We start from the raw sequence: 576716 nt of genomic DNA, 5'->3' as shown, positions 1-576716 counted from the left end.
TCATGACAGCTGCCCAGAGACCCAGACACGCCCTGCACCCTCCCACACAGCCACAATGTTTACACGTTTCCCACAGTTATGGGTGCCCAACTTCCTGTCAATTCTCCTAGCCCTACTCAGGCATTTCCTCTTGGCTGATTGCCAGGTGCATGGACACAAGCTGGCACAGTTATTACATATGTCCAAATGGTGCCCTCTCCCTGCTAGTTAGAGGAAACCACTGACCAGTGGTCAGGAAGAGAGAAATGTGCCCTTTTTGTTTTTCGCCTGGGTTGGCAGGTACTGTCCCCCACAGGACTCCAAGCCAAACTCACACCAGGCTCTCCCCGCAGTTTTATTACCAGTGACTTGCACTGCTGCAGTCAGCTTTCACCTCACTCTCCAAAGCAGGTGCTCAGGCTCTTGGCTGCTGGGGTCCTGTGTTGTGTCCATGTTCATGCTACACTTCCACACCCTCCAAATAGATCCACAATGTACCACTAACTTGTGTGGAGTTTCCACTGTAGCTTTCTCCCTAACTCTTCCCTGAGATTGCAGTCTCTCTACTTTTTTTTTTTTAACTATCTTCATGCAGACTAGAGCAGTAAGCGTTCTTCCTGTCCATTCCACCATCTTGGAAAACTTAAATCACTATGTAGTCTTGTGTGTGTACAACTTAGGCTTTCTCTCCTCACTATATCTCCTGATAAAATTCTTCTAAAAAGTTGATGACCCTCCAACCCTCTCACCTGAATTATGGGCTTAGTATTATCTACATGTATATAAATATAACTTCTATAAATTACTAAAGAAAGAGGAAATTCATCTGAGCTTCATTGCTTGGTAAATATACAGGCATGAAAAAGACCAGGTTGTTCCAGTTCCTGGAAAGCCAAGGGAATACAATTTCAGAGAAGTAGGGAGATTTCAAATGTAACTCCAGGAAAGATAGAAGAAAAGCAAAAGACTATAAAATATCTAAGACCAGAAAATAATTTTATTCCAAGTGTCAACCCTGCTCTGCTAATAATAGCCATAATATAAAGAGACATCATTCAGGTTGGCCTTGGAAGAAATAACAATATCTATCTGCATCCTAGTTGCTCTCTTACAACCCATAAGATTGTAATTATTTGAAAGAACTGGAGGACAAAGAGACAATGAAGCAAACAAGGAACTTGGAAGTAAAGCAAAAGTTCATTTAGGAATCATTATTCCTATGTGTTGCCTTCCTATGACTGTACTTTTTTATACCCATTTTATTCAGCACTTACCTACCAAAGAATACTTTCTAGTCTCAAGTAATTACTGGCCACCTAATAAGAGGAAGATAAACAGAAATTTTCACTATTATGTTATTAATAACATTAAAGTCTACAAAGAATGTTAAAAGAGTTCAATGTGAAGTGACTATCCTTGGTTGAAAGAAAGGTGAAAGGAGTATCAGGAAATATTTCCTAGGGACCAATATTGTGGAACAGCAGGTTAAGCCAGCACTTGTGACACTGGCATCCCATATTGGAGTGTCAATTCATGTCCAGGCTGCTCTGCTTCTGATCCAGCTTCCTGCTAATATGTCTGGTAAGACAGAGAACGATTGATCCACATACTTGGGCCCTTGCCACTCATGTAGGAGACCAGGATGGAGTTCCTGGCTCCTGGCTCCTGGCTTCAACCTGCCCCAGATCTGGCTGTTGCAGCCATTTGGGGAGTGAACCAGTGGATTAAAGATTTCTTTTTCTCTCTCTTTCTTTCTCATCATCTCTTTCTGTCATTCTGCCCTTTAAGTAAATTATTTTTAGCCCTTGTTTACACTCCTGTGGAATTGTGGTCTTTATAACTTTTACTCATTGAATATTATGATTAGTGGTGTTTTAAGCCTTTGATTATACAGTAGATTGAAATTATGTTTTTGTAAAAATTAAAGAAAAAAAGAAAGGAAGGAGGGAGATTGACAGCAGGAGGAGGGAAGGAAATTAGTTATCTGCTTAGAATTATATCTATGAAATATATGAAATCTGTTCTCTTTATCCTAACAAAAAAATTTAAATCCATTCAAAACACGGTAATGAATATTTGAATGTTTCCCAGAGAAAAGAGATCATCTGAATAAGACTATAAAAATTAGTAGAAATCAGCCAGGTCAAATAACAAAAGTGAAGGAAAGACATTCTGGGCAGCATCTACAATAGCACTCAAGGGAATCCCCTTAGTTCAGTTGCATTGCTTAGTTCAAGTGCATGTAAAAAGTTTCTAGAGATAAAGTTAGTGAAGCATAGAATAGTCAAAACTCAAAGAATGTTGTATGTCAAATCAGAGACTAAAGCATTTTAAACAAGACAATGGCCTGCATCTTCTTCTTGCCCTGCATGGATTATCCCTTCTCTACTGCCTCTTTTCCCTCAATATATAAACACATTTTATCCTTTAAGAAGAAATGATTCCTTTGATCCTACAGTCTCATTACCTGTATCTTTCTTTCTCTTCCCAACCAAGTAGCCAAGCTTCTGATCATCTAAATTCAGTCTCCAAGTAACATTTACTTCTAAACCTATTGCAATATTTCTTCTATTCCAATGCTCCACCCTGACTCCATGAAAACCTACCCTTCAAGAAAGTCTTCAATTAACTCCTATGTTCTAACAGGCATGAGCCTGAAGTAGACCTTTAGTGATACCCACCTTAAGTTGGTGAGTTCTCAGTGACATATGATATGACAGAGATAAATACTTCTTTGAAACCTTTTTTTCCCTTGCATATCAGGACATGGTCTCTCTTGCTTTTGCTCTTCCGCTCTCACCTCTTGGAGTCTCCATTGTTAGCTCTGCTTCCTCTATATATAACTTGGATGTTAATATCCCTCAGAGCTCCAGGTCCTCCCCTCTCTAAAGATACATACTGCTCATAAGTGAACTCCTTTCCATTCCTTAAGATCCAACCACATTACCACCTCCAAAGTAAAGCTTGCTCCTGAAGTGCTTCATTAACAACTATTGCACAATATTACACATATCTGAATTTAAGGGGAAAGGCCATGGGTTGTCCACCTTTGTGTCTACAGTCATATGAAGACACTTGATAGACAATCTTTTCTTGTTCAGAAAAGAAAGGATGGTTAGTCACTGGTAACTTTTGCAAAGAATTTTCAAGTCTTACAGCACTAAAGCGTAGTAACTCCTCATGTTACAAATGAAGAAACCGAGGCTCAGAAAGGTAAGATAGTTGAATCAAAACCACAGAGGATAACAAGGGCAGGTTTTTGAAATTCCAGTTCTTACTATTCACTTAATTCATTTAAGTAACACATTTAATCCATTCTAAGTAACACATTCAGTAAAGAATATGAACTCAACAGTTCTGAATTTATGAATAACTAAATTATTGAAGAAATGGAAGCAATTACTTTATACAAATTTAGGTGTCTTCAGTTTCTCAGAGTGTAAAAGCTAGGCAATAACTGTCCCTGTTAAAGATGAGGTAAATTTCTAGAAGAAACATTCCTGTGAGCTACAAACGCCTGTGTAAAATGTATTTAATCCAACCAGGAGATACTTGGAAATGCAAATTGTCCTCTTCAAATAAGAAGGCACCTATTGTTCAGCCTTGATTGTCTCTGCAGGCCTAGATGCAAGGGAAAAAAATCCTTGAAAGAAAAGGGAGACTAAGTTAAACTGCACAGACCAGAAATAAAAATGAAGCCAAACTCTAACAGGGTTTCCATTTATCATCTGCTAAGCAAGCAGGGATTAAACAGCAAGAACCATCTATGATTCTGAATCCTTAAAACTTTATTATCTCTGCCATCTTTTGTTGTTCCATATTTTCTCACAGACATTGATAAATCTGAATATGTATTTTCCCCTGAAGAGCTCTACCTCACCATCAATGAATACATATAGTAACAACAATTAGAGGTGTCTCCTATTAATGTAAAATACTTTATACCAAGAGCATATAGTTATAGCAATAGAAAAAATAATACCGTTCACTTTTTTCCTTCAAATAGACCACTAAGTCATATTTTTTTAACTTTTATTTAATAAATATAAATTTCCAAAGTACAGCTTTTGGAATACAGTGGCTTTTTCCCCCCACAACCTCCCTCCTACCCACAAACCTCCCATCTCCTGTCCCTCTCCCATCCCATTCACATCAAGATTCATTTTCAATTATCTTTATATACAGAAGATCAACTTAGTATATACTAAGTAAAGATTTCAACAGTTTGCACTTGCACAGAAACACAAAGTGTAAAGTACTGTTTGAGTACTAGTTATACCGTTAATTCATATAGTACAACACATTAAGGACAGAGATCCTACATGGGGAGTAAGTGCACAGTGACTCTTGTTGTTGATTAAACAACTGACACTCTTGTTTATGACGTCAGTAATCACCCTAGGCTCTTGTCATGAGTTGCCAAGGCTATGGAAGCCTCTGGAGTTCGCCAACTCTGATCTTATTCAGACAAGGTCGTAGTCAAAGTGGAAGTTCTCTCTTCCCTTCAGAGAAAAGTACCTCCTTCTTTGATGGCCCATTCTTTACACTGGGACCTCACTCGCAGAGATCTTTCATTTAGGTCTTGTTGTTGTTGTTTTTGTTTTGTTTTGTTTTTGTTTTTGTTTTTTTGCCAGAGTGTCTTGGCTTTCCATAACTAAAATACTCTCATGGGCTCTTCAATCAGATCCGAATGCCTTAAGTGCTAATTCTGAGGCCAGAGTGCTGTTTAGGGCATCTGCCATTCTAAGAGTCTGCTGTGTATCCCACTTCCCATGTTGGATCATTCTCTCTTTTTTAATTCTATCAGTTAGTATTAGCAGACACTAGTCTTGTTTATGTGATCCCTTTGACTCTTTTGATCCTATCTTACTTCTGCAAGTTCTTTACTTTAGCCTTGGAAGTAAATACACTGATTTTTATTTTACTTCTAACTTAATTTCTTTTTGTAAGAAAAAACTTAGCAACCAAAAATGTGTTAAAACTTCTAAGTACCAAGTTTAGAACACAGTAAAACTTTCAGGAAAAATAAACAAGGTGCCATTTTTTTCTAAAATAATTCTCACCTAACCTGTGTACTGAGAAATAAAGATCAAGGTATTTAAACTTAAAATGCCTTTTTTTTTCTTTTTATCCCACCTTCTTTTCATCTCTATAAACAGAAGAAAATCTATAATTACTATACTAATAAAGAATACAGCTAAACTATACACAGGTTAAGCTACTCTAAATAAAGTTAAGAATAATAAATAATAGAATAGTTAAGGGAGTTAGCATAATAAACACATAAAGAGCAACACCACATCCCAAAATGTAATATGCCTCCCATTTCTAAGTATTTTAAATTTCCTAGGTGGAAAGAGAGGTTTAAAAGAACACAGTAACATTCTATTTTTTATCAAAATTTAGAATGTTCACATAGTCTGGCCTTTTAGTAAATTCTACAAATTCCATTAATAATAAGGATAACTATAGTGGTAGAAGTGAAGGTAGTAGTAGTGGTAGTACCAAAAATTACCATTAAATAAATGTTTGCAACATGTATTCATATAATCACCATATATATACATTATTTCATTTCATACAACAATACAGTTGGTTAATTATCTCTACTCTACATATAAATATGCCAGTACATTTCTTATTGCTCAGGAGTTGGCTTCTATTGAAACATTTCTAGTATTAAAAAGCTCACTACCTGATCTGAGATAACTAATAGAGTACCTAAAATGTAATGTATTGCAGTGAAATGGACATTTTGAGATTCAATGATTGTTTATAGCTCTTGTCTCCTCCGCTGAGGAACAGTATTTGTTTTTTCTTCATACTATTTGTTGAACTCTTTTACTTAGTGTAGGCTTAACTATATGATCATTAAGTAAACTGAAAATAGATATTTGTAAAAATTAAGAGTGGGAATGGGAGAGGGAGGAGGAATAAGGGTTGGGGCATGAGCAGGATGGAGGGTGGGGTGAGAAGTATCACTGTGTTCCTAAATCTGTATATGTGAAATACATGAAACTTGTATAATTTAAATAAAAGTTTTTAAAGTGAAAAAAAAATCATTACCCCATAAGGTAGTCCTTTCAATTTTAAAATAACTGTGGTTGAAAACTTTTTCCTCTTACGGATGCCAAACTGCTTTCAGGAAAACTTCACTTGTTCATCTTAGTTCTCTTTTAGAAACAAAACAAGTCCAAACTTTCTTGCAGTGACAACTTTTCAGACTTTTAAGACTGTCATCATTATTTCACTTGTGGTAACCAATCTGGTTCAGTGACACCTCACCCAAAAATTAGGCCACCACCAACTTAGTCCTCATCTGAAAGCTCAGTTTTGAGCCAAATTCTGAGAAAAAATAGCTGCTGGCCAGAATAGTTCACACCATTTATGATAGTAAATTAGCCCTAATGCTGGCCTTTTTCCAGTTTATGGTTCTGTTTTCTATGACAGATACCCTATCTTAATTTCATTCTACTCTTTTTAAAAATATATTTTTATTTGCATTTATTTTTCTGATGCTGAGCAGTTTTTAAAGTTTGTGGACTTTTTTTGTTTTGAGATCTACTTATGTCTTTGAGCCACAGATTTGTTGTCAGAATCAGATGGGTTACTACAAGTAACTAAAGCCAAGAGCTTCAGTTTTAATTCTTTTAAAATATAATGCGCATTACCAGCAGACACAATGTAAAGAGTGCAAGAGTCATATATCAAATCATTGTCTTTTAGAATTTGTCTTTTAATTCCCATTAGAAATTACTCAAGGATTAGGAGTAGAATGAGGGGGTTGGCATTGTGGCATTGGTGGTAAAAGCTGCTGCTTGTGTCTTAAGATACAAATAACTAACAATTACTAGTGATTACTGTGAGCTAATTAACTATTCCAAAATTTACCTACATATTCTAACCCATCTGATTCTGGCAATAATCCTATTGATATTAGTATTGTTGCTAATATTTTAATAATATGAGGAAACTGACACACTGAAACAAGGTGACTAACTTGTCCAAAGTCTTACAGTCCTATGGGAACTACAACACAAATACAAGAAATTGGCCTTCAGGACTACATTATGCTGCTTTCCAGTACATACTAAACTCCTCCCAGGCTACGATCTGGAAATCTTTTCCCATAGTCTGACGTGATTTAATAATTTTCCAGAGAGAAGAGCAATCTGGATCAGCAAGTTCTTTTGCGGAGTTGTACTACTTTCTCTTTTGTGGGTTAACACATCTTTCTATTTATAAAGGTGGCAATGGGATAGCAAAGGAAAAAGACGACTCTGACTCAGGAATCAGAAATCAAGAATTTGGCAGAGTCATAAAACAGTAGCAACCAGGCCTTCCTGGGAAGTAGAGAATGAGAAATGTAACAACTTTTAATGGTAATAAAGACACAGTTTCTAATTTATAATAATGTGCCCATTGCTGTCATATGCAGCTAAATGCTAAAATAAAGACCTACTGACCAGCTATATATGGATTTCATTCAATCTGTGTCTTTTCAGATCTGTTACCAGTTATAGTCAGGAGACTGGATCTATTGCAAACTCATTGTCCTGGACTTGAAGCCAGAAAAAGCCAGAGTTTTGCTTGGTTTAGAGCTCATGTGAGTTCTATAGCCATGGCCCATGCCCACAACTAGAGCCAGTATAGCTGTATAACCTATAGAGATATTTAGCCTCTGGGTCATTTCTTTTTTTTTTTTAATAAAGATTTTATTTATTTATTTGAGAGTCGAAGTTAAAGACAGAGAAAGGGAGAGACAAAGAGAGAGCCAGAAGTGGGGAAAAGAGAGGGAGGGAGAGAGGGAAAGGGAGAAGAAGAGGAAAAGGGAGAGGGAGAGAGAGAGAAAGAGATTGAGAGAATGAATCTTCCATCTTCTGGTTCACTTCTCAAATGGCTGCAATGGCAGGAGCTGGGCCAATCCAAAGCCAGGAACGAGGAGCTTCTTCCAAGCCTCCCAATAGGGTGCATGGGCCCAAGCACGTGAACCACCTTCCACTGCTTTCTCAGGCCATTAGCAGAGAGTTGGATTAGAAGAGAAGCAGCACCCATATGGGATGCCAGAGCTTCAGGTGCAGGCTTAGCCTACTACGCCACAGTGCCGTCCAAATCATCTGGTCTTTTTCAATCTAAATTATGAGGATATTGTGTAATAAGATAAAATTTACATTTCATATTCAACATAGTTGTGAAAATTGGAGAAAAGGAAACTAATTCTTTACAGGAGGGATTTTTCTGTTCAGTATAAGCAAAAAAAAAAAAGGAGAAATTAAAAATAAGACTAATTTTTAAGATCTTTCCTCTTCTGTTCAAGTGCAATTTTACATCACACTCAATTGCCCACACAATGTAATAATATAATCTGTCTGTTAGAACTCAAAAGAGAGACTTATCTGTTTGGACCAACCTAATTATGACTGAATGAGTGGTTCCATTGTCTCAAGAGAAAATGTATAGTGAGCTATTGCACACACAAGCAGTTTTAACATAAACCATTCCCTCAACTAAGTAGTGAAGATACTTATTTTAGGATGGAATGAATCTTCCAGATCTTGGCTCTGTCTTTCTTTCTTGGCTCCCTCCTAACTATTTGCAGCCTGTTGTTGGTTACTGTCTCCCCCTTCACATCCTTTCCTCCACTCCCACTCAACCCCAACCCTAAAATGCATATCTTTCTTATACATCAGACTCCATTTGGCAAACCAGATTACTGAATCGGACATTTTTCTGAGAGTTCAAGAAAAATCACTTATCAGTTATTTTTCTGTCCCTAAATCCCTATGCTACAATAGGGAAGTGAAGAAACTTTAATCTTTCAATATCTTTTAAAAATAAAACATGCCCATTTATTACATGTTCACAGACATGCAGCCCAAATCCCACAACCTTTTAAACTTTCCAGTAGATAATAATCTGTTTTTTGAAATAATACAAATATATTTTCACTTTGGTAAGAGATATGAACAATTCATCCACAAGTATTTTTACTGGTGGTGGAAAGAAGAAGTATACTGAGAATTCAATAACTTTCTCTATCCTTGTCATGTGATAATTCTGAGTAGTCCCAGAAGAATGGTATTTTCCCCAATCACACCTGTGTTGTAGTTCTGGATACATGTGTTCTTGTAATATTTGTCTCACCCAATATATCATCCTTCACAATAATTTCTCACAGCCTATTAGCACCTCTCCACAAATTTTAACAGCCCAAAGCCCACAAAATATTACCAAATATCACAGTAGTTGGTTTCTTACCCACTGTACACAAGACTGTTCTTCAGTATTCCACCGTCTGAAATACAGAGTACATGCTCTGAGTTGTAGGGTAAAAAATTGGTTCATAAAAACCTGTTGAAATAAAACTCACAAGTTTCTATGTGGAAAGTTTGAAATAGTGGAAAGCAGCAATATTCGCCATCTCAGCTTCTCCATTCTCTAGTGGACAAAACCTTTTTTTGGAAATGAACCTGCTCTGTTCAGTAACTCAGGAAAAGAATTTTCTCTTTTTTTCAAAGAACAAAATGCTGGATGTACTAACTGAAATAAAAAATGCTGCTATGACTTTCTTGAGACAAAGCAGGGCTTCTGTCTATAGTAATACAAGTTGTCATCTGCACAAAAGTACCAAGTTAAAGGAGAATGTGGGGCTAAAATCCAAGTCAAATCCTATGCCCTCAAGCCATATTTGCTTTAAGGAGGTATCTTTTACTAATTTGTGCAAAGACATTAATAACCTAATGGTGACCTGAAGACAAGGACCACATCTACCTCACACACTGCCATATTCCCAGTATTTTTACTAGTCCATTGCACATAACAGTCACTTAATAAACATTTATAAAATGAACAGAGAGAAACAAAACAAATAATTCTCTACATGAACTACCATAAGTGCAAAATCCAAGCATAGAAATATGAACCCACATATAGCTGGCTATTGAATGTGCACTGTTAAACCTGAGAAGTCAGAGAGAAAAGAAAAATGAGCATATCTTCTCATTGCAGTTTTACTCACATATTTTTAAAATCACAGCAAACATAAATTAAACTACCACCTAATTTTTACCATCCCGACACTTTACCAGTCTAGCCAAATGTTCTTGATACCAAGAATATATGAGGACCTTAATAAAAATGAACGTTTAGATGTAGCAAAATGCGATATAAGAAAACACCACATCAAGGTACAACTGTGGACTTTCTACAAGTAACTCAATACTGAAAGGAGTAGCGTGATTTTTAAGTTGGGAAGGAAAACAAAATTTCTGAAAACCTATACTCAATGGTATTAGTTTCCTGTGACTACTGTAACGAATTACCACAAACATGGTGGCTTGCAACAATTTAAATGTATTCTCCTACAGTTTTGGAGGCTAGAAGGCCAATTCCAAGGTGTCAGAGGATCAGAGTTGCCAGAGGCTCCTGGGAGAAACTATTCCATGACTTCCAACTTCTGGTGACTACATTCCTTGGTATGTGAGCAAACCTCTATCTGCTCTGACTTCCCAGTTTGCATTCAGTGTTTCTTCTGCTTTTCTTTTTTATGTTTAATGTCCTTCTTTCACACCCTTACCAGAACATGTGATTGCATTTAGGGACCACCAGATCATTCAGAATAAGCTCCTTCTCTGAAGATCATTAACCTAATCACACTTTTGTCATGTAATATCATATTCACAGGCTCTTAGGATTAGAAAGTGAATATTTCTTTGAAGGTGTCATTTTTCTGACCATTAAACTCACATACAATATTTTACTGGTAATATATTATCTGAAGAAACAATTTTATTCTGTTTTCATGGTTCTGTGAACAGATTACTAGAATTTTAGGGACTCAAGGAAAAGTAAATATTCCTTAAGATAACAGAACATTTCATTCAAACTATAAGTCTAAATTTGATTACAACAATTAAAGAATATATTTCAACTATATATATATACTGAATCTCCCATACACATTTTGAATGAAACAATTTTGTTCAATTCTAAAATATTTTCTGTACAGATAACATGATAAACTGATTCATCACACAGTTACTGTTGAAATGATGATGCCAAGATACTAAGAAAATACAACATTTGACAAGCCAGCTGAGGCCGGTGCTGTGGTGTAATAAGCTAAGCTTCTGGCTATAGCGCTGGCATCCCACATAGGCACCAGTTCAAGTCCTGGCTGCTACTCTTCCAATCCAGCTCTCTGCATTGGTCTCGGAAAGCAGTGGTAGATGGCCCAAGTGTTTGGGCCCCTGCACCCACGTGTGGACCTGGAAGAAGCTCCTAGCTCCTGCCTTCAGACTGGCCCAGCTGCGGCCCTTCTGGTTATTTGGAGAGTAAATCAGCAGCTAAAAGACCTTTCTCTCTGTCTCACCCAGTCTGTAACTCTACCTCTTAAATAAATAAAATTTTTTAAAAAGCCAGCTTTTGCTCTTTTGCCAAAATCAGCTCATATTTCAGAAAAGTTTAATGAGCTGAGCCACCTGGTACTTTGTATATGGCCAAAAATGTGTCCCCCCAGACACATAGGCAGTCAAAGCCAAAATTAACAATTCGGATTACATCAAATTGAGAAGTTTCTGTACTGCAAAAGAAACAGTTAGGAAAGTGAAGAGGCATCCAACAGAATGGAAAAAAATATTTGCAAATTATGCAACTGATAAAGGATTTTTTTTTTGACAGGCAGAGTTAGACAGTGAGAGAGAGAGAGACAGAGAGAAAGGTCTTCCTTTCCATTGGTTCCCCCCCCCCAAATGGCTGCTGTGGCCGGCAAACTGCGCCAATCCGAAGCCTGGAGCCAGGTGCTTCCTCCTAGTCTCCCATGTGGGTGCAGGGCCCAAGGACTTCGGCCATCCTCCACTGCCTTCCCAGGCCACAGCAGAGAACTGGACTGGAAGAGGAGCAACCAGGACAGGACCGGTGCCCCAGCCGAGACTAGAACCCAGGGTGCCAGCACCACAGGCGGAGGATTAGCCAAGTGAGTCATGGCACCGGCCTGATAAAGGTAAATAAATAGAATCTACAAAGAAATCAAGAAACTCCACAACAACAAAACAAACAACACACTTAAGAAATGGGCCAAGGACCTCAATAGACATTTTTCAAAAGAGAAAATCCAAATGGCCAACAGACACATAAAAAAATGTTCAAGATCACTAGCAATCAGGGAAATGCAAATCAAAACCACAATGAGGTTTCACCTCACCCCGGTTAGAATGGCTCACATAGAGAAATCAACTAACAAGAGATGTTGGTGAGGATGTAGGAAAAAAGGGACTCTAATCCACTGTTGGTGGGAATGCAAACTGGTTAAGCCACTATGGAAGACAGTTTGGAGATTCCTCAGAAACATGAATATAACCCTACCATACAACCCAGCCATCCCACTCCTTGGAATTTACCCAAAGGAAATGAAATTGGCAAATAAAACAGCTATCTGCACCTCAATGTTTATTTCTGCTCAACTCACAATAGCTAAGACCTGGAATCAACCTAAATGCCAACAACAGAAGACTGGATAAAGAAATTATGGGACATGTACTCCATAGAATACTATACAGCAGTAAAAAAAAATTAAATCCAGTCATTTGCAAGAAAATGGAGGAATCTGGAAAACATCATGCTGAGTGAAATAAGCCAGTCCCAAAGAGACAAATATCATATGTTCTCCCTGATCGGTGACAACTAATTGAGCACCAAAAAGGAAACCTGTTGAAGTGAAATGGACACTATGAGAAACAATGTCTTGATCAGCCCTTGTCCTTTCTGTCAAGGAACAACTTACTATTTCATTCCTTTTAGTATTTTTTGTTGTACCTAATACCATTGGTTGAACTCTTTAATAAACACACAACTATTCTTAGTCATTTAAATTTAACTAAAAAGTGATCCTTATTAAATATGAGTGGGAATAAGAGAGAGAAGAGATGTATAGTTTGGCACATGCTCACTTGGACTTACCCCTAATGGTAGAGCTAGAAACATGCCAGGGGATTCCAACAGAATCCTATCAAGGTGGCTTGTAACAATGCCATCATACTTGTTAAAGTGATCAGTTTAAGTTCAAATTGATCAAAAAGATAGGATTAAGAGTCAAAGGGATTACATAAATAAGCCTAGTGTCTGCTAATACTAACTGAAAGAATTAAAAAGGAGAGAATGATCCTGGGGGTGAAGCAGGATACACAGGATACATACTCATAGAATGGCAGGTGTCCTAAACAGCACACTGGCCTCAGAATCAGCCCTTAAGGCATTTGGATCCAGCTAAAAAGCACAGGAGAGATTCACAGGCATGAAAAGCCAAGACACTCTGGCAAAAAAAAAAAAAAAAAAAAAAAAAAAAAAAAACAATACCTAAATGAAAGATCTCTGTGACTGAGATCCCAGTGGAAAGAAAGGGCCATCAAAGAAGGAGACACCTTTCTCTGAAGAGAGGTGTCTCTGAAGAGAGAACTTCCACTTTGAATATGACCTTGTCTAAAGAAGATTCGAGTTGGTGAACTCAAGAGGCTCTTGAGCAGCTTAATTAATAAATAAGGGGAACCGGCATGGACACTAGCCTCTCTCTCCACTCACCTTACAAAGCCGAGCAAGACAAAGAGCAGGTGCCATTTTACGTATGTAAAGCAGCGCCCACCATTAGCCAAGCAAAAAAACCTGACTCTGGTGGGGAGAAATAACAGGAGGTTAGCACCTAGTGAAAGTGTGGAGCTAACGAACTGAGACTGTGAAAATGGGGGGGGGGGGGGGGCGAGAGCATTCACCCAGTACACAAACTTGGTAACCTTGGCAATCCGGTGAGAGACTGCGGAGAAATTTGAGACCACACTAAGGGCTGCATAAACTCTTTGTGTGGTCCCAGGGGTAGAGCAGACTAATACACACAGGGAACAGATTTCATACATCAACTATCCTCAATTCCATTCAGCTGTGTGGAATTACTTCCCAACTGAGTCACAAAAAGAGAGAGAGAGAGAGAGAGCAAGAGAACAATCTGGGTGAGTCACATTTGGCACACCCTTAACCCTGAAGAACCAAACAGAGCTCTCTGGCCACACCCATCACAGCCTCTATGGATCCATCAGAAGCAGACAGTCCACTTAATCTAGAGTCACAGAATAACGAGAGAAAGCACAACAGCGAAGAAATCAAAGAATGTCTCCACAATGCCAAACAAATGCAGAAACAGAGGTAAAAAGAACACGGAAGACACTATGATGCCCCCAAATGAAAAAGACACCCCAATTCAAGATTATGAAGATGATGAGATAGAAGAAATGCAAGAAGCAGATCTCAAAAAATTGATAAGAACATTAAGAAGTTCTCAAAAACAAATTCTTGAACTACAGAAATCCTCAATGTACAAGATAGAAAATCTCTCTCGCAAAAATGAAATATTAAGGAGGAATCAAAATGAAATTAAACAACTAGTAGAAGATGCAACTGTGATAGTGACAAGAAATCATAATGAAATGAAGAAGTCAATAGATCAAATGACAAACACATTAGAGCGCCTTAAAAACAGAATGGGTGAAGCAGAAAAGAGAATATTGGACTTAGAAGACAGAGAACAGGAAAGGATACGGTCAAACCAAAGAAAAGAAGAGGAAATTAGAAATCTAAAAAATATTGTTGGGAATCTACAGGATATGATTAAAAAACCCGACATTCGGGTTCTAGGAGTTCCTGAAGGCATGGAGAGGGAGAAAGGATTAGAAGGCCTTTTTAGTGAGATACTAGCAGAAAATTTCCCAGGTTTGGAGAAGGACAGAGACATCCTAGTACAGCAAGCTCATAGAACCCCCAATAAACATGACCAAAAGAGATCCTCACCACGACACGTTGTAATTAAACTCTCCACAGTGAAACATAAAGAAAAGATCCTAAAATGTGCAAGAGAGAAACGTCAGATTACTTTCAGAGGATCTCCAATTAGACTCACAGCTGACTTCTCATCAGAAACCCTACAGGCTAGGAGGGAATGGCGAGATATAGCCCAGGTACTAAGAGAGAAAAACTGCCAGCCCAGAATATTATATCCTGCAAAGCTCTCATTTGTGAATGAAGGTGAAATAAAGACCTTTCATAGCAAACAGAAATTGAAAGAATTTGTCGCCACTCATCCAGCCCTACAAAAAATGCTTAAAGAGGTGTTACACACAGAAACACAGAAACACGGTCATCAATATGAAAGAAGGTAAAGGAAGGAAACCTCACAGCAAAAGATCACAGGAAGTTCAAAACATATATCAGAAAATATCATTGGCAAATGGCAGGGCAAAGTTACTACTTATCTATAGTCACATTGAACGTTAATGGCCTGAACTGTCCAGTTAAAAGACACCGATTGGTTGATTGGGTTAAGGAACAAAACCCATCTATTTGCTGCTTCCAAGAAACACATCTTTCCAACAAAGATCCATACAGACTGAAAGTGAAAGGCTGGAAAAAGATATACCATGCCAACAGAAATGAAAAAAGAGCGGGCGTAGCCATCTTAATATCAGACAACATAAACTTTACCACAAAAACTGTTAGGAGACTAAAGAGGGGCACTATATAATGACTAAGGAATCAATTCAACAGGAAGATATAATGATTATCAACATATATGCACCTAATTACAGGGCACTGGTTTATTTAAAAGATTTGTAAAGAGACGTAAAGGGAGACTTAGACCCCAATACAATAGTACTGGGGGACTTCAATACTCCACTCTCAGAAATAGACAGATCAACAGGACAGAAGATCAACAAGGAGACAGTATATTTAAATGACACTATAGTCCAAATGGATCTAACAGATAGCTACAGAACTTTCAATCCGACACAGAAAGCATTTACATTCTCCTTAGCAGTACATGGAACATTCTCTAGGATTGACCACTAAATACTAGGCCATAAAGCAAGTCTCAGCAAATTCAAAAGAATTAGAATCATACCATGCAGCTTCTCAGACCATAAAGGAATGAAGTTGGAAATTAGCAACTCAGGAATCCCTAGAGCATATGCAAACACATGGAGATTGAACAACATGCTCCTGAATGAACAATGGGTCATAGAAGAAATTAAAAGAGAAATCAAAAATTTTCTGGAAGCAAATGAGGATAACAGCACAACATACCAAAACTTATGGGATACAGCAAAAGCACTGTTAAGAGGAAAGTTTATATTAATAGGTGCCTACATCAAGAAATTGGACACGCATCAAATAGATGAGCTTTCAATTCATCTCAAGGATCTAGAAAATCTGCAGCAAACCAGACACAAATCAAGTAGGAGAAGAGAAATAATTAAAATCAGAGAAGAAATCAACATGATTGAATCCAAAAACAATTACAAAAAAAAAAATCAGCCATACCAGGAGCTGGTTTTTGAAAAAATAAACAAAATTAACACCCCATTGGCCCAACTAACTAAAAAAAGAAGAGAAAAGACACAAATCAACAAAATCAGAGATGAAAAAGGAAACGTTAACAACAGACACCACAGAAATAAAAAGAATCATCAGAAATTACTACAAGGACCTGTATGCCAGCAAACAGGGAAACCTATCAGAAATGGATAGATTCCTGGACACATGCAACCTACCTAAATTGAACCAGAAAGACATAGAAAACCTAAACAGACCCATAACTGAGACAGAAATTGAAACAGTAATAAAGGCCCTCCCCACAAAGAAAAGCCCATGACCAGAAGGATTCACGGATGAATTCTACCAGACATTTAAAGAAGAACTAACTCCAATTCTCCTCAAACTATTCAGAGCAATCAAAAAAGAGGGAGTCCTCCCAAATTCTTTCTATGAAGCCAGCATCACCTTAATTCCTAAGCCAGAAAAAGATGCAGCGATGAAAGAGAATTACAGACCAATATCCCTGATGAACATTCATGCAAAAATCCTCAATAAAATTCTGGCCAATAGAATGCAACAACACATCAGAAAGATCATCCACCCAGACCAAGCAAACTGGGTTTGGAAGGAACATTCCTCAATACAATCAAAGCAATTTATGAAAAACCCACAGCCAACATCCTATTGAATGGGGAAAAGTTGGAAGCATTTCCACTGAGATCTGGTACCAGAAAGGGATGTCCACTCTCACCACTGCTATTCAATATAGTTCTGGAGGTTCTAGCCAGAGATATTAGGCAAGAAAAAGAAATTAAAGGGATACAAATTGGGAAGGAAGAACTCAAACTATCCCTCTTTGCAGATGACATGATTCTTTATTTAGGGGACCCAAAGAACTCTACTAAGAGACTATTGGAACTCATAGAGGAGTTTGGCAAAGTAGCAGGATATAAAATCAATGCACAAAAATCAACAGCCTTTGTATACACAGACAATGTCATGGCTGAGGAAGAACTTCTAAGATCAATCCCATTCACAATAGCTACAAAAACAATCAAATACCTTGGAATAAACATAACCAAGGACGTTAAAGATCTCTACGATGAAAATTACAAAACCTTAAAGAAAAAAATAGAAGAGGATACCAAGAAATGGAAAAATCTTCCATGCTCATGGATTGGAAGAATCAATATCATCAAAATGTCCATTCTCCCAAAAGCAATTTATAGATTCAATGCAATACCAATCAAGATACCGAAGACCTTCTTCTCAGATCTGCAAAAAAATGGTGCTGAAATTCATATGGAGGCACAAGAGACCTCGAATAGCTAAACCAATCTTTTACAACAAAAACAAAGCTGGAGGCATCACAATACCAGATTTCAGGACATACTACAGGGCAGTTGTAATAAAACAGCATGGTACTGGTACAGAAACAGATGGATAGACCAATGGAACAGAATTGAAACACCAGAAATCAACCCAAACATCTACAGCCAACTTATATTTGATCAAGGATCTAAAACTAATTCCTGGAGCAAGGACAGTCTATTCAATAAATGGTGCTGGGAAAATTGGATTTCCACGTGCAGAATCATGAAGCAAGACCCCTACCTTACACCTTACACAAAAATCCACTCAACATGGATTAAAGACCTAAATCTACGATCTGACACCATCAAATTATTAGAGAACATTGGAGAAACCCTTCAAGATATTGGCACAGGCAAAGAATTTCTGGAAAAGACCCGGGAGGCACAGGCAGTCAAAGCCAAAATCAACTATTGGGATTGCATCAAATTGAGAAGTTTCTGTACTGCAAAAGAAACAGTCAGGAGAGTGAAGAGGCAACAGACAGAATGGGAAAAAATATTTGCAAACTATGCAACAGATAAAGGGTTAATAACCAGAATCTACAAAGAAATCAAGAAACTCCACAACAACAAAACAAACAACCCACTTGAGAGATGGGCCAAGGACCTCAATAGACATTTTTCAAAAGAGGAAATCCAAATGGCCAACAGACACATGAAAAAATGTTCAAGGTCATTAGCAATCAGGGAAATGCAAATCAAAAGCACAATGAGGTTTCACCTCACCCCGGTTAGAATGGCTCACATGCAGAAATCTACCAACAACAGATGCTGGCGAGGATGTGGGGAAAAAGGGACACTAACCCACTGTTGGTGGGAATGCAAACTGGTTAAGCCACTATGGAAGTCAGTCTGGAGATTCCTCAGAAACCTGAAGATAACCCTACCATTCGACCCAGCCATCCCACTCCTTGGAATTTACCCAAAGGAATTTAAATTGGCAAACAAAAAAGCGGTCTGCACCCTAATGTTTATTGCAGCTCAATTCACAATAGCTAAGACCTGGAACCAACCTAAATGCCCATCAACGGTAGACTGGATAAAGAAATTATGGGATATGTACTCTTTAGAATACTATACAGCAGTCAAAAACAATGAAACCCAGTCATTTGCAACAAAATGGAGGAATCTGGAAAACATCATGCTGAGTGAAATAAGCCAGTCCCAAAGAGACAAATACCATATGTTCTCCCTAATCGGTGACAACTGACTGAACACCAAAAAGGAAACCTGTTGAAGTGAAATGGACACTATGGGAAACGGTGACTTGATCAGCATAGCCCTGACTGTTAATGAACAACTTAATACATTATCCCTCTTAGTAGTTTTTTTGTCTGTTCTACTTAATATGACTGGTTTAATTCTGTAATTAATACACAGTTATTCTTAAGTGTTGAAAATTAACTGAAATGTGATCCCTGTTAAACATAAGAGTGTTAATAAGAGAGGGAAGAGATGTATAATTTGGGACATGCTCAAGCTGACTTGCCCCAAATGGTAGAGTTAGAAACTTACCAGGGGATTCCAATTCAATCCCATCAAGGTGGCATGTGCCAATGCCATCTCACTATTCCAAGTGATCAATTTCAGTTCACAATTGATCATAATGAAAGGACTAACAGTCAAAGGGATCACATAAACAAGTCTAGTACCTGCTAGCACTAACCGATAGAATAAATAAAGGGGAGAGTGATCCAACATGGGAAGTGAGATACTCAGCAGACTCATAGAATGGCAGATGTCCTAAATAGAACTCTGGCCTCAGAATCAGCTCTAAAGGCATTCGGATCTGGCTGAAAAGCCCATGAGAGTATTTCAGGCATGGAAAGCCAAGACACTCTGGCAAAAGATCTCTGTGAGTGAGATCCCAGTGGAAAGAACAGGTCATCAAAGAAGGAGGTACCTTTCTCTGAAGGGAGGAGAGAACCTCCACTTTGACTATGACCTTGTCTAAACAAGATAAGAGTCGGTGAACTCAGAGGGCTTCCATAGCCTTGGAAACTCATGACTGGAGCATAGGGAGATTACTGATGCCATAGACAGGAGTGTCAATTGGTAAAGTCAACAACAGGAGTCACTGTGCACTTACTCCTCATGTAGGATCTCTGTCCTTAATGTGCTGTGCATTGAGATTTAATGCTACAACGAGTACTCAAACAATATATTTCACTTTTTGTTTCTATGGGGGTGCAAACTGTTGAAATCTTTACTTAATGCATACTAAACTGATCTTCTGTAATAAAAAAAAAAAAGAAAGAAATTATCAATTCCCAACTTGACTCTCACTGGGATTAAACATGACAATAGGTCTGATCTGATTTCATCATCATTTAAAAAAAATCATCTATTATTTTTCACTTTATGTTTCTGTGTGGGAGCAAACTGTTGAAATCCTTACTTAATGTATACTAAGCTGATCTTCTGTATATTAAGATAATCGAAAATGAATCTTGATGTGAATGGAAGGGGAGAGGGAGTGGGAAAGGGGAGCATTGTGGGTGGGAGGGAAGGTATGGGGGGGAAGCCATTGTAATCCATGTCATACGTTGGAAATTTATATTCATTAAATAAAAGTTAAAAAAAATGGATAGATTCTTGGACACATGCAACCTACCTAAATTGAACCAGAAAGACATAGAAAACCTAAACAGACCCATAACTGAGACAGAAATTGATACAGTAATAAAGGCCCTCCCAACAAAGAAAAGCCCAGGACCAGAAGGATTCACGGATGAATTCTACCAGACATTTAAAGAAGAACTAACTCCAATTCTTCTCAAACTATTCAGAAGAATCGAAAAAGAGGGAGTTCTCCCAAATTCTTTCTATGAAGCCAGCATCACCTTAATTCCTAAGCCAGAAAAAGATGCAGCAATGAAAGAGAATTACAGACCAATATCCCTGATGAACATTCATGCAAAAATCCTCAATAAAATTCTGGCCAATAGGATGCAACAACACATCAGAAAGATCATCCACTCAGACCAAGTGGGATTTATCCCTGGTATGCAGGGATGGTTCAACATTCACAAAACAATCAATGTGATACACCACATTAACAGACTGCAGAAGAAAAACCATATGATTATCTCAACAGACGCAGAGAAAGCATTTGATAAAATACAACACCCTTTCATGATGAAAACTCTAATCAAACTGGGTATGGAAGGAACATTCCTCAATATAATTAAAGTAATTTATGAAAAACCCACGGCCAACATCCTATTGAATGGGGGAAAAGTTGGAAGCATTTCCACTGAGATCTGGTACCAGACAGGGATGCCCACTCTCACCGCTACTATTCAACATAGTTCTGGAAGTTTTAGCCAGAGCTAATAAGCAAGAAAAAGAAATTAAAGGGATACAAATTGGGAAGGAAGAACTCAAACTATCCCTCTTTGCAGATGATAGGGTCTCCAAAGAACTCTACTAAGAGATTATTGGAACTCATAGAAGAGTTTGGCAAAGTAGCAGGATATAAAATCAATGCACAAAAATCAACAGCCTTTGTATACACAGACAATGCCATGGCTGAGGAAGAACTTCTAAGATCAATCCCATTCACAATAGCCACAAAAACAATCAAATACCTTGGAATAAACTTAACCAAGGACATTAAAGATCTCTATGATGAGAATTACAAAATCTTAAAGAAAGAAATAGAAGAGGATACCAAGATATGGAAAAATCTTCCATGCTCATGGATTGGAAGAATCAATATCATCAAAATGTCCATTCTCCCAAAAGCAATTTACAGATTCAATGTAATACCAATCAAGACACCAAAGACATTCTTCTCAGATATAGAAAAAATGATGCTGAAATTCATATGGAGACACAGGAGACCTCAAATAGCTAAAGCAATCTTGTACAACAAAAACAAAGCCAGAGGCATTACAATACCAGATTTCAGGACATACTACAGGGCAGTTGTAATCAAAACAGCATGGTACTGGTACAGATGGATAGACCAATGGAACAGAATTGAAACACCAGAAATCAACCCAAACATCTACAGCCAACTTATATTTGATCAAGGATCCAAAAAAAATCCCTGGAGTAAGTACAGTCTATTCAATAAATGGTGCTGGGAAAATTGGATTTCCACATGCAGAATCATGAAGCAAGACCCCTACCTTTCACTCAACATGGATTAAAGACTTAACAACATGACACCATCAAATTATTAGAGAGCATTGGAGAAACCCTGCAAGATATAGGTACTGGCAAAGACTTCTTGGAAAAGACTTCAGAAGCACAGGCAGTCAAAGCCAAAATTAACATTTGGGATTGCATCAAATTGAGAAGTTTCTGTACTTCAAAAGATACAGTCAGGAAAGTGAAGAGGCAATGGACAGAATGGGAAAAAATATTTGCAAACTATGCAACAGATAAAGGGTTGATAATCAGAATCTACAAAGAAATCAAGAAACTCCACAACAACAAAACAAACAACCCACTTGAGAGATGGGCCAAGGACCTCAATAGGCATTTTTCAAAGGAGGAAATCCAAATGGCCAACAGGCACATGAAAAAATGTTCAAGATCACTAGCAATCAGGGAAATGCAAATCAAAACCACAATGAGGTTTCACTTCACCCAGGTTAGAATGGCTCACATTCAGAAATCCACCAACAATAGATGTTGGTAAGGATGTGGGGAAAAAGGGACACTAACCCACTGTTGGTGGGAATGCAAACTGGTTAAGCCACTATGGAAGTCAGTCTGGAGATTCCTCAGAAACCTGAAGATAACCCTACCATTCGACCCAGCCATCCCACTCCTTGGAATTTACCCAAAGGAATTTAAATTGGCAAACAAAAAAGCGGTCTGCACCCTAATGTTTATTGCAGCTCAATTCACAATAGCTAAGCCTGGAACCAACCTAAATGCCCATCAACAGTAGACTGGATAAAGAAATTATGGGACATGTACTCTATACAATACTATACAGCAGTCAAAAACAATGAAACCCAGTCATTTGCAATAAGATGGAGGAATCTGGAAAACATTATGGTGAGTGAATTAAGCCAGTCCCAAAGGGACAAATATCATATGTTCTCCCTGATCGGCGACAACTACCTGAGCACCAAGGCAGATACATGTTGAAGTGAAATGGACACTATGAGAAACAGTGACTTGATCAGCTTTTTTTTTTTTTTTTTTTTTTTTTACAGACAGAGTAGACAGTGAGAGAGAGAGAGAGAGACAGAAAGGTCTTCCTTTGCCGTTGGTTCACCATCCAATGGCCGCCACGGCTGACGCACTGCAGGCGGCACACCACGTTGATCCGAAGGCAGGAGCCAGGTGCTTCTCCTGGTCTCCCCATAACCCGGTATGCCGGTGCCGCTAGGTGGAGGATTAGCCTGATCAGCCACAGCGCCGGCCTTGATCAGCTCTTGTCCTGACTGTTGATGTACAATGTAATACTTTATCCATTTTAGTATTTTTTTTCTTCTAGTACCATTGGATGAACTCTGCAATTAACACACAATGATTCTTAGGTGTTTAAATTTTAACTGAAAAGTGATCCATGTTAGGAATCTGGAAAACATTATGTTGAGTAAAATAAGCCAGTCCCAAAGGGACAAATACCATATGTTCTCCCTGATCAGTGACAACTAACTGAGCACCAAAAAGCAAACCTGTTAAAGTGAAATGAACACTATTAGAAACAATGACTTGATCAGCCTTTGCCCTGACTGTTGATGAAAAACAATACGTTATCCCTCTTAGTATTTTTTTTTGTTCGTTCTACTTAATACTTTTGGTTGAATCCTGTAATCAATACACAGTTATTCTTAAGTGCTGAAACTTAACTGAAAAGTGATCGCTGTTAAATATAAGAGTGGGAATAAGAGAGGGAAGAGATGTACAATTTGGGACATGCTCAAGCTGACATGCCCCAAACGGTAGAATTAGAAACATACCAGGGGATTCCAATTCAATCCCATCAAGGTGGCATGTACCAATGCCATCTCACTATTCCAAGTGATCAATTTCAGTTCACAATTGATCATAATGATAGGACTAAGAGTCAAAGGGATCACATAAACAAGACTAGTGTCTGCAAATACTAACCAATAGAATGATAAAGGGAGAGAACGATCCAACATGGGAAGCGAGATACACAGCAGACTCATAGAATGGTAGATGTCCTAAACAGCACTCTGGCCTCAGAATCAGCCCTTAAGGCATTTGGATCTGGCTGAAGAGCCCATGAGAGTATTTCAGGCATGGAAACCCAAGACACTCTGGAAAAAAAAAAAAAAAAAAAAAAGACCTAAATGAAAATCTCCACGAGTGAGATCCCAGTGGAAAGAACAGGTCATCAAAGAAGGAGGTACCTTTCTCTGAAGGGAAGAGAGAACTTCCACTTTGACAATGACCTTGTCTAAATATGATCAGAGTCGGTGAACTCAAAAGGCTTCCATAGCCTGGGCAACTCATGCCTAGAGCCTAGAGTGATTACTGATGCCATAAACAAGAGTGTCAAATTGTTAAGTCAACAACAGGAGTCACTGTGCACTTACTCCTCATGTAGGATCTCTGTCCTTAATGTGCTGTACATTGTGATTTAATGTTATAACTAGTACTCAAACAGTATTTTACACGTTGTGTTTCTATGTGGGTGCAAACTGTTGAAACCTTTACTTAATATATGCTAAACCGATCTTCTGTATATAAAGATAATCGAAAATGAATCTTGATGTGAATGGAAGGGGAGAGGGAGCGGGAAAGGGTAGGGCTGCGGGTGGGAGGGAAGTTATGGGGGTGGGGAAGCCATTGTAATCCATAATCCATAAGCTGTACTTTGGAAATTTATATTCATTAAATAAAAGTTAAAAAAAAGTTTAAGAAATCTAAAAAAAAAAAAAAAAGAAAGAAAATGAATCGTGATGAAGAATGGGATGGGAGAGGGAGTGGGTGATGAGATGGTTTCAGGTGGGAGGGACATCATAGGGGGAAAAGCTGCTATAATTCAAAAGTTGTAATTTGGAAATTCATATTTATTAAATAAAACTTTTAAAAAAAGCAGAAAGAAAAAAAATAAGAGAGTAGTTGTATTCGGAACAATAACAGCTATATAAATAAGTTGGAACTGACTAGGCTCCTGAAGGCTGATTTAAACCAGGTAAACTTATCAGAGGCAACACCTACTTTTTTTAACTTTAATTTAGTAAATATAAATTTCCAAAGTACAGTTTATGCATTACAATTGCTTTCTCCCCCATAACTTCCCTCCCACTCACACCCCTCCCATCTCCCGCTCTCTCTCCCATTCCATTCACATCAAGATTCATTTTCAATTATCTTTATATACAGAAGATCGATTTAGTATATATTAAGTAAAGGTTTCATCAGTTTGCACCCACACAGAAACACAAAGTGTAAAATACTGTTTCAGTACTAGTTATAGCATTAATTCACATTGGACAACACACTAAGGACAGATCCCACATGAGGAGTAAGTACACAGTGACTCCTGTTGTTGACTTAACAATTTGACACTCTTGTTTATGGCATCAGTAATCTCCCTAGGCTCTAGTCATGAGTTGCCAAGGCTATGGAAGCCTTTTGAGTTCACCAACTTCGATCTTATTCAGACGGGGTCATAGCCAAAGTGGAAGTTCTCTCCTCCCTTCAGAGAAAGGTTCCTCCTTCTTTGATGGCCCCGTTCTTTCCACTGGGATCTCACTCGCAGAGATCTTTCATTTAGGTTTTGTTTTTTGTTTGTTTGTTTGTTTGTTTTTGTTTTTTTTTTTTTTGCCAGAGTGTCTTGGCTTTCCATACCTAAAATACTCTCATGGGCTCTTCAGCCAGATCCAAATGCCTTAAGGGCTGATTCTGAGGCCAGAGGTAACACCTATTTTTTACAGTGAAAAATATGAAAGAATATAGACCATGGACATTTTTCTACCTATTACTTGGGGAATCTTCATCTCCAGAACAAAGTATCTGGAAGGGCGACTTACTAATCAGAGAATAGCTCTGTAAGCAAGGAATCTGAGTGAACTGAGCTTGGAAAGGTATTTTATATGAGTAGTAAACAACCTCTATATTAAGTTTCAACAGACGACTAACCTAATCTACTACTTGATGATTCTTACTTTATATTTAGAATGCAGCCATTTACAGTTTTAAGGGGTCCAATGCATTGACTATATCTTGAATAACTGCGTTTCAATCAAATAATTGAATTGGGGATTTTCTATTTTAATAGTAATTTTTAAATGACTAGAGCAAGTATATAGATTTAATTTAAAATCAACATAATAGCTAGTATTACTCCAGATAATTCCAATAAATAGCTCCAATATAAAGAAAATCTCTTCCCTTTGACATTGATTCTGTCAGTTACTATAGGCTTAATAAAACAAGGCTAACCCTATACTTAAAACAAGAAGCTTTAGAAAATCTCAGAAAGTGTGTAAATGATACAATAAAGAATTTCATTCTGAACCAGATCTCAATCCAATCTTCCCCAAAAGGAAGAAATAGGTGATTTGTGTGTGTATGTGCGTGTGTATGTGTGTGTTTGCTTGCTATGTTTTTTTAAAAGAGATCATAAAATCTATGGTCAATTTTTATAATAAAGAGGCTGTCCTCGTCATGTTGTGTTTTTCAGTTCACAGAGTTGTTCCTCCTTCTTTTTCACTGAATGTAATATGCTTCTCCTTTTCATGGTGTTATAAAAATTTCTTTAGGGCATTAGGTAAGTGTTACTGATTAAAAGGCAGATATTCAATGATATGTAAAGAGTTAAATCAATTATTTTCCAAAATATTTTAGAGTGTTGAGGTAAAATTTAAAAAATATAAAGTATTATGTTCCATTTGAAATATAATGTTAAAATCTGAAGAAAGGAATCAACCCAAACTCTAGAAACAAACACAAATATTGAGTTGAATCATATCCATTCTTTCTTTAACTCAACAAGTACATCTTGGGTGCTAGGTATTTCACTAATATGATGCTGAATTAAAAAAACACATAACCCCTGCCTTCATAGAATTTACAGCCTAGAGAAGTATTAAATTCAAATTCCTCATATCAAGGGAGATATATATATCCTAGTCATATTTCAAGAATGCTTTTATATCAGAATGGTGTGACAAAATGAAGTCATTTAAAAGTAAGCAGTAACAATAAATCCTATCTGTGAATAGATTAGACTTGGGGAAATATAACATAGAGAAGGCAAAATGAGGATAGATATTTGAAGGATTGTTATGTAGAAACAGGAGTATATTAATTACTTGCTGTTCTAAAGGCAGAACTAGGTTATAAAATTTTACACTTTGACCCAATATTAAAAAAGAAACTTAGGGGTCAGTGCCATGGCACAGTAGGTTAATCCTCTGCCTGCAGCACTGGCATCCCATATAGGCACCGGGTTCCAGTCCTGGCTACTCCTCTTCTGGTCCGGCTCTCTGCTGTGGCCTGGGAAAGCAGTTGAGAGTGGCCCAGGTACTCGGGCTCCTGCACCCTTGTGGGAGACCAGGAGGAGGCACCTGGCTCCTGGCTTCGGATCAGCGCAGCTCCAGCCATTGTGGCCATTTGGGGAGTGAACCAATGGAAAGAAGACCTTTCTCCCTGTCTCTCCCTCTCACTGTCTTTAACTCTACCTCTCAAATAAATAACTAAAAAATCTTTTAAAAAAAGAAACTTAAAAATTTGAAGCATATAACACAGATATCCAAGAAAAAATACAGATAATACATATGATGAAGACTACAGAAAGAATTATAACACTGGACAGAAGACTATCTCACTGACTGCCAATATATCCCTAAATTTTAATATGATAGGATTATTATATTTTATGGGTAAATCATCAAAAGAAAAAATAGTGCAAAAAATGACTTTTTGGTAATACCTTCATGTTCCAGACTAACTAGGTTATAGACCTATCACAGCCATTTAAAAATAATTATTTTGTATATGTTCATACTATCTGCATTAACATCATTAAAATTTTTAAAGATACAGTTTAGGCTCTATTTTCTCTTAAATCAATCTTCAACACAATTTTTAAAAATTCAAGGATAAAAAACTTTCATAATATATTTCATTAATGTACTGAAGTCCAACTTAATTTAATTTCTTCACTTATCATTCACCTATTCATCATTTATGACTTTTAGTCACAAACAAATTTTTTTCCCAAAAGAATGTATAAACTTTGCTTTCCACAGTTAGACCACTCATGTCAAGTCCTAAAGCTGTATTTCAATGAAACTATTTTCACTCCATGGCAGTTTTGGTTTGGTATCCTGTCAGATTACATTAAAGTCAATATATCTCTAATGGTTACTTTTGTTCTAAATTTTAGCAAAGTGATTTATATCACTTAACAGGGCTGATTTGGGTGATCAACATGATACTGCAGAAGTGATAGTATGTAACTTCTGAGACCAGATCAGAAAAGGCATTGCAGCTTCCACCTAGGGTTCTTAGATCACTTGCTCTGGGGGAAGGGAGTCACTACGTCATAAGAACTGCTGTTGAGAGGCCCAGGACTGGAGGACTTGAAGCTTCTCACCAACAACGTGACTAGCAACGATCAACTTTCCAGTCTGTTGAGTAAGTCACGTGAAAAATGATTACATCAGCCCCAGTAAAGCCTTCAGATGCTGCCCAACCAACCTCTCAACAGCAACCTTGTGAAAGAGTCTGAGCCAAAATCACAAAGTTATGTCATTCATGAATTCTTGCCCAAGAGAAAATTAAGACATAATAAACTTTTATTGTTGCTATAGGCTGCAAAGCTTGGGTATAATGTGTTTCACAGTAATACATTACTAATATACAGCCTAGCCCAGATCCTATATTTATTTATGATATCATTATTACCTACACATATTGCTTACTTTTTAAAGTCTATTTATGAGATTTTTGTTTTCGTTGTTGATTTTTTTGGTCTTTTTTTCTCAAATGATCTAAGAATTTTCAAAGATTACATGAGAAAATATTCATTATGCAATGTTTAATTTAAAAAAATTACAACTCTCTATGCACCATGAATTATTCTAAAATGTTAATTTATGTCTAAGTGGTAGGATTACACAGAACTCACCTTCTGAAAAATTTTTCTTTATTCATTTTCATATTATTTGAAAGCTGCAGAGTGAGAGAGAGAGAGATCGTCCATCTGCTTATTTATTACTAAATGCCTACAACAGCCAAGACTGGGCCAGGCCAAAGTCAGGATCCTGGAATTCAATCCAGTTCTCGCATGTGGATGGCAGGGACTCATGTACTTGAGCCATCACCTGCTGCCTCCCAGGGTAAATAAGCATCAGTAGGAAGCTGTATTGGAAGTGGAGGGGCAGGGACTTAAACCAGGCACTGATATGAGATGTGAACATCTGCAGCAGCAACTTTACCACTGCACTGAAATGCTCACTGTACAATGTTCTTATACATAAATCAACAGTTAATTATTGTTACATAACAAACTATCCCCAAATTTAGTACATAAAACAGCACAACTATTTGGTAATAATTCTGGAAGGAAGACTGGGTTCAGTTGGGCAGTTTATCTCTATCCCATGTGGTATTAACTGGGCTTACTCACGCATTTGAAGCCAGCTTGCGGCTTGATTGGAACTGAGGAATCCTAAATGTTCCACCCTCAGGTCAGGTTCATAGGCTTGTATGGTTAGAATGGCTGAGATCAGCCTGAATCTGTCTCCTTGTAGTCTTTCAGGAGTAGGGTCTATCTTTTCCCAAGATCTCTCACCTTCAAATAAACCACCGCAGGCCTCTTTATATGGTGTTTGGGGCAAAGAAAAAGCTTCAGATTTCTTAAAACCTATATGTAAAACTGTACAATCTCACTTTTACCATATTTTATTCAGTCAGATAAACATAAGGCTAGTCCAGATTCGTTAAGAGAAAGGTCTTTATTAGGGCTTTAATTCTGGATCACTGACAATCATTTTGTAACAAATTACAATACATAACACCTGTATTTTCCAAATATTCTACATTTAAAATGCACTTTTTATTTTAATATGGTAATTTTAAAAAATTGATGGTCAGCCGGCGCCTCGGCTCACTAGGCCAATCCTCCACCTTGCGGCGCCGGCACACCGGGTTCTAGTCCCGGTCAGGGCGCCGGATTCTGACCCGGTTGCCTCTCTTCCAGGCCAGCTCTCTGCTGTGGCCAGGGAGTGCAGTGGAGGATGGCCCAAGTCTTTGGGCCCTGCACCCCATGGGAGACCAGGAGAAGTACCTGGCTCCTACCATCGGCAGCGCGGTGCGCCGGCCGCAGCAGCCATTGGAGGGTGAACCAACGGCAAAGGAAGACCTTTCTCTCTGTCTCTCTCTCTCTCACTGTCCACTCTGCCTGTCAAAAAAAAAAAAAAATTGATGGTCATAAGTCAGTATCCTGGAAGGCAGTTACTGCTGTATTTGGTTTTGAAGGAAATGTTTCTGGACTCTATCTGAAAACAAAGAATTCTTTGGACTGATGCCCACTGCTTAATTATCATTCTTCTAACTACTTTATGTTTAACGAGTGTTTCTGGAACCTCTTTAACAATTTCTAAAAATAGAAAGCTCAAATCCAATCACAATTCTGCAGGTTTTGTTTTGTCCCAAATATTTATAGGTGGTTACAAACACAGTAGTTAGGGTTGGAAAACTTAGGATGATTCATATTATCATATTTTTTCTCACAAAGAAAACCCATGAAAAGTTTTCAAGGATAACTAGGACTTTAAAAATCAATGAACTTTTATTTAAAAACGTACTTCATTCAAGATCCTATTATTATAGGTACCATGAGGAATGCAAAGCAATTAAAGACAAATCATTGACTTTACTGAATTCAAAAAAAGTCAATAACCAGAAGGGTCTGAGATTCTTAAAAGAGTACCACAAAATAACTTTGCAAAACATTGTGCTGATATAAAAATTATAAGCCAAACAACCAAATTAAGGAGCTACTTCCCCTTTTTAAAGGCATGGGACTAATGCCCTATGACAGATGGCTTTGGCAAGACAAAACATGCTTACCCCACAGTTTGACGTGGTTGCAGTGATGGTACACAACCCTTGGAATAACAAAAGGATTCAGGCATGAGCTGTTAATTTTTTTGTTTGTTTTCTTTCCTACCAGTAGGCCATTATCACTTTTGCCTTATCTAAAAATTTGGCTTCAGTAGAATAGTAGCCCAGAAAGCAAGCACAGTACACTGAATTATACCAGTATGCTGCTTCACATCTGTTCATTTACCCCAAACCATGTACCAGCCTAAATCAAGATGACTGAAGTCAACATAATATAGTAAAGAAAAAAATCTGTATATCAGAAATGTAACACAAGGTGACTAAGGTTTAGTCTAGCAATTAAGACAGTTTTGGGGATGCCTTCATGACATGACAGACAGACTGGGCCTGAGTCCCAGCCCTAGAATCCACTCCAGCTTCCTGCTAATGTACACCTTGGGAGGCAACAGGTGATGGCTCAAGTAGTTGTGTCCCTGCCCCTCACATGGGGAACCTGGATTGAGTACCAGCTTCTCTTTACCTCTCTGTTTCTCTGTGTCTTTCTGTCTCTGAATAAAATAAATAAATAAATAAATAAATAAATAAATAAATAAATTCAAAGAAATTAAGCATATGGATTTTTACACATTTTCATTTATAAAATATTGAGAATCAAAAGACTTAAAATGATCATTAGAGGTGATGTTATAAAAACAAAGGGACTACCATTTACTGAACTCCTATATGTTTTATCTATCCTTCCAGACACTATAATTTCATTATCATAAGAGTTCTATAAGAAAGATATAATAAACCCTTCCCCCTCTACATATGAAGGAATTGTTTAAATGACTCTCCCAAGATCATTCTGGCTGTAAATTGTAGATATGGGATTGCATTCCAGGTTTCTCTGACTTCAAGCAAGTGCTCTTTCTGCTTATATTATACAATACCCTCTTACTTATTTTAAATAAATGACTGCCTCAAAAAGTAATCAATTTGATACAAATTACCATCTGTTTTAGATATATGAATCAATTGAATATTCTAAATAATTTTATTCATTCCCGGGGCCTATTAGCTCACCATTCTTAGAAGTTCTCTACATTTCAGATATTTTACAATGTAAACAAGTTATTAAAATGTGTACTTTCTGCTTTCTTGGTCATCATCAACATTGTCTGTTTTATGATAGGTCTCATAAGAAAAAAGCATCCAGAAATGTACTGAATTGAAGCAAGTGTTGTGGCACAGTGGATTAAGCTGTTGCCTGTGATGCCGGTAACCTATATGGGCACTGGTTTGACTCCCTGTTATTCCACCTCCTACCCAGATCTCTGCTAATTTTCCTGGGAAAGTAGAGGGGAATGGACCAAGTACTTGGAACCCTATAACACATGTGGGAGACCCAGATGGAGTTCCAGGCTTCTGGCTTCTGCCTGGCCCAGTCTTAGTTGTTGTAGGCATTTAGGGAGTCAACTAGCAGATGAACACATTCTCTCTCTCCCCCTCTTTCTCTGTAATCCTGCCTTTTAAATAAATAAATGTTTTTTTAAAAAATAAGTTCACTGAATGAATGCACAAATTCTATCTTCAGCATTTTTTAAGGTTTATTTATTTATTTATTTATTTGAAAGGCAGAGCAAGAGAAAGGGAGAGATGGAGGGCAGGGAGGAAAAAAGAGAGAAAGAGAAGGAGAGATCCACCATTTGCTGGTTCAATCTTTTTTTTTTAACTTTTATTTAATGAATATAAATTTCCAAAGTACAGCTTATGGATTACAATGGCTTCCCCACCCCCATAACTTCCCTCCCACCCGCAACCCTACCCTTTCCCGCTCCCTCTCCCCTTCCATTCACATCAAGATTCATTTTCAATTCTCTTTTTATATACAGAAGATCAGTTTAGCATATATTAAGTAAGGGTTTCAACAGTTTGCACCCACATAGAAACACAAAGTGAAAAATACTGTTTGAGTACTAGTTATAGCATTAAATCACAATGTACACCACATTAAGGACAGAGATCCTACATGACGAGTAAGTGCGCAGTGACTCCTGTTGTTGACTTAACAATTTGACACTCTTGTTTATGGCATCAGTAATCTCCCTAGGCTCTAGTCATGAGTTGCCCAGGCTATGGAAGCCTTTTGAGTTCACCGACTCTGATCATATTTAGACAAGGTCATCGTCAAAGTGGAAGTTCTCTCTTCCCTTCAGAGAAAGGTACCTCCTTCTTTGATGACCTGTTCTTTCCACTGGGATCTCACTCGTGGAGATCTTCCATTTAGGTCATTTTTTTTTTTTCCAGAGTGTCTTGGGTTTCCATGCCTGAAATACTCTCATGGGCTCTTCAGCCAGATCCAAATGCCTTAAGGGCTGATTCTGAGGCCAGAGTGCTGTTTAGGACATCTACCATTCTATGAGTCTGCTGTGTATCTCGCTTCCCATGTTGGATCGTTCTCTCCCTTTATCATTCTATTGGTTAGTATTTGCAGACACTAGTCTTGTTTATGTGATCCCTTTGACTCTTAGTCCTATCATTATGATCAATTGTGAACAGAAATTGATCACTTGGACTAGGGAGAAGGCATTGGTACATCTTCAAATGGCTGCAACAGTAGCTCCAGACCCACGAGCCAGGAACCCCTATCCTGGTCTCCCACATAGGTGGCAGAGGCCCAAGCAATTGGCCCATCATCTGCTTGTCTTCCTAGGCACATTAGCAGAAGCTGGATTGGAAATGGAGCAGCATCTCTGATGACTAACCTTCTATGAGGCCCCACTTAATAGGTATACCATCTTAAGGCCAGTATTGTGGCACAGCAAGTTAAGCCACCACTTGTGACACCAGCATCCCATATCAAAATGCAGTTTAGAGCCCTGGCTATTTCTACTCCAGCTTCTTGCCAATGCTTTTGGGAAGGCAGAGGAAGATGGCCTAAGTACTTGGGCCCTTGCCACCATTGTGAGAGGACAGGATGGAGTTATTGGCTCCTGGCTTCAGCGTGGCCCAGACCACTATCATCACCATTTGAGGAATGAGCCAGCAGATGAAAGATCTCTCCCTTTCCCTCTTTTTCTCCCTCCTCTCACTTTCTCCCTCCCCTTTTCTCCCTCTTTTCCTCTTTCTCCCCCTTTCTCCCTTCCCTTCTTTCTCTTTCTCCACCTCTCACTCCCCATTTCCCCCCTCCACTTTCTCTTCCCCTCTCACTCTGCCTCTCAAAGAAAATAAATAAATAGAGGGGGGGGCTGTAGCACAGCAGGTTAATGCCCTGGCCTGAGGCTCTGGGATCCCATATGGGCACCAGTTCAAGACCCGGCTGCTCCACTTCTGATCCAGCTCTCTGCTGTGGCCTGGGAAAGCAGAAGATGGCCCAAGCCCTTGGGCCACTGCACCTACATGGGAGACCTGGAGGAAGCTCCTGGCTCCTGGCTTTAGATAGGCGCAGTTCTGGCCATTGCACCTATCTAATTCACTCTCCAATTGGGGAGTGAACCATCAGATGGAAGACCTCTCTGCCTCTCCTCTCTGTGTAACTCTTTCAAATAAATAAATAAATCTTTAAAATAAATAAATAAATAGAAATAAATGTTTAGGGGCTGACATTGTGGCACAACAGGCTAAGCCATTGCCTGTGATGACAACATCATATATTAAGGCAGAAATCTCTCTCTCTCTCTGTAACTCTGCCTTTCAAATAAATAAATAAATATTTTAAGAAACAAATTAAAAAATAAATAAGTTCCACCACCTCAACATTGCCACATTGGTGATCAAACTTCTAGCACAAGAACACACTCGAACCATACTTTCTCAGATCTAGAGACTTTGAACATTAATTTCAATACTACTGAGTTGCATATTGCATATATATATAATATATATATATGCAATATATGTGCACATATAATATATATTATATAATATATGCAATATACATATTATTATAATATATTATATATATTTTATCTTTATCCATAATCTTAAAATTCTGAGAATCAGTATATCTGACAGTCAAAGACAGCTGAAATGTTTAGTCCATAATAATTTCCTCTTGAACATAAATGGTGTATTTTTCTTAAAATGCATTAACCTACAGATGTACATACTTTATTGAGTCTGAGGAGTAGTGAATTCAAGGGATAAACATGCTAGAAATTACACTCAAATCTAGTAAAACAGTGGTAAAGCAGTAAATACTTAGGCAAATTTCCAGGTCATACAATCATTTTGAGTAAAATGTTAGAGGAAATATATTCCTAGTTGTCCAATTAATTAAATAAATTTAAAGGCTAACACTTGATATGTCAAGGGGAAAAAATAGCCTAGAGGGATTGAGTCTTCTTCTTTTCCTAGCCCCTTTTAGTCATTTCTGGAAGTTCTTTAGATTTTAAGTTTGTCTCAGTTTGATTCATTCAGTAAATTTCCAAGTCTTTTCTTGATAATAATTTTATTCCCCTGTCTGCCTTCTCTTAGCAACAGCTGACCTGGCTGCAAGCCCAAAACATGGTAAATGACAAATCACTACCAGATGAAGTTGAAAGTTTTACATAGAGTATTTCCTCCAGGCTCAGGACATTTTGAAATGTAACAATATTCCTGGAGTATTCAAAAATCACAAAGAGACTTTTTATGAAAATCCTCATGTTCTGCTACATGGTAAAACAGTAATCAAGAGTCTCATTTTCAAAAATCAAAAAAATAGAAAACAAGTTGCAAAAGGCCAGGAAAAGCTACATATGGTGATTGAAAAAAAAGTTATTAAACAAAAGATGTCATGACAAATTATTTGCTTTTAAATTATTTTCCCAATAGTTTGCTTTTAATTTTTATATTGTTAGTCTTAGTTCTAAATATTTATGACTATTCAGTACTAGCATATAAGTATGAAATATTAACAAATAACAAAGCTCTACTTTTTAAAACTTCATTGCTGGGTTTATGGACAACTTTCTAAGAGAACATGTACAATAATTTTTCTAGGATTTTATAATTTATAACATAGTAATAGAAAATTCAGTTCTGTAACTAAGTCCACAATAAAAACAAGCCTGTACATTTGAATCACAAAGAAAATTATCTCAGTAACTCTTCCTGATGGAAAATTCAGTTCTGTAACTAAGTCCACAGTAAAAACAAGCCTGTCCATTAGAATTACAAAGAAAATTATCTCAGTATAACTCTTCCTGATACTTTTATGCATAATTTTTCATCTCCTAGAAGTCCTAAGAATCTGTCTTTCTCAGGGCTCAACTGTAAATATCAAATTTTTAAATCCCCATGCTATGTAATTTATTCTGAAAAAATAACTGTAAAATCACCTCTTAAATGTATGTGGCATAATTTGAGGGTAATGCTTAAGATGTATTGACTGGTTATGTACACAAGTAGAATAGGTACAAGATTTATCAAATGAAAACTGAACATCTGTAAAATGCTTTGTAAAAAAATGCTAAAAAGTTATAAATCAATTTGTGGATGTTCAAAGCAATGCCTGTACTTTGCAGATTTGAATTACCCTCAGGCTTAACGATGCTTATATAGGGTTAGCCTTCAAGAAATCTCAAGAGCCAAATTTCTCCATGAATGTATTCCTATTTCCTTTTTGTAAAAAAAAAAAAAAAAAAAAAGTCACAATATCTTGTGATCAGAGAAGCTAGACTTTAATTCTTTGCACCTTACTAACTATGCAAATTTAAGTGTGTTGCTAACCATAATCCTCAATTCCCATACCTTAAAAGATGAAAATTGGTCATGGCTCTTTCATGATGACTATTTAAGAATTGCTTTTTGAATAAAAATCCAAGTAAGATTATATATAGGTAAAATGCCTTTTTAAACTGTGAGGCACTCTAAAGGGCAGGATATGTGATTCTAAAACAGCTCTCTCTCTCTGGCCTCACAATATTTATGCTGCATACTCTCTTCCATTTTTACTCCTCTTTGATATAAATCAATCCAAAATACTAGCCTACTAAACTTAGTGCTCAATTTATTCATGTGCTAATAAGAGACCTAGACCACTCACCTGAGAAATATGAAAGTATTTCTTTGGGCTTTCAAAGTGTTCTATTCATAACATGTTGTCTAACGTCTTAGTAAGTGTTCCCATAGGAATTAAGGCCTTGGTAAAGGATTGCTTATAAAAAGTTTCAGTAAACTGACCACTTCTACATTTCCCCTGAAACTCCAATCCAGACAAGGTAGATATGAATTTGAAATAAATAAACCTTTTTCCTATAGCAGAAAGAAAAAGCACAGAGGAGTTACTGACATTAAAAAGTAAATTGATGTTAAATCAACAACAGGATGGCCGGCGCCGTGGCTCAATAGGCTAATCCTCTGCCTTGCGGCGCCAGCACACCAGGTTCTAGTCCCAGTCGGGGCGCCAGATTCTGTTCCGGTTGCCCCTCTTCCAGGCCAGCTCTCTGCTATGGCCCGGGAGTGCAGTGGAGGATGGCCCAGGTGCTTGGGCCCTGCACCCCATGGGAGACCAGGAAAAAGCACCTGGCTCCTGGCTTCGGATCAGCGCGATGCAGCCATTGGAGGGTGAACCAACAGCAAAAAGGAAGATCTTTCTCTCTGTCTCTCTCTCTCACTGTCCACTCTGTCAAAAAAAAAAAAAAAAAAAAAAAAAAAAAGGAGTCACTGTGCACTTGCTCCCCACGTAGGACCTCTGTCCTTAATGAGCTGTACTATGAGAATTAACAGTAAAACTTGTCTTCAGACAGTACCTTATATTTTGTGTATCTATGTGGGTACAAACTGTTAAAATCGTTACTTAGTATAGAGTTAATCTTCTGTATATAAAGATAATTAAAAATGAATCTTAATGAAGGGTGGGATGTGAGAGGGAATAGGAGGTGGGACGGTTTGGGGGTAGGAGGACAGATACGGGGTAAAGAACTACTATGTTCCAAAAGCTTTACCTATGATTTTTATTTATTAAATAAACTTTTCTAAAAAAAAAAGAAATAGAACAGGGAAAAAGGTAAATTGAAACATTAAAGTTTATACTTTTATTAGTAAAAGAAAAAAATCTAGGGTTATTACACAAACCCCACACACACACACACACACACACCACTTCTACTTCTCAAAAATGAGAGTACTAGTTCACTTATGGAAATTTTTGGATTTTTCCTATATAAAAGTCTGAAGGAGTGTCAAGATTTGTTAACATTTTCATTTCTTTAATGTACTCATGATAAACAAGTAAAGACTGTGCTAAAGACAGAAATAACCCCTTATCCATAATCTGCTATAGCCATTGGAGGGAGTGGGGTACAGTGTGGGGGATAAGCATTTTTCCTAAAGAGAAAAACATGTCTTTTAAACTTGGACCAATGTAATACTACCAGGAGAATTCAAATACATTGCTTTATAGGGTAATATAAAAAATAAAAACAATGCAAGTTTTAAAAATGTGTTAAGAAGGGGCCAGAGTTGTGGCATAGTGGATAAAGCCACCACTTGTGACACTGCTAATGGTCTGGGAAAAAGCCCAAAGGTGGTCCAAGTGTTTAAGCCCCAGACACCTCCATGGGAGACCAGAAAGAAACTCTTGCCTCCTGGCTTCTGCCTGCCCCAGCTCTGGCCATTGCAACCATCTGGAGAGTGAACCAGTAGATGGGAGATATCTCTCTCTGTATCAGTCCCTCTCTTTCTCTCTCTGTAACTCTTTCAAATAATGCAAGTAAATCATTTTTAAAAATGGGTTAAGAAAATGACTGGAACATCATTCTTTTCTGTCACGATTATTACTCTTTTTAAACCAAAATTTTATAATGAATCCTCTAGTCCTAAGAAAAACAAAACAAATAAAAAATTTCTGTTACATGACTGATATAAACTATCTTAATGAGGACTTTCTCAGTTTACAAAATCCTCTTCTCAATTTCTCCTTGTCTTTCTCCTTGGCCTGAAGCTACTGCCTGGGTAAGGGCCACCCAAGGATGACAAAGAATGAATTCCAGGCAAATTCCATAGCCAGCCTGCTTTTCCCCCAAAGTAGTACAGTAAATAGTATAATAACTAATGCTGCAGTATACACAAGCTCTGAGTGCTTAATAACCCCCAAAAACGAAATTTCAGTGAGCTGAAGATAGAAGTAAAAGCAACTTCAAAGAGTCACGTCTAGACAACACCTTCCTGTCTCAGGGAACTGCCCGCAACCTTCACTCACACACAGACGAGCGAGAAGGAAAGCCTGTCAAATCTCATTGACCATAGGTAACCATACAGGGTAATTTCTCCTGATAATGTCACCCAAAAAGGAAATCCTACAGACTAAACCGATTAAGCCCTCAAGGGAAATATCGTATGAACAAAATTGTTTTTTGTTTTTTACTTTTGGGGGGGTTGTGAGGAAGATGAGGTTGTAGACAGGACTTTTTAAAAAAGAGTTGGCTCTTTTTTTGCAGAGGAAAAGAAAACAACTAAATTTGAGAAAAAAGTTCTTGTGAAATATAACAACACAAATATGTTTTACAAGTTTCTCCTAATAGATATTTATGAACTTTTAATCTTTGGTTCCTTACAATCTGAAAGCTTATGCCTTTTCAAAAGAACACTGATTAAAAAAAAAAAAACACACACAGAAAAAAATGTTGACTTTGGTAATTTGAGTAGTTTGTATCATATTGTATGTGTCTGAGATGAGATAGGAAGACATGGCTTGTGATTAGCTGAACCGATTTTAGATGATCATATATTCAATATGAAGACACATGTTTATAGTATACATTCATCTATAAACAGCACAATGAAAGAACAATAAGTAGGGAATTAATTCTAATAATTTCAGGTTAAAAGCAGATGGGCTTATTATGGTGCTATATTTATTTTTTATTTGAAATGAACTTTCTAAAATTAAGACCAAAACTGCATGTTTTAAACTATTTTTTCTCCTTTTGCTTAAATATCCCTTTTAAATGCCCTTTTATTTATTTTTATTTACTTGAAAGACAGAGAGAGACACACAAGCAGACACAGAGACAGAGAAATCCATCCCCTTGTTCAGTCTTCAACTGCCTACAACACCCAGGACTGGTCTATACTGAAGCTAGGAGCTGGAAAAATCAGTCCAGGTCTCCTATGTGGGTAGCAGAAATCCAAGTACTTGATTCATCGCTTGCTGCTTCTCAGGGTGCACATTATCAGGAAATTAGAATGAGAAATAAAGTCAGAACTTGAACCAAGGCACTCTGATAAAGGAAGGCAGCGTTCCAAGCAGTGTGCTACAGCAAATGCCCCTAAATTGCCTTTTAAAAAGTCAAAGTTGGGCAGGCATTTGGTCTAATGTTTAAGACATCAATTAGGATACCTGCATCCCACATTGGAGTGCAGCTCCTCTCACAATTCCAGTTTTCCTTTAATGTAGTAAGCAGCAGATGATGGCTCAAGTACTTAGGTCTAGGTCCCTGCCATCCACATGGGAGACCTGTACTGAACTGCCAGTTCCTGGCTTCAGCCCAACAAACGGCTGTTGTGGGCATTTAGGGAGTGAATCCATAAAACAGAGCTTGCTCTCGCTCTCACGTGTTCTCTCTCTCTCTCTCTCTCCTTCTCAAATAAGTTTACTTAAAAAAAAAAAAAAAGAGCATGAGTGTTTTATTTCTTCATAATGACCACTGATTCAGTGGGCTGCTTTATTTTGAAGTACATATGTATATTAACAAGTCTGCTTGACACTCCAAGATTGTATGCCTGATGAGTTACAACAAATTTTGCCCAAGAGAAACTTTAAGAAAACCTATTAAAAATTCTGTTGGGGAGGCATTGTTGTAGCCATTAAGACACCCTCATTCCATATCAGAGTGCATGGGTTCAAGCCCCAGCTCTGTTCCAGTTGCCAGTTTCTTGTAAACACACAACCCAGGAGGCAGCAGGTAATGGTCCAATATCTGTGTCCCTGCCATTCAACTGGGAGATCCTGAAGGAGTTTCAGGCTCCTGGCTTCAGCCTGGCCCCACCATGGCTATTGTGAGCATTTAGGGAGTGACCCTTCAAATGGAAGATCTCTGCCTGTCTCTGTGTCTCCCTGTCTCTCGGACTTTCAAACAAATTAAATAAATTTAAAACATTTTTAAAATTCCAACACTTATGTTTTTCTGATTACAAAAGTAATTAGGGATATATCGTGAAAAAATATGAGAAATGTAAAAACATTTTAAAAAAATCACCTTTGACCTTGTGACAATTTCATTCTACTCTTGTTTTCTCTCCATATATCACATTGGATATAGTTGTAATAATACTTTATATATGATACTTTACATATTTTAATTGCACAAATCTCATTTGAAATCTCTTCAGAAAAATAATTTTAATAACTGCACATTACTCCATCCTAAAAATATACTCTTTTATAAGATTTTATTTATTTGAAAGGAAAAGAGAGGGAGAAACAAAGAGAGAGAGAGACTGTCCATCTGCTGGGTCACTCCCCAAATGCCTGCAACAGTTGCAGCTGGGGCAAATCAAAGCCAGGAGCTGGGAACTCAATCCAAGTCTCTCACAAAGGTGGTAGGGATCCGACTACTTGAGCTAGCACCACTGCCTCTCAGGGTGTACATTAACAGCAGCTGGAATAGAGAGCGCAGCCAGAGTTTAAACCCAAGCACTCCTATATGGGTTGTGGGCATCTCAAGCAACACCTTAAACATTAGGCTCAAATGCCTGCCCCTATACTATATCTCAGTGATTCAGTTATTTTGGCTATCTTGCTTGCTCCAAATACTTTACTATAAAAAAAAAAAAAAAGTCGTACTCTTTTTGCACATAATTTGAGGCAATTGACAAACTTTTTTAAGGTCCTTCTTCTGTTTCCTTCCTTAAAGTAGGGTAACAGACTTTGATTAGTACTGATAAACAAAAAGCCATCAGGGAAAAAATACCCATAATGGTCCTCCTTGTGGAACCTCAGTATGACACATTTCCTTCTAGTAACTCTCCCTTATTTTAACATATTTAAAATTGATTGTGCATACAAGTTTGTAAATAGCTTTTATCAATTAGTATATCAGAAGCATTTTCATATGGCATCAAAATTATTTATGCTATTTATTAATTGCATAATTATTAATGACTACATTAGGTTCTATCATTTGAGTGAAGTATAATTTACCTAACCACATCCCTAGGCATTTAGGTGGTTTACTCTATTTCCATATTACAAATAAAGCTATCTCAAACATCTTGGAGTGTAGGCTTTAGTAAAAATCTTGTATTATTTCCTTTGTATAGGTGATAAAAATATTTTATTATAAACATCATAAAGCTTCACTGCTATATATTGTTAAAACTGTACTAATTCTTATTCTTGTCAAGAATGTAAATTACCTTCACTCTCGGTAGCTTTACATGTCTTTTAAGCCTTACTAATCTAAGTTGTAAAAAAGATAATCTTATTGCACTACTATTTGTATTTTCTCAGATATTACTGAGGTTACAATTTTTTCTTCTGTTTATTAGCCATTTGTAATTCCTCTTTTAATAAAATGATCACACATTTTGCTCATTTGTGAGATTTTACTTAATGAGTCATATGACCCCTTTATAGAACAAACTTAATCCTTTGTCTCCTTTACTACAAATTTACTATGTTAGAAAATTCACTATTTAAGTGAATTTTATTTAACATACCATAACCAACTTTATTTAACATACCATAGTTTATATAACTGGTATGTCAAAAACATTCCCTGAAATATTTTAGATGCTACTACGTAAATGCATAAATTTACTCATGAATATTCTCTCTATAGAAAGCATAATTCTATTTATATAATCACAACCCTAAATAAGCAGTTTAAATTAAATTAATATGCTGTTTTTGAAAATGGATTAAGTGTACTTTTATCACTATAAAGAGGTATCACTGTAAGTGATAATGTAATTTACATGTTTGCTTCCAAAATGGAAAGCATGTACTTATACAAAGAAATCACCAGATATAGACACTACTGTATAGAGTTCTCTACAACATCCTTAAATCCTTAGTTATGAAAGAATGCAATAAGCGAACAAATTTTCACATAATGAATCTGTTTTTTGAGTAGAAAAATTTAAATAAATTTGGCCAAATTCTTCATTTCATTAATAATGTGGGATATATTTTACAAAAACAATATTTTATTTCACTCAAGATTATAAAAGGAAGTTACTGTAATCATAGATATGGCTATCATGTCAATATACTTATAGGTACTAATCAGGATGAAAAAACACTCAAATGACAGACTGTCTTTCTACATTCACAAAGCTTTTTGAATATTCACTTTAATTTAACTATATATTTTGAAACTTATTTTTCAAACTATAAATAGCTAATGAGAGTATTATGAATACCCTTTTATTTTGCTGCTTTTGGGCTTAGAAAATTTGTAATGAAAAATGTTTTTAAAAAATCAACTTGGAGGAGAAATTTGGATTGTTCATTTTCATAAGTAAAATATATCAACTTACTAGCAACCAATGAATAAAAATTTCTACATAAGTACCACCATCAATAAATGCTTTACTCTGGTAGAAGTTTAGGTAAGCATATATAATAGAATGCATTAAGTAAAACCCTGAAAAAATAATCAGATTACTTTCAAAAGAAAACAATTCCAAATTAAAATCTTTTTTTGACTGAAAAATATGTGATGCAAGTTAAAACTGATCCAAACACTCTCTAACAGTAATAAATTGGAGGTGACAGAACAGCAAAATGTCAGCCTACATATTACTAACTTCAAGATGAGACTCTTCCTAATTTTTTCATACAAAAATAGAAATCTTCCATGTTGTACAGTCAAATATGTCCTGTGTTAGCATTTTATTGGCTAAAAGCAGGACCATTTTTCTCATTCACAATGAAATCAACTTTGTTCATTTTAAGAACCTATACTTTTTTTTTCATAGTATTCAACAAATGAAGAAATAAATTTTATAATTCAAAATGCAAATTAATTCTGCCTGTGAGATTTTGAGTGGTGTTTATTTGTATACTTACAGATTTGTAATGAGTATGATATATCATATTTATAGTTAAAAATTAAATAACTTTTAATGGACCTCAAAATATTTTTCTGATTTATCTTCATGAAAAAAGTTTGCTTAACACAGCAGTATATTTACATCTATTACAAAATGTAGCCATGAAGTCATTATATCTGCTATTATAATTTATGAGATAAACAGTTCATATGTAACAAATATTTCTGACTCAAATTGAATCATTTTAAACAATTGCCATACCTAGGGATCCCTGGATGGCATTATTTTCAAGCTTCTCTGAACCATCTAAGTATTGTATGATCTTTCCCATTCTTTTCTCCATTCTAAGTCAAACATAAAACAAACCTACCTTGATTCACATGAGTTTTTTATCTAATGATATGGACATCACGAAACTGCTGGCACTATGCCTTTGATGCAGCAGATGGAACACAGCTAAGAAAATAAAAGTAAAACTTCAACTCTGAATGCACTGTTACTTTGTTTAAACATAACTCATTATTTCAAATCTTAAAATGTAAAAATATATCTAGTGCTGGCATACCTTAAATGTAAAAGAAAACAAAATAACCTAGACTCTTCGTTACAATGTGTCTTTGTAGTTTGATTGAACACATCAATTATTTCAAAGTGCCTTTCTCAAATCTTATTTTTTGCTTTCAAATTGCCTTTAAACATTTTAGAACATATTCATTTTCCTATCTGTGGTTACACAGAATAATGCATATAAAACTAATGACTACATTTTAAACCTAAATTATTTCTACCTAGATATGGCAATCTTAATTAATAAATATGTATTGTAATATTCTGTTAGCCATATATGGGCATAATTAATAGACTATTACAAATGTCAGAAACATTGTAATTCCCAATATGTTAAATATTATCCAATATTATAAACATAATTATGATTTTAAGTACATTTAGCTATAAGGACTAAAACTATTACATTCTTTAAAAAACAAACTAGTATTTTAATTTTTATTATATTTTTAAAAGCTTAAATTTAAAAGCATAATTTCCTTCATACAAAGACAGTTTAATATGTAGCTTATTAGGCAGGAAATAAACTCATAATTTCCCCAATCTCTGTTTATCAGTCACAACTCTATTGGCAATGAAAAGATCCAAAGAAATATATCACAGTTTTCAAAAAGTGATTGTTTTATTATTTTCCCCAGAAAATATTTTATTTTGTCATCTTAATAATAAAAAATTAATCTTCACTGTCTTATCACTGTATTTCCTTCAGTCTCTATAGCTGCTTAACATGGAGAATTTTGAGATGTTGACAAAACAAAAGCCACTGAAATTCCTTGCTAATTTACTTTGAATAAGAATCCACTGTAAGAACCTTTGATCAAAAATAAAGAATAAAAATGCACTTGCCAAGAGTCAATTAAAATACACCTTATTTATGCTCTAATTTTGATCCATTACTTTTATACATTAATTGATAATAAATACCAGATACATTACTAACAAATCTTCTAAAAGTAATGTAATAAAATATTTTTCAGAGCATACTTTTAAGAAATTCTAAGCAAAACAAATATCAACCCTACATTTGTGTAATTTAAATGGAATTTTGGTTATTCTCACTATAATTTTCATCATTCATAAATCTCTACTTAGTATTGCTCTTTGATAATAAGATAAAGTATTTTATCATCAGTACTATTTTAAACAATTTCTCATTTTCCAAGGAGAAGATTAGGAAAGGAATGCTCTAAAATTAGAAACATTTTACTTGTATTTTAAATCTTGCTGAGATTTGGACTTCATGTTGACTTCGAAAACAAATTTAACAACAGATACAATAGCATGGCAGTCAATATAAGATATACTTCAATATTAAGAATATTTTTAACTTCATTTCACCTTTCCCTCAGATACATAAAAATCCTTTCCAAAAGCTAAATGCTGATTAAACTGTAATATCCTACACAGACCTAAGAGTAGATCTAACTATTTGGCTGAAAGACAAATAAATAAATAAATAAATAAAGACAAAAACACTTGAACAAATACATTTTCACTGAACTTAAAAGGTACAAAGTAGTTACCTGTGACTGTTTTATCATATACAATATATATATATAATACTTGCACATTCTTTGGTTGAAATAAAGCATTTTCCTATACTTACGATTTTACAGAAGGGGGGAATTAAAAAAAAAGACACTACAATTTGTTAAGTCAACAACAGGAGTCACTGTGCACTTACTCCTCATGTAGGATCTCTGTCCTTAATGTGCTGTACATTGTGATTTAATGCTATAACTAGTACTCAAACAGTATTTTTCACTTTGTGTTTCTGTGTGGGTGCAAACTGTTGAAATCTTTACTTAATATATGCTAAACTGATCTTTTGTATGTAAAGAGAATTGAAAATGAACCTTGATATGAATGGAAGGGGAGAGGGAGTGGGAAAGGGTAGGGTTGTGGGTGGGAGGGAAGTTATGGGGGGGGAGGGGGAGAAGCCATTGTAATCCATGAGCTGTACTTTGGAAATTTATATTCATTAAATAAAAGTAAAAAAAAAAAAGACACTAAACCTGTATCCTTTCTAAAGAACATGTTTAAAACAGCATGGAATAGCCAATAATAGCTTATTTTAAAAGTCCCTAGTATTCTGGAAATACTTTAAAATTACTAATACGTATAACTTTGGTCATTTATCTATTGCACCAACTGCTGAACATCGAAGTCTAGTTAGGAAAGATTGCCAGCTACACTGCCTAATTAGAGCAAATTATGAAAAGAATTGAAGCTTAAAAAAAAAAAAAAAAGGAGGGAGAGGTGACACATAAGTCAAGAAAAGTTCCTCACTCTAATCATATGCCCTAGGACTCATTCCCTATACTACAAGAGAATTATAGACTTTCCAGTTAATCTCCCTAATAAAGACTTTTCAAAACCAAAGTCTAAGCCAAAGAGAAGTAAACATCCCAGAAGTTTACTCTGAAGTATTTTTTTTTACATGCATTCCCCCCATCGACAATTAAATGTTAAGAAAAGTGTAGGTAAGTGAAATATGGAAGTCTCAATTAGCAGAGTTGAAGCATAACTAGTTCTGAATTTCTGGCTGGCAAATATCAGTGATACACAGTTACCCTCTGCTTTCATGCTTTTCAAAAGATCTCAAGTTTGAGTCTTTAACTTTCCTCTTGATTCTATTTATGGTGCATAATATTTTGAGAATTCACAAAAATAAATAACTATGTTACACTTTAAAACACAAATTCCCCTAATTTTTTTCCTCACAACATCAAATTTTGTTAACACATAAAAATTTATTTAAAAATTTCATTTCTAAGAAACCAGGAGAAACATAATCTATGAGGAACATCTGTCCCATGTAAATCCACAAAATCAAAAATACTGTAAACAAAACAGGTGAACAGCAAGTCAATACAGAAGAAAAGAAAAAGCTATACCTCAAAGCAAATTTTCAAAAATATTTAGGATACAGGATTGTATCCTCCAAAAACTCTAATTCCTCATCAGACATTGAATTAATGATTCAATTACATACTCAACAGACCAAAAATATTCTGAAAAGCAAAAAGCTGGAGGAATTGAAGATTTGATAATTACTTGAAAGTACAAAATAATTTCCTAAAAATGGAAGCTTTAGCTACAACATGATAAGCAAATCAATTTTATTATTTTCTCTGATCTAAACTACCACATTAGCTAACAGTTATAAATAATTGATGGATATGGAAAACTTCTTTGTAAAGCAGTTTTATATAGTAATCTTGCCCATCCAAAGTTTTGCTTTCAAAGGTTTCAATTAGGTGAAGTAAACCATGGTCCAAAACCATTAAATAGAAAATTCCAGGCCTCCAGGACGGCGCCGTGGCTCAATAGGCTAGTCCTCTGCCTGCGACACCGGCACACCGGGTTCTAGTTCAGGTCAGGGCGCTGTATTCTGTCCCGGTTGCTCCTCTTCCAGTCCAGCTCTCTGCTGTGGCCCGGGAGTGCAGTGGAGGATGGCCGAAGTACTTGGACCCTGCACCCCATGGGAGACCAGGAAAAGCACCTGGCTCCTGGCTTCAGATCAGCGCGATGTGCTGGCCGCAGTGCAGCAGCCACGGCGGCCATTGGAGGGTGAACCAACGGCAAAGGAAGACCTTTCTCTCTGTCTCTTTCTCTCACTGTCCACTCTGCCTGTCAAAAAAAAAAAAAAAAAAAAAAGAAAAGAAAAGAAAAGAAAATTCCAGAAATAAAAAAAAATTCATAATTTTAAAGAATATTTATCTTGGGACTGGCACTGTGGCATAGCAGGTAAGGCCGTCGCCTGCAATGCTGGCATTCCATATGGGCACCGGTTCGAATCCTGGCAGCTCCACTTCTGATCCAGCTCTCTGCTAATGCCTGGAAAAGCAGTAGAAGCTGGCCCAAGCCCTGGGACCCCTGCACCAGCATGGGAAGACCCAGACAAAGCTCCTGGCTCCTGGCTTTGGCTCGGCACAGCTCCAGCCATTGCTGCCAATTGGAGAGTGGACCAGCGGATGGAAGACCTCTCTCTCTGCCTTTCTTTCTCTCTCTGTGTAATTCTGACTTTCAAGTAATTAAAATAAATCTTAAAAAATAAATAAATAAGAATATTTATTTTGGAGTATTATAAGAATTATTTTTTATTATATCTTATTGTTAATCTCTTAATGTGCCTAACTTATAAATTGAACTTCATCATAGGTGTGTACAATGGAGCTTCAAGAAATTCATGGAAGACTGAATTAAAAGAAAGTTTATTTTGGTGCACAAAAAATTTGAAATCCATGTATAAGAGGGGTCTTCAAAAAGTTCATGAAAATGCATATTAGGAAAACACTATGCAGACATCAAAAATTCTGCACCACAATAAACTTTTAAATCCATTTTCTAAGAATTTTTTGAAGTATCCTGATGTTTATAGAAAAAAAATTTTAAAACATGGTAAATGCAGAGTTTTGTACTATTCTTGGTTTCAGGCATCAACTGGCAGTCTTGGATTCTATCTTCAATGGATAAGGAGGGACTACTACAGTAGGTTTGCTGAAAGCAAGATAGGTTTAAAAAAAAAAAACTTAAGTTTAGCATTCTGAAATTTACAACTGATTCTGAAACTAGTAATTTCTAAATAAGGTTTATCTACCTTTGAGAATTTTGCCTGTTTTTAATTTTTCCTACCCTCATGACTATAAAGTTTTGATGTTGCCTTTTAAGTTAAAAATTATCAGCTCCATCACTATCATCAGCGATGATAGCCTAGAAGAAGGAAGTAAAAATCTCTTTTTCTTTCACTGTATTTTTACATTGTTCAGAATCTAACATTAATTTATTCAATTATACAACAAATATTTGTTGAGCACCTGCAATACAATGAACTAAGTATAAGAAATAAATACAAAGAAATGTTTTAATAGGATTTTACCTATAAAAAATCACAAAGATCTATTTAAATTAGAAAGTCTGGAAGAGGATGTATTGATAAAATATGTGCCATATATTGGTTTTATTCTAATTTGTTTTGCTCTTTAATTATTTGTTTTATTTGCTTTGAAATTTTAGAGGATTTATCTATGTCTACTTTCAGAGTTGAATTAAATATTACATCAATAAGACTTCGTAGTAAACAAAGAGTAGAAACAAAGAAGGATTCACAACTTTATTCAGAAGAATATGAGAAACTGGTTTTGAAAGAAATTATTTTTAACAGTATCATTGTACAGTGGAATACATGGTTCATACATGTTTTTGTATTAACAGCTATTCCCACCCATGAGAAAAAAACAGTTATAGAGTAACTTGCTTATCGTCTATCTCAGCCACATGCCTATGTTCAACAAGGGATGAGGAAAGACTATTCTATTCTTAAGTAATTCCATAGTGCCTGTCACAGTGCTTGGCAAATAGCAGGTACTTGGTAAACGTGTGTTGAATGAATATCCACAGGCCATCTTTTCTATTCTATGACTGTCCAAATAAAGGGTCTACTGCTACTCTGCTTGTCACTCAGGTTACTAATACTCTATATTTAAAAAAAAAAAAAAAAAAGGCAGCTCTAACTACTCCTCTTCTTTAGAGAAGAACCTTGGGGCTATAGCTTTTTCCTCTCCCTGTCCCCAGAGAGTTTTGACTTCATTTTCCCAAAGGCTTCAACAATCAGCACACATCCGTCGGAAGACACATAGTTAAACTGTGCTAGGTAAGCAACCTTCTGGTTCAAGCATTTCTGTCCTACCTGACATTCTACCAGGATGTCCAGATGTGTTTTCTCCATGTAAGAAGTCCTTTTAGGACCTTATTTTGTAAAGCCTTCAGAAAGGCTGAAACCATTCTAATCCTTGAGTTCTATACTATCTACCAAAATATGACATAAACCATTAACAACCCTCATCATGGTACCTAAGCGCTAATGAGCTCTTATCATTGTGAGTTTTGTTTGTTTACATTTAGAGCACATCTCACAATTCATGCTCTATAGACTCATAATTTGTCTAATATTTGTTTATTATTTCTTTACATTTTTAAAATTTTTATTTACTTATTGTCATTTATTTTAAAGGTAGAAAGATAAAGAGAGCTCTTCCCTATGCTCGTTCACTAGCCCAAATGCCCACAATAGCCAGGGCTGGGCCAAGTGGAAACCAGAATTGAATCCAAGTCTCCCATGTGAAGGAAATCCTACTACAAGTGCCTTCATTTGCTTCCCGAATTAGTGGAAGGCTGGATCATAAGCAGAGGTGACATTGGATCCTGGGCACTCAAATATGGGATACAGGTCTCCCAAGCAGTGGCTTAACCTGCTGTGCCACAACACCCACTCCTTCCTGTTGTATTTTATCTCTTTCCACATTGATATTACTATCTGGTCATTAAAGTTTTTTTAAGATTTCTGTACCTATTTATTTATGTGAAATTCAGAGTTAGAGAGAGAGAGACAGAGAGACATAGAGACAGAGAAATCTTCCACCTGCTGGTTCACTTCCCAGATGGCCAAAACAGCCAGGACTGTGTCAGGCTGAAGCCAGGAGCCAGGAGCTTCATCCAGGTCTCCCACATGGGTGCAGGGGCCCAAACACTTAGGTCATCTTCTGTTCCTTTTCTCAGGCCATTAGCAAAGATCTGGACCAGAACTGCAGCAGCCAGGGCACACACAATGGGATGCTCTCGTCTCAGGTAAGAGAGTCAGGTAAGCCTATCTGGACAACAGGGTAGCAGATAAAGAATATACAAAGTGCCAACCAAGCACAAAAATCAAGTATTTAAGTCAAACTGTGCCAATCAGATTGTGTAAGGAAATCTATATGGTTTGCAAATGGTATTCCAGAATGCAGCTTTCAAAGTTTAAATTCTAGGTCCTCATTAACATTCTGTTATATGGAATGACAACTACAAACTTAGCTTCAGGTTAAGCTCAATTAATTAAAGATTTATGCATTTAAACTCTGCCTGTCAAAAAATAAAATAAAATAAAATAAAAAATTAGTGACTATGTTTTGGAGGATAGCCTAAGGCTCTAACAGATTTTAGGATCTTAAAGACAGATCTTCAAAAAGGTAGATAATAGAAATGCCTTATTTCTGACCAACAAAGAAAAGCTATATTCTTCGTTATATTAAAGCCACATCAAAGCCAGCGCCGCGGCTCACTAGGCTAATCCTCCGCCTAGCGGCGCTGGCACACCGGGTTCTAGTCCCGGTCGGGTGCCGGATTCTGTCCCGGTTGCCCCTCTTCCAGGCCAGCTCTCTGCTGTGGCCAGGGAGTGCAGTGGAGGATGGCCCAAGTACTTGGGCCCTGCACCCCATGGGAGACCAGGAGAAGTACCTGGCTCCTGCCATCGGATCAGCGCGGTGCGCTGGCCGCAGCACGCTGGCCGCTGCGGCCACTGGAGGGTGAACCAACGGCAAAGGAAGACCTTTCTCTCTGTCTCTCTCTCTCACTGTCCACTCTGCCTGTCAAAAAATAAAATAAAAAATAAATAAATAAATAAATAATACATTAAAGCCACATCAAATGTACAGTTGTGCTCTAAAAACACATGCTCTTAAGATATCAAGGAAGATGAGAAGCCATATTATCAGAATATCTAATAGGAACATATCACATTTTCTGTGTGTTACCTAATACTCACTAAGCCTCTGGATACAGAAAAACTGAGCTATATTTTTAAACTACTTGTTGATTTGTTAAAGAGGTTTTGGCACAACCATAACATGAAAATTGTTTGGATTTCACATCTTAGAGTTCTCCGCAAAAACCCTAATTCAATACAAAACTATCAAATTTTTAAACTGAATCCCAAAAATCAGTTAAGTATAGAAAAGGAGATAATGAAAGTGCTAACTTTGGCTAAACAAACAAAAAAAGCCTAACTGAAGGTTTAAATCATAGGGGTAATACAGAGGTGAAGGTTAAAACAGAGGTTCTTGGGACCAGCACTGTGGTGCAGGTTAATCCTCTGCCTGAAGCGTCTGCATCCCATATGGGCGCCGGTTCTAGTCCCGGCTGCTCCACTTCCTATCTAGCTCTCTGCTATGGCCTGGGAAAGCAGTAGAAGATGGCCCAAGTCCTTGGGCCCCTGCACCTACATGGGAGACCCAGAGGAAACTCCTGACTCCTGGCTTCGGATCGGTGCAGCTCTGGCTGTTGCGGCCATCTGGGGAGTGAACCAGCGGATGGAAGACCTCTTTCTCTGTATCTACCTCTCTCTATAATTCTCTCAAATAAATAAAATAAATCTTAAAAAAAAAAAAAAAAAAAAACAGAGGCTCTGTTTCTTACCCATTTTCTCACCTTTGTCCTCCTCCATGTCTTTTTCATCCTTGGGCATTTCCTTCGTGACCACAATAGGGTTGTATTTGCTACATTCTCTCTAGTTTACATCTAGGGAAAATAGGAATGTATATGATCCTAAGGATAATATAAAACTCTGGAGGATCATTTTGGCCAGACAATCTTATTTCATTAATTCTTTGAAAAATATTTATTGATCAACTACTATACTATGTCAGATACTATTCTTTGGCATTGGAAATACAGCCAGCCATAAACAAAACAGAGTTCCTTATCCTAATGGACTCTAAGTTCTTAAAGCAATGGCTGACTTAATCATAGTGAAATAGAGGATGATTTACCTCCATTTGTTTCCTACTCCTGGATCTAGGATTAGGGTCAATTCCAATCAGATCATATAACTATTACAAGATGGTGCATGGAATAGAATGAATGCTGGTAAAGCCAGCTGTATTTGTTAATCTCACCTATCAATATTTTAGTGATGGGTAGTAAAAACAAATTAGATCAGTTTACATACAATTCTGTATGAATTGGAAAAGATATATAAATAGAAATGTTTTACATGAAGATAACCTTTACTTTGTGGAGTATGGAAGTAATCCCCTGCAGTATGGTCACAAATTCCAACCAAGTAATAGTTCTATGATCTGATTGGAATTGACCCTAATCCTAGATCCAGGAGTAGGAAACAAATGGACATTAAAGCTTACAAAAGCATTAGTCATGACAGTGTTCATACCACAATAATTAGTATCAGGAAATATACTGTTAAATCTTTAAAAAAAAAAACTATACATTTCTGGAAAGTAAAATATCTTCCTACTATTCCTGACCTTTCTCACAGGTGTCTCAGCTCCCCACAGTATATTCCATGAAGAACTGAATAGAAGATGTTCAGTCCAAATTCATTACGTCTACCAGAAAACACAACAAAACAAAATGTATGTCATACTCATCATGCTGGATGACAAGTCTCCTTAAAATAAAGGACAGGAAATAGAAATATATTAAGCTTATTAACAAACGGCATTTGGATCACACTACCAGTTTTCTGCTCTGTCTCATCAGCATTATTATCGGAGTTTATTTAACACTAAAGCTGAATAACCAAAAATAAGATCCCAGAGTTATAATTTTTAAGAGAATTAAATTCATTGAGCCTGCAGCAGGCACGAACTAAATAATCAAGCAACTGTCCAATTCAATAAATACGAGTGCTCAAAGAAAAGAGAAATAACCTCTAGCTTGAGTGAAAATGCTCATGCACAAGGCAACATTTAAGTTAGGCTTTAAAGGTTGAAGGAAAAGAAGTGAAACAATGAAAGAGGATTGTTTGGGAATTTGCAAATACTTTGATTGGCTAGAGTAAGCAGATTATCAACAGCAGCAATTAGCCAACTGTAACAAATGTTTGAAAAACTCAGAATTGCATGATTTAAAAATCTGTACACTTAATCTTTGTGAATTCAATAATTTTGTAGAGTAGTTTTTGCTTCAGGGGATGTCATGCTTTGCTTTTGCTTTCAAAACTTTGAAGAATAACTTTAAATATATTTCTCATTTTGTTAGACCTGGATTCATACACTGAGCTGGAGTCAGAGTTAACTTCTTCTCTTAAGACAATTTTGATTAGCTTTGAAGAAGGAACTCTTACTAGTCTGGGATGGAAGTTGGTCCACTAACAACAGGGATATAAAGAAAAAAAATCTTCTGGAGGACTTCCATAATTAAAATTTCAAAACTGGAAACTGGTGCTATGGCATAGTGGGTTAAGCCACCATCCCATATAGGCACCTGTTTCAGTCCTGACTGCTCCACTTCCAATCTAGTTCCCTGCTAATGCACTTGGGATAGTGGCAGAAGGGGCCAAAGTACTCAGGTACTTTGCACCCACATGGGAGACCAGGAAGACACTCCTGGCTCCTTGCTTCGGTCTGGCCCAGCTCTAGTCCTTGCACACATTTGAGGGGTGAGCCAGGGGATGGAAGATCTCTCTGTCTCTCCCTCCCTCTCTCATAACTCTACCTTTCAAATAAAATAAATAAATCTTTAAAAAATTGATTTCAAAACTGGGTTAAGAAAAGCTCTAGAAAATCTGTGAACATGTGATTTACCACTAGTTTAAAAGACTTTCAAAGAGAATGATGACTTACTCTGATGACTCTTATCTCCCCAGAAAGCAGGAAAGCTGAGGGTGAGAAAATTAAGTGATGGGGGCCCATTGTGGTGCAGCAGGTTAAACTACCACCTATGATAATAGCACTTCATATCAGAGAACCAGTTCTGATTCAGCTCCCTGTTAATGTGCCTGAGAAGACAGAAGATGAGAATGGCCCAAGTTATTTGTGCTCCTACCACTTTGGGTGACCCTAATGGAGTTCTAGGCTTCTGGCTTCAGCCTGGTCAAGCTCTGGCTGTTGTAGTCATTTTGGGAGTAAACCAGCAGATGGAAGATCATTGTCTCTCTGACTCTCTGACTCTCTGACTCTCTGACTCTGTGTGTGTGTGTGTGATTCTGCCTTTCAAATAAACAAATCTTTTTCAAAAAGAAAAAAGTTATTTTTTCAAGGTCTTCACACAGGTAAAAACAGAAGGGACTGATCAGCAGACTCCAGCCCTAAGAGCTTTCATTTCAGCATTCTGTCCTAAGAAACAAGGGGCTTGAAGAAAATGGAGAGAATCAGAAATGAAATGTGTCAGGGCCGGCGCTGTGGCGCAACAGGTTAATGCCCTAGCCTGAAGCGCCAGCATCCTATACGGGCACTGGTTCTAATCCCAGCTGCTCCTCTTCCAATCCAGCTCTCTACTATGGCCTGGGTTAGCAGTAGAGGATGGCCCAAGGCCTTGGGCCCATGCACCTGCGTGGAAGACCCAGAATAAGCTCCTGGCTCTTGCCTTCGGATCGGCACAGCTCCAGCCACTGCAGCCATCTGGAGAATGAACCAGCGGATGGAGGACCTCTCTCTCTGTCTCTACCTCTTTCTGTAACTCTGTCTTTCAAATAAATAAAATAAATCTTAAAAAAAAAAAGAAAGAAATGAAATGTGTGACGATAGCTAGTAGAAATCAATTGATCATATACACAGATCTGTGATTATGGTGAGGCAAAATGAGATGCAATATCCTCTAGAAAGAAAGTATAATTCAGACTTACTCCAAAAACCATGATTAAACAGAAAAAATTAAAATGCAATGTTTCCTCAAGGGCTGAAGGCATTCAATTAATTCAATCAGATGATGGCACCTTTCTCTTCTGATATTTTCCATCTATGCTTAAAAGAAGAAAATTATGGCCGGCGCCATGGCTCAATAGGCTAATCCTCCACCTTGCGGCACCGGCACACCGGGTTCTAGTCCCGGTCGGGGCGCCAGATTCTGTCCCGGTTGCCCTTCTTCCAGGCCAGCTCTCTGCTATGGCCCGGGAGTGCAGTGGAGGATGGCCCAAGTGCTTGGGCCCTGCACCCGCATGGGAAACCAGGAGAAGCACCTGGCTCCTGGCTTCAGATCAGCGCGATGCGCCGGCCGCAGCGGCCATTGGAGGGTGAACCAATGGCAAAAAGGAAGACCTTTCTCTCTGTCTCTCTCACTGTCCACTCTGCCTGTCAAAAAAAAATTATATTTTGATCACTAAAATGATTAGACATAGTAAGTAATTTCAATCTTGATATAATTCTTCTAAGTGCCAAAATAAAAGCTTTGCATCTGGATTTTTGTTCTAAAATACCCAGAACTTCTATAAACAAAAATTTTGACATTTTTATTAGTCTGCTAAATAGTGCATCCACAATTTGTTTAAATGAAAAATAAGCTCAGCTTTTTAGGTCTGGGATAATTAATTTCCAAAGCTAGCAAATATATGGTAGAAAAAAATAGCAAATATGATTTCAGTCACCAATGGCCTTGAATGACAATTTCTGTAGAATCCTCCTCTCCTCCCCTAATTGTCTATAAAAGTTTTCAGTAATAGAAGTTTAAAATAATTTTTGCAGAAGAGTGAGCATGAGAAGGTGAGAAGAAAAGAGTTGTTTCAGATTTTTTAATTTAACAAAGGAAAAAAATAGCTAGCCCCAGTACCATACCCAACCACTTCCCTTTGTACAGGTTCCACAAAGGAAGAGTTGTGATATGACACACAAAATAAAAGAGTAGATGTTTCAGGAACAGCAAATTAATGTTATCCCACTTGAAAATGTACAGAAAGTATGTTGTCTTAAAAGTCATAAGTTAATACCTGAAAACCTTTGAGGGATAGTTTGATCCTATCCATACAAGAAGGACTTTTAAATTTTAAAAACACAAATACTGTGTTGAACTCAACAGATATTTCACCAATTCAAAGCCCAAGGAAAAGATAGAAATCACTACAGAATTCCAAGAATAAGCGAAGTACATATTTGTCAGTCTCGCCAATGAACTGGGAATTTTCTGAGAGCAAGGATCACCCATATCTTACTCTTGTTTGTATCACCAGCACCTCATACATTGCAGGTGCTCAAAACTTGCTTGGTAAATTGAACTCACAGGCGGTATTATCATTTTCTCTAAACAATCATTGACACCCATTTTCATATAATTGTAAAAGATTTTTTAAGAAAAAATGTATCCAGTTAACTGTTTTCCCAATCCTTTATTTTAGGAGTATAACCATGACCTAAATATGTACAGGAAAAGGTATTAGACCTTAAAGAAGAACATAGAAAATTGGTGTAAAACTCCACATTGACTAAATCAGGTTTGTTATTTTATCCATTAAACAGTCTAAGCAGATTAATTGGAACCAGACATGTGAATAATCATGAGGTTTGTACTTAAGTAACATCAGTTATTTAAAAAATTTATAGTTTACATTTTGAGACAACCAAATTAACAGTTTAAGGAAAATGTAGATCTTGATAAATAATTTTTTGAGTATTTGTAGGCAGAAATGTTAGGACTCATACTCTTTCTACAACCAAACGTATCTCATGGTACCAAGGTAGTTGATTCCAAATGTTTTGCATAAATAATGTCAATTACCCACATTGCCATGTATATATTTTATTTAGAAATTAAATGCACCAAAACAAAGATTTGTTTTCCTAAACAAATACAAAGAATGACTAAACACTGCTAAGTAGTTCACTGGATACACCTCTAATCTTAGCATCTGATTAAAGGGCAGCAAAAGCAGGTAACAACTGAAAGAATAGGACAGCCTGTTTTTAGTACATTTCAAAGGAAACTTCTTTGTCAATTGAAGAACACTAATTTCCAAGAGTGAATGTCAGAAGCTTATTAATCCAAGTGTCAGGATTAATACTTCTGGACTTAAAATATCATAGGAAATTAGCATTTTTAAATAGGTACACTGGTGAACACACATTGGGTGTAAACAAAATAGGTCAACGTATCACCCAGAGTGTTACATTCTAGAGAAGGCATTTGAAAACAAATAGCCAATATTCACTTTTTCAAGTCGATCCAGCTCCCTAGTTATTCTATTAGATGCTTAGTCATCAAATAATAGCTGAATATTTTTTGAATTGTCAAAATTAGCTCTACTTTTAATGGGCTCAGAAGTGGGCAACACTGACTGTGTTAGCTTTTATAACACAGAGGAAAACCTTTATGAATTCCCACAAGATTAAAAAATACACCACATTAAATAGGCTCAATAATTATCTGTATGTATTACATTTAATACATATTTAATACAACCCATTACAATATAATTCTATTTTATTATTTTTAAACCAGTTATTATACCCTTGGAATAATGTAAAAAATATGAATTCTTAAGTTTAATACATACTATGAAGAAATACATAAATCAACAAAACTATATATTAACACCCAATAATCACATTCAAATTCTTCCTGTGTATTACATGTTTATTAGTGTGATTATTTAAGTTTTGTTGCCAAATATTTTTCTTTTATAACATCTTTACTATTTTAATACTGTTCCTCCCATCCAACACTTAGCTCAACTGCTGTAGACCTGATCAAATGTGTTTTTGATGTCTGTCATCAAGTACAAAAGTATAATTTCATTATAGTGTATCATATATGCTCAGCACTAAGAGAACATTATAAAATGAAGAAGTTTGGCTAAAGTTCAACTGGCCATCAAATACCACTGGCAAGAATTTTCTTAAACAGATGGTGTAAAATCTTACTAACACAATAGTGTGTGCTTAACACAGGAACAATATCAGAACCAGATGTGCTCCAAATGACCAAAGTACCAAACAGAAATAATAAACATAGGATATACATTAAAAGCGATGCCATTGCCAACCAAGAAAAAAAAATTCTGAAAAAAATGCACGCCCTTGTCAAGTAAGAAATGCTACTGATATTTTTCCAGACTAAAGTTGACATACAAATATTTTCCTTTTGACTTCCTCTTGTACATTGGTATTATACTTCCATCAGGGTGGCCAAAATTAAAAATATAATTTTCTAATGTGTGTGAAAAAATATAAAAGGAAAATAAGTCTTTGATTTAACCTAAGAAATTCAAGGGATCTAAGGGTTTTTTATCCATCATTTGTAACGGAAAATATTTTCATTAGCCCAGAATACATACATACATACACACACACACATACCCACGAAGAGCTGGCCACACGTGCTTCATCAGTTACAACAGTCCAAGCCTTGCACGTTATTATCTGTACCAAGAGGCCCAAGAACCAGCAGGGACGAGTGAGAAAAACTAGAATCCCTGGGGAGGCCCTCCCTGAGGCTCTAGCCGCGCCCCTCGGGGCCTACGCCCCTGGTGCCTCACCCCCTAGTGCCCGCCGCCCCGGAGGAAAGCCACTGGGAATCCGCAGCGGGCCCCTCTCCCGCTCCAGCCTCCACCCGGCCTCAGGCGCCCTGAGCCTGCTCACTTTAAGGGCAGCTCGGACACAGGTTGCTCCGGCCTAGTCAGGCCTTGCCCCTTGGCCTTGCTGTGGTCGGCTTGGGTTTTTGGGTCTTCCTGGCCCTCGGACAGCCTTTTGCGGGGTGCTAGGATGCGCACTCTGGGTCTTTCGAATTGTTGGTCAAGAATCACCTACCTATTATGGGCAGGTACGGCTGAGGGGAAGAAGGGCTTGGGCCGTGGGTCTTCTCCACGCGCTTTCTCCGCAAAGTATTAAGATTCTCTGGAAGCCAGATCTGATTGCAGGAGACGAATGTTTTGCATTTGAAACCCAAGCCTCCATCCTGGGGTCGCCCACGGAAAAGGGCGCGAGGAGGACGCGCGGTCAAGCCCATCGGGGCGCCGCGACAAGCCTGACTCAGAGCCTGGCCTGAGGTGGGCGTCCGAGCGCTCGCAGCCGCCGCGAGCCTCTTCGAGGCTGGCTTAGTGATGAGGTTGGGAGGGAGGGGGGCAGCGGTTCACGCTGCCAATTTTCGGATCACAGTACGTTTCCGGGGCGCTCGCCCTAGTTGCCCAGCCCCGCGCCCTCACGCCTCGGCAGCGCCCGGGGTGCGCCGCGCAGGGGGCACGTTCCCGGCCTGCCTCGGGGCTGAGGCCCGGCTTCGGGGGAGGGAGGGTCCCAGAACAGGGGCCTAAGCGACCCCAGGGCAGCTCTCGCGAGGGAATCTCCGAAGGCAGGCCAGGGCCTAGGCAGCCTAGGCCGCCCAGGGCGAGGGAAGGCCTGTCCCGCGGCGGGGGGTGGCCTGCAGGCCTCGGGCGTGGGAGTTACCAAGGAAATGCATCAGTGTTTATGGCCAGTGGGAGATGAGAAAGTGTTCGCCCTGCACGCGATCTACTCCTCCCCTGGCAGTGCGCCCTCACCGGAGCCGACCTTCCCAGCGCCCGGGCCGGGGCTCCGCACGGACGTCTGGGCTCCCACGAGGCTGACAGCTCACGGTCTCGCCCGCCCCCTCCCGCCGCCCCAGGGTCTCCTGCGAGAACTCCCACTTCTGTGATTCCGGGAGAAAAGGAGGAGTCAAAAGGCCAGCCAGCCTAGAGGGGAGACTTGCTTTCAAACCTCGCAGGGCTCACAGCATTTTCCGTATACTTAGCACAACGGGTGAGTCCTGGGTATGTGTCCTGCCTCTGTTGTTCATTCATCCTTAGAATTTGGATTCTGTCATCTGTAAATAATATCTACCTCATAGATGGTGTGAGGAGTATTCGTGACAGCAAACGTGAAAACGGGGTAACGCTAAACATGAGATGGAGTTTCTTACGAATGGGTGCACCTTTATCTCTAAAAACAGAAAGTCTTTTTTAGGAAGAAAATTATCTCAGCCTAAGAATAGAGGCTTTTTAAAGAAACCAGAATTATGACTGCCAATTTTTTCCTATCCTGACCTTTAAAAGAGATTTAAGTGAATTGATCCAGCTTTTTGTTAAACGTGAAAGATTGTCTTCCCCCACAATACCCCTAAAATTACTAAAGCAGAGCAGAAATATTTTGAAACAGGGAGAAGGAAGAAACTTTGAAAGTCATTGTATGTATTAAAAACTTGAGAAAAAAACTGCTGCCTATTGTTTCTCATTACTTTGAGACTCAAAACCAATAATGAACATAAAGTGCAGAGCAGGGTCAAGGTATTATTCCCCAAAAGGTGGTATAATGTGAAGATGCCTTAAAAAAAAAAAAAAAAAAAAAGTCTGACCTAATCCCTCCTGAAAGAGGGGCCACTATCTGAAATAAATGAGCAGGAATAATCTAAAACAATCTTGGCCATGTTTGCATGTCTGCAAGCGGCTGTGAATGAATCTGCAAATTTTGGTAAGTTGCCCAAGTCTTTAGGATAAAGCCTATTACTTTCCCTTTAGTGTTGGTTGAACAAATTAAACGGTGCAGGGTCTGGTACAACCCTTCCAGGTCTCATGATCTCTTCAAGCCATTTTTGACCCTAGCCATCAAGTCTTGTGCTGAGTCTGGAACAAGGATCCGTTCCCACTTAGGATGGACTGGGTTTGGGAAGAGACTGGGTAGAACCTCCAAGGCACCAAGGACATTCAGTTGTGCCCTAGCAGGGCAGGGGACCTGTCAGCTCAAGAGTAAAGATTCCATCTCCTGTCTCCACATCTGCTGGGTGTTCTTGCTCAGTTCTGTTTACTGTAGAGGACAGTACATCTCCTTCCCAAGCCAGGGAGCATAGCATGCCACAGCTTGATTTGGAATGACCTGTCATCTCATTCTGATTGTCCACCTTGGGTCCCCTTCCTACCCTGCAGCAAGCTAAAACCAACTTCAAAGTCTGGCCAACATGTGCAGTATTTCCTTATGTACAGTCACAGTGAGTCCATAGAGACTTCTCAGGCATCTCCCAATCCAACACCTTCCTACTGGTAACCTCTATGAACTCCTTTACAGACAGAGACATAGATCAGGATGGTCTCTTGGGCACCCAGAGTAGGTTTCCTATTTATTGCAAACAATGAAGTCTGAAGGACCCGCAGGGGAGATTCAAATGAACCATGACACCAGAAGATCCACTGAAGGTTATAAAACCCTTATCCTAGATGAAAAGTGGAGTCTGCAAATTCTTTTAAATTATTATGTTAGAATTTCTGTACTTTTCCTTGCCTAGGCTCTTCAAAGGGTTAAAAAAAATGCAGGTCCTGGGCAAGAAGGTGCCTGTGCAAAGAAGTAGGAAGCATGATAAATAAGCAGGCAGAGAAAGGCTAGAAACCCTCTCTACCTGCCAGTACATATTTTCCTTCTCTCTCAAAAAAAAAAAAAAACAAAAAAAAAAAAAAAAACAAAAAAAAAAAACACTTTATTGTCCAGTGCCAGGCCTGAATTAGATTTCAGAATCAGAAGAACTCTTGGTTCCTGCCTCTAACGTGTTTGCAGCCTGGAGCTGCAAGAAGATCTGTTGGGTCCAGAAAACTATTTCTTAAGAGTTGTCCTGAGCAATGACAGAACGTTTGTGTACCACAGTCTGCGTCAGGCACCACAGCCTCTGCAGACTCCACACAGTAACTTCCCATGGAGCATGGTCAAAAGGAAAGTTCTATGAACTCAGGCCTTTGGACTTCAGCTGGTACGGAGATCAAGATGTTGCTAGTTTGAGTCTGGATTTTGATCCACTTGCTGATGATTAGACACTGGATTCCATAATCTGCAAAGAAAAAGAGAAATATTTTATTACCAATTTAAACATTTGACTTATTTCTCCTTCTTTGCAGCTGTTTTATTTTATGTTTTTATCCAAACTACTCTATGCTATTTAACCTTGGCCATGTAAGAGTAGAGGTGGGAAGGGGTGCTCTTTGCCACCAGATTGTAGACACCCAGCAGCTTCTAGCAGCCTGCATCTGGGCCAGAAGGTGGTTGAGGCAAAAGGCTGGAGCTGGACTACCTGTTCTAGAGCCACAACCCAGGTCAACTGAACTCCATGTAGAACCATCTCGTGAATCCATCAACTCAAAGTGTCAATTCCTGAACTTTCTGAAAAGAGGGTATCATAGTGGAATTATCAAAAGCAGAGCCTCTTAATTTGGTACATGGGTTTGAATTCTGACCTGGTGTGTTTAAAAATGGCCTTGGGTAAGTTAAGTTAAAGATGTAGAATTATGTGCCATGGTATCAATGGGGCATTTGACAAGTAATAAGCAACCTTTCTGATTATTGCCATTCACAACCTTCAGAAGGTTACATGGACTAATGCAAGTCAGGATGCCAAGTATTTAAAGGCGTCCTGTAAAGTGAGGAAGTGAAGGGGGAAGCGTTGTTCATTTTGTGAACAGTGGCAGCACTCCAGTCTGTATATGATACTCCGGAGCCTCTGCCCCTCAGGAAGGTGAGTCTGGTCTTGGCAACTGGGTCCCGCTAGCCCCTAGATATGGTCAACTGGAATGCATGAAGAGCATTGGCCTGCCCCTTTCACCTGGGGAAAGAGCCACTTCGCGTTACCAAATTTGGTGACACCTCCATGTAGGAAGTGGAAGATAGTTGTAGTCACTGACAACCTTCTGGGGGTGGGGGAATTTATTTCAACACCGTTTTGACTTCTGGGAGTCTGTAAGTGGTGTCACCTCCATTCAGCAAGTGAGAAAACCAAGGTGTTAACAAGTTAAATTGCTCGAAATCACTACAGGCTTGCTAACTTCAAACCCTGTACTGCAAAAATAATAAATAATTCATTGCCTACCTCATAAACCCTGAATCCCATGAAAAAAGGGAAAAAAGCAAGGAAGGGAGGGAACTAGAAAAAGAGGGAGGATAGAAAGAAGGAGAGAAAGGAAGTTAACTGTCACGGTTACATGAATCAGTTTCCTTATAGCAGAAATCCAAACAAAAAGTTATTGAACTTTATAAAATGATGGCTTAGGATTTTTTATGCAGGCTTGTGGGGTTATAGCATCATTTTTTACAAGTTTTGTGGGATCAGCAAGGACAGGACATGGAGAATGGTAGACACCAAAATTGTGGGCGGGACAGCACAGGCTTGTGTGGGACGCACTCACACTGGCTCCCTTATCAAAACCTCAGCGAAGCCTGCGATTGGGAGGCTCACGCAGTCCCCTGCCCCCACCCCAGCCCCAGCAACACCGTCTGGCGGTCGCATTTTTTGCACTTAGACCGTTTGTCATTCCCACCACTCTGGCTGGGTTTATTTGAGCTTTCGGGCGTCTCTTGGGGACGCCGGCAGAAGGCGTGGGGCGGGAGAGGAAAACCTACAAGGGACCGGGTTTCCATCCTCTCCAGATGACTGGACTTCAGGAGAGATCCGCCCTGTGTGCCCAGGACAAGCAGGGAAATGCTTGGCGGGGAGACCGTTAGCGTTTTGTTTTCTGTCTCCGCCTGGGACTCTGACTTTTGCAGTTGTGCGAGCAAAGTTCTGTAGAAACAGGTCAGAGTCAAGTTTCCGCTGGTCCTGCTTTGTTGCTCCTTTTGAACTATAGCACGCCTATAAAACCGGCAGCCCCAAACCGCAGGCGTGCTTAAGGCGAGATTGTCGGCTTGGAAATGTCACCTTGAGTAAACGGTGCAATGAACTTCTGCGTTTCGCGCGGTAACGTTTAGCCCGGGAGGTCCTAGACTGCCCCTGCCTAATTTCAGGCTTCACGTGGCTCCTAATTTTATCTTTCCCCTCATCTCTGCCATCAGCCGGCAAAAGCTCTCCTCTCCTTCTCTCCTTCCGCGGTGGACCTGGAGAGTTCCCGCGGAGTCCACACGTCCACACCCTCCCAGGAACAGCACCCAGGTTCCGTGTGGTCTCTAGAAACGCACCAGACAACGGGCCTCAGATGGCGCATCCCACTGCAGCTAGCGTCCCAGACGCCCCGCGGGGCCAGGAGGCGGCGGCCTGGTATGCACCCAGGGGGGTTCTCGGTGCCCTCAGCTTAGTGCACTCCCCAGGAGGCAAAGCCCACCAAGCCTCTGCCTTGGCGCGAAGTGGGGCAGAGAGCGGGAGGTCTTGGATGGAGGCCCTCTCCACCTTTCGGTGACCTCCACTGCTGTGAATAAACACGTCCCTCCCTGTCCCTCGGAAACTGTGGGTGACGAGGTCTAAGGAGCCTGGGGCCGGTAAGTCCCAAGGTGAGCGCGTTTCCAGCTCCGCCAGCTCCGAAGGGTGACGCGATTGCTAACAGCTCGTTTGTGCACAGAGCCTCTGGAAGCTTTCTGAAGCTTTCTCCTTCATTCCTATCCCAAAGTCTGGGAAAGGGGTTAGACGGGGTGGACAAAATCCCTGAGACGCCCTCTCCGCGCCCCGAACCAGTGTGACATCCGCACTTTGAAATTGGTCTTGGCTGAATTCTTACTGGCGCGGAGGTCTCTCCACCGTAGGACCTCCGAGCATCCTAGCAGGGCTGTGCGGGTGCCACCGAAAACCGGGACCTGGACAGCGAGGGCCTCGGGCGGGGGGCAAGCGCATGGCCGCATGGCCTCGAGGATTGGCGCTGGTCCTGAGACTGCAGGCCAGGGAGTCCCATCTGCGTCTCACCGGGCCCTGTTTTCTCCTGGGTCCCTGCTGCGCCTTGCCCAGGTCGCCACAAGTCTAACGCACTTGAGTCACCGCAGGCGGGCGGGGTGGGGAAGGCGCTGGGAGCGGGAGTAGGCGGCCATCCAGGGCGCAGAGACTGCCTGAGCACCGCGCAACCTCCAGGTCAAGTTCCCTCTAACGTGTGGTTATTCCCTGTTAGGAGCTCAGAGGCAAACGGCTCAATAGTCAAGTTGGTGAGGACTTTCACTTAAAGTAATAATTTGCTAATTCGGATCTATTGCTTTTAAATATCGAGTTCCAGAGACCTCTGTCAATGCAGGCTTAATTTCATCCCACTGATGAAGGATGTTTATAAACGGTGCCCGTGGTGCGAGCCGAGTGTGAAAATATCAGTTTTATGCCTTTTGATAAGAATTACCGAGGTGGAAGTCTTATTAGACGATTACAAATTTCACAGCTCTCGCAGCCCAATTAGGCAGCTCTTGGAGGTGAGTGGAAGCTGTGGGAGTCGGGGCGGGTTGGTGCTCCAGTTCTCCAGCCCAGGACCTCCAATCAAGACCTGGCTCCACTGGATCCAGATTCCTTCGCTGCCCCCCGCGGCTTTTAGGGAGACATTCTCAGCGCGTCTCAACTCGCGGGGGAGCCTGGAGCACAGCCCTGGGACAGGACACACGGATATCTCCCTGGCTCATTTCCCGTCAAGTCCCGGGTATGCACAGAGCCCTGTGGACTGGGGACTGTCCGCAGTCTCCCCCCAGGTGGGCCTGCGGACTGATTTTCACTTATGGAAGGTGGCCATCTAGAAATGTCAATTGAGTAGGGAAGCGGGAGATGTCTTTCCCACCTGCAGACCCTCAAGATATTTTAAGGTCGGTCCTCGTTCATTCAAAACTGGTCTTAATTGAAAGTTGGGCTAAAAACTCTCATTAGGAAGATTTCAAAGAAAAAACGCTCTTGTGAGTTTTAGCCCCGAACCTAAACTGGGCAGAGGCACTGCAAAGCAGCTAACGCTCTTTTTGCTGTAGCGGAGGGGCTAGCTAGGGGAGCTGCTAGCAGTGGGACCACTAAGAGTAAGCTAACCTCTGCTCCCTTGCGCCTCTCAAGGGGTCGAGAGGTCAGTGGGCCCGAGACGGGAGGGGCTCCCCCCAAAGACCTGTACATCCCCCTCCTCCCACCTCCACACGCGACCCCTAGCCAAAGGCAGAAATGGACTCACCGCGCGGAGGCCTACAGGGGCTGGGTGCGCGCAATTACACCGCGGGAAACGTCCGCAACCCGCCGCGCCGGGAGGAGAGCCGCCACCAGACCCGTCTTTTAGGTCTTCAGCTTAGGTCTGACGACCATTCTTCTTACCCAAGCCCAGAAGCCTTGAAAAATGAATCATTTCCTCCACTTATGCAGAGATAGGAGCTCTTAGATCAAGATTAGTGTTTTGAAAACCTGATTGAGAGCCGCCTGATTAGGCGAGGGTGGGTGGGAAGACCGCATCCACGCCAGCGCCCCCGCCCTGCTCCCCCAAAACAGCCCTCGTGCTGTCGGGTTTTCTAAATGACCCCGCGCGATTAATTCTCCTCGATAGTGGCCAAACAGTAGTCCAGATTCACTTTGCAAACCCTAACACAAAGAGACCGTAATTAAATCTCAAACTGGACTTCTATTTTAAATTCCACTTCCAATGGGATCCTTCTCTAATACGTGGCCTGACAGCGCCAACATTCTGCACTCTTGTCTTTCCATTCGTAAGAGTCATCTCGAGGACGACGCTATTCATGGAAAACGCATTATGTGGACACCCCCCCATACTGATTTCTGCACTTGATGAAAAACACAAGGCTTTTTGCACCCCACGCACAAATTAGCTTTTCAGGAAGTCGGTCTACCCCAAATCCTCCATTCCCTTCAAGGATACAGATTAATCATAGCGTCCCCCACCTTCCCCTGCACGCATGGAGGAGAGAGGTCCCAGAGAGGATTCGCAGCGGAATGGCTAATATTCATGTGTACGCGGTTGCACGGAAAAAAAAAAAAAAAGAAACGATGGCGATAGGAAAAATGCTTTAACATTCTCGTGTTTATAAGGATAACGCAATGGAGGGAAAACTAAATCAGCAGTCGTTACGCAGCCCTTGTCACACACGGGCTCACTTTGTCACAGGAAAGTCTGTCCCTTCCACTAGCCTGCTACTGATCGGTCTGGACAACATCATCTCAATCTTCCTTTTCCAGACAAATAAGGCAAGGAGATACGATTGTGTGTGTGTGTGTGTGTATAATTGAAGCATCAACGCATCACTTTGTTAACGGCCTTTAAAAAAACCTCCCAGTTATTCTTGCCTTACTTAAGTTTGAGAAGTTTTGCTTTGCTCCTTAAAAAGGGAGACTTGGAAATACAAAAAAAAATCATCTTAAAATGTCTTACCAAATTGTTCATCTTCTACTAAACAACGAAGTAAAATGGATACCATACAGAAGTTACTTAAACAAATACACCCCCAATCTAATAAAATTTACAGTACGCTGAGTACCTGCCACCCAGACCCAAACCGCAGGTAGAGCTTGAGGCAGCAGACGGCCGCTTCTAGGGCTTAAATTTTGTCCAGGATCAGATGAAAGCAATACTCATTAACAACAACATACTTTTGTCTCTCTTGAAGCCTTGGTTTCAGATCTAGTCGCAACTCTTAGCTTTTGTGCGGCTCAGATGTCCCTTCTTTATTTTAAAGAGGAAACTTTTCGCTCAGGAAACGCAAGCCGCTCTGTAAGCTCTCAGGCTGCGGGGGAGAGGGTCGCGGTCGCAAGCCACACGGGCAAGATGCGCCTTTCCAGAGAATGGCTGCGAAGTTCAAGTCACTCAGACCTCCAGTTCCCCGGCTGCGTGCGGCAGACGGGGCTGTAACCTGAATCTTTGTTTAGGTTTTGGTCGGGGAGCGAGAATTTAAAAGCCAGGGCAAATGCAGAGAGCAGGTTTTTAAAAAGTCAACTTAATAGGCCATCCCCAATGGTGGGCTGGGTTTTTTTCCCCCCTTTAATACTAAACCTGGAATAAGTTGGCGAGTCCAGATAAAGATCTAACCCTGTAGAGAAGGCGGGTTTTCCTAAAAGAGGTGAGGCTATTCCTCCAGGAAGACTTTCCCCCACGCCCCCTCCCTTTATGCAAGGTTCCACCCTCTGGAAAACAAAACTTTTTTTTTCTTTTCCTGGAGGGACAGACCTCAGTGAAGTTGGGAAGGGCATCTTAAGAACAGTCCATCAGAGTGGCCACGGCCACAGCGGCCTCTTTGGACGAAAACTCGCCGGTAGCCGCGCTCTCCCCCCCTCCGGCGTCTGCTTTGGGGAGTGCAGTGGGGCGGGGGCGGGCGGAGCGGCAGACGCGGACAGCCCGTGGCCCTCAGGAGCTGGTATGTGACAAACAGCTCTAGCGGTGCCATGTATTGGAAGAGCGATCAGATGTTTGTGTGCAAACTAGAAGAAAAGGACGTGCCGGAGCTGGCTGTTCCCCCCGAGAAGGTGAGCGGGCCCACGCCAGTCCAGACCAGCTGAGTCGCTGTTCCCTGGAAACGCGAGGTGTTGGGGCCCCCCCAAACGAGACGCAGAACGGCCGCTTCTTCAGACCTGGCCGTTTTGTTGTTGTTACGTAGTAGCGCTAGTCAGTAATCACGGCCCCCCCTCCCCACAAGTTCACTTAACCTGAGGCATGGAGACTGTAATTTGGGAGACGAAGCCTCGAGCCTAAGGCGCTCTTGGGTCCATGTGAGTCGTGCGTTTTCTCTGTTTGCCTTGGGGACCGTGGCGGGTCGGGGGAGAAGGGCGGGGAACCGGGCGGCCGTCGGGTGGGACGAGAGATCCGGCTGTTTGCTGCGGGCGGACGCTGGCCCGCACTCAGGCCCGCCCCGGCCGCAGGGTGATGCGCGCTGCCGCGCGGGCCCGGAACCAGACCGAGGGCGACGTGACTCTGGGAAGGCTCTGGGCATTCCAGGGCGGGCCTGAAGAGCCATTTAGCTCAAAATACCGAAAGAAACCAACCCCAGGGCACAACGCGAGTCACACGGTTGTCTGAGCGGATGGGGGAACCTGACAAGCCCTCACCTCCCTCTGGAGGCCGGCCACGCCAGGGTCTTGCGTTGTTAAGTTTGGAAGTCAACCGCGGCCGGTGTGAGGGCCTCGGCGGAACCGGGCACCGCTGACTTCGCTCCACGCCGACCGCGGACCACTGGCGGACGTGGGGCTTTTTCCGCTTAAACTCCGTGCGTGCGAGGACGCGGCGTCGGGCAGCCGCTCCTGCTCCCACTCGGGGAGCGCACGCGAGGGTGCGCCGGAGGGCCCGGGAGACCTCCAGGTACGGACGGTGTCTCGCTTGGTGCGTCCGGAGGGACGGGAAAGGGGAGACGAAGAGTCAGCGAGGAGTGGGCTGCTGCAGCGCGGCGCACTCAGCCGCTCTCCGGCTGGAGATTCCTAAGCCGAGGCGGAAAAAGCCCCGAAGAGGCTGCGTTTTCAAGAACAAAACTCCAGCAAGGGCTTGGAAACACTTGGGTAACGCGCATTGTTGCTTTAAAACATTTTGACCGAGGTTGGGTGAGGGTTTTCTATAATGGCACAAATTAAATTCAGCTGGATATTTTCCATTATTCGACCCGCTTTTTGCGCTGGTTAAAAATAATCCTTTAGTAGCTCAAATGTTGACTTACTGAGAAATAAGTGGCAATTTACACCTTAAAGAAACGAGTGTAAATCACTCACGGCTCTAATTGCTGCAAGTTTACGAAAGAGCTGCTGGCTCGGTTTAATCTGAAGCATTTTCATTCAAATTGTCATCGGAACAAACACCAGGCTTCTTAAATCCCGCTGTAATTAGCTTTCAAGTATCCTATTAAACCTCTTCACCTTTCGGGCTGTCCTATTCAGAAAGCCTCCCCCCCTTTAAAAATATATATGTGTCTCACTTTTAATTGAGGTTATTAAAGAAATCAAGTTTCTGGCCCCCACCCCCTCCTCCATCCTCTTTTCTTCTCTCCCACTCCACCTCCCCCCTCGCCCCGCACCCCCTTTCGCCCGGTGTTCCCCGCTCCGCGGTGATTGACGTCTAGAAAGAAAATGCTTTGTGCGGAGATGATTGTTATTAACTTGTTATCCCCGGCGGGGGGGCACGGAGCCGACGCGCTCTGCTGAGCGCCGGGGACCCGGAGCCCGGCGAGCGCCGCAACGCGCCGCCGGGCAAGCCCTCGGCGCTCGGGTGGTGGTCGCGGGCGGCGGGCGAGGGAGGCTGCGCGCCCTCCCGCCCGTGGCACGCGGACCCCGGCGCGGAGAGGGCTGCACGAGCTGCCGCGCCCCGAGGGCCTTCATTAGCTCGCCCGGTGTGCCGAGGCTCCGGGCGGCGCGTGCCAGCTGCGAACTTCTGATCTCTTGTTTCTCGAACATCCCCCCTCCCGCCGCGCAGTGCCGAGGGCTCATGTCGGAGGACTGCGGGCGGACAGCAGCCCTGGCGGCCGGAAGGACTCGGAAAGGCGCCGGGGAAGAAGGACTGGTGAGTGGGCAGGGACCCGAGCGCTGGCGGGGCTGGCCGTGGGGAGGTGCCGCGTGCTCCTGGCGGGGCTCAACTAGCCCTCTGGGAGCGGGCAGCGGGCTGGACGGGGTGGGCAGCTTTGCGGGCCCACACGGCGGGCAGGGCCACGAGGTTCCTGGGTCCTCGAGGGCATAGGTGGTGGCCCCGGCGGGTGCGTGGCCCGAGTTTAGAGCTGCGGGAGAGGGCAAGAAACGCGACCTCAGGAAACGGGGAGGGGGGGAGGGAGATGGTTGGCCTGGAGAAGGGAGGGGAGGCGGTGGGGGCGCCCCGTGGGTAGGTGGGGTACAACGAGGAGGAGGGGTCTAGAACCCCGTGCGCTCTCGGCTTTTCTTGCAGGTGAGCCCCGAGGGAGCTGGGGACGAGGACTCGTGCTCCTCCTCGGCCCCGCTGTCCCCGTCATCCTCGCCCCGGTCCATGGCCTCGGGCTCTGGCTGCCCCCCAGGCAAGTGTGTGTGCAACAGCTGCGGCCTGGAGATCGTGGACAAATACCTGCTCAAGGTAGGACTGGGCCGTAGCGAGCCAGAAGGCTCTGAGTCTGGGGAAAAGTTTTCCACCCAAGTTCTCCATCAGGCTGTAGGTTTCTCAGATTAGCTCTGTGTACACAACTCGGGCTGTAGGGGGAAGGGTGGGAAGAAATCTTAGACTCTCCCGTGTTGTTGCAAAAGTTTGTATTTGACACATCACATCGTGGTCTAGAAAAGTCGCTCCAAGGACTGGAGCTCCCTGCTGACTTGTGGAGAAAGGGAAGTGGGGAAAACCCTTACCTATTCTCGAACGGGAACCTGCCCCGGATTTTGTCTTTAAAAGCCTTGTTCCCTTCACACTCACTGTAGTCCTTCCACTCCAGTGAGACCACGCTCCTGCCTGCTCAGAAGTTTCCAGGTCGGTATTTTGTGAACTGAGTCCGTTGGGGAGAGCCACTGTAAATGACTCTAAAGATCTTTGCTGGACTATCTTTTAAAAAAATAAGTTTGTGATTACAGTCACCTGAGGCTTTACCAACGTAAAAGTTCACGGGAGCATTTAAATAAAAACATTTCCACATCTTCCAGCTCTTAGAAAAGTTGAGTACTTCATGGCTACTCGATGCTGCTCCTGATGTCCTCTACTGTGCTTGGGAAAAAAGATGGAAATTGATGTAAAATTAAACACACACACCCAAGCCTGAGATCAAGTGCTTCAAGTGGTGGTTAGAGAGTTGACTGTCTGCCTTAATTTGTTTTACTTTTCTCTTGAAATGTTGTGCAGGAACTTTGGAGTAGAAATTCTGGCAGGCCACAGTTATCCGTGACATGGCAGGCAGGATCTTGGTCCCCTGCGACTTAATTCTAATACCATGGCTTTTTAGTTCCCATAGCTTTTTAAACCTCTTTGTGAAATAATGATCTCTCTTCCACCGACTTTGTAGCAAACTGGTTCACTTTCTACTCCTCCTCCTCACCTTGGCTAGGTTTCCAGAAGGCTTAATTCTGGATAGTATGAGTTCAGGAACGAAATAAGTGTTTTTTCTTTTTAAATTTTTTACCTTCACACACAAAACTGCTTCATCTGTAAAATGGAAATGATGTGCTATGGATACAACCTAGATGAAACACCAAAAGGTGATTTGGTGAAAATGTAAAAAAAAAAAAATGACTAAGCAAATACTACGTGGTGGTTTATTCCTAAAGTTGGCAAATTAACATAGCTTTCTCTTTAAATCGGCATTCTTAAGATTCCATTTTCAGTGTTGCTAAACTGAGCCTTTTGGATATCTCAACATCATCTTTTGAAGCAAAAGTAACTAGCCTAATCCGTAGGAATGTTTGGGAAATTAGTCAATGAAAGCTTGAACACTTCATTGCAAAAAAGATACAGAAAAAGTCTGAAGTTACATTTAGCAGACAATAATTAGAAATAGTTTCTGTGGTTTATCGTGTGTGTATGTGTAGTGTATCTCTATTGTCTAAAAATCTGTTACCTAAGTGTATTAGAATAAGAGTTTTCCCAATGAAATCTTGTGTATACAGTCTTATTCTGCTTCATGTATATATTAACATATTCTAAGAAAAGTTGGATATTATCTGATTATTTAAAAATTCTGAGCTCTTAACTTGTTCTCCCATAGTTTGAATATGCATTCTTCCAGGTAACTTTGAGTTCCACTTGTCACAGATTAAAAAAAAAAAAAAAGAAAGAAAAACAGACTTCATACAGATACAGTATTTGAGAGTGTAATAAAAAAAACACCATCGTATGAGGCAAATATAATGGAGTTTGAACAGAAAAGTACAAGAGGCATTAGATGTGTCTGTTGCCTTATCTTCTACTTCAGTATCCTGCCATCTAGGTAGTTTTTCTGGCTTGGTCCTTGTCTTATGTTAAGGTGTGCACTCATTGGATCTCTACCGGTAGTCAGGGAAGGTTTATAGCCAGCAAAATCTTTTGTCTTCACCTTACTTTACTCCCTGGCAAAGAAATGGAAGATTAAGCATTTTTTTTTTCTTTTGGAAGGTAAATTTGGAGGAAATGTGGAAAAGAAGGCATCAGGTTTGGCTTCAGTAGAAAGTTAGGCCATGGCTCTCTCCTCTAAAACCCTTGCTTTAAAAACAAAAACGTGGATATCGCTGAAATACGGAAGGCTCTAAACAGTGAAATCTTCAAGGAAGTCTGTACTTCTAAACTTCATGCCAATAGGGACCACTTTACTGAATGACATAAAAAATATATATTTTCATTTCCAGGGTAGTCTTCATTATTTCTTTTTATTTATTTGTTATTTTCAATGTTTCCCATAGTGAGTATGTAGGTCTTTTATATCCAAACTTAAAACTTTTAAAGCTTTATCAAAATGAGATTATAATGCTTTGGGGAAAGGCTCATAACTGTAATTAGAAGTCAGTAAAACTTTTTCCTTTCGGCTGTAAAGCACGTTTCAGGTTTTCTATCACAGAAAAACACGTTAACAGAAGTTCTAATTTGGTAGTATTGTGGGCTGATAGTCTTTGATAGGAAATAGTACAGCAAAAGCCATCTCTCTCAAACATTTATTTCCTATTTTAGTCATTAGATCATTTGTAAGGTGCAACTGGTGCCTTTGCATGATAGCTCTTCTTTTACTTGAAATTTAGCTAAGCGTAAACGTAGTTCCTGTGCTCATTTCACAAGAGCAAACTTTAGGAGCCTGCATCGCAGGCCAGTTTAATCCAATATACATCTTCATTCATGAAGGCTAAAGTTGTGCTTATTGCAAGATGGCAACAGTTTAAAGTGAGAGCAGTTATGCCTTCTTCCTTGAATTGACATTTTTTCATGTTCCTATTCAGAGAGTATAGTCTTGTGCTACATTGTCTTATAAAGCATAAATGGGAAGCAATACATGTGTGCCTGTTGAGAACCGTTTATATTCAGATTGTTTTTTCAACTGTAGCCAAATCATTAAGTATGTTTACCAATACTTTACTCTTCCATTGTATTGTTTCTGTACAGCTGTTTAACGTTAGGAGGTAGCCAGGGCTTCTACCATATCAACATTTTAATCTACCTTAGCAATTTCTGTTTTGTAAGGCATATGGATTGCCTACCTTCTTTATAAGGGTAAGGATCTTACACAGCTGTTTTTTCACTGTATTTTTTGCCCTCTTTAATGGGTGTACAGTTTATAATTGGCCAAAAAAGTAGGTTGGGAAGATGTGTCTTACTTCCTTAATTATCAGGTTTTGTGGTGGGAAGAATTTGGTTAAGGAAAAAAACGAAAATCTATGTTAAGATTTTAAAAGTGACCAACATTTTCCCTGTACTCATACAGGTTTGATTTAAGAAAGAAAAAAACACACACCACCAGAATTCTTCAAAGAAAAAAAAATACGTGACTACAAAAATGTGGTATTTACAGATGTGATTTTCTGGTTGGGGTATAAAAGATACATGTTTATATATAGGACATTGCTTAGGTGAAAACATTCAGGGAATGTATTAAAATATTAAGGGGCCAGTTTTTCAGTTGCCTCATACACAAAACCAGTGAATGCCTAAAGTGTGGAATTAGAAGGGCTTCACACCCTACCCTCTTCCGTTCACAGGTGAATGACCTGTGCTGGCATGTCCGCTGTCTTTCCTGCAGTGTCTGCAGAACCTCCTTAGGAAGACACACCAGCTGTTATATTAAAGACAAAGACATTTTCTGCAAACTTGATTATTTCAGGTAGGCTGTGAAGCTTTTTCTTAATAGACACTTCCAGAAATTATTATGCAAAAATAATTTTGTAATAGGCTTTTTCTTGTCCAATTTCATTTCTTGAAGTCTCATTTTTCTTACACAATAGATTTCAAAATGAGAATGCTTTTATACTTTTGAGGTGCATTTTGTGTTAAACGAGTCTGTTAACCTCCCTTAGAACTTCAGTATACAAAAGTTAATTTTAAATAATGCTTCCATTTGGGGGAATGAAAGTTTTAGGTATTGAAAGCAGAATCATCTTTGCTGTACGTAGCTATAAAAGTATGAAATATGGGATGACTTACTGTAACAAAGCTCCTTGTTGGGGAGAATAAAAAGATGAAATGAAATCATTATGGGAGAAAAAAATTAAGGTTCATTTAAACTTTTACCAGTTTGCTGTGGAATGACCTCTGGTTTTACACCTATAATGTGCTAGGACTTTGAAGACTATGGTAAACTACATTATTCAGAACAGATTATTCCAGTATCCTAATATACAAATCTAATTCTGCTTAAAAATCCTGTTTTGTTTGTCCTTTGATTTTTAGTTTGTGAGTTTATATTTGTTTGTAACATTCTGTGTGACTCTTTGTAATCATCTAACATAAAGTTTTCCCCATGTTCTACTTCAGTTCTTTTGGACAGCTGTCTAGAAACCAAAATCGTTTTTAATCACTGCTTTCAAAATTACTGTGCCAATTTCTTTATCTGCATTTTCAAATGAAGGAACAATGTTTATTGAGAGACTAACGCCACATAATGAAGTTTGTAATATTAATTTTCTTGTTTATACTCCATTTCAAAAAGTGATTTCAGAGAGTTTAAAAATTGCTAGGGAATTTAAAACACAAGTAATTGAAATCTAGAATCTTATTTTATATAGTCATAAATCTTATAATTACCAGAACATATTTTTCAGGTTTCCTCTCCATTTTTTCAACAATTATAACAACTTATTTCTTCCTTTACTTAGGATATACTAATCTTAATTTTTACTAATTTAAAACCCTGTGGAAGATTTGGTTTTAATGTCTTATTGAAAGTCTATTTAGTGCTTTTAATATTTCATGTTATATTCTGAAATGTATTTCTAGAATTCAGTGTTTCCAAGTAAATTTTAAAAAACAAACTGACACTAGCTATAAAGATGTATTAGTCAATAGACAAAAACACATACTCTAGTCTAGTCTGACTTGGCATGCCCTGCCGTGATTACAGCTGTGACAGGAGAGATGACAAACTGTTCACTCACTCATATTTGAAGATAAAAATAAGTACTTGCCCCTAGCTTTGACATTTTGTTAAGAATGACCTGCAGTGTCCCCATTCTCAGAGTTTTAGATAATATTTCTTTCCTCCTGTGAATAACAATTCAATAGCTTTTTCACTAAAGGAAATATTTTGGAATTTTCCTTTTTCACACTCCAGAAAGAAGAATTTCTCTTTGCATTCTGTGATAATTTCTACTTTAAATGTGTTAACATTTTAGAAGATATTTAAAGCATTTTCTAATTATCTTAGCTGGGTGTTAAGGAGTCACTATTTGTTCAGCTGGTATATTTTTGTACTTCTTATGTTTTCAATCTAGAGAGTGTATCTTTGTTTCTTAAGCGTATAGGTAAATTTATGAATGCCCTGGTATTTAACAAAGTAAAAGGAATATTGAAACTCGTGTTCAGTTTGTTTAAAAGTCTTGCCTTTAAAGCAATGAGAAGATTTTTATTTTTGTAAATATGTTCAAATCGTGAACTTATCTCAAATCTTCATTGCTTACCATATCAATTTTTAGAAAAATAATTCTTGTTTCATTTTCAGCGTATTTCAGTACTTAAGTTATTCCAATGGAGCAGAGTAACAAAATGTATTAGCTTAGTGTTAGACTGATAAATATCCCACCAAGCATTAAAGTCTTCACCTCTACCTCGCTCTTTCCTGTAGAAGGTATGGAACTCGCTGCTCTCGATGTGGGAGGCACATCCATTCTACTGACTGGGTCCGGAGGGCCAAGGGGAATGTCTATCACTTGGCGTGCTTTGCCTGTTTTTCCTGCAAAAGGCAACTTTCCACGGGAGAAGAGTTTGCTTTGGTAGAAGAGAAAGTCCTCTGCAGAGTGCATTATGACTGCATGCTGGATAATTTAAAGAGAGAAGTGGAAAATGGTAAATATGTACTTAAAATACTTTCGAGTCTTTGGGGACAGTGAATACAGGGATAAAAATATGATTTTGTTTCTAAGGTCATCTTAATGCATTATTTTTGCAAAGTATAATTGTGGTAAAACTCATTAAGCGCTGTACGGTTAGTGATGGTCTCCATCTGTTTATTTACAGGGAAAGCCATGGTGTATGTATTAGCTTTGTGCCATATTCTCATGCAGCAGCTTGAGTTAAACTTTAACTTTTCTTTTTGTAAACAGTTGTTTGCCTTTAGGATGGGCCTTGAATATGGTCTTCTAACTTATTGCACTTTTGACTAAATATACAAGCCTATAAATGGAATATTGTTTCTACAGTTTTTTGAAGCATGTTTTGAAAGTTAGAGTTTTGAAATCTAGATGAAACGTACACTTTTACAACAAACCAAAGGATACAAGAAATTTGTTATTTCATGATGTGTATACCCATTTGAATTATCAACATGTATGGTGTGTTTTTTAAAATGCAGGTAATGGGATTAGTGTGGAAGGCGCCCTCCTCACAGAGCAAGATGTTAATCATCCAAAACCAGCAAAAAGAGCTCGGACCAGCTTTACGGCAGATCAGCTCCAGGTAGACCTGGCAATAAAATTACGATTTTTGAAGTCCCTCCCCACCAAAAAATAAAACAAAAAATAACCTCCTTGGCACCTAAAGACATTTTTATGTTTTTAAAAAGGTTATTTGATACTTTGTAAAAACCAACTCTGTGTGTGTGTGTGTGTGTGTATATATATATATATATATATATGCAGGCACATATGAAAACATGTATGAATAAATGAAAGCATAATATTACTCTAAAATGTTTATCATATTTCTGGTACTGTGATATCATATGATCTAGTCATTCCAGCTTTGTTCCTTTGGATATACTGATAGCAATATCAAAGTGGATACAGAATGTTAATCTGTCCTGACTTCCTGATAACATTGGCCTAACCTAGTCATTTGTATTGTGATACATAATTGCAGTAAAAGACAAAATATTTTGAGACTCAGCAAGAAAGAGATATACAGTATGTGGACCTATGGGATCTTTTTAATAAACTGTAATAAGCCTTTTTAATGGATAAGATTGTATGTTTTTTTGAATAGGAAATAATTGAATATGCCTTACCATAAATAGGAATCTGCTGGCTGACTGAAGTATAGGCCCCCTTTGTTTTTAAGAGGAACAGAGGGAGTAATTCTGTAATTTGATCAAAGAATTAGTTTTGTCCCCTGAAAAGGGGTGGTTATTTTCTGCTAAGTTTCCCTGAATATCATTGTTGTAAGTTTGATTTATACAAATTGTCAAGAAAATAATTTGATAATTACTCCTTGCTTTATGTTTAAATCTACACATAGGAGTATCATTCTTTCTGGCACTTTTTCAGATGAGGAAATCTTATTTTCTAAAAGATTAATGTGGCTGAGGTATTTGTTTTCTATTAAGGTAAAGTAATATTCATTGAGTACCTACCATATACTGCTGGATGTGTTACATACAGTATCCATTTTAGCTAAGACTTTAAAGACTGTTAGGTAATGTTAACAAATGAGTGAAAGTAATATTTTGAAAATTCACTTATAGTATTCTAAGGCCTGTGTGTATTTAAGATGGATACAATAAAACTGTTTCCAGAGAGAATGTTTTTTTCTTAGATTTATTAGGAAAGAAACCTTGATATGACAAAAATATTCCACAATAAACTGATATTGGAAAATACCCCAGCATTAAAATCTAGATCTATTTGGAAAAGACTTGCAAATAGTTCATTGTTTTGAATTTCTTAACTTAGGTATAAAGTGTCTGATCAATAAGCAGGAAATTAAAGATAAGGTAATTGAAGAAATATTTTGTTTGAACTTATCTGAATGCTTTGCTGGGTTGGAATGAAGATCCCATAACATCCCAAGTTAGAAGCTAGAAGTATTTGTGGGAGCTCTGGAAAAACACTGAGTTCCTGAAAGGCATCTTGGTTAAAATGGAATCTGTAATATAAAAATGTCACATGTTCATAAAAATATTCTATGTTTAAAATGGTCTGTGCCCATGAAGGGCTGGCTATAATTTTAGTAGTAATAATGTAAACTTTAATTTGATGTAAAAATTTACATTAAAATCTTGATTGTGCAAATTTAAAACTGTTGTAGGTAGATATACCATCTTCTATAGGAAGATAATTATAGATAGGAAAAGAATAATATTTGTAGAGGTTTTTATATGCCAGGTCCTTGGCATTTTATCTACATTATCTCCTTCAGCTTTTATTAAACTGATAAGAACAGATACTACACTTGATCTTAACCAAAAGACCAAGAAGTGATCTCCTTCAGATTTTATAGTAATTCCCTGACTTGCATAGCCTCATCTGAAAGGTTCAGGAACTCCCCTAAAGGCAGACCACTAACGGAATGCAAGAGAAGTTGTTTGGACCCTGCTCCCCAAACCACTGGTCTTTTCATTTTCTTGGCCTCTCAGGAGTCCATCATGGAATTTTGCTTAATGAAACTCTACTCAGTGACGGCAATATAGTTGCTAAAGCAAAAAAGTGAGATTCTGAATCTTGTAGACAGCCTGAAAGTTTTACATAACAAATGTGCAGAGAGTACTTAAATCATGCATTATTGAAGGAAAATGCGATTTGAGTCATATTTTAAAAGATGTCTTTCAGAACCACGTATTTTTTAAAAAACGAAAGCATAGGTGATATGCTTTCAAGGAATATGTTCATTTATTTAATATATTTAATATTTATTAGTGTTTATCTTATTCCAGGGGTGGGTAAAACAAATGAGATGGGATAACTGTCGATTTTTCCTTCTAAACTTGAATCATTTGACAGATCCTCTAATCAATCAGGCTATGTAACCTCATAGTGAAATTGCCCTATTTTTCAGAAAGCTGAGTATATTCAAGTAGTTTTTGTAGCAAAATAATTAAATGCTCATACTGTGGATGACCAGTGAGTAAGTCAAAACTATCCACACAGTATTACCTTTGGACAGAGGAGAGTTAAGGTGGGAGGAATAAATAATTTCCCCAAATTTTTCTTAGACAATATGGGAAGAAAAAAATAGTTGTTTCAAAGAATGTGGCCGCCTATGTATTTCAAAAACTGTCTCATTTATAGAAATAATAAAGAATTCCTGCCAATATTCTGGTTTGCTTATTATAAAAGCAAACCCTCTTCAGTGATGAGTAACATAAAAAATGCCAAAGTTAGCTCCTACTTTAAACTGTTTTCAAATAAAGTTGATCAGCTGCTGCTCTACTAACTACTGACATTGAAATGATGAGTATCTACAGAAGCTCACTCCTTGACCTCTGTAGAAGAGCAAGGAATAATAGTAGCATGAGTTTCTGCAGCATTAATGAGTGGAGAATGGTGAAACTACAAATTAAAAGGGTCTTTTTTGTGTGCATGTGAGAATAATCGCTGATACTATTAAAAGGAAGATGGAAGAACAGTGAGTACTTTTCCTACATATTCTTTACAGTATTTCAATTCTAAGCAATGCTGACTTTAGTTGTACTTTACTGCTTGACGAGAAATTGCATTATTAAATGTAATGTGGTTCCATTATTAAACTTCTGAGTTTGAAATATATTTTTAAAAGCATTGTTTTTGTTTTACGAAAATGATCAGTAATAACCTTACAAGCAAATTCTAAATATCTGTTCAGATTTTTCTGCTTGCGATAAGAAAGATATAATTATTTTTTAAAGATTTATTTATTTATTTGAAAGTCAGAATTACACAGAGAGAAGGAGAAGCAGAGAGAGAAAGAGGCCTTCCATCCGCTGGTTCACTCCCCAGTTGGCTGCAATGGCCAAAGCTGTGTGGATCTGAAGCCAGGAGCCAAGAGGTTCTTCCGGCCTCCCATGCAGGTGCAAGGGCCCAACGTCTTGGCCATCTTCTGTTTTCCCAGGCCATAGCAGAGTGCTGGATCAGAAGTGGAGCAGCCGGATCTTGAACCGGCGCCCATATGGGATGCTGGCACTGCAGGCAGCAACTTTACCTACTACATCAATAATAATTCTTTTTTCTCTTTGAGATGTTATATGCTGAACTATGTATGAACACAACTATCTTCGCATATGAAGACTGGAGTAATGCATTTAGAGTAGGAAAGGAAGAATAAAGCGAACTAAGGCAGATTATAAACTTATAGGCCAATTATGCCTTTCTAAAAAAGCAAAAATCCCTGTATTATTTATAGCATTTGTAGATATGATATAGTTGATGGGGAAGCCAGGAGAGCTACATTCTTGAAGAGTCGCATTTCAGTTAAGAGAGATCTTAACTGAAAATATAATTAGTAAACCTCTTACATTTTCCTGGAACAACATTGGCCTTCCCCCTACTTCCTCCATATTGTCTTTAGATTTTCTGCACATTGTCATGTTACATTCTGTCATAAATTCCTATGTGTATATTATGCAACAGGAAGGGAGTTTAACTCCTGGGGTTATGTGGAATAAGACATTCCTCTTATACTGAAGGAACTCATGTTCTGTTATAAGGAGGAGACGTGCAAACAAATAATTTCACTATCCTCTGACAAGTGCAGTCTATGAGGAGTATGGTGGAGAATGCAGTTAATTTTGTCTGTTGGAAAGGATGCAGGGACCAGTGATGCTTTAGGTCTTTAGATAGGTTGGTCATCTCCCTCTCATGTTTGCAGACAAACACAATCCTGTTAGAGGCCACATTTGTCAGAACACATTCTTTTGTTTTATAATCTTCCTACAGTTGATTGGCTTTTAGTTATAAATGGCAGGTATCTCACTTGATTCTCACAATAATTCTCTTTTCTGAAAGAATCCAAAGCCCTTGGCTTGAATTTTTATTCTGCTACTCCCTCTTTATCTCTACTGCTCTCCCTTTAAACTTCATTGTGTTAGTCATTGACATGTCTGTGTTCTTCTTCCAGGAAATTAAGACAAGGAACAGTTTTTGTTGTATTGTTTTTTGTTTTTTCATGTATTGCTATCTCATAGCAACTTGGCAGAGTGGTTTCGTTCCAAAGTTTCATGTCAGAATTATCTGAGTGTTTTCAATAGATGTTTAGACTCTGGTAAATTCTTATTCAATAGACTGATTTCTCTCTTCAATATCCCAGGTACTGTTTGCATACAGCATGTGCCCAAACCAATGATGGGCTTTTCTATAATTAGCTGGAATGTATGTGTTGAGCAGTGTACTGCTTACAAACCAGTGAAAATTTTATTAGGGGCACTAAACTTGTTTTGCTCAATAGAGGTTGGTAGAAAATGTGATAATATTTTTTCCATTTTGTTAAGTTTTATAATGCTGGAAGTTTTACAAGTGAGAAAAATAGACTTAAACTATTTATATGCATTCAAACAATGTAAAAAAGAAAAGATGCATTTATTTCTAGCAGCAGAGTTGAAAGACAGTATTTTATGTTGAAATGGATTTTTTTTAAGATCTGAACATCTGGGAGGGCGTTTGGCCTAGCTGTTAGGCTACCAGTTGGGATACCCGTATACCATGTAAGAGTGTTTGGGTTCAATTCCTGGCTCTGCTCCAGATTCCAGCTTACTTTTAATGGTGACCTTGGGAGACTGCAATTAATGGCTCAAGTAGTTGGGCCTGTGTTCTGGGGAGACCTAGTCTGAGTTCCTGACTCCTGGGTTGCCCTGACTGAGCCATGACAATTGGAGGCATTTGTGGGTAAACCAGCAGATGGGAACCTGTACTTTGTGGACAATGAACTTGTAAAGGACCCGACTGATCAGCAAGGAGAAAATTTATTTAAAAAAACCTCATTATAACAATTTATGTGTAAACTTACAAAATACATGTTCTTTTTCAAATTTACATACTTCCCCATATTGATTTTCAAGTAATAAAATACATTTTCATTTTTATGCATGTTTTATCTCTCCCATCATCAAAATGCAGAAGACTAAATTGCTTATTTTTTTTAATATTTACTATCTGCATTTTTTTTAAAAAACAGGTTATGCAAGCACAGTTTGCTCAGGACAACAACCCAGATGCACAGACCCTCCAGAAACTGGCAGAGAGGACAGGCTTGAGCAGACGTGTGATACAGGTGATTATTCAAAAGTCAAAAAACACTAAACATTCTAACTCTAGGTCTTTGAGTGTGCCTTTTTGTGTGTGTGTGAAGAAATGTCAAAACATTGGCTTCCCATTTTAGGCTTCCATTTGTCAAATGACTCTGAGCATTTTACTTTGTTCAATGCTCACAGCAACACTAAGATCCTTAAACTAAAATAGACAACTGAAATTCCAAGCTAACTCTGGTTCTGAGGTCCATGTTATTTTCTACTTTTTCTATGATTATGTCTTTGTGTGTAGGGGATGTTGATGGCCTTTGCTAAACATGAGTTTAGCATGAGTTTGTGGGAGTGTAAAACTAAAAGGCATAAGTTAGAGCAAGTTTATTGTAATGTGGGATTCATATTTGGAAATTATGGAAAATGAAATTGTTGAAGTTGAACGTGGAGAGGTCTATCGTGCAAAGTTCTCTGCTGAGTAGAAGAAAACCATGATACATAATTTTAGGAAAAAAGGCTCATGAAAGTATCTGGAAAGAGTTGGAGTTGGAGTGAGTAGAGGTGGATCATTTAGTTGAGATGCCCAGCAAAGTCTTGTTTTGTTTTGTTTTGTTTTGTTTTTAAGTGACTTAACTAGGGTAGCAGCCCTAGAATTCAAGAAACATTTTATCGGCTACACACTGACAGCAGATGCTGGATGCTAGAGAGACAAGAAAAGGAATTACAGGCTATAATGGAGAAGCAGAGAGGAGTCAAAGATGGCTCTTAAAATTGAAGTCAGACTATGTACAGGAATGGTGCTGGCAGGGATATTAATGTCAAAAGAAAGCTGGATTAGTCCGTGAGAGGGAAATAAAGCTCATTCTAATTGTGCCAGTCATGCTGTAATGATGGCAGTTGGGTAAGTAAGCAGGAATTCTCAAGGATGAATGGGATTCAAACAAAGAGATCTAGTGTCATGAAACTGGATGAGATGCTTTAGAAATAGAGTGTGTAAAAAGTGAAGAATGGAATACAGCGAGAGAGAGAGAGAGAGAGAGAGAGAGAGCGAGCAAGCAGGGTGAGAAGTGCTGTTTGAATGGGACTTGAAAACAGGCAGAACCAAGGAGAGGACCTGGTAAAGAAGCCACGTGCACTATGAAGAAATGGAGTGGACTCTGGAAGGAGTTGTCCAGCTGTGTTGGGTTGTTAGAGTGACCAGGGAAATGAACACGAATTTTAAATGATACTGAAGTTTCAAAAAGTTTGAGGAATTAAGACAAATAACTATAGTTGGCAAGATGAAATTTGGTGGTAATGGGGAGGCAAATTCCTTCGCTTTATATATATATATATATATATATATATATTTTTTTTTTTTTTTTTTTGACAGAGTGGACAGTGAGAGAGACAGAGAGAAAGGTCTTCCTTTGCCATTGGTTCACCCTCCAGTGGCCGCCGCGGCTGGCGCGCTGTGGCCGGTGCACCGCGCTGATCCGATGGCAGGAGCCAGGTGCTTATCCTGGTCTCCCATGGGGTGCAGGGCCCAAGCACTTGGGCCATCCTCCACTGCACTCCCGGGCCACAGCAGAGAGCTGGCCTGGAAGAGGGGCAACTGGGACAGAATCCGGTGCCCCAACCGGGACTAGAACCCCGTGTGCCGGCGCCACAAGGTGGAGGATTAGCCTACTGAGCCGCGGCACTGGCCTCGCTTTATATATATTTTATGTTGCATGGTTGATATATGGGTGTTTGTTCTTCAGTAAACCTGAAGTGTTTCATAATTAATAAATCATCACCTATACAAAGAAGTAGACAAGAAAGACCTGATGGCATTGTAACTTCTCTGAATACTTAGATTCCTGGTTGTTTGGGTTGGCTGCCATGTGATGAGGGCCCCTTAGACAAATTTCACCACTTCTGTATTTTCAGATGCACAGAGTATTGTTTTTATTCTGGAGTGCCAGATTTTAAAAATAGACCAACAGGAAAGCAACATAAAATAGTGCTGCCTTTAAAACAAGCCTACCCAGGCTATGACAGATGTAGGAATCATACCCTTTTATTAAAGGCCACAGGGATGATGTTTATCTGGGGATAAGGAGTTCAGGAGATGGAAAGGGAAGGAATAGTATATACAGAGCAGCATCTTTAAATATGTGCGAAAGGCTCTCTGGCAAGGGAATATAGGGAAGGGCGCTGGTGTTCACTCGTAGTGAACTTTCTCAGTATGAAAGGCTGTAAAAATGGGATAACTGCCATTGGCAGTAGTGAGTTCCTGTGCCTGGAAGCTAAGTTTCCTTTGTAAGTTAGTTCAAACTCAATGAGCTAAGGAATCCTTCTAATTTAAGATTCTGTGCTTTTATATCAAAGACAGCTACCTTAGGTCAGATTCATGATTGTCTCAAAGTCGGAAGTAGACATCAGTCATGTAGTTTTTAGGTGTTTAAGTCACCAGAATTAGGAGTAAGTTAACTTCATGCCAAGTGCTAAAACTTGAAAAATATAATTTTGGATGTTTCCATTTAATATATAAAGACTGAATATTCAATATTTTCAATAAGATGTCAAATCATAAAATATTAACATACAAAATTGTACTGACAAAAAGTACTTCAAAAAGCTCATAAAGGAGCTGTTGTTGTGGCACAGTGGGTTAAGCTATCTCCTGCAATGCCAGCATCCCATATGGGGGTGCTGGTTTAAATCCCAGATGCTCCACTTCTGATGTAGCACCTGTTAATGTGTCTGGGAAAACAGCAGAGGATGGCCCAAGTACTTGGGCCCCTGTACCCATGTGGGAGACCTGGATGAAGCTGCTGGCCTCAGCCTGGCCCAGCCCTGGCTATTGTGGCCATTTGGGGATCAGCAGATGGAAGATCTTATTCTCTCTGCCTCTCATTTTCTCTCTGTAACTCTCTCTGCCTTTCAAATAAGTGAATCTATTTTTTTTTTTAAAGCTAACAGAAACAATTGAATTAAGTTTAGTTTGATGCAAAAAAATCACTTTAAACCCATGCATAGTTCTTTCATAAAACCATTTTCCATGATATTTTTAAAGTCCCTTGTATCTATGATTTAAAATGTTTTGTCCATTAAAATGAACTTTTAATTCCATTTTTTACAAATGTTTGAAGTACCCTGGTGCATATCTATATATAATTTAAATATATAAATCTCCGATATATATATATATATATTTTTGTTTTTTTTTGACAGGCAGAGTGGACAGTGAGAGAGAGACAGAGAGAGAAAGGTCTTCCTTTGCCGTTGGTTCACCCTCCAATGGCCGCCGCTGCAGCCGGCGCACCGCGCTGATCCGATGGCAGGAGCCAGGATCCAGGTGCTTTTCCTGGTCTCCCATGGGGTGCAGGGCCCAAGCACCTGGGCCATCCTCCACTGCACTCCCTGGCCACAGCAGAGAGCTGGCCTGGAAGAGGGGCAACCGGGACAGAATCCGGCGCCCCAACCGGGACTAGAACCCGGTGTGCCGGCGCCGCAAGGTGGAGGATTAGCCTATTGAGCCACGGCGCCGGCTTATATATATTTTTTTAAGATTTATTTTATTTATTTGAAAGACAGAGAGAGGGAGAGACAGAGAGGTCTCCCATCTGCTGTAATGGCTGTGACAGCCAGGCTAAAGCTAGGAGCCAGAAGCTCCCACGCGGGAGATCCAGAACAATATTGTGTATAGCTTGCATGCTTATTCCATAGTTTCCTCAAGGTACACTTCTGGAAGTGAGATTGTTAAAAATAGAACATTTTTCATGCCTTTATTTAAAAGTTGTGTTCCAGGGGCTGGTGTTGTGGTACAGCAAGTTAAGCCGACATTTGTGATGGCTGGCTTCCCATATTGCAGTGCCAGTACAAGTCCTGGCTACTCTGCTTCCCATCTTGCTTCTTGCTAATGTGCCTGGGAAGGCAGCAGTAGATGGCCCAAGTGCTTGGGCCCCTGCCACTTATGTCGTAGACTAGGATAGAGCTCCTGGCTCCTGGCTTTGGCCTGGCCTGGATCTGGCTATTGCAGCCACATGAGAAGTGAAACAGTATGGAAGCTCACTGTATCTCTCCCTTTCTTTCCATCACTCTGCCTTTAAAATAAATATATATTTTTAAAAAATTCATTGGTAATGGAATTAAAAGATTAGTTTTTTTAATTGCCTTCCTTCATAGGAGTGGTGCCTATTTTTACAGACCTTGTGGACAGAACTATGATCAGAGACTTTGTGTGTTGTTTCAGTACGGGCATCTGTCTTAGTCTAACACTCCAAAGAATTGAGGAGGATGGAGAGGTTTTGACTTTACTCTCCTTTTCCTTGATAAATGCCTAAGTCTTGTCCTGAAAACACTCTTCAGGTGCTACCTTTCAATTTCCTGCTCAAGGCTATAATGTAGTAAAGTGTTAATTTTTATTCTATTGATTTTTTAAAAAAATATGTAATTATGTGAAAGACAGCATTAGAGAGGGGGAGAAACAGATCCTCCATCTGCAGGTTCATTCCCCAAATGACCTCAGTGACCGGAGCTGGACCAGATTGAAACCCAGAGCCTGGAACTGCATCCTGGTCTCCCACGTGGGTGGCAGAAGCCCAAATACTTGGGCCAGCTTCTGCTGCTTTCCCAGATGCATTAGCAGAGAGCTGGAGTATAAGTGGAGCAGCCAGAACTCTAGCCACTGCTCAACTGGGATGCTTGTGTAGCAGGTTGCAGCTGAACCTGCTGTACCATGACACTGGCCCATTCTTCCTATTTTAATCCCTTGAGTTTCTACTTTGCTAGCCCTCTATTTTTGAGGCTCAGGGGGTGGATGTATGTTTGAAATTGGGCCAATATTTTCCTATACATTCTTGCATCTTAACCTGTGTTCCACATTAATCTGTTATGGCTTCCTTATGCCATTAAGATACTACTCGCAGGCTCTGAACAAAGACTTATGAACCCCTAACCTTTCCCTGGCCTTCTATTCTGATCTCACATGTTTATGTCCTAATTCCCTTAATTTTTTTTAAGATTTATTAATTTATTTGAAAATTATAGTTACGCAGAGGCAGAGAGAGAAAAGTCTTCCATCTGCTGGTTCACTCCCAAAGATGGCTGCAATGGTCAGGGCTGGGCCAGGCTGAAGCCAGGAGGCAGGAGCTTCATCCAGGTCTCCCACATGGGTCAGGGGCCCAAGGGCTTGAGCCATCCTCTGCTGCTCTCCCAGGCTCATCAGCAGATAGCTAGATTGGAAGTGGAATAGCTGGGACTCGAACCAGTGCCTATTATGGGATATTGGCACTGCAGACAATGGCTTAACCTGCTTATACTGCATCAGCCCCTCCCTTTGCTTCTCTATCTTCTCAGGATGAATTGTTTGGAGGGATGGAAGGAAATGCTAGAATCTTTAAATGGACTAACACTATGGCCCAGTTTTGTCTTCTAGCAGGGAATTCAAACACAGGCAGACTGAATACTGGAAGCATTCTGGGCAGTCACCACTACTTACCCTGACCTGGATGTAAAACTTTACTTGCCCTGAAATTGCTGTCTTTATTTCTGCAGTGGCACAGGCAGCAGGGTGGTTAATGCTTTGCAGATTGTGAACTCTTTCACAAGTGGATGTGTTTGTATTTAATTCTACTTAAATATTGCCAGTTTTTTTTCTCCTTATTATACCTCTGACCTTAAGGCATACCCTATGTATTCACTAAGAGAAATTGAACTCAGCAGGTTAAATGTATCTAGAATAACTGAATCAAGAGGTTTGTAGAAAGCTTTAAATTCTCGGTAGGGATTTTAGTCATTTCAACAAAGATTTAAAATAAGTCCAGCAGGTGTCTAAGAATACATTTTTTAGTAGTTTTTTTTTTTTTTAATTCTGATTAAAAGAGCTTTTTCTGGATTTAAAAAAGAAAGCCTAATGTTAGTAGTAAAAGAACTAAGGAGTCCTCTCTGGAATGCTGGAGGCATTAAGATGTTGGTTTAGTATAGAATTGGCTTTATTATCTTTAAAAATATTTATTTGAAAGGCAAAGTGACAGAGACAGAGGGATCTTCCATTTGCTTGTTCACTCCCCAAAAAGCCCTAACAGCCAGATCTAGGCCAGGCTAAAGCCAGAAGCCAGGAGTTCCATCCAGGTCTCCTACATTGGTGGAAAGGGCCCAAGTAGTTGGTCCATCATCATTTACTGCCTTTCCAGGCACATTAGTGGAGAACTAGATTGGAAGTGGAACAATTCAAACCAGCACTCTGATATGGGATGCCAGTGTCATTAATGTCGCATTAACCTGCTGTGCAACAACATTGGCCCCTAGAATTGGCTTTAAAGTAAATCTCCAAAGAACTATCACCTTGGAGGAAAATGACCTTTGTTCTTTGGGCTAAAGTATTTCTCTTCTCACTATAGAACTTTTTAAAGCATTTTTTACATGTATACTTTGCTTATGCAATAATTATTGAGGTTGTATTTATTTTTAAATTGAGCTGGTGAGGGCTGGCGCCGCGGCTCAGTAGGCTAATCCTCCGCCTAGCGGCACCGGCACACCGGGTTCTAGTCCCGGTCGGGGCGCCGGATTCTGTCCCGGTTGCCCCTCTTCCAGGCCAGCCCTCTGCTGTGGCCAGGGAGTGCAGTGGAGGATGGCCCAGGTGCTTGGGCCCTGCACCCCATGGGAGACCAGGAAAAGCACCTGGCTCCTGGCTCCTGCCATCGGATCAGCGCGGTGCGTCGGCCGCAGCGCGCTGGCCGCGGCGGCCATTGGAGGGTGAACCAACGGCAAAGGAAGACCTTTCTCTCTGTCTCTCTCTCTCACTGTCCACTCTGCCTGTCAAAAAAATAAATAAATAAATAAAAAATGAGCTGGTGATGTACTAGAAACTGATTTATGACCCAGTTTCCTATCTTTTCTTCCCTGCAGGTGTGGTTCCAGAATTGTAGAGCACGCCATAAGAAACATGTCAGTCCCAATCACTCCTCCTCTGCCCCAGTTACAGCAGTCCCACCCTCAAGGCTGTCTCCACCCATGCTAGAAGAAATGGCTTATTCTGCCTATGTTCCCCAAGATGGAACGATGCTGACTGCACTGCATAGTTATATGGATGGTAGGTATGCCAACATTTAATAGTCATCTCCCAAGCAAGCAATCAGTACTTACTAGCTTCTGATATTAGGTTGCTGACACAATTCACATTTTGAAATATTACCTCAGTAGTAGCTGAAAAATACCACTGCAGGTGCAGGAGGGAGCAAAATTATCCAAACTTCTTTATTCCCATGATTATATTTCAAGAAACAAGTTTAGCACCCACTGCACAACCAGAAAATAAATATTAATAGTGATTATCCTTAGTGCTTTTTACTTAAAGATTTTTTTAAAAATTCCTTACATATTTAAATGATTCGTTTTCTCATGATCAAAGTATTCACACTCAGAACTTTAGCTTGAATTTTATTAAGTTTTGTGAAAGTTTTTTTATTGAACCATATACATATAGAAAAGTGCAAATAATTATACAGTTTGATGAATTAACAAACATACCCATATTAACTTCACCCAGAAGTAGAACATCATCAGTACCCCAGCAGCCTCTCTTCTGCCTCCTCCCAGTCATTATCTTTTTCTCCCAAATTAACATACCAGGATTTCTAAAACTCTGGTTTAGTTTTGCCTTTTCCTAGAGCTATGTATGAATTGTACCATACAGAATGTATTCTTGTGTGTCTCACTTCTTTCCATTGCACTATTTGTGGGATTCATCCGTATTGTTGTAAGAATCAGTGATTTGTTTTTTATTTTGTAGAATTCTGTAGGAGTATACCATATTTTATTATTTATTGACATTTGCATTTCTTCCAGTTTGGGCTTTTTATGAACATGCTGCTATAGATTGTATTTTACAAGTTTTTTGATACATATTAGTTCACACTTGTATTTAGTATGTACATAGGAGTGGAATATAGGATCATAGTCTACACATGTGCTCAACTTTAGTCAATTCTGCTAAACTGTTTTCCTTAGTGATTGAACAAGTTTATATTTTGAATGCAGTATATGAGAGTTCAAGGAGCTCATATCCTCATTAGCACTTCATATAGTGAATTTCTTTATTTTAGTAAATTTGATGATTGTTGGGTGCTGTCTCATTATTATAATTTGATTTTCCTTCATGAGTGATGAGATGGAGCATTTTTTTTAAACTGGGCATTTTTACATTCTCTTTTATGAAGAGCCTGTACATGTTTTTTTATCTGTTGATTTTTTTATTGACTTTAATTCTTGGTATAATCTGCATATATAGCTCTTTGATAATTGTATGTGTTGAAATATCTCTTATTCAGCGCTTGCCTTTTCCCACTCTTAATGGGATGTTTTGTTGAGCATTATTTTCTATTTATGTAGTTCATCAGCTTTTTCTGTTGACTTATTCAAGAAAGTGTTCTTGCTTGAAGACTAGCAATCCATTTGGAACTAAATTTTGTGTGTGCTGTGATATTTGGAAGTGATGCTTTTTTGTTATGTTGATGAAAATACAAATTTCCCAGCTCCTTTGCAGCGCCACATTTGTTATATATCAAGTATCTAAATATGATATATGCCAATTTTTATACCTTGTGTTCTGTCTTGTTTTCTCTATATTAGCCATTTTAATTATGCTAGCTGTATAATTTTTGATGTCCTATCCTACAAGTCGTCTTATTTTTTATTCTAATTATATTGTCCATTCTTGACCCTTTGTATTTTCCACAAATTTTGCCAGCTCATCTTTCCACTCAAAGGGAGAACAATTTAAGATTTTCATGCCTTCTATCATGGTAAATATATAGATCATTGCAATTTTAATAATGCTGTTTTTATACCATAGACTTTAGTATGCCTTTACATTGATTTAGGTCATCCTTGAGCTACTTCTTATATTTTAGAATTTTCTATTTAGTGAATTTATACATCTTTTGTTAAGTTTATTATTTATTTTGGTGCAGTTATAGATGGCATTTCTTTGTAGAAATTTGGCAGTTATTTATTTTTGTCATAGCATTTTGAAGATATGATTACATTGTCTTCTGACTTCCATTATTTCTGTTGTTTGGATATAGTTAGCTAACTGACTTGCTGCCATATATTGTTCATATAAACTTGATTTTCTTGCTTCTTTGAACGTGAATTATATTTTTGCCCATCAGATTTTCTTTGTGTTTGATTTTTGAAAGTTTTATTATACATGCCTAGTTATGCTTCTTGAATATGTAGTTTAATATCTTTCATTATGGAAAATTCACAGTTTTCATCCCTTCAAATATTTTTTCTGCCCTTATGAAGAAATTCCACATTTTCCAGACTTGTGACTTTCCATACTTCATCTACATATTTTCTTCTGACCTATCTCTTGGCTCACTAATCATCTCATCAACTGTAACACTCATTCATTGAGTTCTTAATGTCAGTTACTATGTTTTTTGGATTTAAAATTTTTATTTCTGTGCTGAAAACATCTATTTTTTGCTTTTTCCCTTAAACTATGGTTTGATTGATAAAAGTTACACTGAAGTTCATTTCTGATAACGCTGTATCTGGATCTTACTTGGGTCTTTTCTGTTATTTCCTCTTTGTTTTCAGTTGTCTTCTTATTTCCTTGTTATTTTCTATTGCATTTCTGATGTTGGTTATAGGAAACTTGAAAATAATTTGAGGCTCTAAATGATTCCTTTCACCACAAAGGGTTAGTCCTACTCTGGTGGAGAGCTGGACCAGAGGGAGATCAGCTTAATCCAATCGGGCACCAGTCCTGGAGGGGCTGTTATTACATTTTTTTCACTACTCCTTAGATTTCATCCTTTGGTTATCCCAAGCGAAAGCCGGAGGTTTTTTGTTTTCTGTTAGCTGAATCTTCTCCTCACTAGGATTTGATCTTTAATTTTTTGTTCCCTACCACCCAGCTAAAATCTAACTTCTGAATGTTCCACTACACTTCCCAGCCTATCAGACATTCCTTTTGTTTTAAAATTGTCATTGTTGGCCGGCACCGCGGCTCACTAGGCTAATCCTCCGCCTTGCGGCGCTGGCACCCTGGGTTCTAGTCCAGGTCGGGGCACCGGATTCTGTCCCAGTTGCCCCTCTTCCGGGCCAGCTCTCTGCTGTGGCCAGGGAGTGCAGTGGAGGATGGCCCGAGTGCTTGGGCCCTGCACCCCATGGGAGACCAGGATAAGTACCTGGCTCCTGCCTTCGGATCAGCGTGGTGCGCCAGCCGCAGCGGCCATTGGAGGGTGAACCAACAGCAAAAGGAAGACCTTTCTCTCTGTCTCTCTCACTGTCCACTCTGCCTGTCAAAAAAAATAAAAAATAAAATAAAATAAAAAAATAAAAATAAAAATAAAATTGTCATTATTCTTGGGGGCAGGGGGTGGGGGGAGTGCAGCATCATTTGCTTTCCATCCTTGCTGGGTTTTGCAAGTACCCATTAATGTGGTGTCTTTCAGATGCCTTCCAGAAGATTTTTTTCTTTTTTTTTTTTTTATCTTTTTAAAGATTTTATTTATTTGAGAGGCAATTACAGACAGAGGGAGAGACCAGAGAGAAAGGTCTTTCATCCACTGGTCCACTTCCCAAATGGCTGCAATGGCCAGAGATGGGCTTATCCGAAGCTGGGAGCCAGGAACTTCTTCTGGGTTTCCTACGTGGATACAGGAGTCCAAGCACTTGGGCCATCTTATTCTGCTTTCCCAGGCCTTAAGTGGAGAGCTAGATCAGAAGAGGAGCAACTGGGACACAAACCTGTGCCCATATGGGATGCTGGCACTGTAGGTACAGGCTTAGCTTGCTACGCCACAGTGCCGGCCTCAGATTTCTAAAAATTTTATCCAGCTTTCCTAGTTGCTCTGAGAGGGGTGTTTAGTTTGAAGCAACATAGCCTTTGGTGAAAGCAAGAACTTCATTTTAGGTTTTGGTTAAATAAAAAGTCAGAGCCTATACCATTATTGCCATTTGCTTACAGTAGTATTAAAATTTGTGTGTGTTCTCTTGAAAGACTGTGGTTGTTGCTTGAATCAAATGTGTTTTGATGTGTGTTTAAGGAGCAGGTAGTTAACATTAAAAAAGAAAACTCGAGGGGTCATCCTCTGCAGACACTTTCAGGATAACGCTAACAGTTTCTCTGCAGACAAAGACTTGTCTTTCTAGCCGCAGGATAAAGTGCAGTGAATGGGGTATGGATGGAGGACATTGAAGTGGTAAAAGCATGTGTCCTCAAACAAGGATTTGGGAGTAAAACCATTCCTAGAATATTGTTTAATAAATGAATAAATGAAGGCTCCTGCTGAGGTCAGTGGAATGAGTGTAGCTTAGTGCCCTCAGCACTAATGAATGATGAAGGCATATTTCCTTGAATTGTTTGTTTGTTTTTAAATCAGTTTTATTCACCCTAAAAAAAACTGATCCACAAATGTTTTTCTATTTTGTAGCTCATTCACCAACAACTCTTGGACTCCAGCCTTTGTTACCCCATTCAATGACACAACTGCCAATAAGTCATACCTAATTCCTTTTTTCAGGGATAGAAATGATTAAGGATATAAACTTGTCATTTATTATGTATAAAATATCATTAAAAAGATATTAATGTTAATTTTTTATTTAACACCCAAAGCATTTCCAACATCACTTTGCTGCCCAGGTATGTATCTATAGTTGGCCTGCAAGACACTTTTATCAATTCTTCATTTTTTTGTAAAACATGTTTACAAGAAAATCAAAACCTTTTTTTTTGTATTGTCTGGAAATAGTTCACTCTAGTATGTATCTGTTAATTTATTTGTCATCAAAAGAGCACTTTGCCTAAGAGAAAGGACTGACAAGTGTGCAAAATGTTTACAATCTTTTGTGAAATTGTAGTTTATCATTAGTTTGTATCTGTAAGTTATTGTTATAAATATTACCTGTATTTTTTGTTATATACAACTTTATACTTTGAAGCTTGTATCTGTGAATTTGCAACTGAAATTTATTTTGCCAGTGTTTTCTGAATGAACTGAATAAAGCTTCTGTTGTAGCATGCCATGCAAACACATTATTGTGTTTGTAGTTGATGAATTATGGCTGTAAATAACACTATAGTTTAATAAACCCACCATTCTAAGTTTATTAAACATTTCCATTCTCATGAAGGTTCCATCTATTTTGTCCTGTGTGTGTGTGTGTGTGTGTGTGTTTTAGCAGTAATTTGACTTTAGTCTCTTTAAGTTCTAATAACTCTTAAAGTTTAATTTATTTGAAGGGTAGAGTGACAGCCTTCCCAAATGCCTGCAACAATCGTGTTTGGGCCATGCTGAAGCCAAGAGCCATAAACTCCATCCTGGTCTTCCACATGGGTGGCAGGGGTCTAAGCACTTTCAGCCATAGTCTGGCACCTCCCAGGAGGTACATTAGCAGAAAGCTGGATCAGAAGTGGAGGCAGCAGGGCTGGCGCTGTGGCATTATAGGTTAAGCCTCTGCCTGTGGTGCTGGAATCCCAGATGGGCAGTGGTTTGAGTCCCAGCTGCTCCACTTCTGATCCAGCTCCCAGCTTATGACTTGGGAAAGCAATGGAAGATGGACCAAGTACTTGGGCCCCTGCACTCACCTGGGAGACCTGGTAGAAGCTCTTGGCTCTGGCTTCAGATTGGCAAAGCTCCTGCCATTGCAGCCATTTGGGGAGTGAACCAGCAGAAAGACTTTCTCTCTTTCTCTGCCTTTCAAATAAATAAATTTAAAAAAAAAAAAAAAGAAGAAAAGAAATCTCTCTCAAACCCCAAGTACTTGGAGCTCTTCTTTATACCTGGAAAATATATTCTTAAGGCCCTTATTTCATTGCTGGTTTGGGACACCCCAAAGGTCATTTTTGAAAAATGTTCTGCCTTTTCTTTCACACCAATGTCTGATTGTGATTCTGAGTGCTGAAATCTAAGCCTCAGAGTTTATCCTCCATGGCAGTGGACATTTTTCTCAATTACAAAAGCAGGTTGTAACATCATCACTAAATTTTGAATTTAAGGGAGTTAATCTGAATTTACTTCTTACCTTTCCTATACTGGTCAACGGAAAGAAAGGTAATAAGAAATTTTTAAGAATCTTGAACAAGTTTAAGTCTTTAATTTCGCAGATTTACATCTGGCTGGGGACTGGATGTAAGAGTAAAGTGTTTTTAATTCTATTCTGAAAGCAACCAGAAAACAGATCACATGGACATAAGCAGCTGACTATATGACTCAAACCAGAAGCAACAAACATAAGTTTCACTACAAGAGAAAAGAAGAAAATGTTTTTTTTTTTTAAACCTGCTACTCCAGTTAGAATACTCTCAACCAAAAACAAAGGATGTAGTCCAAAGGCACTGTATCTGATCTTATGAAGTTGATGCTAATCTCCTTGGGTTTTTGTCTACCTGTCCCAGGCTTGAGGTGATGAGGTCAGCTTTGCCTTTACCAGATGTCAAGGAAAGCTGTTGTAGTCTAGCCAAGCTCTGTGCTGTTAGCAGCTTCCAGCTTTTCCCAGCTGGATATAATTGGCATCCTTTAACTTGGGTGGTGCCTGATTGTGAGTATTCTTTCTCTCTGCTGTGTTTTTCCTATGCTGAACACTCTCTGACTCTGCACAGAAAGTTTTTACAAACCACATCTTGCCCATTCTCATTCCAAAAATGAACCTGAAAGTTGAAGGGAATCTTTCATAACAGAGAAGTTCAAAGCTATCAAAATGGGTGAGATTTATATATCCTGCACATAAAATTGTTAATATTAAAAATGGGAAGATATAAAGGTATAAATATGGAAGTACTAAAAGTGATATGTGATTTAAGCATATGGCTATGTTCTCATTTCTTTTGGAAATCAGATCCTAATTTTAAAAGTTAAAATTTGGAAAGTATGTCCATGCTAACCATGTTCAGGATAAATATGCAGGCACAGTACTTACTTGCTTGACACTCAGGGGATCAAACAGCTTTTGGGAGAATTGGAAGAAAACTTTTTTATCATTGGAGTGAAGAGACCTGAGCAACAAGTAATTAGCTCCTAGACTTTAAGAAGTTCATGAGCTATGAAAGCATAGGATAACTTTTTTGCAATGCAAATCACAAATACTGTTCAAGGTGGGAATTTAGCCTGAGTTAAAGTGTCAGCATACCTGCGTGTGACACCCAGCTCTTGCTCCTGACCTCTAGCTTCTGGTTTATGCAGACCCTGGGAGGCAGTAGTGATGGTCTGAGTAATTGAGTTCCTGTTAGCCATGTAAAAGCCCTGGACTGAGCTCCCAACTTAGGTCTGGCCCAGTCCTGGTTGTTGCTGCCATCTGGGGAGTAAACCAGCACATTGTGTCTCAGTCGTGATCTATGCACCTCAAATAATTAACAGTTTTTTAAAATCCCGTTCACACATTGAAACTGATCGAAGTCAATACTCTTTAGGTGACTCTTAGTAGGACAAGGCAGCATTAACATTTAGCAATAACTTTCATTTATAAATGTCATTCTTTGGCAGATGTCCTAAACAGCACTCTGGCTTCAGAATCAACCCTTAAGGCATGCGGATCCGGCTGAAAAGCCCATGAGAGTATTTCAGGCATGGAAAGCCGAGACACTCTGGCAAAAAAGAAAAAAAATGACCTAAATGAAAGATCTCCATGAGTGAGATCCCAGTGGAAAGAATAGGTCATCAAAGAAGGAGGTACCTTTCTCTGAAGGGAGGAGAGAACTTCCACTTTGACTATGACCTTGTCTAAATATGATCAGAGTTGGCGAAATCAAAAGGCTTCCATAGCCTTGGCAGCTCATGACAAGAGCCTAGGGTGATTACTGATGCCATAAACAAGAGTGTCAATTTGTTAAGTCAACAACAGGAGTCACTGTGCACTTACTCCTCATGTAGGATCTCTGTCCTTAATGTGCTGTACATTGTGATTTAATGCTATAACTAGTACTCACAGTATTTTCCACTTTGTGTTTCTATGAGGGTGCAAACTGTTGAAATCTTTACTTAATATATACTAAATTGATCTTCTGTATATAAAGATAATTGAAAATGAATCTTGATGTGAATGGAAGGGGAGAGGGAGCAGGAAAGGGGAGGGTTGTGGGTGGGAGGGAAGTTATAGGGGGAAAGCCATTGTAATCCATAAGCTGTACTTTGGAAATTTATATTCATTAAATAAAAGTTAAAAAAAATAAATGTCATTCTTAAAATTTCATACTATAGGGGCCAGCGCTGTGGCGCAGTAGGTTAATCCTCCACCTGCGGTGCCGGCATCCCATATGGGTACTGGTTCTAGTTTTCGCTGCTCCTCTTCCAATCCAGTTCTCTGCTATGGCCTGGGAAAGCAGTAGAAGATGGGCCAAGTCCTTGGGCCCCTGCAGCTGCATGGGAGACCTGGAAGAAGCTCCTGGCACTGCTCCGGCCGTTGCGGCCATTTGGGGAGTGAACCAACAGACAGAAGACCTTTCTCTCCATCTCTCCCTCTCACTGTCTGTAACTCTACCTCTCAAATAAATAAAATCTTTTAAAAAAATTCATACTGTAAATTTTAAGTACATCTGTTTTCAATATCCCATAGTGAATATTCTTAGACTCATAGTTCTAAAATTTGTTTTAAAAATTGTTGCAGGCATTTGAAAGCTGATAGCTGTAGTTATTCTGGACTGGCATATTATGTGTATAGTTACTGCAGTAGCGTTTTTGAGACTAGGTGGGATTTGGGGACTTTTGTTATGGCATGGAATTTACCAGTTCATGAAAGAAATGCTCCTGTTTTACTTATTTATAACAAATTGTTTAGGTTACCATATACTGAGTGTTTAACAATCTGAAAGGGCCTCAGAAAATTCATGGAAAATATTTAATATGAAAAAAACTACAACTGAGTTTCAAAGTTTTTTGCATCCTAATGAACACTTTTTAATTCTATTTTCCCACAGAAAAATTCTCAATGGTGCCTGCTCCAGGAGGTAAAGGAAATGAAATCAGCACTATTTGATTTTTACTGTTTTGAAATGCAACTAAATTTTTAGAGAAATGGACCTGAAACTAAAATAAGTTCAGGTACACTGGACAGCATCTAATAAACTATTTGGATTCAATCATGCAAATACTATTTTATAACCTACTTTCCCATTTTAATACAATAAACATTTTCAAGTCAAATATTCATCTGTAATAAAATTTTAATTAAAATGTAGTGCTATGATCTATGTTCCCGTAAAGCTCATGTCAAACATAATCTGAAATGCCATAGTGTTAAGAGGTAGAGCTTTGGGGAAGTGGTTAAGTCAGAGGGCAGAGCCCTTAGGAGTGAGATTTGTGCCCCTTTATAAAAAATGCTTGTTTGTCCCTAGCCCTTCTGCCAGTGAGAACACAGAGCAGCTATCATCTGTGAGGGGTGGGCCCTCACCAAACACTGAATCTGCCTGTGCTTTGATTTTGAACTTCATAGCCTCTAAGACTGTAAACAATAAATTTCTGTGGTCTGTAACCTACCCAATCTAAGGTATTTTATTATAGCAACCCAAATTAACTAAGGCATATAGTGTTATACTACTTTGGCAAAACTTCTTCGGCTGTGTAGGTTGTTTCTGATTTTCCATTATGATGGATATCATGTGTGCTTTATCTGTGCCTTGCCTGAGTAGCTCTGATATGTTTTGCTAGATATTCACAACTTCATGAAACATTTTAGTATTATTACCCTTATTATAATTATGGATGTTGAAGAGTTAATATGCCCAATGTCTCACTGACGAGTAACAGCCAAGATTTGAATCTAGTGGCTCAGTGACTCCAGATACAACATTCTTAAATAGAGAGCATATTTTACTTTCTATTTTAAATAACCCTCTGAGGAGTATCTTCATAGCTACCTTTTCATTCACATCCTTATTTTTCTAGTATGAATTCTTAGAAGTGGAATTGATGTATGTGAATAGTTTTAACATGATTTTCCTAGAGTTTACAGAAAGCAAGGGTGAGACAAAGAGAGATCTTCCATCTCTGGTTCACTGCCCCAAATGGATGCAATGGGCAGGGCTGGGACAGCCTTAAGCCAAGAGCGTGGAATTCCATCCGGCTCTTCCACATAGATACCAGGGGCCCAGACAATTGGCCCGTCTTCCACTGCCTTCTCAGGGGCATTAGCAGGGAGCTGGATTGAAGCGGAACAGTCAGAACTTGATGGGATACTGACATCAAAGGCCACAGATTGTCCCCCTCTACCACAACTCTGGCTCTGTGGGGAGCAACTCGGACTAGACTAAGTTACTGGAATTAAGACTTATTCTATGCATCTGCTCTCCCACAATATGGCGCTGAGAAGGGAGTAACAGCTTCTACACAGCTGCCTCCAGTTCAACCAATAAACAGCAGGACCTGCTCCTGATTGGAGGAGAGCAGCGTACTCGGTGTGTGGGTAGCAGAGTTGGGATTGGTGGAAGAGGACTATAAAGGAGGAGAGAGACAACATGCACCAGGAACATCTATCTGAAGGAACACCTGAGCAGCCCCCGAGAGAGCCGGCCGGCGGTGTGCCGCTCCCCCGCGGAAGTGGGGAAGGTGGCAGGGGGAACCGCCCTTCCACGGAGGTGGAAGGGTCGGTAGCCAACCCGGGAAGAACCAGCAGCAAACCCGGGGAGGGCCGAGCAGACAGAAAGAACAACGCAGGGTCCTGTGTCGTTCCTCCACGAAGACGGGGAGCGACAGGCTCCAGCTTTAAGATTCTTGAGGTGCACTAATTGCCATCAGAATGCTGTACTGAATTCCATCAACCAGCAATGTTTGAGATGTTTCCAAGACTCTTGCCTATCCTGCTTGCCATTGGAATTATGGCTTATTTTTTCTAATTATAGAGCCAGAATAATTTTAAAAAATTTTATTCTGAAATTTTAATTTTAGTTTCAGATAACTAGCTTTTTTGTTTGCAAAGGATAAAGTTAAACACAACTTGCCACTTGTGTTGCTTCCTTCCTTTCAGTTATTCTGCCTATATGGCTAGTGGACATTCTTCAGGATTTGTTTAACTGAGGTTTCATTCAATTCTTTTTTTAAAAAAACTTTTATTTAGAAAATATAAATTTCCAAAGTACAGTTTATGGATTACAATGGCTTCCTCCCTCCCGCCCCCAATAACTTCCCTTCCACCCGCAACCCCTCCCATCTCCCGCTCCGTCTCCCATTCCATTCACATCAAGATTCATTTTCAATTTTCTTTATATACAGAAGATCGATTTAGTATACATTAAGTAAAGATTTCAACAGTTTGCACCCACACAGAAACACAAAGTGTAAAATACTGTTTCAGTACTAGTTATAGCATCAATTCACATTGGGCAACACATTAAAGGCAGAGATCCCACATGAGGAGTAAGTACACAGTGACCCCTGTTGTTGACTTAACAATTTGGCACTCTTGTTTATGGCGTCAGTAATCTCCCTAGGCTCTAGTCATGAGTTGCCCAGGCTATGGAAGCCTTTTGAGTTCGCCAACTTCAATCTTATTTAGACAAGGTCATAGTCAAAGTGGAAGTTCTCTCCTCCCTTCAGAGAAAGGTACCTCCTTCTTTGATGGCCCGTTCTTTTTACTGGGATCTCACTCGCAGAGATCTTTCATTTAGGTGTTTTGTTTTTTTTTTTTTTTTGCCAGAGTGTCTTGGCTTTCCATGCCTAAAATACTCATTCAATTCTTGCCAAATATTTTTTAAAAGATTTATTTATTTGAAAAGCAAGAGTTACAGAGAGAGAGAGAGAGAGAGAGAGAGAGAATATCTTCCATCTGCTGTTTTACGCCCCAAATGCCCACAATGGCCAGAGCTGGGCTGATCCAAGGCCAGGATCCAGGGGCTTCTCCCCAGTCTCTTACATGGGTACAGGGGCCCAAGGACCTGGAGCCTCTTCCCCTCTGCTTTTCCAGATGCATTAGCAGGGAGTTGGATTGGAGTGGAGCAGCCAGGAATTGAACTGGCACCCATATGGGATGCTGGCACTTCAGGCAGCAGCTTTACCCACTACTCTACAGTGCTGGATGCCAAATATTTAACTATAGTATCTGGCACTTTTGTTTGTTAACCAGGATTTTTTTTAAGATTTATTTATGTATTTGAAAGAGTTATAGGGAGAGAAGGGGTAGGGAGAGAGAGAGAGAGAATCTTCCATTTGCGGGTTTATTCCCCAAATGGCTGCGACAGCCCAGGCTGGGCCAGGCAGAAGCCAGGAGCCTGGAACTGCAGCAGGGTCCTCACATATGTGGCAAGGGCCGAAACACTTGGGCTGTCTTCTGCTGCTTTCCCAGGCAAATTGTCAGGGAACTGGATCAGAAGTGGAGCAGTCAAGGCCCAGGACTTGAACCAGAACCCATGTGGGATGCTGGCATTGCATGCAGAGGCTTAACCTGCTGCGCCACAACACAAGGCCTAGCCCCAGAACGCTTTATGCTATCATATTGGCTTTGCTGATGATTATAGCTGTAGTTTTGTCTTATGGCCCTTCACACTTTATTTATTTTTTTCTGAGAGACAGGGATAGATCTTCCATCTGCTGGTTCACTCCCTAAACACCTGCAAAAGCAAGAGCTGGACCAGGGTGAAACCAGGGACCTAGAACTCAATCCGGGTCTCCCCTGTGGGTGGCAGAAAGCCACCCACTTCAGCTGTCACTGGCTGCCTCCAAGGGCATGAAGCAGAGCCGGGACTCAAACCCAAGCACTCCACTATGTAATATGTTAGTCCCAAGCAGCATCTTAACTGTTGCACCAAATGCCTGACCCCTACTTCACACTTTCAAATGCTTTACTTTATGTTATCACATCCCCATTCAACATATGGGAGAATTGAAATTTAGGGAACTTTGATTAACAGAATTATGCTTTTAGCTTTAATAGGCAAGAGTTCTCTAGTGTACCGGGTTATTTTTATGAATGTATAAAAATATTAGGAGAATGAATGCTTCCATCTTGCTTGAGTTGTAAGATATTCCAAAGAAGAGAGACTTCCATGGCCTCAGCTTATGAAATCCACTGCAGGGGACCCCTTTCTCCCATTCTCAATTGTGTCAAGAACAGTGTTTACCAAGGATCTGCATTCAGTGGGGAGATAAGAGGTTAGGGAGTGTGTGAGGGGTGGGGCTATTGGAAGAAGAAAGCAAGCTGTTAAGAAAGAAATAAGAAAGCAGTCCTGGGAGGGTAGAAAGAATGTCTCTCTTGCTTTCCAATTTGTGTTCTTTTTATACTGTTTAACATGAGATGTGAGATGCCTTGATTTTAGTTTATTTTAGTACATTTCTCTGACACCAATTAATTGCATAATAATGACACAGCCTCCCTCCATGGCAGTTTCCTCAATAGTAGAAAAAAAAATTTTTTATGAGGCTATCATGACATGATGAATGGAAAAGACATGGTAAAAACATGATATATTAATTTTGAAGGGTGGGGCTGGAGTCAGGCGGTCAGGCAAACCAAGGCAGAACTGTTGCAGCACCCGAAGTCTGGCAGGCACTGCCGCACCCCAGCAAACTCAAGGAGCACAGCGCTTTATCCGTTTCGTTAAATGAAGTCAGAGGTGGGGCATCCATGCCAATAATGAGTTCCATGTTCTCAATTGAAATTCTCTTATTCTAGCCTCAATACAAATGGCAAACATCTATTCACCCTGTACATGTACTCTCTTCTGGATCCTAAAGAGCTACCCAGTCAAATGGAGGAGTCACGTTTTGTGATTTGGATGTAGAAAGTATATAATTTAACTTGCAGACATGATGTGAATGTTTGCAGAAATTTTTTTAAACCCAAAGGAATTATGATGCCATATTTGAAGATGGAAACCATTGTTACAAATTGAATTTCAAAATATTTACTTCCCGGAACCAGGGTGAAGTCTCCAGAGCACCACTACTAGGTATTAGCTCATTTCTTTCAGATGTACTGGAATGAGCCTGCTACTTTGCCAGCATGGTTCTGAACCACAAATTTCATCTTTGGTTGAAACTCCTCCAAGCGAGACCATGTGCAGTTTTCCTAGTTCATCATTTATCTTCCAGAACACAGCCTAGTGCATTTATGACAATGGTGAAAAACCGTTTCTCAGGAGATTTGGTGGCAAATCCTGCTTCTCTGGCTCCCAGCATAGTCTGGCACTAGCAGGCCAGTGACGGTAGCAAAGGTAGGATAGATTTCAGGAAAGTTCTAACAAGGACATGGATCCAAACGTGTGGCGGGTTTCCACTCCTTTTAGGATGAAGAAGAGAGGGCCTGGTGAAACTAAGCAGAGGGCAATGGAATCCGCCTGGGACTCGAGGGCTCTGAGGAGCACATGGAGATCAGGTAGTTCAGGGGCAAGATGGTGTCGAGCTGGCACAGGAGCCGCTCATCAAAGCTGTGGCTTCTTTTGCCTTCGAGGGTTCTCCTCTGAGAGCAGACTTCCGGTCTGTGTGAAGCGTGAGTTTATTCTGATGTGTCATGAACGTCTACAGAAACCACATGGCAGCACTCAGGGCTGAAGCTGCATTACGGACAAAACCCAAGGCAGGAAGAAGTATCCCAGAGACCGTGAAGTCACACAGTTGAGAGCCCTGGTTTTGCCGCATCTCCTGATGTGACTCTGAGCAGCGACTGAACTCTTCTCTGCCTCAGTTTCCTCATACACAAAAGGGAATAATAAGAGCATCTTTCCCAGATGATTGTTGTGACTATGCGATAAATAGTACATATAAAGTGCTTAGAAATGTGTCTGGTGCTTAAGTAACCCCGGATATTATCTATAATTCTTTAGCAAACTAATTCTTACCACCAGGAGTGCGGTTGGGGTGAACTGTGTGCCACCATTCTTCCCTAGTCTCTTTCTCCCGGTTTCTCTTTTCCTGGCTAACAATTACTCATCATCCCGGGCCCGTCTTAGATATCATCTCTTCCAGGAAGCCTTCCCTGATTGTTCCAATCCTGGTGTGGGTTAGTTACAGCCTTAGTGTTCCCCTAATTTCCTTAATGATATCTTTACACTGGATGCATTTTATTATAATTCTCTTCTCTAAAATTTGTTTCCAGACATGATTTTGAGAAATAGAATAGAAACTATTCATCTTAGGGTCTCTAGAACCTGGCATGGGGCACCGATGGAGCAGTCTACCATGGCTAACTACTCAATGCCAACGTAAAGGTAGGTTTCTCAGCCTGGGCTGTAGTATGGCCTATGGAAGGTCTCTGCCCCGAGTGGACCTGTTTCTTATTCTCTTCGACTAAGCAATACAGACAGTTGGGCTATTATCGAGTAATTCAAGCAAGAGAAGCAGCCAAAGCACATGTTTTTATCGGAGTTACCCAAATTGGCTGACTCCCCAGCCTGCAGTTACTGGGTAATTGCTCAATCTTCCACTTGGCTTTTGCTGTGTAAATGTGGCCACAGAGTCTTCATTTCTGTTGAGTAGCTCCTCCCTTCCTCTGTTGAATGCAGCTTAAAACATAAAACCTACCTTTCAGCATTCCCTTAGTAGTTATTCTAGGCCATCAGCTCACCTTGCTCCACTGGTCTGCAAAGTGGGCTGAAATGTGAGGTCAGAGAGTAGCTAATTGTTTTCAATCTGTGTTCTGGATACTTCTCTGCCAACTTTTCTTTGGGGTGTGAAAGAAGGGGTCGTGGTCATACAGAACACATAGACACACACACACACACACAAACACACACACACCCCTCAGTCATACTTTCACCTGATGGGAACTGTTTTATATTTGGGACTTGGGTACAGAATGTTGGAAATCCCTTCTCAGTCATGTGTGACCATGGCTCCCAGCTGTTAGTGGAAAGGCCAGAGTTTGGTTTTAGGTAGTTAGGATTTTGTTCCAATTCCAGTTTGCCTCTTGCTACCTGTGAGGTGTTAGACATATCGTTGACCTATTCATCACATTCTCTTTGCTTTAACCTTGAACCAGCTCTGAACTCTACCCACTCCACTACATCTTACCTAGTGCAAGCCACACGCCATGGACTACTAAAATGGTTACGCAGCCATTTTCCCGGCTTCCATTCCCTTTTCTCTGAAATACACTCACACAGATCTGTTGAACACCTGCATTAGAGCTTCTCTGCCCAGCGCCCTCAGTGGAGGTGGGTACTTGGTCCAGTGGGTAAGATGTTGCTTGGATGCCCAGATCCTCTGTCAGGGTGCCTGGGTTTGACACCCTGCTCTGCTCCTGGTCCCAGCTTCCTGCTAATGTGCACCCTGGGAGGCAGTAGGCGATGGCTCAATTTGTTGAGTCTCTGCCACCCAAATGGGAGACCCAGATTGAATTCCTGACTCCTGGCTTTGGCCAGGCCCAGCCTTGGCCATTGTGGGCATTTGGGGAATGAACCAGTAGGTGGAAGATCTCTCTCTCTCTCTGTCTCTCTACCTTTCAAATAACTTAAAAATATTTTAAATTAAAACAGAATAAATTCCCCCATAGCTTCCCTTCATATTCAGATAAAAACACAATATCCTACATGGCTTTGAAAGGTGCTTATCATTGGGTGGCCACTTCACCTCTACCCATTGCTCTCTGATCTCATCTCAGAGCCTTTTCCCTACTCACTCACTTCCTTGCTAACTTGCTTCCAGGCACACTGGCCGTCTAGGCTACAGGGGAATGATCAAGAAAAAGTGCTTAGGAAATTTGAAACCAAACAGATCAGGCCTTTTCTTGCTGGGTGACCTTGCTGAATCTTACAGAGCCTGTTTTCTTTTCTGTAGATGAGCATACCACTACCCACCTTGCAAAGGCTTTCCTGAAAATTACATGAGATGTTAAATACACAGCAGTCAGGCCAACTCCAAGGAATATGGCTTCCAGGGTGAAGGCTGGAAGTAGGGGTAGAGGGTAAGGGGTAGAAGGGGATTTTGGGTGCTCTAAAGTGGGAAAGCAACATTGTAGATTTCCCTAAAACAGAACAACCCTCTCCTTCACAATGAAGTCTTCAATCTCAAGCCTAATTTCTACTGAAGTTCAGCCCAAGCCTTTTATTTTGGTGTTCTTAGCAGAAATTTTTAAACTCCTAACTATCGCTTACCAAATGCACTGTTAATTTCTCCTGCACTCCCACCCTCCCAGCCCACAACTCTATTGCTCTAGGCTCATGGAGGCAAATTGCTGGCAGGATTTAGCCCTCTGATGCCTGATTGATCTTGATTGCCCTCTGTGGCCCCTCTCCAAGTTCTCCATATCACTGAGGGGGAGCTCCCAGGCTTTGCCAGGGAAATTGGCTCACTTACTTTTCAGAATTCATGGTGCTTCCCTGATCTCATTGCTAGATGAACACTCTTTCAGCTTGATGGCTGAAAGGCCTTTTTGCCTTTCAGTAGGTACCCCAGGGCTTCATTGTCAAAGAACTGGCCAGTGTTTCCTGTTTGGATTCTCACCTCTATGTTCACATACATCTACACCAGTGCAGTGTCAGGCCTGCTGAATAATTTTTCTCTGCTCGACAGAAACCTCAAGACCTCAGTGTTCCTGGGTTGAATTTCTTTTGGACTATCAAGCACAAGAATGGATGGATTTTGGACCAGACACCTTCTATGGTAATTGATGTTTTATTAAAGCTAAATGAGTAAATAATATAAAATTAATAGCTCAGGGAATTGGGTAAGTACTGCCCTTTGGGCTTAAGTAATAGCACAAAATTACTCAGTTGGCCACCAAGTCAAGCAAAAAACTGAGTAAACAACGAAACACAGACTCCTTTTAAACTACCTTGACTAACTGTACAAAATTTTCTCAACTGAGTGCATTATCAAATCATTCAGAGAATCTGTGGACCTTGGGAACTTCACAGTGTGCTTAAAATGTATTTAAACAAATGAGTCATTCACTTATTTACAAATGAATGCCTAAGAAAGGGTAGTGTGTTTCAAATAGAGCTCTATTTCAGTGATTCTCAAATTTTAAGATACTCAAGAGACATCCATCTGGAGCCTGGGGAAGTATTGGAAATAGTGATTTCCAGAGATTCTGATTTGCTATCTCTGGGTCCATGACTGGAACTTTAACTCCGATAGGCCTCCTAGAAGGATTCTGAGGCAGATGACCGAGATGACACTTTGAGAAACCCTGGGATAGGAGGAGGCAGTTTAAACAGCAACTTGGTGATGAATATTCTGAGCTCTTCCGCCTCTTCAGGTGCTAATTCACACTAGGTTCACCTTATTAATCTGTTTATTTATCAAGGTTCTGCTGTGAGTTGGGAGCTCAAAGTGCAGATGCTACTTAATTTTTGATGGAGTAATGTCTCAATTAGCCCATTTTGTATTGAAAACATCCTAAATCACAAATTCATTGAATCCACCTACTCTAAAGAACATCATACTTGTGTACGCAGCAAGCTGTAGGGTGCTGGTGGTGTCCACTCATGGCTGACTTGGAGTTGCAGCTCAGTGATATCCTACTGCAACTAGCACAGGAAAACTTCAGAATTCAAAGAATGGTTTCTACAAAATGCCTGTTCCTTTCCTGCCTTCATAAAGTAGATAAACATAAGCCAAACCATGGTAAGTTGGGGACAGTCTGTACACTACATTTACTCCACACACCAATGCCACAGAGTAAATTATATTCTGCATCTTATAGATACTACAACTGAGCCTCACTGTAGACTGGAATTTGAAATTTGAATCCAAGTTCTTAATTTTTCTTTTTCATTGCATATGTTACAGTGAGGAATGAGAATGAGGGCAGGTGACCTGGGAACAAATGAACTAAGGCACATTCAGAACTTGACCAGCCCCAGAGTTTCAAAAACATTGAAACAAACAATTGGATCTATTTTGTTTACACCAAAATTCCTTTGGCTGGATTTTTTTTATTATTTCATGAAATATTTGACCGAAATGCTATTTGGTCTTACACAGTTGCCAAAATGTGAGTCAGTCATTTGGATGAGCACACTTAGTACCCAATATCCACACATTTTCAAATATTCAGACATTCTGGCTAGTCATAGAGACACTAGCCTGACCCTAGCTTTCTAATTTTCAGGTAGGAAATCTGAGTCACTGCGTGACCAAGAGAAGGAACCAACATTTTTTTTTTTTTCCTGATATATTTTCTCTATTAGTTGTACTAACCTGCACCATTGTATCCACTTTTTTCAAAATAGAAAGAATCCAATTTAATTGGTGGTTTAAGGTCCTTCTCATAGGAGAATCCCTTCCCTGAAGAAGCTGACAGGTGGAGATGCAGGGAATCAGTGCTGACAGATATGTCCTTCTGCCCCAAGAGAAGATTGCCCAAGCTTTAGCCATAACATGCATTGATTGCATTGTCCTATGCTGTTAAGATGGTGAAGACTATTGTGAGCAGGAGGGGGGTACCTGGCAAAGAGTGCTGTCTTTGATTTCAAATAATGCCTTCTAAGGTTTCTCTTCTCTTCCCTTTTTCTTTCTACCAAAGGAGATATGATAAGCAGGATGACAAACACCATCCTAGAGACTAAGCAGCAGAGAGAGAAGGAACACAGTGAGTCTCAGGTTTTGCTAATGGACAGAGTAGAGTGGCTTCTACTCCTACACTGAATTCTGAGCCAACTTCTTGGCAGAATGATTGGTGTTTGTGTAGGGCAAGAGATTCTGATTTGGAAACTCCTGAGATGTTCTGGAAGAGTGATACAGCAGCTGCTTGTCTCACCCCCAGCTCTTGCCAGAATTTCCTCCATCTTTCATTCCTTGAAGCACAAGAATGCCTCTCTTACAATGCTTAAAGTCCATCTTAAGATTCTTATTCATCGAATGAATCTCTATAGTCTAGTTTCACGAGCTTATAACAAACGAACACTACTGCATATCACAACTTGTTTGGACTGATGCTTAGAGTCATGGGGGTCCATTATACTAGTCATGAGATCTTCAGAAAATCACTCTTAAGTATAATTTATGAATTATTTTGCCCTTATAGGTCTGAGACTTGTCAAAATTGCTCATTTAAAGGATTTCAAAACAGAATAGGGATAATAGATGGTAGCCACTGTTGAACTAGCCCATCCAAATCTTTTAAAGCTTCTTTTTATAACACATAACCTTTAACCGTGGTGCAGTGAGGAGTGATTGACTGCATAAAGAAGTTTAATACCTCGGCCAGTATAAGATTTTCCCCCCAACTTTATGTGCTTTTATTTTATTTTCCACAAAATCAAGTATGAAATTCACATCATTTCCTTATTCTGAGGTTCAGCAGGAATTTGGATGGGACATATTTTCCCGAGCATCTGCCTGTAATCTCCTGCCTTGAATTTTTTAATCTCCCTTCTTTCAGTCATGCTCACAGACTTAGTGCCTTGCAGAATGCTGAAGCAGTCGCTAAGAGATCATCTCATCCAATCTCCTCCCTTCCAGCTTCTCCTTAGAAATGGAAACCAAAGTGACTGAGTCTGGGCCCCCTGCCTGAATCTCTGAGGAACACTCTGGGCTCTGCTACAGGAAGTTCTTGCCAGTGGTGTCTCTGGGGGATTCCTGAGCCGCTCCCAAATCTTCAGGACACTACCTGCTTGTGCCCTAAAATAACTCAGCTGGAAACCCTGAAGCTCAGCTCTGGATCCTTTTCAGCTCAGACTTTTCCTTTTGAAGTAATGGCTCTGTCATGAAGCGCTGATTGTGAACCTGCTCAGCCTGTTCTGGAAGCTTTTTGGGAACCTCCATTTCCCCTGGGGGAGGCACGATCTCTAGGAAAGAGATCCCTGGCAGTATCAGTACAGTACCTCGCTTCTAGTGGACATCCAGTATGGCCAGCTCTGTGCCAAGTGCTGTCACAGGTTCACGCCCTTTAATCCTCCCTGCCTCCCATGAGTCAGTTACTGTCAACTCCATTTCACATTTTAGGAGATAAAGCATAGATTACAAAGCTTTTAAGTAGGGGAGCCAGGATTTAAATCCAGCACTTATATGAGCAGAATATGAATTCTTAGTCATTATGCTATCCTATCTCTAAATATCTAAGATGTAAGCAAGAAACCACCTTAATTTGCCAACTTGGAATAAAAAAAAAGACATGATTTTTAAAATATTCCAATAAAATAACTCTGAGGTCTCATCCTAACTAGATTAAATCTTTCTTTCTTCATATCATAGTCACTTCTGGGAGCCCAGTTTTCTGTACTTTCTTAATCTAAGGAGTTGGTCTTTATCACTCAGACCCCAAAGAGAGAGTATTTTCTGTGTTGCTGAAGACTCTCATCAGTTTTTTTTTTTTTTTTTTTTTGGCTTCCGTGCCCTGTGATTTTATTGACGTGTTGGCAGCCTACAACTTGATTGTGCACCCTCACCCCCTACCTGGCAGTCCTGGATGCAGCTACAATGCCTTTCTACTGAAGAAGGGTCCCAGTAATGTTAGGACCCTGTTCCTGCCGCTGTGCCAACTGGAGACTTTCTGGGCATAAAGGAAAAGAGGACATCTCTCTTTTGATCCCCCCTATCTTGAGTATACTTGGCTATAGTCCCTCCCTGGCCCTGTAAACCCAGTTTCTCAATAATTTCACATGCTTGGTTCTTTTTTTAAACTTTTATTTAATAAATATAGATTTTCAAAGTACAGCTTTGGGATTACAGTGGCTTCCCCCACCCCCATAACTTCCCTCCCACCCACAACCATCTCATCTTCCACTCCCTCTTCCATTCCATTCACATCAAGATTCATTTTCAATTATCTTTATATACAGAAGATCAATTTAGTATATATTAAGTAAAGATTTCATCAGTTTGTACAGTTTGCACCCACATAGAAACACAAAGTGTAAAGTACTGCTTGAGTACTAGTTATAGCATTAATCCACATTGTACAACACATTAAAGACAGAGATCCTACATGGGGAGTAAGTGCACAGTGACTCCTGTTGTTGATTTAACAATTGACACTCTTGTTTATGACGTCAGTAATCACCCTAGGCTCTTGTCATGAGTTGCCCAGGCTATGGAAGCCTTTTGATTTCGCCAACTCTTATCTTATTTAGAAAAGGTCATAGTCAAAGTGGAGGTTCTCTCCTCCCTTCAGAGAAAGGTACCTCCTTCTTTGATGACCTATTCTTTCCACTGGGATCTCACAGAGATCTTTCATTTAGGTCTTTTTTTCCTTTTGCCAGAGTGTCTTGACTTTCCATGCCTGAAATGCTCTCATGGGCTTTTTAGCCGGATCCGTGTGCCTTAAGGGCTGATTCTGAAGCCAGAGTACTGTTTAGGACATCTGCCATTCTATGAGTCTGCTGTGTATCCTGCTTCCCATGTTGGATCCTTCTCTCCTTTTTAATTCTATCAGTTAGTATTAGCAGACACCAGTCTTTTTCATGTGATCCCTTTGACTTTTTTTTTTTTTTTTTGACAGGCAGAGTGGACAGTGAGAGAGAGAGTCAGAGAGGAACGTCTTCCTTTTCCATTGGTTCACCCCTTATTGGCCGCTGCGGCCGGGGCGCTGTGGCCGGCGCAATGTGCTGATCCGAAGCCAGGAGCCAGGTGCTTCTCCTGGTCTCCCATGCGGGTGCAGGGCCCAAGCACTTGGGCCATCCTCCACTGCACTCCAGGGCCACAGCAGAGAGCTGGACAGGAAGAGGAGCGACCAGGACAGAATCCAGCGCCCCAACTGGGACTAGAACCCAGGGTGCAGCGCCGCAGGCAGAGGATTAGCCTATTGAGCAGCGGCGCTGGCCCCCTTTGACTCTTAATCCTATCATTATGATCAGTTGTGAACTGAAACTGATCACTTTGACTAGTGAGATGGCATTGGTACATGCCTCCTTGATGGGATTGAATTGGAATCCCCTGGCACGTTTTTAACTCTATCGTTTGGGGCAAGTCTGATTGAGCATGTCCCAAATTGTACATCTCCTCCCTCTCTTATTCCCACTCTTACATTAACGGGGATCACTTTTCAGTTAAATTTAAGCACCTAAGAATAATTGTGTGTTAATTACAGAGTTCAACCAATAGTACTAGAACAAAAAAAATACTAAAAGGGATAAAGTATTACATTGTTCATCAGCAGTCAGGACAAGGGCTGATCAAGTCATTGTTTCTCACAGTGTCCATTTCACTTCAACAGGTTTCCCCTTTGGTGCTCAGTTAGTTGTCACCGATCAGGGAGAACATATGATATTTGTCCCTTTGGAACTGGCCTAATTCACTCAGCATAATGTTTTCCAGATTCCTCCATCTTGTTGCAAATGACCGGGTTTCAGTGTTTTTGACTGCTGTATAGTATTCTATAGAGTACATGTCCCATAATTTCTTTCTCCAGTCTACTGTTGATGGGCATTTGGGTTGGTTCCAGGTCTTAGCTATTGTGAATTGAGCTGCAATAAACATTAATGTGCAGACAGCTTGTTTGTTTGCCAATTTCATTTCCTTTGGATAAATTCCAAGGAGTGGGATGGCTGGGTTGTATGGTAGGGTTATATTCAGGTTTCTAAGGCATCTCCAGACTGACTTCCATAGTGGCTTGACCAGTTTGCATTCCCACCAACAGTGGGTTAGTGTCCCTTTTTCCCCACATCCTCTCCAGCATCTATTGTTGGTAGATTTCTGAATGTGAGCCATTCTACCTGGGGTGAGGTGAAACCTCATTGTGGTTTTAATTTGCATTTCCCTGATTACATGCTTGGTTCTATAGTCTCTCTCTCATCTCTCATCTCTCTTTCTCTCTCTCTCTCATACACACTCACACCAGTCATTTTCCCCAAGACATGTGCAAGGGCACTGGAGCCTAGAGCATTCTTCCCCTACCACTGCCATCTGGCCCTGCAATATGACTCAGAAGCTATCATATTTCCTATTTCAGGATAAATGACTCCAGTGTAAAACCCCCACACCCACCCCAGCAATGTACTATTGTAGGAAGAACATGATATAATCCTACAGTGCATGGTGTAGATGGACCCAGTCTTTGCCACTCTTTGTTTTCACGAGCCGAAATTTTCACTAACCGTGCCTGCCTGATTATCTCACTTTTTACTCCTCCCTACAGAAACAGAAATGTTGGATGAAGTAGGTTAGGAAGAGAACTGGAATGGTTAGCTGCTCATTCCTCTTTCTCTTGGGATCCAGCTGCCTTTGAGGAACAGACCTGCCTTGCTGCTATTAGAGAACTTGGCTTTCAAATTCAGCAGCAACAGTCCTCCTAAGACCCAGCCCTAGAACAAGACAGACCGAGCCACTTAGTCACCGACGGTACTGGAAAGCTGGAGTCTCTCCATAAAGTGGAGGCTGCCTGTCACACTTACTTCATAGAAGAGCAGCGGTGCTGGCTGCCATTGATCAAAAGCTACCCTAAGATTTTCTGTGCATTCTCTCATTCAGTCTTCAAAATGTCCCTCTGAACAAGGTGCAGTTACATTTTCCATGTCACCAGTGAGGAGACTGGAACTGAGACTGATTAAATTACCACGCTTGCACAGCTTGTGTTGAAGCTCAGGTCTTTAGAAAATAAAACTTGGGGAATGGACTTTGGTGCAGTGGTTAAGGCACTTCTTATGATGCCTGCATCCTACATCAGAGTATCTGGCTTTGAGTCCCAGCTCTGCTCCTGGATCCAGTGTCCTGCTACTGTGCATCCTGAGAAGCAGCAGGTGATGGCTCAAATACTTGGATTCCTGCAAACCTTGTGGGAGAGCTGGACTGAGTTCCAGGATCTGGGCTTCAGCCTAACCCAGCCCTGGCTATTGTGGGCATTTAGGGAGTGAACCAGCCAATGAGAAGATCTCTGTCGATCCCAGTCTCTCTGCCTTTCAAATAAATAAATAAATAAATAATTTTTTAAAAAAGAAAAAAAAAATACATGTGCTGTACATTGAGGCTTAATGCTATAACGAGTACTCAAACAGTGTATTTCACTTTGTGTTTCTATGGGGGTGCAAACAGTTGAAATCTTTACTTAATGTATACTAAACTGATCTTCTGTTGAAAAAAAAAAAAGAAGAAATTAGCAATTCCCAACTTGACTCTCGCTGGGATTAAACATGACAATAGGTCTGATCTGATTTCATCATCATTTAAAAAATCATCTATTATTTTTCACTTTATGTTTCTGTGTGGGAGCAAACTGTTGAAATCTTTACTTAATGTATGCTAAACTGATCTTCTGTATATAAAGAGAATCGAAAATGAATCTTGATGTGAATGGAAGGGGAGAGGGAGTGGGAAAGGGGAGGGTTGCGGGTGGGAGGGACATTATGGGGGGGAAGCCATTGTAATCCATAAGCCGTACTTTGGAAATTTATATTCATTAAATAAAAGTTAAAAAAAATTTTTTAAAAATAAAAAAAATAAAACTTAGACAAAACTACATGCCAACACTTTATTGGTGAGTATAATCTCATGGGAACAAAAACGGAAGAAAAGGAGAAATGAGGCAAGGGAAAGAAAGCAAACTTAAAGTTGGGCATTACTGAGCTGGTGAGCGGTTCTGCAGAAGACACAGCCATCTCCTTGATCACATTGGCTGTCTCTGAAGAGTCTGGGCATCCACGTAGAACCACTGCATCAGCACAGCCCTTCCCAGGAAGGGATACCAAGCAACAGGTCTGCCAGCTCCTTCCTTTCACCTTTATATTTTTAAAGAAAAAGAATGCTTTTACTGATTTATTTGAAAGTAGAGCTTTAGACAGAGGGAGAGACACAGAGGAAAAGTCTTCCATCTGCTGGCTTACTCCCCAAATGGCTACAACATACAGTTCTGTGCCAGGTCGAAGTCAGGAGCCAAGAACTCCATCCAGGTCTCCTTCATGGATACCAGGGGCCCAAGTATTTGAGCCATCACCTGCTGCCCCACAGGGTGCACATTAGCAGGGCACTGGTGCATTAGCTAGAAGCTAGAAGGAAAGTGAAGCAGCTGGGATTTGAACTGGCCCCGCCTCCTGTCTTCCTGTTTTATCAATGTCTGTGCATGTGGTGGTGTTCAAATTTCTACACTTTTAGTTTATGTCACCTATCCATTTTCTGAAGATGGTGTCTCCATGGATCCTATCATTTGATTCAAGCCTTGGTGCTGGAGTCATTGTGATTTCTGCCACAGAAAACTCAATAGGGGCAGAGATCACAGGTGGTGTCAGAGGGTCTGACCTGGACATTATGCTGCGGAAATGCTCAGGCCAAGAAGTGGGCAAATGGCTGAGAGATCAGACAGAACTGGACAGATCTGGGGTATCACAAAAGAGGAGCAAGTGGCAGAGCAGAACCAGGACAGATAGAACCAAATTTTTCACCACTTAAGCTGTATTTCATATCCAACGAATAATCCACCTTACCCAAGCAAATGTGGTTTATCCCTGTGCTGTGTACTGTGTACTCTGTGGAGTACCAAGATGGGATTTTTTTAAAGAGTACTTTTTCTAATGAGCAAGAAACAAGTGTTTTAAAATTTCATTTATTTATTTGAAAAGCAAAGTGACACAGAAAGAGGGACACACACACACACACACACACATACACACACAGAAGGAGAGAGACAGAAGGAGAGATGGAGATAGAGAGAGAGAGGGAGAGAGAGAGAAAAAGAGTGAGAGAAATCTTCCTTCTGCTGGTTCACTCCCCAAATGTCTACAACAGCCTAGCCTGGACTAGGCTGAAACTAGGAACCAGGAACAGTATCCGGATCTCCCAGATGCAGAAGAGGGACCCAAGTACTTAGACTATTTCCTTCTGCCTCCCAGGTGCATTAGTGGGAAGGTGGGTCAGAAACATGGAGGTAGAACTCAATCTTAGATAACTTCAATATAGGATGCAAGTGTCCCAAGCAACAGCTTAACCTGCTGTGCCACAATGTTCACCCTCCAAGATGAGATCTTTATCAGTTTGTATTCCCCAGAGAAATAGAACTAACAGGGCATCTATCCATCTGGATATCTCATTATCAATTGATTGATTGACCAATAGATATAGATCAAAATAGACAGAGAGCCTTATTTTAAGGAATTGGCTCACATAGTTATGGAGACTGACAAGTTTGAAATCTGTAAGTCTGTAGGGCTAACAGATCAAGTAAGGGTTGATGTTACAGTCTTCAGTCCTAAATCTGCAGAGCAGACCAGACCAGAAAGGCTGGAAACCCAGACACGGTTTGTACCCCACAATCCTGAGGTCCAAGTCCTTCTTCTCTATGAAACCCCAGTTTTTTGCTTTATTAGCCTTCAGCTCTGCAACAGACCCACTCACATTATGAAGGGTTCAGATTAAATGTTAATTACAGGTAAGCATCTAAACCAGTATTTGACCAAACAACTGGGTACTGCAGCCTAGCCTTGTTAACACATAAAACTAACCATCATTGACTATATCCTTTACCTGGTAATTAGAACATTGGAAATTACTCTCTGCAGGCACTAAGAGATATTGGAAGTTGGAGAATTAATATGACTGCAATTTCTAAGCAGACTCTGTACGAGTTCACTGCTTTTGTCTTTATCTAGCTTTCTTCTGATTCCGTGTTTGAGAGGATGTGATGTTGCCTTCTCACTGGTGTCACCAGGACAACATCCATTGACTAATGGGACACGGTAGAGGATGGTTTCTGGTAACTTCACTCATTATCTTCTGAGGCAGCTTGGGGAGGCCACATACTGTGATTTCCTGAGTGCCTCAATGATTACAATACCATGGTAGACACTTGACCTACATAATTCAAAACAATACTACCAGGAAGGTATTTAAAAGAGGAGAAAACACTAATAGAGAATTTCGCTAACTCTCCTAGCCTCCCTCAGTGAGGAAACAGACATTTTAAAAAAGATTTAATTATTTACTTGAAAGTCAGAGTTACACAGAGAGAAGGAGAGATCGGGGGTGGGGGGAGAGAGAGAGAGAGAGGTTTTCCATCCACTGATTCACTCACCAGTTAGCTGCAGCGGCTGGAGCTGCACTGATCCGAAGCTAGGAGCCAGGAGCTTCTTCTGGGTCTCCCACGTGGGTGGCCATCTTCTACTGCTTTCCCAGGCCACAGCAGAGAGCTGGATTGGAAGTGGAGCAGCCGGGTCTTGAAACGGCACCCATATGGGATGCCGACACTGCAGGCGGTGGCTTTATCCGCTATGCCACCACACAGGCCCCAAAAACAGAGCCATTTTTGATTGAAATGGGCAACTCTTCGGCTTAATTGCATTATTAGTTCTGAACTCAGGATCAATTGTGTTTTGCTTGGAGTAGCCAGGACGGTGAATAAATCATAAGTCAAAATGGCTTAGAGGGTAAGCAGCTTTTTTTTTTTTTTTTTTTTTGGCAGCACAAATGCCCTCCCAATGAAATCTTATGTAAAAACTCAGCACTCATCAAATGTAAAACAAAAGCAGAACTGTTGCAGTTGACAAGAAGGCGAAAGAGCCAGAATACCACTTGGGGCTTCCCACTTGTCCCCACCTACAACCCCCAAAGGTACTGCCACATCATTGCAAAACTTGGCCACAATAAAGTTTGAAATCTACCAAGTAAGTCCAGCCCTCAACTCAGCATGATAAATGGTATACTATTTATCTGGAAAAGTCCTCCCTTGGGAAATAGGGTGTGAACATGGAACTTGCCTTACTTCGGTTTCTGTTGACAATACATGCCACATTCCAAAATGATCTTTGAGACCACTGTGGCTGAGAAATTATTACAAGATTTGTCTGCAACACAGGGGGTTTCAAAGGCTCAGGTTGATGGAAATTGGAAAGGAACTCATGGGGAAAAATGTTGGAGGTCCTTTTATTCCTGTCATTTCAGTTCATGGAAAGGGACTCCAGTGGGTCTGCTTGGAGAGGTAGATGCTTTCTTCCTCTAGCTGGCAAGCAGAGCAGACAAGGGGAAGAAGACAAGAGAAAGCCACTTTGCCCATGGAATAGAGGAAAGATGCCGCTGCATCGGGGCTGTGTATGTGTAAAAGCAGGTAAGCCTAGGAGTTTTCTTAGATCTCATTCAGTGAGGCCACGTGAAAGGCACTGAAGCCTCGATGGAAGAGAAAATGGACTAAGTTTCCTACAGACAGAGGGAAAAGGCCCAATTGCTAGACTAGAATGCATTCACCAGATCAAGGTTACTATAGAGCTGAGAACATCAAGGATAAGAAAAGATCCCTAAAGAGCAAACAAAAGAGTCAGCTTAAACACCTGCTGGATCCAGGGAGCAAGATAGCCATTATGCCCCCAGCTCCCACTCCACACCCCTTCTCCTCTTCCTTCTCCACAGACAGGTCCGAAAACCCAGTGAGCAAGGTATGGGAGGAGAGAATGCACCCGACAGAAACAGACAAGTGTCCTGCCCCCCTTTATATCCATGTCATTTCTTATTATTGGTTTGAGGTTATGTTTTTTTCCAGTAAGTGACTGTAGAAGTTTCTTTTACCTAAAATGGAACAGAAAAGTCATGGGCTCACCCACATTTTCATCCAGCACAGAGAGAGAGACCACACCCAGGGAGCAGGTTTAAAAATAGTGCAAGTCAAAAGTCAATTTTATTTGTATTTATACTCAACACATTTTGTTTATCCAGTATCCTTCTTTTATTGATGGTCAGATGAAATATACATTTTTTGACTTCTTGCAATGGATTCTAGATAAGCCTTCAGCAATTCATAGGCCAAGAATTTCTAAGTGACCTCTCTTGAAGCATTTGAGAGAAGCTTTTTCTGTCTCCCCTGAATCATTTTCTTCATGTTCATTTCTCATGGGTTATAGCTTCACATTGCCCTCTCCAGCGCATCCTCTCCCCACCATTGGTCTTTTTTTTTTTTTTTTCTTTTTTTTTTTTTTGATAGGCAGAGTTAGACTGAGAGAGAGAGAGAAAGGTCTTCCTTCCGCTGGTTCACCCCCCAAAATGGCCACCATGGCTGGCACTGATCCGAAGCCAGGAGCCAGGTGCTTCCTCCTGGTCTCCCATATGGGTGCAGGGTCCAAGCACTTGGGCCATCCTCCACTGCCTTCCCAGGCCACAGCAGAGAGCTGGACTGGAAGAGGAGCAACCGGGACAGAATCTGGCACCCCGACTGGGACTAGAACCTGGGGTACCAGTGCCGCAGGTGGAGGATTAGTGAGCCACCGCGCCGGCCCCACCATTGGTCTTGCCTCTCCTTTCTATCCATCCCATGCCTGGGTCCAGTGCTATGTATGTAGAGGCACTACTCCTCTTTAGAGATTATGGGAAGAATTCCTTAATGTTATTCACTGGAAAATTAACCTACATGAAATAACCAGGCTTTGAGTATGTGAAGTTTTCTGAGCTTTGCTTTCCTCTCCCCTTTATCATGAAGCTCAGATTAAAGGACCTCTGTTCTGAAAACATCTGCTAAGACCTGGGCACTGGTGACCACGACCACAGTGTTGAGTTTGCAGCCCCAATATCAGGCTGTGTCCCCAGTTTCCTCCCACACTTGGACATTGCCCACTTTTAACCGTGTTCTGAACCTTTCCTTCTGCCTTCAAAGAGAATTTTATTTTCCTCTTTACTTATTTTGCACTGACTTTGGCATGTATCAGCACTAACCGTTCTTGACATCTTGGCCTGTTCTGTAGAAAACCCTCCTACAACGTTTCAACAGGAACTACCCCCTAGAAATGGTATCAGATAGCATCTGCCATTGTAGACAGCCCCATTGCTAGTTCCCAAGATATCTTTATGAGAAACAGCTGGCTCCTGCCTGCACCATCTGACAGATAAATAGCATTATCAAAATACAGTAGGGTTATTCTTTCTCGGGATAAAAAACAAAATACCAGTGAGTAAATACAAAATCATGATCCTTTGTTTTCTTAAAACATTTTATTATTCTATCTTATTTTAATTAATTTTTTTTAAAGATTTGTTTATTTGAAAGGCAGAGTTACAGAGAGGCAGAGGCAGAGGCAGAGAGAGAGAGAGAGAGAGAGAGAGAGAGAGAGAAAAGGCAGAGAGAGAGAAGTCTTCCATTCACTGGTTCACTCCCCAAATGGCTGCAAAGGCCTGAGCTGGGCCTATCAGAAGACAGGTGCCTGGAGCTTCTTCTAGTTCTCTCTTGTAGGTGCAGGGGCCCAAGGACTTGGGCCATCTTCCATTGCTTTCCCAGAAACATTAGCACAGAGCTGGATAGGAAGTGGAGCAGCCATGACTTGAACTGGCGCCCATATGGGATGCTGGCACCTCAGGCGGTGGCTCTACCTGCTATGCCACAGCACGGGTCCCTTATTTGAATTTTTAATTAGTTTTTAACAGATTCAATGTGATTTGTAGATACAATTCTTTTTTTTTTTTTTTTTTTTTTTTTTTTTTTTTTTTTTTTTTTGACAGGCAGAGTTAGACAGTGAGAGAGAATGAGACATAGAGAAAGGTCTTCCTTTTTCCGTTGGTTCACCCCCGGGTGGCCCCTATGGCCAGCGTGCTTTGCAGATCTGAAGGCAAGAGCCAGGTGCTTCCTCCTGGTCTCCCATGCAGGCGCAGGGCCCAAGCACTTGGGCCATCCTCCTCTGCACTCCCAGGCCACAGCAGAGAGCTGGCCTGGAAGAGGAGCAACCGGGACAGAATCTGGTGCCCCAACCGGGACTAGAACCTAGGGTGCCGGCGCTGCAGGCGGAGGATTAGCCTATGAGCTGCGGCGCCAGCCTATAGATATAATTCTAAGAATATAATGGTATTCTCTTCCTCTCTCCCTCCCTTTCCTACCCGCCTCTAACCCTCTTTCCTATTTTCTAAGGAGAAAATTTACCATCAAAATTTAGATGCAGGTTACTAATTGGCCAAGCAAACTTAACTTATAAAAAGTTTCACCACAAATCTAACTCAACCCTTAAAGTGAAGAGAAAGGAAGTAGCAGTTCATTCTGTTGATTTCACTAGAAATGGTACTTGCAGGTGCTGTTGTCAGTGTCCTGTATGTATGCTGATCAAAGGCAAGTTTTCAGCACAGGTCATCATTCCTCTATACCTGAAATAGGAGAACTCAAGAAACTGCAACACTCTTACACACAGTGGGTGTTCAGCTCAGTGGTTAAGACTCTGGAGTGCCTGCATCCCACATTGGAGTACCTGGGTTCAATACCGACTCCAGCTCCCGACTCTAATTTCCTGCGAATTCAGGTTGATGGTCTAGGTAACTGGGTTCAGGTAACTATTCCTAATAACTGAATGAATATGAATGATGACCACTTAATCAACTATCCAATGATATTTACTCATTTTTCATTCATTACAAGTGAGTTTTTAGTCACACTTCTGTCAAAATATGGATAAATAAGATATGGCCCATTTTTCAAGTTGCTCGTAGCACTAGGAAGAAGACAGACTATAAACAGATGATCCGTGCTCAATGCTCCAAGGAGATATTTGAGCTGAACACAGGAACGAGGGTGGCTAACTTTGCTCTAAGGGCCCAGAAAATCTTTTTTGGGAACGGATTTCTTTAAGCTGGGTCTTGAAAAATGAGATGCCCAGAAATAATAGAGTGTAGAAAGACCTTTAACAAATTAATATGAGAAACAACTTTTTTCTTTACATTTTAAAGGCCAAAGCCATCTAAAAATTGACCTTTTGGGGGCTTTCATTTTGCCACTTGGAATAATAGAGTATATTCTCTATCAATCAAAATTATTTTTGATTAAATTATTTTTCTCGCTGTTCAAAGGCAAAGCTACAGATCATTCCACTTACCCATATTTTTATGGGAGGATCACTTTATCCTCAGTCCAAAAATCGTGATTTGAATTGATAGTCAAGCTTGACATTTGTGTCCCTCTGCTTATTTTGTTTTCACAACGTTGTTTTCCACATTATGAAACGCAAATAGTGTTTCTCAACCAGTTATCATTATTTATCTTGTCCTAAATAAATAACTGTCCAAACAAAGTAATAAAATCAAGATTATTTAAAACAAACCATCAAAATATCACTCATTCTAGACCAAGGGGAAAAAGAAATTTGAAAGTACACTTGGTAGAATCAATTGTATCAGACCATGAAAATGTTGATCTTGTCCATTTATATCTGTATATTCAAGAGCTGGAAGTTTCTCTTAGAGATAAACAAAACATTACAGTGTTTAAAATGTCTTAATGAATAACATAATCCTCTTTGAGGGATAAAAGGCACCATGTCTTGTGCTAATAATAGATCTATTATGTTATGTGAAGTATTAGCATGTTTACTTAATAGTTTGTTCAGAGAGTTGGAGTTAAAAAGAAGACAATTGATCGTGGTGGGGACATAGTTTATATATTTGTTAACATTTATAGAATTGTACTTTTAAAAATCAATTTCACTTAAAACACAAAGTTTTGAAATTAAAAAAAAAGTTGAGAGGGAGGGAGGGAAAAAAATAGACTTTCGGCTTTATCATTTGGAAAGAATTAAACGCTGGGCCCTACTTCTGACACTACTGTGGACTCCTTGCCAAAATGCAAACACTTGGTACATTTTAAACAGAAAAAATAAAATCGATCACCCACACAAGCAGGCCAAGAATGAGGAGGAGAAAACTTGAGATTTGACAAGAAGGAAAGTAATCCAAGACAGGAAATTGACTTGGTCAGATGTGTGGAAAATCAAGACAACCCAAAAGACCATTAATGGAGGTCCCCATCAGATGGTCTTGCCTCTGCACCCGCCCTCAGCCCCTGTTCTCTCCAGCTGGGAGGATTTATTTCAGAGAAACCCTGCCAGTGCCTTCCAAGGGAAACACGGCCAGAGCACATTTTACCAAGCTATGCTGCGAAAGAGGCACAGGTGGAAGCTCCTCCCCAGGATGGAGTGAGAGAGCCAACCACAAGCAGCGCCCTGGGTCTTCATCTGAGGAAACTCAACTCTTCTGAATAGAAACCTTAGCTTCAAGGCTGAAAAACAGAAAGACCCGTTAGGAAGCCTTCACGCTTCAAAAAATAATAGAAGCAGTATCTTTCCTGGTCTACTATTACTAAACCATGTTGAGAGGCTAAGTTACTAAGGAGATGGTCATTAGACATGACCTAGAGATAATGGGATTGAAAAACGTTAAGAAGTGTCTGGACCTGGAGTGCCATCATTGGATAGAACCCAGCGTTCAATCACAACTGCACAAGAATTAGCCACAGGGAATATGGACTCATGCATAACCACAAACTGCCCCTAAGCCAAGCATGGCTATTCGCACAACAGTCTGTGCAGGGTTAGAATTATTTTTACTATTTAGTATAGTTTTACATGAAAGGAGAAGAAGTATGTATAGCTGGACTCCCAAGAAGAAAATAAAAAATCATTGCAATCATTGCACATTTGAATGCTATCTCCACCACTTTTGAGACATGTGACGTTGGATAGGTTATTTGATTTATTTGTGCCTCAGTTTCTCCATCTGTAAAATGGGAGAATATTTTATGTAGTTATTATAGTAAGTGAGCTAAATATAGGTAAGTTACATAGAACAGTGAGTGACACATAGTAAGTAATCTGACTAGGGTCATCAGTGAAGAGTCTGATTCTGGAGGTCAAGGACAGCTAATTTGCACATTTCTGATAAAATCTCCCAGGTAATGCCAAAGCTGCTGATCACTATCACACTTTTTTTTTTTTTAAAATAGTTTAATGTATTGAAGAGAGAAAGGGAGGGAGGTCTTCCATCCATTGCTCCCCAAATGGCCACAACAGCAAGGCTTGGGCCAGGCTGATGCCAGGAGCCAGGAGCTTCTTCTGAGTCTCCTATGTCGGTGCAGGGGCCCAAGCACTTGGGCCAGCCTCTGCTGCTTTCCAAGGCACATTAGCAGGGAGCTGGATTGGAAGTGGAGCATCTGAGACACGAATCTGGGCCCATGTGGGATACTGGCGCTGCAGGCTAGGGCTTTAATCCATTGTGCCACAGTGCCAGCCCCCTCACTGCCACACTTTGAAGAGCAAGTTTGCTCATTGCTTTCTCATGATAGCCTGGAATTTGGATGATTTCCTTTCTTTTTTTAAAATATTTATTTGGAAGGCAGAGCATCAGAGACAGATGGAGAGACAGACAGAAAATCTTAGACCTGATGATTCACTCTCCAAATGGCTGCAACAGCCAGGGCTGGGCCAGTCTAAAGCCAGGAGCCAAGAACTTCCTGGTTTCCCATGTAGGTGACAGGGACACAAGTATTTGGGCCACCATCTATTGCCTTCCCAAATGCATTTATTAGAGGAAGATGGATCAGAAGTGGAGCAGCCAGGGCTCAAGCAGCGTTTCTATATGGGATGCTGGCAGTGTAGCAAACAGCTGCTTAACCCGCTGTGCCACAATGACCAAGGCAGGATGACTTCCTTTCTAGTCCAGTTTTCGGTTTAGTATTCTCAAGTTTTACTCCTGTTGTCCCCTGCTTTTTATGTCATGGCTTACATAATTCCATAGTAAATAAAATCTCTTCACAATGTGTGCCTTACCTCCCATAATTAATCTAACTTATCTAACTAGCTTATGTTTAGCTAAGGTAGCTAGCTGCTTTCAGGTTGCATTTTCCATTTTCAGCCTTCAGGCATGCTTGGCTCTATTCTTTGTTTGAAATGTTACCTTCCTTTTTAAATTCTGTTACTCAAGCCGGCGCCGCGGCTCACTAGGCTAATCCTCCGCCTAGCGGCGCCGGCACACCGGGTTCTAGTCCCGGTCGGGGCGCCGGATTCTGTCCCGGTTGCCCCTCTTCCAGGCCAGCCCTCTGCTGTGGCCCGGGAGTGCAGTGGAGGATGGCCCAGGTGCTTGGGCCCTGCACCCCATGGGAGACCAGGAAAAGCACCTGGCTCCTGGCTCCTGCCATCGGATCGGTGCGGTGCGCCGGCCGCAGCGCGCCGGCCGCGGCGGCCATTGGAGGGTGAACCAACGGCAAAGGAAGACCTTTCTCTCTGTCTCTCTCTCTCACTGTCCACTCTGCCTGTCAAAAAAAAAAAAAAAAAACTAAAAAAAAAATTCTGTTACTCAATGTCATATAACTCCTTAAAAACTTAACACCAATATCACTTATTCTACAAGACATTCTATTTTCCTGAAATTCATCCTCTCCTTTAAACGTTCATGGTGCTTTGCTGACTTTGTGCTGATTCACATTCTGCTTTGTATTTTATTTTTATACATCTTCCACCTCTCCTCTCAGACCAAGAGCTCCTTGAGGGGATGCTTCAAAGCAGGAAAGAATGGTTTAGAACAAAATCAGCGGAAGCACTTCCTCACTAATTATTCAAACTTAACACAGACTGAAAATAGAAAACAAATCCATTTGTAGCAATATGGAAGAAACTAGAGGATATTTTGTTAAGTAAAATAAACGAGGTAAAGAAAGTCAAATACTGCATGTTCTTGGTCATTAGTGAAAACTAAAAGTTGATCCAATAGAAGTAGAGAGTAGGGGACTGGCACTGTGGCGCAGCGGGTTAAGGGTTAACACCCTGGCCTGAAGCACCGGCATCCCATATGGGTGCTGGTTCTAGACCCATCTGTTCCACATCCAGTCCGGCTCTCTGCTGTGGCCCGGGAGAGCAGTGGAGGATGACCCAAGTCCTTGGGCCCCTGCACCCGCATGGGAGACCTGGCTCCTGGCTCCTGGCTTCTTTGGATCAGTGCAGCTCCAGCCGATGTGGCCATCTGGGGAGTGAATCATCTGATGGAAGACCCCTTTCTCTCTCTGCCTCTCCTCTCTCTGTGTAACTCTGACTTTTAAATAAATAAATAAATATTTAAAAAAAAGTAGAGAGTAGAACGGTGATCACTAGAAAACAGGGAGGGGGGAAAGAAAGAAGTTGGATAACAGGCACCAAAACTAAATAGGAAGACTTAGTTCACTGTTCTACAGCACAGAGTGTGGCTATAGTCTACAACAATTTATTTTTTAATTATCAAAGTAAGCAGAAGGGGAGTTCCCAGCCCATAGGAATGATGACTGCTGGAGGAGATGGAAGTACTAGTTCCTCTGACTTGATCATTACTCATTGTATACATGTATAGAATTAGCACACTGAATCCCAGGAGTATGTACGAAGTTTATGCCTCAATTTTTTTTAAAGATTTTATTTGAGAGGTAGAGTTACAGTGAGAGGGAGAGACAGGGAGAAAGGTCTTCCTTTATTGGTTCACTCTCCAAATATGTCTCTTTTTTTAAAGCTGTCATTCTACTAACGGGAATGACAACCTGGAAAAACAGGGCTCCATTTTGTATGGCGTCTGTTCACCACCACTGAAGGTGACTAGGGCTTCTAGGGCATACCGCACATGGTTGTTCACTGACCCTGTATTTACCGAGGGCTGCCTCTGTGGAAGGCCCCTTGCTGATGGCTGTAGCAGAACCCTCCGAATAAGGCCAGCATCCTGAAAGTCCTCCGTGTCTGGCTGAGGAGATGGTAACGGGAGAGGCTCCACCACGAGTCACCTGGGCTCCCGCCCGAGGCACAGTCCTGGACTGGAGGAGCCGTGCATCTGCTCTGTGACTTGTTACGTTCTGAGAGCTTCTGGCTCCGGGGATCGCATACTTACTAAGCAAACACCGAGAGGATTTGCCTATAAATGTGCTTTCAATAAAATTCCTTCTCTGCAGCTGATAGCCTCCCTTCCCAATCTTTATAGCCACCACCTGCGCTTTCATTCTTTGCTCTAGGAACTTTGTCTGAGGCTGATACACTTAACTTTACAGGGCCTCAAGGGAAACGGAGAGTTTCTCTCATGGGTATAAGCCACCACTCCACCCTCTTCACTTACAAGTGACTCTCCTGAGAATTGAGGTTCTGGCACATATCTTTTGCCTCTAAGATCAGAAAGGTCTTGACAGTGACCCTAAAACTTGCTGGTAGTGACTTCTGCCTCTCCTAAGAAATCGCATTGTTGAAAAGCCAAACTGTGTAATTAACAAACATTCCTCCTGCTAATCTGAGAATTGGGACATTTTGGAGCTTGGAGGGAGTTTGGAATTTGCCTGGTTCATTCCCTCATGTTTTTCTCAGTGGGGAAACTGAGGCCCATGATGACACAGTTGCTTCGTAGCAGAACAAGGCCTGAAACTTAAGCCTTCTGAGTCTGGCACAGAGGGGCAAGGATGAAGGAGGAAAACTGGAATTATTTATTTATATCTCTATGTAGGAAGGTACTTGAAGGAGTTGACAGAAAATCCATATTCTGAAAAACTGTGTGAGGATTTCAAAAGATTTTTGTGCTAAAAATTAACCTATTTTTTAATTCCATTTTCTGCAAACTTTTGGAAGGACCTCTGTATGTCTCTATATCCACTTATCTATGTCAATCTATTTGTGTATCTTCCGTGATGCGTCAGTTACTGTGTGCTTGACAGCTTAAATGCCTTATCATATAACATTTTCACAACGTTACTGAAATTCTAATAAGCGATTAGATAACAAGCCTGAGATTCACAGTGCTGACGTTTCCAGTCCAGAAGGACACAATAGATGTATAACTGTGCACCATTCCCCCGACTCCTTTGTCAAGGGAAGCCTTCATCTGAAGGCCAACAGCAAGGGGCCCTTCCAGCTGTTGGCATGAGACAAAGAAAACGGAAAGCAGCCCTTATCCTCACACTAAGGAATAAGGTGGCCTTGTTCTACCTTTATAGTATAAGTGCTGCTGAAGTGAGCACCGTTCTACTGTTCGGAGTTACTCACTCTCTGTTCTTGTCTCTGAAATCTTACTGCTCAGTCACTGGGGCCACACCAAGAACTTCCTGCCCCACTGCCTCCTGGCTCATATACACTGTCTCTGAGACATTACCCATGCCTGGGGCTTCCTCCTGCCTAAGATACTGCTATACCTTACTCAAGCCGCAATCATTCTTCCCAGCTGTACTCACTTAACAACAATTGCCTGCTGCTCCTGCCCCAACCATGCACAAACTCAATGTTAAAAGCATAGAAATTGTCTCTCTCCCTTGCAACCTCTCTTTGGGAATTTATATTTTCTTCCTGACATATTTAGTATGCTTCTTCTTTCCGTGTCTATACCTGCCTTCAATATCCTTCCAAAGACAACTCAAGTCCTACCTCCTCTATGAGGTCTCCTCTCATTTAATTCATTTTAAAAAATATTTATTTATTTATTTGAAAAGCAGAGTTACAGAGAGTTAGAGTCAGAGAGAGAGAGAGAGATATCTTTCATTCACTGGTTCACTCCCCAAATGGCCACAATGGCTAGATCTGGGCCGAGCCAAAGCCAGGAGCCAGGAGCTTCCTCCGGGCCTCCCATGTGAGTGCAGGGGCCCAAGAACTTGAATCATTTTCTGCTGCTTTCCCAGAAACATTTGCAGGGAGCTGCATGGGAAGTGGAGCATCCAGGACTCAAATCAGCCCCCATCTGGGATGCCAGCACTGCAAGCAGTGGCTTTACCTGCTATGCCACAGTGCTGACCCCTAATACATTTGTAAAAGAGGAATTTAATGGGCACATGTATGACAGAGAACAAAACAGACACAGTCTGTGACCTGTGGGGCCTATAAATAAGTAACTGAGTTATATAATGACTTCCTTGAAAGGAAAGCAATGGATAGGGACAACTTAATGTACTTTCCAATTTTCAATATTGACTTGTCTCTGGAAATTTTGCAACATTGACTTGTCTCTGGAAAGAGTTTAATAACTATCAAGTTGGAATTGTTTCATATCTGTGGGAAGATCTGGTGGCAGGATCTATTAATGTGCATTCACATGTGGGTCCTGGGAGTTCCACAGCCAGTCCTTGGGGGTCTTTGCTGAGTGGGACACCTTTTAGGCGGCTGATAATCCATTGGTCAATCCCAAGAGGGAAAAGTTCTTGGAGCGGTTCTGTATGGATGAAAGCCCAGCTTGGATCCCTGTTTGCTTCTTTGGGAGCTGACTGGGTGGTACTGGCAGGAATTACAATTCCCTGGAGCTTGAATGAAATACACATGGCACTCTTTCATGTGAATTCAGCAAAAAGCTGGCTGGGAAACAAATGACAGCCAAAGAGCTTGCACTGCCATGGTAGTGAATCTTCCCTTTGAAGATTTCGTCAGTAGAGTTTTCCTCTCCAGTATCACTATGTTATAAACCTAATGAGTGTGTTCAGTGGTTTGAGGATATATAGCAGACCATAATGGGAAACATTTTAGATCAGCTCTTCTGCTCTCAATATGAAGATCATTTTGGTAACTGGCTACACTTCTCACGGAGAGATGGAGAGATGCTTTCTGAGATAGCAGTGATAGTCGACGAGTTACTCATACGCCATCGTATGCTGGTCACACAAACCATACGACTCTCCTAGGACACACACTGCACATCTTGCACACATAGGTACGCACACTGCAGGCATGGTGCTCCAAGGCAATCAAGGCCCATCAAGGATACGTCCTAGTGTGGTTTATTTTCTGCTTTTAAGTTCCATTAAGACCCATTTGAGAGTGACTATTTCATACTGCCTCACACTTGGTAAAACCAGTTCAAGAGCAATTTCTGTGCCCATGACTAACACATGCAAAAATAACAACATAGACAAAAAAAGTGCATGAGGAGCAAAACAAAATTATTTTTAAAAGACGTTTCTAATAGCAACAAAAAATGAACAATTGTGTTTTTTAAAAAAGGTTGAATTTTAAAAGTTCATGAAATAATTTAATTTAAAAATAATAAATTAGGAAGTTATTAACATTTTTAGTATTTTGCATCAATTTTTTTAATATTCCCAATATAAGCTAGAAGACATATTTGTGCTCAGATACCCTGTAATTTTAACATCTAAGTGCCAAAATTAGCATTGTAAAAATATCTGATGTTCCAAGCAAACATATGAAAAAGAGTATAATTGTACAATTCCAGGAATCTCTTACTTTGTCATTTTGATACAATTTGAACAAAATCTAATCTTTTGATTTCTCTTGACCTTACCTTACCTCCCAAAAACACAGTGATATTTCAGGTTTCCTGTCACAGATGATAAAATGATTTGCATATTCATCAGTATACATAATGGGTTGAAATAAATACTATAGTTAGTTAAATGACAGAGCATGAAACGATTTCCAGTCACTCCATTTTTTCCCTATTTATATGGAATCAAATGCTGACTTAGGACTTACCAAAAGGAAAGGAATAGTGCTTTTAAGCCTGGCATCTGATTTTATTTAGGACTAGTGAGGCCATCTTGTCCTGTCTCAGGAAAACTGGAACCCACCTATGGGGCCTGAAATAGCCACTCAAGACACTTGAAGGCTGCAGCTCATCAGGGCTTCCTGCCTAGCAAGCCCGTGAAAGGGAGCAGAATGAAGGACGTCTTTCCACTGGCCTACACATATGCAAGAGGGTCTGCAGAGGAAAATCACTGATCAGTGTACAGAGAGTGAGTCCATGGCCTCAGTTCTCAGCAGTACAACCACCTGGTTGGGCAGAATTGAATTTCAATGTTACTCAGTCTTCAGCATTCCTTAGAGAAAAAGTAAAGGTTTAAAGACACTGTAGAAATGCCATCCAATTTGCCAGCTTCACAAACCTGAGGTAATGCCAGAACTAAAACAGAAAATCGGAAAGTAATAGTGAGAAAGTAAGAGTCAGGAGAGCTGAAATCTCAGTGAAATTCCTGCTGTTTACCCAGAAGGAGCCACGTCATCAGCAGCCCAGGAATACAAGCCGTGCTAAAGAAGCTTCACGTTGGGTTTGGGATGATGCGCCAGAGACATCTTTCTTATTCACTCTGGCCTGGGTGCGAGGATGGTGATGGGAGGAGGCTCCCTCTACTATGAAGCCCTTTCCTAGCTTCTCAGAGAAGCCCGGATAAGCTCCTGGCTGGGATAGAAAGTGGGTGGTAAAGTCGAATCATCAATGATGCTGAAAGTCCTCGGTCAAGTCCTCGGTCAAGGGGACTAGTGGTTGTTAGGCATTGAGCACCTCTTTGTACCCTCAATAATGAGTACAATTCACCTGCTCTCAGGTCGTCTTCCCAGCAGCTGGGAGAAGGTTCACTTCAATTCTGAGTTGGAGAAGCCTCTGAGCAGTGAAACACCTTGCCCATGGTCATATTGGATTTTTTTTTTTTTTTTGACAGGCAGAGTGGACAGTGAGAGAGAGAGACAGAGAGAAAGGTCTTCCTTTGCCATTGGTTCACCCTCCAATGGCCGCCGTGGCTCGCACGCTGCAGCTGGCGCACTGCGCTGATCCGAAGCCAGGAGCCAGGTATTTCTCCTGGTCTCCCAAGCGGGTGCAGGGCCCAAGGACTTGGGCCATCCTCCACTGCACTCACTGGCCACAGCAGAGAGCTGGCCTGGAAGAGGGGCAACCGGGACAGAATACGGCGCCCCGATCGGGACTAGAACCCAGTGTGCCGGCACCACAAAGCGGAGGATTAGCCTAGTGAGCCGCGGTGCGACTGGATTTGAAACTTGCCTAGTCTGGTTCTAAAGCCCATGCTAGTCACCACCATGCTTGGTCACCTGGCTCCTTTGCCTCTCATGTTGTCCCAGAGTTGTTCAAAATTCATCTGTGGACCTGCCACTCCACAGCACAGGGCATACCACTGGTAGAAGTCTTCGTTTTCATTTTTCTTTTCCCTCTCCTATCTCCATTTTTTCCCTCTGAAGACCTTATTAGAGCTATGATTCCTTATAGGCAAGGAAAAATGAGATATGGCAAAGGAGGAGATCAAGTTGAGAAGAAGGAATGAGAAGCCTGAAAGAGAGTCTGTCTTAGTGTTGAGAAGAAAGAGTAAAAGAGCAACTCATCATGGCAGCAAAGCTTGGCTAGCATGCAAGGGAACTACATAAAGGCACAATTTTTTTTATCCTTTAATCATAAATCATGTTGAGACAGCATTCTTTTCCATTTGTTTGCACTAAATACATCAATGTGATTAGCTTTACTGTAACAATCTGCTTCAATGCTTTTTACCAGAGCACTAAAAGTATTTCTATTTGCTTAAGTACTAGCTTCTGATTTGCTGATTTCCTTTTTCAATAGATTTATTAATTAGATTCAAAAGGCACCCTACTTCCTGTCACACTGCCCTCTTGCATCCCGCTAGAGATTTTTATTATTCTCTTTTTCTGTTCTCTCCTTGGATATCAATGCTTCCCAAGCATCTTATCATTTTTCTCCTTTCTGAGAAGACATATTTATCTGGCTAGAAGAATGTGGGGGTTCCAAGGTTTCAAAACTATGGATCAAGTCCAGGCTCTACTTTATGCAGAATGCAAACATCTGTCTCATGTGATAAGCCTCTCTCACCTTTGTTAACACTGCTTTTTAACTGCAAAGGGCCAGAAAATGAAGATGTGCCATGTTTTTGAGAGAGTAGTAGGTGACATTTTACATTTATTGAATAATAAAGCACTGATTGTACTTTCATGTGGTTTATTAAGCACATTTATATACATTTTATATACTTGCATATGCTATTTGCTCATTAGTTTAAATAATTATGATTTAGGCAGTAGAGAAGCCAATGAGTTAAATAAAGAAAGGGAATGACTTCAAATAAAAAATTGAATTGATTGCTATTAAGTGTATCATGTGCGAGCCTCCAGGACAGAAACCATTACAGAAGGTACTGCCAGATTCTATATTGCTTTTGCCTGTCTTTCATTCCAAACCATTAGAAAGTTGTAAATGGGGAACCAAGTGGTTCCATTTGGCCTGATACGTTGTAAGAGAGTCCATAATGGACATTCTCAGTCCAAGCCTTGTATACACCGGTAATTAATTTCCATAAATGAATTCACATTTGCCTTAATGGGAACTGGCTTTGTTTTCTGGGTATTGATAGGTTCACTAAGGACTGGATGTAACTCAACATCCTGAAAGAAAAGTCTTCAATACCCATGTTAGCCCCCAGACAGAAAAAATGGGAAATAACTTGAAAGAAGTGATTTATTCCTGAGATTACATGTGTGTGTGTGTGTATTATATTATACAAATAGTATATGTGGCATTTTTATTATTCACCTACTAGTCCTGGATAATGAGAATTAGCTTCTAAGATAAAAAGCCCTTAATTTCAATGGAGCATGCATCTGCTACATTGATAACGTATGTCTTTTCATTAACGATTTATTGACTTGTATTCTTGTCATCATATATCTATATTTAAAAATACAAACATTTGCAAAAATCCAATACTAATATTTGCAAGAAACTGGAAAAAACCTTAAGATACCATTTCATATACTATGGTCTGCAATAATGATTTTAGTTCAATTTTGTCCCCACATCTTATGCCAAGAAAGCCTGATTTATAAAGCATGTTATCCAATCCAGAACCAGATAATACTGGAGATAATTACTATGCCTGGTTAGAGTTTAAGAGCAATTTCCTGAGGTTCCACTTGTAAAAGTGAAAGAACACACATTGGAATGAGTGCCGGTTAGCTACATTCTAAAACGAAAGTAGGGAGTTGTTGCACAAAGCCCATTTTCCAGTATCAGCTTAGATAATAACCACAGTATTCCTGATAATGCTATAAACTCTTTCATAGGGTGATTTTACTATGTGGGTACACAAGATCTTTTTAAGCTTTTTAAGCACGAAGAACTAAATCAATCATAGTCTAATTTCATATAACTTATTTACAAATACAATCAGTGTTTTATTATCCCAAAGTGGAACTTATTAAAATCTAAAGCTACTTGGATTTCCTCTGGAAATCAAACTATGTTTTTATTTCAAATAAGCGAAGAACCATTAACTATATTAAAAACATCTTATTACATTTAGAACATTTTAAAAGAACACTGAAAATTACAGAAACTGTTTAATGTTTTCTTTGAAAGGAACATTCAATGTTAAAGGAAAATAAATTTTGAAGATTTAATGTATAATTCAAACTAAAAACAAGATTATTTCATATTCCTTAAGGAATATATAAACCCAAGAATAATTTTATCCTAAGATAAATCAGTGATAGGGGTAGTAAACCCTGCTTTAAAAAAACTATTATTGTTCACATCTTTACTTTATTTGAGCTTGTCCCGCCTTGAAAATGATGAAATTTTCTTATGAACGTGGGCAAAAGCAAATGAGGAATTGAGTATATTAAAACAAAGATAGATGAACGAATTTAGGCCATTGTTTGGTTTTTTAAAAAGCCACATCCATTTAGCTTGGAGTTATTTTGTGCAAATGGTCAGTTTTAGTTATTTGACTTGGTAATGCATAGCCAGCAGAAAAATGGAAATTTTTAAAGATAAATTCAAATATTTAAAGAAACTTAAATGTTAGGCACCAAAAAGATATATTGTCATCAGGGCAAGTGGCTTTGTGGTAAAGGCTTTGGGCTACTGCTTATGAAAGTGGCATCCCCTATTGGAGTGCTGGTTCAAGTCCCGGCTGCTCCACTTCCAATCCAGGTCCCTGTTAATATGTCTGGGAAAGCAGAAGAAGAAGGCCCAAGCAGATCCAGGTGGAGTTCCTGGATCTTGGCTTCAGCCTGGCCTTGCCCTGGCTGATGCGACCATTTAGGGAGTGAACCCACAGATGGAATATCATTCTCTCTCACTCTCCTTCTCTGTCTCTGAAACTCTGCCCTTCAAACAAATAAATAAATCTTAAAAGATATTGTCATACTATGGTAGAATTTAAGAACAAAAGCTTTTCTCCATTTCTGTCTTAAATAAAAAGGCATACAGTTATTTTTTATCTAAATCTTTATTAGAAGAAAAACAATTCAATTTAAAACAATGTGTAACAACAAATTTCATTAAATATTAAACAGTTTTGTTATCAAAGATATTTAGACAATATGTTCCTAATATTTCTGCACAGCAGAAGCACTCCAATTATAGAGCTCAGACTGTCAAGTGCTCACATAAGTTTATTTTTGGCATAAAAGTTTCTAAATCACATTTAAAAAATGTGATAATAGATAAAATGATAGTAACTTATTGTGATTGATTCTCAAAGCTTTCACAATTCTCATTATGGGACTGACATTCTTTAGGGCACACACTTTTGTGAACTCTTTCTTTAATAACAAGTAACAGACTGAATTAATTTTCTTTAAGTAGTAGTACTAGTAAAATTACTGTAAATTGAGTTAGAAATCATGTTCCTGTTTATATTTGCACAATAAAATTAACATATTATAAGTAAATTGATTATTTTATAGCAAAAGTCCAAAAATGAAACAACATATATAGAACAGGCTTTAATGAAAATCAACAATAATTTATTATGAAGCTGTTCAGGACATGACATCTGTGAGCACCCTCTAGAGGGGTAGTTTCCCTTTGTAATTCCTAGAAGTTTCCCTTTCCAATCTATAAAACACCGAGAAATGTGGTCTTACTGTATTTTCATAGGTCAACTATAGAAAAAGATTACATTTTAAACTTCTCTTTATTAAAAAAAAAAACAAAACACCCAAACCTAACAAGTGTCCTTTCAGGTTTTTTTTTGTTTTTTTTTTTTTTGTTTTTTTTTTTTTTTTGTTCTTGCGTATAGTACACATTCATGAATGTCCACTAGACGCAAGGGAAATTGTTTATACTGCATGATATACTCTAATAGTGAGGATATCAAACACACTGAAATGACAAATGGTTTCCAATCAGTGAGCTAAGAGGAAAACAAATGCAAGAAGACTTGTTTTAATCACTGAATGTTGCAGGTTTTAATTTTTTTAAACAATGTTTGTAAACTTGCCCACAAAAGCTGGGTAATATTAAACAGCCAGTAAGGCACTTTGTCAGAGGATGAAGTAGTAAAGGCTGGATGATTGGCAATTTGTTTAATAGGAAACATTCTATACTTAGCAAAGTCTGGAGCAGGCGGTCTTTTTACTGGTTTACTCTCAAACAGGAGTGGGGAAAGCTTTAAAAATTTTTCTTTCACTTTGTTTACCAATTTTCCCTGCAGAAGAAGTCTTTTAGTTGTAATTTAAAAAATATATTAGGAGCTATCAATTTAAATAATGCATCATTTTTCAATCTAATATTCAAAAGAATACGAACATATTCAACAGGTATTTTCAAAACATCCAAGCCACTCTATTTAAAAATGAATTACAAAACAAAAGATCTCAGTATAAAAATGTTCCATGTTATTAACAATTCCCTTGCGACTTCTGATGGCTTCGCATATTACAATATAAGCTTTGGTATAAAACATGCAAATGCAAGCCAACAAGGTCGTGAATACAGTGTCGCTAAACACAAAAGCACTTATGAAACGAGTGGTGCAGACACGGCAGGTAGGGATAGGTAACAGACCGCTGCAGGATGACCAGTTTGCTCTTCTACCGGCCCTTATTGTGTATACTGTCCTCCGTCAAAATCTTCAGCAGAGATTGAGCCACGAAATAAGGTCTTGCAGCAGAACCATCGTTTCTTTCTAAATCTTCCACTAGGAGGGAGAATGGCACAGAGTAAATACCAAAGCAACACTGTAAGAGAAGTAACATCGCCATCTGCTGCATACTTGTTTTACAGCAATTCAAAATAACATTTGTTAAAAAACAGCACAGTTTGGCATCCACATTATTGTAAACATAGGTATGAGAAAACGATCAGCCCTTGTTATTATGACAGTAAAATACTATTTCATTTTGTGTCCCAGGTCAGATTCTTCTAATATTGCATACCTCTCAGTTGCATGCTTGAGGAAATAAACTGTTACCTTCTGTTTCTCAATTTATTTTCTAACTTAACATATTCGTTCAAAACTCCATTTGCTTTGCCATCAGTATTTTAGATAGTACAGCCTTGAAAAATAAGATTTCTAAAATTTTAGTGTACAGAATTTCAAGTCCTTCAACTGTAAGTTTTGAAAAATGTTACTTTTTTTTCACAGTTTTGAGTTTAATTGCTTTGTAAGAAAATGGATCTAAATTTCTTCTCAAAGACTTCACAAATTTTTACTCCATACACTTAAGTTACATAAAGAAATAATAAATGGGAAATATTTTTCTGTCTAGGTATAAGCCCAGAATTTGGTTAAATTTGCAACTAATTTTTCACATGTTGATTTACATTTTATTCAAGTGATTTTCCAACTTATATGTGCATCAGAATCAACTAGAAACTTTAAAATAATTCACAGGGTGGCGAACATCCAAACACAACATCAGAGTCTTTTGAGTAGGGCATCTGTATTTGTAACAAGCTCTCTGGCAGAGGTCACTATTCTACCAGGTCCTTGCTGTGTCACCTAATTGTTGAATAATAATAATAATAATATTAAAATCTAGAAAATAAGTGATCACTCTTCCTTGCTTTGAGGAGAATGAGGATGAAAAAGGCATTTTGCCAAAATGTGAAGCCATAGTACACTTTTGACAATAATAATCTCAAGAAAGTAGTCCAAAAATAAGTTGGCAGTCATTATAGGACCAATATTCTGACAATCTTCCCTCTTCATTGGCTTTTTGCTTTTAGCTGCCATGAATCAGTCTAAATCAGGGTTCTTACATGTCAGGATAATTAAATAAGTTAGTACTTATATTAATTTGTAACACAGTAATACATTTCTGACTCTTGAATGTGTGGATTATATTCAGATCAACATATTACATCAGCATACTCCTTTCTGTCAATTCACAATTGCCGCTATATACCAGCCTAGTGTAAAAGCCAAAGAATGCTAAATTATTCAGTGATCTTTTTGGGGTGCATTTTTTCAATAGTTAGCAATATCAAATGCATTTACACACATGGGCTGGATAGGCAAGGTATCGTATGTCAGATTCATGGTTCGCTCTACCATGCAAGACTTAGGCATGGCTCAGAAACCAGCTTGTTGTTCTGGCCAGCAGGGGTAGGGTGTGGTGATAACTTTCCTCCCAAAAAACTCCCTGTAAAGGTACCAGGTTAGGTACCTAGTGAAGGGCCAACATTTTTCCTTAGGATTAAATCTAAAGTGTCTTACTGATCTTTGCTCTTTCCTCACTGAAAGTTGAGCTAAAATGAAACCTTTTGTAGAACAAAGCTACACAATCTCTTTAATCTAGAAGTACAGGTATGCTCATGAAAAGAAAAGTCACTCTGAAACAAATCCATACTAGTCTTCCATTTGGTGGGAATAGGAAATTTGAGTTGGAGACAAAAGGCATGAGTTATGCGGCATTTTCAGTTTTGTTCAGAATATTTTCATGGTAGCCAGCAGTTTCTATTATTGGAAATGACATTTCAGAACTCATATTCAACTTCAATACAAATATAATTTCACTACAGAAGAATGGCCATAAAGGTTTCACAGTCATTTTAACCCAATAATGCTCTCTGTAGAAACTATGTAACATTAACAACTATATGTTTGTTATGAACTTGACTCACTTACTGAAATATACTTCCTAGGGAACCATTAATACAAGTTTAATCACAGTTTAGAGAGTTGTCCACCAGCTTGAACAGTATAAATATAACCATAGCACCATATTTACACATGTAGTACCATATGCTGGTTAACTATAGGTCATTATTTTTATGGCTAATTGATTACACATTTATAGTGCTTTCAAAAATTGCCTGAATATCCTTTACAAATATACAGTTATAAAAAGAAAGGCTATCAAAGTGCTGAATGGAAACAGCACGCTGAGTTAAAAAAGTTATTGAAACACTTTCGGCTAAAGATTTTTAAAAAGGTTGGACATTAATACTTTGCTCTTCAGCTGGGTCCAGTCTATAAAAGTCTTCTACTTCACAGAGGCCACTGTCATCAAAAGCCTGACAACTCAGATGGTGTCAGGTGCTGACTTTTGAGAAATAGCACAGAAATTTCACATCACTCAGAAACAACATCTTCAAGTCACACTTGACCTAATTTACAAAATTTCAACTTAAAAGTGAGTGGCACTGCTAGGAGCTTTTCTACACTTTTTGCTTCTGGGGCACTAGTTGCTTCCTGAACAGAATGCCATGCAGGTTAGGGGTTATGAAGTAGGGCTTTTCTGCAGATCCATCATTTCTTTCCAGATCTTCACCTGTATGTGCAGCAGTCAGAGCAGGCAAAAGCAGCCAACCACAGCAGAACAAGCGCATGTGTTTTTGTAAATTGGCGAATCAAAAGGGGAAGAATCAGAGAAATCCATGTTAGAAAGTCAAATATAAAACAAATTCATGCAGTTAAGGTGTAGATGCTGGATAAGGCTGGATAACGCAAGATGATGCCTCAATCCAGGAAGCACTAAAATTTCCCACTGATCCCTCCCAATCCCAAAGAGTTCGATTTTGAGACTTTAAATGTGAATAAGATCTTCCATGTTTTTTCTTTTATTGCTTTTGTTTGGAGCTTAAACATTTTTTAATTAAGATGTAATACTTGTACGTTTTTAAGAGGTACTGTTCAATCTTGCAACACGTATACACGTGGTAAACGAATAACACCAAGCAATCAGCCTTTCCATTTCCTTATTTTTGTGTTTGGAGCCTACCAGCTCTTCTCTTACTGTTCTTAATAAAGAATATGACATTTTATTGTGCACCAGGATCTCCCCACTGGGCTACGGAATACCAGAACCCTTACCTTCACCCATTATCTTACACTCCCCCACCCTCTTCTCTTATTTGAAATTCAGATAAACTGTCTCTATTTAACTTCCTCATAAGAGAAAGAACATACAGTATCTGTCCTTCTGTATCCAACTTATACCATTTAGCATAATGATCTCCAGTTCCATCCATTTTTCCTTTCATGTCCTTTCTTTCTTTTTTTTTTTTTATTTGACAGGTAGAGTTATAGACAGTGAGAGAGAGAGAGAGAGAGAAAGGTTTCCTTCCATTGGTTCACTCCCCAAACGGCCGCCACGACTGGCGCGCTGTGCCAATCCGAAGCCAGGAGCCAGGCGCTTCGCCTGGTCTCCTATGTGGGTTTAGGGGCCCAAGCACTTAGGCCATCCTCCACTGCCCTCCCAGGCCACAGCAGAGAGCTGGACTGGAAGAGGAGCAACTGGGACTAGAACCCGGTGCCCATATGGGATGCCGGCGCTGCAGGTGGAGGATTAACCAAGTGAGCCATGGCGCCGGCCCCTCATGTCCTTTCAACAGTGTTATTTTTAAATTCTGTGACTGTTCACTTCAGAAACTTATAAATTGCTGCATCCTCAGGAATGAACTTGATAAAAAGTGTACTAATCCTATGATATATGAAAAAAATCATTAAACTTCTAAGTTTAGAATCATTTTTTAAAAAAAGCTTTATTTATTTGAAAGGCAGACAGAGAGAGCGAGAGAGAGAGCGTGAGCTTCTATCCACTGGTTCCCTCCCCATGTGGCCACAACAGCCAGGTCTGGATCAGGTTTAAGCCAGGAGCCAGTGATTCCATCCAGATCTCCCAAGTAGGTGGCAGGGTCCAAGTACTTGAGCTGTCATCTGCTACCTCCTAGGACACATTAGCAGGAAGCTGGACATAGTGGAGTAGTGGCCAGGACTGGAACTGGAACTCCCATATGGGATGTCATTTGTCACAAGTGGTGACTTAACCTGTTGTGCCATAGCATATGCCCCTAGAGTCACTTTTAATGGTAGCCCACATCTGAATGTTATAGATGATGTGTCTAACACCCAGGGATGTAAAATGATTTTACTGAAGTCAAAAACTCTGAAGCAATCGAGATGAGAATCCAGACTCTTGACACCTAGTCCAGTAATCCTATTTAACGCTAAGGTTTCTTGTCCCAAATCCTTGCAACATTCCTCAGATTATACTCAAAAGCTAATACCAGAAGTAGGTGTTTGCACTAGGGGTTAAGATGCTGGCAACCCATATCAGGGTGCCTGGGTTCAATTCTTGGCTTTGGCTTCTAATTCTAGCTTTCTGCTAATGCAGACCCTGAGAAGTAGCATGTAATAGCTCAAGCAGTTAGGTCCCTGCACTTATGTGGCAGTCCTGGATTGAGTTCCTAATATTTTGATTTAGGCCCAGCCCTGACTACTGTGGGCATTTGGAAAGTGGGCCCACAGATCAGAAGGTAGTTCTCTGACTCTTTGTCACTATTTTCCTGTTTCTAGAATGAATATAAAATAATTGTAAAGAGCTAAGACCATGTAATCTGTGAGTTTACCTTCCTGCTTTGCTTAGGCTGATATTAAAGTGATGCTGTGTTTCACTGAGCACCCATCTGCTCGGTGGTTTGTGGGGTGGGGTGGGGATGAGCATTAGAATTAGTGCTGAGATGTAAGGAGAAGTTTATATGGAATTCAGATTCCTGCACAAATGTACAATTCACAGCAGGTGTTATCTAAACTCTTTTGGGAACAGTTGGATTATTGGTTCAGGAGATTACTACATCAGACCTCGTGGTAGCCTTCCTCACAAACAAAATGAGAAGTGAAGGAGAGACATGAAAAAATGAACATTTTTGTTCTTTTGTCCTTAATCTTATTTCTATGTTATATCATATGTTTATATCATTATTACCCTTGAGGAACTGGTGGGAAGCCTGGTCTGGATCCTGTTAGTAATCATATATAACTATTTTTTTCCCTCCCTGGGATTAGGATTCTTAGCGCCTTGATTCTGTAAATGAAGTGTTTGAAATGGATGGCATTTTAAAAACACAAGATTTTGGCACTCAAGATGATAGGTATAAAAATATATTAAAAATAAAAATGTTATTCCACACAATCAGTTTGGCTTGGGGAGTCATTTAAGAAGAATGTTTTCTAAAGTATGATGTTACCCATAGTAACAGCTGGGAAGGGAAGAGAGATACAACATGGTTTCCATTGTTCTTTATTATCAAAGTCACGAGTCTATAAAATGAAATTATTCATGGTCATGTATTAAATAAAGCTGATGTTATACCTGGTTTTCAAAAAGTTTGCATTTGATTAATAAACACGGGTCGAAAATATTCTTTATTGTCTAAATTCAAAATCTACTTCCAAATGTAAAATCTACACAATTAGCTTAAGATTCCAAAGACTGGAAACTAGCAGGTTCTGGTCATCACCTGAGATAAATTTTGAAAGATATTTTCAGTAACAAGAATGGGGAAGGTCACAGAGCCATCTCCAGGTACTGACCCCATGACACGTGCTGAGCTGAAAGAAGAGGTCTTGGAACATTCCAGAGCCATGCCTTTACTGCAACTTAGGCACTGCCTTCCTCTGGGGCTCCTTTTTCCACCCCACACCTGAACTGCAGTTTGTGCATGTGGTTTTCTTAACAAACTGGAGGCACTAGGAAAAGAAAGAAGCATTCTGGTTCCATTGATAGCCAGAGGAAGAACCATCTGGTACACAATGTTCTCTTTCTTTGCTCAGATATTGAAAATCGATTTTAACATCTTAGAGGATATTCTTGGTGTTTTTTCCTTCAATGTGTCTTCAATGTGTTATCGCCTCTCCTGATGCCAGCATGAAGTTGGTATTGTGGGTTACTCTAAAAAAACCCTGTAATTTTATGCAAATGCATTGCTCAGAAATGCCTTGTCAGAGACTAAGCTTTCTCTGTTTCTCTTAAGAGTAATGTGCCTGACAAATCATCTCTCAGGGCATGTAGCTGAATGGCTAGCAAATTTTGTTCTTTTCCCTGCTGATATGACATTGAAAGTGAGGGCCCACTGAAATTCCTGCTGGGCACCATTTTCTCTAGGACTTTTCAGATCCAGGACCAATATTGGGCACCCATTCTTGGTCCGTGAGTTGTGCATGCCACCTAGGGGCATAGTGTACAAGTCAGTGATGAAAGCTCTAAAGAAGCATTTTATCTCCAAGTCTCTAAAGTGATCTATGTACTTCCCAAACTTGCTCCTTTATAAATTCTATCCAGTGGCTGGCATTGTGATGTAGTGGGTAAAGCCGCCTCCTGCAACGCTAGCATCCTATGTGGGCTCCAGTTCCTGTATCCCAGCTGTTCCACTTCAAATTCAGATCCCTGCTAATGGCCTGGGAAAGCAGTGAAAGATGGCTCAGGTGCATGGGTCCCTGCATCCAAGTGGGAGGCCTGGATGAAGCTCCTTGGCTCCACCCTGGCTCAGACCTGGCTGTTGCAACCACTTGGGGAGTGAACCAGTGGATGGAAGACCTCTCTCTCAGTCTGTAAGTCAGACTTTCAAATAAATAATAAATAATTTAAAAAAAAAATAAAAAATAAATTCTATCGATTGTCATGTTACATGGTGAGAAATTGGCCTGTGTGTCTTTGAAACCATTGCTTTTATCAGAATCTGTAAGAGCTCTAGTTAAACTATTCCTAAACCCAGTTCCTAAAGGTCACTTATATCCTCAGTTATGTTAATATAACACAATAGAAGCTTATAATTATTTGACACGTAAAAGTATAAAGAAATGAAAAAATGGCCAGCGCCGTGGCTCACTAGGCTAATCCTCTGCCTGTGGCGCCAGCACCCTGGGTTCTAGTCCCGGTTGGGGCGCCGGATTCTGTCCCTGTTGCTCCTCTTCCAGTCCAGCTCTCTGCTGTGGCCCAGGAAGGCAGTGGAGGATGGCCCAAGTGCTTGGGCCCTGCACCTGCATGGGAGACCAGGAGAAACACCTGGTTTTTGGCTTCGGATCGGCGCGGAGTGCCGGTCGTAGTGGCCATTTTAGGGGTGAACCAACGGAAAAGGAAGACCTTTCTCTCTGTCTCTTTCTCTCTCACTAACTCTGCCTGTCAAAAAAAAAAAAAAAAAAAAAAAAAGAAAAGAAAAAATAACATCATGCTAGCCCTGAGCCATGTAACCTGAGGTTCATTTCAGTAGCTGCCTCTTTTGTTTTGCAAATCTCATTTTCTCAGCTGTTAAAGGCTTTGATTTTGTAATTTTATATTTTTCTCCACACACATATTGAGGTGTAATTGACAAATAGAAATTAAATATATATATTTTTGGGGTCTATAACATTTTGATATATGTATACATTGTAAAATGGTTACCACAATCAAGTTAATTAGCACATCATCGCATAGTTATCTATGCTTTTTTTTTTGGTGAGAATACTTATGCTTTTTTTTTTTTTTTTTTTTTTTTTTTGACAGGCAGAGTGGACAGTGAGAGAGACAGACAGGTCTTCCTTTTCCATTGGTTCACCCCCCAGTGGCCTCTGTGGCCGGTGCACCATGCTGATCTGAAGCCAGGAGCCAGGTGCTTCTCCTAGTCTCCCATGGGGTGCAGGGCCCAAGCACTTGGGCCATCCTCCACTGCACTCCTGTGCCACAGCAGAGAGCTGGCCCGGAAGAGGAGAGACCGGGACAGAATCCGGCACCCTGACTGGGACTAGAACCCGGTGTGCCCCTCACAGCAAATTTAAAGTACACAATACAGTATTATTAACTATAGTTACCAAGCCCTACATGGGCCTCCAGAACTTGTTCATCTTGTAGCTGCAGGTTTGTACCCTTTTTACCAGTGTCTCCTCATTTTCCTCACACCTTGACCTCTCCCCTCTTCTACCTGGACATCACTCTTCTACTACTTTTGAGTTCAACTTGTTTAGATTACACATGTGAGTGAGATCATGCAGTATTTGTCTTTCTATGCCTTGCACATATTACTTCTTTGCTGTTCAGGTTTAAAGAGCATCTACTGAGCAAGGTTTCCTTCCATAAAAATACTGTTCTGAAATTGCATTCAGGTAATAGCAATTCTACTAGCCAGCTAACCACATGGGTCTTCATCTTCTCCATTCTCAGTGATCCATGGAATGCAGAAAACACATATACCGAATACTTACAGAAGCAGATGAAAATTGTTTCAATACACATTGCATAGACGCTGAAGAACCCATGTGCAATTAGGTAAGATCCAAAAATGACAGTCTGTAAATAAGAGAACCAACATGTCACCGACTGTGCCAGAAGCACTGTAATCAAGGTATATATGAAAGCCATGATGAGAGAGCTCTGAAGCACTCTGTTGGAAATTATTTTAATAGGCAGACCAAAATATCCAATAATAATGCTTTTGCATGTTTTTGAAATTTAAACTAAATGTGCTAGATTATCTTTCCATTTTCTAAGCACTGCCCCCAACTGTGTACCAAAAATATCCCAGCTTTAGGACACTGTGCACTGAGGCAATGAAGCATTAAGGGTTAACAGCACATGCTGCCTAGGTATGAATCATAGCACAGGCTATAGCTCAAGTTACTTAACCTCTCTGGGCTTCCTACTAGCAATGAGGAGGGGCGTGGGGGCTGGAGAATGTGAGTGATAACAGTTTTATGACACATGGATTGAGTTAATATATTGCAATGTATACCACAGGGCTCCATCCAGATCTGTTCCCCCTGTCTCTTCCCCATTCCCACTTGTTATGAATATAGGCTGCTGATGACTCAGCTGCCTCCCTCACTTGGAATTGCTCTCCCTGCAGGGAACTGCCTCACCCAAAGTCACACCTCCAACCACGGCTCAGCGTGTGGCCAACAGCTGCCTGATAATGCACACATGGGCCCATCCCTTATGCCAGAACTTCCTGTAATTACGTCTGAGGTCAGCATGGGTCAGCTTATCCTGCTACCCTGCCCTCTCTTCCTCACTTCCCTAGGAATGTATCTCAGGAAAGAACTTCCTAATTACCTTCTGCATATAATCTTGTTTTAGGGGTTGTTTCTAAGAAATCCAGTCTCTGAAGCAGAATGGAGGGTGACACAAAGTAAGACTGATACTATTAGCTATTATTTTTTCTATTCCTCTTCAGTTTTGATTTTGCTGTCTCTGGTAAATCATACAGTCAACAACACACAGCTGCTATGGACTGAGTTGTGAGCCCTACAAATTTCTAATCTCCAACACAATGGAAATAGAAGGTGAGGCTTTGGGGCGGAAGATATGAGGTTAATATCCCTATGTGGGATCAGTGCTCTTATAAGAGACACAAATATAAGGATATTGCAAAGTGTACCACTGCACACCAGGAAAAAGACCTCCCCAGGAACTGAACTGGCTGGCACTTTGTTTGATCTTGGATATTCCAGCTTCCAGAAAGGTGAGGAATAAATTTCTGTTGTCCAAGCCACCCAGTCTATGATATTGTGATAGCAGCTCCAACCAAGACACAAGCTCTTACCAGCAAAGGTACCCAGTAGTAATTTAAGGAAGTTGGCCCTTCCACAATTGTTGGCATTCTTTCTGTGAAGAGTAAGAAGGCCAGGACACCTGCATTGAAAAGGCACAGCATGTGGATTGTGCATTTGCAAAGGAAGATTGCTTTTTGTAGTAAAATAGTTTTCCAAGCATCTTTTAAACTTTTAAAATTATTATTACTCACCTATTATCCCACAGACTAGAATTTTCCCCAGGATTAATATAAAGAATGTAACTTCATCTGTCACTGCAACTCTGAGTATCAGAAAAAAAAAAAGAAAGTGTAATTCTATGTTTAAAATACTTTGTTACTTGAAACTTATGGGAGTAAATAAATTATGAGTTAATTTTGATGTGTCTTGGCTGAAATTTCACTTGGAATTTTAAAATGCAAGAAATGAAGATAGCACCAAGGTGTTATTTTTAAGAAGTGAACAGAAGATGGCATTGTAGGGCCATTGGGTGCCCTGCAGTGGTGGTGTCAGCCTCTCATTCTAGTTCAAGGTCAAAAGACACCCTGAATCCTGAAAATGCTATATTTGTTCTCTGATTTTGCCCACTCAGGCTGCATCAATTTTGGGAAATGACAACAGGAAGTGATGACAATGTATGAGACTGGTGTTGCAGAACAACAGCAGGTTAAGTGATGCAGTGCAACCACTGGGGGAGTGAACCGGCAGATGCAATATTTGTCTCTACCTCTCTATTTATAATTCTGCCTTATTAAATAAATAAATAAGTACATAAATAAATCTTTTAAAGAAAACCCCAAAATATAACAATGTGGTCCCTTGGGAATTCCTTGAGTGGAGGAGAAATTAAAATGAGTGAGTGCTGGTGGGTGTAAAGGCAGGTGGATGATGGAAGCAACAATGCAAAGGCATGAAAGTAAATTAATGATATTAGAAAGAGTAAAATCTATTAAATTAAAGATAAGGCCAAAACACTTCAAATAGCATTCAAAGAGTGTGATGCTCAAGGTTCACTAACTCGTCTGTCGCAGTGTTTAGCCTGATTACTTACTTTACAATGTTTCTCATCAACAAATTGAAAGCATCTCTTGCTGATGTGCAGAAGTTTTCACCATACACTGCGATCTGAGGAAGACAGTTGATATTATTCTGCAATCAGTAACATACCCTACCAAGACCAAAGCACAGTCCAATGACAGGAAAATAGCCAAATTAGTACCTGGGAACTGTGTCCTCAACTCTGCCCAGCTCTCATAGTCATTGACAGTAAGCTTGTGTCAAATGCTATATGCCCTTAAATTACAGGGCATTACATAGTGTCAAAGACAGACCTTTTCCTCAACTTCTGGTTTTGAAATGTTTTAACTGGAATTAAATATTATAAACTCCACATTAAAAATTGTTCTTAATGAACATGGAAATGCAGGTATCTCTTTCATATTCTTATCTCATTTCCTTGGATATATACCCACTAGTAGGATAGCTTCTTATGGCAGTTCAATGTTTAGTTTTTTGAGAAATCTTCATACTGTCCTCTATAATGGCTGTACTAGCTTGCATTCTCACAGTGTTGAATGGTCCCCATTTCTCCACATCCTTATCAGTATTTATTATTTTTGTCTTTTTGTAACAGCCATGGTAACTGGAGTGAAAAGAAACTGCATTATGGTTTTGATTTTTATTTTTCTGATGGGTTGTGATATAGAGCATTTTTTTCATGTATTTGTTGGCCATTATATTTATATTTTTTCTTTTGAGAAAGATCTATTCAGATACTTTGCCCATTTCTTAACTGGATTGTGTGTATGTGTTGAAACACTGCAGCATACCCCATTAAATTTACGTGTTAATCTAAAAATTAAAAAAATTAAAAATTATTGTTAAGGAAATAGAATGCCTTTCACTATACTGGACTTTTTGATTAAAACACACAATATAATACACTCATTGGAGATAAATCAATGACTATTTGAATCACTTTTCCAGACCCTGTCTTTGTGATAATGGCAGGTATAAGTTTTTAGCCTCTAACTTTAAGAAGAATTATTTTTCTGAGTCTCTTATTTAAAAAAATCCATAGAAGTGTGCATATTCCAATAGGAAAAAAATTCAGTCAAGCATTGCCACTGCCCACATAAGATTGATGAAAAGGATTAGGCCCTTCCTTAAAATTATATAAATTCCAGAATTATAAAGAATTCTTCTCAGAGTGAATACAGAGTACTTAAGCTTTCTTCCAACTACAGTATGTTAAAAACACAAACAATTTTCAATCTAGCACACTTTTAAACTCACAAGGTAAACAATATTTTCTCTCTCAAAATAAGATACCGAAGATAGTAATGAAGTATAATTAAGATACTATATCAGCTAAGGAAGTATCTCTAATCATTCACTGGATTCTAATCATGCATTGGATATCTCTAATCATATATTGCATTTATCAACATGTGATAAATTCAATTGTATGACGTGAAACTGTTTTAGAGAGAGCGATGTAGACCTAGGGTTGGGTTTGCAAATGGGAAGCTTATAAATAAGAAATAACCTACTTACCATAATATAGGCATTTTTGTTTAAAAATTTTACCACATTTTCCAAACACCAGAAACAGCATTTTAGGCAGCATTGTAAGAATCTTGAAACGCTATTCTGAGCATCTATGAGAAGGAGATATTTAAATCTATTAATGATTTGCAACAGAGTCTTATGAATCAAAATAATCACAAAATATTTAAAATTTTATTGTGCTAAAACAAGCATACTATAAAATTTGCCATTTTAAACCATTATTAAGTGTACAAGTAAATTCATTGGCATTGAGTATATTTAATATATTTTATAAAAATAACTAGTATCCATTTTCAGAACTTTTTATCACCTTAGGTAGAAATTCTATACCAATTCATCAATAATTCCTCTCTCAGTCCCTGGTAAGCTCTATTAAACTTCCAGTTTGTATAGATTTGCCTTTTCTAGGTACCTATGTAAGTGGAATCATACAATAGTTGTCCATTTGTATTTTGCACATTTCATAGCATATTTTATTGAAGGCTCATAATTTGGTTTCTTTAAAAAACACTTTTTCCATTGTATTTGAAAAGGAGGGAGAGAGATCTTTCATTTATTCACTTTCCAAATGTCAGCAACACTGGGCCAGGTTGAAGCCAGAAGTCCAGAATTCAGTCTGGGTCTCCCATGTGAGTGACAAGGACCCAAGCACTTAAACCATCATCTGTTGCCTCGCACATTAGAGGGCTACTGAATCAAGCACATGTGCTTGAATCAAGCACGCTGATATGAGACGCAGACATCCCAAGTGGCATTCAAACCAGTGCACAAATTCTCACACTTCATTCCTTTTTAAGGTTGAATAATATTCCATTGTATATATTCAACATACTTGGTTTATCCATTCATCTATTACCAGAAATTTGGGCTGTTTCCACCTATATTTACTTTCCTCCTATATTTACTTTAGAGAGTCTTATAGTTTAACTCTTTTATTTAAGTATTTGATTCATTTTGAGGTAATTTTTGTATATGGTGTAAGGTAAGGGTCCAACTTCTCTCTTTTGCATGAGATATCCAGTTTTCTATCACCATGAATTGAAAAGACTGACATTTCCCCATCAAATGGTCATATATATGGGAGTTTATTTCTGGAATTTCTATTCTATTCCAGGTCTATATGTCTGTTCTATGGCAGTGACACACTGTTTTGATTGCTGTTGATTTGTTTTATTTTGAAATCAGGAAGTTTGATTATTCTACCTTTATTCTTTATTTTCCAGATTGCTTTGGCTATCTAAAGTGAATTCTAAGTAGATTTTATATGCTTGTAAATTATATATGTCATAAATGAAGACTTATGCCTTGAAACCCACATTGTATTTTAAGCCCAGCCTGACCTGAGCTTTAGAATAGGAACTGCTACCTGACATGTCCATCATGCTTCTCAACAGTAACTTCTCAGCTCTTGTGAAGACAGAGTTGTTAATCTGTTTTTAAAAATTCACTTCTACTGAGTTTCATATTTTAATAAATAAGATCATATACTTTGCCCCTCTTTCTTTCACTACTGCTTCTCCCCCGCCAGCTGAATCCTTCTGCAAGTCTCATTGGGGTTTCCTTCAAAACACATCCCAGACTTGACCACTTTCATCCCTCCTAGTCTAGGCCAAGTTACAGTCATCAGGCTAACCCTCCCCACTGCCCCAAGCTATTATTTTCATAGAAGTCAGGAAGTCTGAGATAAATTCTGGAACCTTACTTTTAAGATGCCTATCCATGTATTGTAGGACAATTCTAAACAACTGAATTAATGCAATAATTAAAGATCCAAATGCTAGGGATCCTGTGTGATATCTGTACAAAGATAAAATGAAAACACAAGTTAAAAGATCTTTATTATTAAGTAAAAGGATGCTAGCTGAAAATTTTTCACAGGCAAAAGGGAAATGCACAAGGAACGATAGGGCAGAGTTTTTGTGCTCTGCTCTCTTATTCAGATTGATAAAGCTCTCCATAGATGGTTTTAATCTACATACTATCTTGCTCTTTATCTACAAAAATAATACCAATAGTCTGTCCTCATAAAAGATGTTTGATAGAGCAGTCAAATTAATCCTTAATCTTTCATATGGCATCCTTCTCTATCTCTTTCCTATGGCATTAGAAAGATATTGGACTGGGTGGAGATTATGAAACTGTGGTTATAAAAAACAGACAAGACAATGGATTTCCATGAATCTTGAATTACACCTTCAGTTTCGCCTGAATTAACTAACTAGCTAAGACTGAGTTATAAGCACACTAAATACAACAGAGGAGAGGGATGGAGTGTGCAACATGAAGCTTACCGTATGGCTCGTCCAAATGCAGTAAAAAGTGGATGTGGTGGGATGTCATCAGGTTTATTCACAGTCCAGTAATAAGTAGCAAAGGCACCAGAAAGGGCACACTGACCCAATGCAATGACAAAATTTATAAGCCAGAGAAAGACAAATAGATTGTACACATGGAAGATAGAGATGTATTGATGGTACAGACTTTTTCCACCATAGAAAGCAAAGTTACACAAAGCCCCAGGGCAAACTTTCGGAACATCGGTTGTATTAAAAGTCTGCACTCAGAAAAAAAAAAAAAAACACATGAGAATATAATATTAAATACCATTCCAAGATAATACCTTCTTGCCCCTTTCCTCTTTTGTAGAGCCCATAAATGCATGTCCTATTTTTTTCTCTACTGGCTTCTGCTATTTATTTCTACCACATCTCTTCATATCCCTTTTTACTGAGCTTTGGAAAGTGCACTGTTTTCTCCAATAGGCTAATCACTCTGCTCCTACCATAATTTCTCATTTATTAGTGCTATTGTTGCCAATATCTTCCTCTTGAATATATGATACGATACAAAAGCTCAGTAAATAATTCTAGTACTTTATCTGCACTTTCCTCTACAGTTCTCAATGCTCTGCTGCTAACACTTGACCCACTCTCCCCTTCTGTAGATAGTGACCCCCATCAGTGTCTAGGATCTCTGCTTCAGAATGATTCCTACAACTGCAAGGTGAAATGTAGAATTCTGTATTGAAGTAAGGAGGTGAGAGAATTTCTTTTACTTACCTCTGGGTCACAGGTTTTATTTTCATGTATACATTGCCCCTGTGGGGTTACAACTCTGTATACAGGTATCCCCGACGTAGCCAAGAAACTGGATGAACTCTATTAAGAATAAACTATTTTTCTGATAGATTGAAAATAAATGGGCAAGAAAATAATGCAGACAGCTGAAAATTTACTGGTGAGTTTTACTTAAAAAAAACTTTGAATATTTTGATAATTCATACAATTTTCAGGTCTAGATTAACATAATGTGTGCCAGCTACATTGAGTGGGCCCTTAAAAAATAAAATATGTAGGAGCTTTGTAGACTATTGCTGAAGAGAAGTGTTGTATGTAACAAAACGAATCTGCCATGTGACCAATATGAAGGGAAATTTAGTCAGTAGACTGATACTTTTTAGGGCTTGAGAAAGAAAAATCCAGTTATTTCCTTAGAAAATCCCTCCTCTTCTCAGGGATAGAAGACACTGGGCAGAAACTTGTCATCCCAGAATAGAAATGTGGACCTGAAGTTTAAAGAGGTTAATTACTAAAGGATACACTGCAGTCACAGCCCAGTAGGAAATACAGATTGAGAGCAAAATGAAGGTTAGAACTGGATAAAGTAATGTACCAGGAATGCATCCAATGGCTCTGAAATAAAACAAATAGTTGAAATTCAAAATGCTATTTGAATCAGAGCTGTATTTTGTCAATTTAACTTTTGTCTGTTGGAACTAGAAATAATGCTCATGCTGAGTTAATACTAAGAACAGTGTTCGTAACACTGACCTTTTTGGTCCGATCATTCTGATCTATTCTTAATGTGTTTCAGATTTTTATTTATTCATCTTTAAAAATAAATTGAGACATTACTCCAGTGTTCTTATGTTTGATTCCTTCCTAAAGTCCCTGAAACTCTGTTCTTTTTGGTTATTTCTGTCTGATCCATAAGTATTTGATGCATTGTAATCATGCAATTTCTTCCTTTGTTTAGATTTTTGTCTTTTAAAAATATTTATTGATTTTAAAAGCAGTGGGTGACAAGTAGGGGGGATTCTTATATTCACTGGTTCACTTCCCAAATGTCTACCACAGCTGGGATTGGGCCAGGCTGAAGCTAGGAGCCAGAAACTCAATCTGGTCTTTTACATGGGTGGGCAGGAACTCATTCTGGCTTCCTACATGGGTAGCTGGACCCTAAGGACTGGAGCCATCACCTGTTTCCTCCCAGGTGCATTAGTAGGACATTGGATCAGAAGTGTGGAGTAGCTGGGATTTGAACAAATCACTTTGATATGGGATGCAGGCAGTTCCAAGTTGTTGCACCACAGTGCTCACCCCAGATTATTAGATTTTTAAAACTGGAAGGCTGCAATAGCTGGAGCTATGCCAACCTGAAGCTAGGCTCTAGGAGCTTCTTCCGAGTCTCCCACATGGGTGCAGGGGCCCAAGGACGTGGGCCATCCTCTACTGCTTTCCCAGGCCATAGCAGAGAGCTGGATCAAAAGTGGAGCAGCCAGGACTTGAACTGGCACCCATATGGGATGCCGGCACTGCAGGCGGTGGTTTACCCATTATGCCAAAGCACCGTTCCCTATCTTTGGATGAACACATTGAGTGATTGGGAACTTATTTTCACATCATGCAACTTATTCCATTTCCTTAATAAAGCATCAGAAAGTTCTCCCTTATCTGGCTGCTTATAACTTATATCCTCTAACTTCTGAGGAAGAGATAATTATTCTATCACCTTTTCCACATAGTAACCCTTCTTCTTCTTTTTTTTTTTTTTTACCTAGGATAATCATTTCTTTGATAATTTATCATAGGACATAATTTGTGAAATGCTCACCATCCTACTTGTTCAGTCTCTATTTTATTAAAAAATTATTTGAGAGATAATCACACACACACACACAGAAAGAGAAAAGGGGAGAGAGAGAGAGAGAGAGAGAAAGAGAGAGAGAGAGAGTTCCCATCTGCTGGTTCACTCCCCAAATGCACCTAATGACTGGGACTTTCTGTATCACACCTAGGAATACAGCGCAGGTCTCCCAGGTGGGTAGCAGGAACCCAGTTACTTGACCCATCACTACTGCCTCCCTGAGTCTGCATTAGCAGGAATTTGGAGTCAGGAGCTAGAACCAGGTCAAACCCAGGTAGTCCAAAGTGGGATGCTGGCATTTTAACTGGTGTCTTAACTGCAAGGCTAAATACTCATCCCCTAACTACTTCTCTTAAATGACTGTTTCAGTAAATGACACTGGGTTAGACACAATGCTGTTTGATATGCTAAGAAAAATGATGGAACTATTACCACTCCAAACGCATTGTATTTCTTAAATTTCTTTTGTATCTGTTACCTTCTTCACCTCACTGTTTCAGCAATGCTGTTCTTTCACTTCTGTGTACACTGACTTAAAGTGAATTATGGAATGTCCTTAGGTTTACTCTATATTCTCATGTCCATTTATTCTGAACTTTATTTTTCCCTGAGTAAACCATCAACCTGTCACAGTCCTATTGGCCATATAACACACACACACACACACATACACACATTTAGGGACATAACAAGTGGGGCAAGTCACAATGGACTGCACAATAATATACTATTTAAGAAATAAACCCAGTAAATCAGCAGTTTTCAGTGGCTAATGATAGGTTGTCAGTATTGTGGGGAAAAAAAGAGTTTAACAAACTGCTTGTTAACTATTTAAACCACTGGCTTCAGGTGGCCCTATTATTACAATAATCATATGGCAATTTTGTTAAAACAGTCCTTTAAAGACAATTAAAAATAATTTGGTTCTTGGCCTCAACAAGTTAGTTTTCATCATTCTAAGCAGAGAGTATGGTCTCTTTGCTTTCCAGTAATTTTTTCCTTGTTTCTTCCATGCATTATTCAAAAGTTTAGAGTATGTATTATCTTCAAGTGACCTTTGGGAATAGTTTGGAAACTATAGGTATTATTACCTCTTAGCCTGAATTTTATGAAAGAATGTTTATTTTGTAACGCATTAACAAAAATTGTTCTGGGTATAAAGCAATCTTGAATTATGAGCTGTAAACACAAAATGTGTAATCTGATGGTGCTAGCATGAATTGTCCTATTAGAAATATTTGTCACAAATAGAAATGGTAATAGTACATAATTAACTTTACAGAATTATAGTTATTTAAGGTTCTACAAATGATCATAACCATTAATATTAACATTAACATATTACCCACTATGAAAATAGCATAACATGTAATATTGCTTTTACCTAGTACTGTATCACTTATTTTCACATGTTATTTTCCAAACATACATTTAATGTTCAAAAATTCTAATACACTGATGACAGGTTTTATTCTTATTTTGCCCCAATGATAATCAAGGATTGGGATATTAAAGGATTGGTTAGCAGCGACCTTTCTAATAGTAAGTAGCAGAGTTTAAATCTGAACATGTCTTCTTGAAAGGACAATTGTTTTCTTTAACAAGTCTTCTTAAGGGAAAAATATTTCTCAGCCATCTATGTGATGGTGGTGACTGATTTAACTGATGGACGTCCATAATCCTAGTTTCTACAATAAGGGCTTTACCTGCTCCCTTCCTTCACCAAGATGATGGCAACGCGGATTTGTTTCCTGAGGAAGATCAGCATGAGGGTGATAGTCACTTCGGTGATGCATAGTAATACCACTTTGAAAATGAAAGAAGATACCCATTTTTGACACAAATCAGTTAAAAAAAAACCTTTCTCTTCAAACGTTAAGACTACACTTAATGATTATTCCTGTAATTCTGATACCTCATCATTTAAGCAGCACTATCTCTCCAAAACACAGATTTTTCAAATTCACTTTGCCAACCTCCAAGAACTGCAACTAAATCCAAATTAAAACCTTTAGTTAGAGCTTGAGCAAGTCAGCCAGACAGATTTCATTTTATCCACAAAAACACATCGCACCGCTTGTAGAAATTGGGAAACAGGCAGAGAAGGAAGGAAGAACTGCTTTTATTAGCTCTGTTGTAGATGCTTGTACTCTGTAGCTAAGTGAGTAAGAGAGTCCTACAAAAGAACCTGAGTTGTCCACCTTGCTCACCATGCCTCTGAATTGTCCTTGTTGACTGACATGGCAGACTCTTGACTGCCATAATTTTATCCTGTGACTCCACGTACCATGACCACTATGGATGGAACTAGGGTGTAAACCCAATCCAACTTGGCATAGCAGTCTTAGAATTAAAACTAAGGAAATCCACTTTAGTCTTAAATTGAAGTTTATCAACCTCTTGAATCAAGGGTTAGACAAACTTAACGAACTGCATCAAAACCACATATATATATCAAGTGAGTCTGCAAAGAAAGAATATAATGCATAAAGAAAAAGAAAGAAGAAGAAATCTTGGGTTCTTTTTTGCTTTTTGTTTTTGGGATCTAGGAAAATTTGAAAGCCCTGTTGCCTTCCTGTTTTTTTGAGTCTGATGAAACAGTCTTAATTCTTAAAATAAACACTCCCTGTTATATTCCTCGCCTGCTCCAATGTTTATTTCTCTTCAGCTAGCTTGAATTTGTTTTTTATACTTGAAGCCAAATAGTTTAAATTATTATATTTCTATAATTCTAAGACACACCTTTAACTTCCAATAAGTTTTTAGGAAAAGTAAATAAACTCTTCATTAAATGTTCAATAATTTTAGGATGTATCTTGATTTCAGAAATACTAAAGAGTGATAATGGGTGCATCTTAAAATCAAGGAAACATGGTACCACTAATGACACAACTTGAGCCTATAAAAGAAACGTAAATATCCATCCATGAGAATTCCTTCTAGACCTCCCAGTTACATAGTTATTCTGCTCATTTATGAACACTTTCAGGGACGGAGAGCTCACTATTTCCTTATATTGTTATACCACTAAGATTCTGACACTATATCAGACATCAAGTTAATATCTCCAAGTAAGTTGAAATCAGTTAATCTAGAAATGTGGCAGTATCTTAGTAGTATACTATCTCATTCTATATCTTCTTTTAGTTAAACTCAGTATACTAATTCCAGGTACATTTTATGATATTAAGACAGTAATTTGAGCTCAAAATTGTAGAGTGTACCCCTATTATGCTAAAATTATTATCTTCTTTGGATATACCTAAGAAAATCAAATACATAATAATCACTTTACATTCTAAAATTGCATTCTTAAAGAACACTGTATATTATATTTACACCTTCACAAAATTATATTTTCAAAATAATTACATTAGAGAGATTTTAATGTCTTTTGAAATTATATGTAGATTCCTCTTGGTATTTAAATATAAGCAAATAATAGAAACAAATCTGACACCTCAGAGAGCAGCTACAATAACTATACTTAAACAGGAGGAAGTGGAGCCTGGGGATTGAGACGTACCCAAGATCATGAAGTTAGTTAACTACAGAGACAGGAACAGAACCATCTCAAAACAATCTAGGATTCATAAAGTTATAATTGTTGTATTTATCACTCTACTTAGTTTAAGAGTTTCTGCCAATGAGTAGATTTTCACATTCATGCCTTTGTCTCTGGCACCTAGCATTTTGTCAAAACACAGAACAAGAAATCACTATCTGATAAGCGTGTTACGAAAATTGAGGCTCATTCGAGGAGAGATTGGTATTACAAGACTTGAAAATTCAAAAAAGCTTTTATTTTCCCTGAGTACACCTTTTAACTTTTCCAATGGCAGATTCTGATCATCTCAAAGATTTTTGTATGGATGCTTCTTAAGAGACCACAAAGGGTGATTACAGAACTTGAAACTAAGATCCACCCAAGAGATACTCTAAAACTAGAGGTGTGTTCTATTACATGATGGTGGAAACTTGTATCCTTTAGTAAGTAGATAGCTGAGGAGCTGTGGAATTACTCAAATCAGGAAAAGTGATGAAGATACAATTCCCAGGATGCCTGATTTTCATAGTTAAAAACGAAAAAGCTAGAAATGTGGATGGAACTAGGGTGTAAACCCAATCCAACTTGGCGTAGCAGTCTTAGAATTAAAACTAAGGAAATCCACTTTAGTCTTAAATTTTCTTCCACAAAATATTTTTAAAAATAATGTGAGAAAACTAGAGTGATCTAGAAGCAGGAAGCCAAAGACTAAGAGCTTGGCATGTTGATCTTGCACTGTTCAGAAAAAATGAATCTGGAAGGGACTCCTCTGAAAACATCTCCTAGAGCTGTGCAAGATTCTTTGCTAAAAAAGTTTTTTACTGGCAATATAGCTCTCCATGTGCTTTGGTCCCAGGAAAGTGGTGCTCAAGATGGAATATGTCAGTACTCTGGTCACAGGGAGAATGTTCTAATGGTGGAAACAATCAAAATGACACTCTGGTGACATAACATGAGCCCTGTCTTTTAAAGCCTGAGGATTCTTCAGCAAAATGGCAAAGTTTCCAGATTTATGAGGATGGGACCCAGTGTCTGGAATCATGAAACCACAGAATGATATTGCCTCAGATATGCCATGCCTGACTCTCTAATTTCAACAATATGAAGGTGATTTTTAAAAAAGCAACATGTAATTAGACAGTGTTTTTAAAATGTTGATTAAAAAGCATAAATTTCTGTGAAGTGCAAGGAATATTATAATAAAGTCATCCTAGGAATATAAGATCAAAGCCATCTCTGAAATCTCTTGCTTTAAGAATTTTTCAATATAACCCTTAACTAATTCAATAATCCAAGAAAACACTTCAAAAATGTAAATTTATTTTCAGTTACTTATTACTTACGAGTCCTATAATAACTAGTCTGTTCATGTTATGAAAACAGCCTCTAACATTTCTCTTTGTTTATATTAATGTAGTTTGAAAAACAAAGCATCTGTTTCATTTTAAACATCTTTCATAGATATAAAACTAATGTTTATAAATGTACAAAATTAAACCAGTTTAAGCTGAAGGCAAATGACTTGAGATCCTTATAAAGTAGTATTTTCTTAGATTATGCAGTGAATTCTCCTCAGTGATTTTCTTCATTTACTGTAGCTAATATTTACCTTTATTACATTACTGATAAATGTAATTACCAAGTTCTACCAACCCAGCTTTCCTTTAGACAAAACTATACTCTCTCATTATTACAATTCTTAAGAAAAAAAATTGAAGTCCACTCACTCAATATGAACCATGTTTGCTTCAAATGAAAATACATGTTTATATTAGTCTGGATCCCGATTTCATATATAGTTAATGTAGAACCTGGGTGTTCCTGAAGATTTCTGTATTCCTGGTAACAGTACCATATTCCTTGAAAAGAGTGAAAAAAATTAATATAAAATACAGTTTTCAAAAAAAGTAGAAGCTACATGTTTATAATGTATATCTAGATGAGATTGATCAGTGTAGTCATTTTTATAAAGACAAGATTCATATTTATACAGTAAATATTTTATTTGGCTCTAATGATCCAAATGACCCAAAATTGTATTGATATAAGTATTTCCAATATTTGTCTGTGTGACTTGATAACATCTGCCTTTAAATGTCCTTTTGACTAGAAACAACCTCAATGTACATCAATAGGAACTTGCTAAAGAAATTATGATACATTTGTTCAGTAGAAAGTTGTGTTGAAATGTGCCTAAAGGGAGATTTATACTCAATATCAATTTATTCAGTTATTTACTTATTATTTTAGTTCTATGAATTTTGAGGCTAATATAATAGATGCATACTAGTTTGGAATTATGTTTTTTTAGTGAATCAAATTATTTCTATCCTTAATGCTTTTTAATTCTAAAACCTATTTTTATGATATGGTTTCTATAGTTTGCTTCTGTTTAATTATTGCAAGTATATTTTTACCCTTTCCTTCACATTCAAGTGTTCTATTGCCTTATGTATTGTGTAACTTTTGTAAGTAATATGCAACTCCAACTATTGTGCTTATATTTTAATCTGAGCTAACAATTTCTGTACTCTAATTATTGAACATAATGCATGCATATTTAATATATTGATATATTTATACTAGGTTTTACCATTCTAATTTTGCTTTTCCTGTTCCACTTTTTGTTCACACATTGTTTCTTTTAATTCTTGTCTTCTAAAAATGGATCTGGATAAGATCCAAGATGGGTGAATAGTGAGAAGCCAAACTGACCTCAGTCACAGAGGGACATTAGAAAAAAAAAAAAAAGGATCATGTTCCCAGGGGACTGATTGAAAGCAATTTACAGTGGATAATGGACAGAACAGAACACAGACTCTTTGGAGTAACAAGGAGAGAGTCAGATACACTGCTTCCAGCTACTTCTGCATCTACATGACCAACTCTGTGTTGGGAAGTGTCACCTTCCCAGGGCAAGGTAAGAGGAGGCTGCCTCAGCTCTGGCCATTGGCAGCTTTGACTGAAGGAGAATTCCATGATCAACACTGGCTTCGAATCTGGCCTGGGAACCTGGTGGGGTGTTTGAGTGACTACTTTGCTTCATGAAGAGAGACCACATTGCTCCCTCACCTACCAAAGTGCCAGACTTAATCTGCTGAGGTGGAGCTGCCCCTGAACTATGACCTGATCTACTGCTGGAGGCTATTAAAATAGCTGGCAGGATAGAGAGTGGATCCCCTGCACTCTGTGACTGTGGGAATTCTCAGCACAGGCCAAGGAGTGGGAGGGTTGTGTGTTGTGTATGGGTTCCTGTGTACCCACTTGGTATGACTATGGAGACAGAGATCCCTAATTCCTGGAGATGGATTTCATGGAGGGGTCAGGAGATACACTACAGGGTGAGTCAGTGCTCTGTGCCTGTGTGCATGCCTCAGGGGTGGTGTGCACTGGTATCATGAGCTCACTCTAGGCTTGAATCAGCTGATTCATCCTGGAACGCAAAAAGGCTTGGATTGTGAACATACTATCCAGCTCCAACATCCCTTCCTCCTACTGACTAAAACCAGAGGTGGTCTACCACACCCAAAATGGGCGTCACTTTTGACTCTTGTCCCACCCACAAATTGTGAAAAGAGCACCATGGCCTTATCCAGCACACACCCCTGGAACTAATCCCCACCAAGCCCCAGAGACACATTGTCAGGGTATAAAGCCTTCAGTCAAAAAACAAAAACAAAAACAAAAACAAACAAAAAACAAAAAACAAAGGAAGGTTGAATGTTTCTTCAAAGGGGACACAATAATTCATTAATATTGGACTGTGAAGAAGGGGAGATCGATGAAATGCCTGAAAAAGAATTCAAAATAGTGATTGTAAGGTTATTCAAAAACCCAGAGAAACTGTTAAATGAAATTACCAAGCCAATATATGACATGGATGAAAAATTCAGCAAAGAGATAGAGATATTGAACAAAACCAAACAAATATTAGAAGTGAAGTATTCAATAAGTTAAGTAAAAACTACAATGGACAACCTTAACAACAGAATTGGTGAGGCAGAAGAAAGAGTATCCAATCTAGAAGACAGGTCTTTTGAAACATCTCAGTCAGACAAAACAAAAAAATAAAAGAGGAAGAAAAATTAGGAAGACTTAAAGTAGTTTTGGGATCCATGGAAATGATCAAAGGACCAAATAAAGAGTCGGGACTGGCGCTGTGGAGTAGCGTGTAAAACCGCCACTTGCAGTGCTGGCATCACAGATAAGTACCTGTTTGAGACCTGACTGCTCCATTCTGACCCAGCTCTCTACTATGGCCTGGGAAAGCAGTGGAAGATGGCCCAATTACTTGGGCCCCAGCACACATGTGGGAGACCTGGAGGAAGCTCCTAGCTCCTGGCTTTGGATCAGCTCAGCTCAGGCTATTGCAACCATTTGGGGAGTGGACCAGTGGATGGAAGATCTCTCTTGCTCGCTCACTCTCTGCTTCTGCCTCTGCCTCTCTGTAACTCTGCCTTTCAAATACATATGTAAATCTTTAAAAAAAAGTCTAAACAGTACCTGAAGGTATAAAAAAAGTCTTAGAAAACCTATTCAGTGATAATAGTAAAAAAATTCCCCAATATGGAGAAAGATATGGACCTCCAAAGACTGGAAGCATATAGGATTCCCAGTAGGCATGATCAGAACAGATCCTTACCATGACATTATATTTAATCTTTCAAAAGTAAAACATAAGGAGAATATCCTAAAATTTACAAAAGATAAATGCCAGATCATCTTTAAAGGAACTACTTTCAAGTTGACAGTGTTCTCAAAAGAAAACCTAGAAGATCAGCAACAAATAGTGAAACAGTTCAAGTTCTAAAAGAACAAAATTGCCAATCTAGTTAAGAGTCAACAAAGCTCTCATTCGTAAAGGAACATGGATGCAAAAATCCTCAACAAAATAATCGAATCCAACATCACATCAAAAATATCATCAACCCAGATGAAGTGGGATTTATCCCAGGGATACAGGGATAGTTCAATACATGCAAAGCAATAAATGCTATATGTAACATTAACAAAATGAAGGATAAAAACCATATGATTATCTCAATCGGTGAAGAGAAGAGCATTTGTTAAAATACAACACATTTTCGATATAAAATCCTTAAATCGTGTATAGAAAGAACATACCTCAAAACAATCAAGGTGATATATGACGAAACCAATACCAGTATTATATTGAATGGGACAAAGCTAGAAGCATTTCTACAAAGATCCAGAACTAGACCAAGATGTCCACTCTTACCACTATTATTCAATATAGTTCTGGAAGTTTTAGCCAGAGTTATTAGGCAAGAAAAGAAATCAAAGGGATACAAATTAGAAAGGAGGTGTTAAATTATCCCTGTTTTCAGATGATATGATGTTTTATATATGGGGAACCAAAAAACTCTACTAAGAGACTATTAAAACTCATAAGATAATTTGGCTAAGTTGCTGGATATAAAATCAATCCACAATACACAAAATCTTACAGCAACAATACTCTGGCTGAGAAAGAACTTATAAAATCAGTCCCAATCACAATAGCTATAAAAAGATATAAATATATTGGGATAAATTTAGCCAAGGATGTGAAAGACCTCTACAATGAAAATTACAAAACATTAATGAAAGAAATAGAAGATACGGAAAAATTGAACAACCTACCATGTTCATGGTTTGGAAGAATTAATATCATCAAAATGTCCATACTATCCAAAGCAATTTACAGATTCAATGTGATTCCAATCAAAATACCCGGGACATTATTCACAGATCTAGAAAAAAAATCCTAACATTCATATGGAAACACAAGAGATCTCAAATATTCAAAGCAATCTTAAGCAATAAAAACAAAGCTGGAGGCATCACAACACCACATTTCAAGACATACTACAGGGTAGTTACAATCAAAACAGCCTGGTACTGGCACAAAAAATATACATGTAGACCAATGGAACATAATAAAACTCCGGAAATTGTTACACAAATCTAGAACCAATTAATTTTTTTAAATACAAGCTAATATCATTCCTTAGAGAAAGGACAATATCTTCAACAAATGGTGTTGGGAAAATTGGATCTTAGCATGCAAAAGAAGGAATCAAGACCTCTACCTTACAATTAACAATGGATCAAAAATCTAAACCTGAGACCTGAAACCACTGTATGGCTAGACAAAAACAGAGAGGAAACATGGCAGAACATCAGCATAGGCAAAGACTTCTTGGATAAGACTCCAGAGGCAGAGGCAATGAAAGCAAAAATAGACAAATGGGATTACATAAGCCAGAAACTTCTGCACAGCAAAGGAAACACTCAACAAAGTTAAGAATGGGAGAAAATATTTGCAAACTATGCATTGGATAAATATTAATATCCAGAATATATAAGGAACTCAAGACACTCAACAAAAGTCAATCTAGTAAAGAAATGGGCAAATGACATAAACAAGAATTTTCACAGGATAAAATAAAACTGGCCAACAGACAGATGAAAAAATGCTCAAGATCACTAGCTATCAGGAATTGCAAATAAAAACCACAATGAGGTATTATCTCATCCCAGTTAGAATCATCCAAAAATCAAAAAAATCACAAATGCTGGCAAGGATGTGGAGAAAAAGGTACACTACTACACTCTTGTTGGGAATGCAAACTGGTACAACTATTGTGAATGACCAATGGAACATTGGTATGGAGATTCCTGAGAAGAACATATGGAGATTCCCGAGAAAACTAAAATAAATCTACCATATGACTAAACTACTCAACTCCTGTGAATATATCCAAAAGAAAGGAAATCAGCATATGAAAGAGTTATCTGTACCCCTATGTTTATAGCAGCTCAGTTCACAATAGCTAAGATATGGAAGCAACATAGATGTCCATCAGTTGTGACTAGATAAAGAAAATGTGTTATATACATAATGGAATATTACTCAGCCATAAAAATAATGAAATCTTGTCTTTAGTAACAAAATGGATATAATTGGAGAATATTATGCTAAGCGAAATAAGCCGGACTGAAAAAGATAAATATCGCATTTTTTTTCTTATTTGTGGTAGTTAACGTATTTAGAGAGTATAAAAAGAGGGGGATGCTCTTGGTCTGGGAGAGTTGAAGGGAAATGGGGAGTGACTGCTCATGGATATGATGTTTTTTCAGGTAGATGATGAAAATGTTGTAAAATTGATTATAATGGTGGCTGCATGACTATGTGACTACACTAAAAATTATTTAATTTATACTTTCAGTGAGTGAATTATAAGATACATGAATCAGATCTCAATAAAGCTGTCATAAAAAAACAAAGATGGATCTATTTACTTATTTTCCATTTTTTCTTCTGGACTAGTTTGGAACTTATGTACTTTATTTTTATAATAGATTGCCCTTGAAAATTCACTGTATATATTTTTTAAAATTTTTATTTTATTTTATTTTGACAGGCAGAGTGGACAGTGAGAGAGAGAGACAGAGAGAAAGGTCTTCCTTTGCTGTTGGTTCACCCTCCAATGGTCGCCACGACCGGCGCGCTGCAGCAGGCGCACCGTGCTGATCCAATGGCAGGAGCCAGGTACTTCTCCTGGTCTCCCATGGGGTGCAGGGCCCAAGCACCTGGGCCATCCTCCACTGCACTCCCTGGCCACAGCAGAGAGCTGGCCTGGAAGAGGGGCAACCGGGACAGAATCTGGTGCCCCGACCGGGACTAGAACCTGGTGTGCCGGTGCCGCAAGGCAGAGGATTAGCCTATTGAGCCATGGTGCCGGCCAAAATTCACTGTATATTCTTAATAATCAAGTTTAAAATGAGTATCTTAAGAAAGAAATATAAGGACCTTGGGTCACTCAATAATCACCCTACTCTGGATTTTAGTTATGTATATTTCCACCTAAATTTGGACATTATTATTTTATACAGGCAAAGTTTGCTTAGCTTTACCTACATGTTTATCATTTCATTTTCTTTGCTTACTATCCTCTCTTGTATCTCATATTTTTCTGTGGAATCATTTTTCCTCTCTCTTTCACAGATGCATTCAATTCATCAGCAAATACAGCTGGTAAAAACCCTTCTTGATATGAACTTTCCTTTTTTAGCATATGGATTACTGCAATATCCTCTTCACTGGCCTCATGGCTTCTGATCTTGCCTTACTACAGTCTGTTCTCAACACAGACACTAGAACAATCATCACATCACATTTCTTCTGTGCTCAAAACCAGACAATGCCTCCCCAATTCCCTCAGAGTAAAAGGCAAGGTCTTACAGCAATCTGTAAGGCTCTGACCCTCCACCAGCTTTATGATCTCATATACTATTCTCTCTTATACTCAGTGCACCCATTTGGACAGCTTCCTTAAAATCTTTGCTTTAGGTGTTACTACTTTCTGAAAATTTTCCATCATCTGCTGACTGAGTAACCATTGCTTCCTTCAAGTGTTTTCTCAGATCTCTTTGCATTAAGATTAATAATGCTGCATTTTTTTTGCTTCTCTCTCTAGCACGGTACTCTCAGTCTCCTTTATCTGCTCTGCTTTTTCTTTTTTCCATGATAATCATTGTTTTTTAGTATATAACTTACTTAGGCCATAAACATCTAAAAGTAAAAACCTTTGCCTGTCCTGTTTGTTTACTGTTATATGTCAAGAGTCTAGAATAGTGTCTCTATGCAATAGTTGATTAATATTTGTTGAAAGAATAAACAAATGCATGAATACACATTAATTTCCATTCCTTCACTCTCCTTGTTTATACCAAGATCCATCGTTAGTCAACAACAAATCTGACTATATGACTAATATATATCAGGCCTTACTCAACCTGTTCTCATTCTGAACTACATAATCATATTTTTGTTCACTTGTCACATTCTGCCTTATTTTGAGTAATTATTTCAGAGTCATATTTCAGTTCATTACATTTGTATTTTGCCACTTAGTTTATTAATTTAATTTTAATCTACCAATTGTTTAGTTTGAAACGTTCTATTTGGTTCATCTTCTATCTTTAATTCTTTAAACATTTTATATAGTGCTACTTCATGTTCTATATTTATGAATTCCCATATCTGACTCTACTGGACACTTCCGTCTGATGTTTATAGTTTCTATTGATTTTCACATATGGCAGTTTTCTTGTATGTTTGGTAATCTCTCTTTGTTGATTTTAATCTGTGGAAACCTGTTAATATAGATTGAGAAGTGCTTCATCTAGTGAAAACTTACATTTGTTTCTGCTGGAGGCCAATTGGTACTACCAAGCAAGGGTCATTTTAGACATTTTCAGGAATCCAGACTTAGTCCGGGGGTTGCAGGTTTGATTCCCTGCTTTAGTGTTTATTCAGACCTGAGTCTCCTGACTCCAGCACTGGCATGGGCCACCCAGACTTTCATACGTGCTTCCTGCTCATTTCCCCAATTTGATTTTACCCCATGGGCTTAAATTTTGCTTTCTTTTGGATTATTTTATTTATTTTCTATAAGCTAATAAAAACAATATATTATATAAAACAATACAGTATTAATCTTTATGCCGTTATTTCTTTTTAAGTGGCCCTTCCAGCTATTTAATTCCCTCATATTGATGGATGTGAAAATGTAGGCAGTATGTTTCAATTTCTTTTTCTTTTTCTCTCTTATTCCTAGTTTTTTGTTGTTGTTCTTTTTAAGTTATGATAATGGACTTATGCTCTTTTTCCTCAATAATAGTATGGCCTAACAACAAGAACAGTTACAATAACAAATAGTGGAACATTTACCTTACACTAGGAAATTTCTAATACTTTATATAAACTATTTGATTTAATACAGTTCCAATTCTATAGCTGAAGAAACCAAGAATTAGACTATGTACGTTTTAGAGGATCACACAGTCAATATGTGATGAATCTAGGATTGTGTCCTTTTCATACTCCAAATCCATGCTCATAACCACCACATTATAAGCATTTCCTGTGGACCTCTTAACATGTTCTAATCAGTGAAAACTGATACATGGTTGTACATGGGCTCCTGCCCACAAATAATATTGTCTTTTCTTTGCTCACTATGTCACTTCTTGGCCCTAGTAAATGGGCTGCTGTCAGTACAACATGATTGGTTTCCCCATAATGCGTAGAAGGCAGTTGTCCAAGAATGTAATAGAAGGAAGTCACATGCGGTTTTATTTACTTACACTGCACTTCCCAACCTAATGGGACATTTCCTCACCCAATAAATAGCATCCAATAAACACCACTAATTGCTGGCTTAACACCACCTGGGGAGTCAATAAGAGCCAAATTGGTTGTTTATTTTGCACTTTTTATACATTGACCATCTTTCTCCCTTTTTCCATTGTAAAAGTTGTACCACAGCCAGTTTCAGAATTTTTTTTTCATTGCTTAAGGTAAATCAATAAAGGCATTAGCAGACTTCACTATCCTTTCCTTCTTTAATTTTTTAAAATTTATTTATTTATTTATTTATTTAAAGGCAGAATTAGAGAGAGAGATATCTTCTATCCATCAGTTTGCTCCCAAAATGGTTGCAAGTGCTGAAGCAGGGCTGATCTGAAGCCAGGAGCCAGGAGCTTCTTCCAGGTCTCCCACATGGGTGCAGGGGTTCAAGCATTTGGGCCATCTTATGCTGCTTTCCCAGGCACATTAGTAGGGAGCTAGAACAGATGTGGAGAAGCTGGGACTTGAGCCAATGTCCATATAGGATGCTGGTGCCACAGGTGGTAGCGTTACTTGCTTTGCCACAGCAATGGGCCCCTAACCCTTTCCTTCTTGATAAGAATAAAAGAGTGATTGAGTGACAAGCCCAGGCTGTCTACTGACAAAGGGTAGGGGTTATTTTTGGTGTTGTTGTTGTTGACAGGCAGAGTCAGACAGTGAGAGAGGGAGACAGAGAGAAAGGTCTTCCTTCCATTGGTTCACCTCCCAAATGGCTACCACAGCCAGCACGCTGCGCCAATCTGAAGCCATGAGCCAGGTGCCTCCTCCTGGTCTCCCATGCAGGTGCAGGGCCCAAGCACTTGGGCCATCCTCCACTGCCTTCCCAGGCCACAGCAGAGAGCTGGACTGGAAGAGGAGCAACCGGGACAGAATCCGGCTCCCCAACCGGAACTAGAACCCGGAGTACCGGTGCCACAGGCAGAGGATTAGCCTAGTGAGCCGCAGTGCTGGCCAGGTAGGGGTTATTTTGAATTCTAAGCTGTTAATGTTTAAACAAAATGAATTTTGTGTAAAACTAGTTTTTTTTTTAACCTTTCATTGGAGTCTCTGACTAAGGGACCATCATTCTTGTGACCCACCTCTAATATGTTACCTGGCTGGGCTCGGGAGGAATGGTTAGCAGCTACACAGCAGGGTCAGGTAAGGGTTACCCTAGGAGATCTGAGTGATTTACTTGATACTCACTGAAGGTAATGAGGAGGATAATAACAATCTAATACACATTCTGCTTACTGTGTCCAGAGACCCTTCTCAGAGATGTGTATTAATTTTCATCTTTACAATCTTCTGAGATGCAGTGCACCATTGTTCTGATGTTATAGATATATAGGGAAACTGAGTGTCATAATCATTAATTAAATTTTTCCAAAGTCACTCAGTTGTATGTTATGAGGCTGGATTATAATCCTGCCTAACTGCAGAACCTGGAGCCTCAAAAGCACTCTTATCCTAATGTATATAAAGCTCTTTTCTGAATGATGGAAATAGGAGATTGGTATTTCTGATTTGTACTACCCTAAAACTGTGTAATCAATTCAAATGTTTAGGTGAAATTTTCTTTGGAATAGAAGCCTGTCAAACAGTTATATCTTGGCCCAAAGCATTTTTTAGAAGACTGAAAGCAAGCTGCTATAAAGGTGTACTGTTACATGGGAGACATTTTAATTTCTTCATTTATTGTATATGTGGTATCTGACATGTATTGGTTTTGGAGAGATTAAGTTAGTGGTTAGATTTCAACCTTGAAATAAAACTCCATCCATTGCATGTACTTCCAAATACTTGCCTCTAGGGGGTGACAGTATATGGATTAAAATTCTATCTAAATTTACGAAAGTCAAAAGTTAAATCATGCTTCTGTAAGAATGCACATCTGGCTTTTGATCAGTCAGAAAAGTTGAAGAAATAAAAGAAGTGGTCTGAAATGTTTTTCACTAATCTTAAAGGGAATCTTTTTATCTCTTCCTTAATATTCATGAGGCATGAGAACAAAAACTGGCAGGAAAAAGAGTAGGATATTCTGATAGCACTTTTTTTCAGCATAAGGAAGAAAATAGCTAGACAGACAATAGGTTCAAAATTGAATGATTTTTCTAAATTCAGTGCATTTTGGGGGAAGACAATTAAATTTATTGCAAGTGAATACTTTTGGTAATAATAGTAGCGGGAAAAAAAAAAGATGATTATAACATTCTGCGACTTTAAGAGGAGTGATACCTACCATATCCTATAATTCCAAGCACACCAAACATGAAGAACCAGAAGAGGAATCCAGCTATAAACCTCATGAGTATCAAGAATATCCAGCTAAGCACCATCGCGATAGTCAGGCCACTGGAGGGGAAAACCCACAACAAATGCAGAGGTCAGGTACGCTAAGCATAACATAGAAACATCAAGATGACACTTTTTTTCCTATGCAAAATGATTCTCAAACTATTTTACTTGGATACAGGGACATTTATAAGGACAAAAAGCATAAGCAATTATTTTCATTAAGACTTTCCTATTAAAGAGTAGGGCCATCGGGATTTTATACATGAGTCATCTTTGTATGCCTGAATAAACCAAAGTCTGTTATCAACCATTGTTCAAGGAAAAATATAATTCTTCCAACCATAATTTTAGCCTGTCATAGTTACCATGTCCTACTTATTTTTCCTTATATAAAATACAGCTATGATGAATTTGCACTGTTCTATCTTCTTGATAAACAAACAAAACTTTATACAATATTGTTGTCTAAAGTAAGAGCAGAAAGGCAAGAAAGGAGCAAAAGAGAAGGAAAAAAAAAAAACTGTCCACTTAGCTCCTGAACTCATGATTTTGTACTCACTCTCACTAAGATCTAATTATTTCAAATTGTTTGTGATGCCTTATATCACCAGACATCTCTTCCTGGTTCTCCATGATCTATGGGCTACCATTTGGAGCCACAGTAAGGCTTCTGTGTCTCCTGGGCTGTGTGGTTTTATCAAGCACTCAATAGAATGACTATTTTCTGTCTGCTTCAATTTCCTCCTAGAGTTTCACTGAACTTCTAGGAAAGCTTATTTTCCCAATATATTCAGGTTAAGGTCATATTGGAATTTTCTGATGTAATTTCCTCAAAGAGAATTCATTAAGATTAGAAACTTAGCTGACTGTTCTATTAAACATTGACATCTCTGGTGCTATCTGCAGATTTCCAAACATAGTAACAGACAGTGCCTGGTACATTTATTGAGTTTATTGTCTCATGTGTTATCTTTAAAAAGAAAATCTTAATTACTGTCACTGGATAGAGGATAGCACAGTATCAAAGTATCTTCTTAGGTCAAAGTCTTGCACACCATATCCTTTTAACTTCAGAAGCCATTCCTTCTTAAAATGACAAATACTTTAATGATTAAATCTTCACTGGGGTTGAAAGATTATTCTGTGGCATAGTCCAAAGAGAATATTCAAAGAAATCACAGGAAAAAAGAAAATTGTTTATTCTACATGCTTTAAATTCTTGCATAAAATTTTAACTAAATAAGGCTCATCTGTACTTTGTATACTTGCAACATAGATGAGAGTAGAAGGGTTGAATGTAAAGGGAGGGGTTGATGCTTTAGTGGTGTGAGTGGTACTGGGTTTCAGTGCATGTAATGGGAGTGTGGTGGGCAGGAGAATCTATCCTAATGTACACTTGTGTTAGGCAAGAGTACAGAAGCCAAAAGAAGAAGCATGGGAGCTGGCGCTGTGGCACAGTAGGTTAATCCTCCGCCGGTGGTGCTGGCATCCCCTATGGGCACCAGTTTGAGTCCTGGCTGCTTCTCTTCCCATCCAGCTCTCTGCTATGGCCTGGGAAAGCAGGGGATGATGGCCCAAGTTCTTGGGCCCCTGTTCCCACATGGGAGACTGGAAGAAGCTCCTGGCTCCTGGTTTCAGATCGGCACAGCTCCAGAATTTGGAGCCATTTGAGGAGTGAACCAACCAGTGGATGGAAGACCTTTCTCTCTGTCTCTCCCTCTTTCTCTCACTGTCTGTAATTCTACCTCTTAAATAAATAATTAATTAAAAGAAGAAACATGGAAATGATCTAGTGACAGCTGGATTTGATAATAAGGAAACAAACTAACTATTGTCAAATATAGACTATAATCTATGTTTAGGAGATATACCCTAACACAATGAATGTTTGTAATTATTGTATGTATGTAAATGAATAAAATCTTATAAAACTATGTAGTTTTACAGCTCTAAAAGCTACTTGGTAGTATTTCACACACAATTTTGATTTTATTAAGAATGATATCGCTAAATATATTTTGTGTAACTTTCTCCCCTAGTGTTTTTGTGACTGTTCCTTAAACCCCTAGTTTTTATTCATCTGCCATATTTCTTTTTAAAAGATATGTTTTTATTTATTTGAAAAGCAGAGTTATAGAGATAGGAGAGACGGGGGGAGAGAGAGTGAGAGCAAGAGAGCAAGCTTCCATCTTCAGGCTCACTGCCAAATGGCCGCAATGACTGGGTCTGTCCCAGGCCAAAGCCAGGAAATGGGAACTTCTTCTGGGTCTCCCACTTGGGTACAGGGGTCCAAGGGCTTGGACCATTTTTCTGCTGCTTTCCCAGGTGCATTAGTAGGGAGATGGATTGGAAGTCGAGCAGCCGGATCTTGAACTGGCACTCAGAGGTTTAACCTGCTATGCCACAATGCCAGCCCCACATCTGCTATGTTTTAAACACTATACAAGAAGTAAGGGAAATAAATATGAGTTAAACATAGCTGTAATAAAGAGGTCATAGTTTATTAATGGGAAGGAGCCAAGAAAATTAAATAGAAAATGGTCTGTCCTGTGGAAAAGGTAAGTGTGTCTGTGTATATATATACTACTCCCTTCCTCCCCTCCCCCCAACATACACACTGAGTATGAGTAATTATATCTGGGGAAGATAATAAAAGAGTAAAATGATACCAGAACTGACATTAAAGATGAGAAGGAGTTGCCCAAGATACAGGGAAGGATACATCAGGAAAGGGAACAGAATGTGCAAAAACATGGGGTCTGACAGTCTAGGTATGGGCATGTTATTTGATATGTTTAGAATATAGGGTTAATCAAGAAACAAGGATGGAGATTAATCTGAGAAAGTGAGTTCATCAAATTTGGAAATGGCCTTGGAATATCTGAAAAGGCCTTGAATTCATTCTTTAATCATTAAGGAACCACAGAAGCTTTTAAGCACTAGAAGGTGACACAGAGCCTGATAATAACACCAACTGTAGTTGTGGAAAACACATCTATCTACTTTAGTAGAGTGACTACATTCACTTGACTTTGCAGGGATGTGAAACACGTCTAAAAAGTTTAACTCTCTTCTTCCTTCTATAATTTTTAAGCTTATAACTACAATGATCTTTGATGATGATGATAACAATCATTATATGGAAGAGATGTCTTAAAAAATAGGAATGATCCTTTGGAGATGAATGGAAGGCCAAATGAGAAAACAGAACCAGAGAGAGGCTAGTGTTGTGGTGCAGCAGATTAAGCTGCTGTTTGTGATTCCAGCATCCTAAATCATAGCATGGCTCAAGTCCAGGCTACTCCACTTTTGATCCTGCTTCCTGCTAAAGCATCTTACTTAGAAATCAGTAAGAGATGGCCCAAGTAGTTGGGCCCTTGCCAGCTACATGAGAGACCTGAATTGAGTTCCTTGTTCCTGGCTTCAACCTAGCCCAGCTCTGGTTGTTGTGGGCACTTGGGGAGTGAACTAGTGGAAGCAAGATTTTTCCCTCTCTCTTTCTACCTTTCAAATAAAACAAATCATAAAAAAAATTAGAGAATAGCAGTGTATCTACTGTAGTATGTAATGAGAAGTACACAGGTACTACAGACATTGCTGTATGAGACTTGAAATATTCACTTTTAAGAGTACTCATAAAATTGAAATTTATATTCTTGTGACTTTCTGCTAGATCTGGACATATTTCCAAATATCATTGACCCATCCTCACCCAACCAGAGAAAGAAAATGGCAGAAACTAGGATGTGAGTTAACCTTTTATCAATGAAAAATAGCAGGAAATTTGAAGAAATAATTCTACAAAGATAAAATCTGAATGGGGCTGGAGAAGAAACACTTATGTGTTTTCACTTACATGAGAATCCAATGCCAAGTTGTTGCATAGTCTTCAAACACTTTCAATCCAACTGATCTTGCATCAAGGATTTTATTGATACCGCTGAATTCAAAGAAAGAAAAATTATTTTTGACTACCATTAAACAGAAATAGGCTTGTTATAATAAAAGGGATTTGCAAGCTGCTGTGGAATGAATGTTTTTAGAAACTATCAGTTGTGACTTTTCCCCTAATCACAGAAATGCAGGAAACATAACTTCAGCAAACCGCCAAAGGTGGGTGAACCTGCAAAGGTAGCTATAGCTACAGATATGAAGAGGCTGGCTCTCAAGAAAAATAAACAGATTTTTTTCTAATGTAGGCATATTGCAGAAACTTCATTCTAAGAATTGAATTGAAATGATAAGATCAGCTTTGAACTTACAAAATCCATAGAGTCAAAAAAGAACATCATCTTTAATTCCCCTTCCTAATCCTCTGACAGCAACCCTGTAGCAGCATGGCATGAAGGAGGACATATTGAAAAGTGTACAAATCATTAGTGTCCAATTTGATGAATTATCAATGTGAACACACTCATATAAACACAACATTGGCAGCCACTTCCCTGTGTGTCCCAGTTACAACAACTCCCTCTTGCCATAATCACTACCCTGGCGTTGGGATAATAATTTTCTAAATTTTCTTGTTAATTTTACCACTTATATATACATATTAGTGTTTTTTGTGCTTTCTTTAACACAGCTTTATGTTTCTGAAACGCATCCATGTTGCTGTCTGTATTCTAAACATGTAGGTACTACACTTTACTGCTGAATTATTTCAAGAAACAGAAGTAAATTCTCAGGATATCTTTATTGTTTCATTGTTAATTCAACATCGAGCTATGCAGTTATCCTCTGAATATGTTTGTGCACATGTGTATGAATGTGTGCAGCCAAGGAAATATACTTTCCAGTAATGAGAAGCACTCTGTGTCTATATCCAGGGAAACAGCAAATTTACTGCATTATATAGAAATTTGGTATGGTATAGTATGTTTTCTTATCTCACACTCCTATGCCTGTTAATAATGAAAGATTTAACCTCTTTGAAAAACCTTCTTGTTCTAATTCATTCTGGTTTCTCCTTTATGTGCTTTTCCTAATGAACACATTCCAAGCTCTCCAATCCACAGAGACATGTATATTTCATATCAATACATAATTTTTTCCTATAACTGTTACCCTCGTGGGAGCTACAGTATTGGGTATAGTAACAGAAAGCAAATAAAGTGAAAACAGGACAGTAACAAACATACTTTGCAGCCTCCCTGAGTTCTATAACATTTCTTGTCTTCCCATTTCCATCTTCAAACAGTGTTCTGCTTCCTACTGTTAAAGTGCCATTCTTAGTAGAGAAGTCAGGGAAACATCTCTGAAGAACTGTAAAAATAAATTACAATGGTGGTCATCACTTTCCTACTTCTTTCATGATGTCGTCCCTTTCTTAAGCTGTTACAATCAAATTCTTCCTAGGCATGTAAATTATTCGATATAAATAGATAATTGTCCATTGCCTGATGGCCTGAAGATTTCCTGATGGTTTAAGGACTGAAATAAAAAGCAAATATGATCACCATCAAAAGCTACACTATTTTATACTCAATCTATTCATCAAGTTGTCATGAAGAAGATGCAAAGTGCAAGTTATTTAAGAGCAACGTTGATCCTCATCACTCATGGCAAACACATTTTAATAGAAAGGCTACATTCACTTGTATGAGTTATTTTTAAAAATCCTAGGTGTACCTGAAGTGAAATCTTAAAAAAAATCTTAAAAATTGGACATGAATGAATAATTCCTAGGGAAATGAGAACCACCTCAACTTTTAGGTACAAAGATAACTAAATTTTTGTTTGTGAATCCTTAATAATTTGCCCCTCTAACTTTCTCATTTACATGTTTTTAAAGAAGGCTGGGAATGGAAATTCTGAAGATATCAAAGGAGTCCCATACTTTGTAGACCAGTATAATTTCTGAGAAGAGTGAAGTCATTGTTCAACCTTCTATGTTCTTATTTTTATTGAATAGAATCCTTTTTTAAAAAAGATTTATTTTATTTATTTGAAAGTCAGAGTTATACAGAGAGAGTCTTTCATCCGCTTGTTCACTCCCCAATCGGCTGCATAGGACGGAGCTGTGCCAATCTGAAGCCAGGAGCCAAGAGCTTCTTCCCTCTCTTCCCACGTAGGTGCAGGGGCTCAAGCACCTGGGCCATCTTCCACTGCCCTCCCAGGCCACAGCAGAGAGCTGGATCGGAAATGGTGCAGCCAGGTCGCAAACCAGCCTTCAAATGGGATGCATGCACCGCAGGCAGTGGCTTCACCTGCTAGGCCACAGCGCTGGCCCCTGAAAAGAATCCTTGCCTGTTTACAAATGTATTATTACTAAAAACCTTTTAAAGCCTTATTTTAAATGAAGAGGTAAGGGAAATCAGAAATGCATCATTTTTACATGTTTTTCTTGTCAGGGACATCGCTGATTTGCATAGATTCATATGGGGTTTAAACCCCGAAATATTAAATCAGCTGATTTAAAGAAAGAAAAATATTTCTTCATATAGCCTTTACCAACTGTCCTGGCTTAAAATGATCACGTGTTCACCCACACACAGCCTCTGTAGCATTTATAATATTTGGCCAAGCCCTTTAATATCTGTACTCTTTCTGTCTCTGTCTCTGTCTCTCTCTCTCTCTGGCTCTTCCCTCCTCTTCTCTGGTGAATTTGACAGAACAGCCTATATCAGTGGCATCTGCTCTTGCTCAATCCAGTGAGAATTCTGACTTGTTCCACGAGAACTGTCTTCCCAGTGATCCCAAAGACAACCTACTTGGTGAATATTTTTAGTCATCATCCTGCTTGAGCCCAGTACCCAGCATGGAACTTGGCACATGGTAGAACACAGTTGATATCTGCTGCTGAATGAGTTAATTTTTCAAAGCTTTAAAATGATAGACACCCTTTTGCCTTTTTGTTATTCTCATCAATTTTCATGTTAACATGATATGAATATTAGGAGAACAGATTCAATGTAGTTAATATATAGTTATAATAATCATAATATTATTTCTTTTTCTTTTCCCCACCTTCCTCCCTCTCTTCCTCCCTTCCTTTCATAATTTTTGAGATGACATGTCTAATTAACATTATATTCAAAGGCTTAATGCTCCACTAAAGAAAGAGTTCAACAAGTGAAAGGAAAGACCATAGTTCAGCAGCAATATAGGCAAGGGCTATTTCAGTCAAATACAAAAAGTTTAAAAATAATCACATATCATTAAAACTATAGTGGTGTATCATTCCTTTTTTGTTTAATTTATTGGTGTATCATTCTTAACCATTGGTTTGACAAAGATATTAAAAGCCTGAAAGACTATATTTGTGGTAATACTGATACACAAAAGCATTTCTCTTTCCTTTTCTTAAAATTTTACTTGAAACACCCTTTGTTGGCTAATATAGTGTCAGGTTCTCTCCTGCCCTTCCTTCTGTCTAATGTGCACTCTGCCCCTTAAAACTTCCTAAATGTGAATGTTCCCACCTACAGGGTCCCTGATACCTGCTGCTGTCCCTGACCTTGTCCCACATATCATTTCTGGGTCATCTCATCCATTCTGTTAGCTTCCATTATAAAACATGAGCATGAGAGGTGCCGCCACTGTGGCGCAGTAGGTTAATCTTCCACCTGCAGTGCTGGCTTTCCATATGGGTGCCAGTTCTAGTCCCAGCTGCTCCTCTTCCAGTCCAGCTCTCTGCTGTGGCCCAGGAGTGCAGTGGAGGATAGCCCAAGTCCTTGGGCCCCTGCACCCACATGGGAGACCAGGAAGAAGCACCTGGCTCCTGGCTTCGGATCAGCACAACTCCGGCCATTGCGGCCAATTGGAGAGTGAACCAGTGGATGGAAGATTTCTCTCTCTGCCTCCCTTTCTCTGGGTTACTCTGACTTTCAAATAAACAAATATTTAAAAAAATATGAACATGACATATTAGAAAGTAAAGAAAATAGGAAAGAAGATATAAAACTATATATAATCCTACTACCTATAGTGAATATAGTAAGAGTTTGGTGAAGTTCCTTTCATTCTTTCTTCTACAAGAAAAAAAAAATTTTAACTTTTATTTGATGAATATAAATTTCCAAAGTACAGCTTATAGATTACAATGGCTTCCCCCCCATAACCTCCCTCCCACCCACAACCCTCCCCTTTCCCACTCCCTCTCCCCTTCCATTCACATCAAGATTCATTTTCGATTCTCTTTATATACAGAAGATCAGTTTAGCATACATTAAGTAAAGATTTCAACAGTTTGCTCCCACACAGAAGCATAAAGTGAAAAATACTGTTTGAGTACTAGTTATAGCCTTAAATCTCAATGTACAGCACACTAAGGACAAAGATCCTACATGAGGAGTAAGTGCACAGTGACTCCTGTTGTTGACTTAACAAATTGACACTCTTGTTTATGGCATCAGTAATCACCCTAGGCTCTTGTCATGAGCTGCCAAGGCTATGGAAGCCCCCTGAGTTCACTGACTCTGATCATATTTAGACAAGGCCATGGTCAAAGTGGAAGTTCTCTCCTCCCTTCAGAGAAAGGTACCTCCTTCTTTGATGACCCGTTCTTTCCACTGGGATCTCACTCGCGAAGATCTTTCATTTAGGTTTTTTTTTTCCCCCAGAGTGTCTTGGCTTTCCATGCCTGAAATACTCTCACGGGCATTTCAGCTGGATCCGCATGCCTTAAGGGCTGATTCTGAGGCCAGAGTGCCGTTAGGACATTTGCCATTCTATGGGTCTGCTGTGTATCTCACTTCCCATGTTGGATCATTCTCTCCCTTTTTGATTCTATCAGCTAGTATTTGCAGACACTATTCTTGTTTATGTGATCCCTTTGGTTCTTGGTCCTATCATTAAGATCAATTGTGAACAGAAATTGATCACTGGGACTAGTGAGATGGCATTGGTACATGCCACCTTGATTGGGATTGAATTGGAATCCCCTGGTATGTTTCTAACTCTACCGTTTGAGGCAAGTCAGCTTGAGCATGTCCCGAATTGTTGTTCATTTTAATTTAACATGCTTGCCATTATAGTCTATACAACAGTTTGTATTTTATTTAACATTACAATATGTATGTCCATGTTATTATACTTATCATCATTAATAATTTTAAAATATTTCATTTAATGACTGCATCACAATGTATTGAAACTTTCTCTTGCTTTTGGATACTAGAGTGTTTCCTTTCTCTTTTTGTTCTCTTTCTAGGTGTGGGGTTGGTTCCTTTGAATGAACATTGTGATAGACATCTTTATATCAAGTTTTTCCTCTGTAGTTAGTATTATATTCTTAAGAAAGGAAAATGAATGGTTATTTCATTTTCTTCTAAATAGTATCATTTCAAACAAAGCTTACAATTTTAAAGCAATGAAATACTGTTTCATTCAGGAAACATAAATATTTCAGATTTCACTTATAAAGAAAAGTTTATATCCTGCCTCCACTGTCTAGGAATTTTCTTTCCTTCTTTTTTTAAAAAGATTTATTGATTTATTTGAAAGCCAGACTTACAGCAAGAGAGGGAGAAACAGAGAGGGAGAGAGATCTTCCACGTGCTGGTTCACTCCCCAAACGGCCTCAACAGCCAGGGCTGGGTCAGGCAGAAGCCAGGAGCCAGAAGCTTCTTCTGGGTCTCCCACATGGGTGACAGGGCCCCAAACACTTGAACCATCTTTCACTGCTTTTCCCAGACTATTAACAGGGAGCTGGATCAGAAATGGAATAGCCGAGACTTGAATTGGTGCTCATATGGGAGACCAGTGTCACAGGTGGTGGCTTTACTGGCTATACCACAACGGTGGCCCACAGGCAATTTATGAACACATTTTTTGACTGACTTTAGCAGTGAGTATGCATGGGTGTGTCAGTTTGTGTTTATGTTTGCACATAGAGCAACAAATAATCCATTTGTTTGGGCTTTTAAAATCAATTTTCAATCTTTTTCTTAGGAACTTATGTACCAGAACCCAAAAAGTTGCAGAGCCCCTGAGGAAATATCCCTGGCTGGAACCTGAGGATGGGCTTTACCTCTGACTTTTGTTCTAATTAACTCTGGGGCCTTGGGCCAGTCATAGGACCATTTTTGATCTCAAGTTCATCAACTAGGAAATAAGAAAAGTTATTAAATAAACTCATGGTTGATTCTGTGTTCCAAGGTAAAAATAATTCCCACTTACAAGGTTTGCCTGGAAAAATTGCTGTTGGACAATCATTATCCAATAAGATCTCTGGGAGAGTCTGAAACAAAAGGAAGAAAATGTTAACATTTCAAAAGCTATGTGATGACTACTTTCATCTGGATATAAAAATTTGGTCCTTTACAAATTTAATTAAATAGTAATATTGAAAACTCAGTTATTTACTCTGGTAATAGTATTGTGATATTATCAATTTGACAAGTGCTCTTAATGTGCTAACTGTAATTCAATCAAAAAATAATAAAATCGGACTCTGAATCCAAAGCACATCTTACATGCTGAGTCCCTAATCCTTCACTTTCTTCTGGAAAAACAACATCTTCTCTAATTTAGAAGCCTATTAACACTATTCAATATAATGAGGCTTTATAATTCCCTCATAAATCTAAAACATAGGTAGGGATTTGGGTTTTTTAAAAATGACTGGTTATCAAACTGGAGTTGGAAGTAAAATTATACCTGGTGCCAAGTTGCCATGAGGCTTTATCACCTGATTAGTCAAATACTAATCAACCTCACAAGACATCACAGTCTTGAATAACACCCAAGTTCACAAATGATAGGCACAAATGATGGTGTGTATTTGAAGATAAATGTGCATTTGTATTTTACTAATATTATTTATATATTTGAAAGGCAAAGAAAGAAAGAAAGAGAACAGAAACAGAAACAAAGAGACCTTGTATCTGCTTGTTCTCTGCCCAAATGACTGCTACATCCAAGGTTGGGTCAGGCCAGTCAGGAGCCAGAACTCCATCCTGGTGTTTCATGTAGATGGCAGGAACCCAAGTATGTGGACCATCATCTACTGCCTCCCATCACATTAGCAGTAAGGTGGACTAGAAGTGATGTAGCTGAGACTTGAATCAACATTGTGGTGTGGGAGCAGGCATCCCAAGCAGGAGCTTAATCTGTTGCACCTCAGTGCTTGTTCCTGCACTTACGTTTTAATGGAATGATGCAATCAGTAAGTGATCTGGGAGTTTACCCAGTAATAAATGCTCAAGTTACACTTGAGATGGAGACAAATGTTGCATTCTTCTCTAGCTTATGCTTAAAAACAAATACCTTCAGAGGCTTAGCAGTGGGCTTGCAGAACTGACTATAGTATTCCCAGTAGCTTTTGTCTCTTTTGTACAAAATTTGCATTTCCACATAGGTCAAAAATTTTTCTGGGCACTTGGAGACACAGATCTGTGAAGACAAGGAAGATAGTGATAAGAATTGAACTGAGAACAAATCAAGGAAGAATCTAGAAAGATAGACTTCTAAATTATCTACCATAATGAAGAACACAACACAGTTTTTGCCATCTATGAAATAAATAAATTTCCTAGCTTTATTATAAAACTGGAATTTCATATACTTGTTACTGGTCTCTACTCCCAGCTTTTTGGTGTTGATGTTGTGTTAAAACATGATATTGCACAGTATGGATTTATTTTAAACTTTTGATTTTGAGATAAGTATATATCCACCTATAGTTATGAGAAATAATAGAGAATCCACATACTTTCTACTCAGTTTCCCACAATGGTACCCACCTTGCATAGCTATGACACAGTATTACCACAAGCAAATTTGTATTATCATAATCCACTATCCTTGTTCACATTCTACCCATTTTACATTCACTCATTTATGTGTGTCTTTGTGTGGATGTTCTTCTATGCAATTGTTTCATGTGTAGATTCATGTGACCACTGCAGTGGGTCACTGACAGACTTTTCATAAAACATTTCCATATGCCCAAGTACTTGGGTCCTGCACCCCATGGGAGACCAGGATAAGTACCTGGCTCCTGCCATCGGATCAGCGTGGTGCGCCGGCCGCAGTGCGCTGGCCACGGTGGCCGTTGGAGGGTGAACCAACGGCAAAGGAAGACCTTTCTCTCTGTCTCTCTCTCTTACTGTCCACTCTGTCTGTCAAAAAAAAAAAAAAACAAAAACAAAAAAACAAAAACAAAAAAACATTTCCATATGATTTTCTGAATGAGCAAATAAGAGTTGATTTAAAATTAATTTTCTCTGTGTAGTGTTTGTATGTTCAGAGTTAGAATCTTGCATTCTTTCCAATATGTAAATGAAATGGTGATCGAAAATATTCTGATTATTGATAACTTGTGCTACTAAAAAGTATCACAAAATTCTCAAAAATAGAATTAGGGTTTTATCAGCCTAAGAGGTGAATAAAATTAAGGCTATTTGCTACAGTCAGTCACTATTATAGCCTTCTATCAACACCATGTAGATATGGGCAGAGAGGTCACCTATGCAATTATTTTAATGAATTTGGGGGGGGCTATCAATGCCAAACCAGATCACATGTTACTCAACAGAGCCACCACACAAATACCAAAATTTAATTAGTAACCACATAAAAAGGAAGCAAATCAGGGAAGAAGCATATACCCTATTGGTTGTACTTTTGCTTACAATAAAAATGATGAAAAGTAATATCATGCCAGGTGAGCTGCAGCCAATCCTTGCACATCACTCTGTTCACTCAGCACTTTCTGAGAAACCCTCCTCAGCCCTGACCCACTCCACTTTGCTCCTATACTTTGCAAATCATCCTCACTCACTTGCCTCTTGCTCAACCTCCATTTCTACTCAGCTGACATCTCTCCATCTTTTAGGTCATGTCCCTGCTGTACACACGGGCATTTGGTGTTAAAACCACAGCTAAGTGAGTAGGAAAGTAATTAACTGTATTCCTTAAATCTCACAGTTAATATGAGTATTGTCTTTTAGCAGCAGGAGTACAATTCTTTCTAGAAGTTTTGATAAGGTGAATAACTCAACTGCACATTCCCACCACCATATGTATTTCTGCTTTCTTAGTCTCATCCACATACATGCAAATACAAACACAATTATATACGCATATACTCACAGACCTCCAAGTAAACACTGGAAGTCATAGGTCCTTTTCTGAAAAAGCTGAGGAGGGACTAGTGTTTGACCTTTGATTAAGACATTAGTTGGGACTCCTGCCTCCCATATCAGATTGCCTGGGTTTGAGTTCTGGCTCTGATCCTGATTTCAGCTTGCTGTCAATATGCATCCTGCGAGGTTGAAAATGATGACTCAAGTAGTTGTGTCTCTGTTACCCATGTGATAGACTTGGACTGAGTCCTGGACTCTCAGCTTCAGCCTGGCCCATCCCCAGCTGCTGAGGGCATTTTGAGAGTAAACCAGAGGATGGGAATACTTTCTCTTTGCTCTCACTTTCCTTCTCGAATAGATGGACAGACAGAAGATACATAGATAAACATAAAAAATAAAATAAGAGCTGCGCAAGCTGCAGGGTCTGTGCGCAAGTGCTCGAAGGGGAGTGCAACAGCGGGGAGACTTGGGACGTCCAGGGCTCCGAGTCCACACATCGGCGCTGGAAGGGGAGCAGACCTGCGTGGAGAGCGTGGGAGCCCACAGTTCGGGACACCAGCGGCAGACTCAACACACCAGCGCTGGAACGCGAGGTGAGCCGAACCTCAATAACCCGAGACACCGGCAGGCAAGCGGAGAGAGGAGACTAGAGGGAACGACCCCCGGGGCGGGGGGGACTTCACCAAGCTAACTGGAAGAGAGAGAGAGGGAAAAAAAAAAAAGGTGACTGGTACGGACACGGGTTTCTCTCTCTCCGCTCACCTCTCAAGGGCGAGCAAGACAAAGAGCAGGCGCCATCTTGGACATACGTCATAAGCAGAGCGACCTCAGGTCTGCACCGGCCCTGAGCCTAGCAGTAAAACCTGACTCTGGGTGGGGCGAATTAACAGGAGATTAGGACCTAGTAAATTTATGGTGCTACTGAACTGAGACTGTGAAAAAAGAGACGGTGGGGGAGAGAACTCACGGAATTCACATGAGCACTCTCCAGAGACGCTACAATTCCGTAACTTTGGCAACCCAGTGGGAGACTGAAGGAGAATTTGAGCCCACTCTAAGGGCCGAACAGATTCCCTGTGTGGTCCTTGGGAAAGAGCTTCTGATCTCTGGCTCCTGTGGGTATATCATTTGCCTGCTAACTACCTCCAACTTTGTTCAGCTGTGCAGAATAACTTCCCTTTTGAATCAAAAAAAGAGAGAGAGAGAGAGAGAGGTTTACCACGCCTAACCTGGGAGTGTCACCTTTGGCACACCAAACAGAGCTCTCAGGCCACACCCATCTCAAGCCCTAAGGCTCCATCAAAAACAGATAGTCCACTTAATCTAGAGTCATAGTATAACAAGAAAAAGCACCACAGTGAAGAAACCAAATATCTCCAATATGACAAATAACAAACGCAAAAACCAAGGTAATAAAAACAAGGAAGTCACCATGAAGCCCTCAAATGAAAAAGACACCCCAATTCAAGATTATGAGGATGATGACATAGAAGAAATGCAAGAAGCAGATCTCAAAAAATTGATAAGAACATTAAGAAGCTCTCAAAAACAAATTCTTGAACTACAGAAATCCTTAATGGACAAGATAGAAAATCTCTCTCGTGAAAATGAAATATTAAGGAGGAATCAAAATGAAACGAAACAACTAGTACAACAGGAAACTGGGATAGTGACTGAAGTGAAGAATTCAATAGATCAAATGAAAAACACAATAGAGAGCCTTACAAACAGAATGGGAGAAGCAGAAGAGAGAATATCGGACTTAGAAGACAGAGAACAGGAAAGGATACAGTCAGACCAAAGAAAAGACGAGGAAATTAGAAATCTTAAACATATTGTCGGGAATCTTCAGGATACTATTAAAAAACCCAACATTCGGGTTCTAGGAGTTCCTGAAGGCATGGAGAGGGAGAAAGGATTAGAAGGCCTTTTTAGTGAGATATTAGCAGAAAATTTCCCAGGTTTGGAGAAGGACAGAGAAATCCTAGTACAGGAAGCTCACAGAACCCCTAATAAACACGACCAAAAGAGACCCTCACCACGACACGGTGTAATTAAACTCTCCACAGTGAAACATAAAGAAAAGATCCTAAAATGTGCAAGAGAGAAACGTCAGATTACTCTCAGAGGATCTCCAATCAGACTCACAGCTGACTTCTCATCGGAAACTCTACAAGCTAGGAGGGAATGGCGAGATATAGCCCAGGTACTAAGAGAGAACAACTGCCAGCCCAGAATATTATATCCTGCAAAGCTATCATTTGTGAATGAAGGTGAAATAAAGACTTTTCATAACAAACAGAAATTGAAAGAATTTGTTGCCACTCGTCCAGCCCTGCAAAAGATGCTTAAAGATGTGTTACACACAGAAACAAAGAAACACGGTCATCAATATGAAAGAAGGTAAAGGAAGGAAACCAAGGAAGGAAAGCTCACAGCAAAAGATCACAGGGAATTCAAAGCATATATTAGAACTTATCTTTGGCAAATGGCAGGGCAAAGTTACCACTTATCATTAGTCACATTGAACGTGAATGGCCTGAACTGTCCAGTTAAAAGACACCGTTTGGCTGATTGGGTTAAAAAACAAAACCCATCTATTTGCTGCTTACAAGAAACACATCTTTCCAACAAAGATCCATACAGACTGAAAGTGAAAGGCTGGAAAAAGATATACCATGCCAACAGAAATGAAAAAAGAGCAGGCGTAGCCATCTTAATATCAGACACCATAAACTTTACCACAAAAACCGTTAAGAGAGACAAAGAGGGACACTACATAATGATTAAGGGATCAATTCAACAGGAAGATATAACAATTATCAATGTATATGCACCTAACTACAGGGCACCGGTTTATCTAAAAGATTTGTTAACGGACTTAAAGGGAGACTTAGACCCCAATACAATAGTACTGGGGGACTTCAATACTCCACTCTCAGAAATAGACAGATCAATAGGACAGAAGATCAACAAGGATACAGTAGATTTAAACGACACTATAGCCCAAATGGATCTAACAGATATATACAGAACTTTCGATCCTACAGCTAAAGATTATACATTATTCTCAGCAGTACATGGAACCTTCTCTAGGATTGACCACATACTAGGCCATAAAGCAAGTCTCAGCAAATTCAAAAGAATTAGAATCATACCATGCAGCTTCTCAGACCATAAAGGAATGAAGTTGGAAATGAACAACTCAGGAATCCCTAGAGCATACGCAAACACATGGAGATTGAACAACATGCTCCTGAATGAACAATGGGTCATAGAAGAAATCAAAAGAGAAATCAAAAACTTTCTGGAAGTAAATGAGGATAACAGCACAACATACCAAAACTTATGGGATGCAGCAAAAGCAGTGTTAAGAGGAAAGTTTATATCAATAGGTGCCTACATCAAGAAATTGGAAAGGCACCAAATAGATGAGCTTTCTATTCACCTCAAGGATCTAGAAAACCTACAGCAAACCAGACCCAAATCTAGTAGGAGAAGAGAAATAATTAAAATCAGAGAAGAAATCAACAGGATTGAATCAAGAAAAACATTACAAAAAATCAGCCAAACGAGGAGCTGGTTTTTTGAAAAAATAAACAAAATTGACACCCCATTGGCCCAACTAACTAAAAAAAGAAGAGAAAAGACCCAAATCAATAAAATCAGAGATGAAAAAGTAAATGTAACAACAGACACCACAGAAATAAAAAGAATCATCAGAAATTACTATAAGGACTTGTATGCCAACAAACAGGGAAACCTATCAGAAATGGATAGATTCCTGGACACATGCAACCTACCTAAATTGAACCAGGAAGACATCGAAAACCTAAACAGACCCATAACTGAGACAGAAATTGAAGCAGTAATAAAGGCCCTCCCAACAAAGAAAAGCCCAGGACCAGATGGATTCACTGCTGAATTCTACCAGACATTTAAAGAAGAACTAACTCCAATTCTTCTCAAACTATTCAGAACAATCGAAGAAGAGGGAATCCTCCCAAATTCTTTCTATGAAGCCAGCATCACCTTAATTCCTAAGCCGGAAAAAGATGCAGCACTGAAAGAGAATTACAGACCAATATCCCTGATGAACATAGATGCAAAAATCCTCAATAAAATTCTCGCCAATAGAATGCAACAACACATCAGAAAGATCATCCACCCAGACCAAGTGGGATTTATCCCTGGTATGCAGGGATGGTTTAATGTGCGCAAGACAATCAATGTGATACACCACATTAACAGACTGCAGAAGAAAAACCATATGATTCTCTCAATAGATGCCGAGAAAGCATTTGATAAAATACAACACCCGTTCATGATGAAAACTCTAAGCAAACTGGGTTTGGAAGGAACATTCCTCAATACAATCAAAGCAATCTATGAAAAACCCACAGCCAACATCCTATTGAATGGGGAAAAGTTGGAAGCATTTCCACTGAGATCTGGGACCAGACAGGGATGTCCACTCTCACCACTGCTATTCAATATAGTTCTGGAGGTTCTAGCCAGAGCTATTAGGCAAGAAAAAGAAATTAAAGGGATACAAATTGGGAAGGAAGAACTCAAACTATCCCTCTTTGCAGATGACATGATTCTTTATTTAGGGGACCCAAAGAACTCTACCAAGAGACTATTGGAACTCATAGAAGAGTTTGGCAAAGTAGCAGGGTATAAAATCAATGCACAAAAATCAACAGCCTTTGTATACACAGACAATGCCATGGCTGAGGAAGAACTTCTAAGATCAATCCGATTCACAATAGCTACAAAAACAATCAAATACCTTGGAATAAACTTAACCAAGGACGTTCAAGATCTCTACGATGTAAATTACAAAACCTTAAAGAAAGAAATAGAAGAGGATACCAAGAAATGGAAAAATCTTCCATGCTCATGGATTGGAAGAATCAATATCATCAAAATGTCCATTCTCCCAAAAGCAATTTATAGATTCAATGCAATACCAATCAAGATACCGAAGACCTTCTTCTCAGATCTGGAAAAATTGGTGCTGAAATTTATATGGAGGCACAAGAGACCTCGAATAGCTAAAGCAATCTTGTACAACAAAAAACAAAGCCGGAGGCATCACAATACCAGATTTCAGGACATACTACAGGGCAGTTGTAATCAAAACAGCATGGTACTGGTACAGAAACAGATGGATAGACCAATGGAACAGAATTGAAATACCAGAAATCAACCCAAACATCTACAGCCAACTTATATTTGATCAAGGATCTAAAACTAATTCCTTGAGCAAGGACAGTCTATTCAATAAATGGTGCTGGGAAAATTGGATTTCCACGTGCAGAATCATGAAGCAAGACCCCTACCTTACACCTTACACAAAAATCCACTCAACATGGATTAAAGACCTAAATCTACGACCTGACACCATCAAGTTACTAGAGAACATTGGAGAAACCCTTCAAGATATTGGCACAGGCAAAGAGTTTCTGGAAAAGACCCGGGAGGCACAGGCAGTCAAAGCCAAAATTAACTATTGGGATTGCATCAAATTGAGAAGTTTCTGTACTGCAAAAGAAACAGTCAGGAGAGTGAAGAGACAACCGTCAGAATGGGAAAAAATATTTGCAAACTATGCAACAGATAAAGGGTTAATAACCAGAATCTACAAAGAGATCAAGAAACTCCACAAAAACAAAACCAACAACCCAATTAAGAGATGGGCCAAGGACTTCAATAGACATTTTTCAAAAGAGGAAATCCAAATGGCCAACAGGCACATGAAAAAATGTTCAAGGTCACTAGCAATCAGAGAAATGCAAATCAAAACCACAATGAGGTTCCACCTCACCCCGGTTAGAATGGCTCACATTCAGAAATCTACCAACAACAGATGCTGGCGAGGATGTGGGGAAAAAGGGACACTAACCCACTGTTGGTGGGAATGCAAACTGGTGAAGCCACTATGGAAGTCAGTCTGGAGATTCCTCAGAAACCTGAAGATAACCCTACCATTCGACCCAGCCATCCCACTCCTTGGAATTTACCCAAAGGAATTTAAATTGGCAAACAAAAAAGCTGTCTGCACATTAATGTTTATTGCAGCTCAGTTCACAATAGCTAAGACCTGGACCCAACCTAAATGCCCATCAACGGTAGACTGGATAAAGAAATTATGGGACATGTACTCTTTAGAATACTATACCGCAGTAAAAAACAATGAAATCCAGTCATTTGCAACAAAATGGAGGAATCTGGAACACATCATGCTGAGTGAAATAAGCCAGTCCCAAAGGGACAAATACCATATGTTCTCCCTGATCGGTGACAACTGACTGAACACCAAAAAGGAAACCTGTTGAAGTGGAATGGACACTATGGGAAACGGTGACTTGATCAGCATAGCCCTGACTGTTAATGAACAACTTAATACATTATCCCTCTTAGTATTTTTTTTGTCTGTTCTACTTAATATGACTGGTTTAATTCTGTAATTAATACACAGTTATTCTTAAGTGTTGAAATTTAACTGAAATGTGATCCCTGTTAAACATAAGAGTAGGAATAAGAGAGGGAAGAGATATATAATTTGGGACATGCTCAAGCTGACTTGCCCCAAATGGTAGAGTTAGAAACATACCAGGGGACTCCGATTTAATCCCATCAAGGTGGCATGTACCAATGCCATCTCACTAGTCCAAGTGATCAATTTCAGTTCACAATTGATCATAATGAAAGGACTAAGAGTCAAAGGGAGCACATAAGCAAGTCTAGTACCAGCTAACACTAACCGATAGAATAAATAAAGGGGAGAGTGATCCAACATGGGAAGTGAGATACTCAGCAGACTCATAGAATGGCAGATGTCCTGAATGGCACTCTGGCCTCAGAGTCAGCCCTAAAGGCATTCAGATCTGGCTGAAAAGCCCATGAGAGTATTTCAGGCATGGAAAGCCAAGACACTCTGGCAAAAGATCTCTGTGAGTGAGATCTCAGTGGAAAGAACAGGTCTTCAAAGAAGGAGGTACCTTTCTCTGAAGGGAGGAGAGAACCTCCACTTTGACTATGACCTTGTCTAAACAAGATAAGAGTCGGAGAACTCAGAGGGCTTCCATAGCCTTGGAAACTCATGACTGGAGCATAGGGAGATTACTGATGCCATAGACAGGAGTGTCAATTGGTAAAGTCAACAACAGGAGTCACTGTGCACTTACTCCTCATGTAGGATCTCTGTCCTTAATGTGCTGTGCATTGAGATTTAATGCTATAACAAGTACTCAAATAATATATTTCACTTTGTGTTTCTATGGGGGTGCAAACTGTTGAAATCTTTACTTAATGCATACTAAACTGATCCTCTGTAAAAAAAAAAAAAAAAAAAAAAAAAAAAGAAAATATAAGAAAAGAAACTATCAACTCCCAACTTGACTCTCACTGGGATTAAACATGACAATAGGTCTGATCTGATTTCATCATCATTAAAAAAAAATCATCTATTATTTTTCACTTTATGTTTCTGTGTGGGAGCAAACTGTTGAAATCCTTACTTAATGTATACTAAGCTGATCTTCTGTATATTAAGATAATCGAAAATGAATCTTGATGTGAATGGAAGGGGAGAGGGAGTGGGAAAGGGGAGGGTTGTGGGTGGGAGGGACGGTATGGGGGGGAAGCCATAGTAATCCATAAGTCGTACTTTGGAAATTTATATTCATTAAATAAAAGTTAAAAAAAAATAAAAAAAAATAAAATAAAAATAAAAAAAACAAACTTCAGTTAAAAAAAATAAATAAATAAAATAAAATAAAATAAAATAGCTGAAGAACTAGAGACAGTCATTGCATCAAATATGCCCATAGTTTGGGGAAGATGTTTAAGGTTAATATAAATTCAATGTCAAAATTCACTGTAATTGGAGCTAAGATGAATAAATCATTAGCATATTAGGAAATATCCCATAGACATTTAAGAGTTTATTCCTATGATGTCAAAAGATAAGTGTACTAATTCCTGTACTGGATACACTTGTCATTTATAAAAGTGAGAACTGGAAGCACTTATGGTTCATGGCTTTAGAAGACGGCTGGGTCTACTGAATGGAAACCATGATGATGTCTACATTTAAACACTAGACACAAATAATGTATACTACACATCAGAAGTGCTAAGTATGCCACTCATAAAAAAAGGTCATTGAAATAGTAATGTGTAGTTTCTTAAATAGAAGCAAATCAAATTTCATAACAAACACAAATGAGCTATTAAAAACAATATAGCAACTTCTCTTTATTCTCTCCCTTGATCAGACCAATTTGTTTACTTCATATAGGGTGCTGATTAATAGCAATCATCATATAATTAGCCAAAAATGAAGGTCAGATTGAAGTTAGGTATACAAATTGATCACATTCTGTCCCTTAAATGCTTGTGACACATACCTGGACTATGCTGGCAGTTAACAAAAATATAATGCATAAAAATATAAGTTGTTTCATATACAGCATTGCCTGGCAGACCAAATGAAAGTCGTTGGAATTATTGGCAGCTAAAATGTATTCTGGATCAATTATGATTCTCTGTATACCACAAAGGGCACTTTAAAAAGTTTATTTATTTTTCTCTATTTGAAAGGCAAGAGAAAGATAGATTGATTTTCTGTCCATAGATTCACATCTCCAGTTCCCCCAACAGCCAGGGCTGGGCCAAACTCAAGCAAAGAGCCAGGATACTTCATCTGGGTCTCCCACATGGGTGCCAAGGACACAAGCACTTGAGCTGCCTGTAGTGGTGGCTTAATTAGTTGTGCCATAACGAAGTGCACTTGTATTGTAATTCTTTATCACTATTTTTATATCTTCAGTTCAGATAGGTTAAATACTGTAATGCAAATTAGGATTTGCTGCTAAGAAAGAGTTAGAGGATTAAAGCACTGTGTTATTTATGTGTAATGTAGTAAATCATTTGTGAAACTTACAACAAAAAGTTATACCATGCTAGTAGTTTTTTTGTTGTATCATGCAAATGATGGATTTATAGAATATACTAGAAAAATTCCTGAACTTGGAGTAGGAGGATATTCATTCACTTATTTATTCACTTGTTCATTCATTCAATAAACATTGGTCACCAACTTAGATGTTCAAGGCACCAGAGATGTAGTAGTGAACCAAACATATAAAACTATTTGCACTCAAACAGTTCATTCGCTAGTAGAGACAGATAACACATAATAAATACGGGATGAGCATCCTTAATTTGAAAATTCAAAATCAGAAATGTTCTGGAATATGAAACTTTTTTGAACACCAACAGTACTCTTAGGAAGTTTCCGATTTTGGAGTTTTTCAGATTTCAGTTTTTTGAATTAGAGATATGAACCTGATAAGATCTATGTAAATATTCCAAAATCTGAAAAACTGCACAATTTGAAATACTTCTGGTCCCAAGTATTTCAGATACGGGTTATTCAACCTGCAAGTGAAATGTTTTCAGAAGATGGTAATAAATGTCAGGGGAAAAATAAGGCTAGATAGTAGGCTAGAAAGTGAGAAGTAGCTGCATGAGATTCCAATTTTAAATAGGTAATCAAGAAAGATCTCACTAGGAAGGTAATATTTGCAGTAAGACTTGAAAAAGGCCAGTGATCAAGCCATACAATCATTTGGAGGAAGAGTACTTTAGATGGGAAAAGTCTGAAGCTCTGAGGCAGGAAGTTTTTTGGATCCTTGGGAGATGGCAAGGATTATCCAAGTGCAGTAAGCATAGGGATTGCAATAGGATATACAGCCAGGCAGCACAGGATCTTACAGGTTGAATTTGGTTTCAACATGGACAATTCATGAAGCTATTAGGCCATTTGAGTGAAGAACAAACATAATCTCAATTATATTTAACAGGATCACATTGGCTGCTGGATGAAAAAGAGATTCCAAAGGTCAGAGGGGCAGGGATAGAGGCAGAAAGGCTAGCCAAGTCACTGAATTCATCTAGAAAAGAGATGACTGGTTCCCTGAATTATGCAAGAGGTGGTGAGAAGTAGTTGGTTCAGAGTATATTTTGAAGAGAGACAAGGAATTAGCTACAGCTCAAACATGAGTGTGAGAGGAGAAAAGGGTAACTCCATGGTATTTGGAGCTGGCGTTGATGTAGGGAAGACTGTTAGTAGTGGAAAACAATTTTAGAGATGGACTTAGATATTATAAACCCAGTTTAAATGTAATAAATTCAAAATGACAACTAAATATCCATGTAGAGACACTGTATAGTTGGTTTGATTTGAAGGTGTGGAATTCAAAGAGAAGACTTATTTGGAGACTTAAATTGGAGAAGCCAGCATATAGACAGTGTTAAACCCATAAGACTTGATAAGACCATCAAAAAAGTAGGTGCAGAGTTAGAAGAGGACTAAACTTGGTGGGATAGGGAACTCTAATGTTTAGAGATATGGGAGAGACCAAAAGAACCCAGCAAAGGAGACTGATACAATAGGTAGTAGCCAGAGAGCTAGGAGATATAGAAGAATACTATGCCTTGGAAGTCCAGTGAAGAAAGCATTTTAAGGAGGAGGGATTAAACATTGCTGTTAGATTAAATAAACATGGATTAAAAATTGCTCATTGGTTTAATAATGAGGTCAATGTTATCATTTGGGGGAAATGTTATCAGTTGAGTGAAATTGGAGTATGGATAAAAGCCTCAATGGGAAATACAGGAAACTGTTTATTTATTCACTTTTAGAATATTAGCAGTAAATTATGTTTATTTTATTTTTTAATTTATTTTTTGAAGAATACAAATTTCACAAGTACAACTTTACGAATACAGTTTTTCTTTCCACCATATCCACTATCCCACCCACACTTTCACCCCTCCTCCTCCTCCCTCTCCCCTTACCAGTCCCATTCTCCATTAAGATTCATTTCAATTAACTTCATGCACAGAAGACGAACTCTATACTAAGTAAAGATTTCAACAATTTGCACACACACACACACACACAAAACTGAGAACTAGTTTTACGTTTAACTCTCATAATACAACTCACTGAGGACAGAGGTCCTGCATGGGGAGTTAGTGCACAGTGACTCCTGTTGTTAATTTAACAATTAACACTCTTCTGTACGACATCAGTGACCACCTGAGGCTCTTGAGGTGAGCTGCCTAGGCTATGGAAGCCTTTTGAGTCCACAAACTCCGTCATTATTTAGACAAGGCCATAAACAAAGTAGAAGTTCTCTCCTCCCATTAGAGAAAAACACATCCTTCTTTGATGGCCACTTCTTTCCACTGGGGTTGCACCCGCTGAGGTAGTCATGTAGGACATTTTTTGCTGTAGGGTCTTGGCTTTCCATGCCTAACATGCTCTCATGAGCTTTTCAGCCAGACCAGGAAGCCTTAAGGGCTGATTCTGAGGTCAGAGTGTTACTTAAAGCAATTGTCATTCTATGAGTCTGCTGTGCAGACTGCTTCCCATTTTGGAACATTCTCTCCTTTTTAATTCTATCTATTATTATTACCAGACACTTGATCCTATTTATATGATCACTTTCACATTTAGTCCTACCTATATGCTCATTTTAACACTTAATCTGATCACTTTAACAACTAAGATGACATTTTTACCACCAAGCTTAATGAGATTTGGAGTCCCATGACAGAAGTAAATCTTTAAGAATGTAGGCAGAACTATACAGCCTTACAGTTTCAAATTTCCTCCTCCCTCTCTTATTCCCACTCTTATTTTTTACTGAGATCTATTTTCAGCTGACTTTATAAACATATGATTAACATAAAGAGTTCAACAAATAATGCTAAGGAAAAAAACCAAAAAAACAAAAATTATTTTTGGAGGGGGGGTTTGAGTGCACTTCCATCCTTTAGTCCATTCCCAAAATGCCCACAATAGCCCCTCAGATCCGAAAATGCAAGCTACTTCTCCCATATGGGTGGCAGGGACGCAATTACTTGAGCCATCCCTATTGCCTCCCAGGGTCTATAGTAGCAGGAAGTTAGAGTTGGGAGCAGAGCTAGACTTTGATATTAAATACAGGCATCTCAGCTGATAGGCCAAATGCCTGCCTGCCCCATGAGGAAAAGATTTAAACATGTGAATATAGGCTATTCTTTAGAGGACTATCTGGTTGAGAAGAGGCACAGATATATGGAGCAAAGGCTGGAGGGGAATGTGAACTCAAGTAGAGAAAATTTATGATAAAAAATAACAACTTATTTGTATATTATTGGAGATGACTTAGCAGAGGAGGAAAAATGATAATAAGAGGAAAAACAGTAAATTTATGGAGTGACTGAGCATGTAGAGAGTATGAGGTCTAATGCACAAATGGATTCCTTAGTGTCAGCAGAATAGCAGTTTACCCACGGTAAGAGAAGAGGAGGTAGAGTGAATACATTAACATAGATGAAGATAGAAAGGCAAGTAGATGTCAGAGTGGAAGCTTTCTGAACGTTTTACTTTCTCAGTGTGGTAAAAAGTAAATTTAGAGGCTGGCTAGAGATTGGGAAGGAGATCTCAGAGGGCAAAGAGAGAGAAAATGGTGTGAACTTTCTTTTCCAGGGAAGCAGACTAGAGAATGGACAAAAGGTCTGCAGCATGGTGATGGTAGGACAGCACTAGGGACTCACTTGGAGCTGGGTACTGAATTTAAAAGACTTCTGTATATTTTTATCCAAGAACACATAGCCTCTGGGTTCAGGCATGGATAAATGAGAGGGAGCAAAGGCACTGAGTGTTTATATAAGTGAGTAATTTTAATGAGGGACTGTGTTAGGGAAGTCAGGTAAAGAGGGAGATGAAAACATGGGGGACTGAGGGCCACTTAGGAGATTAGTATGGTGGTTTGTAGGTACAGAGAGGTAGAAAGAGCAACGGCAATGGAATGCTAGAGGAATTGAGATGAACAGGAAGTGGAATGCTTGAAAATGAGATTATATAGAGTGGTAATTATCAGTACTGATAAGGTAGAGGATATGATCTTGAGGGAGGGGCAGAGGTAATCATAGAACTAAAATATCAACACACCAAGTATGATTCAGGCTCAACAAAAATAAGATTTCAAAAGTCTTTGGGGAATGATGAGGAAGCAAAGCAACAGGCAGATTTCCAACCAAATTCTAAGGAAGATCATTGGTTGTGGTTTTTGGCACAGGGAAGCAAAAAGCAAGCTAGGCAGAAGCCTGCTAAGTTTCTGAAGCACTTGAAATGTCGTCAATGCTAAGGTAACCTAAAAAAGCCTTTGACTGCTACATAATCATTGAGGCCCTGAACTTGCACAATAGGAAGTGGAGTTTCAAAGCTGGATGGCCCTCAAGAAGGGCCTCCATCAGCACTAGTGTGGCCTGGAGACTCATGGGCAGGAAATAACCTCTCAGGTGACTGAGTGAAAGGATACAGGATGCAATGGATATGAGAGTTCCTCTTGCAGAACACAATCCAGGTTGAATGAAGGACATTCTCCATTGCCATGACCATAATAATATGTATTTGCCACTTTTCTCATTCTGAATGGGAACTTGCAATCTAACTTCCCTATCCCTGTTCCTCGTTGTGTGTTTAGAATCAAAACTTGATGGAGAGAACTATGAAGCACTTAGGCATCCTGAACTTCATTAAAGACAGCAATACTTGGACCTCAGGGTTTTCCTTTGGAAAGATTAAGGGTATTACAGTCCAGACTAAGGATAGACTAAAGATACAACTGACTGTCTACTGAGGTTTGTGTTTCTTGAGCCATTTATTTTGTGGTGTTGAATAGGCTGTTCAGCTCATAACCACACTGCTTTTATCCTTCCTCCTTGCATCTAGGTTTGACCATAGAACACTAGTTTATGCCTATAGCATAAAGAAGAAAAGCAATGTGTGACACTTCTGATCCAAGGCTCTTAACAGAGGTGTGCTTTGTTGGTCTTCACTGTGGCCTACAGGCATCTGGGTGTAGATCAGAAGGAGGACATCCTGGACAGCAGAGTTTGACAGAGAGTCAAACTGACCGCAAACACATCTTGTACTTTTACATGGTCAAAAACCAAACATTATTGTGGTAAGTCTTTAAAAGCTATGGTTTATTAGTTATAGTAGATAGCTTTACTCTAATACACTACTGGGAAAATACCTCCACTTCTCTAAGCTGCAGTTATTTATTCATAATAAGTGATTGGACAAAATAATCACCAAGGACTAAAATGATTAATCCCTGCTCAATTTTAATTATATATGAATAAGCATGAGTTACTACTTCCGTCTTGGAATCTTCTACAAATTCATAATTAACCACACACCTAGAGAATGCAAGTGGAATTTCTGAATTGCGTCATCCAAGCTCGCTCAAAGTTACCTCCATTATCAGGGGGTATCTCTTGCCTTACCTGTGTGGTAGGGCACTGTAGGTTTATCATCACAGAGGGACTGGTACAGCTGAACAGGTTAAAGTAAAACAAAATGGTCTTGTTCCTTTTAAGAGAGAAAACAAGAAAGAATCCTTTTAGTGACCATTGAAATGTTGCATACATTTCATACCTCAAACACTTTTCATATATAACCTTTAAAAATTGGTTTCATTTTCTCTAGACAGCTGTAATGTATTTCCCAAATTCCCTGTAAGATGCCTAAAACTGAAAGCATCTTTTCATTACAGTAAAAAGTTGAAATAATCAAATTGCTCACTAGCAGGGAATTGGTTAAATACAGAATCATACATCCATAAAATGAAAGATGATGTTGCCATTGAAAATAATGATGGAGAACATGTTTAATGTAAGGAAAAATTCACAATACATTAATTTTAGGAAGCAAGTTCTTAAAGAATATTAAAGTATAACTTGATTTAAATTTTGTAAAATAGGCAAAATATGTAAGCAGAAACAAATTTTATTTAAATAATTGTTTAGTTATTTTTCTGCTTTTATAGATTTCTTAAAGTCAATATGTATTACTTTGATAATCTGAAAAAATATAAATATATTGAGTGATATTTTCTTTCTGTGGAAATTAGTCGGTGGTAGATTAATGGGAAAGATCAATATTCATTATCACTAGCTTTAAGTGAAATATATTCCACTGTTTGACAAGCTCTGGTTCTTTTGAGATTCAATTTCTGTATCAGTAAAATGAAGATAATACCTGCTCTACCAGTGATGTTCAGAGGATCTAAGATAATGTGTAGTGGATTCAAGACAAATGATTGTTCAACTTTAGTGTGTGTAAGCTTTTGTGGAAATGTTTGGTGTTTGTGGAAATTTTTGATTTCTGATATTTTTCAACCGTTAAGAGCCCAAATCACTGGATTTGGGGTCCAGGAATTAGCATCTTTCTCCATAGGCTCCCCAGTACATTCAGATACAGGTGGTCTACGAACCACATCTTGGGAAATACAACCCTAAATATCCAAGAAGACTAAATATCCCACCAGAAATAGAATAGAAGGAAAACTACAGACTCTCTCCTACTCCAAATTCCTTTGCAGAGTTGATGCTAAGCTGGAAGATGGGGAAAATGAGACTGAATTTTAAAATGGACTACACTGAATTTATCAGAAAATGTCCAGAGAGCTGTGTAATCTACCTTGGATGCCAAAGTAAGAAGAAGGGAGATTTGAAAGACCATTTTTTAAAAAAATTTTTTATAAAGTTTAATGGGGCCAATAAGGCATATAAATTGTGTTCTGGCAGACATTAAGACCTGCTTTCTCTTACCAAAGAAAATGGCATATGTTTTATCAAAATTTGACAATTGAGAGTAAAGGATACTGAGATTAAGCTTCAGAACACCAACTTAAACAAAACAACCAAAAAATTAGTAACTCAACCTGGAAAGAGGAACTAGAACGAAGGCATAAAGGGGAGATTAAATATGCATTCCTCAATCTCAAAATCCTGTAGGAGCAAGAGTTCTGGCTGCTTCTGAGCAAAGCGTCATTAAAAGCAATGATAGCTGAAAAATACACTCATTTCATGTTTGTATCTTGTAGAGTTCAAATGGCTCAGAAACTTGGTTATAAATTCATATACACTATCCACAAGGCTACTTTGAGATCCTTAAATGATGATTTGGCTCTTTCACTACCCAAGCAACTACATTGTACACACAGTCTTACCACACATGGGATTTAAATTTGGACCTAAGCAAATGAATAACTTATTATATGTCATAGGTCATTGGGATCCCTCAGGAGTAGTGAAAAGTGTGAGTGGCACATCAGTAAGTGTCACGAGTTCACAGTTTGTAACACTGATTTATAAACTGTAAAATGCTGCATATACTCAAGTTAGTCACCAGATTATGCTATCCTCAGGGTAAGGTTTATACCCTATTCATCTTTATAGCCCAATCTTGCCAAACTTCAGCCTAGTCCTTGGCCCAGTCTAGCCACTTATCAAATGGGGAATGAATGAGACAAATTCCAAAGTAAGTTTTTGCAGTCTTAGTGAGCATCTTCCTTAGTTTTTCATTAGAAATCTATAGTAACCCTACCATGGTCTCTCTCAGACACCCCTGCATTTCAGTGGGTCTGATTCCTTAGGTAGAGGTGACTGCACCTGAGCAGTTCTGTGTGAGTGATTGAAGAAGCAATTCACTATTTAACTTGAATTATATTTCCAAGAAGAAACAGCAGCAAACTACCAGCTCCAGATGGTATACTGAGCAAGAAAGTCCGTCTCTTCTATCCTAAGAGTCAATGAAATAAAATAAACACAAAAACCCAGAATAAACCTTACCACCAAAGCTAAAAATGTGGATGATGGGATTTTTCTCATAATTGAACAAAAAAGTTCAATTTTTGGAAGAGGGAATGAATATGGACATGTGTTGAATGATGAATGCACCACTCAAGGCAATAGAGAGGGCAGGACAGGATTTGCCTGTTAGAAATTATGAAACACACTGGGCTCAGAGTTGAGAGTGAGAAATGTGGCCCAAAGGAGGGGGATTAATTAAAGATTTCTAGGTATATGTCCAATTCACATCAGCACCTTTGTACTTCAATATTTAGAATTCCAGCATCCAGGAAAAAGAGAAAACCAGAGATCTCTTTTTTTTTTTTTTTTTTGGCAGGCAGAGTTAGACAGAGAGAGAGAGAGAAAGGTCTTCCTTTTCCATTGGTTCACCCCCCAAATGGCTGCTACGGCTGGCACGCTGCGCTGATCCAAAGCCAGGAGTCAGGTGCTTCCTTCTGGTCTCCCATATGGGTGCAGGGCCCAAGCACTTGGGCCGTCCTCCACTGCCCTCCCAGGCCACAGCAGAGAGCTGGACTGGAAGAGGAACAACCGGGACAGAATCTGGCGCCCCAACTGGGACTAGAACCCAGGGTGCTGGCATTGCAGGTGGAGGATTAGCCAAGTGAACTGTGGTGCTGGCCAAGAGATCTCTTTTGTTGTGTAAACATTCTGGGTAGAGCAAAAGCTTTTGTGGGATTTGGTACCCCAGCCTACAGTCCATACAGTGAAAGCCAGTGTCTGAAATCACCCCACACAGCACAGAGGCCTCCCAAGAAAACTGTCCCATACACAGCAGTAAAGCAACTCCACACAAACTCAGTCCTCCTTTCTTTGGGAGCAACTGGATGTTCTGGTAGCATCAGATGTAAAAGAGGAATCAGAATACAAAAGAGAAAGACTAAGGTAGGCAAACAGAAACTGATGTTGGAAGAAATTAAAATAATTCAGGGTATAGGAGGGACCTTTTAAAAACTTCCCATATACTCAGAGTAATTGAAGCATATTAACCAACAAGCAAAAGTGTGTTGTCAGTGCTGGCATTGTGGTATAGTAGGTTAAACTACTACCTGTAACACTGGCATCCCATATCAGAGTGCCAGGTTGGGTTCCTGCTGCTCTGCTTCCATTCCATCTCCTTGCTAATGCACCTGGGAAAGCAGTGGAAGATGGACAAAGTCCTTGGGCCCCTGCCATACATGCAGGAGATCCAGATGGAGTTCCATGCTCTTTGAACCAGCCCTAGCTGTGTAGGCATTTGGGGAGTGAACCAGTGGATGGAAGATCTCTCTGTCTCTCTTTCACTTTGCCTTTCTTTTTTTTAAAGATTTATTTATTTATTTATTTGAAAGTCAGAGTTACACAGAGAGAAGGAGAGGGAGAGAGAGGGAGAAAGAGAGAGTGAGAGCGAGGTCTTCCATCCACTGGTTCACTTCCCAATTGGTGGCAACAGCCGGAGCTACACCAATCTGAAGCCAGGAGCCAGGATCCAGGAGCCAGTAGCCAGGAGCTTCCTCTGGGTCTCCCACATGGGGGCAGGGGCCCAAGGACTTGGGCCATCTTCTACTGCTTTCCCAGGCAATAGCAGAGAGCTGGATCAGAAGTAGAGCAGCCAGGACTCGAACCAGCGTCCATATGGGATGCCAGCACTTCAGGCAGCAGCTTTACTTGCTATGCCACAGCACCGGCCCCTCATTTTGCCTTTCAAATAAATAAAAATAAATCTTTTTTAAAAATGTGATGTTACTATAAATAAACAGAAGACAAGAAAGGGCTCATAGAAATTAAAAATGTGATTGCTACAATAAAAAAATCTAAAAAAGCTGAAAGAAAATAGATAAAAATCTAGAATATAGAACAAAAAGTCAGAGATGGAAAATCCAAGAGAAAACAAGAGGTATTAAGACCGACCCAGGAGGTCTAAGCTATGAATAAGAGTTCCAAAAAGGAAACCAACAAAATGTAAGGGATGAAAAACAGCAAAGAGCTTATATAAGAAAAATTTCCACAGCTGATAAGACTCAGAGTTGTTCAGTCATTGAGGACTGAAACAAGGAATTAAAAAAAAAAAGACTTACATAAAATTTGGAGATTTCAGGACACCAAGAACAAAGAAATGATTTTAAACAGTTTTCTCGAGATAAAAAAATGTCACTGCAAAGTATGTGAATCTGACTATCATCCCACATATTGGAAACAAAAACCAGTGGGGCAGTGTCTTCAGATTTCTAGAGGGAATAGTCTCTCAAGCTACAATTCTTCAGTCTAATGCTCTCCCAGCTGAGCTATTTCAGCAATCGCTTCAAGCTATAATTCTACAGTGACATCACCAATCACATATAAAGAGAGAAAGGACAAGAAAAAGAGAGAGAGAAAAAAAAAAGACATTCCCAGGGACTCTGCAAGTTTACTTCCTGTGCTTTCTTTTCCTACAGAGGTGATGGAAAAGGTTTGACAGTGCATGGGACATACTTACACTAAAAGTATGATTTGTTGCTTATCTGAAATTAAAATTTAATCAGTCATTCTGTTTTTATTTGTTAAATCTGGCAACTCTAGAAATCATTCCAATGTAATAAGATAGAGGGGCCCTGGAATTAACACTAGGCAATAGATCTATATTTTATTAGATTCTGAGTAGAACAAAAGGACAGAAGTTCTGTAAGGTGGTTCTTCTGAGAAAAGTGGGGTCTTTGAAAAGTAGTGATTTGGATGGTATAAATGTACATGGTCCCATCGAAGGCTATATAAGAAAAAACTTGTGAGCAAACAACAAATCATACAAGAAAATCCTTGATTTATGCTGATAGTAAGGTATGTAGTTTGACTTTGATTCAGGGACATGAATGAAATGAAAATCTAATGACCTGATACTGAATAATGTTTATGTAATTATGACAAAGGAAAAATCTTCTTTTGTTTCTAACTTCTAGAATCGATGTACCAATAGAGTGTGCCAGATTCTGTTGCAGTGACAGAACTAAACATATAGAGTGACAAATATGATCACATAAGATGGTAAATATACAAAGTGGAAGGAAAGAGAAAGATGGAGAGAAGGGTAGGGAGGATGATACTCTCAGAAATAAACAGTTGAGAAACCGACAAGCTAGGAGGAAGAATAGAGATATTAGTATATTTAGTATACTTAGATACCTATTAGTTAAATATTAGTATATTTAAAGTTACAAAATAACATAATGAAATCAAAAGCAGTAATTTAACTACCAAACAGGGAGGAAGGGGGATCAGGAAAAGGAATAGTATGAGTTCAATCTTCATTTTCCGTAGCAGGCTGTCAGTGGGTACTGTCTAAAGTTAATAAAGCACAAAATAAAAGAATAAGCATATTACTTAAAATTATATACATGTAAACTACCAGAAGAACTAAAACCAGAAATAGAAGATTGTGGAATAAAACTGGGTAAGGCAGCAGGTGTTGTGGCACAGCAGGTGAAGCTTGCCACACCACATCCCATAGCAGAGTGCCAATTTGAGTCCCAACTACCCTGCTTTTGATTCAGCTCCCTGCTAACACACCTGGGAAGCAGCAGACGATGGCTCACGTACTTGAGTCCCTGCCACTCAGGTGGAAGACTTAGATGGAGTTCCAGGCTCCTGGCTTTGGCCTGGCCCAATCCTGGCTATCGAGGTCATTTAGGGAGAGAACCACTGAACCTCAACATCTCTTTCTTTCTCATCTCTTTCTATCTCCCTCTCTCTCTTTGTCTGTATCTCTGTCTCTATCTCTTACTCTAATAAATCTTTGCAATTAAAAATATCCTGTATGGGCCGGCGCCGTAGCTCACTAAGCTAATCCTCCGCCTTGCAGCGCCGGCACCGGTCAGGGTGCCTGATTCTGTTCTGGTTGCCCCTCTTCCAGGCCAGCTCTCTGCTGTGGCCAGGGAGTGCAGTGGAGGATGGCCCAAGTGCTTGGGCCCTGCACCCCATGGGAGACCAGGATAAGTACCTGGCTCCTGCCATCAGATCAGCGCGGTGCACCGGCCGCAGCATGCCAGCCACGGCGGCCATTGGAGGGTGAACCAACGGCAAAGGAAGACCTTCCTCTCTGTCTCTCTCTCTCACTGTCCACTCTGCCTGTCCAAAAAAAATATATATATATCCTGTATGTTAGGAGTCTTGGCATTATTTTCATTATAAGCTCTTCAATTCTGTTTGGTTTACTTTCACATGCATATATTGTTTTGATACCCATTTTAAAAATTAAACCAAGTAGTAGACATGGGCTTGTAGTGTGTTCAGTCAAACAGACTTGTGGGACACTCTTGCTATTTTGTGTTCTTTTCAGTAAAGTGAAAACAAAGCTGTTAGTGATTCACTTAGATGTCAATTACAGCAGAAAACTTGCCCAGAAGACTTTTGTCTTCTTAATCTTCCTGTTTCTTTATCAGAACCTCTTTCAGAAGGGATGATATTTCTGTCTAATTTGACAATGGTACTGCATCAGATAAGGTTCAGTTGTGTGAACATAACCTTTATAAGGTGAAGTTTTTGTAATAGCCAGAAGGTGGCATCAAAATCAATCAAGTTTTTGCTTTTTAGTGGAAATCTCAAAGAAAAGGTCTGTACCCAAGTGCTGTGAACAACTTCCCTGAAATTCAAAAGGCAGAGAAAGTTACACACAACAAAGCAGCCCTGTTCCTTTGAAGTTTGTTTGAACTTTTTTTTTTTTTTTTTTTGACAGGCAGAGTTAGACAGTGAGAGAGAGAGAGAGAGACAGAGAAAGGTCTTCCTTTTCCGTTGGTTCACCCCCCAAGTGGCTGCTACGGCCAGCGCGCTGTGCAGATCCAAAGCCGGGAGCCAGGTGCTTCTCTTGGTCTCCCAAGCGGGTGCAGGGCCCAAGCATTTGGGCCATCCTCCACTGCACTCCCGGGCCACAGCAGAGAGCTGGCCTGGAAGAGGAGCAACCGGGACAGAATCCGGCGCCAGGACCCTGACTAGAACATGGGGTGCTGTTGCTGCAGGCGGAGGATTAGCCTAGTGAGCTGCGGCGCCGGCCTGTTTCAACTGTTTTGACACTTTTGAAAACTGGTATTTCTCTTAAAGTCCTTTTTGTTAGACATGCGCAAAGCACAGAAGGCTGAACTCCACATTCCAAATAGTATTACACAGTCTGTAAACTGTCCAATTATGTGGAATGTCTCCCAGAGTGGAGAATCCAAGGATTGCTGTAAGTACATCATGACACCCACAAGCACAAACTGCTGAGATTAACAATAATGTTCCAGTGGATTTGGCTGCCAAATACTCATCCTGACGTAGATAGATTTCATTTTGGCATAGAAGTATACACACATACACACACACACATTTATTTGTATGTGTCATTTTTTTTTTAAAAGATTTATTTATTTATTTGAAAGGCAGAATTACAGAGAAAGAGGGAGAGACAAAGACAGAGATAGAGGAAGAGAGAGACAGAGGGGAAGACAGAGAGTGAGCGAGAATTTTTCATCTGCTAGCTTACTCCTTAAATGGCTGTAATGGCCAGGTTTGAGAGAGGCCAAAGCCAGGAGCCAGGAACTCCAACCGGGTCTCCCAGGTGGGTGGCAGGCGCCCAGGCATTTGGGCCATATTCTGTTGCTTTCTCAGGCCCTCATAGGGAGCTGCTATCAGAAGTGCAGCAGCTGAGGTAAGAATTGGCGCCTTATGGGATGCTGGTGTTGGAAGAGGCAGCTTTATCTGCTGAGCCACAGTGCCAGCCCATGTTATATGTGATTTTAAAATAACAATAATAATAATAATTAATGATACTTTTCAGCAACTATGCTCAAGATTTTTAGGCCTAGCTTAAACATATACCATGGAGAACTAATTTTACTGCAGCCCTATTAGCGTGCAGCCTAAAGAGCACAGGATTTGAATTTAGAACACGCTATCTTTAGCCTTCAGTATTCAGTTGAACATTATCAAGCAGTATCCTTTCTGAATTTGAGTTCCCTAATTTTCTAAATGAGAGTAATAATGATGATTTATGAGGATCTGATAAGTTCTTTATATTGACCTCCACTGTAGGAGCAAATTACTCTTATCTGTGTTTATTCCTTTATTCTCACTCATCTGACGTCTACAACATCAGACAATATTGTAGATACTGAGGATACAACAGGAAAACTGAGAATCCCAGATCTCAAAGAACTTTGGGCCCAGTAGGGGAACATAAAGTTAACAAATTAATAATCAGGAAAAAACAGGGAGTGATAAGCATCCAAGACAGTAAGTCAGGGTCTTATGCCAGAAAAGAGGGAAAAGAATGTTGGACTGAGGACGGATGCTGCTGCGAATGGATTTATCAGCATACTAAGACAGCAGTGTGTGAACGCACCAGACTGAAATCCTTGGTGTTCTTGACTCCATCAGAATGATTCTTAAAGAATTTGTGTTCAATTTATTGGAATATCTCCTGCATACTACATAGTGACTGGTCCATTGGAGAAACTCAACAGATGATACATTATGAAATATGGGAGTGCTTTATAAACAAAAAGGACAATGCAAGTTTTTTCTAAATTACTGCTTTCATTTAATTTTTGCATCATTATCAGGAAATAAAGGCTAAGGCAGGTTGTGTCATGCCTAAGGGTTAATACTGAAAGGAAATAAAGTCAGGATTTGACTCTAGAAGTATATTCTTCTGACAAAATGCTTTGTCCATATTTTAAAAAACGGCTTTAATGAGGTACTCTATTGCCTCCACTTATGTGCCAATCTGAAGCCAGAAGCCAGGAGCTTCTTCAGGTGTCCCATGTAGGTGCAGGGGCCCAACCACTTGGGTCATCTTCCACTGTTTTCCCAGGTGCATTAGCAAGGAGCTGGATTGGAAATGGAGTAGCCAGGACATGATCTGGTACCCATACGGGATGCCAGTGCTGCAGGCAGAGGCTTAAGTTACTATGTCAAAGGGCCCCCATGTGACTTTATTTTACATTCTTCATTTCTGGAAAATTTGGGGGAAATATAAAAGTAATATTTTTTATATTTTTTTAACTTTTATTTAGTAAATATTAATTTCCAAAGTACAGTTTATGCATTACAATGACTTCCCCCCATAATTTCCCTCCCACTAGCACCCCTCCCATCTCCCTCTCCCTCTCCAATTCCATTCACATCAAGATTCATTTTCAATTATCTTTATATACAGAAGATCAATTTAGTATGTATTAAGTAAAGATTTCATCAGTTTGCACCCACACAGAAACACAAAGTGTAAAATACTATTTCAGTACTAGTTATAGCATTACTTTACATTGGACAACACACTAAGGACAGATCCCACATGAGAAGTACACAGTGACTCCTGTTGTTGACTTAACAAATTGACACTCTTGTTTATGGTGTCAGAAATCTCCCTAGGCTCTTGTCATGAGTTGTCAAGGCTATGGAAGCCTCTTGAATTCGTTGTCTTCGATCTTATTTAGACAAGGTCATAGTCAAAGTGGAAGTTCTCTCCTCCCTTCAGAGAAAGGTACCTCCTTCTTTGATGGCCCGTTCTTTCTACTGGGATCTCACTTGCAGAGATCTTTCATTTAGGTTTTATTTTCTTTTTTTTTTTTCCAGAGTGTCTTGGCTTTCCATGCCTAAAATAGTCTCATGGGCTCTTCAGCCAGGATCTGGCTGAAAAGTAACATATTTTTGGTAGAAACTTACAATGTATATAAGCACATAAAAAAGAAAATTAAAATTGCTCAATTTTATAACAATAATTATCATTAATTTTTTCAAAATAAAAGAGCTTAATATTTTGTATAGGAATGCTTATATGAATTGCTAAAAAGTTCAAGAAGTGCAAAAGAAGCAGAAAAATTTTTTAAATGTAAAATGGGTTGAGTCTCTCTCTTGCTGAATAATTTTCTATAGGCTTTCCTGTACTTTTAAATAATCCATATAATTTGGCAGAGCCCATAGGACCCACCCAAAAATTTGCTTCTCAGACGTCTGCTCATTCCCCTCCTCTGTTTGTTACATTTCAGCCTCTTGGTCTTTGTTCTGTTCTTGGCACACCATGGACTCAATCCTGTCTCAGGACATTTGCACTGACTGCATCTAACTTGAAAGCTGTTCCCAGAGCTTTTCAAGGGCTGGGCTTTTTCTAGTCTTCACATCTCAGTTCAAAAGTCACTTCCTCATGAAATGCTTCACTAACCCTGCAACTATAAAGCAATTTCTTCTCTTGCACACAGACTCATCCAATCTCAGATTGAAAATATTAAAAAAAAGTGTCTGTACTGAACATGTATATACATTTTCCTTGTCATTACTCCCAAACAACACAGTACAACAACTGCTTATGTAGCATTATACTGTTGTAGGTACCATAAGCAATTGAGAGACGGTCTAGACAGGAGGGGTATAGGCTAGGTGCCAATACCACACCATGTTATGTAAGGAACCTGAGCATCAGCAGACTTGAGTGTACATCCTCAGGGGTCCTGGAAGCAATCTCTGTGCATACCAGGCTCTTGTGGCAGCCGAATTATGTTTTTTCCTGACAATGACTTCGGGGCTTTTGCATTGAATGGTCACCTTTTTCTCTTCGCTTTTCATATAATAAAACTATTTTTCTGTGGTTTCTTTTCTAGATATACCCATAAATTATCAAAATAGTTCCTTTTTCTGTGTTGCCACTTTTTTTTTTTAACAGTGAGTTAAGGTGGGCTTGCTTTGTGTGGTAAAATTCTTCAAAATTTCCATGATCTTTCCTGGTTTTGATACTTAGAATAAGTTTCATTATCCAGTAATTCTATAAACACTCTCCTGCATTTTCTTCTGTTATTTTTCTAGTTTTACATTTCATACACAAAATCTTCAATGCTTCAGTATTCATTTTGGTATAAGGTATGATAAAAATGTCCAATTTTATTTCATTTATAAAAATGAAATTTCAGTTAATTCAATACAATTTATTTAACAATAAATTTTCCTGTTACTGATTTGAAATTGCATTTTTATCACATTCAACATTTGTATTTGTAATTGTATTTATTTCTTTCTGTCTAGTTTTATGGTTATTAAACACTGCTTAATGTTATCATTTCAATGTGTTCCAATATTTTCTCTAAGGATATTTTATACATATAAATTAATGCTTATAAAATTGATATTTAATTTTTGAGCACATATTTTCACATGTTATTAAAACTATGAGATAATTAAAATAACTTGTTAATACTTAAAAATAACATATTTAGTGATGCAATTATTTAGAAGCTTAAAATATAAACAGGAATATGTTAGAAGGTTCAGAAGCAATTATACACATTTGTTATATATTAGTTATTTAGAAATCAAAGGGTGAAATGAGCATATCATTCAACAAACTATTTTGAAATATCTCTACAATTGAGGAAAAAAGAAAGTTTGGAACTGACTTTATTCTATATACAAAATGTTAATTTCAAGTAATTATAAATTTGAATATAAAAAGAAAACTAAAAATTTCTAGAAAAATACAGGAGAATGTTATCTTCAGGAGGGAAAAAGCAATTATAAACATGATACAAAATTAAGAAACTATAAGAGAAAATCAACAGAATTGACTAGTGAAAATATGAACATAATTTTCAATGGCTCCATTACATTTTATCAAGGAGATGGGCCATAATTTACTGTCAATCACTTATTGTTAGATATCTGTGTGATTTCCAATGTATTATTATCATAAATTATACTGCAATGAGCAGTCTATATTAAGTGAGACTAAAAGTTCTAGTGTCACATTTTTGTTCAAAATAAGTGGGTCAGTGCCTAGGGTCTGGAAAACTTATTGTTATAAGGACCCTTTTAAAAATAGCCTGTTTAAAGAACTAAAGATTTAAAGATTTGATGATTTTTTACCACCTAGTGCTTTCTTTGTCCTTCATAGCGTAAAGGCTTTGTTGGCAGTGTCTAGGACTTTCTAAGATACTGAGTTAAAATAAGAATTATCACTCTGGGTCAGAATTTAGTCCCTTTATTTCTAATAGGCAACAAGGACCTTTTCGGTAGTCAGTTTGTCCCCCATAAACTCAACTTCATCTGATCCACAATTTGCCTCTTTTCCAAGTGTCTTGATTATCAGTAATAATTCTATTCCATGAATTTTGCTATTCTATCTTGAGCCTATTTTCTTTGTAAGTCTGTATACCTCTTTGATCAATAAACTCCATGTTACTGGTGGGCAGAAGGGAGAAAAAAACCAAAGTGTCATGAGCCAAGATTTTGTTCTTGTCATTGGAGGAAAAGCTGCCACTGCTCTTGTGCATGTGTGTGTGTGTGTGTGTGTGTGTATGGGTGTCTTATCATCCAGAAGAAGATTTTATAGAAGCTGAATTGGTTCTGAAGAGGCAAGAGATATAGCAACAAACTCAAGTAGTAACAGAAAAGAGACCAATGAGAAAGGAGGGTCAGTTTTCTACAAATGTGGATTTATGGAATTACTTTTTTTCATAAAGAAACAGAAAATTTCCTTTGAGAAATGGAAACTTCTGTTATGATTAAGGTTGAAGAGGAATTTGATGGAACTCTCATATTCCTTGTTGGTTTCAGCTACTCAGGGGTATTGTTCACAGTGGCCAGGTCGCCTTGAAACACCTGCCAAGCATTGAAGACTTTCTGGGTGTGTCCTTCACTTTGAATGGTGGAGTGATTTATCAGTGGGCACTGTGACAAAAATAATTCCACCAAGGGTGCATCTAGCTTTTAAATAGCTACTTAGCAACCCAGGTTTCCAACAGCCCATTTCATAAAACACTTTAAAATATGGCTTCTGATAAAATCACTGGTCCAATCCATCCATCAGAATTATATTTTTACCAAGCAGAGTCCCCATGTGTTCTAACAAGATGCTGTATTATAATGACATTGTGAGTTAAGTCATTTAGTATGACACTTCTCAGCTGTTCATAGCTGACTGTATGAAATATGGGAGGAAAAGCTTCACTTGTGAATTTCAGTGTTTGTAAGAAATTGAGTAGGGTTAATGTAAAAGTGTTTTCTGGGTTCCAGTTTGGACAGTAACATCCCAACAAGGAAAAGTGTCCATACTCACTCATTGGGGGTGCCCTTCTGTCCACAAAAGTGACCCTGGCTGTCTGTAGGATAGGCCACTCTCCTGGGGTCGCCATGTATCCAGGCTGCAGGAATAAGAAAGGACAAAACCTCTATCAGCAACATTTGACTAAACAGTGTGATTCTTAGGTATTAGAATGCATGACTGCAACACATGAATCTCTTCCCTTAGTCACAGAACATTATTGATTTTATTCAAAGAGTAATTTCTTAATGAAAAGGAAAATAAAATATGGATGAATCAGTTAGAAAGAACATTTCTCTTACTCTCTCTGGATTTATCTGGGTTGTAGCCAAAACATGAGGTAATGCACTTAGAAAATGACATTTATTAAAATGTGAATTAGAGGGCATGCTACAAAAGCTGGCTTGGCTAGAAGATACTTTTTTCTATGGCTCAAAATGAAATGACTTCATCGTGGAGCTAATAAATTCACAGGAAATAACATGATGTCATGCATTTGTTTTATACATAAGAGAAAACCATTTAAAAACTCAAGAATAAAACCACAATGCTCAATTCAAATTGATTAGATCTCTATGATTTCATGTGACATTATAAACACAAATAGTAGCAACTGCAGAGGCAAAACATAATAAATATTTATCATATATTTTGCTTGACAATCTCAAAATAAATATCAAATGTTCTCAAATAATGAAAACTGGGGACTCAATCTTATTTCCTATGAAGATGCCAGGCTTTATGCCTCAGACAAAGACATCACTCATAGTTTTCAAGAATTATAAACTTGATTCGACAGCTAGACCACAAAACCACAGAGTATAAGTAACATGTACCACTAATTACTCTCTAATTCTAGTGGATCTTTCTAACTTCTCCAATTTGCCTAAAAAAGACTTCCTATAAATCTGGTAGATGAATTGGTCATCTAATGCTTTTCTTTGCCTATGGAATACATATAGCTTTGTCCTTTGCTTCATTTAATATTTGCCCAGCTATCTCCTTACCCACATTGATTGGATTTGATAGTTCATGTTATAATTTGATCATCCTTCAGTACATGGCCTGTGTGACTTGGGAAGATAAAAAAATCAATTCTGAATGAGAATTTTAATATAGAAGAAATTTTTTCTGAATAACTTTTCTCATTAATCTAAGCCCTTCCTTTCAGTATCTGAGTACTCAGAAAGTTCCCTTTGTTTAATTCTTTCTCCAATGTCATAGAGGCCAAATCAGTTTCATCTTCTAATACCTTCTTATGAAATCTGACTCACTTGGGGAGCTCTGTGCTGCCATATCTTCTGTCTGTATTTCCGAGAATAAAGAAAGTGGACTATAAATAAGGCATTTAAATGACATCTAAGTGTTCAACATACAATGCCTCCAGATACTATTTTATTGTATTCTGTTTCTATCTCTTAGTTTGACACACATTGGCTAAACTCAAGAAAGAGATCCAATTTTACCTGACTGTTTTCTGTAATAAGTTTCTTTTAGCTTTCTCCTGAAATGTTTTATTCTTTTTCCATACAACTATTAATTCAGAAATTGCTACTTAAAGAAGGATTTGGGTTGCTGGGTTTCCTACTTAATAACTACAATGCCAAAGAAGTCATTTAATTATTTTTGACTCTTGGCTTTCTAATTTATTACCGCAAAATAGATAAAATAATACTCAACGTATAAGAATGTCGAGACTATGAAAGAAGATAATGATCCTTAACATGGTGCTTGGCTTCCAATGTAGATCCAGCAATATTAGTTCTTATTTGAGCTTCCCCAAGAGCAGAATCTGAGACAAAGACTTTGAAGCAGGCAGTTTATTTAAGAGTTGATGCCAGGAAGCTTAAGTGGGTGTAAGGGAAGTGAGACGAGGAAGGAAGCAAAGCCATTAAGGGGCATATGAGTGAGTAGGATGCCGTTGTGGGAAGCTGGGGTTCCACCCTACTGGGGAGCTTCTGTGAACTGTGTACCACGTGCCTATCCATGAGTATTGTAAAACTGCCATAACTGCAGACAAACTTGGGTGGGTCTGGGGAAAGTGTCATAAGGTATCAGCAGCATCTGCTACAGTTTTCTTTCCACTTTTCATCATCAATCAATTAAGTAAGTAATTTACTAAATGACCACTATGTGTCTCGTACTAGAAGTTAATCCTAGTATAACATGTCAAAATTCTTAAGAAATATATGAAAAGAAGAGAATAAAGTTTGTGGAAGACTTACAGAAGAGGTGGAACTTAAGCAAGACTTTGAAAAATGATTTGGATATAGACATGTGGCTGGAAGTAGGGAAGGAATTATAGATCAAGGAAATGGAAACCAACAGGAACTACCATTTATCAGCTGTTTTCTATGTCTCAGGTGCTATGGTGTTTATTCACCCATTGCCCCATTTTGACCCATATTATGAATCTCACAATAACCCTAACAGATTATTTTGACCCACATTTCATACTTAACTGCAACTCAGAGTTTAATTTACTTCTCAAGATCATGCAAACTTTAACTGATAGAGACAAGGACTGAACTTGGGTGTGTTGCTCTCTGAGGTCCATGGCATTAGCATCAGAGTTGGTAGCAATCATGCTGTCTGCTAAGGATAGGCTAGGAATGAGCTTGTTAACAGTGGGAAACAACAAGAACATCAGCCAAACGAGAATCAGCAAAACGCTGGAAACACAAAACGGGAAGAGATGACACAGGCAGTTTCCTAGCCTTTGTCATTTGGGCAAAGCACATTGTGTTTCCAGGGGAGAAGGAAAATGTGTGTGGTTGCAAGGTCTCTAGAGATCTGAGGAAAAGGAGAGGGAATTGGAGATGAAAGTGTCAAGGGCAGAACTGTCCTTCTTGACTTTTTAGTTTTGAATTGTGGCAGGTGGATGTATTTACTGAGCTGCTGCTTCACCTCTGCACACAGCCTCTGGCATGCAAGTTATACAGCAGATGGTGTGTGTTTGAGATGGAACATGAAGACTTTGCCATAAAAGCTATGAGAGAGATGGGGCCGGTGCTGTTGAGCAGTAGGTTAATCCTCTGCCTGTGGTGCCGGCATCCCATATGGGCACGAGTTCTAGTTCCGGCTGCTCCACTTTCAATCCAGCTCTCTGCTGTGGCCTGGGAAAGCAGTGGAAGATGGCCCAAGTCCTAGGGCCCCTGCACACATGTGGGAGACTGGGAAGAAGTGCCTGGTTCCTGGATTCAGACTGGTGCAGCTCCAGCCGTTGCAGCCATTTGGGGGGAGTGAACCAATGGATGGAAGACCTTTCTCCCTGTCTCTCCCTCTCACTGTCTGTAACTCTACCTGTCAAAATAAATTAAATTAAATTAAAAAGCTATGAGGGATAGAGAGAAATGCAGCAATAGCAGCAATCATTTTGCTCCTGTTAATAAAGGAAGGGGCTTCTCATATTTTATGCCTTTTTTTGGAATTTCTCTATTTGTGGAAATTTTAAAACTATCCTTTCAATATGGTAAGCACTAGCCTTAGCTAAGCACTTCAAATGGCTCATCCAAATTGAGACATGCTGTAAGTACAAAATAAATATTATAGTTTAAAGACAATATGAGCAACAATAGAAAAGACCATGTCAACATTTTATATCAATTACATTTGAAATTACATTTAGTTATATTTAAGTAGAGAAAATACATTATTAAATTAGTATTAAAATTAATTTTATCTGTTTCATTTTATGCCCTTAAATGTGGCTACCAGAAAATTTAATCAGATGTGTGTTATTTACATTAGGTTTCTCTTGGACAAATCTGTTCTAGAATATTTCCCCATGAATGTCAAGAGCTTCTTATATAGGTGATTAACAGTGCCATAATATCTGGTTTGCGTGAGGTAATTTAGAAGCTCATCATACCCCACATTTTTTATAACAAATATTTTACAATGTAACTTTTATAGTTTTGAAATAATAGCCACATACATACTTTAAAGTCAATAAAATATTTTACAATGTAACTTTTATAGTTTTGAAATAATTCCCACACACATACTTTAAAGTCAATAAAATGCCCCATGGTAAGTAAGAAATAAGAAAGTAATCTGTAATTGAACACTAAGCAGATCAATATGCAAATACACAAGTATGAGTAAACTGGAAAACATAGTGAAGTAGTCTGGTGCTTACACTTATAGGAGGAATCCCTGTGAATGTAACAGCTACAACTGCAGAAGGATATAGGTATATTGTATGGGGAACCCAAATATAAGTGGTATTGTGAAGGTGTGATTTTCTTTAATAGAAATATTTTAGTAAAGTCTAGCAAGGAGTTTTACTCTTCTTTCAAATTCCCTTGATATTTATTAAAATGATGCAAAAATAACTTCTATAATGTAAAGGCAGCTGTTCTATGTTTAAATATTTATTTATTTATGTATTTTTTAAAGATTTATTTATTTATTTGAAAGGTAGAATTACAGAAAGGCAGAGAGAGAGAGAGAGAGAGAGAGAGATATTTTCCATCTGTTGGTTCACTTCCTAAATATCCAAAATGGCTGAAGATGGGCTGATCTAAAGCCAGGAGCCAGGAGCTTCTTCCAGTTCTCCCATGCAGGTACAGAGGCCTAAGGACTCGGGCCATCTTCTACTGCCTTCCTAGGCCATAGCAGAGAGCTGGATCAGAAGTGGAGCAGCTGAGACTTGAACCACTGGACATATGGGATGCTGGTACTGCAGACAGTGGCTTTACCCGCTATGCCACAGCACCAGCCCCTTAAATATTTAAAAACAAGTTTTTGCCTACATCAGTGGGATGTGGGAAGGTTAGGTAGGAAATAGGGTCATCTTTGGTTATTCAGAACTATCCCAAGTATTGCAAAATATCTTTCTGGGCTCTCACGCATTAAAAACCAGTAGCCTCCTCCCAAATATTGTGACATTCAAAAAGTCAACTCAAATCTTCTGAAAGAACTTCCTGGCAGTGGTACTGCTCCAGTTGAGAACCACTGGTTTTAGTGCATATTCATTCTTAAAAGTGTAAAAATGTTGGCTCCATTTTGTCTTTTTTGTTTAGTTTTAAAATGTCCACCTTAGGGCCAGCCTTGTGGTGCAGTGGTTAAAGGCACTGCCTGCAACACCAACATTCCATATGAGTGCCAGTTCATGTCCAAGCTGCTCCACTTCTGATTCAGCTCCCTGCTAATGGCCAGGGAAAAGCAGTGGAAGACAGCCCAAGTGCTTGGGCTCCTGCACCCATGTGGGAGACCAGGATATAGCTCCTGGCTCCTGGCTTTGGCCTAGCTTAGCTCTGGCTGTTGCAGTCATGTGGGACAAGAAACAGCAGTTGGATGATTTTGCTCCCTTTGTCTCTCCTTCTCTCTCTGTGACGATTTCAAATAAACAAGAAATCTTAAAAAATAAACAAAATGTTTACTTTATTCCATAAAACACAGAATCAGAGCAACAGATGGCCCATGAGCCTGGCCTATGGAAAAACACCCTAAGAAATATTGTCCAATTCTGTACATTTCCAGGCATTCCTAGACAAGTATATGGGCATCACTACAACATTTTCCATAAGAGGGAAGAATCCATAAACTTCAGAAAGTAGTAAATTTACCTGTCCCTTACAATATGGGTATGTAATTGTTACAAAGCCATAGTAAATAGCTTATAAAAATGTAATTATATTTTATGTTCCTCTACTATTACATAGGGCATAACATTTTCACGAGGTTTTTTGGGGGACACATTTTCATTTTTTTCTCAATATTTTTTGGGTGTGCTATCATGGAATTCTTTTTTATAATGTAATCCCATTTACTTTTATTCAGCCAAGCACTGTCTGTGAAAGCTTTCAAATATGTTGATAAATTTTTTGACATTTTTTCAAATGGTGGTGCTTACTTCCCTACACTTTGACTCTGAATTGCAATTACTGACTGGCTTCTAACAAATAAATGTGGCAGAAATGACACTGGGTGTCTTGCAAAAGTAGGTAATAAAACACATTGTAGGATTTGGAGGTGTGCAGTGGGTTAAGACACATTCCATGTGGGCACCAGTTCGAGTCCTGGCTGCTCTACTTCTGATCCAGCTCCCTGCTAATGCATCTGGGAAAGCAGAGGAAAACGGCCCAAGTGCTTGGGCCATTGCACCCATGTAGGTGACCTGGAAGAAGATCCTGGCTCCTGGCTTCAGCCTGGCCCAGCAGAAGTCTTTGTGGACATTTGGGAAGTGAACCAGCGGATGGAAGTCATCTCTCTGGCTCTCCCTCTCTCTATGTAACTCTGCCTTTGAAATAAATAAACAAACCTAAAAATAAATAAATAAAAAAGACATTATAGTTCCCTCTGTATTCCCTTCTCTTTCTCATAGACCATTAAGTCTAGGGGCCATCTGGCATGTCATGAGGACATTCAAGGCAGTGCTATTGAAAAGGTCACATGGCAGTCAGCAGTCATTGAGGACTGAAGCTTCCTGCCATTGTGCACATGTGCCAACTTGAAGCCAGAGCCTCCACCATAGGCTAGCCTCCACACATCTGCAGTGGTGGCTGACACAATGCCATTTCATGAGGAACCTGGAACCAGAACCATCCAGCTAAGCTGTTCCAGTTCCTGAGCAAAGAAACTACAAGTAAGAAATGTTTTCTATTCTAAGTTGCCAGGTTTGAGGATTATTTACTGTGCAGCAATAGATAATTTTACAAGATAAATATTCACAAAAATGAGAAAACAAATTCTCTTTGCCTTTTTATGTTTTAAGCTTATAGCTACAATTTCCAGGATTTTAGTAACATTATATGATTGAATATGTGGAATCCTCAGGGGCTGGCACTGTGGCTCAGCGGGTTAATGCCCTGGCCTGAAGCTCTGGCATCGCATATGGATGCTGGTTCTAGTCCCAGCTGCTCCTCTTCCGATCAAGCTCTCTGCTATGGCCTAGGAAAGCAGTAGAAGATGGCCCAAGTCCTTGGGACCCTGCACCCACATGGGAGACCTGGAAGAAGCTCCTGGTTCCTGGCTTTGGATTGGCGCAGCTCTCGCCATTGCAGCCATCTGGGGAGTGAACCAGTGGATGGAAGATCTCTCTCTCTGTCTCTACCTCTCTCTGTAACTCTGCCTGTTAAATAAATAAAATAAATATTTTAAAAAAATGTGGAATCCTCATCTTGATTTAAAATGTTCATTAAGGCCTAACCAATAATAAAGTATCCTGCTATCTCTTTACCTTAGTTCTTAAAAAGAAAGCATGAGGAGCTTTATCTTCAAAATGCCAGTCTAGAATATGGTCAAGTTCTTATTCATTAATTTATTCACTCATATAGAATTATCAACCTTTCTATTACTATTCATTTAGTTTTTCCAACATAATGCTGGACTGTGTGATGGGCACATACAGGCTCAGGATAGAGATGAACACATCTCATGTTTAGTATAGCACTATTATTTAACAGCTTCTCAAGGAAATTGTATAGCATATTGGCTGGCCAGTATAGAAGCTAACTTTACAGTCCCTCAAAATGAACAGTGACATAGTAGCAGAGTGAACCCATCAGATCAGACTCAGAGTAGCAATGCTGCAGATATCAGATTGTGCATGATTTTTGCTTGCAAAAGAATACTTGCCTTTCACTTTTCCCCTTAAACTCTTGCCCAGCACTCACTGCTTTAAGTTCCTACTTGGTGTGGAATTAGGGCAGGAGGAGGAGCAAGAAGAAAACAACTTTAGGAGAATGTATTGGGTTCTGGTCTTCTCTTCCTCTCATAATAACTTCCTTTTTTAAAAAATTATTAAATAAAATTATTTAATAAATTTAATACACACTGTTTTAAGAGGTCTTTTTTTTTTTTGTACAGAATCCTCATGCTTCCTATTTACTAAATAAAAGTAAGAATAATGATTAAGAGCACAGGATCTAGAACTAACTGCCTGTATTATATTGGTAAGTAAAAGTAAATGATGGGGCCAGTGCCATGGCTCACTTGGTTAATCCTCCGTTTGCGGTGCCGGCATCACATAAGGGCGCCAGGTTCTAGTCCCAGTTGCTCCTCTTCCAGTCCAGCTCTCTGCTGTGGCTTGGGAGGGCAGTGGAGGATGGCCCAAGTGCTTGGGCCCCTGCACCCACATGGGAGACCAGGAGGAAGCACCTGGCTCCTGGCTTTGGATCGGCGCAGAGCTGGCCGTGGTGGCCATTTTGGGGGTTAAACCAATGGAAGGAAGACCTTTCTCTCTGTCTCTCTCTCTCACTGTCGGTAACTCTACCTATCAAATAACTAAAAAAAAAAAAAAAGAAAAAAAAAAGAGAGAGAGAGAAAAGTAAATGACATAGTTACATAGGAATTAACAAAAATCTGGATTATTCAATTTATTCACTTCATTATATGCATTATATGCTTCAAAAATAACTAAAAGATCACCTTAAGTGATACTAATGTACACTTGTGTGCTTGCAAATATTCTGTCTGTGTGTCTATGTAAGAAAGAAAGGGAAATTTATTTGTGAAAGAGTTGCATTGGGTAATTCATAGCAAATTCTCAAAGACTGGGAAGAAATAAGTAAAAACTTTATTCAGGCAAATTATCCTTTTGCTCATATCAAGGAAATTATGTCACTGAAGTACCAGGGATGAATATTATTATCTAACATTATCTCTCACTTTCAAAAATTTGCTAAGCATGCTCCTGTGAGCTCCAGGGCTGAGCCACAAGTTGCAGCCATTGAAAAGCCCTCTGTCAAGGAGAAAATGTGATTAGACCAACTGCTTGCACTGACACTTAAAAATTAACTGCAAATCTGTTTGGGGCAGCTAAGGCATTCCCTAAACACTTGCTGGTTGGGAGTGTTGGCTTTCAAATCATTATTTTGTATCCCTTAAAGGTACATTTTAACTGTTTTAATATGTGAGGAACAGGCCTGCCAAATTGTGCTTATGGCTTTTTAACACAAGCAATTTACAAATGCAATGAAGCAGATAATAGGACACATGATACCGAATTTGAAAATCTGTGTTGATGATACTGCTGCTGTAGAAACATTTTTGGAAGCAGCCCTGTTTGCAGTTGCCTGGATAAGGAAAATGTTGTTTATCAGTTCACAGGTGGCCTCTTCCACTCAATGGTGAGTTTAGGGTCATGTCCTTGAGCACAGAGCACCCATCTAATGCTAACAATATTCAATTTTAACATCGTCTGGAATTTACTCATTAAGAAAACTATAGGAAACAGAAAAAATCTCATGCAACACTAAAAAATTCTGCTCAAGTAACAGTCACAGCCAAACGTTTTATTCTTAAGTGAAAATTTCCAAAGCAAAAGGAAGTCAAAGTATATAAAGTAATTTGTAAATGTTTATATCTTTGAAATGATTGAAAAAAGACATTTGATGTTAGTTCTGATTATCTTATTTATATAAAACATTTTTGTTCAGAAAAGTTTACTAGAACAATTTTGAAAATAATGAAACTAGATTTTTAAAAACTTTTTACTTTTTATTGGGGAAAATAATTTTACTTTGCTGAAATAATGACCCCAGACTTGGATCTGATAGGTCAGTTCACTTTATTCCACGGTGGATGAAAAGCACAATGCAATTTCCTGTTAAAGTCACAACCAACTGAATTTTCTCCATATAATAAAATTTGGGTCATCCCACTATGCTCCCAAAACTAGACCAACAGGATGTCTGCTGAAGAACAGATGGCTATTATAAATAAGAGATGACAAGTATTGAGGATGGTGTGCACATTGTTAGTGACAATAAAATTAGTACAATCTTTATGGAGAAAGTTTGGAAGTTCCCCAAAAAACTAAAATTAGAACTAGCATAGCATCCATAAATCCCACCTCTGGATATACTTTCAAATGGAAATAAAATGAATATCTTGGAGAGATATCTACTTCCCCACATTCATTGCATCATTATTCACAATAGCTAAGATATAGAAACATGTCTGTCAGAAGACAAATGGATAAAGAAAAGTATGATATTTATGCACATACACACATAGGACTATTATTCAGCCTTTGGAAACGGAGGAAAATTCTACCATTTGCAATATAAATGAACCTAGAGGACATTGTGCTGAATGAAATAAACCTGGCACCAAAAGCTAAATGATGTATGACCTCAATAATATGTGGAATTCAAAAAGTTCAAACTTATAAAAGCAGAATGTAGAGTAATGGTTTTCAGGGGCTAAGGAGTAGGGATATGGGGAGATATTGGCTGATGGTACAACTTTCAGTTATAAAATAAGTAAGTAGGGACCAGCACTGTCGCATAGCTGGTAAAGCCGTCACCTGTGGTGCCAGCATCCCATGTTGGCACTGGTTTGAGTCCCAGACACTCCACTTCTGATCCAACTCTCTGCTATGGCCTGGGAAGGCAGTAGAAGATGGCCCAAGTGCTTGGAACCCTGTGCCAACTTGGGAGACCTGGAAGAGGCTCCTGGCTCCTGACTTCAGATTGGCGCAGTTCCAGCTGTTGCGGCCATTTGGGGAGTGGACCAGCGGATGGAAGACCTCTCTCTCTCTCTCTGCCTTTCTGTAACTCTGCCTTTGAAATAAATAAATTTCTCTCTAAAAATTATTTAAAAAGATGAATAAGTAAGAGATGAATAATAAGAGATCTAATGTACAGCATGGTAGCTATTGTTTATAAGATATTCTATATTTGAAATTTTCCAGCAGAGTAAATATTTTGTGTTCTTACCATCCCCCACACATATAAAGATAACTGCATCAGGTTATAAATGTATATTAATTGGCTTGATGATTGTAATCATTATACAAGATACATTTATATCAAAACATAATGTTATATACTTGAAATATACATAATTTCAAATTTTGTGCCAATCATACCTCAATAAAGTGAAAAACTTAAAAATCATATTTATTAGTAAGAGAAACTGTTTACTGCTTTTCTGAATAGATAGAACCAAAAGTCATTTGGAATTATTTATTCCTCAAAAGGTCACTTGAGTGACCTCTCTTAGTTATGAACAAGTGGTTTCTCCATTCCTCATATTCCCTGGGATGGAAAAAGAGAAGGAAAACCCAAGGCATCAGCCCTTTCTCCCTAAGATTTCAATTTAGGACGATGAGACTGACCCTAATCTATGCATGCTGGCCAAAAAAGGGTAAACATCTCCCCAAATGGTACTTGACATGGATGGAGAGCTGGAGTGGGTGTCTTAGGCCTAACATCAGGACTTAAGAGCTTTAAGAGCTAGTCTTAATAAAGCAAGAAGTCAATTTGGATGCAGCTATTCCAACATTTGTCATGCTTGTGGAAACGATGGCTGAGAAACACTTAAAAACTCAAAAAGCCATAGTCTTAGATCGTAGCATAGAAAACACCAATGTAACAGAAAGATCCAGATTAGCAATGAAAAATGAAATGACGCCAAACAATATCACTAAATCATCAGAGCTTCAGTATACTATAAGGTTATCAAGCCCCTCCTGTCAGTTTCTATTTTTTTCTCAATGGGAAAAGCTTTTTAGGTCCTCTAATAATGACTCTGTCCTTTGTTTTAGACCTTGTGAATACAATCTTCTTGTTAGATTTATTTTCTCCAGACTTGAACAGTGAAATTCTAGAGAGCCATGCACATGAAACCTCAGAAGGAAGCTATTTTTGCAAGCTGGCCCTGATCTCCCTTGAGAGGCCACCTCCTGCTGGAACCCTGTCTTGACTGTCATTCCTTCCTCCATCAAGCTCAGTTTGAGCAGGTCATCGTCCTATACCTCCTAACAGAAGTTAGGGTCCATTCTCCTGGGGGAGGGAATGTGAGCAGTCAGATGGGTAAATAGGCATTCAGGTTGGTCCCAGTGAAAATTGAGGGTGCAAAATGCTTGCTTCCCCCAAAAGTTATCTTAAGCAAGGTCAAAAGTGCCTGCCCCACTTCTTGGAAGCTCCCAATTTTATCATGAGAATAGCAAGGGGGTGCTGATTCCATCCTTCTGAGCTCACAGTTTATAATAAAAACAAGTTGCCTATCCCATCCCTCAGCAAATAAGATTATAGATCAGGTCTTTTCACGGGTTTTGTCCTTGCTTGTATCTGAATGTCAAGCTGATTGTCAAGTTTTTTTCTTCCCCAAAATTGTGCTTAAGAACCCCACTACCAGCAACTCCTTTGGGTTTTGCCTCTCTTGGAGCCCACCTCCTGGCCACTCTGCCAGGAGACCTCTCTCTAGAAAAAAAAAAAAAATCTCTCATCTCTCTCTCTCTCTCCACCTAGAAACTGAAACAGGACTGCTCCCTCCTTGGTGCTTTGAGACAGTTCATGTCAAGGAAGGAAATGCTATGCTGGACTTCCTTAAGCAATAAATCGAGAACCCACCATGCAACTGTATTATTGTCTTAAGACAATAAACACACTTTAATACCTGAGATTATGAGGTCAAGTTTAAACACAGTTTATTATTATTATCTGTACTACTTATTCTCTATCTTATAAAGAATTCAAGACTGAATTGTGTAAGGTTCCTCCTTTTTTTCTACTTGTTGCTTTCAGATCTACTGTCTCAGGTCCAACCATGCCAACATTTCTTTAGGCCTTGTCCTGATCCGTAAATGCTGCTCAGAGAGGCTCCTTATTGGTCTGCTTTGGCTTGGCTGATTTCTCTATGAGGGAATCTTCCAATCCTATCTAGAAAGTATATAGACCCCACTTCTCAGTAAAAGCAATGGGAAAGAATTTGCAGCCATGCGTTAAGACTACCACAGTTCACCCTCTGGCTACAGTTTTAAAAAATTCCCTCCAAATGCAAATACACTTGCTCTCTGAATATCACATTTTCCTCATGGTCCTTCAAAGTTCACTGAACATCTGAACACAGACTTCTCCCAGCATTGTTAATCCAGCATCCCAATTCCAGGAACCAAATTTTGTACTGCTTACCTATCATTGCACCTCCAAACTCATTGACTTATGACAGTGATTTTCCTTTGTTCATGATTTGGGGAGTCAAGAATTTGGGAAAAGGCTCAGCTCTTTCTTGTGGCATCTTACACAGTCAGTTATTGACTGGACCTTCAGTCATCTGAAATCTCAGCTGGGTTGACTGAGGACACTAGTATTCCCTGAGAGCCCAGCTCAACCTGTTGATCCCGACCTGTGCATGCGCAATCTCATTTGCCTTGGACTTCTCATGGCACAGTGTTCTGGATTTGCTTGCATTAACTTCCCTATATTCTAAGTTAATAGCAATAATTATCCCTGGAAAGATTAAAAAACAAATCCAAATAAGCTTTGGACTCCAACTTCAAGTGCTTTCCTCCATAAGTATAACAATGAACTAATTTGCTAAACTGAAAATCTATTTAAAAAGAAAATGAAATAAAAATTCATTGAATATTAAAATTGTGCTATTGTTGTACACATAATGTTGGCACAGAGCTATCAAAGAATAAACTGTGTAATAAATATTCTTTTTTAGCTATTAAAATAATTAAATAGCAACCATCATTGATGTGGGACAAAAGAGGGCCAATATCATAAATGTTAATTTGAGGGGCCAGCACTGTGGCATAGCGGGTAAAAATGCTGCCTGTGGTGCCGGCATCCCATATGGGTACCCGTTCAAGTCTGGCTGCTCTACTTCCAATCCTGCTCCCTGTTATGGCCTGGGAAAGCAGGAGAAGATGGCTCAAGTCCTTGGGCCCTTGCACCTGCATGGGTGGCCAGGAAGAAGTTCCTGGCTCCTAGCTTTAGATCTGCACAGCTCTGGCCATTGCGGCCATTTGGGGAGAGATGGAAATCCTCTCTCTCTCTTTCTCACTCTCTCTCTCTCTCTCTCTCTGCCTCTGCCTCTCTGAAACTCTGCCTTTCAAACAAATAAATATATAAATAAATCTTTAAAAAAGTCAAGATCAAAACAAAGGATGATCTAAACAAGAGCTGTATTTTAAATATTTAGACAGTTGCTTGTTAGCTGGTTTCTAGTTGAATTGCTTCTCTCTCTAGTTACCAACACTGCAGTCATGCAGTCACCTATACAATATGTAATTGAATTTTAACTGTTAAATGCACTACCCACCAATAATGAAATAGACCTTTATGAAAACTGTCCAATTGTGTACATGTTTGTTTTCGTATCCCTTTTAACATTGAATATTGCTATTAAGTGAGATGGATCAGTGGATATTTTATGATGAGTTTAAAAATTTTATGTTAAATTCAGCCATCCTTAGAATTACTTTTGGTATCCCAGAATGTTACAAACTATGAATAAAACAATTATACATAAAACAAAGAGCATAGTTTTTCATTTTCCTGTCTTTTTATGAGTTAAGACATTGACAAACTGAATGTGGAGATATAAAACAGGAAGGCAAATTTCTCATCTTGCTCCAGGCAGATCATGGCGTACAACCCTATCAGGTCTACAGGACAGTGGCTGTGGCTCTTCTCCCTCTGGCTAAGGACAAAAGTTGTTTCTCTCTCTGTTACATCAAAATGGCTTTGAGATATGGAGGAGAGACTTCTTTCATTATGCAATAAGGTCTCCTAATGCAAAGATTCTGGTCATAGGATGAGAGTTTAGTGAAGTTTCCATGTGCATTCAAACTTTAACAACCAAGTTTATGGTTTTCCATAAAAACAACATACCAAATTATATTTCAAAGGAATATATTAAAATTTATTAAAATTTTAAATTTTAATTAAATTAAAATAAATTAGAATTTTTAATAAATTTAAAATTTATTAAAATTCAGAACAACTAGGATACTAATACAAAGGTAGCAAATAAATCACTGCCCAGTACTATTATGTAACATTATCAGTGTTGCTGGGAATTATTTCATTTCTCTTCACAAGAGCCCTGAAAACTAGGTAATGCTGCCATACTTCTGAACTGTGAAAACTGAAGCTAAATAACCAGTCCAAGCCCACAAAACAATATAAGAAAACTGCAGATTTTTCCAAATCTTCTCTCTCTCTTCTGCAATAAATTTTAATTTTATGACAAAAATAAACACAAAATATTACACAGGCAAGAAATACATATCAAAAAATTTAGAGAAGCTAAAATATTTCTGTATGAGAAAATTCATTTTATTATAATATTCACTCTACAGATTATATATTATGCCACAACTACATTAATGTTTGAAGTCAAGATACTTTAATAAATAACAAAAGAATTTTCTGAAAGCCTCAGAAGAATGTATTATTTAGTTCATGGTTTATGCTTTTTTTTTTTTAATTTTTTGACAGGCAGAGTGGGCAGTGAGAGAGAGAGAGACAGAGAGGAAGGTCTTCCTTTGCCGTTGGTTCACCCTCCAATGGCCTCCGCGGCCGGCGCGCTGCGGCCGGCGCACCGTGCTGATCCGATGGCAGGAGCCAGGTGCTTCTCCTGGTCTCCCATGGGGTGCAGGGCCCAAGTACTTGGGCCATCCTCCACTGCACTCCCGGGCCACAGCAGAGAGCTGGCCTGGAAGAGGGGCAACCGGGACAGAATCTGGCACCCCGACCTGGACTAGAACCCGGTGTGCAGGCGCCGCAAGGCGAAGGATTAGTTTATGCTTTTTTATTCTCTTCCTTTCTACTTTCATGTCTTAATTTTTAAAATTCTCCAATTTTGTGTAGTTTTTTGTGTAGTAATATTGATATTTATCTTTTGGAAATAACTTGCAATAGCTGTTTTCCAAGTATTTCTCTTATAGGAAGCTAAAACTGAAGAACAGGGAAAATACTTTTTCATTGTTCCCTAGCGAGGGTATGGCTTTATTTCTGCTAATGCATTCTTTAAACATTAACTTCATGCCATTAACTATTGTGCTAGAAACTAATATTTGACTGTAAGTCCTCACCCTAACAGTAACATATTAAAGTTCTCTAAGTCAACATCTAAAACAGGAATAAGTCCCTGAAGAAAAATGTATGATATATTCACATGCAATTATGAAATCATTTTACAGAAAATGGTCACACTGGTTCCTCTGTTTCTTAAAAATGCAAATTAAAAAATTTCATATTTGTCCTCTTTGTTTTCATTTTCATGGAAATATCTTTAACCTAACATGCGATATTTCTGGTGGGAAAGAGATTAGGACTTCATGTATATTAATGAATTATATAGTGAAATTCTTAATAATTGATCCTCCTTTTTAATTTTATTTTAAAAATGAAGTTTATATATTACCTTAAATGATCTAGGACTTAGTTCTTATTAGTAAGTAGTAACATGAATATTATTAGTTTCCTAATGGAATTTTAAAAGTAAAAATAGTTAAAATGAAACCATAAGCTCTTTCCTTCCTTCTTTACAATTTTTACTAAGTAATTTGAGCTTGCATTTGACTAAAGTTCTTTGGGTTTATTGCTTATCCTGTCTGCTACTCAATGAGTCCTAACGAAGCATATTCCCTCCAGGAAAGACAGAAATCAATAAGTAGGCATTTGAAAGAAAACACTTGATGTTTAAAATATGACAATGACTTACTATTCCATTGGCAAATTTAAGTATCTTCTATACCTGTATTTACTTACCCACAAGTCCTAAAAGAATGTAGCCAAAAATAAACAGTAGGAAGACCAGGCAGCACAGAACATCTGTACAATTCCTAAGGGCAAAAAGAAATAAAGAATTAAAAGGGACCCAAAATGACTTCTTGCTTACTGCACAAAATCTAGGAAGGGAGAAGAACATCATAATGATAAGCCACTCATAGCCAATACTTCAGAAAGGTGGAGCAGATGTGTATCTGCAAAAACCAGCACAATGAAAGTGTCAGTTGTTACACCATGATTAAGAAAGGTCTCTCAGAATTCTTAGGTTTATTCACTATTGGGTTTTTTATTTGAAAAATACTTTAAGTGATTAAAGTATGCCAACATCAAAATAATTGTTTTTTATTTGAAAAGGTTTTAAACTATTTGGTTTTGTGATTTTCCACTTCGCAATACATGGTATAGAATAAATAGCCATTTAACATTCCTCTTTCTTCTTCATTCCTTTTCTACATGTACATTTTAATGGTACAGAACTATCAAATGAGGATTGACTGCCTATATTCACTTTCTATGGAGAGTAGAGTTACAACTATTCTTTTTTTTTTTTTTTTTTTTTTTTTTTTGACAGGCAGAGTTGGACAGTGAGAGAGAGAGACAGAGAGGAAGGTCTTCCTTTTTGCCGTTGGTTCACCCTCCAATGGCCGCCGCGGCCGGCGCGCTGCGGCCAGCGCACCGCGCTGATCCGATGGCAGGAGCCAGGAGCCAGGAGCCAGGTGCTTTTCCTGGTCTCCCATGGGGTGCAGGGCCCAAGCACCTGGGCCATCCTCCACTGCACTCCCGGGCCACAGCAGAGGGCTGGCCTGGAAGAGGGGCAATCGGGACAGAATCCGGCGCCCCGACCGGGACGAGAACCCGGTGTGCCAGCGCCACAAGGCGGAGGATTAGCCTAGTGAGCCACGGCGCCGGCCACAACTATTCTTTTTTTAACCTTTATTTAATAAATATAAATTTCCAAAGTATAGCTTTTGGATTACAGTGGCTTTTTCCCCCCATAACCTCCCTCCTGCCCGCAACCATCCCATCTCCCGCTCCTGCTCCCATCCCATTCACATCAAGGTTCATTTTCAATTATCTTTATATACAGAAGATCAATTTAGTATATACTAAGTAAAGATTTCAACAGTTTGCACCCACACAGAAACAAAAAGTGTAAAATACTGTTTGAGTACTAGTTATACCGTTAATTCACATAGTACAACACATTAAGGACAGAGATCCTACATGAAGAGTAAGTGTACAGTGACTCCTGTTGTTGATTTAACAATGAACAATCTTGTTTATGGTGTCAGTAATCTCCCTAGGCTCTTGTCATGAGTTGTCAAGGCTATGGAAGCCTTTTGAGTTCACCAACTCCGATCTTATTTAGACAAGGTCATAGTCAAAGTGGAAGTTCTCTCCTCCCTTCAGAGAAAGGTACCTCCTTTGATGGCCTGTTCTTTCCACTGGGATCTCACTCACAGAGATCCTGCTTCCCATGTTGTATTGTTCTCTCTTTTTTAATTCTATCAGATAGTATTAGCAGACACTAGTCTTGTTTATGTGATTTCTTTGACTCCTAATCCTATCATTATGATCAATTATGAACTGAAACTGATTACTTTGACTAGTGAGATAGCATTGGTACATGCCACCTTGAGAGTTACAACTATTCTAACAATGTATACAGAGCATTAATGAAGTAAAAGGCCTGGAAATGGGAATCTTCCCTCAGCTCTTCTGTAAGCTAGATGTCAAATTCAGTTTCGAGCAAATTTGGCTGAGAGAGCCTCAGTGACTGGATAAAGGTCGTAAGCCAAACCAGGATCTATCAGAGATATTCAAGGTTTTCCACTGAAATATTTCTTTTCCCAATATTTTATCTTGTTTAGCATACAAGTGATTTGAAAGGTCAAAGTTATGTTTTGAAAGTGAGCAACAATATTGTCATTATTTATTTGAAATGATGAAAAAACTTCTAGTGAAAAAAAAAATCAGGGGCCTGCACTGCAGTGTAGTAAGTTAAGCATCTGCCTTTGGCGTTGTCTTCCCCTATGGGCACTGGTTTGAATCCTGGCTGCTCCACTTCCGATCATCTCTCTGCCTGAGAAGGCAGTAGAAGATGGCCCAAGTGCTTGGGAACCGGCACCCATGTGGGAGACTGGGAGGAAGCTCCTGGCTCTTGGCTTCAGAAAGTCCCAGCCTTGGTTGTTCCAATCATCTAGGGAGTGAACCAGCAGATGGAAGACCTCTCTCTCTGTCTCTCCCTTTCTCTCTCTGTAGCTCTGCCTCTCAAGTAAATAAATAAATTAATTAAAAAATCAACCATTTTGACAAGATGACAAGATTAAAAAGTTGCACATTAGAATTTTCATAGCCAAATGTTCTTGATCTTGAGGGCATACATAATCTTTTAGCATAGGCATATTGAAGTTCCACTTTTTTCTAGGGTGGTAGTAGCACTGCAGTAGTAATGAGTAATAATTATGCCATAACAGAAATTATAATACCTTGTACTGGTAAAGCTTTGTTATATTTTTATTACTTTCATGCATATCAATAATTCTGTGAGTATCCCAAGAATATCTTTAGGCTTTAGGGATAGTTAGGTGAGCTGACTTTTGAAGCAGCTTGAGAGAGATACTGACAGTGGCAGGCAAACATCTAACTCTAAATGTCTTCCCTTTTTCATTTAATAGTTACATTAGCATGATTACAATTTTTGTAAGTGTTCAAAATAGTGATATGTAAAAATAACCACATAACATTACCATAACCCTTCATCCACAATAGAAAATGGATATTTCAAAGAGAAAGTTAATCAAGGCCAATCTAGAAACAAATAATTTTTTGTTTAAACCCAATTTCAACCCAGGAACTTTAGATTTTACTTTGATTTAAGAATATGAGAATAATAATAAAAAGAGAAGGAAAAATGCAGTCTGGTTTCTTCAGTGAACAACCATTGAAAGCTAACACCTGCTTGGATGTGAGGCAAGCACCTGTGTCAAGTGTACTCTGACCCATCAGTTTCTCATCTTGTAGGAGTGGTTGTTCAATAGCCTCACGCCTAATAGCAAATGCCTGCAGGTGAGAAACTAAAGGAGCGCAAACTAGAACACGGGCGGCTTTAATTAGCAATCTTGCAATTGTCAAAGTCCTTATGTATGATCATAACTACCAAGAGAGGAGAGAGAGAGGGAGGGAGATGCGATCAGAATGCACAGCCACTTCGTCATCATCCTGGCATAGATTTCTGTGATGTTATATATTTCCAGCTATGTATTTATATTATGTGTAATACATGCTATATAATTCATACTTATAATGGCCAATGTTATATATTTATAATGTCATATAGTCAGCAGGCATACTGGAAAGGTGAATGAAAGCAATTTAACAATCAGAAGGATAGGACATAAAGAAAGAAGCAGAATCCAAATGGAAATTTCATAAAAAGTAAAATCCACATCCCTTAACTACTGGCACTGATGAATGGGAATCAGTTTGAATTTTGGTTCCATACAGGGTTTTACACCATGATTTCTCTATCTTTTTTTGGTGCCAAGGACACACTAAAGCACCAGGGACTACTCCATGCTCACACAGCCATTCCAGTAGCGGTTTTTCTCCACTGTGAGGTAGCACTTCTCAATAATTCACACCTGTAGGTGTTCGGGGATTCTATTCTGTGGCCAGGGAGGACAATATATTCAAGTCTGCTTTGTTTTTCTGATACATTGTTTAGGAGTAATAGAAGATCATATTCCTTGGCCAAACCAGTTCATTTTATTTTATTTAAACACAGAAAGATGTTGAACAAACCAAAAATTATGAATGAGGAATTCAAGAATCTCAAATAGTAGGAACATTAGTATTTATAAATTTATTCCTATATTAGTTAGATTCCCTTTATTGTTTTAGGAATTTTCTTTTCAAAACAGGTGTGTATGTGTGCGTGTGTGTGTGTGTGTACTTTTCAGGTAGTTATAATTATCTTCTGTTTACTCATTTAACTGTTTCTTTTCCTTTCCATAGAACAGGGGTGGGGAACGTCTAGCCTGTTGGTCTGTGAAATCGTTTGCGACCCTGCTAAGGGAACAGCAGGTGGGATTCAAAATTCCATAAACTTATAGCAGGGTAATTTTTGAGCTGATAACTTTGTATGGCCCACGAATGTTATAAATATTCAAGTAGCCTTTGGCAGAAAAAAGCTTCCCCACCCCTGTCTTAGACATAGTCCCTCTCTCAACAAAAACAAAACAAAAACAATTACTGGAAACTTGAATTTCAGCAAAACACAAAACATGGCCTACACACCATTTTCTAAGTCAAGAAACATAGCGTTAGCTCAATTTAAATTTTCAGAAGTTATAGCATCTTATCATTGCTCCTTACTCTTGAATGCAGGGCATTTTTCATAATCCCAGATATTCTGTAGGAAATGAGTTATTTTTAAAGACCAAGGATTTAATTTGCATAATTTATAAAGCTCTCAAGACAACTATCAAAATAGGTAATACAAGCTGTGACTGAAAAATCATTCTGAATCATTACAACTACAGGACTGTCTGAGCTATGCCTTTTCCTCAAGCAAATTCAATTTTATTTTCATCACAAGCACTGAGAACAACTGTCCTAATCTAAAAATGGGTTGTATACCACCAGGTCCCAGAAAGAATACAAAAAGAATAGTTATAGAGAAATATGCCAAATTCTCTCCCTCATCCTGTCTGCAAATCAAAACAAGCTGCTCCCACCGATATTTATCAGAAGGCTACCCAAAACTATTCACACTGAACTGCCCTAGCATAAAAGTACTTTCAAAAGTGAGACTACAAAAGTACTATTGCTAGCTTACATCTGTTTTCCAAATACAGTAAGGAGAGGATTCCAACTACAAATGCTCTGGCAGGTTCCCCTTTCCTACCTCTAACTCACAAAAACAGTGTGCCTACAATCACCCAGACTTAAAATGTTGGAGTTCCCTTTGACTTTCCCTTTTTCTTAGCTTACCTTTTATATTCAATTGACAAGTTCTCTTTCCTGGACTCCTTCTCTGTGATATGTCTTTCATCTATCCCTTCCCTTCTGCTCTTGCTGCCTGGACCTGGACCAGGTTCTCTTATCTTCTCTCCAGACTATTGCCATGGTCTCTTAATTGGGCTCCTGCATGCAGTCAAGCTGCCTGATCCAAGTCATCTTGCACATCACTGATATCACTGACAGGTGATGATGTCACTTCATTGTTTAAAAACTGCAGTGCCTCTCCAGCATTTATTTAATAATTTCCAAATGTCTTGGCTTCATGTTTAAGAACCTATGAATTCAATCCTGGTTCAAGCTCCAGAATATTTTTATAGCTTTATATTCCTTCTCAGTGTACTTTAACCACCTAGGCTTACTTATTCATGGATCACAGTACACTCTCCATTGGCCACTCTTGGAGCTAGGCCTAAAATAGTTACTACGTGGCCTTTATAGAAAAAGTTTGCTGATCAAAGTCTCCTACAGCAGTATTTAGCACAGAGCTTTGCATGCTATAGACACAGAATGATTAGGGAGACACACCTCTAATAAGTCTATGCATTACATGCAGGCTCTGGTGAAAATCAAAAGCAAAGTGCTGTGTTTCAAATTTTGGATTTTTTTTTTTTTGGCTCAATATAATGAATATGTTGACCAGAGATTCAATTTGTTTAGTGAAGCTTGAGCATGTCCCCTGGACATTGCTAACTCCAGTAAAAACAAATCACTAAAAAACAAAGCCCAGACCCAAACAAAAATCCATCTGATAGAATTCAGAGGTAGGAACACAGTTTGGTGGTAAGTGCTATCTCAGTTCCACACTAGTTGTTATACTCCCCAAACTGTCACTTTCCTTCCTTCTTAGGGAGAGCTTTTCTATCCTCATCCTGAAACTGACTCATTCACTGTTTTTCTTTTTTTTTGTGGCAGATGAAATTCTGATATCAACCATCCTGAAGGGTCATTAATATCAAGTATCAGAATGAGAATCAAAGTCCTAAAAGCCATTATTCTCTGACAGATCCTCTATTCGTGCCTAATGAGTAAGTTCCGGGACCGTACACTGCCCACAACTCCTATCAGACCCTCGCTTCTGGTTGGAAGGCTCTTGGTGTCACCTGGCTACATCTGTCTGCATTCACACAGCTGCATTTACAACCCACCCAAAGTCTAGAAGCAATGCTCAGCTGAGGTTCTGTCAGCTCCTGAAGAATGCCACAAAGTCTATTTGACCTCTCACATTACCACAAACAGCTGTTCAAGGACACAGTGAGTGCTCAGGGGGCTTACCAGAGCATCCTGCACTTTGTGGCATCTTCCAAGTTTAACTGAGGTAATTTCAATTTACCTTTGATGAGTTCCAGAATGTCACTTGAACTGGACAGATCTGACACAGTACTAATGACTCAGCTGACTCAAAATATTGGGCTATCTAAGGGGTATAATTAAAACCAAATCAGCTAAAACAAGTCTTACCTCTCTTTCTCTGCTGTTACTATTAATGAAGAATCTGGTGATTTTGTAAGAAAAATTCCCTAATGGCTTGTGTTTGAAAGGGTTTATTTGATCCCTTTCCCTTGCTTCCAGCTTCTCTTCAGCCGCCCAGACACTCTGCCTTTCAATTATGTGTGTGAGTTGAGATTTTGGTAGTGGGTGAGTTACATTGACCTATCTAAATACAACAGATCTTTGTAAAAATTAAGAGTGGAAACATAATAGGCAGGAGGAAGAAGGGTTGGAGCTTGGGTGGGAAAGGGGGTGGGGAGAGAAGTACCACTATGTTCCTAAATCTGAACATATGAAAAACACGAAACTTGTACAATTTAAATAAAATTCAAAAAAGAAAAGCAATTAAAAAATAAATAAATACAATAGGTTGAAGAGTATCTTGAAGAATTTCAGACTCAAAAATTTAATAGGAGGCACAGATGAACTTTTAATTTCATGAACCTGTTTCCAGGTGTTTGATAATAATCCAAGTTTTTCAAATTTCTAATAAAATTTAAAAATGACTAAGTTTACATTTAACTTAGAAGGTAAGTCTGACATCCAATAATTGAGAAAGAAGTGTTAGCTTGGAAGGATTATTTTTGGATGAATTTTAAACTCATGCTGAAATATAAAATATGTCAAATAATTTTATACTCTAAGAAAAAGTAAAGGATGATACTGATAATGTCTTTCAAGTTTATTATACTATACACTATTTGAGCATGGCTCCTGCTTTAGCTAGCTCCTCTCAAATTCTTCTCAAACTATTCAGAACAATCGAAAAAGAGGGAATCCTCCCAAATTCTTTCTATGAAGCCAGCATCACCTTAATTCCTAAGCCGGAAAAAGATGCAGCATTGAAAGAGAATTACAGACCAATATCCCTGATGAACATGGATGCAAAAATCCTCAATAAAATTTTGGCCAATAGAATGCAACAACACATCAGAAAGATCATCCACCCAGACCAAGTGGGATTTATCCCTGGCATGCAGGGATGGTTCAATGTGCGCAAAACAATCAATGTGATACACCACATTAACAGACTGCAGAAGAAAAACCATATGATTATCTCAATAGATGCCGAGAAAGCATTTGATAAAACACAACACCCTTTCATGATGAAAACTCTAAGCAAACTGGGTTTGGAAGGAACATTCCTCAATACAATCAAAGCAATTTATGAAAAACCCATGGCCAACATCCTACTGAATGGAGAAAAGCTGGAAGCATTTCCACTGAGATCTGGTACCAGACGGGGATGCCCACTCTCACCACTGCTATTCAATATAGTTCTGGAAGTTCTAGCCAGAGCTATTAGGCAAGAAAAAGAAATTAAAGGGATACGAATTGGGAAGGAAGAAGTCAAACTATCCCTCTTTGCAGATGATATGATTCTTTATTTAGGGGATCCAAAGAACTCTACTAAGAGACTATTGGAACTCATAGAAGAGTTTGGCAAAGTAGCAGGGTATAAAATCAATGCACAAAAATCAACAGCCTTTGTATACAAAGGCAATGCCATGGCTGAGGAAGAACTTCTAAGATCAATCCGATTCACAATAGCTACAAAAACAATCAAATACCTTGGAATAAACTTAACCAAGGACGTTCAAGATCTCTACGATGTAAATTACAAAACCTTAAAGAAAGAAATAGAAGAGGATACCAAAAAATGGAAAAATCTTCCATGCTCATGGATTGCAAGAATAAATCTCATCAAAATGTCCATTCTCCCAAAAGCAATTTATACATTCAATGCAATACCAATCAAAATACCGAAGACATTCTTCTCAGATCTAGAAAAAATGATGCTGAAATTCATATGGAGACACAGGAGACCCTGAATAGCTAAAGCAATGTTGTACAACAAAAACAAAGCCAGAGGCATCACAATAGCAGATTTCAGGACATACTACAGGGCAGTTGTTATCAAAACAGCATGGTACTGGTATAGAGACAGATGGATAGACCAATGGAACAGAATAGAAACACCAGAAATCAATCCAAACTTCTACAGCCAACTTATATTTGATCAAGGATCCAAAACCAATCTCTGGAGTAAGGACAGTCTATTCAATAAATGGTGCTGGGAAAATTGGATCTCCACATGCAGAATCATGAAGCAAGACCCCTACCTTTCACCTTGCACAAAAATTCACTCAACATGGATTAAAGACTTAAATCTATGACCCGACACCATCAAATTATTAGAGAGCATTGGAGAAACTCTGCAAGATATAGGTACTGGCAAAGACTTCTTGGGAAATACCCCAGAAGCACAGGCAGTCAAAGCCAAAATTAACATTTGGGATTGCATCAAATTGAGAAGTTTCTGTACTTAAAAGAAATAGTCAGGAAAGTGAAGAGGCAACTGACAGAATGGGAAAAATATTTGCAAACTATGCAACAGATAAAGGGTTGATAACCAGAATCTACAAAGAAATCAAGAAACTCCACAACATCAAAACAAACAACCCACTTAAGAGATGGGCCAAGGACCTCAACAGACATTTTTCAAAAGAGGAAATCCAAATGGCCAACAGGCACATGAAAAAATGTTCAAGATCACTAGCAATCAGGGAAATGCAAATCAAAACCACAATGAGGTTTCACCTCACCCAGGTTAGAATGGCTCACATGCAGAAATCTACCAACAACAGATGCTGGAGAGGATGTGCGGAAAAAGGGACACTAACCCACTGTTGGTGGGAATGCAAACTGGTTAAGCCACTATGGAAGTCAGTCTGGAGATTGCTCAGAAATCTGAATATAACCCTACCATAAAACCCAGCCATCCCACTCCTTGGAATTTACCCAAAGGAAATGAACTTGGCAAGCAAAAAAGCTGTCTGCACATTAATATTTATTGCAGCTCAATTCACAAGAGCTAAGACCTGAAACCAACCCAAATGCCCATCAACAATAGACTGGATAAAGAAATTATGGGACATGTACTCTATAGAATACTCTACAGCAGTCAAAAACAACGACATCCAGTCATTTGCAACAAGATGGAGGAATCTGGAAAACATTATGCTGAGTGAATTAAGCCAGTCCCAAAGGGACAAATATCATATGTTCTCCCTGATTGGCGACAACTAACTGAGCACCAAAGGGGAAACCTATTGAAGTGAAATGGACACTATGAGAAACAGTGACTTGATCAGCTCTTGTCCTGACTGTTGATGTACAATGTAATACTTTATCCATGTTAGTATTTTCTCTTTGTTTTGTTCTAGTCCTATTGGTTGAACTCTGTGATTAACACACAATTATTCTTAGGTGTTTAAATTTAACTGAAAAGTGATCCCTGTTAAATATAAGAGTGAGAATAAGAGAGGGAGGAGATGTACAATTTGGGACATGCTCAATCGGACTAACTCCCCAAATGGTGGAGTTAGAATCATACCTGGGGATCCCAATACAATCTCATCAAGGTGGCATGTACCAATGCCATCTCACTAGTCCAAGTGATCAATTTCAGTTCACAATTGATCACACTGATAGGTCTAAGAGTCAAAGGGATCACACAAACAAGACTAGTGTCTGCTAATACTAGCTGATAGAATCAAAAAGGGATAGAACGATCCATCATGGGAAGTGGGATACACAGCAGACTCATAGAATGGCAGATGTCCTAAATAGCACTCTGGCCTCAGAATCAGCCCTTAAGGCATTTGGATCTGGCTGAAGAGCCCATGAGAGCATTTTAGGCATGGAAAGCCAAGACACCTGGAAAAAAAAAAAAAAAAAAACCTAAATGGAAGATCTCTGCGAGTGAGATCCCAGTGGAAAGAACGGGGCCATCAAAGGAGGTACCTTTCTCTGAAGGGAGGAGAGAACTTCCACTTTGACTATGACCCTGTCGGAATAAGATCGAAGTCAGCGAACTCAAAAGGCTTCCATAGCCTTGGCAACTCATGACTAGAGCCTAGGAAGATGATTGACACTACAAAGAAGAGTGTCAAATTGTTAAGTCAACAACAGGAGTCACTGTGTACTTACTTCTCATGTGGGATCTGTCCTTAGTGTATTGTCCAATGTGAATTAATGCTATAATTAGTACTCAAACAGTATTTTACACTTTGTGTTTCTGTGTGGGTGCAAACTGATGAAATCTTTACTTAATATATAGTAAATGGATCCTCTATATATAAAGAGAATTGAAAATGAATCTTGATGTGAATGGAATGGGAGAGGGAGTGGGAGATGGGAGGGGTGTGAGTGGGAGGGAAATTATGGCTGGGGGGGAAGCCATTGTAACCCATTAACTGTACTTTGGAAATTTATATTTGCTAAATAAAAAAAAAGACATTGAAAAAAATAAGAAAGTCAGAATTACACAGAGAGAGAAGGAGAGGCAGAGAGAGGTCTTCCATCCACTGGTTCACTCCCCAACTGGATGCAATGGCCGGAGCTGAGCCCATCCAAAGCCAGGAGCCAGGAGCTTTCTCCAGGTCTCCCATGCAGGTGTAGGGGCCCAAGGACTTGGGCCATCTTATACTGCTTTCCCAGGTCACAGCACTGAGCTGGATTGGAAGTAAAGCAGCCAGCTCTCGAACTGGTACTCATATGGGATGCCTGGCACTGCAGGCAGCAGCTTTATCTGCTACACCACAGTGCTGGCACCCCCATAATTTCTTTATCCAGTCTTCCATTGACAGGCATTTAGGTTGATTCCATGTCTTAGCTATTGTGGAGTTGTACCCTTAGAAGTAAGGCTCCTGGCCATTTGGGGAGTGAGCCAGCAGATGGATGATCTCACTCTCTCTGTTTCTCTCTCTCTGTAACTCTGCTTTTCAAATAAATGAACAAAATTTTAAAAAAACTCAGATTACATGTTTATAGCCTTTCAACAAAAGTAATTACTAAAGGTGCATGAAGGGCTAAGAGTTTGTTTTTTTATTACTCTTTCTTGTTGCTTAGACAACTATAAGTGGGAGCTAAATAGACAAAATGCATCCCAAATTACCTTATCATAACATCTGACAGATCACTCCTTCATCTATGAATAATGAGCATAATAATCTCACTGGCTTTACAAGATATACACACTTAGCTCTTATTTGAATCAAAAATAGAAGGAAAACAGTGCTGGCCTTTAAAATTTTATTAATCAAGTCTTGGTTATTTAACATCACGTCTCCCTCTCTCTCTCTCTCTCTCTCTCTCTCTCTCTTTTTTTTTGTAGATCATCCCCTTTAGGTATATTGAGTGAATCTGAATAATGGAACACCTTTTACTTTCCTTAAAATAATATGTATTTGGTGTTAACCCCAGAACTTTTCCTTTACTTACAAAGCTGATTGTCTCCACACCAATCTTTAACAAGGTGCTCATACAATCATGATAGTGTTTCCAGAATGTGAGAAAAAAATTTAGTTTTGAAAGTTAATTTAGCAATGTGATCACTTCAATTTTAAAACATTTATATACTTATAATTTATATACTTATAATTGTTTAAGTGTCCATTAAATGAAGGGCACTTAAACAATCTTAAAATTAAAAATAATTTTGACTCATAATACACAGGAACTGGAAATAGCAGTTGTCTCAGAAGAGGAAATGTGTGATGGGATAAGATGAGGGAGACTTATATTTTTGTGTATTCTTTTGTGACTTTTAAATTGTGTACCAATTGTAAAGTATTAAGTCTTGTTACTGTAATGTAAGTTTAAAATATGTTATCTCTAAAGCAAAAAAAAAAAAAAAAAGAAAGGTAGAAGTAAGAAGGGAGGGAAGGAATATCATTATACTCTTAGACTTGTATGTATAAATCATAGTGAATCTTAAAAATTAAGTCACAGATATTATTAAAATAATTTTTAAAACAGAAATTCATGTGGGTTTTAATTTGGTACCCCTTAGATATAGAAATAACTTCAGAAAGGATGGTAAATCTCAACCATTAAAATGAATGCAGTGGACTAGCTTTTGGAACAACAGTTAAGAGCCACTTGGGACCGAGGTGTCAATCCAGATAATTCTGGTTCCACTCTCAATTACAGCTCCTTGCTAATGCATGCCCTTGGAGGCAACAGATGATGCTCAGTACTTGGGTTCTTGCAACCCATGTGAGAAATCTTGATTGAGTTGGGCTCCCAGCCAGAGCTGGCTGTTATATGCATTTGCAGAGTAAACCAGCAGATGGGAGACCTCTCTCTTTCTCTCTCTCTCTTTCTCAATATTTTTCCCCTTCAAAATATTTTTAAATATTTATTTAATTATTTAAAAGTAATATTACACACAGAGAGAAGGAGAAGCAGAGAGAGAGAGAGAGAGAGAGAGAGAGAGAGGTTATCCATCTGCTGGTTCACTCCCCAACGGGCCGCAACAGCCAGAGCTGAGCTGATCTGAAGCCAGGAGCCAGGACCTTTTCCTGGGTCTCCCATGTGGGTGCAAGGGCCCAACGACTTGTGCCATCTTCTACTGCTTTCCCAGGTCATAGCAGAGAGCTAGATCAGAAGTAGAGCAGCCAGGACTTGAACCAGTGCCCATATGGGATGCTTGCACTGTGGGCGGTGGCTTTACCCGCTACGCCACAGCGCCAGCTCCCAAAATAAATTTTTTAAAAATGAGTGCAGTAAGGAAAGGAAATAAATTGGAATTAAACTATAAGCTATGGATATAAAACAATTAGGATAGTCCAAGTAAACTTCTTTATTAGGATTATAGATCTACTTAATCATCTTGATTAAAAAGTTGAATTTTGACCATTAATGATTTAAATTACACATGCAGAAACAATGCTTCTTTGTCATAAACTTTTATTTAGTTATTTATTTGGGCAAGTACTTCAGTTTCAGAGGAAAACTGACACACTAGGCATAAGTAATATCAAGCATTATACTAGCAGATGATTGGTAAATCTTTTCATAATATAGGAAGTTTCTACTGATTCTTTTTTTTAATTATTTATTCCCTTGAAAGGCAAAGTTAGAAAGGGAAGACATCGTCTATCCTCTGACTCACTACTGAATGGCTGCAACACCCAGGGCTGGTTTAGGTTGAAGCCAAGAGCCTAGAGCTTCATTTAGGTCTCCTACATGGGTTCAGGGGCCTGAGAATTTGGGCCATCCTCCACTTCTTTAGCAGGTGCATTATCAGGTACCTGGGCTGGAAATGGGGCAGCCAGGTCTTGAACAAGTGGCCATAACAGATGCCGGCATCACAAGTGGTAGCCCAACTCATGACACCACAACATGGGTCTGCTGACTCTTGAGAGAAAATTGATAGATTGATGGTATAATAAATAATAATAGTTTTCATGGCTTGCCTGTAGTAAAGAAGAGCAGGAATTCCAAACATACCTATTGAATGAATGAATGAAAGTCACCTGAACATGACCTGTTGACATCTTCTAGAAATTTTCAAAAATGAATACACAAACATTTCCTCCCTGGCTGGGAGAGGGTCAACTGCCATCATGAATGATATAGTAACTACTCCTATCAGGAAGTTCACTGTGGTGGGATGAGAAGGCTGTGCCAAGATGGCGCTGGCAAGCAAGCATCAGTTACTTAGGAAATGGCTTCAGAATCCACCTGGCAAAGGAGCCTTCCTGGCAACAGGCTGTGATTGGTTATGGCATACACTACCTCTTGACTGGATTGGCTACCTCGGCTATATAAGCTGCTGCACCAACTGAAATAAACGAGTCTGTGAGCTGCTGGCCTCTAGCCCGCTTTCACCCGACTCCCAGTGTCTGTGTCGTGACTCCGTGCTTCTCCTCTCAGAACGAATCCACAGCAACAGTTCATGACTAACCAACTACTTCAGAGGAAACAAATGGTCATTGGTGTACTCCACCCAGGGGAGGCAACTGTGCCAAAGACAGAAATTCGGGAAAAACTAGCCAAAATGTACAAAACCACTCCTAATGTCATCTTTGTATTTGGATTCAGAAATTTTGCATGTGGCAAGACAATGGGATTTAGCATGACTTATGATTTCTTGGATTATGTCAAGAAAAATGAACCCAAACATAGACTTGCAAGACATGGCCTGTATGAGAAGAAAAAGACCTCAAGAAAACAGTGAAAGGAGCATAAGAACAGGATGAAGATCAGAGGAACTTCCACAGCCAACATTGGCATCTGCAAAAACCCACAGGAGTAAAGATTTTGTAGTGACTTTATCTATGGTGATTGCATGAATTTTTCATGGGAATTAAAACACTGTAAAATCTTTAAAAAATGTATATACAGCTAGTAGTGAGATTTAAACAATCATGAAAAATAGCATTTTCCTATTCTAATAATTTCTAGTCAACATAAATGGATTATGTAAAGAATGTGTTTTTTATCTGTAAGTGCTACTACTAAACATGAAACCTGTTTTACAAGATTAATATAGGAAAACTTAACATTGTATATTTTTCACAGATTTTTAAGTAAGTCTGAAATCAATTTTTCAGACAAGCATATTCTAGAGGTGATATTGATAACGGTAAAATAGCAAGTTGTTAGTTCTTAATTCTGAATCATTTTATACTTCATATTCAATTTTTATATAATTCTTGACATTCATATTCAATGGACTAGAATTTGAAACTCAAATTCAGCCATAGTAAATATGTACAACTGTGGTTATCATGAGCTGTATATGGAAATGCAACTCTTCCTTTCATATACAAACACAGACAGTATACACACATATATTTCATATATTTATTTAGAGATAAAATGAATCACAGGGTCAGGTGTTTGGTGCAGTGGTAAATATGCTGCTTGGACATCTGCATCCCATATTGCAGTGCCTGGGTTCAAATCCTGGTTCCACTTTCAATTCCAGCTTCCTGCCTATGTGCATTCTGGGAGGCAGCAGGTGATCACTCAAGCTTGGGTCCCTGTCATCCATGTGGCAGACACAGATTAAGTTTCAGGCTCCTGACTTTTGCCTGGCCCAGTGCCAGTTGTTGCAGGCATTTGAACCAGTGGACTAAAATTTTTCTCTGTCTATATCTTTATACCTTTCAAAGAAACTTTTAAAAATGTATCACAAACTATACCAGTCTTTCACTTTAATATAAGACACCAGAATAGCATCTATTTCTTAATTAATATCCTGAATTTTTATTTTTAACCAACACACAAAATTACACATATTTATGTAATACCCTGTGATGTTTTCATACATGTATACATGGGGTGACATTCAAATCATGGTAGGCATAATTATCTCCTCAAATATTTATCATTTCTTTGTGGTGAAAACATTCAAAATCTTTTCATCTACCTTTTATTTTTAGAGAAATATATAGTGCATTATCATTAACTATAATCACCCTATTATGCAATGTTAGATGGGAGTAAGAAGTTCTGTTAACATTGCATAAATAGCATATCAATAGTATGTCTAGGAGTCATTAGGAATTCCATACTTAAGTTCGTCCAAGAATTGTCCCATATCCCTTACAACAGTGTTGCCATTCAACATACACAAGAAGTCATAGTTCCTACTAGTATCCTTTTCCCTAAATTATACTTGTGAATTCATGGAGGACCCATATTTTCCAAGGCTTCCCAAGAGGAAGGCCTCCCTCCTCAGTGTTTCACCAAACACCCACAGCAAATTTTTTTCATGGCTGACTTTTCAAAAAAGATTTATTATTTACTTGTAAGAGAGAATGACAGAAGGAGAGAGAGAGAGAATCTTCCCTTCCCTGGTTAACTCCCCAAATGGCCCCAATAGCCAGGTCTGGGCCAGGCAGAAGCCAGGTGCCAGGAATTCCATCTAGTGTCTCACATGGGTAGCAGGGACTCAAGCACTTGTCTGCTGCTTTCCTGATACATTAGCAGGGAGCTTGATAAAAAAGTGGGGAATCTGGGCCGGCGCCATCGCTCAATGGCTAATCCTCCACCTTGCGGCGCCAGCACACCAGGTTCTAGTCCCAGTCAGGGCGCCGGATTCTGTCCCGGTTGCCCCTCTTCCAGGCCAGCTCTCTCCTATGGCCCGGGAGTGCAGTGGAGGATGGCTCAAGTGCTTGGGCCCTGCACCCGCATGGGAGACCAGGATAAGTACCTGGCTCCTGCCTTCGGATCAGCGTGATGTGCCGGCCACGGCGGCCATTGGAGGGTGAACCAAAGGCAAAAGGAAGACCTTTCTCTCTGTCTCTCTCTCTAACTGTCCACTCTGCCGGTCAAAGGTAAAATAAAAAAAAAAAAAAGTGGGGAATCTGGTTCTCAAATCAGCACTCTGATATAGGATGTGGGCACTCTAAGCTGCAGCTTAATTAACCCACTGTGCCACAACATGCAACTCTTTGTTGACTGTCAACTATTTGCTACTCTGGTGAGATGTGTGTGTGTGTGTGTGTGTGTGTGTGCGTGCACATGGCAGGATGAAAAGGAAAGGAAGCTCAGACTGTCAGGAGGAAGGAAACATTAGGTGGAAAAGGGATACAGTCTGAGTTCTCAAAGACTCGAATTTTGTGATATAAATACAAGAGAGATAAACAGGCAATAAATAAGCCCAATCAATAAAATGATAGCAGATTATGTGATCAATACTAGGAAGGACACAAACATGAAAGAATAAGTGAATATTAGGAATGGCAAGTGTATGGGCATTTGTAAGGAAGCACTCTCTGAGAAGGTGATAATAATGGTGTTTCAGGCAGAAGGAACCGCAAGCACACCAGTGCTGACAGCAGGTAAAGCAGCGTGTGTTCTGGGAGCTGACAGCTGGGCAATGTGAGCAGCACAGGAGTAAGAATGAGAGCCACACCAGAGAAGATCGGCACACAGAGCAATGAATCATCCTCAGCATAGAGGAGCACCGGCTTGTCTATGAAGAAGATCAACAGTTACAATTTATATGTTAAAGAACCTGACAGTTCAGGACTCACTTTGACATAAATTATCTGCTTTGGATCATTATAAAAACCCTGTAAAGTTGAAGAGAGATCTATTATTAACATCATTTTACAAATTAAGTGACGCCTGACTACAATTTCAATTCATTTCTTACTGGAAGTTGTTGACTAGGGGACTATTATAACAAAAGTGGCACTTGAGTTGGATCTATCTGGCATCAGGATGAAGAATGAATCGGGATGCACGTGAGGGGAGTAAAGAAGGATGCAAGGTGGGGGAATGAGGGCTGCACTGGGATGATAACAGCACAGTAGAGAATGAAGCCACAGTCAGTTCTGCTTCATCAGTATCACTAGCCTCCCATGCACAGCTGTTTTCCTGGGTCTCCCGGACAGTGTGAAGATAAATGCCATTGTGCAGGGAGAGTTTGTGGCTCTACAAATATGCCTCATGGATGTAATGGATGGAATAGATTTCTTTCTAGTGGTTTTTAACACAGAGGGAAAAGGGGATGCTCACACATCATTTATATACAACATCCTATCTTGATCACTCCTACAGTTTTCAAAGCACTCTGATCCACTTTTTTATGATATCAACTTGATAAAAGTATATTTTCTCTAAGCTTTTGGAGATCAAAGCCTTCTTTTTCAGTTTGCTGCAGTGAATGAGGTTGGCTGACATCTGTCTTTTCTGTAATGAACATAAAGGGTTGCTCCATTGTTGGTTTTAGTTCCCTTGGGCCACATTAAAAGAGAGCTGCTCTCATATCCTCCTGGATATAGACTGCCCATTATTAACAATCCATGTGACAAGCGATTGAATTGTGTTGACTTTAGCTCTTGTCAACTCCTGAAAGTGGGCAAAGATCAGGTAAAGGACAAGGAGGGAAAGGGAATACAAAACCAACAGAGAAATGAGCTGCAAAAGGAATAGAAAGAAGAATGAGAGAAAGTGTAGGGGTCCTGATGAACACCTAGAGTATTGAAGATTGAGATGGAAAAAAGGCAGAAAAGAAGGAATCAGAGAAGCAAAATTTTTTAAAATGCAGAAAAGAAGTGCTTATATTATAAGGAAAGGAAAATAAATAGAGGCCATGCAATTACAGAAATTTACTGAAACTGGAGAAAATCTTAAAGCAGATATATATATCCAATTGCCAACATTGTGTATATGTGAGATAGGGGGTGATGATATGGACTAAGGTATAAATTTACCTTAAATTCATTTAATTTCTCTATTTTTTACTTTATAGTTCAAATGCTTCCAGCAGTGAACTCATAAAGGTTGCATCTGAGAGCAAAGTTCAAAGTTCTGATTTTTTGCATCTATTATTCCTATCCTTAGATATTTCTTTCTCTTATAATAATTATTTATCAGCTATCAAAAGGTCACCCAGTAGACCTATGTATCTCTGTCTCTCCCATAATTACACTTAGGGAATATAGCTTTACTTCATGTCTATGCAGCCTGGTCCCAGAAGGCTCATGGTTAAAACTACTTCCAGGGGCCGGCGCTGTGGTGCAGTGGGCTAAAGCCCTGACTTGAAGCACCAGCATCCCATATGGGCACCAGTTCTAGTCCCAGCTGCTCCTCTTCTGATCCAGCTCTCTGCTATGGCCTAGGAGAGCAGTGGAAGATGGCCCAAGTCCTTTGGCCCCTGCACCCGCGTGGGAGACCCGGAGGAAGCTCCTGTCTCCTGGCTTTGGATCGGCGCAGCCCCAGCTGTTGCGGCCATCTGGGGAGTGAACTGGCAGATGGAAGACCACTCTCTGTCTCTCTGTCTCTGTCTCTCTGTCTCTCTCTCTCTCTCTCTCTTTGCCTCTCCTCTCTCTGTGTAACTGACTTTTGAGTAAATAAATAAATCTTTTTTAAAAAACGACTTCTAGTCTAATGCTTTTTAAACCCAATAATAGGAAACATGCCAGCATCAGCTTTCATTCTTTGATGTGAATACCGTGCAGTTCAGTAGCAATTCAGTGTTGTCTCTCAGTTACTGGATCAATGCATCAAAGTAGGTGGTGAAACAACCCATCTTCAGATTGAATCCAAGGTTGCAGCAGCTGCAATGTCAACAGCTGACATACTGCCTAAAGACCTAAGAAGGCCAAAGTGGAATTTGCCAGTCACATCAATGACTTGAATTTTCTTAATTAACACACCTATTTGGAATGGTAACTGGGTCTCCTGAGGCTCTCTTCTCAGGAAATCAAAGAACTCTGAACATCTCTGACTCTTTAAAAATTTTTTTATAGCTTATTTATTTGAAAGGTGGAGAGAAAGAGAGAGAGTGTGTTAGTTCTCTGATACACTGGTTCACTCCCCAAATGCTCATAACAGTCAGGGCTGGGTCAGGCCAAAGTTAGGAGCTGGAAATTCACTCCAGGTCTCCCAGGTGGGTGGCAGGGACCTAAGTAGTTGAAACATCACCTGATGCCTCCTAGGTTACAGATTAGTAGGAAGCTGGATGCAAAGTGGAGACAGAATTCTATTATAGGCACCCCAATATGTGATACAGGCATCCCAAGTGGTGTGCCTAACCACTGTGCCAAGTGCCCACCGCCATCCCTGACTTTTGATAGTCACTTTTATGAACTCAATGGTTCCTTTTCAGAATTTAGATCTATCAAATGTTATTTTAAATTTGCTCAGCAAATTAGAGTGATAGTTTTGTTTAGTTTGTGTCCACTAAGAGCTTTCCCAAAATAAAGTCTTAATTTTAATTGGTCAAACACAGAGTTCTTAGTCTTGCTTCACTGTCCCATTATGCTGCAAAGGATAGAGGAAAATGGAAGAGTCTCTCCTCAATGTTGGTTTTCTCTGTGAGGCAAAGATTTACCTTGAGGGGCTGGCACTGTAGCGCAGCAGCTTAAAGCCCTGGCCTGCAGTGTCGGCATGCCAGATGGGCACCAGTTCGTCTTGACTGCTCCACTACCGATCTAGCTCTCTGCTATGGCCTGGGAAAGCAGTAGAAGATGGCCCAATTCCTTAGGCTCCTGCACTCACATGAGACCCAGAGTAAGCTTCTGGCTCCTGGCTTTGGATCAGCTCAGCTCTGACCATTGCAATTGTTTGTGGAGTGAACCAGTGGATGGAGGACCTCTCTCTCTCTGGCTGTACCTCTCTCTGTAACTCTGTCTTTCAAATAATTAAATAAATCTTTTAAAAATAAAAGATTTACCTTGAAAAATCACAGGTTGGAAATATAGGTTCTGTCTTTGGGTAACGCCTGGCATGTTTTAACACCCCCTTACCTTAGTTTACAGACCAAAGTTGTTATTTCTATCCACAAGACAGAATTGGGTTGCAGTAGATAAATTACACAACATCCTGGAAGCCTTTCTAGAGAAAGGGGAGTTAGGATCATATGCTCATGTATGTGTGTTTAGAAAAACACAAAGAGAAGCAGAAACCTGGAGCTTTGGCATGGCTTGCATTATACATTGCTATCACCATTATGTAAGCACCTAAAAACAAAAGCTTAGAAAAACTTTACAGTGCAAAAGAATTTGCAAAAGTCTATAAAATATTTATTTTTCCAATATGTTATGTCTGAGATTCCCTACTAATATTTAAGGTAGATTCTCATTTTACTAGGCAAACCCCTACAATATATGACACACATCGAGATACCTCCAAACATGCATTTCCCAGAAAGCCATAATTATTGAATATACCATCCTCATAATTATCTATTTGGTGTTCCAGAAAACTCTCATATATGCATTTCTTCCTTCTCTTCTCCTACTCTATTTTCTTCATAGACTGTTCTTTTGCCCTGCCTGTCTCAATGTTTGTCTAATGTTGGGGCTCTCTCCTGACCTATCTTATCTTTCAATTCTATCTGACATTCTAAGGTGATCTAATCTATGCCATGGTTTCCAAAGCCTCAACTATCACCAGCCCTAAACTTTCTTTTAAGCCAGCCCTTTATTTCAAAATTCAACCATTCAAATTGAATTTACTATCTATTGCTCTTAAAGGTTCCAAAATTTTCTCTTCTCACTGCCTATTTCAATCCAAAAGTCAATCTTTCCTGCCAGCTAAGAACTGTCCTGTTTTTTTACTGTTCTTTCATTCTCCCATCTGGATGATTGACAAGCCCTACTGATTCCCCATCTGACAATATTCTGTTTTTTCCTCTCCAATCTTACTGCCACTGTTTAGGTTGAAACCTTGTCATCCTTATCAGGACTGATACTGCAGCCTCCAAAGAACCTCTTGCCCTCACTCGCAGATCATCCACATTTTACAAAACACATAATGTGACATAAAAATCCATTGGTCAAAACTTTTTAAGACTTGCAATTGCTTACAAAATAAAATACAAACTTCTTAGTCTTGCCCTTGCTAAGCTGCTCAAAATTATTTTCTATCTTCTATCCAGTCTCATAACTTATACACTCTCAAATCTTAGCAGCTTATATTTTACTGAACCACATGAAATTGCTGATATTTAACTGCTTGGGCCTTAAAAATGGCAATTCTATATGAATAAATAATACTTTTCTCTCTGGCTTAAATGCCATTTCACCCTTAAGACCTGTTAAAATCTCAAGGCCTTGTTTCAATGTTACCTCTTCTGTGAAGAAATTGTTGGTCACAATGGGTTAAAGAGCAGCTCTCTCCTTTACGCTCTTTAACTTCTGGCACAGTACTAAATTTTAATTATTTGTATCTACTCATCCCTATCACTAGAATATGGAAAACTTTAGGGGAGAACCTGAGACTTAATTATCTCTATATCCCTACTTTTAGTATAATGTCTAGTTAATAACTAATAAATATTTGGTGAATGAATGAATAAATGAATGAATGAATGGACTTCCTTTAGAACTGTGATGCAAAAGAGCTTGGTAAGTTTCTGTGGTTAAAAGTAGGAGGAGAGTTAGTACTCTGCTTTAATTATTATAGAAGACATCATTCCTCTTTTGATATTGCCTTCTCTCTTTTACTCCTTACTAGGTAATAGATTTATTCTTTTTTAAAAAATTAATTAGTTAATTAGTTAATTAAGTAACTAATTTTTTAAGGAATACAAATTTTATAAGTACAACTTTAGGAATATAGCTATTCTTCCCACCATATCACCCTCCCACCCACACTCCCACACCTCCTCCTCTCTCTCCCCTTCCCAGTCCCATTCTCCAATTAACTTTGTACAAAGAAGACCAACTCTATACTAAATAAAGATTATAACAATTTATACACACACACATACACACACACACACAGAACTACTTTTATAGTTAACTCTTATAATACAACTCACTGAGGACAGAGGTCCTGCATGGGGAGTTAGTGCACAGTGACTCCTGTTGCTAATTTAAAAATTAACATTCTTGGCCAGTGCCGTGGCTCACTAGGCTAATCCTCCATCTGCGGCACTGGCACCGGCACCCCGGGTTCTAGTCCCAGTTGGGGTGCCAGATTCTGTCCCGATTGCTCCTCTTCAAGTCCAGCTCTCTGCTGTGGCCCGGGAAGGCAGTGGAGGATGGCCCAAGTGCTTGGGCCCTGCACCTGCATGGGAGACCAGGAGGAAGCACTTGGCTCCTGGCTCTGGATCAGTGCAGAGCACTGGCCATAGCAGCCATTTAGGGGGTGAACCAATGAAAGGAAGACCTTTCTCTCTGTCTCTCTCTCTCACTATCTATAACTCTCTCTGTGTATCTCTCTCTCACTGTCTAACTGCCTGGCAAAAAAAAAAAAAAAAAAAAAAAAAAACATTCTTATGTATGACATCAGTAACCATCCAAGGCTCTTGACATGAGCTTCCTAGGCTATGGAAGCCTTTTGAATCCACAAACTCTATCATTATTTAGACAAGGCCATATGCAAAGTGGAAGTTCTCTTCTTCCTTCAGAGAAAAGTAAATCCTTCTTTGATGACTACTTCTTTTCCCCGGGTCTCACTTCCAGAGATCGTTCATATAGAACATTTTTTGCCACAGTATCTTGGCTTTCCATGCCTGAAATGCTCTCATGGGCTTTTCAGCCAGACCAGGAAGCCTTAAGGGCTGATTCTGAGGTCAGAGTGTTACTTAAAGCAATTGTCATTCTATGAGTCTGCTGTGTGGACTGTTTCCCATGTTTTTCCTTTTTTATTCTATTATTATCAGAAACTTGATGCCATTTTTTGATCACTTTAACGCTTAATCCTATCTATATGTTTACTTTAACACTTAATATATTCACTTTAACACTTAAGATGGCATTTTTACCACCCAGCTTAATGGGATTTGGGGGCCCCTGACAAGTTTTTAGACTGTACCCTTAGAAGTAAGTCTGTAAGAATGTATGCAAAACTATACAGCCTTAGAGTTACAAACTTCCTCCTCCCTCTCTTAATTCCCACTCTTATTTTTACTGAGATCCAACCTCAGTTGACTTTATACACACATGATTAAATCTATGTTAAGTAAAGAGTTCAACAAATAGTATGAAGAAAAAAGAACGAAAAAACAAAAAACCTGAAACTGTTTCTTGACAGTCAAAACAAGGGCAGATCAAGTCATCCCATCTTGAAGTGTCAATTTTACTTCTACAGATTCCATTTTATGTGCTCTATTAGTTCTCACAGATCAGGGAGAACATATGGTATTTGTCCCTTTAGGACTGTCTTATTTCACTAAGTATGAAGTTTTCCAGATCCATCTACATTGTTGCAAGTAATCAGATTTCATATTTTCTTACTGCTATGTAGTATTCCATAGTATATATCCCAAAATTTCTTTATCCTGTCTTAAGTTCATGGGCATTTAGGTTGATTCCATGTCTTAGCTATTGTGAATTGAGCTGCAACAAACACGAGGATTCAGATAACTCTTTTATTTACTGATTTCATTTCCCGTGGGTAATTCTCAGGAGTGGGATGGGCCATATATGGGTCTATATTCAGATTTCTGAGGAATCTCCAAACTGATTTCCATAGTGGTTTTATCAGTTTACATTCCCACCACAGAGAATGAATTAGGGAACCTTTTTCCCCACATCCTTGCCAGAATTTGTTTTTTGTTGATTTCTGTATGAAAGCCATTCCAACTGGTGTGAGGTGAAACCTCATTGTGGTTTTGATTTGCATTTCCCTGATAGCTATTTATCTTGAGCACTTTTTCCCCTCTCCTTTTTTTTTAGTTAGCTGAGTGAATTGTGTGTTAATTTTGTTTATTTTTTTCAAAAAAACAGCTCTTTGTTTTGCTGATCTTTTGTATTTTTTATTCAATTTTGTTGATTTCTTCTCTAATTATAATTATTTCTTCTGTCCTACTAGTTTTGGGTTCGGTTTGCTGTTATTTTTCTAGATTCTTGAGATGCTCATTATTTTGTGCCTTTCCAATTTATTTGTGTAGGCATCAATTGCTATAAACTTCCCTCTTAACACTGCTTTTGCTGTATCCCATAAGTTTTTTTTTTTTTTTGAAGGTAAAATAGAATTTATTTAGGTTGGAAACTTACTGTCAGAGCAGCAAAGAGGGGGGTTCCAAGAGAGGAAGACCCAAAGGGCTGGTGATAATGGAGTTACTAAGTACAATCTTGGAGACCAAACTGTCAATCAATGAGAATCCCATAAGTTTCAATATGTTGTATTGTTATCTTCATTTGTTTCCAGAAATTTTCTGATTTTCCTTTTGATTTCTTCTATGATCCACTGTTCATTCAGGAGTATGTTGTTCCATCTCCATGTGTTCACATATGTTCTAGAGATTTCCTGAATTGCTGATTTCCAGGTTCATTGCTTTGTGGTCTGAGGAGATGCATGGTATGATTTAGATTTTTTTGAATTTTCTGAGACTTGCTCTATGGCCTAATATGTGGTCAATCCTAGAGAATGTTCCATGCACTAGTCAGAAGAATGTGTATTCTATAACTGTGGGATGAAAAGTTCTGTAGATATCTTTAGGTCCATTTGGTCTGTAGTGCCTTTTAACTCTGCTGCTTCCTTACTGATTTTCTGTCTGGTTGATCTGTCCATTGCTGAAAGTGGAGAATTGAAATCCCCCATTACTATTGTGTTGGAGTCTATGTCTCCCTTTAGATCGCTTAACATTTCTTTTAATAGCCAGGTGCCCTGTAATTAGGTGCATATATGTTTATGATAGTTACATCTTCCTACTGAATTGATCCCTTAATCATTACAAAGTACCTTGTCTCTTAACAGTTTTTGTGTTAAAGTCTGTTTTGTCTGATATTAGGATGGTTTCTGTTAGCATGGATTGTCTTTTTCCATCCTTTCATTTTCAGTCCGAATGCCTTTTTTTTTTTCTTGGTGAGATGTTTTCTTGTAGACAGCAAATAGATGAGTTTTGTTTCTGAATCCATTCAGCCTGTATGTGTTTTTTTGTTGTTGTTGTTAAAGATTTATTTATTTATTTATTTGAAAGTCAGAGTTACACAGAGAGAGGAGAGGCAGAGAGAGAGAGAGGTCTTCCATCTGCTGGTTCACTCTCCAATTGGCTGCAACAACCAGAGCTGCGCTGATCTGAAGCCAGGAGCCAGCAGCTTCTCAGGGTCTCCCACACAGGTGCAGGGGCCCAAGGACTTGGGACATCTTCTGCTGTCCCAGGCCATAGCAGAGAGCTGGATTGGAAGTAGAGCAGCTGGGTCTCAAACCAGTGCCCATATGGGATGCCGGCGCTTCAGCCTAGGGCATTAAACTGCTGCACCACAGTGCTGGCCCCAGTATATGTTTTTTAACTGGAGAGTTGAGGCCATTTACATTCAAGTTGATTATTGATAAGTAATAACTTTGCCCTGCCATTTTTCCAAAAATATTCCTGTTTTTTATTTTGAATTTCCTTTGAACTTTTACTGAGAAATTTCCTTCCTTTACCTTCTTTTGTAGGTATATTTCTGTGTTTCTGGGTGCAGCACATCCTTAAGCATCCTTTGTAAGGCTGGATAGGTGGTGACAAATTCTTTCAATTACTGTTTGTTATGTAAGGTCTTTTTTTCACTGTCATTCATCAATGAGAGCTTTGCAGGGCATAGTATTCTGCTTTGATAGTTTTTTTTCTCTTAAAACTTGGAATCTATCTCACCATTCTCTCCTAGCCTGTAGGGTTTCTGATGAGCAGTCTGCTGTGAGCCTAATTGGAGACCCTCTGAAAGTAACCTGGCATTTCTGTCGTGTACTTTTTAGATTCTTTCTTTATGTTTTACTGTGGTGAGCTTGATCATAATGTTTCATGGTGAAGATCTTTTCTGGTCATGTCTGTTAGGAGTTCTATGTGCTTCCTGTACATGGATTTCCCTTTCTTTCTCCAAATTAGGAGTTTTCTGTTATTATTTCACTAATCCTTTCTCTCTTTTCATGCCTACAGCAACTCCTAGAACCCATATGTTGGATCATTTGATAGTATCCTGTAGATTCCCAACAGTGTATTTAGTTTTCTAATTTCCTCCACATATTTTGGTTTGACTGTATAATTTCCTGTGCTTTGTCTTCTAAGTTGGATATTCTTTCTTCTGCTTCACTGATTCTCTTTTAAGGTTTTCCACTGAATTTTTTATTTGCCCTATTGAATTCTTCATTTCATTTTGATTTCTCCTTAAGATCTCAATTTCATTGGAGAGATTTTCTTTCATGTCATGTATGAATTTCATTGATTTGTGCATTTGCTTCTGATTACTTCTGTGTAATCCTATGATCAATTTTTTAAATTCCATTTCTTGCATTTCTTCCATCTCATCATATTCACAATCTAGTTTTGAAGTGTTGTGTTCTTTTGGAGGCATCATATTGTCTTCCTTATTCTTGTTTCTTGAATTGGTGCATTTGTTATTCAGCATTTGTGGAGATACTCATCGGTTTATTCTTTGTTTTTTTTTGTTGTTGTTGTTTGTTTTGTTTTGTTTTGTTTTGTTTTCCACTGTGGTGGCTTCTAACTTTGTATTATGCCTTTGTAGATAGGTTGAGTGTCTGTTTTCAGTGAATATCTAGAGGCTTATGGTGGGTGTGGCCAAGGAGCTCTGTTCAGTGCTCCAGGGTGAAGGCCATGTCTGAGGTGACACACCCAGATTTGGCTCAGCAAATCTCTTATTTTTTTATCAGCAGGGTGGTTTATTCTACTCAGCTGAGCTCTTCTCCTCAAAGGAGACCAGTGCTTGAGCACTAATCCCAGTGGGTATAATATTCATCCACTCTGCCCCAAGGACCACACAAAGGATCTGTGCAGTTCTCAGTGTAAGCTCAGATTCCCCAGCAATGTCCCTCACTAGGTAATCAGGAAACCCTGAGCGTGTGTAGTCTCCTACAGTGGCTGCTCAAAGACCCAGACACACCATAAGTCCTCTCACACGGACTCAGGTGTTTTTTGTTTTTGTTTTTGTTTTTGTTTTTTTTCCACAGTCCCAGCACACAAGCCTGCCATAGTCATGAACACCCTGTTAGTTCTCCCCACTGGAGTCAGGAGTCTCTACTTGGCTTGTTGCTGGGTGCAGACATGAGCTGGTGCAGCTGTTAGGTATGTCCAAAATGGAGCCTGGTCTATCTGCTTGTTACAGGATGCCACTGCAGGGTGATCGGGGAGAGAAACATGCCCCTCCTTTTTTTTTTTTTTTTTCTCTTCTAGTTTGGCAGGTACACTATCTCCCAGCAGCTCCAAGCTGGATTCCCCCTAGGCTCTTCCTGCAGCTTTATCACCAATGACTTGGGCTGTTGCAGTCTGGTCTCACTCTCCAACTCTCATGGGGTTCTGAGTTGTGGGCATCCATGCCCTCCACATAGGTCCACTGTGTCCCTCTAACTTGCATAGAGTTTCCTCTGCTGTTTTCTCCCTAACTCTTCCTGAGACTGCACTTTTTCCACTTTTTTTTAAACTCTCTTCTAGATTTTAGCAGTAAGCTCCCTCCCTACTCTGCTATGTTGGATGCTTAAAGATTTATTCTGTATTTGTTTTTACCAGATGCATTTGACTCAGCTATGAAAGAATGATTCTACACCATCAGACCACATAGTTAACATGTAATCTGCAGGAAAGCAGATGTATAATACAAGGTTCAAGCAGCAATACTCCAAGGGGCAGCAGACAGACATAAGGTAGTAGCCAAAAGACAAATGATTGCTAAACAATGCTAAATTGTTTATGGTGACATCAAGACCACAATTATTTTCAGCCTACCAAAGCTGTGAGTAGGAATGAACCCCTTACCCCACTGCAAAAGAGCAGAGAGGACATTCATAGGCATTGTCCAATGTCTAGGAGGCATTTATGGCAAACATCTGCTCAGAGCTTATTTTTATTGAAGAAAATTGCAACACCAGTATTTTAGATTTGTGGAATTGGTCATTAAGAAAAGAAAAGCCTAGGAGCCAGTTTGTTGCAGTAGTTAAGCCACTTCTTGTGACACACTGGCATCCCATATCAGAGTGCTGGTTCAACTCTTCATCCATCTTCCTGCTATGTGCCTCCAATGGCAACAGACAATTGTCCAAATGCTTAGGACCCTGCCACCCATGTAGAATTCTAGGTTATTGGCTTCAACCTGGCCTCCAGGCTGTTGGCACTATTTGGGGAGTGAACCACTGGATGGAAGATCCTTCTCTCTCTCTGTCTCTTATTCTCTTCTCTGTCATTCTGCCTTTCAATCCAGGAGCAATAAAAATAGAAGAAATGAAATTTGTTATTTAAAGCTGGACTTCACATATATCTAGAATAATAGATCTTCCAAATTAGAATTTAAAGGCATGATTTTAGACTAAGGGATGATGCATGCTCCAATTTTTCAGTCATATCTGATACAGGGAAGATGGCTACTTAGCTTTGACTGATCCAAGTTTAGACAGCATATGCAAGAGCATTGCAGATCAGTTAGAGAGCCAGGACCAGAATCAAAGCAGGTCTTTGAATTAGGAAGGACTTAAACCAGAACCAGCATTCTGGCCCTAACAAGTTTCCCCAATTAGTGCTTTTCGATGATTGCTGGAATTGATAACATTAATTAGAAAATTGAACATAGCAAATTCCTCAGTTTAGGTTAACCACTGATTCATAACCATTATGAATTAATGTTTTTGCGATTTCATAAAATGACTTTCATACACAATTAAAGATATACTCTTAATTCATTAAGTCTCAAGTTTTCTATTCTGTGAATATTTCAATGATATAATATTTATTTTAAAGTCACCACAAGTGACATATTAATTGCTCAAATTAAATTTTTATAGGTATACTATATATTTAGTACAATAGGACATACTGGCTAAACAAGAGAAATGCACTTATTAAGATGTAATTCATCTACCCTGAGGGAAAGAGCAAGCATCTCAGGTGTTTTACTCAACTTGAGCCTCCATAAAAATAAATAAATAAATAAAATAAAAAACAGAATAGGCTGAGTGGCTTAATCAAAGCAGTTCAAGAGACTGGAGAGTTTGAGATTAATGTGTCACAGATTAGAGTGGACAGGTTCTGGTGAGGGCCCTCTTTCCTGTTTTATAGCTGGCTGCCTTCCTGCTGCATCCTTACATGGCAGACAGAGAATGCTTTGATTTCTTCTTCTTCATTTCTTTTTAAAAATATTTATTTGCTTGAAATGGATAGAGAGACATACATACACACACACATACACACACACACAGTATAGGACAGAGAGAGACATCATCCATCTCTTCCTTCACTCCCTCAAATTGTCCTAAGAGCCCAACCTTGGTCAGGTTGGAGATTGGAGCCAGGGACTCCATCTGCTAAGGGACTAAACTGCTCGAGCCATCACCTGCTGCTTCCCAGGAACATCAGAAAGAAGCTAGATTGGAAGCAGAGAAGTTGGTATTTCAATATGCACTCCGATATGGGATGTGGGTATACCAAGTAGTTGCCCAACCTGTATACTATATGCCAGTCCTGATTCTTCTTATAGGGAGAATCCCACGATCGTGATCTTTTTATCTATTAATTCATTTGGAAGACAGAGTTACAGAGAAAGAGAGAGAGAAAGAAGAAGAAGGAGGAGGAGGAGGAGACACAGAGAGAAAGAGAGATCTTCCATCTGTCAGTTTACTCTCCAAATGGCAGCATGGCCAGGGCTGGGCCAGGCTGAAGCCAGGAGCCAGGAGTTTCTTCCAGGTCTCCCACATGGATACAGGGGCCCAAGGACTTGGGCCATTTACTGCTTTCCCAGGCACCTTAGCAGGGAACTGGATCAGAAATGGAGCAGCTAGGATATGAACTGGTGCCTATGTGGGAAGCTGGCATGGCAGATGGCGGCTTAACCTGTTGCACCACAGTGCCAGCCCATTCGTGATCTTCTCTATACCTAATTATCTCCAAAGGCTCCACTTTAAAATACAATCAGATTTGGAATTAAGTGTTCAACATATGAATTTTGGGGAACACAAACATTCATTTCATAACACCAAGTATCATTTCACATAATGTAGTGTGAGGACAGAACATATTCTAGCTTGGGAATACCATTTCTTTTTTCATAGTGTAAAAATTCTTTTAAAAATATAGTGGTAGTCACTTAGATCTGATATATAAACCAAAAGTAGAATGTAGGAGCAAGCATGTGGCACTGCTGGTTAAATGACCACGTGTGGTACTGGCATTCTATATCAGAGTGCCGGCTCAAGTCCCAGCTGCTCTGCTTCTAAGCCCTACTAATGTGCCTGAGAAAGCAATGGAAGACGACCCAAATATTTGTACCCCTAACATTCATGTGAGAGAGTTCCAGGCTCCTGTTTTTGATCTGACCCTGTCCCAATCATTGTGACCTTTTGGGAAGTGAGGTAGTGGATGGAAGATATCTTTCTCTGTGTGTCTTCCTCTCTGTCTGTCACCGTCTTGCAAATATATAAAATAAACATTTTTAAGATGCAAAATGTAGTTTATGAGTATATATTTAATTTTGAGCAAGATGATCTAGTTTATTTGATCCAAAGTACATATAGATCAATAAGTCATATGAAGAGAAAATTCTTTGGCATGTACATGTGGATTTAATATAGTGGCTTGAGCCTTCATGTCCTTGAAATTCAGGATAAAACCCCAGAAGTAACAAAAGAATGGTACAAGTGCAGGTTAATCCACACCATCCTCTCTGGCTTTCATTGTTGAAATTGTCTCTCTTGGCTAGCTTTTGATTATACTCTTCTCAACTTCCTTTATGGTCCAGGGTTTTGGCTAGCATAAATGTTTGTGACTTCCCTGTTACCAGTCTCCTTGGTATTCTTGGCAATTGTCTTCCATGGAGAGGTGAGTACTGGAATAAAACGAAGGGCACAGCCCTGCTTCCTATGCTTCAGCACCAGTACTCAAAGGTTTTTCATTCCAAATATTCAGTTCAAATGTCATTCCCAATTCCCACTGCCAACACACATCTCCCCATCTTATATATTTTCAAGGCCTTTCTGGATCTGCCAATCTGTAAATCTTTATAGGTATCTACTTTGTTGCCAAAAGCACATCAAAACCACCAAATAAGAAGGCTGACATTTAGAGGCTAGGTTGGTAAACATTGTACTATGTTGATTTTTATTTAGATCTGTATGATTCTGTAGAGACTCCTGTGTGCTTTGAGATACATTAATATTTGTACAAAAAGAAATACAATCTTTCCTTGCCTTTTCTACTCTCAATACCTTTGCTAATACATTCTCTTCAAATATATGCATAGCAGACAGGAAATAGCATTTGTCCCAGATGTCATATCAACTCTAATGGTAGAAAGAATTATAAACATAAGTCCAGGCTGATAGGTTTCCTAAATTTTACTATAAAAAATTTTAGTTTCATCTATTTGCAGCATGGACTTGAACAACAGCTCTCAATCTACTTTCTCCCCGAGGTGATACTAAAAAGTGAAGACAATTCTTTTTTCATTAAAATATTTCTATCAAAGTTTTTTTTATTTATTTGACAGATAGAATGAGACAGTGAGAGAGAGAGAGACAGAGAGAAAGGTTTTCCTTCCGTTGGTTCACTCCCCAAATGGCTGCCACGGCCGGAGCTACGCCAATCCGAAGCCAGGAGCCAGGTGCTTCTTCCTGGTCTCTGACGCGGGTGCAGGGGCCCAAGCACCTGGGCCATCCTCCACTGCCTTCCCAGGCCACAGCAGAGAGCTGGACTGGAGGAAGAGCAACCAGGACTAGAACCTGGTGCCCATATGGGATGCAGGCGCCACAGGCGGAGGATTAAACAAGTGAGCCATGACGCCGGCCCCCAAAGATTTATTTAAATCATTATCAATTTTTATAAAAGCACTGAAGTTTAAAGTATTTCTTGAGTCCAAGACCCACTATCTACCCTTTATTCTTCTGAACTATATTCTATTGACCTCAAACAAATCAGGCTATCATCCCTTGCTGTCATTCTCCTGATGAAGAAAAAGGTGTGCAAATTTAGCTCCACTACTAGGTTACAGTGTGGACTGTCCAGGCTCACAGGGAATGGTCTGTAAAGTGATCAACATCATGAGAGGCTCAGTGGAAGGCTCCCAAAATATCACAGTCAAAATCTATAAAAAGAAAGATAGATTTAAATAAAGAAAACAGGGTAAGTTACATAAAAATAGCAAACACTGTGCCATTTTCTCATTTCATCTTCCTAGTAAGTTTGTTAAGTGCTAAGCTTGGAACATGAATTGGAAAACCTATTTTTCTCCACTTCCCCAATCCTTTGCCCTGCATTGATCCTTTCTGATGTTACAGACCTCTCTGCCTAGAAAAGAGATAGTGGCTCATAAACAGAACAAATGAGCTGATTATATGTAATTCAGATATTCAGGAAAATAAAGTAGTTTTGGCATCTGAATTTCAAGTGGAGTGGGTTTTACATAGAAGCTTTTATTTAAATTTTGTAAAAGTTATCTACCAGCACCCTCAAAGAGAAACAGATCTTTGAAAAAGCAACAGAATGCTATCAAACCATATCTGAATAGTAAAAAAAATCATCACTGCAATCAAAGAACTTCTTAATAAGAAAAATGAACAACAAAAGACAAGGGAATTCTTTCACAAACCTAGAAATGAAAGATACTTTGAAAGGAAAATTTTATAATTAATTTGCCCCATAGCAAATATCAGAATTATGTGATAAGTCTTCAGAGACTATATACAATATGTCATTAATTTGCACAGAAAGAAAAAAAATCCACATGTTGTGCTCTAAAAGGTTTAACATGGCCAAAGAAAAAAGAATTGTATGTAAATATTTTTTCTTGTAAGTTGAGGAAGGTAAAATCCATTCGTTGTGCCTAAAGATTTAAGTTCATCTTTAAGTTATAGTCCAAAAGGTTGAATAATAATAGTTTCTACCTTTCCCTAATGGAAGCAATAATTTAAATGATATTCATGAATCACTAAATTTCATTTAATCATATGTGAGTTTTCCTAATTGCTTAACATTAAAGAGAAATTTGACCTAAATAATAGTTTTGGTTGGGTGACCTTGTACTTAAGGGTCTCTTTCTGCCCAATTACAAAGCAAGCTTTTCATATGCACTGAAAGATTTAACTCACAAATCCCTCAAGAGCTTTCTGGTAAGAGGCTGGAGCAGCATGAATAAGCTAGTGATACATGACCTTGTTTCAGAAAATCATGCTGGGATTCTAAGCAAGTGTGCTGATTTATCATTGTTGAATTGCCACAATAAGACAAAAACAGAGAAATATGAATGTGCTTGTTATAAATATATAGAAGAAAATGCATTTGAATTTAAAGCATTTGAATTTAGATAATTTTTATACTGTTGTAAACATCAGACAAAGCATTTGTTTCTATTTATTTATGCACAGGTATCTCAATTTTAGTGGGGGAAAGGTTACTTGCCTATATTCTTGCCTATATTGGCATTTTGTCAGTTCCAAATCTGCTCCCACATTTTTAGGTATTTCTTATTGCAGTACTTCACTGCTCAGGATCAATTTCCCTAGTCATCTAGGGATCCTACAACAAATACCATAGACTGAATAGTTTAATCCCTAGAAATGCATCTTTTCTCACAGTTTTGGAGGTTGGACAGCCCAAGATCAAGATGTCAGCCAAACTGGCCCCCTGTTAGGGTCTTCTTCCTGGAGTTTAGACAGAAGCCTTGTTGTTGTATCTTTACATGGCAGAGGGTGAGAGCATCTCCCATATATCTCTTCTCATAAAGGCATTAATTCCCATTCATGAGGCCCCCATACCTGTGAACTAATTACCTCCCAAAGATTGCATCGCCAAATACTATCATACTGGGGATGAGGGCTTCAACATGCAAATTTTGGGGGATGCATAAATTCAGTCCAAAGCAGGGTTCTATCAGATAAGATGAAGTGGATCTGTAGAAGTACAATTGACACTTTGAGAAGCAATGACTTTACTAGTCCTTGTCTGGACTGTTAAGGAACTGTTTTATTTCCATACTGTTTGTTTACTTAACAGAGTTAAACATATGTGTATAAAGTTAACAGAAAAAAGATCTTAGTAAACAATAAGAGTGGCAATAAGAGAGGTAGGAGGAAGGGGGTGGGAATGTGGGTGGGAGGGCTGGCATGGTGGGAAGAATCACCATGTTCTTAAAGTTGTAATTATTAAGTATATAAAGTTTGTAACTGTAAAGCTGTATAGTCCTGAATACATTCATATGAACTTACTTCTAAGGGTATAGTTTAAAAATTTGCCTTGGGACCCCAAATCTCCTTAAGCTGGGTGGTAAAGTGTGATCATATGGATAGGATTAAGTATTAAAGTGATTATATAGATAGGATTAAGTGTTAAAGTGATCATATGGAAAGGATTAAGTGTCTGGTAATAATAATAGATAGAATTAAGAAGGAGGGCATGTTCCAACATGGGAAGCAGTCCACACAGCAGACACATAGAATGACAATCACTTTAAGTAGCACTCTGACCTCAGAATCAGTCCTTAAGGCATTCTGGTCTTGCTGAAAAACCCATGACAGTATGGAAAGCCAAGATACTATCGCAAAAAATGTCCTCCATGAAGGACCTTGGTGGGTGAGAGCCCAGAGGAAAGAAGTGGCCATCAAAGAAGAAGGTACTTTTCTCTGAAGGGAGGAGAGAACTTCCACTTTGCATATGGCCTCGTCTAAATACTGAAGGAATTTGTGGATTCAGAAGGCTTCCATAGCCTAGGCATGTAAAGAGCCTCAAGTGATCACTGATGTCATACATGAGTGTTAATTTTTAAATTAACAACAGGAGTCACTGTGCACTAACTTCCTAAGCAGGACTTCTGTCCTCGAAGTGTTGTATTATGGGAGTTAACAATAAAACTTATTCTCAAAGATTTATTTCACTTTAGTGTATTAAATGAAGGATAATCTTATAAGTTATGCCTAAGAGTCCAACTCCATTGCTTGTTTTCTTAGGTGCTTCTTTAAAAAAAAATTTATTTATTTATTTTAAAGTCAGAGCTACACAGAGAGAGAAGGAGAGGCAGAGAGAGAGAGTGGTTTTCCATCTGCTGGTTCACTCTCTAATTAGCTACAATGGGCAGAGCTGCGCCTATCCGAAGTCAGGATCCATGAGCTTACTCCTAGTCTTCCCATGTGGGTGAAGGGGCTAAGGACTTGGGCCATCATCTACTGCTTTCCCAGGTTATAGCAGAGAGCTGGATCGGAAGTGGAGAATCTGGGTCTTGAACCGGCACCTATATAGGATGCTGGCACTGCAGGCAGTGGCTTTAAGTGCTATGCCACAGCACTGACCCCAGGTGCTTCTTTAATTAATAATAAAACTTGTTCTCAAGGACTTACTTTCTTTAATGTATTAAGTGGAGGATATTCTTATGTCTCATAAGTTATAGTTATGTCTAAGTGCTCACAAAAAATGTATCATTCTTGGGTGCTTCTTTAAAGTTATTTAACTTTCTCAAAATAAAAAAGTGAAATTAACTTTGAGATACAATGACTTTGAACAGCCTTTGTCTCAACTGTTGAGGAATATTTTTTCTTTTTTGTGCATATCATTGAACTCTTAGTATAGAGTTGGTCTTCTGTGTATAAAGTTGATTGAAAATAGATCTTAGTGGAGAATAGGTCTGAGAATGGGAGAGGGAGGAGGAGGAGGACTGGGAGTGTGGGTGGTAGGGCAGGTATGGTGGGAAGAATCATTCTATTTCTAAAGTTATACTAATGAAATATATGAAGTTTAGGGAAAATATTCAATGACAGGGTTAGGCCTTGGGTTAATAGTTAAGATATCACTCAGGATGCCCCTATCTTGTAATGGAGTACCTAGCTGAGTCTCCTCATTATTCCTGATTCTAGATTCCTGCAAATGAGCACTCTGGGAAACAGTAGGTTTCCTGAGAACTTGGGTCCCTGCCACCCATGTGGCAGACCTGGAGTGAGTTCCCTGCACCCAGATTCATCCTGGTCTAGCTCTTTCCATTCTGGACACTTGAGGAGTAAAACAGCAGATGTGAGCTCTCTTTCTTTCTCTCAAATAAGACAAATATACAATAATAAATATTAAAAATTATATAAATGATAATTTAGTGAATTTTTCCTTTTAAATTTCATCAAAAATTTCTTGATTATCTTCAACAACAAGTTTATCTCATTACTGGATTTCTTAATTACAGACTGTATTACCCTCTCATATTTTTTAAAAAAGATTTATATATTGATTTATGAGTCAGAGTCACATAAAGACAGAGAGAGAGAGAGAGAGAGAGAGTCCATCTGCTGGTTCACTAGCCAGATGGTCCCATTGCTGGCACTGGGCAAGGCTGAAGGCAGGAGCAAGGAGCTTCACCTAGATTTCCCATGCAGGCAGTAGGGTACCAAGCACTTGGACCATCTTCTGCTGCTTTCCCAGGCCATTTTTAGGGAGTTGGATTGTTAGTGGCACCCATATGGGATGTCAGCATTGCAGGTGGCAGCTTTACAAACTACACCAAAATACTGGCCTATCACCCTCACTTTAAATTATCTAAGGTAGAAAATGTTTTTTTAAACCATTACTGATACTTCCACAGGAAATTTAACCTCAAACTTCCGATTTGTGATCACAATGCCATTCCTTCTAAAAGTATTATTTACAATAACATCCAACATTTCATATAATCAAGAGTTTAAAAAATTGTACTACTTGATCTATCTTTTTAATGTCATTTCATCAGATGGGCTCTATAATAACCCCAAATTAGCCTAGTGATTGCTGTGTTCTGGTATGTCTTTCACCAAATATTACTCAATTCAGAAACCCTACAAGACATTGGCATAGGCAAGATTTCTTGGAAAAGACCCCAGAAGCACAGGCAATCAAAGCCAAAATTGACAAATGGGATTACATCAATCTGATAAGCTTCTGTATTGCAAAAGAAACTACTCAGCAAAATGAAGAGGCAACTGACAGAATGGGAGAAATTGTTTGCAAACTATGAAACTGATAAAGGATTAATATCCAGGATATATAAAGAACTCAAGAAATTCAACAACAAAACAAACAACCCATTTAAAAAATGGGCAAAGAACTTGAATAGGCACTTTTTAAGACAGGAATTTCAAATGGCCAACAGACAATAAAAAATGCTCCGTATCACTAGACATCAGTGAAATGCAAATAAAAACCTCACCCCAGTTAGAATGCCTCTCATACAGAAATTAACAGCCAACAAATCCTGGTTAAGAATCTGTGAGGAACAGCCCCCATCCATCTACTCACAGGGTGGACTCAGACTCAGGATGTACAGTGAAAATGAGACTGTATTAATGGTCTCTAAAGACAAAGTGCCTGGTGGATCAGCATGCGTGGGGTAGTTTACAGCAAGCTATTTATTTCCTAGCACGAAGGTCCCTCCCCAGTTCCTCTCTGATTGAAAACTTTGGGGTTACAACCTTCCCAGTATTTGCTTCAGCTGTTCTGGACACAAAACATCCTGTTTACCCGTGAACTTTCAGGTGCATGTAACCTAGCTGTTATACTAACTAGTTGTCTACTCACAGCTAAACGTCTTACTTTGAAAATGAACCAAATTTTTACTTCTCATTAGTCTAACATTCTTTCTTCTGTATTTCTTAAAACTTATTTCCAGTAAATATGTTGCTTTTAATTTCCATACAATGTTGATTTTTGTTTATTTTGCTGAGTGAGAAAGTAAACTGGTGAGCATGTAGGGAAAAAGGTACCCTAATCCACTGTTGGTGGGAATGTAAGACAACATTCAGTAGCTTAGAAAAACACTTTCAGGACTACAGAAGTACTCAGCAACGAGGGAAGATAAGAAATTTGAAGTATTTTTTGATTGGTATTGCATTGAATCTGTAAATTGCTTTTGGGAGAATGGACATTTTGATGATATTAATTCTTCCAATCCATTAGCATGGAAGATTTTTCCATTTTTTGGTATCCTCTTCTATTCCTTTCTTTAAGGTTTTGTAATTTTCATCGTAGAGATCTTTAATGTCCTTGGTTAAGTTTATTCCAAGGTATTTGATTGTTTTTGTAGCTATTGTGAATGCAGAAATCATCCAAACATCTACAGCCAACTTATATTTGATCAAGGATCTAGAACCAATCCCTGGAGTAAGGACAGTCTATTCAATAAATGATGCTGGGAAAATTGGATTTCCACGTGCAGAATCATGAAGCAAGACCCCTACCTTTCACCTTACACAAAAATTCACTCAACATGGATTAAAGACTTAAACCTACAACCCGACACCATCAAATTATTAGAGAGCATTGGAGAAACCCTGCAAGATATAGGTACCAGCAAAGACTTCCTAGAAAAGACCCTGGAGGTGCAGGCAGTCAAATCAAAATTAACATTTGGGATTGCATCAAATTGAGAAGTTTCTGTACTTCAAAAGAAACAGGAGAGTGAAGAGGCAACCGACAGAATGGGAAAATATATTTGCAAACTATGCAACAGATAAAGGGTTGATAACCAGAATCTACAAAGAAATCAAGAAACTCCACAACATCAAAACAAACAACCCACTTAAGAGATGGGCCAAGGACCTCAACAGACATTTTTCAAAAGAGGAAATCCAAATGGCCAACAGGCACATGAAAAAATGTTCAAGATCACTAGCAATCAGGGAAATGCAAATCAAAACCACAATGAGGTTTCACCTCACCCTGGTTAGAGTGGCTCACATTCAGAAACCTACGAACAACAGATGCTGGAGAGGATGTGGGGAAAAAGGGACACTAACCCACTGTTGGTGGGAATGCAAATTGGTCAAGCCACTATGGAAGTCAGTCTGGAGATTCCTCAGAAACCTGAATATAACCCTACCGTTCATCCCAGCCATCCCACTCCTTGGAATTTACCCAAAGGAAATGAAATTGGCAAACAAAAAAGCTGTCTGCACATTAATATTTATTGCAGCTCAATTCACAAGAGCTAAGACCTGAAACCAACCCAAATGCCCATCAACAGTAGACTGGATAAAGAAATTATGGGACATGTACTCTATAGAATACTATACAGAAGTCAAAAACACTGAAACTCGGTCATTTGCAACAAGATGGAGGAATCTGGAAAACATTATGCTGAGTGAATTAAGCCAGTCCCAAAGGGACAAATATCATATGTTCTCCCTGATTGGCGACAACTAACTGAGCACCAAAGGGGAAACCTGTTGAAGTGAAATGGACACTGTGAGAAACAATGACTTGATCAGCTCTTGTCCTGATGGTTGATGTACAATGTAATATTTTATCCATTTTAGTATTTTTTTGTTTGTTCTAGTACTATTGGTTGAACTCTGTAATTAACACACAATTATTCTTAGGTGTTTAAATTTTAACTGAAAAGTGATCCCTGTTAATATAAGAGTGAGAATAAGAGAGGGAGGAGATGTACAATTTGGGACATGCTCAATCGGACTAACTCCCCAAATGGTGGAGTTAGAAACATGCCAGGGGATCCCAATACAATCTCATCAAGGTGGCATGTACCAATGCCATCTCACTAGTCCAAGTGATCAATTTCAGTTCTAATTGATCACACTGATGGGTCTAAGAGTCAAAGGGATCACACAAACAAGACTAGTGTCTGCTAATACTAACTGGTAGAATCAAAAAGGGAGAGTACAATCCATCATGGGAAGCGGGATACACAGCAGACTCATAGAATGGCAGATGTCCTAAATAGCACTCTGGCCTTAGAATCAGCCCTTAAGGCATTTGGATCTGGCTGAAGAGCCCATGAGAGTATTTCAGGCATGGAAAGCCAAGAAACCCTGGGAAAAAAAAAAAAAGACCTAAATGGAAGATCTCTGCGAGTGAGATCCCAGTGGAAAGAACGGGGCCATCAAAGGAGGTACCTTTCTCTGAAGGGAGGAGAGAACTTCCACTTTGATTATTACCCTGTCGGAATAACATCTAAGTCAGCAAACTCAAAAGGCTTCCATAAGCTTGGAAACTAATGACTAGAGCCTAGCGAGATTACTGACGCCATAAACAAGAGTGTCAAATTGTTAAGTCAACAACAGGAGTCACTGTGTACTTACTTCTCATGTGGGATCTGTCCTTAATGTGTTGCCCAATGTGAAGTAATGCTATAACTGTACTGAAACAGTATTTTACACTTTGTGTTTCTGTGTGGGTGCAAACTGATGAAATCTTTACTTAATATATACTAAATCGATCTTCTGTATATAAAGATAATTGAAAATGAATCTTGATGTGAGTGGAATGGGAGAGGGAGCAGGATATGGGAGGGGTGCGAGTGGGAGGGAAATTATGGTGGGGGAAGCCATTGTAATGTATAAACTGTACTTTGGAAATTTATATTTACTAAATAAAAAAAATAAATTTTAAGTATTTTTTAGGCAAATATTTAGATACTGTCTTAATTCTCTTTTTCTTCTTCCTTCAACTATTTCTTAGACATGGATTTCCTCTAAGCCCCAGCTTACTTTCTCACTCAGCAAAATAAACAAAAATCAACATTGTATGGAAATTAAAAGCAACATATTTACTGGAAATAAGTTTTAAGAAATACAGAAGAAAGAATGTTAGACTAATGAGAAGTAAAAATTTGGTTCATTTTCAAAGTAAGACGTTTAGCTGTGAGTAGACAACTAGTTAGTATAACAGCTAGGTTACATGCACCTGAAAGTTCACGGGTAAACAGGATGTTTTGTGTCCAGAACAGCTGAAGCAAATACTGGGAAGGTTGTAACCCCAAAGTTTTCAATCAGAGAGGAACTGGGGAGGGACCTTCGTGCTAGGAAATAAATAGCTTGCTGTAAACTACCCCACGCATGCTGATCCACCAGGCACTTTGTCTTTAGAGACCATTAATACAGTCTCATTTTCACTGTACATCCTGAGTCTGAGTCCACCCTGTGAGTAGATGGATGGGGGCTGTTCCTCACAGATTCTTAACCTAGAGATTTGGATTCAAATGCTGGCTTTGCCACCAAGTCACCAGGTAATCTGACTGTCTTTACCTCCCCAGGCCTGTTTCCCACCTTAAATTAGGAGGCTGAACCAAATAAACTCTAATGTTCTTTACAGAGTAAGTGTATAATTACAATTCTGTTTCAACAAAAGAAATTATACTAATTCCTAAAAGTTCTATAGTTGATTGTGGTGAGTAATCAAAGATGATTGGCTAATTCTTCCTACTTCCTACTCTGGTTCCTTTAGTGTGGCTACATGGTTTAGCTTCTTAACATGTTAACTTACATGTTTACTATAAAGTTTAGACTTTCTCAAAAATTAGCTAAGCTTATTTTTGGTTCCAAGAATGGCTATTGAATTGATTCAGCATGCTACTATTTCAAAGCAACTAACAACTGCCATTTCCACTACCTATTTTTCATGTTAGGCTAAAAAGAGTGAAATTTACCAATGTTTTCTTAAGCCAAGTTTCCCTACCGTGCAAAATGAATAGTTCAGCAGAACATTAGCAGAATATTTTCATTTCTAACTCCAGTGGTGAAAATTTCCCACCATGGTAACTCAGAAGGATGCACGCTCAAAGACAATACATTTATTTAGTGGATATGAACATCTTTTGACTAGAAAAAGAAATAACAATCATCTGCAGTACTTTAAATAGCAAACATCTGTTTTTCTCAACATACTTCAAACACTCTGAATTTCCTGATTAGTTGTTATATGAGAACTGTATTTCTGAAAGACGTAATGAGGCAGTTTAAGGATGAGTCTTACACGATCTTCAAAGCAACGTGAAGAAAAATGCTCATGCTCCAGGTAAGGGTGGTTAAACCAGGGCCACAAACTCAATAATATGAATAAATAAGAAATAAATCTTTCAACCATTTGCATTCACATTTAGTTCTACTAAATATTGCAAGCAAAGGAAGATGATACAAATGAGTACAGCACAGATAAATGAAAATGAGGCACCGTAGTTTTATGTCATGGCAACAAATTCATGATGCCATTAAAGCAGTCTTTGCTTGACTAAGCCGAACTTGCACATTTTCAAAGTAATGACACAGAGCATCTTTGTAAGCATTACACAAATGCATACATACATCATGAGGTAGGTTCAAAAAGTATATATACAAACAAGCCTATGGACACTTGGTCTAGGATTAAGGTTGCAGACAGATTTATTTTGGCCATGATAGCTTTTCCCCAGAAACCGATGCCACAAAAATGGAGAGGATTACCTATTTTTCTCATGAAAATGTATAAAAGTTGAATTGTATAAATATTTCCAGGTAATTTATTCATCTTACTTTTCACCTATAATTTTTTTCCTGCTTCATTGCTTTAAAATACGATGTCATTGAAAAGATAAATATTTCAAGTCAAATATCAAAAAACAACAACAAGGAGATGTAACATGGAAGCTACGAACAATGAAGATTAACATTCTTTCACCTTTTTCTTCAATCAAGCAAATATTTACTGAACATCTATTATATACCAGACACTATACTAGGGAATGGGGATTCAAAGAGAAATAAAAGCTTTAAGAAACTCACAAACTGTCCATGGATTTAAAACAGACAAATAAGCAAACAAAAAAAATCCTCAATAATAGTATTTGCACAGGTATAAAAGGAGCACGTTGTATAATGCAAAAAGTATTTAGAAACATAGCAACTGGTTCTTACAAGGAGTAAATGGGGCTAAGAATCAGACAGAAACATCTGGATTTGACCTCTACAGATGAGTAGAAGACAGAGAAGGGTATTGTAGGCACCATTTCTTTGAGTTGTATAGATAATAATAAATTTTAAAGAATTTGAAGCCTTTTTGCAAGACTTGTTTTCAAACTCCTATTCCTATTCTGTATGTACTGCTCAATTAATTTCTCAGATACATTGTTAGGTTTAAAAAATGCTATTTAATCATGTCATTAATTATATAGAGAAAGGGATATATGAGCACAGAGAGAGACATGCGCAAATATCTATTTCAAATGCATTCATTTATTTGAAAGACTACATGAGGCATCACTCATACTTGCTGTCCCAGAGGAAGGATTTTGAGGGACTACAGACTCTGTGCTCTTTCTATATTGTTTGATTTGATTACCCCCATGTATTACCAAATTAAATAAATGTATATATTCCTTACAACAAAACAGTTTTTATGACTGTTCCAATTGCTAAATAGCATCATTTACCCTGAATATTCTTAGGCGTTTAAAATCATTCAGCAAGTGTAATACTGGCTTGTAATTTCTAAAAGAAATTTTTGTTTCTTAATTTATTTGAAATACAGAGTCTCAGATATATATATGGGGGGGGGGGGGAGAAAGAGGGAGGTCCTCTATCCGCTGGTTCACTCTCAAAATGGCCACTTCAGCCGGAGCTGGGCTGATTAGAAGCCAGGAGCCAGGAGCTTCCTCCAGGTCTCCCACATGGGTGCAGGGGCCCAAGCGCTTGGGCCATCTTCCACCACTTTCCCATGCCATAGCAGAGAGCTAGATTAGAAGTGGAGAAACCAGGACCAAAATGGATGCCCACAAGGGATGCCAGCATCCCATGCTGGGGTTTTAACCCCCTGTGCCACAGTGCAGGCCCCTAACAGAATTTACATTAAAGTCGCAGACTACAAGATGATGGCTGAGGGACTTCTCTGTCTTTGGCACCCTTGGGCAATGAAGTTGATTAGGAATGTTGAGAGAAAATACTGTGTTCCTCCTTAAGAATACTGTAACTGTGTCTACACGATACCAAGGCAATTAGGGAATTTGATCCAATGAAAGAACTGGGCCAGTTTAAATGGGGCACAATTGAGTCAAACAAACCATTTTATCAATAGATAGGTCTGACTGCCAAAGCCAATTATATATATGAAACCTACTAGAAGAGAAGCACTGTGTTCAGGAAAGCACTCCACATGCTGAATATAGGCTCCTTCCCTTTATTCTTGCTGGTTCTTTCCCACCTGGAATATTTTGTCCTTTTCTTATACAATCTTCATCTTACCCATCTTTTAAGGTTCAGTTTAAAAGCTCTCTCCTACATTAAATCTTATCAGAGGTCAGCGCTGTGGCACAGCTGGTTAAAGCCCTGGCCTGAAGCACCAGCATCTCATATGGGTGCCGGTTCTAGTCTCAGCAGCTCCTTTTCTGATCCAGCTCTCTGCTGTGGCCTGGGATAGCAGCAGAGGATGGCCCAGGTCCTTGGGCCCCAACACCCACGCAGGAGACTTGGAAGAAGCTCATGGCTCCTGGCTTTGGATTGGCGCAGCTCCAGCCATTGCGGCCAACTGGGGAGTGAACCAGCGGATGAAAGACCTCTCTCTCTGTCTCTACCTCACTCAGTAACTCTGTCTTTAAAATAAATAAAATAAATATTTTAAAAAAGTTTATCATAAACATTAACCTGTGCTTTGCCTTCTACAATGGGAAGTCCTATTGCTCTTGCAATCTCAGAATTCAGTCCTAAGTAACTCTGGAACATTCATGTGTGTTAGTTTAAATTTCCCCACAGAATTTTAATTTATGTACATGGTATTTAAGTTCAGGTGAGTAGTCATGGTCTTCAAACCCAAAATGGATCACAGAGTCAATAACCAACACACCAACATGTGCAATAATCGAGTTTAGGGAAACTGCAAGTGTTGAATAAGTGAATACATTAAGCACTCAGATTATGTGTGAGCATCAGAGCTAGAAGTTTTGTGAGGAAGGTGATATCAGTGGGATAGAAAATAATCTCCTCTTCCAAGAAGGGAAAGAGAGAATTGCATTCCTTTATTCTTTTAATGAGAGGAAATTAAATTATGAATAATGTATATGTAGAAGATGGCTTATGTGTTTGTGTAACTTTAACTATCAAATCTGAAAAAAACGTGATATTAAATTTACAACTGTGAAAAAACTTTCTCCACTTATTGCAGTGAGCACACTTGCCCTTCTAAGCAAGGGGGACCTATAAAATGTTAGTACATATTACAATAAAGTGTACTCAGGAAGGAAATATGAAGAATTGGATATATGTAACTGTTGTGTGATTTTTTTTACTTTTACTTTTGAGCAAATGACACCAATTTCCTTTCAAAATTTAGCATTGATGCTAAGTTTTACTTTTTAGTGTGTCTGATAAAAAGAATTATATGAAGAGTAAAGAACAAATTTCAAAGGCATTTCTTTGCCAACATAAGAGAATTGTTTCCTGAAGACATTTATCACATAAACAGAAGGAAACTTCCAGTTTGAAATAAATTCACAATGATTGGCTGGCACCGTGGCTCACTTGGCTAATCTTCCACCTGCGGTACCGGCACCCTGGGTTCTAGTCCCGGTTAGGGTGCCGGGTACTAGTCCCCGGTTGCTCCTCTTCAAGTCCAGCTCTCCGCTGTGGCCCGGGAGGGCAGTGGAGGATGGCCCAAGTTCTTTGGTCCCTGCACCCTCATGGGAGACCGGGAGGAAGCACCTGGCTCCTGGCTTTTGGATTGGCACAGCGCTGGCCGTAGCGGCCATTAGGGGAGTGAACCAACGGAAGGAAGATCTTTCTCTCTGTCTCTCTCTCTCACTGTCTATAACTCTACCTGTCAAAACAAAGCAAAACAAAAAAACAAATTCACAATAATCAAAATTCAAAAATCCAAACATGGCAAGTGATATCTATTCTTGTAAGTCATAAAGCACAATAATGTCTTGGATAAATTTTCAAAACCTGGGCCAGACACTATGGCACAGCATGTAAAGCTACCACCTGCAATGCTGGCATCCATCGGGGTGCTGGTTCGAGACCTGGCTGCTACACTTCCAATCCAGCTCTCGCTGATGGCCTGGGAAAAGCAGCTTAAGATGGCTGGAGTGCTTGGGCCCCTGCCTCCACATGGGAGACCTGAAGAAAGCTCCTGGCTCCTGGCTTTGGCCTGGCCCAGCCCGGGCTTTGCAGCCAACTGGGTAGTGAAGCAGCGGATGGAAGATCTCTCTCTCTCTCTCTCTCTCTCACTCTCACTCTCACTCTCACTCTCTCCCTTTCTCTGTGTTACTCTTTCAAATAAATAAATAAATCTTTAAAAAAATTTCAAAAACAAATGAAAATGACAATATGATATGTGTTGGGAAGTTTTAGTCTAATTTTATCATATCTTGAGTTTAAAAGTATATAGCTATGAAGCTCATTCTCACTTTATCTGTTTCAATTTATAAGGCTAGCAATGAAAAGTTTTTTCTCCTAGACACAATATATGGCATTTGAGTAAATGGACATCAAGTGAAGGGTTGTGCCTGAGTGATGCATCATTATAAAACCTGGAAAACATCCCAAGTAGCATTTCATGAACAGGTATATGCACTATAAAGTAATTCATTTCACCAACCAAAGTAATTCATTTCATAGCAAAATAAGCATTTAAAAAATTAATACATGAGTTGGAAAACATGTAAGGTAAGCACCAACAACTTGATAAAATTTGATATATTTCTCCACTATTTTTTCCTTACAGCTCTAACTAGAAAATGACCTTGGCATCAAAACCTTGCACAGTCATTTCATCCAGAAAAGCACTTAGAGCAGCACGTCAGTCAGTGCGGGGAATTCTTCCAGACCTTGCCTCCTGCTTGCTGATATGCTCTTTCCACTCCCGAGTTCTCTGAGCTTCTCGTTAGACTTGGTAACCTGGCTCCACACTGCTTGTTTCTGAATGATTTAGAAATCATCGTAATGGGATGCTGCAAGTAGGATTGCCCCTAGAGTCTCATTTCACAGGCTACAGCATATTCACACAGACAGCACCATGCCTCAAGACCCAAGCCCTTGGAATCTGCGTGCTGCCTTCCACTCCAGCTGGCTTCCCAAGTGAGCCTACCCACTGGTTTCCTTATCTGTCTGGACACAAACTGTCTTTAATTTTTAAATAGAAAAAAAGTAGTTTCTTTTCTTACTCTCTTGCCAAAACAACACATACTTAAGTATATATGACTTGTTGGAAGCAAACAACAACATATCATTCAGTGCCTGGGGACAACAACATATGAAGAATATATTAACATATATGATGTAAACATGTTTACCTAGTACAGATGTTGGTAATAAAGAGAATATTAGTTTCTCTCCAAAACACGGTAATATAATATAGGTCAGTTACATTTTCCTTGTGATGATAGGAAACGTACAGGATCCATGATTTTTGTGTTGAATGAACCATCAAGGATTCTGTATTCCAAGAATAACAGATCCAAAAGAAAACAACTGTAACGTGTAGTCTATGTCCCCCTACCTGCACCCCCAACACCAATTCATTAGGCAGCTCTGCTTTGTGGAAACTTCAAGTTCTAAGAGGTTTTGGGCAAAAAGCTGGAGTTGTCTCCTAAAGTAGGGTAGTAGACGGTCTGCTAGCCCTACTTCATTCCCTAAAAAGTTCCCAGAGGGAAGTCTCAAACCCTCATTATGCCTTTTAAGGCCCACCATAATCCCAATAATCTGTTTAGCTTCATTCCAAAACATCTGTCATCCTAGTCTTTGTTCCAGCCCCTCTGGAGTACAGTGGGACATGCCATGCTTCCACACACTGGGATCCACATCAAAATGGACCACCCAGGCTGCTCTTCCAGGAAGGACTTGCCGCCCAGCAGTGCAGGATGTGGTGGGCAGACAGTCTGTAGCTACAGCATTTGCAGTGTCTGCCTCATTCTCAGAGCTTCTTCAGCCCAGGTCACCCCTTCCCAAGACGGCTGACAAACCAGAGACTGAAAAAGGTGCACTCATAGAGTTGTGGCTATTTCAGAGTTACCCCAGACTCCTCGAACAGGCAGCACCCACTGGAGCCTTCTGTTGGGTGGTCTGAGGCTTTGTCAGGCCTGCAGAGTAGTTTGACATCTTCCTCTGTACAATTCTGCATCCTTCCCCTTCTTTTCACATGGGTGGATCCCTAATCAAAATCCTGCATCCTAAACTCCAACTTAGCATCTGCTTCCAGAAAACCCAATCTACAACACAGGCAACATATGCCTTTGTGAGTCTGATGTTCATCTTCATTCTTCTGTCTATCAAGATAATTCTCTTCCTTCAAGGACCTTCTAAAATCATACCTCCAAGAAACATTATCTGGTTCTTCCCATCAGGAATAATTACCCATTTTACCCTGTCCCCCTGAGTCATGTTTGCACCTCTCTTTAGCAATTCATTCTTTCTTATATTTAAACTTAATGATTTAAATTTTAAGTTTATTGAGAACAAAGTCAGTGGCTTATTCAATTCTATATGCCCTACAGTACACAATAGAGTTACAAAGGAATAAACTAATGCATGCTCTTGAATCTGCCTAAATATGCTCTTTTTCCCCTTCTCCATAAAAGCTAAAATAAAATCTTGCCAATATTTCATCTCCAATATTTCATAACATGCCCAGCCCCAACCTCCATTCTTCAGTTATAAATTACACTAAGCCTGGGCCGGCGCTGCGGCTCACTAGGCTAATCCTCCACCTAGCGGCGCCGGCACACCGGGTTCTAGTCCTGGTCGGGGCGCCGGATTCTGTCCCGGTTGCCCCTCTTCCAGGCCAGCTCTCTGCTATGGCCCGGGAGTGCAGTGGAGGATGGCCCTTGGGCCCTGCACCCCATGGGAGACCAGGATAAGTACCTGGCTCCTGCCATCGGATCAGCATGGTGCGCCGGCCGCAGCACGCCGGCCGCGGCGGCCATTGGAGGGTGAACCAATGGCAAAGGAAGACCTTTCTCTCTGTCTCTCTCTCTCTCTCTCTCTCACTGTCCACTCTGCCTGTAAAAAAAAAAAAAAAAAAAATTATACTAAGCCTCTACTTTCTGATCTAGTTAAGCAAATCTGATTCACATGCTACAATACCATTCGTGTTTTTAAGCTACCACAATCTCTAATTAACTCTCCAAGTCAAACATTAGTGCCCATTTCATCACTGAGTTTGCTCTCAATGAGGCCACAAGTGACTTCTATGCCACTAAATCCTGTGGCCACTTTTCAGTTTTATTTTTCTTGACCTCGTAAAGTAGTCAGTGCAGTTGGACACTTTAAAAATAAGTAACTCTTATTGTTTCACTCCTCTGACTCCTTCTAATTCAATGGGTGTTCCTTTTGTCTCTTTCTGGGTTCTTCCACCTCCACATGCCCTCCAAATGTTATCAAGTTCAGAGTTGTGCCCTTAGTCTCTTCTGTGGCCTTCTAAGTGAGCATCTCCAGATGGTTTGGCTTTAAACATTATCCATATGCAGATGATTCCCAACTCTGATCTCTAGCCCTCATTTATTATTCCAGACTCATTCATAGTGTCTTCATGAAGGTACACATTTGGCATCTCAAATTTAATTTTTTTATGTTTTTCCCCCAGAAACGTTTTGTTTAAGGAATATAAACTTCATGCATTTCATAAGTACAGCTTTAAGAACAGTGATACCTCTCACCATCCTCCCACCCAACACAGTCAAAGCAGCAAACCTGCATTTCCCCTGATCTTTCACTAGTAGCATATGGGATCATCATCTCTCTAGTTTGTTCAAGTGAAATATCTAGCACTTATCCTTGGCTCCTTTCTTTCTCTTGTATCTCACATCCAATCTCATCAATAAGTGTTGCCACCTGTACCCCATAACATATTTTGCATCTTCATTTCTCTCCATCTCAACTACCACTACCCTAGACCAAAGGACTAACTCTTCCACTCAGAGGACTGCAAAATATTCTATTGATTTCTCTGCTCCTGCTTTTAGACTTGTAAAAGCCACTCTCCACACAACAGTCAATTTTAAAGCTTATATTGAGTTAACTCGCTCGCCCACTGACACACTCCAGTGCCTTTCCCATTGCACTCATTCTAACAAGCTTAGCTTCTCCTGCCTATCTACTCCCATACCCATGCCCATCCACCATACTACACTCACATGGGCCTTCTTTCTGCTCCTTGAACACACTAAGCTTATTCCTGCCTTAGAGACTCTAAATTTTGTTTTCTGTAGCTGAAATGCTATGTACTCGGTCTCTGCATGGCTGGCTCTTCCTTATCATTCAAGTCTCATTTTAATCATCACCTCCATAGAAAGGTTTTGTCTGACCACCAAATCTAAATTAACGTTCCCTTCCTTTAACAGTTAGGCACCATTATCCTGTTTTATTTTCTTCCTTGTACTTATGCTCATTTCTCAGGTGTTAATTGCCCCTTGTCTTCCCTCTTTCTAGAGAACAAGCACCTTGTCTATCTTGCTTGTCACTATATTCTAATGTGCAGAAGAAACTGGACACACAATACATGTTCAAAAATATTTTTGAATGAGAATAAATGAAAATTAATCTTTGTTAGAGCAGACAGATAAAACACCTACCACTGAGAGTCAGGCTCATTTTTAATTTTACCACAATTGTTTTTTCCTTGTTGAACTATAAAATATCTTCAAGTTATCTGAGAGCATTTAATTCCTTGATAACAAGAATAACTTATCTTTGTATCACTACCAGCTGGTATACCTGTTATCATAATGTAAGGAACAGTATAAGTGTTCATTTAAGGAATAAAGGCAGGAAAATGAGGATGAGGAGGAAGTAGTGGACATAGACTCCAGGGATAAACACAAGGATGACCCTCAAAAGAGACTGAATGATAGTCTATCACATTTGAAACAAAATAATCATATATAAGTGAAGCCTCACTTATAGGTTTGAATTCCAGGACTTTAAGTCTTTACGTAAAGCTCTTGGATAAGATATTATCCAAATACTACCTGATAATCAGATACCACTAGTGAGATATAGGAGTTCAGATTCCTAAAGAAGATTCTCAGCTAATAGAAAAGTAGCACCAGAGATCTTCCTCTGAGCTATTTGAACTGCTAGGGCTTACGGTATACACCTCAGACTATTTACCAATTCAATTAGTTTTTATGAATTATCCACAGAGGCTATGAGATTTTACAGGTGTGGATCCATATGATATGTCAAGGCAGGTCAAAAAATGTCCAGACTAATCTGTTTATCTGTTTTTATGTCAGGGCAAAAATTACTAAAATGTTTTGCACATTTCCGTGATCTATGTTCCAAGCCTAGAAAGATAAAGTCCAAACAGCTATAGCTGGTGTCCAATGATAAAGGTCACATATCATCATCTCAGGATATAGAGATGGATTTTGTTTCTTCTTTGTTGTTGTTGCTTTATTTTTAAATAAAAATTATCCTTGAATGGATGTTCACTCAAAGAACTCCACTATTTTTAGTCAAGGTACCTGATGTCCAGTTTATTTCTCAAAAGAAGATAGGCATGGGGCCAGCGCTGTAGCACAGTGGGTTAATGCCCTGGCCTGAAGTGCCAGCATCCCACATGGGCACCGGTTCTAATCCCGGCTGCTCCACTTCCAATCCAGCTCTCTGCTGTGGCCTGGGAAAGCAGTAGAAGATGGCCCAAGCCCTTGGGCCCCTGCACCCGCGTGGGAGACCTGGAAGAAGCCCCTGGCTTCTGGCTTCAGAACAGTGCAGCTCTGTCCATTGCGACCATCTGGGGAGTGAACCAGCGGATGAAAGACCTCTCTCTCTGCCTCTCCTCTCTCTGTGAACTCTGCCTTTCAAATAAATAAATCTTTAAAAAAAAAAAAAAAGAAGATGGGCAAATGGCTAACAGATTAGTGAAAAACAATTCAACTTTGTTGATCATTATGAAAGTATAAATTACAATGAAATTATCCCCTCATACCTGTTGCTAACTGTTTAAAAAAGATGAAAGATAACAAGTGTGGGTGAGGATGAGGAGAAAAGTGATTGCTTGAACATGGTTGGTGGGAGTGGTAATCAGTAATTCCATCATAGAAAACTGGAAGTTCTTAAAAAATCTAAGAATAGAATTACTAAATGATTCAGCAATCTTACTTTCAGGTACTTATGCACAAGATTTGAAACAGGTTTATCAAAGAAATGTTTGCACTGCCATGTTCATTGTAGCACTATTCAGCATAACTAAGTTATGGAATCAACCTATGTGTTCATCAACAGATGAATGGATAGAGAAAATGTTATGCATATACGTAATGGAATACTATCCAGCCTGTATGAATAAGAAAATTTTGTCATATGCAATAACACAGATGGAAGTGGAGAACAACACTATGTTAGTTGAAACAGTCCAGGAATAGAAAGATAAATATCATGTGATCTCATATGTGGAACTTAGAACAATCAAACTCATAAAAGCAGAGAGTTGAATGGTGGTTACAGAAGCTGGAAAGTAGGAAGACTGAGAACATGACTCAAACAGTACAAAATATCAGATAGGAATAAAACAGATGTTCTAGACCTATTGCATAGCATCATGAATATCGTTAATCGAGTATTGTACATTTCAAAGTTGCATAGTAAATTTCAAATGTTCTCACCTCAAATTTGTTAAGTATTTGAGGTGATTGTTATATTAACTAGCTTGATTTAATTATGTTGTATTATTTTCATAAATCATAACATCTCTTTGTACACCATAAATACACACATTATAAATTACCAATTTATGATAACTTCCAAAAAAGTCCTCAATCTGTACAAAAATGAGTAGGTGCTATAATCAAAAAGGAAAAAAGCTAGTCTATATCATTAACTAGACTCTACTAAATAAAGAATAAAGATCTCTGCCCTCTCAGGGAAATAAATTATAAACCAAATGAGAAGACAACCCACTTCCCAAAAGCTAAAGAGCCATCCCAAGGAGCAGGTGCTATGCATAAAATGTGTGATTCAGAGGAAAGACAGCAGGATTTCAGCAGAGGGTAGGCACTCTGAGACTGGGATCAGAGGGGTGGGTCCTGAGCAGGGCCAACAGTGCAAGGAAGACTACAACTTTATGTGAGATGTTTCCCCCGAACTTGGAAATAGCAGTGCTTTCTGTTAAACTCTTGAAATCAACACGTAATTAAAGCAGAGATGTGCACAGTCACCTCAGTGCAACTATAATCCTCCAAGTCCAGAGGTCCTGGATTATAAACTTATTGAATTTATAATATATCTGCACAGAAATGCTTTGATGATCAAATAGTTTTGCCATTCAAGCACTCCAAGTTAAGGCATGAATCAAATTGATGTGAGACTGTTCTATTGACCACCGGCTACCAGAGCCTGATGCCATTAGACATTCTACTCATGTAGTTCTCCTTGCTCTGGCTGTACACTCATCAAACAACCTTTTGATAATTAGGTTTCTCATGTAGTTTGCCTAGAGGGAGCAATGTGCTGGTCAGGCCAACATGAACATGAGGTCTTCTCAGCAATTAAATTTCTCAATGTAAATGATTGCATTGGCATTCTGATTTTATACATCAGTCTCTTGTGAGCTTTGTTAGTGCCAGTTATCATCCCTGAGTTGGAATAATTCTAGGACACTGACAAAATCAATTTTCAAACCCTGCAGAAATGTGCATGACTGGTTTGGCTCAGTCGTGAATCCATTCGAGGGTTTAGATAACCCAGAGAGAGATTAATTTAGACAGATATGTTTTGACAAAATTGTATAGGGGTTTGAATATCACACTTAGGCATTTGGAGTTAATTCTAGGCTATGGGAATTCATTTGTGAAATCTGAAGGGGGGGTGGAGGTGGGAGATGAATGACATGACCAAAACTGTGACCCACAGATCTACTGTGTGCAGCACTAATTAGTGGAGCTGATGCTTTGACTAAGGAGTCAGCCAAGGAATCAAGAATTTCTGACACAGTATTAGAAATGCACAGATTATTCTGGCAGCACCAAGGAAGGGTACCCATAGTTCACCCTAGGGATGATCGGGAAATGTTTCTCAGAAGGCAGAATTTACATATTTTTCTATCAGACTTTAATGTTCTTTAAAATTCTCCCTTTTTAGACACATTAGTTAAAATAACTATAACAATATTTCAAAGAGCTTTATAAGTATAGTTACAGTTCTTCCTACTAGGTAGCTGTTACTGAATATCACATACGCATCTCAAAATCAAATTTCTCTTTTCTTAAGATTTATTTTTTTAAATTTATTTGAAAGGCAAAGTTACAGAGAGAGAAAGAGACACAGGGAGAGATGGAAAGAGGGATATTCCAGTCATTGATTCATTTCTCAGATGGCCACCATAGCCAGCGCTGGGCCAGACCAAAGCCAGGAGCCTGGGGAACTTTATCCGGGTCTCCAATGTGGGTGCAGGGGCCCAAGCACTTGAGCCATCCTCCACTGCTTTCCCAGGCACATTAACAGGGAAATAAATTGGAAATGGAATGGCCAGCACTTGAACGTGCACCCATATGGGATGCTGGCAGTGCAGGTGGTAGCTTTACATGTATGCCACAATGCTGGCCTCCAAAATCAGCAATTCAAAATCCAAACTGATGAAACAATTCTTCATGTGTTCTCTAATGTAATGATCATGCATCCAGTTATTAGGTACAGTTATGCTCAAGTCTCTTTTACCCTCAGCTTAAAATCAGTCCTAAAGTGTGATGGATTTTTTGCCTACTTATTAGCTCTATCTCTCTTCTCTCCTAGGGTTATTGCTCTGGGCCAGGTTTTAATAGTTTATCAGCCAGGTCACTGACAAAATCTTCTACATGATGACTTGTCTTCATTCTAATTGGCTTCTTTTATTTTCAGTCTAGCCTCAATTTTGAAGTTCATTTAGTTGTTCAACAAATAGACATTATATATTAAGGACTTTTCTAAGCCCAGGGAATACACTGGTGAATAAAACACAGTTTTGGCTTCTCATAAATGTGATATTCTAAACAAGTCATTAACTATTAAGCAGAGAAATAGGAAAGCAGTTTCCATAATGACATATACTCTAAAGTAAATAAAATTTAATGATGTGAGGGAATGAATGGGAAGCTTGTTTGTCATTAAGGGCTCCTGGGAAGATGGCAGTGGACTGTAGAAACACAAGAATGGAAGGTTTATGACTGACTCTTGTGGACCTGCAGCATTTGGAGAGAAAGCAGAGGATGAGGAACCAGCAAAAGACACTGTAATGGACAAACCAATGAGGTGAAAGAGATTTCAAGTAAGTACGATGTCAAAGAGTGTTCTAAAAAGAAGAGACTGGTTACTTGTGTCAGATGCTATGGCAAGGCTAAGACAGAAGACATTGCCTGGTGCAATTGGCACATGGAAGTCAGTAGTGGCCTTCTCAAGACCAGTTTGAAAAGAGTAGTGGGGAATGTTTTTACTGGAGTGTTGGGAGGAGAGAAAGAATAGCCAACAGAGACAGTGGAAACAAATCTAATTATGCAGTTCCCCTGATTAAAAGCATCTAAAAAATTGCCATTCATTTCATGCCATTTAGAATAAAGTTCAAGCTCCTTATCCTACGATATAATGTTCTTTATCTAACTCCTGCAACCTAAGTGGTTTTATCTTCAACCTTATCCTCCTCCTCCAATTCTAAGTACTTGCAATATTATAACATGCTTCAAGAAGAAGTTTCCTTCACATACCCGACCCTCTCAGTTTATTCTTTGCCTTTTCCTACATGAAGCAAAACTCTTACAGATTCCTTCACTCTCCTTCAAGAATTATCATCTCAGCGGGTGGGCATTTAACTCACAAGTCAAGTCATTCTTAACCAGAGTGCCTGGGTTGAGTCTTGGCTCCTCCACTTCTGATTCAGCTTTCTGCTAATAGGCATTCTGAGAAGCAGCTGGTAATGACGATTCAAGTCTTTATTTCCCTGTCACCCACATGGAAGACCTAGTTTGAGTTCTGGGCTCCTGGCTTTGGCCCGGACCAGACCTGGTTGTTGCAGGCATCTGGGGAGTAAAGCAGCTGGTGGAAGATGGGAGATCTCTCTCTCTCTCTCTCTCTTTCTCTCATTCTCTCCCATTCTCTCATTGTCTCTCCTGTTTCTCTCTCTTTTTTTTTAATTTATTTGACAGGTAGAGTCAGAGACAGTGAGAGAGAGAGAGAGAGACAGGGAGAAAGGTCTTCCTTCCATTGGTTCACTGCCCAAATGGCCACTACTGCCAGTGCTGCGCCAATCCGAAGCCAGGAGCCAGGTACTTTTTCCCGGTCTCCCATGCAGATGCAGGGGCCCAAGCACCTGGGCCATCCTGCACTGCCCTCCTGAGACACAGCAGAGAGCTGGACTGGAAGAGGAGCAACCGGGATCAGAACCCGGCACCCATATGGGATGCCGGTGCTGCAGGTGGAGGATTAACCAAGTGAGCCACGGCGCTGGCCCCCTGTTTCTCTTTCAAATTAAGTGAAAATATATAAACAAATAACTTTGGGAAAAAATTGCCATCCAAGCGCCGCACTCCCTGCCACATTATTTACTCAGAATTTGCATTGCAGCCTGTGACTCCAGAAAGCGTTGACACTACATTGCTGTCTTTGATTGGACTGTGGCACTTTTCTGCCCCAACACAAACATATACAACAGGACAAAAAGTAATTTTGAAGCTTTAGATCATGTCCAGGCGGTATGTCCCTGATGTCTAGCAAAGGGCTTGCCATAGGATTTTGTTCCAAGCAGTTAGTGTTGCCTCCATGCTTGCTAAATAAGTTTCTAAAATGCAAATCTAATTCTGTTGATTCCTTACTGAAATTTCTTCAGTCTCTCCTCAGGTTTGTAGAATACCAAACACATTCATAAGTTATAAAAATCCTTGTGAATTGCTCTTTCTTGCTTCTTGGCCATGATTTCTCCCCACCTCCGTGGGATCCTCACATCTCCTATCACTCATATATAGTCACAATCAGTGTTATGCTCATACCAAACCATTTCAGTACAAGTGTTCTCAGTCTTCTGCACTGTGACACATGCTGTTGGCTCTTCTTGGAACACGGATGAGGCCCATTTCTGCTCCAAAATTTTTCAAGATAAACCTTTTCCTACTCTTACTAGAATCAGACAGAGCGCCTATGACCAACTCTATCAGTTGCGCTGAGCACATTAATTACTTTATTATCTACCTTTCCCATCAGATGGTAAGCTCCCTGGGGCAGGAATTTTGTTTAGTTCATTTTTGTATTCACAGCACCTAGCACAGTGTCAGGCACATAGAAAGCACATGGTTAATGAGTATCTTTCTTTGAATCCCTTTATTTAAAGGTATTTATGATGCTTTTAGGTTATTTTCCACATAAAGAATAATTTGTAGGTAATAACATTAATGAAAACAGAAAACAAAAAATAATCCCTCATGTTGAGGAATAAAAGAGAGAGGCTATGAATATTAAAGATGTGTGTTATTCTCCATCTTGCTGTGGAAGAATCACTCTGATAAATAATTGATCATATTAGGCCATTTGCTCTATTCTAAATGAAGAGTACAAATGCTAGGTTTCAAGCCCATCTTCATTCACACTTACATTCTGAAGAATAGACATTCAGGATAATTATTTATTTTTATTTCCCTTTATTTCCTTCTGTATTTTGAGAGTTTTTAAAAGAAGTTTTCAAAGGAAGTGCTATGGATATAGGCTTTTTAGTTCAAACTATTTTACAAATCAAAATCATTTGTAATCTCTCAGACATTTTTACAACATGGAACCTATATTCATTTCTTGAACTTGTGTTTTTTCTTCTCCTATAACTTTTTTCTCATATTTTACCATAATAATAGATTCGACCTTCAGATAGTTAAGTCATTTTTACATTGAGGAGACACATACCAATTATTTCAACAGAAGCAAATTTGAGAACAATATACATCTAGGACACAGAACTGTGTTAACATGGTAATATGAGATAATGACGACAGCTCTTCAGAACTCACAATTAGATGTGGTAAGTGCTTTATGTGCTTAGTACTTAGGCCTGAGGCTGAATTCTTCCTTCTGTGTTTGGCATTGAGTTCAATCACAGAGTGATGGAATCTCAGCATTGGAAAATGCTTAGAGTTCATTTGGTACAGCTCTTTCCTGGGAATGAGTCCCCTGGACAACAACCCTAATAATCACTTCATTCTCTCCTTGAGCCCTAGCATGGTAAAGAACTTTACACCCTTCCAGTGCTTTAAGTAAAAAGAAATGTAACTTATTAAATTTTAGCTAGTTTTTCTACCTTCTACAGTAATAATTAGTTCCAATACTCTGAAACCTACCATTTTGTATGAATCATGTATTGTTAGTTTATTTTTCATATCAAGAAAAAAGCAATTATGTAACATGCAAGCCTTTCATTTCTATAACTTGCCTACCTATATGTTGCCTCTTTCCAGAAAGAATCTTAAATGAAATGACTTAAAACAACTGGATGTAATAGAATTACTAAAATAGAAATACAAACTTAAAGTCCTGAAAAAAGTTTCTTGACTCTCAGAATAATATAGTAGCCTGCACTGAAATTATACATATATATTTTTTTCAGTGGATTTCCTATAAGTTGGTCCAGGAAGACAAATAGTGGGTTACACAGTTTCCTCAGAATAAAGTATATCCATTCTCTATTAAATAAACATTTTTCTTAGGTCTAAATCATAAGAGGAATATTTCACAAAGCATTTTTGAAAAAGGTTTTGTTTCTAATTTTCTAAGATACTGCCAAAAACAGTGTAGGACACTAATTTCACTTTTGTAATTTTAATCCAACACCAACCAACCATTGTTGGATTCTGTTGCATATAAAGGATAAAGATTGAGGCTGAGAAAACAACTTAAACTACCAAAATCACCATTTTCTTCCTCAATATTATGGGGCAATATCTCCTGTATACCCAATTCTTGGTAAGTGGGAAAAAAGGGGATATTGAATTAGCTTCTCCCACGGCATCATCACCATTCTTCCACCTCATCTCTAAAGAGTACAGCTGGGCAGTAACTATACACAGAACACTGTTCTTGAGCACTGAGAAAGGCAAGAAGAACATAGCAGATTAATAGGCTGAGAGTGCTGTAAGGGTCTGACAGTGAGCAACATGAAGGCGCTGTTAAAGCTGGCTTTGTTGCTAGAGGCAGTATAAAGAATTGGGGGTTTCTCACCTGCTCCGTAAAAGTCCTAATCTGGCTCCCAGTTAGGGCAGTACAGAAGCTTGCTGCCTGCCATAGTTACAAACGGGCCCACTGTGCCTTCCTGCAGTTTTGCCCCTGTATTTTTGCAACACTTTCGTCTGTTCTTGCATTGAAGAGGAGGGAGGTCTGCCCACAGAATGGTCATTTTATCTTTGAAGGTCCTTCTGGTGACTGGGACATCACAAAAGACCCTTGGTAAAAGTTGATTTCTTTCCTAACAGTGATTATCACAGTTGTTTAGATTTTACCTGATAGATATGGTCCCATTATTAAAATCCAAGTAGGTGAAGATGGGGAGACCCCACATCTACCCTACACCTGAAATGAGCCAGGCTTAACTCCTCTCTTTTCTAGATGGCTAGGAAAGGCACACCTATAATCTGTATTTGCTTTGTCCATGTATGGCAGCTTATTTATCATAATTATTAGTACTGTTGAATTTGGGTTATATCTAAAGGTCCTCGGAGGCCCATAGGCTATTTTCAATTCTCAGAAACTAGTTATGGTAAAATGAATACAATTACAGTAAAAGTAACCACCACATTGAATGAGGCTGTTTGTACACTGGACAACAAAATGCATTCATGGTGTTACCATGGAGAGAATGTGAGACAGATTTCAGACTATGTCTAAAAAAGGCATCTTTGTTCCAAGTATACCTTTGAATGAGTTACCTGAAACAAATTACTTGGCTTTTTACAGAGTTAAAATAAACTGAATATACATCTCTGGAAAGCTGGAATATCACCGGGATATAATAGTGAATGCTAATGTGCACGCTGATGGCTGGCAAGTGCAAATGAGCATGGTGATCGCTATTTCACATCACGGTCTATTATGACATGTAACTGCCAGAAATCAAAGTCACAGCTAAGCGGAAAATAGCTACCAACAGCATAATCGGCACTTCTTATTTAGCCATTCTACCCTACAACTCCCTTTTTGATTAGCAGGAAGCCTGGGAATGGAGGCTAAAATAAATAAGAGTACTATGAATTATTGGCTAATTTTAAAATGCCGTACAACTGTGGGGAGAGGGTGAGCACCAGCAGAGATGAGTACATATTTCCCTTGAGCATTTTAAAGTAGTCTAAAGGGTACACGAGGCATTGGTGAGTGACTGTCTCTAAGAAAGTGCTCTGCTTTTAGAAGCTGAGTGGCACATATACCTGGCACAGAAGAAGTTGGCATAGCAACTCTGCATTTGCAATGGTTAGTCACAGAGTAAACAGGTACATAAACAACCACTTGAATGTGTTTGCTTCTCCACAAAGTGGTTAAATTTCATACAGCATTTTTTTTGGCTTCTCCTTTTTAGAAATACAAACTCTCGGTCTAATAACTTAAAGCAGTTCCTTTGCTAAACAGGTGAGAATATTCGTGATTCATGGAAATATTTATATACTCCCTGAGTAAATAAGGTGCCATTCAGGCACAATAAGTCATTTCCCCTCATCTTAGACAAAATTCCCCATTGATAAGAAAACGGTGCCCCCCCATCCAAAAATAAACTCCCTGTGTTTTTTAAAATTATACATTCACAGAGAAGAATTACTTACCTGTCGGCAATAGGCCCCTTGAAATCTGCATCATATGCCCTTGGCTCACCTGCATTTAAAACAAAGACATTTTTAAGCATATAAGCAAGTGGAAATGTCATACAAATATAAAATATTAATTTAAAAGAATCTGTATCTTGGCTTAGTCCCCTGCTCAGTTCAAGGTTGAATTCATTCTTTGGTCCAGCAAAATATCAGGTATGCCTTGGTGACTGTCGTGAATAACTTTCCTCTCTCCAGCTAGAAGCAAGATAAGGAGGAGTGGTTAAGGACCACATTCCATGTGTCCTATGCACATATTCTCCCACTGTGCTGAGTAACATTGTAGATTTGCATCCAGGTTTCCAAAATGTTCTACCATCTTCCATTGCCTACAGTTGCTGAGGACTTATGAGGTACACAGTAAAATGTGAGATGCCTACTTATCCTAGTTCTCCTTTTGCTCTTGGTAATCAGTAAATAAAGTTTTCCTTTGAGAAATTCAAGTACTAGTCACGGTTGGTCTCTACTGTATTGTTATGTATATAATATATACATAATATACTATGTGAGTGTTATTTCAGTTTCTTTTTTAGATCTATTGGTACGCATGCCATTTAGGAAGATGCCCTAGTCATTCATCATGCTGTTGCATCATGGCTGTCACATATTAACTTTCATATTAACCCTTATCTTTTGTTGTTATTGCTGCTGCTGTTGTTCTCAAGAATCTCTTATTTCCAGCCACATCATGAGTACCTCATTGGATCCAGTCTGCAAAAATTTTTTTTAGTTCCAGAGAGAGAAAGAGAGAAACAGAGGGAGAGAAATTTCCCATAGCTGTGACTGAACCAGGTTGAAACTAAGAGCCAGAAACTCAATCCAGGTCTCTTACGTTGATGGCAGGGACCCAACTACTTAAGCCCTCACCTGCTGCCTTCTTGGGTGTGCATTAGCAGGAAGATGGAATTTGGAACCGAACTGCTACTCACACCTAAGCACTTGGATATGGGATGCTGTCATCCTAATATGTGTCTTAATTTCTATGCCAAACACTCACCCCAATGCTCATCTTTAAAAGATTTAATGTAAATGTAGAATGAATTCTTTCCCCCCTGCATGTACTGTATGAGAAGACACAGTAATAAGTTCTGTAAAGTCATTCCTTGAAAAAGTTCTAAATTTTGTAATCCCCAACCTCCTAACTATTCCTCCACAGCTCACTCCCACACTCCTCTAAGAGTTTGTTCCTATTGGAAGGCCTGGTACTGAATTAAGTTCTGAATTTTAGAGGAGCTGGCAAAAAAAAAAAAAATTTCTGTGTGTTTGCAACCTGCTTGTGCTTGCACTCAATGGGGTCTTTAAGCCAGAGAACTCAGAGACCTTATTGACATAATCATAGGCTAAGGACAGAACAACAGTAAAAGAAGGATAGCTTTGCAATAAGAATCCAAAAGCCAATCAGTCAGCAAGTTTTCATAAAGCACTTAGTATATGCTGAGAGCTTTGAGGGAATTCAAAAGTGTTGCAACACTGAACACTGCATATGTCACATAAAACAATTAAAAATACGAAATTATTTTGTCTGAATATTTGTGACTCTCCAAAATTCACATTGAAACTTAATCTTCAATGTGTTAATATTAAGTGGTAGGGTCTTGTGGTCACGAGGGCCTCAGCCTTCAGGAATGAGATGAATGCCCTAACCAAAGAGGCCTGATAGAGCTGCTGCCTTTCCATGCCTTTGGCATATGAGGACACAGTGTCCCTCTCGTTTTGTCTTCTACCACATGAAGACACAGCAAGAAGGACCCTCTTGAAAGCAGAGAGCAGCCCTCACCAGGTACCACATGTGTCGGTGCCTCGATCTTGGACTTCTTAGCCTGTAGGACACGGTAAATAAATGTCATAGCCTAAGGTATTTTGTGATAATAGCAGAAATGGGCTAAGACATGTAACATGAGCCTTAAGTGTTACAAAGTTCTGAAAAGTGAGTTCCATTCAAGAAGGTAGATTTTTTGGAAGACTGAAACAGAACAAAGAAGAAAAGAGAAACATTCTAGGTGAATGAAATTACAATTATGTTATATCCACTAACTGTTTATTGGTCTTCTGCTCTCTGTTCTGCATTGAAAGGGACTCTTTGGGGCCAATGCTGTGGCATAGAAGGTTGATCCTCTGTGAAGCCAGCAACCCATATGGGTGTTGGTTCATGTCCTGGCTGCTCTTCTCCAATCCAGCTCTCTGCTGTGGCCTGGGAAAGCAGTGGAGGATGACCCAAGTGCTTGGGCCCAGCACCCACATGGGAGACCCACATGGGAAGGAGTTCCTGGCTCTTGGCTTCCTTCAGATAGGGCCAGCTCTGGCTGTTGCAACCATATGGGAGTTGAACCAGTGGATGGAAGACCTTTCTCTCTGTCTCTCTATTGGTACTTTGCCTCTCAAATAAATAAATAAAATATTTTAAAAAAGGGATACTCCTGGGGATATGAGGATTAGTGAAGCATATATTTTATCTTCAACATACTGACAGGGAGAGAAATTAGAAAAGAACACAAATAAATTTAATACAGGGCAAAAAATGATATAACAGAAGTAGAAAGATAGTACTATGAGACTCCTAGGGAAGAGGAGGTCATATTCAACTGAGACCTGGAAGGAAGGGTTCCTAGAACCACAACATTGTCAAACTAATAGGTAAAGCTTAAACTTATGCAGATGAACGAGGTCACAGCAGTAGAACAAAGAGCAAGTTGAAAAGATCATTCTGATTAGAGACATGGATAATGAAAAAGGAATGGGAGAATTTATTTTGTAGGTCATATGCTGCAGGTCCATAGAAAGATTTTGACCAAAGTAATGACCATAGAAGCAGAATTTAAGGAAGAGTAATCTAGCAACAGTATGCAAGTCGTATTATAACAGTGAAGCAGAGGAGACTGCATAGGAATCTATAGCAATAGCAGCAGGGGAATGAATGTGAGTCACTGCCCAAGTTGTGGTAGAAGTAATGGAAGTGAGATTCAAGGCACATCATAGAGCAGCAGCATGGCCCAGGGTTAGGAGCAAGGACTTTGGCGTCAGATTGATTGCTTTCCGGTGCTGAATAGCAGAGTGACCCTAGACTGGTCATTTTACTTTTGAAATCTTGGTTTCCATATTTGTAAATGAAGATAATAATAATACCTTTCCCAGAAAGTCATTATGAGACAAAATTAATATCAGTAAAAGTGCTTAGAACAGTATTTGGCACTTAGCAAGTCCCCCTACCTCTCATCTGTAAATGTTTAATATTGCCATATAAATCACATGCAAAAAACAAATCATAACAGTTAGGGTGTTGTTAGGCTAGGGCTGGCATTGTAATGTAATGGGTAAAGCCACCTATTGTGATGTTGGCATCACATATTGGTACTATTTCATGCACAAGCTATTCCATTTCTGATCCAGTTCCCTGCTAATATGCCTGAGAAAGCAGCAGATGACAGTCCAAGTGCACCTACATTGGAGACTGGGAAGAAGTTCCTGCCTCCTGGCTTCAGCCTGACCCAGCCCTGGCCATGGAAGTCTAAAGTTTAGGGAGTGAACCAGAAAATGTTGATCTCTCTGTCTCTCCCTCTGTCTCTGTCTCTCCCTCTATCTCTGTCTCTCCCACCCTCTGCTTTTCCAAAAAAATAAAATAAATCTTAAAAAAAAAGAGAAAAAGAAAGTTCAGATGTGGAATCAAATCAAGTAATTCCAGATCTGTAAGTTGTAATCGTCAATCATTCCTAGGTCTCTTACCTAGATTTATGGGAGGATTGATACTATTAAAACAAAAACATCAGTGGTTGAAAGAATTTATAAGACAGCTATAAGAAAAAAAAAATGGGGAGAGAGAGCAATCCAACATGGGCAGTTGTTTGTTCTACTTAATACTTTTGGTTGAATACTGTAATCAATACACAATTCTTCTTAAGTGCTGAAACTTAACTGAAAAGTGATTGCTGTTAAATATAAGAGTGGGAATAAGAGAGGGAAGAGATGTGCAATTTGGTACATGCTCAAGCTGACATACCTCAAACGGTAGAGTTAGAAACATACCAGGGGATTCCAATTCAATCCCATCAAGGTGGCATGTACCAATGCCATCTCACTAGTCCCAGTGATCAATTTCTGTTTACAATTGATCATAATGATAGGACTAAGAACCAAAGGGATCACATAAACAAGAATGGTGTCTGCAAATACTAGCTGATAGAATAAAAAAGGGAGAGAATGATTCAACATGGGAAGTGAGATACACAGCAGACCCATAGAATGGCAGATGTCCTAAACAGCACTCTGGCCTCAGAATCAGCCCTTAAGGCATGCGGATCTGGCTGAAAAGCCCATGAGAGTATTTCAGGCATGGAAAGCCAAGACACTCTGGGGAAAAAAAAAAACCTAAATGAAAGATCTCCACAAGTGAAATCCCAGTGGAAAGAACAGGTCATCAAAGGAGGAGGTACCTTTCTCTGAAGGGAGGAGAGAACTTCCACTTTGACCATGGCCTTGTCTAAATATGATCAGAGTCAGTGAACTCAGGGGGCTTCCATAGCCTTGGCATCTCACGACAAGAGCCTAGGGTGATTACTGATGCCATAAACAAGAGTGTCAATTTGTTAAGTCAACAACAGGAGTCACTGTGCACTTACTCCTCATGTAGGATCTTTGTCCTTAATGTGCTGTACATTGTGATTTAATGCTATAACTAGTATTCAAACAGTATTTTTCACTTTATGTTTCTGTGTGGGAGCAAACTGTTGAAATCTTTACTTAATGTATGCTAAACTGATCTTCTGTATATAAAGAGAATCGAAAATGAATCTTGATGTGAATGGAAGGGGAGAGGGAGTGGGAAAGGGGAGGGTTGTGGGTGGGAGGGACGTTATGGGGGGGAAGCCATTGTAATCCATAAGCTGTACTTTGGAAATTTATATTCATTAAATAAAAGTTTAAAAAATAATTTTTATTTAAATTTTTGATTAATACATAATGTTGGGGCCAGCATTTTGGCGTAGCAAGTAAAGCTGCCACCTGCAGTGCTGGCATCCCATATGGGTCCGGTTCAAGTCCTGGCTGTTCCACTTCTGATTCAGCTTTCTGCTGTGGCCTGAGAAAGCAGTGGGAGATGGCCCAAGTACTTGGGTCCTTGCACTGGCATTGGTGACCCGCAGGAAACTCCTGGCTCCTGGCTTCAGATAGGCACAGCTGAGATTGTTGCAGCCATCTGGGAGTGAACCAATGGATGGCAGACTTCTCTCTGTCTCTCCACTCCCTGCCTCTGCCTCTCTGTAACTCTGCCTTTCAAATACATAAATAGATCTTTTACACTTGATCTTAGCCAAAAGGCCGAGAAGCGATAATAAATAGATCTTTTAAACACACACAATGCTTGTACATTTGAACGAGGTATAGGGCAAGATTTCAATGCATTTATACAGTGTAATCTAATCAAATCAGACAGTTACACTAAGGGTTTTATGTGCTTTATTTTGCTTGCTTTGTCACAATATTCTTAGTATGTAGGTAGGTTGGAAATTTATGTTAATTAGCCTTACTTTACAGTTGTAAAAAACAAGGCTCAGGGAAGATAAAGAATACATCCATAGTCACGTAGTTAATGAGTATGCCTGTGGGATCCATGATTCACTCAGTTGATGGAAGCCAAATTGATCCTACAGGTATAACCTTCAACATTGTCTCCAGCGGAAAGCATGTAAAATACTTCCTGTCTGTGTGTACTCAGTACCACATTCTCTGACGAGTACACAGCAGCTTCTCTATCTGGACTGCTTGTCTGATTCCTGCACATCAACAGATAATTTTAGGAGTGTCAAGGTTCTTCTACTTTCTCTGGCCCCTGATGTCCCTGCCCTCAATCCACAGGACAGGGTCTCCAGCAGTGATCTTTCTCCATTGTGCCTGTTCTTTGGCCATGATCAACTGGATTTGGTTAGGACACTGGAGGGCCAGTCAGATTCTCTATCCCAGTAATTTAGAATTAAAATGGAGAATGGGTTACTCTCAGTGGGAGAATGGATTATAAAATTTAAACTTTGAAGACCAGAGAGACTTGAGACATAATTTCAACTCTGTATGGAAAGAAATTCAGAGGATGCTATAAGGCCCAGGCAGGGGTCACAAATGGACAAGCTAGCAAACTCTTGGCTAACTCTGAACTTTGGCTTTACTTTCCACCCATCCTCTGTCCTCAGTGGTCTTTCTTTGACTTGGTCTTCCACTCTGATTTTGAATAGCTTGATATTCCAGTTCCTAAAGTTGTCTGATAGCTGAACTATCTCAAAACCTTTCTGGAGTACAACATTTAATAGTCCTTCCCCGCCCCTACTTTATTCTCACACATACTCAAGTGCTCCAAATATCTGGGATGGGTCTGGAGATTCTAATACACTGCCAAACTTAGGGACAACTGGACTTTTGAATGTATTCTGAATTTCACAACCTCCACGTCAGTTCATACGCAATCCTTAACTCTAGCTGTGCACAACACACCAAACTTAATTGGGTAAATGAAGAGAAGAGCAGCTATCATGATGTATATGAGCTTTGGGAAACACTACCATTAGGAATAAAAGGCGCCGGCACCGCAGCTCACTAGGCTAATCCTCTGCCTGTGGCACCGGCACCCCAGGTTCTAGTCCCAGTTGGGGCGCTGGATTCTGTCCCAGTTGCTCCTCTTCCAGTCCAGCTCTCTGCTGTGGCCCAGGAGCGCAGTGGAGGATGGCCCAGGTCCTTGGACACTGCACCTGCATGTGAGACCAGGAGGAAGCACCCGGCTCCTGGCTTCGGATCAGCACAGCGCAATGGCCGCAGCGTGCCAGTCATAGCGGCCATTAAGGGGTGAACCAATGGAAAAAGGAAGCTCTTTCTCTCTGCCTCTCTCTCTCACTGTCTAACTCTGCCTGTCAAAAAAGAAAAAGGAATGAAAGGCAAATAAAGTTGCAGGAAGGAACACAGAAATGGGACATTCAAAAAAAGTCAAAGATTTCAAGAAAAATGCTCATAAATTCCACATACCAAATGATTATGAAAGGGATCCTTATGTGTACCAGGGACTGCTCTAAGTGTTTTATACCCAAGTCAGCCATTTTGCACAGTTCTACATAGAACACAATGCTAATTAGACTCCCTTGAAACTGTGCAATGCAATAGACCCCGAAGCATAAGATTTATGCCATTTAATGCCCTCCAATTCTTTGAAATATGGATAATGATTATTCCATCTTACTGATTGGGAAGGTTGAGGCATAGAAGAATGAATTAATTTACCATAGCCCTCAGCTAACAAGAGCTGGAGGTAATACTGCAAGGTAGACGGTCTAACTCCAAAGCCTGGATTGAAACACATAGAAGGAAGAGCTCATCGTGATCTCAAAGTAATGCCATGCATGAGTAGAGAGAGAAGACAGAATGAAAGCATTAACAACTTATACTGATCTTGTAATTATTTGCTTTAAAATTAAAAAAATACCAAAAGTAGCTTAAAAGTATCTAGGCTGGCTTTCAGTTTTGGTGTGATTTGTACTTCACCAAGTGAAAAGGCAGATTGCAGTGTATATGAAATACCGTTGTTAAATCTGCCTGAAAAGCCCACACTCTGATTGTAAATCCTGGCTGACTTATATTTCAGTGGAAAATACCCTAAACCACAGTCAGATGATAAGATTTAGCCAATTTCATACATAGTAAGAACAGCTGGAGAGTGATGACTTCACCCTGCCCCATGTGCTGGCAAGAATGTGTATTGTCATGCAAATTTTTTATTTCCTGCAAACCAATACAGGGCAGTGCTTTTACAGGAGACTTCACAGGCTCTAATTGCATCTCTGGAAAAAAACAGACTGAAAGGCAAGCTAAATGAAAAGAGCCACAGTACTTCACTGTCACTTAGCTTAGCCAGTTGAACACAATTCATATTTCTCATTTGAAGAAAAAAAAAAAACTAAAATTAGGTAAGAATTTGTAAGCTTGTTAAGTCCATTTGAATTTCTGATCATGAAAATTATGATAATAGAGTCACTGAAAAAACATTTATTAGAGGCAGCTACACATTCGTTATTGTAGTTAAAGTATTGTATTGCACTCACACAGTGTAATTTTTTTTAAACTAAAAATAGTTTATAAGGATTAAGGAAAATAGTCGAAGTAATTACTTCAATTCTTGGTTCAGATTTCAAATGACTCAACTAAAAGCAAATGGCAAGATAAAGCAGCCAGTCATGATTAGAAAGAGTCTTTTCTTTGACAGCAATATGTTTGTCAAAGAAAAATGACAATGTAACTACCACTGATCAGCCATAAAAAGCAAAAATACAAAACATTTAATTTTATTCCTTGGGCAATATTCGCCTATGAGAACCTCATGTACTTCCAAGAACAAAAGGGGAATGAAGACGAAACAAAGAAGTCTTAGAGGGCTTAAAGACCTACTATGTGCAAGTGATCAGACAATTTTCCAACAACCATGGAAAAATTAAGGTTCATTTTAATATTCAGCAATAGCCTGTAAAGGATTTACTCTATTTTCTGTATGAATTTATGGTGTGTCTATAAAAGAGGGTCTATTGCTTCATCCAAGCAAGGGGTTTCCTTTTTCTCTACAACTCAGCAAAGAATTGTTAGGACATGTTAGGCCATGAGTAGTTAACCCCAAACCCAGTGAAACTGGGTACAGATAGATAATCTAAAGGCTAGTGGAATTGTTAGGTAGGAAGTTAGATATGAGCTTATGTGTGTGTAACAGGCCTAAAGAGAAGACTATGTCAGCATATGCATCTGCATCTCAAAGTCATCCTGATGATGTTTCAGGGGCAGCCCGGTATTTGCATCCTGCCCTGCCCCCTCCTACCTGATAACCTGCCAGGTGTGGGGTCCCCACCCCTTCTGCCTGACAAATCTTCCACAATCTCCCAGATGCAGCCCAGTATCTGCATTTCAAACATCCTGCTCTGGATCCCAATTCTCTAAGGGTCCTGCTCACCCTTCCTCCTGTCTGATACCTTCAAGGGAAAACTCAGAGAGGAGCTTCTTAACATTTACATCCATAAAATCCTTTGTTTCAGGAGGAAATGTGTGAAGACAAAGACCCATCTCCTGAAGCCCCCTCCCCCTCATGGTGTGCTCAGCCTTCTGCCTCTATGCTGAGTCCACCACCTGCCTGTCCAGGTGTAATCTCTCCACTCAACCATGTAACCTTGCTCCTTCCCACCGTCCGAGCGACCGCACTCTCTCTCAGGTCCTGTCCGGAGAGGTGCCCATCCATTCTTGTGGATGTCCCTACCCTAATAAACTTTGCTACTTCTACTTTCCACTACTTTGTCTCAAGCATGAATTCTTTCTTGTGTGAAGACAAGAACCCTGCCATTCTCCAGTAACAGAATATTTATTGTCAGGCAAAGCCCCTCACCTGGGACATTGCACACTGCTGAGACAATACCTTGTAAACTTTATAAATGAGCCTTTCTGCACATCCCCCATCCATTTTATCAGGGTCCATGTGCCACTCAGCATGTCCATGTGACCTCCCACAAAGAGCAGCTTTAAGAAGGATTCTGCCCACTTTCCACGAAGGATGAAGCCTGACTTCAGATGTTTGCTCACTCTCTGTGACAGGGCTGAAACCTCACTCTCTTTACCCACCTGTGCTGTTTATCCTAAAATAAAGTTTTCTCTGCTTTAACTGGCTGCCTCTTCTCCTTCTCCTTCTTCTTTTTTTTAAGATTTATTTATTTATTTGAAAAGGAAGAGTTACAGAGAGGCAGAGGGAGAGAGATAAGAGAGAGGGTCTTCCATCCGCTGGTTCACTCCCCAAATGGCCATAGCAGTTGGAGCTAGGTTGATCCAAAGCCAGGAGCCAGGAGCTTCTTCTGGGACTCCCATGCAGATGCAAGGGTCCAAGTGCTTGGGCCATCTTCTACTGCTTTCCCAGGCCATAACAGAATGCTGGATCGAAAGAGGTGCAGTCGGGAATAGAACTGGTGCCCATATGGGATGCTGACACCACAGGCAGAGGATTAACCTGCTGTGCCACAGTGCCAGCCCCCCTGCCTCTTCTCCTTCTTCGAACCCTAAAAATTCCTAAATTTAACAAAGATCAAGAATCATGTTCTTTGCCATTTCTTGTAAGGTGATGGTCCTACTTCTTAACCCAAAAAACATGGCTTTCCATTATCTGGCGCATCTCACCAGCCTTATCTCTCTTATATCATCACCTTCTTCAATGTTAATAGTCCAGCAATTCTATACTGCTTATAATTCCTTTCCAAAATCAAGTGTTTTTCATAGTCTATTCACTCTGTTTAATGTGACTTTCTCATTCTGGTTGTTTGGGCAACGGCTAAAGGAAACTTACACCTCCCATTGCTAATTCTCCACTGATTCTGAAGAAAAATAAGACCAAGACATTCTACTGGCCAGTTGGTGGAGCCCACTGGATATCAATGAAGAGGGCACTTGTAAACCCATGGTAAAGATCTAATTCCAGTTATCTCAGAGACACCCATACCGCCACTATGTACACTGTTGTAGTAGGTATACTGTATTACAAGGCAGATCCCTGAAATCTGTGACTATGTTACTTTATGTGGAGAAAAGGACTTTGCAGTTGTGATTAAATTAAGGTCCATGAGATGCGGGGATTATTCTGGATTATCTGAGTGAACTGAATGTAATCACAAAGCTCGTTGAATGGGAAAGAGAGAAAGAGACGGGTCAAAGCATGAAATGTGGTAACAGAAACGAGTTTGGAGTTATGTCTCACGAGAAAAACTGTCATTTTTGAGATCAGAAGACTCATGAGTCAAAGAATGCAGCAGCCTTTAGAAGCTATAAAATGTAAGCAATTGGTCTCTTCCCCAAGCCTCTGGAAGGGAATTTTTTTGCTGGTGACTTGATGTTAATTTACTGAGACCTATTTTGGAATTCTGACTTCCAGAGTTGTAAGGTGATAAATTTAAGCCACAGGTTTGTGGCAATTTGCTACAATAGAGCTAATACACCTGACCATTTCTCTGACTGCATTAATACCAGGTCTTTTAGGGTAGAACTAGGTCTTGCTTATCACTCTATTCCTGTTACCAGATTAGTAGCATAATTGGCACTCAATAAATATATAAAGAGCAAATTTAAAAAGAATGTCAGTGTAATTTGAATTCTCATATCTTTAATTTAGGTTATAAAAATAAAAATAGGGTATTAATGTTGACAATCACAAGCTAATCATTTTAGATAGATTTCAACTTGGATTAAAGGTAAGTCAATAGACTCCCAGAGTTGTACTGATGTGAAAAATTACTGCTTGTACCACCAAGACTAATTCAGCATCCAGTGTGTAATTCAAGATCAGTAGGAGTTAACAAAGGAGTAAGGAATGCAGTAGCTCATGTTGTGGAATAAAAATTGGGTATCAAATTACCTGATAGAAAATGTTGTTGCTACCAGCAACAGGCTATATAATCTTGGGAACATTATCTTTCCCTCTTTGAACTTCCATTTTGCCATCCATAAAATGGTGGTAGAGGAGGGGAAAGATAGGAAACAATTTCTGCCTTCAGGAGAGACTATCTAACACGAGAAATAGTAAAAAAATGTAGATTATCCTCATAACTAAAATGGGTCAGTGTAAAATCAATACAATCCAACTTTGGATGAATGGCATATGGACTAACAGTGGCACCAATAATTCCATAAAAGTTTCAATCAGCAAGCTGGATGTGATATTTTCAGAATAACTTTTTAGAGGAAAGGAATTTTCAGCATTCTTAGAGGAAAGAATGTGTTACTTGTGAAAGCTGGACAAAAGCACAAGGTAGCTGTGACAAAGAGCTATGCCCAGAGGAGAAGACAGGAAAGCAGTTAGGGAATTAAGCACAGTATCAGGAATTCAGGTCCACTTACAAAGCCTCTGAAGCCTTCTGAGAAAGTGACACAATTGCCATGTGTTTATGTATTTGCAAGATGCACAGGAAATAGGAAAGTCAAAGCAGAGGGACCCACAATGTGACTGCTGTCATATTTCAGACATCAGAGGGTAGGCGCCCAACTGAGGCTGTAGCAGGGAGAGAAGATGAGACAATTCAAAAAGTATTACAGAGGAATATATTTGGTGGGGTGAAAGAAGGGACACGGCACCATGTTTCATCACCCAGCGATGACAATACCTCATGCAGAAAATGATGCACATTCCAGAACCTCATCTCAGACAGCAACGTGACCCCACATCAGACATGGCAAGATTAATGGAAATGCAAATGAGGCTACTTCAGCCCTGATCTCCAGCCGAACAATGCAGTGTATCATGACCTTATGACAGTTGTTTTTCTTCAAGGCTGAGTAACTGCCTAAATATAAGGGATGGTAAGTCACCCACATTACATCAAGGATGTAAAATTTTCTATTTCAAGAAAGATTACCCTCATCACAAGGATGGCTTCTAAATAGTTTGCATCAATATTTGAAATAATTTTCCCTATATGAACACAAACCATAAATGCTTTAGTTATAACCTTAGAAGTATTGCCTAAAAGAAGCAACTACCACTCCATTGAGCAAGCAAGAGGAAACATATGGGAGGCATTCAGGCTGCTTCTTAATAGACTGATTTTATAGGGAGAACTGAAAGATGTACATTTAGGAGCACTGAAAATGCAGTTTTGAAAAAATGATTTTCTTGACTACTGTGACAAAGCAGTGAATTTGTGTAGAACAGCCATGAATTATTGGATAATCACACATCTTCTTAGAATAAATAAAATTTTGAATCAATATTGATTTAAAAAGAGAGTCTGGAAGCAAACAAGAACATGGATTGAGTTTGAAGGTTATCAACTTGGGTTTTCTAATATTTCTTTCTAGTCATATCTGTATTTTATTGCTCAACAGGAGGCACAAAAAGAAGACCCATGACATAATCTAATTACATTGGAGCAACTCCTATTTTCTCTGGTCTCATAGGTTATGCACTTAAATATCTGGCAGGCCCTCTTCCACTATCTCCTAAAATATAAGAACAACTTCATAACCAGGGATATAGAATGAACAGTATATTTACTCATCCTCAACATAAAATAAGTGATTTCACCTTGCCTTTTTAATCTGCAAAGTTCAGGCCACAGCATAGTAAATTAATAAAGCTTGAGAAAAATGATAGTTTTACAGATATAAAAACACAAAAAAATAACTTTTGTAGAGAAGGCAAATTTGCCTTTAATGTTAAAGTAGAGTAAAAACTTCCCATTTTACTTAAGAATAAATGCTACTAAGGAAAACATTAGCAAGAATTTGTCAAAGTATCACAGGTGCATAAAGCAGTCTGATAACATCTCCCCTACTTCCTCGTATCATCCAGAGATTGTTGATGAGAATAAAATTAGACTGCTTATCAACTCTGACTTTTGCCACAACTCTAGAAGATGGAAGATAACAACCGCTAGAAAATCATCCCCTTCTCTGGGCCTAGAGTGTAGGAAAGATAACATGGTGTAGACATAATTCCTACCTACAATGCATCATGATCCAGCGTACAGCCTACAGGAAGAGTACACTATTAGAATCTGTACCATGCAGGTACCTCTATTCACAGGATAATTGAGGAAAAATTGTGGTAATCTATGGTCTGTCACTGATGAGTCTGACCAGATACTTGGAATTAAAAACAGAGGGAAAAACAGACAGCAGGGATGCACACAATGTAAGGCATAACCCACCCTAAGCTGTGTGTGTGTGTGTGTGTGTGTGTGTGAGAGAGAGAGAGAGAGAGAGAGTAAAAACAGAAATATCGAGATTGAGATTCTTTTGGCATAGGGTGTTTTTGTGGGTGGAGGTTTATAGAATAAGGTAATCACTTGGAGTGCCTGCAGGCGTATCTCATTCTTTTCTGAAGTCCTATCTCATGGATGATGTCAAAGATACAATGGCTTGGACTTTATACTTGTAAATTCTATGGAGCATATGTGAGGCAGAAATATTCCAGAATATTTCTTACTTCATAAAATGTGTTTTTCACAAAGAGAATGAGAGTATTATGAGCTCAGTGTTGAAAGAAAACTTTGAGCTCTTTCTTTTATATTCTGCATAGATTTGGAAGAGGAAGTAAAAGACTAGAGAAAAGAAATACAACACTCAAGGCAAGGATTTCTGCCATTATGGTAGTAGCACAAAACTGACAAGATAAATCTGTATGTAAAACTACTTGATAGCGGCTGGCGCCGCGGCTCACTAGGCTAATCCTCCACCTTGCGGCGCCGGCACACCGGGTTCTAGTCCCGGTTGGGGCGCCGGATTCTGTCCCGGTTGCCCCTCTTCCAGGCCAGCTCTCTACTGTGGCCAGGGAGTACAGTGGAGGATGGCCCAGGTGCTTGGGCCCTGCACCCCATGGGAGACCAGGAAAAGCACCTGGCTCCTGGCTCCTGCCATCGGATCAGCGCGGTACGCCGGCAGCGGCGGCCATTGGAGGGTGAACCAACGGCAAAGGAAGACCTTTCTCTCTGTCTCTCTCTCTCACTGTCCACTCTGCCTGTCCAAAAAAAAAAAAAAAAAAAAAACCTACTTGATAGCTCCAATTCAAATATATGGTATCCTCTCTCTCTCTCTCCTTCCCTCCTTCTCTCTCTCTCTCTACTTTCCTCCCTCCCTCTTTCTCTCTGTAAAAATAACTAAGATTCTGGATATTAAGCTTGAAGAAAAATTTTTTAAAAGCACTGAAAAGCCAATGAAATAATAGAGAAATATCAGACCCAATCTAGAAAGCAGGAAGGCACAGAAAGAAGGATACCACTAAAGCCACTATAGCCTCAAAGATGGTAACCCACTAAGCAAATTCAAAGAGAGAGTGCAGGAGCTATAATACACACCTAGATGCTGCCCAAGATAAGGAGTCAAGTAGATATCCCTCCCTAAAGGTGGAAAACCAAAAGGCTGTAATTTCAGGATAAAATCTTTTCCATCTTCAAGAAAGTCATCTTGGAGCTGAGTAAAGACAGCAGAAACACTCTCACTTGAATGTGTGTGTGCAGTAATCTAAAGAGGATTCGATCCGTAGCTACTCCTAGGAAGCTGACAGAAAGTCCACTGTTGGAATGCAACCTTATTTTAATAATTTTCACCAATAATTTTCCAAAATAAATATGTAGCTCACAATAAAAAAATTAGAAAATAAGACATGGGGCCAGCATTATGGAACAGTGAGCTAAGCTGCTGCCTGCAATACCAGTATCCCATGTTAGAGTACCAGTTCGAGTCCTAGCTGCTCCAGTTCTGATCCAGCTCCCTGTAATGCACCTGGGAAAGCAGAGGAAGTTGACCCGAGTACTTGGGTCCCTGCCATCCTTGTGGGAGACCAGATGGAGCTCTGGGCTCCCGTCTTCGGCTTAGACCAAACCTGGTTATTAGAGCCATTTTTGTGAGTGAATCAGAGGATAGAAGATCCCTCTCTTTCTCCCCTTCTCTGTCACTCTGCCTTTCAAATAAATAGGTAAATAAAACTTTAAAAAGAAATAAAAAAAAATTAAGGCACCATGAAAGATCCATAAAGCTGGTAAACATAAATAGATCCACAAAGTTTTCAGATATTAAAGTATTAGTCACACATTACAAATTAGCTATATTTTCTTTAGAAATAAAAGACACACATGAAAATAGATGGAATACTTAAAAAGTATCTAGGTGATCTGAAAATTAATCAGATTGACTCTGGTTGTGAAAACCACAACAAATGAAACGTAAAACTCTGTGGACAAAGTTGACACCATATTAGACACGGCTGAAGAGACAATTAGCAAACGAGATTGTAAGTCAAAATAAATTATTCAGAACGCAGCATAGAGAAATGAAGAGAAAAAATTAAAGAATACTTGCTATACTGAGAGTAGAGTGAGAAGTATTAACATATGTCAAATTAGATTTCCAGGATGAATAGGATGATAGAGAGAGACAGTAAAAATAACTGCCACCATCACCATAGAATTCTATATCTAGTAGCAATGAGGGGGTAGTAAAAAGATGATATTTTTAGGAAAACAACAATTTAAAAAATCAAGAAAGCCAAGAGAATTTTCCACCATCAGGCCTTCACTAAAATGTATTGGGTAAATATTTCTGAAAGAAGAGAGCCAGAAGAAAGACTTCTGATGAAACAAGAAATGCAGAGTGAAGAACTATCGGGGAGAAGAAAGATCACTGATTATGTGGAGTAATAATAACAAAGTCTCGAAAGGTTAAATAAAACAAGAGGAAATTATGGCAATCACAGAATATAATCCGAGTTTTATTATGTTTCTTGTATTATGCAGGCAAAGGGTGAAATATTAATGAACTTTAAACTTTTATTAGTATGCATGCTGCAAAATTGAAAAATTAAAACCAGAATATATTTCTTTTATACTAGGCAAGGAGAAAAAATGGTATAATAAAAATTAGTCACTTCAAAATCAGACAAAAAAAGAAAAATAAATGTAATCAGGTTAGTGAGAAAGTACAATGTAATGATGTATATTGTTATGGACTGAATATTTGTATCCTTCCAGAACATATGTGTAAAGAAATTAACTCCATTGTGATGGTATTTGGAAGTGAGGGGCCTTGAGTGTAGTTAAATTTAGTTGAGATTATGAGAGTGGAGGCTCCATGTTGACATTAGTGTCAGTATAAGAAGAGGAAGAGGGTCTTTTGTCTGCTGAGAGGTCATTGCAAGAAGACAGTCATCTTCACGCTGTCAAGAAGACCCACAACAGAAATCAAGTCAGCTGGCACTTTGTTATACTAGCTTGAGCATTCTCAAATGTTTTGAGAGTTGCATTAGTCATAACTGCACAAAATGTGCCTGTAACAGATAAAAATTATACTGGATAAAAACCAAAATCTAGCCATATACTATATGTATATCTAAAAAAAGATAGGAAAATGTTGAAATGAAGGCAAGTAAATAGTAATCAAAAGATAGTCATTGTAGGTATTTTTTTTTTTTGACAGGCAAAGTGGACAGTGAGAGAGAGAGACAGAGAGAAAGGTCTTCCTTTTTGCCGTTGGTTAACCCTCCAATGACTGCCGCGGCCGGCGTGCTGCAGCTGGCACACCGCGCTGATCCGAAGGCAGGAGGCAGCTACTTATCCTGGTCTCCCATGGGGTGCAGGGCCCAAGTACTTGGGCCATCCTCTACTGTACTCCCTGGCCACAGCAGAGAGCTGGCCTGGAAGAGGGGCAACCGGGACAGAATCCGGTGCCCCAACCGGGACTAGAACCCGGTGTGCCGGCGCCGCAAGGTGGAGGATTAGCCTAGTGAGCCGAGGCCCCGGCCATAGGTAATTTCTGAAAACAGTAATTACAAAAAAAACACATAACATGAAATAGAGGGTCATTTCATGATAAAAGCTCCAATTAAAATAAGATGTAATAATTTTAGTTGTATGCAGTTAGTGACAAAATTGAACATGAAAATGTATAAAATTATAAGAAAAATAGACAAATCTATAATCATAGTAAAGTTAATATACTTTTTCAGTATTTTATCAAACATTATAAAACAGATAAAAATTCAGGAAGTGTACATTCTTTCCAATAAGTGGTTATAAGATAATGCATGTTCATAAATAAAAAATTCATAAAGTTGAGCCCCTATATCATATCTGACACAAAAATCAACATTAGCTAGAAATCTCAAAGGGAAAAATAAAATTATTAAAACCTCATGACCTGAGAGAGAGGATTCATTAGGCACAGAACAAAAAGTACTAGTCACTCAGTAAATCTAGTTATAAAGATAGATGTAAAGTGTTTTTATTCTTGTTGAACACATCAGACTTTTTTTCCTTATATTACCCTAGAAAATGACATTTTCAAACCCAACAAAGAACATCATCATCACTTGAGGATGAGACTGAGACTGGTTTTTAAAAAGCTGTGGATAGCCACTTTGAGCCCCTCATTCCAGTCTTAGAGGGTCTCTCAAAAAGATGTGCAAATCATAATGAATAATAAATTTAACTTCAAAAAAGCAAGAAATTTTTTTCATGAAATGGTTAGACAAGACAACCATGGAGGATAATTATTAACCCTTGAAACATTGAATTACAAATATCCAAACTATATAAAGAACTTCTATTTTAAAAGACCAAAAACTTGGGGCCAGTGCTGTGGCGTAGCAGGTTAAGCCACTTGCTGCCTGCAATGCTGGCAACTCAAACGGTTGCTGGTGCAAGTCCTGGTTGCTCCACTTCCTATCCCACTCTCTGCTATGGCCTGGGAAAGCAGTGGAGGATGGTCCAAGTCCTTGGGCTCCTGCACTCGTGTGGGAGACCTGAAAGAGGCTCCTAGCTCCTGGCTTCAGATCAGCCCAGCTCCACCTCTTGTAACTGTTTAGGGAGTGAACAAGGAGATGGAAGATCTTTCTCTCTTTCTCTCTCTCTCTCTCGTTCTCTCTCTCTCTCTGCCTCTCTGTAACTCCTGTAACTCTGGTTTTCAAATAAATAAATAAATAATCTTTTTAAAAAAAGAGAAAAAAAATTTAAACGTGATCAAAAGATTTGGAAAGGAAATTCAGAGGAGAAAATCTAAATGGTTAATAATAACAAAGTAGAATTTGATCACATTAATAATTAGGAGGTTGTAAATTAAAACCAGAGGGGCTGGCACTGTGGTGCCAACATCCCATATGGGTGCTGGTTCGAGTCCCAGCTGCTCCACTTCCAATACAGCTCCCTGCTGATGGCCTGGGAAGGTGGTAGAGGATGACCTGGATGCTTGGGTCCCTGCACCTACAAGGAAGACCTAGATTAAGCTCCTGGCTCCTGGCTTTGGATTGGCCCAGCTCCAGCTGTTATGGCCTTTTGGGGAGTAAATCAGCAGATGGAAAACCTCTCTCGCTCTTCTCCCTCTCTCCATCTTTCAAATAAATAAATCTTAAAAGAATTCACATAGAAATCACTAAATACCCCCAAAGATGTGAAAATATGGTGTGCTGGCAGTGATATGAAGTGACGGTAACTCTTACACACTGCTGGTGAAAACAAAAATTGGTAGAAATTTTGAAAACATTAACATGATCTAATCTTATGACAGAGCAAATTCACTCCTAAATATATATCCCAAACTACAGCATAAGTTCACAAAGATACATATATAATAAATTTCATGGTAACAACAATTATAACAGCCAGAAAGTTAAAAGAACTTGATATCCATCAAAAGCAGAGAATATACCTGATGGCCCTGGGAGTGGGGCCGGTGCTGTGGTGCAGCAGGTTAATGCCCTGTCCTGAAGCACCGGCATCCCATATGGGTGCTGGTTCGAGACCCGGCCACTCCACTTCCAATCCAGTTCTCTGCTATGGCCTGGAAACCAGTGAAAAATGGCCCAAGTGCTTGTGCCCCTGCACCCAGGAGACCGGAAGAAGCTCCTGGCTCCGGGCTTTGAATCGGCGCAGCTCCAGCCATTGCAGCCAATTGGGGAGTGAACCATTGGCTGGAAGACCTCTCTCTCTCTCTTCTCTCTCTCTCTCTCTCTCTCTCTCTCTCTCTCTAATTCTGACTTCCAAATAAATAAAAGTCTTTAAAACAAACAAACAAAAAAAAAAAACCCTGGGTACTTCCTGAAAGCCAGTGTCCTATTCAGGCACTCCATCTGGTCTCCTCTCAGACTAGATGTTTTACTGTCACTTGCCAATCAAATAAAAGTGTCTTCTTTTTTGCAAATTGTTTACTGGCTTTTTATTTCTATACTAAGCTGAGAGAAAGAACCCACGAAACTCGCTCTGGCAATTGCCCTCCCCTCCATGACCAGTAACAAAGACCTACAAATTAACCTACTGTCCTCAGCTCACTGGTATTGTTAAAAACTGAACGAGGGCCGGCGCCGCGGCTCAATAGGCTAATCCTCCGCCTAGCGGCGCCGGCACACCAGGTTCTAGTCCCGGTCGGGGCGCCGGATTCTGTCCCGGTTGCCCCTCTTCCAGGCCAGCCCTCTGCTGTGGCCAGGGAGTGCAGTGGAGGATGGCCCAGGTGCTTGGGCCCTGCACCCCATGGGAGACCAGGAAAAGCACCTGGCTCCTGGCTCCTGCCATCGGATCAGCGTGGTGCGCCGGCCGCAGCACGCCGGCTGCGGCGGCCATTGGAGGGTGAACCAGTGGCAAAGGAAGACCTTTCTCTCTGTCTCTCTCTCTCACTGTCCACTCTGCCTATCAAAAAATTAAAAAAAAAAAAAAAACTGAACGAAATATTTTAGGGGGCTTGTGCTGTGGCACAGTAGGTTAATCCTCCACCTGCGTGCTGGCATCCCACATGGGCATGGGTTCTAGTCCTGGCTGTTCCTCTTCCAGTCTGGCTCTCTGCTATGGCCTGGGAAAGCAGTAGAAGATGGTTCAAGTCCTTGGGCCCCTGCACCCACATGGGACACTGGGAGGAAGCTCCTAGCTCCTGGCTTCGGTTCGGTGCAGCTCCAGCTGTTGTGGCCATTTGGGGAGTGAACCAACGGATGGAAGACCTTGTTCTCTGTCTCTCCCTCTCTCTGTCTTTAACTCTATCTCTCAAATAAATAAAGTCTTTAAAAATATTTTAGAATTCAAATATATGTTAGTGAAGGTATTTTACAGCCAAGTTTTTACCTTTAAAGAACACACAGAGTGCAGAATCACTATTAGCTGTCTGTGTTTTAGCCATGACTTTCCCTGATCACTCTGGAGCAATAGGAAAGTCTCTGAGAGGACTGACCCTGCAGCATTTGGAGCAGCTTTATGGGAAAGTCAGCATGGCTGTGTGCAGCTGGGTGCTTTAGGAAGTCTGGAGATAACTCAGGAGACAGCCCATTCCCAATCATTCCCAAGGCATCTTGATTGAAGGTACAGCTAAATTAAAGTAGTTAGAAGAACTTACAAAGTCAAATGATTAGCTAGTGGGCCAACCAACTCTTAACTAAAACCTCCTAGGTCTTTTCACTCTCCCAGAAATTCGCCAGAATTTCTGAGATACCTACTCCTGACTCAGGCCCATTAGACAATCCTGTGTTCTCCTGTGAAGAGAAGTTCAGGGTCTCTTTTCAGCACCAAGTTAACACCAAATGAAGAGGGAGTCCACTAACTTCTTTCACATAGTTTAACATTAAAATCAGTAAAGATCAACAAATAGTTCTCCATTTTGCCTGAAATTCATTTCTATTCCTCAAGGTCTGATTTTTTTCTCCCACTGCACATTATTAGAGTCATAAATAAGAAACTGGTATGATGTGCTTGCTTATTTAGTAACATACACAGTCAAAACTTGTAAATTATGGTGTGTGTTTACCCATCAAAAATCACTCCCCATTCTAATTCATGAGTTTCACAAGGAAATAAAGCTGAGAATGATGGGATGTTGCCCATGAAGAAATTAAGAGCTCTTCACTAATTTAAAAGACAACTGTATAAAGCAATGATAAAACGCAATGTTGGGCTTAAAACAAAAAAGATGTTGTAGAAAGAGAACTGAACAAGAAACGGAAAAGTTATATTCCAGTCTTATATTTTTAACTCAATATGTAACATTGAAAAAATCATTTGCCTTCTTCTGTCTCAGTCTCTGTTAAAGGAGGGATAATATCCATACACTACCTATGTCATGGCTAGGGAAAAAGCACATGAAATCTTGATGTGAAATCATTTATAGGAAGTGAGAGATTTCCCATGAATGTGAGATAGTATTATGATTATCATTTTATAGTTATAGATTAAATATCCTATGTGAAATGTCTTCTGTTGTCTTAGGAGCAAAAACCTAGACAAAGGGAGAGACCATTAGAGAAAGGAAAAGATCATCTTTATGCTTCCTTTGTTAGCCTTAGCTTCCAACCTCTAAACAAAACAAAACAATTTTCACATACCTTATCTCTAAGAGCTCTTGAACTTGGAGCCTTAGACAACCTGCCATAGCATTCACTGATAAGAATGCTATATGCTATATGAATGTTTCCTGACCAAAACCTTCCCTTTAAGTTCATTTCAATCTCTATAAAGGTATTTCTGAGTATTGACCACATTTGATTTTATGTTAGTGAGTCCTTGCTCTGTGAAGCACTATTATTAGGGCCTAAATAAATAGCAGCAAGTTGGACACTGAAAGGGAAGTAAAGGTGGGTAGAATTGGTGGGGGAAGCAAAAGTTAGGACGCAAAAAAATTCAGTGTTTGGAAGAAATCGTGAGCCACAAAGGAGGAAAATGGGCAAATACAGTCATAGCTAACTTAAGTTAAAGACATTCGGATCAGCTAGTTTGATCTCTTTTACTGATGTGACTTTAACTTTGCTCTCAAATCTCATTAGAAAAAACAGATACGATTCAATAAGTTACATCATACATTACTTCCAGAAAATCTGTTGCAGAACTTCAGAAACTTTGGAAAGTAATTTTCCATTATAATTTAATATGGGGGCAGGTATTTAGCACAGTGGTCAAAATGTCACTTGGGATACCCACATGCCATATTGGAGGGCCTCGGTTCAAATACCCAGCTCCATTTCCATTTCCAGTTTCCTGTTAGTGCATACTCTGGGAGCAGCAGTTAGTGTCTCAAGTAGTTTAGTCCCTGACATGAACATGGGAGACCCAGACTGAGTTCTGGACTGCTGGCTTCAGTCTGGCTCAGCCCCAGCTGCTGGGAGCTAAGCATGGGGAATGAACCCATGGATGGTAACACATACTTAACTCTCTCTCTACCTTTCAAAGAAATAAAAAACTAAATAATAATTTAAAAAATTAATATGGTTTTTGCACTAATCTGCCTCGAGTTCTATGCTTCTTCAACATCACACACACATACACACACACCACAATCTTATACAATTACTTAAAAAAACTTTTTTCTTCTATAAACTATTTTATTTCATATTAGAAATTGTTTCAGACTCAGTTTATGTACTTAACAAATATACAAAGAAAAATAGAAAATGGGTAAGAGTTTGAATAACTGAGTTTCTCTAACAGAAACTTTAGAGAGACATATTTGCAATGATGTAAATCAGAATATAGTGATGCTGGTATTATGATACAATAGGTTAAGCCACCACTTGTGATGCCAGTATCCTATATCAGAGATCCATTTCAGTCCCAGCTGCTCTGTTTTTGACCTACTTACCTGCTAATGCACCTGGGGGGCAGCAAATAATGGCCCAAGTGCTTGGACCCTACCATTCATGTGGAAGATCCAGATGGAATTCCTAGCTTCAGCCTGGCCCAGCCCTGGCCATTGCTGCCATCTGGGGAATGAACTAGAGGATGGAAGGTCCTTCTCTGGTTCTCCCCTCCCTCTCTCTGTTACTCTACCTTTCAAATAAATAAGAATAAATACGTCTTTCTAAAAAAGGTATAGTGAATATGTTAAGCAATGGATAAACTGTTATGAAATATAGAAGCTTAATAAATGCTCATGCCATGTTTAATATATTTAAATTATCCTTAGCTGCTGTTGTGTAAGAGCTATATTTTATACTTGTATATTTAAGACTTAGTTTAATATGTTCCTTGTATTAAAATTTGCATTGCATTTCTATTATCTTTAAATTTTCCAGATTTATTAAGTACAATTGGTAAATAAATTTTATGCATTTAAGGTATGTATTGTGATGACTTGATATACATATAAAATATGAAATTATTACCACAATAATATAATTAACTCAACTATCATGTGATACAATTATCATTTCTTCCTTATGGTAGGAACCCAAGATATACTTCATTAGTAAATTTCAAGTATGTAACACAGTATTACTAACTGTAGTACTTTATATCCCTAGAACTTATTTTTCCTAACTGAATTTGCATTTAAATTAATGCTATTTTAATTGATAAATAATGCTTATGTATATTTATGGGGCATAATGTGTTATTTTGACATGTATACAGTATGAAATGATTGAATCAAACTAATTGATATGTCTATCACCTCACATCAATTTATGGAGAAACATTTTTAATTTACTTTCAGCTATTTTGACATAGATGAGTACATGTAAATTATTATTGAATATAGCCACCCTGCTATGCAATAGATTTCAGAAACTTATCCTCCTGCCTGACTGAAACTTTGTACCCTTTTACCTGCACCCTTCCTTACACTTTCTTCCCTGTCCCCACCTCAGCCTCGGGTAACTTCTCTCCTATTTTCTACTTCTAGAAGTGTGACTGTTTTAGATTCACATATACGTGAGATAATGAGTTATTTCTCTTTATGTTCCAAGTTTATTCCATTCAACATAACACTGTCAGGTTCATCTCTGTTTTTACAAATGACAGACTTTTCTTACTTTTTAAGAATGAGTAATATTCCATTATGTGTATGTGTGTTTATATTTTTTCATGCATCCATCAGTTAATCAACTTAGATTGATTCTCTATCATGGCTATTGTGAATAATACTGCAATGAGCATGGGAGTACAGATAACTCTTCAACATATTGATTTAAATATGTTGAATACGTATCTGGATATGTACCCAGAAGTGGGATGGTTGGATCATTTGGTGGTTTTATTTCTCTGTAATAGCTATACTAATTTACATTCCATCAACAATGTACAGATTTCCTCCCTGCCCCTGCCTCTGCCCCATGTTTTCTTCTAAGAATTTTAGCTTTCCAGGTCTGATACTGAAACTTTTAATCCATATTGGGTTGATTGTTGTATTTGGTGTGCAATAAGGATATATTTCATTCTTCTGCATATGGATATACAATGGATATCCAGTTTTACCAACACCCTTTATTTAAGACTGTCCTTTTCTCATTGTGTATTCCTGGCAGCTTTGTTGGAAACCACTTGAATGTTTTATTTCTGAGGTCTCTATCAGGCTCCGTTGGTTGATATGCCCGTTTTTATGCCACTGCCATGTGCCATTTTGATTATAATATCTTTATAGTATATTAAGAAGTCAAGGAGTGTGATGCCTCCCATTTTATCCTTTTTGTTCAGGATTATTTTAACTGTTCAGAGCTTTTAGCTCCATATGAATTTAAAGATTTTTTTCCCATTTCTGTGGAAATTGCTTTTGAAAACTTGATAGGAGACCTCCAAGATGGCCAAATAGGGGGGCCTAGCATTTGCCACCTCCTCCCCAGAGAAGTAATCCAATAAATAGCTGCATCTCAAAGTGAGTGTCCAAGAATTAAGTAGGGGAATAATAAGAGCCCTGTGGAACAAGGAGATCTGTAATGGCAGCATAGACAGATGATCAAGGCCAATCAGCAACTGAAACTCCACGCCAGTGACTGGGGTAATCCCCATTGCAGGGAAAAGGGTATATGGGAGAGCCTCAGCACAGTCCACTTCCACAAACACCTTTGTGGGCAACCCTAGCAGCAGGAGGGAGTCACAGGCATCACAGTCTAGGAGACCAGTAAGGAGAGCTGCTTGGCGTCTCACAGTGGGTCACTTTGATTCAATGAATAGCCCCCACAATCCCTGGAATGCAGGCTGTGGTGATGGGGCACCACTTCTTTTTTCTTTTTTAAGATTTATCTATTGATTTGAAAAGCAGAGAGACAGAATAAGAAAGATCTTCCATCTGTCAATTTACTCCCCAAATGGCCACAACAACCAAGGGCTGGACCAAGCTGAAGCCATGAGCCAGGAACTCCATTCTGGTCTCCCATATATGTAGCAAGGGCCCAAGTACTTGGAACATTTCTGTCACCTTCAAGGGGCATTAGCAACAATCTGAATTAGAAGCAGAACAGCCAGGACTCCAACTGGCACTATGATATGGGATTCCTGTGTTACAAGCAACAACTTAACGTACTTTACTATAACATGGACGTCCAATGTGGCACCATCTTAAGAGGGGAGTCACTGTGAAAATCCACACTCACTAAGCAATAGAAGCCCCATTTCTGGAGCCCCACAGACATTCTACCACATAAGCAAGAAAAGACTTCAGCATTACAAATCCAGCTAGACATAGCAGAGTAACTGTGATTCCAGCACCATAGCTCAGGTAGCACTCTGCAATACAAGTGATAAGGGGGAAGAACAGCAGAAGGATCTTGCCCCCAGGACTCTAAAAGTAGGGAAAGCTAGCTACTCCGGCTTCAGACATTCCCCTAGCCATCATGCTCCCTTGCCACTTGGGGCATAGCTCATTACCACCAAGACTGACTCATGTCAGGACCCCGTCAGGATTGCTGTGACCCCAGCCTAGTTTGCCCAGTCCTGCTATGGACTGTACAAGCACCTGGTCTGTACAGCACAGTTACTGTTTCTGGAGCACTCTCACAGAGAGTGGCTGGGGGTTCTGCAAGTCCCACTCATTTTCGCCAGTCCTGTGACTTCAGAACTGGTACGGTTAGTGACCTCCTTCCTCTACCAATTTTCTGTATTAGCTTTTAGGTACTATAATAAAATACTTGAATACAATTAGCAAATGGATTGCTCTACATGCACTAATATTTTAGTAAGAGGTTCCTCCAGTTCTGAATTTGCTTTTTCTTCATTCATTCTCTGGACATTTAATTTATTCCTGAAAATTTTCCAAATCTTTCTGTTCTGTTCCTCTTTGCTCTTGATTGTCATCATAAAATTTACCAAAAGCAGTTAATGTTGCAGTTATCTATAAAGGAAAAAAGTTTAATTTAGTTCATGGTTATGGAAGTCCCTAACAGGTTGGGGAAATTCATTGTCTGGGTGTCTGGTGAGGCTAGAGGACATCAATAATGGACCATAGGCAGAGGAATAATCGTGTAGTGAGCCAGGAAGCAAAGAGGAAAGTTAAACCCCACTATAGGCTTTATAACCAATTTGCTATTTTATAGTGTCCCATATGTCCTTTATGCTTTCTTCACTCTTTATTTTATTCCCTTAATTGGCTAATTTCAAATGATTAGTCTTTGAGTTTTGCTGATTCTTTCCTCCACATGATCAAGTCTGTTGTTGAGTCTCTCTTTTAACTTTTCACTTCTATCATTGTATTCTTCAGTTCAAGATTTCTATTATTGTTAATGATTTGCTTCTTTTTATCATTTTTTGGTATTTTTTATTTAATAAAGGTAAATTTACAAAGTGAAACTTTTGCATTGTTGTGGCTTTTTCCCCCATAACCTCCCTGCCACCCGCAGCCATCCTATCTCCCACTCCCTCTCCCATCCCACTCTTCATCAAGATTCATTTTCAATTATCTTTACAGAAGATCAACTTAGTATATACTAAGCAAAGGTTTCAACAGACTGCACCCACACAATTGCACAAGATATAAAGTACTGTTTGGCTAGTAGTTTTACCGTTAATTCTCATAGTAAAACACATTGAGGACAGAGATCCAACGTGGGGAGCAGGTGCACAGTTACTCCCGTTGTTGATTTAACGATTGACACTCTTATTTATGACATCAGTAATCACCTGAGGCTCTTGCCATGAGCTGTCAAGACTATGGAAGCCTCTTGAGTTCACCAACTCTGAACTTATTTAGTCAAGGCCATATCAAAGTAGAGGTTCCTTCCTCCCTTCAGAGAAAGGTGCCTCCTTCTTTGATGGCCCGTTCTCTCTGCTGGGATCTTGTTCACCGAGATCTTTCATTCAGGTCGTTTTCGCAACAGTGTCTTGGCTTTCCATGCTTGTGAGAATCTCATGGGCCTTTCAGCCAGATCCGAATGCCCCAAGGGTTGATTCTGAGGCCAGAGTGCTGTTTAAGGCATTTTCCATTCTATGAGTCTGCTGTGTATCCTGCTTCCCCCGCAGGATCATTCTCTCTTTTTAATTCTATCCTTTATTATTTGCAGATACTGGTCTTATTTGTGAAATCTCTTTGACACTTAACCTATCTTTTTGATCAATTATGTACTTAAACATATCACTTTAACAAGTGAGATGGCATTGGTACATGCCTCCTTGATAAGATTGAATTGGAATCCCCTGGCACATTTCTAGCTCTACCATTGGAGGTAAGTCCGAGTGAACATGTGCTGACCTATAAATCTCCTCCCTCTCTTATTCCCACTCTTACATTTAACAGGGATGACTTTTCTATTAATTTTAAATACCTAGGAATAAATGTGTATTAATTATAGAATTCAACCAATAGTATTAAGTAGAACAAAAAACAACAAAAAATACTAAAAGGAATAAAATATTAAGTTGTTCCTAAACAGTCAAGACAAGGGTTGATCAAGTCATTGTTTCTCATAGTGTCCACTTCACTTCAACTGGTTTCCTTTTAGGTGCTTGGTTAGTTGTCATCAATCAGGGAGAATATATGATATTTGTCCCTTTTGGACTGACTTATTTCACTCAGCATGATATTTTCCAGATTCCTCCATTTTGTTGCAAATGACTGGATTTCATTTTTTTTTTTACTGCTGTATAGTATTCTATAGAGTACATATCCCATAATTTCTTTATCCAGTTATCTCTTGATGGGCATTTAGGTTGATTCTATGTCTTAGCTATTGTGAATTGAGCTGCAATAAACATTGAGGTGCAAACAGCTCCTTTTTTTTCCAGTTTAATTCCCTTTGGGTAAATTCCAAGGAGTGGGATGGCTGGGTCATGTGGTAGGCTATATTCAGGCTTCTGAGGACTCTCCAAACTGTATTCCATAGTGGCTTTACCTGTTTGCATTCCCACCAACAGTGGATTAGTGTCCCTTTTTCCCCCACATCCTTGCCAGCATCTGTTTTTAGTTGATTTCTGTATGTAAGCCATTCTAACTGGGGTGAGGTGAAATCTCATTGCTGTTTTGATTTGCATATCCCTGATTGCTAGAGATCCTGAGCATTTTTTCATGTATCTGTTAGCCATTTGGATTTCCTCTTTTGAAAAATGTCTATTGAGGTCCTTGGCCCATCTTTTTATTGGGTTGTCGTTTTGTTGCTGTGGAGTTTCTTGATCATTTTATAGATTCTAGTTGTTAATCCTTTATCAGTTGTGTAGTTTGCGAATAATGTATCCCATTCTGTTGGTTGCCTCTTCACTTTCCTGTTTCTTTTGCTGTAAAGAAACTTTTCAATTTGAGGTAATCCCATTTGTTTATTTTATCTTTGACTACCTGTGCCTCTGGGGTCTTCTCCAGGAATTCTTTGCCTGTTCAAATGTCTTGAAGTTTCCCCTATACTCTCAATTAATTTCATGGTGTCATGGCATATCTCTAGTTCTTTGATCCATGTTGAGTGGATTTTTATACATGGTGTAAGGCAGGGGTCTTGCTTCATACTTCGACATGTGGACATCCAGTTTTCCCAGCACCATTTGTTGAAGAGTCTGTCCTTGTTCCAGGGGTTGGTTTTAGGTCCTTTGTCAAATATGAGTTGGTTATAGATGTTTGGATTAATTTCTGGTATTTCTATTCTGTTCCATTGGTCTATCCATCTGTTTTTGTACCAGTACCAGGCTGTTTTGATTATAACTGCCCTGTAGTATGTCTTGAAGTCTGGAATTGTGATGCCTCCGGCTTTGTTTTTATTGTAAAGGATTGCTTTAGCTATTCACAGTCTCCTATTTCTCCATATGAATTTCAGCATCATTTTTTCTAGGTCTTTGAAGAATGACTTTGGTATTTTGATTGGTATTGCATTGAACTTCTAAATTGCTTTTGGAGAATGGACATTTTGATGATATTGATTCTTCCAATCCATGAGCATGCCAGATTTTTCCATATTTTTTTGTGTCTGCTTCTATTTCTTTCTTTAATGTTTTGTAATTTTCATCATAGAGGTCTTTGACATCCTTGATTAAATTTTTCCCAAGGTACTTGATTGTTTTTGTGGCTATTGTGAATGGGATTGATCTTAGAAGTTCTTTCTCAGCTGTGGCATTGTCTGTGTATAAAAAGGCTGTTGGTTTCTGAGCATTGACTTTTTTGTATCCTGTTACTTTACCAAACTCTTCTATGAGTTCCCCTAGTCTCTTAGAGGAATTTATTGGATCCCCTATATATAGGATCATGACATCTGCAAATAGGGATAGTTTAAGTTTATCCTTTCCTATTTGTATCCATTTAATTTCTTTTTCTTGCCTGATGGCTCTGGCTAAAACTTCTAGGACTATATTGAATAGCAATGGTGAGAGTGGACATCCTTGTCTGGTGCCAGTTTTCAATGGAAATGCCTCCAACTTTTCCCCATTCAATATGATGCTGGCCATTGGTTTAATTATTTATTTATCTATTATTTATTTATTATTTATTTATGCTGGATTATTATTTATTGTTTTATCATAAATTGCCTTAATTGTGTTGAGGAATGTTCCTTCTAACCCCAATTTGCATAGAGTTTTCCTCATGAAAGAGTGTTGTATTTTGTCAAATGCTTTCTCTGCATCTATTGAGATAATCATATGATTTTTGTTTCTCAATTTGTTAATGTGATGTATCACACTGATTGATTTTCAAATACTGAACCATCCCTGCATACCAGGAATAAATCCCACTTGGTCCGGGTGAATGATTTTTCTGATGTGTAGTTTAATTCAGTTTGCCAGAATTTTGTTGAGTATTTTTGCATCTATGTTCATCAGGGAGATAGGTCTGTAGTTTTCTTTCTCTGTTGTGTCTTTTCTGGGCTTAGGAATTAAGGTGATATTGGTTTCGTATAAAGAATTTGGGAAGATTCCCTCCCTTTCAATTGTTTTGAATAATTTGAGAAGAACTGGGGTTAGTTGTTCTTTATTAATTTATTTATTTTTGACAGGCAGAGTGGACAGTGAGAGAGAGAGACAGAAAGAAACGTCATCCTTTTGCCGTTGGTTCACCCTCCAACGGCCGCTGCGGCCGGCGCATAGCGCTGATCCGAAGCCAGGAGCCAAGTGCTTCTCCTGGTCTCCCATGTGGGTGCAGGGCCCGAGCACTTGGGCCATCCTCCACTGCACTCCCGGGCCACAGCAGAGGGCTGGCCTGGAAGAGGGGCAACCAGGACAGAATCCGGCGTCCCGACTGAGACTAGAACCCAGTGTGCCAGCACCGCAGGTGGAGGATAAGCCTATTGAGCTGCGGTGCTGGCCTCTATTTAGGTTTTCTATATTTTCACGGCTCAGTTTAGGAAGGTCGTATGTGTCCAGGAATCTATCCATTTCTTCCAGGTTCCCCAATTTGTTAGCAAACATCTCTTTTGTGTCTGTTGTTACATTTATATTACTATCTTTAATTTTACAGATTTGGGTCTTCTCTCTCCCTTTTTTGGTTAGTTGGGCCAGTGGTATGTCTATTTTGTTTATTTTTTCAAAGAACCAGCTCTTGGTTTTGTTGATCTTTTGTATTTTTTTTGTTTCAATTCTGTTTATTTCGTCTCTAATCTTTAGAATTTCTTTCCTTCTGCTGGGTTTGGGCTTGATTTGCTGCTGTTTTTCTATATCCTTGAGGTGCATGTTAGGTCATTTGTTTGATTCCTTTCCAGTTTCTTGATATAGGCACCAACTGCTATAAACTTTTCTCTTAGCACTGCTTTTGCTGTATACCACAAGTTTTGATAGGTTGTGTTGTCATTTTCATTTGTTTCTAGAAATCTTTTGATTTCTCTTTTGATTTCTTCTGTGACCCACTGTTCATTCAGAATCATGCTGTCCATTCTCCATGTGTTTGCATATGGTGTAGAGATTCTTGGGTTGTTGATTTCGAGTTTCACTGCACTATGGTCTGAGAAGATGCTGGTAGAGTTTCAATTTTTTTGAATTTGTTGAGGCTCCCTTTATGGCCTAGCATATTGTCAATCCTAGAGTACATTCCATGTACTGGGAAGAAATATGTGAACTCTGTGGCTGTGGAGTGGAAGGCTCTAAAGATATCTACTAGGTCTATTTGGTCTATAGCGTCAATTAGCTCTGTTGTTTCCTTATTGATTTTCTGTCTGGTTGATTTGTCCATTGGTGAGAGTGGGGTGTTGAAGTCCCCTGTTACTATTTTATTTGAGTCTATATCTCCCTTTAAGTCCTTTAGTAATTCTTTCAAGTAGCCAGGCACCCTCTAATTAGGTGCATATACATTTATAATAGTAATGTCTTCCTGTTGGGTAGGGTAGATCCTTTAATCATTATATAGTGCCCTTCTCTGTCTCTTTTAATAGTTTTTGTGTTAATGTCTATTTTGTCTGATATTAAGATGGCCACACCAGCTCTTTTTTTAATTTCTGTTAGCTTGGAATATCTTTTTCCATCCTTTCACTTTCAGTCTGCATGCATCTTTGCTGATAAGGTGTGTTTCCTGAAGGCAGCATATAGATGGATTCTCTTTTTTGATCCAATCAGCTAGTCTGTGTCTCTTGGTAGTAGAGTTAAGGCCAAACACATTCAGTGAGACTATTGTTAAGTACTGTCTTTTTCCCGTCATGTTTCCTAAAACGAGCTGTTTATGTATTTTGAGATTTGTTTGTGGCTTAATTGGGTCATTTTCTACATTCACTTTTTTTTGGCAGTGAAGTTCTTGTTTTTGCATTTTGTATTTTTGTTTTTGTATTTCTGTGTGCAGCACGTCTTTGAGCCAGTGTTGTAGGGTTGGACATGAGGATACAAATTCTTTCAGTTTCTGTTTGTCGTGGAAGATCTTTATTTCTCCTTCATTCATAAATGATAGCTTTGCAGGCTATAGTATTCTAGGTTGGCATTGTTTGTCTTTTAAAACTTGGACTATATCATGCCATTGTCTTCTTGCCTGTAATGTTTGCAATAAGAAGTCTGGGGTGAGTCTGATTAAATTACCCCTGAATGTGATTTGTCGTTTCTCTCTGGCACATTTTAGGATTTCTTCTTTATGTGTCACTGTGCTGAGTGTTGCTACAATGTGTCACGGTGAATTTCTCTTCTGGTCTAACTTGTTGGGGCTCCTGAGAATTATTTGAATTTGGTTGGTATTATCAATCTGCCTCTGTTGGAAGTTTTCTGATATTATTTCATTGAAAACGCCTTCCAATCCATTCTCTCTTTCCCCACCCTCAGGGACTCCTTTTATCTGGACATTACAATGCTTGATTGAATCTTGTAAGTCCCCAACCTTATTTTTTAATTTTCTAATTTTTTCTTCCTGCATTTGATCTGACTATATTATTTTTGGAAGTTTGTCTTTGAGTTCTGATATTCGCTCTTCTATTTCATCTGTTCGATTTCTGAGGGATTCCACAGTGGTTTTTATATGGTCAATTGAGTTTTTCATTTCCAGTATTTCATTCTGACTTCTCTTTAGGATCTCTAATCCTTGGGTGTGCTTTTCATTCAGATCTTGAATATGTTTCTCATTACTTCTAAGTAATCTGATTATTAATTTTGTGAATTCTTTTTCTGGCATGATTTCATATTCTTCTTCTTCAGCCTCTATTATGGATGGTTTAGCCTGCTCCATTGGCGAATTCATAGGTTCTTCTATATTCTTATTCTGGATTTTTCCTTTGTTCTTCGGCATTTCTGTTTGGCTTAATTTTCAGGTTGATTTCCCTCTGCTATGGGCTTCTATGGGTCTGTAGCAATAGCCAGTGTAAGCAGGAAGCTCTACCTACTTATCTCTTTATTTATTTATTCTTTTTGGTAACTTGAGTGGGCTGGTGTCAGGGCTTTGAGGTGCCAAGCTCCGCCCCTTGGGGCCGGTTTCCCTGTTCCTTTGTTCACCCTAAAGTGCCAGGGCCTCACTGATCAGCCATCCCCCCTCACTGCGCCCCCTGCAAGAGGAGTGGGGAGTAGCTACAAACCACCTTGGTCCCTGCCACTGAAGTTTCCTCCTTTGGAAGGTGAAAGCAGAGCCTGCCCTCCTTCACGCCTGAATGTAAACAAACAAGATGGCTGCTCTCTGCCCACTGCAGTTCTGATGGCAGGGGCGGAGACACCAAGGGATCATGGCTTGTTCAGTCTCTCAATTCGTCCCCCTGGATCACGCCCTCTTCCCGTGGGAGCTATTCCCTTTGTTTTGATTTCGATTTCCTTCCCTGCTCAACCGTGTGTGTCTTACCTATCCATCCCAGGGTGGGTCGGGCGCAGTGGCGGTGGCAGCAGTGGTGGTCCCCTCGCTGGTTCTTTTTTTTGTTTTCCATTCTCTTTCTGCAGTTCTGGGCCCCTCTACCTGAGGGTGGACCCCTACCCTCTGGCCTGCTCCCGTGTCACTCTAGCCAACCTTTTGTGGTTCTGTTGCCTGACTGTCCCCTCTATTCATCAATTTCTCTCTACATGGCTCTGCACACTTTGCTGCTATACCGCCATCTTGGAACCCATAATTTATTTTTTATTGCAGTTTTCATTTTGATTTTGTTTAGTTGCCTACATGTGTTCCCTTGAATCATATTGAGCTATTTAAGATAATTATTTTTATTTTTTCAGGTAATTTATTGATTTCTATTTCTTTAGGACCAACTATCATAGATTCATTAGTTTCCTTTGATGGCCCCATATTTGCCTGATTCTTCTTGTTCTTTGTGTTGTACTTTCTTTCTTTCTTTTTCTTTCTTTCTTTCTTTCTTTTTTTTTTTTTTTTTTTTTTTTTTTTTTTTGGACAAGCAGAGTTAGTGAGAGAGACAGAGAGAAAGGTCTTCTTTCTGTTGGTTCACCCCTCAAATGGCCACAGCAAAGAGCTGGACTGGAAGAGGAGCAACTGGGACAGAATCCGGCACCCCAACTGGGGCTAGAACCTGGAGTGCCGGTGCCACAGGCAAAGGATTAGCCTCGTGAGCCACAGAGCCGGCCTTGTTGTTCGTTCTTTCTTTCTTTCTTTCTTTCTTTCTTTCTTTTTTCTTTTTTTTTTTTTCTGCCTGATTCTTCTTAATCCAGGGAAGCTTGCCTTAGTATCTGCACATTTTAAGGCACAAACAACTCTCCCAATTTTTACAGAATTTTTTGGAAAATAAAAACTTTCTCTTGTTAGGTCCCTAGGACAATGAGATTGCCCATCAAATTGCATTCAAGTGGGACTGGAGCTGGGGCTCTTTCTTTCTGTGCTGCAGTGGGGTCTTTGATGGGCCCATTATCAGGTAAGTATACCTTCCATAGGGTCTTTGGATGGATGAGATTATCTGTAGTACCTTGATCAGTAGACCTGGCATTGAAACAAGTCTCTGCTTTAGAATCCACAATTGGATACCCAGATTGTTGGCTTATTACTATGGGTACATACAGGTGTGGTCCCTTCTTTTTCTTTAGGGTAACTCTTTCCAGATCACTTTACAGTCAGAATTGCTCCTAAACCATTGCTCAAAAGGACTAGCATTGAGACACATACTGCTTCAGGGTCCATAGTCAGAACCAATGTTGCTGACACTGTTCCCTGAAATAGGGATGGATGTGGCTCCTCTTGGGTCCCTAGGTGTACTGGTGGCAATGCTATTGTCAAATAGATCTACAGTAGAGTCCATAAGAGGATAAAGCTGTTTCTAGGGCTATAGCCAGGATCATTGTCAGGAACCCTGCAACCTGGGTATTGGGACTATCTCCCTAAAATGGCCATCCTTGATTTGGGCTACATCAGGGTTTGAAATCTCTCACATGGATCATAATATTCCCATAATAGCACCTTTATTCATGGATGGTTGCCAAATTATTGCTGCTGTTGGAGGGATATGAGCAGGGGACTGCCTAATCTCCCATACTAATGATGTCAACCCCAATGTCCATTTTCAAACCACATTTCTATGGTTATAGAATACACTGGAGGGCAGGAATTGTGGCCTAGTGTTTTCAGCTGCCACTTGGGACAACTGCATCTTCTATAAGAGTGCTAGTTCAAGTTCTGGCTACTCCACTTCCAATTTAACTTCCTGCTAAAGTACAATCGGGGAGGTAGCAAATCCTGACTCAAATACTTGGGTCTCTGCTACTCAAAAGAGAGACCTGGATGGAGTTCCAGACTCCTAAATTAGGCCTGCCCCACCCTTGGCTGTTGTAGGCATTTGGGAATTGATTCTGCAAATGAAAGATTCTCTCTCTCTCACATCCTCGCTCTACTTCTCTATATCTATCTCTTATTATCTATCTTTCTGACTTTCAAGTAGATGAAAATAAATAAACTTTTTAAAAAATAACACATTGGTTTAGGTTTCAAAAAAGAATATTTAGTTATGTTTCTAATGTGTAACAAATAACTAACAACTTTATTGTCAATATTTATTCTGGCTGGTGATATATCACTAAGTCATCATTGGGGAAAAATGTCCATCTTATGAAGAAATTTGCTTTAACCAAAATTATCTGAAAAAGTAACGAATCAATATTTTCTTTAAAAAGTCCTCTCCTAAATATTCTAACCAATTAGGGCAAGGTCTTGATCACTATCATTGTCTTAAGTAATTATTTGTTAAGTAGATCTTATATAGGATTTTGACCTACATGGCATCAACTCAATTTGTCTAGAAGATTTGCCTATAAAGTCAAACTCCTAAAATAACATAATATGTTCTACTTCTGTTCTTGGAGGAAAGAAAACTTCTGGGCTTTTTTTAAACTCATAGACTATAACAAACCTTTACTTATCTGTATCAAAATATCTATTTTAGAAAGAAAATTTTCACTTTAAATAATAATTTATTTATTTTACCCTTTCATAACCCTTTCATAATCTTTTATCTCCATAACTACTGAGACTGACTCAGAGTCAGGTAGCATACCATCACATTTTGCATGGTTTTCTGTTACTAACATGGCCATGGGTATGTGTATACAACTACCTAGAAGAGAATCTTGCCATGCAACTTATATGATCCATAGGATAAGTACTCCTGAATTCTTTACCTTGTGCTAAAATGCATTGCTCTCAGCCCACACAAGATCAAACCAAATTGTGATGACATGCAAATATCTGACTAAAGAAGTAGAGGCAGGCTGATGGGAACTCTTGTTAATATATAAATGAGCCAGAAGACTGATAGAATGACAATCACTTAAAATAGCACTCTGACCTCAGAATGAGCCCTTAAGGTATTCTGGTCTTGAAAAACCGTGAGAGCATTTCAGGCATGGAAAGTCAAGACACTGTGACAAAAGTATCCTACATGAAGGACCTCTGTGGGTGAGACCCCAGTGGAAAGAAGTGGTCATCAAAGGAGGATGTACTTTTCTCTTAAGGGAGAAGAGAACTTCCACTTTGCTTATGGCCTTGTCTAAATACTTAAGGAATTTGTGTATTCAAAAGGCTTATGTCAAGAACCTCAGGGGATCACTGACATCATACATGTGTGTTTATTCTTAAATTAACAACAGGAGTCACTGTGCACTACTTCCCAGGCAGGACCTCTGTCCTCAAAGAATTGTATCATGAGAGTTAATAGCACAACTTTTTCTCAAAAATTTACTTCATTTTAGTGTATTAAATGGAAGATATTCTTATGCCTCATAAATTATAGTTGTCTAAGTGCTCACAAAAGATGTATCATTCTTTGGTTCTTCTTTAGAGTTAATTAAGTTTCTCAAAAAAAGTATGCTTAAAAAAAAAAGAAGTGAAATCAACTTCAAGATGCAATGACTTTGAATAACCATTGTCTCAACTGTTGAGGAACTGCGCTTTTTTCCATACATTTTGTTGAACTCTTAGTACAGAGTTAATCTGTGTATAAAGTTAACTGAAAATAGATCTTTGTAAAAAATACAACCAGGAATAGGAGAATGAGGAGGAAGAGGGGTGGGAAGGTGGTATTGGGGTGGGTATGGTGGGAAGAATTACTATATTCCTAAAGTTGTATTTATCAAATGCATGAAATTTGTATTCCTTAAATAAAAGGTTTCTTTGAGAAAAAAATAAAAGTATGCATTTAGAATCTCTAATTGGAAAAGAAAGATAGGAATTGAGAGATCCATTTTGTATACTAGACATTCTTATATTTCCAAAGTTAGACATTCATTAAATAAGGGAAATTTAAACTTATGAAAAACCTTAGGATAACCACAAGACTCGAATTTAAAGTCTAAGGGTAAAAGAGCATATCACTGAAAGAACATAGATTCTAAGACCTGGTTCTGGCACTAACCCAGCACTAACAAGCTTACAACGTAGAGGCAAGTCCTTTCACCCTCTCTGAGCCTCAGCCTCATCATGTGTAAGAGAAAGAGGTTAAAGATGGTCCCCAAGGTTCCTTCTGGCTCTAAACTTCTAGTATCTGATGGATCCTGCATAAATACTTGTTTAATAAAAGTGCAATTGCCAAAGATCAGGAAGCCAAGGCCATAAGGGTGAAACTTATCCAGACTATTTGATTCCAAAGAGAGTGGGAAAAAAATAGTGAACTGCAGATTTGATTTCAGGGGGCTGCAGAGGGAACAAAAATAATGACATCCCTGGATCTGAAACCAGAGAAACACTGGAAGACATTATTATATACAAGCTGTACTCAGCCAAAATTTACAGATGTGTGATTTCTAACAGGATCAGACAAGAAGCTATCATCCAACAGAGTACCTTTGATATGGGATCAGAGTGAGAATGAGGTAGGCTAAAGAGAGGTGGAAAAACAAGGATGAAGCAGGCAGGACTACAATTTCCCCATTTAGTTAATAGGAAACTGAGAATTTAATGAATCTCAACTGAATGTAGTTTGTCCCCATAAGCTCCTTAATACTAGGATCCATATGATTGATTACATAAAACAACATGCATGCATTAACAAGAAGAACTAAACCAAAAAGTTTGGTAGGAAAGGGGAGTGAGCAGAAAGGTTGGGACTGGGGTCGCAGAGGGATGTGGAGTAATCACTTCTGTTTTTCTGTTGAATTTGGTAGCCACACAAAAAAATGGAGGGTGGATTAAGTAAATTAGCATGCATAAAGCAGTAGGAACAGTCTCCAACACATAGTAAGTGCTAGTAAATAACTATTTTATTATTGTTGTTATTACATTAACATGCCCATATACTCTAATATTCCACCCTCCTGATTCTCAATAAAATTCAAAAATAAAAAATGTCTAGGAAATCAAATCAAATCCAAAGTAACTACTTTATCTATATTTTTAAACATTGGGTAGACAGTCCAAATTATTGGATATATTAATCAATGAGACATATATACATTTCAATTACTTAAAACAGCCTGTCAAAAGCTAAAATTCAAGGTCTCCTTTTATCAGGATAAGGAGATCATATCCCATTAAACCTAACATAATGGTGAGCAATCTCTAGTGGAATTCTTGTCCTCGATACATTGTCCCCTGGCCCACAGTCACCTTCGGACCTGTTTTGCAGCTGCCTGAACATGTGTTTCTTTCAGAGACAGTCTCAAGTAGCTGACTGTCGACTAGACGTCATTGGCCTAAGCTGTTTTATTCAGTAAAAAAAAAATTTTCAATTAAAATCTAAAGAGATGTCTTTGGTAAATAACAATCTCATGCATGAGAATTTGGTTCAACTGTAACTGAACATTGAGTTTAAAGGGATTTCTCTCTTTTGAATCTAGGAAATCATTATCGTTAAAAAAATTGCTTTGTGATTTGCCGAACTTGTTTTGCAACTTAGTTTCACAGGTTTCCAATGAAATAGCAATGGGTAATCGGTACCTTCATAGTCCCCTAAGGTGGATTTTGCAACCTCTGGCTTATGCCACTGAGTTTTAGCTAGAGTTTTTACAAACAGGAGTAGAATTCCATATAAATATAATTTTTACCTTAATTCAGATAAAGATATAAAATAATATCAGCATATTAAATCACCTGGTGTAATTGCTAAATGTAAATTGGTTTTCAGTTCCCATTTTGGTGACAGACTAAAGAGACATCAATTTTGTATCCTATTGAGGTGATCTTTGTATCCCCTGTATCTCCTTAAGTTCTGATTATTTAAAAACAGCTGAAGATTTTTTTTATTAGTAAAAGTGTTATGGTTTGTTTGAACATATAATTCTAAAGCAAGCATTTGAGTCCCATCACTTTTTAACAGTGTTCAAGTCTGGTCTACATTATGTCATGATGTTAAGGGATGCTATTTCTGACAGATATTTTAAGTCTTCTTAGCATCTTTGACAAGCATTCAAAAAATCAAAGTTCCAAATTCCATGTACTTTTATATTTCCAGTTTGGCCCCTGGAAATGTCAAAGGATATATAGCTCTCATCTTGTAGAGATAGCGACTAATTAGGTTATTTGGATTATATTAAAGGTATTGTCAAGATGTGAAGTGGTGCTAAATTTTAAATTATGAAATTATAAAATGCTACTGATACAAATGTCCAAAACTTACAAAAGTCTAATGATCTTGTTGTGCTGTTATCAGCTACATGGAAAAATATATTAAAGCTCTATTTTAATTTGCTTATACTTGTATTAGACAGTCAAGAAATATTTCCTACCACACGTACTCTTAAAATTTATAGAAGGCACTGGACCTTTTTGTAAATGTTTTACAAATTATTTGACAGCTAAAATTGTTTACTAAATTTTCACTTGATATTAAGCAATCCAGGAAGCCTGACTTGTTCCCTCATTTCTCAATTCTCTTCAAGATGAAAAACTGATTCTATTCTGAAGGACTCTCAATCAGGATGTACAGTTTGATTTTCAGACCTTATAAAAGAGATGACTAGCAATTTTCTGTAATAATAGCCTGGCCATATATAAAGAAATTATGATTTCATGGCTAGATTTACTTTGCCATGGGCACAGTAAACAGGCAAAACCTCCCTTTTTCAAACCAAATTAAGGGATAGTTAACAAGTCTTACTAATTATTTCAAAATTTGTATACAGTTTAGATAAGGTGGTCTATTTGTCTGATCTTACTTAGAAGAACATAGCTTTCTTCATGGGCATCATCTTATCTCACAGGAAGAATATTATCATAATGCCTGTGACCACAGACTTCTAGCTCAAGCCACCAAAGATTAGGGATGGGGTTGAGCACCCTCCTTGGCTGACATTCCTAAAGGGTGCTGTAGTCTACTTTAACAGAGACCAAGAGAAAGAGGAGTGAGTTAGGCAGCAGCAGCAATGTAAGGATACATAGCAGGCCAATTAATGGCTGTTTTACACAGTGATCTGCCATCAGGGAGACCCAACAAGGCCAGTCCACCCCAAATGGCACATGCTTTTTATATGGGGAGTCAGGGAATTGGGAAAGCAGCTGTTGTGACCAGCCCTGTCAGCTCTGCCAAGAGCCAGGCCAGTGAAGACGGACCTGCCCTAGGGACTGAAGGCTTCTTGCGTCAGAACTGCAGACCCGTTGGCCCCATACTATAAAGCTTTTCACTCCACCCAGCTTCCAAAGTAACCACCACCATCAGAGGACAGCCTAGGGTCAGTAACATTGCATGCAGACCTGGAAATTTGCCTTTAGACATCCCACCTATTCTATACTGACCTCCTATTCAGACCAGGCTTCCTCCCAGGCCAGCTAGGTAATGGGAATCATCAAGGTGTCTTCCCTAAGGAGGTTCACACCTCCCTTATGTCTCACCCAATATCCCATGTGAAAAGATAGGCAGGTCAGGACCTCACATATACCTGGCCAGGCCTTAATGCCCACCTGATTATTATCAAACTGTTCCTTTCAGTTTCTGTTTGCCTCTCAGTGGAAAACCTCCCTCATGGTTTGGAGCACCTTTTCTAGGTCCTCTGATAACCATCTGTCTTTTCCTATGGACCCTGCATATTTAATCTGTTTGTCAGATCTATTTTCTCCAGACTTGAAGCAGTGAAATTCTAGATGTCCATGCACATGAAACCTTAATGGAGTCAGTTTCTGTGAGATGGTACTGCCACCCCTTGAGAGGCTACCTTCTGCTGAAACCCTGTCTTGACCATGGGTCCCTGCTGATGTAGGCAGGCAGACAGAATGAAATTGATTACATTTGTGAGCTGTAAACCAGGCCCCCTGTGTGATCTCATGCCCTCACCTGACCCCACCTGAACACCTACATGTCAATCAGACTACGTAACCATTCCCCATTTGGGGGTAAATAAAAAGCTTGGAACACAGTGGGCCCTTCCCTTGTTGCCCCACAGGCACGTGACCTTTGGGCTTTCCTGCCTGTATGCTTGCTCCACGTGGCTCATGGACTGCTCTCTGCCTTTTTTTTACTACCCAGGCTAAACTACCTGTGGCTGCTCATAGCCATATACCTGCTCCACATGGCTCATTCCTGGCCTGCTCTCTGTCTGGTATGGACCCAATTTAGCTTCTAGACCTCTGTTCCCTAAATAAAGCCCTCAATTTCCTGTGCATTCCTCTCACGGAATAAAATCCTTAAAACTTTCCATGTTGTCTGGTCTATTTGAGCCAGTATTCAGAATTCTCCTCTGAATAAGTGGCAAGAACCCACAAGGTTATTAATATTGAAAAGTATTAATAAGCAGGAGGATATCATTACCTCACCCCTACTCAGCTTGAAGAAATCAGTGCAGTCCTCACCCAAACGCCTGACAGCAGCCAGGGTTTCTATAAGCAGAGGGAAGAAATGAGGGAGCCCAGGACTAGAGGCAGGCCAGGCTAACTCCATCCCACATCCCTACATCCGTGCCAGCACGTACACACTAAACAACATGGGAGCATTCAGGCATACACCTGTCTTCACACTAGCTATGAAGTAGGCAGGCAAACAGGTTAAAATACATTAGGTTTGTGAGCTGGAAGACCACACCTTCGCCACGCCCCTGTGTGCCCTCATGCCTCTACCTGGGTGCCCACCAGCCAATCAGGTTAATTAACCACTCCCCTTTGGAAGTGGGTTAAAAGTCTGGGACACGGTGTGTGCAGCCCTCTCTTCTTTTCCCTGGTCTCTTGCCAGGAGGGGCTTGCTATAGCCCTGTGGCTCCAGGGCCCGTGGACTTCGGGCCACGTGCCATAGTCTTCCTGGCCTAGATGCTCCTCCACGTGGCTGGTTTCTGGTGCTCGGTATGAACCCAGATTTCCCCCTCTCTCTTAGATAAAGCTCTCACTCTCCTATGCATCTTTCACACTAAATAAAAGTCTAAAATGTACCATGCTGCCTCTTTTATTTATGCCGGTATTTAGAATTCTTCTCTAAATGTTAGGCAAGAACCTTCTCGGGCTTATTAATATGGGGGATTTATTAATAAGCATATGGTGATATTGTATGGCACTCCAAATTCTGGCAACTGTGGCACCCCAGATGGCACTTCTGGGGAACTTTAAGGGGCAACATTTTCATATAGATTTTAGGGGGTCATTTCCTGTATCAGCAGGACAGGACTCTTGCTCTCCTATTTCCCCTCTTGTCCTTATTTCAGCCATCTTTTCCACCACAAGCCATGTTTCTAATTTCTCCTCTTATCCTCATAATCATAGTGCTCCTATTCCTGCCATGTATAATTAACATATCACAGAATTCCTGACAGGAATGTATGACTGCTATGACTCAAGCAATCATGCACAAGTAACACAAGATGGTCCTTCAATCAATCTGATCCAGAGTATAGATACCCCACCCCCATCGATGCCCCATATCAGCAGGAAGTAGCCAGAAAGAAACCAGCATCCCATTTCCTTATCTACATTCAGAGGTAGGATTGATGGAACAAGGACTTTAGCCTCAGCCATTTTAGATTCTTGTTACTCCCACCTTCTTTCAGGAGACCAGCTCTCTCACACCCTATGGTTCCCCACCCCACCCCCTGCATCTTCCCCAGGTTTGGAAGTCAGAGGGCCAAACCTCAAAAACCTGTATAGGGAAGTTCACCTCTGCCTACTGTCCCCACCCCCACCACTGGCCCACGTAAGATATAAAAAAGCCCAGCCCCTGGGGTCTGGGTCCCTTGCCACGTGTTCCGTCCTGTGCACACTGGCAATCGGTTGACCTTTGTGAGTTTATTTTCTTTGAATAAATTCGGTCTGACTGTGAGTTTTATCATGTTTCCTCTATTCTGTGCCCCTTTTTTTCTTACAAGTTCAGCCTTCTAAAGGCTCTTGTCCACACAAATGAAGAATACCTAGTTGTAATATTTAGGGCCAGGAGGCAATTCATCCTCTGAGAGACAGGAAACCAGATTGGATTGCCACAGGAAATACAAGCTTCAATATAAGGAAAGAACTGCTTCCCTGTGAATTAGAAGTGAAATTTACACACGTTTTGTCTAATGAAGAAATACATCTTTCTCTACAAATTTACATTTATTCTCCTCAAGATCCCTCTAGACTTTCTGGAATTCTTATGTGGACTTAAACCTATTTTTAACAATAATTTTCAATTGTTACAACTCTAGCTAACACTGATAGACTGACTGAGAGAAAAAAAGATAGCAATTAAATTATAGGAGAATATTTTAATCCTGGCATTTTTGACACTGGAGGCATTTACCACAAAAACATAAGCCAAGAAAAGCTCAGATTACATAGGAGTTGTCTTGACAAAATTAAAACAACAATGCTAAAAGCATATATAATGAAGTTTTTTCTTTTATGATATGGGTTGAGAAATGTTCCAATGGACTGAAGAATAATATAACTATTACCAACTCTGAAAACTGTAAAAATTGATTTTGGAAGAAATTAAACTTTTATAAAAATTATGAACAGAAAGTAAAATTGAAACTTGCTAAAAGTTCTCATATTTTTATTGATAAAATTGGTAGAAGAATCATCTCTTCTTATAAAATTTGATTGAAAAACTAAATTGGGGAAAAATTATGATCATAAAAAAATGGAGCTAAAACATAATCAATGAAATCTATTTTAAATTTCCATAGAAAAATTTTTATTTCAACTAAAGTAAGTTTAGTAAAATAAGAAAATATAAAGCCAGAAATTGTTTAATGCTGGTCTACAAAAAGTCACTAAGAAATCATATTAACTAATAGATTTTCCTCCAACAAGGAAAAAGAAACTTTTGCTTATTCAAATTCACATAAATCTGATTTAAATATTGGTATTTAGAAATGGAATCAAAATAACTCATTTAAATTGGGTCAAAGCATCAGAATCATATTGTGAGAGTCCAAATAGCCAATATCAAAAATAGTAAATTGTCCATTAGGCTTATATATTTATTTTTATTATCCTGATATTTACCTGCTAAATACATTAAAACTTACTTAATTAGTAAGCTGAATAGTGTGATTGAGGAAAGAAGTAATATTAAATCATGAATATTTGTGCTTCAAAATTTTTTTTCAAGAGCCAGGAGCTTCTTCCAGGTCTCCCACATGGGTGCAGTGTCCCAAGTACTTGGGCTATCCGTTGCTGCTTTTCCAGGCACATTATCAGGGAGCTAGATGGGAAATGGAGCAGCTGGGACTCTAACTGATACACATATAGGATGTCAGTGCTGCAGAAGGCAGTTCAATCCCTTATGCAACAGCACTGGCCCTTATTGAAATTTTAAATAACAACTAGGGTCTTCCTCAGTTCACTACTTGATTTCAAGAATAGAAATTACAGTTAAAAAATGATTCCTTTGATTGCTCTATGGAGAAGCGACAAGAGTAGGTCAACAGCTGCAGCATTAAACCAATTGAGAGGCTAAGGTAGTATGCAATGAGAAAGGATAGTGGTTTGAATGAAGTGATGCAGAGGAGATGGAGAAAAAAAAAAAAACACCTTTACTGGAGGCTGGAAGACAGGCACAAGAACAGATCTGGTAGGTTTTAAAGTTGAATCAACAAGTCTGAAGCAAGAAAGGGCAATCAGGACTAAAGATATTAATCTAGGAGTTAACAGCATTGACTATGATATTTAGAACTATGGGACCAAACGTCATTACCTAGAAATATTAAAGAGAAAATGCATCATGTTGGGCTCTCCAACACTGAATCTCTGTATTTTAGAAACTAAGCAGAGGAGAACAAAAGACAGAAAGAAATCAGGAGAATGTGGTATCATAGAAAGAAGACAGTCAAGAAACAAATGGCTGGGGCTGGCGTTGTGGTACAGCAAGTTAAGCCAACACTTGTGAAGCTGGCATCTCATTCCAGTTCAAGTCCCAGTTGCTCTGCTTCTGATCCAGCTTCCTGCTGAGAAGGCAGAGGAGGATAGCCCAATTTCTTGGGTCTTTGTCACTCATGTGGAAGATCTGATGGAATTCCTGGCTCCTAACTTTGGAATGGTCCAGCTGTAGCTGTTGCAGTCTTTTGAGGAGTGAACCCGTGATTGGCAAAATCAATCTCTCCCCAACCCCCAGCCCCGCAAATGGCCAAACTAGGGGCTGGGGCTGTGGTGTATTGGGTAAAGCTACCACTTGTAGTGCCAGCATCCCATATGAGCACTGGTTCGAGTCCACTTCTGATCCAGCTCTCTGCACCTGCATGGGAGACCAGAGGAAGCTCCTGGCTCCAAGCTTCGGATAGACACAGCAAAAGCTGTTGTGGCCAACTGGGGAGTGAAGCAGTGGATGGAAGACCTCTCTCTCTTTCTCTGCCTCTGTCTCTGCCTCTCTGTAACTCTGCCTTTCAAATAAATGAACTTAAAAAAAAATGGCCAAAATAGCCAGAGCTGGGCCAAGCTGAAGCCAGGAGCCAGGAACTCCATCTGGGTCTCCCATGTGGGTGGCAGGAATTCAAGTACTTGAAACATTATCTGTTGCTTCCCAGGCTCAGCAGCAGAAAACTGGATTGGAAGTAGAGTATGCAGGGCTTGAACTGGCACTCTGATGTGAGACATGGGTGTGTCCTAGGTGGCAGCTTAACCTGTGCCACAATGCCTGACCCTGGTTAAGTTTTCTTTAACACCAAGCTGTTAAAAAGAAGTGAGTGAAAGGAACTGAGAAGAAAAGACATAAATGGCACCAAAAAGTACAATATCCATTCACTCATTCACCTGTAATTCCTAGGTGTAACACTCAGAATTTGGGAGTGTCTCCCCCTACCCTGTCCCCAATACAGATGCACTTTACTGATACAAAACCAACAGTTCCTCCTCAGCCATGATTCAGCAATGAGTGCCCACGTTTATAGCTGCTCTAGGAGAAAAACAGTTGCCCGGATCTCAGGGCAATATCTTATGTTGTACTTTCACCCTTTTTATGTCTCCCATCTACCCAAGCAAAAGCAGCAGTCAGTGGTGCTTACTGCCTTAGACTAATTTATATCAGAAGTGGAGTGCCTATTTTTCTTTGGCTCATTTATCTCAAAAAATTTGTCAGAAAGATGAGGGTTTTAATCTATGGTTAATTACTTCATCTTAATTGAGAAGACAAGGTTTATGATTGAAAACATAACTCAGATCATACTGAGGAGTAAAACATTACTTTGATTCATGATACATTTTGAGGTATAATAATTAACTGACATCTGATGGCACAAAAAGGCTTGACTTCTATTTTTTCTAAGATAGGGAAAAAAACTGGTGATATATTTCTCACCTCTTTATCTGAATCCCTAGGATTAGGAAATTATAGATGGAAATTTACAAAATAGCCTCTACAAAAGATCTTTTTACCTACTTTTCTACCTTACAAAATCATACGCTATCAAGTTAACAAAATCTATATGAAAGAACTTTGAAACTATAAAATGATAGCAAAATGTGAGAACAAATAATATAAGTAGACAACACTAAATTGCATAAAAGTGAATAAAAGTGCTTTGGGGCCGGCGCCGCGGCTCACTAGGCTAATCCTCCGCCTAGCGGCGCCGGCACACCGGGTTCTAGTCCCGGTCGGGGCGCCGGATTCTGTCCCGGTTGCCCCTCTTCCAGGCCAGCCCTCTGCTGTGGCCCGGGAGTGCAGTGGAGGATGGCCCAGGTGCTTGGGCCCTGCACCCCATGGGAGACCAGGAAAAGCACCTGGCTCCTGGCTCCTGCCATCGGATCGGTGCGGTGCGCCGGCCGCAGCGCGCCGGCCGCGGCGGCCATTGGAGGGTGAACCAACGGCAAAAGGAAGACCTTTCTCTCTGTCTCTCTCTCTCTCACTGTCCACTCTGCCTGTCAAAAAATTAAAAAAAAAAAAAAAAAAAAAAAGTGCTTTGGGCACAGATGCAGAAAAGTACATATATAATAACCATTTTTAAAATAAATTTATTATAATTGACCAATAATTGTATATATTTATGAGGTATAAAGTAGTGTTCTGATTTATACATACTAGAAAAATTAGGTTAGGTTAATTAACATATCTATCACTTCATCATGGAGATCACAGTTATTTCAAAATTGCTACATATGTTTTACATTTTCACCACACGTAAATCTTTTTAGTTGAGGATTTCAGATCCCAGTAATGTTGGAAGTAATAAAATTACTTATTTGTACATCTCAGAGGCAATGAGAGTATACAAGGGAAGAAAATTCTTGAAGCCAGGGCTGCTCAAATTTTCATTTCCATATGAATCACCTGAGAATCTTAAAAAAGTGTAGATTGACTCAGTAAGTATGGACCAGATCTCAAGACTCTGCCATTCTCACTCTCAAGGGTTGTCTGTCCAAGGCTGCTCTACAGAAAAGAATCTAAGTAGCAAGATGCAACTATATGGTATTGCTGGAGAGAGACAGGTGTTACAAAACAAACATGCCATGGGGGTAAAATATTCATAGTGGCATGAAAGCTTGACAGTGGAGCTCTTTGTTGGAGAGATCTGCACAAGACTCACATGTGACAAAGTCACCTGCAGAGATGGAAGGATGGGAAGAAAACAAGATGTATGTGCTGACCTGGGATAGTAGTAAAAGTGTCAGGGACTGCATGGTGCTCTCTCTGAGGTATGGAGGAAGGGTTCTTTCTCAACTCCAAAGGGAAGGAGCCCTTCAGGAGGGTGATTCAGCCACTTGAAAGAAGGATTCAGCAACCCTCAGTACACAATTATCCTTTACGAACCAAATATTTAAATGTTCCTAGATTCTGAAAAATCATATATTTCTTTATGGATATACTATCATGAAAGATTCTTAGACTAATTTAGCTCTTAACACTCAGACTATGACTTACCAAAGTCCTGTTCCTCAAAGGGACTGTCTGGTGGCTCTTCTAGGAAAAAGCACAAAGGGCAAGATATCTTTATTTGTAGGGATCAGTTACACTGGAGCTCCCTACCCATCTCTCCCTGTCTGGAAAGCTCCTGGTCCTTGGACTTTACACACAGACTAACTTAAGGTCGGTTGAACTAGCTGGACAAACACAGTTGTCTCATGGAGGACTGATTCCACAACCCCTATGGATACCAAAATCTGTATTCTTATGTTTCTCCTATAAAATGGTGTGGTGTTCACATGTGACCAATGGACATCTTTCTGTGCACTTTAATTATATTTAGATCACTTAAAATAACTAATACAATGAAGAGGTTACACTGTATTGTTTGGAGAATATGGCAAGAAAAAAAGTCTACAGTGTAGAGGCAACCATTGTTGCCTAACTGTATAGCACATGTCAGGAATAATGGAACATTTTCCATTGGCTGATTGAATTCACTGATGCAGAACCCACAGATACATATTCAATACCCAAATCCACTGATAATGAGCACTTAATATTAAGTAGATATTTTTTAGAAGTATGAAGAGGCAAGAGGCTGGAGGGCGGGGGGATATAGCTGTCAGCTTTTGTTTTTGCCCTTGTGTGGTATGACACAGGTGATATTGTATAGACCCCAAAAATTTATCCCTAAGAAATGAGGCACTTTGTGTAACTTCACCTTTGATTTTAACCTTAGAAGACATAGTAGTTAAGAAAACTTAATATACACTGAATACTTTTAATTACATGCAGATAGCCAATGTAGACTAGGCAAAAGAGATGTAACTCAAATTCAGAAATCCCATATTTATCACATATATAAGACCTTTACCTTTAACAAAAGGCCCCATTTACTAGCTATGGCTGTAATCCATTCAATTTGTAAGGTGCAATTTATGGTTATTTGGAGAGGGAGGATGTAACATAGTGTAAGGAGCAATGATAGCACAGTAAGGCTTTAACTTTCACATATGATAAACAAAAACGTTAACACTTTCTATGAACATCTTGTTGCTGGGTGCTTGATCAGACTTGCCAATCCAATAATTAAAGCTACTGAGAAGAATCCTCATTCCAGACCCAATGGACAGAAATTACAGCACTTGGTCTCAGCATGCTGCTTCTCATTAATTTAGCTAGGAGTTGCAGATCACTGAAAGTCATAGTTGGCTTAAAGATTCCAGAGAAATCAAACATGTGTAAACTGTGCACTTGGGAAGGATAATATTAAGTATAACTAAAATAGTAACTAATTTCTGAACACTTACTATGCATTAGGTGAAAAGACTAATTTGCATAGTCCCATTTAATATTCAGAACAACCATTGCAGTTATTAGAATAATAAATTCTCTAGCGTGGATGTTTGGCACAATGGTTGAGCTGTCACATGGGACATCGACATCCTATATCGTAGTGTCTGGGTTCAGGTCCAGCTCTGCCTCCAATCCAGTGTCCTATTAATGTGTACTGGGGGAATCAACAGGTGACAGCTCAAGTACTTGGGTCTCTTCCACTCATGTGGGAGACCCAGATTGAGCCCCTGGCTCCCATCCTGGTCTCCCTCCTAGGTGTAAGGAGCTCAGGCACTTGATCCATCTTCTACTGTTTTCTCAGGCACATTAGCAGGGACCTGGGTTGGAAGTGGAGCTCTCAAGATTCAAACTGTCACTCACATGGGATGCTGGCATTGCAAGGAGTGGCTTTACCCACTCTACTACAATGCTGGCTCTGAATAAAAGTTTTTAAAAAGCAGTGTGCAGCCATTAGGAATTATCTGTTCTCTTCGAAAAGGAAAAACAAGTTTCCAAGGACAATGTGAATATTAAAATCTGATCATTTGGAGTCACACTGCTAGTTAGTGGAGGATCTAGAAGTCAACTGGGGTCTGAGTGGCTCAGGAGTCCACATAGAAACAACATAATTGCTAGCCTCTAGTAGTTTCAGATGGATCACAAAATAAAAATCATTCATAAAGTTTTCAGGATGTGACCTTACATATACACATCTTAAGACACCTGCTGGTCCACATTCACCAGGACAGTGACCATTTCCAAGGACATACAGGTTTCAGACTTACTGCCAAATAAACAGACAACCATACTACAGAAATGGCTCTATCTTACCAGTTTATTATAAGAGCATCTATGTACAAGGCTTGGTGCTCTAGGGGCAGAATAAAATCTCCAAATCGTATTCTAACCACTTTCATTCCTGTTCATGGGTCATAAACCACAAGACTGACTTTTAGTATATTTAAAAAAAAATAAATAAAATTTGAGCCGGCGCCACGGCTCAATAGGCTAATCCTCCTCCTTGCGGAGCCAGCACACCGGGTTCTAGTCCCGGTCGGGGCGCCGGATTCTGTCCCAGTTGCCCCTCTTCCAGGCCAGCTCTCTGCTGTGGTCAGGGAGTGCAGTGGAGGATGGCCCAAGTGCTTGGGCCCTGCACCCCATGGGAGACCAGGATAAGTACCTGGCTCCTGCCATTGGATCAGCACGGTGCGCCGGCCACAGCGCGCCGGCCGCGGCGGCCATTGAAGGGTGAATCAACGGCAAAGGAAGACCTTTCTCTCTGTCTCTCTCTCTCACTGTCCACTCTGCCTGTCAAAAAAAATAAAAAAAATTAAAAAAGTAAAATAAAATTTGGTATTAAAAATAACATGTGTTATCATATTAAAAAGTCACGTCACAACAGTTTTTACACCATACACTTCTAATAAAACACTAGTTCATATAATAACAGTGGTCAGCCTCTATCTCAAGCCTCTTACTCCTATTGTCCCCTGCTTTCCCAGATACATACACTAGTACATTCCAGACCAACAGTCCAGACCCATCTAGAATCCAAGAAGGAGTCAAAAGTACGGAAGGGAGCATGTCACTTAGTTAGGCCCTGGCAGGTGAGAAGGGGAAGGAGAATGGTAGTTACTCACTATAATGGAGATGTTTTACATTTGTGAAACTCCTCACAACAACCCTACATGGTATCATCATACCTCCATCACAGATGAGAAAACCCAAATTCAGAGTGCGGAAAGTACTTAACCAAGATGTCCATTATCACGATTAAAAATAAAACAAAACAAATCAATAAAGCAGGACACATGTGCTAATCCCCTGTCTTCCTAGATGAACACTATATAACTATATTGATTTTTATTCCTCCTCATATTTTGCAGAATGAATTAAAAAATCAAAGTTCATTTTCCTGTATAATCAATTTACAAAATCATTGAGTTAGCTTCTGTATAAGCTTGTGTCTTCTTCAAAAGCTGTTTGTAAGAACATTCACATCTTTTGCATACTGCTTTGTATCCTGTATATACCCCAGAGTCAAGTTATTCTGACACTACAAACGCCTGGGAAACTGAAATCCGGAATGAGATAAGTTCCTGGATTTGCATCCTGCCTAGTCACATCTAGTGCAGTAAATGTAGATGAACTTTCAGATAGGGAGCCAGGAGACTTGAACTTTCCAGTCTGATTGCTGTGCTTTTCATCACACTTCATTCCCTTCTGTCTTTCTGGCTTGGAAGGTGCTTGGGGGGATTAGGATTGGTTGGAAATGGAGGTAAAGGAAGCAGAAGTAATGAGTGGAACTAGGATGGAAATTGGCGTGAGGGTTGTATTCCTATTATGTCAGTCTGGGATCTTATTAAAAAGAGCCAGGATCCTAGTTGCATATTCAAGTTCAGACCACTAATGATGTACTAAGCAGATATTATGTTTCTCCTGATATGACGCAACAGATGTTATACAGCACCCCTAGGATGTAGTCTGGTCCAAAATGTTCAGAGACACTCCTGTAGAAGAACCAGGCAAACCAGAAAGTGAGATATTCTGCAGGGCAACAGATCAATGTCAGATGAAAAGGGGACCACGCTAACTAGAGAAGACTTAAGGGACATAACAACCAGATGCAAAATCTGGTCCTGTGTTTTGTTCTTGTTTGTACAGAATGTTAAAAAGGGTGTTTTGGAACAGTTAGGGACTTTTGACTATTAGATTAAGTTAATATTTGTTGAACTGGAAAGGTGGACATTGTTAACAGAAAAAAAGGAAGTAGCAAAAAGCATGTAAAACAAAATCTCATTTTTGTAAAAAATATTATAGATCTGGAAAGAACATGGTAAAGATTATATTGGTGAATTAATAGAATAAGCTGATTTAGTGTAATTTTGCTTCAATGTATTTTCTAACTTTTTATGATGGGCATAAAACTGTTTTTATAGTAGCAAAATTTCTTTTGATTCAAAAAGAATTCAGTTTGGAAATTGAAGTACATGGTCCTTCCCACAGAGCCAGAGTAGAGAGGACTAGTTAATTACATCATAACAGTAGATAGACTATTCAGGAGTTAAACTAATAGGCAATGCATTTTTCATTATCACCCTAACTTCTATCTACCCTTCAGTTTCGGGCACCAGAGAAGAGCCCAAGCACTCACTCAGCCTTTGAGTTGCTCTAGGATTCCTGTTACTGCCAGCAGCTTTCTCCCACCCTTGTGTGGGGCCCATCAGCAAGCGAGTCTGGGCTTGTGCTTTAGTGGGTTTGCCCAAGGCTCCATTTTCCTCCATTGAGCTCATGAACTAGGCTTTGGCCCTGAAGCCCTCCTTTACTTCTGCCAATGCCAGGACTGAATCTTGCTCTAGGGACTCTAACTCCCTGCCTTGAATTTATCTAAAAATGGAAAGAATGCTCAGAACCAAGATGTTGCTATTTGTCTGGATTTCCAGCACCTTCTCCTGGCAAGACTTACCACTGTTGTGCCCTCCCTAACAAAATTGGACCACCTTTGGCTGCTGTTGCCTGCCCAAATTGCCCATTCTTGGCATACCCATTATACCGCAGTAGGCAAGGTGTCTGGCCTTATAGAGTCAGCCTCTGCAGCCAGTTTCATTTCCCACTCTGTCCTGGCCTCCACTTTCACCCCACTTACTGGCCCCTCTGGGAGAGATATATAATCTGTAAGCCCAAGATCTGATGGAAGCCTACTTCTGCTTAGAGGTTGGTTATAAACACCTTAGTTAGAGCTAAGGCGGGCACAGCCACGTCCAAAAGCTCATTATTTTATTTCTTCCTGAATGTATTCATTCATTTAGCAAGCAGTTATTGATCTTCTACTGGATATCAAACACTGTGTTGGGTACCGAAACTATATAAACAAACAAGGACTATATAATGAAACTATATAAATGAACTCCCTGTCTTCATGGAGTTATTTGTAATCCTAAGGGAGAAAGACATAAGCAAATTAGCTCAACAATAATTATTTACCTGAAAATGTGATATGATAGGTACTATAAAGGAGAAGCAAGTACCAGGTATGAAGAAAGCATTAAATCTGAAATTTAAAGGTGAGACTTTGCAAGATGGTTAGCAGCCTTAGCCAAGGGCAAGCATGGGTAGGGAGCTTGTGATAGGAAGAAAGCTGGCAGCTATGAGGAACCAAATCAAGGCCATTGGGCTGAGGGACACCATGCAAGGGATTGAGAGAGGTGAGCTGGGCTGGAGAAGCAGGACAAATTGACACATCTGGCTGCCATATCAAAGGCTTATATTAGTCCCCACTTGTATGCCCTTGTAAAAATATATACTTGGGCCCTGAGGTCAGAGATGGATCTAAGGCTACTGAATATCATCTGAAACTTTTTTGTTCTCAGAAAAAAATACTATTTCTGCTGAGTCCAAAAAGATAGCAATATTCTTTGCATCATGATCATGTACTGGAAACAAATCAAAAATCATGATTCTATGCTTCAGTAATCTTTTTTGCAGCTCTAGTAGACACAAATTAAAGAAAAACATAGTTGAGGGCCCGGAGCTGTGGTGCAGTGGGTTAACGCCCTGGCCAGAAGCACTGGCAACCCATATGGGCACCAGTTCTAGTCCCAGCTGCTCTTCTTACCATCTAGCTCTCTGCTATAGCCTGGGAAAGCAGTAGAAGATGGCCCAAGTCTTTGGGCTCCTGCACCCATGTGGGAGACCCGGAAGAAGCTCCTGGCTCCTGGCTTCAGATCAGCGCAGCTCTGGCTGTTGCGGCCAGTTGGGGAGTAAACCATCAGATGGAAGACCTCTCTCTCTGTCTCTCCTCTCTCTGTGTAACTCTGACTTTCAAATAAATAAATAAATAAATCTTAAAAAAAAAAAAAAAGAAAGAAAAACATAGTTGAGTTAAAGCAATAGAGGAAGGGTCAGAAAATACAGACCACACAAGAGGTGCTTAACTCAGACAAAAAAAAAAATGCAAATAATGAAAATCTGTAAAAACAGATTTAAAAAAAATACAAAGTAGTTACAGGAAAGAGTTTTAGTTTACCACATTTTAGCAATTAGAAATTGTGTATATTTTTTTTTGACAGGCAGAGTGGACAGTGAGAGACAGAGAGACAGAGAGAAAGGTCTTCCTTTGCCGTTGGTTCACCTTCCAATGGCCGCCGCGGCCAGTGCGCTGCGGCCGGCGCACCGCGCTGATCCGATGGCAGGAGCCAGGTACTTATCCTGGTCTCCCATGGGGTGCAGGGCCCAAGGACTTGGGCCATCCTCCACTGCACTCCCTGGCCACAGCAGAGAGCTGGCCTGGAAGAGGGGCAACTGGGACAGAATTTGGCGCCCTGACCGGGACTAGAACCCGGTGTGCCAGCGCCGCAAGGCGGATGATTAGCATAGTGAGCCGCAGCGCTGGCCAGAAATTGTGTATATTTTCATGAAATTAAAAACTTTTAAAAACTTGTAGCCTGAAAAAATACATTTCAGACAGTTGAGATTTCTGCATAGCCATGGCAGAGTCAAAGAAGGCCTGGCCTAGCACCATCTCTCACTCCCTAGGGACCTCTGGCAAAGATTTTTGTATCTGTTTTCTCCTCAGCAAACCAAGATGGAGCTCAGTCATAGAGTTGTAAAGTAATATTTGAAATGCTCTCCACCATTTCTATCACTTAATAGGTACTTGGTGAATGTTAAGCCCTTTTCCTGTAGAACACAAAAGCTCCAAAAGATAGTAACACATGAAAATAAAATAGGTGGATGAAAATAAGGAGCAATTGATTCAGAAGAGACAAGGTCTTGGTCTATTTCTGTGATCCTAAAGTCACATTATTAGCATACAGTGGGTGCTCAAGAAATTTTGAAAAATGAGTGAGAATAATATGAATCTATTTTAATTATTACTCAAAAAAAGTTAAATGATAATTAAGGCATTCAGATCTGGCTGAAGAGCCCATGAGAGTATTTTAGGCATGGAAAGAACAGATCATCAAAGAAGGAGATACCTTTCTCTGAAGAGAAGAGAGAACTTCCACTTTGACTATGACCTTGTCTAAGTAAGATTGTAGTTGGCGAACTCAAAAGGCTTCCATAGCCTTGGCAGCTCATGACAAGAGCCTCAGGTGATCACTGACATCATAAATAAGAGTGTTAACTGTTAAACCAACAACAGGAGTCACTGTGCACTTACTCCCCATGTAGGACCTCTGTCCTTAATGTGTTGTACTATGCAAATTAACGGTAAAACTACTACTCAAACAGTACTCTATACTTTGTGTGTCTGTGTGGGTGCAGTCTGTTGAAATCTTTACTTAGTATATACTAAGTTGATCTTCTGTATATAAAGATAATTGAAAACGAATCTTGATGAAGAATGGGATGGGAGAAGGAGTGGGAGATAGAATGGTTGTGTGTGGGAGGGAGATAATGGGGGGGGAGAGCCACTATAATTCAAAAGTTGCACTTTGGAAATTTATATTTATTAAATAAAAGTTGAAAAAAAAAATAGTCATGCCAAACACAGCTATAGTGCATTGCGATTCCAAAGCCTATCCATTTGGTTGTCTAGGGGCTTTTGTCATTATAATAAACCCTCTCCACCACATAAATACATATAAGCATAAAAATACACATTTTTCAGGATTTCTCCACTCACATTTTTTATCTAGTTCTCCCTTTCAAGACTTTCCTCAATTAATTCTTTCTTGTTGAGAAATTTTGATATAATGTGTCTAACTTTTAAATCCTTTCACTAGATGTCTTTAACACTCTATGGTGGATTTTAGTATAATATTTTAGAATGAAATTGGGCAACTACATTTATTTGTATTAAGTACATCTTAATAGACGCCCCAAAAGAGAGAAACAAACACAAATACTTGCATACACTGTGGCATCAAGGTGATGGGCGGCAGACAAGGGGAGGTACAGAGAGTTTAGGTTTGGCAGTAATATGCCATCTGTGACTTCTTCATGTAATTAAGTACCTGCTATGCCTATTTCCAAGGCAAGCCATGTTCCCTAATCTATACCATTGTTTCATTTGTGATTTTTTTAAAAAAAGGTCAATCTCTGTGGCCAAGAAAATAATAATAATAATAATAATAATCCAACCAAATAAACAAGCAAAAAACAAACCAAACCAAACAAAAAACCACCAAGGGTTTATTATATGAAGAAGGTCCATGACTCCACAAATGTCATCCTACATACATACATCCTCCATGAGCTCATTTCCCATAGTCAAGAATCAGTAATCCTCTTTGTATAATGCTGTAATGGTATATGGTGAGGAAGGAGAGAAAAGGAAAGGTAGAAACTGAGTAGAAGACAGAATCTAATTGCTCCACATAAAATCACAAAATTGAAAATGATCCTGAAGAGTTTGTAAAAAACTGACATAATTTATTTTGCACTGTATTTTGAGGAAGGGAGTGTGTAGAAATGGCAGTTGATACATTTATTTGATATTCTTAAATAAAAACAAATGTTTAATGTTTTCATTCAATCAACTTTAGCTGAGTATCTGCTCTGTGCTAACAGTGTGACACCAGGGCCATACAGAAATAGATAGACCCTATTTGTGTCCTTGAATAGTTTGCAATTGAAAGACAGTGAGAATTCTACATATCTCTTGAAAGCAAGTGACAGAAAATAAGGATGTTGCCATGCTAAGACAGAGAAGAAAAAAATGAGATGTGTGATGACTGAAGTATCGAGCATGGAAGTTAGCAGCTTCAAGGAGTCAAGTTGGACTACTGGCATGATGGTGAATTCCATCTTTAATACTGGAAGCATAGTCAATGTCAGAGTTTTATTCAGGCTAATGAGCCCAGAGAGCAAATTAAGTTTAAAAAATGACATTCAGCAACCTTTACTCATTCAGTAGAAGATCTTAAATATATCTGAGAGATGAAGGGGAAGGGAATCTCAAGGAGGCAGAAATGAAGCAGGAAAAGCTAAATATGGCCCATGAAATAGGTTATGCAAATTTGGTGCAAAAATACTTGTCAATTCCCCAATCTTCAAGAGAAATCTGAAGGTTACTCTAAAGATCACTCTCCACATATTCATTTCCCTTTGGAGAATGTCTAATTATGTTTCCCCCTCTAAAGATTAGAAGCACAGCCATAGCCATACTTCAGTAGAAGTCATACACAAAAAGAAGAAAAACTGTACAAATGGAATGAGCTTGAGCTACCAAGTATCTTATGTAATGGACATACAGAAAGGATTAGACAACCACAAAAAGAAAAACCGAGGGCTTCTGTCTTTCACAGTCACTGACTCATAACCAATTCCAATATCACATACAAAGACAACAAAACTATGATGCTCATTGAAAAATAAGACAATTCTGGCATGTACTAGAAGAAAGAAGAATGAAAATGGGGAGAAGGAGAAGAAAGTAAAGACAAAGAAGTAGAGAGAGAGAGCATTCTATATGCAGAGATATACTCTTAATAGAACATCTGCTTTCTGGAATATTTTTCTATCCTTACCATGAACAGCTGCCATGCCACAGTGATGTATTTTTTGTAGCTGTTTTTTGCCATGAGGTTTAGAATATGTTCCAAAACACAACAGTTAGTTCAGGGTAACCTGTATCCTTATATTGTGTTCTCTGCTGAATGACAGTTCAATAAGATTTGTAAATTTCACAAGATTTTTCATCTTGAATTCCAAATGAGTTGGAAATGACAGTTTCATCCTACCTTTTGTACTTAATTAAATTGAGCATATTTTACTCACTAGGATTTGATGAGGAAAAAATAGAAAGAAAACGTATTACCTGACAATACTATTCACATGTAGAGACATGGTATTCTTTTTGAAAATGCAATAACATTGTCATGTTGTTTTATTTGACTCTAAGTTATAGAAGTGCAAGTACTACGTCTTTTCATCTTTGTATGGCCAGTGCATAACACAGTACCAGGCACATCTAAGAATTCAATAAATGTTGAATAAGTAAATAAAAGAAAGAATGGATTTCAATGAGTGGAAAGAAATAAGGTCAATTTCATTAGCACAGAAAACAAAGAGAACAAACCAAGTGCTTCCATAACTACATCCGAGGCACATTCCAAACATTTCAATTGTATCTTCTACACTTTGAGTCTAGATTCAGCTTTAGAAACCTTCCCAACATAGCAGATCAGGCAGCTACAATTCATTAAATAAAAGCTGGCCTTTGGAGTAAAATATATATTTCCTACCCCTACAATAGAGATCTTCATTAGGCAAACCATGAATAGGAAATATCTTCCTCAAATTTCTTCTCTGATATCAACATGCATATCAACATTTCAGATCATTAGCGTATCCATGAATATGCATATTTTAGATCTGTGCACAGTCTCTAATGTCACTCATCTTGCATGTCAGCAATAGAATCCTGCAACCATAAGGGAATGCTAATTTTTTCATTTTTTCTATCATCCTTTTCTTTCCAAAGCTAGGTCGTCATCCTCTTGGCTTTTAACCTAAATGTATAGAGTTGTGCCTGTGCTCCAAATAGCCATGCTTTGTAGTTGTCCTTCATTCCTGCCACTCTTGCCTGCATCAGATTCCCATTGATAATTGACTTGGTCAATATTCAAGTTGGTTATATCACTTTGACCAATTTTTTTTTCTTTTAGATGTATTTTCCTCTTTGTCAAGGCAAGGATGCACCACCAAATCTTTCAAGATTCTTTCAACCCAAAAACATTCAGAGCACCTGCTTTATTCAAAACACTTTGTTAGCCACCAGAGTTAACCAGTAACAAGAAAGATACATGTTCTGATCTCAAGGAGCTTAAAAGAAAGATATGACTTGGGCCTTTGCTGTGACGTAGCAGGTTAACACCCTGGCCTGAAGTGCCAGCATCCCATATGGGCACCGGATCGAGACCCGGCTGCTCCACTTCCGATCCAGCTCTCTGCTGTGGCCTGGGAGAGCAATGGAAGATGGCCCAAATCCTTGGGACCCTGCATCTGCACTAGCTTCTGGTTCCTGGCTTCAGATCAGTGCAGCTCTGGGCTGTTGCAGCCAATTGGGGAGTGAACCAGCGGATAGAAGACCTCTCTGTCTCTCTGCCTCTCCTCTCCGTGTAATCGACTTTCAGATAAATAAATCTTTAAAAAAATGCTACATACTTAAAAAAAAAAGACAGACATGACCAACTAGTTATACAATTAACTATTCTATTTTACAGTTGTGTTGAGGTGCATAAATGTGTAGTATGAGGTGCTATCAATGTGTAAAACAAGGACATCTAACTTGGAAGTCAGATGAGTTAAGGAAAGTTTAAGCTAAGTGTTCAAACACAGTCAGGAACTAAATAAGCAAAAGGTTAGTTGGCTGAGTGTTCAGGGCAGAGGAACAGCCCACATGAAGACTTCAAGAGAGACCTGATAAAGGTGTAATTAGAAAGAATAAAATGAGCAAAACAAAAAGTGGTAAGAGAGAAGGCTTGAACAATAGATAGATGACTTTTTGTGGGCCTTTTAGTCTAGAATTTTTAACTTTACTGTTACATCATAGGAAAGAAATTGAAGGGTTGTAATCAGGGGGAAAATGTGACTGTATCAAAAAGAGCCTGGCTGCAGTGTGGAGAATGATGGAAGGGAAATAAGAAAGGCCAGAGATGAGAAAGAGAATGGAGCAATACTCTAGATGAGAAATAAATAGAGGTTGGAGTAAAAAAATGCCAATGGAAAAATAGAGTGACACAAATGGTATTTGACTGGTAAAAATGGTATAAATTGCCACATTTATGGGGAGGAGGAAAAGGCAGTTCATGATTCATCTCTGTTTTTTAATTGGACTAGGCAGATGGTTGTACCACTCACTGAGATAGGAAATGAAATTAAAAGACTGAAGTTGAATTTTTTTCTGTGCATAGTTCAACTCTCCAAGTGAAGATGTCGAATGTCACCATTGGCATTGGATGCATGGGTCTGGATCCCAGAAGAAACATTAAAATTGCACATTTGAAAGAGATGGAAAAAGGACAAAGGAAAGAATGGCTGAGTCACAGCTGTGACATTTAAGTATTTTCTTGTAACTAGATTGTTCTAATAATATTGCTTGTTCCTTATGCCATGCCCTATACTATGTAGAATGCAACACTACTCAACTTATATAACAATTAGTTAACAAATGCTTGTTGACTGACCACTATCTGCTCAATCAGGAATATAAGTCATACAAAATACACATAGTTCCTGCCCTCTTGGCTCTTCTACTCTATAAGACAGATGGGCAATTAAAATAAGCATGCAAATAAAATATAACAAAAATTATAATTAAGTGTAAGAATTTTACATGTGAGTGATGATGACAGTAAGGGGGAAAATCAATCTAAGTAAGTGGCATTTGAGTCTAAACACTGAGTAAGGGGTACCTAAGATAACACTGAGAAAATTTTCAGGCAGAAGCAAAAGCATGCATTGTAGATCTGAATAACAAAAGGAGTTAGCAGCCACCACCACAGACTTTCTAAAATCTCTAAAATTTTATTATTTAAGTTACACAAGTTTCATGTATGCCATATACACAAATTTAGGAACACAGTGATACTCCCCCTCGACCTTCCTTCCCACCCATGCTTCAACCCCTCCTCCTCCCTCTCACATTCCCACTCTTAATTTTTACAAAGATCTATTTTCAGCTTACTTAATGATCAGATAATTAACTCTATACTAAGTGAAAGAGTTCAACAAATAGCAAGAAAAAAAAAAAACACTGCTCCTCAATGGAAGAGACAAGGGCTTTAAACAATCATCTAATCACAAAACGTTCACTTCACTCCATTACACTACATTTTAGGTACATATTAGTTACCTCAGATCAGGGAAAACATATGATATCTATCTATTTAAGACTGGCTTATTTAACTAAGTATAACATTTTCTAGTTCCTTCCATTTTGTTGATAAAGACAGGATTTCATTTTTTTTACAGCTGAGTAAGCTCTCCATAGTGTATATTTACTATAATTTATCCAGTCAGCAGTTGATGAACATCTGGGTTGATTCCATATCTTAGCTATTGTGAATTGTGTTGCAGTGAACAATGAGGTACAGATAACTCTTTCATCTGCTTATTTCTTTTGGTTTCAGTAAATTCCCAGGGGTGGGATGGCTGGATCAGAGATTAGGTCTATATTCAGACTTCAGAGGTATCTCCATACTGTTTTCCACTGGTGGCTGCACCAGTTTACATTCCCACCAACAGATTAGGTTAACTTTTTCTCCACATCTTCACCAACATTTGTTGTTTAATGATTTTTATGAGAGCCATTCTAAGTGGGGTGAGATGCAATATCATTGTAGGGTTTTTTTGTTTGTTTGTTGTAAGATTTTATTTTATTACATGAAAGAGTTACAGAGAGAGATAGAGACAGAGAGAGAGTTCCTCCGCCCACTGGTTCACTCCCCAGATGGCCACAATGGCTGGAGCTGAGCCAATCCGAAGCCAGGAGCCAGGAGCCTCTGCTGGGTTTCCCATGTGGGTGCAGGGGCCCAAGTACTTGGGCCATCTTCTACTGCCTTCCCAGCCACAACAGAGAGCTGGATCAGAAGAGAAGCAGCCAGGACTAGAACCGGCTCCCATATGGGATGCCGGCGCCTCAGGCCAGAGTCCCAACCCGCTTTGCCATAGCACCGGCCCCATCATCACTGTGGTTTTTACATGCATTTCCATGATGGCTGGTGATCCTGAGCAATTTTTGAAGTATCTATTAGCCATTTGAATTTCCTCTCTTGAAAAATGCCTGTTCAATTCCTTTGCCCATTTCATAACTGTATTGTTTTGTTGTTGAATTTCTGGAGTCTTAATAGATGTTGGATGTTAACCCTTTATCAGTTGTGTAGTTTGCAAATAATTTCTCCCATTTTATCAGTTGCCTCTTCACTTTGCTGAGTGTTTCTTTTGCAGTGCAGAAGCTTCTCAGCTTGATGTAATCCCATTTGTCAATTTTGACTTTGATTGCCTATGCTTTTGGGGTCTTTTCCAAAAAGTCTTTGCCTGTGCCAATGTCTTGCAGAGTTTCCTTAATGTACTCAAGTAATTTGATGGTATAAGGTCATAGATTTAGGTCTTTGATCCATTTCGAGTGGATTTTTGTGTAAGGTGTAAGGTATGGATCTAGTTCCATACTTCTGAATGTGGAGATACAGATTTCCCAGCAACATTTGTTAAAGAGACTATCTTGCTCCAGGGATTGATTTTGGCTCCTTTGTCAAAAATAAGTTGGTTTTAAATATGTGGATTGAATTCTGGAGTTTCTATTCTTTTCTTTTTTTTTTTTTTTTTTTTGACAGGCAGAGTGGACAGTGAGAGAGAGACAGAGAGAAAGGTCTTCCTTTGCCGTTGGTTCACCCTCCAATGGCTGCCGCGGCCGGCGTGCTGCAGCCGGCATACCGTGCTGATCCGAAGGCAGGAGACAGGTGCTTCTCCTGGTCTCCCATGGGGTGCAGGGCCCAAGCACTTGAGCCATCCTCCACTGCACTCCTGGGCCATAGCAGAGAGCTGGCCTGGAAGGGGGGCTACCGGGACAGAATCTGGCGCTCCGACCGGGACTAGAACCCGGTGTGCCGGCGCCGCTAGGTGGAGGATTAGCCTAGTGAGCCACGGCGCCGGCCTCTATTCTTTTCCATTTGTCTACACAGCTGTTTTTGTGCTAGTATCAGGCCATTTTGACTATAATTTCTCCATAGTATGTCTTTTTTTTTTTTTTGGACAGGCAGAGTGGACAGTGAGAGAGAGAGAGACAGAGAGAAAGGTCTTACTTTTGCCGTTGGTTCACCCTCCAATGGCCGCCACAGCTAGCGTGCTGCGGCCGGCACATTGTGCTGATCCGAAGCCAGGAGCCAGGTGCTTTTCCTGGTCTCCCATGCGGATGCAGGGCCCAAGGATTTGGGCTATCCTCCACTGCACTCCCTGGCCACAGCAGAAAGCTGGCCTGGAAGAGGGGCAACCGGGACAGAATCCGGCGCCCCAACCGGGACTAGAATCCAGTGTGCTGGCGCCACAAGGCAGAGGATTAGCCTATTGAGCCACGGCACCGGCTTCCATAGTATGTCTTGAAATCTGGTATTGTGATGTCTCCAGCTTTGTTTGGTTGAATAAGATTTCTTTAGCTAGTCAAGGCCTCCTGTGTTTCCATATAAATTTTAGCATCATTTTTTTCTACATCTGTGAAGAATGTCATTGGTTTGATTGGGATCACATTGAATCTGTAAAGTGTTTTTGGTCGTACGGACATTTTGATGATGTTGATTCTTCCAATCTATGAACATGGATGAGTTTTCCATTTTTTAATGCCTTCTATTTCTTTCTTTAGTTTTTTGTGATTTTCATCATAGAGATCTTTGACATCCTTGGTTAAATTTATTCCAAAGTGTTTAATCCTTTTGGTTAACTATTGTGAATGGGATTGATCTTGGAAGTTCTTTCTTAGTCATGGCATTGTCTGAGTATACAAAGGTTATTGATTTTTTTGTTTTGATTTTATATCCTGCCATTTTATCAAAATCTTCTATGAGTTCTGATAGTCTCTCCGTGGAGTCTTCTGCATATATATATATATATATATACATACATACATATGTCATCTGCAAATATGGATAATTTGATTTCCTTTCCAATTTGTACTCTTTTGATTTTGTTTATTACCTAGTGGGTCTGGTTAAAACTTCAAGGACTATATTAAATAGTAATGGTGAGAGTGGGCATCCTTGTCTGGTCCCAGATCTTAGAGGGAATGCTTCCAGCTTTTCCCCCAATCAATAAAATGCTGACCACATGTTTATCATAAATTGCCTTTATTGTGTTGAGGAATGTTCCTTCCATACCCAGTTTGCTTAAGTTTTTATCATGAAAGGGTATTGCATTTTATCAAATGCTTTCTGTGCATCTATTGAGATAATCATATGCTTTTCATTCCTCAGTTTGTTAATGTGATGTATCAAATTGATTGATTTGCAAATATTGAACCATTCCTGCATACCTGAGATAAATCCCACTTGGTCTGAGTGAAGGATCTTTCTGATGCATTGTTGGATTTGATTAGTTATTATTTTGTTGAGGATTTTTGCATCTATGTTCATCAGTGATATTGGTCTATAGTTCTCTTTCACTCTTGTATCTTTTTCAGGTTTAGGAATTAAGGTGATACATGATTCATAGAAGGAGTTTGGGAATATTCTCTTCATTTCAATTGTTTTGAATAGCTTGAGAAGAACTGGAATCAGTTCTTCTATAAATGTCTGGTAGAATTCAGCAGTGAAGCCATCTGTCCCTGGGGTTTTCTTTGTTGGGAGGATCTTTATTCATGATTCAATTTCCATCTTGGTTATTGGTCTATTTAGGTTTTCTGTGTCTTCATGACTCAATTTTGGTATACTCTATGTGTCTAGGAATGCATTCATTTCTTCTAGGTTTACCAATTTGTTGGCATACAGCTCTTTCTAGTAATTTCTGATGATTCTTTTTATTCCTGTGGTATGTGTTGCTACATTTCTATTTTTTCATCTCTGATTTTATTGATTTGTATCTTCTCCCTCATTTTATTGGTTAGCTGGGCCAATGGTGTGTCAATTTTGATTAGTTTTTCAAAAAACCAACTCTTTATTTCACTGATCTTTTGTATTTTTTGTTTCAATTTTGTTTATTCTCTAATTTCAATTATTTCTTTACTCTTATTAATTTGCAGTTTGATTTGTTGTTGTTTCTCTGGGTCTGGTGAGATGTGTTTCTTGTAGGCAGCAAATAGATGGGTCTTGTTTTTAAGTCTATTCAGCCAGTCTGTATCTCTTAACTGGAGAGTCGAGGCTATTTACATTCAAGGTTACTACTGATAAGTAATGACTTGGCTCTGCCATTTTTCCATAAATATTCCTATTGTTTATTTTGGATTACTTTTATACTTTTACTGGGGAATTTTTGCCTTCAAATTCTTGCATAATTATGGCTATCTTTCTGTGTTTTTGCATGTAGCACATCCTTAAGCATTTTTTATAAGGCGGGGTGCATGGTGACAAATTCTTTCAATTTTGTTATGGAAGACTATTTTACCTTCATTCATAAATGAGAATATTGCAGAGCACAGTATTCTGGGTTTACAGGTTTTTTTTTTCTTGGACTATGTCGGCCAGCGCCGCGCTTCACTAGGCTAATCCTCCGCCTAGCGGCGCCGGCACACCGGGTTCTAGTCCCGGTTGGGGCGCCGGATTCTGTCCCAGTTGCCCCTCTTCCAGGCCAACTCTCTGCTGTAGCCAGGGAGTGCAGTGGAGGATGGCCCAGGTGCTTGGGCCCTGCACCCCATGGGAGACCAGGAAAAGCACCTGGCTCCTGGCTCCTGCCATCGGATCAGCATGGTGCGCCGGCCGCAGCGCGCCAGCCGCAGCGGCCATTGGAGGGTGAACCAACGGCAAAGGAAGACCTTTCTCTCTGTCTCTCTCTCTCACTGTCCACTGCCTGTCAAAAAATTTTAAAAAAAAGACTTGGACTATGTCTTCCCATTCTCTTCTAGCCTGTAGAGTTTCTGATGAAAGTCAGCTGTGAGTCTAATTGGAGACCTTCTGGAAATAATCTGGAGTTTCTCTCATGCACATTTTAGAATCTTTATGTTTTACTGTGGAAAGTTTGAGTACAATGTATCATGGTGAAGATCTATTCTGGTCATGTCATTAGTTCTATGTGCTTCTTCTACTTGGACATCCCTTTCTTCCTTTCTTTTTCCAAATTAGTGAAGTTTTCTGTAATTATTCACTAAATAGGCCTTCTAGTCCATTTTCTCCTTCTACATCTTCAGGGACTCCTAAGACCCATATGTTGGGTCATTTGATAGTATTCCATAAAACTCCAACACTGTATTTAAGTTTTCTAATTTTTTGTGTGTTTTTTGTTTGGTTTGGTTTGGTTTGGGGTTTTTTTTTATTCTTTATTTTGTTTGTTTCTTCTGGTCTGACTGTATGATTTCCAAAGATTTGTCTTCTAGTATGGATAGTCTTTTTTCTGCCTCGCCAAGTCTTCTGGTAAGTCTTTCTACCACATTTTTATTTGATATATTGAATTCTTCATTTCCAAAAATTAAATTTGATTTGTCTTTAAAATCTCAATTTTACCCCTGCACAAGGATGACACGCAAATTTGTGAAGCGTTCCATATTTTTTAATAAAAAAATAAATTAAATCTCAATTTTATGGGAAAATTTTTATTCATGTCATACATGTTTACAAGACAGATGAACAATTAAAATAAGCATACAAATAAAATATAACTGAAATTATAATAAGTGTAAGTATTTTACATGTGAGGTGTGATGAGTCACGGGGAAAAAATCAATCTAAGTGAGCGACATTGACATCTACACACTGAGTAAGAGGTACCTAAGAGAAGGCTGGGGAAAACACTTCTGGCAGAAGCAGAGTTTGATTGCAGAACAGAGCAATAAAGGATGCACCTGCTAATGAAAAGCAAGACCAGACCACGCAGGTCCTCTTGTCAGGGGAAGGATCAGGATTTCATCCTAAATACAGTATGTTTTTTCATGATATCATGTATTCTAATTAGTATTCTGAAAAAAGATTAATTACTTAAAATAATTTTATGAATTGGTTTAAAATAAAGAGAGAAACCTCTGTTTTGGGCATTATCTTCGTGCCATTAATAACTAGAAAACCAGAGGGAAAATGTCAAGCAATGCTTTTCAGAAGATAAGACTATAATCCTTGAGGGAAGGGACACAAACCAGATGAACCATTTGATTGTCTTGGATTATGGCCTAGGAACAATGTTTAAGTCATAGCACAGAGAAAGGAAAGCAAAACACAGCCCAGTGATTTCTGGGTCCAGAGGACAAAGATCTGAGTGTGAAAAGAAAGAGAAACCTAAAACTTGAAAGAAAAATACCAAGAATATCACAATAGCAAAAGGCCTAATGCACATATAATTAGCATCCCAAAAAAGTGTAAGGGGTAAAGAAGAAAGGCAGAAAAATATTTGAAGAAACAATGGGTGAAAACCCACTGTTGGTGGGAATGCAAACTGGCTAAGCCACTATGGAAGTCAGTCTGGAGATTCCTCAGAAACCTGAATATAACCCTACCATTCAACCCAGCCATCCCACTCCTTGGAATTTACCCAAAGGAAATGAAATTGGCAAACAAACAAGCTGTCTGCACATTAATATTTATTGCAGCTCAATTCACAATAGCTAAGACCTGGAACCAACCCAAATGCCCATCAACAGTAGACTGGAGAAAGAAATTATGGGACATGTACTCTATCAAATACTATACAGCAGTCAAAAACAACGAAACCTTGTCATTTGCAACAAGATGGGGGAATTTGGAAAACATCATGCTGAGTGAATTAAGCCAGTTCCAAAGGGACAAATATCATATGTTCTCCCTGATCAATGCCAACTAACTGAGCACCAAAGGGGAAACTTGTTGAAGTGAAATGGACACTATGAGAAACAGTGACTTGATCAGCTCTTGTCCTGATTGTTGATGTACAGTGTAATACTTTATCCATTTTAGTATTTTTTTTGTTCTAGTACTATTGGTTGAACTCTGTAATTAACACACAATTATTCTTAGGTGTTTAAATTTTAACTGAAAAGTGATCCCTGTTAGGAATTTGGAAAACATTATGCTGAGTGAAATAAGCCAGTCCCAAAGGGACAAATATCATATGTTCTCCCTGATCGGTGACAACTAACTGAGCACCAAAAAGGAAACCTGTTAAAGTGAAATGAACACTATGAGAAACGGTGATTTGATCAGCCCTTGCCCTGACTGTTGAGGAACAACTTAATATGTTATCCCTCTTAGTATTTTTGTTTGTTTGTTCTACTTAATACTTTTGGTTGAATACTGTAATCAATACACAGTTATTCTTAAGTGTTGAAACTTAACTGAAAAGTGATCGCTGTTAAATATAAGAGTGGGAATAAGAGAGGGAAGAGATGTGCAATTTGGGACATGCTCAAGCTGACTTGCCCCAAATGGTAGAGTTAGAAACGTGCCAGAGGATTCCAATTCAATCCCATCAAGGTGGCATGTACCAATGCCATCTCACTAGTCCCAGTGATCAATTTCTGTTCACAATTGATCATAATGATAGGACTAAGAACCAAAGGGATCACATAAACAAGAATAGTGTCTGCAAATACTAGCTGATAGAATAAAAAAGGGAGAGAACGATCCAACATGGGAAGTGAGATACACAGCAGACCCATAGAATGGCAGATGTCCTAAACAGCACTCTGGCCTCAGAATCAGCCCTTAAGGCACGCAGATCTGGCTGAAAAGCCCATGAGAGTATTTCAGGCATGGAAAGCCAAGACATGGCCCTTCTCTTCTGCTCTCTCTCGGTTCCTCTCTCTAGCCTCCTCCTCTGGGCTCTTGGCTCTTGGCCCTTCTTTCCTGTTCTCTCGGTCCTTCTCTCCTGTGCTCTCTTGGCTTCTCTCCTCTCTCTTCTCCCTCCTCTGTCTTCTCACACAGTCTCCTTCTCTCTTTTTCCTTCACCGCCCCTTCACTCCGGTCTGTAGGGTGTTCCCCAATAAACCCTTTCCCTTACTCCGGAGTCCGGTGTGCTTTGTGACATCTAACATTAAGATATAACATTGGTGCCGTGACTTGGATAGCCTCATATTGGTAATCCAGTGTCCCCAGTGCTCTGGGATCCTGGATTTCTGCCGGTCACAAAGCACACCTCTGGAACTCTTTCCAAGCCACTGAACGCTCTGCAATTTCCATCCACACATCGGCCTTCCAAATTTTGAGGTAAGAAGTGGAACGGGAAGTCCTCACGGCGACTTCTATTTGAGTGGTGGTCTATTGTTGGATACTCGCCTGACTACTCTCGTAAAGGTCGTAGCACTGGGTTATAGCCACCACTCCTACTTCTACTTAAGACCTTTAGCCTCTACAGACACTGTGTCCAGGCAACAGTGGGTGCGAGTGACGACTCCATCTCTGTTCGCCTCTTTACAGGCTAGGCCCTGGGCTCCAGTGGGTGCTTGGGTGACGACCCCGCCTTCTGTTCCCATATTCTCTCGCTAGTCAGACAGCCGGATGCAAGGATGCTTGCAGTCCATGGATCTGACTCTACAGGTCGCAATGGGAACTTTTCTCTAACCGCATTCCGTCTGATGGTCCCTCTCAAATTGGCCCCAGCCCTCAAAAAGCGGCCCCTCCATGGTGGCACATTTGGCCCTGAGGGATCGGAAGTCAGAGTAGTTTGACCCTGATAACATGTTTATCACTTCCGTGAGCGTTTGGGAAAATGGAAAGAGATTCCATACGTTCAAGCCTTTTCCTATCTTCGAACTAAACCTTCCCTGCGTACTTCTTGCTCTCCCACTCAGTTCCTTCTGGTCTCCAAGATTCACACTAGGGGTCAGAGGCCTGAGCAAAAAATCCTCTCTTCTGCCCTGATCCTGTTCCCGCCACTACCACAACCTCCTTTGATCCTGCAGATGAACCTCCTTATCGCTCCAATCCACAGGCACTGGCTCAGCAGCCTCCTGAGGCCTCAGCGGCTAAAGTTCCAGTGCCATTATCCCCCATGTGGCAGCTGTGTCCTCACCTCCCCCTCCCATTGAATTCCAGGGGGCGGGGTCAACCTCTGCTCCCACCACCACTGCAATCTCTTCCATCTTCTCTCAAGCCCCTTGCTTATCTATTCCTCAAAGCCATTCTCTGCCCACGTGTACTTCCTCCCTAGCTCCTACCCCCACTCCCTGTATCTCCCCCTCCCACCTTAGAACCAGTCCTGGCCCAAAGTCTACTATCTCTGTCTTATCGGTTTGGGAATGGCAGTCACCATGGTTTTCACCTGGTCTTTTGTCCCTCTCCTGTCCCAGTCTTACCATAAGAATAGCAAGGGAATGGTAGTCCCATCCTTGTGGGCTCCCTGCTTATTGAGAAACAAATTAGGTATCCCACCCTCTGAGGGCTCTTTTGTTTTATCATGAGCAAGCCAGACAGGAAAATCAGATTTCCTGCGTGGACCTGGCTCACTGTAATTTTTCTTTAAATGTAGGATACCACTACCTTTGAAACTATTGCTTTGTAAAATGCTGAATTTATTTTGCAATTTATTTTAACAGGTTTCTGGGTAATCAGTACTCAATGAAACAGCAATGGGTAATTAGTACTTGTCTTAGATGAATGCAATTTTAATTTCAATTAAATTCAGATAAAAATATATCAGCATCCTAAGTCATTTAGGTGTAACTGCTAATTTAAATTGGGTAAAACTTTTGTATACTCAACATGTTATATTCTATAAAAAACTATTCGGGTTAGTTTACAAACTGCCAATGAAAATAGTTCAACACTGTTTAAAGTAACTCAGGCTGAAATTTGATGTGTTATCTTAATCTTACTCTGAAAATTTTTAATGGGTTATTTCAAAATTAAATCAAGGACATTGGCAGATGAAAAACATCACAAGTATTCTAATCTATTCCTCTTTACTGTAAAATTAAAATCTGATTCTCTGTTAAAGCAATGAGTTAAAGTGATATATTCTCTTGATGTCTGTTAAATTCTAATTGTTTAAAAACAGCTGAATTTTTATTAAGAGCTAAGGGTTATTTAAATATGTGCTTATTTTCAGACATTTAAATAATTACCTTGTAACAATGATCCAGTTTGGTCTATATTATGTTATGATGTTAAAGAATCTTACTTCAACCAGATATTTTGGATTTTGAGCCTTCTTGACATTCTTGACAGGCATTCAAAAAATCAAAAATCAAAGTTTCAAAGAATTTGGACTCTGAAATTTCCAGTAAATTTTTGACTTCAGTTTTTCCAGTTCGGGCCCAACTGAAAAAATTGAAGGACCTGTGTCTCTCATCTTGTAGAGACACTAACTAATCAGGCTATTTGGACTATATTAGAAGTACTGTCAAGATGTGAAGTGGTGCTAAATTTTAAGTTTCTATAATATAAAATGGCACTAATACAAACGTCTGAGAATTAAAAAGTCTAATAATCTTGTGTTACTAGACATAATGGTTATCTTAATGAGAAAGCCCCAGAGGCCTAAAAGAGTTCCATGCTTTGTAAAATCCTACAGGTGCTTTCAGAAATACTGTGTGCAGTAAGCAAGTGCCTCTTGTTGGTTAATGAATTTATAATTTTAAGTGTGGCAACTTAAAGTCTTTTGTCATCCACAGTTTGGTATATCAGATTTGTTGCTCATAAAACTAAAGCATTGTTGGTTCTGTGTTTAGCTGTCTTCCTATAGGTTCTGATGAACTTTTTCCAGCCACATGTATTATACTCAGTACTTTGGGATGACTCTGTAAACAGATGAAGCCAATAATATATTAAAGGTACCAACTGTGAGAAAGTATGGTTAGCTGAGGTTACTAAAACAAAAAGTAATTCAAATCAATTGGTAATTTACAAACAGGAGTTAGATTTTTAAAAAACCTATTAAAACTGTTTTATTGTTCTATTTGTTATGTTGTATGTATATACATATTGTATGTCTACATGGGAAAATTTACTAAGAATTTTATTTTAATTGGCTTATAGATAAGATTGCCCATAAATTTAAGCTGCTAAAATCAATCAAAGATACATTTTAATTCGTGTGACCTGAATCTCTGTATCATATGTTTTAAACATGTTGGTAGAAAAAACTATAAACATTTTATATGCTTGTGCTGAAATTTGCTGGTTAAACAAGCTACATCATGTTAGATATTTAAGAGATGTTTCCAAATATATGTATTAATATTTATGGAAGGCACTGGGCCTTCTGGTAAATGTTTTCTTAAGTTGTTATCTAATGGTTAAAACTGCTTTCTAAGTTTTCATGTGCTATTGCTATTGTCAGTAAGCGATCTGGGACTGGCACCCCTATTTCTCTAGTCTAAGCCCAACTTGTTCTTTCATTTCTCTGTTCTCTTTGAGGTAGGAAACTAATTCTATTATGAAGGAATCTCCAAGATGCAAAATTTGATTTTAGATCTTAAAAAAGAGATGGCTAACACATTTCTGTATTGGCACAGCCAAAATAAGAGCTTAAATTATAATTTCTTAGATAGATTCACTTCGCCATCAGCGAGGTAAACAGTAAACAGGAAAGACCTCCCTTTCAGAACAAAGGGAAAGAAAGTTTTAAAGTGAGAATATAGTTTTCCTCATGGGCATTGTCTGCCTCAACATAAACGACTACAGAACATGCCTGTGACTACAGACTTCTAGTTTAGGCCTCTGAAGATTAGAGATGGGACTTGAGCTCCCCCTTGACTTGCATCCTCTGGTCTGCTTTAACAAAAACCAGGAGGAAAAGCAAGCTAGGCATCAGAAGCAATGGGTGGCAGGCCTATTAATGGCTGCTCTGTACAGTGATCTGCCCTCAAAGAGACCCAATAGGCCAGTCCACTGCAGTGGCTTTCAATGTGGTAAGCCTGGGCTTCAGCAGAAGTCAGCTTGTGAAGAGCCCTGGCAGCTCTGCCAAGAGTTGGATCACTGGAAATGGACCTGCCCTGGAGTCGAAGGATGCCCAGGTCAGAGCCACAGATCTTATTGGCTCTAAGCTGAAAAGCCCTTCACTCAGCCCAGCTTTCAAAGTGACCACTGCAACTGAGGAAATGGCCAAGTAGGGTCAGTAACATTGCAGGCAGAGCTGTATATTTCCTGTTGGAGTTGCCACTTGCCTTTACCTGGCCAGCTCTCCTCCCAGGCAAGCTAGGTAATGGAAGTGAACAGGGTGCCTTCACCAAGGAAGTTCACACCTCCTGTAGGATGTACCCTATGAAGAGATAGATAAGTCTGGGCCTCATAATTTACAAGGCTTTAAAGCCCACCTGATTATTATCAAGCCCCTTCTGTCAGGTTCTATTTGCCTCTCAATCAGAAAACTTATTTGTAGCTTTGACAGCACCTTTCTTAGCTCCTCTAATAACAACTCTGTATCTAGCCCACTTGAGCCTCATTCCTTTGTAATCATAACCTCTACCACCAATGGCTCTACTCCCAACCTGTGTGTCAAAATTTCTCTACAGACAAACCCCACTACCTGCAAAACTGGCCTTTCTCCCAGTCTTGGCTGGAATCAGCTTTAAGCTACATCCATCAAACTGTCCCCACAAGGGTCCAGAGACCCCCTCCATTTCCTCTCTATAAAATCCTCTTATTACCTGGTTAATGCTACTCAGGATCATTGGTTACTATTCTCACCCTGTCTTCTATACTACAGTGTCTAAGTGTTTACAGCAGTTGATAATGGAACAAACGAAGGCCTTCAGCAACCAGGCAGTCAACCAAATTCTGCTACAGGGATATACTCTGCTCCCCACCCAGGAGACAGTGGCCTGAGACATCGCCCCATGCCAGCGAAGAGTACATCATCACCCCATGTCAGCAGGAAGTAGCTCTAAAGACAGATCATCATCCCTCTATCCCTCTTGGACTTTTGGGACTAATGTAATCCCATACAAACCCTGTTTTATAAAAAACAAAAGGGGGGAATGTTAGGGAACTGGCAGTTGTAGCCAGGTGGCCGCATGGCCCAGCTACCTGAAGCCAGGCTCCACCCCCATCCTAATGGGATTCACTGCTCCTGCTTCCCTGCCCACCCTCAGGCAAAGTTTTAAAAGGGCCTGTTCCTGAACACGTGCTCTCTTGGCCCTTCTCTCCTGCTCTCTCTCGGTTCCTCTCTCTAGCCTCCTCCTCTGGGCTCTTGGCTCTTGGCCCTTCTCTCCTGCACTCTCTTGGCTTCTCTCCTCTCTCTTCTCCCTCCTCTGTCTCTCTCACAGTCTCCTTCTCTCTTTTTCCTTCGCCACCCCTTCACTCCGGTCTGTAGGGTGTTCCCCAATAAACCCTTTCCCTTAAAAAAAAAAAAAAAAAGACCTAAATGAAAGATCTCCGCGAGTTAGATCCCAGTGGAAAGAACGGGTCATCAAAGAAGGAGGTACCTTTCTCTGAAGGGAGGAGAGAACTTCCACTCTGACTACAACCTTGTCTAAATATGATCAGAGTCAGTGAACTCAGAAGGCTTCCATAGCCTTGGCAACTCATGACAAGAGCCTAGAGTGACCTAGGGTGATTACTGATGCCATAAACAAGAGTGTCAATTTGTTAGGTCAACAACAGGAGTTACTACACACTCCCTATGTAGGATCTCTGTCCTTTAATGTGTTGTACAATGTGAATTAATGCTATAACTAGTACTCAAACAGTAGTTTACACTTTGTGTTTCTGTGTGGGTGCAAACTGTTGAAATCTTTACTTAATACATGCTAAACTGATCTTCTCTATATAAAGATAATTGAAAATGAATCTTGATGTGAAGGAATGGGAGAGGGAGCGTGAGATGGGAGGGTTGTGGGTGGGAGGGAAGTTATGGGGGGGGGGGGGAGCCACTGTAATCCAAAAGCTGTACTTTGGAAATTTATATTCATTAAATAAAAGTTAAAAAAAAATGTGGAATTTAAATGTGCAAGAATTATATGAAAGAAAGGAGGAGGGTAATGGAAGTATACCCTTGCAAGATTCTTATACTGTACTGGAGTGGTGTAATATTATCTGAAGGTAGACTGTGGTAAGTTAGAGATCTGTATCTCACCTCCTAAAGCAGCCATTGTGTCCACTCATATGCAGAAATCCTAACAACCAAGGAGGTAGACACCCCTTGTCTCTTCCTCTGTGATAGGACACCAAGAGAGGTGCTAACTATGAGTCAGGATGCAGCCCTGGGGAGCCATGGAATCTGCCAGTGCCCAGGCTGTGGACCCCCGCGGCATCCAGGACTATGCAGAATGTTTCCACTGTCTCTAAACCCCAGTTGCTGGTATTTGTTACGGGAGCTGGAACACACTATGATGACCATCAAGAAATGAAACAAAGCACAGCTATTCAGTCATTGGGGAGATAAAATAGAATAGTAAAAAAAAATCCTTTAAAATGAAGGAAAGAAAAGAGTGGATGGGAACATAGAACAGATGGACAAATAAAAAACGAGAAGCAAGAGTTGGAGTTTAAACCCAATAATTAGATTACAAGTTAATTATCTAAACACTGCACTCAAAAGGCAGAGCTTGTCAATTCAGGTACGTGTTTTTAAAGTAAGATCTAATTACCAGCTGTACATATAGAAACACTTTTTTTGACTTTTTAGTACAGGTTCCTCAACTTCTTAAGTTTTTAGTGCTTTGGGTGGAGACTATCAATTTTCACATGGTTGTGGTTTGTACAATTTTTACTTACTAAAACTAAAGGCTTTTTTGTTGATTCATTAAATTCATGGCTTTCTTAGTATAACTCTACCTCAATAATTATAGAGACTGGTTTATAAATGAATTCACAAAACGTGTGTGTAGTGCAGGCTAAAACTACGCTTGAATTCTCCTTTCATCTTTTACTCTCAGTAAAAGCTACAGTATCAGTCTCAAAATACCAAGGCCTTAAACATTTCTTTGCTGATGCATCTATGGAATGGACCATACTTGACTACCTAATAAATTCACAGATTTGATAAAAATAAATGCAGCAAACATCTAGACATCTAAGAAATTATCTTTTTAAGGTTTTAGAAGAATTTTACTATTTCAGAGAGAAAAAATATTTTATTTTTCTCACAGGACTATTTTCAAATATAGTATGATCCACTTCAAATATCACATTCTCAAAGCACAATTATTCACCATGAAATAGCTTTAAAAAATGGAAACCATATATTGTTACTATGAAAATATACCTATGCATTATGCAATTAGTTTTAATCAGTGTATAGCCAATCTAAAACTGGTGATGCTACTGGTGTAGAACAAAACCATCAATATCTTTAATATGCTCTATTTGGCCTGAGTACTGTGGACTTGAGGAAGAAGAAAAGGAATTGCTTCTTTTTTCCATTTAGAGAAGGGTGCTGACTGATTAGAGACTTTAAAAATAGGCCATAAGCCATGCTTGCAAAAAAAAAAAAAAAAAAGCAAATGTTAATCTTCTCACTTTAATTTTGCTTTCAACAGGAAGGGATTGCCAAGGAGCCACTGCACTGTAGAATGCTGCAGCTCATTTTGCTGAAAGCATAGAGATAGCTGTTCCAGAACTGTACTCAGTGGTGCCCTGGTGATCCAAGGAAGTTAGTAAGGCTTTACCCTTTTTTCATTAAGATCACCATTTTGTAGCCACCTCTTAAGGGGCCAATTACTGGCTATTCATTTCATATATGTCATTAGCTCATTGATACTGTACTGAGGGAGAACAAAACATAATAGGAGAAAGAGAAATGTGTAGGTGGAAGAAAACCTTTGTTATACAAAGCTTCCCTACATTCATAAAAATTGTGGGATAAGAAAGTTAAAATCTTATTCATCTGAAATCCCCTATAAGAATATCATTAATTGCTTGGAGACAGTATTCTTGGTGACTAGGTTGAGGTGTGGAGTTTATATCAAGGTTTCACATGGAACTGCTGTTCACGTGGCCAGGAGTAAGGAGAAGGTTGGGATTGTGTAATGTGGTCATAACTGTAACACCCTCTGCCATCTGTAGCTATTTATTCAATAAAATTACTAAACTCAAAAAACATTCGATGAGGGAATTTGGATGTGTGTGTTTACATGCATGCTTTTCCTGAGGTTGAACTTTTGACCCAGAGTGATGTGAGGTAAAACATGGACAGCATACATGGAAAAGCAATTGCCCTTTTGGAGTAAATACTAATGTAAGTTGATACTTCCGAGTTAGAGAGACCCAATAGTTCTTCTAACAGATGGATTAGATGTGGACACATTTGAAATCATCATTCAGCTACAAGCTCTTTGAGGGCCTCATCCAACTTCCCAGAGTACACAGCACAGTGTCCTGCACCGGGGCAGTCTTTAGTGGATAGCTGTGCCACAAATAAATGGAAACACAATTGCCTTATGACAGGTTAAATTTGTTTCACCTCAAAATACTTGTGGAGACAAAAACTTGGGAAATAAATGTGTTTATTTCGTTTATGCAAATAATCAGTGTCCTGAACCAACTGATACCTCCCGGTAATATCTTGGTGATAAGAAATGCATTGACTGGGGGAAAATGTTCAAGTCACTAACAGAAATAAGAAAGTCAGAAACAGAGAGCTGGAGTGTGGAATGAGTTTCATATGTTCAGAAAGAAGCTATTAGAATACTTGGCCTAATATCTTTAGTGCATGAGGGAGACCTTATTTGTTCCATTTGCTGGCAAACAAATTGACTCCGAGAGCCTGGTGAATCTCTACAGGCAGCACAGTGATTAAATTGCCAAAGTGGAACTTGGCCCTAGCTTTGACTCTAGGTCTACTGCTCTTTCCACCATTCACAGCTGCTTTCTGCCAAAGTCTCAGAGACAAGCCTTCATCCATTCCTGCTGCCTTTATGTGCTAATGGAGAACAAGCAAAACCAAAATAGTAAAGCCTTCCTTCCATTTTATCTGCTCCAAGAATTCTCAAAGTTTAAACCACTTCCATTCACTGATATTAAATCCTGATTCTTCCCTCAAATGCATTTCTTTGCAAGGATAGGAAAAAAGCACTCTCTGCAGTGGGTTGTATTATTCTGGCTACCTGCAAAGAGAGCAGAAAGCTATAGTACTCTGCCAAATGAACACCTATAGCAATTTCTCTCGCATATAGCAATTTTGTACATACACCATAAAACAATGCTTAGCAATCTGCTTAGTAAGGTCAAGCTTCCTCAGCAAATAATGAAATATAAACATCTACTACAGTTCGCTGTAGCTGGTGGAATTAAATTAGACAGTTGTCTGCTTGGTATATGAATCTTCAACTCAGCTGTAGCCAACAGAAATATTGATCCAGCACAGAGCAAGAAAGCTAATATCTTTGAACTATGGTTTAGCCCTTGGTTATTTCCCCTAAACACATATGTTTTTATTAATTTAGTTCTGATCTGAAATTCCTAACAAGGGTCCATAAGTTACAGATTTAAGAAATGAAGCTTTTGCATAACGTTTTGTTGTTTACCTACTATTCTCTTAAAGCCTGGAGATGCAGAAAAGTTCAAAGTTTACTGTGTTAGGACATGCCTGGCTCTATTTACCTTGTCTCTTTTAGAAATTGCTACCAGCTCCATACTCCCTGCTCCCAGGACACACATATCTGTTTACTAGCTGTCAAAGTAAATTTATGGTACTGAGTGACACCATTAGAAAGCTTGGCACAGGCCTTGCTGAACACATACAGATACACTTGCATACCCATTAAGTTGAAATCTTGCCAAGAATCTATTAACCAATCCTAATGAACTACTGTTTTCCATTTAAAACACCATTAGTTTCCTATGGTTTGTTGCTCAGGGTACAAGCAGGAAAGACACCATCAAGTGGTTAGAAAAGGTGTTGCTTTGCTGGAAGCCCATAGATCCCTGGAGAATTTAAACTTGGCATTGGTTACGTGTCACTTTCTTTCCACCTCTAAAAGTAATCTTGCATTCCAAATATTTATGACCATCTCCCATAATATAGAAGGATTTTTAAGACATCTCATTGCTTAAAGGATTCTAGGTTATTACAGAGGTATGTCCTGTTCCTAAAATTATAAAATCCTGATCAAACTGACAACTCTCAATCAATAGTTACACGTTAATAAAAGAAGAAAGAGTATCTCCCCACCCTGCCAGTGATTTTTAAAACATCCTTCGTTTTAAAATATTGGATACATTGTCATATTTTTTAATAGGAAAGTCCCTTATAATAAGAGTCTGAGGGACAGGCATTTAATACAGAAGTTAAGTCACCCTTGGGATGCCCATGTCCCATATATTAGAGGGCCTCATTTGAGTCCTGGCTGTTGAGGGAATTTGGGGAGTGAACTGGCAGATGGATGATCACTCTTGCTGCCTGTATCTTTGCCTTTCAAATAAAATTAAAATAAATAAATGAAAATATTGAGTCTGAGTCTATTCATACCAAAATGACAAGTCAGTAGAAAAATCTGGTTTTGTGAGGGTTGCTTTGGGTTTGAACTTCTAAAACGATGAAAGATGAAACACTAAAATGTCAAGGTTTTTTTTTTTTTTCAAGTAATGCATTCTCTGCAACCAAATTTTAGGCAGTGTGATTTTTAAGTTACAACATGTCAATGTAGTTTCTTTCTTGTAAAGAACATGCAAAATGGGCCGGCGCCGCGGCTCAATAGGCTAATCCTCTGCCTTGTGGTGCCGGCACACTGGGATCTAGTCCCGGTCGGGGCGCCGGATTCTGTCCCGGTTGCCCCTCTTCCAGGCCAGCTCTCTGCTGTGGCCCGGGAGTGCAGTGGAGGATGGCCCAAGTCCTTGGGCCCTGCACCCCATGGGAGACCAGGAAAAGCACCTGGCTCCTGGCTTCGGATCAGCGCGATGCTCCAGCCACAGCGCACCAGCCGTGGCGGCCACTGGAGGGTGAACCAACGGCAAAAGGAAGACCTTTCTCTTTGTCTCTCTCTCTCTCTCACTGTCCACTCTGCCTGTCAAAAATTTAAAAAAAAAAAATGCAAAATGAAGAATTTACTGAATCAACTGTATTCCCCAGTGTAGCAGACAACAGGAAAAGACACAAACAATTCATTTGAAAAGTACAAGTAACTCAAAAAATTCCAAATACATTTCCCAACAATAAAAAGCCTTTAGTGACAAGAAGTATTTAAAATTATAGCACTGTTCCATTTAATTCATTTTTTTTCTTATTCAAGAGACAGACAGATCACAGATTGAGTTCCCATTAATTGGTTCACTCCCCAAATGTCTGCAACAGCTAGGGCTGGGCCAGGACCAAAGCCAGGAGCTGGGAACTCCATTCAGGGTTCACAAATGAGTGGCAGGGAGTCAACACGACTTGAGCCATCACCGGATGCCTCCCAGTGCCTGCTTTAGCAGGAAATTGGAATTGGGAACCAAAGCTATGAACTGAACCCAGGCACTCTAATGTAAGATGGGGCATCTTAACCTCTAGTGTCTTAACCAGGTGCTGACCTCCAAGCTCATTTAAATGATATTTAAAATACCATTTCACCTTCCTTTCCAAGTTGTTATCCTTATTTCTAGTAGCTCTCTAAGCATATCTTGCCCAAATAGTAAATCTGGTGTATGAACCAGGTAGAAGGCACACAACAAAAGGCACAGCGAAAAGGAGTACCATGCAAGCACAGCCCAGCCCAGAACTGTGTTAGACACATGTTAGGAACTTTACTAAACATTCAGTAGTTGATTGATCAAATAATAAAAGACTTATGAATAGTAAAGAACTCAGTAACCTGGAACAGTTAAAAATCAGAGAAAAGGGGCAAAACAAATTGTGTGAAAGTGCCAGATGGTCGATAAAGCTGTAGTCTGTAAACTTGCAGAAGCATTGTGTTTTAAAGGAACAGTGTCAGCAATCAAGGGAGCTAGTAGAAGGGAAGAGGCTTCAACAGACGATTATCTTTTCACAAACCAAAAGGCTGCTGAAAAGACAGACCAACTTCATTAATAACTGACTTTAATTCTACTAAGTTTGTCCTAGTCATCCTACTGGGCCGCAAAGGCTACAGGGAGCAGCAGCCCCTGCATGATTCCCCCAGTGATAAGAGTACTGTATTCTGAATTGCACAAACAGCAAGGTAGATACCCCTTGAACATGCCTTGCTATTTGTCCTTCTCAACCTTGGAACTTATGGCTCTACCAACAATGTGGACCAATATTAGCAGTGCCCTGGATAGATAGAAAATACCACAGCAAGGCAACTCCAGGATAGGCCTCATTACCAGCACTTTCAAACAAAGCAATCTTCCCCTTTGCTTTCCCTTTGATGTTTCCTCCAGGTGAATTTCGCTTTTGCCTCTGCTTCCTTTTATTATTCTCTAGAGAAATGACCCTTGACCATTCAAGAATGGAAAGTGTCTGAAAGATTTTTCCAGCTTCACCCAGGGATGTCCAAGACACTTAACTTCCTGCTGACTATCCCTCACTAGAAAGAAGAAACACTGAAAGAGGAACAAAAAAGGCTCTGAGAGTTGGTTGATTTAGACAGGATTACAAAGAGGAGGAGAGGAACCAGGTGGCCCCTACAAGCTCCTTACAAGCTTTAGCAGCCAAGCTAAACCATGACAGCATTTATCACTTTGGGGTAGACAAATTTGATTCTAAAAGTCATCCACATATGATTTTTGCTCCCTCTTAAGATTCTTAATAAATGTTTTATTTCACTTTTTCGGGTTAAATTTTGTTAAAAGATATCATAAAAAGCAAAGAAAAATCACAGGCTATCAAACAAAAGATTTGAGCTTGAATGTTGAGCTGTCTGCTTATTTGCTTCTCTAACCTCCATTTCCTTCACACATAAAATGATACTATTTGCCTTTCCAGGTTATGGAAATGAGGCATGCAGAATGCTTGGTATACAATAAGCAAGCAGTAAATGGTAGCAATTTTTACTATTTTGTAAAAAAAAATTCCCTATGTTACTTCATGAGAACTCACAGAAGAAGTCATGTATCAGGATAGGAAGCAGTACTATCTGGGCTCAGGTGGTGATGGCAGCAGCCTAACATGATGTTCAAGAAAAGGCTGGTCTTCCAAGTGCTACTAGTTTCCCTCTTTCTATCAAAGGTCAGCAATAGTTGGCCCTTTATAAGAAAGCCCTTTGTCATTTTGGTGACCAAATACAAAATACTTTTTCCTCCCTGTCATAACATTTCTCACATCCACATCCTTATCTTTATTCTCAATGCTTATTTTAGCTAAAAAACAATTTTAAAATAAATTTTGTGAGAGGGCCTAAGGCCCTCTTTGTACTGGATTATTTGGTGTCTTAAATAATTTCTCTGACTTGAATTTTCTTTGTCTATTCATTCTACATACTAGAGTTATTTCAAAAAGGTCCTGGAAAATGGAATTAAAAAATAAATTTGTTTTAGCACAAAAATGATGAAATCCATGCATATACATTTTCTGTAAACTTTTTGAAGCATCCTCACATTTTACTAGATTGCCTTTTCTAATCACAGTTGAATTTCTATCACATTCCCTGCTCTGAAAGTTTTCAGTAGCTTCCAAATACCTATGAACTGACACCCAATAATTCAACAGCATTCATGATCTATGCCTAATTGAAGTTTCTGGTTTATCTCCAGGGCCATCAGTTAAGCTATCAGTTTGTTGTTCCCTAAACAACCACATCTCCTTTCTTGACTCCCTATCTTGTGAAATGCGAATGTCCTCCCCATCCCCAAAGTCTTTGTTCTGTGAACTCTCTCTCTGTCCCCTACCTCATACCTCTCCCCTTCCTTATCCTTCCCTGATTCAGCCTGAGCTACTGGAGAGCCAGTGACTGTGTCTTTTTGTTTCTGTAACTCTCAGTATAGAACATGCCTTTGTGTGCTAAAGGAAATCAATACATATTTTTAAATAAATTAATGAGCTAATTAAAAGTGTTTTCAACGTAAATCTATATGAGAGAAAGCAACAAAATACACAAGGGAAAAAGATACATTTTCTGATTAATCACAAAATGATACTATAGAAAGCCACATCTAACCTAGGACACAGGACATTTTCCTTTTTAAAAATTGGCTGCCCACTATCTGAACTCCCTTTGTACAGTTGGACAAGTGCCCACTTAGGAAAAAGGACGAGTCTATCTACCACTACAGAGCTTCAGAGGACTCACTTTTCTGGTCTCTCTGGTAACCAGAGCATGGGCACCTGACTATGCCTGGCCATGTAGCTGAGGATTCTGAATGTGCAGCTGGCAGCTCAAAGCAGTAGGGATAGACAAGAATTCCTTCTGTGCCAATGATGGCAGCAGCACACTCTGCAACCAGGTGCAGCAGTGGCAACTCTGCCAGAGTAACAAGCTGCAGCATCCATCTCTCAGCACCGGTGGCAGCAGGGCCATGATATTGGCTGTTTCTGGTAGCCCACTCCCCTTTAGTCTGCATCTTTTCTAGGACTTGCTTTCCAGTATTTCCAGCACCTCTGTCACCTATGCAGATTTCATTCAACAAAACCATTTCTCTGGGTGGACATTTGGCCTTGTAGTTACCATGCCAGTTAAGACATCCACATACCACAAGGGAAAACCTGGGTCTGACACCAAGTTCCAGCTCTTGACCCCAGCTTCCTGCTAATACAGAAGCAGCTGTGATAGCTTGAGTGGTTGAGTCCCTGCCACCCACAAGGGATACCTGGATTATATTCCTGTTATCCAACTTTCACCCCTCTGCCTGTTGTGGGGATTTGGGGAGTGAATCAGCAGATGGGAAAATCATTCTCATGCTCTCTCTCAAATAAATATTTCAAATAAATAAATAAATACATTCCCTGGTCACCCAGTGTCAGGTCTACTGCTCTGGCCCCTCACCTTGACTGAGGCACCAGACCTGCAAATGTATTGAAGTGGCCCTTCCACAGAACAGTGATATTCTTAGAGCTAGGTTTGCATCCTCATTCTTTCTAGTCATTAAAAGTTAACAATTATACATGATACCTTCATTAATTTTTAGGCAAACATGTTTTAAAGTCAGATTGCATGTTGATCTCTGTAAATAAACTATCAATTATTTCTCCTAAACAAATCAGTCTAAATTAGAGCTTGCCATAGGGATACCAGTCATGCATTGAAATTTCAAAGCACACCCAAATCAAAAAATGCCTCCTGTAATAAATGCTCTCAGGATTGGGCTACTTCTATTTTTGTACACTTAACAAAATATTAGTAACAATTAGTTATATTTTACACCTTTGATATGCCTATAAACCTAATTTCTTTAGCAAATGTGCCATCACTTAATCATGAGCTCAAATATTTATGAATAATACAGATAAAGCAACATGGTTTCAAGTTAAGAGCATGGATTCTGTAGCCAGAATGCCTTAATGCTAATGGGACTCTGGATAACACATAAATCCTTTGTGCCACAGTTTAATCATCTTTAAAAAGAGAACAGTAAACAAAGGTTGTTGTGAAGATTAAATTAGATATAGCATATGAAGTGCATAAAACAGTACCTGACCCCTGGTAAAAAACTAAACTGTCAACTTTTCTAATATTCTGGAATTGTGCCTATTTGGGAAAACTGTTAGAATGCATGACAGTCATGAGTGCATAGTGTGGGGCTATGTTCCTACTTTGGGCCAATGAACCCATGAAACATGGAATTCTTCTAAGTGCTCTCTTCCCTGGAGCCTGGAGATGAGGCATGTGTGATATGATGAAGAGGGGAAGACTGGAGTGATTAAAATCACAATAGTGCATCTGCTGCCCCATGAAGGAAATAAACCTGTGTTGCCATTTTGCGGGGTGTTTGTTACTGCAACATAACTTGGTCTATCCTGACTGATGAACAAAGTTAGGCAATTATCTGAACATTTCAATTGAAATTTGTACTCAAGTGAATGCATCCTCAGAAATAACTGGAGTGGGTGAATACCAGTAAAGAATAATTGAATCATGCTGGCAAGGTTAATGATGCCTGCAAATGTCTGCCTTGTCCCAGCCTTTCCTTCGATGTCTGAAATTTCATCCTGAAGATCCTTTGAGGCTCATTCTGAAGTGGTCCCTTTAAAAAAAGGCATAAAACCCTGAGAGATGTTACACATTAATCATCAAATCTTATACATTCAATTGAATATGCTTATCTAATCCCTTTCCAGAAAGACTTGGGGGTAGCATAAAACTTAGGTTGAAAGATCAGCTTGGAAAGTCTTCAGATATATAATTCCAAGAAGAATTATGTGTATTGGGGCAGGAGAATCATGGAGGCCCTTTTTTAAAAAAGATTTATTTATTTCAAAGTGACAGTTACAGAGAGAGGAGAGGGAGAGAAAGGGAGAGAGAGAGAGAGAGAGAGTGAGGTATCTTACATCTGTTGGGTCACTCCCCAAATGGCCACAAAGGCCGGGCTGAGCCACGCGAAACCACAAGCCAGGAGTTTCATCTGGGTCTCCCACATAAGTGGAGGGGTCCAAGCACTTGGGCCATATTCTGCTGCTTTTTCCAGGCCATTAGTAGGGAGCTGGATTGGGAGTAGAACAGCTGGGACACAAACTGGGGCCCATTTCGGATGCTGGTGGTGCAGGCAGTAGCTTTACCTGCTATTTATTTGGGCCTATTAATTATGGAAACAGTTATTGATATCTAATATCTCCCCTCACTGTATATTACAGCAGAACCATACAACTATAGGAATACTGCAAGTACAGCCTCAGGGACATGCTCAAGGTCACTTAAAGAGTAATTCCAAAGTTCATGTCTTTATAAGACTTTATCCATTACACCCTCCTGTTTATTTTGAAAGTTTTAAGGCCAGAGTCTAAGAACAGTTGCAGAGAAAGAGATAACAAAACAGAAAGTGAAAAGAGAGGGTGAGACTGAATCCATTCTAGAAACCCAATCTCATTTCTGTCAATAGGTTACATCAGAAAGCCTTGTATGCTCTCTATTGTGTAAAGTGGGCTTAGGTGTATTTCTTTTACTTACTACTAGATGGGTCCTGACTAACTTATGAGCATGTTTTCTAGTGTCATCACTTACTAGTTGTTTGAATTTGGGCAGTTTATATAACAACTTTTGCCCTAGGCATCTTTTTTGTAAAAATATGGTTTTATAGGTATAATTGTGAGAATTAAATAACCCAAGTCCCTAGCACACACACAATAATACTAATTACTATCATTATTTGCATCATCTCATGTTCAACTCTAAAGGGGACTGCTTGACAAAGCCCTGCATACACATCAGTTCCATTATCTCTGACAGGGCATGACTATCAGTCATGCAAGATTTTCCAAGTTAAGGAAGCTAAGTCTCCATGCTTCTAATATTTCTGTTGGAAATGCCAAGGTAATACATCAGTTGTTCACCTCAGTAATTGGTAGGTTTTAAAACTTCCCTTTAACCATACAGTGTTCTCTGAACATTGAGGATGACTTGAGATGGTCCCAATTCAGAAGATATCATTTTTTCATATATTTTCCAATTCTTTTTCTTTCCTTTTTTTTCTAAAACCCATTATCAGTCACAGCTACTTCCTCAGTACCAGTCTTCTTTGAAGAACATAGCTGCCGAGCCGGCGCCGTGGCTCAATAGGCTAATCCTCCACCTTGCGGCGCCGGCACACCGGGTTCTAGTCCCGGTTGGGGCGCCGGATTCTGTCCCGGTTGCCCCTCTTCCAGGCCAGCTCTCTGCTATGGCCAGGGAGTGCAGTGGAGGATGGCCCAGGTGCTTGGGCCCTGCACCCCATGGGAGACCAGGAAAAGCACCTGGCTCCTGGCTCCTGCCAGGATCAGCGCGGTGCGCCGGCTGCAGCGGCGGCCATTGGAGGGTGAACCAGCGGCAAAGGAAGACCTTTCTCTCTCTGTCTCTCTCTCTCACTGTCCACTCTGCCTGTCAAAAAAAAAAAAAAAAAAAAAAAAAAAAAAAAAAACATAGCTGCCTACATATTCTCTACCCTTTGGGCTGTTAGCCCTGGATACAAGATCTGGCTGTAATTCAAGGAAAGTTCTAGAAATATACTGACCTCAGGTAAAAAGAAAATGAAAAGTCATTAGTTTTCTATTATGGGCAATCACCCTGCTTACACCCTCCCTACTTGGGCATCTATTATCCTTGTTAGCAATTCAAGGACAGGGACTTTATCATGCTAATCTTTGTATCTCTGAATTTAGCATACTGCTTGATACACCAGTTGGAACTCAGGAATTGTTTGCTAACCCAGATTAAGCTTTTAGAGTGCAAAATGTGATCTGATCAGATGTTCACATTGTGGAAGTTGCTAATCCACGTGACTTTGGATGCTAAATTAGCTCCATCCAGGAGGATACTATTTAGCATAATAAACTAAACCTGACAGGCATTCCCAGTGCAAGCACCAATTTAGAAAGATTTATGTAGGAAAAAATAAATGACAGCTGCCACAGGGTGCATTCTACCACCTGTGCAACTCTACCCTTCCAGTGTTTGATTTTACTTTGGCTTATACTCATAAGAGTATGCAAGAGGAGGGTTGCAAATAATCTGAGAGATGATCTACCCAACACATTTTAAATATAACAAAACTAAGGCCTAGGAGCAAGAAATAACTAGAAAAAGGGGAAAGGGACAAAAGGAAGGCTGTTTTCTGATCTTTGTGTTAGGTAGAAAGATATGAGCTTATGTGTGTGTGACAAAGGCCTAACGAGACATCTAGGTCCAGCATACGCTCTCAAAGTCATCCAATAACCTTCCAGGTGCAGCCCAATATCTGTACTTCAAACGCACCCTGCCCCTTCTACCCATAAGCATCCTTCCTCCAAGGCTCCTCTAAGGCGAGGCAATGCCAGCCAGGCTTCCCCCGTCTGATAACTTCAGGGGGAAAACTCAGAAAAAAAATTTTTCGTATTTACATCCAAAAAGTCCTTTGTTCCACGAGGAAAAGAGGGGAAGGCAAGGCCCATCCCCTTAACCTCCCCCACAACCCGATTGCCAGCTCAGCCCTTTGCCTCTTCTGTTGAGCTGTACTCTCTCCACTTAACCATGTAACTTCACTCTTCCCCAGTCTGAGCGACTGGGCACTCTCAGGTTCTGTCTGGAGAGGTGCCCATCCGTTCTTACTGATGTCCCTGCTCTAATAAACCTTGCTATTTGCTTTCCACTTACTCTCTGTCTCATGCCTAAATTCTTTCTTGCACGAAGACAAGGACCCTGCCGTTCTCTAGTAACATTTGCATTATTTTGCATGTAGTATAACCAGTATTCAACCCTAGTTCAATATCAGAATCCTCTCTGTAGCTTGTATTTTAAGTTTTATTTATTTGAAAGGCAGAGTGACAGAGAGATATCTTCTATGCCCTGGTTCATATCTCAAATGGCTGCAATGGCTAGTGCTGTCTGGGCTGAAGTCAGGAGCCAGGAAATCCATCTGGGTCTCCCAAATGAGTGGCAAGGGTCCAAATATTTGAGCATCTTCCACTTCCCTCCCAGGCACACTAGCAGGGAGTTGGATTAGAAACAGAGCAGCCAGTTCATGAACTGGGGCTGGTACAGGATGCAGCATTGTAAGTGTCAGCTTAACCCATTGTGCCACAACTCTGGCCTTTTCTCTGTAGCTTTTAAAGAGGATATCCTTCAGGGTTCATTCTAAAGACTGTAGAGCTGGGCTTGGATTTCTTCCCTTTTGCCCCATTCTGTCTGTTTCTTTCACCATATGAGGATACAGCATTCCTTCCCTCTGGGGGATGCAGCAAGAGGAAGCTACCTTGAAACTGGAGACTGGTTTCTCACCAGATGTCAAAATATGCTGGCACTGGCATCTTAACCTTGGACTCCCAGCTTCCAGAACCGTGAAAATCACTCTTGATGGTTTTTAAATTACTCAGTCTGTGTATTTTATTATAGCAGTGCAAACTAAGACATTCATGTACAAAGTAACAGTATGATAGGGAGAGAAATGCAAGCGCTTCTCTCCATTAATAACCTAGTGGCTGGGATGATGAGAGACAACATGTCAGAGGGGGCTGTCATTGCTGTGCCAAGAAACTTAGACTTTATCCTATAGGTCAGGCTCTCAGACTTTAGTATAAAGTCCTGAACATTATTAAAAATGCAAATTTGCTGATACTGTCCCCAGGGAGTCTGATTCAATAATTGGAATGGAGCCCCTCTGATCAAGTACATCAGGAAATTCCACACAAGTGGTGAGAAACTGCTGCAGATAGAACAAGACAGTCTCGAAGGGAGCTACATGTTTTAGGAAGATTACCAGCCTTGAAATCAGGCTTCTGAGCTCTAGCCAGATGCAGCTCCCTGTCTACTCTGCCCCAGCACCTTCCTTGAAACTTCATCCAAGCACACAGTTCCAGCACTCACACTAATTCAAATACCCAGCACTCATACTACAATAGAAACAGCAGATGCAGCAACAACAAAGAAATTAGATGAATTCTTACCAATGAGCAAGAAGTGGTTTAACTACACTATGGAGTTAAGTAAAGGGAGTGCTTGGGCATACATGGAGAATTCCAAGAAAAAAAAAAAAACTCCAAAGTTCTTTAATTGAATTAGAAAATCTCTCCAATCAAGAGTCAACTCAACAACTTTAGGTAAACACTAGCTTATTTAAGAGACTATCACAGTTGTATACATTCACTGTGTCTCAACATATTATCGAGTAAAAAACTAAGCAAATATTTGGAGACTCAGGTCATTAAAAATTCTGATCAGTTCTAGAAAAACTCAGTGGCATTTTCACCCTTCAAACTATCATGATTACTGTCTAGGCCAGTGACCTGTGCTTGCAACCACTAGAAAACCAGGAACTGACTATGTAACATTATGTTGTAAGACTGATGGATTATAATATTTTAAAAGATTAATGTGACATTATAAGTCGTTATTTCAAGATTGTTTAAAAATTAATCAGAAGTTTTCAGAATTGTTTTAGAAAGTCAGGGTTTAATTAACTTATTTATTTAATTGACTCAATGTGACCATCTTCTCAGAAAGCCTGTGGATTCTTCAGCATTTAATAGCCTAGTGGGGAGGAGGACGAGTGGATTTTTGTTTTTTATTGGAGAGCTGAAATACGCTCATTGTCTTTTTATCACTTTAATAGTTCTTTGTGTTGCAGGTAAAGCAGCATTAATTCATGTCCAATAAGAAATATACAAGATTTTTGATGATGTTGCAAAAACTAAGCAATAAAAAACAATGCTCTGAAAAGGGGGAGGAATATAGGTGAGTCCTTCAGGTGAAAACATGTAATTCAGATAACTGCTCAAAAGTATGGCTTGTTTATTACCTAATAGGGAGGAATGACTGTGTTTCAAATTTCACTGCTTTGTGGTGGTGAATTATTTCACAGTGTAGAATTTTCAGAGCATTCTGCATTTCATCTTACTCTTGCTTGTGTGTAGAGTTCCCACTTAGGATATGTGAATGTCAAGGCAGTTCATGTCAATAATGAAGACAGGACTCCCTCTTGACCCATCTCTCTTCGTTTTTAGTGAGCAATTTGCATTAAATTAAGGTTAAGTTTTATTGTCAACTCTGATTTCTCCTCAATTGCTCTAAACCACCTTGAGAAATCCATTTCCCATGCTGACTGCTGAATGCTTCTAAAATGAATCTTTATTAAACAACACCATTGTAGCCAACGCAGTTTTGATACAAACTGAACAAAAGAAGTGAAAATATTCTGCACAAGAAAGCCAGCATCTTTTATCCCATAGTGAGACTTTCTCAACTAGGTGCTGGCAAACAATGTGGGCGACTCCCACAAGGAGAAATAGCCAGCTCTGCATCACTAGAACAAAAAGAAGCTCTCTGTGCTGGATCCTCTCTGCAAAAGTATTATGTGCCCAACACTGACATTTTTTATGAGTAGAAACAAAGATAGTTCCTTAACTCTCAAAAATTTTTAAGCATTATGTATATCATTACCATTCAAAGCTGACACTGCAATTTTTTCAAAAATGATCATCAACTGACTTCAATAGGAGTCATTTCCAGAAAATGGCCATTATGATCCTCCTAGCAAGTAAGTTACTGCTCGAGAGACACTTTTTCTGTGTGACTACACCACTGGAAATTATACCCAGCCAAATTTTATAAAATTGCCTTTAATGATTAGGTGGAATCTTAGCAAGGCAACCCCAAAACACATCTTAAATGGTATCAGGAGAGCTCTGTTGGTCTGAAAAATGTGAAAATCCATCCCAAAGAAATATACTATTATTATACCATTTCACAAACATTATCACAAATGATAACAAACCATAAAGAAAGTCAATAGTTAGTCTGGATAAAAACTGAGCTCTGAACTTGCATTCCTAGATCAACTCCACCTTCTTCCCCACCCACCTGAAAATCCTTTTAGTCAAAATAAACCCTCTCTACCTGGGCTTCTGAGCTCACTCCTTGGGACCTGATGGGAACTTTGCTTTCTTGTTTCATTTTCATTTCTCAGCATCAGTCTTTCTCTCTGCACTGCCTTTTTTCCCTCTGCCAGAGGCTCATCTTTCCCACCAAAAAAAAAAATCTTTCTTTGACCCTGACTTCCCCTTTATATAACTATTCTATTTCTCTCTTTCCCCTTGCTTCACAAATGAGAGGCAAATGCTCAATAAATATTTATGGATTAAATGGGTGAAAATAAATCTATTTCTTCATCTTACACTCACTCTCATTCCACTGCAAACTAAAAAAAAAAAAAAAAAAAAAACACACAGAGCCCACTTCTCTCTCTAGTAAGCTCGTCTCCAGAGGGGGCCAATAATTTTCTAATTTAAAAAATCCGTGAGCTCTCCTTACCCTTCATTCTGATTGACCTCTACATCATATCTGACATTGCCAACCAACTCTTAGTATTAATACTCTCTCTTTCCAAAGTTTTTTAATGATAACCAAAGTCCCCTCTTAGTTATATCACCAGTTTCCACAGAAACTCAATGCTGGCATAAGTTTTTCTAGCCCTCTCTCCTTTTTAATATACACTATGCGGCAGTATCCCAACCACTGATATAGTTTCAACTATCGTCTCTAGTTGTCATTTCTTGTTCTCGTTTTTCTCCTATGCTGCAAACCTGTCTTTCTAAATTCCTTTTCTACTACTCCTCATAGAGGCTATGTTGGTACCTCAAACAAATTCAAAATGTAACTGAGTCTGCTCTCCCTTCCACCTCTTGGGCCGCCTTAATGAATAGCAGCACTATCCTCCTGGTTACATCACTGAAATTTCACAGTCATTTTTAAGGAGGCTACAATTCCTTTTTGCTGCAACATCTCCTTAGCTTTAAGTCCTATTGGTATTTTTCTGAAACGTCTCTTGATTCTGTCCCATACTTTCCACTTCCCCTGCAAATGTACTACTTAATTTTTTATCCCTTAAAGAGACCATTACAAAGCCTACTAACTGATATCTTTGCCTCTAATTCATCTCCCTCCGATTCACTTTTTTTTCCACAATAATTGACCAAGCGGAGAGTAGAAATGTCCCAGTCAACTTTATATTCCCCTGCACAAGTACTCGATACATATCTGTGGAAAGGAACTCGTGCTGCAGCAATTATCTTCCAAAACACAAACCCGGTCCTGTAAATTCATTACCCCTAAATAATTAGTGACTCTTTCTATGGTATAAAAGGGAGAAAAATGTCTTAGCATGACATTTAGAGTCCTTTGTGACCAAGTTCTAGTCTACTACTCTGCCTGATACCCCATCTCATGACCCCCATCTCCCTGCAACTCCTGCCATATCCACTATCCATTCCTCCTGCTTATTTCTAGAATATACTCTCTATCACTTACATCTACGGCTTATGCCTGTTTCCTATCTCTGCCTACTGAAATCCTACTCAAATTTTAAGTTCAAATTAAGTTCTACCTCTTCAATAAAGTTTTCCCTAACTCATAAAAAGAGTAACAGTTTCCTCCTCTGTGCACATTGGCACTTTCTACTTCCATTTAGCATATACATTATAATTACATTATAATTACGGATGAACACATGTGGTCTCCCCACTACACTGAAGAAAGTTCTTTTAGAATGCCTTCAGTCCCCCACCATGCTTAGGCCAGTGGCTCATATTAAAAAATAAATATCAGGCCGGCGCCGCGGCTCACTAGGCTAATCCTCCGCCTAGCGGCGCCGGCACACCGGGTTCTAGTCCCGGTCGGGGCGCCGGATTCTGTCCCGGTTGCCCCTCTTCCAGGCCAGCCCTCTGCTGTGGCCAGGGAGTGCAGTGGAGGATGGCCCAGGTGCTTGGGCCCTGCACCCCATGGGAGACCAGGAAAAGCACCTGGCTCCTGGCTCCTGCCATCGGATCAGCGCGGTGCGCTGGCCGCAGCGCGCCGGCCGTGGCGGCCATTGGAGGGTGAACCAACGGCAAAGGAAGACCTTTCTCTCTGTCTCTCTCTCTCACTGTCCACTCTGTCTGTCAAAAGAAAAAAAAAATATCAAGAGTCTGGTTTGATAACATTAGCACTATACTCTCTGTTAGGGCCACATTTGGTCCAAAATACTTAAATGTGTTCCATTGACTTATGCTGCCTCAATCCCATAAGCACTGTTACTACAGGTACTAGCATTTTGGTTAACTGAAATATACATGTTAACAATATGTATTATATGGAAAATTATATTAATTACATTGAAAAATATGTTCTCAAAATCCTACCCCTTATCTCTTCTTATCTTTAAATCACTATTTAAAACATTATCTGTATTTTCACCTCAACTGGGATCTTGGCAATAGTGAGATAGGCAACAGCTGGAGATGGCTCATCTGTATCTTAGATATGTCCTACCATGGTGGCCATTACATTCCCCACCCTGAGATAGGACACTATCTGCTCACTTAAAAAAATAATAAAGTAATTAGTAATGTTATTCAGCATTCGTTAAAAGAGATCTTTAAAATATGTGTCTTTGTAATTTTTCCTCCATCTCCAATGTAATCATGCACAAAACTACCACTATTTGACTTAGGTATAACTACAAACAACATTACCTTTTAAATGTAGGAAGGGTAAATGAGAATTATAATCACAAATAAAAATTGTCCTTTAAAATTAAAATGTACTACATCAAGTTTTGGATTATTATTGGTTTCTGCAAGAAGGAAAATGTGGTTTTCCTACATTTGATTTTATTCCACATTATAATTTTAAGGAAACTTCAAACACATAAATGATATATACTATAGTTTACAAAGTTATATTTGAACACAACGCTGATTTTAATATATCTATTTTATTTTCTAACTGTAAAATATCTACTTAATATGGTAAAATATTAAATAGACTTTAAAGATGTAAATTTATCCATTTTACCTTAAAAAACAACTATTTATGTGTGCAAAAATCTCTTAGCTTAGTTAATAATTAGGGAATGAGAGCAAATATTAAATATTAGCAAATATTGAAAGTGACCATGATAAATTTAAGTGATAGAGTGTGCTGCTTTCACTCTCAGTCACAAGCTACTTTTAGATTGCACAATTCTATACATGTTATAGCAATCTTTTTCTATCTTTGATTCCTTTTTTTTTCTTTTGACAGGCAAAGTGGACAGTGAGAGAGAGAGACAGAGAGAAAGGTCTTCCTTTGCCGTTGGTTCACTCTCCAATGGCCGCCGCAGTCAGCGTACCGCACTGATCCGATGGCAGGAGCCAGGTACTTCTCCTGGTCTCCCATGGGGTGCAGGGCCCAAGTACTTGGGCCATCCTCCACTGCACTCCCGGGCCACAGCAGAGAGCTGGCCTAGAAGAGAGGCAACCGGGACAGAATCCAGCACCCCGACCAGGACTAGAACCTGGTGTGCTGGTGCCGCAAGGCAGAGGATTAGCCTAGTGAGCCATGGCGCCGACTCTATCTTTGATTCCTTAAAGTTTCATTTCTTCGTAAAGAAGCTTAATTTTCCATGTTTCCCATTTTTACCCACCTCAAATCAAACAATTAAGACTGGTCCATGCAAAGCTCCAAAAATTTTTTATTATAGAGGATATCTGAACTTGACATTGGATGATAAGAAATAGAATCCTCTTCTTTTGAATCTATATTAGAAAGTAGAGTTGTATCTACAAGAGAGACCAAATCCAGATATTCTTCCATTTGTATCCTCAGGCCCCTCAAGACCAGTACTTGAAAATTGAAATCATCAATTTATAAAGCAATCAGGTTTGGAGTTTGATATTAGCTCAAATTTCAAAAGGAAAGCACCTAAATCAAACAAATCTGTTAAGTAGCAGCATGAATTCAGGTGTACAAATGTACATAATTTTGCCTTTCAGACAAAGAATGGGCCAATGATATAATCTAAGCACAAAATGTGCTTCCATTCTGACTTCCAGAACAAACAAAATTTTATTCTGAATTCTAATATCTCCATTAGTCTTTAATGGTATTTTCCAAAAAACCTTGTCTTTGTGAGAATTGTAGAATTCCCACTAAGGGTAGCTTCAGTCATTATTAATGAAGTGATATACTCCAAAATATAGAAAGATTTACAGGGCATCAGGGCAGTGATAATGAAAATGCCAGAATGATGGGCATGACCTCCAATACCTACTGGCAATGATAGGTGGGCAATTGCTTTGTAGGTTTCTGAAATGTACCACAACTGGCAAGACAGTAATTTTTCTCTGACCTATTTATCTTGGGAGGTAGGGGGAGGATAAATTGTCAAGGGAATATCATTTTCCTTGTTAAAAGCTTGTGTTAAAAGGAAACCTGTTAAAGTGAAATGAACACTATGAGAAAGAGTGACTTGATCAGCCCTTGCCCTGACTGTTGATGAGCAACTTAATATGTTATCACTTTTAGTATTTTTTTTGTTTGTTCTACTTAATACTTTTGGTTGAATACTGTAATCAATACACAGTTATTCGTAAGTGTTGAAATTTAACTGAAAAGTGATCGCTGTTAAATATAAGAGTGGGAATAAGAGAGGGAAGAGATGTGCAATTCGGGACATGCTCAAGCTGACTTACCTCAAACGGTAGAGTTAGCAACATACCAGGGGATTCCAATTCAATCCCATCAAGGTGGCTTGTACCAATGCCATCTCACTAGTCCCAGTGATCAATTTCTGTTCACAATTGATCATAATGATAGGACTAAGAACCAAAGGGATCATATAAACAAGAATAGTGTCTGCAAATACTAGCTGATAGAATCAAAAAGGGAGAGAACGATCCAACATGGGAAGTGAGATACACAGCAGACCCATAGAATGGCAGATGTCCTAAACAGCACTCTGGCCTCAGAATCAGCCCTTAAGGCACGCAGATCTGGCTGAAAAGCCCATGAGAGTATTTCAGGCATGGAAAGCCAAGACACTCTGAGGAAAAAAAAAAAACCTAAATGAAAGATCTCCGCGAGTGAAATCCCAGTGGAAAGAATGGGTCATCAAAGAAGGAGGTACCTTTCTCTGAAGGGAGAAGAGAACTTGCACTTTGACCATGGCCTTGTCTAAATATGATCAGAGTCGGTGAACTCAGGGGGCTTCCATAGCCTTGGCAGCTCATGACAAGAGCCTAGGGTGATTACTGATGCCATAAACAAGAGTGTCAATTTGTTAAGTCAACAACAGGAGTCACTGTGCACTTACTCCTCATGTAGGATCTTTGTCCTTAGTGTGCTGTACATTGAGATTTAATGCTATAACTAGTGCTCAAACAGTATTTTTCACTTTGTGTTTCTGTGTGGGAGCAAACTGTTGAAATCTTTACTTAATGTATGCTAAACTGATCTTCTGTATATAAAGAGAATCGAAAATGAATCTTGATGTGAATGGAAGGGGAGAGGGAGTGGGAAAGGGTAGGGTTGCAGGTAGGAGGGACGTTATGGGGGAGAAGCCATTGTAATCCATAAGCTGTACTTTGGAAATTTACATTCATTAAATAAAAGTTAAAAAAAAAAAAAAAAGCTTGTGTTAGCTAAGGGGAGAGATACATGGTATACTAATGTAGTGAATTTTTTTTTTTTTTTGACAGGCAGAGTGGACAGTGAGAGAGACAGAGAGAAAGGTGTTCCTTTTCCGTTGGTTCAACCCCTAATGGCCGCTGCAGCCTGCCGGCTCGCCGCACTGATCTGAAGCCGGGAGCTAGGTGCTTCTCCTGGTCTCCCATGTGGGTACAGGTCCCAAGGACCTGGGCCATCCTCCACTGCACTCCCCGGCCGCAACCGGGACAGAATCTGGCGCCCCGACCAAGACTAGAACCCTGGGTGCCAGTGCCGCAGGCGGAGGATTAGCCCATTGATCCGCAGCGCTGGCCATGAATTTTCAATAATATACATTTCTGGTGATCTACTGTCCGTCCTGTATTTGTTCCTTTGGCTCTCTGAGCTGTATGTTGCAGTGATTCTGAGTAAGTATTAAATCCCTGAGTAGGCCAGAGTTGAAAACCTACTTAGCCATCTTCGTACACACTCTAATACAAAAGATGCGTTTCTGAAAATCAAGCCATTCAAAGCCCAGCTAGTCAACATCTTATTATGTTAAGGAACATTAAAATTACCATTCAAGAGTTGGAGAGAAATCAAGCAAAGAAATGGAGAGAAATGAAGGCTGATCATTGGCTTCAGCAATCTGGAAGTTATTGATGACCTTGGCAAGTTTAGTTTTACGAAATGAAATGAAGGGGTCAAAGCCTGATTGGAGAGGATTTAGGACAGAATGATGGCTTCTGCAGAATGGCAAGCTAGATTTTCTGAAAGAGTCCTTCCGCTACAAACCAAGTAGGTCATGAATAAAACATACTGTCTTAAAGAGCTTCTGGTTTTTCAGCAACTAAGCAAAATACACAAGAACCCCCACTACGGTTACCCAAAAAAAAAAAAAGCAAAATAAACACAAGAGCTGAAGCCTAAGAAGCACGGTGCAGTATGAAATTAGAAGAAGGGGTGGATTATGTGGAAGGCAAATGACGGCATCATCAGTGTCAACTAAGACTAAGAATTGGGCCAGTTGCAAGGCAAGGGAGCCAAACCTCAGACCCTCAAATTAACCCAAATTAATCTGAAAGAGACTGAGATGGTCCTAAATTGATAGGGCCTGAGGCTCTAAGCAAATGAGAATAACAGTGCTTTCTGGAGAAATGCATAGCAATGTAGGCCTGCAGCATTACCAGAATTTAAGGTCAAACAAGTATGAACTTATAGTTAAAAAAAAAAAAATCACCAAACACACCATGAGCAAGAAGAAACCAAAGCAATAAATAATGGGTGTAGATCTCCTCAAAGGCTTCAGATACTGAAACTGATAGTTAAAAATAGGACAAAAGCCTATCTTTGAGAAAACTAAAGAAATACTAGATGAAACCACAAAATAGCAAGCAATACACCATAGCTGTGAATGCATCCCTCAAAGTTGATGAGTCTGAAATGGCATCTTGTGCAGGACAGTTGTTCATGGTCAAGACCATTTTGCCCACTGCAAGATATTCAGCATCCTTGAACTCTTCCATCCAAAACACCTTAACCCCTTCCCAGTCTCTGGGCCAACCAAACACCCCCACACAATTCCAAATGCCTGTGGGGCTCCCAAATGTGAGAACTCCTAACATTCATGAATGCAACGAATGGATTAACTTAGAAGTTTATCTGTATTCAAAAGTTTAAGACAAAAGAGAGAAAAATTTTAAAAAAGGAGAATAGAGTTCTTCAAGAAGAAAAACAAGCCCAAACATATAAGTAATCACAACCTAATTCAACTAAATTTTTCAGCAAGAGGGTTGGTGAAATCTTAAAGAATATTGTCTATCCAAGTAATAACCAGGCTCAACCTTGCAAAGCTTTTGAGATCAAAGAAACCAGGAACGTTCAGGGTGTTTTGGTAGCTTCTATATAGAGCACACACACAGAAAAGTAATGAATATAAGTGAAATTGATATCTTAGGATTTGATTATCATTTATAGTTATGGTCTATACTCCTGATGAGCAGTGTCTTTCTGCTTATTGAATTTTTTATTTTGTGGAGGATTAAGCCTATGACTATAAAGTAAATTGAAAATGGTACCACAAAAATTAAAAGGAAAAATATTATCCTAAGACCAGTGCCGCGGCTCACTAGGCTAATCCTCCGCCTTGTGGCGCTGGCACACCGGGTTCTAGTCCTGGTCGGGGCACCGAATTCTGTCCTGGTTGCCCCTCTTCCAGGCCAGCTCTCTGCTGTGGCCCGGGAGTGCAGTGGAGGATGGCCCAAGTGCTTGGGCCCTGCACCCACATGGGAGACCAGGATAAGTACCTGGCTCCTGCCATCGGATCAGCGCGGCGTGCGGGCCGCGGCGGGCATTGGAGGGTGAACCAATGGCAAAGGAAGACCTTTCTCTCTGTCTCTCTCTCTCACTGTCCACTCTGCCTATCAAAAAAAATATATTATCCTAATACACAATTACATTGCTTACAAGTGACACATCTGAAATTTAAAAACACATATTTTTAAAAATAAATTAATATTAGCCAAAAAGCTCATTTATATTATTATGTATACTACATGACACATATATTATTATACAGTAGAAAATAAGTATCAAGAGATTTCAATAGGGGCCAGCATTGTGATGTAGCAGTTAAGACACCACCTGCAATACCAGAATCCCATATGGGTGCTAAATCGAAACCCAGGTGCTCCACTTCCAATCAAGCTCCCTGCTAATGCACCTGGGAAAGCAGTGGAAGCTGGCTCAAGTGCTTGGGTTCCTGCACCCATGTGGGAGACCTGGAAGAAGCTCCAGGCTTCTGGATTCTGTCTGGCATATCCTTAGCTTTTGCTATCATCTAGGGAATGAACCAACAGATGGAAGACCCTCCCCCCTTTTAAAAAATAAATTATAGACTTCAACATAATTTAATTATTGATGGGTCAAACACATAAAACCATAAGTAATATATATAATTGGACCAATTGAATTAGCAAGTTTGAGTGTGTATATCTATATATAGATATTTCTATACAATCACGTATTTCTGTACCTAACAACGAGGGACACACATGTTTTTATAATCATCATCATCTAGCTAATTTCCTTATTGAGAGATTATTATGTGCCTAGGGGTTTTAATAGGCACTTTCCAGATATTAACTAATTTATTTCATTAGCATAAAATGGCACGAGAGTCTATAACTGCATAGCTGAAATATGAATCCTTGTAATTTGACTTTAATGTCCCTGGTTTTAACCAACACATTTAAGAAACATTTGGGAAACTTAATCACTTAGAAGTTTCCACAAATTAAACAAATTTACAGCCACTAAAAAGAAAATGGTATCCTTGATACTTGTTAAGCACAGTAAGGAAGAAGATTTTAATTCAAGAGGCTGGATGGGAGTCTGTGATAGGAGAGGGAGACTGGGCTCAACTCACTGACAGACACCTTGACCAACCTTGAGTCTGGCCCTCTGAGTCCTCTGCTTAATTAGCTCCTGGCTTGGGCTATACTCATGGTCTGCTTATCCCAGTTTTAGCGAGAATTCTGCTGGGTGAGAATTTCCTACCTTTGATACCTAATCTTATTTCCCATTCTCCATCCTCTATGTCTTATCATTCTGGCTGGACTCCAGGAAGACTCCTGTGAAGTTGGTTTAGCCAAAATCCCTCTTAACCTAATGTTTCTCTCTTAGTAATTTCCCACCTACAAGGAGAGAAAGAGCTCTTCTATTTGCTGGTTCACTCCTAAAATGACCACAATAGCCAGAGCTGGGGCAATCCGAAGTCAAGAGCCAGTAACTTCTTCTGGGTCTCCCACATGGCTGCAGGGGCCTAAGGACTTGGGCCATCTTCTACTGCTTTCCCAGGCCATAGCACAGAGTTGAATCAGAAGAGGAGCAGCTGGGACTGAAACCAGTGCCTATATGGGATGCCAGCACTTCAGGCCAGAGCTTTAACCTGCTGCACCATGGCAAAAGCCCCACTAAGATCTATTTTCAATGAACTTTTTTTTTTTTTTTTTTTGACATGCAGAGTGGACAGTGAGAGAGAGAGACAGAGAGAAAGGTCTTCTTTTGCCGTTAGTTCACCTTCCAATGGCTGCCGCTGCTGGCGCGTTGCAACCCCCGCACCGCGCTGATCCAAAGGCAGGAGCCAGGTACTTCTCCTGGTCTCCCATGGGGTGCAGGGCCCAAGCACTTGGGCCATCCTCCACTGCACTCCCGGGCCACAGCAGAGAGCTGGCCTGGAAGAGGGGCAACCGGGACAGAATCCGGCAACCCGACCGGGACTAGAACCTGATGTGCTGGCGCTGCAAGGCGGAGGATTAGCCTAGTGAGCCGCGGCGCCGGCTCTTCAATGAACTTTTTACACGTAAGATTAACCCTACAGTAAGTAAAGAGTTCAACAAATAGTATGAATGAATGAAAGAAACATAGTTCCTCAATAGTTGAGACAAGGGCTGTTCAAAGTCAAAGATTGATTTAAAAGATCATAAAATACTATAACAACTTCCTGCCAATAATTGCAAACCTATGCTAAGTGTATGAATTTTGTAGAAAAATGCAACTTACAAAAACTTATTCATTAGGAAGACTGAATTATAACTATTAAATTGTTTATTTTTTACATTTATTTTCATTTTATTTGAAAGGCAGGGGGAGAGAGAGAGAGAGAGAGACATATAGACAGATAAATAGATGGAGAGAGCTCTTCCATTCCCTGGTTTACTCCCCAAATGCCCACAACACATAGAGTGAGTCCAACAAGAGAGTAATTGATAATGCAAGAGAGAGAAAGATAATTAGAAGATCAGAGTCCTTGGATAGGAAAGAGATGATGGGATCCACTGCCCTACAATGGAACAAAGACAGCTCATTTGTTTTCACAGACGGGAAGACAGAGAAGACGCAGCTGATGTATTTGTTGGTGGAAAGATTATGTAAATCTCTTACAAGTAGCTCTACCTTCTCTGTGAAATATGAAGAGTCATAAGCTGATAGTGAGAATGAGTGAGGTAGGGCAGGGAGTGATGGAGATTCCAGGAGAGAGAAGGGGATGGGAAAAAATTAACTTTGAGAGTAGATTACACTGTTCAGAAAATGTTAATGAGACATCTTCTCTTGATGCACATTCTATCTTCCCCATTTCTTACTAACCACTCCTCATCATTCTCCTTTGCCAGATCTTTCTCCTCTTCCTGACTTCTAAATATTGGTGTGCCTGAACTCAATTTTCAGATATATTACCCTCTATTACATTTGTATATGAGCTTACCTCATGCCATGGCTTTAAGTGCCACCAACATACTAAGGACTCACAAACTGTTTATCTGTATGCCTCTACCAGGAGTTCCAAACTTACACATCCTACCACCCATGTCACATCAACACCTGGGTATCCAAAAAGGATCTCAAGTTTAAAATGTCCAAAACAGGCCTTTTATTTTTCCATCTATTTCTTATTCTATTCTGTTTCAACGGCTCATTAAATGGCACCACCACTAATCCAGTTGCTTATGGAAGAAACCGAAATTTTTCCTTGATTTATCTTCCTGGTATGCCTCACAGCCAATCCATCAGAAACTTATGTGATCTCTACCATCAAAATATATGCACATTTAACCCTCATCTGCACCACCACCACCACCACCACCACCACCACCACACCATCACTGCCCACTGTTAAGTCACCAGCATCTCTGCCTGCATCATAGCAATGAGTTCCCTGCCTTTACGCTAGCTCTACTCCTACCACCACCACCCCACTAGGCCATTATCCCCATGCAGAATAATTTTCTAAAAACACAACACGCATGCTCAAATCTTTCTACACTTTCTATGGCAGTCTTACAAAATCCAGAGTCTTCACTCTGATCAACTTGCCCATACCTGATCTGGCCATGGTTACCTCTTTGATAACATTTCCCTATCACTTCATTCCCTCTGCTTTGGCCAATCAGCATTCTTACTGACCCTAGCTAGTGTCAAGATCACCTCTATTTCAGGTCTTTGCATCATCACCTGTGAGTGGTATTTCAGAAATTTTGAGATGGTTCACTCCATTAGTCTCTGCTAAAAATATCACCTATTCAAGCTGATATTTTGATTCAAAAGAACCTGCTCCTACTTCTATATTTTTGCTTTATTTTCCTTTATTGCAAGCATGATACACAGTTTTGCATATTTGTGTGTGTCTCCCCATTTGAAACATAGTTTCATGAAAGCAGAACTGTTTTGCTCACCATTATAAACTGTGAAGAGTGCTTAGTTAAATATATTAAATTCCAGTCCATTTAAAATAGTTTTGGAAATCACAACTAAATTCTCTCTAATTGGCAAATCGATCTTCCAAGTAATTTTGTTTGCATCAAGTTTATTGATTTATGGATCACTGCACAGTTTATGCTTGCTTCCTGGTAAAAGAAAAATCAGTTCTTAAATTGACTTTCCCATATTTAAAATATTACTGAAAGATTCTGAGATAGAGTGCCCAAAGATATCATCATTTAGATGTAAATAACTCATTCATCACCATCATTTCAAACAGATTACAGTATCAACTAACTTGATAATAAACTTCCATATACATTAAGAAAGTAGTGGAAGGCGTGTGGAAGGTGCCCTGGACTGAACACAAGAACTTTCAGAGTAGATGTCTTATTTAGTCTTTGATAAGTAAATAAAACTCAAAAAGTTTCTGTTACTGAATAATTCCACTGCTCATCTGTTAGGAACAGCTGGCCTAACAATGACTTAATAATGAATTGTCTATAAATAAGCATAAAGGAGTTGAATTACTGAAGTGGGAGCTATAAAATTTTCCTTTTTATTAAGATCATTGTAGGCACTATTGAATTCCTTCTTTTTTATAGTTTTTATTTATATAAAGTGAACAAATTTCATTTATTTCATATACACGCACTTAGGAGCACAGTGACACTTCCCGCCCTACCCTCCCTCCCATTCATGCTCCCACTCTCCCTGACCCTTCCTTTCTTATTCTTTCAATTTTTAAATTATATTATTTCAGTTTATTTTATAATCATAATATTAACCTTCCACTAAGCAAAAAATTCAGCAAATGATGAGAAGAAAAAAACACTGTTCCTCAACAGTACAGGCAAGGGCTGTAAATAAAAATCAAATCTCAAAATTTCCATTTCACTCATATACATTACATTTTTTGTATTCTATTAGTTACCACAGATCAGAGAAAACATGATATTTATCTTTTGGAGACTGGATTATTTCACTAAATATAATGGTTTCCAGTTCCACTCATTTTGTTACAAAAGACAAGATTTCATTTTTTATAGCTGAGTAGTATTCCATAGTGTATATGTACCATATTTTCTTTATCCAGTCATTGGTTGATGGGCATCTGGTTGATTACATATCTTAGCTATTGTGAATTAAGCTGTGATAAATGTGGGGGTACATATTTATCTTTCATATGCTTATTTCATTTCATTTGGGTAAATTCCCAGGAGTGTGATGGCTAGGTCCTATGGTAGATCTGTATTCAGATTTCTGAGGTATCTCTATATTGTCTTCCACAGTGGCTTCACCAGTTTACATTCCCACCAACAGTGGATTACGGTACCTTTTCCCCCACATCCTCACTAGCATTTGTTGTTTGTTGAATTATTTATGAGAGCCATTCTAATTGGGGTGAGGTAAAACCTCATTGAGGTTTTGATTTGCATTTCCATGATGTCTGGTGATCCTGAGTATATTTTCAAGTGTCTGTTGGTCACTTGAATTTCTTCTCTTGAAAAATGCTAGTTCAGTGGCCGGTGATGTGGCATAGTGGGTGAAGTCGCAGCCTGCAATACCGGCTCCCAATATGGGTGCCAGTTTGAGACCTGGCTGCTCCACTTCTGATCCAACTCTTCTATGGCCTGGGAAGGCAGTGGAAGATGGCTCAAGTCCTTGGGACCCTGCATCCACAATGGAGACCTGGAAGAAGCTCCTGGATCCTGGCTTTGGATGGGCTCAGCTTTGGTTGTTGTGTCCAGTTGGGGAGTGAACCAGTGGATGGAGGACCTCTCTCTCTGCTCTCCTCTCTCTCTGTGTCACTATGACTTTTAAATAAATAAATAAATCTTTAAAAAAATGCTTGTTCAAATCCTTTGCCCATTTCTTAACTGGGTTGTTTGTTTTTTTGTTGTTGAGTTTCTTAAGCTCTTAATAGATTGTGGATATTATCCTTTATCGGTTTCATTAGTTACAAACATTTCCTCCAATTTTGTTACTTGCCTTTTCACTTTGTTGAGTGTTTCCTTTTCAGTGCAGAAACTTCTTAGCCTTTATAATCCCATTTGTCTATTTTTGTTTTGATTGCCTGTGTTTCTAGGGTCTTTTTCCAAGAAGTCTCTGACTATGTCAAAGTCCTGCAGAGTTTCTCCAGTGTTCTCCTCTAGTAATTCATATATTTAGATCCTTGATCCATTTTGACTTGATTTTTATATAAGATGTAAGGTAGAAATCATCTTTCATTCTTCTGCACATGGTAATCCAATTTTCTCAGCACCATTTGTTGAAGAGACTGTCCTTTGCCAGGGTTTGATTTAGCTCCATTGTCAAAGATCAGCTGGTTATATATGTGTGTATTGATTTTTAAGGTTTCTATTCTATTCCACTGGTTTACATGTCTATTTTTGTGCCATTACAAGGCTGTTTTGAATGTTAACTGCCCTGTAGTATGTCTTGAAATCTGGTGTTGTGATGCCTCCAGCCTTGTTTTTATTGTTTAAAATTGCTTTATATTTCTATTTAAATTTCTATCTCTTTGAACTTATTGGAAAAAAATAAAATTCCAAGTGAGTCTAGTACAGATTTTGTAAAGCAAGGACATTTTTATTACAATAATCATGTATTATTCTTGGCTCTTATGTCCAATACTTTGGTAATTATATAGGTGTAAATACATAATAGTGTTTTGATAGAAATATTTTAAAATAAATTTTGCAATTCCATATGAAACAAAGATGTATGTGGGTAGCTGTCCTGATTTTCAAAAAGAAAGGAAATGGATTCTGTATATTTAGATTGGTTTTTATTCCAGGTAAAATTATTAAGTGGATTACTAATGTGTAAATGTAAACTCTTCTTAAAATTGAGTGTGATAATTTCTAGATACTCTCATAGTGAACAAAAAAAAATAATTAAGCTAAGTTAACCTCATTTTCTCTTTCCTTATCTCTCTTCCTCTTTAATAATTTTTTCTTCTCTTATTTGCTCTTTTTACTAGATTGATAGGTCAGCTCAAGGCTATAAAATAAATATATCCAGGTTTCATCAAGTCAATTTTTCTTTGCATTATGTCTTACTAGTTTGATAAATATGATCTGAGTGATAGCACAATTAGATAAAATTATAATTGGCACAGGCTAAAATCAAATCATAAGGATGACTTCAGCAACCCAGGAAATCGTATCTAGTTTTGAAATTTTTCTATTGATTTATCAATTTAAGTATAAGATAATATTAAATCAAATACGTACATGAGTAAAAGTTTAAAGAGAAGCTTCCCATCTCAGGAAATGGCATCACCATTCAGCTAAGATTTATTCATTTAATGGTATTATCATTATTTGTTATCTATTCAGTACTTTCCTATGCTCTGGAATTAATAGGCTATGTTGCTCTAATAAAGAGACCCCAAAATACAGAGGCTCAATCAAGTTAGGAAATGATTCCTATCATAAGTAAAAATGTAATGTGACTAGAACTAAGTGGGGAGGTTCTGCTCCACCTATCATCCAAAAATATAGGTTACTTCCATCTTGTCCTGCCAGACCTTAAGTTGATGTCCAATTCTATATGGATGGAAATTGGATCATCAGCACCATGTCTATGTTCCAGCTCACGGGAAGGAACTTAAGAGTCCAGGGCAAGCAGCCTTGGGTTTAGGAGGGGACCCTAGATGGCCCAAATTTAGTCCATAGTGACATCTAAGTGAATTTGAGCTGACAAATTTAAACTAGCTAGGTGGTCATGTGCTCAGTTCACACTCACAATGGAGTAGATTGTAGAAGGAAGAAAGAAAATGGATACTGGGGCAATTGCGATTCTGCTACATATGCATTCCAAAATCCAATCCATCACTGAGGTAGGTCTATTTGACTCATGTATTTCATGGAAGCAGCATTTACTTCCAACTCTACTGTCCTGTCTGAGGTGTCATCTCCTTTCACCTGATTTACTACAAGAGACTCCTAACTGGTATTCCTACAGTCACACTAATTTTTGCTCCCTAATCAACTGTCTTTATTATTATAAAAAAGAGTGTTTTAAAAGTCAAGTGTAATCATGCCAAATTCTGATTAAAATCTTTCAGTTCTTTCCCATTGCTCTTAGGAATTCTAGCACCAATTCTGAAGCTCAAATCTTTGCTCTCCTCTCCTCTAATCTCATCTCTCACTATTCTCCTTCCTGTAATGCTCTCATTCTTTTTCCTTTGGTCCCATTTTCCTGCTCAATTGCTCGCCCACAGCCTGCTCTCTCCTGCCACAGAGATTTTAAATGCATGCATCCCTGTGACAAGAATGCTCTTCTCCTCCTCAGTTTGCTCTACTGACTCATTTATCAGTCCTCAACTCAAATGCTTTTTTTTTTTTTTTTTTTTTTTTGACAGGCAGAGTGGATAGTGAGAGAGAGAAACAGAGAGAAAGGTCTTCCTTTGCCGCTGGTTCACCCTCCAATGGCCGCCGCAGCCAGCACGCTGCAGCCGGCGCACAGCGCTGATCCGAAGCCAGGAGCCAGGTGCTTGTCCTGGTCTCCCATGGGGTGCAGGGCCCAAGCACTTGGGCCATCCTCCACTGCCTTCCCGGGTGACATCAGAGAGCTGGCCTGGAAGAGGGGCAGCCAGGACAGAATCCGGCGCCCTGACCGGGACTAGAACCTGGTGTGCCGGCGCCGCTAGGTGGAGGATTAGCCTATTGAACCACAGCGCCAGCCTCAAATGCTTTCTTAAAGAAGGTTTCCCACAGCCACAGACAACATTGAATCCTCTATTACACACTGCAATAACATGCTGCAATTTTGTCACTATTCATAATTATATAGTTGTGTCTGTGACTATTTGAGCTAGGAAGTCAGCAGCTTCAGTTTTGGCTTTGTGCTTCTAACAATGTCTTGCTGTAGCTGTTGTGTTCTCTCCATTGCCCTCCCTCAGGTACTTATCTTTCCATTTTTAGATATTCATGAGGCTGGGATGGCTGACAAGCAAAGAATCTTGAATAGCAGATTGTAGTAATATTAGCTCTCCTCTTTTTATTCCTTTATCCAACCTTACCCCTAGCAATCCCTCTGAACTGAGAATCTAGGTTATAGTTAATCAAAATAGCTAGCCTCTGAGGCTTCCCTATCTACCCCATTCCACTGGGGTTGTTGCTGAAGAACTTGGATTCTGTGGTACTATTCCTCACTTCTACAGCCTTCCTCCACCCTTATATCTATTTTTTTTTTTCACTGAAAGGTCACTGCATAGGCCATTCAGATCTGTGAAATTTATGTTTACAGAAGCAAATTTCACTTGAGTTCTAGGAAGGTTTATTTTGGATATAAGTAGTTTCTTATATTTGATACGAATTTCCCTAAAGTCCAATATTCTTCACAATTGTGTCTCTTCCCTGTTTTCACTTGAATATACAATCTTTTCCTTGACTTTTGAATGCTTCAGGAATCTGGGAGAGGATGAGTTGTTAGTTTGCATGTTTCTTGTTTTTATGAGTTTCTAGGAAGAAAACACCATCAAAAAGCCTTTATTCTGCCATCTTTAACTAGAAGTGTTTGTATCTATGGGTAAACGCTAAAATATCAGGAAGATGTGTTTGCTTATTCTGTGGCTTTACACCCCCAAGAGAATGCTTGCCCCAGTTTAAGAACCACCTTATAGTCTATTTAAACAGAATTTTCCCCTGTAAAGCAGAGCATATTACAAAATAAACTAATTATGTGTGGACTTCCTCAATAGGTCCACACATTGTCTAATGAGAAAAACAGCCAGTTACTGCACTCACGAGAGAAATGATGTGGATCCCCCAAGCCTATGAGTAAGCATGGATCTAAAATTATGGAACTACAAATGCTTTCTGTTTGCTAAGCCTGTTGCTTCTGATTGCTTTTCTCCAAATACTTATAGCTGAACACCTAGTACATAATTAGAGCTTTATGAAATGTCTACCATATGCTAGCATAGAGAGATACTAGAGGCATTGGTTTAGCGGAGGAGAAATCCAAAAGAACAATAGTATAATCAGCGCTATGATCTCAGAGGATGACTTAAGAGAACAAAACCTTCCTGAAATGGTGGGGAAGAGGAATAGAGGCTCCTAGAGGAAGAGATGCCTCAGTCAGTCTGCAGTCTTAAAAAACACAGTAAGAAATAGGGGGACAAGTACTTCCAGCTGTAGAACAACATCATCCCATAAATACCCAGAAGCTGGACCATGAAATATTCAAGGAACTGTAAGTAGTACACCGAAGTGGAACAATAGAGGGAACTAAGTGGCGGGAAATAGAATGAGAAGAACCAAGGGCCATAATCTTTAGTGAAATCCAGCTGACACTTTAATAAGCCCTTATTATGTGCTGGACACTGAGGACACAAGCACAAGGACACAGTCCTTGTCTCAGTAAAGTTACACTCTGCTTTGCAGGCCTAGCACATAAACAGCTGCATCTTAAAGAATGAGAAAGAAGATGGTGATACAGGAGTTAGAAAAGGTATTTCCAGAATAATAATAATAATAAAAAATAAATGCAGGACAGGATTCAAGGTGATAAATCTCATGTTCTGTGAGACACCACCCAAACATAAACAGTTCAAAATTTCTAGGGTACAAAGCATGAAGTAAATGTTTGGTCATGCAATTAAAGTGAAAAGAAGGGGCTGAATATTGGAGAGGAAATAACTCCTGCTAAGAAACTTGAGCTCTGAGAGATGATGTAAAACTACTGAAGAGTTTCAATCAGAGAAAAACCTACAATATAGGTTGATCACTGTGATAAAATATTGATAGCAGACTCGAGACTGATAGGCCTGACTAGAGGCATGGAAGTCTATTGGAAGGCTATTGCATAGCCCAAAAAAGAGACTCTGGGGGCTTGAACCAAGATAGTTATATCATAGATGGAGACAAATTTATGGAGATAAATATGAAAGAGAGAGAGAGAGTGAGATAGGGAGGCAAAGTTAGAAAATATATTCATTGGAAATATGTGGAAATTAGGGAAAAAGAACTGTGGATGATATCTAGTTGTCCAAAAAATTAAGGAAATAGGTACTACGCATTTTTAATTTATTATATTTTGTGTTATTTATATTAGTCTGTAATCATATTTACTTTGGAATTTCCAGTGTCTAGCTGACTGCTTTCATACAGTATGTAATCATTAAATATACCAGTTATTTAAAGAGGTAATGGAAAATGCATACTATAAAAAATATGCATAGACTTCAAAACTTGCTTGCACCAAAATAAACTTACCTCTTAATTCCAAATTCCTATAAACTTTTTCAAATACCTTCAAATGAAGAATTAATGAGGAAAGAAGGGAATGAGGAAATGATGAGTTTTCTGTTAAACACAATGAATCTGAAGATACCTGCAAAATTTCTAGATAAAGATTATATAGGTCTAGAGCTCAAGAAATAGGACCACGTAAAAGAGAAAGAAATGGATGCCATCAGAATAGTTGAGGCCATAGGAAAGGATGAGCTTAGAGAGTAAAAGGACATGTGGTGCTGGATAGTGCCCTGGGAATATCACTTGAATAAAAACTTCATTTTATCTGACCTGAGGATCAAGAAAGATAAACAATTTAGCATATGAGGATTCAAGAACCACCAAGACATTCACTCTAATTCAAGTAGGGAAGAACCATTTCCCTTATAATAGTCACTATAAGACTATTGTCTGTCTTGTGAAATTGACAGTAATCCTATGGGAAGAAAAAAATAATAGCTTTCTTTTTTTAGTATTTAGCATTTACAAAGTTCTGTGCTAATTGTGTTTTTTGAAATATAATTTATATATAGTACAATTTATTCTTTTGAGGATATTGAGTTCTGAATTTTGGTTAGTATACATGGTCATGAGCCACCAAGATAGTCAATATATAAGATACTTCCATCACCCCAAAACTGCTTCTTACTCCTTGTTGAGCAGATCCCCTGCTTCTATTCCTAGTGCCAGGCAACCACTTACTGATGTTTGTCTACCTTGTGTGAGGTGATCTATGCAGTAAAGCCATTATTATCTTTATCTTCCCAACAAGGAAACCTAGTAGCTTTCAGAAGTTATGAGACCCACCCAAATAACTGCCAACACCCAAGCCCAGGTGCCTAAATTCAAAATAAGACACCTTTCCTTAACAACCCAGAAAGTCATCTCATCAGCACACTGTCATTAGATTCACAATGCATGATGAAGGTCAACAGTCATGGTCTGTAAGGCATCTAGAACCTTTTTACATATTCAGCAATAGCACAGTAATTGCAACTTTAAAACATTCTGGAAGTGGCATTGTGATGCTACACATTAAGCTACAACTTGTGATGCCAGTATCCCATCTGGATGGTCGTTCAAGTCCTGGCTGCTCCCCACTTCCAATCCAGCTCCCTGCTAATACGCCTGGGAAAGCAGTTGGAAGATGGCCCAAGTATCTGGGACCCTGTCACCCACATGAGAGACCCAGATGAAGCTCCTGGCTCCTGATTCTGGCCTGGCCCAGCACCAGCTGTTACGGTCATTTGAGGAGTGAATCAACAGATGGAATATCTCTCTCCTTCTGTTTCTCCTTCTTCCTCTGTAACTTTGCCTTTCAAACAAATAAAAAAATCTTTTTCAAAAATCTTATGTGCAATCAGTGCTCAAATATTGTTGTTAAAAACCAAGATAGAGCAATAAATATAATGCTTGGGAGAACTGGTTTTATAACTGGATTGTTTGAGGAACAGGTAAAGGTCAGCTTTATTAAAATTACAGCTATATATACATATAACATAAACTACACAAGTCAGCCTCACTGCGTACCTCTGCATTGTTCTCTCTGTATGAATGAGCAATGCTGCAGGAGTTCTGAACATTTGCTCTTAAACTCTGGATATGGATGGGGTTTGTAATACTACAATAATGAGAAGCTATATTTTAGAAGAGATGATTATTAAAGTACTCTGCTTTAAGTTGAGGTTTCCTCCTATTTCCACCCATTCTTATTTGGAATAAGTAACAATTTCTAACTTACTATCAGTAAGAGAAGTCAATAAATATATTCACAAAAATATAAATTCAGCTTTTGGAGCATTAAACATCTGCTCTAAAAATACAATTTTTTACAAACATGGTTGTGGGCAAAACAAAACCTTTCTTCCAAGATTGTTTTTTATGGAACTGAAAAGCTTGAGCCCATTTACAAACATAAACAAATGGTCTCTCACCAAACATAGAGTGCAAATTTAAACTAACTCACACATAATACTGTCCATTTTTATGAGTTTTTATATAGCTGCAGGGTACTCTCACAGTCCTTTCAAGTGCTTCAGATAAAATTATTCAATGGAGCAATACTCTACATTCAAGTTTCCAACAACAAGGGAATCCAAATATTGAAATTGAAATATCCCCCAAATCTCTGTTGGTTTTATTTTTATTGCCAATAGTCTCACAACAAGAGAAACTTTGTCAACATTTATTACATCTTTTCCTCATTTATCTTTTCAACCCTAGAAAGGCAGGACAGTTGAGGAAACAACTGATCTCTCAACTCCCTTCTAGGTCATTGTTCAGGTTGCTTCAGGAACTTGAATGGTTTTATCCCCATTTCCTTTAAAATCAGTCTGACATTCTTGGAAAATTACCCAAAATACTGGAAGAATTTTTACAGATATTTATCACCACTGCATTAATAAAAGGAAGCAACACAATACCCAAGAATAAGGCAATGGTTATGTAAAGGCTGATATATCAATTTAATAAAAACATGCACCATTTAGAAGGATGGTTACATAGAATATATAGCCAGATGAAAAATGCTTTTGGCATAGCAGCTCTTCATATAAACCAAGAGAGACCCCTTGTCTGACACTTTAATTGAAGCCACAGGTAATTGAGTATATTACTCCATACATCAGGTTTAGAAATAGTTTTAAAGTGGTTCCCAGACAATTTTATCTCTTACAGTTTTCACCTGCAATTTTCTTAGCATTTAAGTCACTTCCATCACACATTTCATCTTACTGAATCCTTATGAAGTCCAAAGAGACAAATATGATTAGTTCACTATTTTAAGTATTCTTTCAATTGTGAGTGTTTCCCCAATTGGACATTAAGTTTCCTGCAGGACTACCAGTTACTAAGTCTTACTTGCTACAATGACTAAATCGCTTTGTTCCGAGCCCAAGCAAAACTCAAAAGTTCACAATATTTACGGACTGTCAGCCGGCGCCGCGGCTCACTAGGCTAATCCTCCGCCTTGCGGCACCGGCACACCGGGTTCCAGTCCCGGTTGGGGCGCCGGATTCTGTCCCGGTAGCCCCTCTTCCAGGCCAGCTCTCTGCTGTGGCCAGGGAGTGCAGTGAAGGATGGCCTGAGTACTTGGGCCCTGCACCCCATGGGAGACCTGGCTCCTGCCATCAGATCAGCGTGGTGCACTGGCTGCAGCGTGCTGGCCACGGCGGCCATTGGAGGGTGAACCAGTGACAAAAGGAAGACCTTTCTCTCTGTCTCTCTCTCTCACTGTCCACTCTGCCTGTCAAAAAAAAATATTTATGGACTGTCTAGGCCAGCATTGTTCAATAAAAATATGAAGCAAGTCATGTATGCATTTTAAATCTTCTATTAACTGCATTAAAAAGGGGAAAATAAACAGATGACAATAATTTTAATCATTCTTTTATATTCAGATTATCATTCCCACATGTAATCAACATAATAAATTTATTTATTTGGGATAAATCTGAGATATCTTGAATTGTTTTTGTTTTAATCAAATCTCTGAAGTCTGGCCTCAATTCAGACTAGCCACATTTCAGGTGCTCATTAACTGCATCTGGTGAGGGGGCTACTATCTTGGATGGCCCAGCTGAAGGCCCAGTCACTGCAAAGAGAACGTTGAAAACACTTGTGTAAGATGAACTATGACACAACATGCATTGCTCTGTCACACTATGTGCCCCTTAAGAAGACGATGATACTACTCATGTTGCTCTGATGCAGGTTTCACTACCATCCCCAGCTGAAAGCATAGTGGATATCTTTCCTTTTGGCACATCATTCTGGAACCAATATATGTGTCATTTAGTGATAATACATTTGCAAAATGTTACAGAGTGTCATATAATGAAAATATTAGGCTACTGGGGTAAGATACCCTGCTTTTTAAAACAAATAAAACAAATTTCTAAAAAATTACAATTCAAAGAGAGAAGGCCTTGAAGGATGACTTGCATATTTTCCATTCACAAAACTTGTGTAAGAGGCAAGGATGAGGGTTGGTGTAGCAGCTCACTAGGCTAATCCTCCGCCTGCAGTGTCAGCACCCCGGGGTTCTAGTCCTGGTCGGGGCGCTGGAGTCTGTCCCGGTTGCTCCTCTTCCAGTCCAGCTCTCTGCTGTGGCCCGGGAAGGCAGCGGAGGATGGCCCAGGTCCTTGGGCCCTGCACCCACATGGGAGACCAGGAGGAAGCACCTGGCTCCTGGCTTTGGATTGGTGCAGCACGCCGGCTGCAGCACGCCAACCATAGTGGCCACTTGGGGGGTGAACCAATGTCTCTCTCTCTTTCACTGTCTAACTCTGCCTGTCCAAAAAAAAAAAAAAAAAAAAGCAAGGATGAGGGAACATTAAAAAGTTTGTGGAAATCCATGCACAGATTTTATGTTTCACATTTTTCCATGAGTATTTTGAAGACCCCTTTATCAGCATGGATTTCAAAATTTTTGGCACCAGAATAAATGTATCTTTTTCCATTATTTCTTATTTGTCACCAACTATTTCATTTGATGCTGTATTAAAGGTATTGGTACATTTCAGATGTTTCTGGAATAGAAATCATAGAATGACCCAGGAAAGATAAAGCTTTTGAGAAAAATTGAGCCTTCAAATAAAACCTCAAAACAGTATTAAAAAAAATTGGAGGGGCCTGTGCTGTAGTATAGTGGGCTAAGCCTCTGCCTGCTGTGCCAGAATACCAAATGGGTGCTAATTCAAGTCCTGGCTGCTCTGCTTCCAATCCAGATCTCTGCTACAGCCTGGGAAAGCAGTGGAATATGGCCCAAGTGCCTCGGCCCCTGCACCCATGTGGGAGACCTGGAGGAAGCTCTTGGCTCCTGGCTTCAGATTGGCACAGCTCCGGTTCTTGCGGCCAACTGGGGCGTGAACCAGCAGATGGAAAACCTCTCTCTCTCTCTCTGCCTCTCCTCTCTGTCTGTGTAACTGACTATCAAATAAATAAATCTTTTAAAAAATCCGAATGAGGCCTATAAATGAAGCTAAAAACTTCAATGTTCAAAAACTCTAGGGCTGTAGTTTTAAAACAACAGTAAAAAACACACACTCAAAAGTAGAAGAGAATGTACCCTTAAGAGAAAGCAAGTTAATGTGTATTTTATCTCCCTTATAAAAGCTCCTGCTGCCACAGGAGTTTGAAAGAATCTTTCCACAAAAGCTAGTTGATATCACAAAAACTCTTCTGCAGCACAATAATAGAATTTATCATCTAGGGAAGACGACTACAGCTGAGCAAACAGGCCTCTAAATTACCACTGCCAAAACATGGAAAGTGTTGGTCAGTTAGGAGGGGCTGTACCCTGATAGGAGCAGGGAGGTATGTGATCAGGATCAGCTTCATGAACAAAGCAGAGTAAATTAAACCTACACATGAGTAGAGGTTTGCGTAGGAAAAGGAGTTGGAAGCAGAGGAAAAGAGTGTCCCATGCCCCTCGCACAGCATGACAGGGGCCTCAGAAAAGTAAAGGAGCCAGTTTGGGAAATGAAGGAGTTAACCAAGGACATGATTCTGAAGCCCCATGCAAGCTAGGCTGCAGAGCATGGACTTGATCTTACAGAATGATGGAGAGCTACCAAAGGCTTTTGAGTGACTGTGTGTTGCTTTGTTCATTTGTTTGTTTAATATTTATTGATTTGAAAGGCAGAGGCAGATAGAGAGAGAGAGAGGTCTTCCATCTGCTAGTTCACTCCCCAGATGGCCACAACAGCCGGTGCTGTGCCAATCTGAAGCCAGGAGAGCTGGATCAGAGGAGGAGCAGCCACCCAGTATCTAACCGGCACCCATATGGGATGCTGGCACTACAGCACTGCAGGTGCCGGTTTCACCTGCTCTGCCACAGCACCGGCCTGTTTTCTGCTTTGACCTCTAGCCTTAGGGGAGGCTTCTAGCTTCCAAATTACTTGAAAACTCTAGACTCTAGGATGAAAACATTTTGTAAATTTAGTGTTTTGAAAATACAATCACTAAACACAACTATCTTTGACTACAACAGAGAAAGAATTAAAGAAAAGTGGGGGGGAGCTTAAATTCACTCACTGAACTTGGAAAGTTAGTATTTTCTCAGCAACTCCTAGAAGATCTATTTTCTCCCTTTTTATGACCTGGCTGTAGTTTCTTTGCAGTTTCATAAAATTAACGGCCTGTAACATCTCATTACAGGGCAAACCTAAGGGCACCTTTCTCATCAGTGCTTCAATTCCTACCTTAAAGGGAATCCCCAGGATGGGAATTTTCCTGAGAGACAGACTGTTCTTCCATTTGAGGTCTTTTTTTTTTTTTTTTTCAACAATGAAAAGTTTCAAATCCCCCTTTCCATCCAATACATGTGCCTGTGAACACCTCTCTCTCTCTCTCTCTCCCTCTCTCTTCCACACACACATACACACACACACACACACACACACACCATGAACTAAGAGCAAATGTAAAAGGGAGGGAAGGAGAGAGAAGCCAGCACAGGCAGCTTTAAGAATCTTTGCAGCTATCAGATCCTTGACTCCCAATCCCTCCAAGGGAAATCACATGCCTTGAGAAGGTAGACATAGCAGATGCCTCTTTTCCAAGTATCATTTACTGGGCTTTTCCTTTTCGAATTTGTACCAGGTATTTATTCCTTCTTTCTGGCATCCTACTAGCCTCTATGTCTTATTCATTTTCTTCTGCTGATTACCTTATGGTAGTAGCTGTCTTGTGAGCACAGCCTCTAGACAACATTGTCTTGTCGTTTAAGACAATTTACTCTTAGTCTATCCTTAGGAAAGATCAAATAAGTTAGGTGATATCCTTTGTACCAAACAGCACATTCCTAAAAACCAAAGCCCAGGAGCCACTGAGTGTTTTCTTGTCTGGTCTGGATTTGCAATGCCACTTCTGAAGCCTTCCTATTGTCTAGTCCCCTGACATGTTTTGTGGCAAACCCTGGAAAGGCTTCTCAGGTGCTTCACATCCCCACTAAGCAGGACTGGGGGTATTAGAAACCGCATTCTAGGAGGTCTCTAGCTAACGTTCCAAACAATAGACAGAGAACATCACCCAGAGTTTAAAAAAAAGTGAAAATTGGGCATTTATTCTTTTTCTTCCAAGCCATTGGGAATAGAACTCTCAAACAAGACTGAAAACAAATAATAAGAATAAAAAGACCTTGCAGGAAAATTAAGGTTATGTTTAGAGTGAGTCATGCAAGGGAAAAAGTGCCAAGCACCCGTCGCCAGGACCGTTCTGACTCAGTCATGAGTATCAGCTTAATTCATTCTTTGAAGAAGAAGGCCAAGGCCTTCTGAAATGCAGAGCTATTTAGGCTTGGTACTCATTCTGTAAAGTTAATAACATTTTTGAGGGTTCATTAATCTCAACAAGCCTGAAAAAATACATTTTCATGTTCTTGCTCTCCAACAATCATCCTCATAGTATATTTTTACATAAATAATTGGTTATGCCTCAAATTAAAATAACTTTGACAATTACCAAGCAGGCTAAGGGGTTTTGAGCTTCTGCTGGGTTGTGAGATTTCAGCACCCAAGGGTGTCTTGAGACCATGTGTTATCTTATGATAACATTCAATTCACTTCTTTCTAAGCTCATAAAAGTCTGTGCTCTGTTTAGATAATATTGCCTCACTGAAAGGTTAGTGTTAATAGAATTTTTCTGATTAAAGTATAAATGTGATATTTATGAGGACTAGGATTTGTGTCCCTGGCAACCTGCATATCCTCAACAGCCTTGCCACCTGTCCTCATTTCTTGAGTCCCATAATGCTTTGCACACAACTGCATCCTCTACAGGGAAATCCTTCTCCCCATAGACTAACACGTGGCAAGCCTTCATTCCTACACATATTATAATCTTTCTTTTTGGCATGCACTAAAGACCTCGGTGTGATGAATTGTCATCTCCCTCAACCTCAAAGGTAACTGGCTATAAAGCTGTTTTATGTTCCTAGTATTCCTAGTCCTCGTGTAAAAATACTAGCTGTAATTCAGTGTTGGCAATGTGGTATTATTCACAAAGCATTCAAACTGTACTCCCCAGTTTTAGAATGCCATCAGAACCTCCTGCTTGAATTACAGTCTGCCATTCAGCTGGGTGTCCTTTCTTCTTGCATAAAAATTACTCACAAGCATGTCCCAAATCTCCATGGCTTACATGGAAATTCCAAAGGGAGCAACACTTTGCATAATCCTTCAAAAATTTCTTCAGAGACATTCAGGAGTCAAGAATTACTAAAGCTTTTAAAATGTATGCTGTTTTTAAAAGAAGGCAAAAGAAGGCTTACAAGTGGAAACCGTATTGGTGGTTTTCCAAAGAGGAAGCATCTAAAAAATATGTCAACTTCACTAGCTGGTTCCAAAGCAAAATTCCTAAATTGATGACATAAATTTAGCTTAATTGCCTCAGTTTCTGGTGAGGTAAAAGAGAATGGAATTTTGTTTATTGGGGAATTGACAGGGATTTGTTTGGCCCCATTCTTTGCTAAAAACACCTATGTGCCCCATTCAAAATGCATTCACACATTCCATGGTTTGGAAACATCTCCATGTTTACTTAGGGAGAAGAGGACTTGAGGGAGGGAAAAAGTGAGGGACGGAAGTATGGGTACCTTAGAATTGTATCTATGAAATACATGAAATATAGTCTCAATAAAAAATTTTAAAAAGGCAACAACTTTACAAATGACTTTCCCTTTTGTATTCAGTGTCTGGTTACAATACCTTAATAAATATCTTATTTTACAAGCTACTTTTCTCTACTCTAGCCTTATTTTTCTCCTTATACAATCCCCATAATTCTATCAATTATTTTCCTTTTTAAATAAGATGATCTCTGCCTCTCTAATAGACATTTTAGACTTTGTCCAATGACAATTTGTCCAACGTTGTCGACAGTGGAATATTCTGTCACATAGTCAGTCTGTGAATGCAGCGTGGCTTCAGAAAATCAGGGACACCAAATGCTTTAGTCCTGATTCGGGACATACAGGACATACACCCGTGACCTTGTTTAGCACCTGCATCTCAGGCTTGAAGTCTTTCCTTTAGATCTGAGTTTTGTTCCTTCATGACTATCTGCTAATAAACATGGGAGCATATTTGTAACTTCATTGAATATTTAATATTCCTTCATTAAATCAGTTCATTGTCAATAGACTTTATTCTAGCATTCAGGGCAAGGGACAGGAAGGCCATGAACCAATAATAATATAGATTTTTACTTTATTATCATGCATTCTGTACTTCTACTATGTTCTAAGCACTTAATCACCAGTAGTAAATTTATCCAATGTAAATTTACTAGATTCATTTTATGTTTTATCATTAAATAAAGCCACTTAAAGTTGCATAATAAAGCTAAATTAAACATTCCTGCAGGATAATTATCTTTATATTCACTTACACTTTTCCATTAGAACACATTATTTTCAATCTTATAATATTAATCCTTCTGAACACAAAGCTGCCAATACTCTCCCCTGATTTTAACATTTTGACATTTTCTGGATTGATCATAAGTACAATATTTTCACTCAGAAAATTAAGATACAATTCATAGGCTAATCTTGAAAGTGAGATATTTATGTATAACTACATTGAAATGTTTTGTTTTATATAGGCAATTAGTAGGCCAGATTCAGTGTAACTTTTCTTTTTGAGGTTTAGAATTACATGGTTCAAGCACATTTTAAACAATGCAATATAAAAGACGGCCATAAACAGTAGGATTTTATGCTCAGGATTCCATTTATTTAAATACATAATTAATCTATTTATTTGGTCATTTCCTAAAGTTTCACAAAATTTGACTTGTACTAACTTCATGGTAAACAATGTAATTGCTCCTTTCATAGAATTTGGGTTATATGCCATCTCTTAGAAAATGGAATAATTTTGAATTCTTCCAAAGTACTGCTCTACTAACATGGTCCTACTAAGACCTCCAATAAGAGATTCTAACAATTCAATTGCCTGAATGTCAGGCCAGTGGCATAAAATGAAAGCACTGTGCATGGCCACTGAGTTATTCATACCTCAGCAGGAAGCCAAATGAGCAGTCTGAGTTCTGTGTCCTTCCTACTTGCCCTCTGTGTCATTTATGAAGGAACCCTCATAAGGCAAAAGTTACATCAATAATGATTATTTTATGCCTCATGTCTTAAATATTCACAGCTCAGCAAAAGTTAAATGAAGACAGTGGCCTCCATGTCCTCTGTGTAGATTTCCTTCCAATATCATTTGGAAAACCTTTCAAAAGACAAACTATCATGAGAGAAAATGTATTTCAGAAGGAGAGATATGACAAGGAAGGTGGCTTTCTAATAGATACCAGCAGGTAAACTTTGGTATTATCTCTTCTATTTCTACTTCTCTTAGAAAGTTTGACCCCTAAATTCCTCTGAATGAATACTATTTCTGGCTACTTAGAGAGACAGAGATCTGCTTTCTTTCAACATTTTATGATTCCTTGATCCTAAATCCATGCTCCACTCCTTATCCTAAGATACCAATTATTACATTTGATTCTCCTTCTGTTAGCCTAGCCAGGTTGCTTGCCTTACTACTCCATATCATTTTTGCTACTCCTCTAATATAAATTTCTCACTTAGCACATTCAGTCATCTCTAAACCTCTCAGAGAACACTCATATGGACATATTACAGGATTAGGAGTTAGGACTCAGAAGATCATCACCCTAATCGAAGAAGCAATAAAACGTAGGAGTTAAGAGTGAGGGCTTCAAGAGTTTAAATAAATATATTCAATTCTCAACCTTACTGTTAACAAAATATATGACTGTGGGGAGTTATTAAATCCCTCTGGACCTTTTTTATCTTTAAAATGGGAGGTCGAGATTGTATTAAGATAGCAGAGTAGGGAGGGAGCTTGCTGCTCAAGTCTAGGAGCAGATAGTTTTTAAAAAGTGAAAAGAGTGCAGTCTCAGGGAAGAGTTAGGGAGAAAACAGCAGAGGAAATTCCACACAAATTGGAGGAACAAAGTGCACCTACACAGGGAGCAAGGATGAGCACAACTGAGGACCCCAGCAGCCTAGAACCTCTGCATCAGCGTTGGAAAGAGCTAAGACCAGGCTGCGGCAGCCCAAGCCACTGGAGAAAAAGCTGCAGGAAAGCCTAGAGGGAATCTGGCTTGGAGCCCTGTAGGGCATAGTGTATCTTCCAAACTAGAGGAGAAAACACAAAAGTGCCATATGTTTTCTCTCATCCTGATCATCCTGCAAAGGCATCCTGCAACAAGCTGACAGAGAGCAGGCGCCATTTTGGACATACGTAACAGCTGTGCCAGCTTGTGTCCATGTCCAGCAACAAACCAAGCAGAGATTCCTGAGTCCGGTGGGAAGAACAGACAGGAGGCTAGGTGCTTGGGACTGTGGGACTGTGAAACACTGAGGCTACGTGGGAGGACTCAGGGTGTGGGTGGGACACTGGGCAGTCACTGTGGAATGCTCCACACAATCTGGGCTTCCCGGTCACCTGGAAAGGGACATTACTGTGGAACCTGAGCTTACACTGAGGACTGCACAGAACCTTTGTGTGGTCATTGTGGCAGAGAGGACAAATAAAATACTGGGGCTAGTGCACCGGCACTGGTCTCCTTTGATGAAAGGAGCCCAGCTGAGTCTATACCGACAGGAAGAAATCTCCCCTCTATTTAAAATAAAAAGGGAGATTCACCATGACAAACCTAGGTGTATCACCTCAGACATGCCCTCACCCTAGAATACTGAAGAGCTCCTTGGCCACACCCACCACATGCTTCTAGTTATTTCTTGAAAGCAGACACTGCACTAATCCACTCAGACTTAGTACAAAGATAAAAGTAGCCACAGCAAAAAACAAAACAAACAAACAAACAAAAAAAAACAAAGAAGAAACTGAGTATCTTCATAAATGCTGAATAACAAATGCACCAATTCAAGAAATAAGAATAAGGAAGACGCCAGCGCCGCGGCTCACTAGGCTAATCCTCCACCTTGCAGTGCCAGCACACTGGGTTCTAGTCCCGGTCGGGGCACCGGATTCTGTCCCAGTTGCCCCTCTTCCAGGCCAGCTCTCTGCTGTGGCCAGGGAGTGCAGTGGAGGATGGCCCAAATCCTTGGGCCCTGCACCCCATGGGAGACCAGGAGAAGTACCTGGCTCCTGCCTTCGGATCAGTGCGGTGCGCCGGCTGCAGCGCGCTGGCCACGGCGGCCATTGGAGGGTGAACCAACGGCAAAGGAAGACCTTTCTCTCTGTCTCTCTCTCTCACTGTCCACTCTGCCTGTCAATAAAAAAAAAAAAAAAAAGAATAAGGAAGACAACATGACACCCCTTAAAGAACACGATACAATACTATATTGTGAAGATGATGAGATTGAAGAAATGCCAGAAATGGAATTCAAAAAATTTATCATAGGATTACTTAGAAGTAATCAGAAGCAAATGCACAAACTAGGCTAGTGCTGTGGCTCACTAGGCCGGCGCCGTGGCTCACTAGGCTAATCCTCTGCCTTGCGGCGCTGGCACACCGGGTTCTAGTCCCAGTCGGGGAGTCGGATTCTGTCCCAGTTGCCCCTCTTCCAGGCCAGCTCTCTGCTGTGGCCAAGGAGGGCAGTGGAGGATGGCCCAAGTACTTGGGCCCTGCACCCCATGGGAGACCAGGAGAAGTACCTGGCTCCTGCCATCGGATCAGCGCGGTGCGCCAGCCGCAGCAGGCCAGCCACGGCGGCCATTGGAGGGTGAACCAGTGGCAAAGGAAGACCTTTCTCTCTGTCTCTCTCTCTCACTGTCCACTCTGCCTGTCAAAAAATTAAAAAAATGCACAAACTAGTGAAATCCATACATGACATGAAAGAAAATTTCTTACACAAAATTGAGATCCTAAAGAGACATCAAAATGAAATCTTGGAAAGAAGAATTCAAGAGAATAAGTAACAATACACTGGAAATTGGTGAAGCAGAAGAAAGAATATCTGACTTAGAAGAAAAAGCACAGGAAATTATACAGGCAGACCAAACATGAGAAGAAGAAATTAAAAAATAAAAAACACTGTTGGGAATCTACAGGATACTATCAAATGACCTAACATTTGGGTTCTAAGATTCCCTTAGGCATGAAAACAGAGAAAGGATTAGAAGGCCTTTTAAGTGAAGTAACTACAGAAAATTTCCCCAATTTGGGGAAAGCAAGGGACATCCAAGTACAGGAAGCACATAGGACTCCTAATAGACATCACCAGGAAAGATCTTTACCATGACACATTGTAATCAAACTCCATAGTAAAACATAAAGGTGAGATTCTAAAATTTACATGAGAGAAATGCCAGATTACTTTCAGAGGATCTCAAATTAGACTCACAGAAGACTTCTCATCAGAAATCCTACAGGCTAGGAGAGAATGGCGATATATACTCCAAGTCTCAGGGGAAAAAACTGTCAACCCAGAATACTATATTCTGCAAAGCTCTCATTTATGAATGAAGGTGAAATAAAGACCTTCCATAACAAACAGAAATTGAAACAATTTGTCACCACCCATCCAGCCCTGCAAAAGATGCTTAAGCATGTGCTGCACATAGAAAAACAAAAACATGGTCATCACTATGGAAGAATGGAAAGGAAGGAAATCTCCCAGAAAAAGCACAAAGGAAATCCAAAGTAAAAAATAGGACTATTTATGGAAAAATATCAGGACAAAGTTGTTACTTATCAATAGTCACCTTGAAGTAAATGGCCTTAACTCTCTAGTTAAAAGATAAAGACTGGCTGAACAGAATAAAAAAAAATCCATCTATTTGTTGCCTAGAATAAACACATCTCACTAGCAAAGATGCATGTAGACTGAAAGTGAAAGGATGGAAAAAGGTAATCCATGCTAACAGAAACCAAAAAAGAGCTGGTACAGTCATCCTTATATCAGACAAAATAGATTTTAGGACAGAAACTGTTAAAAGAGATAAAGAAGGACACTATGTAATGATTAATGGATCAATTCAACAGGAAGATGTAAGTATTATAAATATATATGCACCTCATTACATGGCACCTGGATATTTAAAAGAAATGTTAAGGGATACAAAGGCAGACGTAGACTCAAATACAATAGTAATGGGGGATTTCAATACCCCACTTTCAGCAATGGACAGATCAACCAGACAGAAAATCAGCAAGGAAACAACAGAGTTAGTCAACACTATAGACCAAATGGACCTAACAAATATCTACAGAACTTTCCATCCTACAGTTGCAGAATACACATTCTTCTCTGCAGTACATGGAACCTTCTCTAGATTGACCACATACTAGGCCATAAAACAAGTCTCAGAAAATTCAAAAACATCAAAATCATACCATGCAGGTTCTCAGACCACAATGCAATGAAGCTGTAATTCAGCAACTCAGGAAACTCTAGAACTATGAAAACACTTGGACACTGAACAACATGCTTCTGAATGTACAATAGGTCATAGAAGAAATCAAAAGAGAAATCACAAAATTTCTGGAAACAAATGAGGACAGCAATACAACATATCAAAACTTATGGGATACAGCAATAGCAGTGTTAAGAGGATAGTTTATAGCAATTGGTGCCTACATGAAGAACACCAAATAAATCAATGATTTAATATATCTCAAGGATCTAGAAAAACAACAGCAAACCAAACCCAAAACTAGTAGGAGAAAAGGAATGATTAAAATTGAAGAAATCAACAAAATTGAATAAAAAAAATACAAAAGATCAGCAAAATGAAGTGCTGTTTAAAAAAAAAAAAAACTGACACACCATTGGCCCCAACTAACCAATAAAGGAGAGAAAAAAACCAAAATCAATAAAATTAAAGGTGAAAAAGGAAATGTAACAATATACACCACAGAAATAAAAAGAATCATCAAAAATTACTACAAAGAGCTATATGCCAAAAAACTGGGAAACCTAGAAGAAATGGATAGATTCCTAGACTCATAAAACCTACCTAAATTGAGCCATGAAGACATAGAAAATCTAAACAGACCCATTGCCAAGACAGAAATTGAATCAATATTAAAGACTCTGCAAACAAAGAAAATCCCAAGACCAGATGGCTTCACTGCTGAATTCTACCAGACATTTAAAGAACTCCACTTTTTCTCAAATTATTCAAAACAATTGAAAGGGAGAAAATCCTCCCAAATTCTTCCTATGAAGCCAGTATCACCTTAATTCCTACCAATTTCCCTGATGAACACAGATGCAAAAATCCTCAACAAAATTCTGGCCAATCAAATCCAACAACATATCAGAAAGCTGATTCACCTGGACCAAGTGGGATTTATCTCTAGTATATAAGAGTGGTTCAACAGTCATAAATCAATCAATGTGATACATCACATTAACAAACTGCAAAAGAAAAACCATATGATTATCTCAATAGATGCAGAGAAAGCATTCGATAAAATGAAACACCCTTTCATTATGAAAACTCTAAGTGGCCGGCGCCGCGGCTCAATAGGCTAATCCTCCGCCTTGTGGTGCTGGCACACTGGGTTCTAGTCCCGGTCAGGGTGCCGGATTCTTTCCTGGTTGCCCCTCTTCCAGGCCAACTCTCTGCTGTGGCCTGGGAAGGCAGTGGAGGATGGCCCAAGTGCTTGGGCTCTGCACCCCATGGGAGACCAGGAGAAGCACCTGGCTCCTGCCTTCGGATCAGCACGGTGCACCAGCCACAGTGCGCCAGCCGTGGTGGCCATTGGAGGGTAAACCAACAGCAAAAGGAAGACCTTTCTGTCTCTCTCTCTCTCACTATCCACACTGCCTGTCAAAAAAAAAAAAAAAAAAAAAAGAAAGAAAAAGAAAAACTCTAAGCAAATTGGATATAGAAAGAACATTCCTCAAAACAATCAAGGCAATTTATGACAAACCGAAGGGTAGCATCCTATTGAATGGGGAAATTTGGGAGCATTTGCATTGAAATCCAGAACCAGACAAGGATGTCCACTGTCACCATTGCTTTCAATATAATCCTGGAAGTTTTAGCCAGAATCATTAGGCAAGAAAAAGAAATTAAGGGATCCAAAAAGGGAAAAAGGAAGTCAAACTATCCATTTTTGCAGATGACATGATTTTATATAGAGAGGATTCAAACGACTCCACCAACAGACATATGAAAATAATGCTCAGGATCACTAGCTGTCAGGGAAATGCAAATCAAAACCACAATGAAGGTCCACCTCACCCAGTTATAATGACTTTCATACAGAAATCAACAAACAAATGCTGGCGAGGATTTGGGGGAAAAGGTACAATAATCCACTGTTGGTGGAAATGCAAACTGGTAAAACCACTATGGAAGTCAGTTTGGAAATACCTCAGAAATCTGAATATAGACCTGCTATATGACCCAGCTATCCCACTCCTGGAAATTTAAACAAGAGAAATGAAATCAGCAAATAAAAGAGTTATCTGCACCCCCATGTTTAGCACAGCTCAATTCACAATAGCTAAGACATGGAATCAATCTAAATGCCCATCATCTGAAGACTAGATAAAAAAATTATGGGATATGTAGTCTATGGAATACTATACATCAGTAAAAAAAAAAGGAAGAAATCTAGTCATTTGCAACAAAATGGATGTGGAAAACATCATACATACTGAAATAAGCCAGTCCCAAATGGACAAATACCATATGTTCTCCCTGATCTGTGAGAACTAATAGAGCACCTAAAACAAAATCTGTAGAAGTGAAATTGACACTTTGAGAAACAATGACTTGAACAGCCATTGTCTTGACAGTTGAGGAACAGTTTTTTTTTTCTTTAATGGAGAACGGAATGGGAATGGAATAGGGAGGATAAGGTTGGTGGGAGTGGGAGTGGGAGGGTGGATATGGTGGAAAGAATCACTATATTCCTAAAGTTGTACTTATGAAAATTAGTACTTATTAAATAAAAGGTTTCTTTGGGGGATATGTGAATAAAAACTGTCCTTATTGCAAAATGGAGTTATCAAGAGTAACAAGGGAAAATAAGAAAATCATTTAGAATCAGACACAGTAACCTAAGTGTGGAGTACCTGTTGGCTATTTTTACCAATCTTATTATCACACACACATGCTGGCAGAAAAAATTTCTCATATTGCAGTTATCTTGCCTGCAAAATGAAATTAGATTGGAGTACATTAAAATTCTTTCTTATCTAAAATATCAGGAACATGAGCCTAATACAATACTTTATATGTTTTTAACTGCAAGACTTTTACTTGTATAATGGATGAAAATGGGAGATCATTAAAGAAACTTATGGCAAGTCCCTATCCTTAACAGTCTTAAAATATTTTGTTTCAAAGAGTAAAGACAAGTTGCAATTTTTCCCATCACATACGCATTATTTTCTGCCTGCATTATTCACTCAGATTTTTAGGAAAATGGGAAATGCTAAGAAAATAAGTTCGTAGGATAAATGATAAGAAAGTTATGAAGTCACATGAGTATGTAAGTTTACCACTTTGATGACTTTGAAAATTCAATGAAGAAAATTTATGGTGAAAACTATAATAAATTACATTTTTATTCACCTGCAGCTAATACATACTGAGCATCTACTATGTGCTGGGTATAATGATTTAAAAATATTTGACCCAATTAGGCCACTGAGGTCTATTGAACCCCAGCCCTGATGAAACTGGATGCAGGGCCCGGCACTGTGGCCTAGCAGGTAAAACCACCATCTGCACTGCCAGCATCCTGGCTGTTCCACTTCCAATCCAGTTCACTGCTGTGGCCTGGGAAAGCAGTGATCCAGGTCCTTCAGCCCCTGCATCCAAGTGGGAAGACCCAGTTCCTGGCTCCTGGCTTCAGATAGCCACAGCTCCAGCCATCGCAGCCTACTGGGGGGTGAACCAGTGGATGGAAATCCTCTCTCTTTCAGCCTCTCCTCTCTCTGTGTACCTCTGACTTTCAAATAAATAAATAAATCTTTAAAAAAAGAAGAAAGAAGAGAAGAGGAGAAGGAGGAGGAGGGAGTGGGGGAGGAGAGGAGGGGGGGAAAGGGAAGAGGAGGAGGAGAGAATGCACCTGTAAACTTCACCAAGCAGCCTTTCTGCAGATCTCCCACCCAGTTTATCAGGGTCCTGGTGTCACTCTGAAGCTCCTTCAGCTAGCAGCTTAAGAAGCTTCATTCTGCTGCTCAGACAGAACGAAGCCTAGCTTCAAATCGCCGACCCTCTGTCCTGGCAGGCTCAACCCCACTCCTTTTACCCCTCCATTCTGTCCACCCTGAAATAATGTCTTCTCTATTTTAACTAGCCACCTCCTTTCCTTCTGCGAACACTAAAATCCTAACACCGAACAGAAAAGCCTTCATTGTAAATAGTTGCAGAATGGGATAGGAGATTATAAACTGTTTTCCACCTCAGGACAAAGAAAAAACTGCTTTGGGAAAAATTGGCCTGAGGAAAAGAAAGATGCTAGATTAGAGAAGGATTAACCAATCTGAAATTAAGAGCTACAGAAGATAGTTACATGTGGTAAAGAAAGGAACCAGGCTTTGGTTCCAAAACTGAGATATAGTTTATTACTACTACCATAGTAATATCAAAGTCCTAAGCTTCAAAAGAAGCCAAAGACATCTTGTGTACCAAACCCAAAAATTACCTCACAGCCCACATAGTAGATTTATTTTTAAAGAAGCTAACTTTTGATTCACAGTAAACATTTTTAATTGATTTAGACAATAGGTCTTTTTAAAATGCAGTTTTTTATACCACTCAAAAGTTACTGTCATTTTCTGTTCAGAATCCTACTGCTCTAGATGTTGTATCATGTCAATAACATACCTAGAGAGGCCTTAATTACTTCCTCCTTTTATACTTCCCAAATAAAAGTATAACATGGAAATTAGGCCATTAGTTTAGGCAACATGGAGGCTTATTTTCTACATGGGTAGAAGTTAGATAACAATTAAATGTATTTTGTTGTAAAATTAGATAGAGGCTAAAATACAAAAGTAGGATTCTAGAGACCTAGAACTTGATTCTAGCCCTGATACCATAGTCATTCATTCAGTCACTAATTACTTATTAAATATCTACTATGTGCCTCTGCTTCTATAAAATTTTCAGTCTCTGAGAAGTGAGAATGAAGAAAACACACTATAAACAAATACACAATTATAAATTTTAATAAATAAAATGGAGGAAAGACAACATGATATAACAAGAAAGACTAAGAGAAAGAGGAACTTTGATAGAATAGTAAAAAAAAATTGGCATCTAGGAAATGATATAATTCTTGGCTGAAATCTAAAATATGAGAGTGGAAGCAGCTTTGCAAACAAGGAAAGGAATTAGCTCTAGGCAAAGGAAACCCATCTATAGTAGCCATGAGGCCAGACAGAGTTTGGCATTTCCAATGAATTAGAAGAAAAGTGTGAGTCACATAGACCTCACGGAAAATGGTGTCTTGTTTAAGACTGATATTGTCTAAGGTCTAAAGAAATAATCCATAAGAAGTATCTACAGTTTATAGATATCTCACTGGACTATGATCACTTAAATGAACTGTCTGAGGGCAAAGTACTCTGTAGAAATGGCTTCTACACAGGTTTAATTATAAGTGATGAAGTATTGAGTAATTTTTAACTGAATGTAAAAAAATACTGTAAATTATCTGGAATTTTAAAAACATCACCACAATGCCAAGCAACAAATGCAGAAAATGAGGAAACAAGAACAAGGAAGACACTATGATGCCCCGAAATGAAATAGACACCCCAATCCAATTCAAGATTATGAAGATGGTGAGATAGAAGAAATGCAAGAAGCGGATCTCAAAAAATTGATAAGAACATTAAGAAGTTCTCAAAAACAAATTCTTGAACTACAGAAATCCTTAATGGACAAGATAGAAAATCTCTCTCACGGAACTGAAAATGAATCTTGATGTGAATGGAAGGGGAGAGGGAGTGGGAAAGGGGAGGGTTGCGGGTGGGAGGGACGTTATGGGGGGAAAGCCATTGTAATAAATAAGCTGTACTTTGGAAATTTATATTCATTAAATAAAAGTTTAAAAAAAACAAACAAACAAAAAAAAGAAATAATGAAAATGTTTTTACCTTTTAAATACACTACAAAACAGGCATAAAATAGAGAGAGACTCTACATTGACCCTAGAACTTCCTGTATTTTACTATTCTTTAAATATTTGGGAAAAGTTAATCTATTAAAAGTGTAAAGTTTTCATGACAAGAGCCTCGGGTGATTTCTGACGCCATAAACAAGAGTGTCAATTGTTAAATCAACAACAGGAGTCACTGTGCACTTACTCCCTATGTAGCATCTCTGTCCTTAATGTGTTGTACTATGTGAATCAATGGGATAACTAGTAATCAAACAGTACTTTACACTTTGTGTTTCTGTGTGGGTGCAAACTGATGAAATCTTTACTTAATATATACTAAATTGATCTTCTGCATATAAAGATACTTGCAAATGAATCTTGATATGAATGGGATGGGAGAGGGAGCGGGAGATGGGAGGGTTGCGGGTGGGAGGGAAGTTATGGGAGGAATCCAAAAGCTGTACTATGGAAATTTGTATTTATTAAATAAAAGTTAAAAAAAAATCTCTCACGAAAATGAAATATTAAGGAGGAATCAAAATGAAATGAAACAACTAGTAGAATATGAAACTGTGATAGTGACGAGAAATCATAATGAAATTAAGAATTCAATAGATCAAATGACAAACACATTAGAGAGCCTTAAAAACAGAATGGGTGAAGCAGAAGAGAGAATATCGGACTTAGAAGACAGAGAACAGGAAAGGATACAGTCAGACCAAAGAAAAGAAGAGGAAATTAGAAATCTAAAACATATTGTCAGGAATCTACAGGATACTATTAAAAAACCCAACATTCGGGTTCTAGGAGTTCCTGAAGGCATGGAGAAGGAGAACACATTAGAAGGCCTTTTTAGTGAGATACTAGCAGAAAATTCCCCAGGTTTGGAGAAGGACAGAGACATCCTAGTACAGGAAGCTCATAGGACCCCCAATAAACATGACCAAAAGAGATCCTCACCACGACACGTTGTAATTAAACTCACCGCAGTGAAACATAAAGATCCTAAAATGTGCAAGAGAGAAACATCAGATTACTCTCAGAGGATGTCCAATTAGACTCACAGCAGACTTCTCATCAGAAACCCTACAAGCTAGGAGGGAATGGCAAGATATAGCCTAGATACTAAGAGAGAAAAACAAAGCTCTCATTTGTGAATGAAGGTGAAATAAAGACCTGTCACAACAAATAGAAATTGAAAGAATTTGTCGCCACTCATCCAGCCCTGCAAAAGATGCTTAAAGATGTGTTACACACAGAAACACAGAAACATGGTCATCAATATGAAAGAAGGTAAACGAAGTAAACCGCCCAGCAAAAGATCACAGGAAGTTCAAAACATATATTAGAAAATATCTTTGGCAAATGGCAGGGCAAAGTTACTACTTGTCAATAGTCACATTGAACGTGAATGGCCTGAACTGTCCAGTTAAAAGACACCGATTGGCTGACTGGGTAAAGGAACAAAACCCATCTATTTGCTGCTTACAAAAAACACATCTTTCCAACAAATATGCATACAGACTGAAAGTAAAAGGCTGGAAAAAGATATACCATGCCAACAGAAATGAAAAAAGAGCGGGTGTAGCCATCTTAATATCAGACAACATAAACTTTACCACAAAAACTGTTAGGAGAGACAAAGAGGGGCACTATATAATGATTAAGGGATCAATTCAACAGGAAGATATAATGATTATCAACATATATGCACCTAATTACAGGGCACCTGTTTATTTAAAGATTTGTTAAGGGACTTAAAGGGAGACTTAGACCCCAATACAATAGTACTGGGGGACTTCAATACTCCACTCTCAGAAATAGACAGATCAACAGGACAGAAGATCAACAAGGAGTCAGTAGATTTAAACGACACTATAGCCCAAATGGATCTAACAGATATCTACAGAACTTTTCATCCTACACATAAAGCATTTACATTCTTCTCAGCAGTACATGGAACGTTCTCTAGGATTGAACACATACTAGGCCATAAAGCAAGTCTCAGCAAATTCAAAAGAATTAGAATCATACCATGCAGCTTCACAGACCATAAAGGAATGAAGTTGGAAATTAGCAACTCAGGAATCCCTAGACCATTTGCAAGCACATGGAGATTGAACAACATGCTCCTGAATGAACAATGGGTCATAGAAGAAATTAAAAGAGAAATCAAAAATTTTCTGGAAGTAAATGAGGATAACATCACAACATACAAAAACTTATGGGACGCAGCAAAAGCAGTGTTAAGAGGAAAGTTTATATCAATAGGTGCCTACATCAAGAAATTGGAAAGGTATCAAATAGATGAGCTTTCAATTCATCTCAAGGATCTAGAAAATCTACAGCAAACCAGACCCAAATCTAGTAGGAGAAGAGAAATAATTAAAATCAGAGAAGAAATCAACAGGACTGAATCCAAAAAAAAACATTACAAAAAATCAGCCAAATGAGGAGCTGTTTTTTTTGAAAAAATAAACAAAATTGACACCCCATTGGCCCAACTAACTAAAAAAAAGAAAAGACCCAAATCAATAAAATCAGAGATGAAAAAGGAAACATAACAGACACCACAGAAATAAAAAGAATCATCAGAAATTACTACAAGGACTTGTATGCCAGCAAACAGGAAACCTATCAGAAATGGATAGATTCCTGGACACATGCAACCTACCTAAATTGAACCAGGAAGATATAGAAAACCTAAACAGACCCATAACTGAGACAGAAATTGAAACAGTAATAAAGGCCCTCCCAACAAAGAAAAGCCCAGGACCAGATGGATTCACTGCTGAATTCTACCAGACATTTAAAGAAGAACTAACTCCAATTCTTCTCAAACTTTCAGAACAATCGAAGAAGAGGGAATCCTCCCAAATTCTTTCTATGAAGCCAGCATCACCTTAATACCTAAGCCGGAAAAAGATGCAGCACTGAAAGAGAATTACAGACCAATATCCCTGATGAACATAGATGCAAAAATCCTCAATAAAATTCTCGCCAATAGAATGCAACAACACATCAGAAAGATCATCCACCCAGACCAAGTGGGATTTATCCCTGGTATGCAGGGATGGTTTAATGTGCACAAGACAATCAATGTGATACACCACATTAACAGACTGCAGAAGAAAAATCATATGATTATCTCAATAGATGCTGAGAAAGCATTTGATAAAATACAACAAATTGAGTATGGAAGGAACATTGCTCAATACAATCAAAGCAATCTATGAAAAACCCACAGCCAACATCCTATTGAATGGGGAAAAGTTGGAAGCATTTCCACTGAGATCTGGTACCAGACAGGGATGCCCACTCTCATCACTGCTATTCAATATAGTTCTGGAAGTTTTAGCCAGAGCTATTAGGCAAGAAAAAGAAATTAAAGGGATACGAACTGGGAAGGAAGAACTCAAACTATCCCTCTTTAAAGATGATATGATTCTTTACTTAGGGGGTCCAAAGAACTCTACTAAGAGATTATTGGAACTCATAGAAGAGTTTGGCAAAGTAGCAAGGTATAAAATCAGTGCATAAAAATCAACAGCCTTTGTATACACAGACAATGCCACGGCTGCAGAAGAAATTCTAAGATTAATCCCATTCACAATAGCTACAAAAAAAAAAAAAAAAAACAATCAAATACCTTGGAATAAACTTAACCAAGGACGTTAAGGATCTCTACGATGAAAATTACAAAACCTTAAAGAAAGAAATAGAAGAGGATACCAAAAAACAGAAAAATCTTCCATGCTCAGGGATTGGAAGAATAAGTATCATCAAAATGTCCATTCTCACTCAGTATGATGTTGAATCGTGCTGAGTGAATTAAGCCAGTCCCAAAGGGACAAATATCATATGTTCCCCTGATGGGCGACAACTAACTCAGCACCAAAGGGGAAACTTGTTGAAGTGAAATGGACACTATGAGAAACAGTGACTTGATCAGCTCTTGTCCTGATGGTTGATGTACAATGCAATACTTTATCCATTTTAGTATTTTTTTTTCGTTCTACTACTATTGGTTGAACTCTGTAATTAACACACAATTATTCTTAGGTGCTTAAATTTTAACTGAAAAGTGATCCCTGTTAGGAATTTGGAAAACATTATGCTGAGTGAAATAAGCCAATCCCAAAGGGACAAATACCACTTGTTCTCCTTGATAGGTGACAACTAACTGAGCACCAAAAAGGAAACCTGTTAAAGTGAAATGAACACTATGAGAAACGGTGACTTCATCAGCCCTCACCCTGACTGTTGATGAGCAACTTAATATGTTATCCCTCTTAGTATTTTTTTTGTTTGTTCTACTTAATACTTTTGGTTGAATACTGTAATCAATACACAGTTATTCTTAAGTGCTGAATCTTAACTAAAAAGTGATCACTGTTAAATATAAGAGTGGGAATAAGAGAGGGAAGAGATGTGCAATTTGGGACATGCTCAAGCTGACTTACCTCAAACGGTAGAGTTAGAAACATACCAGGGGATTCCAATTCAATCCCATCAGGGTGGCATGTACCAATGCCATCTCACTAGTCCCAGTGATCAATTTCTGTTCACAATTGATCATAATGATAGGACTAAGAACCAAAGGGATCACATAAACAAGAATAGTGTCTGCAAATACTAGCGGATAGAATCAAAACGGGAGAGAACGATCCAACATGGGAAGTGAGATACACAGCAGACCCATAGAATGGCAGATGTCCTAACAGCACTCTGGCCTCAGAATCAGCCCTTAAGGCATGTCGATCCGGCTGATCCCACTCTGGGGGAAAAAAAAACTTAAATGAAAGATCTCCACGAGTGAGATCCCAGTGGAAAGAACGGGTCATCAAAGAAGGAGGTACCTTTCTCTGAAGGGAGGAGAGAACTTCCACTTTGACCATGGTCTTGTCTAAATATGATCAGAGTCAGTGAACTCAGTGGGCTTCCATAGCCTTGGCAGCTCATGCCAAGAGCCTGGGTTGATTACTGATGCCATAAACAAGAGTGTCAATTTGTTAAGTCAACAACAGGAGTCACTGTGCACTTACTCCTCATGTAGGATCTTTGTCCTTAGCGTGCTGTACATTGAGATTTAATGCTATAACTAGTACTCAAACAGTATTTTTCACTTTGTGTTTCTATGTGGGTGTAAACTGTTGAAATCTTTACTTAATATATGCTAAACTGATCTTCTGTATATAAAGAGAATTGAAAATGAATCTTGATGTGAATAGAAGGGGAGAGGGAGTGGGAAAGGGGAGGGTTGTGGGTGGGAGGGACGTTATAGGGGGGAAGCCATTGTAATCCATAAGCTGTACTTTGGAAATTTATATTCATTAAATAAAAGTTAAAAAAAATGTCCATTCCCCCAAAAGCAATTTATACATTCAATGCAATACCAATCAAGATACCGAATACCTTCTTATCAGATCTGGAAAAAATGATGCTGAAATTCATATGGAGACACAGGAGACCTCGAATAGCTAAAGCAATCTTGTACAACAAAACAAAGCCGGAGGCATCACAATACCAGATTTCAGGACATACTACAGGGCAGTTGTTATCAAAACAGCATGGTACTGGTACAGAAACAGATGGATAGACCAAAGGAACAGAATAGAAATACCAGAAATGAATCCAAACATCTACAGCCAACTTATATTTGATCAAGGGTCCAAAACCAATCCCTGGAGTAAGGACAGTCTATTCAATAAATGGTGCTGGGCAAACTGGATTTCCACATGCAGAATCATGAAGCAAGACCCCTACCTTTCACCTTACACAAAAATTCACTCAACATGGATTAAAGACTTAAACCTATGATCCGACACCATCAAATTATTAGAGAGCATTGGAGAAACTCTGCAAGATATAGGTACTGGCAAAGACTTCTTGGAAAACACCCCAGAAGCACAGGTAGACAAAGCCAAAATTAACCATTGGGATTGCATCAAATTGAGAAGTTTCTGTACTTCAAAAGATACAGTCAGGAAAGTGAAGAGGCAACTGACAGAATGGGAAAAAATATTTGCAAGCTATGAAACAGATAAAGGGTTGATAACCAGAATCTACAAAGAAATCAAGAAACACCACAACATCAAAACAAACAACCCACTTAAGAGATGGGCCAAGGATCTCAATAGACATTTTTCAAAAGAGGAAATCCAAATGGCCAACAGGCACATGAAAAAATGTTCAAGATCACTAGCAATCAGGGAAATGCAAATCAAAACCACAATGAGGTTTCACCTCACCCCGATAAGAATGGCTCACATTCAGAAATCTACCAACAACAGATGCTGGAGAGTATGTGGGTAAAAAGGGACACTAACCCACTGTTGGTGGGAATGCAAATTGGTTAAGCCACTATGGAAGTCAGTTTGGAGATACCTCAGAAACCTGAATATAACCCTACCATTCATCCCAGCCATCCCATTACTTGGAATTTTCCCAAAGGAAATTAAATTGGCAAACAAAAAAGCTGTCTGCACCTTAATGTTTATTGCAGCTCAATTCACAATAGCTAAGACCTGGAACCAACCCAAATGCCCATCAACAGTAGACTGGATAAAGAAATTATGGGACATGTACTCTATAGAATACTATACAGCAGTCAAAAACAACAAGATGGAGGAATCTGGAAAACATTATGCTGAGTGAATTAAGCCAGTCCCAAAGGGACAAATATCATATGTTCTCCCTGATCGGCGACAACTAACTGAGCCCCAAAGGGGATACCTGTTGAAGTGAAATAGACACTATGAGAAACAGTGACTTGATCAGCTCTTGTCCTGACTGTTGATGTACAATGTAATACTTTATTATTTTAGGTTTTTTTTGTTCTAGTACTATTGGTTGAACTCTGTAATTAACACACAATTATTCTTAGGTGCTTAAATTTTAACTGAGAAGTAATCCCTGTTAGGAATTTGGAAAACATTATGCTGAGTGAAACAAGCCAGTTCCAAATGGACAAATATCATATGTTTTCCCTGATCGGTGACAACTAACTGAGCACCAAAAAGGAAACCTGTTAAAGTGAAATGAACACTGTGAGAAATGGTGACTTCATCAGCCCTCACCCTGACTGTTGATGAGCAACTTAATATGTTATCCCTCTTAGTATTTTTTTTGTTTGTTCTACTTAATACTTTTGGTTGAATACTGTAATCAATACACAGTTATTCTTAAGTGCTGAATCTTAACTAAAAAGTGATCACTGTTAAATATAAGAGTGGGAATAAGAGAGGGAAGAGATGTGCAATTTGGGACATGCTCAAGCTGACTTACCTCAAACGGTAGAGTTAGAAACATACCAGGGGATTCCAATTCAATCCCATCAGGGTGGCATGTACCAATGCCATCTCACTAGTCCCAGTGATCAATTTCTGTTCACAATTGATCATAATGATAGGACTAAGAACCAAAGGGATCACATAAACAAGAATAGTGTCTGCAAATACTAGCGGATAGAATCAAAAAGGGAGAGAATGATCCAACATAGGAAGTGAGATACACAGCAGACCCATAGAATGGCAGATGTCCTAAACAGCACTCTGGCCTCAGAATCAGCCCTTAAGGCATGTCGATCCGGCTGAAATGCCCATGAGAGTATTTCAGGCATGGAAAGCCAAGACACTCTGGAAAAAAAAAAAAAAAACTTAAATGAAAGATCTCCACGAGTGAGATCCCAGTGGAAAGAATGGGTCATCAAAGGAGGAGGTACCTTTCTCTGAAGGGAGGAGAGAATTTCCACTTTGACCATGGTCTTGTCTAAATATGATCAGAGTCGGTGAACTCAAAAGTTTTCCATAGCCTTGGCAACTCATGCCAAGAGCCTAGGTTGATTACTGATGCCATAAACAAGAGTGTCAATTTGTTAAGTCAACAACAGGAGTCACTGTGCACTTACTCCTCATGTAGGATCTTTGTCCTTAGCGTGCTGTACATTGAGATTTAATGCTATAACTAGTACTCAACAGTATTTTTCACTTTGTGTTTCTATGTGGGTGTAAACTGTTGAAATCTTTACTTAATATATGCTAAACTGATCTTCTGTATATAAAGAGAATTGAAAATGAATCTTGATGTGAATAGAAGGGGAGAGGGAGTGGGAAAGGGAAGGGTTGCGTGTGGGAGGGAAGTTATGGGGGGGCCATTGTAATGCATAAGCTGTACTTTGGAAATTTATATTCATTAAATAAAAGTTAAAAAAAAAAGAAAGTCAACCGCAAAAAATTACTGTAAATAATCTGGAATTTTTAAAAAATTGTTCTCCCCTCTCATATTTAATCCTCCAGATTCATTCTTATTAAATTATACATTCAAATGTTGGCAATACCCAGAAATACTGAACTTTAGATCTTTTTTTGAAAAACGAAATTATGTACTTTGCTAAGATGAACTCTTCCATGTGATAATGAGATGTATGTGACATTTTCCTGTAATTGTAGTATAATTTATATGTTCTGTGTTGAGATGATCTGATGACATACATACAACTTGCTAAAAATGTGTTTAATTAAGTCAAATGACTTGATAGCTGGCAGAGACCAATTTTATACCCATGATAACTGTTCTCCAATCCAAAATGAAAATAGCCTTTATTTAGTGAAACATAAGCCCAAGATATGCTCGTGATTTTAGAGAGCAATGACAAAAAATTAATAGAAATTCACATTTGGTAGTAAGGGGAAGATCAGAGAGTTTCAGTGACTTAAAGACATTCAGAAGTTCTGCTCAATGACTCTTAATTCACTTACCTAACATTTGTTTACAACACAAACAATTGGATGGAAAGGGAAAAGATACAGCCAGCTCTTGGCATTCCCTCATCATTGATGTCCACATGGAACTCAGGCTGCGAGGCCCATGGCTAAGTTTTTTGTTTGGTTGGTTGTTTTTAATGTAAGCCTTCTTCAGGCTTAAGTCCTTGAAAAATCAGACGCAACAAAACAAAATACAACCTAGAAAAACTTTGTCAAAGAAGCTGAGATAAGTTGATTTTAATATTTAAGGAAAGATATTTAAGAACCAATAATTTAGGTCTGCAACTTTTTAAACAGATTTACTCACTTTTAAAAATAAGCAAAAAATTTCTGCCTACTAAATTAGAAATATTAATTATTTGCTCAGCTTCATTATACACTAACCCATATAAAGAGTTAAGGAATGAAGAGACCACATAAATTACTGTGTGTTGAGTCCCCCTGAAAGCATTCAATATCCAAAAAGGATATTAAAATTCACACTCATTAGAACCTCAAGCTCCACATGAAGATATTAAATTTTAGATGTTGTTAAAAGAGAACAATAAAGAAAGTTAATAAAACATAAGGAAAAATAAACAGGCAAATGATTCTGCTTAATATTCATCTGTTATTTTAATGAATAATCTATTCTTCCTATAAATCACTTTATAAAACCTATAATAGCTCTGATTTTTCTCATATCTCAGCCTAAGGAGGAATGAATAATGCATTGTAGATCTAGGAACATGAAGAATCATTATCATTTATAGCAATTACTGACTTAAATAAACAGAATGCTACATTTAACCACTGTTAGATATTAATGTGTTTATTCATTTAAAATTGATTATATCTCTAATCAGGGATATGGGATACATTTACGGTTTACATGATTCCTTCTGTTCACCCATTTTTTTCTTGGATTTCCATAAAAATTCTTCAGGATGATTTTTTTAAATCAATAGACTGGTCTCTATAAGGAAGAAATGTTGACTATTTGTGAAAATAGCATCTTTCTCCAAACCATTTCATGTCCCATTTCAGGTCAGTATCTGAAGGATAATTATCAAGACACTATTACTCATAACCGTCTTCATTCCCATTGTCTTTATCCATCTTTCCTTGACACTATTGCACAATAAACAGAGAACAATTTGCAGGAAATGCCTTAAAACATTAAACAACATGCATATCCCCATGTGGTCATTTAAGTTTGTAGAGAGACTGCAGAAAAGATAAATTAATTCTACCTGGAGTGCTCAGAGAGAAACGCACACTAGGTGGACATAGCAGACACCAAAGATGGCCAACAACTACCCAGTTCTCCTTTCTTGCTTGCTGGACTAGCCTTGATTTTGCCCAATGTCCTCCCTTCTCCCATTATTTTTAAGTCAATTCTGTTAATCCAAAGTAGCCATAGCAACGTCATTCTCCTTTCCAGGGATGGGTGTAGTCAGAGTGTGGGACCCAATCCTGGTATGAGCTGTGAGAAGAAGTCTGCTGGGGCTTGAGGGCAAGGGTTCTTAAGTCTGAAAAAGAGACCTGCGGAGAAAACGGATCCTTTCCACAGTTCACTGCTGTGACTGTGACTGTGATGTTATCTTACAACAATGAGACAAATTAGCCTGAGGTCAAAATTAATATGTTGAGGGTCAAAGGGTTATGAGATGGAAAGAATCTGGAATCTCAGCGATGTCACTGAGATTTGAATTAACACATTTCCGTATTGTTTAACTCATGTGAGTTGAGGATTTCCTGTTTGTTATAGTTGGAGGAGGAACATTAACTGGATACACGGAAAGGGAGGAGCAACACAGACATGGAAACAAGATGTATGAAGTTAAAAAAGAAAAGAAGAAAGAACAATTTCATCAGATAAAAATGAACAAATGAAGACACTTTCGAATTTTTATAGAGACACCTGGCTCTATGATGCTTTGTTTTCTCCTAAACTACTCACAGCTGTCCTTAGAAAATACATAGGTTTGATTAAGTCTTGCAAAGTTTGATAACTCAAACATATGAGCACATGTTCATGCACATCCATGTTTGGTTTTGGTAACACCACATATGAGAATATGTACGTAAGCACATTGGTTGCTTATTTCTGAGAAAAAGTATCTTAGGATGAGCTCTCTATATATGTTTCTAATATATTTTAAGTGATTTTAAAAAGTAGTTGTCATAAGATACAATGTCAAGTTTTTGTTTCCTACATTTTTTTATTCTTACATTTTGTACTATTTGATACAACCCTGAGAAGCACTGGAATTTATTTTAGTGGGTAGGAGCAGGTGTTTGGCATGACAGTTGAAAGACCACTTGGAATGCCTGCATCTCTCTCTCTTTCTCTCTCTCTCTGTTTCTCTCTCTCTCTCCCCACCTTTTACATAAATTTGCAGAACAGCCTATAGCTGACTGAACACAATGTATAAGTTACCTGCTTTACTAACAGCAGAGATGTACCAGGCCCCACAGTTCCTCTTGCTTAGTTCTTTGGCCTTGTCCATGAAGTATCTCATTTAAAAACACAGTAAGGAGTTTGGTGTACTAACCCAATTTTTTCCCTTGAAATGCACATCATGTGTAACATTTCAAAGGTCATTTTGTAGACTTTGTGCTTCTAAATTACAACAGCAAGAAAATGAAATGAAGGCATCTAGCTTGTCAAAACCTCAGCACCGTAATAAAGACATTTTCTGAACACAAGCAGGAGCCTTTATTCAAGAAAGCATTTACTGAATGTCTACCATTTGCCAAGTGGCTACCACAGTGTCTGGAAGCACAAAGAAAGTACTTGATAAATAGCAGGATGGATGCATGAATAATAAATGAATAAATAAAATCAAGTATATAAAAATGAAAAGGACTCAATCCCTACAAATATTATAATCTAATAAGAAAGACATACACCACTAAAACCATAAAACAAGGTGATAAATTCTATAAAGATAATACGAAAGTGCTAAGGCTGCAAATAAAAATTATTAAACACATAGATAAGAATAAGGAAGGCTCCTTAAAGGCAACAATAAAGATATATTCTTAGAATAAGATTAGAATTAAGGAATGGTCATACACTTCCCTGATCCCCAAGAAAGTGGAAAAGGAGGTACACAGATTATTAAATTTATTACTTAGCATCTTTCCCATCTTCCTTTTGTGGCTAACTCTATCCTCACACTGCTTCACAACAGTATTAGCATAATTAATAGTCTGGGTCAATCATGGTTATTCCATCAACTTGGGCAGAGTAGATGGGACAAGTGAAGGACAAATGTCTGAAGTTGGGAAGATCAGGATTTTTCCTTAGAATTTTCTACCTGAATCTAGGAAGATAGTGTGCTTTTTTACCTGATTTCAAAATCTATTAATATATACACTCCCAGAAATGACAGAAACTATGACCCTGTCATGTGAAGTGTCCTGACTGCATGAGAAGAAAACATAAACACAGAGAAATGGAAGAAGTGTTATCCAAGCATTTGGGTCCCTGGTGCTAGACACATTGAACTTCATCCTTGCCCTTAATAATTAGTTCAACTAATAAATCCCCCTTCATGATTAAGCTATGTTACATTAGATTGCTAAACCTTGAAGTGAAAAAGAACAATGACATTAAAAAGAATTGCCAGAGGATATTATGCCTTTGGTTGTGTCTGATGATTTCTTTCTGCACAATTAATACTAGACAGCATTTCATCTTTGTACCAGCTGTCAAATAGTACAAAGATATCAACATGTATGCACTTAACAATACTGCCTCAAAATACATTATACAACACTGACAAAATTCAATAGAGGAATAGGTAAATCAGCACTTGAAGGAAAAACTGCCAAAGAGGAAACAGATTAACCATGGGAGAAGAGTAATAAGATTTACAGCAGAATCACGAATCACAATAAAAACCAAAGAACAGTGCAACAACATCTTCAAAATTCTGATGGAAAATGTCTTCTCAATGCAACATTTTATGCTAAGTTCTCCCACCTCTGAATGATTGAATACTGATATTTTCTGATGTATAATGACTAACTGAACACAGAACACACCATCTCAGGGAATATCAGCAGGATGGCAAAATGGAAGATATAGGACTCTTCCCTCAATACACAGATGCACAAAATAAACTGTTATGCCTAGATCAATTCCATCTGAGAAAATCCCAAAAACTAGGTGATAGACTCCTATAGACATCTGTATTATTGAGGAAATTCCAACTTTGATGAAGTGGAATTAAGATGCCGTTTCAGATGCCAGCATCTCATTTCAGAGTGCCTGGGTTTGAGTCCCAACTCTGCTTCCAATACCAGCTTCCTGATAATGTGCACCCTGGGAGGCAGCAGGCAACAGCCGAAGTAGTTGGATTCCTGCCACCTGTGCCAGAGACCTGGACTGAGATTTCACCCCCTGGCTTCAACTTAGCCCTGATCCAGCTATGATGGGCATCTGGGGAGTGAACTAGCAGATGGGAGATCTCTCTCTTTCTCTCTCTCTCTCCCTCCCCCCCTCCCTCGCTCTCTCCCTTCTTTTTCCACTCCCCCTCTAAAATGTTATAAACAAATAAATAAATTTTTTTAAAAAAAGAAAAAGTCTCACCTTGAAATAGCCAGAGGGTCTGGCTCCTAAAGTCTGCATCTGGATACTCATGGAGCAAGAAATCCCCAGTCTGTAGGGCACTTAATAGGGTAGATGAGCACTTCCTGTGGCTAGCTCCCCTCCAAAATTCATGTTGATTTTTTTTTTACTTTTTATTTATTCATTTTATTTAAACACAGAGAGAACCCCCATCTGCTGGCTCATTTCCCAAATGTCGACTACAGCTAGGGCTGAGACAGGCTGAAGTTAGGAGACAGGAACTCAATCCAGGTCTTCCACATGGGTGGGAGGGACCCAACTACTACAGCCATAACCTGCTATCTCCCAGGGAGCACACTACCAGGAATCTGGAATCAGGAGTGGAGCCAGGATTCAAACCTAGGAATTATGAAATGGAATGTGGGTCCCAACCAGCATCTTAATCAGTAGGCTAAATGCCCTCCCCTGTCAGGTTGATATTTAATTGTCATCGTAACAGTATTAGATGTGGGACATACAGGAGGTGATTAGCCCATGAGGGTTCCACTGTTATAACAGTAAATTTAGCCTCCTTTTTACTCTTCACCCTTTTCCCTTCTGCCATGTGATGACACAGAAAGAAGGCCTTCCAGAGATGCAGGTGCCTTGATCTTGGACTTAGTAGCCTCCAAAACTGTGAGAATTTACTCAGTGCTAGGTAAGCTGTTGTAGCAGCACAAAATGGACTAAGATACTCCCCTGACCTACTCCAGTGATAAAAAAGCAAATCTCCAGCTTCTCCCTGGAAGAACCTGGACGACACTCCTTCCTATACCCTAACTTTTATAGCTGCTGCCCTAATTTCCATGCCTGTGGAAACTGACAGAGCCTAGCATTTTCTAGTTCCCTGGGACCACACAGAACAAAGTGGTTTTAAATGGTTGTTCAGAACACTTTCCACAATGCTTCCAGCTTAAAATGGGTAGGCAATAAAGTCCATCTCTTAGCTTTTCTCTGGACAGAATTAGGTTGTATAGCTAATGCCTCAATTTTTCCAGTTGTTGCTTGAGTGTCTGGCTTCTAGCTAGCCTGCAAATGGAAGTCTACAGGGAAAGCAATGAAAGCCCTCTGGGAGCTTGAATAGATATATAGGCATTTCCTGAATTCCTGCTCACAGTGCATGCCAGCAAACAAAACAAAACAAAACAAAACAAAACAAAACAAAACAAAACAAAACAAAAGGTGAGTATTCAGCACAGCAGTTAAGTCACCACTTGGGACACCTGAATGCCATATCAGAGTCCCTGGATTTGAGTCCCAGCTACGCTTCCAATCCACTTTCCTGCTAATGTGTACCATGACAGGCAGCAGGTGATAACAGAAGTACGTGGGTCCCTGCTACCCATGTGAGAGACTCAGACTAAGTTCAAGGTTCTTGACTTTGGCCTGGCCCAGTCATGGCTATTGAGGGCATTTGGAAAATAAATCAGAGGATAAATCTCTTTCTTTCTCTTTCTCTCTCTCTTTTTCCTTCTCATCCTCTCCTTTCCTCTTCTTTTCTTCCCCCCCTCCACTTCTCCCTCTCCCATTCAGTCTCTCCACTTCTTGAATAAAAATTAATTTTTAAAATTAAAAACAAAATCCATGTAAGGAACAGAACACTAAACAACTTCACCATAATATTAACAACAACAACAACAAAACCAAGAATCAAGCTGACTACAGGAGATCTGCATGAGCTTGATAAGAACCACCAATGGCCTGCACACACCCTCCTCTGGACCTTATCAACCCTACATTGACTGTACAAAAATACATAAAAATGCAGACTCAGGAGGCCAGTGGGGACCCTCAGAACAGATTCTTCTGAGTGCTGCTGAGCAGAAGCTCTGGGTCAGATCTCTCTGTGAGAAAGTTCTCCCAGCCAGCCCTGCGCTCACCAGGCATTATCCCTGAGCCAAGACTCTGCTTGCTTGTTTGAAGCTGAACTACCAGCCAGACGCTGAGACTCTGATCACCCTACAGACCTGCGCTTTCCAACTCAGAGGCACCACCCCAGTGCTGCCTCTGAAAAGGCAACCTATGGAATAGGAGATGTTTGCAAACCGTAAGTCTAATAAGAGGTTAACATTAAAAATATGTAAGGAACTCATAGAACTCAATAGCAAAAATACAAATAAATTTAAAATTTCGAAAAAGACTTAAATAGAAACTTTGTGCAGAGAAGACATAGAGATGGTCAATATTTACATGAGAAGATATTCAATATCAACAATCATTAGGCAACTGCAAATGAAAATTACATGAGAAGTGCCTCATATCTGTTAGGATGACTGTTATCAAAAAGACAAAAGAGGGAAGGCATTTAATCTAGTGGTTAAAATGCCCCATCTCATAGCAGAGTACCTAGGCTTAATACCCAGCTATGGTTTCTGACTCCAGCTTCCTGCTAATGCAGATCCTGGGAGGCAGTGGTGACGGCCCAAACTGATTGGGTTATTTCCACCCTTGTGGGAGACCTGGATTATATTCCCGTCTCTTGGTTTTGGCCCTGGCCCAGTCCCTGCCATGTGGGCCTTTAGTAAATGAACCAGCAGATAGAAGCACTCCCTCTCTTTCTCTTGCTTGTCCTTTTTCTCTCCCTCAAAATAAACTTTTTTTTTAATAAAAGGCAAAAGTGTTGACAAGAATGTAGAGATGGGAACACTTGCAAACTGAGAGTTGGAATGTGAATTGGTACAACCAATATGGAAAGCAGGAAGTAGGTTTCTCAAAAATATAAATGTAGACCTTCCTTGTGACCTAACAATCCCTCCTAGGGGAATAGAAACAAAGGAAAGGAAATGAGTACATTAAAGAGATATCAGCAGTGCTATGTTCATTGAAGCATTATTCATAATAAAGATACGGAATCAACCTAACATCCACTGATGAATGTATGGATAAAGAAATTGTGATACACACATACACATACACACACACACACACACACACACACATGGGGGCTCCAAAAATTTAATGGAAATTTTGTATTTACTTCTATCCCAATTTTCCTACCAACTGTTTGAAGCTGTGCTCTCCACCTACCATGGAAAGAGATTACTTAGCTTTTTTAAAAAAAGAAGGAAATTTTGCCACTTGTGACAACATGTATGAACTGGCAGACACTATGGCAAGTAAAATAAGCCAAAAACAAAGAAAAACACTTCTATGTGGCATTTAAAAATTCAAATTCACGAAGTAGGAAGTAGAATGGTGATATCCATGGATAGGTTAATGGCATAGGAATTGAGAAATGTCCGCCAGATAGAAGAAAATTCTGATTTATATACAGATATATATAGTGATATATCATTGACATATATATCTCAGAACAACACACTGCATACCTAAAAATATATAAGCCAATAAGTAAAGTAATTACTTAGGGATATACTTTATCTAGAAGGAAATTAAGCCTAGGTGAAAAGTGTGCTTAGAAACAAGGTTAATCTCAGAAAGTGACTTTTTTAATCATTGCTGTATTTAATAACTATTAATCATAAAATATGGTAACACTTTATGTCCTTAAAAAATGCAAAACCTGGGGGATTCCAAGATGGCTGAATAGGAAGAAGACATGCTGAAAAACAGAGGAAATACATTCCCAGGGAAGAGTTGGAGAGAAGTTTGCAGCGGAAATTCTATGAAAAAAGAGAGATGCTGTAGAGCAGCACGGACAGTACAAACACACAGCAGTAAGCGGGGACACCCCGCATGACTCCCAGAGCTGTAGGAGACGCCAGCTTCTGAGACTTAGGTGAGAACAGACTGCTGCAGCCCGTGCCATTGGTGATATTGCCTGACTGACTGACGTTGAGTCTAGCCTGGAGCCCTAGTGGGGGCTTTTCCAGTGAAGGAAAAGCACATTTTTTCCTCTCCATTCCCCAGCAAGGGTGCCTGGCAACCAGCAGGGAGAAAGCACCACCATAATGTCAGTGGAGCCTGTGGCATGCAAATGTGCAAGCCGGGGATCTTACCAGAGGGAAAACCCAGGCTCCCCACTGACCTTGGGCCTAGCTGGTATATAGGGGACTGGGTACCCACTCAGGACTGTGAAGTGCTCCCCATCCCCTCAACCTATCACAGGCTCCAGGGCTCAAATTGCCAAGGAAGAGCACTCACAGGCAGCAGGCTCTGGGAACGCCATTGCTCTCCACATGGCCAGGCAGGCTTACAGGACTGAGAGTGCACACCCTGCATCCTGTGACTGTGGGAGTCTTGCACCTATGACTGTGGGAATTCTGTGACTTCATAGCAGAGCGTGGAGTGTAACTGGGTCTCTGGAAAATCACTGTGTCTGGCCAGCACCCCGGCTCACTAAGCTAATCCTCTGCCTGCGGCGCCGGCACACCAGGTTCTAGTTTCAGTCGGGGCGCCAGATTCTGTCCCGGTTGCCCCTCTTCCAGGCCAGCTCTCTGCTGTGGCCCGGGAGTGCAGAGGAGGATGGCCCAAGTGCTTGGGCCCTGCACCCACATGGGAGACCAGGAGAAGCACCTGGTTCCTGGCTTTGGATCAGTGCGGTGTGCTGGCTGCAGCAGGCATTAGGGGGTGAACCAACGGAAAAAGGAAGACCTTTCTCTCTGTCTCTCTCTCACTGTCTACTCTGCCTGTCAAAAAAAAAAAAAAAAAAAATCACTGTGTCCGCGGCTTTAGAAGCTCAGAGCTCCCTGACTGCCTGGGATGGGTCATTACAGAGGGTTCTGTACTCACACTGAGGACCGCACAGATCCTTTGTGTGGTTCGTGTGCCTGCATGGGTGGGGGATGTACCCACTGTGGAATAACCCCAGGCATTGATCACCTTGGAAGAGAGGAGGTGAGATTGTGATTACACCAATAGGCATGATCATACCCTTTCCCACTGCTCACTACAGAGGAGATCTATCACACCCAATTTGGATATCACCCTGGATTCTTGTTCCAGTTTTGAGCAGTGAAAAGAGATCCCTGGCCCACCTAACACACACCTCTGGATATCCACTGAAGGAGCAGAAACTCAACTAAGCCACAGAGACATCGTTTAAAGATAAAACTCATCAGAGAAGGAAACTAATAAGTATTCCCAAAATGCCTAAAAACGAATGAAAAATTTAAGAAACAAGAACAAGGAAGACAATCTGATTCCCCAAAAGTAACACAACAATAATATTAGAATGTGAAAACGAACAGATGGATGAAATGTCTGAAAATGAATTCAAAAGAATGAACAGAAAAGTAGGCAAAGGGGCCGGTTCTGTGGCATGGCGGGTAGAACTACTGCCTGCAGTGTTGGCATCCCATGTGGGCACTGCCACTTTGAGTCCCGGCTGCCCACTTCTGATCCAGCTCTCTGCTGTGGCCTGGGCGGGCAGTGGAGGATGACCCAGGTCTTTGGGCCCCTGCACCTGCATGGGAAGACCTGGGGGAGGCTCCTGGTTCCTGGCTTAGGATCAGAGAGCTCTGGCCATTACAGCCATTTGTGGAGTGAACCAGCAGATGGAAGACCTCTCTCTTCCTCTCTCTCTCCCTCTCCCTCTCCTTCTCCCTCTCCTTCTCCCTCTCCCTCTCCACTCTGTGTGCAACTCTGACTTTCAAATAAATAAATAAATTTTTTTAAAAGAAAATCACTCAGAAACACAGAGAAACAAATTTGTAAGATAAAGAAATCAATAAGTGATATGGAATAAAGATTTGGCCAAGAGACTGACATATTGAAGAAACATAAAACTGAAATATTAGAAATGAAGAACTCAATATGTTAAATAGAAAATACAGTGGAATGCCTCAACAAAAGACTTGGTGAGGCAGAAGAAAGACTATTTGAGCCAGAAAAAAAATCCTTGGATATGTCTCAGTCAGACAAAAAAAGAAGAAAAATTAGAAAAACTTAAAATAGTGTTCAAGATTTATGGGATACTATCAACTATCAAACAACCAAACTACATATCTTTTGAGTTCCTTGAAGGCATGGAAAGAGATAATGGATTAGAAGGTGTTTTTAGTGAAATAATAGCAGAAAATTTCCTTAATATGGAAAAGATTCATGAAATTACAAGAAGCACATAGAACTCCTAATAGACATGACAAGAAAAGATCTTCACCATGACATATTATAGTCAAATTTTCAACAGGAAAACTTAAAAAAAAATTCTAAAATGTACACTAGAGAAATGCCAGATTACCTTCAAAGGATCCCCAATTAGACTTACAGCTGATTTCTCATCAGAAACACTACAGGTAGGAAACAATGAAGATACATAATCCAAGTCCTAAAAGAAAGAAACTGTCAACCCAGAATAGTGTACACAGCAAATCTCTCATTTATAAATGATAGTGAAACAAAAGACTTCCCAAAACAAACAGAAATTTAAAGAATTATTATATCTTATCCAGCCTTACAAATGATTCTTAAGGATGTGCTAAATAAACAGAGAATAATAGTGTCATAATTATGAAAGAATGTGAAAGCAAAAAATCTCCCAGTAAAAGTACACAGGAAATCCAAAGCAGACAACAGGGATATTTATAGAAAAATGATAGGACCAAATCATTACTTATTAATAATAAACCTGAATATAAATGGCCTAAATACTCCAATTGAAAGATACAGACTAGCTGAATTGATTTAAAAAACAAGACCCACCTATTTGCTGCCTACAAGAAACACATATCACATTTCTTTCTTGAGATACACACAGATTGAAAGTGAAATGATAGAAAAAGATACTCCATGCTAATGGAAAGCAAAAATGAACAAGTTTGGTCATCCTAATATCAGACAAAATAGATTTTAGCACAAAAACTGTTTAAAGAGACACAGAGGCTGGAGCTGTGGTTTAGGAGGCTAAGTCTGCCTGAGGCACTGGCATCCTACTTGGGCTCTGGTTCATGTCCTAGCTGCTCCAATTCCAATCCAACTCACTTCTATGGCCTGAGAAAGCAGTAGAGGATAGCCTCTGCACCCATGTGGGAGACTCAGAGGAAGATTCTGTCTCCTGGCTTCAGATCAGGTCAGCTCTGGCTGTTGCGGCCATTTGAGGAGTGAAGCAGCAGATGGAAGATCTCTCTCTCTCTGTGTCTCTCTCTCTTTCTGTAATTCTACCTCTCAAATAAACAAAATATTTAGAGACAAAAAGGGCATTATGTAATGACTAAGGGATCAATTCAACAAATCTGACTACAGTCAATGTATATGCATCCAAGGCCAGGGTGCCTGGCTATTTAAAAGAAATGTTGGGGGTGGCACTGTGGTGTAGTGGGCTAAGTTTCTACCTTCAGTGCTGGCATCCCATATGGGCACTGGTTCTAGTCCTGGCTATTCCTCTTCTGATCCAGTTCTCTGCTATAGGAAAATACTCTGCTACAGGGAAAACAGTAGAAAGAGTCCAAGTACTTGGGCCCTGGCACCCATGTGGAAGACCTGGAAAGAAGCTCCTGGTTCCTGGCCTCAGATCAGCCCAGCTCTGGCCATTGCAGCCATTTGGGGAGTGAACTAGCAGATGGAAGAACTTCCTCTCTTGTCTATCCCTCTCTGTGTCTATAACTCTACCTCTCAAATAAATAAATAAAGCATTTTTAAAACTTTAAAACAAATGTTAATGGATCTAAATGGAGACAGACTGCGATACAATAATAATGGAGGACTTCAGCACCCTACTTGCATCAATAGACAGATCAACTAAACAGAAATAGAGCTAATCTACAATGTGAACCAAATATACCTAATTGATATTTACAGAACCTTTCATCCCACAATTGCAAAATACACATTCTTTTCAGCAGTGCATAGAACTTTCTACAGAAGATGGTCCAAGACCTTGGGCCCCTCCACCCACATGGGAGATCAGGAAGAAGCTTCTGGCTCCTGGCTTCAGATCAGCTCAGTTTGGGCCATTGTGGCCATTTAGGGAGTGATGAAAGACTCTCTCTCTCTCTCTCTCTCTCTCTCTCTCTCTCTCTCTCTCTCCTTTGCCTTTCTATAACTCTGCCTTCCAAATAAATAAATCTTTAACAATAATTAAATAATAAATTAAAATAAAAGGTATACTACAGGGCAATTCTAATCAAAACAGCCTGGTATTGGTTCAAAAATAGACATATAGACTAATGGAACAGAATAGAAACTCCAGAAATCAACCCATGTATCTACAACCAACAAATCTTTAACAAAAGAGCCAAAATCAATCCCTGGAAAAAGGACTGTGCCTTCAACAAGTGGTGATGGGAAAACTGGATCTCTGCTTGGAGAAGTATGAAAAAAGACCCTACCTTACACTTTATTCAATAATGAACTCAAATGGATTAAGAATCTAAATCTATGACTTGATACCATCAAATTACTACAGGAAGATATCAAAGAAACTATGCAAGACATTGGAATAGCCAAAGACTTATTGGAAAAGACACCAGAATCACAGGCAATCAAAGCAAAAATAGACAACTGGGATTTCATCATATGAAGAAGCTTCTGCACTGCAAGGAAACGCTCAACAAAGTAACAACCAGCAGAATGGAAGAATATATTTGCAAACCATGCCACTGATAAAGAATTAATAACTATAATCTATAAAGAGGCTCCAGAAACTGAACAGCAAAACATGTAATCCAGTCAAGAAATGGACAAAGAACTTGAACAGGCATTTTTCAGAAGATGAACTTCAAATGGCCTACAGATACTGTCGCTCCCCCTCTTCGTGGAGGAACGACACTGAACCCTGCCTAGGCTTCATATCCGAGTCACGGCACCATTATGTCGCTCCCCCTCTTCGTGGAGGAACGACACTAAGCCCTGCCTAGGCTTCATATCCGAGTCACGGCACCATTATGTCGCTCCCCCTCTTCGTGGAGGAACGACACTAAACCCTGCGCTGTTCTTTCGTCTGCTCGGCCCTCCCCGGGTTTGCTGCTGGTTCTTCCCGGGTTGGCTACTGTCCCTTCCACCTCCGTGGAAGGGCGGTTCCCCCTGGCCACTTTCCCCACTTCTGCAGGGGAGCGGCACACCGCCTGCCGGCTCTCTCGGGGGCTGCACAGGTGCTCCTTCAGCTAGATGTTCCCCTTAGATGTTCCTGGTGCATGCTGTCTCTCTCCTCCTTTATAGTCCTCCTCCGCCAATCCCAACTCGGCTGCCCACACGCCGAGTACGCTGCTCTCCTCCAATCAGGAGCAAGTCCTACAGCTTATTGGCTGAACTGGAGGCAGCTGTGTAGAAGCTGTTTTCTCCTCTCCCAGCGCCATATTGTGGGAGAGCAGATGCACAGAGTAAGTCTTAATTCCAGTAACTTAGTCTAGTCCGGGTTGCTCCCCACAGATACATGAAAAAAATGCTCAGGATTACTAGCCTTCAGGGAAATGCAAATCTAAATCACAAGAGATTTCACCTTACCCCAGTTAGAATTGCTATCAATCAAAAATACAAAAACAATAAATATGAGTAAAAGGTACCCTAATTCATTCTTGGTGTGAATGTAAACTATTACAACCATTATAGAGGATAGTATGGAGATTCCTCAGAGATCTGAAAATAGATTTACCATATGACCCAGCCTTTCCACTCCCAAGAATTTACCCAAAGGAAATTAAATCAGCATATGAAAGAGTCATTTGTTCCCCCATGTTTATTTCAGCTCAATTCACAATAGCTAAGATATGGAATCAACCCAGATGTCCATCAACTGATGACTGGACAAAAAGAATGCAGTATATATACAGTATAAAATACTAGTCAGCTGTAAAAAAGAATGAAATCCTGTCTTTTGCAACAAAATGGATGCAACTGGAAACCATTATACTTAGTGAAATAAGCCAGTCTCAAAAAGACAATATATCATGTGTTTGCTCTGATATGTGACAGCTAATAAAGAATATAAAAAATGTATAGGAATGAAATGATCATTTTGGGATATGATTGTCATTTTTAGCTCACGTTTATACTCTTGTAGAACTGTAGTCTTCCTACTTTTTACTTGTTGAATATTATGATTACTGGATAATTACGCCTGTGAATATATAGTGAGTTAAAATTATGAGCTTGCAAAATCTAATGAAGAGAGAGGAGGAAGAGAGGAGGATTTGGAGGAGTGGGGGACCAGGGTAGTTAGGGAAGTGTGGCTGTCTTCTTGAAACTGTACCTGTGGAAATCATAAAATCTGTTCTCTGTATATTAATAAAAATTTTAAGTGAAAAACCTTGGGGCTGTCATTGTGGTACAATGGGATAAGCTGCTGCTGGCAATGCCAGCTTCTCATATGAGTGCTTGTTTGAATCCTGGTTTCTCCACTTCGAATCCAGCTCCCAATAAATGTGCCTGGGAAAGCATAAGATGGCCCAATGCTTGTGTACCTGCCACCCATGTGTGAGACCTGTAAAGAGCTCCAGGCTCCTGGCTTTAGCATGGCCCGGCCCCAGCTATTGTGGATATTTGGGGAATGAACCAGTGAATTAAAGCTCTCTCTCGCTCTTTCTCTCTCTCTCTCTCTCTCTCTCTCTCTGCCTTTCAAATTAATAAACAAACCTTTTTTAACAAAATGAAAAGGTAGGGGCTGAAGCTGTGGCATAGAGGGTAAAGCCGCCACCTGCAGTGCTGGCATCCCATATGGGTGCCAGTTCGAGTCCCGCTGTTCCACTTCCAATCCAGCTCTCTGCTATGGCCTGGGAAAGCAGCAGAAGATGGCCCAAGTCCTTGGGCCCCTGCAACCACGTGGGAGACCTATAAGAAGCTCCTGGCTCTTGGCTTTGGATTGGCACAGCTCCAGCCATTGCTGCCAACTGGGGAGTGAACCAGTGGATGGAAGATCTCTCTCTCTCTCTCTCTCTCTCTCTCTGCCTCTCCTCTCTGTGTAACTCTGGCTTTCAAATAAAGAAATCTTTTTAAAAAAATGAAAGCCAAATTTCTAGACAGCAAAAATAAGATGATGGTGAAGCTGCTAATAAACAGAAATTGAAGCATGTTAAGAAAGAGAATAGAGGTTATGTTCAGCGGAACAACAGACTACAATCTAATAAAAATGTTGGAAGAAACCATGATTATGTATGTGGAACTTCTATTCCTGACAATATTTAAGACTAACTACCTTGAAACTTAGCATTCATTCATTCATTCATGTAAGAAAAACCCAACTTTGGCTCATGTTTCTTAATAGGTCAGATACAATAGAACATGTACACTGCACATAGTGTGAACATCACTTTTCTATGTATCCATCTCCAAGTATTTTAAAGTCAAGGAACCAGCAATATACTTCCATTGAAAAAAAAAAAAAAAAACCTACCGGCCGGCACCATAACTCACTTGACTGATCATCCACCTGCGGCGCCAGCACCGCGGGTTCTAGTCCTGGTTGGAGCACCAGGTACTAGTCCCGGTAGCTCCTCTTCCAGTCCAGCTCTCTGCTGTGGCCCAGGAACAGCAGCGAAGGATGGGTCCCTGCACCCGCATGGGAGACCAGGAGGAAGCACCTGACTCCTGGCTTCGGATGGGTGCAGTGCCAGCCATGGCGGCCATTGGGGGAGTGAACCAATGGAGGGAAGACCTCTCTCTCTGTCTCTCTCTCACTGCCTATAACTCTACCTGTCAAATAATTAAAAAAAACTACCAAAATAGGAACATCAGTTTCTTAAAATGTGATGTTATTTTGGTCAATTTAATCATAATTTCCTTTTGCAAATTTGAAACTTTTATTGCATTCTTTCAATACACATAGTAAGACATCATTCACTCTACTGTCTGAATCTTTCACTTTACTTCAAACAATATCAATTTTCAAGTTTAATGCTAATATTTGTGTGATAGTATAATCATTTGTACTTTAGTCTTCCAAAAAGTTTCTATTTAATCTATAATTAAAGGAATGCAATCATGTTTTTCCATGAAAAGAAATTAAAAGTCAGACATATCCAGTGGAAGAAAGTATACATTATTATCAAAATTATGTTATTTAAATCAGAGGGTATATAAATTTTCCATGAAATGAATTTAATCTCATTACAAATATGGATTACTTTCAAGTTGAGAGAATTCATTCATAGTTACAAATATTCTTTCTCTCTCAAATGACAGAATTATATGCATTACATTGAAAGTCAAATTTTGGGGGCCAGCACTGTGGTGTAGTAAGTTAAGCATCCAACTGTTGTGCATCCCATTTGGGCACTGGTTCAAGTCCCAGGTTCTCCACTTCTGACCCAGCTCCCTGCCAATGACCTGGGAAAGCAATAAAAGATGGCCCAAGTTCTTGGGCCCCTGCACCTGCATGGGAGACATGGAAGAAGCTCCTGGCTCCTGGCTTCAGATCAGTTTAGCTCCAGCCGTTGCGGCCATCTGGGGAGTGAGCCAGGAGATGGAAGACCTCTCTCTCTATCTGTCCCTCCCTCTGTCTGTAACTCTACCTCTCAAGTAAAATAATTTTTTTTAAAAAGTCAAAATTTTACTATAATCAAATATGATCAAGACAGATTTGCTTAGTGTTTGGCATATTTGTAAATATATCTTATATATTCAAATAAGACATTACAGCTTCTAGCTGAAGCTAGGCAGCACTTTTGCTGTCCTTTATCTCTTTCTGCGTATATACTGGCAGGAATATTTTTCGATGCTCTTTCAATTGTCATAAGCTCACTCAGTCCTTACTCAAATGCATAGATGTGTCTGATATACATATGCGTTAAAAACTATTTGCGCTTAGAGCCTGCATTGTGGCATACCAGGTAAGGCTGAAACCTGCAATGCCAGTATCCCAAATGGGTGCCCACTCATGTCGTAGCTATTCCATTTCCCATCAAGCTCCCTGCTAATGGCCTGGGAAAAACAGGGGAAGATGGTCCAAGTGCCCCTGTAACTCATGTGGGAGACCTGGAAGAAACTCCTTGTTCCTGGCTTCAGCATGGCCCAGTCCTGGGTGATGTGGCCATCTGGGATTGAACCAGTAGATGGAAGATATCTTTCCTACCTCTCTGTAACTCTAAGTTTCAAATACGAAAATAAATCTACAAAGAAATTTGTACATGATGGCAGACAACAGCTAGCTATTAGCCAACTCATTACTGCTTCTTCCTAGGCATAGATGTCTCTTTCCAGCTTCCCTTACCGTTAGGTGTGGTTTTATAACTTAATTCTGGGTAACAGGATGTGAGCAGAGGCAAAGGGAACATTACTAGATCCTCCCCTGAAAATCCTCCCATCTACTGTTTGATTTTAAATTTCCAGGTGATCATGGAAGTCACCTATTAAACATGACAGAACAGTTGCCAAGATGTTCAAATGACTTGTGTGGAGCACAGTCCCCCTAAACCTAATACTCCACATGCTCAGCACAAAACAAAAACTGAACAAACAAACAAACAAAAAGTGAACAAACACTGCTATCATATGAGCCCAAAATAATATTCTATTAAACCGTGCAATTCTAAAGTTTATTTGTTAAAGCAATTAGCCTATCATCATCAATGCAGAAAGGCATGTAAGTAAGGAATCACTATAAGAAAAGGCTAAAAGATATATCAGTTTTTGGCCAGTGGACAAAAAGAAATTAATGTCAGGGACTTGTAGTATGCAATGTTAAAACATTTGGTGAAACTACTGCCTACAAAAACCTACATGATGGATGATGTGCCAGCTGAACCTGTAGCTCTATTGGCCAGACACTGCATTTCCCAGTGGCTCTGGCAAATAACTTTTACCAGAAAATAAAGAAGCAGAAGTGATCTTTGCCACTGCTTTTTTCCCCTGCATCTACCTTCTGCCATACAATCTTAGAAGCTACATGCTTAAAATGGATCCTCCACAAAATGGAGGGAATCTAGGTGCTCAAGTCACTACTTGGAGGAGAGACAATCCTTCCAATTAAAAATACAAGATTGCTTGTTTATTTTATATGAGGTGGAAATAGCTTCTACCATATTAGAGATATTACACATTTTTAGGCTTTTTGTTACAAGCATTAGTGTAAGTGATGCTTGTTTGTAAAAATGAAGCACATTATTTCTAATCAATAAATTCTTGGTAAAGTTAGAGAATATCACATTGGTGAAAGAACTCTGAAAATATCAAATCAATAAGTATTTCATTTCAAAGTCAGTATGATGGGTTCAATGTTCAAAGCATGAGCAGGAGCTTCTGAGAAATCTATCTTGAATACCTGCTCTACTATTTTGAAGTTACATAGCCTTAAACAAATCAATTTGTTAACCTGAGGCCACCTTGTTCTCAGGTATAAATTGAGGAAAACCTGTCCTACTTTGTAGGGCTGTCATGACAATATTACAACATACTATGCTTAGGGCAAAGTTGGGCACTTAGTAAAGTTCAGTTGATTCTCTTTTCTCATCCTATCTGACTTTTAGAGTATTAAATGAATCTTAGAAATCTAGTAGTTTGCATTTGTAGATAAGGTAACTTTTATGAAGAGAATATTGAGTAAAGATATTTATTCACTGACTCCAATGAACATTTTAAAAATATAATACAGGGGCTGGCGCCGTGGCTTACTAGGCTAATCCTCTGCCTGCGGCGCCGGCACACCGGGTTCTAGTCCCGGTCGGGGCACCGGATTCTGTCCCGGTTGCCCCTCTTCCTGTCCAGCTCTCTGCTGTGGCCCGGGAAGGCAGTGGAGGATGGCCCAGGTGCTTGGGCCCTGCACCCGCATGGGAGACCAGGAGGAAGCACCTGGCTCCTGGCTTCGGCTCGGCGCAGCATGCCGGCTGTAGAGGCCATTTGGGGGGTGAACCAATGGAAAGGAAGGCCTTTCTTTCTTTCTTTCTCTCTCTCTCTCACTGTCTAACTCTGCCTGCCAAAAAAAAAAAAATATATATATATATATATATATATACACACACACACACACATATAATAATACAGGGAGATAAACATAGGGTGAGGATAGGCAGAGAGTCCAGCATCTCTAGGTGACTGTCTTCAAGGCATTCTATTTCCCTCTTATCGCCTGATTCCTGTGCCCCTAATCAACCACATCCTCTTGGAAAGTGCTGAAAGCCTAAAAAAGGCAGTGAGAAAACAGATAATGGAGAAGATATTTCTTTGTCAGCTGTAATTTTGTTACTACATTACCCCAGCTTGCACAAAACTAAAGATAGCAGATCTTGCTCCCTTTTCAAGTTAATCTCATATTATTAGGGGGAGCATTCTGGTAACAACACAGATAATGGTAGCAATACTTTAATGTTTGCTATGCGTTCTATAAGGCTCAAAGAACTTTCACATCCATTTTCTCATTATATTGAAGGAAACATGATCAAGTAATACTAGCAATGAAACCTTACAATCATGAATTTCATAGGCCATGGAGAGATTACAGAGGGTTTTTTAGTCACCAGTGAGCTGCCACCTCACCCCAACAGACATCTAAAATGGTTTACACTCCAGGTTTTTACAAAGAGGCTTCTTGTTGAATAATTGTGCTTCTCTGAAGAATTGTTATCTGAATCAAAAGCCTCAGGCACAGAGAAATGACAGATGCCAATGAATAATGCCAAAGCCAAATGCTTAATACAACAGCATTATACAAAAAAATAATTAACTTCCGTCATTCTACTAGAAACCCTGCTTTCTCTCTAGGCAAACGTGCGAAAAATGCATCTTACAAACTCAAGTTGCACATACAAAGTTGATCATTCGGATTCAATCAGAATAAAATTACTGAAGTTCTTTGTGATGAAACAATATATAAGATAGACTCCAGCCCTAAATGCAAGGGTGAAACTCAGTGCATGGTACTCAGGGAAGAGCCAATAATAGCTTTTCTTAACAAAAGCAACAGATGAAAGGCAGCGATTTTGATGGACCAAATCAATGGGCCAAATTCTATAGCAGAACTCACACACAGAGCTCCTCTGTATAGAGATTTTTCCCTCAAAATCAGTGACAACTCTGAGCCTGCTATGGTTTGCTTGCCTGCAGAAGAATGCAGAAATTTGGTTGAATAAAACTAAACAACACTCATGTGAGGGCAGAAAAATATGTGCACCTGTATATCTGACAGCATGATTTTAGCCAGCAGCATTTTACTTTAAAATCACCTTGTGGAAAGCCTGCACTCATATGAAATCAGTAATTTAGAGTACCAATGACACTGTGGACTTTCAGCTAATATTCATGCATGAAGAGGATAGGGGTAAATTCTAAGATCTTTACTTCTTAAAATAAAAATTTGAATACTTTGGGGCCTCTAAATTCACTTAGAATTCCTATTTCAAAAGTGGCTTAAATTGGGGCTCTAGCATATTTTTTTAAACAGTTCCAAGCACTGTAACATAATAAGCCTACCACTAGTAGAATAGCGGGGGAATGGGGTGATGGGTAGGAGGGCTGGCTCCAGTCTTAGATTGGTCAACAATTTGTTCTGTGAATCCTCAAATCACTCAATCTCTCCTGAGCCTTAATTTTCTTAGAGAAGTTCACACTTGTCTTGCCTATGAAACAGAATTATCCTGAGAATTAGATGATAAAAATACTATATTACAGTTAGAAATGTCCGATGAACAAAATATATTGTCACTATGTTGTATTCACAGCAACACTTATAGGATGGGGGACTGGATGCCACTTGGGATGCCTGTAATGCATGTCAGAGGGCCTGGATTTGAGTCCTGGCTCCACTTGATTCCACCTTCCTGCAAATGCACAACCTAGGAAGCAGCAGGTGAAGGCTCAAGTCCCTGCTACCCATGTGGGAGATCTGGACTGAGTTCTGGGCTACCAGGCTTTGACCTGGCCCAGTCCCAGCTGTCACAGGCATTTAGGGAGTATACTGAAAGAAGATCTTTCTATGTCTCTGACCACCTCCTCCCAACTCTCTGACTTTCAAATAAATAAATGAATGGTAAACAAAACAAAACAATAATCATAGTGATGGGAATGCTTAGAAAAACACATGGATATCCCTCAACAGGGATATCCTGTTTACATTATCTCAAATCATTCTCAACATCTCCCAAGTAATGTCAACTAATTGTTCCTCAAGAAAGTTAATTCATCTTAACAAAATTTATATTTGAGGAGTAAATAGATAAGTATTTGATACACATTCTCTTCAAAAATTGCATTATCAGGGCCAGCACTGTGGTGTAGCAGGTAAAGCTGCTGCCTGGGATGCTGGCATCCCATGTGGGCACTGGTTTGAGTCTGGCTGCTCCACTTCCTATCTAGCATCCTGTTAATGTGCCTGGAAAATCAGCGGATGATGGCCCAAGTGCTTGGGCCCCTGAATCCTCATGGGAGACCTGGAAAAAGCTCCTGACTTCAGTCTTGCGCAGCCTTGGCTATTGCAGCTATCTGGAGAGTGAATTAGCAGATGGAAGTTTGCTCTCTTCTCGCTCTCACTCTCTCTCTCTCTCTCTCTCACCATCTTACCCTCTCTGTAACTCTGACTTTCAAATAAATAAATCCTTTTTTAAAATTGCATTATCCCTTGTAAACTCTGAAATGATATATTCAGAATGGTCCATGTGTAAAAGAAGAACTTTTATTTCCCAGTATCTTTTTTATACATAGGGTGAAATTTTTGTTTTAATATTTTTCATTTTTCCACTTCTAAAGATTCATTCCTGCAACAATTATAATACATTCAGGCTATATAAGTACTCTATAATTCTAAATTGGTAAAGTGATTTGATATATGCTTATATATAATTAAATTCTCTTCAAATAAATATAACTAGCATATAGAATTTCCATTTCCCCAAGGTTTTATTTATTCCACAAATAGGAAATTCTCACTTTTTTTGTTTTAATTTTGGGCCAAAATATATAAAAATAATCATTTCTGTTAGAAGTTAAAATAATAATTATTTTTAGGGGAAGTGGTAGTGATTAGGCATTAAGGAATTCCAGGGAGACTGATAATATTTATTTCTTGATGTTGGTGCTGATTACTTTGATGTGTTCATTTTGTAATAATTCATCAAGCTATACACTCTTATAGCATATATACTATTGCCAATGTGTATTATATGCCAATAAGAACATTAAAAATAATTGCACAAGGATGGACCAGTTAAAATACTGGTCAGGATGCTCATGTCCCACATTGGAATGCCTGGGTTTGACTCTCAGTTCTGGCTCTTTATTCTATTTTCCTGATAATGCAACACTTAGGAGGCAGCAATGATGGCTCAGGTAGTTGGATCCTGCTACCCATATGTGGGGACCCATGAGCCGGCCATGGGCCCACATGCTAAGGCTTAGCTTGCTGACCATCGGCAATAGTTACTGCTGTGTGGATGTTTATGGTTTCTGTTGAGCTGTGATATCAGGACCGTTTCATAACCCCAGGCTAGAGTCAAAACAACTATGGCCTTGGGGCATCCCGTGCTTCTTTTTCCACTGACCAAGGCTGAGAAAACACCAGGTGGAAGCTTGTTGTTAGCACCCGAGTAGCCTGCTACATGACCAGGAGCTTGATTGGATGAAGGCGCGTGATCACCTTTATGGTTGGACAAGGAGCGCATGGACTGTGCGTGATTAGGCACCCAATTGGAGCACCGCCACATGGACTGTAGCGTGGACTAAGCTTGCATTACATGCTTCTGCAATGTTATACTATATAAGCTGTTTGTGATATGGTATGGGAGCTTCCCCTTTCTTTCGGAGCTCCGCTTACTCAAGGGTTTCTTTTTCTATCCTGTTTAAATAAAAGTCTACTGAAGACCGATCAGCTGGAAGCAGTGTCGTTCCTTTGCGGGCAAGGGAGCGACACCCATTTGTGAGATCTTAATTGGGTTTTGTGCTCTTGGCTTCAACCAGGCTGCTGCGGGCATTTGGAGTGTGAACCAGTAGATGAAAGATCTCTTTCTCTCTGTGTCTCTCCCTGTAATTCTATATTTCAAATAAATAAAATAGATCTTTTTTAAAAGAAAGAAATTTCTAGAAGTATTTTTACTTACAGTAATTTCAGGAAATCTTTAAATGGAAAACAAAAGTAGTAAGCCAAAAATGTTCAGTTTTAATTATGAAAATAGAATGGTTACCTTGCAAGACATTAATGATACTAAAAGAAGGCTTGCAAAGAAAGAAAGGCCCAACAATTTACATGAGAAGCATTGGTAAAGCAAAAGCATGAATAAGAGTTATGACCTGAGATGTCTATACTCCAAAGCACAATGAACAATAAATTTAAGAGACTATCACAGGAATTACATAAAATATTATTTATTGAAACAGTAAATATTTAATAAAGGATGATTATGGGCTACGACCTGGTTACAGAGATGAAATACAAGCCTGAGAGCCTCCTTCCCTGTAACCTACAGTCTAGTGGATGAAGCAGATTAGGGGACTAAATGTAGTATTTTAAATACTCATAGGAATTCTTCTGAATTGCTATGAAATCAGAGATGAGGGACATCCAACTCAAACCACAGGGCCATGGAGAATTTGCTGGAGTAGGTGACCTTTTTACAGAGTCCCACCAAGTAGAAAGGATGTTCTAAAAAATATATATATTTCCAAAACTCAATAGGCTAACTTTGCTACTGGATTTCAGAGGTAAAAATACGGATCTCCTTGAAAACAAACCAGGACTGAATGCACAGCAGCTATTAGTAGAAAACTTAGAAAACGATAGAAAGGAAGAGATAGGAGGTTATTCAGAGCATAGACATCAGGCCATTTGGCCAGATAGGGGTATGACTACCGCATTCTGACATACCATATTTTAAGGCAAAAAGGAAATACAAACTTAAATTTACTAAACATTTGCTATATATTACCAGTCTAAGCTCAACAAATTCACATATATTGTCTTCAAACATAATTACAGGACACTTTAAATAGCTAGGGATCTCACAGAAGTCTATTAGCTAAAAATCTGTGCATCTGATAAGTTTTTTTTATTTGCCCTTATAAAAGCACCTTTGACAAGTCAGAAAGACTAATAAGGATACCTGGTCTCTGAACCCAACTCTGAGCACCCAGAAAAATTAAATAATGAAGCAAAAGCATATCAATATTAGGAAACATGCAAAATGTTATCTTAGATCTTGTTACAGTCAGAAATGGGAATTCAAATACAGACTTGCATTCTAAATATAGTCAGATTTGTAATTGGACAGTACTTTTTAAACTTTTCAAGTACATGAACATTATTTTTTACAACAAGCATATGTTTTACAGATTTTAATATGCTAGTTATATAAGTTGACTTTTAAACACAATAGGGCTATGTGGGACAATAGATTGAGCAAACATAGCTATGATAAAAGCACACAGAATTTTCATAATTTGCCTAAAAACTTGGTCCAAAAAATTAGAAATACATAATATAAATAACCACCTAAGAGTATTTCTCATCAGAACAAATATTACCTATAAAATCAATTTTAATATAGTTTCAGTAGATACAGTACAATCTCACCAGCATTATCTTTATAAGGCATTAACAAAGTGATATAATTAATATCACATTTATAAAATACAACCTTGTAGAGTGATATACAAGATTGAGTGCCTGCTCCTTCCAGGCCAAAGTGAATAATTTCTATTTTGGGAAATGGGTTACATCTTTGAGGCTAGCCAGGGGTCATTTAGTAAATTATCTTTCCATGCACTAAATAGCCACTAATGTCAAAGAGTTAATGTACCCTTTAGAAAAACAAGTGATGTACTTCTTTGTCAGCCATAAGCTCAACCCAGTCTATTGATCAATTCTATTATCGTTCAAATAAGGCAGGACAGAAGCACATGTTATAATCCCAGTCACATGACTAGGACATTAAATTCCGGAGGGGCATGCTGATTGGCATAAGGCCACAGAGTTACATGCTGAGCTGTGACATGGATGGTTAAGTCCCTGCATCTTGGGCAAAATTCACTGAAAAATATTGCTGATGTGATTTGGCTTGTTCTCAAGAAATTTGAAAATGTTCTAATGTAAATAAGCACAGCACAAGTAACAAAAGCCCCTAGATACAAATTTCTCTGTAAAAATGTAATTACATCAAGAAATTATTTTAAAAATGATTAATAAGAATTGACCTATAATTTATTTTTAATTCAGAAAATTTTCAATATTAAAGATGACTGTCTACAGTTCAATAAATAGTACTAAAACCAGAAATCTTTTTTCATGTAATATTAAAAGGATCAAATCTACTTTGAACCTAGGGGTCCAATGATGGTAATCAGCATCTTGGTTTAGACCAAACATAATTAATCCAAGTTCAAATAGAATGAATCTTTATTTTCACAGATTAATTTGTTAACTTTTTGAGCACTCCTAAATCCCATTGTTGGTTAATAATTCAGGTTAATTAGATAAACATTTTAACAGCTGAAACTTTTATACAGCAACCATTCCATGACAATTTGGTACCACACACAGTATGTTGGCATTAGGGTATATGAGCAAGACATAAACATTTCTACCTTCATGAAGCTTAAGACCTAATGGGAGAGACAAAATACATAAGGTCACAGTAATAGGGAACATTATTTAGACAAGGTCATAGTCAAAGTGGATCTTATTTAGACAAGGTCATAGTCAAAGTAGAAGTTCTCTCCTCCCTTCAGAGAAAGGTACCTCCTTCTTTGATGGCCCGTTCTTTCCACTGGGAACTCACTCGCAGAGATCTTTCATTTAGGTCATTTTTTTTTTTTTTTTGGCCACAGTGTCTTGGTTTTCCATGCCTAAAATACTCTCATGGCTTTTTAGCAAGATCCAAATGCCTCAGAGGCTGATTCTGAGACCAGAGTGCTGTTTAGGGCATCTGCCATTCTGAGTCTGCTGTGTATCCCGCTTCCCACGTTGGATTGTTTTCTCCTTTTTAATTCTATCAGTTAGTATTAGCAGACACTAGTCTTGTTTATGTGACCCCTTTGACACTTAATTCTATCATTATGATCCATTATGAACTGAAACTGATCACTTTGACTAGTCAGATGGCATTGGTACATGCCACCTTGATGGGATTAAATTGGAATCCCCTCGCACGTTTCTAACTTTACCATTAGGGGTAAGTCCAATTGAGCATGTGCCAAACTGTACATCTCTTCCCTCTCTTATTCCCACTCTAATATTTAACAGGGATCACTTTTCAGTTAAATTTATACACCTAAGAATGATTGTGTGTTAATTAAAGAGTTCAACCAATGGTATTAAGTAGAACAAAAAATAATACTAAAAGGAATAAAGTAGTAAGTTGTTCCTCGACAGTCTGAAATAATCTACCCTTGCAAAAATGTCATTCTTTCTATGTGTAAAATGGGAGCTCCCAAATCCCTTAACTAAAGCTTGAGTTCTCATGGACAATAAGCAACAAATAGGCTGTGAATTACTTGAAGGTCAAGACTTTCTTCATGTTGAATACAAAAGGAACGAATTGATGTAGTGAGACCATGACCAGGGCAGATACTACATATGCTCACCCACCTATAAATTCCCAAAACACAGCATAGCACATGCCCCACAATTAAGTTTTGTCAGATTGGCTCTGTGACCCTGTCTTTTTGCAAGCTGAAATAGGAGCTCTTGAGTAACCACTTTTGGCAGACAGAGTATGAAAGCACATCATTTGTGTGAAAATTTCTAAATGTCTTTCAAAGTGGCTCCCTAACAGCTGCCTCCTAGAATATCTCCCAATCACAAATGCCCACAATCATCAATTTTGTTCATGAGAAGAATCGGATGTGGCTCTAAAATAAACAAAATTGAAGAATCAGACTATTTTTAGAGGTCTTCTTTCAAAACAACGTTGAATCTCTGGACTTATGCCAGGGAACTTCTTAGTAGGAACAACATGTTAGGGAAGTTTTCTTCTTCCTTTTTTTTAATATCTGAATCTACATTTGGAGCTGTTGTCCCATCATTGACAGCAGCTGGCTTTTCCTTACAACTAGCTCCTACCAATTTCAATCCTTTCCATTTTTTCTGTTCTCTGTGAGTTTACATGTGACGTGTGAGAAGCTACTGCAGAAATTCAGGACCACAAACAAGCAAAGGAAGGTAAAATGTATGTTTAATGCAGAGAGACAGAAAGGGGGTGGAAGGAAAACACCAAAGCACAACAGAATGAAAAGGGCAGCCATACTCAAGAATGAAAAACACCATATAACCCAGGGTAGGCATTGGGTGCAGCAATTTAAGTCATCACCTGTGCATCCCATATCAGAGAGCCTGGCTCATGTCCCATTTACTGCATTGCCAATCAAGCTTTCTGATAATGTGCCTCCTGGAAGGCAGCAGATTATCGTTCTAGTACTTGAGCCCCGTCACCCACGTGGGAGATGCAGCTCGACTTCCAGGTTGCTGGTTTCAGCCTAGACCAGCTATTATTGTTGCAGTAGTTTGGGGAATAAACCAGTGGATGAGAAATTCTCATTCTCTCTCTCTGTCTCTCTGTCTCTCTCTCTCTCTCTCACACACACACACACACACGCATGCACACGCACACACATGCACACTAAACACACACACACACTAAACACACACAAAAAATTTTTAATGACTTTATCACCAAAAAAGGAGTGAAGATCGAACAAACAAACCAAAAACACAAAATGGGGGAAATGACAACTCACAAAGGGTAGGAAAAAAATCTCAAATCCAAGAAAAGAAAATTTATATTCCGATGACCTTGACCCTAAGGAGACAACAGATTTTAAGGTCTCACCTGAACACAAAAGAAATGATCTCAGATAAACAGAGGAGAGTAATATAAAACACGGTACGAACACAGAGAAGTAGACCAAATGGAGATAAACCAAAAAAAATTTTTTTGAAAGGAAAAATAAAAAGGAAATAAACACATAAATAAAGTCAAAGAAAGAATTACTTCAACTCTTGTGGAGTCAATATCTCTTCAAAAAGCTGATTTTCAAAAATATCTTTTCCTGCCCTAATTTTCTGACAATTGATTCAAATGTCACACAAAGTTCAGAAAGGGCCCTCATTTTGGAGTCCTAGGGTACTTGTGTGTGGGGAGCCATTGCACCGCGCCCTAAAGATGGCGCCGGCTCCTTTCTCCTGGAAGGACTGGCGAGAAACAAACAACTCCTAATAAGGAGATGGCTGAGCTCCCTTCTGGCTTCCGCATTGCTGTACCTATCAATCCTTGCCACTTGGCTGCTTTTGATTGGTGTGCTGATGGCTATAAGGGGGATGGGAGAGGGAAGGAGGCGGAAGAAGAAGCTTGTTCAAGGTTCCTGAATAAACTGCTTGAAGAAGAGTTCGGGTTGCGTCTTCCTTGCTGGTCGAGGGACGCGACACTTGTGAAAGCTCAAGATCATTTTTGTCATCCCTTTCTCTGAGATTAGCCAGGTATCTTAAGCAATGGCAGCTAGAATAATTATTAGAACAAGGAGTACTTTCTCTTCAGGAGCCATAAAATTTAGATAACTGTTTCTAGAAGGATTTTGAAGCTACATATTTCAAAAGGAATTGACAGGTGTTGGCAATAAATTCATATGCTCTCACATGTAAGCTTTTTGTCACTTTAAACCTCAGGATGGATGTCACTTAGGAGCATTTTAAATTACAGGAAATTTCCATTTCAGATAAATGTGATACCTCCATCCAGCAAAAAATTATGAAGTCATTAAAGATAGCATTCTCAAGGAAAAAATAAATTTGAAAATATTCATGACACAATTTATGAAAATAAATAAAGATATTAAGTGGCCAGCACTGTGGTGTAGTGGGCTAAGCATCCGCCTGTAGTGCCAGCATCTCAAATGGGTGCTGGTTCTTATCCTATCAGATCCCCTTCTGATGCAGCTCTCTGCTATAGCCTGGGAAAGCAACAGAGGATGGCCCAAGTGCTTGGGCACCTGCACCCATATGGGAGACCCAGAGGAAGCTCTTGTCTCCTGGCTTCAGATCAGCCCAGCTCAAGCCATTGCAGCCATCTGTGGAGCGAACCAGCAGATGGAAGACCTTTCTCTCTGTCTCTCCCTCTGTCTGTAACTCTACCTCTCAGATAAATAAATCTTTAAATAAGAAAAATGTGAAACTTTGGCTGTTATATGATTCCAATTATGTCATATATATATATTAAATGTCTCACACACACACACATACATCTGCATTTAATGACAACTCTGCAACCAATCAGCTCTAAATCTTCTTAATGCCTGATGCCTTTTGAAAAATGGACATATGTAGGAAGAGTTGTCTCTCAGGAAGTTAAGACATCTCTGGATTGCTGAGAGAAAACTCCCAGCCAACTATCAGTTTTATTTATAGTAATCTTGAGACAACTGATGAGGAAATCAGTGATCAATGATTGAGTTCATCATGCCAGTAGGACTCACTCCATCATGGGGAAGTTATGGGGTAGGGACACTGAAATGGCACAGTCACTGAAATCATAAAGGTCAATTTCTGAAACATACCAGAGTGGAGACAGAAAGTCATTTTATCATCTGAAATGCCCTACATTTCAATCTCTCAAGTAAAGCCCTTCTTAATTTTTTACATCACAAAGTGGTCACATAAAATAAAAGCAATAGGTTAAATGATTACATTTCAAAGATAATAATATCATTACAATGAAACATTCTCAAAATTGGAGTAAACAGACCAGTCCCAAACTCACGTACACATTAATTTAAGACTGTTAAACTTCAAAATTTGAATTGTTCTACTTTGACTATCACATATGCTAAATATGAGCCTCCCTATTACTGAGGAAAAGGTGGATAGATAGAAAGGTAGACAGATAGACACATAGAAGGATGGACAGGACCAGATGAAAAAATTATTATACAAAGAGGTGGTAAGAAGAAGGAGGGGAGACCGGCACTGAGGCATGGCAGATGGAGGAACTGCCTGCAGTGCTAGCATCCCATATGGGCACTGATTCGAGTCCTGGCTGCTCCACTTCTGATTCAGCTCTCTGCTATAGCCTGAGAAAACAGTAGAGTATGGCCTGAGTCCTTAAGCCCTGGCACCTGCATGGGAGACCCATGGGAAACTCCTGACTCCTGGCTTCAGATCAGCCCAGCCCCAGCTGTTGTGGCCATTTGGGGAGTGAACCAACAGATGGAAGACCCCTCTTTCTCTCTCTCTCTCTGCTTCTGCCTCCCTGTAACTCTGCCTTTCAAATAAACAAATAAATTTAAAAAAAAGGAAGGAAGAAGGAAAGGAAGGAAACAAAATTTTTGAGAATTTCAGCTGGTAATGATAAGCTGCGAAAAATTTGTTTAGGAGAGAAAATAATTTGGCTCTGCAAGACTCATAAGTGAAGTTGAATTCAGAAACATGAGTTAAAACAGCACCACAATAGCTAAGCAAATTATTTCCTCCACCACAGAGTATGTCTTAACACACTGTCAGAAAATGGAGTGTGGCGGGGGAAGGGTAAGAGGAGAGGAAAGGAAGAGAGAGAGAAAGAGTGGGAGACACACACACACACAGAGATTGTGCAATTCCAACCATACACTATTTTGCAAATATCCATTATTTACTAAAAGAATAATCCTACCCCTGTCCTATTTAAGATAACACTGTTAAGCCCAAGTGAGCTTTTCCAGGGATAAGGTTCAAGGGTTTTTAAATTACGACTCAGCAATATATCCCCGAACTCAGCTGTCGTGACATAGGGTCACAGGGGTTGAAACACAATAATACCCAACCCATTAACAGAAACAATCATGAACTCAAAATGTGATGTATGTGCAGCCATAAACTCCACTCAGCCTGCCACAAGGAAATGAAAGTGTAAAACATAAGAACAGAGGAGGGGACAGCACTTGAATTTTAGACAACATAGTGTTGCATTAAAGTTGGAGAAAGCATAATCATTCTTTTAACAACTGTGCACAGATGGACTAGTTTACAATGCAGGGAAAACAAGAAAAGGTCTAGGAGCGGAGAGTGTAACGTCTGGGACTACATCAGCACTGGGGTTGAGTGCAGATGGCACTGAGGCAGGCGTCAAGGATGCCCTGTTGTTTCTAATTCTACAAAGCTGAAAAAAGCACATCTTCATGTTTCATTTCCTCTTCTGTAAGGTAAATATCTGCTGGACTTGCATCTTGAGGCTGTTTGCCACAGCTAAGAGTTAGCATTTTACTACTAACACTAAGATGTGAAAACATCTTAGAAACCACAGAGGTTGCTGGTGCCATGGCTCACTAGGCTAATCCTCCGCCTTGCGGCGCTGGCACACCGGGTCCTAGTCCCGGTCGGGGCACCGGATTCTGTCCCGGTTGCCCCTCTTCCAGGCCAGCTCTCTGCTGTGGCCCAGGAAGGCAGTGGAGGATGGCCCAAGTGCTTGGGCCCTGCACCCCATGGGAGACCAGGAGAAGCACCTGGCTCCTGCCATCGGATCAGCGCGGTGTGCCAGCCGCAGTGCACCGGCTGCGGCGGCCATTAGAGGGTGAACCAACGGCAAAGGAAGACCTTTCTCTCTGTCTCTCTCTCTCACCTCACTGTCCACTCTGCCTGTCCAAAAAAAAAAAAAAGAAAAAGAAAAAAGAAAAGAAAAGAAAGAAAGAAACCACAGAGGGCTACAAAACATAAATACCTTTGAAGGGAATAAATTGATCCAAGTCTGACAGTGCCATCCAGTCCCAGGCTGATTATTTGGCTGGATGACTGCAATTTACTATCCCAGACTATAAGAATTCACTGGAATCTTTTATCTCGCTTACTCAGGGAAGAGAAATACACCAAAAAGGTAGAAGTTCCAATACAGAAGATACTACCAAACTGCTGTGCCTTGATTGCACAGGTACCACTTCAGGGTACTTGCCAGGCCCTACATCCTGGACTCCACACCACACTTTAATGAGAGTACTGCAGCAACCTGAATGGGGGCTTTCATGTAAGAGTTAGAAAAGAAACATGCACACAGCATGCAAGCTCTCAAGGGCCTTCATTCAGCCAGCAGCACAGTTTCCTGGTGTTCGGGTCTGACAAATAGAACACTAGAGAAAAAGGAGATTCCTGCAGAATTTCCAAAACAAGGAGCAGGAAGAGAGGAGGGGCCAAAACATGGATGTGACCAGGAAAGTGTTGATGGTGAAGAAGCTGATGAAGAGCTCATATCTGGGAGGCACTACCTGGGGAGGCTACAGCTTGAGAACTGTCTGCAGTATCTTTTATCTCGGATGAAATGACTAAAGCAGAGGAGGATGCTAGTGACTTCAGCACAGACTCTGTATAACAGCACTGCTACCCCACTCTATGTGTATAGTGCACCAGTTTAAGAAACAAGCTATGTAAATTTTCTGAATTTGTGATATGATATATTCATGAAAACAAATGGGAATTAGAAAAAGCAACAGATTAATTGGAGAGAGGTTCCTGCAGTGCAGATTCAGGGCACTTCTTTCTTTCCTGGTCTAGTGCTTTCTGACATAATGCTTCTCGGCCTTTCCTTTCCAGAGCCTTCACAGTCAGCAATGTCCACTATTTGAAATGAGAAAAGGCTACATAAAACCGGGTTTAGCCCAGCCATGCTTCCTGAGATCAGTGTGTTTAAAATTTGAAGCTGAGTCTAAGCCAAACCTCCTCCCACATTAGGAGAGAGGACGCTTTGCCCCATGCCTTCTGCCACTCGATCATCCCTCGGGCGTTGACTGGTCGTGCTGGTGGACCAACCCCGGCACAAGACTGTGTGAATGATGCTTTCTGTCCACTCACTAGTCCTGTGCTTTTGGCTTGGACCCTGTCCCCATACAACCTGGAACTATACAAAATATGCTGGGTTCTACTCCCAGAGCTTAACGATGACTTTCTTATTCTGAACAAACAGCTTTAGAGACAGAAGGAAAGAAGAGGAAGTAACAATTACTCTCTAGCTGAAATTGTACTTTCTTCAGTTTGGATGCCCTGGAGCCTGTTTGCCTCCTGCTCCCTTTCGTCAAAGTGTGAGTCATCAACATAAGGGAAAGGGGGAAGGCAGCTGTTGAAGGCAGAAAGAGAGGAAAGATAATCAGGTCCTTTCTTTAGATTCCCCCTTTAAACCCTACACACACTCCTTAGCAGGTGGTTATGTTAACTCCAGAGTAAGTGCAGGTGGAAATGAACATGTTTCTATACATTGACTCTGCGTAGCCACCGCCATGTACAGATGGTAAAATGGAAGTAACAACTACCTCAGTAACAAACAGACCCCAAATGCTTGCCAAGAATGCACTGGAATAACATGTCTTTTCCCAATACTTCCTATTTAGCAGTGGCCAGTTTATGACAGCAGTCCTAACATGGGTGCTTCAGGAGGCAAGGTAAGCAGATAAGACTTTGGGGACAGACAGACCCAGGATTCAAATTCCCACTTAGTCACTTTTGGACACATAACCATAAATAAATAATTTCTACTGTTTCCAGTCTATTAGATAAGCAGTTCTTAGACCAAACACTCGCAGGTTAGGACAAATAAACTAAATGCAGAGGATGTTGCTTTATTCCTCCTATATATTTTCCTAAACCAGCAGCTCAATTAGCTCTCATTGTGACACACAGCAGACATCTGGCAATATCTGAAGACCTGCTTATGTTACAACTGAAGATGGAGTTGCTATTGGCACCTGGGGGAAGAGGCCAGGATGCTGCTAAATCACACTACAATGCACAGGACAGCCCTTCACAGTCTAGAATTAGGTGGGCCAAAATATTAATAGTGCCAGTGTTGAGAAATCCCTTTCTAAGGAGATAAAATATTCATGGTTAAAAGCAGGTAAATTTGTTGAGTTCAATTTATCAGTATGGTATGTTGTTCATTTAACAGAAATATAGGGGCCAGCATTGTGGTGCAGCAGGTAAAGCCATTGCCTGTAGTGCTGGCATCCCATATGGGCGCCAGTTCGTGTCCTGGCTACTCCACTTCTGATCCAGCTCCCCGTTAATGCAACTGGGAAAGCAGCAGAGGATAGCCCAAGTGCTTGGGCCCCTGCACCCATGTGGGAGACCCAGAAGAGACTCCTGGCTCCTGGCTCCTGGCTCCTGGCTCCTGACTTCAGACTGGCCCTGCTCTGGCCATTGGGCCATCTGGGCAGTGAACCAGTGAATGGAAAATCTGTCTCTCTCTCTCTCTCTCTCTCTCTCTCTCCCTCCCCCTTTTGTTGTATCTATGCCTTTCAAATACCAAATCTTTAATATATATATATATAAAGCAACATAATATGCAGGCATATCCTTCATAATAGACATTCACAGAGTGATCCAATCACTTCACCTTCAAGAACTAACCCTCATGAATGCACCCAGTGATTTATATAAGAGCAAATAGATTAGAAAATTTAAAACAACAAACTATCGATGATAGGTTGGATGATTATAGGAAAGGTGGCCATACACTTTGTCTTTCACACCAGGATGATTCTGGGAGTAAAACTTGAGTCAAGACTTTCCTGTGTAAATGGAGGAAAATGGGCCCCCTGATTAAAAAAGAATGGAAAGATAAAGTATGCCACATTGTTATTATTGAATGGTATTCAGTCAGCAAAAATATTTTAAAGAATATCTAACATAGTTAAGTAATAATGATATACCTTTAACTATAAAATACAATATAAAATTTGTAAATCTAATTTTAAAATACACATCTTTGTAGGTTTTTTAAAAAGAATGGAACCAAATACATCAAATATTTGACAATTTAAATCACTGGCTAGTGAGGTTATAATTGATGTGTATTTTTTCTCTATATTTAAAATTGTGAGACAGGAGCTTCTTCTGGGTCTCCAATGCGGGTGCAGGGGCCCAAGCACTTGGGCCATCTTCTACTGCTTTCGTAGGCCATGGCAGAGGGCTGGATAGGAAGTGGAATAGCCAGAACTCGAACCGGTGCCCATATGGGATGCTGGCACTGTAGGAGGCAGCTTTACCCACTATGCCACAGCACTGACCCCAACACAATTATTTTTAAAATTAAAAATGTATCCTGATTCTTTAGGAAGCAATATAATTCAGTCTCAGTTGATGATGGAAAGTTATTATTCACAGAAGACTGTCAACTAATTAGTATAGAGGAAATTACATAAATTAGAAAACTCAATTTTTACAATAAAATAATTATTTTTTTCAATTTTTTAATGAAATAATTATTTCAAGGAAGAAGCATAAATAGATTCTAAAATCGTAAGGTGAAAGGTTGTTGGGATACTCACAAAATGCTAATTGCAAAGAGAAAAACAAATCTTTATAATGAAGAGATATGATGATCACCATTATTTACAAAATGATCAAATTTAACATCATTTTAGCAGAAAACCTGGCATTACTTATCGTCTGTTGTAACATATTATGAAAAAGGACATCACCTATGTGATACCCTTTCCAAAAATGCTGACTTTGAATTTACTCAAGCCATTAGATTTTTACTTATTTTTAGGAAATGTCATGAATACAAAACCTAGAAAAACCACACCTTTAGAAAGAAACCAGACAAATCTAGAATGTGGAACTTTCCACAGTGCAACTAACCTTCAATGCCTTCAAAAAATAAATGATATAAGAAATAAAAGGATTCTGAGATTGAAAGTCACTGAACGGACATAGCCAAACACAACCTAAAAACACTTTAAACTTTGTTCTTAAAAATATATATAAATGTTATTTTTGTACAATTGAGGAAATTCAAATATGAATTGAATGTATGTTGATATTATGGTGTCTGTATATACACATACATATATGAATATATTATGTTCTTGGATATGATGATGCCAATGAGATTAGATAATGCATTAGGGTAAATAATTGTCTACAATTTATTTTCATGGTGTTCAGAAAAAAGCACAAAGTGAATAGGAAAAATTAAATTGTTGAATGAAGGTAATGCTACAAATGTGCACATCATGTCAGTCTTTTAATGCTTCAAAATGTTTGTGGAGGGTTGGCATTTAGCCTAGTAGCTAAGAGACCTCTGTCCCTTTTTGGAGTGCCTGCGTTCAATGCTCAGCACCAGCTTCTGATTCTAGTTTCTTGCTTAATGCAGACTCCGGGAGGTCCCAGTGATGACTCAAGTAGTTGGGTTACCACCACCCACGTGGGAGACGTTGAGTTCCTAGCTCCCAGCTTTCGCCAACTGAGTATTGACCATTGTGGACATCTGGGGAATGTACAATAGATGGAAATATTCTTTCTCTCTCCCACTCTCTATAATAAATAATAATGTTTATTAATTGCAGGAAAATTAAATGAAAACCTGACAGGTTGTATAACAGTTTAACAAAGACTTGAAGAACCCTCAACAGTCTCTTCAGAGTTCAGACTTCCTCATCCTCCACACCGCTTCAGCCCAGCTCTTTGAGTTCCTTCCATTGGCCCCCTCAGTTCTTGCGAAAAATTTCAGCTGTCATCCTCTCCACCACAGGTGCTGTCACCTTTTTTACCTGCTCCCTCTTTGGGGGTCCTTTTCTCTGCAAGAATAATGGGAATAGAAAATGGATCTATCTGCAGCTAACTTCCTTACTGTGGCAAAAACAGTGTTGATCAGATACTGTCAGGTGCTCTCTTACCTTTCCAAGGCTACTCATAGTTAGGGTGGGATTATGTAACTGGTTCTGTGGAAAAGCATACGCTACTCCTGGGCAGCAACTTCCACATTTCTTTTCCTTTGTCATGGCAACCCTGTGAGCCAGATGAGCCAATCATGTGGCTCCCAAATAGAAGATGACCTGCTCACATTAGACTGTGACATGAGCACTAAATAAATTCAGGTTGCATTAAGCCATTGAGCTTGCAGGGCTTATCTGTTGTATCAGCTAGCCTTAATTATCCTAATATACTTACATGTAAGCAAATATGCAAATCCTTTTTTCATGTATTTTCTTTATTTTATTTTCACTTTAATTTTCATAATACCTGCTTCTTGGTGCTTTGATTTACAAAGTTTCTCTCACTGAGTACTCTCAACAGTGTAATGAAGGAGGTGCTATCATTTTTCCTATTTTGTCCATGAGAAAACTAAGGCACAGAGAAGCTGAGTAACTTGTGAGAGATCACACAGGACTCAGACTGAATGCTAGATTCTAGATCTGAATATAAATACAATTCATACATGTCTACTCTGAGTGTTAGTCTGAATCCTACCTTTAACATGCAATTAAGAAAGAACAAATGATGTCTCCCTGGGAAACTTGAATATGAGGATTTGAGAATTTCCCTCCCACAGAAGCTCTATTTCAAACAGCAACCAGCACATTTGTCCATTTCCTCCACACAAGGAGGGAAGGAAGGAACAATAAAATGAAAGAACAACAGAAAAAAGAAAACTTGAATAGGTAGGGAAGGTCACTTGTTAGGACTTCACAACTTATTGATATTTTCCTTTGCATTGCCTGGTAGGGCCAGATGCATCGTATTCCAACACACAGAGAGACAAGAAAGCATTAAAATGACCTACAATTTGGTGACTTTGGAACAAAATAAACAAAAAACAACATAATACTTTTAAAGATAATTCCTAAAGCTAAGAATGAATTATCAGCCTTGGACAGCACTAATCCTGGAAAAAACATACTTGGCCCTATATCAGTATTAAATTTTTCAATTTCTTTGCTGCCTATCGATTGGTAACATTTTCAAGGACCAATTTTCCTTCCTCCATTTTAAATTGACTTCTCTTTTTAGCAAGACTGGGTTTTTTTGAGTGCGTTGAGGCAAAGAATTCGTTTAATTTTACTTTTTCTAATCAATGTCAATAAGACTCTCTCAATCGATAGCCTACCCTTGCTATCCATTAGACACCTTTCTGGGCTGTTGACTGACCTTTTGTGTCTCATGCAATTCTGCAGCACTTTTAGTTAGTCTTACATGAAATGTTTTTGTCATTTTCCACCTTTGCTCTTTCTGTCATTTTAAAACTCTGGGCTTCACTGTGTAATTTCTCAACTTCTCTTTTGAACTTGACCTGTATTATGTGCCTTTTGTGCCCTTAATTATATTTTGTACTTTGGGGTTCATCCATGCTGGTCTTTTCTAATCCCACTGTATTGATTGCTACATGGCAAAACCTCCTCCCCTCTGAAACACTATTTGTCTTTAAACTCTTTTTTTTTTAACCTTCATATGCTGACAACCACCAACAGTTTTTTCCACTAGTCCTTTCCAGGAAATCTCCAGCGATCTACAGCTGAAGTGATCAAGATCCATTCACTAGAATCTTAATTACACCCCCTCTCTATATTAACAACCTGAACACAAGATTGAGAAAGAAATCACAATGACAAAAGGTAGAACATACATGTATGTGGGCTGTTGCACAGCTCACTAGGCTAATCCTCCACCTGCGGCACCGGCACCCTGGGGTTCTAGTCCTGCTTGGGGCACCAGATTCTGTCCCGGTTGCTCCTCTTCCAGTCCCGCTCTCTGCTGTGGCCCAGGAAGGCAGTGGAGGATGGCCCAAGTGCTTGGGCCCTACACCAGCATGGGAGACCAGGAGGAAGCACCTGGCTCTTAGCTTCAGATCAGCGCAGCGCCCCAGCCGTAGCAGCCATTTGGGAGTGAACCAACGGAAGGAAGACCTTTCTGTCTCTCTCTCTCTCTCTCTCACTATCTAACTCTGCCTGTCAAAAAAAAAAAGTAAAGAAAATACATATATGTCATAAGCGGAAAAGATATTTTCAGGAGAACATTCAGGAAGCAATAAGCATCAAAATTATAAAGAGACAAGAAAAAAGAAATAAAGGAAGATTCCTTGAAGAGATATAAAAATGAGAAATACCAAGTTAAAGAACAGTACAAACACTTGGAGCTTACAAAAGTAACAATGAACAATTTTAAGGATTAATGAGCCAAATACAAAAACACCAGCTATTAAGAAGGTGTCAAATACAGTCTAGCATTTTGTCTTATGTAAACCTATGCAGCAGTCTTCTCTTTGACCTCTCACTCTGGAATTATCTTCCCCCTCTAACCCTTCAGAATGTGACCAGAGTCCTTGTCATAAAATGCACTTTTAGACATTTCTCTACTAGAAAGACTTTTGATGGCTTCCTATACCAACCAGAACAAAGCCCAAATGCTTAGAGCACCCCACATATCTGGACCCTGTTTACTTTTTTATCCTCATTTCTAGCTGCTTCTCTTTTATCCCCAGATCTGTCTACTTCAAACAAAACATTCCTTATGATCTTTTCCTCTGGACCACTGTGTTGTTTTTTTTTTTTTTTCTGATAATGTTCTTTGCTGCCCTTACTCTTGCCTTTTCTTTTTCATGTAGATGCCTCTTCTTACCTGACTCAAATAAAAGTTAAGAATCCTCCCTTGATATCCCGACATGGTTCATTGTTAGCTCTCTTGTCATGGCACATAACTAAATTCCATTATCTTATTTACTTATCTGCATCCCTCTCCAGTCAGTAAGCAGTATGATAGTAATGACAATGTTTATTATTTTTTGCCCTGGCATCCCAGGACTCAACACTAAACTTTATACCTGCAGAAGCTGATAAATAATTTATTGAATAGATGTTTACAAATATTGAGATGATGGGATCCTCTATTAACCTAAGGCTTCGTTTAAACCCTTATTACCAATCCTTGTTGAATGTATTTCTAGCATGAGTAGGGGCAGCCATTAACAGGTGCATTAAAACACACAGATCATTAGAAAGTTACCTTTGTGCTGTGGGACAGCTCTGCTTCTCTAACCTTTCCCCTACTGACTATTAAGGCTTGTAGTTGTTACCAGTCAAAAGTCAGCAGTTAGTGTGCTCTTAGTATCCATAGACCTCCCACCTGTTCAGAAGTCATCACTCATCAGTATCTCAATCTACTAAAGACTCAAGTTTGGCCGGCGCCGCAGCTCAATAGGCTAATCCTCTGCCTGCTGTGGGGAGCAACTCGGACTAGACTGTTACTGGAATTAAGACTTATTCTATGCATCTGCTCTCCCACAATATGGCGCTGGGAGAGGAGGAAACAGCTTCTACACAGCTGCCTCCAGTTCAACCAATAAACAGCAGGACTTGCTCCTGATTGGAGGAGAGCAGCGTACTCGGCGTGTGGGTAGCAGAGTTGGGATTGGCGGAAGAGGACTATAAAGGAGGAGAGAGACAACATGCACCAGGAACATCTATCTGAAGGAACACCTGAGCAGCCCTCGAGAGAGCCAGCCGGCGGTGTGCCGCTCCCCCGCGGAAGTGGGGAAAGTGGCAGGGAGAACCGCCCTTCCACAGAGGTGGAAGGGACGGTAGCCAACCCAGGAAGAACTAGCAGCAAACCCGGGAAGGGCCGAGCAGACAAAAGAACAGCGCAGGGTCCTGTGTCGTTCCTCCGTGAAGAGGGGGAGCGACAGCCTGTGGCTCCAGCACACCGGGTTCTAGTCCCGGTCAGGGCGCCATTGGAGGGTGAACCAACGGAAAAGGAAGACCTTTCTCTCTCTCTCTCTCTCTCTCTCTCTCACTGTCCTCTGCCTGTTAAAAAAAAAAAAAAAAAAAAAAAAAAGAAAGAAAGAAAGAAAAAGAAAAAAGACTCAAGTTTGCCCACCGAAGGGCTTCTACCATCAATGTTATCCTGACAACCACAGAGCAAGGATCTTAGAAGAAAAAGCACTCCTCTTAAAGGTCTCCAGCCCCTATGTATTCAGTAATGAATGAGTCTATTTTCCTGCCCTAGAAAATCTAGCATAATAAGAAAAATTGAGTTTCTGTGGGATGACTCAGCAGATTATAGGATCTCTAGGTCATCATTCTGGTGATAGTGTTCTGGGAACTGTGGATTCTAGTGATGAAGGAGAGTGGGTCAGGTTTGTACTGAACCCCTCCAGAAGTCTCTAAAATCCAGGACTATTTAACTCAATACATTTTGCTTCATTTCTAACATTTTATTTCTTTCTCTTCAAAATTTCTCTTGCAAGCATAGGAAATTCAGTCAACTAAGGGTACAGTGAAGAAACACTGTATTGTTCAGATTTGAAATGTCTACATATCCAAGTTTATCCACTATAGAAAATTCAGTGACTCAGGGAAAAAGTTCCTAAGAAAAATCACAGGGATGTCATAAGTAGAAATAATGGTGCTACCTTGATTTTGCAAGAAATGATATTTTTAAATGTCAGGGAAATGTAGTAAGAAATAAAGACATTTTGAGCATTTGGAGGGACAAATTCAAATAAAAAATGCTTTTCATTAGTTAATTATTATTAACATAAAAGAAAAAAAACTGAAAATGATGGAGCTTACTGCCCAGAGTAAGAACATCAATAAGTCATGTTCATCCTTCTTATTACTAACAGTAGTAAGTATAATAATAATAAGTAAACAATAAGTAAAATAATAATAATAAGTAAGTAAAATAATAATAATGTGTAATAATAAAAATAATGTGAAACTTCAGAGAGACTGGTGATAAAATAAAATGCTGTTCAAAATATTAATAATTTATTAATAAGTGTGATTTAAAATCAAATTTTTTTTTCAGTTTTTTCAGGTGGGATTTCCCACCTGTCAGGGTTTAAACAGGCCATAATTTTATTAAAGGACATCAATATAAATAAATTGTAGAAAAACCATTATGGACTATTTTAAATCTAACAACCTGGCTGCTTCTTATTTTTGACTATAATTTTTCTGACAAATGTACCATATACATGCCAATCAAACTTGGATATTTCTCCTTTGTTTTCCCAATAACTGCTGTCATACTTCCTGACTTCATTCTTAGTACAATTTTAACAGTGACACTAGTATGTTCTAGAAGCTCCTCCTCATTTCATCAGGCACCATAATCAACTAATTCTTGAATTTTTTTCACAGAACAGCCATTGACAGAAGCCCACAATCCCATAAAATAACTCTGTCCAAAATAGGACTCAGCCCTGAAAGTGAATCAAAAGTGAGGTTACACGAGCCAGAAACAGAAAGGTTGAGTATTTGAACAGAAAAGTAACAGATGTTAAAGTTACAAAGTATAAGGAAGTGTCCTGATAATTCTGGAATCCTGAAAATCACAAGGGGTCTACTGCAGATTTTCCAAGATGTGCTCCACAGAATAGTAACAGGTAAAGATGTCCCCCGAAGTGACTTCCATGAGCAATAAATATAGACGCATCTACACAACACAATTTTTCTCTTGGAAATTCAGAAAAGTACCTTAGCTTCTTGAAAGATAAAAGAAGTCTGACTATAAAGAAACTTGTATTCTAGTACTTGGCAAACTTCTATTAAAATTTAAATTTAATTTAATTCTAAGCTGGAAAAAAGTATGCATAGAGTTATTTTGTATAGCATGTTGCTGCCAAAACTTTTTTGACCACCGGAACTGAACACCTGTTGAGACATGAGAGAACTAGTGTCCCAAGGAGTATGCTTGAGAAAAGCTGACCTGCTCAATCATTCATATGTGTGGCTTCTTCTGGTCCCCTAGACCTACTCTATAAACCTACCCATTAGTCATATAATGTCCTAAAGCAGAACTTCTTAAACCTATATATGCAAAAGAATTACTGGGGATCTTGGACATGCATAGATTCTGATTGAGTAGGTCTGAGATGGGGCCCGAGAGTGCATTTCCAGCAAGCCTCCAGGTGATGCTCAGGCTTCTGGTCCCTATCTAGGGAGTGGGCAGGCTCCAAAATCATCACAACAGGAAAATCTTCACACCTATAATCTCTCTATATCAGTCTTCTTAATATGAGCCCTCTAAAATATGCATTCATTGTGTCCAATTTGGTCAAAAAGTTTCAGTGAGTTCCCCATCTGTGACACACCAGTCACTCAACTACAGACACTTATTGAAACTTTACTGTGTACAGATTGGGAGCCTCCAACCTTATAGTCAAGAACCAAGCGAGTAATAATTTGCAAAATACTGGGAGCTAAAACAAGAAGAGAAGAGCTAATTGCTTAAGACTTCAGTTTTCATCTGTAAAATGAAGGGTAAAATTGATCAGTTTTGTTTTTACCTCTCCCTGAACTATAGTCACAGATTCCATCATGATGCAGACCGTATCATAGGCTCTCGGTATCTCCTGCATAAGAAAGTTCCTTAGGTGTTTCTAATGTGCTACTAGACCAAACCAATAATGCCCAAAGTGTGCTGCCCAAACCATTGATATCAATATCGCCTGGAAATCTGTTAGACTGAGACTTCTCAAGGCTCATCCTAGATCTACTTTATAAAAACTCCAGGGATGAAGTCTAGCAATCTGGGTTTTAACAAGCTCTCTTGGTTGATTCTGATACACTCTCAAGTATGAAAACCATTGCATCAGACAACCAGTAAATTTCCCTGTAGGTCTAATATGCTATCATTTTTTTTTATCTCTGACAGCCTTCTCAAGGATTTCTGTTACACAGACTAAAAGCATAGGCTCTGGACTTCACTTCCTGGATTTAAATCCTAGCTCTTCAACTTACTTGCTGTGTGCTCTTAACAAGGTACCTCAGTTGTCTTTGTTTCTGGTCTTCAACTATATGATAAGGATAATAATAATACTTATTTTCATAGAGTTGTCATGAAAATTAAATGACTTACACATGTTGCCCACTAAGCAGAAAGCATAGCATGTGGTGTCTCAACCATTATCCTCTTGATGAGGCTTTTCTCAGCCACTCCATTCAAAATTGTGATCCACCCACTTGCTTGTCCTCTACCCTGCTTTATTTATCTGTTTTGCAGTTATTACTAACATACTACGTTTCATTTGTTACTTCATTTACTATGTCCTTCCACAAAGAAATAGAAGCTAGAAGACCAAAGATTTCAGTATATTTCGATAAGAGCCATATGCCAATATCTAGTTTATGGTCTGGAAAGTTATAATCACAAAAAAAAGAGTTACATGAATGAGTCAAATATTTAACTACTATAAATATTAAAAACTAATTGGGGCCAGCATTGTGACTTAGCAGGTAAAGCTACCGCCTGCAGTGCCAGCATCCCATATGGTGCTGGTTCTAATCCCGGCTGCTCCACTTCCAATCCAGCTTTCTGCTATGGCCAGGGAAAGCAGCAGAAAATGGCCCAAGTGCTTGGCCCCATACCCACATGGGAGACCAGAAGAGGATCCTGGCTCCTGGCTTCGGATCGGCACAGCTCCAGATGTTGCGGCCATTTGGGGAGTGAACCAGCAGATGGAAGACCTCTCTCTCTCTCTCTGCCTCTATTTCTCTCTCTGTGTAACTCTTTCAATTAAATAGATAAATAAGTCTTTAAAAAAAAAACTAATTATTAGTAGTAATCAAAATTTTCCTTAGTGAAACATAGCAGTTTCTACTTCCTTTTTATTACCACAAATTGTATTTATGTCTTATTCCTTGCTTTATTCAAATTCTGCCCCATACCTAAAATGTTCTTCTGCCTAAATTCAGCCTATTTTAGGCCCTGCTTGGTTTCTACTTCTTCCTTTAATAATCTCTGACTACTGAATAACTCTTTTCTCTAGATCTCTGAATATCTGCATTGTTACTCTCTGTACCATGCAACTCAATACTTAAATATCTAATGTTAGTGTCAGTGGAATGAGTAACTTCTAAGGAATTTATTGACAGAGAAAGTGTCATTTATGCAACAAGAATTCCATGAAAAATTAGAGGAAAGAGTCTCCCACCTCAAAATAAGAAATCTTGCCATTAATTACCCATGTTGTCCTCAAATAATAAAAGAACACTTTATATTTTACAAAGCATTTTATATAGATCAGTCTCCTTTTGACAGATGATCTCAACGACTCTCTTGCTCTCAAATTTTTTAATTATCTTTAAGTAACCTATATAGAGACCATTTCTAGAGGTGAAAAAATAAAAATAAATAATGAAGTCATTATAGAAATAGAAAATCCCCCAAGTTGTGGCAAAAAGTGGTTTCATGCCCCCCAGCACTGCTGCCAATGGAGTCTGAAAGAGGCTTCCCACCAACCCCACACAGGACTGTAGGCAGACGTTAGCAACTGGTCAGAGCTGGCAGAGCAGAGGGTACCCATTTGCCACCATAAACTAGTTAGTCATCTTACTTCTAAAGGGAATGGAAAATGACACTAAGAAATTTAAAATGACGTGTCCAGGCACAAACATGGTGGCAGAACCAAAGCCGGAGCAAGAACCCAACTCTGTGTCCTAATCTAATACTAGAACACAGTATCGAAATTTCTATTCTAAAGCAATCAAAATAGGAGAAGCAAACCTCTGACAGAGAGTTTTCATATTATTGCTCACGAGCATAACGTTGAAATGAAAAATGACAGCTTTGAGTTGAGTGATAGACAGGGCTGTTAGTCTGTTATTTTTCAGTTCAGTCTATTTACCTAGACCTAGAATGTGTCCTGACTGGAAACAGACAAGACAGATTAATTCCACCATTGCAGAAAAAGAAAAGGGAAATAGTCTTCATTAACAGAAAAAGGGCTCAAATCCAATCCTGAAATAGCTTATGTTACAGAGTCAACTTTTTAAAGGTGACTTTCCTTCATTAATGGCAAGGGATTATTTTAAATATAGCTTAATCACTGCATTTAAATTACAGGAAAATGTAGATTTAAAGAAATATGAAAAAAAGATGAGGGAAAGAAATAAATCCCTATTTTAATATAAATAATGACCAATTCTTCATCATGGAAATTATGCTCACATTTTAAAATTATATTTTTTCCAGAGTCTGGCTCCAAATCAGTTTCCAAATATTATAATCACCAACATAATGCAGTTGGAATGAAACTGACTTGTCAAATTTGACCTAGCCAGTTGATAATTCTATCTTGATTAACTCTCATTTTTAAGCATGTTATAATTGACACTGCCTGTTGGAGAAGAACCGTCACCTAACAGATAGAAACTGCCTCCAGCACTGTCTGCAGTACCCAAGGAAATCAGGATGACAACCACCAATTGCTATTTCTTCTCTTTCAGCAACTATGTTACTGAATTACAAGGTCTCACCAGTTGGTTGTATATTCTGTCTTTCACCCCAGAGGGTAAGCCTGACTCATCTTTGTGGGAAGGAGGAAAACTGCAAGTGCACAAAATCCCTCCTCTTCAGCATTCATGCTGCTGCCCCACCAGGGAGGAACATTGACAGAGGCAGCTGAAGGTCAGGGTCTGCACTGTCCCTGCTCTGCACAGACAGAGTCCTGTCATGTGGATGTACACAGGGATAGGTATCCCAACTGTCATCAGAAGAATCAGGAAGAAGCCCAGTAGGCTGCACTGACATTCACTCCCTCTCTCCCCACCACAGCTTACTCTGCCTAGATGGTGATCACTGGCATGCTATGAATTCAAAACAAGAATGAAACCCAAGTTAAAATAGATCTTTGTGAAAAATAAGAATGGGAATAGGAGAGGGAGGAGGAAAAAGGGAGTGAATGAGGGCAGGAGGGAGGGTGGGGTGGGAAGAATCACTGTGTTCCTAAATTTGTATATATGAGATTCATGAAGTTTGTTTACCTTAAATAAAAGGTTTTAGGTTAAAAAACAAGAAGAATGAAACCAAGAGTTCTGGTCAGACCCCACCTTGTTAGAACTCAGGCATGAACCATTTAGACAAAACAGGTCACCAGGGCAAATCTTGACTTCTAAAAGCAGATCAGTATTTCCTGAAGAATGCTTTGTGAAATACTGTACCAGTCTACATTTTGGCATAGTAATTCCAAAAGATCACATTACTGAAGCATTTTTTTCATTGGACACACTTACTCATCTGGACAAGGTGACAAAGACCTCAATTTACTTGGAAGAAATATTTTCGATTGATATCCGAAACAACACTAATATTTTCACAATAAAATCCCAAGTTCCTGGGAAAATGACTATATCTAATTAATCCAACAAAGTAGGTAGAGAAGTTCCAGAGTTCCAGAGTTCCAGAGTCAGAAAAATCTAGGGTGGCCAGTGCTGTGGCATAGGGGGTAAAGGCACCGGCTCCAGTGTCAGCATCCCATATGGGCACCAGTTCAAGTCCCAGCTGCTCCACTTCTGATCCAGCTCTCTACTATGGCCTGGGAAAGCAGTAGAAGATGGCCTAAGTCCTTGAGCCTCTGCACCCACATGGGAGACCCAGAAGAAGCTCCTGGCTCCTGGCTTCAAATTGGTGCAGCTCCAGCCATTGCAGGCAATTGGGGAATGAACCAGCAGATGGAAGACTTTCTCTCTCTCTCCCTCCCTCTCCCTCTCCCTCTCTTTGTGTGTTACTGTGACTTTCAAATAAATAAATAAATCTTAAAAAAAAAAGAGATAAAAGAAAATTCTGACTTGGAATCAAATGTTCTCACTTCTCAGCTCTGTGGCTATGAGCAAATCACTTAATATCAATGAGCCTGTTTTCTTTTATAAAATAATCATAATAAGCATATTGCACATGTGAAGATTACGTGACAATATAGGGAAATGCTCCCATAAAAATGCCAGATGCAAGACTTCTATTAAACATTAATTTCCATCTATTACCTTTTTACTAGTAAAGAAAATACATGTGGCCAGTGTTGTGACAAGGCTGGTAAAGCTGCCACCTGTGACGCCAGCATCCCCTATAGGAGCCCGTTTGTGTCCCAGCTGCTCCACCACCAATCCAGCTCCTGAAAATGGCCTGGGAAAAGCAGTGGAACATGGCCCAAGTGTTTGGGCACCTGCCACCCACATGGGAGACCCCATCAGACAATGCTCCTGGCTCCTGGCTTCAGCCTGACCCAGCGCTGGCTGTTGCAGTAATCTGGGGAGTGAACCAGTAGATGGAAGATCTCTGAGTGTCTCTCCTTCTCTCTAACTCTGACTTTAAAAATATATAAATCTTTTTTTAAAAAATGATTTTAAACATTGTATATGGCTAAGTCAGATGCCAATGTCTTACTTCATTATACTTTATAGTGTTGATTTGAAGCAAAATACTACTCATATATGTATGCATGTGTGAAATCCAAATGAGTTATAAGTCTATACAATCATCTAGTTGAACAATTCAAATTGGTACCATATGTGGATTTCTTTTTCCAGAAATATGTTGTAACTTTCTCTTCTAATCAATCCCATTATGGTAGAAGTGAAAGATGGAAGGTCCACCTTTTTCCAGTTGAAAAACAGCAATGTTTTATGGTCTTTTTTCCATGAAGTCCACTTCTTTTGTGTTAGATAACATGCATCTATCAAAATAATTCTGCTTCTCTCTTTCCCAAACCTGTTTATAGGCTCTAATCTTGCAAATATGGCACTTTCTATAGTGTCAGACAGAAATAGGTATAGTTCAGCAGAAACAAGAGTCAAAGAAAAACACATTTGATGCATCTATGAAAGTAGGCAAGAGCAGTCATGTGGCCAAAAACAACAGCAGGCTTGTCCATCTGTCCATCATCATACTGAGTTGTGCCCACTAGTTATCAGCAGGAGGTGGCCATGTGGGCATCAACTAAAATAGAATTTCTGCCATAGGGAAGACAAGGTGAGGAAGGAAGAAAATAATTAACTGTGTCAGAATAAATTTCTGGGTTAACATGATGCACACAAAAAATTGTTGCTTGTTTCTTACATAAAGACCATAAAATGTTTCACTCAATCTTTTATCCATTCATTTAACACTTTCTGGATGCTCTTTAGGATGCTGAAACTGTGATAGTTGTTAAAGAAATACAAAGAATAATTTCTTTCTATAGGAATTCTATTTTATGAGAGGGACAGGCATATAAATAAATCATTATGACAGTAAAATGACAGCTAATGTATACACAAGGTTCTATGGAACCCAAAGAAAGAAGTAATTATGCAAAAATATGGCAATTTTATAAACTTGTGAGTCATCTTTGCAGGAGAGTTATACTAATTTTTCTGTAATATTCAAGAATTGGTACATATGCTTCAAGAATGAGTATAATCGCAGAGGTAGAATAGAAAATCCAAGAATAAACAGATGGGTCTTGATTAGCTAAGCAGTCTTTAGTAAAATAAAAAGTACTATTGTCTTCACCTTCATGTATTCAACTTTTTTATGTGTGTATGCTCAATTTTTATATTACATTAATGTTATTAACTCCATCTAAATATGTCAGTTTTCATTTACAAAATATCAGTATGTTTGAGAACATGAACATTAATTAGACAACATAGATAGACATAGGGAAAACATAAGTGTACATATAGATACAGAAGCAGATGAAGAGATAAATATAGAAACAGATATAGATAGCTTCTCGTTCTTGAAAATACTACTAGTAACTCTTAAAGTTTACAATGAGACATTGTTGACTAGGTATTTTCCTAACAGGAAAGTGAAAACAATGCATAGACTTTACATTTAGTGAAATTAAGATGTTAATACAAATAAATTCAGTGCACTTCAAGACATTCAGTGCACATAAAGACTTCCTTCCTATCAAAGAAATGAACAAGGAGTGAATTGTGGTGTTCCCATAAAGCTAAAGCAGAAAGTATGTGTGAACTGTCAGCTTAAAAATTCTATTTAAATGTCTATTTCTTTGTTAACACAGGAGCTTGGAAATATAAAATTCACATCAGTTTCAGATTAAATGTATTATTCCTCTGTGAGGAAATTTTTGATGCAAACTTGCCCACGCCTCTTCTTGGTTATCTCTGGTTTTAGCATTCATCTTTGTTATCCCTGAAGCCATACATTGCTTTGGCGTTATATAAATAAAAATATTGATGTTCCCTCCATGACTCTCACCCCAGTCACAGGAACCAATGGCACACAATGAAATGTGGAATGTGACATTAACTTGCCCCAGGCACCAGAACTAAACTCACCCAGTTTCTGGATCTGCCTTGAAGAACCCACTCCACAGAATAGTAGTCATCACTCTCCCTGACTATGTCCTTGTCCTGTCCTATTGGCCACCAAAACAGAATGTTCTATCCTTGGACAAATTCAAGAGGACATTGTCACAGTTACCATTATGCATCAGTCTCTTCAGACATGTATAAGTATTTCACTTTGCCTCTACCTTCTACTTCAGTCATAGAAATAACTTTTTACACGTGTCAAAATTTCTTTTGTGCCCTACCGATATACAATAAAAATCCATGAATACACATAGTTGCCTGGTGTTTTTATTCTGTCAATTCTGTATAAGTGAGTCCTGTCACTGTTCTTGATTAGTTTCTCGTATTACATCATGGGTAATTTTATTTTTAGTAAATTTTCCCCCTGGTAGTGGTGGCACTGGTGGTGCTACTAGCTTCTCTGTTCTACTCTAACAAGTACATAAATGTGGTCCTATTGATATGATCAGGTAGGTGATGTTAGCTGGCAGAAAAGAGCTGAAGTTTGACAGTCTTAGCTGACCCACGTGGCAGCGTGGACTGCCATTTGACAGCTCCAACTGATGTGGGACAGCTCTGTCAGCTGGACATGCCATGGCACAGTTCCTGCTGCCTCATGCATAAGCTCCCTGGCCATCTGGCACAGCAGCTGTGGCCAGCCCCTGCATGACAGCCCAGCCTGCACCATTCAAACTCCCTTGCTATGCATCGCCCAAACCTTCCTTCCACACACCACCAAGCCCCGCCCCTTTTCTGTGTAGTGGAAACTGCAAGTTCTGTAATGCTGCAAAGGGAGAACCAGCATCAGCTGAAAATATCCATTATGACTACAGGGCATGTTCCCATCGTGGCTTATAAGTCATTATAATAAAATTATCATGTAGGCATTCCACTCCCATCATGCACTTGACATGACAACACTTTAGTATTTCCAAACATGGGCACATAATTGGGTGGGCCTCAAGTCTTGCCCAGAAAAAAATAAGGGAAACACTTTAAGACTTTGGTGTGTGTGATGATTTCTTTGATAAGCTCCCCAAAGCCCAGACAACAAAAGGAAAACTAGACCAATGGGATTATATCAAACTCAGAATCTTCTGCACAGCAAAGGAAACAACCAACACAGTGAAAGACCTACACCAGAATGATAAAAAATATTTGGAAGCTATTTATCTGATAAGAATATTCAGAATATATAGCAACACAAAAAGCTCAACAACAAAAAGACAACCAATTCACTTAAGAAATGGACACAGGAATTGAATAAATAGTTCTCTGAAAAGGAAATACAAATGGTCAACAAATACATGAAAAAATGTTCAATATCACTGGCCATCAAGGAAATGCAAATCAAAACCACAATAAGCTATTATTTCATTCCTGTCAGAATGGATATTATCCAAAATACAGAGAGCAAAAAATGCTGGTGAGGATGTGGAGAAAGGGGAAATCTTATCCACTGTCGATGGGAACGTAAATTAGTGCAACCGTTATTGAAAACAATATGGAAATTTAAAAAAAAAACTAGAAATAGACTTGGCATATGATCCAAAAATCCAACTTCTGGGTATATACATAAAAGATATGAACTCATTGTATCAAAGAGATACCTGTTTCATCATGTTTATAGCATCACTGTTCACAATAGGCAAAATATGTAATCAACAAAGATATTAATTATCAGATAAATGGAATATTATTTAGCTATAAAAAGAATGAAATTCTATCGTTTGCAGCAAAATGGCTTCAATTGCAGGACATTATGTTGAGTGAAATTAGACAAAGGAAAATAAATATTGTTTGTTCTCCTTTATATGTGGGAGCTAGAATTAAAAAAGAAATATCATGTGTATCAGTTTTGCTATAAATATGTTGTTTTGCTTTAAAGCTTTGTCAAAAATATCGATAGGAATTATGTACCAATGTATTTTAAAATGTACCCTGTGTGAGTGAAGTTGAACATCTTTTCATTTGAGTATTGTTTATAGCCCTTGTCTATTTTCCTCCTAGACTATGGTCTTCTTGCTTTTTAAATATTTTCTATTGCTTTATGTTGTCTTTATTAAGACATTTGCTTAGAAATTCTGGATCATATCTGTTTAATTGGCCTAGAGTTCTTTTTCTTCAACTTGTAACTTCTTATTTGTCTTTAATATTTTTGCCACTTTGGTTAAATATATAACTAAATGTTATTTCAAAAAGATAGAATCTTTTTGACATTAAAATGTGGGGCATTCCCACTCCCATCATACACCTAACACCATGACACTTCCAATATTTTCAAAATAGGACCAGAAAATAGTGGTACTCAAGGCCCACCCCAAACTCTGCTCCCTTTCATATACTCAATTAAGCATATTTCAGATACTACCCCCTATGCCTTCTAGAGTAGAAAAGGACAAACTGAACCTTGCTAACAGGGTGCTTTTGGTGTTATGATATTTTTTGTTTGTTCACTCTCTCAAACCTTGTTGGGACAGGGGGAGGTTCATTCTTTCTCTCAAGCTTGCCTCTACTTTTCTTTTGTTTTAAATAAATCTTGTTTCCCTACATATCGTTATGCCCCCACTTTGAATTCCTTCATGCATGGAGGGAGTAGCCTGGAATAAGCCCAGTCAGGGGCCCACAACACTATGAATAGATAAGTTATGGCCAAGGTCTCTGTTATTTCCTATGACTTTTGTTATAGATTTTCAATTAATAAATATGTAAAAATTCATTGCCAGTATAAAAACTTCGAAAAATGGGATTAAAAATATAAAGTAAATGTCCTTATAGAATGAGCTGAGTAATGATTCAAGCCCAGAGAGTCTGATTCATAAGTGCTATCATGAACGTATCTGTGAGGTACATGAAATCTGTTCTTCTCAATATTAATAAAAAAGAAATTCAATCAATAACTTAAGGTCAAATGACTGCAAGCTAGTTGATGTTAAATAAGGGCCACAGAAGCAGTAAGTAGTGGAAGTTAAAAACAGTGTACACTTCTGGGAAGGAAATGGTTCAGGGCATTTGGTTCAGCAATTAAGTCCCCACTTGTGACACCTGCATCCCATATCCGAGTGCCTGGTTCAAGCTCGTTTTCTGCTCTTCCCCTGCAGCCTCCTACTAATGCTAATCCTTGGAGGCAGCAAGTAACCTGTGTCCTGCCACCCAGATGAGAGAGTCAGATTGAAATCCAGTTTCCTGGCTTTAGCCTGGCCCACCCCCAGCTGCTGCAGGCATTTGGGAAGTGAACCAGCAGATGGAAGAGCTCTTATTGTCTGTCTCTCTGTGTCTGTCTTGTCTTTCAAATAAAATGAAAATAAATTGAAATTTTTTAATAAAAATAGTTGCTTTCCAATGGTGAAAGCTGTGATGTTTCTTTTAGGTAATCTATTAGTAAATACTCAGAAAAGAAAGGTTAATATTAAATAAGTAACATAGAAAGGGGACAGTAACACTCAACTGATAAGTATTCCAAAACTCCATGAGCACACCAGTTGTATAATTGTGAGAAGGTACTTTCCCTTAAAGCATTTAGACATGGTAACATGGTAATAGTGCTCTGTTTTCAGCTTACAAAACCCAATCTAAACCACAATGTAGTCAAAGTATAATATGGCCCTAGTATTTCTACTTCAGATTCACTCAACCATTTATAACACACTTCTGAAATCCCATCTGAGAAGAATAATGAAATCCACCATTCATTGAGCATACCTATAGGACTTCTGAGGCACTGTGCCAATTTAATCCTTACTTCACTCTGATAATTATTATTACTCTTTTATAGATGAGCAAACAGGCCTAAAATATAAAAGCATTCTTCTCTAGACAGAAGTATGTTAATAGCACAGTATGTATGCATAAGAGAAAATGTTCTTAAGTCCTTTAGCATTTTCACAGGATCAGGTAAATGCATCTGTTAGTGTCTGTCCACACAGTACAATATATTTGTAGCCTTTAGGAGGATACATATACTTACACATATGCTTGGGCCCTCATTTAAGAGTCTTAATAGACCTTTAGATCCTATTTTTAATAACTCTTAATCTTTTCAATATATCCAGCCAAAGATCAAAGCTGCTGCTTAGCTTTAAGCTACACATTCTGTATTTTCCACTTTAATTTGTTCTTAATGCCACATTTTTCATAGCAAAGGATAGATTTTCTTTCATGAAGAAATAAAATTTTCCCTTAAGGAAAACGGCATTCATTTCAATAAACATTTACTATGTAACTACCTCTTCCAAAATCAAAGGGTAAGTCTGAAGAGGGCAAGAAGATTGATAAAATATAATCTGTGCCTGCAAGGAGCTTAAAATATAATGCTGCTGTGGCATAGCAGGTAAAGCTGCTGCCTGCAATGCTGGCATCCTATATGAGCGCCAGTTCGAGTCCTGGGTACTCCACTTCTGATCTAGCTCCCTGATATCAGCTGGGAAAGCAGTGGAAGACGGCCCAAATCCTTGGGCCCCAGCACCTGTGTCAGAGACCTGGAAGAAGCTCCTGGCTCCTGGCTTCAGATTGTCACAGCCCTGGCCGTTGCAGCCATTTGGGGAGTGAACCAGGAGATGGAAGACCTCTCTCTCTCTCTGCCTCTGTCCCTCTGTAACTCTGCCTTTCCTATAAATAAAAGAAATCTTTATATATATAATATATAATAATAAATATATAAAAATATATAATAAATATAGTATTTATATATAATTAAGGAGACAAATATTTCAGATCATGGGCAAAGTTCTCAGAGCAGCCACGTGTTCCTCCTTCAAGGAACAAGTCGGACACCATGTTGTTTCTCCAAGGAATAAGCTCCTGCTTTGTCTCAATATATGAAAGGAGGCTAACACAATCACACTCTGAGATACAATGTTGAAACTAAAAGATTCTGGTTCCAATGATAACTCTTAGAGGGAGGAGCACACTGCTTCAGATTCAATGTGAGTCTGCCTAGGGATGTGCATTCACAAAGCACACAGCCCCTGCCTCTGCCTCCCCCAAAATTACGGGTATGGGTGGTTACCACATAGAGAAGGGCAATGTCACACATCTCAGGGGTCTCGAGTTAGGGAAAGATGGGAGCCACAATGGCTGACACGCTGTAATTTTTCAAGCGCATCTCCCAGTGACACCAGGGTGTATTTCCATTCTACTTGTCCTTATCTGATATTGAACACAGAAGCGTATTTGACACAAAAGTCCAGATCAAGAGGGACTTCATTCGAGTAGATGATTACCTTCGTCACTCATTAAGGTAAGTGGCTGTCTCCGCAGAAGAAGGCCTGAATCACGGCAAAGTTGAGTTGCTTAGAAAGGAGTCTGTGACAAAAACAAGTATGGAGACGGTTATCGAAAACAAATGATTTTAACTCATTAAGAACCAACCTCTTGGAAACATACCCCATAACTTGCTATGAATTTTATGCCTTAAAAACCCAGAAAAACAACCTTTCTCCTGCACATACAATATTCCCGTTATCTACTCTTTTAAGACTTTCTCTTTTTTATTACTAAAATAAAATCCTCAGTGCCACAGCTTGCTGAACCTTAGTCCTTACTTTTACTTATTTCCTACTCTCACACTTCACATTTCACCTGTAAAATGCATCCCCAACCAGTAGATGTTTTTATCTTAGCTTTCACTCACATGCACTTGTTGTTAAGCACTTAACACTTATGGTGTTTTTTAATGTCTGTTTATTTGTTTGGAAGGGGGAGAGGGTGGAGAGAGGGAGACAGAGAAAGAGGGAGAGAGGGAAAGAGAGGAAGTAGAAAGGAAAAGAGGGAGAAAGGGAGGGAAGGAGGGAGGGATAGAGGAATGGAGAGGAAGGGAGAGAGAGGGAGAGGGCACTCCCATCAGCTAATTCACTCCTCAGATACTTGCAACAGCTGAGGCTGGGCCAGACCAAAGGCAGATGGGAACTCAATCTGGGTCTCCCAGGTGGGAGGCAGAGACAACTATTGGAGTACTTGTGCATTAGCAGGAAGCTAGAATTGGAAGCACAGCAGAACCCAGGCATTCCTATGTTGGAAGTGGGCACCCCTGTAGTATCTTAACAAGTGTAAAGGCCTGCCCCACATTAACAATTTTATGTTTTGATGCCACACTGATTAAGATTGCAGTAGATGGCGTTTTTGTTTTGAGTTCAGCAAGATTTTTTTCTTGGTTTAATGATGGGAGCAGCTTTTTAAAAACAATTATTAAATAACCTGTAACTGTAAAAATTTAAGTTACAGAAAAGCATTTTCTAAATGGAAGAGAAAAGTTACTTTTAACATAAAACCAATGCTAAAATTTGGTTATTTTTCATCTCAGTAATTTTTCTATGTGTGCTTTTTAACTTTTTATTTTGAAATATCTTGAAAAATATTATTTTGAAAAATTTTTAAATAATTTTGAATTTACTGAAAAAGTCCCAAAAAACAGTCTCCATACACTCTTCATCCAGGTTCTGCCATTAGCATGTTAACATCTTCCAAGACCACAGTACAGTTATCTAGGTTTTTAATGCATGCTTTGTTAATTGCTTTCTTTTCTTTTTGAAAGCTTTATTTATTTGAAAGAGTTACAGAGACAGAGGAAGAGACAGAGAGATCTTCCACCTACTGGTTCACTCCTCAAATGGCCACAACGGCCAGGGCTGAGCCAGACCAAAGCCAGGAGCCAGGATCTTCTTCCATGCCTCCACATGGGTGCAGGGGCCCAAGAATTTGGGCCATCTTCCGCTGCTTTCCCAGGTGCATTAGCAAGGAGCGGGAATGGAAGCAGAGCCACCAGGAGTTGAACCAGTGCCCAAATAGGATGCCAGCACTGCAGACTGCAGCTTATCCCACCATGCTGCAGCGCAGGCCCCTTGTTCATGTTTTCTACACTGAACATGATAGCATAAGCATTTATTTTATTTAAAATTATTTTTAAAAATCATATTAATGCCCATGTAATGTCATATTTTACCATTGCATATTTTATTTAACTACAAGAATTTCAACATTATTGGACACTGAGATTGTTTCCAATTTTTTTCTATTATTTAAAACCCTCAACATAGGTTATCATGATTTTTCTTTTATTTATTTATTTGTTTGACAGGCAGAGTGACAGTGAGAGAGAGAGAGAAAGGTCTTCCTTTTCCATTAGTTCACCCCCCAGTGGCCGCTGCGGCCGGTGCATCGCACTGATCCGCCAGGTGCTTCTCCTGGTCTCCCATGCGAGTGCAGGGCTCAAGCACTTGGGCCATCCTCCACTGCACTCCCGGGTCACAGCAGAGAGCTGGACTGGAAGAGGAGCAACCGGGACAGAATCTGGTGCCCCAACCAGGACTAGACCCTGGGATGCCGACACTGCAGGCAGAGGATTAGCCTATTGAGCCAAGGCGCTGGCCCATGATTTTTCAAAATACGGATTTTACAGCCCAAAAATAGTGTCTCTCATTTAAAACTTTTTTAAATTTATTAATTTGGGAGTCAAGGGAAAAAGAGTTCCCAAATGCTAATTCACTCCCTGAATGTCCACAATGGCCAAGACTGGGCCAGGCAGAAGCCAGGAACCAAGAATTCAACCCAGGTCTCCTACATGTGTGGCAGGAACCCAGGTGCTTAAGCTACCACCTCTGTTTACCAGAATCTGCAGGAAGCTAAAGCCAGGAGCTGGAACTGGGTATTGAACTTCAGTACTCTAATATGGGACACAGGTGCCTTAACCTGTGTCTTAACCACAAAGCTACACACTCATCCTGTTCTTTAATTTCAAATTGCCTATTCATTTATTACTGAAGGTAAATTTTAACTTCAATTTTTGGGTCCATTATTTATTTGGACCCTTTGCCATTTATTTATTGGTGTCTGAACGTATCACTTACAAATGTGTATGAAGCTTACAATTAAGGATACCCAGCTTTTGATTCAAAGATTGAATAGTTTATTGTTTGATATTTGGCTTTTGATAATTTTTTATCTTGATAGTGCAAAATAATTTTGCTAATTGAAAACAGAATATCTTTTACTGTAGTAATTTACCATTGATGGTGGGCATTTGGTACACCTGCATCCATATCAGAGTGCCTGGGTTGAGTTCTACTGTGCTTCCAGTTTCAGCTTCCTGCTATTGCACACACTGGGATGTAGCAGCTGATGCCTTGGGTCCCTGCTACTGACCTGAAAAACCCAGGCTGAATTCCTGGCTCCTGCCTTTGGCTGGTCCAGCCCTGCCTGTTATAGGCATTTGGGGAGTCAATCAGTGCATGGAAGAGCCCTCTGTCTCTGCCTCCGTCTCTCTATCTCTCTGCCTTTAAAATAAAATGAAAGTAATTTTTAAATATATAATCAAAAGTTATTTTCACAGAATAAAACTTCTATTCTTTAACTCATTAAACTGATATATGATAACCAGTAAATATTTGAAGATGTAACTCTTGGGAATTATGGAAATTTCTTTCTTTAAAAGATTTTCACATATTACACAAATTTGGCAAAAAATTGCAATAAACATCAAGCAAAGTCAAAGAATAAATCCTCACTTATAATGAAGTGACACTGCAAACTAAATAAAAAGTTTAACAAAGGAGGGAGAGTGTGCCTTGTATACTCTCTAGTGTTAATTATTTTATACTTTGATACCTTATAAATATTCATAATTAAACTAAAAATTAATTTCTTTTTGTTATTACAAATTGAAAACCAGAATGCTGTACTACACTTCTACAATACTCAATTGCTTAAAAGTCCCAAAGCACTCCAATGCTCTTATGTCATCTTTCTCTGCCTGTATAGTTCCTGTTGCCTGAAACACTCTCTCATTCTAGTCTTCCTCCACCAACAGCTGAAAAAAATCCTCTAACTCATTGTCATGGTCATTTCTCTGCACCACCCCTCAATATTGATTTAGTTACTGTTTTCCCTCATTAACTTTTTCTCTATTTTGTTGCATTATTCTGGTATATATTTTATAGCAGTCACCTTCCCCACCTGTTGGTAACTTGAGAATAGAAAATTCACTCATCATCCTAGCTCCAGGGCACAGTAAACCACAACACACAATCTGAGACCTTGCAAGATGTAGTCCCTTAATCTTGGACTTCCCAGCCATCGGAATCATAAGCCAATAAGCATCTGTTCATTATAAATTATCCAGTTGATGATATCGTGTAATAGCATCACAAAATAGACTAATACAAAAAAATAACTATTTTAGACTCAATTGTATTCACCAATTGTTATTTTGCCATATGTGATTTGATGTCTCTTTCATGTACTTTTTTATATATATATTTTTTTTGTCAGGCAGAGTTAGACAGTGAGAGAGAGAAACAGAGAGAAAGATCTTCCTTTCCATTGGTTCACCCCCCAAATGGCTGCTACGGCCGGTGCTTCACTGATCCAAAGCCAGGAGCCAGTTGCTTCCTCCTGGTCTCCCATGCAGGTACAGGCCCAAGCACTTGGGCCATCCTCCACTGCCTTCCTGGGCCACAGCAGAGAGCTGGACTGGAAGAGGAGCAACTGGGACAGAATCTGGCGCCCCAACCGGGACCAGAACCCAGGGTGCCGGTGCCACAGGCACAGGATCAGCCAAGTGAGCCACAGCGCCGGCCTCATGTGTTCTTGCACATACACACACATACAACAAAATAATTTCCCTGGGCCACTTTATATCTACTTGCAAATCAAGTTTTGGGATAAACCAAAATATTTCAGTGTTCATTTCCTAAAAATAAGGATGTTCTCATATATAACTAAAGTACATTTATAAAATCCAGGAATTGAACATTTATAAAATATTCTTATCTAATATACAAGTCATATTTATTCTTCTCAATTCATTTAAATTCTCCCAATAATGTACCTTATAAAGTGTTTTTGCTCTGATCCAGGTCATACATTTATACAGTTGGCATGCTTCCTTCATGCGGAATAGTTTTTCACTGTTTTTCATTCTATTGAATTTTTTCTAAAGAACCTAGGTAGTCATTTTTGAAGGATATCTCTTTGAATCTCACTGTTGTTTCCAATTGATTAGATTCATATTATACATTTTCAATAAGATCACTGCATGAACGTCAGGAATCAGCTCAATTTTCCCTATCATTGGTAACTTATGATCACTCAATAAAGTGATGTTAGTCAGGTTTCACTGCCTTAAAGTGACCATTTGTCATTTTTTAATTAAGTGTTCTTTAGAAATATATATTGATAATGTATAAATGCTCCATGCCTAAGCAAACTTTTAGCATTCATTGATTATTCTTCCAAAAATAAATCATTTCCATACTAGTTGCAAAATGGTGATTTTTCCACCTTCACTATTCCTTTTATATTTATTAGTTGATGTAACTATTCTCTTTCCTGAAATGCCTGCTCTTTGATTTGTATTTCTATTCTTGTATCTAAGCTTAAAATTTGTTAAATGTATTTTTAAAATTTAATCACATTTTTAAAAATTTACATTTCCAATATTACACAGTAAGAAACTCAGAGCTGACATTTCAAATTGCTCAACTTAACCAATGTCTAGTTCATAAAACTTTGAAATGTCTAAGTCTTGCTTCAAACTTCTAACTACAATCTATGATTAGCCCTATTTTGTCCCCATGCTACCTAATCAGTCCTGGAAAATTTCTGTCTCCTATTTAGGAGCACACCTCTGGTTCTGAGCGAACTGTTTCTCATTTTTATCATATTTCATCACAAAGTACAGAATGTGGATGACTTAGTCTAATCCTGTAATTTAGGGACCATTTTCTTCTATTCCTCTAGCGCAACTTTGTGCTCAGACAAAAGTCAAAATGAAATCCTGAGAGAATGACTGATCTAATAATTTTAGTGAAAAAAGTTTTTGGATGTTATTTTCGGAAATGTTTGTTTTTACTGTTAAATAACCACTATGGTAAATAATAGATTAGGCAAATTTGGTACTAAAGGATTATTCTATTTCTGAAGCTTTAGATCCAGTCAGTAGATTGAGAGCTTCAAGTCTCAAATATGCCATTTTCCCAAGACAAGCATCCAAATCAGGAAGTCTGTCCTTACATGGGCTAGCAAAGCCTCACCCTAGGAATAACATTTCTGTGCCTATGAAGATTGTTCACTCATGAAATCCTCAAGAAAAAGCCAATAGCAGTTGTACACTGTGAAAGATAATTTGCTACTAGAAAACTGGCATAGAGGATCAGAGACTTTTCAGAGCTAGCTGGAGACCATTGATCACAGCTAACCCAGTGACCCCACTTTGTGCAGAGAAATTGAGGCAAAGGGACATGAAATGCTTTGACCATTGTCGATTCATGACAAAGTATATAAAAATGCAATGTTAGTTAAAAATGCAAACAGCAGAGGTTGAAAGTCTGAAGAATGTATGTCCATCATTGTTTCCATAATACAATTTAAGGTTGTCCAAGCCCTGTCTGCTTCCCTTTCCTTTACATCCTTCCTCTCTCAAGTTACGGTTATAATCCATGTCCAAGCCTAGTTCTAAAAATAATCTTAATTTTAAACAGATCAGATTTAAGGAAACCTAACCAACCTTTTTATAACTGACATCAAATTAAGCATGCTCTTGTTTTTCATTAAGCTTTGATTTTATATGCAAAAGTTTTGCTTTGATTCCTTGACCAAATTTCTATCTATCTGGTTTGTAGGGAAGGCATGGTTAGCTACAGCAGGACCACAACTGGACTAGAAGGGTGACTGCAGAGATGGAGAGAGCAGGAAAGAGGTAAGATGTATAGGATTTGCTGAGGTAGGGACTGGGATTGGAGAGGGAAAAAGATCTAGAATTCCTCAGAGACATGGACTAAAGGAAGGACACGTTTCAAAAGGAGATGAAGGGCTCAACTTCAGACACATCAACCTTGAGATGCCCACAGCCCAGTATACACTACCCTCTATTAAGACACTTCCACTTTCTGATACATTACTAAGTTTTCTAAACTTCAGTTTCCCCATCTACAAAATAGGAATATTAATGCCATCTGTCTCAGATGGTTGATGTGAGAATGAAATTACATAACTGATGTAAAGTTCTTAGCACAGTTCCTAACACATAGTAAATTCTCAATTTGGAGATTGTTATCATCTTTGTCCTGTTTACCATATTTATTCTATCTGCTCCTCTGTTCCTCCTCCTTAGCACCTGCAGATACTTGGCCCACCCCAGAAGGCTGGTTTTGAATGAAGTCTCAGATCTTCCCACTTTGCTCTGTCTGGCTGTAGCTAATGAGCCTACAACTTGCTATCGACTGAAGTGTGTGTGTGTGTGTGTGTGTGTGTGTAACAGGGAGAAAGATTTGATGGTTGAAAATCATATTTGGGTCCCTTAGGCAAGCAAGGATATTCCTATGGTGCAGTGGCCCCATTGGGCTCCAATACCGCATGATAATTTCCTTATTAAAAGCATCCAGCTCATTTTCTTCTAATTTCCTACTTCCTTAGTATCCTCCTGTCTTTAATTTTATTTCCCAAGCTTTCTATCCCACGGGGAATAAAATGTGCTGACAAGCTGACAGGAGTATTCTGGTCTACTTGACAGTTAATTTCCTCATAGAGACTTGTAAATTGGTATTCTGGTTTATAATCAGAGTCTTCTAAGTTTGGGTAGAAGGAATCAATTTGTCTGAGCTTGTTAACCTCTGGGTGACCACATAATAACCCAGTTTCTGAGCCTTAATGCTGTATATCAGAATCTGGGCAATAATGATCCATTTAGAAATGGCACACATACTGTGACACCAGGCTTGAAACAACCATTCAGATTTAATAACAGAGTATGTCAAGACTATTAAGTGAGTTAATATATATTAAAGTGTTGGCATATGTATGCCGGCGCCGCGGCTCACTAGGCTAATCCTCCGCCTTGCGGCACTGGCACACCAGGTTCTAGTCCCGGTCGGGGCGCCGGATTCTGTCCCAGTTGCCCCTCTTCCAGGCCAGCTCTCTGCTGGGGCCAGGGAGTGCAGTGGAGGATGGCCCAAGTGCTTGGGCCCTGCACCCCATGGGAGACCAGGATAAGTACCTGGCTCCTGCCATTGGATCAGCGCGGTGCGCCGGCCACAGCGCGCCGGCCGTGGTGGCCATTGGAGGGTGAACCAACGGCAAAGGAAGAGCTTTCTCTCTGTCTCTCTCTCTCTCACTGTCCACTCTGCCTGTCAAAAAAATTTTTTAAAAAAGTGTTGGCATATGTTAAACCCTCAGTTACTATTAGTGAATTTTTAATTTTTGAAACATATGCCATGTGAGAGGGGGAAAAATTCAAGTGTGAAAAATTTCCAGATGAACTGAAATAGTCCTAATTTTTTTCACATTCCATCTCAATATATCCCTAGTCCTCCTTTCTCCAAAAAATTTCCTTTTTAGTGTTCTATACCTCTTGCAATTAGCTGTCTTCATGGTCTGTCGCTCAGTAATACTTTGACAAAGTATTGGTGCAAATAGAAAATATTTGAGAATAGCTTTATATAATCAGAGGAATGGTTTATGCACAAACACTGTCATATAGACAAGTTGCCTAACCTTTCTACACATCTGCATCTCATTGGTCAGTGACTATGTCTCACTAGTCCATCCTGTGACACCCCTTCCAGTTCAAATACCTATAACCTCTATTGACATTTATGTTGAATAATGGAACGTCTGTATTTTAAGACTATATTTTGCTCACAAATCTCATAAATAAGTCCAATTCTTACCATAAAAAAATGGAAACAAGTCACTAACTTGCTACATATAAAAGATTAAAGTACAGACCTGCGTTGTAGCATAGTGGGTGAAGCTGCTGCCTGTGATGCAGGCATCCCATATGGGAGCTGGTTCAAATTCAGGCTGCTCCACTTCCTTCCAAAACAACTCCCTGCGGAGGATGACCCAAGTAGGATACCAGGAGGAAGCTCCTGACTCCTGGCCACGCCCTGGCTGTTGCAGCCATTTGAAGAGTGAACCAGCGGATGAAAACTCGCTCTCGCGCTCTCTCTCTCTCTCTCTCTGGGTGTGTGTGTTTGTGTGTTTAATGTTGCTTAGCACACCCACATCCCATACTTGAGTGCTTGGTTTAAGTCCCAAATCATCACTTCTGATTCTAGCTAATGTGTACCCTGGGAGGCAGGAGATGATGGCTCAAATACTTCAGTCCCTGTGACCCATATGGGAGACCTAGACTGAGTTCCAGGCTCTGGGCATTTGGGGAGTGAATCAGCGATGGAGGAGATTCTCTCTCTTTATCTCTCTCTCTCTCTTCTCTACTTTTCTAATATAAATAAATTCCTTTTAAAATTAAAGTTATAGTTTAAATAAATATATCTGACAAAACATTCATTGACTAAAAGTCAACAACATACTTTCCTTATAGGCTCCCTATATGCCAAACTTAACACCATGATGACAGGTGGATAAATAGATGGATCAAGCAAACAGGTAAACAAAATACATTATTCATACCAAAAAAATACACTTTGTAACTTTTTTCAAAAGCATAAATTTCCTGGCAGGGTTTTTGTCATTTGGGATTTTTTTTTCTCCCTCTTCTGAATGCTCAGAAAACCCTGCTCACAATAACTAATTTGACAAATCTATCCCTCCAGAGTTTCTGCCACTTTTAAGAAATGATAACATTCCTCAGTATTGATTATAACTGCAGTACATCAAAGAAATTTTCATTTGCAGATATTTGATTTTATAGTGGCATATTTACTTTCTTGAAATTAACTATCTTACCCTTTCACACCTTTGTGACTATAAAAATAATGATAAATTATATCTTTCCCCTATCTTTCACTTTTATTTAATTACAGTTTAAAAGAACTGTAAGAGATTTTTTTTTAAATTCTCCTTCAATCTATCACTGGTTGCATATAACTGAAACCAAGACAACAGCTTGAAAATTAACATATGAAGTCAAGAGTGGAAAAACTTGAGCCTGCAGATTTTTTCTTTTCTGAAAAAATTCACATTTTCCAGAAAAAAGAAGTAGAATATATTTCTGATTTGTTTCCTCTTCTATTCATAGTTCTCACAATCCAACAAAATTATTTAAATTTTCTGGACTTCAGTTTTCCTCAATCCAATTACTTCAGTTTAGCAAATATTATTGCCTGCCTACTGATAGCCAGCCCTATGCTAGTTTCTAGAAGCCAAAGATTAATAAAACATATTTTCTAACTCTCATTAAATGTGTATCTTAATAATTACTTGTGCTTGTTTTCCAAAGTCTCTGCCTTCTATAAGTATTTTAATCAGAATGATTTTACTTTCACCAATTGTATATTTGGGGGTTTAATATAAGATATTACTGCTTTAGGATATTTTGACAAATCACTGGTCTGAGGGAAGCTGGATATATTTAAATAATTACTTATTACTTATAATTCAGCCCCATACAAGTATTGTCTTCGCCTGGACTCCCCAGGATATAAAGCTTAACCCAAAGGCTTGTGATTTAGGGATCAAGAGTTGGGAAAGGGGGAACAAACCAGGGAAGAAAGGAGAGTCCACAAAAGATCTGTTATGCTGGCCACCCATACAGGAGGCAGGATGTTTAGTCTTATAATTAATTCAGATTTATTTATTTGAAAGGCAGAGTGATTAGAGAGGGAGAGACATGTGGGGGGGGGGTGGAGACAGAGAGAGAAAGAGAGAAAGAGAGAGAGAAAGAAATCTTCCATGTGCTTATTCACTCCAAAAATGCCCGTAACTGGGGGCCAGATCAAAACCAGCAAATCAGAACTCCATCCAGGTCTCCCATGTGAATGGCAGGAACTCAAGTGCTGGACCACCCCCTGCCATTCCGGAGGTACATTAGCAGAAATCTGGATCAGAAGTAAAGGCAGAATCCCAAGCTCTTTGATATGGGGTACAAGTGTCTCAAGTGGTGGCTTAACCTGTTTCATCACACCTGTCCCTACAATTAATTAATTAATCAATTAATAGGACACTCTGATACCCTCAGAGAAAGAAAGCAGGGGGCTGACACTGTGGTGTAGCAGGTAAAATCACCACCTGCAGTGTAGGCATCCCACATTGGCACTGGTCTGGGCTGCTCCTCTTCTGATACAGCTCTCTGGCTCTTCCTCTCTGTAACTCTGTCGTTCAAATAAATTAATTAATATTTAAAAAGAAAAGAAAGAAAGAAAGCAGGAAGCCTTTCTTTATTACTTCTACTCCCATTTGGTCAAGGGTGGGTCTTCCAGGGCATTAACTTCTGAGTTGCATATGCATGAGTGCTGAGCAAAATCCTAAGGATGTCTCATGATGCCGCACCATCAATAAAAAAGCCTTGAGATGTGTGGTGAGAAAAGGAAGAGTGAGAAGTAAGCTGATTTAGGGCACTTTCAGATTGTACATGAATGAAATTTGATGATGTCTACACAGGAATGATCACTGCAGTTGTGGCTGGAAAAAGAGGCGAGACCAAAAACATTTGCAGAAGCACACAAGCAGCATCTGACACAAGTGTAGGTAAACTGCAGAATTTGAACTGAGTAAGAATGATGACCTCTTCCTGGAGGGAGAGGGATCAGGAAAAGTATCACAGGCAGTTCCTCAGAAAAATCCTTAAAAGTACATAAGTATCAAATGGTCAAAGGGGATGAGTATTCTAGACAGAAGGAACAATATGTCTAAGACACAGAAGTTTAAAATACCAGGATGCATTTGAAGAACTAAAAGAAAAACATTAGTCCTGGAGTTGAAGTGCAGTTGATGAATTCAGAGATGTGGACAAGCTCAAAACTTAACAGATAGGATAAGCTATCAGGAGCTCAAATTTAGTGCCAGATTTAATGGAGAGTCATTTGAGTGGTTTCGAATAACAACAACAACAAAAGTAGATTTGAGAAAGGGTGTAAATGAAATTATTCTGGTTAACCTTATATTTCTGAAATGATAAGATGTGTTGAGGGGCCGCCGCTGTGATGCAGCAGGTTAACGCCCTAGCCTGAAGTGCCGGCATCCCATATGGGTGCCCGTTCGAGACCCAGCTGCTCCACTTCCGATCCAGCTCTCTGCTGTGGCCTGGGAAAGCAGTAGAGGATGGCCCAAGCCCTTGGACTCCTGCACCCGCGTGGGAGACCTGGAAGAAGCTCCTGGCTCCTGGCTTCAGATCTCCATAGCCAATTGGAGAGTGAGCCAGCAGATGGAAGACACATCTCTCTCTCTCTCTCTCTCTCTCTCTCTCTCTCTGTAATTGTGACTTTCAAGTAAAATAAATAAATCTTTAAAAAAAAATGTGTTGAAGTAAGAAATACAGAAGGGTACAATAGTACCTCTAAGGAGATTCTGCCAGGTTCAGGAAACAGATCATAAAGCCTAAAGCAACCAGTAACAAATAGAACAACCACTAAACAAATAGAACAGCCACTAAAAAACAAAAGATTCTAGCTAGGAAGCCAAGAGATAAAAATAAAATGGAACACATACATACATGCACGCGTACACACATACACACACACAAAAAAATATTTAATTATGCACCAAAAAAAAAAAAAAAACAGAAAGGACAGAATGAAAACCAATAGCCACACTGGTTTTCATTTCACTTAATCCCAAATATTTCAACATATATACCAAATGTAAATGGATTAAATCAATGCAACATGGTTGAACCACAGATATTATTCAAGTGAAAGAAATTGGACAAAAGAGTACATACTGAATTACAAAAAAGAGTATGTACTGAATATTAATTTATATAAAGTTTAAATTAAATCAAACAACTTTATATTGGCAGAAATCAGATTAGCGGCTTCCTGGGAAAAGTTTAGCGCAGGATACTGACTTCAAAGGATTAAGTGAATTTTTGGAGGGGTGAAATTGTTCTGCATCTCACTTGGTTTGGTGGTTACATAGGTGTGTACATATCCCAAAGTCATTGACTTGTACCATTAGAATGTGTGAGTTTCATTTTATATAAATTATACTTAAGCAAAATTGATTAGCTAAAAAAAACAAGCATCTCTCAAGTTTCGACTTAAATCAACAAATGATGATGATGGAGACAATACAAGAGAAAGAGAATGCTTTGGGCTCCCCATTAAGGACTATTCACATGGGGTGATCATTCAAAGCCAAGTCACTGTGTTATGAGTTGGAAGACCAAGAATAAATGAGACACAGCTCACTAATCTTAAAGGGTAACCACATTATTTAATGGATGATATATGAAAACAACTTAGTTTACTACACTATGACAAATGTTCTGTTAAAGCTATAAATGAAATATTGTGAAAGAAGCTTAATGTATTAAAGTCCTGAAAAGCCTCATCAACAGATAAAAGACAAATGTTTGTATATCCACACAATAGAATATTATTCAACAACAAAAAGAAGCAGACTGTTTAGCATGCAACACAAATTAATCTCAAAATAACTTTGTTGAATGAAAGAAACCAAACCCATTCTCTGCCCCCTACAAGCATTGCATAATTCTATTTCTATAAAACCCTAGAAAATGAAAATTAATCACTGTGATAGAAAGCACATCAGTGTTAGTGTCAACAGAGGAGGAAGCTGCAAGTGATGAAAGAAGAGGGAATGAAGAAGTCACTGGAGGTGACGGATGTATTCATCATCCTGCGGATGATGATGGTCTCAGATTTTTCTGACCCCTCTCCCTCCAGGAACAATTAATCACATTCTATTCTGTTCTACTTTCGTGCCTTATATTGTTTCCCAGGTAATACATATGTCAAAGTTGTCAGATATCACTTTAAATATGCGCAGTTTGCTGTAGGCAGTGATTCCTCAATATAACAATTTTTTAAACTACTAAAAAAATATTGAAAGAGGAGCAAGATATATAATTTTGCACCATGGTTGGAGTGCTACTTAGGACATCCTGTAACAGAGTGCCTAGATTCAAGATCCTACGCTGTTTCCAACCCAACTCTTTGCAAATGTACACCCCGGGAGGCAGTGGTACTGGCTCAAGCACATAGGTCTCTGCCACTCATGTGGGAAATCCAGACTGGGTTCTTTACTCTCAGTTTAACCACAGTTGGCCACAATTATTGTGGGCATTTGTGGAGTGCACCAGTGGATGAAAGATCTCTCTGTGTCTGCCTTTGTCTTTGCCTTTCAAATGAAATGGAAACAAAAAATTAAAAATAAAAAAGACATGATAGAACTGAACTAAGTAAAATATGATCTGTATTAAAATCTGGATTTCTGACACTAAGTATTACAAAGAAAATATTCAAGTTGGAATACTGATATTGGCTAACCCGTATTCTTTGATAAGCCTCACACTCACATCTTTTAATTTTTTCCTCACACCAGTTGTTGTTAAGTAAGTAGTGTTAATATTCCTGAGTTAGAGACAAGGAAACTGAAGACAGAGTTAGCAGTGTGAACCCAACTGTGAATAACAGAATACACAACTTCAAAGTATAAGCAAATAAGCCATTATTCTTTTTTTTTTTTTTTTTTTTTGACAGGCAGCGTGGACAGTGAGAGAGAGAGACAGAGAGAAAGGTCTTCCTTTTGCCTTTGGTTCACCCTTCAATGGCCGCTGCGGCCGGCGTGCTGCAGCCGGCGCATCACGCTGATCCGATGGCAGGAGCCAGGTACTTATCCTGGTCTCCCATGGGGTGCAGGGCCCAAGCACTTGGACCATCCTCCACTGCACTCCTGGGCCATAGCAGAGGGCTGGCCTGGAAGAGGGGCAACTGGGACAGACACCGGCGCCCCAACCGGGACTAGAACCCTGTGTGCCGGTGCTGCAAGGTGGAAGATTAGCCTATTGAGCCATGGCACCGGCCGAGCCATTATTCTTAAAAAGCAAAAAATAAAGAGGGCCAAAGGTAGGCAATCCAGATCTATTATAGCTGCTAAGCAATGTGGACACAATCAGGACTGCTCTTTGTCTTTTTTCCCGTGAATAAAGTGGTTGTCTCACAGTTACAAGACAGCTGCTGCATCTTCAGGCTCCACAGGAGTCCAGGTAAGAACAGAAAGACAGTAAGGAAAGACAAGAGGGTCATATTAGCTGAACTTCCTAACTCCCTCTGTGGTAGCACCAGCAGGCTTTTGTTTGTCATTAGCCAGAATTGTGTCACATGGCCAGCCCTAAGCAGAAGAGGGCTATGAAAAAGGGGGTTGTAGATGCAGGAAAGTGGAGCAAATGAGTAGTAGCTGCTATCGATATTCTGAGGTGGATTCAGTATTTGAGATATAGATAGATAGATAGATAGATCGATCCCCAAAGCCTGTGCTATTAACCATCATGTTATATGAATAAAGTTCTCCATAAATTCTCCCAAAAGGTAACTTAATATGCCAACCAAGGAGAAGAAATGTCATTTTGAGAAACATGAATTTGACATAGCATGAATGCCAAAGGGAGTATGTAGATGAGGTTGAAGTGACACATCATTGTCTCATCTTTGTGAAAAGTGAATGCAATGTGTGAGAGAAAGGAAGGAGTGAATACTAGAAGGGAGGGGAAATGGTGGTCTATAGTTTAACCTCATGTCTTTTTTATCCAATAGCTTTGTCTCTTAGGAGGCCCTATGACACTGCATCAATTTCCAAATGTCTCATATCTGGAAAGTTCTCCGATTACCTGTCAGAGTAATTTTCATATTCTGTAAGTGTTATCTGGCAAGGTTAGGAGAATATAATCTCTAAGAAAATTAATTTTTAAAACAGAAAAGAAAAAGAATATGATTCATATTTAGAAGCTTTAATTTTTCAAAAGCACTCTCCAGTCAAGTCATTTCCAGCCATGAGATAAAGTCATACATTCACATTATTATGTACGTGGGATGTGTCTGGTGTGCTGGTCAATACGTCAATGGAACATTTGTACTTATTCGCTCAAGAATTCAGTTGACACTGAAAGCGTTTCATCAAGTATAAATTATTAGATGAGTTTAATTGCTATTTATGACGATATTAAAGTACAATTTTGGTCAGTGATTCAAACATTAATTTCACTCTGAATTATGAAAGCTTAATTATAGATAGGCCACTTCAGAAGCATATGGATAAATCAACAACTACTTATTGAGTAGCTACTATGAGTTATGCATTGTGCAGGATTCAGAAATAAAGTAAAAGAGAGTCCCTGCTCTCAAAAACAAAATCATAACCCAATAACAGCTTAGTAGTTGCTATCATAAATTTATATTCATAGACACAACACATCTCCTTCCAATTCTGATTTCTCTTTCCTTATTATTTTTTTTATTTTTATTTCTTCTCTAGAAAGAAAAAAAGATAGTTGAACCAGATGATCAAGTAATCTCAAGAGCACTATGGATTTTTCATCTGAGAGATTTTAGAAATATATTATCTGAATTTTTTATCACTCTGTAAAATGTAACACAAATTTGTTGATTACTTACTGGAACATGAACATTGCCAAAAATCAAGTCAGTTGTTTGTAGAGACATATCAGTTATTTTCTGCTTGCAATTTCAAACTGCCACTTAGAAACTAGCACCGATATCACACTGTATAGAAACTGACAGGACTGGATATTTAAATACAGTTCACTGCCCTTTGTCATCCACACAACTGGCAACCACAAACTGTTGATTTGCCATTGCATTCAAGGAAAAAGAAAATCTCCATCTGATTTTAAATGGTTGCTGGTTGCTTAGCTGCTTTTTAAAAGAAAACAAATTAAAAATCGTAATCATGGAACCCAGAAGCTTTCATAAAGAACTACAGCACATAAATTATGTGTCATTTTCTTCCCTGACCATCAAAAATTTTGTGATTATTTTTATGTAGGCCCTGAGACTTCAATATTCAGTCATTGTCATAAAACTAACACTACTTAAGAAAAACACATTCAAGTGGTAGAATCAAATTAAATGAAAGAAGGAAACTGCAGAGTGACTATAGTCACTCATTTTCTCTTAGAATCAAATAAAATAACTTAATTAACTGTATTATTAAATAAAGTTCATAATCTCATTGATAGGTACTCAAACAAGACACCAAAGGCATCAGGGAGTAGCCAACATTCTTTATTGATCATCTTCCATGTTTCAGGCACTGTGGTAGATGTGCTGACACTGACTTGCCCACAAGAAACCTGTTATCAACTTAAAAGAAAAGTCTTAGAATCATGAAAAAAGAGTTCATGCAGGCACACACCTCATCATAGAGTTTCAGTTAACAACAGACTGCTTGGGGCTGTCACTGTGGCATAGCAGATTAAGCTCCTGCTTTCAACACTGGTATCCAAGTCCTGGTTGTTCCACTTCTGATCTAGCTTCCTACTACTACACCTCAAAAATTAGCAGATGATAGCCTGAATATTTGTGTCTCTGCTACCCATGTGTGAGACGAAGATTGAGTTCCTGGCCCAGACCTGGCTGCTGCAGGCATTTGGGAACTGAACAAGTAGATGAGATGGAGGACCTCTCTCTCTCTCTCTTTCTGTCTTCCTCCATCCCTCCAACCCCCTTTGAAATAAATAAAGCCTCTTTTAAAATAAAATGAAAAAAAAAAAAACACAACAGATTGCTTATATGACAGTGGTTTGTTCCACAAGACGATACTGCTTAGTGACATCTTAGCCTTCTTAGTTTGTATAAGTACACTCTATGACATTTGAACAAAAAGAAATCACCTATTAACATACTTATCAGAATGCATTCTGGTCATTAATGACACATTCCAGACCAGTGACTGTATTCTTACAGTGTTAAATTGAATTATAGAAACTACTAGAACTGAAGTAAACAAATACTTCCTAATAAGTATTAATTGTCTGACTCAGACAAGTGTCATAGAAAATAGTGATGGCCGGCGCCGCGGCTCAATAGGCTAATCCTCCGCCTGCAGCGCCGGCACACCAGGTTCTAGTCCCAGTCGGGGCGCCAGATTCTGTCCTGGTTGCTCCTCTTCCAGGCCAGCTCTCTGCTGCGGCCTGGGAGTGCAGTGGAGGATGGCCCAGGTGTTTGGGCCCTGCACCCGTATGGGAGACCAGGAGGAAGCACCTGGCTCCTGGCTTTGGATCAGCGCAGTGCGCCGGCCGTGGCAGCCATTGGAGGGTGAACCAAAGGCAAAAGGAAGACCTTTCTCTCTGTCTCTCTCTCTCACTGTCCACTCTGCCTGTCAAAAAAAAAAAAAAAAAAGAAAGAAGAAAATAGTGATGGATAGTCAAGGAGCAGAAAGCATGAGCCGAATAGGATGTTAAATGATGAGGAGGACATGAATTAGAGACAAGCAGAAAAGTCTAATTGCTGGGAACTCCCACAGAGAAAGCAAGAGCTGGAAGTGCACACAGGTTGTTGTGAGAGATGGCTGGGTCACTTAAAGGACAGCTCTGGCTGTCACAGTCAGTTAGCACCAAGCACCAGTTCTGATGACACTGAACAGTTAAGAGCCTTGAGTAGTATATTAAGAAGCTTGAAAGTGATCCAGTGGGCAATAGGAAATCATTGAATGTAGGAAAGAAGAGATGAGGGATCAGTAGCAGATGAAAACACTCTTGACTTTGAGAGACAAAGAGGTGAGCAAGATGCTAAAGCCTTGATGGACATAGAGAGGTAAGGTATGATTTCCAGATACAGGTAATTGAAATCAGCATTTATGATACCTCGAGTATGAAAAAAATAATCAGTACCCACCCCAAGAAATTCCATGACAAGATGTCCTTTGGAAGGACAAGTTTCCTGAAACAGCAGGGAAATATAGCAGAGCAGACATTATATGGAGTGATGATGTGGAGGAGTTTGTCATGAGATCAGGAGAAAACTAAAAAAAGTAATTTATGCAAAGCGCATGAGACAAAGTGATTGAGTAGCATTATCTGGAGCCAGTGCCAAACTTCACCTCCACACCCTTCCAGAGAAGTGTCCCGGTTGCTCCTCTTCCAGTCCAGCTCTCTGCTGTGGGCCGGGAGTGCAGTGGAGGATGGTCCAAGTGCTTAGGCCCTGCACCCGTATGGGAGACCAGGAGAAGCACCTGGCTCCTGGCTTCGGATCGGCACAACATGCCGGCTGTAGCAGCCATTTGGGGGGTGAACCATCAGATGGAAGACCTTTCTCTCTGTCTCTCTCTCTCTCTCTCTCTCTCACACCGCCTAACTCTGCCTGTCAAAAAAAAAAAAAAAAAAAAGCTAAGAGATTCTGAACGTGTTCCTTCAAAATTCATTGACTAAGTTTCAACTTAGTTGCCAGTGAGAGTATTAGGAGATGGAGCTTTCCTGGGGTGATAAGTCATGAGCGTGGCTTAAGGCCCTTGTAAAGCAGGCTTCACACTTGATCCCTTTTGCCCTTTTCCATTTTTTCCCTCTGTCCTTCTATCCTGTAAGGAAGAACAACAAGGTGTCATTTTGGAGGCAGAAAGCAAGCCCTCACCAGACACTGCATCTTCTGATGCCTTCATCTTGGACTTCTCAGCTTACAAAACTGTGAGAAATTGGTTTCTGTTATTTATAAATTACAAAGTCTCGAGTAGTTTGAGTCCAAACAGACTAAGACAAAATGGCGAGGAGGAAAGGCAATGTACCTAATCTTCCTAAAAGTACCACTACCCCCATTGCATTCCCATCCATTGTAGTGAATGAATTCCTGTAATCCTGGTTTCAAGAACATTTAATCCTCTATAACAAAAGAGCTTCTCAAATATAATGACATAGTGATGACTAATTCTTAGACTTTAGAAAAGTTACTAATTCCTGAATTCACTCATCCTCACCACTGTGCATCACACCAAGGACAAAGTAGGTGCTTATTGAGTCCATATTCCAATATTTATTGCATGATACTGAAATGACAAAAGGAAAATGAACTAAAATGAACTTCATCAAAATTTAAAAATTCTTGTATTACAAATGACACAGTCAAGAAAGGGAAAAGACAGCTCACAGACTGCAAGAACATTTGCAAGTCACATATCTAATAAGGAACTTTTGTTATCCAGAATATAGAAGCTTGTAACTTCATAACAAAAAGACAAATTATCCCAATCAAACACGGGCAAAGGATTTGGAGAGACATTTCTCCAAAAAAAAGACATGCACGTGGCCAACAGCATGTGAAAAGATACATTCATCATTAGTCGTTAAAGAAAGCATCAAATCATAAAAAGATACTACTTCACATCCACTGGGATGGTTATAATAAAAAAGAATAATAAGCATTGGTGATGACTGGAAGAAACTGGAACCCTTACACACTGCTGATGGGAATATAAAATGGCAGAGCTATTTGAGGAAATAGTTTAATAGTTTTTCAAAATGGTAAATATGGAGTTACCACATGACCCAGCAACTCTGTTCCTGGGATATACTGAAGAGAAATGAAATGTAAGTCCACAGAAAAACCTACAAAAAGATGTTTATGGTAACATAATTCATAACAGACAAACTATGGAAACAATTCGAGGTTCATCAGCTGATGAATGGAAAAATAAAATGTAATATGATTCCATACACTGAAATATTATTTAGCCATTAAAAAGCTGAATGAAATGTCCAAAACAGGTAAATCTGTTAAGATGGAAAGTAGAAAGTAGTTGTCTGAGACTTGGGAGGGGGTTGGAGGAAAAGGGAATAATTGTTTTGAGCCTGGGGTTTCTTTTAGGAGAGACAAAATGTTCTAAAATTAGATTGTGCTGATGGCTGCCCAACCCTGAGAATATCCTCAAAAAAAAAAAAAAAAAGAATGGAACACTTTAAATGAATAAATGGTAGAGCATGTGAGTCATATCTTTAAAAACAGTTATGACAAATACTAACTTCCACATTTTTGGCTGGTTTCTACTTGTCCCAACAATTTAGCCCTCTACTCTCCTGTGCCCCAGGACTCAGCAAATGCCACAGGGGAAACAGTCCCAGTCTCTACTCACTTAAACAGGGTTATCCTTGAAACAAGAAAAATTTTAGTTACCACCTGTACATTGACAAATGAGCCAGCTGCATGTTACTTAGATTTCTAATATAGCTACATTTTAGACATATATTTTCAGTGACTAAATTATCAGATGATAATAAATTGTGTACTCAATCCTATTTATCTACATCTAATGTAAAAGTTCTAAGGTTAAAAATTATTTCTAAATAAAACTATTTCTCAGTGTGGGCATTGTCATGCAGCGGGTTAAGCCTCTGGTTGGGACACCCACAGCCCATATTGGAATGCCCGTTCACATCTCAACACCTCCACTTCCAATCTAGCTTCCTGCTAAGAAGCAGGAGATGATGATTCAAATGCCTGGCCACTACTACCCTTTGGGAGACCTGGATGTAGTCTGGGCTCCTGGCTTCAGCTGGCCCAGCCCTGGCTGGCTGTATGGAAGATTCATTCTCTCTCTCTCTCTCTCTCTCTCTCTCTCCCTCTCTCTCCCTCTCTCTCTCTCCCTCCCTCTGTCTCCCTTTCAAGCAGATGGAAACAATAAATAAATATTTTTTCAAAATATGATTTCTCTCCAAGAATTTCATGCTCATGTTTTGCACCCACAGGCTAATTCACCATTTTGCTAGCTATTCAGTTGTGGTTTCGTGAAAGCAAACAAGATGTCAATCTCTATTTCCATAGACTACTTTTGTCTGAAATCTTTTCTCTGCATGATCCAAATTTACCAGAATCTCTGTAACATATGAAAAGTAGAGAAATCAATTATGTGTGATTATACATGGAGACTCAGGCTATTTTCAGTTTATTAGTAAACTTCTTGACAAAAGAAATGCAAGAAAGAAAGATTTTATTACAATGGATCTATACTAGGCATGCTACAATTAAGGCATGCTAAGGCTGCTTAAATTAGTGTTACACTATTTTATTTTTTAATAGTATTTAATGCCAACTTTATAAACATATCATGTATTATTATCTTTCTTCCCCCAGAGAAATGTAAGTACTATTATGTCTCCAGCTCCTATAACATCCAAAACCATAGGTATTCAATATTTTGGTTATCAGAGATAATCAAACAAAACATAATGAATTTAACATTTAGGAGGCATTGAAACAGCTCTACAGTCATTGGTTGAATAAAATTAAAACCAGAAATTCACTATTTTAAATTTTAACTATTTTATATCACAAAATCCCCCAATTTCCAGTTGAACTCATCTGTACTGTATGTAGAACAAGAGCTGGCATTTCCAACAAAGTGAACAAAAATGTTTGAGGTTACTGTTCACTGTCATACTATGGTTATTTAAAATGTATTGCTTAGTATTGTAATTTATCATGAAATGACGGCTATTATCTGATTTGCATTGGAAAAACCAAATGAGACATTTTTACTTGGCAATATAAGGATACTTATTATCAGAAACCACATTACATACTATTTTTCATTATCACAAACACAGTTTTAGGATGTTTCAAAAAAAACCCTTGGAGATAACAGTATAAAAGGTACTATTTCCTACACTTTTAAATACCCACATTCTCTTTTTGCACTGCTCCAATTCCAACATCACTCTTCTATGGAAAAGTTTTTAATTCTCAGACTTTTTTTAATTTTTTATTTAAATTTTTAATTAGTTTTTAACAGATTTAATGTGATTTTTAGATACAATTCTAAGAACACAATGATACTCCCTTCCACTCTCCCTCCCTCCCTCTTACCCTTTTTCCTTCTTTCTTGTTTTTTTTTTTTTTTTGAGATACTTTAAAATTACGTTACAGTAAAAAAGCTTAATACTTCCCCAAACAAGTCTAACAAGTAAAAACCAAAAAGAACCTAACTTTGTCAAACCAATGGCTAAGAACCAATGGTTATACTACTAAAGTTTTAATGATCCATGATTACTTTAAAATTTACTATTTATGGGTGAAATGGTCATTTTTCCATATAATTATTGTTTATAGTTGTCTAAATTCTCAGACTTCTTTCATTTTATAAACGCCAAACTTTTACCCCCGTTTTTTGCATAATTGGGGGGTTTTATTATTGTTATAAGAGTTTTAAGGTGGTTGCTAATATTATAATATTTGCCTTTCTAATTCTTACAAAATTTTCCCTTATTCCTCACCTTCTGCCAACACGGGATCTATAGCTTGTCATGCTCAGTTTCTTTATCAACTGGAGGTGACATCACACATATTTCTTAGTAATCTCTGATCTTTGCTGCTACATTTTGTTTTAGTTATCATGACACCATAGGAACTCTCAATATATGAGATAAGAAAACAGTTCAAGAGAAAACTACCAAACAAGATGGTGCTTTTGTAAATCAAGTTGTTACAAATATACCTGTATACCATAATTCAAATTTTTTCCTCTGTTTAAGATTATGAAGTTAAAGTATTTCAACTACAAAAAGTTCTATTATTTTTCCCTCTTTGATAGATCATTAAATTCTATTTTTAAATATAAATTACACACATCCTAGTAGTATGATAACATAGTTTTATACAAGAATACCTCATAAAATATGCAGATGAAATAATTCTTCTGTAAGAAAATGAAACAATGTGGGATGTAAATTAATTTCACATCAAAATTTCAGGAATGGATTTTATACAAAATATGAAATTAACCTACCAGTTGCTGAGATTAGCAGTTCAGGACCTATCACCTTATTAACTGGTTAACTCTGAAGAAAAGTGTAAGAAGATGATGAGAAGGTAAGTGTAGATGAAGGGTTTAATAATGAATAAATGAGGCACAACTAAACAAGAAGTGGCCTTATTCAGAAACCATTCTGTAAAAGATCTAATTTGTGTTAGACTTACGTAGCATACCAAAATCTTGAATAAAATTTTCTCCTACATCCCAGTTTAGATACTATCTTTAATGCCATTTAGAAAAAAAAATTTTTAAATATTTAAAACTAATACATCAAAGCAGTACAAATTCACACTGGCTTTTTGTTACAAAATGTAATATAATGATCACTTTCAAATTGACTACTTTGACATATAAAGAACATAAAAATTATTGTCATCTACTAACACTAAACCTAAAGAAGCAGTTTACAAGAAAATTTAATTGTTTCCTCTTTCTGGATGAATTAGTTTTGGATTAGTACTCTAAATTCACACTGAAGTGATCCACTGCGGGGAGGGAAAAGCAAATTGCATTTTCAAGCATCAACAGGTGGGGCCAGTGCTATGGCATAGAAGGTTAATCCTCTGCCTACAATTCCGTCATCCCCTAAGGGTGCCGATTCGAGAACTGGCTGCTCTACTTCTGATCCAGCTCCCTGCTCCTGCTCCCTAGAAAAGCATCAGAAGATGGGCCGGCGCCATGGCTCACTTGGCTAATCCTCCGCCTGCAACACTGGCATCCCTGGTTCTAGTCCCATTTCGGGTGCTGGGTACTAGTCTTGGTGCTCCTCTTCCAGTCCAGCTCTCTGTTGTGGCCCAGGAGGATGGCCTAAGTGCTTGGGTCCCCGCACCCGCATGGGACACCGGGAGGAAGTACCAGGCTCCTGGCTTTGGATCAGCGCAGTGTGCCGGCCTTAGCGGCCATTAGGAGAGTGAACCAATGGAAGGAAGACCTTTCTCTCTCTCACTGTCTAACTCTGCCTGGCACAAAAAAAAAAAAAAAAGAGAGAGAAGAAGATGGCCCAAGTGCTTGGCTGATGCACCCATGTGAAACTTCCTGGCCCTGGCTTTGGCTGGGCCCAAGCCCATCTCCTGTGGCCATTTTGAGAGCAAACCAGCAGATGGAAGATCTTTTTCTTTCTCCTTCTCTCTCTGTATTTCTGCCTTTCAAATAAATAAATAAATATTAAAAAAAAATAAGCAAGTTAGCTTTGAGGACTTTGCTAAAGAATCAACTTCTTCTCAGAAGAGCCCAAAAAGAAATTTCAGTCTCTGCAAATGACCTAGAACCACTAATTTTGAGAATAAGAGAGTAGAATACAAGAAGTCATCTATAAATTGTTGCCCATTACACATGTTTATCTGAAGTCTCTACTTCAGATTAAACCTTAATGAAGCTGTCTACCCATCAGCATCACCAAGCCAGCCTCTTTTACTGGACCATAACTGCCAAGGGAGTCTTTCCATTTATTTCCATCTGAATATTCTCACATTAAATTATGCTGGGGAAAAAGACATTCACATTATTGAAAGGATGCAAAACACTGATTAGTCCATCCTCGAAATGTTTAACAAGATCTCAGCAGGAAACTAAGGGAAATCTAGAGAGAACAATCAAGCTCTGGCTAAATAGGAAAATTCACCTAGTCTCTCAAAATTGCCATTAATGTTCAAAGTTACAACTACAGCAATTCTTACAGCCAATGCTGCATCTTCGTGTATGAGAATGAAGCTCAGAATGAAAATGTCTCTGTTTCTGAGTGTTTTATAGGTGTGGGATTATTTGGTAAAGATTTAACTTTATGTTAATGTTTGCCAGTGACAAGGCCCATCACTGCTTATATTAGAACTTGGCAGAACTCCCCTTCCAGATGGCCACAGTCATTTCGATTCACACTGCACACATCTCTTTCTCCTTCTCTCCAGGCAGTAGGGTAGAAAGGGTGGACAATTGTTGGTATCAGATCTAGGATCAAGTCCCAGCTCAGCTTTCCACGTCCTAGTTTTGCTGATCATTTTCTCTCTTTGACTATCAGTTTCCTCCTCTAGAAAATGAGGGTAATAATTCCTACCTCTAGGAGCTATTATGAGAATTAAATAGTATGATGTATACAGACGCCTGGAGAGCTAAATATAAATATAAATATAAAATACTTTCCTTACCTGGTATGCATATAGTTTTATTAGTAGTAAAGTAACATTTGAAACAAACTTCTGAAATTTAAATTGGCATCCAAAACTTATTAATATAGAAGGTGCTATTTTTCACACTGATGCATTATTCAAATACTTAAAAAATGGAAGAAGAAAAACATTGCTGTCTTTAAATAGCATGCATTCCACTTCAGGTTATCTATTCATGACAATGAGCGAAGAACATTATGCAGTAATGAGGCAGTTCTGAAATCAATGTTTGGGGCCTGTGAGACTGGGAGAAAAGAGAATGCCACAGCAGCAGAGGTTACAGAGATTCACTGCCTAATGATTAGAGTACCAACTCATGCAAAATTAAAAGGGAGGATGCTATCCCAGGACTAGTTTTATATTGTGATAAAAATACACATGCCGTGGTCACTTCTAGTCTACTTGTAACAGGTTGTCCTATGAAACTCAGAAATCATTTTCACAGAACCAAATTGTCAATATTAATAAAAAAATCCTTTTATTTTTTAAAGGCCTAAGACTGAGTCTGTAACAAAAGGTCAACTCCAGCTATAGTTAAAGCAGAAGATATGTTGTTTTTCTTACAGTAATTTTAAGCACTAATACAAAATAGCACTCCCTGGGCTACAGCCCAAATACCAGCATGAAAATAAGGTATGTGCTAAAAGATAAACACTTTTACCATGCCTACTAATGTTTTTTTGAAAATCTTGGTAAAAATATAGTTGGATTTTTAAAAATCACTCTCAAATATGTAAATACCTTGAATGATGTGTAAATTATGCCATTAAATTGGTTTGATACAATGCCCAGAGCACAGCAGAAAAAAAAGATTCACTCAAAAAGTCAGACCACATATGTCTTTGACTATAGTCAATAAAAGATTTCAGCACAAGCTTAAAGAAATGGCCCTTCCATTCTCCAAAAGTAACACATAATGGCTTACATTCATTTGCTACTTAGGATATCCTAAGTCCTCAATTAATCTCAACAGTTCTATAGTATAGGAATTGATAACTTCTCTATTTTACTACTGAGAAAGTTAAGGTTAAAAACAGGTTAATTAACTGAAGATGACACAATTTTAAGTAGGAGGTACGGATTTCATTGTCTGACTCCCAAGCCCACACTTTGCCTACTACATTATATTGCTCCATCTCCATCTCACTGCTGCATGGTTCAACATTGGATGCAAATGTTGAATGGCTGCAGGTGCTCAGCCTACATGGTCTCTTTCAGGTTTCAAAGCCCAAAAACTATGTGATCTAAAAAGTGGATGAGTTTAGACAAAATCATAGCATTTTCTGAACAGAAAGAGAGGCTACCTTTTTTAAGTACAACTCCACACCATATATGACAGAAATCCCTCAGACGATGTGCTTCCTGTCCTGTTATTAGAAACCTTTACATCATTTGCTAAGCAGAAATATGTGACAGTAACCAAACAGCAATATCCAAATTATATACATTACTGTAGATGATGTGAATGATACAGGAAGAAGATAGGTGAGATTAGAACACGCAGATACTGAGGCAGCATTGGGGTACAGTGGGTTAAGCCACCACTTGAGAGGACATATCATATCAGAGTACCAGCCCAAGTCCCAGCTAATCAGCTACCAACCCAGCTCCCTGCTTATGCACTTGGAAAAAGAGTGGATGATGGCCCAAGTACTCAGGTCTCTGCCACCCACATGGGAGATCTGGATGGAATTCTTGGCTCCTAGCTTCAGCCTGGTCCAGCTCCAGCTGTTGGGGCCACTTAGGGAGTGAAGCAACAAATGGAAGATCTCTCTCTCTCTCTCTCTCTCTCATCTACCTTTCAAACAAATAAACAAATCTTTTTTAAAAAAAATTTCAGGGATTTTTTTCAAAAAGAAAATTAATCTTTAAAATTTTTTTGTATTTTATTTTCATTTTATTTAAAAGATGGATAGATGGAGAGAGAGACAAAGACAAAGATCTTCCATGCATTGGTTCACTCCTCAAATGCTGCCAACAGCCAGGGCTGGGCCAAGTCAGAGCCAGTAAATGAAACTCAATATCAGTCTCTCACATCCAGGGCAGGGACCAAAGTACTCGAGGTATCATCTGCTATCACCCAGGTGTGCAACTGCAGAAAGCTGGAATCAGAAGCAGAATAAGTACTTGAATCCAGGCACTCAATATGGGTTGCAGGCAACTTAAACTGCTGCGCTAAAGGCCAGTCACTGGGGTTTGAGGGGAGGGGACACTTTTAAGCATTTGCTACCTTCAAACTCCCAAAAAAAAGAGCAAAATTCCTACAGAGTACCTGTTTCTTTGTTGTATGACAAAGAAAGGAATTTCAGGATAAATTACTAATGAGTAAAAATATAGACAACTAGAAGAGTGTAATATCACTTATATCAGTTAGTAACAGAAAAGACAGAACATGTCAAATTTTAACATGCTTAAGATTTGGAGATGGCCGGCGCCATGACTTACTTGGCTAATCCTCTGCCTGCAGCACCAGCACCCCGGGTTCTAGTCCCAGTTGGGGTGCCGGATTCTGTCCTGGCTGCTCCTCTTCCAGTCCAGTTCTCTGCTGTGGCCTGGGAAGGCAGTGGAATCGGCACAGCACACCAGCCGCAGCATGCCTGCCATAGTGGCCATTTGGGGGGGGTGAACCAACGGAAAAGGAAGGCCTTTCTCTGTCTCTCTCTCTCTCTCTCTCTCTCTCACTGTCTAACTCTGCCTGTCCAAGAGGAAAAAAAAAAAAAAAGAAAAAATCAAAAAAAAAAAAAAAGAAAGAAATGCCTGTGAGTATCAGTATTGTAGCAAACATATTTTTGTCAAACTTTGTTTTTATATCTTTGTCAAGCCTATGGTTAAGAATGGTATACTACTTTAATGATCTGTGATTAATTTAAAATTTACTGCATATGAGTGAAGTGGACATCTTTTTATTTGATTATTGTGTATAGCCCTTGCCTATATTCTTGCTAAACTATGGTCTTTTTACTTTTTAGTTGTTGAACTCTTTTATCTAGTGAAGCATTAAGCCTTTGACTGCAATGTAAATTAAAGAGGGAAGAAGCATCATTATATTCTTAGAATTGTATCTATGAACTACATTAAATCTGTTCTCTTTGTATCAGTATCACATTAACATGAGAATTGGTGACAATTGTGTTGCAGTAATTATCATTCATGTGCTGTGACTCTAAGAATCTAATGTATTAATAAATTCCTTTTAAAAACAAGATTTGGGATCCAGGAGCAGGCATTTGGAACAATGGTTAAGACGCCTGCACCCTATATAAGAATGCCTGGATCCCTAACTCTGGCTCCTAACTCCAGTTTTCTGCTAATGCATACCCTGTGAGGCAGCAGTGACAGCTCAAGTATTTGGGTTACTGCCACCCATGTGGGAGACTGTATTTAGCTCCCAGCTCCCAGCTCCAGCCTGGCCCAGCCTCAGCAGTGGCAGACATTTGGAAAGTGAAATGGCATGTGGGGACACTCCCCCACTCTCTCTGTAATAAATTAATTAATTAATAAGATCTGGGGGCTGAAAAGCAACTAATATATTAAAATGATTTTAAATACTATTTAATAAGGTTAGAAAGAGGAGCAGAGATCAGCAATGAGATGATGTAGGCTTTCTCACTTCTCTAAAATTGTTGTTTTCTGAATTAATTTTATGCCACCCAGTTATCCAAGCAAGAATACAAATAGAAATTAGACTACTTATTATTGGTGGTACAATTTCTCTGAAATAGTAACTCATAACTTATTAACGTGTAGCCACAGCCAGCAGTAGCTGTGTAATGAGCATAGTCTTCTCAGCATCTAGGTAAATACGTCACCACACAGGATGTTCTCCCCACTAACACCGCTAATTCATGAACTGGTGCCTAGAAATCGACATTGCGAGAAAGCAGTCACTTACATGTTGTACTTTTTCTCCCTACAAGAAGGCTTCACATGGAAATCACAAAATAACCACTGCAACTACAGCAGTCAATCAGGTTAAATAGAAACTCTCATATAAAACTTGAGGGTTCTGAGTCTTTCATGTTAAGCTCAGAATATTATTGTCAATGAAGTATTTATGACTTTTTAAGACTATTTCCTTGGGAATCCTGTTAGAAAGCTACCACTAAAAAATTCAAAATATATGCAAAGCTTAACCTTTAATGGATTTATACAATTCCATTCAACTCTTGAACTCTTCTGGAGGACAGAGCTAAGAAGAGTGACAGGAAAAACAGAAAATGAAACTGAGTTCTTACCAGTGAGCTATCCAGCTGACTTCAATTCTGACTGGCCCAGATACAGGCCTTTTTCCTTCTTGCTTTCTGTAGTGCTCTTCCCACTTTGAGAGATTCCTAAGAGCCTAACCTCTTTGAATTTTTCCTTGCTTTCCTCTTCATACCTATATCTGTTTGTGTTTTTTTCTCCCTTCAGCAATTCAGCTTTTTCCTCTCTTTCTCAAAGCAGTCTTTTAATTCCTCATCCCACAGAACACCACAAGGATGTGCTGAAAAATCACCAGCTACCTTAATAACAATTTTAAGCTATCATGAAAACAGTCCTGGTCCAAAGCCCCAATGCCAGCATGAAAATAAATCACGTTGCCTTTTTCTCACTTCTATTCAATCCATTCCTCCCTAGAAGGAAGCACCCTAAACCACAACTTTCTCCCTTGAAGATGTTTTAAATTTCCCTTCAAAAAAGAATCTAAAGATTCCAATTTGCTTCCCATATTAATACAAACTGTTAATTGTATGAGTCATTTATCACCAATCTCCCTCAATATTCACAAGTGTCTCCCTTTAATTCGTTCTGCATGTATGTCTGGGTTTTCACAAGTGTTTCTACTTGCTTTACATGATTTTGTCCTATCTCCTTGGAAATGGAAGGCTTCTCATAAGTCCATCATTCTTGAAAAGGGACTGCATTTTCTGTTTTCTCCCTAAGGGAAGCCCAGCCCCAACATTCTGCTTTCAAATTGACTTCCCCTTTTCTCATCTCAAATGCCCTGCTCCTGAAGTTATTTCTAATCACTCACCTGCAAATAATTTCTAATGCCTGCTAAACCCCTTGACACGTAAATCTTAATTTCTCTTAACAACATTTAAAACATTCTACTGCGTGGATTACCTGCTCAGTAGAACACAATCCCCTTTCAGACAGAATTCCAGTCTAATCCATTAGTTTATTCCTCATGAATAACACTTGGCACAAAGTAAATACTCAATTTAATATCAGTTAATAAGATTCAGGTTCAATATTATAAAAGTTCTTAGAGTTATTTGTTCTTCTACTTGAATTTTCATTAAAATTTAACTCATGATATTTCCATTCAGGTTACCTAGAAGCAAACCCTGAGGTCAGAATTTGAACACAAGCAGTTTATAGGAGAGGTGATTCCAGAAAACACAAGTAGGCAGGAGCCAAGAGTGAGACATAGAACAGAGGAGTCAATACAGGGTTCATTATCAAATAAAATAGCATTGAGCACCTGAACCTGTAACTCTGGATCAAGCATAATACCTCAGAGTTATCCCAACAGAAAGGCAGGAGATAATTCCTTTTCACCATTGGTTGGAACATTCTCTCTCTCTGACAGCCTGCCCCATGGGCAGGGAAAGCAAGCTCCCAAGCCAGACAGAAGCCTCAGGCTGAGTTGCAGGTGCTGGCTGGATGGTGAATGGAAAGTAATAAGAGGATTATGGGTACCAACAGCATCTACCCTACACGATAACCAAAAAAGAATGGGGGGCCATAAGTGGACATATGTTTAACAATTCTTGGACAACAGAATGCAGTTAGAAGACTGATGACTGATAAATCAAAAAAACACAGCCCAGAATTACCAAGAACAAAGTCCCTGGATCAGACAGGAGACAAACGCTCAGTCTATCTTACAGAATCCTGATTCCAGGTAGGACTGAGACTCCAAAGCTGAGTGAAACTTGAGGCTGAAAAAGAGGGATTAAGCGCATCTATTTTACACAGGTTAGCAAACTAAAGCTGGGTATCTGCTTTGGTAATTTTTATGTATTTAAATCATTGCTTTTAAAAAAAGAATCCATAACAAAAACTAAACACAGGATTTACAAAAAGTCCATGGAAAATGCATATTATGAGAAACAAATGTTACACCAAAAATTTTTACACCAAGATAAACATCCTTTCATTCCATTTTTCCATGAACGTTTTGAAGCACCTTCATATAGGACACAACAAAACCTAAATGTTTACTATCTGGTTTTCAGGGGGAAAAAATGCTGAGTCCTTGGTTTATAGAACATACAGGTCCTTCTTCATTCCTGCAAGTGTCACCGCCTAAAGACAGGCACTTAACCTTTGGTATTATAAATTCTCTGAACTTACTAGAAAGATAAGGAATGTGTTAATGTTCTCCCTAAAGCCCTCCTCAGCCTTAGTCTCATAATTAGGGATTCCCAAATCTAATGACTCGTGACCCATCCATGAACAAAAAAGTAAAGGATACCAGTTAGGAAACTGTCCCAAGTATTCAGAGCCCCCAGTTACATTCTTCATCCTGAACAGGCCATCAAAATCACCATTTGATTAAAGTCTGTGATAACAAAGAGAAATATGCATGTGAACTAGCAGAAAAAATGACCCCACAAGCAGCAGTGATAATCCAAAGGACTTAAGAGAAAATTTTAATACTTCAATATAACATTCTCAGAGACATTCCAGAAAATACAGACTCTGTAAACAGGAGATATTATAAAAAAGAGACACCAGTGAATAAGAAAGTTCTCTTAGATAAAATATAGAATTCAAGACAAATGTTAAAAGATAAAACTTGGGCAGACATTGTGGCAAAGTGCGTAAAGCTGCCATCTGAGAAGCCAGCAACACGTATGGGCAATGGTACAAGAGCTGGATGTTCTGCTTCTGATCCAGCTTCCTGCTGATGCACGTGAAAAAAAGGCAGAAGATAGTCCAAGTGCTTGGGCCCCTGCACCCACATGGGAGACCCAGAAGAAGCTCCTGGCTCCTGGCTTTGGCCTGGTCAAGCCTGGCTGTTGTAGCCATTTGGGGAGTGAACCAACAGATAGAAGCACTCTCTCTCTGTGTGTGTGTGTGTGTGTGTGTGTGTGTGTGTGCGTCCCTCTCTATAACTCTGCTTTTCAAATAAATAAATGAATCTAAAAAAAAAATAAAACCTGGAAAATCTCCCAGGACACGGAACAGTAGGACGTATGCAGGCATTTGGTACAGCAGTTAAGACACCGCTTGAGACACCCATATCCCTTTTCTCAGTGCCTGGGTTACAGTCCCAGCTCCACTTCTGCTTCCAGCTTCCTGATGATGTACACTTTGGAGGCAGTAGATGATGACAGCTCAAGTGCTTGAGTCCCTGTCAGTTATATGGTAGACCCAGTTTGAGTTCTGGGTTCCTGGCTTTGGCCTAGCTCAGCCACAGCTATTTCAGGCAGTTGGGAAATACATCAGAAGGCAGAATATCTCTGTGTTTCTCTCTCTCTCTCTCTCTCTCTCTCTCTCTCTCCTCCTTTTCAAATAATTTTTTAATTTTAAAAAGCAGTAGGACAAAGAAACAGAAAATATAAAGAAATGTAGAAGATAAATCAAGAATGTTCAATATCCAATAATAAATTTTTGAGAAAGAAAAAAAAGAGAGGAGATGATGGATTCTGTCTTTTGCACCAAAATGGATGCAACTGGATGGAGATCATTATGCTTAGTAAAATAAGCCAGGCTCCAAAAGACAAATAAAATGTTTTCTTTGATTTGTAGCTAATATATACAGTACAAAAAAGTAATGTATATGAGTAAAAATTGACATCTTGAGATTTGATTATTGTTTATAACCTTTGTCCATACTCCTATGAAACAAGAGTTGAATTCTTTCTTTAGAGGAGGATTAAGCCTGTGACTATAAAGTAAATTGAAGGTATATTACCACAAAAATTAAAAGTAAAAAGAGAAAGAGAGAGAAAGAAAGGAAAGAATTAAGAAAAGAAGGAGGAAGGGGTATGGGAAGTATCGATATGGGCTTAAAATTATTAATATGAAATGGATGGCCAGCGCCGTGGCTCAATAGGCTAATCCTCCGCCTTGCGGCGCGGGGTTCTAGTCCCGGTCGGGGCGCCAGATTCTGTCCCGGTTGCCCCTCTTCCAGGCCAGCTCTCTGCTATGGCCCGGGAGTACAGTGGAGGATGGCCCAAGTGCTTGGGCCCTGCACCCCATGGGAGACCAGGAGAAGCACCTGGCTCCTGGCTTCGGATCAGCGCGATGCGCCGGCCACAGCGTGCTAGCTGCGGCGGCCATTGGAGGGTGAACCAACGGCAAAAAGGAAGACCTTTCTCTCTGTCTCTCTCTCACTGTCCACTCTGCCTGTCAAAAAAAAATATGAAATGGATAAAATCTGTTCATATAAATAAAAAATTAAAAGAAAAAATAAATATGAGAGAACAAGTTAGACTTTAAAGTATGTAAGTAAATAAATACATAAATAACTATTTAGTTGAAACAGCAAAATAGTACTAGAGACTAAAAAAAAAAAAAACACAGGTAATTAACAAATGGATTAAGACTGGTCTGACGGCAGATTATTCATCCTCAGACTAAGACCTGGGAAACAATCAAGCAACACTTTCGAAGTTTTGAAAACAAAGGAATTTTGAGCAATAATTGTATTTCCAGCAAAATGATTTGGTCAAGTAAACGTGATACTAGAACAAGGCCTGTTCTGATTTGTAAGACCTCAATCACTTTACCTCCTATGTATCCTTCCTTCGGTAGTTAACTTGAAGAAGCAAAACATAAATAAAACAGGATCCAGGAAGTAGGTCACTGTCTGGGGCAGAGACAAAGTAAGTCTGAAGTTAGGGAAGAACCACTGCAGATTGCACGTAGTAGATTCAGTGTCCCAGGAGGGATATCCCCAGGGAAAAAGAGGCATTGAACCAATTGAGAACTCTAAAAAAGGTATAGATATGATAGAGTCTATTAGCAGAGTGTTTCAAAAATTCGTTAAAATTTGAAGCTATGAACATTCTCCTCTGAATGGCAGAGAATCAAAACCACAGAGAAGGAAGCTAGCTTCCACAGATTCATAAAGTATAATACTAATACACTGTACTGGCTCTGCATATAAGTAACAGTGATCTGTTCATATTAATGGACATGTTGTTTACTGATTTGGAATTCTGAGATGTATTAGGGTTAAAATAAGTACAAGAAAGAGTTATGATCTATTCATCTTAAAAGGTGGAAACTCAGAGGCACTGTCATGGTTATTGGATGAAAAAATGACTATTAAATCATATATTTTTTGATTCCAAGATGGCAGAATAGGGAATGACATATTGCACTAAGCTAAGGATAAACAATAAAAAAAAAAAAATCCAGAGATTCTAGCAAAGGGAAAAATTCATGGTATCCACTGTCTCTCAGCCTGGCTGGGAGGATTGACAGGTGGTTGGGCACCCATGTAGGACTCTGAGGTGCCCCCAGACTCCCAACATATCACAGGCTCCAGGGTTCAAGCTGCCCAAGCAGAGCTGGCTTGGGGAATATCTGCCTCTCTGTTGATTGGACAAGCTGGCAGTGCAGAGTGGGCCCTCTACACTTAGCGACAGTAAGAGCCTTGTGTGCTGAGACTGTGGGGACTTGGTGGCTACATGAGAGGGTTCTGGGTATAGCTGGGTCTCTGGGTAATCACTGGTGAGGCTCCACACACTCTGAACTCCTTGGATGCCTGGGGCGGGTCATTGCAGTGGGAATCATGCTCAGAGTGAGGACTACACAGATCATTTCTGTGGCTCATACAGCGGCACAGATGAGTGTTGAACCCACTGGAGGCTAACACTTGGGTATTACTCAGCTTGAAGGGAAGGAAATGAGGGGGTGATCACACCAACAGAGGTGACGATTTGTCCCCTTCTGTTAACAAGAGGAGATATACCATGCCCAATGTAGGTATTACCCTGGATTCTCGCTCCACGCTAGAGCACTGGCCACAGATCCCTGGCCATACCCAATACACATCTCTTGGTATTCACTAAAAATATAGATATTCCACTAAGCCATAGAGGTATAGTTCAAAGGTAAAATCCATCAGAGGAAAAAACCAACAAGTAACTCACATACCTAAAAATAAACACAGAAATTCAAGAAACAAGAAAAAGTAAGATACCATGAACCTCCCAAGGGAACACAACAACATTTCAATGTTAAAATGTGAAGAAGACATTGATGAAATACCAAAATGAAATTCAAGATTAATCAAAGGATTACTCAAAAGCAATCAGCAGCAAATCCACAAACTAAAGAAAACCATACATGACATGAATGAAATTTTTCCCATGAAATTGAGATTTTAAAGAGAAATCAAAACAAAATATTATAAATGAGTAATTCCATAGATCAAATAAAAAGTAAAGTGGAAAGCTTTAAAACACACTTGGTGAGGCAGAAGAAAGAATATCCAAGCTGTAAGACAAATCTTTTAAAATCTTTCAGTTAGAACAAAAACAAAAAACAAGAAGAAATTATAACTAAAAAGCAGTGTTGGAGATTTATGGGATACTAGCAAACAACCCAATATATAAGTCTTAGGAGCTTCTGAAGGTGTGGGAAGAGAGAATGGACCACAAGGCCTATTTTTGTGAAATAATTACAGAAAAGTTCCACAAATGAAATAAAGAAAGGGAAATCCAAGCATGGAAAGCACATAGAACTCTCAATAAACATGTTCAGAAAAGATCAATGCCATGACCCATTGCAGTCGAACTTTCAACAGTAAAACACAAATAAAAGATTCTAAAATGTGCATGAGAGAAACACCAAATTACTTTCAGAGGAACCCCAATTAGACCCACAGCAGACTTATCATCAGAAACTCTACAGACCAGGAGCAAAGTGAGAGACATACTCCAAATTGAAAAGAATAAAACTGTCAACCCAGAATACTGTGCCTGCAAAGTTATCATTTATGAACAAAAGTGAAATAAAGACATTGCATAACAAACAGAAATTGAAAGAATTTGTCACCACTCATCCAGCCTTACAATAGATGCTTAAGGGTGTGCTACACACAGGAACACAGAAAGATAACCATGATTATGCAAGAATGTTAAGGCAAAAAAATCCCTCAGTAAATGTACAAAAGAAATCCAAACAGTAGGAATATATATGGGAAAATGGCAGGAAGAAATTTTTACTTTTCAATAGTTACCTTGAATGCAAATGGCCTCAACTCTCCAGTTAACAGATACAGACTGGCTGAATGGGTTAAAAACAAGACCCATCTATTTGCTGCCTACAAGAAGCACATCTCACCAACAAAGATACACACAGACTGAAAGAGAAATGATGGAAAAAGATATTCCATTCTAATGGAAACAAAAAAGGGCAGGTATAGCCATTCTAGTCCCAGAAAAATAGACTTTAACACAAAAACTGCTAAAAAACAAAAATAAGGGCCAGCGCCATGGCTCACTTGGCTAATCCTCCACCTGCGGCGCCAGCACCCCAGGTTCCAGTCCCAGTTGGGGCACCAGATTCTGTCCCGGTTGCTCCTCTTCCAGTCCAGCTCTCTGCTGTGGCCCAGGAAGGCAGTGGAGGATGGCCCAAGTGCTTGGGCTCTGTACCCACATGGGAGACCAGAAGGAAGCAACTGGCTCCTGGCTTTGGATCGGCAAAGTGCCAGCCATAGCAGCCATTTTGGGGGTGAACCAACGGAAAGGAAGACCTTTCTGTCTGTCTCTCTCTCTCACTGTCTAACTCTGCCTGTCAAAAAAAAGAAAAAGAAGCACACTCTGCAATGATTAAGGGATCAATTCAAAAAGAAGATGCAACTATTATAAATGTATATGTACCAAATTACAGGATGCCTAGTTATTTAAAAGAAATGTTAATGAATCTAAAGAGAGGCATGGACTCCAATATAACAGTGATAAGGAACTTCAACGCTGAGCTTTCATCAACAGATGACTAGACAGAAAATCAACAAAGAAACAATAAAACTAACCAGGTATTGACCAAATAGGCCTAATGTATATCTACAGAACTTTTCACCCACAGTTGCAGAATACACATTCTTCTCATTAGTTAAAAAAAAAAAAAAACCTTTCTTGAGGATAGACCAACCATATGGTAGGCCATAAAGCAAGTCAGCCAATTCAAAAAAATCAAAATCATACCATGCATCTTTTCTGACCACAATAGAAATCAACAACACAAGAATCCGTAGATCATATGCAAACACATGAAGACTGAACAATATGCTCCTGAATAAACAATGGGTCATTGACTAAATTAAAAGAGAAATTAAAAAATTTTTTACAAACAAAAGACTATTTATAATACATCAATCAAAACTTACAGGATACAGCAAAACCAGTGTAAGAGGGAAGTTTATAACTACTGGCACCTACATGAAAAAATTGGAAAGGTACAAATAAGCATTTCAAGTACATAGAAAAACAACAACAATGCAACACCATGTGAATGTGAATAGGAGGAGAAAAATAATTAAAATTAGAGAAGAAATAAAATTAAAATAAAAGGCCGGCGCCGCGGCTCACTAGGCTAATCCTCCGCCTTGCAGCGCCGGCACACCGGGTTCTAGTCCCGGTCGGGGCGCCAGATTCTGTCCCGGTTGCCCCTCTTCCAGGCCAGCCCTCTGCTGTGGCCAGGGAGTGCAGTGGAGGATGGCCCAGGTGCTTGGGCCCTGCACCTCATGGGAGACCAGGAAAAGCACCTGGCTCCTGGCTCCTGCCATTGGATCAGCGTGGTGCTCTGGCCGCAGCGTGCCGGCCGCGGCGGCCATTGGAGGGTGAACCAACGGCAAAGGAAGACCTTTCTCTCTGTCTCTTTCTCTCACTGTCCACTCTGCCTGTCAAAAAAAAAAATTAAAATAAAAAATACTAAAGATCAGTGAAATGAAGAACTGGCTTTTTGAAAAACAAACAAAATTGATATAATATTAGCCAAACTAACCCAAAAAAAGAGGGAGGAGACCCAAATCATTAAAATCAGATATGAAAAAGGAAATTTAACAACAGATACCAGAGAAATAAAAAGAATCATCAGAAATTACTATAAAGAGCTGTAAGCCAATAAATTGGGAAACTTAAAAGAAATGGGTAGAAACCTGGGCACATAAAATCTACCTAAATTCAGTCAGGAAGACATAGAAAACCTAAACAGACCAATAACCAAGGCAGAAATTGAATCAATAATAAAGACCCTCCCAACAAAGAAAACCCAGGACCAGACAGTTTCAGTGCTAAATTCTACCATACATTTAAAGAACAAATTCCAATTCTTCTCAAGTTATTCAAAAACAATAGAGGGCCTAGCACTGTGGCACAGTGGGTTAACGCCCTGTCCTGAAGCACCGGCATCCCATACGGATGCCAGTTCTAGTCCCAGCTGCTACTCTTCTGATCCAGCTCTCTGCTATAGCCTGGTAAAGCAGTAGAAGATGGCCCAAATCCTTGATCCCCTGCAACCACCTTGGAGACCCAGAGGAAGCTCCTGGCTCCTGGCTTTGGATCGGCACAGCTCCAGTCGTTGCGGCCATCTGGGGAGTGAACCAGTGGATGGAAGACCTCTCTCTGTGTCTCCACCTCTCTCTCTGTAACTCTGTCTTTCAAATAAATAAAATAAATCTTTAAAAAAAACACAATTGAAAGGGAGGGAATCCTCCCAAACACCTTTTATGAAGCCAGCATCACCTTAATTTCTAAACCAGAAAAAGATAAAACAAAGAAAGAGAACTATAGACCAATTTTCCTGATGAACAAAAATGGAAAAATCCTCAAAAGAATACTAGCCAATCAAATACAACAACATATCAGAAAGATCATTCACCCAGTCCAAGTGGGATTTATCCCTGGTATGCAGGGATGGTTCAACATTTGCAAATTAATAAATGTGATACATCACATTAAAAAACTGAAGAAGAAAAACCATATGATTATCTCAATAGATACAGAGAAAGTATTTGATAAAATACAACATCCTTTCATGATGAAAACCTTAAGCAAAATGGGTATAAAAGGAATATTCTTCAACACAGTCAAGGCAATTTATGACAAATCCATGGTCAGCATCCTATAGAATGAGGAATGTTGGAAGTAATCCTTCTAAGATCCAGAACCACATAAGGATGCCTACTCTCACCGTTGTAGTACAATAATCCTGGAAGTTTTAGCCAGACCCATTAGGCAAGAAAAAGAAATCAAGTGATACAAATTGGAAAGGAGGAAGTCAAACTATCCCTGTTTGCAGATGACATGATTCTATCTATAGGAACTCCAAAGAGTCTGCTAAGACACTATTGGAACGCCTAAAAGAGTTTGAAAAAGTGGCAGGATATAAAATCAACACATGAAAATCAATAACCTTTGTGTACACAGACAATGCCATGGCTGAGAAAGAACTTTTAAGATCAATCCCATTCACAATAACTGCAAAAAGAACTGAATACCTTTGACTACATTTAACCAAGAACATCAAAGATCTCTATGATGAGAATTATAATACATTAAACAAAATGAAAAAGACACAAAAGATGGAAAAAGTTCCCATGTTCATGAATTCAAATAATCATTGCCATCAAAATGCCCATACTACTAAAAGCAATTTACGGATTCAACATGATCTCAATCAAAATACCAAGGACATTCTTCTCAGATCCTCAAAAATATGATGCTAAAATTCATATGGAAACACAAACGACACCAAATAGCTAAAGCAATCTTATAAAACAAATACAAAGCCAGAGGCATCACAATACCACATTTCAAGACATACTACATGGAGCCAGCGATATGGGATAGTGGGCTAAGCCTCTGTCTGCAAAGCCAGCATCTCATATGGGTGCTGGTTTGAGTCCCAGCTGCTCTGCTTCCAACCCAGGTCTCTGCTACAGCATGAGAAAGTAGCAGAGGATGGCCCAAGTGCTTGGGTCCCTACAACCTTGTGGGAGACCCAGAAGAAGCTCCTGGCTCCTGCTCCAGATTGGCACAGCTTCAGCCATGCAGCCATCTGGGGAGTGAATCAGTGGATGGAAGACTTTTCTCTCAGCTTCTCACTCTCTCTGTAACACTGCCTCTAATACAAATAAATAAATAAATCTTTAAAAAGGGGGAATATAAGACATACTACAGGGCAGTTATAATCAAACAGCCTGGTACTGACACAAAAACAGATGCATAGACCACTGGAACAGAGTAGATATGGTGGGAAGAATAACTATATTCCTAAAGCTGTACTTATGAAATTTGTATTCCTTAAAATATAAATTTAAAAAAGACATTGGCATAGACAAAGAGTTTTTGGAAAACACCCTGTAAGCACGGGCAATCAAAGCCAAAATAGACAAATGGGATTACATCTTACTGAGAAGCTTCTGCACTCCAAAAGAAATACTCAGCAAAGTGAAGAGGAAACCAACAGAATGGGAGAAAATATTTGCAAATTATGCAACTGGTAATATACAGGAGCCTTAATATACAGGAGCTATATAGAGCTCAAGAAATTCAACAACAACAAAACAAACAATCCAGTTAAGAAATTGGCAAAAGATTTGAACAAGCATTTTTCAAGAGAGGAAATTCAAATGGCCAACAGACACTTGAAAAAATGTGCGTAATCAGGGAAATGCAAATCAAAACCAAAATGAGGTTTCATCTCTCCACAGTTGAAAGGCTTTCATACAGAAATCAACAAACAACAAATGCTGGTGAGGATGTAGTGAAAAAGGTACTCTAACCCAGTGTTGGTGGGAATGTAAACAGCTGCAGCTACTGTGGAAGACAATATGCAGGTACCTCAGCAATCTGAATGCAGGCCAGCCCACTCCTGGAAATTTACCCAAACCAAAAGAAATCAGCAGATGAAAGAGTTATTTGTATCCCCACATTCACTGCAGCACAATTCACAATGGCTGAGATATGGAATCAACTCAGATGTTCATTAACTGTTGACTGGATAAAGAAATTATGGTATATATACACTATGGAGTACTGCTCACCCATTAAAAAATGAAATCCTGTCATTTGCAACAAAATGGATACAACTGAAAACCATTATATTCAGTGAAATAATCCAGTCCCCAAAAGAAAGATAACATGTTTTCCCTGATTTGAGGCAATTAATAGAGTAACTAAAATGTAATATATTGGAGTAAAATGGACATTTTGAGACTCAATGACTGTTTACAGTCCTTGTCTCTTCAGTTGAGGAACAAGGTTTTTTTTTCCTTTATACTATTTGTTGAAGTCTTTTATTTAGTGCAGGGCTAGCTAGATGACCATAAGTAAACTGAAAGTAGATCTTTGTAAAAACTAAGAGTGGGAATGTCAGGAGGAGAATGAAGAAGGGTTGGAGCATGTATGGGAGGGAAGGTAGTATGAGAAGTATCATTATGTTCCTAAATCTGTATATATGAAATACATGAAACTGGTATAACTTAAATAAAAAATTTTTAAGATTTATTTTATTTATTTGAAAGACAGAGTTACAGAGAGAGGTAGAGACAGAGCGAGAGGTCTTCCATCCACTGGTTCACTCCCCAGATGGCCACAACGGCCAGAGCTGAGCCGATCCAAAGCCAGGAGCCAGGAGCTTCTTCCTGGTCTTCCACGTGGGTACAGGGGCCCAAGGACTGGGCCATCTTCCACTGCTTTCCCAGGCCATATCAGAGAGCTGGATCAGAAGAAGAGCACTGGGACTAGAGCTGGCGCCAATATGGGATGCCGGCATGTCAGCCCAGGGTTTTAACCCACTGCACCACAGTGCCAGCCCCTTAAAAATCATATATTTGAAGTAACACAGTTAACTTATAGGACATCTAACATGAGATTTAAAGGGGAAAGGGGGTATGACATATCAAAAAGGAAACACTATCTCAAAGTCACAAATATTGGTGTGCCGATATTTGGTGTGACTGCCAGAATAATGAAAACAGAAACAGTCAAAACTTAATAACCTCGGGTGGTATGGAGGGAGATGATGGCTTTGTATGACAAATTTCCTGTATAATTTCACTTTTTTAAAACCCAAATTTAGTATTTCAGTAAAATCAAATGCTTGTTAACATATAAATAAGTGAAAATATTCTTGGGGTATAACAGGTAGAGCTGCTGCCTACGACATCAGCATCTCATGTGGGTGACGGTACAAGTCCTGGCTGCTCTGTTTCCTAACCACCTCCCTGTTTATGGCCTGGGAAAAGCAGTGGAAGATGGAACAAGTGCTTGGGCCCCTGATACCCATGTAGGAGACCCAGAAGAAGCTCGTGGCTTCAGTCTATCCCAGCCCAAGCTCTTGTGACCATCTGGGGAGTGAACCAGTGGTTGGAAGACCTCTCTCTGTCTCTGTTTCTTTCTGTCTGACTCTGTCTCTGTTTCTGTCTCCTGTGTGTGGTGTGTGTGTGTGTGTGTGTATCTCTTTCAAATAAATAAATAAATCTGAAAAAGAAAATACATTTGCATCATGGATAATGTAAAATGAATGTGCTTGCCTCTTTGTGAGTATGATCCTAACTACTGAAGGTGACAATGACTATACATAAGGAAAGAGATAGTACTGCAAAGAAGCTCTACTGTTACAAACTTACACATATTTATTTTATGAAATAAACAAAAGCTACTTCAATAAGTATCATGTGAATTGTTGCAAGACTAATTTTAATGATTATTTCATATGGAGTATAAGTCAATTAAGAGAAGCAGAAAAAAAACTTATCTTCCACTTCCTGTGAGAGTTTTGGTTGTTTTGAGAAATACGTACAATGTTCTGGCCAAACTAAGGTTCAGAAATAGTGTTGGTATTTCCACCTGCATGTGATATTTATGGTAAAGATTATTATGCACCCTATGTACTGGTGCACTCAATGTACCAACAAATATGGCAAATCTAGAGACTGTCAGCAAAAGTTTCAACTTATTTTGGTCTCAGCTGAATAAGTTTCATAAGGTAACTTTTGGGAAAAGATAAAAAGCAAAGAAAGCAAAGTGCATCAAAGTCAACACATTTGGGCCAGTGCTGTGGCTCACTTGTTTAATCCTGCGCCTGCAGAGCCGGCATCCCATATGGGCGCCAGGTTCTGGTCCCGGTTGCTCCTCTTCCGGTCCAGCTCTCTACTGTGGCCCAGGAAGGCAGTGGAGGATGACCCAAGTGCTTGGGCCCCTGCACCTGCATGGGAGACCAGGAGGAGGCACCTGGCTCCTGGCTTCCGGATCAGTGCAGCACCGGCCATGGCAGCCATTTTGGGAGTGAACCAATGGAAGGAAGACCTTTCTGTCTCTCTCTCTTGCTGTCTAACTCTATCTGTCAAAAAAAAAAATAAATTTAAAAAAGTCAACACATTGAATTGCACCTAGAATTAAGCTGTGGAACTGGAGGACGAAAGTATAATGCACCTCTCAACCCGTGGCTTGTCTTATTAAGAAATCAGGCCTCACTGATTTTCTGAGCTGCATTTTCAAAAGTTGCTCCAGGCAGTAATCTAATCTTCAGGAAGCTTAGATAGAAACTACACGTATTGTTTAGTAAATGATCTCAGTAATGCCACTTAGCTTTCATCTACCTTTCAGCAAGAGAAGATCATAATCATACATTCATATCTGTGTCCAAGCATAAGACCTTTTCTTCTGTCTCACCAGAGATTTATGCAGCTTTAAAAATATATGTAAATCTTGATGAAATATTGAAAATAGTAATTATTCTTGATACTTAACTATAACAGCAGTGCTGATAAAGCAAACTGCTAGTAATATAAAATCAGAAGCAGGTCCAGCTTTTAGGCAAAACTGGACTGAGTATTCCTCAGAGATCTACCTCTTTCAGAGCATCACTCCTACCAACACCCTATGATGCAACTCCTGCCCCAATAGGCCTGCCTGATGCTATTTCCACATTAAATGTAACTCTCTTAGATGTGACTCTGCACTCTCCTTGTTCCAGTAATGACAGAAAGTATTAAGTCCATATTGTGGGAGTCTATGTAATATTTTAAAAATTATTTAAACAATAAAGAATACAGGAAGGAATGATCCACTTAGGAACATTTACACGCAACATAGTCAAGAATTAATGGGAATATGAGAGTATTTCAGGCATGGAAAGCCAAGACACTCTGGCAAAAGATCTCTGTGAGTGAGATCTCAGTGGAAAGAACAAAGAAGGAGGTACCTTTCTCTGAAGGGAGGAGAGAACCTCCACTTTGACTATGACCTTGTCTAAACAAGATAAGAGTCGGAGAACTCAAGGGGCTTCCATAGCCTTGGAAACTCATGACTGGAGCATAGGGAGATTACTGATGCCATAGACAGGAGTGTCAATTGGTAAAGTCAACAACAGGAGTCACTGTGCACTTACTCCTCATGTAGGATCTCTGTCCTTAATGTGCTGTGCATTGAGATTTAATGCTATAACGAGTACTCAAATAATATATTTCACTTTGTGTTTCTATGGGGGTGCAAACTGTTGAAATCTTTACTTAATGCATACTAAACTGATCCTCTGTAAAAAAAAAAAAAAAGAAAAGAAAAGAAAAGAAAAGAAACTATCAACTCCCAACTTGACTCTCACTGGGATTAAACATGACAATAGGTCTGATCTGATTTCATCATCAGTAAAAAAAATCATCTATTATTTTTCACTTTATGTTTCTGTGTGGGAGCAAACTGTTGAAATCCTTACTTAATGTATACTAAGCTGATCTTCTGTATATTAAGATAATCGAAAATGAATCTTGATGTGAATGGAAGGGGAGAGGGAGTGGGAAAGGGGAGGGTTGTGGGTGGGAGGGACGGTATGGGGGGGAAGCCATAGTAATCCATTATTCGTACTTTGGAAACGGATATTCATTAAATAAAAGTTAAAAAAAAAAAAGAAAAAAAAAAAGAATTAATGGGAATAAAATACAAAAGAGTTGGCTGGGTCTGTAAGTAAATGACAGCAGTGCACCTTCCCCTGGGGTGATAAACAAGGACAATGGCGAGTAACAGAAGTCTTAGGCAGGGGACTGTAATATCAGAGTCCACTGGAGAGGGATGCCATCATTCCTATGCTCTAGAGAAAGAATACAACACATTAAAATGCTAACCAACATTTAGACAAGCAGATAATCCAAAAATCATTTCCTTTCCCCAAAACTACTTAATTTCTACATGATCCACATTTTAACGGTTAATAAAGCTTCTTAACTCCAAGTCATATATTGCTTCAATGCAGCATATTATTAAATTCCCTCAACAAATTATATTGTTTCACTAAATGTTTCAGCCACATAAATTATTTGTAACTATGAAATATAATGAGTTTAGACTTCAATGCTTTGGTTTAATCATGGAGTAACACAGTGTACAATGTAGAAAGTGAAAAAATTTAGCTTTTTGTAATGTACTTATTCTGATGGAACCAACTGCCAAGTGACAAATGAATCATATTATTGACTATGCACTACATTTGTATTGATTTGGTGAATGTATTGCTGAACAGTTAATGGTATGTCAGCCTTTCATTTTCAAATACATATTTCCAAGGATGTCATGACAAGATATAAAACACTTTCTATGAACCAGTAGAAATATTATCCCAAATAATACAGAATTTTTAACTAAATTAATTCTTAAAACTCTACAATTACTTGGACAAATTTTTTGGAACAGTCCACATTAATGCTATTTTACTTAATACAGAGGGTACACATCTAAATGATAATAATTTGTTTTGCTGAGTTATATAATGCCATTGTAACACAAGGATATGGGCAAGTTTGTATGGCTAGATTGATTGACAAAAGAATACCTGAAGAGACGCTGTGTAGTAAATTAGCTGTAAGCACATTGGGAAAAATAGAACTGTAAGACTACAGTAACCCTGAACAATGCCACTAACTATGGCCTCCAAGGAAACCAGAATGTTGAGTCAAACGACATTCAGTTGGTACTAGGAATAGCAGGAACTTCCTGGAAGCTAAGATATTGGAGAGCTTCAGACTAAGAGGCATAAATGCAGTACCAGAAATGTTATAGTAACCAAAACAGCAATTGTTGCCAGAAACTATTTACAGCTATGTAGTATGGGGCCAGTGTAGTGACTCCGTGGACCACTGCTTGCAATAGCAGCAGAAAGTCAGTTCATGTTTTGGTTACTGATTCCAAGCCAACTTCTTCCTAATGTACCTGAGAAGGAAGCAGAAGTGGTCCAAATGCTTGGGTCCCCCACCATTCATGTAGAAGACCAGAATGAAGTTACTGGTTCTTGGCTTCAGCCTAGTCCACATCCAGCTGTTACATCCATTTGGAGAATGAAGTAGCAGATGGAAAATCTCTCTCTCTTTCTCCTTATCTCTCTCCCCCACCCTGTTACCGTGTGTGTATGTTTCTCTCTGTGTATGTCATCCTGCCTTTCAAATAAAGAGTAAATTATTTTTTAAAACTTTATAGTATGGAAAACTCTGTCACCCTAACTGGACAGGTATGGGGAAATAGCTCTTTGGGATAATGGTGGGAAAGAATAGATTACATAGACAGACACAAAACATTGAAGATTTTATAAATGGTTCATTTAAAAAGAGATGTTTTACTTCAAGCTACCACAGACTCTGGATCTGATGAGTAGCAGGACTTTCACGTATTATAATTCTGTGTTACTCAACATTGCTATAGTCATTTCTAAATTACTTAGATGTAGACCTCACAGGTGTTTAAAAACAGGAGCTATGGTGGCAGGCTACCTAGGTTTGAATGCTTCCTCTGTTATTTCCTAATTGAATAAAGGGAAGTTAACCTTTCTATCCTGTTACTCTGCACAATTTGGACAACACTAATAATTATCTTGTAGAGTTTTTGTGAGGATTCATCTCCATGTGTATAGTCTCTAGTGGCATCTTAAGTACAAAATGTCCAAAACTTAATTTCTGACTTTCTCTATCTGAATCTGTCACTCTATAGTCATCCCTGCTGGTTCAGTTATTCAGAACAAAAGTCTTCAGTAATTATTAACTCATCTCATTCTCTTGGACATCACATCCTGGTGTATCTATCTTCCAAATACATGCAGAACACACTGCTTGCTACAATCCGCCACCACCACCATCAGCATGCTCTAAGCATCATACTCTCTGCCTGGAATATTCCATCAATTTCCTAGTTGATCCCCTCTTTTACAAATATTTATTTATTTATTTATGTATTTTTATTTGAAAGGCAGAATGGCAAAGAGAGAGGGAGAGATGGAGAGTAAGAGATCTATCTTCTGGGTCACTCTCCAAATGGCCACATCCTATCTGAAGGCAGGAGTCAGGAACTCCATCTAGGTCTCCCATGTGGGTGGCAAGGGCCCAAGTACTTGAGTCATTTCTACTGCCTTCCTGACACATGAGCAGGGAGCTGGATCAGAAGAGGAGCAGCCAGCACTCAAACCTGTGCTCTGATACGAATTGTGGGCACCATAGGCAGTGTCTTAATCCACTGTGCCAAAGCACCAGCTCCTGATCACCTCCTCTAGTACTTGCCTGCACACGCTCTATTCCTAACACAACAGCTAGAGGAAGACAGTTAGAATGAAGTCATGGGGGCAGGCACGTGGCTCAGCAGTTGAGATGCCACTTGGGACTCCAGCATTCCATATCAGAGTTCCTGGGTTCCATCTCAGCTCCACTCCCACTTCTAGCTTCCTACTAATGCACATCCTAGGAGGCAGCAGGTGATGGCTCAAATACTTGGGTCCCTGCCACCCATATTGGAGACCTGGATTGAGTACTTGGTTGAGGGCCTCAGCCTGCCCCTCCCTCTAATAAATAAATAAAAATTTATTTTTAAAAAAAGAATGAAAATATGATTGTGTCATTTCTTTCCTCAAACCTTTCACTAGCTTTGCAGCTCTTTCAGAATCAAAGTTCAAGTCTAAATGCCCAGGTTCTTCGTTACCTTTCTGATCTCACCTCCTGTTACTCTCCTCCTGGCCACGGGCTTCTCAGCTGTCCTTGGAACAAATGGGCAAAGCATGCTCCTACCTCAGGGTCTTCGTACTTCTCCCTACTTTCTGCTCTTCTTCTTTCAGATGTCCTTAGAACCTATTTCAAGTCTTTACCTAAATGTCATCATCTCAATGAGGCCTTCCCTAACTAAGCTTCCTAAAATCAAAGGCCCCTTTGATGCACATTCCTTTCCCCTTTTATTCCTTTATTTTGCTCTATAATATTTTTTTTTGACAGGCAGAGTGGACAGTGAGAGAGAGAGACAGAGAGAAAGGTCTTCCTTTGCTGTTGGTTCACCCTCCAATGGTCGCCACGGCCGGCGCGCTGCAGCAGGCGCACCGTGCTGATCCAATGGCAGGAGCCAGGTACTTCTCCTGGTCTCTCATGGGGTGCAGGGCCCAAGCACCTGGGCCATCCTCCACTGCACTCCCTGGCCACAGCAGAGAGCTGGCCTGGAAGAGGGGCAACCGGGACAGAATCTGGCGCCCCGACCGGGACTAGAACCCGGCGCCGCAAGGCAGAGGATTAGCCTAGTGAGCCGCGGCGCTGGCCCTGCTCTATAAAATTTACCACCACATAACACATTATGTGTTTTAACTTATTAATCTTGATTATTGGTATGACTTCTCCTACTAAAATAATAAAGAATAAAACTAGCACACCCTTATCTTCCTTTATCTTTCTCTTTACCTCTTTTTAAGCTCCAAACATACCAGATCATAAGTCAAAAATATGAACAGTATTCAGGTGGCTCTCTGGAATTCAACATAAATAATGATTTCTTGGGGCTGGCACTGTAGCGCAGTGGGTTAAAGCCCTGGCCTGAGGCGCCGGCATTCCATATGGTGTCAGTTCTAGTCCCGGCTGCTCCTCTTCCAATCCAGCTCTCTGATATGGCCTGGGAAAGCAGTAGAAGATGGCCCAGGTTGTTGGGTTCCTGCACCCACGTGGGAGACACAGAAGAAGCTCCTGTCTCCTGGCTTCAGATCGGCGCAGCTCCGGCCATTGCAGCCATCTGGGGAGTGAACCAGTGGATGGAGGACCTCTCTCTCTGTCTCTACCTCTCTCTTTAACTCTGTCTTTCAAATAAATAAAATAAATCTTTTTAAAAAATGATCTCTTAATTTGCATTTCTATATGTCACAAAGCACAGTGATAAAAATCTTCATAGTAATTATTCTCATTTACTATTAGAAAGCCTTAACTGTTCTACAGTTTTAGTGACATAGATATTCTATTATAGTTTTTCTCGTTACTTACCAATTTATAGTGTATACATAGTAAACTTCAATTAATCCAAATATTTTATTTGCCAAATGCTTCATTCTCCTACCTAAACAACACTAGAGAAATATTTTGCAATACACATTTTTATACATTACTTCCTGTTTCCAAGGAAAGAATCAGCTATAATCTGGGTAATGACTTTTTGGATGTGACCCCAAACACAAAGACAACAAATCAAGAACAGACAAAAGGAACTGCATCAAACTGAAAAACTCTGCACACAAAAGAAACAATCAACAAGGTGAAGAAATAACCTATGCAATGGGAGAAAATGTTTGCAAACTATATATTTGATAAGGGATTAATTTCCAAAAAATGTGAGGAATCCAATAGCAAGAAAATAAACAACCCATTTTTAAAATGGGCTAAGGAACTAAATATACATTTCTCAAAAGAAAATATACAAATTACCAACAAGCATATGAAAAAAATGTCCAACATAATTAGTAATCAGGGAAATGTAAAGTAAAAATACAATGAGACATCACCTAATATCTGTTAGAATGACAATAATCAAAAAAGACAAGAGAAGTGTTGGCAAGAATGTGGAGAAGAGAGAATCCTTGTACACACTATTGGTGAGAATGTAAATTGCTACAGCCATTATGAAACACAGTATGGAGTTCCCCCAAGGTAGAATCATTGGAGGGGGAGGAGTGGTTCTGGCACAGCAATTTGGCAGCTAACTAGGACACCTCCATTACATATCAGAGTGTGTAGCTTCTGGTCAAAGCTTTGTTTTTGACTCCAGATTTCTGCTAATGTGCACCCTGGAGGGAACAGATGATGGCTCCTGAAATCTACATGCGAAACCTAGATTGTGTTCTAGGATCCTGACTTTGGCCTACCCCAATCCAGGCTATGAAAGGCATTTGGAGAGTGACCTAGTAAATGATATCTTTCTCTCTCCTGTGTGTGTGTGTTTGTGTGTGTGCATGTGTTTCTCTCACTCTCTACATCTCTGTTTTTCAAAAAAATAAGTAATGTTTTAAAAATTAAAAACTATCATATCATATAGCAATCACACTTCTGGGTATATATACAAAGGAAATTATATCAGTATGTTGAAGTGATGTGTGAACTCCCATGTTAATTGAAACATTATTCATAGCAGTCAAGACACGAAATCAACCTAAGTGCAACCCACAGATGAATGGATTAAGGAAATGTGGTATACATGTGTGCATACTCATACTCACACCTAAGGAACAAATACCATGCAGCCTATAAAAGGAAGGAAATCCTATCATTTGTGACACAGATTAACCTGGAGAACATTATGGTTAAGAAATAAACATGGAACACATATATATATATAAATACTGCATGATCTTATTTACATATGAAATCTTAAAATGTCAAACTCACAGAAGCAAAAAGTAGAATGGTTATTTCCAGGGGATAGTGGAGAGTGGGGAATCGGGGAGATATTAGTCAAAGGGTACACAATTTCAGTTAGCTAGGAGGAATATATTCTGGTGACATCATGGTGACCACAGTAGTAAAAGTTAAGCAAATAGATTTGATAAATGTTATCACCACAAAAAAAAAGTGTGAGGATGATGAATATGTTATCAAGCATGATTTAATTGTTTCACAATGTGTGCATATATCAAAATACCATGTTTTGCATCATAAATATATACAATTTTGTCAATATTTTAAAAATCATTTTTATTGCCAAATTTCTTTTCTTTTCTTTTCTTTTTTTTTTTTTTTTGACAAGTAGAGTTATAGACAATGAGAGAGAGAGACAGAGAGAAACGTCTTCCTTCCATTGGTTCACTCCCCAAATGGCTGCTACGGCCGGCACGCTCCGCCGATCTGAAACCAGGAGCCAGCTGCTTCTTCCTGGTCTCCGATGTGGGTGCAGGGGCCCAAGCACTTGGGGCATCCTCCAATGCCCTCCCGGGCCACAGCAGAGAGCGGGACTGGAAGAGGAGCAATCGGGACTAGAACCTGGTGTCCATATGGGATACCAGCACCGCAGGCGGAGGATTAGCCAAGTGAGCCACGGCACCAGCCCCTATTGCCAAATTTCAACATTTGAAATACTAAAAGATTAGCCCAAAAATCTACCATATAGGATAGAATAGAACATATTACTGTAAACATTCTAATTAGTAATAGTAATATGAATTAAAAGATTCAACCTTTAAATGCTCGTTATAAACAAAAAATTAAAAATGAATAAATTCCTAAAGGTTGGGGTTTCAGTCAGAGGCTTAAATGGATTCTGAATTATTACCATTAGCTTACCAGGAAAAAGAGTTTGTTGTAATCAAGAAATTGTTACATTTGGATTTCTACTGAAAGCAACTGAGAATGAAAAAAAAATTATTTGACTAATCAGCTGCATTTTATCAGAATTTATAAATTTAAGTCAGAAGCTATAAAATGATAATAAATTCTAGGACCCTACACAAAAGCTTTCAAAAAGATTCTCACTCACTTTCTTACACTAATATGTTCATCTTCATCATGAATTCTAAGTGGATACTCTTTTTCCCATAGACACAATGCATTTAAGAGATGTCTTTCATTCTAATTACACCTTTTGTTAGAAGTCAAATATAGTGAGTTAAGACCTAGGAATGCTTTTGAAATGAGAGAAGATGAAAAATTTTCTCAGTAGATAATATTTAGAAAAGACAGTACATATAAAAGAACAAGTCTGAAATGACTCTACAGATGTTCCTTTAACAAAGAGAGAAAAATATGAGAAGATAAAATTCAACTATCTACACTAGGAAAAAGAAAATATAGCCTATCTCCATCTGCCAACCAGGGTATGGGGGTGAAGAAGAGGACAGGGAGAGTAACTCAGAAGATAATAAAATGGCCAGCTTTTAATATTTTATGACAAGCTTGTGATGTTTCTAATACTCCAGCTTGTAAGGAGAGAATATAGTATTCTGTGTGTATATGTTCACCATATGAAAACTGGTAACTATTTAATGAGTATGTCTCTCCATGGTTATACTCACATTGCACATGCATCTAATTGATGAACTATAAAGAGTCTGTGCATTGATTATCTATATTAGTGTGGGTTTTTTTGTTATTACAATAAAATACCTGAGGCCACTAACTTTATAAAGAGGAAGAGTTTATCTATCTCATTGGTTTGGAAGTTCAAATCCAAGACTGGGTTATCTGTGAGGGTGGTAGATGGCAACCACAGACATATGAAAGTCATCACATGGTCAGGCAAGAAGCAGAGAAAGTGTCTGGGCCCAAATTCAGCCTTTTTATAACAATCTTCCTATAAGGACTACCAAAGACATGCTTCCAATAACCTAAGGATCATGGCCCATTTCCTAAACACTCTATTTGAATTAAGTGTCCACTCTTTTGTTATCATTAAGTTATGACTTTGGGGGTTAAAGTCCTGAATGATTTGGTGACCAAATCATATTCAAACCATAGCAATCTCTTATTCAAGCACTGCCCCAAATAAAAAATGAACAAACACTACCAACAGCATAGGGGAAAAAATGGGTTAAAAGATGCAAATCTAGGTACAGCTAAAACAATAGTATAAAAAGAAGGAAAAATAAATAAAGACAAAATTCTGTTATATTTTAAAGAATGTTTATAGATGTTTTAAAGATTTAACTGTCAATAAGAAGCAAAACTGCAGCATTCTGAATGATGAATTACTACCCTCTAGGACAGAGAAAGTAAGCTTCTCATACAACTAACTAGGAAACTTATAGTATAAAATCACTTGTAAATATTTGTGTTTTCTTATGCTGTCTCAATCACAACAAAATCCATAGTCTTTTGTTCATGGTAAGGAAAGAAACTAACAGTAACACCAAGCTTATTAGCAGAAAGGGCTCTGACACTCGGAGGTAAGTTCTGCTGAAGGATTGGTAGGACCTAAGGAGAATAATGAGTGAAGACTAGTATACTCAGCATTTTTCACAAAGAAGCTTTTATTTTATCAAAATGTACAAAATCTGTTGGTGTCTATGGGGAGAAAAACATATTTTCTCAGATACATAGCTATCATCCATGAAGTCTAACAAGGACATGTCAAAAAGAAATATTCTAAGGCAATCAAAATTTTAAAAATAAATGGAATGATTTAATTTTGCCAATTTAAAAAATTAGGTCAGAACTTGAAGGCTGATGAAACAGCTAAATTCAATACATAATGACTTCAATGACTTAATCCTTTTATTACCACCAAAAGAGAAATAAGGACCATTAGCATTAATAGACAGAGGCTTAAAAAAGCTGGAGGCAGACCTAGCACTCATATTGTACTTTATGACCAAGCTTTTTGAAAAAACAAAGCTCATTGTCTAGAAATTGATGATGAAGTCTGTTAAAAGTATTCCACATTGTGCCTTAGCTTCAAAGAAATCATAGGACTAGCTAAATGAACTTGCTTATATTCAAAAGACTTAAGGCATTTTAGTCCACTAGCATAAAATAATTAAAATGGCAACTAGTTAATGCCACCATTAGGACCAACAATTAAAAGGCTGCACTGGACAAGGTAATATCAGAATTAAAATGAAACCCCCTATAACAACTCATAAATATAATGTATATGGGATGAGATATTGTGGGAAAAGCAGACGTATTTCAAAATAGTATTTGATCGGGGCCAGTGCTGCGGCGTAGCAGGTAAAGCTGCCTCCTGTGGTGCTGGCATCCCATAAGGCCACCAGTTCGTGTCCAGCTGCTGCACTTCTGATCCAGCTCTCTGCAATGGCCTGGGAAAGCAGTGGGAGATGGCCCAAGTCCTTGGGCCTCTGCAACCGCGTGGGATACCTGGAAGAAGCTCCTGGCTTCTGGCTTCATATTGCTGCAGCCCTGGCCATTGTGGCCAACTGGGAAGTGAACCAGCTGATGGAAGACCTCTCTCTCTCTCTCTGTCTCTCTGCCTCTGCTTTCTGTAACTCTGCCTTTAAATATATATCTAAAAAAATAGTATTTGATCCCAAGTTACACACAAAAGCAGACATGTCTGAGGTCTGACAAGTTATTCTTGGCCACAGTGCATTAAAAAGTCACACTCCTCATCCCTTGATTTTTGAAGTCTGAAAAAATATTGAGTACTATCAAATTTAGCCTTTTATTTAAATGAGTACTCTTATTATAATTCAGAAAGTACAATAATCTCCATCTTTTTTTTTTCCTTACAAAGTATCTGTTAATGAAACCAACCTCTTCATTATTAATTACTGCATGAACTGGACTCAGTAGCAATCAGGAAACAGCTTCATTTTTCTCCCATCACTGCCTTCAAACCTTCTATCAGTTTTCTCCTCCTCTATCCTTGGTAGCATCTCTTTCAGATTTGTCTTCACAGTAACAATTCTGCCACCAAGCATTAAACAGTTCTGCCTTGTCTAACTCAGAGCATTAATCTCATCTTTGATTTGGAGCTCCTCCCTTCCCACCAGCTCTGGAATCACTCCTGACTGAGCTGGGACGGACATCAGCAGTGGGAAGACGTGGGGGAGGGCTCTGTTCTGTGCTTTCATGTTGTTCTTCTTTCCTCACCCCACCCCCATTGCTCTTTCCATTTCTGAATCCTGGGAGATGGCAGCGATCAAAAGAGGAAGTCTTGTTTATAATTCTCATTTGTCTATCATATGTTCTCTGTCATGGAAGGATTCCAAACACGGGACCTCACACAGCATAGGTCTGGAGTCTCAAGATACCCTCAGCAAGTTTCTATGGCCACACATGCATCCTGCAATGGACAATAAGCTCTACTGTTGACCTCTTGGAATCCCCACACCCCCTCAGCTATGCCCCAGTTGACAGCCCTCCTAGGCAGGGCACACTTGGCACATGGGAATCACAATGAATGTGCAGTCTGACAAATGACTGACACTTCCTATTGGCTCTGTAGTCAAAGGCAGCTTGACTTATCTTTCTATTCTTAGTCTTCCCCAGGGGAGAAGCACAGAACTGTGGTTATCACCCATTGCCCCCAAACTATGGGGAGGAGGATGAGATGCCTGTGAGGTTCTCTCAAGAAAATACATTGTGCCTGGGGAGGCATCCAGTAGTTAGAACTTTGCAAACATCCAGCCAAGGACTGGGATGCCTTTTTCTACCGTAGATAACACTGCCCTCTACCAGTAATGCTTTTGGGCTTCCCAACAGCTGACTCGGGTGAAGGAAGCTAGATAAAAACAGAAGAAATGCTCTCCATGCCCGTGAATTCCCCTCAGAGTCTTCAGTGACTCTTCTGAATAGACCAGAGCAGATGAAACAGCGTGGTCTGGCCAATTGTCAGTAATTCCTGAGTCTGGGTCCAGCATCTCTGTTTGTAGTGTGAGGGATATTGTCACTCGATGTCCTAATCTTTTGTTTTGTTGTTTTGCTCTGCTCTGCTTTGAAAGATTTATTCTTACTTATTTGAAAAGCATAGTTACACAGAGGGAGGAAGAGAAAAAGAAAGAGTGAAAGAGCACTCTTCCATCCACTGGTTCACTCCTCAGATGGCCACAATGGCTGGGGCTGGGGCTGGGCCAGGCAGAAGTCAGGAGACAGGAGTTTATTTCGGGTCTCCCACATGGGACTAGGGGCCCAAGCACTGGGGCCATCCTCAGGTGCTTTCCCTGGCACATTAGTAGAGAGCTGGATCAGAAGTGGAGCAGCTGGGATTGGAACCAAAACTCATGGAATGCCAGCATGGCAGACAGTGGCTTAACCTGCTGCATCACAATACTGGCCCCCAAAGTCCTAAGACATCTCCCATTCCATATGTTGTTACAGATCTAAAGTGACTTTTAATAAAGCTCCATAAATGAGAATGGGTCTTTCTGGGTTGGCACCCAACCACCCAGAGAGGAGAAATACAAAACAAAGGGCTTATAAGCATCATCCCAATTGGCTCTATCCCTTTAATACACACTGTTCTTTTCAGTTTCTATGGTCTAGCCTACAAGGGAAGGCAGAGGGCAAAGGTAATTAAAAAGGCTATGAGAGCAAGAGCAGCACAGTATTACCCTAACTGCACTCTTCCTGGTGTGAAAAATTAATGTTTCGGTCACCACACAGCAAACTAGTTCAGTGCCATTTCACATTAGAATATAAAAATGCTTTCATAGTAAAATTGGTAAATGTATTCTGAATTCACAATGAATTAGGACAGTCAATATATCTACCAGCTAATTAGACAAAAAGTTAGTCCTCATATTTCAAAGATGGATTAATTCACTGACACTTTCTTCAAGATTTAGGAAAACAAAATCCAGTCATAAATACCAAGCCTGGATGTTTTTTGTTTGTTTTTTTTAAGACTTGCATAGTTTTTTTAATAACTTCTAAGTGAATTTAATTATCAGGGAAGTAATAGATCCAGCAGATGTTACAAAACTTTGCTTCCTCATCCTAATTTTATCCATAAATATGTCATTAAGTAGTAGTAGGGAAAAGCTGAAATCCAGAATTAGGAACACAAGGGCTTTCTGGCTGAATAATTTCAGGCAAGTCATTAATACTGCTCAGTCTTGATTTCCTAATTTGTAAAACAACAATGATAATAAAGTGCAAGGTTGTTGTGCTTTATAAAGGAACTGTAAATCACTTCTCAAGTATTAGCTTTCTCTTGGTCTGAAAAAGCACTATTCTTCTAGATCACACAAATAGAATCTACTCGAATGATTAGGAGCACAGTCCTTGAAGTCATACAGAATCAGTAATCATTAAATATCAAATTAGTATTTGCTCAATAAATAAATTAGTGAAATACTTGTTCAGCCTCATCCTATATCAGAACCTCTAGTCAAAATACGTATCTCTTCTAAATATGAATGTTCATATATGTAATATATACAAATAAGAATTATTTCTTGTGGGGCCTGCGCTGTGGTGTGGCAGGTGAAGCCACCACCTGCAGTGCCAGCATCCCATATGGACGCCAGTTTGAGTCCCAGCTGCTCCACTTACGATCTAGCTCCCTGCTATGGCCTGGAAAAGCAGTAGAAGATGGCTCAAGTCCTGGGGCCCCAGCATCCATGTGGGAAACCTGGAATTATATCCTGACTCCTGGCTTCAGATTGGTGCAGCTCCAGCCATTGTGGCCATCTGGGGAGTGAACCAGGGGATGGAAGACCTCTCTTTCTCTCTTACTCTGCCTCTCTGTAACTCTACCTTTCAAATAAATAGATTAAAAAAAAAGAATTATTTTTTCAATGATTCTCAACCATAGTACACAGAGACTCTCCAGTTTCTGTTTCAGCAGGTCTGAGGCAAGCCCTGGACAACTGCATTTAAGCTTCCTGGGTGTTTAAAAGCAGACCCCAGGCTGAAACCACTTGGCTCTTCTGAATGTTGTGAGGTTTAAACAAGATAATGCACTTCACACAGGCTTGATATAGATAAATATATAAATCATACCTTTCTTTTAAAAATAATTTATGCAATTTATTCATGGAATTGATTATATAACATATTTAAGAATTATTAAAGCAGCAGTTCTCAAACTTCAGCATGATTCTAAAGAGGGACTTGCGAAAAACCATGATTGCTGCACCCCATTCCCAGAGTTTCTGATTCTCTAGGTCTGAGCTGGAGCCCCAAAATCTGCATTTCTGATAAGTTCCCAGATGATGCTGATGTTGCTTATCCAAGGATGACACTGAGAGCCACTGCATCAATCACAGTGTGAAAGTTTGCTTTATAGATCAAAGTGACTGGGACACCAGGTGCCCAGATATTTGTTTAAACATTATTAAGTTGGGGAGGTACCCATGAGAGTGTTCCTCGGAGACATTAACATTTGAATCATTAGACTGAGTAATGTGGCTGGGCCTCATCCAATACATTGCAGACAAAATAGAACACAAAGGAGGAGTAAGGGAGAAAGAAGGAAGGAAGGAAAGGAAAAAGGCAAGTAGACAATAGGGAGAAAGAGATGGAGGAAGGGAGAAAGGAGAAATGAAATACACAATTATTGAATACCTACTACATGCAACATAATACTATATATCTTGCCATTTGTTACATAATTTAATTCTCACAGTGGGATTATATACCAGCATAGATATTACTGTCTCCAATTTTCAGATAAAGAAAGTACAGTTAAAGGTCTTAAGTTACTTGCCTAAAAATCACATAATGAGGATTTGAATACATATTTATCTGATCCATAGGTCCAGAAAAAAGAAAGAGGCTCTCAAAAGATGTTTTTAGGAGCAGGCATTTGGCCTAGGAGTTAAGAGATTGTTTAGGACACCCACATCCCATATTGAAGTGTTTGGGTTTGAGTCCCAACTCTGATCTCAATTCCATTCCATTAGAATGGGAGATCTGGATTGAGTTCCTGGCTCCCAGTTTCAGCCAGGTCTAGCCCCAATAATTGTAAGCATTTGGGAAGGGAACCAATGGATGGGAGATCTCTATCTGTCTCTATTTGTCTCACTGCCTTTTAAATAAATAATAAAGAAATAAATACTTTTAAAAGGATATTTTAAAGGAGAAATCATCTTGGGAACATGGTATAAGGCACAATAGGAAACTGAATTGAGATAAAATATTGTTCTTCCTAAAATAGGATATCTGATTCCTATGCCTATTCCATAATATTTCCTTAAAATTATATTTATTAATTCATTTACACTACAAATAATTGTGGGGCACTATGTGTGAGTAAGGCATTGGGCTAGCGGCCACTAAAGGTACAGCTGTGAACAAGGCAGGAGATTTTCTATCTACTGGAGAAGAAAAGCAAATACAAAATTAAAATACAATTTGATAGGCCGGCGCCGTGGCTCAATAGGCTAATCCTCCACCTTGCGGCGCTGGCACACCGGGTTCTAGTCCCGGTCAGGGCGCCGGATTCTGTCCCGGTTGCCCCTCTTCCAGGCCAGCTCTCTGCTATGGCCAGGGAGTGCAGTGGAGGATGGCCCAGGTGCTTGGGCCCTGCACCCCATGGGAGACCAGGAAAAGCACCTGGATCCTGGCTCCTGCCATCGGATCAGCGCGGTGCGCCGGCTGCAGCGGCGGCCATTGGAGGGTGAACCAACGGCAAAGGAAGACCTTTCTCTCTCTGTCTCTCTCTCTCACTGTCCATTCTGCCTGTAAAAAAAAAAAAAAAAAAAAAAAAAAAAAAAAAAAATACAATTTGATAAATGCTGTAACAAGTGAAACCCCAAGAAAGTGTAACAACACATAAATACTGATGAAGAGGAATGTCAGACTAAGCTTCAAGTAGCATGGAACTAAAAGCCAAATCTGAATTTTAACTAAGGCTTGACTAAGGGCTGGCTATGTTTCTTTGGGAAAACTTCTCTCGGTCTATGTTTCCTTGTTGCTAAAGGGAATTAAGCTAAACCATTTGGTTTTTAAAAATGTATTTTACTTATCTGAAAGGCAGAGGGACAGAGAAAGATGCAGAGACAGAAAGAAAGGGATCTTCCATCTGCTGGTTCCAAATGGCCTCAATGGCCCAAGCTGAGCCAGGCTGAAGTCTGGAGCCAAGAACTTCATCTGGGTCTCTTACATGAATGGCAGCAGCACATGCACTTGGGTCATCATCCACTGCTTTTCTAGGTGCATTAGCAGGGAGCTGAACTGGAAGGGGAGCAGCTGGGACTCAAACCAGCACTCATATGGGTGGCATCACAGCAGTGGCTTGGCCCACTGCCACCATGATGGAACCTCAGCTAAACTGTTTCTAAAGCCTCTCCCACTTTTAGCACTGTCAGATATTCTAACTGGAATGCACACTACAAATGTAGCTTGCTAATTAGAAATTTGGTTTTTAACTCTCTAAGAACTTTATATAACTATATTAATCACTATTTCAAGTTGCATAATTTAAAAAATATATATTAAGAGGCCAGCATTGTGGTACAGTGAGTTAAGCTACTGCCCACAATGTTGCCTTCATATCAGAGTCCTGGTTTGAGTCCCAATTGCTCTGCTTCTGATCAAACTCCCTGTTAATGTGCCTGGAAAAGCAGCAAAAGATAACCCAAGTGCATGGTGTCCTGCCACCCAAGTTAGAGACCAGACAGAATCCCTGGCCCCTGGCTTCAAAATCTTTTAAAAAATTTTTTAAATACAATTTGAGCCTAAGTCCTGTAAATTTCATAATCAGTATTAAAGCAGGTAAGAAAAATTGATATCACAAATGGAAATATACCGGCTTTTGAAAAATTCCAAAATGATGTTCTGACGGGAAAAATGAGAATGTTTAAATATAGAGTGAAAATCTTCTAAGCTAAATTCAAATGTCATGAGTGTTTCCAAAATGAAATGTTAGAAAATGGAATTTTCCCTATCTTGTAATATATTGCCTTAATGCCTATACAGCAGAAAAATAGTAAGACTAAAAGTTAAGAAAGCTTAATTTCAGTCTGAATAATATTTAACACATAGATCAACATTTTTAAAAAGTTTCAATATATGAGCCGGCGCCGTGGCTCAATAGGCTAATCCTCCACCTTGCGGCGCCGGCACACCGGGTTCTAGTCCCGGTTGGGGCGCCGGATTCTGTCCCGGTTGCCCCTCTTCCAGGCCAGCTCTCTGCTATGGCCAGGGAGTGCAGTGGAGGATGGCCCAGGTGCTTGGGCCCTGCACCCCATGGGAGACCAGGAAAAAGCACCTGGCTCCTGGCTCCTGCCAGGATCAGCGCGGTGCGCCGGCTGCAGCGGCGGCCATTGGAGGGTGAACCAACGGCAAAGGAAGACCTTTCTCTCTCTGTCTCTCTCTCTCACTGTCCACTCTGCCTGTCAAAAAAAAAAAAAAAAAAAGTTTCAATATATAAAATGTAAAATGATATTCAAAATATTAATGAGATCACTTGATATGTGACCTGATAGTAAGCACAAAAATTCTAAGCTTCCTCATCTTTATAAATGTAAAAATAACATTTTCAAATGTTCCCTTTAACTCATTCATCTTTAATGAGTTAACATTCATAAAGTTTTCATACCTTAAAGAAAGCAAATAATGAAACAGAAAAACACAAAGGGAGTATGGTACTTTTTTATCACAGAAGAGGAAAAAAAAAGAAAATTAAGCTTATCATATTAAATAACAACATCCTAGAAATAAAGTTGGCTTATCAAGGTATGAGATTTTGACCCTGATCTCAGTGAAACATTGAAGGCTGAATAAAAATATATAAATTCATTCAATCATCCTTAAAATTACACTTGGTATTACAGCTTTGCAATTTTTAATATAACCATTTATAATTAATTAATTAACCAGACTAACTCAAAATAAGAAGAAAAGATAGCAAAAGAAGAGAGATAAGAAGATAGACAAAAAACAAAGGCATGAAGGAAAAAATCTCTTCAGATAGTTCAGAAGAATTCTAGAATGGAAAATTCATTTATTAGGAAATAACTAGAGACCAACTCCAAGTTGACAGTGATACATCCTCTGGAAAAGACACTGCCTAATAGCAGCATAAGATACTCAATTTACACATACACAATCCTATTGTCTGTAATTTAAGTTTCTATTTAAGAAATAGTGATAGGGGCTGGCACTGTGATTTAGTGGTTAAGGCTGCTGCCTGCAGTGCCGGCATCCCATATGGGCACCAGTTCGAGTGCCAGCTGCTCCGCTTCCAATCCAGCTCTCTGCAATGGCCTGGGAAAGCAGTGGGAGATGGCCCAAGTGCTTGGGCCCCTACACCCACGTGGGAGACCTGAAAGAGTATCCTGGCTCCTGGCTTCAGATTGGCGCAGCTCTGGCCACTGTGGCTATCTGAGGAGTGAACTAGCAGAAGGAAGGCCTCTCTCTCTCTCTCCCTTCCTCCCTCCATCCCTCCCTCCCTGTAACTCTGCCTTTCAAATAAATAAAATAAATCTTTTTTTAAAAAAGTAGAGATAGATTATGATGATGCTGTTGATAGATAGATAGATAGATAGATATAGATCAATCGATCCCATTGGCTTGTTCACTCCCCAGATGCTCATCATATGAGGCAAAAGCTGGGAGCAGGTAACTCAATTCAGATTTTCCACATGGGTAACAGCAACCCAATCACTTGGGCTATCACTACTGCCTCCCAGGTCTGGACTGGCAGGAAGCTGGAGTCAGGAGCCAGAGGTGGGTGTCAAACTCAGGTAACCAGTGTTTTATCCACTAGAACAAACATCTGCCTGTTTATATTTTTAAATTAGTAATTTTCTTGCCAAAGGCATACCAGATATTTCAGTTGCTCAAAAACATCTCAAAAGCTCAACTCAGAAATTCCTTATTCTGTTTCTATCATGGAACCAACTTTTTCACTGCAAGAAAAAACTTGATGAGCTGAACAGTTCCCTACTTGATATTTTGAAGAAACAGTTAATAGTTAACTTGATTGCCCTGAAAGTGATGCATGTTACAGATTTTTCAGGCATGGTCTAGAAACTCTTCCTACTATAGGAAGAAACAGGACACACTCTGAGCTGTAAATGGATGTCAGCTCACTGATCGGCACCAACACTCAATTCCATTCACTTACATAATTTTTAAAGAACTGCATCTTAAACTCCATTCATATATTCATTCAACAGTTACTGAACACTTACTAAGTGCTCAGCACCAGTAGAAAGATTCAATAGTCTCTACTTTCAAGAAGCGTATAGCTTAATTTCAGATTCATGTGTAAATGTACCATCAATAAAGAAGAGTAAGAGAGATGAATACTTGAAATGCTCATATAAGCTTGTTAAATTAAAAATAATTTAGCATTGCTTTCTTTTGTGTCTTTTTTCTTAGAACTCAAGTTATTATTATATATCTGACCTACAAGAAAACTTTCTGAGAATTCATAACATTATTCCAAGACAGTATTACTAAGTGGTTCCAGTTGAAGATAGTGGAATAGGGAGGGAGCTTACTGCTCTAGTTTAAGGGAGGACAGCTAAAAAAAAAAGGTGGAGAGAGTGCAATTTTAGGGAAAGGTTACGAAGAAAATGGCAGAGGAAACTCCACACAAACTGGGGGGCCACTGAGGACCTACATGGAGGGTGTGGACACGCACAGCTCGGGATCCCAGCAGCTGAGAGCCTCAGCACCAGCTTTGGAGCGAGGTGAGACCAGACTGCAGTAGCCCAAGCCATGGTGAAAAAACCGCAGGAAGAGCCTGGTGTGGGCCCATCTTGGAGCCCTGTTCAATAGAACAAATAAAAATCATGGTGGAAAGCCTTAAGAACAGAATGAATGAGAGAGAAAGAATATTGAAGTTAGAAGACAAATCTCTGGAAATTATACAGACCAAAAAAAAAAAAAAAGAAAAAAGAAGATGACGAAATTAGAAAATTAAAAAACAGTGTTGGAGATTTATGGAATATTTCAAAGGATCCAACACAGGATGTAGGAGAATGGATTAGATGGCCTATTTAGTTAAATAATTACAGAAAACTTCCCCAATTAAAGAAAAAAAGGGACGTCCAAATACAAGAAGCACACAGAACTCCTAATAGAAATGACCAGAAATCAACCCAAGCATCTACCCCCAACCTGTATTTGACCAAGCAGCTAAAACCAATCCCTGGAGCAAGGACAGGCTCTTCAATAAATGCTGCTGGGAAAACTGGATTTCCACATGCAGAAGTATGAAGCAGGACTCTTACTTTACACCCTACACAAAAATCCAATCAAAATGCATTAAAGACCTAAATCTACAACCTGATACCATCAACTTATTAGAGAACATTAGAGAAATCCTGCAAGACACTGGCACAGGCAAAGAGTTTCTGGAAAAGACCCCAAAGGCACAGGAATTAAAAGCCAAAATTAACAAATAGGATTACCTCAAATTAAGAAGTTTCTGTACTGCAAAGGAAACAGTCAGGAAAGTGAAGGAGCAACCGACAGAAGGAGAGAAAATATTTGCAAACCATACAACTGACAAAGGATTAATAACCAGAATATATAAAGAGATCAAGAAATTCATCAACAACAAAACAAACAACCCAGTAAAGAAATGGGCGAGGAACTTAAACAGGCATTTCTCAAAAGACGAAATCCAAATGGCCAAAAGACACATGAAAAACTGCTCAGGATCACTAGCCATCAGAGAAATGCAAATCAAAACCACAGTGAGGTTTCATCTCACCCCTGTTAGAATGGCTTTCATACAGAAATCAACAAACAACAAATGCTGGCATAGATGGGGGAAAAAGGTAACCTTTTCCACTGTTGAAGGGAATGTAAACTACTGGTACAGCCACTATGGAAGACAGTATGGAGATACCTTATAAATCTGAATACAGACCTAGCATATGACCCAGCAATCCCCCTCCTTGGAATTTACCCAAAGGAAATGAAATCAGCATATGAAAGAGTTATCTGTACCCACCATGATTATCGCAGCTCAATTCACAATAGCTAAGATATGAAATCAACCCAAATGCCCATCAACCGAAGACTGCATAATGAATTTACAGGATATGTACACCGTGGAATACTACATAGCAGTAAAAAAAAATGAAATCCTGTCATTGCAATAAAATAGATAAAACTGGAAAATATACTAGGTGAAATAGCCAGTCCCAAAAGGACAAATACCATATGTTCCTCTGATCTGTGATAATCAATAGAGCACCTAAAAGGTAATCTATAAAAGTGAAACTAACACTTCAAGATGCAATGACTTTGAACAACCCTTTTCTCAACTGCTAAGGAACAGTATTTTTTTCTTCATACAATTTGTTGAACTCTTTACTTAGTATAGAGTTAATCATATGTGTATAAAGTTCATTGAAAATAGATCTTAGTTAAAACATAAGAATGGGAAAAGGAGAGGGAGGAGAGGAGAAATAGGGGTAGTAGTGTGGGTGGGAGGATGGATAGGCTGGGAAGTATCACTATATTCCTAAAGCTGTATTTCTAAATGCATGAAGTTATTATTCCTTAATAAAAGGTTTCTGGGGAAAAAATTAAAAATAAAATAAAAAAGACGTAGAGTGAACATCAGATATTCTAATATCTAACTGGCACAAGTCCCTGGATATAATAGTAGCAAACTCATGTTCCTTTTTGTGGGTCACCCCTAGTTTTTAGCTTCAAATACTATTGATTCCCTTCAACATAAAGAGAGTTGAACAAAGTTAGCACTCTTAAGCACACAAACACACACACACTATGATGTTCATTAGACCATTATATTTGCACAGAAAATTAAATTATGTCATTGATAAAGTAATATAACTGAATATTATTAAATCATTAATTTAAATTTATGAAAAATATATCTGCTTGTTCATTCAATAAATATTCATACAATATCTATGATATGAAAAGAATCATATTTAATTAAAGGATAAATATTACACCATTAGGACTATCAAGTTGATTCTGGCCTAGCAACAAGTATCTAGGGAAAGACCTACAGAAGTAAATGGCAAATAGACACCTGACAATCCTCAGGCATTGAGATGGCAGCTCCTTTAATTGGAATCAAATAAAACTCAGATTCAATTCCAAGCACATAACAAACTATCAAGAGCCAGCCTCAATCCAGGAAAAGTAATCTGAGATGCAGAAAGATTGGAAGCAAGTCTAGAGCTCAAATTTTCTAGCTGAAGGCCTAGAAATAGGGTATTGTTTTCTTGGAAGTCCAAGCATATACTGGCTGGCCGAAAACTAACTGGTAAAGTCATCAAAACAAAAGGGTACAGGCCAGCGCCGCGGCTCAGTAGGCTAATCCTCCACCTTGCGGTGCCGGCACACAGGGTTCTAGTCCCAGTCGGGGCACCGGATTCTGTCCCGGTTGCCCCTCTTCCAGGCCAGCCCTCTGCTGTGGCTAGGGAGTGCAGTGGAGGATGGCCCAAGTGCTTGGGCCCTGCACCCCATGGGAGACCAGGAGAAGTACCTGGCTCCTGCCATCAGATCAGCGCGGTGCGCTGGCGGCAGCGCGCTAGCTGCGGCGGCCATTGGAGGGTGAACCAACGGCAAAAGGAAGACCTTTCTCTCTCTCTCTCTCTCTCTCTCTCTCTTACTGTCCACTCTGCCTGTCCAAAAAAAAAAAAAAAAAAAGGGTACAGAAAAACTAGAGTGACAATAACACTGGTAAGCTAAGCCATGGCTTAATTTTGTTCAGGTTTTTGGTTTCTGTTGCTTCAAGGCAGAGGCACACCACATGAGGGAGAAACACCCACATGAGGGAGAAACAAGATAGATGCATACCTTCAACATTTTAAATCAATATGAGGGTCCTAATAGATGGACATGCATGGAAGAAGTTGTGAGAGCAAAGAGAAGGAATTGCTTGATTAGGGAGGGGAATAGTCAGAGAAGATAGGACAAGTTTTACAGAGAAGGTGACATTTGTGCTGAGTTTTAAACAGTAATTTTCATCATCATCTCTCTCTCTCTCTCTCTCTCACACACACACACACACACACAGAGAAAGAGAGAGAGAGAGCACGCGTGCAACAGCATTATGAAGGTAGAGAAGTATAGATGAATGTGTGTAACCCCCAATATTTAGAAGGGTGGGAGTATTAAATTTAGGGTAGATTCAGAAAGTGATAGGAAATGATGTTGGAAAGACAACCATGGATCATTTCCCTGCCTTGTATGTTTTGCTACACAATTTTGGTTTTGTCCTCTGTAAGTAATGGGAAGCCATTATTGGATTTTAGAGATGTAAACTGCACACTTGTCTTTCAGGAGTATCATGTTTAGTGCTCTATTCGGCAGCACATATACTAAAAATAGGAGTATCATGTTTATAGCAGTATAAAAAGCAAACTGGAGGAAATCTAGATCTAAAGCAAGGAGACCTGTCAGTGCATGTTCTGATCATCTGTGAAACAAACAACACTGAATTGTATCTGTGGCAGTGGGATCAATAGCAGTGACTGACCGAGGTTAGGCAGAGACCTAGAAAGAGAAAGTGAGGGGAAGGTGGAGTCAAGTAGTCTCAGCTTGTGAAGCAGATGAAAAATGACATCATTCTGTAAAATCATGATAGGAAATCACATATGACCAAAACTACATAGTAACCTATAAGAATGAAGTGGGGGGGAGTTAATGTGATTCGATAATTTGCTTCCCAAAAATTTTTCATTGTTGTCTTGTTTGTACAAAATAGTTTGGAACTGTATGTAGATTTAAGTGCCAACTCTGCAAATTACTAGCTTAGAACTTGAAGTAGATTACTTAATATCTGTGAATTTAGTCTCACTCAATACTTACTTATAAGTCATCTTGTTTCCAAGAAGGTTTAAAGTAGTTGATCAAAATACATCATGGGTGAACATTTCGTACAGAGGTTAAGACTCTACTTGGGGCCGGCGCCACAGTTCAGTAGGCTAATCCTCGGCCTTGCGGCGCTGGCACACCGGGTTCTAGTCCCGGTCAGGGCACCGGATTCTGTCCCGGTCGCCCCTCTTCCAGGCCAGCTCTCTGCTGTGGCCAGGGAGTGCAGTGGAGGATGGCCCAAGTGCTTGGGCCCTGCACCCCATGGGAGTCCAGGAGAAGTACCTGGCTCCTGCCATTGGATCAGCGCAGTGCACTGGCCACGGCAGCCATTGGAGGGTGAACCTGCGGCAAAGGAAGACCTTTCTCTCTGTCTCTCTCTCTCACTGTCCACTCTGCCGGTCAAAAAAAAAAAAAAAAGACTCTACTTGGGACACCTACATCCATATTGGAGTGCTGGTTTGCATCCTGGCTATTCCACTTATAATTCAGCTCCCTGCTAATGTGCCTGGGAAGTAGCAGATGAAGGCTCAATTACTTGAGTTAATGGGAAACCCTCATGGAATTGCTGGCTTCTGGCTTTGGCCAGGCCCAACTCTGGCTCTTGTGATGATTTGGTGAATGAACCAGCAGATGGAAGATGGAAGACATTTTCTCTCTCTCTCTCTCTCTCTCTCTCTCTCCATTTCAAATACAAATAAAACAAATAAAAAGACATACAATCCAGCAAATCAAAATATATAAAGGGTGACAATGAGGGGATAGAATAGAAAATGAAAAAAAAAATGAAGTCACAGGTTCATTATTTATAACAACATAATTTCCGGTATGAGGTGGGGTTCCTACCCATCTACACATCCCATGAACCACAGTGAGTTCCTCAGCTCACACTCTCTATTGTTGACTAGTGACATTTCGCGACAACTTCTCTATCAAGCCCTCCAAATACAGAGTCTTGGAAAAATAGTGATCAGCACAGACAGCATCCTTGAACTTAACACAATGTGAAGTTTCTCAATGCCAGTCAGTGTAACAACAGCTAAACACAAATCAACAAAAGCTCTTCTTTCTATGGGAATCAAAATAACACAAGCTGGGTGAAGAGCTGTCTCAGAGTCTGGCTGATTCCGAGAAACACTTTTAGCTTATTTAAACAAGAAAAAAATGCATCTTTATCTCCCATAAATAGCCCTCCCATAAAGGTTACTCAAGGACACCTAACCACTTTCCCACCACCAGTGGGCGCCTGATGATTCCTGAGCCGCTGGAAATCTCAGTTCTGACAATCTCAGTTTGCAAGATTCTAAGCCTCAATACATACAAGAACCCAATTTTTAGAAGTACAAGATGCAGCATAAAACCTGACTAAATACGGCCAAGTGAAAAAAAAAATTTTGGGCTCATGAATATTCTAAATATTTAAAACATATTCTAGTCCTTTACTATAATATAAGCAATCAAGTAAAGACATTGCACATTCGACTTCCTTAAACATTTGCTTTAGTAAATGAGTATTTCTAATTAGTATAATTTTCTATCATTTAATGCTGTCAAAAACTTGAAAATGCTGTTTTCCTAAATACACCAAATAGGTTAAATACCTTCCTTGACCCACATGAATTTACATAGAATTTATTTGCCCACTCTCTGATACACCAAAGCATTGAAGTAGAGAATTTATAAGAGTTAAGACATAAGGAGTATTGATCTCAAATTAGTCAAGTTATGTCTAATCCTTCTTTTGTCTTTGTGATACTTCTATAGATCACTAAAGAATAGGAAAATAGAATTATTCAACACTGCTTCCATAAAGTTTCAAAATGTTTTCATTTCAATGTAAAACTCTCTTAGTGTTTGAGAAGGATGTGAAAGGGGTATATTCTAAAGCTTTTTATATAATTTCAAGTTTGTCATAACTCATATGATATCCCTGGACACATTTATTTACATGCAAAGTTTTTTTAACAACATAATGATCCTTCTGTAGTTACCAATAATCTTTCACTGAAATAAAGGTGTCAAATCAACAGAATCAATGGATTGCCATGGGAAAAGAAGTGTGAATAAGAAGCTGAGAATAGTAAATACCGAGAAAAATTAAGATTCAAAATGGAAACTACTATTGTATGATGTTTTATATTTAAAACCTAAAAATTGTATATAATCACAGGTTATTCTGAAAATAATGTTTGGATATTTTCTAAGACAAACCTAGAGTGATTATAAATTTTTAATAAATGTCAATTTTAAAATCTTTATTTTTTGACTTTAGATTTGAACACTGAAATACAACCAAATAAACTACAAAATTTATGTAAAGAACTTGTCCTTAACTTACTAAAATGCATAAATTTAAAATCACTTATTTTAAAAATGGATTTTAAATTTTTGATCCTACTGAAAAAAATTCTTACTCAACAAGCACTTAGCACAGGCCCTGAACTTCCTCAGAGCCTTCCTCACCAGATAAAGTACTCCTAGAAGGTAGGATTATTCAGAGTTTAGCCCTCCTCTGACATCTTAATGGCCATAAAAAGCTACAGAAAAGAAGGCTGGGAGAATGCCCATCCTTCCACATTAAAGAGCTATAGAGTCACAGCTTAACAAATCATTCTATTTTTTTTTTCTTTTTTGACAGGCAGAGTTAGACAGTGAGAGAGAGAGAGAGAGACAGAGACAGAGACAGAGACAGAGAGAAAGGTTGGTTTTCTGTTGGTTCACCCCCCCATGGCCACTGTGGCCCGCGTACTGCAGCCGGAGCACCGCACTGATCCGAAGCCGGGAGCCAGGTGCTTCTCCTGGTCTCCCATGCAGGTGCAGGGCCCAAGGACCTGGGCTATCCTCCACTGCACTCCCGGGCCACAGCAGAGAGCTGGACTGGAAGAGGAGCAACCGGGACAGAATCTGGCGCCCCAACCGGGCCTAGAACCCAGTGTGCAGGCGCCGCAAGGCGGAGATTAGCCTAGTGAGCCATGGTACCGGTTAAATCATTCTATTCTTGATCACTTCTTTCACAAAGTTGTCAGACAGATGCAGAATAGTAATCAGCAATGTGAAATTGTGGTTCCTAGATTAGATAAAGGACTTTTCACAGTGATTTTAATGTTCTTCAAATCCTAAGGCCTAATAGGAAATTACCAAATGTTATAAAACTATAATATACAGTGGGAATACACAGAAGAAAGGAGAAGGGAAGAGAGCAAAGAAAAAAGAAAGCCAAAAAAAAAAAAAAAGAAAAGAAATATCTTTATTCTGAGCCCTAATTATTTGTTAAAAAGCTGTGCCTAAATGTGGGCATTTGGCATAATGGTTAGGATGCCTGCATCCCATATTCGACTGCCTGAGTTCAAGTCCTGGTTCCATATATGATCCCACTTTCCTGCTAATGCCTACCCAGGGAGGCAGCAGGTCATGGCTTGAGTAGCTGGATCCCTTCCACTCATGAGTGAGGGACCTGCACAGAGTTCCCAGCTTCTGCCTCCAGCTTGGTCCATTCCCAGCTGTTGCAGGCATCTGGGGAATGAAACAGTGGGTGGAGGGGCATTTCTCTTTCTCTCTCTCTCTTTCTCTCTTCCCATTCTCCCCTTCCCTTTTCCCCTCCCTCCCTCCCTTTCTCCTTCAAATTAAAAAAAAAAAAAAAAAAACTTTTTTTAGAAATAAAAGCTAGGTAAAGCTGAATCCTCTGGATCCCTGTTTCAGAAGTAGCTTCCTAGCTATTCTCTGGAAGAATGGAAAAATGATGGATCCTAGTCCAGTTTCTTAACTTTGGTGCTACTGACAATTTGAACCAGATAATTCTTTGTTGTGAGGGGCTGTCCTAAGCATGAAAAAATGTTGGGATGGGAAGTGAGATACACAGCAGACCCATAGAATGGCAGATGTCCTAAACAGGACTCTGGCCTCAGAATCAGCCCTTAAGCCATGCAGATCTGGCTGAAAAGCCCATGAGAGTATTTCAGGCATGGAAAGCCAAGACACTCTGGGGAGAAAAAAAAAAAAAAAAAAAAAAAAAAAAAAAAAAAAAACTAAATGAAAGATCTCCGCGAGTGAGATCCCAGTGGAAAGAACAGGTCATCAAAGAAGGAGGTACCTTTCTCTGAAGGGAGGAGAGAACTTCCACTTTGACCATGGCCTTGTCTAAATATGATCAGAGTCGGTGAACTCAGGGGGCTTCCATAGCCTTGGCAGCTCATGACAAGAGCCTAGGGTGATTACTGAGGCCATAAACAAGAGTGTCAATTTGTTAAGTCAACAACAGGAGTCACTGTGCACTTACTCCTCATGTAGGATCTCTGTCCTTAGTGTGCTGTACATTGAGATTTAATGCTATAACTAGTACTCAAATAGTATTTTTCACTTTATGTTTCTGTGTGGGAGCAAACTGTTGAAATCTTTACTTAATGTATGCTAAACTGATCTTCTGTATATAAAGAGAATCGAAAATGAATCTTGATGCGAATGGAAGGAAGGGGAGAGGGAGTGGGAAAGGGGAGGGTTGCGGGTAGGAGGGACGTTATGGGGGGGGAAGCCATTGTAATCCATAAGCTGTACTTTGGAAATTTATATTCATTAAATAAAAGTTAAAAAAAAAAAGAAAAAAGAAAAAATGTTGGGTAGCATCCCTGATCTCTGCTCACTAGATGCTGTTAGCACCACCTCAATCATGACAAGCAAAAATGTATCCAGACATTTCCAAATTGTCCCTGGTTGAAACCCAGAAGTTCCATAGAATCTTCCCAGTCAAAAAACAATGGCCTACTCCAGCTAGCAACAAGATAATTGTCAAACTTTCCTTTCCTGGCAACTTTCCTATTGCAGCATATTTTATTTTTGTCAGAAAATCCATTTTATACTTCTTTTAATAGTGCATTTAATGTGTCTCAAAGAAAAAAAATGGACATAAAAGACAACCAAATGAGAAACACTCTTAGAATTACTGAGATAAGATCATCCTATACAAATTTATACGAATTTATCCCTACTTCCTTAGGAAACTGTCACAAAAAGCAAACAAAATTTGAAATAGTCAAAGAGGTTAAAAAAGAAACCTCAAAAATGGAAATGCTAGCCAACAACAATGAATAAAACCTGCTATTATTTCTTCCATCTTATAAACAATCTTTTTTCAACTCTATAACGCCCATTACCAGCCACTGTATGATTTCTTTGCTCCCTTTGCAGCAAAATCCCTCCAAACGGTTGAGTGTGCTGCCTCAAATTCTGGCCATTCTCTCTTAACGTATTCTGTTCAGAGCATCACTGCCACCAGTACACATGAACTATTTGTCAAGGTCTTCAGTGCCTTCCACATGGTTGAATCCAATGGTCTTGCTCAGCACTCTCCTTGCTTAAATGATTAGCAGTGCTAGACATTCTTGGTTATGCTTCTCCTTGAAACGCTTTCTTCTTTTGCTCCAAAACTCTGCATTCTTGATTTCCTCCATACTCACCACTTGTTCTTTCACTATCTTTTCACTGATCCCTCCCCTGCTCACTTACCTCTTAATCATAGAGTAACCCTGTGCTCAGATCATTTTTTTTCCATCTGCATTTAATTCCCAATGAATCATCCAATCTACAGTCTTATACATCATTTATGTGCCAGTGGCTACTAAATTCACATCATCATCCTAGGCTTCATCTAGATTCCATACTCATATATCCAATTTCCTCTAAATCATCTCCATCTGAATAGCGAATAAATGTTTCAATCCCAAATGTGTCCAGAATGGAGCTCCTGATCCTTTACCCCTAAGCTTTCCCCATCACAATTTCAGTTGATGGCAACTCCATCCTCCTAGTTGCTTGAGCCAAAATTGTGGAGCCATTTATGACTCCTTCCTTTCTCTCATATTCTGTTAGTTGGAGATACCTTATAAGCCCTACCTTCAAAATACATTCAGTGTCCTTCCATTCTGATGTCCTCCACTGTTACCTCTGTGATAAATGCCTCTTATCATCTCTCAACTGAATTATTTTTGTAAACAACTATTATAACCCTTATTTTAAATATTTAGTTGACTAATGAAGATTATATATATTCAAGATGCTCAGGATGATTATCTGGTATTCATCATGCACCGTATAATGACTGTCACAATAAAATTAACACATCATCACCACCCTATATTAGATTCTCAGATCTTGTGTATCTTATAATTAGAAGTATACACTCTTTGACCAACATCTCCTTATTTCCTCCAACTCCCAGCCTCTGGAAACCATTATTCTACTCTGCTTCTATGAGTTCAACTTTCTTAGATTTCACATAGACATGATACCATGCACTGTGCATGGTTTATTTCTCAGTACAGTGTCCTCCAGATTCATCTGTGGTGTCATAGCTCAACAGCAAAAAAGTAAATATAATGTTTGGTGTAGTGGTTTAGACACTACTTAGGACTCCCACATCCTGTATCAGAGTGCCTTGGTTCAAGTTCCAGCTCTGCTCTCATGTCCAGCTTCCTGATAAATATGGACCCTGCTAGGAAGCAGTTGATAGTTCAGGAAGTTGGGTCCCTAATCCTGCAGTGGGACACCTGGATTGAGTTCTCCACTCCTGGCTTTTGTTTGGCCAGGTCCAGTCATTCCAGTCATTTGGAGAGTGAATCAACAGATGGGAGCTCTCTGTTTGTCTCTGTCTCTGTTTCTTTGTCTCTCAAATAAATATATATAAATAAAATATATTTTTTAAAAAATAGGCCAAGGGAAATGACATCAGCATATGAAAGAGTTACCTGTACCCTCATGTTTACTGCAGCTCAATTCACAAAAGCTAAGATATGGAATCAATCCAAATGCCCAAAAAACTGAAGACTGGATAAAGAAACTATGGGGACTGGCACTGTGGCGCAGCAGGTTCAAGTCCTGGCCTGAAGCACCAGCATCCCATATGGGCGCCGGTTCTAGTCCCAGCTGCTCCTCTTTTGATCCAGCTCTCTGCTATGGCCTGGGATAGCAGTAGAAGATGGCCCAAGTTCTTGGGCCCCAGCACCTGCATGGAAGACCTGGAAGAAGCTCCTGGCTCCTTGGTTCAGATTGGCACAGCTCCGGCCATTGCAGCCATCTGGGGAGTGAACCAATTGATGGAAGACCTCTCTCTGTGTCTCTACCTCTCTCTGTAACTCTGTCTTTCAAATAAATAAAATAAATCTTTTTTAAAAAAGAAATTATGAGATATGTACTCTGTGGAGTACTACACAGCAGTTAAAAAATGGAATCCAGTCATCTGCAACAAAATGGATGAATCTGGAAAACATCATACTAATGAAACAAACCAGTCCCAAAGGGAGAAATACCATATGTTCTCCCTGATCTGTGATAACTGATAGAGCACCTAAAACTAAATCTGTAGAAGTGAAATTGACACTTTGAGAAGCAATGATTTGAGCAGCCATTGTCTTTACTGTTGAGGAACAGTTTTTTTTTTCTCTTTTAAATACCATTTGTTGAACTCTTTACATAACCATCTGTGTATAGAGTCAACTGAAAATAGATCTCAGTAAAAAATATTTGGAATAAGAGAGAGGAAGAAGTTTGTAATGTAAGCTGTATATTTCTGCATACATTCCTATGGACTTACTTCTAAGGGTGCAGTTTAAAAACTTGCCATGGGACTCCAAATTCCATTAAGCTGGGTGGTAAAAATGTCATCTTAAGTGTTAAAGTGACCATATTAAGTGGTAAAGTGATCATACAGATAGGATTAACTGTTAAAGGGATCATATAAATAAGATCAAATGTCTCGTAAAAATAATAGAATGAAAAGGGAGAAAATGTCCCAACATGGGAAGCAGCCCACACAGTAGATTCATAGAATGACAACCACTTTAAACAGCACTCTGACCTCAGAATCAGCGGTTAAGGCATTCTGGTATGGCTGAAGAACCCATGAGAGCATTTCAGGCATGGAAAGCCAAGGCACTATGGCAAAAAAAAAAAAAAAAAAAAAAAAAAAAAAAAAAAAAAAAAAAAAATTGTCCTTCATGAAGGATCTCTGTGAGAGAGAACCCAGTGGAAAGAAGTGGCCATCAAAGAAGGATGAAATTTTCTCTGAAGAAAGGAGAGAACTTCCACTTTGCTTATGGCTTTGTCTAAATACTGATGGAGTCTGTGGATTCAAAAGGCTTTCATGGCTTTGGAAGCTTATGTCAAGAGCCTCGGGTGATCATGATGTGTATTAATTGTTAAATTAACAATAGGAGTCACTGTGCACTTACTTTCCATGCAGGACTTCTGTCCTCAATGAGTTGTATTATGAGAATTAACTGTAAAACTTATTCTCAAACGGTTTTGTGTGTGTCAGTAGGCGGGTGGGTGAGAATTGTTGAAAACTTTACATAGTATAGAGTTGGTCTTCTGTGTATAAAGTTAATTAAAATTAATCTTAATGGAGCATGGGACTGGGAAGGGGAGAGGGAGGAAGATGTGGGGGGGGAGTGTGGGTGGGAGGGCGGGTATGGTGGGAAGAATAACTATATTCCTAATACTCATTAAATAAAAGATTTTTTTGGAAAAAAATAATAAGGGAAATGGGATGTGGGGTATATGGAAACTCTATCTTGTCTTTGTAATTCTTCTTAAATCTATTTCAAAATTAGAAATTAAATAACTTTAAAAAAAATGGGCAAAGGACCCAAATAGAGAATTTTCCAGGGAGCCATACCAATGGCCAACAGGCCTATGAAAAAGTATTCAATATCATTCATTATCAGAAAAAATGCAAACTAAAACCATAATGAGATATCACCTCAGACCTGTTAGGATGGCTATTATCAAAAAGATAAGAGATAGAAAGTGCTATCATGGTGTGGAGAAGCTAGATCCTTGATACACTGTTGGAAGGAATATAAATTGTTACAGCCTTTACAGAAAACAGTATGCAGGCAACATGTGGTGCAGTAGTTGGCACTTGGACACATGCATCCTATATCAAAATGGCTGGTTCAAGTCCTGACTCCTCCACTTCTATTCCGACTTCCTGCTAATGTACACCCTGAGTGCCAGCAGGTGATGGCTCAAGTACTTGGTCCCTGTCACCCACATTGGAGACCCAGATGGAGTTCCTGGCTCCTGGCTTTAGCCTGGAGAGTCCTGGTTGTTACAGAAATTTAGGGTATGAACCAGCGGATAGAGGATCTCTCTCTCTGTCTCTCTGCCTTTCAAATAAAATAAAAATATGTAAAAATTTTAAACTATAGAAAACAGAATGGAGGGTCATCCAAAAAATGTTGTTAAAGATGTATTTTATTTATTTGAGAGACAGAATTACAGACAGAGAGAGGGAAAGAGAGAGAGAGAGGTCTTTCATCTGCTGGTTCACTCCCCAAATGGCCACAAGGGCAGAAGCTGGGAAGATCCGAAGCCAGGAGCCAGGAGCTTCATCCAGGTTTCTCACATGGGTGCAGGAGCCCAAGCACTTGGGCCATCTTCTCCTGCTTTCCCAGGCACATCAGCAGGGAGCTGGATCGAAAGTGGAGCAGCCAGGTCTTGAACTAGCACCCATACAGGATGCCAGTGCTGCAGATGGAGACTTAACCTACTATTCCATTGCACCAGCCCCCCAAATTTTTTTAAAACATAGAACTAGGGGCTGGCGCTGTGGCGTAGTGTATAAAGCCGCCACCTGCAGTGTCAGTATCCCATATGGGCACCATTCAAGTCCCATCTGCTCCACTTCCAATCCAGCTCTCTGCTATGGCCTGGGAAAGCAGTAGAAGATGGCCCAAGGCCTTGTGTCCCTGCACCCATGTGGGAGACCCAGAAGAATCTCCTGGCTCCTGGCTTCAAATCGGCCCATTGGCTGTTGCGGCTATTTAGGGAGTGAACCAGTGTATGGAAGACATCTCTCTCTCTCTCTCTCTCTCTGCCTCTGTAGTACTCTATAGCTCTCTGTCTTTCAAATAATTAGATAAATCTTTTAAAACAACATAGAACTAACAGCAATTATGATACAGGAACCTCAATTTTTGGTATATATCCAAAGAAAATGAAATCAGTATCTTTTTTTTTAAGTTTTTTTTTTTGTACAGGCAGAGTGGACAGTGAGAGAGAGAGACAGAGAGAAAAGTCTTCCTTTTCCATTGGTTCACCCCCCAAATGACTGCTACAGCGGTGCGCTGTGCCGATCCGAAGCCAGGAGCTTCTCCTGGTCTCCCACACGGGTGCAGGGCCCAAGCACTTGGGCCATCCTCCACTGCACTCCCTGGCCACAGCAGAGAGCTGGACTACAAGAGGAGCAACCAGACAGAATCCGGCACCCCAACCAGGACTAGAACCTGGGGTGCCAGCGCCACAGGCGGAGGATTAGCCTATTGAGCCTCGGCGCTGGCCAAAATCAGTATCTTAAAGAGATATCTGCACTCCTATGTTCATTGCAGCATTATTCACAATAGCCAATCTATAGACACAACCTAGTGTCCATCCACAGATAAATAGTGTTGTATAAACATATACATAATTTGTGTGGAAATATATGTATCCATAAACAGTACTCAGCCATAAAATGGAAGTCTCAATTGAATTACTGCAAAAAGTTCTTTACTTGTCCTTCCAGTTTCTCTCCTTACCTGTTCATATTGTGTTGGTCTTCTCAACACAGTGGTGACCCACAGAAATTCTTTTAAAATGTAAATCAGATCAGCCAGCGCAGTGGCTCACTAGGCTAATCCTCCACCTGTGGCGCCGGCACCCCGGGGTTCTAGTCCTGGTTGGGGTGCTGGATTCTGTCCTGGTTGCTCCTCTTGCAGTCCAGCTCTCTGCTGTGGCCCAGGAAGGCAGTGGAGGATGGCCCAAGTGCTTGGGCCCTGCACCCACATGGGAGACCAGGAGGAAGCTCCTGGCTGCGGATCCACGCAGCGCCAGCCGTAGTGGCCATTTGGGGGGTGAACCAACGGAAGGAAGACTTTTCTCTGTCTCTCTCTCTCTCTCTCACTAACTCTGCCTGTCAAAAAAAAAGCTTTAAAAATAAATAAAATATTACTGCTCTATTCTTTTTTTTTTTTTTTTTTTTTTTTTTTTGACAGGCAGAGTGGACAGTGAGAGAGAGAGAGACAGGTCTTCCTTTTGCCGTTGGTTCACCCTCCAATGGCCGCCGCGGCCGGTGCACCGCGCTGATCCGAAGCCAGGAGCCAGGTACTTATCTTGGTCTCCCATGGAGTGCAGGGCCCAAGCACTTGGGCCATCCTCCACTGCACTCCCTGGCCACAGCAGAGAGCTGGCCTGGAAGAGGGGCAACCGAGACAGAATCCAGCGCCCCTACCGGGGGTAGAACCCTGTGTGCCAGTGCCGCAAGGCAGAGGATTAGCCTAGTGAGCCGAGGCACCGGCCCACTGCTCTATTCAAAACAGGCAGTAGTATCCACTTCTCCCAGGGTAAAAGCCAAAGCCTTGAAATTGTCTGAAGGTCCTACCATAGCCTAGCCCTCCTTTATCTTCCTGACCTTTCTAATCCTACATTCCTTACTAATTCCAACTTGCCTTCTTTCTGATAATCACAGATGCCAGACATACTCTCACCTGCTGATGGCTTTTTCTTTTTCTGAAAGTCTTTCTTTTTCATGGATAACTACCCTGGCTCCTTCAATATAACCTCTCCAATTAGGCCTCTCCTAACCACCTATCAACATTTACAGCTGGCCCTCTTTTTCATCCATCACCAACCAATGTTCCAAATCTCCTTTACCATGCTCTACTCCTTTCACTCACAATACTTTTCAATGTGTAATATCCACAGTTTATTACCCACCATCTGCTTTGCCTAGCCAAAATGTGAACCTCATAAAATGTTCATTTTGATCCCCGATATATCCCAAGCATGATCAATTCATATCTGAAGAATGAGGAATAAATGAACAAGTGAAATAGAACAGACTTAAATAAACAGGCTAAGGTCCCATCCTAAAGTAAAACCAACGGTAGCCTTCTCCTATCTTTATCCTCTTTCTCGATCTCCTGGTTGTATATCAAGGGACTGGTTGAGGGGAGGATGGGATTCTTTAGTAGAGAATATAAGCATAGGAGATACTTTTATTTATTTATTTAAAGAGAGAGAGGGACAGAGAGAGATCTTCCTTCTGCTGCTTCAGTCCCCAGATGGCCACAATGGCCAGGGCTGGACCAGGCTTAAGCCAGAAGCCAGGAGCTTCATCCAGGTTGCCCACATGGATGCAGGGACCCAAGCACTTGGACCATCCCCTGCTGCTTTCCCAGGCCATTAGCAGGGAGCTGGATTGAAAGTGAAGCACCTGGAACATGAATCGGTGCCCATACAGGATGCCTGCAGGTGGTAGCTGTCACTCCCCCTCTTCGTGGAGGAACGACACTAAACCCTGCCTAGACTTCATATCCAAGTCACGGCACCATTATGTCGCTCCCCCTCTTCGCGGAGGAACGACACAGGACCCTGCGCTGTTCTTTTGTCTGCTCGGCCCTCCCCGGGTTTGCTGCTGGTTCTTCCCGGGTTGGCTACCGACCCTTCCACCTCCGTGGAAGGGCGGTTCCCCCTGCCACTTTCCCCACTTCCGCGGGGGAGCGGCACACCACCAGCCGGCTCTCTCGGGGGCTGCTCAGATGTTCCTCAGGTGTTCCCCTTAGATGTTCCTGGTGCATGTTGTCTCTCTCCTCCTTTATAGTCCTCTTCCACCAATCCCAACTCTGCTACCCACACGCCGAGTACGCTGCTCTCCTCCAATCAGGAGCAGGATCAGCTCCTGCAGGTTACTGGTCGAACTGGAGGCAGCTGTGTAGAAGCTGTTTACTCCTCTCCCAGCGCCATATTGTGGGAGAGCAGATGCATAGAATAAGTCTTAATTCCAGTAACTTAGTCTAGTCCGAGTTGCTCCCCACAGTAGCTTTACCTACTATGCCACAATGCCAACCCCAGAGGTTTTTACTGGAAGATTTTAGGTTTTTATTTTGTTTTGTTATCTACTTTATTATTTTTAGTGAATAGGTAAAAATTGTATATACTTATGGTATATGAAATGATGTGCTGGTATCTGTATACATGTTGAATCAAGCTATTTAGTATTTGCTTTACTTCACGTACTTTTTTTCTGTGATGGTGCAAAAGCTTAGATGTTCTTTTTAAAATTTTTGTATGTATTTATTTTCATTTTATATAAAAGGCAGAGAGTGTTCTTCTCTTTGTGGATTCACTCCCAAATACCAGCAAAAGTCAGGAGTGGGCCAAAGGAAAGCCAGAAGCCTGGAACGCCATCTAGATCTCCCAGGTGTGTCAGAGACCCAAGTATTTGAGCCATCATCTGGTGCCTATCAAGATGTATATTAGCGGCGGTGCCGCAGCTCAATAGGCTAATCCTCCGCCTTGCGGCGCCAGCACACCGGGTTCTAGTCCCGGTCGGGGCGCCGGATTTTTGTCCCAGTTTCCCCTCTTCCAGGCCAGCCCTCTGCTGTGGCCAGGGAGTGCAGTGGAGGATGGCCCAAGTACTTGGGCCCTGCACCCCATGGGAGACCAGGAGAAGTACCTGGCTCCTGCTATCAGATCAGCGCAGTGTGCCGGCCAAAGCGGGCCGGCCGCAGTGGCCATTGGAGGGTGAACCAACGGCAAAGGAAGACCTTTCTCTCTGTCTCTCTCTCTCATTGTCCACTCTGCCTGTCCAAAAAAAAAAAAAAAAAAGATGTATATTAGCAGGAAGCTGCAACAAGGGGGAGCGCCGGGACTCTAACCCATGCACTCCAAAAATGGGATGCAAATGTCCCAAGTGGCATCTTAACTGCTGCACTAAATGCCCACTCCAAATTTTAGATTTTAAGGGATTTCCTGTCTTGTCAGTCAGTCAGGGGATGAGGTGGGAGGGGCAGAAGCTGTGAAGTCTTAAACAATTGGAGAACTTTAGAACGTTTCTGTTCTCTTTATCACTCTAATTTTTACTCTAGTGGTGCTTTCCTTTGGAAGATACTTATTAAATCCAGTGAACTAGAGGAAAGAGGGAGGAGTACCAAAAAAAAAAAAAAAAAGTGGGGGGGGGGGACAAGCTGCTAAAGTGTACACAAGGGAAACAAGAGAATTTCAGGGTTTCAACTGAATTCACAACTTAGGAAAGAAGGCTAGGAGTCAAGACCAGTGCTGAGGCTGGTAGCGAAGATTGTGAATTGAATGTTCCTTCTTTTCCCCTTAGGAGTCTGGAAGCAGCATGTGGGGTACAGAGGGAAACTAGGAGTAATCATTCAAATATGTAAATTAATCCCATTGAGGTACAGGGTTTTTATTAACATTCTTTCAGAAACACAATATCTCCCCTAATATTTACACACCTGTGAGAAGGTTTCCACCTCCTAAGATAGAAGTACAAAAATAATGAGCCATGGGTGTATTCAATATCTAGTGTCATTAACAAATTACCATTAAATTAAGAGGAAGCATTTAATACTCATAATTTCTGTGATTGAGGAATCCAGAAAAGCAGCATGGGTGGGCAGTCCAGGGCCAGGGTTCATCAAGAAAATCAGGTATTTCTGTGGCTGCTGATACCTGAAGGTTTGACATGGATGGAGGATCTCTGTTCTAGGTGGATTGCTCACAGGACTGGCAACTTGGTGCTGGCTTTTAGCAGAAGGCCTCAGTTTCTTTCCACATGGGCTTCTCCAAGGGACGTCTGAGTGTTTCCACAACAAGGCAGTTGGGTTTCCCCAAAATAAGCAATACATAAGAGCAAAGGACACACAGGAGAAAGACAGACGCCTCACTGCCTTTATGTATGACCCAACCACCTGCTGTGCTCACTGGTCAGTCCAGTTTCAGTCTGGGAGGAAGCACACAAGGTGTGAATATCCATCTTGCAGGTAGGCTCCCACAACTTATGAACGGCAAAACAATCTCAACCCACCTCAGAGTTGATCAAGATTCATTTTTTATGCCACTTGAAAAAGTGAGAACACTTGTTCACCCTCTCTTGCCTCCCCCAAAGCCTCTATATACTATCACCTTAGCATCAGTGAGCAGTTAGCCTACTTTTTATTAGGAATGAATTTCTCATTTTAAAGATAGATCACAAACAAAATGTTGTGGCATTTCATGGAAAGTATAAGAAGGTATAGCATCTTCTTGTTTAACAGGGGAGATAAGTCCATGATCTACCATTCCATGTTGGACTTGACAGACTTTGAGAAAATGGAACAGCTATTAAAATACTGAATGTAGACAAAATTAAAATGTAGATAATATCACCATGCTACACTTTAAAGAGTTAAGTCTGAATATAAAGTAGGAACAGAACTCTATGTGTATGTATGCATCTACATACACATAAATATTATATATGCATTTATATATACATATACATGTATCTATGCATCTCTATGTACATATATATGTTGAGTAAGTTCAGCTCCTAGTTTATAGTCAGAATTTGTGGTAAACGTGTGTGTGTATATATACATATATTTCTCAACATATAAACTGTATATTTAAAAATAATAAACCTGGCCAAATTCATATTTGGCAGTATCACTCACCTCTTAATGTATCATTCCTTCAATAACTCTATAAACACTGAGCCTTCTAATTCTAACACACTATGACTCTCCCTACTGTGAAAAAAATCTGATGTCATAAACACACTGTATTACAGTATCACTAAGGGCATAATCCCTGAGGTATTACCAGCCTTGCTAACTTCAAAGCAGTTGCTTGGAGTCCAAAGAAAGAGGAAGAAGGGAGTGAACAAAGCCCTGAAGCTTGGTATATATCTCATTATTAATCCTTGGCAAAGAAGCAGTTTGGAAGTGGATAGCAGTAGGATGATTTAAAACAATCAATTACTACTTAAACCTTTCCAACAATCATGGCATCATGTAGTCACAAATGCTTCAAGGGAAGAAAGTCATCCAGCAAACCTCATTTCCTCCTTATTACCACCTCCATAGTAAGATCTGAAACCCAAGAGCATAATTTCCACGCTGCCGTGCAGCTATCACCAGCAAATGGTAGTCAGCATAATATTTTCATCTATGAGGTCTGTAATTCCTAAGGATAACCCAACAATAATCAAATAAAACTCAAGGAGATCTTTTAAAGGCCTTTATGCTTTTATTGTTTTAAACCTTCTCTAGTAAAAGATTAAAGCATACATGGTACCCTGATTTGATCTTCCTTTGTGCTTGAATGGAGTATTTCTTTGGCAACACTCTTACATCTGACTTCTCTTCTCTTGGCAAAATTATGAACTGGCTGATGTTATCTTACAGGCTTTCCCATGTACGCTTTCTCAACCTTTCAACTTTTCCCTTCCTTTCATAGACTCCTTTCTGTTACCTAGGAGCCCCTCAAGCTGTCTTCCGCATTCTATCTTCTGCACAGCCACATTCCAGACCCTTCTGGACCTCTCCTACCATTACAACATATTTTTCCTAAGACTTACCTGCTTTGAGAGGCTCTCTAAGTGGGTGCCTAATCCAATCATTCCTACTAACACTCTGAATTACTCCTCATTCTCTACAGAATCTTATTAAACAGATTCCTGGAGATGTTATAAATATCTCAGCCCAAATATGTTAGGTGTTTTGGTAAATAGTGAGACAGGATCTGTGACTAGAAATGGAATTTCTAGCCGGCTCACTAGGCTAATCCTCTGCCTTGCGGCACTGGCACACCAGGTTCTAGTCCCCATCAGGGCGCTGGATTCTGTCCAGGTTGCCCCTCTTCCAGGCCAGCTCTCTGCTGTGGCCAGGGAGTGCAGTGGAGGATGGCCCAAGTGCTTGGGCCCTGCACCCCATGGGAGACCAAGATAAGTACCTGGCTCCTGCCATCGGATCAGTGCCGTGCACTGGCCGCAGCATGCCGGCCGCGGCGGCCATTGGAGGGTGAACCAACAGCAAAGGAAGACCTTTCTCTCTGTCTCTCTCTCTCTCACTGTCCACTCTACCTGTCAAAAAATTAAAAAAAAAAAAAAAAAGAAAAAAAAAGAAGAAGAAGAAGAAAGAAATGGAATTTCTAGTAAACCGAAGTCTGTTGGGTTGCCTTACTCAGCCTAGGGAGTTGATCTAGGAAAGCTATTTTTCTTGAAATCATCCCCAAGGATAGGAAGGTAGCCCCAAACTTGGAAGGAGTATTCAGTAGCTTCCCACTGCACTTAAAAATAAAATCTACACTGCTTTTCAGGGCCAAAGTGATCCAACTGCTCCTTACCTGTCTCCACCTCACACGCTACGCTTCAGCCAAATGGGACTTGTGTCTGTCCCAAACATACTGAGCTGCAACGTCATTCTTGCCTTAAGGCCTGCAATGGTGTTGCTCAGTCCTCAGCAGGCAACTTACTATGCTCATTTTTCTGTCAATGCAAATGTCATATTTTCAGAAAGTCCAGTAACCTCACAATCATTTTCTAGTGCATCATCCTGTTTTATGTCTTCATTGTATTAATCACCGTGTGAAAATTTCTGGTTCATGTACTTTGTTTACATCCCCCTTCTAGGCCCCCTCCTAACGTATGTTTCATTGGCTATCATGTCCATCATTGTAACCACAGTATCTGGCAAAGAACCTGGTACATATTCAGTGTTCAATAAGTGTGTTTGGAATGAATGAGTGAATATATGAACTCAAGCACATACTTTAACCTTTAAACAAGTAATTGGGTTAGAAGTTCTGTTGAACCAATTTGGAGAGGGTGTTAGTATCACCAAAACCAATGTAACTAACTTGGATTTAAAGATTTTTATTCATCATGGATTACAGTATTTTTGTTTAAAATATTATAAATATTGGATCAGTAAAGATCACATTTGCCTTTCTGAAAAGCTGTCCTTTGGATGAGATGTCAAAAATGCACGTTAATATCCCATGAGAAATCCTACCAAAGGGTTTTATTCTTTAGCCAAGTTAAGAAACTGCATTTTCCTTCAGCCAATTTCTACCTGGTATAGATATATAGTCTCTACTACTAGGATTTCAGAAGCCAATGAGCAGCTTGCCTGTCACAAGACCCAACAAATGATTTCTGCCCATATGCAGTGTAGCTAAGTAGAGAAGCATAACCAATACAGCATGAAATATCGCTAAATCTACAGTTATCATTTAGCAAGGCTCATCCCCAGCAGCCTGCCCTCACCACCCCCCCTCCAAAAAAGAAAGGCCTAGAAATTTTGTTTTATTCTGGGCGGTCCTGGTTTAGTTGGTCGTTGCTTAGAAGCAGATGTCTGAGAGCAGTTCTGCAAGCTTGCGGTCAGGTGCTTTTGTGGCCCTCTCTTCTTCAAAGGCAAAATTGAGGCAAGTGCATGGATTACAACTACCCAGGCTGGCTTCTGCCATTTATAAAATTTCACATTAATCTTGTTTTGCTAAAGTGAAACTAAAAGGATTTTTAAAGGTATCTTTGTTCTAAGTGAACTGTTTTCAAAAAGAAAAACATTAGCAGAGAGAGAGAGGAAAAACACAAGTCAGCAGGAGCTAAATAACATGACTTTCCTCTAAGAAAAACACACATAGTGATAAATCTTATTTTTAAGGAACTACAGTGAAATTTCTTGAGACTGCTTGTCCCAGGAATGTTTATTATTAACTCTTTGAGGAAAAAATTAATAATTTAGTGGGGGAAAGCTCTATTTAAGTGTTACCCTTTAATTATTTCACTATCAAATTAAATTCAAGAAAATACACCCAATTCCATCATGGCATAGAAAACAAAAACTTCTTAGTGTTTCAAGAGGAGGGAGGAGTAAAAGGGAGGTGTGTTTTTCACTAAGCTCTTATATTAGCTGGCTTCTCATTCACTTGGTCTTGTTTTGCATCTCTCTGAGCTTCCGCAAAGATTATTAATTTCAAGGGTAGAATTGTCTCCAGCTACCATGTACTGTAAAACTGTGAAATGTTTTCCACCCTTCATAGCCCATTTACAATTGGCCAGGTTTGGGGTGGGCATGAAATGAGCTCCTGCCAATAGATAGTCATATCAGCAGAGGTGAAAACCCAATCCTTCTGTTTCCCTCGTGGTGCTATATGGTTCCATAAGAAAGGAGTGAAACACAGATATAGCCAACACACCTGGTCAATCTGGGTTTAGACTAATTCTTTGATGTCATGATCAAGATGTGAACTGTAGATGAATATTTTCTTTCTTTATTCATTTACCTTTATAGACATGTGCTAATTCATGGTGCAGAGGGGGAAGAATCAGAGGTTTTAGGCCTCTCTTATTCTATGGAAGCTAAAATAATTTAGGGAAATACATTACAATATAATTGTTTTACATAGGTTACAGTTTCAACAACAACAACAAAAAATCCCAGCTGCTTAGTGGTAATGTCTTCTAAAAATTTAAGAATCGTGATGTTAAACCCTTTCCAGTAAGATTTGAGAACTGAGGAGCATTTAAAGAGCAAGTCGAAGCACCAAGATAAAGTTGGGTTCCCCTAGTGACCTCTGTAGCGGAGCTGAGCTCCCGCAGGCAAGATTGGGAAGGGAGGGGGCGGGAAGCAAGAAGCACTCCAAAGCCCGCAGCTCCGCCGCGTAGACGAAGCAGATTTCTTCAACATCCCGCAGCTCCCAGTTCCCATCTCAGAGTCGAGGTCTTATTTTAGATAGCCCCAAGGCGCAATGAGTCTCCCCCCTCCCGAGCCGACGAGCCCTTTGGGTTGAAATCTAACTTCAAACACCGCCCCTTCCTCCTTGTCCCTACCCTCAGGTTTGGTTCGACAGCACCCAGCCCCTTCGTCACCGCACTGGCTGTGGAGCCAGCTTCCACCTCTTCGTAGAGCTGGAAGCAACCTCTCGGGAATTGCAGGTTCCCAGCGCGAGCCGGGGAGCTCGAGGGAGCACCAAGGAGCGCCAGGGAGCAAACGAGTACCAATCTCTGCGAGCGAGCCTTGCGGGCGCGGGCGCGGGCGGCGGTGCACCTGCTCCCAGCGCGAGGAGCTCTGCGAGTCCCCGGGAAGCCCTCGGCAGATCACCGCCCAGGAGACTCCCCTAGAGTCCCTTCCCGGCCCACGCTGCCATGCAAGTCACCCCAGCAAGGAGCTCCTCCTGGTCCTCCCTGCCATCGCTTCTCTCCTCAGAACTTTCCAACTTTGGATGCCCTGGTTCTAAAGGAGCAACAGGGGGACAGCTCAGTCCTAGTCACAGCCAGCCTGGAAAGGGTGGGAGGGGGGCAGTAGCCTTCAGGCGTGCAGCCAGTAGCCGGTCTCCTCCACCGTCCGGGGGAAAAGCTCTGCTTTCCTCCTGAGGATGGAGGCTGGGGAAACATGCAGAACTTGTTGCAGTAAGCAGAGTGCGAAGCATTGGGAGGAGAAAACAGAAAAGATTATGAAAAATCTCTGAGAGAGAGAGAGATTCTGGAAGGGATGAGCAGTTGGGAGAATGCTGTCCCTTCTCCGCCCGCAGCCCTGAGAGCCTACGGTGCAACAGAGACCCAAGCTCCTGGAGTCAGACAGGAGTGGCGTGAGAGAAAAGAGTCTCCAGGTCTCCCCAGGTTACAAAAGGGACAAACTCCTGCCCGAGTGTCCCCGGAGGCTGAGGGAGGGAGCCGCGCTGAGGTCTCCACCTCCCGGAGCAAACTCGCGCCGGCAGCAGCCTTGCACTTGGCAGAGCCTGGTTATAAACAGGCCGGCCCTAGGGGCAGACCTGGTCGCAGGTGGGATACAGTCGGCGGCGAGGCGGAGACGGACAGGGACTCACCCTTAAGGCTGCGGGGCTTTCTCTTCCTGGCCATCTTCCGCCCCCTGACCGCCCTCAGACGCCCCGCGCGCTTCCTCAGTCTGCCGCGCAGCTCCCGGAGCTGACGCGGGGCTTCCCTGGCGAGCTGCGGCCGCCGCTCTCCGCTCAGCGAGCTCTTTGTTGCTGTGATGCTATCTGCGAGGCGGCGGCGGCGGTCGGGCTGCGCGCTCGGCTCGGCTCGACTCGGCTGTTGCGGCGGGCGCCGCCGCCCCTCAGCTCCCGGCCGCGCCGCGCTGCGAGCCCTCGCTCGCGCAGCCGTGGCCGCTCTGGCTGCGGCGGCTGCTGTGCTGCGCCTGCTGCTGGAGGGGGCAGCGCTGGGTCCCGCGAGCTCCCGCCCAGCGCTGACCTCCCCCTTCCCCGCACCCTCCCTCCCCCGAACTCCCACCCCCAGTGTCCCGTCAGAGCCGGCAGCGCCAATTCAGGGGGCGACGGCATCGTCATCCCGCTACAGCTCCTGAGGACGGAGACGGTGGCGGCGGCGGGGAGCTTCGGGGGACGCGGGGAGCCTGCGGCCATCCAGGGGCGGGAAGGAAGGAGCGCGCATCCGGCCTACCGGCCTCCGGCCTCGGAAGCTCCGTCCCAGGGTGGGCAGCGAGACCAGATGGGCCCGAGAAAGGCGCCAGTCTTCCAAGGCCAAGAGCTCCAGCTAAGTGCGAAGGTTCGAGAGGGCCCCTAATGCCCCGACTCAGCACCGTCCTCTTCCGCAGCCTACTCGGGACAGCGAGCCCGAGCCCGAACCCGAGCCTTAGGGGGCGAATAGCCCCGGGGCGCCCCGGTGCTGCTGTCCCTCCCAAACCTAGAAGGGAAGTGGCAGAGGGGAACTGGAAGGTACTGGAGGAGAGGAAAGTGCGTCCCTCAGGCAGCCAGACACCTGCACGAACGCCCTTGTTAGGGCGCTAAAGCTCGGTTGAGCGGGGGCTTGGGACCGTTCCCTTTGGGCTGTGGGAAAAGAGGAAAAAAAGTTCGCCCTTGGATGCTAGAGGATTTGGCAGGGGAAGCAGCGACTGCTGGGCCCCCAGTGGGAACTTTTTTCCAGGAGGCCGTCTTCCTTGCCGGTGTGGTTGGGGGGTTGCCCTGGGGAAGCCTCGGTTTCACCGGAGAGCTGCCCTCCTCTCGCGCGCGGATGAGGGATGGGGAGGAATCCCAGCAGAGTCCCGGGGCTGCTAGGGAAGGCAAAAGTTAAAGACGGACCGGCCTGACAATGTAGAAAAGCAGCTGACTTCAAAAGAATGACCAAGAGGGTAAAGGTGGCCGGGGGTTGCCAGGGTCCACAACTGTGGGGAAAGGATAAGTCTTCTTTCTTTTTCTTCTTCTTCCTCCTCCTCCCACTTCTCCCCCCTCCTCCTCCCTTTCCCCCTCCCTCTCTCCCTCTCTCTGTTTTCTCTCAATGCAGGAGTTGGGTTTTCCATCCAAACGCACTTCGTGATTCACAGGATCTTTTTAACACTTCTCCTCCTAAGAAAGTAAGTACAGTTCCCTACCCAATCTGATTATCTAAACATTTAGCGACTGACTTCAATACTTCTAGCCAGAAGCTGCCCCCAGCACCCATGTGGTACAGCAGAAAGAACACCAGTCAAAAACCCGGGTTCTGAGTTCTGGCCCTGTAGCGTCCTCGCTCTCAGAATGTGGACAAATCACATAACTCCTCTGCTACTCTCTTTTCTGGGAAGATACTATCTCAAAGTTTCCCTGACCAGTCTCTAAAACCGTTTCTTTTGCATCCTTTCTAAATTTAAGTTTTTGTAAGTGTAATATATAGAAGTACATAATCGAAAGAACAATATGAAATAGCCAATTTCTCTCAGCACAACAGCGTTCATCAGAATTTAACACAATTAGCAAATTTATTTTAATAAGCAAAATAGGCCTATTCTCAGACTCATAGCCAGACATGAGACTCAGTGAAGATTTCACCCTTCCAAAAATCTGCCCTCTCATTTAATTAAAATGACTCTGAGAGGTCATCATATTTTATGGAGCTATTATAAACAGTATGCTTTGTAAACATCCTTAGTCTACTTTATGTGCTCATATTTTACCACGAAGTGTTGATTATTGCCTATCAGAATGTCTTTCAGTTTATTCACCACCTTCACACTTTATTTCACTTGCTGTTGACCACAAGCCTGTGCGCTAGAGGCAAGACCTGCTTTCCAGGTTTTACAGATGATGAAATGGGACTCATGGAGGTGTGATGAGTTACCCACAACTTCTAAACTGTCAGTACAGCTCTTCTAACTCAGACCACACTCTTCCTGTGACAGCAGCTGCCCGCGAAACAGAATATTCCCACTTAATGGCAGGATAGTTTCCTTTATCCCATTTATTCCTTCCATGGTGCTTATACTGTTCTCCACAGAGAATACTCGAAATTTCTGTTGACTCATTATGTATTTACTTTTTGTACATAGGTATGAGTAACGTATTTTTACCCTTATAATACTTCAAAGTGGTTCTACATGATACATAATTGAAGGTCACAGCAATCACAGAATATCATGAAAAGAGGTTTATTCAGTTCCACTAAACACTTGAGGAAACCAAGAGACATCAAGGTCACAGTAAGGTCATGCAGGCCCTGGGTTTCCAGGCCAAGACTTTTTCATGTAGCCTGCACTGCATGTTCAAGGGTTCCCTCCCAACAGAAAAGCCTATAAGGATCAGTAATGCAGAATATGACACAAGCAGTATCAACACATGTGTTGTACTTGAGGGAGGCTGGTAGAGACTGAGAGAGCACAAGCACCATGACTCAGCAGCAGGTTGCCTGGGAAATGGAGACCTTGGGTTGTTAAGGATTATGACTTTCTTTTTTTTTTTTAAGATTTATTTATTTTTTACTTGATAGTCAGAGAGAAGAGAGGCAGAGAGAGGTCTTCCATCTGATGGTTCACTCCCCAACTGGCCGCAATGGCTGGAACCGTGCCCATCTGAAGCCAGGAGCCAGGAGCTTCTTCTGGGTCTCCCACGCAGGTGCAGGGGCCCAAGGACTTGGGCCATCTTCTACTGCTATCGCAGGCCATAGCAGAGAGCTGGATTGGAAGAGGAGCAGCCAGGACTAGAACCGGCACCCATATGGATGCTTCAGGACAGGCCATTAACCCACTGGGCCACAGCGGCAGCCCCAAGGATTATGACTTTCAAAAGAAGTCAGGAGATCAGGTTTTCTGCTGAAATATCCTTTGTGATGTCCATTTATATATAAAGTTAAAGAAGCCAAAGTATTCCTAGCAAAACACATCAACCAATAGCACACAGTATATATATGCAGTATCTGTGTGTCTCTTTTTACAGTCCCATCAATTGAGTTTTATCCCCAATAATCAGGGACTGAGCTGAATCCTTGGGTATAAGTCTGATTTTGATGGCACCTATTTACCCTTAGAATTACCAATGACCAAGACTTTGGGTGTAGTTAATCATGATTTATAAAGGTAGATTTGTAAGGGTTGGTGTTTCTAAATTTCTGGTTATCCTTTTTTCTTAATTTTATTAATATAAAGAGAACAGCTTTCATGTATTTCATAGGTAAAATTCTAAGAAGATAACCATACTTCCCCTCACTCCCTCAATTCTCCTCCTTCCTTCTAAAGTCTTTGGGTACAATTAATCATGAATTATACAGATAGATTAACAAGGATTGGTGTTTTTAAATTTCTAGCTACTCTTAAAGCCATCAATGTGAATGATCACAGTAAATCAAATAATTAAGTTATATGTGATTCTGATGAACATCAAGACACACACTTTATTTGATGATGATGAAGTATTGATGCAAATAGTGATGACAAGGACAAAACTGGTCTAATATCTATTTCCTTTCTATTCAAGGAAGATTTGGATGAGCTGGTTCAAAATATAGCCCCAGGATTAAAAAGGTAACTTTAATTATATGTGCTATAAACATTTTAGATTATTCTAGCCTTTTCAAGATTACCTATAGAGTGAAAGATAGAAATGAAGTAGGCAGGCATACAGGCTAAAATTGATTAGGTTTGTGAGCTGGAAGACCATGCCTTCGCCACGCCCCTGTGTGACCTCACACCCTACCTGATAGCCTCACCACGCCCCCATGTGACATCAGGCTCTACCTAACCATACCTG

The 576716-nt window shown here is 39.4% G+C and overlaps 3 protein-coding genes, 2 long non-coding RNA genes and 2 pseudogenes across 13 annotated transcripts in view; 2 read left to right on the top strand and 5 right to left on the bottom strand.

The window, feature by feature from the left end:
• Positions 1 to 60354, bottom strand: part of LOC127493600 (uncharacterized) — a 108788-nt gene extending 48434 nt beyond the window's left edge. The window contains exon 1 of the long non-coding RNA XR_011390658.2: positions 59552 to 60354. This is a non-coding gene — a long non-coding RNA (uncharacterized LOC127493600). The remainder of the gene's footprint in view (positions 1 to 59551) is intronic.
• A 1478-nt stretch (positions 60355 to 61832) lies between these two features.
• Positions 61833 to 69388, bottom strand: LOC138850629 (uncharacterized). 2 transcript variants are annotated; one of them, XR_011390659.2, is made up of 2 exons: positions 66610 to 66897; positions 61833 to 62564 (listed from the first exon to the last, which is right to left on the bottom strand). XR_011390659.2 is itself a non-coding variant. In XM_089337191.1 (2 exons), exons 1-2 carry the CDS (start codon positions 69386 to 69388, stop codon positions 62507 to 62509), a joined length of 366 nt encoding a protein of 121 aa, XP_089193317.1. In that variant the 3' UTR covers positions 61833 to 62506. The 2 variants fall into 2 exon arrangements, 1 of the variants encoding a protein (XP_089193317.1); XM_089337191.1 differs by lacking the exon at positions 66610 to 66897 and adding an exon at positions 69081 to 69388.
• LHX8 (LIM homeobox 8) lies at positions 68655 to 99432 on the top strand. 6 transcript variants are annotated; one of them, XM_008265056.5, is made up of 9 exons: positions 68655 to 68900; positions 70828 to 70914; positions 71290 to 71451; positions 75015 to 75136; positions 77093 to 77313; positions 77819 to 77922; positions 83326 to 83421; positions 90266 to 90449; positions 94804 to 95501. In XM_008265056.5, the coding sequence occupies exons 1-9, from the start codon at positions 68820 to 68822 to the stop codon at positions 94878 to 94880; spliced, it is 1134 nt and encodes a 377-aa protein (XP_008263278.2). In that variant the 5' UTR covers positions 68655 to 68819; the 3' UTR covers positions 94881 to 95501. The 6 variants fall into 6 exon arrangements, with proteins under 6 accessions (XP_008263278.2, XP_051713546.1, XP_089193315.1 ...); XM_051857586.3 differs by having other exon boundaries at positions 68666 to 69143; XM_089337189.1 differs by lacking the exon at positions 94804 to 95501 and adding an exon at positions 99285 to 99432 and having other exon boundaries at positions 68674 to 68900.
• LOC127493900 (U2 spliceosomal RNA) lies at positions 79520 to 79662 on the bottom strand (annotated as a pseudogene).
• Positions 99433 to 135843: 36411 nt separating the features above from the next.
• SLC44A5 (solute carrier family 44 member 5) lies at positions 135844 to 573025 on the bottom strand. Its single transcript, XM_051857582.3, has 23 exons — positions 572571 to 573025; positions 337758 to 337796; positions 289049 to 289097; positions 227883 to 227956; positions 211435 to 211519; positions 198042 to 198126; positions 181861 to 181986; positions 180772 to 180832; positions 175791 to 175914; positions 174509 to 174592; positions 170597 to 170709; positions 159905 to 160036; positions 156337 to 156436; positions 153304 to 153396; positions 152764 to 152851; positions 151996 to 152258; positions 151407 to 151501; positions 149690 to 149793; positions 148185 to 148258; positions 147346 to 147416; positions 147145 to 147233; positions 145808 to 145892; positions 135844 to 140117 (listed from the first exon to the last, which is right to left on the bottom strand). Exons 1-23 carry the CDS (start codon positions 572602 to 572604, stop codon positions 140005 to 140007), a joined length of 2181 nt encoding a protein of 726 aa, XP_051713542.2. The 5' UTR covers positions 572605 to 573025; the 3' UTR covers positions 135844 to 140004.
• Positions 242164 to 242523, top strand: LOC138850414 (small ribosomal subunit protein eS24 pseudogene; annotated as a pseudogene).
• LOC149125660 (uncharacterized) lies at positions 401923 to 484810 on the bottom strand. 3 transcript variants are annotated; one of them, XR_016237270.1, is made up of 3 exons: positions 484582 to 484810; positions 484172 to 484253; positions 401923 to 404237 (listed from the first exon to the last, which is right to left on the bottom strand). It is a non-coding gene; the product is annotated as an uncharacterized LOC149125660 (long non-coding RNA). The 3 variants fall into 3 exon arrangements; XR_016237271.1 differs by lacking the exon at positions 401923 to 404237 and adding an exon at positions 465194 to 465665; XR_016237272.1 differs by lacking the exons at positions 401923 to 404237; positions 484582 to 484810 and adding exons at positions 465194 to 465665; positions 484530 to 484578.
• Positions 573026 to 576716: the final 3691 nt, after the last annotated feature.

This window comes from Oryctolagus cuniculus, chromosome 7 (genome assembly GCF_051225735.1).
Source record: "Oryctolagus cuniculus isolate XC-2025 breed Fujian yellow rabbit chromosome 7, ASM5122573v1, whole genome shotgun sequence".
In the NCBI taxonomy this organism is placed as follows: domain Eukaryota; kingdom Metazoa; phylum Chordata; class Mammalia; order Lagomorpha; family Leporidae; genus Oryctolagus; species Oryctolagus cuniculus.
Note: the sequence above shows the minus strand (reverse complement) of the source record. Positions and strands in the feature narration are given on the sequence as shown.

Excerpts from the sequence above, each read along its gene's own strand:
- SLC44A5 (XM_051857582.3), bottom strand. The coding sequence starts at position 572,604 with ATGGCCAGGAAGAGAAAGCCCCGCAGCCTTAAGG. Across the intron at positions 149,794-151,406 it reads CATGGATAGGCATCTTAAAA|ATGCTCAGAATAGCGTTTCA; the intron begins GTAAGGTTCCAG and ends TCCTTCTCATAG. Across the intron at positions 140,118-145,807 it reads AACAATTTTCATCTGCTTCT|GTGAAGATCTGGAAAGAAAT; the intron begins GTAAGTATTCGG and ends CTGCACATACAG.
- LHX8 (XM_008265056.5), top strand. The coding sequence starts at position 68,820 with ATGTATTGGAAGAGCGATCAGATGTTTGTGTGCAAACTAGAAGAAAAG. Across the intron at positions 77,314-77,818 it reads AAAGAGAGAAGTGGAAAATG|GTAATGGGATTAGTGTGGAA; the intron begins GTAAATATGTAC and ends TTTAAAATGCAG. Across the intron at positions 77,923-83,325 it reads TTACGGCAGATCAGCTCCAG|GTTATGCAAGCACAGTTTGC; the intron begins GTAGACCTGGCA and ends TTTAAAAAACAG.
- LOC138850629 (XM_089337191.1), bottom strand. The coding sequence starts at position 69,388 with ATGGCTCTTCAGGCCCGCCCTGGAATGCCCAGAGCCTTCCCAGAGTCA. Across the intron at positions 62,565-69,080 it reads TTACAGTCTCCATGCCTCAG|ATTATGGAATCCAGTGTCTA; the intron begins GTTAAGTGAACT and ends TTTTCTTTGCAG.